At 45.3% G+C, this 576716-nt stretch overlaps 6 protein-coding genes, 1 non-coding gene and 2 pseudogenes across 12 annotated transcripts in view; 7 read left to right on the top strand and 2 right to left on the bottom strand.

Annotated features, from left to right (window-relative positions):
- The first annotated feature begins 15035 nt into the window (after positions 1-15035).
- On the top strand, positions 15036-37554 carry LOC148523524 (aquaporin-4-like). The gene is made up of 5 exons (XM_088473150.1): positions 15036-15050; positions 21671-22024; positions 28086-28250; positions 36969-37049; positions 37336-37554. Exons 1-5 carry the CDS (start codon positions 15036-15038, stop codon positions 37552-37554), a joined length of 834 nt encoding a protein of 277 aa, XP_088329276.1.
- Positions 37555-61361: 23807 nt separating this feature from the next.
- On the top strand, positions 61362-84700 carry LOC148523523 (lens fiber major intrinsic protein). Its single transcript, XM_088473111.1, has 4 exons — positions 61362-62014; positions 72920-73084; positions 78551-78631; positions 80181-84700. The coding sequence occupies exons 1-4, from the start codon at positions 61655-61657 to the stop codon at positions 80364-80366; spliced, it is 792 nt and encodes a 263-aa protein (XP_088329237.1). The 5' UTR covers positions 61362-61654; the 3' UTR covers positions 80367-84700.
- Positions 84701-95457: 10757 nt separating this feature from the next.
- TIMELESS (timeless circadian regulator) lies at positions 95458-342901 on the top strand. Of its 3 annotated transcripts, none has more exons than XM_088473110.1 (33): positions 95458-95823; positions 111926-111979; positions 112107-112244; positions 116642-116795; positions 116958-117072; positions 124523-124585; positions 143906-144007; positions 144832-144987; positions 152853-152986; positions 154019-154106; positions 166438-166614; positions 178264-178481; positions 187746-187849; positions 187970-188139; positions 188670-188792; positions 188873-189024; positions 193958-194055; positions 194817-194946; positions 201921-202122; positions 215206-215357; positions 215464-215549; positions 249032-249155; positions 269476-269558; positions 275799-275941; positions 283067-283262; positions 283508-283576; positions 297039-297157; positions 305000-305201; positions 313247-313310; positions 315545-315609; positions 316257-316317; positions 342299-342369; positions 342491-342901. In XM_088473110.1, the coding sequence occupies exons 3-33, from the start codon at positions 112148-112150 to the stop codon at positions 342601-342603; spliced, it is 3831 nt and encodes a 1276-aa protein (XP_088329236.1). In that variant the 5' UTR covers positions 95458-95823; positions 111926-111979; positions 112107-112147; the 3' UTR covers positions 342604-342901. The 3 variants fall into 3 exon arrangements, with proteins under 3 accessions (XP_088329236.1, XP_088329234.1, XP_088329233.1); XM_088473108.1 differs by having other exon boundaries at positions 315545-315615; positions 342494-342901; XM_088473107.1 differs by having other exon boundaries at positions 95459-95823; positions 315545-315615.
- On the bottom strand, positions 342865-346570 carry LOC148523521 (uncharacterized; annotated as a pseudogene).
- A 26339-nt stretch (positions 346571-372909) lies between these two features.
- On the top strand, positions 372910-373908 carry APOF (apolipoprotein F). Its single transcript, XM_088473149.1, has one exon. It carries the CDS (start codon positions 372910-372912, stop codon positions 373906-373908), a length of 999 nt encoding a protein of 332 aa, XP_088329275.1.
- Positions 373909-405571: 31663 nt separating this feature from the next.
- LOC148523517 (signal transducer and activator of transcription 1-alpha/beta-like) lies at positions 405572-535579 on the top strand. 4 transcript variants are annotated; one of them, XM_088473103.1, is made up of 25 exons: positions 405572-405767; positions 419240-419407; positions 422497-422641; positions 427512-427607; positions 430879-430971; positions 431712-431790; positions 446605-446690; positions 448643-448791; positions 450257-450415; positions 451268-451360; positions 460380-460439; positions 480945-480965; positions 481107-481194; positions 492689-492745; positions 492831-492914; positions 494100-494198; positions 498926-499064; positions 502053-502102; positions 512569-512637; positions 520882-520976; positions 523770-523909; positions 524375-524563; positions 528473-528527; positions 530394-530527; positions 532332-535579. In XM_088473103.1, the coding sequence occupies exons 2-25, from the start codon at positions 419277-419279 to the stop codon at positions 532433-532435; spliced, it is 2415 nt and encodes an 804-aa protein (XP_088329229.1). In that variant the 5' UTR covers positions 405572-405767; positions 419240-419276; the 3' UTR covers positions 532436-535579. The 4 variants fall into 4 exon arrangements, with proteins under 4 accessions (XP_088329229.1, XP_088329230.1, XP_088329231.1 ...); XM_088473104.1 differs by having other exon boundaries at positions 405573-405767; positions 427515-427607; XM_088473105.1 differs by lacking the exon at positions 512569-512637 and having other exon boundaries at positions 405573-405767.
- Positions 434657-434752, bottom strand: LOC148523519 (U6 spliceosomal RNA; annotated as a pseudogene).
- LOC148523518 (U11 spliceosomal RNA) lies at positions 468963-469093 on the top strand. Its single transcript, XR_015878464.1, has one exon. It is a non-coding gene; the product is annotated as a U11 spliceosomal RNA (small nuclear RNA).
- Positions 535580-554743: 19164 nt separating the features above from the next.
- Positions 554744-576716, top strand: part of LOC148523516 (signal transducer and activator of transcription 2-like) — a 123619-nt gene continuing 101646 nt past the window's right edge. Inside the window, exons 1-4 of the mRNA XM_088473147.1 lie at positions 554744-554959; positions 559057-559153; positions 564163-564255; positions 568222-568300. Of these exons, the coding sequence (XP_088329273.1) occupies positions 559148-559153; positions 564163-564255; positions 568222-568300 (178 nt within the window). The 5' untranslated portion in view covers positions 554744-554959; positions 559057-559147. The remainder of the gene's footprint in view (positions 554960-559056; positions 559154-564162; positions 564256-568221; positions 568301-576716) is intronic.

Here is a 576716-nt window from a genome sequence, read left to right as displayed (position 1 = left end):
ATACAGTGCCCCCAGTAGTTCCCCCTATACTGTACCCCAGTAGTGGTCCCCCTATGCAGTGCCCATTATAGAGTGCCCCCAGTAGTGGTCCCCCCTATGCAGTGGTCCTAGTAGTTCCCCTGATACAGTACCCCCAGTAATGGTCCATCTTTATGCATGCCCCCAGTAGTGCCCCTTATACAGGGCCCCAGTAGTGGTCCCCCCTATGCAGTGCCCCCAGTAGTGCCCCTTATGCAGTGCCCACTATGTAGTGCCCCCAGTAGTGGTTGCCCCATGCAGTGCCCCAGTAGTGCCTCTTATACAGTGCCCCCAGTAGTGCCCCATATACAGTGCCCCCCCATGTAGTGCCCCAGTAGTGGTCACCCTATGCAGTGCCCCCAGTAGTGCCTCATATACAGTGCCGCAGTAGTGTCCCATGTACAGTGCCCCCCTATGTAGTGCCCCCAGTAGTTCCCTTATACAGTGCCCCCAGTAGTGCCTCTTATCGTCTTATACAGTGCCCCCCTATGTAGTGCCCCCAGTAGTGGTCACCCTATGCAGTGCCCCCAGTAGTGCCACTTATACAGTGCCCCCCAGTAGTGGCCCCTATGTAGTGCCCCAAGTAGTGCCTCTTATACAGTGCCCCCAGTAGTGCCCCATATACAGTGCCCCCCTATGTAGTGCCTCCAATAGTGCCTCATATACAGTGCTCCTTATGCAGTGCCCCCAGTAGTGTCCCATATATATTGCCCCCCTATGTAGTGCCCCCAGTAGTTCCCCTTATACAGTGCCCCCAGTAGTGGTCCCCCTATGCAGTGCCTCTTATAGAGTGCCCCCAGAAGTGGTCCCCCCTATGCATTGGTCCTAGTAGTTCCCCTGATACAGTACCCCCAGTAGTGGTCCATCTTATGCAGGCCCCCAGTAGTGCCCCTTTTACAGTGCCCCCAGTAATGGTCCCCCCATGCAGTGCTGCTTATACAGTGCCCCCAGTAGTGGTCGCCCCTATGCAGTGACCCCAGTAGTGATACAGTTCCCCCGGCCAGTAGTGCCCCTTACATATATAACACAATAAACACATAACATGTATCTGTGCTCCTGCCGCGCCCGCCGCTGTCCACACCTCCGTCCTCCCGTTCGGCACTATGGGAGAGACGTCATGACTGAAACTGATCGGCGGGCAGGGGAGGTTTCTAGGCACTCAGAACCCCCCCCTGCGTGTGAGTATGTCCTTAATATGTGTATGTGCATTATGATCTTCCCAAACTCCAGAACATCTCCTTTTCCCCTGATATTGCTATCTCCTTGCCTTTATTATTCTTTGTACTGCTAGAATTATGATCTGCTTGTTTAATAATTAGTGATTAGCCACTCCATCCTTTGGTGAGAAATCGATAACCGTAAGTGACGTGTGAGTGGGTAAGTGTCTTCACTACGAGCCCCCAACTAACGATACTGCCTTTGAACCTTATAAATACCCCTGCCTATACCTTCTAATATCCTTCCTATAAACGTCTAAGGATGACGCTATTTTGCGTACGCAGTCATACAGTAATTAAAGACTCCAAACCTAGAACCTGTGGTTCCAAAGCACAAAGTATTATTCAAGTAAAAGTACAGCAGTTACACGCTATGATCCTCATATAATCTTAGCGCAAAGAAATTATACAGACCCAAGTACAGTTATACATACGCAGCGCTCTCTGGTCCAGATGTTAGGCATCAGCAAGAAACCCCTCGTCAATCAGCATTCAGCATGAAGACTAGGAACCCAGGGTCAGAGCACACATATTTATACCCCCCAGGAATAAACAACACAATAGAGAAGTTTGTTGCTAATACCATTGGTCCTAAAGGAGAGGGCATATGTTACAAGGAATTTAACAGGTTGGTTCAAATAGACACAGTCCAGCCTCTAACAACTGGAGGTCTCTGGTTTCCCGCCTCATGCAGTTGTTCATAAAATGTACATTTTGTTGCTTGAAGTCTCTGCGGTCCATAAGTTGAGAATGCATGTTGCGATCTCTCCATCGATATTACCGGAATACTGTTGAGAGAGTACGCATCAGTACAATACCAAACATGGCTTACTTATCACGTATAAAACCTTAGTTACGAAATAATCTTTATTTCATAGCAATTATAGTAAATGTGCATACTTGAATCTTATACCTTAAAGCTTATGGAACCTTGTATGTGAATATGTAATGTGTGAGTATGTGGGGTTTGATGTAAAGACGCTAGTTAACTTGGGGCAGATGCGTGTGCATGAAGCTAATATTCAGCGTTTTCATATAGGATCTTATGCATTCGCTAATATGCGACTAGTTAACAGCGCAATTGTGCTTATTAATGTGTGTATGAGAAATGGTGAAAGATGCAATCGCATGATGCTAATAGTAATATCGCCACATGTACTAAAGTGTGAGTTTATCTAAAATGGCGCTCAGCGGCCATTTGCAAGTGGCGCTCAGCGGCCACTGATCTTGTCTCAGCCAATTATCCAGCTTCGACAGTCCACCCTTTGATAGCGAACAACATGCTATCACAATCTGATTTTAAAATATAATTTAGGCTTACATTTATATACTATTTAGTGTTATTATGGGATGGCACAAGGTGGGTCTTAATCCATCAATAATGTGTCTCTGAGTGGGGACATAAAACTACTATTGTACGCACACCACGGATCTTGGAAGATCATGTGAAAGGTGTGGGGATACACCAGCCCTATAAAGGCAGTCTTGAAGGGGAAATTTGAGACTTTACATTATCTGAGGTGTTTTGAAATAACATTTCAATAATACATTCTATGCATGTCTAAATATAATACATTAAATGATGGTATTTCCTAGTTCAGGGTTGTAATGCAGTTCTGTATTTACCTCGGTATTCATACTGACCACCATCATAATTTCGTTCTTTCATTTTACTCTATTTTTACATTTTCCACACTTCAACACAATAGGAACACACCGGACACATATGCCAATTATCATGATGACAATCAGTATAAGGATCAAGAATTTGCCTATGCTGGCAATTACTTCCTGGACCTATTCCCCTAGACCTGAGAACCATTTCACTGGGTTCAGCCATGAAACCCATCCTTCTATCTTCTCCCATACTTCAGCCACTGAAGCATTATGGTTCTTACGAATTTCCCATTTTAGCTGCAGAATTTCATCCATCTTCCGGTCTATCACTTCCGTAGGGTCGCTGGTATAATTGGTGACATAGGTGCAACATTTTACTCCAAATTGGGTGGCCAACGTTATGCAATACCCTCCAGTAACAGCAGTTAAATAATTTAACACTAGCCTGTGTTGCACCAGTTCTTTCTTGTATGCTTGCAATTCTCTCCCTGTATACCTGAATGTGTCATTGTACATCTCGGTGATATTATCTATCAATTTAGCAAGTTCCTGAATATATCTAAAATTTAATGTACCCCGAGCGATCCTGGTGGGATCCAATGCGACTAAAACTTGAAAGCCAGTTGTCTCACTAATTAACTGAGTGGCTTTGTGCACGTCACCAGGTATCATATTTCGTTTGCCTCTGTGTTCATATTGTGTGTGAAGATATGGTGACGATGTGTTTTTATGTATACCAAGCATTTCAACATGTGTGAGGGTCATAACTTCTGGGACTATTCTTCCCAGGTAACACAAACCTTCGGAACTCGGGGAGAGCCACTTATACGCTTTTCTTCCACATATAAAACATACATTATCAGGGAGAACATAAGGAATGGTATGCATCATTATCATTAAGCACATTTCCCTTGCAAACAATCCTATTTCTGGTACATGCAAGTTTCTGGCTGTATTATTTTAGCACAACAACCATCTGGCACCTTACCAATAATTTCTTTGGTGGAACTCGATGCATACCGGTACCTAAAATGTCTCCCACTAGATTTAATTGAGCATAACAGATCATGGTTTACGGACTCATTATCAGCTCTTTGTGAGAAGGTCATCGTCTGATTATTCCGTCACTTCCCAACTCCCGGGTTTATTGGGGTTGGTTATGTTTAAACACAAAAGTGATCTATCTACTTGGAATTGGTAGAATTTGAAATGAGGTGGTTTGGATGAGAGGAATTTTCCATCCAATGTTTTCCCTTTCTGTAATTCTAAAATTTCCGTGATATTCAGCGGAAATGGCACCAACCCAACATTTTGCTGTCCCTGTGGCACATGTGAACACACCCAGCAATCAGTTTGATTTAACACTTTGCCTACCATGCTATGATAATCCTCTAAAGGATACCCACGCCAGTACGGGTTATATTTAGGCTGGCACCATTGGATACAATTCTCATCAATTAGGGACCCACAAAGCTCACAAATACAGGAATCTTCAGAAGATAACATCCACACCGTCCCCGAGTATCCGGAATAACAGCTCTCTTAACAATAACAGTACTAAGATTGGTCAGACACTCCCCTGATTGGCATTGCACTCCTTATGACTCCACTCCATCAGCACTGCCATCAACTCCCCTCTCCACAATCGGTCCCCCTTCACAGAAACCGGACATTCCCAAACCAACCAGGATGGTGAACACTCTAAAAGAGAACATGAAAATGAACACAGCAGGCCCGTCCATTGCCATAACAAGACCTGCAGATTTCTTTTATTTCAGGTATCTCACTACGACCTTTTCAATCCTCCCGGAACAAGCTCACGAGCGACAGGTTCACGCTATCAACCTTGTCTCCGACTCGTTTCTCCACTGGTTGGTTGACCATTTTGCAGTGAGTGGAATGGACCCAGGTATCTCTCTCAGCCATTTTCAAAGATGTAGTACTTGTCAGCAGCACCTGGTACGGACCTTCCCACCAATCAGTCAAAGAACCTGAACGCAAGAAATTTCTGATCATAACATATTCTCCTGGTTCAACATCATGACAGTTAGTTTCAGGCATATCATTGGACAACAATTTCAGTTTCTGCTGCTGTTGTTTTAACTGCTTACTCATTGATTTAAGATACTTTACAGTTACCTCGTTGTTACCTTTCAAGTCTTCCTGTGGACTTATAATCAAATGAGGTTGTCTACCGAACAGTATTTCAAAGGGATACAGATTTAGAGGGGGTCTGGGAGTGGTTCTTATACTATGCAGGACCAACGGTAATGCTTCTGGCCAACCTAGTCCAGTTTCTGCCATGATTTTACTTAACTTATTTTTAATAGTCCCGTTCATCCTCTCTACCTTGGCACTGGATTGCGGTCATTAGGGGGTGTGAAGTCGGCTATTAATACCCATCAGCTTACACATATTTTGAAAAACATCACCTGTGAAATGAGTACCCCTGTCACTCTCGATGATTTTAGGGATACCGTATCTGCATACAAATTCCTGAACTATTTTCTTGGCAGTAAACGCAGCAGTATTAGTGGCCGCTGGGTAGGCCTCAACCCAATTAGAAAATACATCAGTGCACACTAATACATACTTAAGATTCCTGCATGGTGTTAATTGGAAGAAATCAATTTGTATCACCTGGAAAGGTCCATCAGTCGGTGGAATGTGGGACAGTTCGGTAGGGATCACTTTCCCTATGTTCACCCTCAAGCAGGTCAGACAGGACATTGCTATCTTTTCTGCTTGTGAAGAGAAACCTGGTGCGCACCAGTATGCTCTCATCAACTTGCACATACCTTGCTTTCCCAGATGAGTCAGACCGTGTGCTGCCTCAGCCAGGCTGGGGTAATATGCCTTGGGGGCTACTGGCTTACCTTGTCCGTCCCTCCAGAGCCCGGAGGACTCTTGCCCACATCCCTTGGACTTCCAAATGGACTTTTCCTGAATTGAACACAAATTTTGCATCTCAATTAATTTCAGCATATCAATTGTTTGGAAAGACATAATTTTTTCAGTGGGAGAAAACATTTTTAACCCTGCTGCCCATTTTGCAGCTTCATCGGCCCTGTTGTGGCCCAGTGACACCGGGTCATCCTCACATGTATGGGCTTTACACTTGATTACTGCCACCGCTTTGGGCAGTTGGATTGCTTCTAAAAGATGTTTTATGTGTCGGGAGTGTGCAACTGATGTGCCTGCTGCTGTCATAAAATTTCTCAGACGCCATAGAGCCCCGAAATCGTGCACCACCCCAAACGCGTACCTCGAGTCAGTGTAAATGTTAGCAGATTTGCCTGCTGACAGTTTACACGCTCTAGTTAGTGCTACTAGCTCTGCCACCTGGGCTGAGTGAGGAGGACCAAGAGGTTTGGCTTCTATGATGTCTGTGTCATTTACAACAGCATAACCTGTGCATAATTCACCTGTGTCTGTTTGTCTATGACAACTCCCATCCATGTAAAAAGTCACATCTACATTCTCTAAAGGTGTGTCGTGTATGTCAGGTCTAGCAGTAAAAGTCTGATTCAGATATTCCATACAATCGTGTGTATCATTATGTCCGCTGAACTCACCCGTCAGCAACTCGTCTCCTTCCACCCTTTGTACATCATGTTGTACATATGGTAAATACGTTGCTGGGTTCAGTGTGCTGCAACGTTTAACAGTGATGTTTGCAGGTGCGATTAGAGCTAGTTCCCATTTGGTAAACCTAGCCGAAGAGACGTGTCTGGTTTGAGCAGAGTTCAGCAGAGCCGATACAGCATGGAAAGTGTATACAATCATATCATGACCCAATACTACGTCCTCACTTTTACTCACCAATAAAGCGGTAGCTGCTACACTTCTCAAACAGGTGGGGAGTGATCTCACCACAGTGTCCAATTAGGAATTGTAGTATGCTACGGGCCTACTGGCATCACAATGTTTTTGTGTAAGGACACCTGCAGCACAACCATCGGCTTCCGTACAATACAAATCAAAAGGTTTTTCATAATCAGGTATTCCCAATGCAGGTGCTTTTGTCAGACTATCCTTAAGATTAAGGAAAGCCTGCTCTGATTTCTCTGTGTGTATGACACGATCGGGCTTTGAGGAAGAGATTAAGGACCTCATTCAGAGTCGGTCATTGCGGCCGCACGGTCGTACGCCACCGATGTTCGCTGAACTGCACATGCATAAAGTTCGCAATGCGCGTGCGCAAAGTAGCTGCTACGATCAGAAATTTCTCCTTGAGCACAGCCAGGTCGGTAGTTTGAGTGACAGAATGAGGCGTTTGTGGGTGGTAACAGGGGAAGGTGCTTGAAAACGGGGGAGTGGAGATCCGAACGCAGGCGTGCCTAATTATGCGAACAGCATTTTATGGGAGTGCATAATTAACAAAGTAGTGTCATGGCACACGTGACATGGGTGGTTAGTACACTGACCTGATCGTAGTGCTTAAGAGAGGGTATGGTCAACCCTAAGCTCTATGACCAGTTCCGATGGTTCCCGATGGTCTCGATTAATCCTTATATGGCCGGAGATGACGTGTAATGAGGACGAGAAGGGGGCGTATTTTTTGTCTTCCAGACGCTTCCTCCCCTTGGTCGGCCAGCTAACGATCCGATCTTAGGGACGCAACATGCGAGTGCATCATTTGCATATCCGGCCCCTTTTCCCGTACGACCGTGCGCCCGCAACGACCGACTCTGAATAAGGTCCAAAGTCCTGTAAAGGCAAGGTCAAAATAGAAAAACCTGGGATCCACATTCTACAATATCCACACATTCCCAAGAAGGTACGAATTTGCTGTTGATTCTGCGGCAGTGTCATGTTCTGTATGGCCTGGATTCTATCATTTGTGAGATGTCTTAACCCCTGGGTTAGGCAGTGTCCCAAATATTTTACTCTGGATTGGCACGGCTGTAGTTTATCCTTAGCCACCTTGTGTTGTGTAAGCAATAGATGAAGCAACAAAAGTTTAGTATAATTGAAACATGACATAAACGAATCAGAACACAGCAATAAATCATCCACATATTGAATTAGAACAGATCCATTTGCAGGTTGAAAAGATTGTAAACAGTCGTGCAATGCCTGAGAAAAGATAATGGGGCTGTCTATGAAACCTTGGGGCAACCGTGTCCATGTATATTGCACACCTCTGTATGTAAATGCGAATAGATACTGACAGTCAGGGTGGAGAGGCACAGAGAAGAAAGCAGAACAGAGGTCAATGACAGTGAAATGGGTTGCATTTGGAGGGATCTGCATAAGAATGACAGCTGGATTTGGCACTACGGGGAATTGGCTCTACTACCTTATTAACACCTCTAAGGTCCTGTACCAGCCTATAACCCCTCCCACCACTCTTCTTCACCGGAAAGATGGGACTGTTGGCTACACTAGCTGTACGAATTAAAATTCCCTGTTGCAATAATCGCTCAGTTATTGGAAAAACCCCTAATTCTACCTCCTGTTTTAGTGGGTACTGGGGAATTTTTGGAGCTTGCCTACCGCTTTTTACATTTACCATTACTGGGCTTACGTTTGCCATTAATCCAGTATCCTGTCCATCCTTAGTCCAAAGGGAATCTGGAATTTGGGACAACATTTGATCTACCTGGGATGGATTTTCATTTACACTGGTAGAGTGATACATTATCCTTTGGGGAGTGTTCAACATATCCCACACCTCGTGCGCAACTCTCTCAGGGATATCTAAAAATACACCATCAGGGGTGCAATATATAACACATCCCATCTTACATAACAAGTCTCTACCAAGCAGGTTAGTAGGAGCCGCAGCAGCCAGAAGGAAAGAATGCCTGGTATGCAACGGCCCAATAGTAACCTCTGTGGACTTTGTTAAAGGATAATGTTCCACTTTACCTGTTACACCCATTGTTGGTACTGCCTCGTTGGTCACCTGTAAATTAACGGGAGATTTTATCACTGACCTGGTCGCCCCTGTGTCTACAAGAAAAGGATATTCAGTACCAGCTACATCAACCATCATAACCGGTTCTTCCCTAGTACTTCCCGTTAACCTGACTATCTGTAAACTACAGGTATGACCTGACCCCTAGCGTTGGCTTCCATTCTCCAATAAAGCATTAACGGCCACAATTGGAGCTGGTGCTTGCTGGATATTTGCTGGTCTCTGTGCATATCCCTTATGGGGATATCCAGGTACTCTCTGGTTTGGGGGTCCTACCCTTTTTACTCTGCAGGTTCTACTTAAATGTCCTGGCTGGTTACAATTAAAACATATTCGTGGATCGGATGGAGACACGGGTTGTTGTGAGGTTTGAGCAGGGGGAAAGGTGGTGGATATGGGTAGGGATATGGAGGATTAGGGTATTGCGGGGGATATGAAGTTTGTGAGTAGTGTGGGACCTGTAGTTGTGTAGGGTTAGTAGAATAGAGCTGTGTTTGTTGTTGCGTGGGATTAGTGAGGGCATATAACTGTTCAGGTGTAGGTGTGTGTAGATGCAAGTGTGTCTGTTGGCTGTGGTGTTACCGTCATTCTTTCCAGAGCTTGAATACTGACAGCCATTAGTTTTTCGCTCTGGGTCTCTCTCTTCTTTGAGATGTTCTTATCATGTTCTATGGCAGATTCTATGAGTGTATCTATTGTGACTACCCTCCAGCCAGGTTGTGAGGTCTGAACCCGAGTCTTTAAGTTTTCCTTAAGACCGTCCATGAGTACCGTGACTATCATTCCCCTGTGGTGAGTGCTATCTTTAATATCTTCTATCCCAGTGTACTGGGTGATAGCTTGCAGAGCCCGGTCGCAATACTCTTCTGCAGATTCACTCTCCTTTTGCTTTATCGTGAAAATTTTGTTCCAGTTAACTACTACCGGAAAATATATACACAATTGAGTTACAATGCGGGAAATGTTACCTTGGTTTACTTGGTCCGTTAAGGGAACGTCATCATCCAATGCACAATCCGTGATAAATTTTGTCACGTCGGTATTGCATGGTAGACAGGCCCTTAACACCACACGCCAATCTTTATTAGTTGGCTCATGAGAACTACCCAAATTCCTCAAAAATCTCTGACATTTGGCTAGTTCCTTTTTGGGATCGGGGAAATCATTTATGATGGAAGTTAGTTCTGCTCTTGTCCAAGGACAATGCATTACCACTTCCCTCGTGTGCACTACACCGTTCGCATCTGCATTTCCATTCGGAACAGTTATTGTCCGAATGGGATGCAGACCGGTAGTGCTGCTACCTTTGATCTTGATACCTGGCTGGGGTTTAATCTGTTGCTGCTACGTATGGTAACAACTTCCTCTATGGGTGCAGAGGGTGTTAGCACTTCCCTTGCTGTTACCGATGGAGATGGCGCCACCACTCGTGATTGTCGTGGCGTAACATCTATCATTTGTACAGCATGGGAAATGGCAAACATTACAATAGGCTCATCAGCCACATCATGAACATTTTCTTTATAGTTACTTAAGAGAGGGTACAAATGCTTGTTACATTTTTCTGGGTATTTTTGATAACTGTACTTGCACCTCCATCCACATAAGGTGGGGGTGGTGCGCGTGAACTGCTGGCAATACCTTCCGCAACGCTACTTTGCTGCACGTGCGCGCCATTTTGCGGCTCGCCCGTATTGCAATTCAGCGTCGCGGATGTATTCTCTGGCAATGCGCTCGCAACGCTAGTTTGCGTCGCTTGCACATTTTTAAGCCACGCATCCCCTTCATGCTGCCACAACTTTAAACATTCATAATATTTAACCTTTTTCTCTCGGGAGTGCATCAGACTGATGTGATCCCGGACATTATCTAATACATCTTTATCAAAACTACCAATTCTGGTAAACGGTCTAACACTCTTCATCGTCATTTTAAACCATACATCACAATACCTTATTGCATAAGTACCGTAGTTAGTATGCATAATACGACGGGCCAATCCAAGCGGCGCTTCCATTAGCAGCACATCATTGTCTAACATCTCTATTGTTTGCATGGCTCCCATTCTGAGACAACTCCTACGCTTTTCAATAAAGATTTAAACTGGTGAAAGACAGTCAAGATACTTTCACTTACCTGTGGACGATTTAATGGCAGCACCCACACACCTGTGAAGATTTGAAGAAGGCTACTCCACCCACCCGGATAAGATTTAGGAAGGCAAGTTTAAGTCGGCTACTTCCACAAACCTCTCTACAACAAAGACACCTGCTACTGTGTATAGAACGGTAAGCTGCTTACCGAGCGGCTAGCACTTAGCCCTTAAAGGTCATATGGTACCTCTAACTTTAGGGAACAAGTTATCCCTACCAACAAATACTCGCTGTTACACAATTTTTTCCTGCGCAGAAAAATACACGTTAACCCAGATATTGACAACAATTGAAAAGAATGTAAATCTCAACAGCTTTGTTTAAACACGTGGCAGCACGACCGGAAGTACGTATACACTATTGTGCGACCAGTCGCATACACAATAATGCGACTACCACACAACCGTATGACAACCTTTAGCTGCGTACACAAAAGTGCGTCTTTACTGTGCGCAAAACTGCGATTCAGCTGCGTGTTCAATACTGCGGCACCCCTTTAAATGTTAGGTTCTATCAACAAAGGAAAACAAACTTTTTCCTCTCTTGTCCCTGGATTCTAGTCAGCGTCCCTGGCTCACACGAAAACGGGTAGTGATCTCTCAGCACCGAGTGGTTGCAGGTAAACCCTGCATGTGGCCACTCCACCCTTTGGTGAGAAGTCGATAACCGTAAGTGCCGTGTGAGTGGGTAAGTGACTTCACTACGAGCCCCCAACTAACGATACTGCCTTTGAACCTTATAAATACCCCTGCCTATACCTTCTAATATGCTTCCTATAAACCTCTAAGGATGATGCTATTTTGCGTATGCAGTCATACAGTAAATAAAGACTGCAGACCTAGAACCTGTGGTTCCAAAGCACAAAGTATTATTCAAGTAAAAGTACAGCAGTTACACGCTATGATCCTCATATAATCTTAGTGCAAAGAAATTATACATCTGGTCCAGATGTTAGGCATCAGCAAGAAACCCCTTGTCAATCAGCATTCAGCACGAAGACCAGGAACCCAGGGTCAGATCAAACATATTTATACCCCCCAGGAATAAACAACACAATAGAGAAGTTTGTTGGGCATATGTTACAAGGAATTTAACAGGTTGGTTCAAATAGACACAGTCCAGCCTCTAACAACTGGAGGTCTCTGGTTTCCCGCCTCATGCAAATCCTAACAGTTGTTCATATAATGTACATTTTGTTGCTTGAAGTCTCTGCGGTCCATAAGTTGAGAATGCATGTTGCGATCTCTCCATCGATATTACCGGAATACTGTTGAGAGAGTACGCATCAGTACAAATCCAAACATGGCTTACTTATCACGTATAAAACCTTAGTTACGAAATAATCTTTATTTCATAGCAATTATAGTAAATGTGCATACTTGAATCTTCTATCTTATAGCTTATGGAACCTTGTATGTGAATATGTAATGTGTGAGTATGTGGGGTTTGATGTAAAGACGCTAGTTAACTTGGGGCAGATGCGTGTGCATGAAGCTAATATTCAGCGTTTTCATACAGGATCTTATGCATTCGTTAATATGCGACTAGTTAACAGCGCAATTGTGCTTATTAATGTGTGTATGAGAAATGGTGAAAGATGCAAACGCATGATGCTAATAGTAATATCGCCACATGTACTAAAGTGTGAGTTTATCTAAAATGGCGCTTAGGCGGCCATTCGCAAAATGGCGTCTTGCGATCACATTTTAAACTGATCCTGTCTCAGCCAATTATCCAGCTTCGACATTACATACAGCTTACCTCCATGTGCTACTAATTGCGTTAAACATAACACGTGAGCACAGTGTCTTTTCAGGCAACTTTTTACCTTCAAATGTGTTTCATTCGCATGCAGATACACCCGCAGTTGCACACAGAATATAGGCATGTCACATATCATTTAATCAGCTGACGCTGCTTGTGATTGTGCTTTGCGAATAAGATGCATTTGAAGGTAACAAGTTGCACAAATAGACACTTGGCGCTACTGAGTCTCGCGCGACTAGCAGGGCTGTTTAACACACAAGAAGCAAGATGTATGTGGACACATCTGTAGGTATTCTGTAAGAAATCCCAATTTCACAATTCGCTCAACTAAGGGGCAAGAGTGATTGAATGGGCTGGCCATGCTCAATGTTCACTGTGATGTGGCACGAAAATTGGAGTTTTCCAAAATGATTGTGGTATTTACAGAAAAAAAAGCTAGAAATGCACTTCTAATTTGAAAAATATCCAATAATCCAGTACGTCAGTATATGTATACAGTATTTTATTTGTAAATGTAAATAAAGTTAAGTATTAAAATTAATTTAATTAAAATACATTTTAAATGCATTTTGAAAATTGTTTATTTTTTTTTCACCAAGAGGGTAAATTTAAGTTCCCCGGGCCTTGACGAACCCCTGAAAGGGCCTGCCTCTATTATATAAATGAGTGATTTCAAACTGTTCTAAAACTTAGGCAAGTAGAAAGCATAGCTAATAAAATCCATGACAGGGATTTGATATATACGGTAGTCAAACTGGGACACATATATAAACTCAAGCCCCGTACACACTGGACGATGTGTGTATTGAGCGATATCGGCAGCAGCGGGCCCGGCAGGGGTGCCGGCATCGGTAAGTGCATACACACTAGCCGATGCCAACTACTTTGGGGTGGCGGGCCCATGCTGCATTCGGCAGCATGGCATCGTTAACGATATCCCCAGATTGAGCTGCATGTACAGACGACTAGGGATATAATTAATGACCCACGGGAGCATGCATCGTTCATCGCTTAGTGCATACACACTGGACGATTTGAACGATATATCAATCAAAGATGTCGTTATCGTTCACATCATGCACAAATATCATCCAGTGTGTATGGGGCTTAACCAGGATTTGTTCCTTCCAAATAAAGGTTTGATTAGCTGAATAGATAGGTTGTTGTTTTACTCTAGTCTCGGTGCCCATTATTTCTCTAGTTAATGGCACAATATTTGTTATTCAATTTAAAAATAAACTCGACATATCATGCAATGCTGATGTACTATGTATCTTCGATGACCATTTTGAATATGTAGTATTGCTTCCATAAAGTCTTATAACCCAGTACATTCAAAGATGTGCATTCAAAACCACCCCCAGCTACTAAGTTACCATATCTGTTTGCCCATGTTTTATCTGAAATTTATCAAAATAAATTGTGATAAAGAATTCATTAAAAAAATATATTAAAACAAAGACATGTAACGCTGTAAATCCACATTAGTCTTGAGGTTAAAAAATTTAATTTACATTTGTAAGCAAAATTTTCTTGAATTTTCAAACAGTTGTACAACTGAATAGTTTCCAGGGGACAAGCTATAAGTGTGATGTATATATACTAACTTGATTTTTACACTCACCTAGAGTAGTTCTCTGAACTATGGTTTTCAATTTTCATTTGCCTTTGATGATTTTGTTTTTTCTTATTTTTTGTCCCATTTTTTATTACTGTATATGAAAGTAGCTCATTAAAAATACCACAATAGTTACCAAGGAAACGCGAGGAATGAGGCCTGGTCCAAACAGCTGCACCACTCACCTATCTATTCATATTGTAATCAGAATGTGGTCACGACAACAACTAAGGCTTCCCCCAATGGTTTGCATCCATACACTTTACATGCAGAATTTGTTCAGGTTAGTTAACCAATGAGTTACTGCTATACCAGATTTATACTATAAAATATTTTAATAATTCACATATACAGTTCAATTTCTCTATCCTTGTTCATAGCTGAAATATACCTATAAACATATACTATCATAACAAAGTGGTTTAGGATAGACGGTTACACAATCTAAAACAACAAAATGTCATTACCAGGCAATGTGTATTTATATTTCTTTTACTGTTAAATACAATCATTATTGGGTTTTTTTACATTACACTGATTCAGTTATCGAGCCAACAAGACAGAAGGGAAATGAAAGGGTATAGAGAATGTTATGAATGTGCCTTTAAGAAGAGCTATGTTCACAGAGGTGGGGTGTGACTGTACATCAGAAATGAATAGTATAAAATGACAGCATCAGGTTATGAATATAAAATCCACATCTCCAGAAGCACCGAGAGAGGATGGTTATCAAAGAGGTAGGAGAAGAGGCAGCTTCAATATTCTCTTTTATTAGTTTTGCCACTTCCATCTTTAGTACCCTATGCACCTGGGCATCTTGTGAGTGAATTTCCATCTTTAGTATCCTATGCACCTGGGCATCTTGTGAGTGATTTTCCATCTTTAGTACCCTATGCACCTGGGCATCTTGTGAGTGAATTTCCATCTTTAGTATACTATGCACCTGGGCATCTTGTGAGTGAATTTCCATCTTTAGTATACTATGCACCTGGGCCTCTTGTGAGTGAATTTCCATCTTTAGTATCCTATGCACCTGGGCATCTTGTGAGTGATTTTCCATCTTTAGTATACTATGCACCTGGGCATCTTGTGAGTAATTTTCCATCTTTAGTATCCTATGCACCTGGGCATCTTGTGAGAGTATTTCCATCTTTAGTACCCTATGCACCTGGGCATCTTGTGAGTAATTTTCCATCTTTAGTATCCTATGCACCTGGGCATCTTGTGAGTGAATTTCCATCTTTAGTACCCTATGCACCTGGGCATCTAGTGAGTGAATTTCCATCTTTAGTACCCTATGCACCTGGGCATCTTGTGAGTGAATTTCCATCTTTAGTATCCTATGCACCTGGGCATCTTGTGAGTGATTTCCCATCTTTAGTATCCTATGCACCTGGGCATCTTGTGAGTAATTTTCCATCTTTAGTATCCTATGCACCTGGGCATCTTGTGAGTGCATTTCCATCTTTAGTATCCTATGCACCTGGGCATCTTGTGAGTGCATTTCCATCTTTAGTACCCTATGCACCTGGGCATCTTGTGAGTGAATTTCCATCTTTAGTATCCTATGCACCTGGGCATCTTGTGAGTGAATTTCCATCTTTAGTATCCTATGCACCTGGGCATCTTGTGAGTGAATTTCCATCTTTAGTACCCTATGCACCTGGGCATCTTGTGAATGAATTTCCATCTTTAGTATCCTATGCACCTGGGCATCTTGTGAGTGATTTCCCATCTTTAGTATCCTATGCACCTGGGCATCTTGTGAGTGAATTTCCATCTTTAGTATCCTATGCACCTGGGCATCTTGTGAGTGAATTTCCATCTTTAGTACCCTATGCACCTGGGCATCTTGTGAATGAATTTCCATCTTTAGTATTCTATGCACCTGGGCATCTTGTGAGTGAATTTCCATCTTTAGTATCCTATGCACCTGGGTATCTTGTGAGTGAATTTCCATCTTTAGTACCCTATGCACCTGGGCATCTTGTGAGTGATTTTCCATCTTTAGTATCTTATGCACCTGGGCATCTTGTGAGTGAATTTCCATCTTTAGTACCCTATGCACCTGGGCATCTTGTGAGTGCATTTCCATCTTTAGTACCCTATGCACCTGGGCATCTTGTGAGTGAATTTCCATCTTTAGTATCCTATGCACCTGGGCATCTTGTGAGTGCATTTCCATCTTTAGTATCCTATGCACCTGGGCATCTTGTGAGTGAATTTCCATCTTTAGTAGCCTATGTACCTGGGCATCTTGTGAGTAATTTTCCATCTTTAGTACCCTATGCACCTGGGCATCTTGTGAGTAATTTTCCATCTTTAGTATACTATGCACCTGGGCATCTTGTGAGTAATTTTTCATCTTTAGTACCCTATGCACCTGGGCATCTTGTGAGTAATTTTCCATCTTTAATATACTATGCACCTGGGCATCTTGTGAGTAATTTTTCATCTTTAGTATACTATGCACCTGGGCATCTTGTGAGTAATTTTCCATCTTTAGTACCCTATGCACCTGGGCATCTTGTGAGTAATTTTCCATCTTTAGTATACTATGCACCTGGGCATCTTGTGAGTGCATTTCCATCTTTAGTACCCTATGCACCTGGGCATCTTGTGAGTGAATTTCCATCTGTAGTACCCTATGCACCTGGGCATCTTGTGAGTGAATTTCCATCTTTGGTACCCTATGCACCTGGGCATCTTGTGAGTGAATTTCCATCATTAGTACCCTATGCACCTGGACATCTTGTGAGTGAATTTCCATCTTTAGTACCCTATGCACCTGGGCATCTTGTGAGTGAATTTCCATCTTTAGTACCCTATGCACCTGGGCATCTTGTGAGTGAATTTCCATCTTTAGTACCCTATGCACCTGGGCATCTTGTGAGTGAATTTCCATCTTTAGTATCCTATGCACCTGGGCATCTTGTGAGTGAATTTCCATCTTTAGTATTCTATGCACCTGGGCATCTTGTGGGTGCATTTCCATCTTTAGTATCCTATGCACCTGGGCATCTAGTGAGTGAATTTCCATCTTTAGTATACTATGCACCTGGGCATCTTGTGAGTGCACTTCCATCTTTAGTACCCTATGCACCTGGGCACCTTGTGAGTGAATTTCCATCTTTAGTATCCTATGCACCTGGGCATCTTGTGAGTGAATTTCCATCTTTAGTATCCTATGCACCTGGGCATCTTGTGAGTGCATTTCCATCTTTAGTACCCTATGCACCTGGGCATCTTGTGAATGAATTTCCATCTTTAGTATCCTATGCACCTGGGCATCTTGTGAGTGATTTCCCATCTTTAGTATCCTATGCACCTGGGCATCTTGTGAGTGAATTTCCATCTTTAGTATCCTATGCACCTGGGCATCTTGTGAGTGAATTTCCATCTTTAGTACCCTATGCACCTGGGCATCTTGTGAATGAATTTCCATCTTTAGTATTCTATGCACCTGGGCATCTTGTGAGTGAATTTCCATCTTTAGTATCCTATGCACCTGGGTATCTTGTGAGTGAATTTCCATCTTTAGTACCCTATGCACCTGGGCATCTTGTGAGTGATTTTCCATCTTTAGTATCTTATGCACCTGGGCATCTTGTGAGTGAATTTCCATCTTTAGTACCCTATGCACCTGGGCATCTTGTGAGTGCATTTCCATCTTTAGTACCCTATGCACCTGGGCATCATGTGAGTGAATTTCCATCTTTAGTATCCTATGCACCTGGGCATCTTGTGAGTGCATTTCCATCTTTAGTACCCTATGCACCTGGGCATCTTGTGAGTAATTTTCCATCTTTAGTATACTATGCACCTGGGCATCTTGTGAGTGCATTTCCATCTTTAGTACCCTATGCACCTGGGCATCTTGTGAGTGAATTTCCATCTTTAGTATCCTATGCACCTGGGCATCTTGTGAGTGCATTTCCATCTTTAGTATCCTATGCACCTGGGCATCTTGTGAGTGAATTTCCATCTTTAGTAGCCTATGTACCTGGGCATCTTGTGAGTAATTTTCCATCTTTAGTACCCTATGCACCTGGGCATCTTGTGAGTAATTTTCCATCTTTAGTATACTATGCACCTGGGCATCTTGTGAGTAATTTTCCATCTTTAGTACCCTATGCACCTGGGCATCTTGTGAGTAATTTTCCATCTTTAGTATACTATGCACCTGGGCATCTTGTGAGTGCATTTCCATCTTTAGTACCCTATGCACCTGGGCATCTTGTGAGTGAATTTCCATCTGTAGTACCCTATGCACCTGGGCATCTTGTGAGTGAATTTCCATCTTTAGTACCCTATGCACCTGGGCATCTTGTGAGTGAATTTCCATCATTAGTACCCTATGCACCTGGACATCTTGTGAGTGAATTTCCATCTTTAGTACCCTATGCACCTGGGCATCTTGTGAGTGAATTTCCATCTTTAGTACCCTATGCACCTGGGCATCTTGTGAGTGAATTTCCATCTTTAGTACCCTATGCACCTGGGCATCTTGTGAGTGAATTTCCATCTTTAGTATCCTATGCACCTGGGCATCTTGTGAGTGAATTTCCATCTTTAGTATTCTATGCACCTGGGCATCTTGTGAGTGCATTTCCATCTTTAGTATCCTATGCACCTGGGCATCTAGTGAGTGAATTTCCATCTTTAGTATACTATGCACCTGGACATCTTGTGAGTGATTTTCCATCTTTAGTATTCTATGCACCTGGGCATCTAGTGAGTGAATTTCCATCTTTAGTATACTATGCACCTGGACATCTTGTGAGTGCATTTCCATCTTTAGTATCCTATGCACCTGGGCATCTAGTGAGTGAATTTCCATCTTTAGTATACTATGCACCTGGACATCTTGTGAGTGATTTTTCATCTTTAGTATCCTATGCACCTGGGTATCTAGTGAGTGAATTTCCATCTTTAGTACCCTATGCACCTGGGCATCTTGTGAGTGAATTTCCATCTTTAGTATACTATGCACCTGGGCATCTAGTGAGTGAATTTCCATCTTTAGTACCCTATGCACCTGGGCATCTTGTGAGTGCATTTCCATCTTTAGTACCCTATGCACCTGGGCATCTAGTGAGTGAATTTCCATCTTTAGTATACTATGCACCTGGACATCTTGTGAGTGATTTTCCATCTTTAGTATCCTATGCACCTGGGCATCTAGTGAGTGAATTTCCATCTTTAGTATACTATGCACCTGGGCATCTTGTGAGTGATTTTCCATCTTTAGTATCCTATGCACCTGGGCATCTAGTGAGTGAATTTCCATCTTTAGTACCCTATGCACCTGGACATCTTGTGAGTGATTTTCCATCTTTAGTATCCTATGCACCTGGACATCTAGTGAGTGAATTTCCATCTTTAGTATACTATGCACCTGGGCATCTTGTGAGTGATTTTCCATCTTTAGTATACTATGCACCTGGGCATCTTGTGAGTGATTTTCCATCTTTAGTATCCTATGCACCTGGGCATCTAGTGAGTGATTTTCCATCTTTAGTATACTATGCACCTGGGCATCTTGTGAGTGATTTTCCATCTTTAGTATCCTATGCACCTGGGCATCTAGTGAGTGAATTTCCATCTTTAGTACCCTATGCACCTGGGCATCTTGTGAGTGCATTTCCATCTTTAGTACCCTATGCACCTGGGCATCTAGTGAGTGAATTTCCATCTTTAGTATACTATGCACCTGGACATCTTGTGAGTGATTTTCCATCTTTAGTATCCTATGCACCTGGGCATCTAGTGAGTGAATTTCCATCTTTAGTACCCTATGCACCTGGGCATCTTGTGAGTGAATTTCCATCTTTAGTATACTATGCACCTGGGCATCTTGTGAGTGATTTTCCATCTTTAGTATCCTATGCACCTGGGCATCTAGTGAGTGAATTTCCATCTTTAGTACCCTATGCACCTGGACATCTTGTGAGTGATTTTCCATCTTTAGTATCCTATGCACCTGGGCATCTAGTGAGTGAATTTCCATCTTTAGTATACTATGCACCTGGGCATCTTGTGAGTGATTTTCCATCTTTAGTATACTATGCACCTGGGCATCTTGTGAGTGATTTTCCATCTTTAGTATCCTATGCACCTGGGCATCTAGTGAGTGATTTTCCATCTTTAGTATACTATGCACCTGGGCATCTTGTGAGTGATTTTCCATCTTTAGTATCCTATGCACCTGGGCATCTAGTGAGTGAATTTCCATCTTTAGTACCCTATGCACCTGGACATCTTGTGAGTGATTTTCCATCTTTAGTATACTATGCACCTGGGCATCTAGTGAGTGAATTTCCATCTTTAGTACCCTATGCACCTGGGCATCTTGTGAGTGAATTTCCATCTTTAGTATACTATGCACCTGGGCATCTTGTGAGTGATTTTCCATCTTTAGTATCCTATGCACCTGGGCATCTAGTGAGTGAATTTCCATCTTTAGTACCCTATGCACCTGGGCATCTTGTGAGTGAATTTCCATCTTTAGTATACTATGCACCTGGGCATCTTGTGAGTGATTTTCCATCTTTAGTATCCTATGCACCTGGGCATCTAGTGAGTGAATTTCCATCTTTAGTACCCTATGCACCTGGACATCTTGTGAGTGATTTTCCATCTTTAGTATCCTATGCACCTGGGCATCTAGTGAGTGAATTTCCATCTTTAGTATACTATGCACCTGGGCATCTTGTGAGTGATTTTCCATCTTTAGTATACTATGCACCTGGGCATCTTGTGAGTGATTTTCCATCTTTAGTATCCTATGCACCTGGGCATCTAGTGAGTGATTTTCCATCTTTAGTATCCTATGCACCTGGGCATCTTGTGAGTGAATTTACACATTGTACAATTTGTCACTATTTTCTGCCGTGATTTCTCTGTCAGTTATCTGAATGCTCTTTCCTACATATTACAAAGTTACATTTTTTTCTATGTTTTGTCATTTCCTAAACTTTTACTTTTTTGATGTAGCCATTTGAAATGTATTAGCCAAGTTACTGAAATAAGGTTGAATGAGAAAGCCAACTGCTAGGGGCCTTTTCATTGAACAATTTTGAGTAATTGCAAAAATAATTCATGTTTAATTGGTCTTTACAAAACCGTCTTCAAACTATGCAATCATTAAATGCAATTACACAAAGAGTATTTCAATGTATAAAAGAACAATATCATTTTACATTGGTAATTTCCGGCTATCAAAACAATATATGGCCAAAGCCAGTTTTAAGGACAAGCTGCAAATAAACACAGCACAATCACTGTATTTCTGTCCAAAGGGAAATGAAAATACTTTTATCACTGCTGAACTAATATAGATATTTGTACTTTGCAGGAGTTGAGGCGACACCGTTTCTGGCGCTCAGTGTTGGCAGAAGCCCTGGGTACTTTTATGCTGGTGGCTGTAGTGCTGGGTTCGTCCTGCTTGGGTATGGGAAAATCACAATCACATTCTGCGGCTCCAGCAATAGCTGCAGGTCTGTCAGTTGTCAGCCTTGTGCAGTGTTTCGGGGAAATAAGTGGTGCCCAATTGAATCCAGCCATCACATGTGCTCTGGTATGTGCACGGAAGTTGGATCTTCTTCATGGACTGACCTTTGCTCTAGCTCAGTGTCTTGGTGCCATATGTGCATCTGCCATGTTCTATCTATTCCTACCAGCATCTGTCAGCAATCAACTTGTCACCAAAGTAAGTTTTACATACAATAGCTCATTTTGAATGTTTCCCACAAGAAGTTCTGACACACTGAAACACACAGGAGACAAAACGCTGTACATTTAGGCTAGTATTCAATTTGAGACGAAAAGTCTGGATCCGCGATACTTTTCGCCGATGACGTAATTTTCGCCTGTTTTGCTTTTACCCCGTATTCAATTTGAAAGACTTTCTGCCTAGGCGGAAAGTCAATGCAATGTAATAGGCGAAAAAGTTTCGCCTATGAATAGCAGGCGGAAAAAAGTGCAGAATTGGGGTTTTGGGGTGCAACGTTGCGGGAACCCCCGTGTAGCCTTCAGACAGTCCCCCAAAGGTAAACTGTGTCAAAAATTTTTAAAAAAACCACTTAAGACACCCAAAAAAATGACTTTGAAAAAAGGGGCGAAAAAAAAAATGTGGGGGTACAAAGTTAAAAACTAGCGAACTTGACTCTGGGGGGGGGTCCCCAAGTATGTCCCAAGTGTTTTGATGGAAGGTGCTTGCGGCAGGTGGATTTTTCACCATTTTTTCAACTTAACTTTAGCAATTTTAATATATGCTGACCCCCATTTTGAAGTACCCAAAATTTGCTGGGATAAGTTATTTTCTGAAAAAAAACCTCCTGAATACTATTCTGCACCACGTATAGAAAAATGCTATTTACCTTCAGCAAGCCAAATCGGGGGGTACCATAGTGAACCTTCATGTCAGAGCATCTTTTGGGGGGTGTCAGGCTGATTTCCCCAAATCTGACAGTACTTTCCGCCTGTTCAAGTTTCGCTGGGTCCCATTTTCGCGTACTTTAAAATTGAATACGGGGTAAAGCGGGCATGCGCGCAATACTTTTCCGCCTACAAAACAGGCGAAGTAGGCGAAAAGTCCGGGACGCAAAAAAGTATCGCAGCTCGGCTCAAATTGAATACAGCTCTTAAGCTAAAGAAAGTGGGGATCAATATAGCACAATCTCCTCAGATCAAATGCTTAATCAAAATGTTCTTTCAGTGTCACACAATATGTCTCAAAAATTACCTTACATATCAATACTTTTTGCATTTACAATAGAAAAAAAATCGTATACTTAGTTATCTCTCCCTATGCTATTATGGTGGAAGGTAGATCTAGACACAGTGAGCACGGGGATCAGTGGAGTTTGTAATGTCATCAACTGTGAGAGAGACTAGAGGCGGCATAGTGACCCTAGAAGGGAGGAATAAGCTCTGTTTTGGACATGTTGAGCTTTAGCTGTACTGTAGGATATTCAAGTAAAGATGGCAGAGTCAGTTTGACACATGGAACAAAAGAGAAAGATAGAGGACAGTGAAGGATTGGTATATTTGCATGTCATCTATATAGAGGTAGTAGTAGAAGTCAAAGAAATTGACCATTTCCAGAGAAGAGAAAAACAGGAGATGAGCCAGGAGTGATCAGTGCTGCAAAGACAAAAACAGTGAAGGATGTTGAGAAGAGTGTGGCCGACTGTATCAGAAACAGTCAAGGAGAATGCATAGGGAGACGCATTGCCTTAGGGCCTGATTCACCACCATACACAACTGCGATTATGCACGCAATTGGCCGAATGTTGCGTACTGCGCATGCACAAACTAGCCATTGCGATCGGGACTGCGATTGCAGTGACTATGCAAACCCATCGCAGAATGATTGACAGGAAGTGCAGCCTGATAGCGTGCATGGAAGTTAGCAATTTCTGAGTAAGGTCAGAGCTTGTGCAAGTGTGCGTGAGGCTACGATTATACCTGATTGTACAGATGGTTTTGCAGTTTTGCTAAACATTACGGATGTGGAAGGTAAAGTGGGCGTTCTTATGTAGTGCTGCGTATGGCATTGTGATCGCAATGGATTAGCGTACTATCACAGTTGAACTGCGTGCGTAATCGCTATTGCATTCGCAGTTGCGTTCTGTAGTGAATCAGGCTCTTAGTCATTAGTAGATTATTGGTCATTTAGTGAGGGCATTTTCAGTGGCGTATGGGGGATAGAAAGTCCAATTGAAGAGGTTCAAGAAGGCAGTAAGTACAGAAAAAGTTGGACTAGGGAAAAGAGATATAAGTGGTAGCTGGAGTGAGATGTAGAGACAAGATATGGTTCTTTAAGAAAGTAGAAAGCAATGATTGCTAAAAGACAGAAGTAAAAGTGTTTAGAAGCACAGGTTGAAGAGGAAGCTAAGTTGTTTTAAGAATTGGTGTGGTGGAGTTGGACAGCAATGGGCTCTAGGAGACAGGTTAAGTGGGAAGAGGAAGAGCGAAATGTGAAGACCTTGCCTTCAGCATAGCAAAAACATGTATGGGTAGGTGTAGAGGAGTAGGCGAGGGATCTGGTAAGAGAAGATTTTGTAAATTATGGTTTTGATTTTTCCTTTGAAAAATGACAGGAGCTGATTGGTTGGTACTTTATCTCTCGCCACTTTATCTTTCTCCAAGGCTTTATACATCTCCCCCTTTATCTCTCTCCACTTTATCTCTCTCCAAGCTTTGCTAATTCTCCCCCTAGGTGTTGTTGCAAAAACAGGACAAGTTTTTAATTTATCTGTTGATACTAAAAATATCACTTGCTTTAACAAAACTGTGAACCTCTATGTACACTCTGTTAATTAGAGCTACTTAAATTGGCTCTGTGTATTTTGTTTACCTCACTCTCTTGCTTAGTAAACTGTATTCCTTGTAGCTAACAAGCCATGGCATAGCCCACTACTAGTTCCTCCAAGAATACTCTTATTATATACAAAGCCATTCAAAATACTAATGCCTTGATTCCTTGGGCAATATTTACTAAAGTGAGAGTTTTTAGAAGTGGAGATGTTGCCCATAGCAACCAATCAGATTCTTCTTCACATGTAACTTGCACCTTTTAGAAGATAATAGCTAGAATCCACTTTTAAAAACTCTCACTTTAGTAAATATACCCCCTTGAGTGGCGTCTGTGTAGTCTTTCTAACCTTTGTTTTACTGCAGTCTGTCTCATGAACTGTGGCTTCTGTGCCTTACTAATCCAGCTTCTATCTAGTTGTTGCTTTGTACTTATCCTGTGTGTCTGCCTTCTTTCTTATCCTGTACTCTGGGCCTGATTCAGACCTGCTCGCAAGCGCTCGCAAGCGGGTCGATGTTGCCCAAGTGCGCATGCGCGAGACCCGAATAATGACGGCCAAGCCGTCATTATGGGTCTCGCACCAAAGGGGGCGTGCTGACGATGGTGATTGACAGCATGCCCCCTTTGGTGGGCGTGCCGGGGGCGTGGCTGTCCAGACGTAGGCGTTGCCATGGGAACGCCTACCGTCTGAGGCAGGCCCTACTGACATCACTAGTGATGTCAGTGGGAGTGCTTTTGGCTCTGATACAGCCAAAAGCACTCCAGGGCTTGCGGCAGCGAGACCCTACCTTAGGGTCTCGTCGCAAGCCCGATGGTCGCGACCATCATTTTGGCCGCTCGCTATAGCTGTGGGTGGTCACCCACAGCTATGTGAGCGGCCTGGAGGCCGCTCCAAAAAGGAGGAGGCTCTGAATCAGGGCCTCTGTCCCATTTTAGTTGCTGTTCTTGTATCTATCTGGTTGTTCTTTCTATATTTGCTTATTACCATTCTCCTATTTGGGGTTTATTCACTAAGCATCTCATTGTAAAACCCGGTGCTTCTGATTGTGTTTATGCAAAAGGGCAATGCTTTTACTAACCATGTCTTGTTAGTAAAAGCATTGGCCTTTTAAATATCGGGTGTAACTATGATCAAAAGTGCTGGGTTTTACAATCCTACTCTTAAGCTGGGTACATACTGACAGATATATTGGCCGATCACTTGGTCAACCAATTGTGACAACTTGGGGTAGTTAGCTTGGTAGACTGGTGTCAGTGGTGCAGTGATTAGGTGCAGAATCAGACTCCACACGTGGCATTTCAGTAAAATTAATGATGCTTTATTTCCAGCATAATTAATGATGCTTTATTTCCAGCATAATCAGGAAACAAACAGAAAATAATAAACGCCTAGCTCTTTCTTAGGGCACTAGCTCACTTCTTCGCCCCTAACTAACCTTGGGCAGCTAGTCTGCAAACATAGGGCCTGATTCAAAGCCACTCGTAAGCAGCCGCTCGTTCGTTCCGAGCAATGTTTGCACAACTGCGCATGCGTACGGATCGTAATACGCATGCGCGAACCAGTCAGTGCGGCCGAAAATCGTTTGTTCGCTAATTAGCGAATGCCTGCTATTTTGAGTGACAGCAGGAGGCGTATGTGGGTGGTAACAGGGCGTGCTTAAAGGTCAAAACGGGCATTTTATGGGTGTGCATAATTTATACAGCAGCGTCATTGACAACGTCACTGGGTTATTTTATAGTCAGAACTGCTCGCAAGATTGCGGTAGGAAAAACCAACCACAAGAATAGCGAGCAGTTCATACGCTGGTCGATGTACTCGATTAATCTAATAAATAGCGGACATGACGTAGGATGCGAGCGGCCAGGGGGCGTAGTTTTCCAAAAAACGACCGCATGTTTGGTTCGCTCGTTCAGACCTAGAGGCGCGAACAGACCGCAAAGAGCGAACGGTTCATTTGAATAGCCACCCCTTTTTACTGAACGAGCGAGCGCAAATAGCGTCTGGCTCTGAATGAGGTCCTATATCTTCTGGCATTTCCTTGTTTGTCCCTGCTGTCTCTAGAATTGCAGCAAACTTAAGTTATAGCTCACCATTATTATGAGTGTGACCTCCACACAGCCTTCATGCCACAAATCAACAGCTAAGAGGAGTTTACTAGCGTGCCAAGTGTACTTTTATATATGGTATTGCTTACATTGTTTCATTTATTTGTCACATTACATGAGTTATGTCAACTAGTCATTTTATTGTTACTAATTTATAAAATATATGCACAAATATGTTGTCATAATGAGGCATTGGCCTTGCTTTTATTGGGATGCCACTATTTAGGCATATTATATACTGGAAAGCAAAATTTCCCTGAGCGAAAACCCACTGTACTGAAATTAGTAACATTTACATATGTCGCACATAATATAGATCCAATGTTACCTGTAATCAATAGTGGGTGGTTCAAACAGAATTGTAATCATGACTTCGAAGTGATGATTTAACTTTTGCTGGCAGATAGAGTCCTATCACTAATTGCAATCCTAGAAATGGTCTTGCAAAGTTTAAGGCTGGGTACACATCAGAATGTTATCAGCATGACTTGCCGTATCGGAACGTCAAATCGCGCATATCATCTAATGTGTATGCACAATTGTACGCTCCCATGGACGACTTTTGAGATTGTTTGATTGACCGTGCTGCATGGTCAGTCAAACGATATCATGTGTGTGGCTGTTTGTTTTAATGAAGGATGGAACGAGGTATCGTTCCGTCATTCATTACATTGTCTAGTGTGTACAGCCAGTCTGTGATGGTTACGGGGCAAAAGAGAAATCGCCACGACCACCTGCATAATTGGCCGTCTTTCTAATGTGTACCTGGCCTTATGGGAAGTTCCAAATAAAGAATAGCGGCATTCATTAATGGAAGAGCATTCTGCATAAAGACAGAAAAACAAGATCATCTCTTCTGTAAAGACAACCTAAAATAACTTGCACATTCACAACTGATATTTATACAGATGCTAAAGGCGTTTTATTGATAAAATGCTAAAGGCGTACCTGGTATTGAAATGGCATCCATGTCAGTTGGAATGAGGGTTTATTGTATTTTTAGATTTATGTGTAACTATATGTATTTGACGACTTACTAGGTCCAATAAAAACATCAGTGTGCAGTTCTGAGCATGTTTTTCCACCTAATTATTACCAGAGTTAGAAATGCATCTTACTTCTCATTAGTAAATACCTTGACCTGGGAGCCCAACAGAAGAATGGTTGTAGAAAATTTGTATCTAAATCATGTCTTCAGGGAAACAACAGCAAATAGTAAAATTAGGAGGAATAGTTTGGCAAGAAGATACGAGAGCCAACTGCAAGAACTAAGAGTTGTGAAATATCTTGATATTTAAAGTTTACTATATGCCCAATGTTCTTTTACTTATTCTCTGCATTACAGGTAAACAGTGAAGGAAATGCAGGACAGGCTATGGGGATGGAAATTTTCTCTACGTTTCAACTGGCATTTACAATCTTTGCGGTGGAAGATCGCCGTCGCAGGGACATTACAGAGCCAGGAAGTCTTGCCATTGGCTTTTCTCTTACAGCAGGAGCTTTAGCAGCGGTAAGGGACACAATTATTTTTAGGGACGCCACTGAAACTAGCTCCATGGCAGAGCTAATGGATGGGATGATTATCAAAGTAGATAAACTTGAACGGCCTCCTTTACAAATGCTCAAAATGTGTAAGGGGGTTCTCTATATCTAAATGCATTACCATGCAGTCCAGTGTCCTCAATATGCAAGCACTCTCTGTGCTTAGATTTGAGGGTCACAGCACGGGTCTCCTGTAGGCCTACACGTATTTCAGATATCCTGGGTGGTACTTTGCTACGCTTCTTCTCATAACTCCAGGCCCAATATCATCTCCTCCCTAGTGAACATATTATTGTATTCGCCATTGGGTGTGGTTAAGAAAGGTGGTCCGATGTGTTTGCCTACACCAGATATCCTCTCCAAAGTGTCTTGGGGTAGCTCTAGGGGGCACATTCACTTTTGGTACACCCATTGTCTGGGGGACGTCTAAATCTCAAAACCTTTGGGAAGCTGATCTTCAACTGACTTTTACATCCCAACCATGGGAATCTATCACCAACTTTCTAAATGTGATAACCATTTAGAAGTACTATATAAAATGTTTCACTGGTTATATTTTACCCTGGCTAAATTACACATTATTTGGGCAGTGCAATCCAAATTCTGGTGGTGTAATTGTTTGGAAGTGAGTAATATAACATACATTTTTTGGGGATGCCCTAAGAATCATATGTTAAGGTGTCCAGTGTTTGCATTGATCTTTAAAGTTTGAAATATTTGTTTATGTCCCTCTCCTGCCCTGCCACTCCTCCATGTTTACCCTCCTGATTTGTCTAAGAAGTACTGTTACATTTTATATCACATAATGTTAGCAACCAAGACTGTGGTTGCTCAGTTTTGGAAGAACCCTCTTCCACCTCCCATATATAAGGTTATCCATAAAATACAGTTTGCTTTTCTAATGGAAACATTGTGTCAGAAGTGGGGACTTTGGATTGCTCAGATGTGGACCCAATATCTGCTCTCTGATGGTATGGGAGGTCTGCAATAAGGATGGTCTGATATAAGACCTCCTCATAGGTGGTATACACCAGAATGGCAATGTCACATAATGGCACAGGGACCAAGACAGGTTTATGGTAGACACTGGAGTATGGATCAGACTTGGAGAATATACTGATGAAGGAATGGGTTAGGCTTGGAGCATATACTGATACTGGAAAAGAAGAGTCTTTGGAGCATATACTGATACTGGAAAAGAAGAGTCATTGGAGCATATACTGATGCTGGAATGGATCCGACTTGGAGCATATATTGGTACTGGAATGGAACAGACTTGGAGCATATATTGGTACTGGAATAGAACAGTCTTTGGTGCATATACTGATGCTGGAATGGATCAGAGTTGAGAAATACACTGGAGCTGGATTGGGACTAGATTTGAAGAAATACACTGGAGCCGTAGTGGGACTGGACTTGAAAAAATACACTGGAGCCAGATTCACCAGAGACAATCATAACCAGCATGGGGGCTGAAGTCAGGAGCATGTATCAGCGACGAAGATCAGGCACTGAATGCCGACAGGAGCAATGCTTTATACCTTGTGACTCATATGGATTGGCTGATGCCGTCAGGTGGCAACTGACCTGGTTACCCATTGGAGCCATGGCAGTCAGCTGAACAGGATCAACATGGTGGCGCCCAGTGTCTGTCGGGAACACAGCTGGAACCCTGAGCCCCCTGAGGCCACAAGCACACAAAGCACCCTCCAGTAACACACATAGCCGGACAAGAGCCGCCATGACATCGCTTAGTGCCCGGAGCAGGTGAGAACGCCGCCGGAGCTCCAAATCCCTGAGACCACCATCACGCCAAGTACACGCCGGCAGCACCCTCCATGAGACACTAGTCAGGGACCCCTGCCAGTACAGAGCAGCACAAGGGTGAGCACGGTTCTTGACACTTTGAACATCCTCTATCCTACTGCTGCCTCTCCACCTTTGATGATATGGTTTAAGTGGCGCAAATTTGTTAACGATTGTGAAAGGGCAGATTTACGACCCTAATGTTTTATTTTTGCAAAAACTCTATAAAAACTATTGATGTGAATAAAAAATGTCTAAGGGGTATTCAATTTGTGGTGATAGCGGCTAGGTTCTGGCAGTTTGATAATTTCTTAGACACCACGTGACCATAAACACTGCAGATTTTATCCACTCCATTGAGGTACACAGGAAAAGCTGCGATGTTGGGATAAGGTACTAGTAAGTGGTAATTTTCTTTGGTGGCACTGTAGGTGTGGGTGTAGGTTTATAAAAAACCATATGGATTTGTAGAGCAGCTTTAGTGGAAGCTTGTCCTGACTGATAGGAGTAAAAAATGGAGATTTAATTTTTGCAGATTGCAATTTTTTAAATAAGATACAGGGTTGTAGATGTGGCACCACATGTAGTACATTTTTAAAAGATTCACTTAGTGGAAGGAAATTGTTCTAAAATGATGGGAGATTGTATTTTGCAGTAAAGCAGGAGAAAAGGGAATTTTTGACCTTCACCGAAATTGCTCTTGCATTCTACATTCTCACTATGGGGCCTATTTATCATTGGAGGCCGTATGGCCTCCGATGATTAAGTAATCATCTCGCTGCGAGGAATACTTAAGTATCCAAATCAGCTGTCCCCTTGGCTGTCTTCATCCCGGCTATGCATGTGTGACCTCGGGTGTAAACCCACAGCTCTAACGACCGCTAGGGTGATGGTCAGAGACCATCGGGGCTTACGACGAGACCCTAGGGTAGGGTCTCACTTGTCGTAAGCCCCGGAGAGCTTCTGGCTCTGTCAGAGCCGGAAGCTCTCCACTGACATCACTAGTGATGTCAGTGAGGCCTCCCCCAAACGGTAGGCGTTCCCATGAGAACGCCTCCGTTTGGGTTGCCACCCCCCCGGCCCGCCTTCCAAACAGGGCGAGCTGTCAATCAACATCGACAGCTCGCCCCCTTTGGAAAGAGACCCGCTACGACCGGCGCTGTCAGTTGTAGCGGGTCTCACGCATGCGCACGAAGGAGCCGGCTCCCTCGTGCGCATTTGACAAACATCAAGGCGGCCGTGCGGTCGTAGACCGTACGGCCGCCTCTGAATGAAGGCCTCAGTCCCCGGGACACACTAACAGAGCATGTTTTCCAGGTCTCCTTACAGAATCACAAGGGACATAATTAAAACCACTGTGTATCTTTTAAAATATATCAGTCAGTAATGAATACACTTGTGCTCCAGCAAGGAGATATGCAGGCTTCTATGATGTCTGTGTCATTTACAACAGCATAACCTGTGCATAATTCACCTGTGTCTGTTTGTCTATGACAACTCCCATCCATGTAAAAAGTCACATCTACATTCTCTAAAGGTGTGTCGTGTATGTCAGGTCTAGCAGTAATGGGCTGATTCAGATATTCCATACAATCGTGTGTATCATTATGTCCGCTGAACTAACCCTCCGTCAGCAACTCGTCTCCTTCCACCCTTTGTACATCATGTTGTACATATGGTAAATACGTTGCTGGGTTCAGTGTGCTGCAACGTTTAACAGTGATGTTTGCAGGTGCGATTAGAGCTAGTTCCCATTTGGTAAACCTAGCCGAAGAGACGTGTCTGGTTTGAGCAGAGTTCAGCAGAGCCGATACAGCATGGGGAGTGTATACAATCATATCATGACCCAATACTACGTCCTCACTTTTACTCACCAATAAAGCGGTAGCTGCTACACTTCTCAAACAGGTGGGGAGTGATCTTGCCACAGTGTCCAATTGGGCACTGTAGTATGCTACGGGCCTACTGGCATCACCATGTTTTTGTGTAAGGACACCTGCAGCACAACCATCGGCTTCCGTACAATACAAATCAAAAGGTTTTTCACAATCAGGTATTCCCAATGCAGGTGCTTTTGTCAGACTATCCTTAAGATTAAGGAAAGCCTGCTCTGATTCCTCTGTGTGTATGACACGATCGGGCTTTGAGGAAGAGATTAAGGACCTCATTCAGAGCCGGTCGCACAGAGCGTGCGGTCGGTCTGAATGAGGGGAGGACGTCTTGAATTTTCAAGACGTCCTCCTTTGCGGTGGTAACGCTGTGGGTTAACGCCCACAGCCTTACGACCGCCTAAGGTGATGGTCGCGATGGTCCAGACCATCGCGACCATCGGGGCTTACGAGACCCTAGGGTAGGGTCTCACTTGTCATAAGCCCCGGAGAGCTTCTGGCTCTGTCAGAGCCGGAAGTTCTCCACTGACATCACTAGTGATGTCAGTGGGACCTCCCCCAAACGGTAGGCGTTCCCATGGGAACGCCTCCATTTGGGTTGCCACCCCCCCGGCCCGCCTTCCAAACGGGGCGAGCTGTCAATCAACATCGACAGCTCGCCCCCTTTGGAAAGAGACCTGCTACGACCGGCGCTGTCAGTTGTAGCGGGTCTCACGCATGCGCACGAAGGAGCCGGCTCCCTCGTGCGCATGCGCACTTGACAAACATCGATGCGGCCGTGCGGTCGTAGACCGTACGGCCGCCTCTGAATGAAGGCCTCAGTCCCCGGGACACACTAACAGAGCATGTTTTCCAGGTCTCCTTACAGAATCACAAGGGACATAATTAAAACCACTGTGTATCTTTTAAAATGTATCAGTCAGTAATGAATACACTTGTGCTCCAGCAAGGAGATATGCAGACATACTGTATTGTATACTGTACTGTATGCTGATATATTTTTTCATCTTAACTACAGTACTGTACAGTACAGGATGACCATAAAAATATGATTAATCTATATTTTAATGGTAACCCAACAGTAAGCATCAATACTAATGCAAAGTAATACCATGAGTGTCACTTTGTGGCACTAGTGCCAAGGGTTACCTACCGCTGACTTAGAAGGTTGAGAATTATCCTCAGCTTCAGTAAATCTATGGAATGAAGGTGTAATTTTGTCATAAGTAGTAGATCACTAAGCAATAAGTTGTTAGTATTATGTAAATACACCACCTAATGTCAATGGCATAAGCAGTTGGGGTTCAGATTCCAGTGATACATGAAAAGTAGGTAGTAAACTAAGAGCCAGTGGTCAAAGCCACAGTCAATAGTAATCTGAGAGCGGTCAAAGCCATAGAGGATAGCCATCCAAAAGTCAGGGGTTGGCTCCCCATTCCTTACAAAATACAATTCAAACTTCTCACCCTCACCTATATCTACAATATAATCCCACTTCACACTGCTCTCTTTCCTATGCCAATGACTGGCACCTCATTCCCAATGATATTTCCATCACATTCCCATCTCCAAGACTGTTCCGGAGCTGTTCCACACCTATGGAATATACTTCCACATCCAATCAGACTCTTCAACAGTCTCCAAAGGTTTTAAACTCTCCTTAAAAGCCACCTGTTTATCAAAGCTTACAAGTCTTTCTCCTAAATTTACCATCACTAACCGCACTGCCCATATTGTCACTGTGTCAAACCTCGTGTCTCAGTTTTACTCCATTAGACTATAAACTGCAATGAGTCATGTGTCTTCATGCCTGTCCTCACCTTGCTCACCTGTGTGGCTTTGTTTCTTACCTTCTACATGTACATTACAACCTTGCACGCTACATCTTTTGCACAGTGTCATACTTCTTGCATCTCTTTTTTTTCCTACTGCTCCTCTACATCTTTGTTATATGCTCCACTTTCACAGTGTATGGTGCTACAGATGATTGTGGAGAATTATAAAAGATAATACTAATGTTTACATTTAAACAGTACTCCACTCCTAACTGTAGTAATCATAATTTTCCTATGGCAAGCATGCCTTGGAGCTATACTCTATAAAACTGCTGAATGAAAATAATCCAAAATAAACATGGTAGGCCATATTGTATATGGGGGGAAGGGGGAGAATAATTGCATTTCCATGTCTAAATCAACAATCCTAGGTGCTTTGTTTGTTACTTGGTTTATTGCTTTTGATGAAAAACACACATATACTGTACTAAAAACTAAGGAGCACATGCTGAGTTGGGCATACACTTGTTTGCAGAATATGCTAGTGGTGCAATTTTTTTTTAACCCATATGGCTATCCCCGGCACTCCTGGTCGGTGGGTGCCGGGTTAATTGTGTATAGTGTGGTGTAAAAAATAGATGAACTAATATTGTCTTTTGCTGGAGAACTACAGATTCCAGCAAGCCTCTCCCGCATTCTGGTACTTGAAGAACCACAAGCACCAGGGAATTAAGGGCCCGCTTGTACCTGCAAAATAAATATTAAAATAAACACAAGACACACACACCGTGACATTATAATTTTATTAAAAAAATACATGCACATTCATGTATACTCACCTAGAATCCCTGTAGCCAATCACATCCCCTTGTCCAGTAGAATCCATGACACCTGTGGAAAAAAGTACATACTCATCTATTCCTAGCGTATATATCACCGTCTTCTTAAAACAAAAAGTCCCAACCCACGAACTTCCCGAATAGCAGCTCAGCCACGGCATTTCTCTATAGAAATGCCTGGGCTGAGCATTCATTGGCTGAGAGAGGTGAGCCTCGGCTGAACGGTTCCCACCATTGACTTCAATGGTGAGAACTGCTAGGTTACTAAAGGTTCTCCAAGTACTAGCATGCGGGGGAGGATGGCTGGGACCTGTAGTTCTCCAATAAAAGACAATATTGGTTCATCTATATTTTACACTACACTTTACAGAATCAACCAGGCACCCACTGGCCAGGAGTGCCGGGGATAGGCCCGAGCTATCAGCCCAAGCCTAGGGTGCCCTGGAGAAGGGGGACCCTTTATTGGGGGGGCCCCACCTCCCCAGGGATCCCCTGCCTGGGTTGACTAGCGGTCAGGTGTAATGCTTTGGCCAGGGGACCCGGTAAAAGGGTTACCCTAGCTGTGGCATTACACCCCCGCTAGAAAGAGTCCAGTGCTGTTTATGGAAAATACAGGGGACCCCTATTCATTTTGTCCCCTGAATTTCCAAAACCATGACTGGCTTGCTGAGCCCAGTGCTGGTTGTGCTAAATACAGGGGACCCCTACATCTTTTGTCCCTCATATTTACACAACCAGGACTGGCTCTGAAAAGTCTAGGGCTGGTTTGCTTTTAGGGGTGAACCCCACGTCAATTTTTTTTTACTTGACACTTTACAAGCTTTTTAGACAGATGCATGCATGGATCTCACTGATCTGTGCATGCATCTGTGTCTGAAGAAGGTATGGGACGGTAGTGGGAATACCTGTCAAGTGACGGCCACATCGTGCAGGTTTGTCATATTGTTTGTCGTTCGGTAGTGCATACACACTGTACGATAAAACGGGAATCATTAACATGTTTGACAGGTCTTCCTGCATGTACAAAAGATCTGAAGATGTGACCAGCGGGAACGCGCATCCGGATCGTGATAGAGAGTACACACTGGACAATATGAACGATTTGTTGTTCCGATGCATCGGAATCAGCCAAATCGTTAACTGATCCTCTTCTCAGCCTTTACACCTATACTACTCCTCGCTCCTTTTACTACCCTACCCTGCAATAATTCAGCAGTCTCTTTCTACAACATTTCACTCATCACAGCCCTAGGTGAAGTAGCTCCAGTCATCTCTGGTGATCCAAAATCCAATCTTGCCACTCCAAAACAAAGTGTTTTGTACTACTTTATGCCTATTGCAAACAAATCTCACTCCAGCGCTTATGTCCTCCAATAATTTATCCTGTCTTCCTACTACAGTGCCCTATCCTACTACAGTTAATCTCCTCACCTTATACCCACATTGGGCCTGATTCAGACCCACTCGCGAGCGGCTGTCCGCTCGCAAGTGGGTCGATGTTATGCACTGAGCATGCGCACGACGGAGGGAGCTCCGTCGTGCGCATGCGCCAGACGCGACGAGCGAAGGAAAGTCCTTCGCTCGTTGTGTCCGATCAAAGGGGGCGTGCTGTCAATGTTGATTGACAGCACGCCCCCTTTGGTGGGCGTGCCTCCCTGACGGGGGCGTTCCCACGGGAACGCCTCCCGTCAGAAGCCGGCCCACTGACATCACTAGTGATGTCAGTGGGAGTGATTTTGGCTCTGATAGAGCCAAAATCACTCCGGAGCTTGCGGTTGAAAACCTCAACCGCAGGCTCCGGCTCGCAATTTCGATGGTCGCGATGGTCTCGACCATCGCGGCCATCACAAAGCACGCTCGTATAGCCTGTGGGTGGTGACCCACAGCTATACGAGCGTCCAGGAGGACGCTCCATGAAAATGGAGCCCGGCCCTCATTCAGAGCGTGCGCTCTGCTCAGAGCGTACGGCTCTGAATGAGGGCCATTCTTTTCACTCTGTAAATGTTCTTGCCCAGAATTGAGGACAAGCTCTTTGCATTCCTTTCTCTATCTATCATCTCAATCTGTCTACTTCCCCCCCATTCCCTCCCACACAATGCTTGCCTATAATGTACACTATGTAGCTCACCTCTTCAATCTTTACCACTCCACTGGCGCATTCCCTCATGTTTTCAAACACACTCATCTCTCTTATCTTCAGGAAACCGGCTGTCGATCCTACCTCTCATTCAACTACTGTTGACAGTGAACCACCTTCTTCTACTCAACATCTTTGGTCCTTGCAGCACCTGGTCCACATACTCCCATCCATTCATTCCCACTATCTGTAGATAGTATTTTAAATACATTTTATTCACTTTTTTTTATCCCTACATAGGGACATTTTTCAGGTGGAAGTATGAACCCAGCTAGATCTTTTGGTCCAGCCTTATTCACAGGCATTTGGGAGCATCACTGGGTGAGTTGTACTACATACATATTTCTTTAATGACTACATTTAACTTTGCTTGGATAAATGAACTTGGTTTTATTGTATTAATACTCCAATTGTAAAATAAAAAATAAACCTTACTTTAATAGGGATTACATATAGCATATTTTTCATCAGTTTGGGGTAATCATTTTTAATAAAGGTTATTTTTAGCTGAACCCACTATTTTCGTGTGATGGAACCAGTATATTAACATCAGTAATCCACTAATGTTCTAAAATTGACATCTCTAATTATACCATTCTCTTTCCAGGTATACTGGATTGGTCCTATGTTGGGTGCCTTTCTAGCAGGTGCTTCTTATGAATTCTTCTTTGCATCCAGTGCATCACGAGAGAAGCTGGTCGCCTGTCTCACCTGTAAGGACATTGAGATTGTAGAGACAGCGAGCATCTCCCGATCTTCCCTCTCCATGGCCACACAGACAGCAGCACGCGCACGGCAGACAGAGCCAAAAAATGAGCATAACTAGCAGCGAGCACTGCAGTCCAAATGAAAGATGCAGCTACAGTTTATTTGTCCCACACCTAGGGATTAATAAGGATTGCAGTACAAACCAAGGAAATTACTTTTAATTGTGTCAAAATGTAATCTGATTACTATATAAAAAAAAGTAGATAATTATACTTTGACATAACAAGTACTACTGAATTTTTTTTTTTTTTTTTAATGCAAGTTGGTAAATTGAGCAGAACTAGCTTAAATAACTTTTTTACCCACATTGTGGATTGTTTGGCATGAGACATGTAGGCGTCTACTTACAGGATTATCCCAGCTATTTTAGACGTACTGCATACAATCATTTTGACTTGTAAATTTGTTTTCGTATGCTTATTATTACTATAAATACTTAACAAACATATGCTGTATATAAAACCAAGAGCTCCATTTAAGGGAAAAAATAGCAGGTGTAGCTGGCACATATTTATAATGCTGAAATAGTGGTTCTATGGTGTAGCAGAACACAATACTAGATTAAGGTCCACATGGGCCTGAAGCTAACATTTATGAAGGACCTATTGTGTGCTGCCGCAGGAGGTGTGACCAGCACGGCCGGGGTGTGACTACTGATATGGGAGGTGCCACCAAAGCTGTGGTGGTGTAGTCTGCACAGGGGGTGTGGTCTGTGCTGTGGGATGTGGCTAGCACAATGGAGGGCATAGTTGCCGCCTGCCTGAACATGCTGCACATTCCAATTACTTTTGGGAACCACGCAGACTAAGCCCCAGAGGGTGGACTTTTCCTAGAAGCCTCAGGAGCTGCGAGGAAAAGTCTGTTTTAAAATGCAGAGTCCGGAAACCCATAGATCCCAGCACATTGCGCGAAATCTATGGGTTAGCGCGTTAACCTTTGGTTTACAGCGAGGGGAAAATGCTAATTTATTGAATAGCTTAGAGTGAAACCCGGAGCTTTTTTCAAGAGCGGCAAACTCCACACCTAACTGAATTCCTCCAATCCTCTATATACCTAATTAATTATAGATACTGGATGGATTCAGTTGACTTAATAAGCTTTTTTGTAAAGTACTAAAAACACATATGACATAGTGTTCACTCTAGCTCTGGTGGCAGGCAGGGCGCCGGAGCTAGAGAGGGCAACCTTGTGCCCGTGCCCGAAAAGGGGGCGTGGTCATGAAAAGGGGGCGTGTCTATAAGACATGTCCCCTTTTCGTCATACTTGGGGGCATGCCCGGCGCTTACGGACATGCCGGGTAGCCCCCAAGCGCTGCAGAAAGGGAGAATAGATGCCGGGCGTATGCGCCCGGCGTCTGTTCTCCGGCGGTGACCGGGTCACCGCATGTTTCTCCACCCGCGGGACACTGCGTCCCGCGGGTGAGAACGGCACCCGCAGGCTGTGAGGGCAGGGCGCTTTTTGCCCTCCTCCTGGAGGGCAGGGTGCTTTTTGCCCTCCAGAAGGAGGGCAGGGCGCCGCGCCCCGCTAAAACAGCCTAGCGGGAACGCTATGACACTTTGTTTTCCTTCCCTGTAGAGATTGGATGCAGAGACACACTGTCATTAGACTGGATTTGTTTTTTATTCATAACTAGCTTTTCAGCTTTGCCCACAATCTCTTCTGCCAACATTTGTTATATTTGAGGTGTTCTAGTTGTATTACTTTGTATAGGGGCCCTGTCACAGGGCTATTTTGATGGGTGGCCCATGACAAGAAAATACAACTGGTAATGCAAGGAGAGAAAAGAGGGATATAAAAGGAAAACAAGGGAGAGAAGGGGTGTTGTCCAGAAACAGGACACGAAAAAAAATTGAGAAAATCAAAAGTAGTGAGATGTTCACAATGATGAGACCTTAGTTCAGGGGACAGAATGGCGAAAGAGAATCATGAGCCCCAAGTCTGAATGATCGTATTTTTCTGCACATTTTTCCATGGCGATCAGGTGCCAAACATAATTAATTACCGCTGAAAGAGGGGGCAGGTCTGGGCTCTTCCAGTTGGAGGCAATCAGGCATCTGGCCGCATTGAGAATTTGGATAGTCAATTTGTCTGCATATTTGTCGAAGCAATAAAGGGGAATTCTCAAAGGGAAGGACCACATGTTTTTATCTATTGGAGAAAACAATTCTGTAAACAAAAGGCCCAAAAAACAATCTCCCAAAAGGATGCAACCTTTGGGCAGGTACACATAGCCTCTCCAACAGTATGTGGAGATGGAGCAATATATTCTGAGCAGTCTACTGGGTACCAGATACCAACGATAGTACATTTTTTTATCTATAGTTCAATTTAACTAATGTGAGATTGAGGATTTAGCTGTCCTCTCCCTGTTAGTGGATCATGAATCCTTCTCAGGTGGGTCACCCAGGTGTGCCTCCCGCTGAAGTACGCATTTAGGTATAGGGGGGCGGGGGGGTCAACTGAGAGTTGTGGCCAAAATCTCTAAACCTAAGCAAATATCAGGGGGGACCATGGACACCCCTGCCTAGTGCAGCCTGTCATATTTGTGCTCAGCATAAGATTCCACGCACTCTCCATCGGGTTCCCTGTTGCCACTACCAGTGCCTGATTGCCCTTGGACTCACATTTCCATGGACTTTGTGACTGATCTGCCTTCATGCCAAGAGTTCAACACAATTCTGGTGGTGGTGGATAGGTTCTCCAAGGCTGCTCACGTTATTCCTTTGAAAGGTCTACCCTCAGCACCAAAGTTGGCAGAGATTTTTGTAAGAGAAATCTTAAGGTTACACGGGTTTCCTAAGGACATTTTTTCCGACAGAGGGGTACAGTTTACCTCTAAGTTCTGGAGATCATTATGCAGGTGCTTTGGCATCAATCTGAGCTTTTCTTCGGCCTATCATCCCCAGAGTAATGGCCAGACTGAACGAGTAAACCAAGAATTGGAAAAATTCATTAGGTGTATGTTTCAGCCAATCAAGATGAATGGTTCTCTCTGCTACCTTGGGCTGAATTTGCCCACAATAACCTGTACCATGAGGCATCGGGACATTCTCCATTCTTTGTTCAGTATGGTCTGCATATGTGTTATCCGAGTTACCAGGCCTTCAGCAAGTATCACTCCCAGCCATACGTGGTACAGTGAATCGATTCTTTAGGGTCTGGAAGATGGTAAAGAGGAATTTGTGTAGAACTTCTTCAAGGTACAAGCTGTTTTCAGATAGGAGAAGGAGGAGGGGTCCGGTGCTGGCTCCTGGTGATAAAGGGCCTGATTCAGAGCTGAACGCTCTGACCAGAGCGCTCGCTCTGAATCAGGGCCCTCGTCCATGAAAATGGAGCACCCACAGCATATGCGAGCGGCCAAAAAGATGGTCACGATGGTCTTGACCATCGCGACCATCGGACTTGCGACGGAGACCCTGCGGTAGGGTCTCCCTGCCACAAGCCCTGGAGTGATTTTGGCTCTATCAGAGCCAAAATCACTCCCACTGACATCACTAGTGATGTCAGTGGGGCCGGCTTCAGACGGTAGGCGTTCCCATGGGAATGCCTCCGTCTGGCAGGCACGCCCACCAAAGGGGGCGTGCTGTCAATCAACATCAACAGCACGCCCCCTTTGGTGCGAGACCCGGAGCGATGGAAAGCCCGTCGCTCGCCGGGTCTCGTGCATGCGCACGACGGAGCTCCCTCCGTCGTGCGCATGCGCAGTGGGGAACATCGATCCGCTTGCGAGCGTACTGCCGCTCGTGAGCGGGTCTGAATGACCCCCAAAGTCTGGCTGTCAACCAAACATCTGAGATTAAGGGTTCCAACAATGAAATTCGCTCCCTGATTCATTGTTCCTTTTCAGATCTTACAGGTGATCAACCCAGTGGCATATCGTTTTAAACTTCCAAACACTCTAAGAACACCCAATGTGTTTCACATTTCTCTTCTCAAGCCCTTGGTGCTCAATCGTTTCTCAACTCATTGCAGCCCTCCTCCTGCGACTCTGGTAGACCATCAAGAGGAATATGAAGTGAAACAGATTCTGGACTCTAGGGTTTCTAGAGGAGTTGTTCAGTTTCTAGTAGATTGGAGGGGCTATGGTCCTGAGGAACGTTGCTGGGTCAAGGCTTCTGACATTCATGGCCCCTTAAAAAGTGGGAGGCACATATAGAAACCGTTGTAATTCCTACACCGTTCACCTGATTTGGATGTAATTACCCTCAAATTAAATCTGAAAGTCTGCAGTTAAAGCACATCTTGTTTGTTTCATTTCAAAGCCATTGTGGTGGTGAATAGAGGCCAAAATATGAAAATTCTGTCAATGTCCCAATATTTATGCACCTGACTGTATGTGGACTCATCTCTATTACTGTGCTGCAAAGTCCCTGTCCCTAAAAGTGACCCTACAGTAGAAGTATATTACTGTACCGAGTCCCAATACAGCAGCCGTACAGTAGCTTACATTGATCAGAAGACGCACACTAAGCATTACATAATGAAGTTCAGTTGTTTTAAAGAACTCTACTGAACTGAAAGCATTTCTCTCAACATCCCACCGCAGTACACATTTTATCAGTGGAGCACTCGCCACCTAGAGGTTAAGCAGTGTACTACATGCCATGGCTTATCTTTCGTTGTAGAATACCACGGTACGCCACAGCACAGCCATCAAGTAACGTTCCATGGCGCGACACAGGAGGCCTGAATGGCGCGCTATGAGCAACAAACTAGCTGGGCACATCCCTAGATATTAGAGAGATAGAGAGATAAGAGAGAGAGGGGATCAGTATGGCCGGTGGTTCAAATTCCGACAGCGGCAGCCCGGCAGGGGTGAAAATCCTGATCGTCCAAAGGTAAGTAGTTACTAACCCTATTCTACCCCCTAACCCTGACCTTCCCTTAGGGGTGCCTAACCCTAGCCTCCCCCCCCCGGGTGCCTAACCCTAATCCCCCTTCTAAGTGCCTAAACCTAGTCTCGGGGGGGGGGTGCCTAACCATAACCTCACCCCGGAGGTGCCTAACCCCCCCTTCCCCTAGCCTAACCCTAAGTCCCCCCCGGGAGCCCCTAACCTAAGCCTCCCACCCGTGGCTGTCCGCGCCCGGCTTACCTTCGACGGTAAGCTGGGTGTTGGGATTTTGACGCCTGTCATTAGACCCCAGTCGGGATTACGTCTGTCAGCTTCCTGACTGCTACCCAGAGAGAGAGATTAGATAGATAAGGTAGATAGATGGACATATACATCCAGTTTTGCCTCACAATTGTTCTTTTCACGATGACACAGCATTGTCTAAAGGCTCTCCAGCTTTTTGGAACAAGAAGTTTCAGCTTGCCCTGTGGCAGAACAAGCAAAGTCTAGTCATCCCCCACTGTCGGACAGCCACAAAAGCTGACAGGACTTTATATTACACACACTGACACACATTATTACATACACAGGAACACTGACACACATTATTACACACACAGGAACAGTAACACTGACACACATTATTACACACACTGACATTGACACATTATTATACACACAGGAACACTGACACACATTATTACACACTAAGGAACAGTAACACTGATCTGACCTCTTCCTGAGTTTGTGCTGCCTGCCTGCAGCAGTCTCCACTCTTCAGCAGACTCCTGTCCTGAGTCCTTCATCTTGTTTCAAACTTCCAATCCTTTCCCCTGCAGTGTATGTTGGGGGCGTGTCTGTGCTCTGATTGGCTAAGTGACTGTGTGTGATGTGTCACTCAGCCAATCTGAGCACAGCACATACAGAGATGATGCTCTGATCAGGAGATTCCTCAGCCTTACTACATACAAAACAATTTTGCAGCAGCAAACGAAGACAGGATGGGACAGCTGGTCCTGCCAAAAAGAGTCCGCTATGGACCATCCAGCCCGTATAGGCCTCGACAACCAATGGGAGTGGGCGGAGCTACAAAGCAGGGGATCCCACCGGGGATTTACCCGGGGCCCCGGCAGCCCAGCCCAAGCCTATATATACAGTATATATAATAAATAAACATACCTCCCAACTGTCCCGCATCCAGCGGGACAGTCCCGTTTTTCTGTGAATGTCCCACCCGCGGGCCATGGTGTACCGTGGTGGGGGGGGGGGGTGAGCTGTGGTGGGGAGAGAGTTGGGTGTGCAGGAGAACAGATGCCGTGCGCATGCGAGTTGCTGCTATCTATCGCCCGCGTTGGCCACCGCAACAGTTTCTGGAACATTTTTCAGCCTGGCTCCCTCACTTCCTATCCTCAGACATCTCCACCATCATTATGGGTGATTTCAATATCACCATTGACAGTCCACAATCTCCTCATGCCTCCAAACTACTCTCTCTAACCTCCTCTCTTGGCCTCTCCCAATGGACTGACTCCTCTACTCATGAGGAGGGCCACTGCCTTGATCTTGTATTTACCAGACTATGCTCAGTTTCTGATTTCACTAATGCTCCTTTCCCTCTCTCAGATCACAATCTTATCACCTGCACACTTTCCTCCATTACATCAACCTCAATGTCAGTGAAATCAACCAAACCTCCTAAAACCCGCAGAAATATTAATGTGATTAACTTTCAACAACTACCTACCTCTCTACAACAACGACTCTCACCAATTTCTGCACTCACTTCTCCTGAGACTGCTGCGTCACACCTAAACCAGATTCTATGAAAAGCCCTCGATGAAGTAGCTCCAGCTACCCATCACACTCCGCGTAGACTTAGACGTCAACCGTGGCATTCTAACTTAACAAGGCATCTACAAAAACTCTCACGTAAAGTAGAACGTCAGTGGCGAAAGTCTCGCACTCCACGTGACTTCCTCACATATAAGTCTATCTACAACTCTTATCGTACTGCTCTGGACACTGCCAAGCAAACGTATTTCCAATCTCTAATCTCTGTTCAAGCCTCTAACCCCAAGTGACTTTTTAATACATTTAAACAGCTTCTTACCCCTCCCTCACCCAAGCCACCTGCTACTATCTGTGCACAAGATCTTGCTTCCTATTTCAAGGACAAGATTGATAATATCCGAAATGAAATGTTATTCTCTTCCTCAGCTAGTGACCTACTCAATTCCCTACCTGAACCCTCTGGCACATTCTCTTCATTTGACCCCACAAATGAAGATGAAGTATCTACACTCTTCTCATCCTCCTACTCTATTACCTCTCCTCTAGATCCTATACCCTCACAAATTAGTAAAGCTGTCTCCTGTGCTCATCCCAACCCTAACTAAAATCTGTAATCTCTCTCTCTTTCTACTGGCATCTTTCCATCACTGTTCAAGCATGCAGTGATTACTCCCATTCTGAAAAAAACTAAATTCTGACCCTAACACTCTCTCTAATTACCGTCCTATCTCCCAGCTCCCATGCCCCTCCAAGCTACTGGAGAGACTTGTCTACACCCGCCTCACACACTTTCTTAACACCCACAACTTATTGGACCCACTTCAGTCTGGCTTCCGTTCCCAGCACTCCACAGAGACAGCACTGACTAAGGTAGTAAATGATTTGGTCACTGCCAAGGCTAAAGGCCATTACTCACTCCTAATTCTTCTAGATCTCTCTGCTGCTTTTGACACTGTTGACCACTCTCTTCTCATACAAACATTACAATCCCTAGGTTTTAAGGCCACAGCTCTTTCTTGGTTCTCTTCCTACCTATCTGATCGCTCTTTTTCTGTTTGCTTTTCTGATTCTGCCTCCTCTTCGCTACCTCTATCAGTTGAAGTACCGCAAGGCACTGTCTTAGGTCTTTTGCTATTCTCAATCTATACCACCTCTCTTGGCAAACTAATCCGCTCTTTTGGATTTCAGTACCATCTGTATGCGGATGATACTCAAATCTACCTATCCTCTCCAGATTTATCACCATCTGCATTGGTCCGTGTCACTGAATGTATTTCTGCCATTTCATGTTGGATGTCATCTCGCTACCTGAAACTTAATATTTCTAAAACAGAATTAATTATATTTCCACTGGCCAATAACAGTTACCAATCTGATCTCTATATCACTGTTGATAACTCAACAATCCACCCCATCCCACAAGCTCGCTGCCTTGGTGTCATCCTTGACTCCGAACTGTCCTTTGTTCCCCACATTCAATCTGTCTCAAAATCATGTTACATACATCTAAAAAACATATACAAAATTCTACCATATCTCACACAAGACATTGCAAAAACTCTAATCCATGCACTCATTATTTCCCGCATTGACTATTGCATTAGTCTCCTTACTGGTCTTCCCAAAAACAGGCTATCGCCATTACAATCCATTATGAATGCAGCTGCGAGGCTTATCTTCCTTGCCAAATGTTCATCGTCTGCTACCCCGCTCTGTCAGTCCCTCCATTGGTTGCCGGTTTTCTACCGTATTCAATACAAAATACTGTTACTTACACATACGGCCATTAACCGAATTACACCAACATACATCTCTTCAATCATCTCAAAATATCTCCCAACCAGACCTCTCCGCTCAGATCTGCGTCTCTCATCCCCACGCATTACTTGCTCCCATTTACGGTTACAGGACTTTCTTCAGGCTGCACCCACTCTATGGAATGCCTTACCACACACAATAAGACTTACCTCTAGTCTTCAATCCTTCAAGCGTTCCCTGAAAACTCACCTCTTCAGACAAGCTTATCAGATTCCAGAACTGACCACATAACCTTCATAGCTTCCATGTTTTATTCCATTCCCTATCACAGTCCACACATAACCTCACATATTGTCTTTCTTTCACATACTCCTGACATTTTGCCGACATTCCTGTGTGACTAGATCATGCAGCCCACCAAGAAACTCTGCATTCTGGCCGGACCAAATTGCAATATATAGCACCTATCCTTGTGTATCAATGCCTATTTCCCTTTAGATTGTAAGCTTGCAAGCAGGGCCCTCTTACCTCTATGTCTGTCTGTTATAACCCTGTTTTGTTCTATCAATGTTTCCAATTGTAAAGCGCAATGGAATATGCTGCGCTATATAAGAAACTGTTAATAAATAAAATAATAAAATAAATAAATGTGTACAGACTGCCTGGGGGCTGCCCAGCATCTCGGAGAATGCTGGGCACTCCCCCAAAGTAACGAAAACGGGGGAAGCCGCTAGGCTCCGCCCCAATTTCCATTGGCTCCACCCCTATGCATAAGCCACACCCCCTGTCCCTCCTTGAGATGTTCAAATATTAGGAGGTATATATACATACATACATACATACAGCGGGTAAAATGAGTATTGAACACATCATTTTCTCAGTAAATGTATTGTAATGGGGCTATTGTAATGAAATTTTCACCAAATGTCAGCAACAACCCATGCAATCCACACATGCAAGGAAATCAAACCATAGATGTCCATAAATGAAGTTATGTGTAATAATGTCAAATGACACAGGGAAAAAGTATTGAACACGCTTACTGAAAAGCCTTTGTTGGTAACGACAGCTTCAAGACGCTTCCTGTATGGAGAAACTAGTCACATGCATTGCTCAGTTGTGATTTTGGCCCATTCTTCCACACAAACAGTCTTCAAATCTTGAAGGTTCCGTTGGATTCTTCTATGAACTCTATTTAGTTCTTTCCATACATTTTCAATTGGATTCAAGTCAGGTGATTGGCTGGGCCATTCTAGCAGCTTTATTTTATTTTTCTGAAACCAATTGAGAGTGTCCTTGGCTGTGTGTTTGGGATCATTGTCTTGCTGAAATGTCCACCCTCGTTTCATCTGGTACATGGCAGCAGATTTTTATCAAGAATGTCTCGGTACATTTTTCCATTCATCCGTCCTTCAATCATATGAAGTATGCTAGTACCGTATGCTGAAAAACAGCCCCACACCATGATGTTCCCACCTCCAAACTGTACAGTGCCATTTCTCCTCCAAACATGGTGTGTATTATGGCATCCAAAGAGTTCAATTTTGGTCTCATCTGACCAGACTATATTCTCCCAGTATTTCATAGGCTTGTCCAAATGTTGTGCAGCAAACTTTAAATGAGCCTCAACATACTTTTTCTTCAGCAATGGAGTCTTGCGTGGTGAGCGTGCATACAGGCCATGCCAGTTGAGTGCATTACTTATTGTTTTCTTTGAAACAATTGTACCTGCTAATTCCAGGTCTTTCTGAAGCTCTCCACAAGTGGTCCTTGGCTCTTTGACAACTCTTCTTATAATTCTTCTTCACTTCTCTGTCATAAATCTTGCGAGGAGCACCTGGTTGTGGCCTGTTTATAGTGAAATGAAGGTCTTTCCACTTCTGGATTATGGCCCCAGCAGTGCTCACTGGAAGATTCAGAAGTTTAGAAATCCTTCTGTAACCAATGCCATCAGTATGTTTTGCAACAATAAGGTTGTGAAGGTCTTAAAAGACCCATCATGAGATGCTTCTTGTGTGACACCTTGGTAATGAGACACCTTTTTATAGGCCATCAGTTGTGACTGAAGCAGCTTATATTAATTTGCACTGACAAAGGGCAGGATTGCTTTGTAATTACTGATAGATTTCAGCTGGTGTCTTGACTTACCATGCCTTTTTGCACCTCCCATTCTTCGTGTGTTCAATACTTTTTCCCTGTATCATTTCACATTATTACACAACTTAATTTATGGGCATCTATGGTTTGATTTCTTTGCATGTGTGGATTGCATGGCACTCACAGCGTGAACAGTAGCAATATGCCAGCTCTGGTGCCCTCCTTCTAGGGCATAGCATTCCTATCATACAGCAGAACAAAAAGGCGGCACTCTGAGTCTTATTAAGAAGACTCTGAGTGCCGCCTTTTTGTTCTGATATATATATATCTGCCTCACTTGTTGATCCATGATGACGGGGACACATTTCTCCCATCCACATAGTGGAAAGAGTATAGCCATTCATCATCGGCTTCATTGTACTCTAGATTTTGTTATCTATATTCTGACGTGTCCGTGCGGTCTCTATTATGTCGGGATGACAACAAGATCGTTTAGGGACCGCATGGCTAATCACCGATCATCGATTCGTGCTGCTTTGCTAACTAAGAATTCTGATAAACCTGTTGCTAAGCATTTTGCGATGCTTGGTCATTCTGCATCTACATTGAAGTGCATGTTAATAGATCATGTACCACAACCAAGTCGTGGGGGAGACAGGGAGCTTCTACTAAAGAATACAGAGGCCAGATGGATATTCAAGTTGGACACTGTAGCCCCAAGGGGCTTAAACGAGTACCACCCATATAACATCTTTTTGCGGTGACGTAATCACTTGCACATGTTGACGTTTATTCTCCTTTTTGCTTTATATGTGCATGAAATATTTTTAGCTATGCTGGCACACATGTTTATTTATTTCTTGATTTTTTTATTTTTATTATTTTGTTGTCTTAAGAAACAGCTTTTCTATATTGTAAGAAATAGCTGGTTATTGTGATGTATGTTATATATGTTTAATATGTGTTACTTCATATGTTAAGGTGTGTCCTTGTCCTCCACTACCTGTTTTTGTAGTCTTGTATAGATGCTTTGGCAATTCCGTTTAACTTTGTTATGCATATGACTTGTGTTGTTTAGCGGAGTTTCCATGGTGACTGGAAGATGGCTGAAGGCCGTTTACTGGCTAATACTGGCAGCGTTGTTGTGAGCATTGCCTAGTAACTGTATTTGGATGTTTGCGTCACTTCCGGGTTGGTGTGCGTTCCACTGTGTGGAGCGCACGGCATTTCCGGTTGGCGGCGCCGCGTGTTCCATCTGTACACAGACAGTCTGTTTGGTAGATACTATGTGATGGTGAGTTGCTGCGGATGTCTCCCAATGTGACTATTTAGTTTGATTTGTTAGTATAGGCACCAGCCATGATTGTGCTGTTATTTAATCTGCATTAGCCTCCTACTCCGGTCCTTTGATTGGGGGTGGAGCTTGCTTAATTGGTGTGGCTATTTCAGGTGGTTGGAGGACCACTGGTTTATGTGCTTCTTTGGTGGGTAGCTTTGTGGTGGTTTGTCTGTCCTGACAAAGGTCCATATGGGACCGAAACGTCGACTTAAACTATGTGACCTGTGAACAAATAAACTGGAATTTTTTCTACTACTTGGTGAGTGCCCATTTTTTGCAATTTATATTTTTGGACCTTGTTGTCTTTATTGGAGCACCCCGTATTATCGTACAACTTTTAATGTGAGTGCAGCACTTCTGGACTATGGATATTGGTGCTTTTTTGCATCTTTAAGCTAGCACCTCCAAATTTACTATACATTCTATGTACTTTATTGCTGCTGGATATTTAATTGCTGTACCGTCCACAATGGACCCCAGGAATGCCTTGAACCACTTTTTTGGACTACCCACATATTAGTCTTTTTTGGACTTTTAAAAATTGCTTTTTGGGTTTTTTTCTTTTTTACTTTTTAGTTTTTGTCTTATGTGTGCCAGCTATGCTATTAGGGCTGTTTATTGCATTGAGGATTTGATTAGGTTTATCTAATTTTGCTGTTTGGACATATTCTGTGTATTTGTCTGGTCTTTTCTGCCTGATGACATGTTATGCACAAAGTAACGCATACAGTGTGACCACATTTTATGCTCTGTACATTCCTCATACAATCTTGTCGAGAAGTCTTTTTATTGGTGTTGCTTGACATGGCTAATGAAGGTGGACAAGTATTGGACGATGTAGCTTGGGAATTAGCACAAAATGCATTTGTCTCACTCACGGATGATGATGCCGATAAAGTCCTTTTTAACCATGCTGAATTTGCCAAACTTCCTGAAGAATCTAGTATTGATTTATATCATAGATTATTGAGACTCAAGAAAAGAGAAATAGATTTGACATTGCACGGTCAGTTTCTCTCTGACTACTATCGTAATAAAAAAAAACCCAGAGGATTTCGTGTGAACAATACCCCCACCATTGGGCGCAGTAACCTGGCGTTTTGCACTAAATGGTGTGGTGTATTGAACAAATGTTCACTAGACCTCATTTTGTTAGTTATTGAAGAAGTGGGGAATGAACTGCCTAAAGTCAGAGATGAGATAAGACTGTTTATTAATACCAGTTACCTTGATACCTTGACCATAGATAAAACTGAGAGTTGGTTGGTGAAATTGCAAGAACAGATCAATACCTATCAGAGGGACCTCATTACCTTTAAACGTAAAAAATTGGCCACTGTTAACTCTGATTACACCAACCACCAAATTTATCGTTGGTTAAGGGGAGATAATTTTTCACGACGCTCAGGGGGTACCCCAAAATATAGGGTTCCTGCTAGATTTGATACTTCATCTTCTCAATCTAATTCTGAAAGTGAGTCAAATAACCAACGTCCTCCTAGTGGTTTTTTAGGCAGGGGCAAAGGACCAGTGGCTTCAGACGCACCCCCGATATCCAAGTAGGCGCGGGGGTAAATACACGAAAACAAGGAAAGGGATGACAAAAGATTTAGAGCCCATATATAATCTTTCTAGCAGGCCTTTGACACAGGCTGAAACTGAGGTATTATCATTAGGACTCTCTTTTGTACCAACTGTACATTTTGATAAATTTAATTGGTCCATAGACCATTACAAATTTGGACGCAAATTGCGGCTGCGTGAATATTTCTCGAATTCTAGAGATATGAATACCATCAGTAAATTTAAAAACCCTAGTACATTTGATCCTCAGTCTAGCAACGCCAGTATCAAGACTTTTTTAAGGTTGGTTGAACATGAAATGTCTGTCGCTGATGTTTCCAAGAGATATGATAATTTGACGTTTGTACAGAGACAAGCGCTAAATGGATTAATACATGATGGGTCACTGGTGATAAGACAGGCCGACAAAGGTGGGGCAGTCGTGATACAGGACTGGCACGACTATGATCGTGAGGTACGTCGCCAACTGGGTGACACACACACCTATGTTAAGGTGCCCACTAATCCGATGTTTAAAGTTAAAAGCAGGGTTGACCAGGTGGTTAACCTGGCTGTACAGAATGTGGATTGATGAAAGTGTGGCAGCCTATTTAATGGTTGCACACCCTGTGTGCCCTATTATTTATTTATTACCCAAAGTACACAAGACACTGGTTGATCCACCAGGGCATCCTATTATATCAGCCAGGGGCTCCGTGTTACAACCTTTGTAGATGGGTTCCTGCAATCACGTGTCACCACAATGAGGAGCTATTTACGTGACACTAGCGATTTTTTGGATAAAATTCTGTCATTCAATAACCTTACTGACGAGATGTGGCTAGCCACTATGGATGTATCATCGTTATATATGGTGATACCTCATAAGGATGGTATTGAGGCAGTCAGGACCAGTCTGTGCAGTGGTACACATGTAGGACCCCCGATTGAGTTTCTATGTGAATTAATTGATCTTGTACTTGCCTCCAATCATTTCTGCTATGGTGGCGAGTACTATATCCAACTGTCAGGCACGGCGATGGGGTCGAATTGGCCCCATCGTATGCCAACCTCTATATGCAACAGTATGAAGAAAAGTATATTTTGGCTAATTTTGGTTCAAAGATTGTTTGCTATAAAAGGTATATTGATGACCTATTTCTAATTTGGAAGGGAACTGATGCAGAATTCTTTTAGATGGTCTCTTTCCTCAATGCAATCAATAGCCCTATACGCTTTACTGCGAATATAGATAAGCATTCCATAAATTTCCTTGATGTAACCATCGCACGTAGTGGTACATGTGTGAGTTCGACCTTATATCGCAAAGCAACAGATCGTAACACATTGCTACATGCATCCAGTCAACATGCAAGTAACCTGAAAGAGTCACTCCCTGTATCACAATTTATACGGGTACTCAGAAATAATACATCCCCTGAAGTGGCTGAGACACAATTGTTAGAGATGCGGGACAGATTCCTTGTAAGAGGGTACTCACCTACAGTAGTAGACAGATGCCTGTCAAAGGCACGTCAGCGACACCTACAGATTACCACCAAAAAGAAGATTGATCCAGCAAGGATGATATACCCTGCCACGTATGATTTGGCTGCTATAGCTACTAACAAAGCCATCAGACGGCATTGGCCCATTATCACCACCGATCCAGCACTTAGGAACATCAATAAGCATCCACCTATGTTGTCATATCGACGTGGTCCTAACTTGCATCAATTATTAATGCGCCCTACTAAACAACCGAGGGTTGCGCAGACACATTGGTTATCAACTTGTTGACTTGGGTGCTATAGGTGTTCGGACTGCCTCACTTGTCAATCCATGATGACGGGGACACATTTCTCCCATCCACATAGTGGAAAGAGTATAGCCATTCGTCATCGGCTTCATTGTACTCTAGATTTTGTTATCTATATTCTGACGTGTCCGTGCGGTCTCTATTATGTCGGGATGACAACAAGATCGTTTAGGGACCGCATGGCTAATCACCGATCATCGATTCGTGCTGCTTTGCTAACTAAGAATTCTGATAAACCTGTTGCTAAGCATTTTGCGATGCTTGGTCATTCTGCATCTACATTGAAGTGCATGTTAATAGATCATGTACCACAACCAAGTCGTGGGGGAGACAGGGAGCTTCTACTGAAGAAAACCGAGGCCAGATGTATATTCAAGTTGGACACTGTAGCCCCAAGGGGCTTAAACGAGTACCACCCATATAACATCTTTTTGCGGTGACGTAATCACTTGCACATGTTGACGTTTATTCTCCTTTTTGCTTTATATGTGCATGAAATATTTTTAGCTATGCTGGCACACATGTTTATTTATTTCTTGATTTTTTTATTATTTTTTTATTTTTATTATTTTGTTGTCTTAAGAAACAGCTTTTCTATATTGTTAAGAAATAGCTGGTTATCGTGATGTATGTTATATATGTTTAATATGTGTTACTTCGTATGTTAAGGTGTGTCCTTGTCCTCCACTACCTGTTTTTGTAGTCTTGTATAGATGCTTTGGCAATTCCGTTTAACTTTGTTATGCATATGACTTGTGTTGTTTAGCGGAGTTTCCATGGCGACTGGAAGATGGCTGAAGGCCGTTTACTGGCTAATACTGGCAGCGTTGTTGTGAGCATTGCCTAGTAACTGTATTTGGATGTTTGCGTCACTTCCGGGTTGGTGTGCGTTCCACTGTGTGGAGCGCACGGCATTTCCGGTTGGCGGCGCCGCGTGTTCCATCTGTACACAGACAGTCTGTTTGGTAGACACTATGTGATGGTGAGTTGCTGCGGATGTCTCCCAATGTGACTATTTAGTTTGATTTGTTAGTATAGGCACCAGCCATGATTGTGCTGTTATTTAATCTGCATTAGCCTTCTACTCCGGTCCTTTGATTGGGGGTGGAGCTTGCTTAATTGGTGTGGCTATTTCAGGTGGTTGGAGGATCACTGGTTTATGTGCTTCTTTGGTGGGTAGCTTTGTGGTGGTTTGTCTGTCCTGACAAAGGTCCATATGGGACCGAAACATCGACTTAAACTATGTGACCTGTGAACAAATAAACTGGAGTTTTTTCTACTACTTGGTGAGTGCCCATTTTTTGCAATTTATATATATATATATATATATATATATTATATATATATATATTTTAAAAAAAGAGTGGTGGTGGATTATGGCGCTGCTTCTCGTTTAAGTGTAATATTCAGGTGTATACACCAATAAGTCTGGTTCTATATTAGGTCTATTCTTGGAACCAAATCAGTTCTTTTGGTGACACTATATTCCCCTTCTTATGTGGGTGGCAGCTCAGTCCTCTTGATCGACTGCTTGGCGTAGCAGTTGGTTTCTAAAAATATAAAAAGGGGGGATAACGACAAGCGCCTAATAGTGTATTTTTGAAATATTGATTCAGATATAAGTGCTCAATATATATGCGAACTGTCAAAGCCGGATAATCAGCTGAGACAGAATCTGTTTACGAATGGCGACAAGACTCCATCTTAGAAATAGATCACACAACGCCATTTTGTCAAAACCACAGAGTAACACTCTTCCCCAGACACATACCGACAGTGTTTAACATACATAAAAAATTACTTATTAGCATTAGAACACTTTTTAGTAATCCTTCCAGAAATCATGCCTTGATGTACACATAAGCCCATTCTGGGGACAACCTTGCATAGAGAAATACCAAAACAACTAGAAAAACAGCCTCCTAAGAAAAGTAAATAGAATAGACAATACACCAGAATACTGTGAGTGTTTTACATACAAATTGGGAATCCCTGTATATAGACAAGTATAGTTGTGGCAATTGTAATATAACCCAGACATTGATCTACACAATTGAATTTGTCTGAAACCTAAACAGGTTTTAGTCTCACTCAAGGACAGAATGGCCCCAGCTTCACAGCTGGGGGTCTCCACCTTGCTTGAGAAGTGAAGCTCACTGCCCATAACACATTTGCATTGCAGTTTGAAACTGTTAGTAAGGAATGAGATAGGTGTGTGTATGTATATATATATATATATATATATATATAATGTGTTAAATCCATCATAAATAGAATCTCATGCATAAACACCGCACATTACGCACAGTTGCGCTGCTAACATGACGCACAATAGCGAATGCACAATATCCTGCATGCGAAAGCTGTTTATTAGCTGCATGCGTGCACATCTGCCCCAAATCAGATAAACCTAACTAGCGCCTTTTCCCAAACCCCTAATACTTACATAATGCACACTCACATAAAAGGTCCCATAGCTTTAAAGTATAAGATCCAAGTTTTATACATTTATTACAAATGCTGTGAAATAAAGACTATTTTGGTATCTAAGGTTTAATACGAGATAAGTAAGCCGTGTTTGATATTATACTGATCCGCACTTTCTCAACAGCTTCCCGGTATCATCGGTGTGAAGATCGCAACATGCATTCTCAACTTATGGACCGTAGAGATATAAAGCACCAAATGAATTTCGTGAAACCAACAGCCTAGATTTGCATGCAGGGGAAATAGAGGCAACAAGCTGTTAGAGGCTGTTCTGTGTCCATTTGAACCAACCTGTTAAATGCCCTGTAACAAATGCACCCGCACTGGGAACCAATGGGATCAGCAACAAACTCCTCTATTGTGTTGTCTGTTTCTGTGAGGGTATAAATGTGTGTGTTGTGACCCCAGTCTGGAGTCTTCTTGCTGATTGCTGATTGACGGAGGTTTCTTGCTGATGCCGGTATCAGGTCCAGAGCGCGTGCGTATGTATGACTGTATCTTGGGTCTGTATAATTCTTTGCGCTAAATTGTACTTAGATCACATCGTGTAACTGACTGTACTTTACTTGAATAATACTTTGTGCTTTGGAACACATGTTCAAGGTCTAAAGTCTTTATTTTACTGTATGACTGCGTACGCAAATAGCGTCAATTTTAGAGGTTTATAGGCAGGGTTTAGAAGTATAGGTAGGTGCGTATAGAGGTTGAAATCCAGTATCCTTAGTACCGTTAGTACGCTTGTTAGTTAAGCGTATTAGTTTAATCTTTCTTGGTAACCCGGGAACGCTGGAATTTCAAACCGTACTCTATTTTCTCCCCAATTTTCAGAGTGCCACAGTCCGCTATCTTATCAGAGAAAAAAGTGCCTCTATAGTACCAGGTGTGATTAACAATCAAATTTATTCACACGAAATACACATAGTAGCACATAATAAAAAGGTGCTCATCTTAAGGTGGGTACACACTATACAGATATATTTGCAGATCGAGTGATCTGCAGATATATCTGCAGATGATGGTTGTTCATACACACTGAACAACTATCATCTGTGCCCGCAGGTCCCAGCGACCAGGGGGCGTGTCGGGGGGTGTCCCGGCAGGCGGGGGGCGTCCTCACCCCCCTCGCGGCTGCCGCTGTGTGTGTACGGGCGGTCTGCCGACCGCCCGTACACAACCTGCCGATGGACAGATATGTGTGCAGACATATCTGTCCATCGGCTGTGCACCGACATCGCGGGTACACACTGCCCGACGAGCAGCAGATACATTGGCCGATCAATTGATCGGCCAATGTATCTGTCAGTGTGTACCCAGCTTTAGTCCATAGGTAGTCAATTCCAGGGGGGGTTTGTTTGATTGGTTCGTTTCCAGAACGATCAGTACACCTCGTTGGGGTCCAATAGCAACAGGTGATGGTTAGGGTAAAAGGCCCCTATGCGTTTTGCCTCAAACGGGCTTCATCAGGGGTATATATATATATATATATATATATACACACACACACAGTACAGGTACTGTGGAAAAAATTATGCAAGTAAGAATACTTTTAAAAATAGACGTGTTAATAGTTTGCATTTTGTTAATTGATAAAAATAAAGTGAATGAACAGAAGAGAAATCTACATCAAATCAATATTTGGTGTGATCACCCTTTGCCTTCAAAACAGCATCAATTCTTCTAGGTACACTTGCACACAGTTTTTGAAGGAACTCGGCAGGGAGGTTGTTCCAAACATCTTGGAGAACTTCTCTTCATGTAATCCCAGACAGACGCAATGATGTTGAGATTAGGGCTCTGTGGGGGCCATATCATCACTTCCAGGACTCCTTGTTTTTCTTTATGCTAAAGATAGTTTTTAATGACATTGGTTGTATGATTGGGTTCTTTGTCCTGCTGCAGATTAGATTTGGAGCCAATCAGACGCCTCCCTGATGGTATTGCATGATGGATAAGTACCTGCCTGTATTTCTCAGCATTAAGGACACCATTAATTCTGACCAAATTACCAACTCCATTTGCTGAAATGCAGCCCAAAACTTGCAAGGAACCTCCACCATGCTTCACTGTTGCCTGCAGACACTCATTATTGTACCGCTCTCCAGCCCTTCGGCTGAGAACTGGCACAAAACAGTGGGACCCAGGTACACCCATCTACTGTTCGGAGAAGTCTGACCAGAAGTGGTCTTCATGGAAGAATTGCGCCCAAAAGCCATACCTTCGACTTGAAAACAAGGCCAAGTGACTCAACTATGCACGAAAACATAGGAACTGGAGTGCAGAAAAATGGCAGCAGGTGCTCTGGACTGATGAGTCAAAATTTTAAATATTTGGCTGTAACAGAAGGCAGTTTATTACAGCCAAAACAGAAGGCACTGTTTGTACGCGCTGTACAAACAGAGCCAACATATATATATATATGTATACTTTGTTGCACAGCACAATGTACCAACACCCCTGTGTACCTAATTCCACGCTACTGTACAAACAGTGCTAACACTTCCGTGTACCTTATTGCTGTACAAACAGTGCCAACATCTGTATATCTTGTTGCACGCTATGCATTGCTCAACCATTACCAACAACTCTGTGTACCTGATTGCACGCTAGTGTACAAGCTGTACAAACAGTGCCAACACTTGCATGTACCTTATTACTGTACAAACAGTGCCAACATCTGTATATCTTGTTGCACGCTATGCATTGCTCGACCATTACCAACACCTCTGTGTACCTACTGTAGTTGCACGCTATGTACTGTACAAACAGTGCCAGCACATCCGTGTACCTTATTGCTGTACAAACAGTGCCAACACATCCGTGTAACTTGTGGCACACTACCAAAATCCCACACTTTTTCTACTGTACCTTTGGCATTTGTGCCTACTGTGTTAAACACCTCAGGGTACTGCATGGCTACCACCTTTCAGAGTATCGCAGCTATGCCTCTTTCGATGTCTTACCCCCATAGAAGCAAAATCCCACGGCTACAAGATTCACAGTGATTAACATCGTCCTATATGGTATGCAGTCATTGTATTGATATTCAGAATGCCTATTTTTTACTACACTCGCCCTAAATGCCTATTTCATCTCCATAAAACACACCTGATCTTTTCATTATTTATAATATTTGTTCCTTCATAACCCCATGGTGCTGTGTAAATCCATATAAAGTAGCATAAAACCGTCCGTAAAAGCAGTTAAATGACATAACAGAGAAAATATTAGCATTGTGTTGTTCATCTGTAGCTGATCTTACTTAGGCCCTGATTCAGACCCACTCGCTAGATGCGATCGCTCGCATCCAGCGTATGCAAATTTGTCAAAGTGATGACATGGGAAGCGATCGCACGCCAAGGCATAAGCACACCCACTTTGGCTGTGCGAGCGATCACTCTGTGTATGCAGACACCCATTAGCTTATGTTGAGACGCCCACTAGCGCACGTCATCTCCAGGAAGTGTACTAAAACATTGGTACATCGAACACCATCGGTAGCGATCGCAGCGTGTGTGGTTGCCTTACCCTGCCGCAAGCACTGTGAGGACTTCAGTGTAAAAAACAGGCATGTGACGTGTACTATGACATTACCTGTTAATTATGCACGCCTTAGAAACGGCACTGAAACACTCAGGCACGCCTGCGTTCGCACCTCCACACCCCCGTTATTAATGCCCTGTACCTGTTACTACCCACAAACGGCCTCTCCTGTCACTCATTTCAGTGGGCTGTCTTTGCTGGGCGAGCGAGCGGGCTGCGATCGTACAGAGTAGTTTGCGCACGTGCAGAACGAAGCGTGCGCATGCACGTTCGCAAACCATTGGGCTGCTTGCGAGTGCACAGAGCTAGCGAGCGGGTCTGAATGAGGACCTTAGGACAACTGCGATTATGCATTCAGGCTCACTGCGAAGGTATGCTAATCCACTGCGATCGCTATGCCGTCGCAGCACACCTTACCTTACACACATTCGTAATACTTTGCAAGACTGCAAAAACTTCGGTAACATCGAGTACAATCGGAGCCTCACTCACACTTGAACATGGTCAGACCTTACTCAGAAATTGCTAACCTTCCGGTATGCAGTGAGAGCTCAAGCTGCTCATGCCATTGCAGTAGATAATTTATGCACGTCCCTGCAACGGCGTTCAAACGCACTGGCACGCCTGGGTTTCGCCGACCACTCTCCCGTCACCTCCCACAAACGGTACTACCTGATCACTCTGTGATGGGTCTGCGTAGCCACTGTGATGGCAGTCCTGATTGCAGTGACTGCTTCACGCAATGCGATGCATGTTTAGAACGCAACAATCGACCGATAGCGTGCGTAATCGCAGTTACGATCCAACCTGAATCAGGCCCTTATTGCACTATGGGCCTGATTCAGCTTGGATCACTATTGTGATCGCAGCTGCGATTACGCACCCAGATCAACTGCGATAGTATGCTAATTCATTGCGATCGCTATGCCGCCACAGCATAACATAAGGACGCCAACTTTACCTTACACACATCCGTAATGTTTAGCAAGACTGCAAAAACATCAATACAAATCGAGTGCCATCGCAGCCTCACGCAAGCTCTGACCTTACTCAGAAATTGCTAACTTCGGTGGACGCTATGAGTATGGCATCGCAGTGGATAATTTATGCACACCCATGCAATGGCGTTCAAACACACTGGCACGCCTGCGTTTCCCCGACCACCTTCCCGTCACCAACCACAAACGGTACTTCCTGTCACTCTGATCAATCTGTGTAGTCCCGTTCACAGTGGCCTGTTCGCGCACGTGCACTTCGATGCATACGCATGCGCAGCACGCGAAAAAAACAGCCGATTGCATGTGTATTAGCACCTGTGATCCAAGCTGAATCAGGCCCTATGGCTGAAGCTTATGCTCTTGAGCGCCATCTCCTGGTAATAGTTGTTTATGGAAGTGAACTGTAAACAAAACTTTTTTCATGTAAATTGTATTTGAAAAAAAAACGTAATGTATTTATTTATACACATGAAGATACCTATATACATTGCTATTTATGTTTTTGATCTGGAAAATGCTGTCAGTGCAGAACACAGAAAGGGATCCGAGCTGAATGAAAACTCACACACAGCAAGTGCTTTTGTTCCCGAGGATGCTCGCACAGCGCTTTACAAACAATCCCAATTGCAGATGGGATAATCCCATAGGGGAGCTGTGGATTTAGGATGCCTCTCCCAGACTGACAGGAGCCAGAGAATTGTACACAACGGCAAAACTCAGCTGAGACACAAACTGCCGGTGCAACAAAATCAGAGCGTACCAGATGGGAAGGGTGGGGTCATCCCACCCCAAGTTAAAATACATATAATTTCTACAAACATAAGTTTATTCAAGTGCCTGTAAAACTGCAGAGACCACATTAGCAGACTGCATTTATATAGCCTCTCTACAGTCAGACAACACAACCATGCCTGCTAATTGATTCTTCAATTATAATTGACAAAAAATATGACGGCTGAGAGAAGAGGGCATAATAGTCCTTGCAAGTGTGTTAAATGCATAAATATTGTCTCATGATGTTAAACTAACAGCACATCCCTGGTGCTACTATGTGTATAGGGTATATACTGTATCAGTTATAGCATAATATTTCTAATTAATGAATTATTAATGAAATTATTAATCACACACTCCAGGACAACATGTCATCTGTTATTAGTAACTAACATAACTTTGAACTATACTTTATATCAATAGGAATATTAAATTCTATACTCTTTACAGCACAATATTTTACTTACACATATGTCCATGGCTATAAATAACGAGCTTAATAAAGAGCTTTCCTGCCCCTACTTGATATGACCCGAGGTCAAGGCACAAACTTTGATGTAGTATGGTATAGGCATATTGCTAGGCACCAGCTGTGAACAAACATAACTGTGCAAAACACATTTTTGGAATGATAAAGCAGTGCCTCTATTGTACACTACTGAAGGGCAGCAAGTTTAATCTAATATCTGGCCAATACACTGTTGTGTGTCCTTATATGATGTGCTACCCTGAGGGAGGAGACAGTATACAGGGAAGAGTTAAAGCTCTCTGACACTACCCCTCCTGTTAGGGGGTGGTGTGTATCTGTATAGAGGGATTAAACATGTCATAGCCTCTGCCCCTTATAAATCCCCCCGCCACTCTATAAACAGGTTGGGGGGGAAGTATCCACAGCAGTTGGAAGTTTGGAGCAGTTACTCTGTCCGTGGCTTTTTTCAATTGTTTTTTTTTTTTTTTTTAACGTTTAGTTTTTCTTTGTAAGTTTACATTTTTGTTAACTTTTTTTTTGTTTTGTTTTAAACTTTGAAGTAACACTTTAAAATACAATTGTCTTCAGTTTTGGGCAGTTTTCCATAGAAATTTTGGGACATCTCCCACCCACTGTGAAAATTTTCACCTGCCCCATTCTCAATCCCAGTCTTGACACACGGCCCGCAATCATGTGGGAATTCCGCTCTTTCTCCTTCTGGAGAGCAGTTTTCGCTGAGTTCTTTGCTACTATGTTCTACGTGTTCTTTGGCTTGGGTGCATCTCTGAAGTGGGCAGCTGGTCCAGCAAATGTATTGCAGATAGCATTAGCATTTGGTTTTGCCCTGGCCACTATGGTCCAATCTGTTGGCCATGTCAGCGGTGCTCATATTAACCCAGCTGTCACCTTTGCCTTCCTCATTGGCTCACAGATGTCCCTTTTCCGTGCCATTTTTTACATCGCAGCACAACTGCTGGGAGCCGTGGCTGGAGCAGCCGTTCTCTATGGCGTCACTCCTGCAGCAATCCGTGGCAACTTGGCTCTTAACACGGTAAATACTTAGCATTGGTAATATATACTGAGAAAGGGTGCTGTATTTTTGCATAGTGTTAATTTTTCATAGTTTAACATAATCTGTGCCTTTTTTCTTCTTACATAGTTAAGAGTTACCAATAAAGCAAACAATAGGGTCATTCCAATTAGCTGCGAAAGGTACGAGTCGCTCTTGTCAAGGCCCTAAATTGTCCGGCAACGGCATTGCATCTTGCATACCTTTGCAGCCCGCTCTCAGCCCGAATTCCCAAATTTTTGCAGTTTTGGGTGAATTCAGGCTGCCGCAAAGCGCAGCTGTTGCCGTGCTGACTAGCACACGCAATGCATTTATGGCTAATTGGATTGACCCCAGTGAGTGAAAGCAGTAGGGGGTCAATCCAATTAGCCGCAAATGCTTTGCGGGTGCGAGTCAGCTTCACGGCAGTCTAAATTTGCTCAAAACTGCTCGCTGCCCTATAAAATGTTCAGATTCGGTCTCGAGAGTGGGCCAAGAGGGGTGCGAGATTAGGTGCCGTGGCAACGCCAACTCACATCCTTCACGGCTAATTGGATTGACCCCTAGGTGTTGAAGTGAATAAGCTGAAATTTCCATTTTTGCTGTTACTACATAAAATAATTTCTAGGGGTATATTTACTAAGTGTGGGTTTATAGAAGTGGAAATGTTGCCAATAGCAACTAATCAGATTATACTTATCATCTAGATAGTACCTTTTGGGGAGATAATAGCTAGAACCTGATTGGTTGCTATGGGGAACACCACCACTTCTATAAACCTGCACTTTAGTTAATATATCCCCTAGTCCAGTAATAAATGTCGGTTTACAGATGTCTACTAACAAATGTGCATTAATTTATCCATATATCAAACTTACTTAACTCGGTGTAAGCAGCATTCCACCAACTGGAATAATTTTTATTCTTTACTGCATCCAAAATCATTACAGAAGACTAATTAGGCAACTGTTCTATCTATGGTCACATTCTAGTAGGGCTGGCCCTGGCATATAGACTGTATTCACCTGGCTTGTTTTTCACAGGCGTTCCTTTAAGAAAAAAAAATATACAAAAAGCTACTAACAAAATTTACAAATATATATGTAAATGTTTCCATACCTTGATATAACCTATGTCTGACATTGTATTTATATTATATGTGCGGTTGAATGGCAATTTATGTTTTCTGTCATTAGATATTGTTTGCAAAAAATGCTTTAAGGAGGCTGGCTGCACTACCCATCAATCATTTTACAGAAAAGTATAGGAAATAATGTTCCCCTACTATCCAGAACTACCTCTTAAATATGAATATTCTGACAAGTTTCTGAAACTGTATATTTGTGAATGTTATAAGTATTATAAATATATGACCACTTACATTCAGATCGTTCCAAATTAATGTATTCTTCATGGAAAAAATTATATTATTATATTGTATGAACAGCTTGCTGAGTATCTCCTTTATACTGAGGGGATGCAATCAGGAAGCCGACGGTCGAAATGCTGACCGCCGGCTTCCCGACTGTCTAATCCCAGCAGGGGTCTAATGACAGGCGTCGAAATCCCGATGCCTGTCATTTTACCTACTCCTGGAGCCCGATGCCCGGCATACCGATCAAAGGTAAGCCGGGCGGCGGCCGCGGACAGCCGCAGGGGGAGGGGGGGGAGGGTTAGGTTAGGGGCTCCCAGGGGGGACTTAGGGTTAGGCTAGGGGAAGGGGGGTTAGGGTTAGGCACCCCCGGAGGGAGGTTAGGGTTAGGCACCCCCCAGATTTAGGCTGCGGGGAAGGGGGGATTAGGTTTAGGCACTTACAGGGGGGGTTAGTGTAAGGCAGTGCCAGATTAATGTCCACATGGGCCTGGAGCTGAAATTCATGAAGGGCCTATTGTGTGCCGCTGCAGGGTGTGTGACAAGTGCCGCAGTAGTGTGACTGGTGATGTGGGGTCGTGACCAGTGCGGTGTAGGTGTGGTTTACATAGGGATGTGGCCTGTGCTGTGGATGTGTTTAGTTCCATGGAGGGCATAGCTGGCGCCTACCTTCAACCTTGTGAAAGGATGTAAGCTGTATGGTCTGCCTTACCTTGTGTGCTAGAATAGTGTAGATTTATAAAACAAAAAAAGAAATCCAAAACTATTGGCATATTTTTTCTATAAGTGTTATAAAAATGTCATTATATAGACAGACAGATAGATAGTAAATTGGGAGGGTACACACTTAAGGGAACCCAAGCGGGTATAGGGCCTGATTCAGACCCACTCGCAAGCGGCTGTCCGCTCGCAAGTGGGTCGATGGTGTGCACTGCGCATGCGCACGACAGAGGGAGCTCCGTCGTGCGCATGCGCCAGACGCGACGAGCGAAGGACTTTCCTTCGCTCGTTGTGTCTGATCAAAGGGGGCATGCTGTCGATGTTGATTGACAGCACGCCCCCTTTGGTGGGCGTGCCTCCCAGACGGGGGCGTTCCCAAGGGAACGCCTACCGTCAGAAGCCGGCCCACTGACATCACTAGTGATGTCAGTGGGAGTGATTTTGGCTCTGATAGAGCCAAAATCACTCCGGGCCTTGCGGTTGAGAAACTCAACCGCAGGCTCCGGCTCGCAGTGGCGATGGTCGCGATGGTCAAGACCATCGCAGCCATCAACCTGCACGCTCGTATAGGCTGTGGGTGGTGACCCACAGCTATACGAGCGTCCAGGAGGACGCTCCATAATTATGGAGGACGGCCCTCATTCAGAGCGTGCGCTCTGCTCAGAGCGTCCAGCTCTGAATGAGGGCCATAGTGTGGTATGTTGAAGGGAAGGTTAGGGTTAGGCTGTGAGGGGAGGAGGATAGTGTTAGGCACTAGGGAAGGCTAGGGTTAGGCTGTTGGGGGAGGATAGAGTTAGGCACTGCAGGGAGGGTTAGGAGCTAGGGAGAGGTTACAGTTAGACTGCGGGGGGGAGAAGGTTAGGCACTACAGAGAAGGTTAGGACAGGGGTGCACCTCTCCAGAGTCCCGTGTCCGCTGCAGTAGGGCTGCATAAATCACCTAGAAAATGGGAAAATGGTCACCAGCCATTTTCACGGTGTTTTGCGTATGCGCAGTAGTGAAATCACCAGGAAAATGGCAACTGTGCCATTTCCCCAGTGACATGCACAGTAGTCTACTGCTGCGCTCAGTGCGCTGCCAGCTGCTGGGGAGAGAGGAGGGGACCTGTCGCCCTTTCAACTCTTAATACGCCCCTGGGTTAGGTAAAGTGTGTGTGTGCTGTATGTATGCAAATATAATGTGTGTGTGTGTGTGTGCTGTATGTATGCAAATATAATGCGTGCGTGTATGTGCTGTATGTATGCAAATATAATGCGCGTGTGCTGTATGTATGCAAATATAATGTGCGCGTGTGTGTGCTGTATGTATGCAAATATAATGTGTGTGTGAGTGCTGTATGTATGCAAATATAATGCGTGTGTGTGTGTGCTGTATGTATGCAAATATAATGCGCGCGTGTGTGTGCTGTATGTATGCAAATATAATGCGTATGTGCTGTATGTATGCAAATATAATGCGTGTGTGTGTGTGCTGTATGTATGCAAATATAATGTGTGTGTGCTGTATGTATGCAAATATAATGCGTGTGTGTGCTGTATGTATGCAAATATAATGTGTGTGTGAGTGCTGTATGTATGCAAATATAATGCGTGTGTGTGTGTGCTGTATGTATGCAAATATAATGCGCGCGTGTGTGTGCTGTATGTATGCAAATATAATGCGTATGTGCTGTATGTATGCAAATATAATGCGTGTGTGTGTGTGCTGTATGTATGCAAATATAATGTGTGTGTGCTGTATGTATGCAAATATAATGCGTGTGTGTGCTGTATGTATGCAAATATAATGCGTGTGTGTGTGCTGTATGTATGCAAATATAATGCGTGTGTGTGTGTGCTGTATGTATGCAAATATAATGTGTGTGTGCTGTATGTATGCAAATATAATGCGTGTGTGTGCTGTATGTATGCAAATATGTGTGTGTGAGTGCTGTATGTATGCAAATATAATGCGTGTGTGTGTGTGCTGTATGTATGCAAATATAATGCGCGCGTGTGTGTGCTGTATGTATGCAAATATAATGCGTATGTGCTGTATGTATGCAAATATAATGCGTGTGTGTGTGTGCTGTATGTATGCAAATATAATGTGTGTGTGCTGTATGTATGCAAATATAATGCGTGTGTGTGCTGTATGTATGCAAATATAATGCGTGTGTGTGTGCTGTATGTATGCAAATATAATGCATGTGTGTGCTGTATGTATGCAAATATAATACATGTGTGTGTGCTGTATGTATGCAAATATAATGCGTGTGTGTGTGCTGTATGTATGCAAATATAATGTGTGTGTGTCCTGTATGTATGCAAATATAATGTGTGTGTGTGTGCTGAATGTATGCAAATATAATGCGTTTATGTGTGCTGTATGTATGCAAATATAATGTGTGTGTGTGCTGTATGTATGCAAATATAATGCATGTGTGTGCTGTATGTATGCAAATATAATGCATGTGTGTGTGCTGTATGTATGCAAATATAATGCGTGTGTGTGTGCTGTATGTATGGAAATATAATGCGTCTATGTGTGCTGTATGTATGCAAATATAATGTGTGTGTATGTGTGCTGTATGTATGCAAATATAATGTGTGTGTCCTGTATGTATGCAAATATAATGCACGTGTGTGTGTGTGTGTGTGCTGTATGTATGCAAATATAGTGTGTGTGTGCTGTATGTATGCAAATATAATGCGTGTGTGTGTGCTGTATGTATGCAAATATAATGTGTGTGTGTGTGCTGTATGTATGCAAATATAATGTGTGAGTTTGTGCTGTATGTATGCAACTATAATGCGTGTGTGTGTGCTGTATGTATGCAAATATAATGCATCTGTGTGTGCTGTATGTATGCAAATATAATGCGTGTGTGTGTGCTATATGTATGCAAATATAATGTGTGTGTGTGTGCTGTATGTATGCAAATATAATGTGTGTGTGTGCTGTATGTTTGCAAATATAATGTGTGTGTGTGTGCTGTATGTATGCAAATATAATGCGCATGTGCTATATGTATGCAAATATAATGCGCGTGTGTGTGTGTGTGCTGTATGTATGCAAATATGTATGTGTGCTGTATGTATGCAAATATAATGCGTGTGTGTGTGCTGTATGTATGCAAATATAATGTGTGTGTGTGTGTGTGTGTGCTGTATGTATGCAAATATAATGTGTGTGTGTGTGCTGTATGTATAAAAATATAATGTGTGTGTGTGCTGTATGTATGCAAATATAATGCGTGTGTGTGTGCTGTATGTATGCAAATATAATGCGTGTGTGTGTGCTGTATGTATGCAAATATGTATGTGTGCTGTATGTATGCAAATATAATGCGTGTGTGTGTGCTGTATGTATGCAAATATAATGCGTGTGTGTGTGCTGTATGTATGCAAATATAATGCGTGTGTGTGTGCTGTATGTATGCAAATATGTATGTGTGCTGTATGTATGCAAATATAATGCGTGTGTGTGTGCTGTATGTATGCAAATATAATGCGTGTGTGTGTGTGTGCTGTATGTATGCAAATATAATGCGTGTGTGTGTGCTGTATGTATAAAAATATAATGTGTGTGTGTGCTGTATGTATGCAAATATAATGCGTGTGTGTGTGCTGTATGTATGCAAATATAATGCGTGTGTGTGTGCTGTATGTATGCAAATGCGCAGTGCCAGATTAATGTCCACATGGGCCTGGAGCTGAAATTTATGATGAGCCTATTGTATGTCACTGCAGGGGAGGTGACAAGTGCCGTTGCAGTGTGACTGGTAATGTGGGGTCATGACCAGTGCGGTGTGGTGTTGGTTTACATAGGTGTGTGGCCAGTGCAGCGTTCTCCCAGGACACTCCGGGCAGTGCTGCATTTTCAGGTGCCGGTGGCCTCAACACATCTATGCAATGGCATGACGTTACACACTTAAGGCGACCGAGGTCAGCACAGGGCGCTCTGGAGTTAGCCCTGCTATGCCGCTGACTGTGCATGTGTAGGCCAGCACTCCTGTGCAAAGGATAGTGCTATGGCGTCTGGTGCCCTCCTAATTACCACTGCCTGTGAAGGGAGGGAACTATGTAGCAGTGGAATGGACGGCACTCTGGATAGCTTGTATAAAACACATTAAAATCCATTTAAGTTATCAACATTTCAGAACTTGTATTCGTCCCTTCAGTAATCCTGACAAAAGAATGAATACAAGTTCTGAAGCGTTGATAACTTAAACTGAGTATTAGTGTGTTTTATACAGGCCGTCCAGAGTGCCGCCCATTTGACTGCTATATATATGTGTATGTGGGTGTGTACATACATTACACACCCACATACACACCCACATATACATGTAAATTGTGATGGTACAGGGGCTTGAGGCACACTTAAGGGGACCGAAGCAGGTGTGGTGTGATATGTTGACAGTCATGAAAATGTTGACATTAGGGTTAGGCTATATGGGGGGTTAGGCACTAGGGGAAGGTTACGGTTATGCTAAAGGGGGAGGAGGATAGGGTTGGGCACTAGGGGAAGGATAGGGTTAGGCTACATGGGGGGGTTAGGCACTAGGGGAAGGTTAGGGTTAGGCTACATGGGGGGGTTAGGCACTAGGGGGAGGGTTAGGGTTAAGCTACATGGGGGGGTTAGGCACTAGGGGGAGGGTTAGGCTACATGGGGGGGTTAGGCACTAGGGGAAGGTTAGGGTTAGGCTACGGGGGGAGGAGGATAGGGTTAGGCACTAGGGGAAGGTTAGGGTTAGGCTACGGGGGGAGGAGAATAGGGTTAGGCACTAGGGGAAGGTTACGGTTATGCTAAAGGGGGAGGAGGATAGGGTTGGGCACTAGGGGAAGGTTAGGGTTAGGCTACATGGGGGGGTTAGGCACTAGGGGGAGGGTTAGGCTACATGGGGGGGTTAGGCACTAGGGGGAGGGTTAGGGTTAGGCTACATGGGGGGGGTTAGGCACTAGGGGAAGGTTAGGGTTAGGCTACGGGGGGAAGAGGATAGGTTTAGGCACTAGGGGAAGGTTAGGGTTAGTCTACGGGGGGAGGAGGATAGGGTTAGGCACTAGGGGAAGGTTACGGTTATGCTAAAGGGGGAGGAGGATAGGGTTGGGCACTAGGGGAAGGTTAGGGTTAGGCTACATGGGGGGGTTAGGCACTAGGGGAAGGTTAGGGTTAGGCTACATGGGGGGGTTAGGCACTAGGGGAAGGTTAGGGTTAGGCACTAGGGGGAGGGTTAGGGTTAGGCTACGGGGGGAGGATAGGGTTAGGCACTAGGGAAAGGTTAGGGTTAGGCTACGGGGGGAGGAGGATAGGGTTAGGCACTAGGGGGAGGTTACAGTTAAACTGCGCGGGAGGAGGTTAGGGAAAGGTACTATAAGTTAGGGGTAGGCATTAGGGTTAGGGGGGGATACTCACTGGAAGACTGGAGCCGCAGAGGTCATGACCGCTGGGACCCGGAAGCCGTGCTGGAGTCACTGCAGCCATCAGGAGCAGGTCAGTGAGCGCTGGGCCAACAGGGATGATATGTCGACATTCCATCACTGTCTACATGAATGTCGACACGGACAACTTCAACATTATGACCATGTTGACATTCTCCTATCAACATGATGAATGTTTACATATCATTCCACACCTGCCACAGTCCCCTTAAATGTGCCTGAAGCTCCTGTACATCCCTATTTACCACCGTGTGTGTGTATGTATATATACATATACACACACACACATATATATATATATATACACACACACACACGTACGTGTATATATATATACACACGTGTGAGTACGTACATACATATACACGTGTGTGTATACATACAGTACATATACAAACACACACACACGTGTGTGTGTATATATATACATACATATACACAAATGTACGTGCATATATACACACATTTATAAACAGATTAGGTGGGTATAAGAGCTTATACACATAAGCTGTTATACCCACCTAATTTGATTGATAGATAGGTAGTAGATATATATTTACATGCATATATAGACAGGGGCCAGACATTACACTGACCTGAGTAAAAATCCTGACATGCTGGGCTGAGCTGCCTTTAGAGTAGAACGGTTCAGGGGCGTAGCCTCGGTATAATGGGGCGGAGCTTCAGCGGGTCTGTGGTGGGCGGGACATCAGAGGTGGGCTTGGCTTCAGCGGTCCGAGGGTGAGCGGGGCTTTGGCCTGGCCTATCGATCCACTTCAAGTGGAGTAGAACGGTTCAGGGGCGGAGCCTCGGTATAATGGGGCGGAGCTTCGACGGGTCTGTGGTGGGCGGGGCATCGGAGGTGGGCGGGGCTTCATCGGTCCGAGGGTGAGTGGGCCTTTGGCCTGGCCTATCGATCCGCTTCAAGTGGAGGGGAACAGGTGGGGAGGTCAGAATTCACTAAGCTGATTTTGGCAGCCATTGGGTGAGAGAGCTGACTGACAGGAAAAAAAAAAACAACTTTTTTTTTTCCTGTATGCACTGCTGTCTGTGAGGGCCTATTTTCAATGGGAGGCCTGGAGCTGTAGCTCCACCCACCCCATTGTTAATCCGGCCCTGGTGTAAGGTACTTGGGGGGGAGGTTAGGCACTCCTAAGGGAGGGTTAGGGGGAGGGTAAGGGTAGTTATAGTTAAAATACTTACCTGTCGGGATCTTCAGTTGCCAGTCTTTCGGCGTCGGGATTTGAACCGTGCGTCCGGCGGTATTTTATACCGATCCCATACTGAGTTATGCTTATAAAATGTATGATTCAGTCATGCAAACACAAGTTAACATACATGTTACTAATGCAACACAAGAAACAGGTAGATAAAAGCTTCAATGCAGTGTTTTGGTTTCCTAAGAACACCTCATAGGCAGTGATATGGAATGTTACAATAGGCTGGTCTGCAGTTTCCTAGAAAGAATAGCTAGGATATATTATATAGTTGGGGGAAAAAAAAGATTGGATAACAAAAAATAAGTTGAGCCTTACTATGAGCAGTTTGCAAAGCTTTTGTAATAGATCCATAATTTAAATCTACAGTAGGTTTAAACTGTAGTTGTATATTTGTTAATTTACAGTGTACCTTTGTCATAAGAAGTATGCATAGATAGATGAATCAATGCATTTTAAATGTAAAGGGGAATTATGGAACACATACAACTTATGTCAATTACCTTTTACATACATTTTGCCACGTACCTTTTTTCCTATATCCATTATCATTTACTGGCCCCGAAAATTCAAAAGGACAGAAATATATTATATAATATATATAGAATCTGTAATAAACCATACAGTATGTTACAGAAAAGATAAAGTTCTGTACTGAAGTCCACATTGCAGTTGTTAGACAAATCTACAATTCCATTCATGACAGCGCTGCAATTGTTAAATAAATAGCCTTATCTCTTTTCTATACTTATACTAGGATTTTTCTGTAGTCTCTGTCCATGTGTTATATTTACAGCGATGAGACCAGACTGCTGCATGAGGCTTAGGCAGAGATATAGAGGAGGCATGCAAAAAGCAATTCTAAGCCAGAATATGAATCATTAACCCCGTATTGCATGAATTATGAAAAAAAATTGTACACATTCTCTTAAAACCTAAATTTAGTTTGCTTGGACCGTAAAATTTATACATAACCAAGATTGTTAGAATTCTTTCTTTTTTTTATAGATGTAATGGCTATGTTGCCTGGCCAAACACTTAGGGCCTGATTCAGCAAGGATGGCAAGTGCAAAAATGCATGCACCCGGTCGATTGTTGCCTTCTGCGCATGTATTGCAGTATGCGAACCAGCCACTGCAATCGGGACAGCGATCGGAGTGACTACACAGACCCATTGCAGAGTGATTGACAGGAAGTACCGTTTGGGGGTGGTGACGGGGGGTGGTCGGAGAAACGCAGGCGTGCCAGTGCGTTTTAACGCGGTTGCAAGGGTGTGCATAAATTAGCCAAATCATGAGCTCTAGCTTCGTCTGACCTGCCTTAATTGTGCGTGAGACTCAGATGGTACTCGATGGTACTGATGTTTTCCCAGACTGCAAGGTATTACGGATGAGAGTAAAGGGAAGTGGGCGTCTTTATGTTGTGCTGCGACGGCATTGCGATCCCAGTCATTTGCATACTTTCGCAGCAGAACTCCATAAGCGCTTGCTGCCGCAATCGCATCAGCGATCATTGCTGAATCAGGCCCTTAAATTGGACACCAGGTCACAGGAATGAGACTCTTCTAATGATCTGTATTTAGGCTCCAAAAGCACCACAAAATATCATAGTGTAGTATTTGTGATTTTTAAAAATCTGTGCATTTAAAATTAAATATAGACCCATACAATACAGGGTTAACCCTTAAGCACTGTATTTTTATTTTGAACTTTGCACACAAGACATTGATCGAATTTTAAAAGCATAGAGGCAATTTTCATGCTTGTACGTTGAAGAGTATGATTTTCAGCACTTTCATATAGTTTATGGCATTGAACATGCAACTCATTACTTCTTTACATTGCATCCTTGCAAGGATTACTTGAAAAATTAATGAATAGCTCTTCCTAAAAAGCACACTAAGTCAAAATGCTGCAAATCAATGTATTCTCTGCAGTCTGGTTAATAGATTTATGAAAATTGTTTAGATCGGTGCATTTTGTATTCCCACACCAGGCCTAAGTAAATTTTCATTACCTGTCCCGGTTCATGTGTTGGAGTTACCCTTCATTCATTTTGGGTCTGCACTCCAGCAAAATAGATTATAGAGTAAAATATTCAAAATGCATTTATCAGACAGCCTGATTGTGTGCCCACTTTAAAATATGTATATTATCTTCTTTTTGCCCTCTACATAGATTCATCCTGGTGTGACCCTTGGCCAAGCAACAACTGTGGAGATTTTCCTCACCTTGCAGTTTGTGCTTTGTATCTTTGCCACCTATGATGAGAGGAGGAATGGGCGTCTTGGCTCTGTGTCTTTGGCTATTGGATTCTCCCTCACCTTGGGGCACCTCTTTGGTGTAAGTGATTGCACACAACATTACTCTTAGTACTTGTCCAATGTTATCAGTAGTACACCTTATTTGTGCCACTGACTTACAGGAGAAAATATACACGTAGTAAGGGAAGCACTGTTTATAAAGAAAAAACAAACTAACATTGATTTTTTTTTTTCAATTATTATTATCGTTCATTTATATGGCGCCACAAGTGTTCTGCAGCGCTTACAAAGTACATAAATAAGTGACTCTTGACTTACAGTACAATACAATGCAAGACAAGGGCATGTATAATATACATTGCTACATTAGCGACATTAACACCCAAATAGAAACAGAGCATAAGCAACCAAGTGTTAGGTGCCCTAGTGGGGAGTAAGGATTAGATGAAAGTAAAGTGAAGCAGGAGATTCACTTTAGTGTTCAGGGAAATTAGTTATTTATCTGCATATTATTACTACGAACATTCTGTTTGCGTGTCCAATCTAAATATAATTTCATCAATAATCCACATGGATATTACAATAATTACAGTATTTTTACAGTATTTCATTTTGAAACACCGTAACTAGGGTCTTTGGAGCCTAGGGCAAGATGGAAAACGGAGCCCCTCACCAACTGTTTGAGCACAGCCCAAAAAGTGGGCATAAGGGGTGTGGCCATTGAAAATGGGGGCGTGTCAACATGACACACCAGCGTTTCTCATCACTCTGGGAACATTCCTTTCCATTCCATATACACCTTAATGCCCCCAGTAGTAGTGCCCCTTACGCAATGCCCCCAGTATAAGTGTCCCTTATGCAATACCCCCTGTAACAGTGCCCCTTATGCAGTGCCCTCAGTAGTAGTGCCCGTTATGCAGTGCCTCCAGTAGTGCCCCTTATACAGTGCCATCAGTAGTGCCCCTTATGCAGTGTCTCCATTAGTGCCCCTTATACAGTGCCCCCCGTAATGCCCAGTATACAGTGCCTCCATTAGTGTCCCCAGTAGTGCCCATTATACAGTGCCCCCTGTAGTATTACCCCGTACACATAAAACACACACAGACACAACACATACACACATAATTTATACAGTGCCTCCATTAGTGTCCCCAGTAGTGCCCCTTATACAGTGCCTACAGTAGTGCCCATTATACATTGCCCCCATTATTGCCTATTATACAGTGCTTCCAGTAGTGCCCATTATACAGTGCCCCCAGTAGTGGCCCTTATACAGTGTCCTCAGTAGTGCCCATTATAAAGTGTCTCTATTAGTGCCCACTGCCCATTATACAGTGTCCCCAGTAGTAGTGCCCCGTACACATAAAACACACACAGACACACATAATTTACTTACCAGAATCCTTGCTCCTCTGCCCGCCGCCATCTGCTCCTCTGGTCCCGCTCGGCAGTATGGGAGAGATGTCATGACGTAGGGTTAGGCACTGGGGGGGGGAGGGTTAGGTTTCGGGGTGCAGGGAGGGAGGGTTAGGGTTAGTGGTAGGGTTAGCATACTGACCGACAGGTATCGGTATCCTAACCTTGTCGGGATGCAGGCGCTGGGATTCTGACCACCGCGATTCCGAGCTCTCTCTGGGTGGTAAATTTACTGAAAATCGACCACAATGTTTCTATTCAAAGTAGATGATTTTGAAACAGTTGAGTTTGGATTCCATTCTGATTTGGATGGTGATTTAGTTGCTATTTGAAGTTCTAAATGTGTTCTATTCACCCTCAATAGAACCCAAAATCGACCCAAAATTATACAAAAGCATTCCTATTGGCCAAAACATGTCACATGCACTATTTTACCCACAAAAACCTTATTCCCAGTGCTAATTTGCATGTCTACAATTTTTACAAAGTCAGTTATGCTTTTAAAGTGCTCTACATGCTTTTCTCCTATGTTTTTGTCCCATCATATTGAGTTTTCAGGCATTTCTACATGATTTAAAATCAAATAGAACTGTTTTTGATGGTTCTATTGAAAATTATGATTTTCTGTCGATTTTTGGTCTATTTTCAAATCGACTGTTAGTAAATAAGTTTTTTCTACTGATGGCTATGGGGAAGTACCGATGATCTAATTTTATTTGTGTGTGAAGTCCAATTTCTGGGGATTCTGAGATGATTTTTAATTAGTTTTATCTTTAGTAATACCTAATTGTCAAAAACACCAACAATTCACCTCAAAATAGGATGTAACTGCAAATTGACCCTTAGTAAATTTGGTATGTAGTCAGGAACCCGGCAGTCGAAATGCTGACCGCCGGCTTCCCGACTGTGAAATCCCGGCATAGGACTAATGATAGGCGTCTAAATACCGGCGCTTATCAGCCCCACCCCGAAATCCCGACGCCCGGCATACCGAACGTAGGTAAACTGGGCGTCGGGACCTGTTAGCTGTGAGGAGGGGGGGGTTTAGGTTTAGGGACTCCCGGGGGGATATAGGATTAGGCACCCCCCGGGAGGGTTAGGATTAGGCACCCCCCGGGGAGGTTAGGGTTAGGCACTAGAGGAGGAGGTTAGGGTTAGGCACCCCTAAGGGAGTGTTACGGTAATGGGGAGAGAAGGGAGGGTTAGGATACATACCAGGCACCGTCGGGATCTTCATCTGCCGGACTTCCGGTGTCGGTAATTCATCCGCCGGGCTTAGGTCCGGTAGTATGTCATACTGATTCAGTAAATTTACCCCATGGTCTTAAAAGAACCGGGGCAGCAGTCTAATATAGTCTGTGTCAATATAATGTATATAACTTATTTTTATTTAACTATTATAACATTCAAAAATAAAAACTCACTACATTAGCTTTGGTAAATAAAAAAATAAAAAAACTGTAGCACAAAAATACTTTTACTCCTAGGGCCTGATTCAAATGTGGACACAGATTCGCCTGCGTCTATTGGCAGTTGTACATTCCACAGGCAAGGGAACTCATTGCCAATAATAAACACCAAATTTTTAATTCTGAAAAACATGAATAACAAAGGTGCCTGCTAGTGCTACAATGTGTATATGTATCACTAGTTGTACAAATTTGCTTAACGTAAACCTGTACCATAAATAAATACATTTTGAACTTATCTGATGCCTTGAAGAGACTCCACACAACCAAAATGTCTGTACTTTTAATTATGACTCCATAGGACATAAAACCAGGAAAACAAACAAAAAAACAGGGCCTGATTCAGAGATGTACTCTAATGCAAACACAAGTGATAGATCCATTATTAAAAACATGGTAATGCTCATACAATTTCTAAGAAAATGTATGCTTATCTGAAGATCACCAACAAATGTGTGTGTCTGTACGTATATGTCTGTAATGTATATACATACGAGGATGGTTTAATAGGTTAGGTAAAAAGACCTCTCACGTGTGTATTGTTCTCTATTTCATTCTAATTTCTCATCATGCTAGAGCATGTAGACCACTGTTTCCCTTCACGGCCATTAGACTGCGCCTTATATCAGTCATACTGTCCCAACATCAGTTGTAGGGTGGCGGGGCTGGCGGACTCATGGTCAAACATTGAGGTGTGTAGTGTCATCAGATTTCTGCATCTAAAAGGCACATCAGCAGCATATTTATCACCAACCTGTAAAGGTGTACGGTGGATAATGTCATGTACTGGAAACAGGTTTGGGCTTGGTGCACTGCATTTGATATCAGCAGGACAGATGAGCAGCGATCCGGCCAGCCAAGCGCGTCCACCACAGATGACAATTTGTGCCGCATTGAAGGTCTGATCAGGAGGATATACGCATTAGAGTTAGTGATATTGCTGTCGAACTGAACATCTTAGTGGGTACTGTGCACAATATCGTTGATGAGCCACCCTGGGGTATAGGAAAATGTGTTCAGGCTGGGTACCGAAGCAACTCACAGAAGTTACAAAAAACAATAGGATGGGATTATCTCTCGTGCACATGTGCGGTACCATGAGGAGGGACTGCAGTTCCTGCAGCGTATTGTTACAGGCGATGAAATGTGGGTGTATCATGTAACACCGGAGATGAAGCAAGCATCCATGACATGGAAACATGCATTGTCCCACCTTCAAAGAAATTCAAAACTATTTCATCAGCAAAGAAGAACATGGTGACCGTGTTTTGGGACCACAAGGGTTGCTGTGAATAGGTGTCATATTGCTGCACGATAATGCCAGGTCACACTCAGCCAACTGCACGTGTGACTAGTTGTTATGATGATACCATTGGGAGGTACTGAACCATTATACCTACAGCCCTGACCTGGCACCAAGTGACTGGCATCTCTTTGGACCAGTGGTCGAAGTGGGGCGGTATACGGCGGTATGACATACCGCCACTTCCCGGCCCCACTTCATTTTAGATGTAGAAAAGATTGCACCAGCGCTGGGATCCAGTATGGGATCCCAGCGCTGGAACAGCGGCGGCAATGTGTTAAGATGTGTCCCGCAGGGGACACATCTCAATCAGTGCAGTGGAGGCGCTGACATGTAGCCGGGACAAAGTACCTGGTCCCGGCTGCACTGTAAGCACCACGTACTGGGCGGCTGCCAGCCAATCACGAGGCTCGCAGCCGCCAGCCAATCGCGGGACTCGCGGCCGCCAGCAAATTGCAGGGCTTGCAGCCGCCAGCCGATGAGAAGCTGCCAAATGGCAGCTTCTCATTGGCTCGCAGCGCAGCCAGATAAACTGGAGGGAAGACCCGAGGATCCCAGTGGCTCCACTCCAGCAGCGCAGGTAAGAGAGAATTAGAGAGAGGGGAGGGTGTGAGAGAGGGAATAGAGAGAGGGGCAGACAGAGGCAGGCTAGCTATTGTAGGGGGTGAAAGAGAGAGGGAATCAGTAAGGGCAGGGTGTGAGAGAGGGGAGCAGGCAGGGAGAAGTGTGTGTGGGGGGGTTTAGAAGTACAATGGAGTGATATGGAAGCAGGGGCCCATAGGGGGTGGGGGGAAGATTCAATCTCCATACCCCCACCTCTAAATTACCACTTTGAGCACTGCTTTGGACCATTGAAGAAGCACCTGGGTGGAAGGCGATTTACAACTGACGGTGAAGTTCAGCAAGTGGTCATGCCCTAGCATCAGCTTGACACAGATTTCTTCTATGCCGGGATAGATGCCTTGAGTACTGTTGGAACAAATGCTTAGACAACTATGGGGACTATGGGGAAAAATAATCTGTAGCAAGGTCATACTATTGATTATACGTATACTGTACGTACGAGTTGAGTACATTTACACAATGAGAGGTCTTGTTACCTTATTTATTGAACCACTTTTGTATGTATTTACACTCTTGTATACATATATGTATATGTTTATATACTGTATATATGCTAATAATATGAAATAACTGTGTTCCACTGCTAATATAGCCCTGAAGCATTGATGTTTGTTGCTGCTTTCCCCAAAGAGAAATCTCCACTCTACAGCCAGTCAATGTCTTATTACTAGTAATTTGCCAGAAGCATGGGGAACTTGTTGGGTTTACATCTGAAGTCTTCTTGTGTCTCTAGATATATTATACAGGAGCCAGTATGAACCCTGCAAGGTCATTTGCTCCAGCAGTCCTTACCAGAAACTTCACCAACCACTGGGTAAGAAAATTAATTTCTCTCTGTGTTAAAAAGTATCATCACTCTCACAAAAGAATTAAGCTCACTCTTAATTATTAACAGGTACTAATATAGTGCCAGTATATTCGGTTATGCTTTAAAATTGGGAACAAACAGTATTAAAACAAGACTGGGTAGTAAAAGATAGACATGTAAGTAAGAAGACCCTGCTCGCATGCTTACAATCTATATGGAACTGATACACAAGGATAGTGCTACATATTGCATAATGGTCCAGCCAGATTGGAGAGGTTCTTGGTGGGCTGTACACATAGGAATGTTGTCCAAGGGCCAGGAAAAGTGAAGGAGAAAACATGTAAAGTTTTGTGTGCACTGTATAGAGGGGATGTAATTGGTAGGATAACTTATGGTGGTTATGTGGGAGGTTCTAGGATTAATAAACTTGTCTGAAGAGGGGAGTTTTCAGGGAACGCATTAATACATTAATATGATAGGGTGAGTTTTATTTTATGTATGTGAGTGAGGTGGACATTTCTAAAAATGAGACTGTGCATTGTTGCTTGGGACTTTGCAAATTAAAACTGTACTTATTTTCAGTTGTATTCTGTAAAAGATGTGTGAACCGCATAGGTCTGGAGAGAGAAGCACAGACTTGGATGAATAAAGAGAAAGATGGATAAAAGTGGGAACTGCATTAATTAGTGGATATTTCTAAAACTGGTCCATAAAAATTCCTGTAATTCATAACCAATCAGATTCTGACATTGTTTCTAGTAATTGCTATGTATTACAGTACCTTTTCCCACAGTTAGCTGTGCACAAAATTTCATAAATAAATGTTGGTACTGGAAAAATCAGTTAAGGGAAAGTCCAATCAGACATTAGAGATACTAATTATTTCCATGTAAAAATGGCTAAAATTTGGGAGTGAGTAGAAGTGGGCAACACAGAAATAAAATTACTCCTTATAAGTAACTGTAGAACAAGGGGTCTATATATTAATGGAAGCATATTTTCAGGTACAGTTAAGATTTGTTATATCTGCTATTTGCAGTGATAACAATTTAATTAACGTAGCGGAACAGCGCGTCCAATAAGTGGCTGCTATTGTCATGACATTTCCCCATTAAAAATACCTTCACCGGTTGCTTATTGCAGCAGTGACAGAGGTTAGTACTGAGCAGGTGCGCACAGAACAGCTCTGGAGAAGGAATGGAAGATCTCTCTCCAGCGTAACTGTAAAAATTAACTATAGATTATTTAGAAATGCAGCATTTTTTTTCTGCTAACAAAGCATCTTTATTAATAACTGAAAACTAAGACATCTGCATTATAGAAAGCAAAAATTAATATATATCACTCCATTAATGCAATAGACAATAGACTAATAGCTAATAAAATAAACAAAGTAGTGTTAGATACAGCCTTGTACTGTAGATACAATATGGAGGATACTGAACGATAATACAATGTTGAAATACATGGGTAATTATGCTGGACAAAGGTGCGTATTTCAGTAAATAAGGAGGATTGATTTTACCTTATTCAAATAATTGCCTCTTACCTGCAGGTCTACTGGGTTGGTCCTATCATTGGTGGAGCACTTGGAGGTCTGGTATATGACTTCATCCTCTTTCCAAGGATGAGGGGGCTGTCCGAGAGACTTTCAATCCTAAAAGGAGCACGGCCTGCAGAGCCTGAAGGCCAGCAAGAAGCAACGGGCGAGCCTATAGAGTTAAAAACACAATCTCTATAAATAAAACCTCTGCACAGTCATATAGTGACATAGAAGCACTCACACACGCACACAAGTTGGGCCTAGTTAGCATAATATCCGTCATGGGAAGTGTGTTGGGGGAGGGAGGGAAGGGTTCGGGTTATATTTTGAAAGATGTTTCTTTTCATACCAGGCTGTAGGTATTGTGTTGAAGTAGAAACAGAAGGATCGGTTAATGTGCTTGACTTTCTCATCGAAGTGGAGGCAAAGGAAGTGGGATCGTTTGAAGGGGCTATACAACTCAGGGGCAAAAACATGCAGCACATATATTCCACAAAAGGATCTTTACTGCTTGAACCAAAGGGACTAATCCTCCCTGCCAGAGAAACCAACACAGGTGGACACCAGATGGCAACGCAGTTCCTAAGTGCCTTGTTAATTTGCCAGCAATGGGTAACTAAATGACAGAACAGGAGTCCCCATCAAACTTCCCAGCCTCCCTCCTAACTGCGCCTCTGATGCTGCTGTACATCTCAGACACATTATTTTCTTCATACTGCGTTTTACTTTTTGCTGGTTTTAAGGAAATGTTTTCTTTTTGTGTTTTTTTTTTTAAGAGGGTGGATAAAAAATATGGGCTAAAAACCCTTTTATTTTACAATGAGCTTCTTTAAAATATTATGTAGACATCTTGTAGCAGTGAAGGTGTTTCCCCAATAACTCATATCCCTCTGTGTGGAATTGTTTGCCCAGTAATCTGAGAACTTTAATATTTTCCGGACTCTTAACGCTGCACATGGCTTACCACTGATTTTCCCCTCTTCCTTTATTTCAGGGGCAAATGGGATTAAGAACAAGGGATTTGTCAAAAAGGCAGTTGTATTGCTGGTATGGGCATTTCTTGTGGCATATTTCACCATTGTTAGCAGCAATCTTTGTTTTATAAAATTTCATAATGCAAATAATATGATGGGAAAAGTTTTGTTGATTGTCCCAGTTTCCACAGATCCCTCAAACCTCTCTTAATCAGATAAAGGACTAGATTTACTAATGCGGTTTGTCACTGCCACAGATGTTCAGCGGCTTTGGCTGGTTAATTAAAGCGGTTTAGCATTTATTTCTATTGGTCAAAGCCACCGATCATCGGGACTTTAACAAACTGGGGGTTAGTAAATCTAGCCCAAAGTCTGTTCTAAAGCATCTTTCCTATGCTGGTCACGAATTCAGAAACTAGTTATTTATTTTTCAGCATAGAGAAATCAGCTTTGCAGAGACTTTTGGGAGCGAATGAAATGTATTCTACACTTGATTAATATGCTTAATAATTTTTGGTTTGATTATAAACAAAATTAAATCTTGGGGTAAGTAGTGTGTCTTTTCAAACTGAATTTGAGTTAGGTACATTTATTTATTGTTAAGTTAGATTATGTTTAGGTCTGATCACATTGCTAAATTTACTTTTTATAGCTCAGAAATCTTTTCTGTTATATATTTCTTCAGATTTAGCAGACAAGTCATGTGCCTGCACCCATGTAAATGACAAATACGTTTAGTGCATTTATAAAGACAAAAAGAAAAGAGAGTGGCACTATGTCAGTGAATGGGCATCTTGCAGAAATATTGGCACTCGTAGTCCAAAAGGTGTTTAATCACATGTTAATGCTTCAGTCCCAACATGGCTCTGATGATGATTATAAAAATAATAACAGTAGTAATAAAAACAATTATAAAGGGCAATTTTGGGTCAGTATAGTTGAAACTTTGTGATCAATGACACATGCAATATTGATTGCATCAAGATTATTAAACATGATACCTTTTATTCAGATACACACACACATATATATTTGTTCGCGCATGTTTGTGTGTAGCCCCTTTCATGCTTGACAATCTGCAAATACTTAATTTATGCCCTTAATTTATTCAGCAAACATATCAAGCCTTTGGGTATTTATTTCATATATAAAGTAGGTGAAATACTTTAATGTATAAAGAGCTGCACATGCAGTTGCAGGTTCCTCAAGCAATAAATGGGATTAAATTAATGTGCCAATAATAATGTAGACATTTCTCAAGACTGGAATGACGTAAAGCAAAACATCGGTGAACAAGTCTGATAGCATTTCTGTTTTATACAAATACACATATTACTACACAAACAAAATGCTTGGATTGGAAAAACTACTAATCCTAGGAGGATATGAGACAGAATATTGTTTTAAACAAAAAAAATGCATTAAATTAAGTATGGGCAGAAATGATCATATACTGTACAATGTTCATTGTTGATTTCTTAACCAATGTAAAATGTATTGCTAAATGCTAGGCTGTTGGCACATAAACATCAACCTGTTTATACTCAATTCAGAACTTGATTAACAGTCCACAAAACAGTATGTCATGTTAAGGGGCCTATCCATTAACAGATAAATTTGAACAATGAACGATTTATTGTTCAGTCGTTCAATTTATCTGCTAATGGATAGGCTCTGAACGATAAAAATGCGCATTCCCGCGGGGAATTTTGTCTCTCCAACATGGTCAATTATCGTTTATCGCTGACATATTAGAAATATCTGTCGTGGTGAACGACGAACGATTTTTTTATGAAAATGAGTAGAAACATAAAAAAAAAAAAATCCACTCCCAGAATGATGTCATGCAATATCGTTCGTCGTTTGCAAAAATCTGTCATGTACATGACAGATATCTGTCACAGCAGCCCCAGGAATTTTCAAAAGATAAATCTTTTGTCTTTCAGAAAGATCTGCTAATGGATAGGCCCCTTTACATGATTACATCTATCACATAGAATTGTTTGTAATGTTTTGATAGTCTGAGATTAGTGGATGTGGGCCTATTAAAGTATAACGAAGAAATTTTACAATGAAAAAAACATGTCCAAAATAACAATTATGGGGAAAATAAATAGCGATTTTCCAATTAAGTTTCAACAACACTGATTCAGTTTTTTTTTTTTAATATATACTGTATAACCATATTGGCAGTCTTTGAGGTATCTAAGGAAATTAAAACCTGGGGTGGAAAATAAAATGCCTCGCAATGCAAGGATTATGGACAACTCACCTATAAGGTGTTTTTGGAATGTATGGAATATATTTACTAACGAGTGGTTTGTCAAAGCTGTCAATTATCGGGAGTTTTGAGCAACTTTTAAAACGGCAACTAAGAAATGCTAAACCAGCCTTGTTTAGCATTTAATTCTGTTGCCATTTTAAGACTGTCAAAGCCACCAATGATTGGTAGCTTTGAAAAATCGCTACATAATAAATATATATCCCTATGGGTGAAAGTGAAAATATTACTAGTGAATGGTTTCATCAAGAAAGGATTTTTAGAAACAAGACTGCAAACTTTTATCAAATGATGGATACTGTGGACAAAGAAGTCTACAACTAAATGTACAGTATGTTTTTGTGGCACTGGGACTGATTGCAATCACAATGGAACAGACTTGCCAGGTCTGCAAATTCCAACAAGATTTGCAAAGCATAAAGTGCATTCTCAATCACAATCATTTTTTTTCACTGCTTTGCTGTGGAATAACGTACTACAATGAATCTTAATTTGTTCATGTTAGTTTGCACAATATTTATTACAGATTTTGTCTGGTCACTGCTTTAAGGATGTTCCATATTTCAGTGACAAAGGGATTAAAAGAGAAAAACATGACTAAAAACATATACATGTGTATTTATAATGAAATATTGATACGTTCAACACAGAGAAACATGCATGCAGTAACACTACCATAATTATCTACATAGCTAAATAATTCACCTAAATAGTTATAATTTAATTTCAAGATAAAATGCGATGTTTACAAATTTAAATATGTATATAAGTATAGTTAATTTAAGCAATATTTCACTGTCAGTAGTCTGGTCATTTGTTACAAAAATATGTATTTCAATAACCTGTGGGTTCTCATTAGAATTGGATTTCGACTGCCTTAGTTCAAGTACTTAAAGACATAAAAGAAAATAAATTCTTAATTTATTGAAGATAAAAGGAATCCATACTGGATAATGGTCTCTATTGACCACGACATACATTTACTTGTTATTTAAAGCACAATTTGGAAGCAATAAAAGATATTATATGTTTCAGACGAGATCATATAATTAGAATTATCCTTTGTTCCCTGTGAATACATTATATAAATATGTAAATATAAATACATATGTATATATGAGTGTGTATAACAATATATACATGCACATATGAATATTCATACATATAGACATATATGTATATTTTATCTGCAACTATAGTGATTAGCTCAGCACAGGACAGAGGGATTTGTCATTGTTCACCTAAATGAACTGATAATTTCTTTGGAACCTCCATGAATAAACGTTTGAATAATTAAAAAAATTATCTGTTGCTTATTTAATATATGATGCATGTGTTGTTTGTCATTAGAGACTGATTGGAGGAATAACTTTTTCGCTTTTTAGGTTTCCATATTAAATGCACAACCGCTATTGTATACAAATGTTAAAATTATATATATATATATATGCTAACTTAGTAATACAACGTTAGTGTTTGCCAGTGTCGCACTTGGGCATGAAGGGCCCATTGGGGGAATGCAATAATAGGAGCTCTCTGAAGGTTGGCAGCGCACCTCTGAAGGTACTTGGCGCATCTTTGAAAGTACTTAGTACTTCTAAGAAGGCATCGCCAGCCACCATAGAGGTGGCAGCTAAGAATAACTTGGGTATAATTTTAGCAAGGATGAGACTGATCTCTAAACTCTTCCCACTTTAAATACACGGACAATGCTTCCTGCACTATTGCTAGGTCCATGCAACTTGCCCTACACAACCAAAGTAGTGTGAAGCGGGACATACCTCCTTAATGTCCTTGCAGTGGGGACATAGGGTCTGATTCAGCAAGGAACGCAGTTGCTAATATGCACGCAATCGGTCAATTCATTCTCAGTGCGCATGCATCGCAATGCGCAAACTAAAGCTGGCCACACATCTAAAGATCTGTCCAACCAGCCAACTAGTTGATTGGTTGGAATGAAAATCTGGTAACGTATGGGAGTAAATGATAATCAGCAATTTGCTACTAAATGCCAGAAAACAGATGAAAATGGTTGTCAGGCAAGTTTGTTAAATGTTTGATCTAAACAATTGTTCAAACAACAGTTTTTGTCCATTTTCCGGTGTTTGGGAGCAAATTGCTGATTGTCATTTGCTTTCATACCTTACCAGATTTTCATTGCGACCAATCAACTAGTTGACTGGTTGGACAAATCATCTTTAGATGTGTGGCCAGCTTAACATTTGCGATACGAACTGCAATTGCAGAAGGTACGCAGACCAAGAGCAGAGTGACTGACAGGAAGTGCTGTTTGTGGGTGGTGACTGGAGGTGGTTGGGCAAACGCAGGCGTGCCAGTGCGTTGCAATGCCGTTGCAGTGGTGTGCATAAATTATTCACTTCATGGCCATATGCAGCCTGAGGTCTCATAGTGTACGCTGAAGTTAACAATTCCTGCATAAGGTCTGACCTGCCTTAACTGTTGCCCATTTATACGGATGTAAGGAGAAGTGGACGTCCTTATGTTAGGCTGTGATCACAATGCGATTGCAAACATTTGCATTTCACCGCTATTAGCAAATGCGTAGCATGCGTTTTAGCAAAATAGCGATCATTGCTGAATCAGGCTTAGTTCTGACTGAGCAGGTATCCTTGCAGTGAGGACAAAATTCTGACTGAGCAGGCAGTATCCCACAATCAGAGCTGCACCACTAGAATTAGGACAGCTGGCAGACTGTTCTGATTCTCCTACATCTTCCTGCAGATTTTACTACCTGCTGCTGCTTGTTTGGATCAGGGAAAGTTGGGGCCCTGCTTGGAAAATGGGATATATTGATACATTGATTATGGAAAGGATGGCAATGAATTAAACCTCTAGGTCTCCCAGCCCCAAATTACATCAACAGTACTTATGTTTATTACATATATGTCTGTATCTGAAACCAGCGCCGATATATTCTCTTTGCAGATGCACTGAAAATTTATGTATTCTGCACTCCATTATTTTCATTGAATACCAATGAATGAATTTAAAATTATGACAATTTAAATGTCTTCAACAGGATATTCAGTGCCAATGAGAATTCTAACTGAGCATTACCAGGAATGGACCCTTAGCATAATTTGTAAAATACACAGACAGGCTTTTTTTGTTTTAAATGTTAACTAATATCACATTTTTATGTGTGAGGATAACAATATACAGTAACTAACCGTGGGGAAAAAATTCCATGGCTGATGTTCCCAACACCTATGATTATGGAAAACCCCATGATTGCATTGTTTCAGAAGTGCAAACTGTCTTACCTGTCTGAGTTTTCATTATAGATTTCAATTCTTTGATAGTTCACTATTGAACACCTCTGTAGTTCGTTAAATATAAATCAAGGGGTATATTTATGAAGTGGAAAAAGCCAAATCTCCATAGAAACCTAAGGAGAAAGGCATTGGGCCTGATTCAGAGCCGCTCGTAAGCGGCCGCTCGTTCGTTCCGAGCGATGTTAGCCCAACTGCGCATGCGTACGGATCGTTATACGCATGCGCTAACCAGTCAGTGCGGCCGAAATTCATGTGCTCGCAAAATAGCGAATGCCTGCTATTTTGAGTGACAGAAAGAGGCGTATGTGGGTGGTAACAGGGGAAGGTGCTTGAAAATGGGGAGTGGAAATCAGAACGCAGGCGTGCTTAAAGGTCAAAACGGGCGTTTTATGGGTGTGCATATTTAAACAGCAGCGTCATTGACCACGTCACTGGGTTATTTTATAGTCAGAACTGCTCGCAAAATTGTGGTAGCAAACACCAACCCCAAGAATAGCGAGCAGTTCATACCCTTGTCGATGTACTCGATTAATCTAATAAATAGCGGACATGACGTAGGATGCGAGCGGCCAGGGGGCGTATTTTTCCAAAAAACGAACGCAAGTTTTGCTCACTCGTTCAGACATAGAGGCGTGAACAGACCGCAAACAGCGAACGGTTCATTTGAATAGCCACCCCTTGTTTTAGAACGAACGACCGCAAATAGCGAGTGGCTCTGAATGAGGGCCATTGTCTCCACTTCTTTCAATTTAATAAGAGGTAAACACATATTTGCCTACTTCCCTGGAACAACCGGGTGGCCCCCTGAAACTCAGGTGCTCCAGGCCACACGGAAAAGTGGGCAAGTCTCCCAGCTGGCCGACCACCCACCCCCACCCCTCTGAACCCCTACCACCACACATCTGCAGCAGGAGGGGATGAAGTGCTTCAAGCTAAATCACATCGTGGCCCTGCCTCCTGCCACACAATGCTGGGTCATCTTGGCATTGTGCAGCGGTGGCGGGGCCACGATTAAATGATTGCGCGGTCTCGCCCCCACTCTGCCACTAATGCTGGGTAATGTCCCGTTATGCCGCGTCACACCCACCCGCTGTGCAGAGGGGGCAGCCAGCATGTCAGCAAGTATGGGTAAACACTGCAGAAATCACAATTTTTTCCAGCGTGACCTATTTTGCACCACTTACACCATCCCAATAGTCCTCTAAGGCAGTGCTTCTCAAACTGTGTGTCGCCACACCTTAATGTGTCCGAGTTGTTCCTTGGTGGGTCACGCACAATGACAGTGGAGTCACAAAAAAAAGTCTGGGGCCCACAGTACCAATTCCAGCAAATCAGCAGAGTAAGGGGAGAAGAGAGTGCTTTCTCGATCTCCCAACTGCTCTACTGTATACTGCACAGGCTTGTCAAAATATTGGCCCTGATTCAGAGCCGGACGCTCTGACCAGAGCGCTCGCTCTGAATCAGGGCCCTCCTCCATTAAAATGGAGCGTCCTCCTGGACGCTCGTATAGCTGTGGGTCACCACCCACAGCATATACGAGCGTGCAACAAGATGGTCGCGATGGTCTTGACCATCGGACTTGCAAGGGAAACCCTGCGGTCGGGTTTCCCAGCCGCAAGGCCAGGAGTGATTTTGGCTCTATCAGAGCCAAAATCACTCCCACTGACATCACTAGTGATGTCAGTGGGGCCGGCTTCAGACGGTAGGCGGTCCCATGGGAATCAACATCGACAACACGCCCCCTTTGGTGCAAGACCCCGAGCGATGGAAAGCCCGTCGCTCGCCGGGTCTCGCGCATGCGCACGACGGAGCTCCCTCCGTCGTGCGCATGCGCAGTGGGGAACATCGACCCACTTGCGAGCGTACTGCTGCTTGCGAGTGGGTCTGAATGACCCCCATAGCCCATTCATCCCTTGGCTTCCTGCAGCAACAGAGAGGGGCCTTGAGCAGGCAGCCACAACCACATGCGGGACAGGTATCTCAGCATCCTGATGTCAATAACAGAGAGGAGTCGGGAACAGACAGCTTCTGAGAGGGGAGGGAGCGGGTACTAATTACCCGGGCCCGATGGAGCTCCCCCCTCCCTCTTAGTAGCCTGTGCCTTTACAGCCCAGTACACCATGTGGTGAGCTGGACTGCAGTGAGGTCAGACAGGCACGCTGAGTGGCAGCAGCAGCCTTCTCTGCCCGTGGGGGGGGGGGGGGGACATCACACTCAGCACACCCCCTGGATTTACCCCAGGCTGAGGGGCTCACAGCTGGATAAGTGACAAAACCAGGGGCGTAATGCACAGACACACCATTTCCACGGGGACATGTGCCTTTTCGTGTGCTCTCATTCGACACATGAATACTGTCCTGCTCCTCTCCTCCCCAATGTTGGTAGGTATGTACAGTGCCTTGCCAAAGTTTTCACCCCCCTTGTTTTTTCTTTACCTTTTTTGTTACATTACAACCTGTAATTTATTTATTTTTATCTGAATATTTATGTGATGGATCTGCACAAAAGTCTAATTTGGTGAAGTGAAATGAGAAAAATATATATAAAAAAATCTTTATAAATAAAATTCTGAAAATTGGCATGTGCATATGCAAACACCCCCTTTGCTATGAAGCCCCTCAAAAGTTCTGGTGCAACCAATTACCTTCAGAAGTCACATAATTAGTGAAATGAAGTCCACCTGTGTGAAATCTAAGTGTCACATGATCTGTCAGTATAAACACACCTTTTCTGAAAGGCCCCAGAGGCTGCAACACCACTAAGCAAGAGGCATCACACCATGAGACCAAGGAGCTCTCCAAACAAGTTAGGGACAAAGTTGTTGAGAAGTACAATTCTGGGTTGGGTTATAAAAAATATCCAAATCTTTGATGATTCCCCAGAGCACCATCAAATCCATCATCATCAAATGGAAAGAACATGGTACCACAACAAACCTGCCAAGAGAGGGTCGCCCACCAAAACACAGACCGGGCAAGGAGGGCATTAATCAGAGAGGCAGCACAGAGACCAAAGGTAACCCTGAAGGAGCTGCAGAGTCCCACAGCAGAGACTGGTGTATCCGTGCATATGACCACAATAAGCCGTACACTCCATAGAGCTGGGCTTTATGGAAGAGTGGTCAGAAAAAATCCATTACTTAGTGATAAAAATAAGACACGATTTGACTTTGCCAAAATGCATGTGGGGCGACTCCCCAGATGTATGGAGGAAGGTTCTCTGGTCAGATGAGACTAAAATTAAACTTTTCAGTCACCAAGGAAAATGCTATGTCTGGCGCAAACCCAACACATCCCATCACCCCAAGAACACCATCCCCACAGTGAAACATGGTGGTGGCAGCATCATGCTGTGGGGATGTTTTTCAGCAGCAGGGACTGGGAAACTGATTTGAGTTGAGGGAAAGATGGATGGTGCCAAATACAGGGATATTCTTGACCAAAACCTGTTTCAGTCTGCCTGTGATTTGAGACTGGTTCACCTTCCAGCAGGACAATGACCCGAAGCATATTGCTAAAGCAACACTCGAGTGGTTTAAGGGGAAACATTTAAATGTGTTGGAATGGCCTAGTCAAAGCCCAGATCTCAATCAAAGTGAGAATCTGTGGTAAGACTTGAAGTTTGCTGTTCACAAGCGGAAACCATCCAACATGAAGGAGCTGGAGCAGTTTTGCCTTGAGGAATGGGCAAAAATCCAGGGGCAAGATGTGGCAAACTCATAAAAGACTTATCCAAAGCGACTTGCAGCTGTAATTGCCGCAAAAGGTGGCTCCACAAAGTACTGACTTTAGTGATGTGAATAGTTATGCACGCTGAGGTTTTCTGTGATATTGTCCTAAACGTTGTTTGATTCACAATATAAAAAAAAACACAACTTCACAGTTGTAGGCATGTTCTGTGAATGATGCACACCTTCAAACAATCCATTTTAATTCCAGACTGTGAAGCAACAAAACATGAAAAATGAAAAGGGGGTGAATACTTTTGCAGGGCACTGTATATTCAGTGGTTTATTTATACCGAACACCATCTTGAGTGGATAGGACATGTGCTACCTACCCGTGTAAGATGTTCTACTTAATAAATATCCATACATAATTAAAAATGACATAGCTCATGTTATTATTATTAAACTGCCAAAAGATGGCTTATAATAACCAATGTAAATGTTAAAATAGCGCATTGACATGTGGCCATAACTGTTGTGCCAAGGACAGGGCCGTAACTAGATATGTGCAAGTGGTGCCGTCGCACAGGGCCCTGGGGGCGGCAATGCCACTGTGTCAGGATGCGACCTGGGATCGGCTGCTACTCACCTCCGCTCCCTTGGGCTTAGATATTCGGTAGCTGGTTGTGGAGGCAAGTGGTGACTGAGTATTCTCCCCAGGGTCTGCTAGGTGCGTCTTGGTACCCGTGGTGGCGGGCATGGGCGCAGTCATGTTGGTCCATATCACCTGACTAGTCTCTCCCAATGGTAGTCCTGCGGGCACTCAGCTGATCTCCTGATCAAATGACCAACTGCCTAGGGGTATTTAGGTTTGACTCCAGGAACAGGAAGTTGCCTGATCAACTTCATCTCTTCATTTACTTCAAGTCTTCAGTGTTCCAGAGTCTAAGTACTACTTCCTCACTCCAGGCTCCCCATTGTTTTCAACTTCCAGTGTTTTCCAGCGATTCTCTCTCCAGTGTGCAGTTCAGCTATTCATGTTGATTCCGAGTTATAAGTGTTCTCATGCTGATTTCTCAGAGTTTCATGTCCAGCTCTCTCCCTGTGTTACATGCTTCAGCTGTAAGCGGATTACCAGTATTCAGAATTTCCCTTCTCATGCTGATTTTTCTGAGTTACATGTTCACCTCTCACATAGTTACAGAACAAGCCTGAGATTGGATCTTTATCAAGTCACAGTGCATCCCTGTGTCTGCATTCCCTGTGTTCCTTACAGCAAGTCAGTCTCAGGATCTTCTGTGTCTTTCAGAGGTAGCCTGCGTCTCGTTCATTTCCAGTACCACTCCATTTCTGGTGTTTCCCAGTGTCATCCCATTTCTACTAAGTCCCCAGTTTGTCCCATTGCTAGTAATCTCCAGTGTTACCACAGCTTTCAGTAAACTTCTAGTGTTATTATATTTCTGTCTTCTGCAACTCCCAGGTACCTGTCCAGAGGGCCGCGACCTGCTCACTTGGTGCGGCGAAACCCAAATCCCATTAGGAGGCCCTCAACAGAGGTGTCCCTAGTGCCCGTTTGTGACACACTGCCCCACGGCTCCTGCATATGGCCTGCAGAGTGCAGTTAATAATGCTACTGCAGAGCTTCATAGGGACACCCTGGGCAGTGCTCTGCTTCCCAGTGCCGGCAGCCCTCCTCCCCTAGAGGTGATGCATTGGGTTTAGGGGGTGGGGCCAGCACAGTCGCACTGCTGCCCTGTTACAACACTGGTCTAGGGGCATCCTGGAATGACCCCTAACTCTGTCCCTGCATAGCACAAAAACAGATAAAAGATACCCAGTCGGGTGTAACATCAATTTATTATAAATATTTTTATTGACCTTAGTTGTATATATGTACTTTTTGGTAATTGACGTTCTGTCTGCACACTGCGCATTACTTAAGGTCCCTACTGTTTCAGTACAAATGATGCATTGTAGACAGTTACCATGTGCCCTACGGCAGTTGATGCTTCCAAACATATACATAGTGATTGTATACTATACATGTAGTCAGGGTTGCCATCAGAAATTGTGGGGCCTGGGACTGACACAACAAGCAAGCTCCCCCACAACCCCTCCTTCCCCTGGTTTATTAAATCCAGAGCCTCTGCCCTGCTGCCCAGTTTCATCCCCCCCATGTTTATTAAATCAGCTGCCCAGCTCTTTTCCCCCCCCTTCCTGGTTTATGAAATCCAGTGCTCTGCCGTCTGCCCTGGCCACAGCTTTTTCCCACTTACAGTACTTAACTTATTTCCTTGAAGGCCCAGAGTTCCATCTGGCTTCTTCCCCAACAAACACTGCCACTCACGCGCCACTGCTCCTCCGACCTCTCTCTCCAGAGGTGTGATGTCACGCACGCCGACTCTAAAACAAACTTTATTGAACATAGGGGTCGGCGGGTGTCCTGTAGGTTAATAGATTGGCCTGAGTAGGCCCTAGATCACTCCTCCATTTACTTAAAGAGGACTGGGTCGTTGGTGGTGGTAGCAGCGGCCGGGCCCCCTTTCTTCTGTTCAAGGGGGTAGTGCGGGCTGCAGGTTCCCCGTTCAGCCAGGGTCCAGGCCTCCAGTGCCACGATGGTGGCCCTGCATGTAGTATACCACAGGTTTTCAAACTCGGCCCTCAGGACCACAAACCGTGCATGTTTTCCAGGTCTCCTCATAGAACTACAAGTAAACTAATTAGCTCCACCTATGTAACTTTTAAAATGTGTCAGTGAGTAATGATTACACCTCTGCACCTGATGGGTGACCTGCAAAACATGAACTGTGTGGGGTCCTGAGGACAGAGTTTGAGAACCACTGTAGCATTCCTCCCAGCTCTCCCGAATCCAGTGGGACAGTCCCGTTTTTCTGGGACTGTACCGCTGTCCCACTCGCGGGCTGCAGTGGGGGTGGAAGTTGGAGAGAGCACAAGGGTGTGCAGAAGGAGAACATGCATCTGTTCTCATGTGTAAGGACTGCCTGGGGGCTGCCCAGCATCTTGCAGAGTGCTGGGCATGCCCTCACAGTGCCAAAAATGGGTGGAGCCACGAGGCTCTGACCACTTTCCCCATAAGCCACGCCCCCTTTCAGCCACACGCGCCTACTATAGTGCAGTGGTTCCAAATCTAGGTGCCTCGGGTTGGTGGTCCAGTACCAAATGAAATTATTTTAGTCAGTGATAGGCAAAACCAGTGCTAATGACTGCCAATCAAAAAAAATGTGTGGACAAAAAGAAGCACAGCCCTGTCAACCACCACATAACTGAACTGAACCTGAGGGTGACATATAAGCACAATTTCCCTTTTTGCTGAATTTCTTAATAAGAAACTTTTGGCCCAGGGGTGCCATGGAAAAAATGCTGATACTCTAGGGTGCCGTGATTCAAAAAAGTTTGGGAACCACCACTATGATGTATAGTGTTGCCAACTGAGAAATGGAAAACAAGCTACCTATAAGTAAAAAACCAAGCCCAAACCAATCCTAAAAAGCCCAATTTATGGGGGTCTCTTTGTCCTCACACTCTACCTGCCTAACTTCCTTTAATCCCCCTCTTCTCTATTCTAAATATTTTAGTGTATGCACAGCCTTATCTGCCTATATTGCTTTTCTCCCTCTACACCAGCCTCCATATTTTTACCTCCTCTCTCTTTTCATACCTCATTCCCTTGCCAGTCTTCAGCTAGGCACACACTTGCCGATGTGTGTGTCCAGTGATGTGACACCCGACCACACAATATATATCGGGCGGTCAATACACGATGTGTATTGATGTCGGGCACCGGCTCCATCCACTATGCCGATGTTGGCAGGGGCGTTTCTAGAGAGGAGGGGGTCCGTGTGCAATCTCACATGTGCCCCCTCCTCTCTGTCCGGCAGCGCACTGACCTGTGTGCGGCCAGCACAGGAGTTATAGACTCTGGGTACTAGAGTGCGCCCAGAGTCTATAGAGGATGCGCTGGTCACCGGGAAATGGCTGCGGCGGCCATTTTCCCTGTCCTGCGCAAACTATGGAAAAATGGCCGCAGTGGCCATTTTCCAGTCGATTTTACAGTGCCGGACCCCCGCGCAGACGTGGGACTCCGGAGAGGTATTTCTATAGGTGCAGGGTGTGCGGTGCGGGGTCCCCAGGGGCCTGTGTTCCCCGCACACCCATTACAAATACGCCCCTGGGCGTCGGCATCTGGGTGGTTCCATCAGCCCTACATGCAGGCCGACGGAACGTCCCCAATGGACGACCCACAGGGTTATGCATAGTGGGTACACACTGGCCAATGTGGACGATATGTCGGCCCAATCAGTAGGATCAGGCGACATATCGTCTAGTGTGTACCCAGCTTTCCTTTACCTGACTCTTCTTCTCCGCATTTCTCTCACCTCTCTTCTTCACCTCCTTAATTCCTGTCACCTGTCTAATTCCATTATCCCCTCTTTTTAACCGCCTCAGTAATTTTATTTCACCCCCATGTACCTGCCTCATTTCTATCATCTAATTTACCTCTCCTTCATGCCTGCCCCCTCCAACTTCACCCTGTACACTGGCTACTGCCCTCTATTTCCCAGACACAACCTTCCCCCCTCCCTCACACATTTACCAGACCCTCCAAGCTCCAACATGACCCGTTCCATTAGGTACAAAATGCTCTGCTCCTGGACTTCCCTCTTAATTTATGATTGCAGCCACCTGTGGTGAATCACCTGTCTAATCAATTACCTAGTGCTACACAGGTGACTGCAATCATACGTTAGGTGTTAAGTCCAGGAGTAGAGTATTTTGTACCTAATGGAACGGGTCATGTTGGAGAGTAGGATTTACTTACCTCCAGGGGTGCCTCGGCAATGCACACAACAAAAACAAGCTAAAAAAAAATAACAGGCAACTTGCAAAAATAGGCCCAATTCCGCTTGTTAAACAGGCAACTGTATGTCTGTATGTCTGTATGTATGTATACCTTTACATGGCGAACGCCACAAATCACCCGCCAACAAGCAGCCAGTGATCGCCCAGCAGCACCCGGCGGCCTTATTATCCCCCTTAGGGGTGTGTGAGACACATAACGTCTGCTCGCTGACACTCCTGTACACCAGGCAGCGGGTCACGGCGGCCGCTGTCACCGTAATTATATAAGAATTACGTTGTAATATTTCACCATGAGATCTGACTGGAGGACATGGAGACGGTGTTCCGTGCTCACTCAGCGGGTTCCCCCTCTCCTCCAGGGAGAGTTGGTATCACCCAGCCGGCGCTGCTGCTGACAGTCACACTGCTGCTGGGTGATTCCCGCGCGTCTGGCTGCAGCCGGGGCTGCCGGAAGGAGGTTCTTGTCATTGGGGTGTGAGACACCGGCTGTGACCCCAGACGTCGGTCACGGTAACACGGGTGTCCCACTCTCGGCCTGGGCGCAGACCCAGTACAGGTATGTGACTGCATGTACTGTCCGAGTACTTCTCCTGCCTATCGTCACCCGGGGACCTGCGGGGCACAGATGCCGGGGCATTCTGGTACCTGTAGTTCCACGCCACTTGCTGCCCAACTCCTCGCAGTTTGCAAGTATCTCTTGGCTATGATACAGTATGTGAGTACTCAGAGTAGTGATGTGCACAATACTGTCACTCCGGGGAAGCGCTGCACATCCTGCAGGGAGAACGGGAGACAGCTGACATTTAGGTGCCTCTTCCTTATAGTGATCTCAGAATGTAAGGGTTGTATACGTGTAATATTACTTTCACTACTGAGGTTCCACAGATTGTTGCTCTTTTACTACTCTGTGTGTAACGCTGTATAACCCAATGTTTAAAAAAATAAATCACCGTAAGGTCCCCTTAGCCACTGTTTCAAAATCAAGCTTCAACTCACTTTTATTTAGGTGCCCATTAATCATTGTATATATGCGGCTTAATCCGCAAAACACCAGTTTTCGAGGGTTAACAGCAAATATTAAGTTTCCTCAGATGAATCACACAGGGACCGCAGCAGATAGCTCCGATTCCTGATGCAAATCCAACATTCTCGCCGGCAGCTGCATCCCCCTAGCATTCTATGGTTTATGTGATGCTGCCATATTTACCAATTTCCGGAATGTGAAGCTTTCCAGAGATTGCCCCCCCCGTAGCAATCTGTAGATGGCGGTAGCCTATTGTATCCTGTGGGCTACACACCATGGATTCAGCTGGCAGAGTGTTTCCCCGGAAGTGGGTGCTGAACATGTGCGATCAGCGGGACCGCCCATGTACACTAGCCCCGGCAGTACTCTGAGCACATCGCAGGGATGGGCCCTTTTCGATGCTTTATAATACATCCCAACGATGTAATTGTCTTCTGCAATGAGATCATGGGTGCTAATATCGCCTTGTAAATGTGGTTAATGATAAATGGTCCCCTTAATGGCACGCCATCAGTTTTTCTGTATCAAATATAAGCAATAATAACAAATATAAATATTTAATATATTTTGATATTTATTTCCAAGCTTTTCTGAAAACATATAATTGAAAAATGTTATAAAATGACATTGCCACCCACAGAAAAAATAAAGGGCTCTTCAGCCTAATGGTGCATACACATGGTCAGATTTTTCATCTGATCTGAACAGTCAAAAATCATGCAAATCGTTGAAATGATTTTAGTGCCTTGCCTCCTCATAAATCCCCTTATCGCATATTTCACCTGGATCGTGTGGTCTTCTGCACCAGATTGTGTTTCCTTGCTAAGGTGGTTTCTAAATTCCATATCAACCAGGAAATTTGGGCACCATCCAGAGGAGTTTCAACAGGATTCATGCTAGTCTCTCGCCTCTCTGGATGTTATGCAGACCCTTTTCATTGACAGTACCAAAGGTTCTGATATGCTTTTCGTGCATAAGAGGGGATGGCCTGCTACCATGCAGCCACTGGTGTGTTGGATTAATGAAATCTGTTATCCAGCAAGCATACTCTTTGGCCAACGAGCTGGATCTGGACTTGACAGCAATTTGCTTTGGCGGAGCAAGTTTATAGCGAGGTAAAGTGGTCCTCTGCGCACACTTTCATCAAATTTGACAGGTTTGACACCTTTGCCTACAGAGATGCTAGTTTTGGGGGCGAAGGGTCCTACACACAGAACAGGAGCGTGCTCTCCCATAAGGGACAGCTTTGGGATGTCCCAGCATTTTCCAATGTCACCCATGGATGACTGAGAAAATGGGATTTTGGTTCTTTGATGTTTTCTGATTCCGTGGGGAATACTGGATGCCCATCCTAATGCCCCTGGCGTGCTCTGTATTGTTTTACAGGGTTTTGGCGGTCCAGGTCCACCGGTCTCTCCTTGTGTGTATGTTCTGTGTGCATGGCTTTTTTTTTCTCCTCTCTGCCCATGGGTTTTGTTACTATGACCTGGTGGCTGCAGGCAGGACTTGGGGTAGAGGAGCCTGTGCTGTTTCAAAGATTAATTTGTTTCCCAGACTCCTCCAGCTCCACCTATACCCGACATTCTCCAGTGTCACCCATAGAATCTGAGAAAATTTTCAGGTAAGAACCAAAATCCCATTTTTTGCACCCTGCCTGCTCTATTGCTTAAGTTCCCTACGGTCACAGGCTTTTTTATCTCCTGTGGGTACCCGGGATTTGAGTTATGTACTGTACACACATGAAAAGATACAGATGCTGAGTGGTACAGTAAATGCTCTTCCATAGTAACACCTGTGATAATGTTGCATCCGGATATGCTGAAATGGGAGAAGCTGTATTACTGTGTGTATGCGATACTCTACTACTGTCTGCTCTCGGTAAATATTGCTGTGTTAAGTAAATTTGACACTGCTTTTTATATTTAAACTATTGTTGACTAAGACTTGACCAAAGCTTATTTTTTATTTCACTTTCCATCGCTATTTTGTAACTAGTTACAAACTTTTTAGATTGTAAGCTCTCCTCGGCAGAGACCCTTTTACCCTATGGTTGCTCTTTGGTGAGGATTGATGTTGAGTCCTTTTGAGTTATGTGATTTTAACATTTATAGAACTGTGCATCTCTTCTGTGAGCACTGTCTCCGTGAGAAATGTTATTGTTTTCACATGGAGTGATACAGCTGTGGCTTTGTAATGAGGTTTTGCTAACCAAGGCCATAACTAGGGTGGTGTGCTGTTTGGCAGAGCCTGTTAATTTTATGTTTATAATCATTCTCACTTGTAGCTTCCTCTTCTTCTCTTATTCCGGTATCTCCTGGACGCCGCTATCTCCTCCCTGGCCAACTCCACCTCCATCTGACCACCTCTCCAAGCACCTTCAGTCACATCCTCCTTTATTTAACACACGCATTTCAAAATACTGTCATACCCGGGACTCGAACCGAGCTGCATAATTATTGTGTATCACCAATGAACCCATTAGATTCATACTGTATTTAGCAGTGACACCTGGATAACAGTGGTACAAAGGGAATGGTACCCCTTCATTGAATATGACAAATTATACTTGTCATTCCCTTCCCCATGAGGTCACACCTCTTTTTCAGATGTGCATCTTATGTAATTATTTAAAATGAAAGTACAGTAGTCGACAACGGGTCCTTAATGATCGTGACCAGCGGTGTTGCTAATTGGACCATGGAGGACTGGCAATGTGTGGCGTGGTCCGATGAGTCACTGTTACAATTGTTTCGGTCTGATAGTATGGTTTCGGTATGGCACAGACCCCATGAGGCATTGAACCCCAGTTATCAACAAAGCACTGGTGGTTCCATAATGATGTGGGGTGTGTTAACGTGGCATGGGTTGGGTCCTCTGGTCTGCCTAAACATGTCTTTGGGGGGGCGATTCAGCGTGAATTAAATAGTGCCAGGAGGGAGCTCACGGTGCTGTTCAATTCAGCAAGCCGTTTAGTCGATTAATGATTTCTCCTCGAAACCCTTATGAAGGTGTTAGGAGATATCAAACTAAAGTGCAGGCCGTGAGGTTGATTTCCAGCTCTGTGTTCTCCCCAGGCTGTGTTTTTTGCGGGCGCACTGATCCTGCACCTACAAATATCAGGGAGCTGTGAGAAGCTATCTAGACGGCATGGGTCAGCATCTCTCCAGAGGTCTTCCTTCCTTTTGTGAAATCGATGCCACATCGAGTTGCTGCACTTCGCTGGGCTAGTGGTGGTCCTACACGATACTAGGCATCTATCCTATGACTTTTTGCACTCTATTGTATGTATGTGTATATAGTAATGTCTGTATACCTCTAACAAATTCTACACCGTAATGTAAAATATACTTAAGTTATTTAGCTTAGCAACACAATATGGTGCAGAGGTTCTCAACTGCAGTCGTCAAGTACCACCAATAGGTCATGTTTTGTGGATTTCTTTACTCCTACACGGGGAGTTAATCTATTTTGTTGGGTTTGAGAACCATTGATATAGTGACTTTACTTAAATGGTATAGTTTAAAGTGATTATCCAGGTAAATTACAACTTTTTCTTTCCCGCCCACCCTAATTCCAAATTTTGTAATTTTTTTTTGAAAAATAGATGCTGGATGATATAGCACTGCTGCATTATCTGGCCAATGGTGCTGTTTTATAATATTCCTGCAAGAAATAGGTAGATTGTGTAGCTGCTTACAATTCCGCTATCCTCTAAATTCAATAAAATGCAATGGAACATTGTATGTCACAGTGCAATGTACAGGTTATGTACATGCGAATGGCATCTATTCACAGAGAGAGGAGGCCAATCCAGCATGTCTATAAGTGCACTCCAAAGCACTGTACTACCTTTAACTATATGCTCATTCACATAACAAATTATGCCCCATACGTTTGCTACAAGTTGACAAACGGGTGAATCTTTATTCCATGAGATTCGGGTGCCTGTTGAAAGAGTGTCTGTAAAATTAAAAAGGCGAGGTAAATAGCCATGTGTAAGGAACACGTGTTTTGTGCTCTCAGGAGCTACATGGATTACCCTTCTTGTTCTGTGTCACATGGAGCAGTGTCCTTACACATGGCCTTACAGCTGTATGAAGATAAAGATCACATTGCAAATTGTGTAATGTTCAGATGTGTAGCTACAGGTTTCTAGCACAATGCTTTTATGAGCGAATTGCATTAGAACATAAAATGTACCTTTTTTTTTCTTTTAAGAAATGGCTAACAATGAACCAATTTTTTAAACCCTTACGATTATATGCACTTCGCAATAAGTTGCTTTAACAACTTCCCTACTAAAGATGAGTGAGACTCGACTTGATTAACAGTCAACCATTCCAGAGATCTTTTGGAACTAGGACTGCCTTGACCTGTCATAAAGAATTCCACTTTTCTTCAGGGTCCATTGGACTCCACACAATGGGGTGTAGGTGGTACTTGGAGGACCGGACATGCAACAGCAAAGCTTTTTACTGTCCCAGGATGCTCCGGTCCTCCACCCTATACTCCGCCCGCAGCCTGCAGGCAACTCCGGTTCGTTGGTGTCTGGCAGGAGCTGGATCACTGTTATATAGTGGGGCCTGTTTTTAAGCAGCACAAGCTTTATTTTGATTTATTTTATTTTTTTTACTATTGCAGAGCAAGCAGTGCTAGACAGTCCTCTGGATGTCTGCACTGCTGCTCCATCACCCCTCCGCTGCACCGTGACTCCAGCCATCGGCTAGGTACTCTCGGAGGGGCTCCGAGGGGACCTAGCTAGCAAGGCCCCTCGGATCCCAAACTGCAGTCAGGACTCGAGGGGACAGGTAAGGTGGGTTCCCGCTCGCAGGAACCTGCGTCTATGCGCGGTCTTGCTTCCGGTCTCAGCAGACAGACTGGAGGCGCTGATGTAGAAACCGGTTCGCCTTGGACTCCACTTGACCACCAGGGCATAACTTGTACTGGCACGGGCGACAGCTGAGTGGTTGATGTCAGCATAGGAGAGACTGTTCTCTCCCTGCTACCCCACCCCCAGCTCAGTGCGCCATTCCACTGAGGTCTTGCCGCCCCTGAGCTGCTCCTCCCCCATCCTCCGCCCCCTTATAGCGGCCATTTTCTCCAGCCACAGGACTCGCTGTATACCTCTCCTAGGAGCCAGGTTATACAGCGCTATTTCCTACCAGCCACTGCAGTCTGTGAAGTTGAATTTTGTACCCACTGCAGTTATATTGTATGCTCTGCATTGTATATGACTTGTGCTAGTGATGCTGTCTGTTTTTCTCAAATGTCAGCTTATACCTTTCCCTTTCTTTCTCTATAGCCCTGGAATACTGAGGTATAGAGGGTTCACTGTACCTCACATCTACCTGTATTTGTGAGGGCTGTCGCATACTGTATATCTGTTACTCACTGCACTGTGCCAGATTGTGTAATATACTATCCTTGCAGCTATGTCTAGCAAAGGCAAGGGTAACACGCAGGCTACTGCTCCCACTCTGGTTTCTTGTAAGTCCTGTTTAGCTTCAGAGGATTGCATTCAAGATTGTCTTGTGCATCTTGTTATACCGCACTGGGACCTCATTCAGAGTCTCTCGCTAGGGCACGCTCGCTCGCTGGGAGCGATAGTCACACATCTGCGCATGCGTATAATTCGCAGTGCGTGTGCGCAAGTCATTTGTTGCGATCTGATTTTGCTAGCTCGCAAGCCACTTTCAGGGTGCTGCCTTGAGTGATAGTGCCATTTGTGAGTGGTAACAGGGGAAGCTGCTTGTGAACGGGGTGTGGATGTGCGAACACAGGCGTGTCTGACCGTCAGAACGGTGTTTAATGGGTGTGCATAATTAGCAAAGTAGCGTTATTGCACATGTGACTTGGTTGTTTCTTAGCCTGAACTGCTCGCAGTGCTTGGGGTAGGTTAGGTCTACCCCAAGCACTGCGAGCAGCTCCGATGGCCCTCGATGTTCACGATTAATCAGACTCTTCCTGGAGATGACGTGTGCTGCGAGTGACAGGTGGGAGGTTTTATAGTCCAGTGTACGCTAACTGCCGTCGCTCACTAAGACATAGAGGGCGTCCTTACAGCGCAAAGAGCGATCGCTTGATTTGCATACCCGGCTCCTTATTTGCAAGCAAGCGATCGCATCTTGCGAGAGACTCTGAATGAGGTCCTGGGTCCATTGGCACCTGCAGCCTCTCTTCAGGACCTCCCCTGGGCTTCCTTTTCACATAGCAGTCCCTGTGGTAGTTCCCCCTATGGGATGGCCACAACAGGTACTCCCTGCAAATCCAGTGCCTCCTTTGCCTCCTCCATGGGTAGACGTACTTCTACCTCAGTGTAGAGTCTGGCGACTACCTCTACAGCCTTTCAACAAATTTTGCAACAGGAGAGACCCTTACCTAGTAAAACTACTAAGCGTGCCGTGTTATCTCCCCAGTCCACCCAGCTATCAGATTCTGAGTTACTGTATCTGCGGAGGCAGAAGACGCAGATCTCTTCTCACTTGCACTCCCCCTTAGGGGGGGGGGGGGGGTGGGGGGGAGGAGGAGCCCCACTCTAAATTGAATATACCCGTAAAAGCTGTAAAATCAATTCTTCATATAGAACCAACTCCTAAGGCAAAATAGCCACTCTTTAAATGACAGCTGGTAGTTTTGCCGGAGTTTCCTCACTCTGATCAGCTATCTGATCTAATGAGTGAAGCATGGAATACGCCAAATAAAAAGTTTCAGCTGCCTAAACGCCTGATTTCTTTTTACCCTCTTCCACCTACTGATTGCACTAAATGGGAAGTTTCCCCTGCAGTAGATTCCCATGTGACATGCTTGGTTAAGAACTCTACCTTACCTATTTATACAGCAACCTCATGGAGACTACGGATAGAAGGATTGAAGCTTGCTTGAAGTCTATCTTTTACAGGAGCTATTATTTGCCCTGCCAGGGCTACAGCCTGGGTGGCAAAAGCCATTGAGAGTTGGGCAGAGGCCCTAGAAGGCACTTTTCCCTCTGTTGCTTCTCTGGAACAGTTGTCTTACATATCTCACATTAGGCATGCAGCCTCCTATTTAGGAAAAGCGGCTTTAGATACTGGTCTCCTAGCTTCCAAAGCGTCTGCTACTTCCGTGGTAGCCCGCCGTATCATTTAGCTTCGCTCATGGAAGGCAGACTCTGACTCTAAATAGACTTTGGAGTCTCTATCTTACTCTGGGAGATCCTGTTTGGCCCGGATTTGGACAAAATTGCGACTACCTTGGCCGCTTCTAAGACTTCGTTCTTGCCCTCTGCATTTCCTACGAAGCCTCAGATGTAATTCTTTCGGTCTTATTGTCCCCAGGGAAAAGCTAAGGTCAGTCCTTTCCATGGCAGACGGCATCCACAAAGGCCTCCAAGCCTAGGACCAAATAGGCTTGGGCTACTAGATATCCACCTACCAAATCTGAGGACAAGCCTTCAGCCTCACGGGGTGCCCCACCCCCCCTCCCCCCCAGTGTGGGAGGCCATCTACTTCAGTTTGCCCAGTTCTGGCGTCAGACCACCACAGACGCCTGGGTACAAGAAGTGGTCTCCCACGGGTACACCCTCTCATTCCTGGGGCTTCCCACCCTGCAGTTCTTTTCCACAGGACCTCCATCGGACCCAAGCAAAGCCCTGCTACTCCAGAAGGCCATTCAGTCCTTGCTGCTCTTGGGGGTAATAATTTCGGTCCCATCATCACAGCGAGGGGTGGGTTATTACACTACTTTACCCTTTTCTTGGTTCAGAAGCCCAACTGGTCTCATCGGCCTATCCTCAACCTCAGGTCTCTGAACAAGTTTATGACGGTGCCCAGGTTTCATATGAAAACCCTACGCTCTATTGTTCTGGCTATGGAGTCTGGGGACTTTATGGGGTCTCTGGACATTCAGAACGCTTACCTACATATACCTATAGTTCAGTTCCACTCCAGGCCCATACAACACTTGATCCTTTCCAGGTGGAATGGGCTGCCCCATCTGCTCAGATCCCAGATGATGGGCCTCTCTCCTATCCTGGTGGCTACAGACGTCCCACTTAAACAAGGGTCGCCCCTTTTGGATCCCGGACTGGACACTCCTCATTATGAACGCAAGTCTCCAAGGACACTGGACTCCAGCCGAGGCGATCTTACCGATCAACGTCCTGGAACTCCGAGCAATCTACATGCCCTTACGCTGGCTCAGGATATTCTTCAGGGCAGGCCAGTACAAGTACATTCCGACAGAGGCATGGCAGTGTCCTACCTCAATCACCAGGGAGGCACTCTAAGTCGTTCAGCAGTGGCACAAGTGTTCCACATTCTCACATGGGCCGAACGCCATCTCCCATCCTTCTCCGCTGTGTTCATCCCGAGGAATTTCAATTGGAAAGCGGGTCTCCTCACCCATCATGACGTGCATGCAGGGGAGTGTTTTTACATCCAGAAGTCTTTGTGCTCCAGGTGGACAAATGGGGTCTACTGGATGTGGGCCTCATGGCCTCACGACACAACCACAAGCTTCCAGTATATGGGGCCAGGACAAGGCCTTCATGGACGCATTGTCAGTGAAGTGGGCCTTCCATTTGGTGTACCTCTTCCCTCCAGTTTCCCTTTTTTTCCTCTGGTTCTTCAGCAGTTCAAGCAAGAAGGGGGCACTGTCCTGTTGGTAGTTCCAGGTTGGCCCAGACGCCATTGGTACTCCGATCTTCAAAGTCTCTGCATTGACTCTCCTCTCCAACTTCCTAAACGACCTGACTTGTTGTCTACATCCTGACCTGGCTTTGACGGCCTGGCTCTTGAGACATCCCTCCCTAAGGTCTAAAGGGATTTCTAGCTCTGTGGTCCATACCATGCTTAGAGCTCGTCCAGCCAGAATAATTCCGGGGACCTCACTCCCAAATGCTCACCCCAAAATAATTATTGCTACCTAATAGTAGCACCCACTCTGGGTCAGATAATTACAAATTGGTGTACTGCATAATAACAGCACATGTATAAGCTGAGAGCAGATTCACCTTGGAGGTACCCCAGAAACCTCCACATGGCACTATAAGGAGTTGTTCTGGCTGGACCTTTTTCAGGGCATCACCACTTAATTCACATAGATATTTTTTATCACTTTTCTAATTGTTTAATATTTATATAATTTTAATTCTCACTCATTTCATTAACACTTATTGATTTATCTTTACACATCTATTTTTTACACTTCACTGCCACCTTTTTTCCCCTTTTCGTGTGATGCACTGGGGATGGTCCTTGGCTGGAATTTTTTGGGGTACCTTGCTTCTCGGACGTGAACCCCTTAATGTTAGGGACGCCAGTATAGAGGAGCCTTGATGATGGCCTGGCGCTTATTCATATATTTGCAAATGTATGTAACTAATACCTTATGTAGGATTTAAGTATTTTTTTGTTGATTTCGCTGCAGTGTGCTGGAGGGCAAATCACTTTTTTTTTCTGTGTTCAGTGTAAACCCCGCCCTTTACAAGCACCTGTGCTATGTCATTAAGCTGTTATGAGCGACCACCATACTTTTTGTTTGCAGTATACAGCTATTGTCATATAAACCCATTAATAAGTCATATCCAGTATATAAATAAAACAAATTTGCGATATCTGTGCAATAATTTTCAGCCCTCCAAAACAGCAGAAAAATTACAAGCGAAGACTCAGAATACCACAACATTATTGTGCTGCCCCTCCGGGTGCCAACCCATCAGTGTCTGAAATCTCCCTCCAGCAACATAATGGGAAGAACCAATACATGGGCCCCGAATACGATCATATTTGAGAATACATTTTCGCTTAGTACATAAAAATCGTTCATGCTCCACCACTTCATTCATCAGCCCACACCACTCAGCAAAAGTAGGGCCCCTAGATGCCATCCTAGTGCGGGCAATGCAGACCTTTGCAAGAGTCAATGCATTAATTATTTATTGGCCCGTTAAACGATGAACCCTGTTTAAGAGACCCGATCCAAAAATACACATCTACTCGGTAGCAATGGTGTAAGATGCACCCTGTGTAATAAACAAAACTGAATCTGTTGAAATCGCACTGCAGAGGTGGCAGACAGAGGGCTATTCAACATTAAAGACCACTCTTCGACCTCTAATGGGCCCAAATCCACAACCCATTTAAGTCTAAGCGGTACTAGGGCATCATCTTAACAGTAAGGAGGTACTGTAGGAGTAAATTCTAGAAATCAATCTCCTACCATTAATCGCTTGCAAAAAAGCCTTAACCGGATCAGGACCAAATTGTGAAGGGCCAGAAGAAAACTGGACGGATAGGGCACAACAAAGCTGTAAATAGCAGAAAAACACAGAATTTGGGACCTCAAATTCAGTTTTAAGAGTGTCCAAAGGTTTTACAAACCCCGTCACTATACAAATGTCCAAGGGAGAAGACCCACCTCCTGGACAACAAACCGCTACCATCAAATAGGGCCAGCTCTCCAAGAGCGGAAGAATGCCATAAGGACAAGTCAGGGTCAAAATCTACCCCCCACTAAAGTACAGGCTTGCTTCCACAATGTATGAGCCTGGGTGACCAGCGAAGCTCTCCCCCCTAGGACAACTGTCGTCAAGTAAGAGCTGCAAAGGGGAACATCAGTCCCAAAATGTGCATTCATTTTAATACCCTCTACTGGGCCTGATGTTGGGGGATAAAGTCCTCTGAAATAAAAAATTGTCCTTTAGTAAAGCAGGCTGTTGTTTAGGGACTTCTACAATCAATACTCTGATGTTCACAAGAGAACCATACAGAGACTGAGATCCCCATCAGGAACACACAGCCTCTCTAGAGCTCCTGGTGTTGTATGTGCCGATGCTCTGTCGCAGTAGTATGGGGACCAAAGAGGCTAATCAATTGCCTTGCTGGCAAACTGAGAGCTGCAATCCCCGTCGCGTGTGGGCTGTTTTCAATTGGGCCGTAACTAGGGTAGTGTGCACAGGGCACCGCATTACAATGGGCACTGTTCGGGCCTGTCAATTTTCTGTTCATTCTCATTTGTAGCATCCTCTTACTTTATTCCCAGCATCTCCTGGCCTCCCCTATCTCTTCCCTGGCCCTTCCCCATGAAGCCATGCCCCTTTTTTTTTTTTTTTTTTGTGCATTATGTCCCTAATTAAAAACAAGGGGGGGCGGGGGGCGGCCACTGCTCTTTCTGGCACAGGGCACCAAAATGTCTAGTTACGGCTCTGCACAGTTCTATCCTAGTACAAGCTGCTGGCCTGCAGTGTGGAGACCCAGCAGGACTCTCAGGATAATCACGAAAAATTTAAATTGGTAAAAAGGCAGAGCAAGTGTCTCTGCAAGGCCAGATGCCCAATAAAATGCAGGTGATACCAGTGCCTGGATCAACGCGTTTCGTTCTCCACTGAGATCTTTTTCAAGATGTTTTGTAGCACTCACTAGATTCCTTTAAAACTTTGGCCCATATTCAATTAGATGCAAAAAGTCCGGCGTTTTCGCAGTCATCGCTGGTTTTGCATGCATGAAAGTATAGCTCGCGTCACCGCCTTTCGCCCTATTCAATTCCAAAGGATGCGAAAACGTACCAGCGAAACTCATAGGAGAAATGTGCTGTCAGATTTGGGGAAATCAGCCTGACACCCCCCAAAAGATGCACTGACATTGGGGATCAATATAGATACCCCCGAATAGCCCGGCCGAAGATATTTGGGGTGCTTAAATGCTCTCAATAGCTGCTATTTAGCGTCTTTGCACAAGTGGCGAAGAATAGCATTTAGCAGGTTTGTTTTTTTGTTTTTTTTAAAAAATGTAGTCAGCATATTTGGGGTACACGAAAATGGGTGCAAGCATGGTTTAAAATCTCTAAAGTGAGGTTTTAAAAAACACACATTCTGCAATCACCTGCAATCAAAAAAATACTTGGGGGACCCCCTGGAGTCTATTTCGCTAGTTTTTAAGTTTGTCCCCCAACTTTGGACTTTTTCGCCCCCAAAATGAAAGTAATTTTTGGGGGTGAACGAAAGTATTTTTTAAACTTTTTTTTTGACACCGTTTACCTTAGGGGGCGGTGTCCTAAGGCTGCAGGAGTGTTCCCCCACCTTTGCACTCCAATTCTGCACTTTTTTTCCTACAGCTATTCATAGGCAAAACTTTTCCGCCGGGTACATTGCGTTTTCGCACCGGTGAAAAGTCGCCACAATTGAATACAGGGATAAGTTTCTGCTGGTGAAATGACGTCATCGGCGAAACTTATTAGCTGTAAACGGCTTTTTGCTACATATTGAATACGGCCCTCTGTGTCCTTAGGGTAATTAAACTTGATACATATTTAAATCTACACTATAACTTCTTAGTCCACATTTGTAGCAACTATTAAAAAGTTAACTAAAAAGGTACTCTTAATTTTAGTAGTAGTAGTATCTATTGCTGAATAGTTACAAATATAACTGTTTTATTTAAAAACAGTTCCCATTGTCACATCATACAAATAGGATGCAGATGTAAATTTTTGCACTAGTGGAAACATAGGGGGGCGATTCAATTCGGAGCGAGGTGAATAGTGCTGGGTAGCTATTTAATTCACCTCGCAATTTAGACCGACCACAATCACTTAAGTCGCAGAATGCCGGTTCTCGTGACTTAACCTGGGTGTTTAGTTGCAAGAACCGGTATTCTCCAACTAAAGTGCTGGCTGTTAGTGCCGCGCTAAGCCGGAATACAGCCTTGCGGCAGGCACTTTAGTCTGATTTCTCCTCTCGCCCTCAGGAGGGTGCGAGAATAAATAATTTAGTCGCCCTAACAGCACTCTGAATTGAATAGCTCCAGGAAGCTCCCTCCTGGCGCTATCAACAGCGAGCTGAATTGAATCGCCCCCATAGAGACTAGACTTGTATAATTGTTCTTCACTTTGAACACATTGAGTGCAGCTAAATTATTACCAGGTTAAGATCTAATCTACTGGAAACCTATTTAATTCTACTAATTTATTAATGCTAGTATTTGTATAAATTACTTTGTACATACCAGACTACAGTGTATATGAATAAAAACAGAAATCTTGGAGGGCCCCTAATTAGAAAAACATTGTGGTGTTGGACATCCACTTACAGTACATTTCTAAACGAGAATCCCTCTTGTGATCTGTAACAGTTGGCAGGATATAAATGACAACCAAGGGCCGTTAATTAGTTTCCCACCCGCGATACTTTTTTGTATGACGGACATTTTGCCTACATCGCGTATTTAGCAGCAGAACCTTATTGTGCGTGCCCCCACTGTTCGCCGTATTCAATTCCAAAAGACGCGAAAACGGAGACACGCAAAGTCAGAGCAGGTGAAAAGTGGTGTCAGAATTGGGGAAATCAGCCTGTACCCCCCAAAAAGATGCAGAAACATTGTGAACAATGTAGTAGTGCCCGATTAGCACTAATGAAACTATTTGGGGTGCATAAGTTCGCACAATTGCCACTAATTAGTGTAATTGAACAAGTGGTGAAGAATAGCATAAAGCAGTATTCTTTGGAGAAAATAAGTAGTCCTGTCAAATTTTGGGTACCTGAAAATGGGTGCAAGCATGTTTTAATGTATTCAAAGTGAACTTTTAAATAATGCGAATTTGCACCCCCAAAAATGCACCTGCATTCCTCAAAACACTTGACCCCCTTCTTAGTGCACCACCAGTACCTTATTTTGCTAGTTTGCGATCTTGTCCCCCCACTTTGCACTTTTTAGTCCCCAATTTCAAACTACTATTTTGGGGTGTTAAGTTCTTCTAAGGAATTTTTGACGCAGTTGTCCTTTAGGGGGCTGTCCCAAGGGTTCTGAGTGGTTTCCCTACCTTTGCACCCCCAAACAAAGATTTTGTACTTCAGCTATTCAGAGGTGAATCTTTTTCGCCTACTACATTACATTGCGTTTTCGCGTACGTGAAATTGAATACAGCGATACTTTTTCGACAGGCGAAAAGTCGCAATCGCCATACTTTTTCACGGGTATCTGCTTTTTGCACCTAATTAAATACGTTCCCAAGAATGTTAATCTACAAAAGAAAAATCCAGTGCTTCATATAATCCTTTTGAAAATAGTGTATCTAATTTAAATATCAATAGGGATTCTCCTAAAATTATATATAAATGGGTCGAATGCAATTAGACACGGTAATGAACAGCGGGGGCTAATTGTACTGTTGGGGCTATTTAATTACAGTAGCCTGCTCTTAACACTGTTTTAAGTTAGTCTAAGGGAGGGTTGAACAGAAATCAGTGGTAAGTGCCCTAATCGCGTTAACCCATAGTTCAAGGTACTTACCCCAGATCCTATGGGTTGACGAGATTTAGCTGCAATTTTACCACGCGAGGAAAAGGGCTTGTAATTGAATAGCCTTGGGTGTAAAAGCCAGAGGCTACCACCTTTTTCCTCACCGAGTAAGTTACCGTGGCTAATTGCGTCCCACCCTAAATCTGTTGCCTCCTCTTAAGGTGCGTACACACGGGACGATCGACAACGATATAGATCAACGATTGCGGGTCCCTATAGTGACCTGGTCGATATCGACCAGGTTGACCTGCATGCACGGTCGATGGACGATATCGTCCATACGTGCCCGCGCATCGCAGGTCGTTGGGCACTGAAAAATGGACGATATGACTGATAACGATATTATCGATATCGTCCATTTTAATCGTACCGTGTACACGCACCATTATTGTACCAGAGAATTTATCTACTGATACAATTAAGATGCTGCTTGGATGTCCATTATGGCAACCAGAATAGTGTCTTGATAAAACTTTGTTTTTGAAAATGCCTAATTAATAATATATCTGCTCCCTGAATCTAGTTTTTATTGATCTTGTTGTCCTTGCCTTGCTGTTTGGACACACACACATTTTTTGAAAGCGGCCTAGGATCTGCACACTTACCCAGATACGTCAGAATTGCTGGCTCGAAACAAATATAATTTTAAAGAGTGGCCCAGATACTGCCTCACTTACTGGGTGGACAAAAAATAGCCAGCGCTGCCCAGATACTGCTCCACTTGCTGGATACACAAAAGAACCAGTAACGCTTGGCCACTGAAACGCAGAGAGTGGATGCAGGCGTTCTTTTCACTGTTCACCAGCGGCTGTCGTTCCGCAACCGCACCCTTCCTTTTTATACTGGTGGAGTGATTTGCTCTCTGCCCTCCAGTCTCATGCTGCCCGACGCTGTGATGTGGCCAGTGACGCAACCAATAAGTCGTGCTGCGCTAAAATTTCTATATGAAATGAGCAGCGCGACTTTCCGCCACATCAGTGTTGGGGGGGCGGTGGTATATTTTTGGGCATGTTGCCAGACAAAATCAACGGGGGGAGAACACTCTTGGCATTGCAAAAAATAAAAAGAACCATGTACCAACTACTTAAAGAGTGGATCATTAAATTGTGAAAATCTGTCTGGTATGACAAGTAGTAAGAATCTCTGCAATATTATGTGGATTTCTATAAGCACAACCGTGACTGATTTATATATTGAACTGTGAACAAAATGTTGACACTGATCTATTTTAAAAAAGAAATTGCACATGTTTTGTAGATCTGCTTATGACAGTGTGCCATAGTGAGAGTTACTTGTTAACTTTTTGCTCTCTTTAATAATAATAATTGACTGATATTTCACTCTTTCTTGTTGATTTGCAGGACAGCTTGGTATCCATGGATGTTCCATATGAACCCTGAACTGTAGTACATCAGGTAAGATAGAGGTTGATCTTTCACCTTCGCTTGCAGTAGTTGGTTTGGCAATCACCTACAGTCACTAATTTTACTTATCTACAATTTTGTTCCTAAAGCTTGTGTCCTGCTTCTTTTTACGTGATAGGTGTGAACCCCTCAATTATTTCTCAAAGCGGCCAGACGTTTATGGACTTGTACATGATGAATTGTGAGTTATTAGCAACTTGCAGTGCCCTAGGGTACCTAGAAGGGGATACCTACCACAAAGAACCGGATTGCCTTGGTAAGTACACTCATTCAAACGAAGAACTGTGTTACCTTCCTAACTTCTCTTTTGAATTGTTGATTTTAAAGAAGTAGGCATTTTATACATTAAATTAGAAGATTAAAAGAATAAACCACAGCACCCTAAAATGTGTGACCTAACAATATATAGCTGACATGACATGTATTTATTTAAAATTGGATCTGGTAACAACAGGGGACAAACAGATTTGTCCTCATACACGTAGCCTCAATACAGCGCAAGTGAGCTTCCAGGTCCTGTGCAACTTGGCCTTCGCCAGGCGTTTTTTTTTCGCCCGAAAATACGTCTTAGACACAAATGGATGTGACGGGATGTAGTCAGGAAATCCCGATGCTAGAAGTCAGACATGGGACTAAAGATTGGCGTCGAAATCGCAACGCCTATCGTTGGCCCCACGACGAAATCCCGTCACCTGGCATAACGAACGAAGGTAAGCCGGGTTTCTTAGGTTCTAGCCGCGGGGGGGAGGGGGAAGAAGGGTTAGCTTTAGGAACCCCCGGGGGGACTTAGAGTTAGGCATCCCCCCTGGAGGGTTAGGGTTAGGCTAGGGGAAGAAGGGTTAGGGTTAGGCAACCCCCCCCCCCCCCCCCGAGAGGGTTATGTCTAGGTTGCGACCGCTGGCTGGAGGAGTGATGAGACAGTGGGGCACCGATGCAGTGTGTAAATGAAAATAGTCTCTGTAATCCTTAACGTGTTTCACTGCATGTAGCAGCTTCTTCAAGAAGGCAGAATGATTTATTGTAGCATGGGCGGCTAATATATATCCATTTTCATTAATAGATCACCTGTGAATCAACACCTGTCAGACATCAACTGGCTAACAGGTGTATGTTAGAATTGCATTACCTAGTTAATCACAGTTCAAATATTGAGCAGAGATACTATATGAATAGCAGTATATACTGATATTACAACAACGATGTATGTAATAAATATAAAAAACTAATAAATACAAAGACAAACAATATAAGCTTTTTTAAAAAATAAAATATAAAATGATTAGGCGTGTTACAGTTAATAGCTGTGCTTAAAATTAATTAGAAATAATATATCAAGACACATCAAAATATTGTCATAGGAAATGCATCATAAAGCCTAAAAACAACAACAAACTCACATCACATGAGTAGTGTTGAAATAGCATATGAAAGTATATATCATGTACAAGTATGTATAGAGAGAACAAACTATTCCTACGGGGCACATAGAAATGGACATAATATATTAACCCGTTAATAGCAGATACAATAGTAATAACATGATCAAGTTATTAATCATGCTAATCTAATCAGATATTTGATAACATCAATACCAATAAATGCGAAATTACACCAAAGGTTGAATGTACTAATATTAACACAAGAAGAAAAAAGGAGATAGAGTCGAATGAATGATAGGGCTGGGATCCATATAGATTCTGTGTCCAATGTCTATCAACAGACTACTGAAGGCACTGCACAGAGCAGGGCCATATGACTAAAGAACTATAAGCCCAACACAAAAAACCCCTCCCTATGCCAAAATCAAATAAATTCTAGATCAATATTTTCATTAAGGCCCTTAGGGCTAAGTGTCTGCATTTTCAAGATCCAGGCTGCTTCTTGTTTACACAACATCCTGAATCTATTACCTCCTCTAGTCATGTGTGGTATCTGCTCTACACCGACCACTGACAGACCTTTAGTATCACTATTGTGATGTTCCAAAATGTGCCTGGAGACACTATTCTTAATTGATTTATTCACAATGTTGCGTCTATGTTCAAGAAAACGCTGTTTTAACGGGCGTATCGTGCGGCCGATGTAGAGCAAGTCACATGGACATGATAACATATAAATTACATATTGCGAGGTACAATTAATAAAGGAGTTTATAAGAAAATGTTTTTGAGCTACATGTGAGAACACAGATTTAGTTTTGTTCAAAATATGTATACACGTTATACATTTATTGTGGTTACACTTATAGCAGCCTGTAATCTTGGGGCCACTCAGGGTCCTCTGAGAAAAATTATTAGAATCTTTCATATCAGATTTAAAGAGGCTAGGAGCCAAAATATTACCCACATTTTTGGCTTTCTTAAAAACTAGCCGAGGTCTAGGGCCTAAATGTGTTTTCAAGACAGAATCAGTCAGCAACAATTTATAATTATTTCTCATAATTCCAGAGATTTTATTCGCAGATAGATTATATCTGGCAATAAACATAGGTTCCCCTTTATGTTCTTTTGATTTTTTAGTAGTATATCTGGTTTTATGTGAAGAGTTAATATCAAAAAGTGTAGCCCTATCTAATGTTGTGGATGTATGAAGTGCCTCATCTAAAAGTTTGTGAGGGATAATCTTTCTCAGAGAAGTCTTTGATCAGCACCAAGGCTTGTTCTTTAAACTTGTTAATGGATGTACAGTTTCTACGAATACGAAATAACTGGCTTTTAGGAACATTATTCAGCCATTTTCTTTTATGGTTGCTAGAGTATGGTATAAAGCTACAGACATCGACAGACGTTCTATAATTAGAAACATTGTCATGATTATCTAAAATATCCAAAGAGACAAACTATGCTAACAGCTCGGAAACCATCTTCTGCAAGGATATACCATCGTCTGTGGCATACGTTCTTCCAGTGGTGTCGACAGAGAGGTTAGGCCCCTCGGGAGTTCCGTCTGTCTAGAGTGTTAGCTTTCCTACAGGCGGGGCTAGACCATGGGCTTCGCCTTGCTTCTCTGAAGGTGCAGGTGTCTGCCCTGTCAGTCTGGTTCCATCGTAGGATTGCTGCGATTCCTGATGTGCGCACCTTTATGCAAGGTGTTCTTCGAATTCAGCCATCTTTTGTTCCATCGGTGGCACCTTGGGATTTAGCTGTGGTTCTGAGGGCTCTCCATGGACCGCCGTTGGAACCACTGGGCTCAGTGGACCTTAAATGGCTGACAGCTAAAACAATATTCCTTCTGGCCATTGCTTCGGCCAGACGTGTTTCTGACTTCGGGGCTCTCTCCTGTAGACCCCCTTTCCTGATTTTTCATAGGAACAGGGCGGCGCTGCGCACGCGTCCTGGATTCCTTCCCAAAGTTGTTTCAAGTTTCCATATCAACGAGGAAATCGTTGTGCCGGCTTTTAACTCACCTGATCTTTCAGTGGGTGAGGCCACTTTGGATGTTGTGTGGGCCTTAAGGATTTATGTTGACCGCACTTCTTCGTTTAGGAAGTCGGACGCCTTGTTTGTCCTCCTATGGTTTCCGTAAAAAGGGTTGGCCTGCTTCAAAGCAAACTTTGGCAGGTTGGATTCGTATGGCAATTTCAGAAGCTTATCTTCATGAAGGCCTTCCGGTTCCATCCTCTGTGAGGGCTCATTCCACTAGGTCTGTGGGTCCTTCGTGGGCAGCTCGACGTGGTGCCTCTGCAGTCCAGCTCTGCAAGGCTACCACGTGGTCCTCGGTCCATACCTTTTGTGAGGTCTTGCGCGTTTGACAGCTTTGCCTCTCAGGATGCTTCCTTCGGGTGGCGGATTCTCCTTTCAGCACAGGAGCATCCCCACCCTTAAAGGATACTGCTTTGGATACCCTATGGACCCTGATGTAGAAAATATGAGATATGGTAAGAACTTACATTTGTTATCTCTATTTCTTTGAAGTCCATAGGGTTCCACAGGACTCCCGCCCTGTCGCAACTGTGCTGCAGATGGGCTTTACTCTGGTCACCGTTTTTTTTCCGTCTCCCTCTGGTGTGAATGTGATTCTTGTGTGTGTCCAGATCTTTTTTTCTCTCTTCCTTCTCCTCCTCCGGCCTATGGCTTGGTACGTAACTGAGAGGCCTTGGCTCGGGAGCGGGGTATAGGAGGGGGACCCTAGTGCATCCTGGGAGGCTGAAAACTTAACTCTATGGTGCCCGATGCCTGACGTCATCACCTATACCCCAAGGTATCCTGTGAAACCCTATAGACTTTGTAGAAATAGAGATAACAAAGGTAAGTTCCTACCATATCTCATATTATAACAAACATAACCTGTGAGATATAGCAGATTGTAAAAATTGTCTTGATGTTGTCTAGTACATTTTTTTTGTTTCATATTTCCTTCCTTTTCTTACTTTGTTTCTGTCTTAATTGAAGTTGTTCTCAGAAGTACATCATTTCTTTTTTTTTTGTCCAAGTTAAAAATATATTTATTTGGTTACACAAGTTTTTGAATATGATTTGTGAAGGCATTTTGCATAATACACATTTTTTGAGAATACGTTATACAGAATCAGTTCATCAATTTAAATACATGTTCATTTACAATATTGCTGTATTTATCAATAACAAAATAATAATTTAAGGAGGCTCAGTACCGTCACTTTTTTTTTTTTTTTTCTCTTTCTCTCCTTTCTAGAAAGTGTGAAAGACTTAATCCGTTACCTGCGACATGAAGATGAAACCAGAGATATTCGACAACAACTGGGAGCAGCCCAGATCCTGCAGAACGATCTGGTGTATTTAGTAATTCAGCACAGCAATGACAAGCAGCTCTTTGATGCCGTTATCAGGTAATCTGAACTGTTGCATCCTATTAGTTATTGTTTACTAATAGGAAAACATTTAAGCAAAATTTAAGTCCAAAGTTGTTATATAGAGATGTGGTGTTCTTCACACACATGGTATACAGTTTTTTGTGTTTGTGTAATATCTGCTTCACTTCATCTTTATAGGTTGATGGTGAATTTAACCCAACCAGCACTTCTATGCTTTGGGAAAGTGCCACAAGACCCCACATTTCGCCACCATTTCTTGCAGGTTGTGTCCTACTTACAAGCGTATAAAGAGGTGAGCTCACATGATGTATCTGTCCCCATCTAGGAGTGTTTCAAACAATATGCAGTTTTGAGATTAATACCATGGAAGATGCACACAAATTTCAAAGTTTTCATTTACGCTTAACTAAGTAGCCTAGCATTTGTTCCTGATTAAAATCACTAATTCAGCTTGAAATCATAGTGAATACATAAGTGCCCATCTTAGTATGCTGCTCATTTTACTCATTTTATGCTTTCTTCATGGTGTTAATTAGGTGCTATCGTTAACGTTTTTTTTTTTTTGTTCCCAAAAAGTCAGTTTATCTACCAGTATGGATGCTATCATTAACAATGCAAGACAATAAATGTCCGTGTCAGCTTTATAAAGAAAACGTTTTAATCCTCAGGCTATTATTGAACACACACACTTTTTAATAAACATGTTTTCCTATTTCCACTTCAACCGTCACTTCCTGCTACTAAGGAATTGTCACTACTGGAGCTATTGTATGAAACTATGGTCTCAACTGTATATTAGCAGAGAACCCCCAAGCTGTGAGTTAAAATCCTATTCCAAAATTGTAATTTACATGAAGTCATGCAAACGGGATGGGTACGGGATGCCGGCGCTCTGGATCCCGACAGGGTTAGGATACCGACACATGTTGGTAGGTATTCTAACCCTCCCTTCCCGATGCCTGAACCTAACTAGCCCCCCCCCCCAGTGCCTAAACTTAACCTCCCCCTCCCTGCACCCTAAACCTAACCCTTCCCCCTTAGTGCCTAACCCGCTACTTACTTTCAGGATTTCTACGCTCTCACATGGCCACAGGGGTCATTGTTCCTGTACCCCCATCCCAGAGAGGGTTAGGCTTTTACGCCACCCTCATTCTAGTTCAGAAGCCGGATGGCTACTTCCGGCCCATTTTCAATTTGAAACCTCTAAACAAATTTCTTTGCATTCCCAAATTCTGCATGCTGTCCCTTCGGTCCATCCTCTTAGCTTTTCAATCGGTGGACTTTATGGAATCTTTGGATATAAAGGATGCTTATTTGCATATCCTTATATGAGCCAATTACCAACGTTTCCTCAGGTTTGCGGTACAAACCAACTACCCTTTGGTCTGTCCACGGCCCCTCTTGTGTTCACAAAGGTCATGGCAGCGCATCTAAGACGCAGGGGCGTCAGAATTTTACTATACCTGGACGACTTGCTTCTATTAGTGCAATCTTCAGAGGTGCTTAGGGATCACATCCATCTGATGATACAGCTTCGTCAATCATATGGGTGAATAATCAACTGGAAGAAGTCGACGCTATCTCCATCACAGGAGATGCTCCACCTGGTAGCTTTTTTGGATTCCAGAACCGAGTCTTCCTTCCTCCAGACAAGATCTTGCAAACCAAAATTTGAAATTCTCAGTCTGCGAAGTGTCCATTCACTCATGCATGCAAACTCTGGGGTCGTTAGTTTCGACTTTCGACACTGTTGAGTATGGACAGTTTTACTCCCGGCCTCTCCAGGGGCTCATTTTGAGGCATTGGATCAAGTCTCATTCGGGAAGACTAGTCTTAATTCTCCAGGAAGTTTCTCTCCCTACTGTGGTGGCTTCAGTGTTCTCATCTGGACAAGATATGCTACACAGGGCTGTGCTTCGGTCTCTCCCTGGTTTCCTTCCTAAGGTTGTTTCTAGTTTCCCCACTAATGAGGAAATTTTAGTTCCGACCTTTCAATCTCCAGACCTCTCAGCAGATGAAGCCTCTTTGGATGTGGTCCGTGCCCTCAGGATTTATGTGGACCGTACCAGTTCCCTTTGGAAATCGGACTCCTTATTTGTCCTATATGAATTTTGGCCAGCCGATAAATAAACATTGGCTAGATTGCTTCTTAGGGCTATCTCAGAGGCTTACACTCAGAAGGGGCCATCCTGTTCCTTCTTCTGCTAAGGCACATTCTACTCGGTCTGTGGGTCCCTCATGGGCAGCTCGCCGTGGCGCCTCGGCTGTTCAGCTGTGTAAGACGGCCACATGGTCTTCTGTCCAGACCTTTCTAAGGTTCTATGCATTTGATACCTTTTCCTCTCGGGATGCTTCCTTTGGGCACCGGATTCTCCTCTTAGCGCAGGAGCGTCCCCACCCTTAAAAGGACTGCTTTGGACCCTGAAGAAGAAAATGAGTTATGGTAAGAAGTTACCTTTGTTAATTCTCTTCGAAGTCCACAGGGCACCCACCCTGACACACCTGGCTTCAGATGGGCTTTGTTCTGGTCGCCGGTGTTCCGTCTCCTTCTCTGTGAGAATGTGATCTTGTGTGTTCCAGACTTCCTTCTCTCTTCTCCTCCAGCCTTTGGCTTGTTACGAACTGAGGTGCCTCTGGCTCGGGGGCGGGGTAAAGGGAGAGTGGACCCGGTGCATCCTGGGAGTTAAATTGAACTGAGTAGTGCCTGGATTTCCTATCCATCACCTACACCCCAAGGTCTCCCTGTGGACCCTATGGACTTCGAAGAAAGAGTGTTAACACAGGTAAGTTCTTATCATAACACTCATTATCCCTATTTGTTTGTGTTATTAGTTTCATAAAAATTGCTGTGAATTGTGTATTTTCATTTTAATTGACAATTACAACTTTCTGTGGTACTTTAACTTAGTCATTGTAGACAGTTATCGCCTTGTCTCATTTCTACCACTTGCCTCCAGATTGTTAAAACTGTTGGAAATCTTTGGCATGTTTTGGATGTTTCGAAGTCACATGGCTCCTGGGACCCTTGCAGCTTGACTTTGGTATAGAGACTGCCCTCACCTGTGTAGTAGATCACCTCTGTGCTACTAAACATATATCTGTTTCTACATTTCCTACATGATATGCTGTCTGCACTGTTGACAATTCAAATTCAAGTGTTAAGTCTTTGTTTTGTTTTTTTAACAGTAGTATTTTATTGAAGAATTTTTTAACCTACAACATGGAAGACATTTTTTTTTTAAATTGAGTACTTGAAATTTAAAAAAAACAAACAAAAAAACACCCGAACAAAATAAGAGTACAATTTAATTATGTTGGCAGACATAAAATATAACTGAGAACAAAATAATGGCCATATTGACATTAAAATCATTAATAGTATAGAAAACCTTTATTGCAAGGATATACTACTAGTTCAAGACCAATATAAATATTCTAACGCGCACCCAAAGGCACCATCTGGGTGCACGCAATATAAAACAAACTAAAAGGTCGTAAATGAAACGCATCAAATAATGGCCATCAGACCTCACATATAGCAGAATATAATAAGTAAAATATAGAAATAATAATAGGGAATATCTAATTTAACCGCAGTTAAAATACAACCTACCCATAACCGAAAGCAAACCTCCCCATAACCCCCCACCCTGTATAACCTAACCCCATTTTAGGCATACTTGGATCCCCTAACCCACAGCCCGCCACTAACTATTCTAAGTTACCTAAAATGATAACCCCCCCATACCCAAAAAAAGGATATTAACACAATATAAATGACGAGGGCTAAAAACTAAATGGCCCTGAGCTAGGCAAAACCAACCTCCGCTCTCCCGCAGCATTGGAAAATAGAGTACCATCCGTAAAAGGATTATTAAAGAATTATGGGCTCCCATGAAACACGGAAAATCCAAATTCACAGCAATTAGACACTGTAACTTGCTACAAAACGCTAGTCCAGCCAGGTCTCAAGCCCTAGAAACAATTGACTTGAAGTGATGGTCCCATCCCAGCTCCATCGAAGATAAACAGGAGAACATCTAGTATACTTGAACGGCAAATCCTGAAATCTCGGCGCGCACAGTAAAAATAAAGAAGGAATCTGCAGGAGTACAGCAGCAACATCTGAACCCCCAGGAATGAGCGAGCAAATAAGCTCAGGTTCACACACATCCAATGGGGAGGAAAAATCCAGGAAGCAATCAGTCCCAGAAACTGAGGACTGTTTATTCAGGATTCAGCTGTATAAGTTGCTCAGGTTCAAGCATATCCAAAGGAGAGGAGAAATCCAGGACGCAATCAGTCCCAGAAGATTGAGGAATTTAGATTCAGGATTCAGCTGTATAACATGCTCAACTTCTTCACAGCACATCCCAGGAGCACAACACAAAAAAGAGGTATTTGCCTGCATGATATCAAACAGTTTAAGGAGCCTTTGAGTAGAGGCATTAACAGCCTGGAGAATTTGTTGGAGAGAAGTATCCATATTTAGGAATTCAGGAGAGATGAGTCACCCAGTAACTCGGCTATAGAGCAGTATAGGCAGACAGGAAAACAGGATCACAATTGAAAACTGTTTGGAGGAGAAACTACAAGTCCCAGCCAGCTGTCGCCAAGGAATAACTACAGAGTATAACAAATCACACCAGGGAGCCCAGACAACAGTGAGGCAAGAAATCAGGTGGAAAAATGAGATATAGGACACTGGACCTCATTCAGTCGGTCGTTGCGGTCGTACGGGAAAAGGGGTCGGATATGCAAATGATGCACTCGCATGTTGCGTCCCTAAGATCGGATCGTTAGCTGGCCGACCAAGGGGAGGAAGTGGCCGGAAGACAAAAAATACGCCCCCTTCTCGTACGCATTACACGTCATCTCCGGGCATATAAGGATTAGTCGAGACCATTGGGAACCATCGAAACTGGTCGTAGAGCTTAAGGTTGACCATACCCTCTCTTAAGCTCTACGATCAGGTCAGTGTACAAACCACCCATGTCACGTGTGCCATGACACTACTTTAATTATGCACTCCCATAAAACGCCGTTCGCATAATTAGGCACCCCTGCGTTCGGATCTGCACTCCCCCGTTTGCAAGCACCTTCCCCTGTTACCACCCACAAACGCCTCATTCTGTCACTCAAACTACCGACCTGGCTGTGTTCAAGGAGAGAGAAATTTCTGATCGTAGCAGCTAGTTTGCGCACGCGCATTGCAAACTTTACGCATGCGCAGTTCAGCGAACATCGGTGGCGTACGACCGTGCGGCCGCAATGACCGACTCTGAATGAGGTCCTCTGTCTCTCACCATAGAGCCAGCAGCTTCTAACTTTGCAGAGCCGGAACCAAAATGGCCACCGTTAGCGTGTATCACCGGGGACAAACACCCGAGCCCAGTATGAAGATGGAGCTAGACCCAGGAGCCATTCCTCCTGCACCTGAAAAAAAAAATGGGGAGAAGTGTCCCTTCCAGATAGACTTCCCTGGCCGCGCAGCCCAGTTTACAAGCAACGCCAGAGCAGGACGCCGGAGGATACAGCTACCCATGTGGGAGACGGGGGAAATGCCAGGAGAAACACCAGACGCCTGCTGCTCCTCAGAAAGCAGCAGGAGAGCCCGATACTAGATGCAGGAGGGGCAGAGGACCTTCAACCACCAAGCTGGGAAGAATGAAGCCTGGGTCACCGCTCCTTCAGGATGGACAGCAGGATTATTATCAGGAGAGCTGGTAAGTTAACTCCTACACCCAGCCGCTCCAAGCCACGCCCCCAACATGAAAGACATTTTAAAAGGAAATACATTTTACACAAGTAAAATTCGAAAGGATGTGTGAGAGAAGGCTACAGTAGTCCATATCAGGAAAAAGTATGAAATACTGGTGTTGCGATGATCACAACTTGTTAAACATGGAGGATACAAAGATAACAAAGTAAAATTATAGTCCTTTTTAATTTGTTTTTGTTATTTTTATTTCTGTTCTTCACCAATGAGAATTTGCATTTTACCACGCCAGATATTTTACTTATACTCCTTTCACACTGTGAACTCAGGCCGCACCCAGGATTTTGTACACAGTTCAATCCCGGATGAGACCCAGGTGAGGCCGCTTTCAGACTGGCGGCCTGGGTCTCTGACGTCACAGCCATCATGTGCTGAGCCGGCGCTTGGAGATCATCTCCAAGCGCCGGCTCTTCCTGTGCTGGCAGTGTGAAAGGGTTATTAACCTTTGTGGATGACTCTCCTCCTTGTCAGCTCTCTAGATGAGTAAGAAGCATTGGGGAGTGGGGGGCTATAGCGTTTACTGAAGAATCTCCTCTCTGTCTAGGTTAGTAACTACATATTCGTCATAAAAGGTGAGCTGAGCCACACTAGCCTCCCTCCTGAGCGTCGGTCCTTCCAGCTTTTCTTACACACCTTTTACACTACAGCTAAAACCTGGGTTATTGCAGAGTTAAGACTGGTTGCTGCTAGGTGTAAAAGGGGGTAACGGTTGGATTCCTAGGTCCAGTGACCTGGCAATCCAACCCGGGTAACTTGTAGGGTTTAACATGGGAACGACCCGTGCAACCCTGCAGTGTAAATGGGTAGCCTGGGTTGTCCGACCCAGGTCCCGTTTACAGCATGGGGACTTTGGGTTTTTCGGCGCTTTGAGATGATGATCTCTCCAAACGCCGGGAGAAGTGTTCCACTGCACCTGTGTGCAATGTGAACGGCACAGATCCGTTAATAACCCGGATCGGCGCTGCAGTGGAAAAGGGGTATGTCCTGGGTCTGACCTATTTTGGAACTGTGCGTCAGACCCTGGACTTAGATGGAAAAGCAGTATTTCTTATCAGTGTGGACAAAATGGAGGGCTAGTGGAGAGAATCATGGTGCTACTATGTTTGATTTTTACCACATACAGTAGCTCTTCATATGAAATTTGCATTTAAAATGTAGGGTGATAATGTGTAATTTTATTAATAAAGAAAAAAACAAATCTGCCCAAATGTGATAGCCTGCTATTTTGGTGTTATAGCTGCTAGATTTAGAGCGGCAGTTCATTTTAAGGCAGAACCAACCTGGCATTGCCTTTTAAAACTGATTGATACATTAAATCTAGTGGCTATGGGCCTGATTCAGAGTTGCACGCTAATGCAGTCGTTGCTGCGTCTGTGTACACAGATGCTATGCGAAAATATGCAATTGTTGCAGATGCCAGGAGATGTATTGAGACGGCCACCGGCAGCTTTGCAGAGCCAAGCATCTGCATACAAAGACCCAGAATCATTTTATTATCGCAGTCCTAACTAAGTCTTTGGTCCCAGAGAATGGCCGCGGGGCCTGAGACGCTGGAGCCATATTTCTTGCCTACAGGATCGCAGACCGACTATTTCAGGCCCTAAAAATGCTCGCAACACGCCTGTTTTTTTTCTTCACTACCTCCCCCAATTGCTCCTGGCCTGTCAATCACACTACTAGTAAATAGTCGCTGCGAGCGACTACGGTAATGTACCTTGATGTATGTGCAGTGCAACTTACACTCATGCGCATATTGCCGATAATAACTCAATTGTGAAAATATTGGCATACCGTACAACTCTGAATCAGACCCTACGTCGCTGATGTCACGTTGGTGCCTGCAAATCAGACTATTACATTTGGGCATTGCTGTGAACTGTCATTTTGATTTTAATGGACTGTCACAATATTTTTTTAGGTGATTTTAATTGTATTCATTTTTTACAAATCTTGTTTTCTCTAGGCCTTTGCGAATGAGAGACTATTTGTAGTCTTGAGTGAAAAGCTGTATGATTTACTGCAAATGGTAAGTGGTTATTAAGTTAGTTTTATTTATGATCAAGTTCAAGCTGGGATGTTATAATAGGAGTCCAATATATAGAGATGTGACAATTGGAGCTTATTTCATTTATTATTATTTTTTTCCATCAATAAATTTGTATTGACTATATTGCTAAATATTTATGGGGGTACAGAAAAAAGAGAGGAAAAACATTATGGGGGGTACAAATAAGGGAACAAAGAAAGGGAAAGTAACAGTACATCCCAAGTCCTCAAGCAAATATTAAATTCGTAAATACAGAAATGGTGAATAAGTTAAGGCATCAGAATCCCCGTGTGGGAGCTCATTTAAATTGAGAGGGGAAGCAGGACTCTGTGAGTTTGGGAATGGAAGGGGTACACCCTTTCCTTCTGTATCATATAGATGTCAAGGGTACCATTTAACAATAGTGGAGGAAGCAGCCATAGAGTAAGCAACCTCTTTTGTCTCCATTTCAAAATTAAATTGTGTTTTCGCTAGAACTTTGGCAAATTGAGGGGGGGGGGGGGGGGAGGGGATTTCTAAAGTTGAGCTATAGTAGCCATAGCAGATATCATAATATGACCAAGGACATAAATGTCAGATTTAGGGACAGATTCAGGACACCTGTGTAGAAGGGCTAGGGAGGGGTCTAGAGGAAGAGTGAGACCTAAAACCTCTTGTATGAGAGTAAATACATCTTCCCAGAAAGGATGTAAAATAGGGCAGTCCCAAAATATATGGAGGATAGAGCCTCCAGAGTGACAAAGGCACCAGCAACATTTTGAAACTAGGCAAAATTTTATGTAACCTAGAGCGGGTTAGATATAACCTGTTTAAACGTTTGACATGCGTTTCAGTATGGTTAGGACACATAGAAAAAGAAAAAGTGGAGAGGTGAATAGTCTCCCATTGTGTGAGGGTAAAAGAACATTGAAGGCCTGATTCACACTGAAGTTGAACAGAGGATTTAGTTGCCAAATCTATAGAGGACAAGAGGGAATACCAATAAGATATGGCACCATGGTAGGAAGGGTTAGAAAATGTACTCAAAATTTGACTCGGCGGTACCTGAAAGGCAGTGCGACCTGTATTCATTAAGGCTTACCAGTGTGTAATTTGGAGATAGTAAAACCAGGCTGAGGGACTTAAGGGAAAGTTAACACAGAGGTCTGTATATGATAAAATAGAAGACACTGAAAAATATTCTGTCAGGGACTCAATACCCAAATGTATCCAGTAGAAGAGATTAAGGCTGGGCAGTGCTTTGTCCAATGCTTGAAGGGAAACATTCCTAGTGTGAAGAGTAAAATCAAAATAAGACGGAAGGTTAAGATCCCAAACTTTTAAAGGACCGCTTTAGGAAATAGTGAGAGTTGTGGTATAAGTTGTTGGGGAAACCAAAGGAGGTCTGGGAGAGGAAATCTCCGGAGGAGGGTGCATTCCAAGTCTACCTGAAGTTTAGTACGAGGGAAGGAACCAGCCACTTATTTGGGAGAGCAGGGCTGCCTTATGATATCTAGACAGGTCGGGGAGATTGTGACCTCCCTGCAGTTTAGAACGGACCAATACGACTATTAGCCATTCTAGGGGCTTTACGTTTCCACATATAGGAGAGCATCAATCTCCGCATCTGGTGTAGTAATTTACGGGGAATATGGGATGCCTCGGATAAAATAAATCAATTTAGGTGATAACATAATTTTAAACGCCGTTAAGTGGCCCAACCAGGAGACCTTGTGATTCATCTAAGCAGTAGCTAAAGATGACAATTCAGTTAGAAGAGGAACATAATTTGCAGTAAAAACATTGTGGATAGGGGATAGAAATTCCCAAATAAGATAAAGCGGAGCCCTTCAAAATAAAGGGAAAGCATCCTTTCAGGTAACTAAGAGTCAAAGGGGGGATATTAATGGGTAAAGCTTCAGTGTTTGTAGCATTTTATTTATAATAAGAAGCTGCGCTATAATTGTCAAAAATGGTATGGCAGGGTATCAACGAAGTCTCCGGGTTGGTTACACATAATAAAACCATCTTCAAAGAGGCATAATTTATGAGAGGTATCATAAACTGAGAGTCCAGGAAACTCAGAAGATTGGCAGATTTTTGGGGCCAGGGGTTCTATGGTTAACACAAATATTAACGAGGAAAGGGTGCACCCCTGTCTGGTGCCATTAGAGATATAGAACGGGGGAAGAAAGAAACCCATTGCTAAAAACTCGGGCCGAGTGGTTAGCATAAAGGACGTTAATAGATCTGAGAATGTCACCCTGGAATCGAAATCTAGATCACACCTGGCGCATATAGTCCCAGTGGACTCTATCGAATGCTTTTTCAGCGTCAAGGGACAGAGGGAGAAACTGATTTATGATATGACACCCATTCAGCTAAGTCTAGAACCCTACGGGTATTGTGAGGAACCTGACGTCCAAGAACAAAACCCACCTGGTCAGGGTGTATTAGTTGTGGAAGTAAAGGATTCAAACGATTTTCACATCTGTGTTAAGAAGCGCTATGGGTCTATAATTACACTCAGAGGAGTCCTTGCCAGGTTTTGGATTTGAGCTTCCACCATATCGGTTGGAAAACAACCAATGTTAGAAGCCTCTGTATATAATTGTAGGAGAATTGGGGAGAAGACCTTATCGAATGTAGCATAAAAGGAATTAGTAAAGCTGTCAGGACCAGGGGCTTTACCCTTGGACAGTTGTTGGATTACTACCTGTATTTCTTCCAAAGACCAAGGGGTGTTCGAGGACGCCAGGCTATCAGTATCTAAAGAAGCTATAGATAAGCCGTCTAAAAAAGAGGAACTAATGTCAGCTGAGGGTTGAGGAATAGAATAAATTGTATAATTTTCCATAGTAGTCCGAAAATAGATTCGCAATATCAAAAGGATTAAGGCATTTCGAATAAGGTCTATTCTGAAATAACTATTGTGAACTGAGGAGAAAAAAGTATAATCCTCCCCGATAGATGGGTGCGCCAGGTACCATACAGATCATACTCCGCCAACAATTTCTTAAAAGCCAATGAGGGGGGAAGGAGTGACCACGAGTAGGAGATCTATCCATTTTGGGATCAAGAACTAAATTAGTCACCCATTAATATGAGTGCCCCCTGGTGGACCTGAGAGATTTCCTCAAAAGTTTCTCATAGAAAAGAGACTTGACGAGAATTGGGGGTGTAAAGGGAATCAGAGTGACTAGGGCTTCCTCAACTACCCAAATGAGAATAAGGAACCTGCCGTTCTTATCTTGAATTTTCCAATGTAAAACAAATAGAGTATTCACATGGAACAGAATGGCAACACCGTTACTTTTGGATGGACCATTAGCAGAATAGCATTAGGGGTATCTATGATCCTTAAATATAGGAGGGGCTGGGGGGGCGTGGTCGTGGCTGCAATGGAGTGAGGAGCTTCTTCTCTGAGCTCTCCTGCCACTCATCCTGCACACCATTATCCTGCTCACTGTGACGGTGTTGGGGTGTACCTGCCGGCTTGACTGCCCTCCGTGCCCTTAAGGACTCACCTGAGGAGACCACCGGCGCTGTCATCTGCCCGGGAGCGGTCTTCCTGCCTGGGGCCTTATTCGTGGTCGCCTCTGATAGGCGGCGCGGCCGCGATCTTGTGCTGCGGTGGCTGCCGGTCACGCGTGCTGAGACCCGGAGGAAGACGGTCTCTCCCTTTGCTGTCGCGGCTGCTGGCTTCTCCCCGGGAGTGGTCCTCCTGCCTGTGGCCACCCTCACGGCCGCGTATATTACACAGAGCGGTCCGCGATCTGCAGGGGAAGCCGCCCACGTGTCTCCAGATCCGGAGGGGGAGGCTCTCTCACACCACTACTGCGGCTGCTGTTGTCTGCCTGAGTGGGGATCTCCTGCTGGGGCATTCTGCACGGCCTCTTCCTGTAACAGCTGGCACCTGAGTGCCATCAGTCCAGGCAGGGATTGGTCTTTCCCATTCCTATTGCGGGTGCTGCGTGGGGAAAACTGCCGCTCTCCATATCGCAGAGTACAGCTCTCTACTACACCCTGCCGTGACTGACACTGATTGGCAGCCACATTTGATATTTGATATCGTGTACCTCTCCGTAGCACTAGCTCCAACACTGCCATTGGGATCCGGTTGTTCCCATAACTATGGGCAAATCTGGTCAGGCAGCTGCTGCTGCTAAACTGGAGCGATTTGCACGCTCCACTACGCCGCAACCTCCATCTGCCTCTCAGTCAGAGAGTTTGCAGAAAACGTCTCAAGATGCAACATTAGGGTGCTCTCAAGGTTCTACAGCTGCAGCGCCTCCTGAAGTCACCTTGCAGCAAGTTCTAGATGCCGTTACTGTAAATGGAAAAAATCTATCAGATAAAATTGAAAAGGTGCAATGTGACATCTCTTTGCTCCGTAATGATATGCAGCGGATTCGTGAGCGCATGGAGGAAGCTGCAACTCGTATATCTTCATTGGAAGACTCGCATGGCCCTGTACATGAACGTGTCTCTAATATGTGTCAACAGATGTCCGTTATGCAAAACGAGCTATCTGATATGGAAGGAAGACTTCGCCGCAACAATATTCGATTCGTTGGGCTATCTGAAAAAGAGGAGGGTTCCTCGCCTGAATCCTTCCTTGAGACGTGGCTTTCAACTACTTACAGCAGAGAATCCTTTTCCTCTCAATTTGCAGTTGAGCGGGCGCACCGAATTCCATCTAGGTCTCTGCCTCCTGGTGCTCCGCCTCGCACGTTAATTGCTAAATTCCTGCATTTTAAGGATCGAGACACTGTACTCCGGCTAGCTCGTACTAAAGGTCCGCTTGAACGAAATGGAGTGCGTATTTCAGTGTTTCCGGACTTTGCGGTAGAGGTCCAAAAAGATAGAGCTAAATTTCTCCCCATTAAACGCAGGCTGCGGGACTTGAACCTCTCATATGCCATGCTATTTCCATCAAAGTTGCGTGTGGTGGTTGATGGGGAGACCCGCTTCTTTACTTCTCCGCGTGAGGCGGCTGTCTGGCTGGATCGCTATGCCCCGGGCAATGGACAGTTGGCTCCAGATTGATATACCACTGATATAATATCAAATCCGTGATATTATCTGTAACCTTCTTTTTTTTTTTTTTTTCTCAGGTTGTGGCTGTCTGCCTGTTGCCAGAGGCAGAAGCTCTGCTCTATTTGTGTTTTATCTGTGGTTGTGTGATTGTTTTGGATGTTCTAGAGGCCTCTATGTTAGGAGGGTAGTCTATGTAATTCTCCTGTATATGATATGTTAAATGCTCTCACTGTCACAGTCTCTAATGGAGGGCTCCCATGTATTGGTGGCTACTTTTGTTTATTGCCCCTGCTACCGGTAGGGAACTTAATTTGGTTTAGGTTGTTCTAGGTTGGGTAATTTGTAATTTTGGGATCCAAGTATGCCTAAGTTGGGAGGGGTATACAGGGAGGGGGGTTGGCTGGGTTTGTTTAGAATGTTTACATTTTGTTTTTTAAATTTTTTTTCCTATTATGTATATGCTGGCTGGTTTGTCACATATTTTTTGTTTTTCTGGAAATTTGCTATGTTGCTATTCCCGCTTCTTAGATATATTCTATTTTATTATGGTACGACTACTTACGTGGAATGTGAGGGGCCTTAATGACAGAATAAAAAGATCTCTAGTGTTAAAAATGCTTAAACAATATGACCCTGATATCTCCTGTTTTACTGAGACTCATTTAGTCGGAAGCAAGATTTTATCCCTTAAACGTCCCTGGGTGGGATGGGCGTATCATGCCTCACACACTTCGTCCTCACGGGGGGTCTCTGTACTTATCAAAAAATCAGTGCCGTTTGTATGTAACGCCGTTAAGATTGACCCTTATGGGCGCTATGTCTTTCTTGATTGTAGGGTTCACACTGTCCCTATATTTCTGCTTGCTGTTTATATACCCCCTCCATTCTCATATGAGGTGCTAAAAAAAGCAGCAGAATTTATTGCTCTATCTCCTACTACCCCTGTGATCTGTCTGGGTGACTTTAATAAGTATTTGAATCCCCATTTGGATAAATGGCGAGAGGCCCATATAACAGTCCCAGTGGGGGGTGAGAGTGGATTTGCAAAATTTGTGGCTGGTTTGGGATGGGTAGATGCCTGGAGGATGAAGCATCCGGGAATACAACAATATTCCTGTTTTTCCTCCTCCTTTTTGCTCGTTCTCCAGAATTGATTTAGCTCTAGTCTCCCCTAATTTGATTCCCAAAATATCTGGTGCTGAGTATAGGACGAGGGGTATATCAGACCATTCTCCCCTTATTTTGACTGTGGACCTGAACAGTCCAAGAGGGCAGACATTATGGAAATTACATCCCTCCTGGCTTTTACAGATGGGGGCAGGTTCGGAACTTGAAGCTGCTTGGAGGAGCTTTTTTACTGATAATGCTGGTTCTGCTCCAATTGAAGTAATTTGGGATGCATTTAAAGCCTTTATGCGTGGGACTTTGCTTAAACGGGTTGCCGATCTTAAAAGGTATTATAGAGAGAAGGAGGTTGAACTTGAGAATACTTGCCGTTCACTGGAGTCTGAATATTTACTAAATAGGTTAGAGGAGACTCGGGTCCGGTGGTTGGTGGCTCAGTCTGCTTGGACTACCCATCTTACTGATAGGAATACCCGCCGGCTGTTGTTCCAGTCTCACTCTCACTATATGTCTGCAGATAAAACGGGCAGTTTTTTAGCTCACTTAGTCCATGCTGACCGTCCCTCCACAGCTGTCCATGAAATATTTACTGCAGATGGGTTACTGGTTTCCAACACCTCTGACATTGCTGACACCTTTCTTAACCATTCTAAAAATATTTATAGCTCTAGACTGTCTTGCACTCCGGCTGAATTGATGTCATGTGGCAGCATTTGATCTCCCACATCTGGATCCTGAGGAAAGGTCCTTTTTGGAAGCGCCTTTTACCTTAGAAGAGGTCGAAATTGCTATTAACTCCTTCCCAGGTGGTAAGGCTCCTGGTTCTGATGGTATCCCACTGGAGGTTTACAAGAAACATGCTGATTTATTCATTCCGCGACTGTTAAAACTTTTTAATAATTTACATGATAAAGGTGTATTTCCAGCTTCCATGTCGGAGGCCATCATTATTGTGATACCTAAACCTGGGAAGGACCCTAAATTTCCAGACGCATACCGTCCTATTTCACTAATACCCACAGATGCAAAAATACTCGCTAAAATTCTTTCAATTCGTCTTAACCAAGTTATCACTAAGATTGTACATCCGGATCAAACTGGCTTTATGCCGGGTCAGTCGACGTCGGTTAATATCAGGCGTCTCTATTCTCATCTCCAGGCCTCTCATGGGGAGGAGTCCTCCTCTGTAGTAGTGTCTCTAGATGCGGCAAAAGCATTTGATTCGGTGGAGTGGCCCTTCCTGTGGGAGGTCATGCGATGTATGAGTGTAGGCCCAATATTCTTGAGCTGGGTTCAGTTGTTATATTATAAGCCTACTGCTCGTATCTCTGTGAATGGTTTCATTTCGCCCTCATTTGTATTGTCCAGAGGTACTAGGCAGGGATGTCCTTTATCTCCGAGCCTCTTTGCTTTAGCTATTGAGCCATTGGCGTGTCTTCTGCGTACACATCCTGGTATCGTTGGCCTTACCTTGGGTAGCAGGATGGATACGATAGCTTTATACGGAGACGACATGCTGTTATTCCTCCGGAACTACGAGACTGCTGTGCCGCTGGTTCTACAGGTGATTGACAGGTTTAGTAACTATTCTGGCCTTGCCATTAATTGGGACAAATCCTCCATTCTCCCCCTCAGGGGACGCCCTCCTGTTAACCCATTAATTTCCATACCTCTACGTTGGGTTGACTCCTTTAAATATTTAGGTATTTGGGTGTCTAATAATATGGAGGATTATTCCTCTCTGAATATTTTGCCTTTGTTTTCATATTTGAAAGATAGGATAAAAATTTGGCGCAAACTCCCCCTGACAGTAACAGGACAGGTCAATTTAATAAAAATGATAGTGCAGCCTAAGTTTTTATATATTTTTCAACAAGCCCCAATTTATCTTCCTAGATCATTATTTCGGAAGCTGAACAGTATAATATCTTCCTTGATTTGGTTAGATAAACGGCCACGAATAAGGTTGGATGTACTTACTAGGTCAAAAAATTCTGGTGGTTTAGCACTTCCCCATTTTTTATACTATTATTATGCGGCGCAGTTGGCTCATTTACGGCTGTGGGTGCAGGACAGTTCAATTGACTCCCTTCCAGCTCTGTTAGTTTCCCAGGTGTCAGCGGGACATACACCCCTACAAGCTCTGCTCAATGCTTCGGGTTCTCGTAGTGTTCCCGCCTTAGTTTTACAGGCTCTGAAAATTTGGCGTGCTGCTCATGCACTAATACAATTTAGCGAAATAGACCCAGAAACCTCTCTTTGGGGTTCCCGACAGCTGTCAGAACTCTCTTCTCTTAATGCTAGAGAGATTTGGGGAAGTAAAGGTATTATTAAGATTCATCAGTTATATCAAGATGGGATTCTTAAATCTTTTACTCAGTTGGTGGAAGAATTTAAACTCCCATCTACATATTTTTTTTAGATATTTACAGCTCCGCCATGCACTGAATACCCAATTTGCCAGTAAGCCTCTCTCGTTGCAGCATTCCCCTTTAAAATCTTTTCTTTTACATCTAGGCCCTAAGCGGACACTCTCCTGTCTATATTCATTTCTGCTATCGTATCACCACGCTTCTAATTTGTCTAATTTGAAACAGTGCTGGGAATCGGAGTTAGGTGATCTCACTGATGACGAATGGAGTGGAGCACTTGCTTGCCCCCGTGTATCTACTGCCTCTGTTCGGTTTCAGCAGGTTCAGCTATTTTTACTTCATAGAACTTATTTAACTCCAGTGCAATTGGTGAAGTTTGGAGGGAGGGCTTCGAATATTTGCCCAAAGTGTAATTCAGCCTCTGGAACCTTTTGGCATATGTTATGGGAATGTCCTGGGGTGCAAAACTTTTGGAGCCAAGTCCTCACGGCGATATCTGATATCGATATTCCTCATTCTATTCTTACTCCAAGATTTTGTTGCCTTGGGATTATAGAGGATAATATTTTAGATAAATACAAATTGCAATGTGCGATAAATTTATGTGTATTAGCTAAAGTTTGTATAGCAAGACTTTGGATGGCCCCTAGAAGTCCTGACTTTCAAGCCTGGGTGTCCCTAGTTGCTCTAACGGTGCAGCATGAACGTTATATGTATGTAACACGGAAAGCGGAATCTAAATTTGATAGGATTTGGTCTGGTTGGCTTGAATCAAAGTATGCTTCTTCAGGTCCGTCTGTCTGAGCATTTTTTGGCAGGTTTGAGATGTGATACGGAATCTGATCTTTTATAGCTATGCAAATTTTCACATGCTGTATTTAATTTGATATTTTATGTGATTTCTATATTATATGATTATATAGTAATTTAGTTTTGTTTTTTTTTTGTCTTTTTCATTTTCTCTTCAACAATATTTGTATCTGGTGATGTAATTTTTTGCTATATTTGTCTGCTAGCAGTTATTATCTATGTATACTGTGTTTAACCATTATTATATATATATATTTTTTTATATATATTATTTTTTTTTTGTTTAGTTGTTTGAAAATGTTTTTGTTTTGCATATGCAAAATAATTAATAAAAAATTACTCAATTAAAAAAAAAAAAATATAGGAGGGGCTAAGGATGAAAAATAAGTTTCCTCTAGGGCCACAATATTAGCTTTATGGTGCTGAAAAGTTGATAGGGCCAAGCGTCTCTTATGCGGGCAGTTGAGGCCTTTGACATTTAGGGGAAAATTTGTAACCATTGGGCACATTAAAACAATAAAAAAACAAAAGGTCCTAGATGCACCTGTTACACTAAAAAAAAAGAAAAACATGGGACTAATAAATAAGAAAATAAAAACACAGAAAAAAGACACAAAATCCCAGTATATCGGGCCACATCAGTTGCCCTAAGGAAACAATACGGCAAAATGGTTAACGTGGGTGAGGACTGTACATTCCCCACCCATGAGACCTGTTGTGAAATATAATATAAAACCTAGAACAATAAAGCACATTTACAATATCTCCCAAACCAATACAGAAAAATAATCTCAATATGTACCATATCAAGAATAGAAAAATAAATAAATAAGAGATTAGGAAAGGGAGGGAGAGACCTAGAAATAAAACAGTGAAACCACTTAGTCTGAGGAAAATATCAAACCAGAACTGTAAAAATACAACAAACCAGAAGCTGGGAATATAATAATACTCGCAGCTGAGGAGATCAATGTGCAGCGTCCATAGGTGGAACACTGAACTATCGATGTTGGGGAAAACAAAACTTCTGGACCTGTTCTGTAGCGGATAGTAGTAATAAGACAGGGTAGTATACAACGACCCAGTTCAAAGCAATTCCAAATTCAGCTGGAAGACATTCAAAGAACAAATTAACTGAAGAAATCCAAGAAGATAAATTGGAACATGTTCAGCGGACACTGGTCCAATCCGACTGAAGAAGGGGATCTTGAGAGGATGGAGGAATACAGACTGAATTTCCCACTCAGACAGCAACTTTGCACCAGCCTCCATAGATAATGACAAACGTAGAGCCGTCTTTCCGCACTAAGAGCTTTACTGGGAAGCCCCATCGGTATTGGATTTAGTTATCCCGAAGTGCTTATGTGATAGCTTGGAATGTTCTGCGTTCATTTATGGTGTGGACAGAAAGGTCAGGGAATAGTTGAATATTGTTGAGAACATCCGTATCCTCCGCCTCACGAGCAGCTGTAAGCATATCCTCCTTGATGTGAAAGAGGTGAAGACTCAAAAGGACATCTCCAGGAGAGCCTGCAGGAGCTGAGCGAGGCTTAGGAAGGCGATGAATCCGAACAATCAGCAAATCCCGGGCTTCTTCAGAGAGTAGTAATTTCTGAAAGATGTTCAAAGCAAGGTCCTGGAGGTCTGCATTAGACAGATTCCGGGGCACCTCTGATCTTGATGTTATTTCTCCTGGATCTATCCTCCAAGTCTGCAAATTTATCCTTAACAGCCGCCATTTTTGTTAGAGCTGAATTATGGGAGGTAAGGAGGTTGTTGTGAGAGGACACTAATTCTTGCATTTTGTTCTCCAAATTGTTGGTGCGGTCACCAATACTCGTCACCAGTAAGTTGCTTAATGGAAGCATGAAAGTCAGAGTTGAGGTCCGGCCGAAATGCCTGAAGCATCTGATGGAGCGTGCAGACTGTGAATGGAGCATCAAGGCTAGTGTCTGAGCCAGGTGAGGTAATCATGGATGCCGTCGGGGATTTTCCGGCAGGCGATGGATCGGAGGTTTTCTGTGGAACAAATCTAATAGGAGGTTCGAAGGTAGAGAGCTTGCCCCGTTTGACAAGCATGATGACCCCTTCAGATGAATGGAGTAAACAATAGTCGAAATCCAAGTGGTTTCAAATGTGCTGAATTCTATATCATAGAGGTATGAACTACAGAGGACTCATGGGTGTGGGTTGAGAGGTATCACTGGAGCAGCATGAGGTGCGAGGCACTACAACCCTGCGGGGGGGGGGGGGGTGACAAGAAGACAATTAGCCACCAACCTGGGGACACCAGTAGGCTAAAGGTCTTGGAACCATGTAGTATGTGCCAGGAAATAATGAGGGCTTAAACAGGTAGCACCCAGGCACACAATAAATGAGAAGCAGAATCTCAAAATGGCAGCCCCCAGCGATTCGTAGAAAGGGACACCACAGACCTGGCTAGCAGCACCTCTGAAGGGAGGGGATCCTTGTCCAGCAGGTCAGCGGAGAAGGCTGTGGTGAGCCGCGGGTGCAGCAATGTGTGTTGTGGCAGCTGTGGCGGTGACGTCATGTGGCCGGCCGCCGGAGCTCCAAAATTGAGGCCGCGGCTTCTGGAGGGTGAGTAGGCCGCGGATCGCTGGACCGCTCAAAAGTTCGGCAGGCTGGACAGGGACTTTGTAGGCTCTCCTGGGAGGAAGAACAGTCTGGCCAGATGGGTTAGGGCGATGGTAAATAAATGGAACCAGCGGGAGCCCCTGCACGGCACGTCTTCTCGAAATTGCCAGTCAGGCCACGCCCCCTCGGAGCTTATTTCTTAAGTAATGGGGCCTGATACACAATTGGAAGTAAGTCAGTGTGCATGTTGAAAAGAAGCTTTCGAGGGAAAAATATTTGCCTGTATATGGTGTATCTCGAAATGCGGCTGTTCTGTGCCATAAGCACTTGGTTTTCTACTAGTTTATTGTCAGTTCATTCTATACCTCCAGCTATACATTTTACAATTTAGAACAGTTATAAAACAAGACTGGGTAATAACAGACAGGTATGAGGGGCCTGCTTGCAAGATTACAATCTATAAGGAAATAGGCATTGATACACCAAGCCAGATTGCAGTGGTTCTTGTTGGGCTGAATGATTCAATCACACTGGATCGTTGGTCAGGATGATGTGAAAGTGAAGAAAGAAAAACAATGTGTAGAATTATGTATGGACTGTATAGTGGGAATGTAATTGGGTAGGATAGCTTATGAAGTTTAGGTGGGTGTTTCTGGAATTGAATAAGCTTGTCTGGAGACATGAGTTTGGAGACTGGAGGAGAGTCTTATTGTGAGTGGGAGAGCATTCCACAGAGTGGGTGTAGCCCGAAAAAGTCCTGTAACCATGAACGGGAGCAGGTAATGCATGTGGATGAGAGACGTAGTTCTTGTGCAGAGCGGAGAATTCAAGTTGGAAGATACTTTAAGATAAGCGAAGACATGTATGTTGGAATAGTTTGATGAATAGCCTTATGTGTAAGTAAAAGTATATTATATTGAATTTGGTAGAATACAGGTAACCAGTGGTGGTACTGACAGAGCGGAGCAGCAGACAATGAATGTTTTAGGATTTAAAATGGATTGTAGTGGTGAGAGTCTGTTTTGAGGAAGTCCAATAAGGAGACTATTGCAATGATCAATGCAGGAGGTAATGAGTTCATGAATTAAAGTTTAAGATATGGGCGTATTCTGGATATGTTTGTTCGATGTATATACAGTATAACCCCGTTTTACACTATAGCAAAAAAAGAAACCTGGGTGACTTATTACACTAATATATACCACTGATGCAAATGCATAAATCATTTCATAAAAGACATACCGTATATACTCGAGTATAAGTCGACCCGAATATAAGCCGAGGTACCTAATTTTACCACAAAAAACTGGGAAAACTTATTGACTCGAGTATAAGCCTAGGGTGGGAAATGCAGCAGCTACTGGTAGAAATCCCCCCTCTGGTACTGTCCCCAGTAGTAATCCCCCCCTGGTAGTGCCCCCAGTAGTAATATCCCCCCCTGGTAGTGCCCCCAGTAGTAATATCCCCCCCTGGTAGTGCCCCCAGTAGTAATATCCCCCCCTGGTAGTGCCCCCAGTAGTAATATCCCCCCCTGGTAGTGCCCCCAGTAGTAATATCCCCCCCTGGTAGTGCCCCCAGTAGTAATATCCCCCCCTGGTAGTGCCCCCAGTAGTAATATCCCCCCCTGGTAGTGCCCCCAGTAGTAATATCCCCCCCTGGTAGTGCCCCCAGTAGTAATATCCCCCCCTGGTAGTGCCCCCAGTAGTAATATCCCCCCCTGGTAGTGCCCCCAGTAGTAATATCCCCCCCTGGTAGTGCCCCCAGTAGTAATCCGCCCCCTGGTAGTGCCCCCAGTAGCAACATCCCCCCTGGTAGTGCCCCCAGTAGCAATATCCCCCCCCCCTGGTAGTGCCCCCAGTATTAACCCCCCTGGTAGTGCCCCCAGTAGCAACAACCCCCCCTGGTAGTGCCCCCAGTATTAATCCCCCCCCCCCCGGTAGTGCCCCCAGTAGCAATATCCCCCCCTGGTAGTGCCCCCCCCAGTAGAAAGAAATGTAAAAAAAAAAAAACACTTGCCTGTAACCCCGCTCCTGGTCCCGACGCTGCTACAGGCTCCTCCGCCGCTTTGCATAATGGGAGAGACGTCGTCATGACGACGTCTCTCCCATTGCCACTGCGGGAGCCGGAAGATGGCTCCCGCAGTGGGAGCAGCAGTAGCCGCTGAGAGTCTGACAGACTCTCAGCGGCTGCTGATTACACCAAACACATAGCTGGCGGCTCCGGCGGCTGTGTGTTTAGCAGTGTGTAGTGCTGACCGAACTCCGTCCGGTCAGCGCTACACACGCGGTGCAGGCTGTGTCACAGTGACACAGTCTGCACCGCGGCCCGCATGGTACGCTACTCAGCAGCGTACCATGCGGGCATGACTCGAGTATAAGCCGAGGGGGTGCTTTTTCAGCACAAAAAATGTGCTGAAAAACTCGGCTTATACTCGAGTATATACGGTACATATAATAATAGCTTTTGGGAGTAAGCAAAAATAAAAGATACAATCTGACAATTGTCACACACATTTTTACACTATAAAGGGACACCAGGTTACTAACTCCCTTGATGGCTAGGATGTACCCACCACCTGTTAAGTGATGTACACTGATGTCAGTGCCTCCACCCAGGGTTATGTACCATGCAACCTGTATATTATAGGTGCAACACAGTATATACAAGTTTTTATTATGATCCAAGTACTTCGGATATTTCTCTCTGCTGTTCCCGGTAAACGATACACTGTTATATGGGGTTTTGTCAATTTTCTTTATGTAGAAGTTCAGATAAGTTAACAGACATTACCACATTAGAGTAACATACCTAAACGTACATGTTTTCACTGAACAAGATGGCAATGCAGTACATTATAATATATAGCATAATATTATAATATAGATCAGTGTTGGCTAACCTTGACACTCCAGCTGTTGTGGAACTATATATCCCAGCATGCCCTGCCACAGTTTTAGCATGCCCTAATAGCAAAACTGTAGCAGTGCATGCTGGGTATGTAGTTCCATAACAGCTGGAGTGTCAAGGTTAGCCAACACTGATATAGATTGTCATATACACTTTAAGCTCCTTTAATACCAACATTATCTATCTACCGCAGGCTTTACCACTGACAACCACATATGTGCTGAGTAGATTAACATGAGTCTCCAGCTCAAAATATACGTCTTCCTTTCTTGGTACAGATGAGCCCAGTTACATAGTTGCTGATCGCGCTACAAAAGTGCGCATGCATTGCGCCATGCGATTACTTGCTCCTGCATATGCTACGGTACGCTATGGCACACACTGCGATCGCACAATGCAATCCTATAAAGGAGCAGGTGCAAAGGCAATGCGTGTATTCGCTCTCGGGCGTGTGACTTGCCATGCGTGGCACAAGCGGCAAAGATGTAAGCGAGCTTATCTGTACTTCCCCTGCTCCTTACAGTAGGTATAGTCTATAGGTAAGCGTACGTTACCGGGTTGCTTCCCTTTAGTGACTTTCTATTGTGTCTGTTAGGACTTTCTACCATTTTCAGTAACTTAAAGAAAGTCTGGCAGTATTAAATAAAGAGTCTCCAACTCAATATATCACTCTTCTTACATGTAAATACTCCCCCAGCCCTTCTCAGTAGCTAACTACTAATAGGAGTATATAGGGAGTATGCACTGTATATATTATTTAACTGTTCCCCTCTGCCAGGTGCCTTTGGTAAAGTTAATGTGCCTCACAGTTTCCCTCTTGTTCCTGCTGCTACCGGTTTGCCTCTGCTACATTATTTAAGAAGCTTCCCTGCTTTAATGCTGACAGCCAGTGACCTGACTGCATGGCCTCTCTCCTACTTCTGCTGGCCACCTAGTACCTGCTCCAGCTGCTGCCGCTCCCCCGTATGGATTGTAAGGCGCGCCCTCTCACAGCCTCCTAGCTGTGTTATGCCGCATCTCCACCTCATCTGTGACAATGGGACTCCTCCGATCGCTGTCCCAGCACAGCGGTTAATCACCATCTGCCGGACATCCACCCACAGCTGAGACCTCATCCAGGGACTGCTGGCGCCTCGACTCTGGAGGCCACCACTGCCGGTCACCCTCTACTGCCGGACACAATGGACGCTGACCACCAACTCAGGAGCTGCCTTCCAAACCGCAACGGAGGCAGCCACACGAAGCTGCCTCCATGTAAGCGCCACGCTTCCTCTCTGGCTGCATCCCTCCGAGGCTGGCAGCCTTTCCTTTTAAGATTTTGCTTGTGGCCCACAAAGTTGTAGTTATGCCCTTGCATGCAAACACACTCTGGATTTAATATGAACTTGCATGAGTCATCAAGTTTGCACAGACTGAAGATAAAAGGATACATTTGTAGCTTTCTCACAGGTTTTAGACAAACTGCCAATTTCTACTGGAGCCTGCACTGGAACCTGTGTAATTTTAAGTGTCCTCATTATTAGCGATTGTGTGACAGTGTGTGTCCCTGATGAAGTTCAAACCTAAGCAAAAGCCTAATCCTGGTCAAACTAAACCACCCTGCCAAATTTGGTGGAGCTAGGTCCAAAGCTCTGGATGTGCAAAAAGGGTCCCAGGGGCCCCTCACTTTAAAAAAAATTTGGGTCCTCCACAGTTTCTGGGTCTCATAACAATTTATGCTTTGGAGCTCCCCATATGTCATGAGACCACCCCACATGCCCTGCACATACTGTAAACTATGGAAGGTCCATTCCCAAACACCCCATAATCTTTCCCATCCCATTAGTGTCATCATTGGGATCTCCTCTCCCCTGCCCCCAAATCAATAAAACATGAGCATAGGCTATGGGGCCTATGTATCAAGCTGTTTTTTACATAAAATTATGCAGAAACTGCAGTTTTGGCATAATTTTATGTATTGTTCCTATGTGCTAAAAGAACAATGCAGGAGATCTCACAGAAATCTATGGCAGAGTGCTAATTAGTACTGCAGATCGCAGTCCCCATTATTATCAATGAGGACTACGATCTGACCCCTATGTACTTGACTCCAAACGGCAAAGGTTTTTGGAGTTTACCCCCAGTAGTTTACACCATCTTTAGTTTGTGTAAACTACTGTAAGCCTATGGGGTCTCTCTCTAAACCCCCCCACCCGCCCCCTGTTTCCACCCGGAAAAGTGTCTCTCTATGCCGGGGATACATAGTGGAGATATTTTCAGAAAAAATATATGGATAGACAATAATCACGGCCCTTCCAAGTGAATATTAAAGGGCACTGTTATGTTTAGCCATCTATATACTTTTCTTTACATGTCCACTTTTTTTTTTTTTACTGTGAAAATTGATACTTAACATTGCAAATAATTATATGTAAGGGTGTTTGTAGTGCAACATGTTATTATTGTTATTACTACATCCAGGTGACTGACCAATACAAGATACACACATGAGGGACTGTGTTTGTAGGGAGACCTTCTCTGCTGACTTTGTATACAGCTTTTCAGTATTATGACAGCAATGAGATAGAAACCAGCTGAACAGCAGAAGACACAAGAACATAACACATCTGCATCAGGAATATGACAGCAGCTGTCCCAGAATGCAGATAGCCAGCACCTTCGGCACTGCTAACCTATTTACAGAGACTAGAACAGAAATATTCAGCATCCTTATCATAGCAACTTAGAGCAGGCTTCCATCTGTGTTACCACAACATGTTACAAGCCCCTCTTAATGCCATGTGAGTGCAGGCTGCCATCCACCACATTTACACCCATGTCCCTTCTATAATGCTGATGCCAAGATAAAAGAAGCCTTAACCAGTCTTAATAGGCATAAATCCAATATTAAAACCTTTAGTTTGGATGAGAAAAAACAAAAAACGTGCTTAACATGCATCTTACCAATTAGGTGTCTCTGGGAGAAGGGTACAGGTAGCTACCTAATTCTGGAGTATGTGAGGCCCCTCTGCGGGGTGCCATCATCGGGAAAGCCCATCACTGCTTGCCCTTATGCCTGTTGTCCAGTCAGGAGTGTGGCCGATGGACGTGGGGATGGCAGAGAGCCGTGACCCTTTCCTACCATGTGACATCCACGCAGGGAGAAGGCTTGAGGTCTTAGGCGGGGTGCCGTTATCGGGGAAGCCCATCTCTGCTCACCCTTATGCCTGTCTTCCAGTCTGGAGTGCAGCCGATGGAAGCGTGGAGGTCAGAGAGCCGGGACCCCGCCTGCCATGTGACACCCAACAGGGGAGAAGGTTTGAGATCTCAGGCGGTGACTGGATAGGAGAGCCGCTGCAGGGATTGGTTGCTTAGACACTGACGGCGCGTCCTGCAGGACCCGTTCATATTTAAAATCTGGGTCCCTCCCTGCCTGTAGCGCGTATAAATGCGCTATAGTGTGTATTTTGCTTTTTTTTTTTCTGTTTTGTATTGATGGGTGGTACGCCAGTGGTTTAAAAAAGCATGTTCTGACACAAGTTTACTTTATCATCGCTTCAGACGCTTTAATGTTGCGTTTGAAACGTTGATAAAGCAAACTTGCGAAGTAAATGTTGAAAATGAATACCGTTAATATTTCTGGAGGTTTGAGGAGGCTTGGTAGACCTCAGTGACATTGAGCGTGAAGTAATGGAGGCAAAGCATGCAGGTGAGAAGGTTGTGATATGAGAGAGGGAAAGGAGTGTTAATAAATTTAGAAACTGAGCATAGTCTGGTGAATACCAAATCAAGGCAGTGGCCATCCTGATGAGTAGAGGTCAGTCCACTGGGAGAGGCCACGAGAGAGGTGGTTAGGGAGTAATTTGGAGGCACAAGGAGAATCTGGACTATCAATAGGTATATTGAAATAACCCATGATGATAGTGGAGATGTCAGAGGATAAGAAATGAGTGAGCCAGGCAGAAAAATGTTTAAGAAATTGTTTGTGTGACCCAAGTAGATGATAGATCTCAGCAACACACAGAGAGAATATACTTCAAAAGATGTAAATGTGAGTGATGAAACTTGTCATAGAACTGTGTATGTGAAAAATTGGGACAGTGATATTCCATCCCTACCTCCTTTACAGTTTCCAGGCGTGGAGGTGTGAGAAGTGGAGCATGTACTTGCATGTGCCCTCAAAAAAGGCATACTTTTGCCATACATTTGCGTGAACACGTCTTCATTGACCTTGTCTACGCGAGAGTGCTCTGTTACAACCCAGTTCTGCCACTTTTGTCCCTAAGTGTAGATGCGATTGAAATGTGTATGACCCTGCATTGCCTGTAAGTGCGCGCTCCCGTTTTCGAAGTATGCTCTGTGCATATCTATGCAAATTTTGTCCTGGAAACAGCCATACCTTCAACTCTCGATAAGCCACACTGTGTTCAGTAGTGAGAGTTACTACATTTTTCCATATTTCATTGTTCTTACTGATCTTATTTTCACGTAGGACTGGGAGCAGCGTGAAGAGGAACATAACTTATTAATTGAAAGGATTCTTCTGTTAGTACGCAATATCCTTCATGTGCCTGCTGATCCGGATGAAGAGAAGGTATACAATACACTCAACTACTGCTATTATTTCAGTACACACCATTTTTTTTTCAAACTGCAGATTTGGAGTTTAACATGATCGTTCCAACAATGTGTCAGCAGCTGAGCAGCAAGTAACAGGTGCTTTTGGGTCCCCATGCATATAACAAATGACATATAAATGTAAACCTCATTGATGGTGCTTTTGGACTGTAATTTAGGGATGTTAATTAGCATTTGTTCCTTCACACTGTGTTATAAACCTCTTCACTTCTCTACACTGCAGCTGCCCAATTACTAAATAAACACTGTGCCTGCCCATGAGTTGAGCTTGAAAAACTTTAAATGTCTAAGTAGAAAATCTTTTGATAAAGATGTGTCCTTGCTCATCTAGTCTCGTGCAACTCTGCTACCGTCGGGCATCTTTTTAGTTTTTGGCGAAAATGCTTCTAAGTCGCGATGCGACTAGGATGCACCAGGAGACACTGCTGATTCATTTTTATATGCGACTTGTATATCTGTGTGCGACAGTCTGTAACTGGAACTTGGCGTGGAAAAAAGCTGCGGCCGAAGCATCGTAGCACTTTGCCTGCTGATTGAGAGACTCAGTCGCACACAGATATACAAGTGTCACATATCACGTTAATCAGCACAGTCTCCTGGTGTCCTAATTGCATGATGTTGCGACTTAGACACATTTTCTGCAAAAAAGATGCCCAACGCTAGCAGAGTCTCAAGGGACCTGGCGTGCAGAGAGGGGCTGTTTGGCGCGACTGTAGCAAAGACTATTTTGGACACATCTGTATGTAACTATTCTCTTACTCTGCCTCGTAACTCTTTCAGAGTGTAGATGATGATGCTAGTACTCATGACAGAGTGCTCTGGGCAATACACATGAGTGGAATGGATGACCTTGTGAAGTTCTTGGCCAGCTCTGAAACGGAGCAGCAGTGGAGCATGCACGTTCTGGAGGCTGTGTCTCTCATGTTTCGAGATCAGGTAAGCCGTTTGTAAGATGTTTGCTGCTAAACATTAGAAGGGAACTAGAGGGCATAAATGTATTGTGAAATGATATCTCAGGAACAAAAGTAGAGAATCCTTCCACTTGCTGGTGACAGAATGTCACAAACAAGGCACTTATAAACCTAGTAAACCTTGTTTAAAAGCTTGGCGACAATCTCATTACAGACCTTATCCAGCTAAAAGGAGCAGCTGGCCAATCAGAGTTTTAACTACTTCATTACGTACTTATCGCATTTTAAAATTTTCTAGGATTTTGCAGCTAGTGCAGTTGTGGACATTTTGTAAATTTTTTTTTTTTTTTTTTTTTTTTTTTCTAGGTTTTTACGTACTGCAAAAGAGGTCCGTAATCCCGTCTGGGACAGCACTAGTTCTCATCATGAGAGCAGTGTAGCTGTATGGACATGTATATGCAGCCTTAGCAATTTGTTGTTATGAGGATGGGCTAGTGAAGCATGTTAGAGATTTTCATAAAGCTACTGACTAACCTACACTGTACATACAAACTGAAAGCACTGAACTTACTCTGATACAGAATACACCACTGGTAAAACACCACTAACCTATTGATTACAGCGATCTGAGGTGTGCTGTACTTCTTATAACTGGGTTCTGTTATTTGGAAATGGTCGTCTTTTAAAAAAAAAATTAATAAGCAAACAAAATTGGTCTGTAGTGACTGAATGCATTAGAAAGTTCTTAATATATAAGGGGATTCAGTTGTACATAATGCACTGAGTGCGTATGGAGCTAAAAAGTTGATATATTTTATTAAGACCTTTTGATAACTTCAAAGGTGAGGAGGATGTAAAATTTCCAATATTTAGGACTTGATGCATTGAAAAGCATCAAATTTTTTTCTTAGGAATCCACAGGGATACCATGGGGTAATGTGGTTGGAGAGATCCAGACATCAAACGGTTAAAGCTTTCAGCTCCCAGAATGCCTAGGGTCCTCCATATATACCCCAGCCACATGCCTTCAGTTTTGTATACAAGCCTCAAGGCAGAAGAAAGAAAGAGTAGAAGGAAGAACTATCTCACACAAGATGAGGGGAATCCGCGACTGAAAGAAAAGAAAATGTTCCCAATGAAGCCAGGAGTGTCAGGGTGGGTGCCCTGTTGACCGCTAAGAAAAGGAGTTATCAATGTAAGTCTACCATAACTCTAAGTTTGTTCTTCAGGGTCCATAGGGATCCACAAGGATACCATGGGGATGTCCTAAAACAGATCCCCTAAGGGTGGGGAACGCTCCTGAGCAGAAAGGAGAACTCATAGCCCAAAGGAAGCATTCTGAGAGGCAAATGTTCAGCAGAGTCACCATGACTAAAAGCCCATGATGGCCCTACAGACCGAGTAGAATGCACTGTCAGCGTGTTTGGGACAAAGATCAGTCTGTTTATACACCTGAGAGATAGTCATACGTAACCATCGAGCCAGGGTTTGCCTATTAGCTGGCCATCCTAGTTTGTGAAAATCATACAATACAAAAAGAGCATCTGATTTTCTAACAGAGTTTGTGCGCTCCACATAGATAAGGAGAGCACGAACTACATCCAGGGAGGCTTCACCTACAGAGAGCTCTGGAGCCTGAAAAGCTGGATTTACAATTTCTTAATTTACATGAAAACGGGACACTACCTTAGGTAGGTAGCCCTCCCTTGTACGAAGAACAGCTCTATCCTGGTGAAAAATAATAAATGGGGAGCGACAGGAGCACAGCCAATTCGGAGAGACTGCGTGCAGAAGAGATAGCGAGAAGAAAGTCTTCGCTGTCAACCATTTCAAATCCAGAGTCCAAAGGTTCAAATGGGGCTAACGGTGGGACAAAAGGAGGCTGAACTCCCCGAAAAAAAAATTCTAACATCTGATAATGAAGCAATCTTTCTTTGTAACCAGACTGACAATGCAGAAACCTGCACCCAACAAGGTCTAAACCAGCCTGGAGAAAAGCCAGTACCCGGGAAACACTAAACACCTTGGGGTCAACCTTCCTGTGGGAACACCATTGACCAAAAGAATGCCAAACCCTGTATTAGATGCGGGCAGAGGCAGACTTTCGTGCTCTAAGCATCGTTTGATACAGAGCTGGAGAAACCTTTGGCTCTTAAAATGGAGGATTCAAGAGGCACGCCGTCAAAGCCAGACTAGGTAAATCCGAATGCTGGCAGGGACCTTGTGTTAACAGATCTTGCCATAGAGCTAGAGGATACGGACTGTCTGTGGATAGATTCTGTATGTTGGTGAACCAATGACGTCTGGGCCAAGCCGAAGCCACTAGTATTATTGTTCAGCCTTCCTGCTTGAATTTTATGAGGACTCTTGGGAGGAGGGAAATTGGAGGAAATAGGTACATCAGCTTGAAGACCCATCTTACTGCCAGTGCATCCACGAATGCTGCTGATGGGCCTCTGGACCCGTACCTGGGAACCTTGTGATTGTGACGTGATGCCATGAGATCTATGTCTGTTAGACCCCATTTGTTTACCAAGAGCTGAAACACTCCTGGATGGAGAGACCGCTCTCCGGCGTGTATGTCCTGACGACTTAGGAAATCTGCTTCCCAATTGAGGACTCCCGGTATCAATATTGCCGAGATTTCCGTAAGATGACGTTCTGGCCAAATCAGAACCTTTGTCACTTCCTTCATTGCTGCATGACTTTGTGTGCTTCCCTGATGATTGAGAGAGGCCACTGTAGTCGCGTTGTTGGACTGGATCGTGGCCGGCCTGCCCTGGAGCAGGTCCTGTACTATGCTAAGTGCTTTGTGTACTGCTCGCAGTTCCAGAATATTTATTGGCAGATTACTTTCCTGATTTGTCCATCTTCTCTGAAAGGTCTGATGACCCGCCACTGCCCCCCATCCGCGAAAACTGGCATCCGTGGTGAGAAGCACCCAATTTGGAATCCAGAATGGATGTCCTTTGTCCAGATGATCCTTTCTTAGCCACCACAGGAGGGAGTGCCAAACATCTGGAGAGAATGATCCTCCTGGGACTTTATTAGATGATCCTGTCAGTTCCATCAATTTTTGCAGAGGCCTGGAATGAAACTGAGCATAGCCCACCATGTCGAAGGTGGATACCAATGATCCCAGGACCTGCATCGCTGATAGGACGGATACCCTTCGTTTGCGTAGCAGTTTGCATACTCTCAATTATAGGGCCGCAATCTTGTCCTCTGGTAGAAAGACCCTTTGTGCTGGAGAGTCCAGAAGTGCTCTCAGATGTACCATCTGCTGTGTTGGAGAAATAGAGGATTTCTTCCAATTGATGATCCAGCCGTGCTTCTGTAGGCAGGCTATGTTCAGCTGAAGATGTTGGTGTAAAACAACTGGAGTTTGTTCCAATATCAGAAGGTCATCCAGATATGGTAGTATTCTGACTCTCTGACGCCTGAGATAGGCTGGCATGACTGCCATTATCTTGGTAAATACCTGAGGGGCTGTTGATAGGCCAAAGAGCAGCGCCTGGACTTGGTAATGTTGCTGTAGGACCGCAAACCGCAGAAATTGTTGGTGGGATGGCGTAATAGGAACACATACACATCCTGAATGTCCAGGGAAACCATAAAATCCCCAGGTTCCATTGCCAAAATAATTGACTAGAGAGCTTCCATACGGAACTTGGGTACATGTATAAATCTGTTGAGGGTTTTTAGATTTAGAATAGGGCAATGAGACCTAATCGGTTTCTGAACCAAAAATAGATTGGAATAATAACCTTACTTATTGTAACACAGGAACCGGTATTATTACCTCTGCCTTCAGCAGGGAGTGAATGGCCTCCTGAAGGGTCACCTTTACCGCAACTGATGGAGGATTTGTGCAAAAAAACTCCTGGGGAGAGGATGCCTCTGGAAAGTGAGGGCATACCCCTGATAGACCACTTCTCGGACCCAGACATCTGTTGTTGTTTGATGCCAGTAATCAGCAAACTGAAGAAGTCCGCCTCCCACACTGGGATCCCACAGGAGGAGGCCCGCCCCATCAGGCTGAGGGTTTGTCGTCCAGCTTAGAAGTTGGACGTCTGGCCAGCCCAGACTTCTTAGTTTGTCGCCTGGATATCTGCGTAAACCTGACTATTTGGAGGAACATTGTTCCTTTGTTTGCCCCTGAAGACGAAAGAACGGAAAAGAAAACTGCCTAGATTTTATTGCAACCGTAGATGGCAGACCTGCAGACTTCGAAGCCGCCAGAGTAGCTATAATCTTATCTAACTCTGCTCCAAAAAGTATATTTCCATAGAAAGTTAAGGATTTCAGAGCCCTCTTTGATCCTGTATCAGTTTTCCAGGATCTTAACCAAAAGACCCTGCGTGCCACTGAAGCTGCTGATGCTTTAGAAGCTAATATTCCAGCATCTACTGCAGCTCCTTCCAAATAAGAGGCTGCATCCAGTTTGTGGGAGATATACATCCCCTATTCTCTGGTAGCATTTGGTAGAGTCTTCCAAGGCCCCCATCCATTCTTCCAACAGCTTTGACTACACTGGCTCTAGCCATAGCTGGACAAGTAACAGCTCCAGATGATGAAATTTTTGCCTTAAGACATGCTTTAATTTTTCTAACTGTGGAATCCTTCAGCGAAGATGTTGACGGAATAGGCAACGTAGCATTTCTGATTAAATGCGTCACATGAGCATCCACAGTAGGAGGTACCTCCCATTTAGTACATACAGAAGCTGGGAAAAAGTACAACAATGTTATTCTTTTATTCACATAAAACAGTTTTTCCGAGTTACCCCATACCTCTTCCAAAAGCTCTGTGAGCTGTTCAGATATAGGAAACTCCGTTTTGGCCACCATCCGGTGGTGGTCAAACACTGGAGCCTTCTTACTATGAGCTGGTTCATCATCCTGAATATCTAGGATTGATTTAACCGCCCTCACCAAAGAAGAAACATCCACTGTGGCTGGATGGTCCTCCACCAAGCTAGACCCTGGAGGGAAACCCTGTGCATCATCTGATTCATCTGATGATGCGTCTTAATCTATATGTTGAGAAGACTGATAAAAAGATAACTTGTGCTTTAGTAACTACCGGTCTGCTTTCAATATTAGATGGTGCCATACTCTGACTAGAATAGCCATAAACATCCTTCCAGGACGGATGCATAGGAGGTGCAAACATGGCATGCTGTGGACACCCCATCCAAAGAGGCAGTGTGGGAGCCCATACGATCCACAAATTGCTTCATTACCTGGGACAAAGAGGACACCCAAGATGGCTCTTGTACAGGGACAGGTAAACTGGACTGGTGAGGTGGCTCTTTATAACAACACACAAACCAACCTGGACAAACATGCCATACGTGATTTACATGAAACCAGCATAGGGGGCTCCCCCTCTTGTTTCCCTTTTACCTTTTTGACATGTTAAAAAATAAAGGCAATAAAGATATATATAGATGTAATGTTATGTGACAGCCCTCACACATTCTTAATGAATTTGAAGTACTTAAGGACAAAAAGAAAAAACTCCACCCCAAGGGGATAGAGAGAAAGACACCGTTATAATTGACAGACAGAAATAAAAGACAGTGTCAGTACAGCAGCTAGCAACAGTCACATACAATGCATATGTAATATAATTACAATAGACTCTAAATCAACTACACAAACACCAGGAATGGTAGGATATAGAGCACTATTTACCTTAACCAAGGGAGAGGTATACAAAGAGACTGAAACAAACCCTCCTGAAACCAACAGCTACAGCAGTGCACTGTTGGTGGCCCGTGAGTGTCTCATATACACGTGGAGGGTAGGCGGAGCAACCCAGATGTGTGAAACCCTTTGTAGGGTCATGGGAGGAGATGCCGGGGGAGCGCCTACCTCCCCTAAGCTGCATCAACCAACCAGGTACGCTGGCATCATGGCAGCAGATTTGCATCTGCTGCCGATCCTCGGCGTCAGGCGATAAGGCCCTGGTGGTCTAGTGAGTACACGGACGCTTCCGGGCCCTGACTGCAGCGGCTTCCGGTTCGTGTCTGGCGCCTGAAGCAAGGACTGCCGCACGCGGTTCCCCGTAGTCTCCTTACCTGACATCTCTGTGCGTCCGGTTGCAGTCCTGGTCCCAGCATCGCTGCTAGCAAGCTCAGCCGAGACCTGCCGAAATCACCAGCCCAGTTACTGATGTTGCAGTCTGGCGAAGGTAGATGGAGTCTCAGTACAGTACATGCGTCTTTATTCAGACGCCTAGTACTGCCAACCCAAAAACATAGAAATAAAACATAAAATAAAAGCTTAGGGCTGCCAGAGCAGTCCCCTGTTACAAAGTTGCATCTTAATTCTGCCGCACCAAACGAACAACTGAAGGCCTGTGGCTGGGGACGGGGTATATATGGAGGAGGACCCAAGGCAATCCTGGGAGCTGAAAGCATTAACTTTCAGGTGGCTGGATCTTTCCAACCACATTATCCCCATGGTATCCTTGTGGATCCCTATGGACTGTGAAGAACCCACCCTAGTTTCTGTTCCCACAGCATAATTGGAGCAAAAATGCCGTCTGAGAGTTGTGGAATGATAGCATGGTCCAATGCTGATGTTGAAAAAAACAACAATTCCTTGGTGGCCAACCTCTGAGGTCCAAGATGGAACCAATGCGAATAATGACTGAAGACTCCGCTCAACGGTCTCTGAACTGGACATTGAGTATCACTAGAAAACACTGCCCCAGGAAACTGAACCCCCGCCAGGGAAGCATCTGCTTGTGGCAGACTGACCTTCCAAAGACACCCCACTTCGGAATGAGGAGAGAGAACTTGAAAATGTGGACTCTGCCATTAGCGACAGCCACCAGAAGAAAAATGCTTTCCCCTAACTGGGACCTTTCTAATAAAGAGATTTGGAGATATCTCAAGATTAAACACTTTCTTCAGAGTCCAGGCTCACCGGTCACTGTCATGGAACTACCTCCTGGTAAACAAGTGGGGTCTACCAGAAATAAATCTCATGGCATCACTTCACAACCACAAGGTCCCCTAGTACGGGTCCAAAACAAACTTTGTTCTTTGGACTTGGTAAAAGCGCTTCAGATCTATATCCAACACATATCAGATTTGAGTTTGACAGATCATCCTTGCTCTTTATGATTCTCACAAGAGGGGATAGCCAGCGTTCAAGCAGACCACTGCCCAATGGATTACGGTGTTCATTTGCCAAGCATACATTACAGCAGGCATGCTGGTTCCAGCCAAAGTAATGGTTCATTCTATGTGGTTCGTGGGCGGCAAGATATAGTGCTTCCGCTGAACAACTGTGAAGAGCGTCTACCTGGTTGTCCGTGTACACTTTTAGAAAAATTTAAGTTTGACGCTTTTTTTTGCATCCAGGAACAAGTGCTGAGCACTCTGACAGTGATTCCTCCCTCGAGGATAGATTTGGAATGTCCCTGGCAATCCAGTGGATGAGGAGAAAGCAGGATTTTTAGACTTATTAAATCTTTTTCTCCGAATCCATGGGGGGACGCTTGGCACCCTTCCAGCACTCTGTTATTTTGTCTTTTTCTGTTCGGTTGTTTTGTTTTTGCATCTTTTTTTGTTGTTGTTGTGATGGTCTTTTTCTCATTTCCCATCCTGTGCTTCGCGTCTGTAATTTGGGACTTGTTCGTAAATGACTGCTGTGGAGAGGCTGATGATGTAAGCGAGAAGCGAGATTTCCAATAATTTTAATTTTGAAGTGCCAGGTTCCAAACACAATTGCCTATCCCCGAGTGCTACATTGTTTCCCATGGAATTGGAGAAAGGGATTTAATATAGTACAATTATAATAAGTTGTTACAGTATTGATGGTATAATGTTTTTTTGTTTTTATATAAAATATAACACCACTTTATTTTTTTCAGAATGCAGAACATTTGGCTGCAACTGGTGCTGCACGCTCCTCTGCAGAAAGAGTAACAGACCTGAAAGATTTGGAGATCCTTCGGCAAAGAGAAATGGCAGAGAAAAAGAGCAGAGTGTTTCAGCGTGGTACACGGTGAGTTCTCAAAACCTATAATATAGTTTCCAGGAAGTGTGTGTGTGGGGGGGGGGGATGGGGGGGGGTTTGCTTTAGTTCTCGAACTAGTGCTAGACATCTAAATTTAAGTGATCAGTGAAGGCAAATGATCCTTAAAACTTCCATTGTCCTGACATACAAACATGACAGGGATAAATTCCAGTCTAAGTTATAGCATTTTTTGTGGTTTGAGCCATGTACTGGGAGCTTAGATTATCTGATGCATGGACCGTGTGTGCCAAGTTCTAGTTGTTAACAATTCCAATTATAGAAGTGTGGGCCATGGGTATTAGCTTGTGGATTATGTCTGCCATGTCTGCAGTATGTGCTGCAGTCTGTGTGTGGAACAATAGCCATTGCACACAGTATATCGCATATGAGCTCCTCTCATCAGCAGGACTCCTAGTTGCTGCACCCCCTGCAACCATGGTAGTTCTGACACTGCTTAGAGATAATGGAGAGCACTGTTAGTGTACTGGCCAGCGTTACTGCCTCACAGCACTGAGGTCTTAGGTTCGATTCCTCCCAAGGCCATATATTTGTAGAGTCTGTATTGTCTCACTGTATTTGTGGGTTTCCTTCAGGGTGCTCTGGGTTGCCACTATATATATTTTATACATTTTTTTTTTCTTTTTATCTTGACTTATCCCCATTAAATACAGTGACATTAAGGCCTATTGGGTATGTGGGTAAAATACCAGCTGGCAACTCAAAGTTCAGAAGCATTTTAAATGTTCAGGCAAATGACTGCCACTTAACAGTATTATGCTTTATCTGACCCGGAGGCCGCTGCTGTGGTTTTATCTCTAGCATGTCCTATTCTCAGATCACTGTTTATTTCATTAGATTTGAAGTGCTGCTCCTCTCATTGGATTATATTACCTACTAATCAGAAATGTTTCATGTTTCCATCATAGGAGTACAGTAAGTAATAGACATGCTACTGTACAGGTGCTAATGTTAAATATACATCAATTTATGCAATTGTTCATTCTTTTTTTTTTCCTCCAGGCATTCTAGGTTTGGAGGCTCTTACATCATTCAGGGTTTAAAGTCTATTGGAGATAAAGATATTGTTTACCACAAGGGGCTTCATAATGTAAGTATATTATGTGGTGGTGTTATTGGCGCTGTATATTCTATTATACAGATTTGCTTAATTGTGTAATACACCAGTTATAAGAATTTTGTACTATATAATGACAGGATACAGCTACCAATAAATGATGGGAAGAAAATAGGTCACGTCTTTACAATACACAATGCTGCTTTACGACTAGTCCACAGTTTTTACTATAATGTTTGTTTAGCAACGTAACCAATTTATTTTTAAAAGATATGTCAACACCTTATAACATCTTCATGGCAGAGTCTAAGAGAAATTTAGAAACCTGGCTTAGTATTGATGTATTCGGCTGCATCATTACTCATAACGCGCCATACAGGCTTCTAATTCGCTGTATGAGAATAGCGCAGTACGGGACAGTGAGACTTGACAACATCCATGACATGCAATACACTGCTTCACTACTGAGTGGCCAGTGCTCCTCTGATTAAAACCACACTTGTGAATAATTCAGCAGTGAATGAATACCATATGGCACTACAGAATACAATAGAACAGTAAGCCGTGAGAGACAGACCAATCACATGCTATAGAGTATTGCAGAGAAACTAGTAGTGGGGTCTGGGTAGCTGTGCATAAAAGCATCACTGAACTACAAGTCTCAACCCAGAAAGAGGTGTGTCTGAACTACAAACTGATTATGCATTTTATGCTGTACACTTGTGGCACTGCTGTGCCACAAGGAGCTTGTACAACATGTCGCAACTGCGGCTGCTGGCTCTGGGGGCTGCACGTGGGAACTGGCGATGCTTGCGAGATCCTGCGCGCATGCCCAGTGGAGTCGGCTGGGAGTGAGACACAGTACATCAGCATTAGGCTGATGTGCTACCGTAAGTGCCTATTGCTACGGCACTGCAGAAAGTGGTGTGCAGTGCTCACATACTGTAGTGATTTCAGGTCCTAGAAACTAGTAGTAGGGTCTGAGTAAAAGAGCTGTCTTTAGATTACAAACTCTGCGTTTTATGCTGCACACTTATGGCACTGTCTGCGCTGTCCCTGCTGCGGTGGCTGCCTGCTCCGTGGGGCTGCACGTGGCATGCACTGCTGCTCATGCCCAGTGGAGCCGGCCGAGAGTGAGAGACAGTGCATCAGGTCCCTTTCCCCAAAGCAAGCAAGGTCTGCCTTGCAATTATGGTACTTGTGTCCTGAAAAGGCAGGAATGGTGATCATTGCTAGGACACCATCTGCTAGACTTTGCGGTTTATGCTGCACACTTGCAGCACTGTCAGTGCTGTCAGCGCTGTCCCTGCTGCGGCGGCTGCTGACTCTAAAGGCTGCACTGGGATCTCGCTATGCTTGCAAGATCCCGTGCATGCCCACTGGAGCTGGCCGGGAGTGAGACACAGTACGTCAGCACTAGGCTGATGCGCTGTGTGCTCAGCCAGGGATCTCCGGAGTGGGTAGTTATCACCCCCAACTCCGACCGATGAGATATGCTTCCTGCTTTGCCTAGGCAAGGACCTTGTACAAAATGTCGCTACTCAACACATACTTGTAAGTGCCGGTCGCTGTGGCACTGCAGACAGCGGTGTGTGGCGCTCACATACTGTACTGTAGTGATTTCAGGTCTTAGAAACTAGTAGTGTGGTCTGAGTGAAAGAGGTGTCTCTGGATTACAAACTAACTGTTCGTTTTATGCTGTACACTCCCGGCCGGCTCCACTGGGCATGCGCGGGATCTTGCAAGCATCGCAAGATCCCACTTGCTGCCCCCGGAGCCGGCAACAGCCACAGCCGAGACAGTATTGCAAGTGTGCAGCATAAAAAGCACAGTCAGTTTGTAATCTAGAGTCACCTCTTTCACTCAGACCCCACTACTAATTTCCAAGACATGAAATCACTACAGTACTGTATATGAACACCGCACACCAATTTTTGCAGTGCCGCAGCGACAGGCACTTACAGCTATATGTCGAGTAGCGACATGTACAAACTCTCTAGTGGCACAGTAGTGCCGACATTGCCGCAAGCTTGCAGCATAAAACGCACAGTCAGTTTGTGATTTAAAGATACCTCTGGGCTGAGACTTGTAGTTCAGTGATGGTTTTATACAGTGCTCTTCAAACCCAACTGTTAATTTCTAAGGCATGTTATCACTGTGTGAGTGCCGCACATCCTTGCAAAACAATGTAGCATGTCTCATGGACTGGCACTGACTTTACTAAAATGAGGTGTACGTGTATCTAAAACTTTAATATTGATGTCAAAACACATCTATAAATTGTTTCTACTTCAGGGTCCATAGGGGTCCACAGGATGACCTTGGCTATAGGTGATGATGGGAGTCATCCGGGTACCACACAGTTAATTGTTTTCTTCCCAGGATGCACTGGGTCCCTCTCCTATACCCCACCCCCGGGCCAGAGGCACCTCCGTTTCGTTGGGTGCCTGTCCGGAGTTGGGTCACTGAACGCAATGAGGCTGTTCCAGCCCCTGAAGAACTTCCTTTCTTCATTTCTTCTAAACGGACAGCACGGACAGTCCAATGGATGTCTGTGCTGCCGCGCCATCAACCCGTCGGCGCTGCGACACCGGTATTGATCCGGGGATCTCGTCAGATTTCCGGGGTCTTCGCTAGCAGGGACCCCGGAGGATCCCTGGACTGTGGCCGGATGCGACAGGGATTACAGGTAAGCAGCGGGTCTCCGCTGTGGGGACACGCTGAGGCACAGTCCTTCTTCCCCAGGGCTGGGGACAGCAGCATGTGGAGCCAGGCACTGAGCCCTGCGCTTCCACTAGACCACCAGGGACAACAGGGCTGGAGTTATGCGGAACGCTCCAGCGTCTCGGGGGTTAAACGCTGGCCATGGGAGGCAGTCTTCCCTGTCTAACAGCCGGCTCCTTCCCGCTGCACAGCGAGCCTTTCCACTGCAGTCTAGCTAGGCTGTGGCAGCTCTCCTCCTGATCCGCCCCCTCAGAGATCTCCGGGGGCCATTTTCTTCTGGCTGAAAGTCGCAGATCACAGCAGGCGGTGCGGAGCCCGGGTCCCCTTACATACCTCTCCTCCTGGACGTGGTCAGTGTATGTAGCACTATATCCTACCAGACACTAAATCTGGGTCGTTGATTCAGTAGTGCCATTAAGTGCAGGAGTTATTATTCTGCATTATATGTGACTGTATGCTATCGCTGTCTGAGTTTAACTTTCTGAACTGTCAGCCATGTTACTTACCCTGTGCCTGTTTTTTCTCAGTGAGCCCTAACACAGGTATTCTCAGGGTGCAACCTCACAGTCTGTTAAATTCTGTGTGGGGGGGTTACATACAGTATATTGGTATCCTCTTCACTATGTCTGGCAGTGAGAGTGACATGCCAAATTTGGCTCCCGTCCGGCTGTTAAGTAAAAAAGTGTACAGCGGAGTTGGGGTGGGAGACATGGTCCTTGAGGGATTGTGTTTGAGGTGTTATGCTCCTCCTGGTCCCTCTATGGTTTCTGCCACACCGCAGGAGCCCCCTTGGGCGTGCTTTGTGCAAGCACTTACGGACATTGCTGGACGTTTAGCTGTCCCTCCTGTGTTTTCCCCGCTGGGGTTAACACAGCAACAGTTTATGCCCTCTCAAAGCCTGATTCAACCGGCTGCACCCATGCAGGTGTTCTCTCCTCCGGGGGTTAATAAGATTCCCACGGCGTTGCAGAATGTGGCTGAGGTACGGCAGGGGGAGGCACCCCATAGTAGGCCGGCTAAGAGATTTTTGCCATCGTAACAATCGACTCTATATGACGATGACGATATCACACCTGATGATGGGGTGCTACCGGATGAATCTCACTCCGAATCCTCTACACGTGAGGTGCCAAGTCAAAAATATATATTCCGGATTTGATGCAAGCTGTCCGAGCAGACCCCAAAGTCCAAGCATGCAATTTTGTAAGGACATAAAGGCTACCGCTGCTATATTTCCCTTGTCTGACCAGCTGGTGGACCATTTAGAGGTAGCATGTAAAACACCTGGAACGCGGTACCAGCCACAGAAGCGTCTTGCCTATGCTTATCCTTTTGGCGAGGACTATTTTACTAAATGGGAAACTTCACCGGCAGTGGATTTCCATGTAATGCACTTGGTTAAAAGCGTGACTTTCCCCATGCCTTCCATGTCGTCCCTGAAGGATACTACAGATAGGAATGTGGGGGTTTGCCTGAAGTTTATTTATTCCCTTTCAGGTGCGGGGGGCAGACCAGCCATGGCTATCTGCTGGGTGGCTCGTGCTATGGAATGTTGGGCAACCACCCTAAAGAAGTCCTTGTCTCCGGATGCTACTAAGGAACAATTGAATTTGGTGGGTAACCTCCGAGATTCAGCTACATATATTAACGAGGCTGCCTTAGATGTCAACTTATTGAATGCCAGGATTTCCATGGTGGCCATTGCGGCTCGCCGCTTCCTGTGGCTTCACTCTTGGAGGGTATATGCGGACTCCAAGAAGGGCTTGGAGTGTTTACCCTGTAATGGTAAGGTCCTGTTTGGCCCTGAGTTGGACAAAATAGTGGATACACTGGCAGCCGCTAAGTCAGCTTGTCTGCCTTTGGCTCCTGCTCCTTTGGGGTCTCGGACTTCGTCCTTTCAGACCTGTCGGGCCCCAGGTAAGGTTAGAACCCAGTCCTTTCATAGGCCGTCAACCACCAAGAAAACTACCAAGCCAAAGAAACAGGCTTGGAGTGCAAGATGTCCAGCTGCCAAGCCTGACCAAAAGGCCTGAGCCTGACTGGGTGGGCCTCCGCCTGGGGGATCCCAGGATGGGAGGCCGACTTCAATTTGCCCAGCGCTGTTTTCAGACTACTAAAGACACCTGGGTGAGAGAAGTGGTCTCTTGGGGGTACATCCTCTCCTTCTGCAGACGGCCTCCCCATCAGTTCTTCTGCACAGGCCACCTGTCAAAGACATTGCCTTTGCTATTCAAGAGGCAGTACAATCCATGCTTCAGGCAGGGGTCATTGGATCGGTCCCGTTGTCCCAGAGGGGAACGGGTGGTTGTTCCAGCATTTTTCTGGTTTAAAAACTGAACGGATCACACCGTCCTATCCTCAATCTCAAGTCCCTGAACAAATTCCTCAGGTTACCTCGGTTCAGGATGGAAACTCTACGTTCCATCATACTGACTATGGAACCTGTGAATTTTATGATGTCTCTGAATATGCAGGTATGCATCCTGAATATCCAGATTGCTTCGGCTCACCAGCGTTTTCTCAGGTTTGCTGTGTCACAACAGCATTTCCAGTTTCAGGTTCTGCCGTTTGGCTTCTCTACTGCACCTCAGGTGTTTACAAAAATGATGGAGGTCATGGCGGCCCATCTGCGGCTGTAGGGGGTCTGCCTGTATCTTGCCTGGACGACCTCTTGCTGTTAGCAGGGTCTCCAGAGGTACTTCACCACCACCTACAGCTGAAAATATCTGTACTACAGATGCACGGGTGGTTGATCAATTGGAAGAAATCCTCCCTGATACCATCTCAAAGGATGCTCCATCTGGGAGCTCTGTTGTATTCACAACAGCAGAGGATTATTCTGACAACTGAAAAAATCTCCACTTTGCAGACGCGAGTGCGCAGATGCCTCCACAGTCGCCGTGTGTCCATACACTCGGCCATGCAGTTACTGGGTTCCATGGTGTCGACGTTTGACATGGTGGAATATGCCCAGTTTCATTCCCGGCCTCTGCAGAAATTGATCCTCTCCAGGTGGGACAAATTACCCCATGGTTTAAGGACACAAATGATGGTACTCTCTCCAGAGGTGCGTCTATCTCTGACTTGGTGGCTGCAGTCGGTCCACCTCACCAGGGGGTGCCCCTTTTGGATTCCAGACTGGGTTCTTCTGACTACTGTCGCCAGTCTCCGGGGTTGGGGCGCAGTGACAGGTCCACACTTTTTTCAGCGACGGTGGTCAGCAGAGGACTCTGTTCTACCAATCAACATATTGGAACTTCGGGCAGTCTTCAGGGCACTGCAACAAGTCAGACTCATACTTCACGGAAAACCCGTGCAAGTTCAGTCAGACAACGCCACGACCTTGGCTTACATAAATCATCAAGTAGAGACTCGGAGTCAGGTGGCAATGTCAGAGGTGTCGCGCATCCTGACATGGGCGGAATGCCATCTACCGGCCATACCAGCAGTGTTCATTCCAGGAGTTCTCAATTGGGAAGCGGACTTCCTCAGCCATCACAACGTGCATCCCGGGGAATGGTCTCTTCACCAAGAGGTGTTTCAGCTCCTAGTGGACAGGTTGGGCCTCCTGGACGTAGACCTCATGGTCTCTCGCCAAAATCACAAACTGCCACTGTACGGGTCCAGGACAAGGGACGTCAAGGCTCTCTTGGTGGACGCTCTGTCAGTGAAGCGGACCTTCAAGTTTGTGTACTTACTTCCAATCTCCCTTCTTCCTCGAGTACTTCGGAAGTTCAAACAAGGAGGCACTGTCCTGCTTGTGGCTCTAGCGTGGCCCAGACATTACTGGTACTCAGATCTTCAGAGTCTCTCCATCGACACTCCTTTGCTGTTGCCTCAATGTCCGTACCTGTTGTCTCGAGGTCCTTTCCTTTACCCGGACCTGGGTCGTCTATCTTTGACTGCGTGGCTCTTGAGACATCCCTTCCTAAGGTCCAAGGGTTTTTCTGGCTTTTTGGTTAACACCACGCTCTGAGCACGGAAACCTGCCTCTGCCATGATTTACCACAGAGTGTGGCATACCTACTTTGAATGGTGTTTAGGGTATCCAGAGTTTTGGCTTTCCTGCAGGCGGGTTTGGACCTTGGTCTCCGCCTTGTTTCTCTGAAGGTGCATGTCTCTGCCCTTTCAGTGTGGTTCCAGAGAAGGATTGCTCCTCTTTCTGATATACTCACTTTCCTTCAAGAGGTCCTTCGCATTCAGCTTCCCTTTGTCCCTCCTGTGGTGCCGTGGGATTTGGCTGTTGTCCTCCGTGCCCTCCATTTGAACCCCTGAACTCAGTGGATCTCAAATGGCTTACTGCTAAGACAGCTTTTCTTCTGGCTATTGCTTCTGCCAGAAGAGGGTCTGATTTGGGGGCTCTTTCTTGTTGTTCCCCATTTCTGTTTTTTCACCAGGACAGGGCAGTGCTGCGGACTCGCCCTGGTTTCCTTCCTAAGCTGGTCTCTAGTTTCCACATTAATGAGGAAATTATTATCCCGGCCTTTAATTCCCCAGACCTCTCGGCGTGTGAGGCCTCATTGGATGTGGTACGTGCCCTGAGGATTTATGTGGACCGTACTCGTTCCCTTTGGAAGTCACACTACTTGTTTGTACTTTATGGATTCCACAAGAAGGGATGGCCAGCCAATAAGCTAACGTTGGCTAGGTGGCTTCGTATGGCGATCTCTGGGGCTTACATTCATGAGGGCCTTCCAGCGCCGCCTGTGTTACTGCTCATTCTACTCGGTCTGTGGGTCCTTCGTGGGCAGCCCGCCATGACGCCTCAGCTGTTCAGCTATGTAAGGCGGCCACATGGTCTTCTGTCCAGACCTTTCTAAGGTATTATGCATTTGATACCTTTGCCTCTCAGGATGCATCCTTCGGGTGGCGGATTCTCCTCTCTGCACAGGAGCGTCCCCACCCTTGAGGTTACTGCATTGGGACATCCCCATGGTTACCCTGTGGACCTCTATGGACCTTGTAGTAGAAAATGAGTTATGATAAAAACTTACTTTTAGTTATCTCTTTCTACAAAGTCCATAGGGTCCAAAGGACACCCACCCTGTCGCACTTGTGCTTCAGTTGGGCTTCGCTGTGGTCACCGGTTTTCCATCTCCTTCTGTGTGAGACTGTGATTCTTGTGTGTTCCAGATTTTCTTCTCTCTCAATTATCCTTCTCCGGCCTTTGGCTTGCTACGAAACTGATGTGCCTCTGGCCCGGGGGTGGGGTATAGGAGAGGGATCCAGTGCATCCTGGGAAGAAAAAAATTAACTGCATGGTGCCCGGATGACTCCCATCACCTATACCCAAGGTCACCCTGTGGACCCTATGGACTTTGTAGAAAGAGAGATAACAAAGGTAAGTTCTTACCTTATCTCTCATTTTTTCAAAAGTGTACTCAGGACTCGCACACCAAATGATTTAATACTTTATTACACACTCAATTACAACTATCGATTGATGACCACTATAGCGTGTGACATGTTCAGTCAGCCACTGAGCGGGTGGTAATACAGATATTGCATTGTCTTTTTTTACGCATGCGCTGCATAGGAAAAGCGAAATCTGAAGGAAAGAAATTTGTACTACACATTCAGGCGTTATCAGCGATTCAGTACGCTACGATGCGACTCCATACGCCACAGCATAGCGCGACTAGCAGGGCGCGCTACGTGGCATATGGAGCAAAGATGTAGAGGGACACATCTGTAGGTTTTGATGGTACGTATGTAATTGGACGATGTGCCTCTAGCCCAGGGGTGGGGAACCTTTTACTGCCGAGGACCATTTTGATATATATAACATTAAGGGGTGTGGTCACAATCAATGGTGATTACACCAATGCCGGGAGCATCCTGAGGATGTTCCTGGGAGCTGTAAGGGCAGCGGTGTGACCATTTAAAGCATTCTAAGGACGCTCAAGGCGCACTGCTGCATAGATTCTGGCTGCATGGTGCCATTCTGCGCATCCTGGTAGCCAGATGAGGCTAGCAGAAAAAAAGCTCAGAGGGCCAGACCAAATGATTCCGAGGGCCTGAGGTTCCCCATCGCTGCTCTAGCCAATCATATGGTGGTGTATCCCCCTCTCTTGCATATCTTTTTACTTGTACAAACTACAGTATGTATCATGATTCCTATAGCGTTTCGTTAAAAATATTTTTCCATTCTATCTGGGTGACACTGCTACCTTGGGGTTTAGTTGGCGGTGCAGGAGCTGGGCACTTTGATTTCGTTCTTTGAGGGCTGAAACTCCTCCCCTCATCAACTCCTCCTCAGTTTAAGTGTCTAAATCAATGGGCTGCTTTTCTACAGAGACGCTTTAGAGCTCAGATCAGGCTTTTTTTTTTTTTCCCTTTTAGTTTTATTTCTTTTTCTGAATTGAAAATGGCTGGTATCACAGCCCCCTGTTTATAATGCAGGGGAACCAGAATAGTGGTCTCTGCATCTGGATCTATTCAGCTTTTTAATGGATTGTTGGGGTCAGCTAGATATTGTACTATTACCCTTTTAGAGGGCAGCGGTGACTGCTCCTGCTGGCGATGGCATTGGCCATCTTGCTTGGGTTTCTCGCGCTACCAGGCTACCCAGGAATTGGCTGTACCATACAGTTCTCCTGGAGGGGTAGTTGTAATGGTGGTAGGGAGATAATTGTCAGGGGTGGATCTGGCTGAGTGCCTGCCTCCCACATGCAGTGGAACAATCCAGCTTGCTTAACAACTTTCCAGGAAGGAGGATGCCGTTCCTTTGCATTACAATTGCAACGTGCTCTGGTGACATTGCTCCAGACCCTAGCACCTCTCCTCTGCAGCTGCTGTCTCTTGGCCTGCCTCTCGAAGGCTAAGTACAACAATGGGGGAGATGAATTATAGCAGTACGCATCGTGCCGCTATAACTTTCCTACTTTGCAGTACCGATGAGATGTATTAACATCTCATTTGCAGGAGTGGGGGAGTGAAAACTCCCCCCATGGCGATCCCTGCCTGAGCACACAGCACATCAGCCTAGTGCTGATGCGCTGTCTCCCTTCCCGGCCTGGCTACTCTGGGCATGCACGAGATCTCTCAAGCAGTGCTGTCCCTGCTGTGGTGTTAGGGGAACGACCGCTGCAGCTGTCGGAATGGTCAGTGCCCCTGACCGTTCATACATTGGGTGGCACATCGGCGCGCTATCTTGTAGATAGCAAAGATACCACCCAACCCCACAATAATATGAGGCACATAACGTGCGCTGATGCCACTCCTCCCCCATATCGATCCCTTCATAGGGAGATGTATGAAGGGGTGATATGGGGGAGGAGTGGTATCAGCGCTGCTTTCTACAAGATAGAACGCCGATGTGCCACCCAATGTATGAATGGTCAGTGGCACTGACTTTTCAGACAGCTGCAGCTGTCGTTCCTCTATCACCAATGACCTCAGCAGGTACAGCACTGTCCCGGTTGCAGCGGCAGCCGGCTTTGGGCTGCACGCTAGATCTCACAATGCTTGTGAGATCTTGCGCATGCTCACTGGAGCCGGCCTGGAAGGGGGAAACAGCGCATCGGCACTAGGCTGTAACACCATTGCGGCTTCAGTATTTACTAAGGGAGAAGCTTCACCATGTGCCATATTAGTGCAGCCACTGCATCAAACTTTTGGCTACATTGTATCGGGTTGCTTGTTACATTCCATAAATACAGCTGACTAAGAACGCAATCATTTATCTCCACCTATATTTCTGTGGCCACAGTGTTCAACTGTCAGGATTGTATTACAAGAGTAGAACTCCTTACAGGGATTATTGAGTTTGTTTTTTTTTTAAGAAATTATCACATTGTTACTTTATTATTATTTATGGTTTGATAGGAGACTGTTTCACCTAGTGATTTGTTTTCTTTATATGTTCTATCTTGGGTAACATTTGTTTTTTTATTATGTTTTATTAATAAATTAATTCACTAAAAGGTTTTGCTCAGACTCCTTGATCTATTTTAAGGTACATTTATAACGTGTAGTGTAGCACAAGCACATTTGTTCATTGTTTTCTTTAAAACTCTTCAGGAGTTTTTATGTGACACATGTACACTACAGCCATCCATATACCATTCTGCAGTTGATGCAGAGACTCCATAGATTCAGTTGTCACTCATGCTGGCATCCATCACCATTATAAAAAGAGATGTATGCACTTAGTAGGAGTTTCTACAGCAGATGAGGTTGGTTGCTTAGGTTCACAGATCTTCAATTTTTTTTTTCTGTGAAGGAGGTTTCCTTGCTCATCTTTTCCTAATCACCAGCTTGCTCCCACTTCAGCATGCTCCATGCAGTTCTCTTTCTGTGAAATGCAGATTTGAAGGCTGTTTGTCTGGGCTTCCACTGGATGTGGTGGCATTCAGGGGATGCCCAATAGCCTCCCTCTTCCATTGTGTTTGTGGTGTGCGCCAGCCAGGGGTTTGTGTTTAGGCCCGGTGGTCCTAATAAGGACAGAGTGTATTTGAGTATTAGAAAATAAGCAGGGTGTGACGCCCTGCTGAAACATCCTAGTAGAAACACTATTTTAATCCTATCCTTTTTATATTTTGTAGCTTGAAACTGAGGAAGGGTTGGCGAGGGGAGAAGAAAAGAGTCTAACCTTTTAAGTGCTCTGGTGCTCTTGTTAGCAGTGTCCCGCAGAGGGGCTTGGAGAAATAGATTAAAATTTTTTTTTTCAGGATAGTGAAGTACCTGGTCACTCTCAAAATCCCTTTTACCATCATCTTATGGTGCATACACACGGTCAGATTTTTCCTTCAGATATGAACGATAACGATTTAAAAATCGTTCAGTCGTTCATATCTGAAGGAAAATCTGACATATCTGACATGCCTGAACGATGGACGATCAACGATGCGCGTTCCCGTTTGTCAGATAACGATATCTGACATCTGATGGGTTTGCAGTCAGACTTGGACGATTCCATTCATTTTAATGCAGTCAAAAATCGTTCAATCGTTCAAAACTTTGGTAAAATCGTTCAAATCGTTCAGTCGTTCATCTGACAAATCTGACAAGTCTGACAAATCTGACCGTGTGTACGCTCCATTATATTTAACGACATACAGGTGTGTCCTCACTTGTCTTTGCTGCACTCGCACCAAAGAGCACCTCTCAGCACAACTGGTCCCGTGAGACTGCTAGTGCTGGGCGTCTTTTTGGCTTTTTTTTTTTTTGCCAAAAATGCGTCTAAGTAGCAATGCTGATTAATTTGATATGCAACACTGCAATAAGCATGCGAAGTGCTACGATGCAATGACCACAGCTTTTCTTCACACTAAGTTCCAATTACAGACTCATTCGCACACAGATATGCAAGTGGAGCATGTCAAATTAATCAGCACAGTCTCCTGGTGCGTCCCAGTCACATCGCATTGCGCCTTGGATGCACTTTGCAAAAAAAGATGCCCAGTGCTAGCAGAGTTGCACGTGACCTTGCGGCTTACTCAAGGCCAGGCATATCGCGCTGCGTGAGCCTAGATGAGCAAAGACATCTGTATGTCTGGTCATCTGTTTTACAGGTTGTGGTTTTAATAGACCCATGTTTTTTCTAGATAATTGTTAAGGGTTGATTTTTTTTATCCTTTTGCCTGAACATGTGACAGAAGTAAAATGTTTCCTTTTTAAGACTTTCTTTGATTAACAGTTTAAGAATTATACTCCTGATATTGGAAAAGAAGTGAAGAGAGTCCCAAAAAGGAAGCAACAAGCCAAGGATACAGAGACCCGCCGTCGATCTGCCCTCAACGTCCGCCTGTTCCTGAAGGAGTTTTGCATAGACTTCCTGGAAAGCTGCTACAACCGTCTCATGTACATTGTAAAGGTGAGGTTTGATCACATTGTGAAGTTGCCTTTCTCCAGCTAGTTTGGTATGTATGATTACATTGAAATGAGCAAATATGTTTTTTTTTGTGTGTTGAAAATAACTAATTTAATAAGATTATATATCTTACTGAAGTCCTCTGAGTGCCTCCCATCTTTCTTATCTTTCATATAACGAAATGTCTGTGTGTATGTATATTTGTAATTGTACATACTACACACGTTACTCAAAGAAATTGTATATTATACAAAGTTTTTATTGTACAGCTTTATACTTTGAAATACGTTAATTGTTTAATATCTGTACATATTTCTAATTGTACACTATCGTTGCGTTTGGTTTATCTTATTACATACTTAAGAAAGGGAATAACTTGGCCTAAGTCTGGGGAGGCAAAATGGTTTTCTATTTCACCTGCTCTGATTTTCAAAGTTGTCTAATGGACCCTAATGCCTGATGCGTGCCTTGTGAGGGGGAGGGCCATGTTATGTGTCTGGTAGATTTGAGACTGCTTGATAAAGATCCAGTTCTACAGTATGGTTCAGTTTATGGTGGATCTGACAAAAATAATTGTGGCTCAATGTGTAATCCCTCAGACTTCCCTTTCAGCTTCAACAGCTATTACTCGTTTGGTGGAACAAGCTGGGTTGGCTTCTGAGGGTTTTTGCAAAGAACCCTCCTTGTTCAAGATCACTGGAGTGATCTGCTCTAAGTTTTTTGACACTCAATTTTCTTCTTTAGAAAGATTACACAGGTTTCTAAATTACGCATGTAGCATCCGGCAATTCTGACTGAATTATCCCAAAGAGGAGGGAGAAATACAAGGTGACTGGGATCTGGTACACAGAGGATCTTCTGCAGTTCATAAAATTTTAGCTATAGTTGATGAGAGAGGCTCTCATTCTTCCACTGATAACTTTCAGCATAACAAATTGAGGAGAACTACTAATTTCCTTCTTCAGCTCAGTTATATGAGATAGTAGCAGAACCTTGGCTGCAACCAGATAAGAAGTACCTTATACCACATTCTTTACCACCAGCAGAAAGGTCTAATAGTCTCTTTGAGTTGATATATTGGCGACAGACTACCCAAGGCTACCAACTTCTAATAAAAGGTGGCTTGTTTATAAGATCCATCTGAATCATAAGTGTGACCACATTTTAAAAGCTTTTTACTTGGCAGTAGGCACAGCACTTAGACCTCTGCCGTCATCATGGGTTTTGAAAGCTCTGGAGAAATGGTCTTTTAGAGAGAATACTGTCAGACCGTCCAAAGTGTAGTCTTATTTCCTTTGTTGAGCTAATTAATACAGTTTCTGATTATCTTCGTGAGGCTACCATTTGATCAATTTCATCAACAAGTCGACATTGGTTATCAGAAACCACAAAGCTCAGCCTTCCTCTTGTACAAGAAGAAGCAAACAAACGGCAGGCTACTAAACCTGCAAAGAAGCAAACTGTATGACAATGTGTTTACCTGCCCAGCTCTAACTGTTGTGGCAGCCCAACATTTGTTGTTCCATGACAAATGGAAAGCCTCCTCTACAGACATGTTGGTAATGGAGCTATGGAGAAGGGATACATTTTTAGACTGTCCCCTCCACAATATTTTTTTTCCACACCAGTCTTCCAAACAAAAAGAGAAGTGTCTAGCTCTCAAACAGGCCATAGCAACAAGTCTCTTCACAAATCAATACTCCAGTACCAGCAGAACAAAGGAAGCAGGGTTTCTCTTTCTCATACAGAAGCCAGAAAAAAACATCGGTCAAATTTAAATCTAAAATATTTAGACACCAGATGTCAAGTAGTTGGATTCAAGATAGTTGTTTAAAATTAGTAATAAATGGCACATCATATTAATCGCTGATCAACCTACACGATGCACATCTATACATACCAGGGGCAGAACTATGGGAGACAATGGAGGCGCCTGCCGCCGGGCTCCAGCTCTGAAGGGGCACCTCCTCCATTGTCCACAACATATTCACCCCACTTAGGGCTGTAACTATGTACCCGGAGAGTACCGTCATGGCCGCCCAATACATGGCACCCCTTCCCTGCACCTGAGAAGCCACCATACACTAGTGGAGAGCTCCATGTCAGACCATTAGCTGCTGCCTTCGTCTACCTATAGCCTGTCTGCATGCGAATTGCTACATTACAGTGTCAGCGGCTGTGATGGGGGGGCACCAAATTATAACTTGCGTCTGGGATGAATTTACGCCACTGATACATACCTATTTCGGAAGGTCATCATTCCCTACGAAAGCTTGCAATCCAAGACACCCATTTTCATATCTGGGCTTTGAATTTTGGTCTGGCAACGGTGCCTCAAGTTTTTATGGAATTAAATGTACCCAGGTTCATTTCAAGAGCCAGTGATTTTTAGTGTCCATAGAAGATGCAATGAACGTTGACTGGTGATTGAAGTTGGCCTACTTCTATGCACCACTTTCAAGGCTTCCTCAAGTGTTGAAATAGAGAAAAGATTCCAGTGATCTTAATACTGTCGCTCCAAATTGGCCAAAAAAAGTTGGTTTTCTGACTAGCAGTTGGCATCTCCCTCCTAAGACCAGGCCTACTGTCTCAAGGTCCTTTGTCTTACAGGCCCCTCCTCGGCTGGCTTTAACAACATGGCTATTGAAGCCAGGATCTTTTAAGATTAAATGTTTTTTCAGAAGAACTGGTGCAAACAATGTTAAAAGCCGGAAAACTCGTGTTGCACATAGCTATTATAGAGTTTGAAATACTTATATCTTGTGTTTGAGGTGGATTCTATACTTGAGAGAGCCTTGACTTCTGCCATTCCTGGAATCAGGATTAGATGATATGGCATACAGAGTATCTGCATCCCCTTCCCCTCTATAAATAAATAGGTGGATCGTCTCCAACAAGTCAGTTGATACCAAGTAGCATGCCATAGACTTTAAAAAATGTAGGTCATGGTATGTATCTGATATAAAATTCCCAAGCAAATCTTCTGTATAGGTCTTTTTTTTCTCTGCCCAATCCATTCGGAAAAAGAAATGTAGTTTTCTTCTTCTGGATCCCTAGGGTCCACAGCAACTACCTTGGGGTAATATGTGGTTTGGAGGAAACCAGGCAAACAATCAACGCTTTCCGGTCCCAGGATGCACTGGGTCCTTCTCCATACATACCCCGCCTCTGGCCACAGGTTCTCCCAGTTTTTTTAGTTTGGTGCTGCAGGAGACGCACCATTATAACAGACTGGGCTGTTTAGGCAGTCTCAAGTTTTTTTTTAATTTTTTTATTTTTATTTTGAGTTTAGCAGCCGGGCGTCTTAAGACACGTGCTGCGACTCTATCTACCCCTGCCGTCTTGGCAACACCAGTAACCTGTGTGGTCTGTTGATTTTGTCAGGGGAGCTTGCTAGCTGATAGGCCGCGACCTGGGCTGCAACCAGAGCACGGGGAAGTTAGGTAAGTGATTCCCCGTTTACGCGGAACTGAGCGAGGCAGTCCTTGCTTCTGGCGTGGGAGACGTATTGGAATCCGCTGCAGTGAGGGCCCGGTTCTGTCTGCTGCCTTACTAAACCACAGGGGCCATATTGCCTGATGCAGGGGACAAGCTTAAGACACTTTCTGGAGCTGTGAGGCCAGCGTTCCCATTTGGTTGTGTAGCATAGGGGTGGTAAGCTCTCACCCCGGAAGCCCCTCCCCTGACTCAGACACCGGGCTATGGAAGTTTTGCGCGCCTGGGTCGCTCCGCCCACCTCTGTATATGAGACGCTCACTGACCACTTTTCAGGTGACCAAGCCACAGGCGAAACACGCGTCCTCCCGTTCAGCTGCATGGCCAGCAGCTGACACACACATACCACTCCAGCAAACCTCTCTTAACAGGGATCACTGGCCACAGGTACCCTCCTATACTTTCCCTCATAGCGCTCTCTCATTTGGGTGGATACCAGTGTCTTTTCCTGCAAGTAACAGGAATAAGACAGGGCTGAATTCCCAGAAAGCAGAAGTGCTTCTGTTTCTTCCAGGGTCAGCGATCTCTCCTATCTCTCATCCCTTGTTTGATTATTGACTAGGGACAGCAGAATTGGTCAGTCGCTATTCTTGTCACCCTAGATCTTACTGCTTTCACTCACTGCTACATATACTCAGTATATAACTCCCTATTACATCTCATATGTGACTGTGTCTCAATATAATTTTTGCATCTATTGTTGAATTTACAAGATATGTTATAATGGGGATGGGTGATCATATCATTTATTTCTTCCATTAGGTTATTACTTCATTTCTGTTGCCCTACTATTTGTCTATTAATTTCTCAGTAACCACATGCATTAGATTGACCTTTGCATATGCTCATTAGAAATCCCTTTGAGGACAGATACTATTCAATCAAATTGGCTTATTCCAATATTTGTCCAAAGGAATATCTTTGTTTCTACATATACTGTACTGGCATCCTAAGTGTATCCTCATTTCTAGCCAGGATCCCCTGACAAATGAGGTTATGTGATGCTATTGCAGTTATATATGTGATTTAGATGTTTCATCCGTCTATTTATGTACTTATCTATGCTTCCAGAGAGGCTATTTTGGCTTCAGTATATTGTATTGACACATGTGTATACTTATTCCTATCATTATATTTATTGTGTCATATTTAAGAGGTCTTTATTAGCGTTTGTGGAGTGGTTTAGTCCTGAGGATTTAAACATATTAGATTTCAATATATGTATTTATCTTTTTCCTCAGGCTCTATTGAAGCAAGCATTTTGATTTTAAAAATTTTCGCCTTTTATATATCATCTGTGATGTCTTATTGTTTTATGTATTGTCATTCGTCTTAATATTAGAGTATCAATATCACCATTTTTTTAGAGGAAATATAATAAAGGTTACATTTTCTACTTCAGGGTCCATAGGGTATCCACAGGATACCTTGGGGTATAGGTGTGACGTCAGTCATCGGACACCATAGAGTTAAGCTTTCAGCCTCCCAGGATGCACTAGAGTCCCCCTCCTATACCCCGCCCCCAAGCCAAGGCACCCCAGTTTAGTTTGGTGCCCGGCCGGAGTCGGGTGCACCTGTTGGAGTGAGGGCTAAGAAGAGCCCCTGAAGTTTTCCTGCATGCAGCTGTGGCTGCACATCTGAATGTACAGCATGGACAGTCAGTCCTGACGTCCATGCTGTCTTCCCTACACCCCCGCCGGTACCAGAACGCCGGTACCGATCCGGGGATGCTGGTGAGCATCTGGGGTCACAGCTAGCGGTGACCCCAGATGTTCCGGACCATGGCCGGAATCAAGGGGGACAGCAAGGTAAGCAGCGGGGTCCCGCGGTGGGTCCCCGCTGTTACATGGTCCAGAGTCCCCAGGCAGGGGGCTCCCTGGGGACTGGCTGCAGCGTGGAGCCAGGTATGTAACCTGCGCTTCCACTACCCCCCTGGGACAGCGGACCGCAGCAGAGCGGTAGCGCTGCGGCGTCCCGGGGGTTAAATGCATGCCAGGGGAGCGCGCCTTCCCTGTCTCACAGCCAGCGCCTCCCCCGCTGCACACAGCCCTCTCTGCACACTGCTGACTGGTCCTGTGGCAGCCCTCTCCCCCAGGCCAGCCTCCTCTCTGCTCCTCGGCGGCCATCTTCCTGAACGCATGGTGAACGCTGCTGGAAGCCTGGACGGAGCCACCGTGGTCTGGGTCCCCCCGCATACCTCTCCTCCGCTGTGGTCAGGTCTGTGTATGCAGCGCTGTGTCCTACCAGACTCTGTGTCTGCGTAGTTGAGTGATCAGCGCTGGTTAGTGCAGGAATTGATTTTCTTTGCATTGTATGTGACTGTGCTAGCGCTGCTGCCTGTATCTTCTTTCTGACTGTCAGCTTTATTACTGTCCCTGTTCTTTCTGCTAAGCCCTTGCGGTGCGGTGCTGCAGGGTGGTCTCTCGCATCTTTAAAATACAATTGGTGAGAGGGGTCACATACTTAGTACCATCATTTCTGAAAGTGATTTTCCTCTCCGGCTACAGTGTACTACGTGTAAAGTACCTTTAGCGGAGGGGGAGGGTAGCGCGGAGGGCCTCTGCCGGCAGTGTTTGTCAATGGCGCGACCTATTACGGTTACAGCACCGGTACAGGAGCCGCCCTGGGCTTGTTTCGCTCAGGCGCTTACAACCTTAGTGGGCCAGTTAGCTCCGCAGCCCGCGTTTACGCAGATGGGTTTGTCCCAGCAGTCAGTGGTGTAGTCACCCATGCAGGGTTTCCCAAGACAATTGGTGGTACCCCGCAGTCTCCCTATTTCCCCTCTCCCGGTTTCTCAGGGGCCGGCGTGGGTTAACTCCCTGACGAGTTCTGTACAGCACTTGTCTGATGTGTTGCAGGGGGAGGCTGTGATGCGGCCACATAAACGGCCGGTGGCGTCTGTCGGCTCCTTATGAGGATGACGAGGGGACGTCTGATGATGGGGAGATTCTGGATCCTTACGATCAGGAACCTCTCCATACTAAGGACGCTGACGCTAGGTCCAAGGTGTATATTCCTGGACTTATTCGGGCAGTCCGCACAGCCTTGGTGATTGAGGACAAAGTTCCCCCAGCTGCTAAATCCAAGTATGCCTTTTTTAAGGATGTGAAGGGTGACGCCACAGTCGAACAGACGGAGTTGATTGGTAATCTCCGAGATTCGGCCACTTATATCAACGAGGCGGCCTTATACATTAGTACCCTGGTGTCTCGAATTTCTTCAGCAGCGGTTGCTGCTCGTCGCACCTTGTGGTTGCAATCCTGGAAGGCGGACGCTGATTCCAAAAAGGGTTTGGAGGCGTTGCCCTTTAACGGAGAAGTTCTCTTCGGTCCAGATCTGGACAAGATTGTGGCCACGCTGGCGGCAGCCAAATCGGCATGTCTCCCCTCGGCCGATGTTCCTTCTGGTTCAGGACCATCGTCCTTTCGGTCTTATAGGGCCCAGGGCAGGCCCAAACCATAGTCTTTTCCCCAACAGGCTGGTCCCAAGAAATCGGCCAAGCCCCGGAAGCAGGCATGGAGTACCAGACGTCCGACCCCTAAGCCAGATGACAAGCCTGCGGCCTGACGGTCCGGGCCTCCCTTTGGGGGATCCCAAAGTGGGAGGCCGCCTGCTGCAGTTCGCCCGGTGTTGGTCGGTCACCACGACAGACACTTGGGTTCTCGAGGTGGTCTCCCACGGGTACGCCCTCTCTTTCCGGCACAGACCCCTGGCTCGATTCTTCACCACGGGTCTACCATCAGACCGGAACAAGGCCACGGAGCTGCGGAAGGTCTTTCACACTATGCTCCAGGCTGGAGTTATAGTGCCTGTTCCATTCTCCCAGAGGGGCCAGGGTTTCTATTCCAATCTTTTTTTGGTGCAGAAACCCAATGGGTCGTATCGTCCGATTCTCAACCTCAAAGCACTCAACAGGTCTTTGAGGGTACCGAAGTTTCGGATGGAGACCCTACGGTCTATCATTCTGGCGCTGGAACCTGGGGACTACATGGTGTCATTGGACATACAGGACGCTTACCTGCATGTCCCTATTCTTTTGCGCCATCAACAGTTCCTCTGGTTTGCAATCCGCAGCGACCAGTTTCAGTTTCGGGCGTTACCTTTTGGCCTGGCGACAGCACCGCGTGTGTTCACCAAGGTGATGGCGGTCATGGCGGCTTCTCTGCGGCTGCAGGGAGTCCGCATGTTGCCGTACTTGGACGACCTTTTATTAGTGGCAGGATCTCCGGAGCTCCTTCTACGCCACTTGGACCTGACCATTGCGCTACTGTAACGGCACGGCTGGTCAATAAACTGGCAGAAGTCCACTCTAATCCCGTCTTGGCGGATTCTGCACCTCGGAGCCTTATTGGACTCGGGACAGCAAAGGATCTTTGTGACGGGGGAAAAGATCTCTGCTTTACAGTCGAGGGTGCGCAGTTGTCTGCACAGCCGCCGGGTGTCTCTACACTCGGCGATGAGGTTACTGGGCTCCATGGTGTCGGTGTTCGACATGGTGGAATATGCCCAGTTTCACTCCAGACCTCTGCAGCACCTGATCCTGTCCAAGTGGAACTGGCTGCCTCAGTCTCTAAAGTCCCAGACGATAGTGCTCACCCCGGAGGTTCGCCTGTCCCTTGCCTGGTGGTTGCAGACGACCCATCTCAGCAAGGGACGTCCGTTCTGGGTACCAAATTGGGTCCTGTTGACAATGGACGCCAGTCTTCGGGGCTGGGGAGCAGTTTCGGGTCCACACTTGTTCCAGGGCAGGTGGTCGCCGACAGAAGCGGAGCTTCCAATAAATATCTTGGAACTCCGTGCGGTATGCAATGATCTCCAGCAGGCACATCGGGTTCTCCAGGGTCGCCCGGTGCAGGTCCAGTCGGACAACGCTACCACCGTGGCCTACATAAACAGGCAAGGAGGAACCCGAAGTCGGGCGGCTCTCGTAGAGGTGTCTCGGATCCTGGTATGGGCGGAGCGCAATCTTCCGGCCATATCAGCGGTCTTCATCCCGGGAGTGCTAAATTGGGAGGCGGACTTTCTAAGTCGCCAGGACGTTCATCCGGGGGAATGGTCCCTGCACCCGGACGTTTTTCAACTGCTGGTGGACAGGTGGGGTCTTCCAGAGAGCGACCTCATGGCGTCCCGGCACAACAACAAGTTGCCGGTGTACGGGTCTCGCACAAGAGACGAAGAGGCGTCTCTGGTGGATGCTCTGTCCGTCCGGTGGACGTTCCGGTTCGCATACCTGTTCCCTCCGGTCTCCCTTCTTCCACGGGTAATCCGGAAATTCAAACAGGAAGGAGGGACGCTCCTGTTGATAGCTCCCGCGTGGCCCAGACGGCACTGGTTCTCAGACCTTCAGAGTCTGTCCGTGGACAGTCCTCTGCGGTTGCCGCTACGACCGGACCTTCTGTCGCAGGGTCCTTGCCTTCACCCAGACCTGACTCTGCTGTCTTTGACGGCGTGGCTGTTGAGACAGCCATGTTGAGGTCCAGGGGGTTTTCCAGCTCTGTTGTGCGTACCATGTTACGAGCTCGGAAACAGTCTTCCACGAGAATATACCATCGCGCGTTGCATACGTTCTTCCAGTGGTGTCGACCGAGAGGTTATGCACCGCGGGAGTTTCGTCTGTCTAGGATACTCGCCTTCCTACAAGCGGGACTAGATCATGGGCTTCGCCTTGCTTCTTTGAAGGTACAGGTTTCGGCCCTGTCTGGTTTCACCGTAGGATTGCTACAATCCCGGATGTGCGCACCTTTATGCAAGGTGTTCTCCGCATTCAGCCGCCCTTTGTTCCACCTGTGGCGCCTTGGGATTTGGCTGTGGTCCTGAGGGCTCTCCAGGGACCGCCGTTTGAACCACTGGGCTCAGTGGATCTTAAATGGCTAACAGCTAAGACTGTTTTCCTTCTGGCCATAGCTTCGGCCAGACGTGTTTCTGATTTAGGGGCTCTTTCTTGTAGACCCCCTTTCTTGATTTTTCATGGGAACAGGGCAGTGCTCCGCACTCGGCCGAATTTCTTCCCAAAGTTGTTTCCCAGTTTCATGTTAACGAGGAAATCGTTGTTCCGGCCTTAACTCGCCTGGTCTTTCAGTGGGTGAGGCCACTTTGGATGTTGTGCGGGCCTTAAGGACTTATATTGACCGCACTTCTTCATTTAGGAAGTCGGACGCCTTGTTTGTCCTCTATGGCTTCCGTAAAAAGGGTTGGCCTGCTTCAAAGCAAACTTTGGCAGCCTGGATCCGTATGGCTATTTCTGAAGCTTATCTTCATGAAGGTCTGCCGGTTCTTCCTTCTTTGAAGGCTCATTCCACTAGGTCTGTGGGTCCTTCGTGGGCAGCTCGACGTGGTGCCTCTGCAGTCCACATCTGCAAGGCTGCTACGTGGTCCTCTGTCCATACCTTCGTGAGGTATTACAGGTTTGACACCTTCGCCTCTCAGGATGCTTCCTTCAGCCGGCGGATTCTCCTTTCAGCACAGGAGCGTCCCCACCCTTAAAGGATACTGCTTTGGGACATCCCCAAGGTATCCTGTGGATACCCTATGGACCCTGAAGTAGAAAATATGAGATATGGTAAGAACTTACCTTTGTTATCTCTATTTCTACGCAGTCCATAGGGTTCCACAGGACTCCCGCTCTGTCGCACCTGTGCTGCAGATGGGCTTTGGTCTGGTCACCGGTTTTCCCGTCTCCCCCTGGTGAGAGTGTGATTCTTGTGTGTATCCAGATCTTCTTTCTCTCTCTTCCTTCTCCTCCTCCGGCCTATGGCTTGGTACGTAACTGAGGTGCCTTGGCTCGGGGGCGGGGTATAGGAGGGGGACCCTAGTGCATCCTGGGAGGCTGAAAGCTTAACTCTATGGTGCCCGATGACTGACGTCACACCTATACCCCAAGGTATCCTGTGGAATCCTATGGATTTCGTAGAAATAGAGATAACTAAGGTAAGTTCTTACCATATCTCATATTTTATCTATCATTTACTTTTTGATAATAATTATTATTTTTTCAAGAGTGCCCCAAAAAGCAAGTTTTTGTCTTGTGTTGTCTCTTGCAACAATTTTTCTATGTGTATTACACAAATTCTTTGGGTGCACCACCAATAAGAGGGTCATCAAATAAAGAATATATTGTATGAATGACCATTATTTTTGGTTTTCTATATAGCGATTATATTTGTAATTTCAGTGCGGATTCTTTCACCTATTAGATGTTCTACCATATCTCTTGATTTTTTTTTTTTTTTTCTCAACAAACACTTCTTCCATCCAGAAGATGCTCCTCTGTTAGTTTAAATACCTGACCAGATCACTCATGTGAACCCAATTATATTAAGACACTTTGGGGGAGATTCAGCTAGCTACCTAGGTGCTAGACACTGGTTATGCACTTGTTTCTACGGTAATTGAATAGCTCCGGTCAATTTACCCGGGAATTGTGGCTGAGCAGTACAACCTACGGATAATTGACTCCCCTCTTGACTGCAACTACTATTGAATAACTTTGGACGAAACCTCTCCACGGCAATTGCATCTTAGCAACAATTGCTCCACGATAACCACCTGTGTGGGCGCACGCGCGTTTGATTCATTATTGTTTTTTTCCCATAAATTACAAAATCACTACTGTTAGTTTGCTTAAATATTTTTAGCTATGTTTTATATTTCACTTCTGTATTCATATATTATTAGAAGTTTTATTGTCTAAACCTTTTGAAATATCTACATCCAACTTGAGTGAGCCCCTTACTAGTGCTCCGCTGCAGATAGCATTTCCTCTTTTGTGTTTATAATGAACATCTATTTTGGGTGCACCACACCAGTTATACTGTACAAACATAACTAGGACTTCATAACTATTTCAGTTCATGATAACTTGTATAAACATACTGTATATACAATATATTGTGTTGGGGATTATTTTGGACTATTAGTATGATATATAAACCCAGTGCAGTGATTTGCTGTTTCTATTCTATTTGGCAAGTATGGTTTACAACCTAACTGGAATCTCATATAATTAGTTATGTCATTTTTGATGTTTCTGTATTTAAACAGTGTTGCTGCAAGGTCCTGGTGAACTGTTCCTTGATAACTGTAGCTGACATAAGTATATTTGAAATCCATTGCAGATGCATACATTTTATGAAAGTACCTATTATCCCTCTTTTCTAGGATCATCTGATTCGTGAGAAGGCGCAGCAGCATGATGAGACCTACTACCTGTGGTCTATGGCTTTTTTCATGGCCTTTAATCGTCTCTTTCGTTTTCAACCAGAGCTTGTATCGGAAACTGTTAGCATAAGGACCTTCCACTTCATAGAGAAAAATCTTACCAACTACTATGAGATGATGTTGACCGACAAGAAAGAAGCTTTTTCCTGGGCCCGTAGGTGAGACTAATGAAATAAATTAAATTAGGATAATAAAAAAATACAAGTTTTATATATAATTGCTGTTCTGAATGTTGAAAACATAAATTCACAAATATTTTTTCACTTCCTAAAAACTGTTGAATTGCTAAACTGACATATTTGTAAGATTCTAGATACACTGTCTAGGACGTGGATTCATGTAGTTTGTATATGGTCAGATCTATTCAAAGCATTTGGAGTCCCTGCCGATGCTTGGCATTTTAATTTCATATACTGCATAAGTGTGTGTGTGTGTATAATATATATATAACGACACACATGCACAGACACACACTCTTTCAATTTCAGAGGTCACAGAAAGAAAAGTCCAGCAAACCCCTTTAATGCAAATATTAATCAAAATAGTTGTATTATAAATACAGACATTTAAATATCCATCAAAAAATGCATGTTACAAATATGTTAAGGCAACATGTATAGTTAAGCAGCAGCCAGGTGAGAATATGCAATAAAGGTAGATATGCATGACATTAATAGAGATTGCAACATTCTTACTTAGCAACAGCCTGGTGACAGTATGCAATAAGTCAATGGCCCGACGGACGTTTTGGTGTTCCTATACCTTCATCATGGACACAATCGCAACATAACAATACGCCATATTTAAAGAGGTCTGAGCAGTTATGTTACTCCCGCATCCCACTCAGTGCCCACAGTCTTCCCATTGGATCATCACAACATCTCACCTGGGTTCCAACATCCTTCTCACTCCATACATCCATCTTATTCATCATTTTATTCAAAAATACATCTTCAAAATACACATTCAGCTCCCTAATTTCTAAAACTATCATACTCTGTTTATGCAAGTAGACTTTCTTCCCCGATATACCTCCGTGCATGCTGCTATATCTTCCCCAATCCCTACTACTGTGTGGTCTCCCAACTGTGCTAGTCTTTGTACCCTCATCCGCACCAATCTGTCATTCCCCATCTGCACTGCCCTGCATCCGTGCCCCTCTGTTTCCATCTTCACCACTGCCTCCCCCTCCCCTACCCCCAGCCACGCCGCTCTGTCTTCCTCTCATCTATGGCACTTTTTCTTCCTACATCTGCACCACTCTGTCAATGGTTCAGAGATGCACGCACGGATCAGTGAGATCAGTGTGGCTTGCATCTGCAAAAAAATCATTTAGACACAGATGCATGGATGTTTTAGTGAGATCCATCCATGCATCTGTGTTAAATAAATAAATAAAAGTACACTTAAAAAAAAAAAAAAAAAAACAACAACTGCGTACTCCCCAGGAACAACCAATCTCTCTCTGGAGACCCAGTACTGGTTGTGCTATAAACAGGGGAAAAACTATGTAGGGGTCCCTCGAATGAGGCACAACCAACGCTGGGCTTTTCAGAACCAGTCCTGGTTGCTGAAATACAGGGGACAAACTACATAGGGGTCCCCCACTATTCAGCGCAACCAGCACAGGGCTCTGAGATAGTCTTGGTTCTGGAAATACATGGGGAAAATGTGTAGGGTCCCCCTGTATTAACCAGAACCAGCACCAGACTTTTTATAGCCGGGGGAGTAATTCCACAGCCAGGGGAGCCGATCACCGGGCCCCCCAGCCGAAGCATCACCCCTGACCGCTAGTCACGCCAGGCCGGGAATCGATGGGGACCCCCAGAAAGGAGTCCCCCTCTCCAGGGCACCAAAGGCCTGGACTGATAGTCCGGAGCTATCTCCAGCATCCCTGGTTGATAGTGTATGTGGTGCATATGAAAGTAAAAATATTGTCTTTTGAAGTAGGACTACAGGTCCCAGCAGGCTTCCCCCGCATACTGGTACTTGGAGAACCACAAGTACCAGCAAGCGGGTGATTATGGGCCAGCTGGTACCTATAGTACCCCAGTAAAAGAATTTTAAAATAAAACGAGGACAGTTTTTTTTTGAAAATTTTTTGTTTTCCTGCACCTTCACCAGCCTTTAAGCTCTTTTGCATTTACGCCACCCATCCAGGACTTCCCCTGCGTCTTCTTTCTGTCAGGTTGCGCCTAGGATTGTCCGTTACTCACCACAGCGCCGGCTTCCTCTGATTCCTCGACTGGTCAGAATTCGGGTGTGGCGGCAAGTGACGCGCTGAGCAGTATACCTAGAGCCATGTGGACATCTATGAGCTGTGCCGTGCCTTGGTTACTGCTGTTGCCGTAATGGACCCAGCCATGACAGTCTGCATCACCTTACTACCCTTTTTCTACTTCAGGGTCCATAGGGGGTCCACAGGGTTGACCTTGGGGGTATAGGTTGGGAACCAAATCCGGGCACCACGCAGTTAATTTCTCAGGATCCTCTCCTTTGAGGATCGCCGGACGGGCCCCTTTGTCGTAACTCGCTTGTGGTTACTTCACCATACTGCCCTTTTCAACTCGGGGTATCTCGCAATTACTTGCACTTTACGCCTGTGTCACATACTATCGCTCCCTGCCGGGGTTTTTCACAGTACATGAATTACCTCCGGTACCGCATCGGTCTGTCATTCCCCTTGCAGAGATTACCACAACGGCCACCCTGGTGGATGTCGTTTTTTACGAAATACTAAATGGCGTGATATACGCCCTGTGGTTACTTCCCAGTGGCTCTGCCGTGAACTGGAGGGTGTATTCGGCTCTTTCCCCCTCACATGGGGGGAGCCGATTTCAAGTATTATTATTCCTGCTTTGGGGCTGGTAGCCGGGTTCATTCTGGATATATAGAATGTCGATCCTGCACCTGTATCATGCATTCCTCGTTTCTGCCCAGCGGGTGCATCTCATGGCGGGAGTCTGGCTGTCACCAGATACGAGGGGTCACAAAGGCCTCCTGTTTCCCATTCCCTGAGGGTCCTCACAAGTAATAGAAATCTCCTTCTGGGGTGGATTTGTATGTTAATCGTCGGGTTACAGGCATTAATATGCCTCCCATCCCGGCCTGGACGGATTTTACGGATCCGTAGGTGGTAACTTTACCTGAAATCAATGTACTCGTTTTCAGGGTCTGTTGCCCGTCCTACTATGGCCATCGCATGGTTGGTTAATACTGTTGCATGCTGGGCTGATGCATTTGTAACGTTTTTCCCCTTCAACACGTCTGGGATTCAAATGTCTTTTGCCGCTCACATAAAATATGCAATTGTCATATGTGGGATTACCTACATTGGATGCCGGTCTTCTAACTTTCAGGGTTTCGGCTGCGTCTGTATCCGCCGCAATACCCTATGGCTGCGTTATGGGAAAGCAGAGGTGCAGTCTCCTACCATGGGGAAGATCTTGTTTGGTCCGGCCTTGACAAGATTGTTGCATCATTGGCAGTATCACTAATGGAGAGATGCCGTCTTTAGCTACTCCCACTACATTCGGACTAACTCTGTTAGGTCTTTTTGTCCTCAGGGTCAGCCTAAAGGCCTGTTTTTTCCTAGGCTGTTGGCCTCCACGTCGGCCACCATATCTAGTACCGAGCTGTCCAGGACTTCTGGACGGCCCTGCTTCTACGCCGGAGGATAAGCCTTCAGCCTGACGGGGCAGGTCTACATCTGGGGGATTCCAGGGTGAGATACTGATTCTCAACGGCCTCTCATTGCTCAGGCGGCCTCCTCACAGGCGTTGTTACACGGGCCCTTCTTCCGATCAGGGCCTTACAAACCCAGAAAGCTATACAGCCTTTGCGGTAAGCAGAGCTATTTCGGCCAGCCTCACTATCTCAGCGAGGGACTGGTTGTTCTTTTTTCTTTCTGGGGCAGTGACTGACTGGTCCTTCATTTGCCTATACTCTGTCTCAAATCCCTGAATCAGATTCCAAGGGTGCCTGGACTCAGGTGGAATCCTCCTTGCTCCATCATCCGATGTTTGGAGCCTGGGGACTTTATGGTATGTCTGAGTATTCAGGATACGTACCTACGGGTACATACAGAGCCCTCTCATCAGCAGGGGTTCAGGTTTGCTGTGCCACAGCAAAACTTGCAAGTTTCGGGCTCTGCCTTTTGGGACTGTCCTTAACTCCACCGGGGTTTACCAGCTTTACGGATTTTCTGACGGTTCACCTGTTCAGTGTATCCGAATGCTCCTTTCTCTGGACGTCATCCTGCTTTTAGCAGGATCACCGAGGTCCTTTACCGCCGGGTCAGGATAACCGTGGCTTTTTCTCGGCACAGATAATTAGTCACCGGAGAAAAGTCCTCCCTGCATCCCTCACAGAGTATTCTTCATCTGGGAGCACTGCTGGATTCTCAGGAATCTGGGAATTTTTCTGGCGTAAGACAAGCTCTCCGCTCTTCAACTTGGAGTGTGCGGATGTCTACGCGGTCGACATATGTCATTACTCTTGGTGATGCGCGGTCTCCCAGAGTGTCTACCGTTTGGGAGGGGGGATTGTGATCAGTTCCATTCCAGGCCTTGCCATAATTGACTCTTCTCCAGATGGATCGAGTTTTTTCCATCGGATCGCTGTTCGGACGATGATGCTCTCTCCGGAGGCGAGTCGGTCTCTATCCGGGTGGCTATGGCCATCTCGTCCAGGGTATTCTTTGCTGCAGACAGTGTCTTGTCCGCATTCATTTCGGGGTAGCTGGACGTCTGTCGCTTCCGCCCTGCCACTTGTTGGAACTTTCGGCTGTCTTGGGCCTTCACTCTGGCCTAACCCTTATGTCACGGTAAACCTGCATAGGTTCAGTCCAACAGTGTCACAACAGTGGCTTCCATCTAGGCAACACTGGTAGTTCGGTGGCAATGACAGGAATGTCATACATTCTCGCATAGTCCAAGGGTCTTCTCCTGGCCAACTCTGCAGTGTTCATTTCGGGAGCTCTCCATTGGGAAGCGGGCTTCCTCCGCTGTCACGACGTGCATCCCGGGGACTAGTCTCTTCTCCAAGAGAGGTTTCAACTCCTGGTGAGCAGAGGGGGCCTCCCTGAGGTGATTGGTCCTCATGGCCTTCTGACTCTATCACACACTACCGGTGTTACAGTCCAGCTCTAGGAGTACTGAAGCTACGTTCAGTGACTCTGTCAGTGATGTGGTCCTTCCACTTTGTGTACCTGTGTCCTCCGGTCTCCCTTCTTCCTCGAGGTCTTCGGAAGTTTAATTCGAGACGGAGGGGCTTTCCTTCTGGGGGCTCCAGTTCATCCCAGACATCACTGGTACTAGGATTTTCGGAGTCTTCTCATCGATGCTCCGTTCCTACTGCTTCACTATCTGGACCTGTTGTCTCAGGGTCCTTGTTTTCCCTGGACCTGGATCGTTTGTCTATGACTGCGCCCCTGCTGTGGTCCTAGGGCTTCCCTGGCTCTGTCTTCATTGAGATGTTTAGAGCAGACAGGCCAGACTTTGCTGGGATCTGCCACAGACTGTGGCATACGTAATTCTTACGGTATCGTACCTGTCGATATGATCCTCCGGTGTCCAGGATTTCCAGATATTCTGGCATTCCTGCCGGCTGGCTTGGGTTTCACCCTCGGCCTGGCCTTCCTGACAGTGCGGTTCTCTACACTGTCGGTATGGTTAAGATATGGAATTGCTCCACTCTGGTATCCAGTTCATCCTTTGGTGTGTTTTCTGGCCTCTGCCTCCATTTGTCCTCCCTAGGGACTCCTTGGGAGTTAGTAGTGGTTCTTCGTTCCCTCCGGGGACAGTCGATGGAACCGCTGGTTGTGATAGCCATTACATGGTCTATTGCTTAGGCTCTCTCTTTCTCTCAGGGTGTTTATATTAACCAGGAGAGTGTCTGACTTGGGAGCGTTCTCATGTGGCTCCCTCTTCTGGAGGGCATCATGTCAGGGTGTGAGTTGCTCTCGCCCTGTGTTTCTTCTTAATGTGGTTTTTAGGTTCCATATTATTCTGGAACTTATGGTACAGCCATTCAGGTCCCAGTCCTCTCGGCTGGTGTGGCCTCATTGACTGTGGTCCGGCCTCTTTGGATTTATGTGATCCGTTCAAGCTCCTTACGGAAATCGGACTCCTTATTGGTGGTCTGAGATTTCTAGTTTTCACAGGAAAGGATGGCCGGCCTATAACTAAATGTTGGCTGGATGGCCTCGTATGTCTTCCTCAGGGGCTTACCCAGGGGTAGGCCTTTCTGTTGTTGATGCTTGTTTTTTTCTCGGGCCATGTAACCCTTGTGGGCGGCTCGCTGTGGCGCCTCGGCTGTTTTGCCTTACTAGGTGGCCACGTGGTCTTCTGTCCACACCTTTTTAAGGTTCTAGGCTTTGGTTTCCTTTGCCTCTCAGGATGCTTACTTTTTGGTGACGGATTCTCCTCTCAGCACAGGAGCGTCCCCACCCTTGGTTGAACTGCTTTGGGACATCCCCAAGGTCAACCCTGTGGACCCCCTATGGACCCTGAAGTAGAAAACAAGAGATATGGTAAGAACTTACCTTTTGTTATCTCTGTTTCTACGAAGTCCATAGGGTCCACAGGGCGCCCGCCCTGACGCACCTGGCTTCATATGGGCTGTGTTACTGGTCACCGGTTTCCCGTCTCCTTTTCTGTGAGTATGGTTCTAGAGTGTTCCAGTTTTCTCTCTCTTTTTCTCTCCTCCTGCGGCCTTTGGCTACTTACAAACTGAGGTGCCTCTGGCTGGGGGGCGGGGTTATAGGGAGAGTGGACCCAAGTGCATCATGGGAGCTAAAAGCTTTAACTGCGTGGTGCCCGGATTTGGTTCCCAACCTATACTCCCAAGGTCAACCCTGTGGACCCTATGGACTTCGTAGAAACAGAGATAACAAAGGTATGTTCTTACCATATCTCTTGTTATCCAATGGTAGCATGGCGGTGGTCAGCTGACGCTGTCCACCAATAGTCTGCTGTCGCAGGGTCTAAAGCCAGTCTCCGGACAGCAGGAAGTTGCCTGAGCAACGTTGTCGCTACTTTCTAGCCTGTGTGCCTTACAAATTTCCATCTCCTTGTGCAGCAGTGCGTCAATATCTTGCCTGTGTGCAGTTACAAATACCACCTCTCGACAGAGCAGTGCGTCAAAGACATAGTGTCTTTGTGTATTTACGATTGCCACCTATTGGTGCAGCAGTGCATCAAAAACCCATCACTTGTGCACAACTTCAACTACCAATTCCTGGTACAGCTGTACTTCTTCCTGAAGTGCTCCTCTTGGGCCACTGTTGTATGTTCTCCATTCCCGTGGATCGGATACAGTACCTGACCATGAGACTGCGACCTGCCTGCTGGGTGCAGCTTAAAACCATATCCCACTTGGAGGGGTCACTGGTGAACACATCTCAGCAGGTTAGATTCCGCACCCTTGGTCAGGTCTCGTCAACGTCCGGTATTCGTGGATGAGGAGATCTTTATATACAGGCCCCACGCCTCCGATGCCTTCTTCAAAGTCAAACGTGACACTTTCTTCGGCAGCTCTTCTCTGCAGCCACCCAGCCGACTGATTGCCGTGCCGTGTCCTCGCACTGGCTTGTGTAAGCCAGCAGAGGGGGCGGGGCGTTGACGTTGCGAGCCATGATTTAAAAAATAGCGCTGAAGTCAATGGTGAGAACCGCCCATTGGCTGAGAGGCTGAAGGCTCGCCTCTCTCAGCCAATGAGCACTGCGCACCGGGATTTCAATACTGAAATCCAACGGCGGAGCTGTCATTTGGGTGGTACTGTCCTTAGACGACCGTACTAATGTCCGTGGCTCGCATATTTTTTTTTTTTTTTTTTTGCCAAGACCCTGGATTGCCTACTGTGGAACGAAGAGGACATGATCCACGCATAGGAAGAGGTGAGTGTGGATTTTTTTTATTACAGGTACACCATTCGATTCTCTACATGGACAAATAGACGTGATTGGCTTCAGGGATACATAGGTGAGTATGTGATATAGTGTGTGTACATGTGTGCATGTACGGTATGTGTTAATAAACTTATACTTTGTACGGTGTGTGTGTTATGTTTATTTTAATATTTCTTTTGCTGTGGAACTACAGGTACCAGCGGGCTTGTAATGCCCCACATGCTTGTACTTGTGGTTCTCCAAGTACCAACATGCGGGGAAGGCTTGCTGGGAACTGTAGTTCCACAGCAAAAGACAAAATTTTTAAATCTTTACTTGTACCACAATCTTTACTCTACCATCACAATGAACCCGGCACCCACCGGCCGGGGATAGCCCCAGGCTAACAGCTTGGGGTGCCCTGAAGAGGGGGACCCCTGACTGGTGCTTAAGTATACATGTTGCTTCAACGTATTTGTGACTTGCATTTTTTGATGGATTTTTATATGGCTGTATTTTTAACACTACTATATTGATTACGATTTGGAAGATGCTGTGCTGGTCTTATTTCCATTTCCACTGAAAGTTTATACATTTTAGCATTACGGCTTAACAGCACCTATATTATTTATATATATATATATATATATATATATATATATATTTATATATTATATATATATATTCAGACTTGCAGCACAACTGAAGTAAAAGCGGAGTGCAATGGCACATATAAAATAATGTAAAGCAGAAAGTCCAGAACCAGCACATCCGTATCAAGAAACTTTTAAATATCCAAGTAAGTAATCATAAGAGTATCAGCATATATGCATACATTGCATTTTCAAGATGACAAAGCACAAAAATACAACATCAAGATCCATGTTATACTCATCATAGAAAAAGTGCAGTGCCAGTAGCCATCACCATGTCACTGGCTCATAGCTATACAGGGTAGGTGGCACTCAAGACATCTTTAGTACAAAGGTACAGGCCCCCAATGCCTGGATGGCACTCCCGTCTTACAGCAGTAAAATGGAAACACTCAGTCCAGTGTTTGTCAACGTTTCAGGGAATAAACTCTTTTATCAAGACATGAAATATGGAACAGAACACATACATTTATACACTACTCACCCAGTGTGCACACCTCCGTCAGTGCAGTCCCCAGCAGACACCATGATGACATCGAGACACGGCGTCCCAGCAACCACTGGGGTACCCACTGATCATGTGACCATCACCACAACGACATGTAAACAAAACTATAAAAAGAATATAATCAAACTATGCTGTGTTGGAGTGGTATGTTATAAGCCTCTAACCATTAGGAAGAACAGTAAATAAAGCAGATACTGATATCTGTGTGTGCTATAAACACTAAGAAAAAATATTTTTAAGTATTCTACTGGGTATAAACAACCTGACTGATATATCTTAAGTCCATCAGGACTTGTTTTTACCAACTGCTTCTTTATTTGCAATGTTTCTTATTTTTATATATATCGTATATGCTATACTTTTTTTAATGCAGAATGCACCTTGCCCTAAAAGCGTATCAAGAGCTTCTCACTACTGTAAATGAAATGGATCACTCAAAAAACGAGTCCGTGCGAGAAAGCAGCAAAGTTATTAAAAGTAAGTTGTATTCTTTTCGTTCCTACAGTGCATACGGAAAGTATTCACAACGCTTCACTTTTTCCACATTTTGTTATGTTACAGTGATTATCCTGAAATAAAGGTACATTTTTGTTTTAGATAATATATTTTATTTAATGGAGTATCGGGAGCTATTTCTGGCACTTTTTCGAAAGTTTGATGAGACCAAGCAACCACGCTCATTCTTAAAAGATCTTGTGGAGACTAGCCATTTGTTCCTTAAAATGCTGGAAAGGTTTTGCAAAGGGAAGAGGACTATTGTGGTTCAGGTGAGCTTTCATTTAGACTTCAAAACAGAGGATTATATATTGAAGACATAAAAGACAGGGTATAGTGCAGCTTCATGTATGCTGTCCTGCATTTCCTATGTATCCAGTAACCATCCCTTGTACAGAATTGTTCCCTGTAAAAATGTTTTATGAACCTTTGTCTGCGTTTTTGTTCGGTGTACTTATAGCATAATATATTTATATATTTTTTTAATTGATGACTACAGTATATCAAGTTAGTTAAGTAGATTTAAGATTGTGTATGCTGATGAACTAATGTAACGGTGCATGACTGGAATGCTTTATTACTACTTATTAGGTACCGTGGGGAAACATTTGCTAGAATGTCTGTTGCATGTGATTGAAAAGGTTCTCTTTCACACTGTTACCTGTTAAGTATTTTTCAGAAATTTCACTCCTAATTAACTTCTAACATAAGGTTCCAAATAATGACTTGTGCACAGTCATTATTAACACCCTATGTTATTAATTCTCTTATGTATTCACATGTGGTGTTATCTCATGACCAGAATCACAGGGCGAAAAGAAAGAAAAAGAAGAAACCCCGTCGCTGTGAAAATCAGCCTAAAAGTTCAGAAGAGCTGGAGGAAATCTTTAAGACCATTTCTGAAAAGCTAAGGAGCTGTGCTATGGTAATAAATGTCCATATTCCAGAACTACTGCCGGTGTGACTGTAGCGATCTGTTCTGATTACATTGTCCATCTGTGCCAGGGATCCGAAAGTCTGCCTGATGAAATCGTGCCCTTTGATGCTGCTTCTGAAATACCAGTTGAAGAGCAAAGGACTGAAGCTTTAGTGAAAATACAGAATGGCCTTTTAACTGGTCAGGCTGCAGACTCTGTAGTACTGCTTCGTTCTGCCAGGTAATTTTTTTTTTTTCATTATACATTTATTTCTACTTCAGGGTCCATAGGGGGTCCACAGGGTTGACCTTGGGATATAGCTGGATCTGGATCCACGGGCACCACACAGTTAAAGCTTTTGCTGCTCCCAGGATGCACTTGGGTCCATCCTCCTGTATACCCCACCCCCGAGCCACAGGCACCTCAGTTTTAGTTGGTGCCCAGCCGGAGTCGGGTCACTCTGGTGCAGCGGATTATTTTTATTTTTTAAAAAAGATATTTATTTTTACTCTTCAGAGCGGCAGCATCAGACTGTCCATCTGGACGTCCATGCTGCCGCTCCACCAGCCCCGCTGGCTTCGACGCCAGTACTGATCTGGGGATCGCAGCAGGACCCGGAGTCAGTACTAGCAGGGCTCCGGGAGCTCCCACTGACTGCTGCCGGATTCTACGGGGCCAGGTAAGCCGCGTGCAGTGCATCGGGGAAAAATGCAGTCTCTCACCGCCGGTCTCTGGGGACAGACCGGCGGCGCTAGTAGCGGTGGCGGGTTCCTCCTCTTCAAGAATACTCCGCGTGTCCGCTGGACCACCAGGGTGTAAGTGCTGGAAGGGAATCAGCGTTCCTGGGGTTAATTACTAGCCAGGGGAGGCAGCCTTCCCTGGTTTAGTGGCTCCTCCCCTCAGCGCGCGCCTCTCATGCGTGCTGGCGTCGCTGAGCTGCTCCTCTTATGGCCACTCCTCCTCAGAGCTCTCCGGCGGCCATATTCTCAGTGGCAAACGCAGATCTCACAGGCGGTGCTTGGACCGGTCCCCCTGCGTACCTCTCCCCTGCAAAAGGACGGTGTTCGCAGCGCTATAGCCCTCCCAGACACTGAATCTGGGAGGCTGATTGTAGCGAAAGGCTTCACTGGCTGCGCAGTTAACTGACACGGACGTGTCTTCAGATGACGGAGAAGTACATGAGGACACTGACTCGGATGCCATGGCCCAGGAGGTGGAGACTAAGTCCTCCATTAATGTGCTGGCATTGGTTAGGGCGGTGCGGGCCATCCTTCACATAGAGGAGGATGCGCCGGCTCCTAGGTCGAAGTATCCTAATTTTAAAAAGGCAAAGGTAACTTCGAATGTTTTTCCCCTGTCTGACCAATTGACTGATCATATGGCGGGGGCCTGGCAGTCGTCCAGTAAGAAATTCCAACCACAGAAGCGGTTGGTATCCAACTAATCCTTTTCCTGAGGCTTATTGCAGGAAATGGGAAACTCCACCGGCGGTGGATTCCCATATCACCCGCTTAATTAAAAGCACTACGTTGCCATTGCCATCTATCTCTTCTCTGAAGGATCCCACAGACAGGAAAGTGGAGACTTGCTTAAAGTCTATCTATTCTCTCTCTGGGGCAGTGGCCCGTCCGTCCGTGGCCATCTCTTGGGTGGCTAAAGCCGTTGAGAGCTGGGCCAACGCTTTAGAGGATACCTTTCCAGACGATGCTCCCGATATCCAGAGGGCGTTAATAGGACAGATAAGAGATGCGGCTTCCTATATTAGGGAAGCATCGTTAGATGCCAGTCTGCTGACATCTAGGGTTTCGGCTGCAGCTGTGACTGCGCGTCGGTCCTTGTGGCTGCGGTCCTGGAGAGCTGACGCGGACTCTAAAAAGGGCCTGGAGGCCTAACCTTTTAATGGGTAGTTGCTATTTAGTCCAGACTTGGACAAAATAGTGGATACTCTGGCTAAATCCAAGTCAGCCTTCCTCCCTTCGGCTTCAGCACCTGCTAAGGTGCAGAGCTCTGCTTTTCGGTCATTTCGGGTTCAGGGCAAGGCCAAAGGTCAGTCCTTTCCGAGGCAGTCGGCGACCAAGACAGTCTCTAAGCCCAAGAAGCAGGCCTGGAGTGCCAGGCGCTCTTCTTCCAAGCAGAAAGATAAACCTTCTGACTGATGGGACGGGCCTCCCTCTGGGGGACCCCAGAGTGGGAGGCCGACTTCTTCAATTTGCCCAGTGCTGGCACAATACCACCATGGATGCCTGGGTTCGAGAAGTGGTCTCCCAGGGGTACGCCCTGTCTTTTCGGCACAGACCGCCCCACCAGTTTTTCTGCACGAGTCCTCAGGACAAAACCAAGGCTTGCAGATTCAGGAAGCTATAGAGTCCTTGCTGAAAGCAGGAGTTATTGTTCCCGTTCCTCAATCACAACGAGGGACGGGGTACTACTCTACTCTGTTTCTGGTGCAGAAACCCAATGGTTCTCATCGCCCTACCCTCAATTTGAAGTCTGAACAAATTCCTCAGAGTTCCCAAATTCAGGATGGAAACGTTACGTTCCATCATTCTGGCGATAGAACCTGGGGATTACATGGTCTCCCTAGATATCCAGGACGCCTATCTCCATGTTCCTATAGCAGGTTCGCTGTCCTGCAGCATCACTATCCGTTTTGGGCGCTACCCTTTGGCCTCTCCACGGCACCAAGGGTATTCACCAAAGTGATGGCGATCATGGGCGCACATCTTCGGAGCCGGAATGTACGGCTGCTGCCGTATCTAGACTACCTCCTTTTGCTGGCAAGCTCTCCGGAGGTACTGCTTCAACGATCACTTGTCTGCAAGCGCACGGGTGGTTGAGAAATTGGAGAAAGTCCTCCCTGATTCCATCACAGAGGATGGTCCATTTGGGAGCCCTGCTAGACTCTCGTCAGCAAAGGATCTTCCTGACTCCAGAAAAGGTCTCCTCCCTACAGCTGTGGATACACAGTTGCCAGAGCAGTTGCCGCCTGTCGGTCCATTCGGCAATGAGAGTTCTGGGGTCCATGGTGTCGGCATTCGACATGGTGGAATTTGCCCGGTTCCATTCACGGCCCCTGCAGGGGCTGATTCTATCAGAATGGAACGGGTTACCTCACCGGATCCGCTCTCAGATGCTGGTGTTGTCCCCAGAGGTTCGGCAGTCTTTGGCTTGGTGGCTTCAGACAGCCCATCTGGTCGAGGGGATCCCGAACTGGGTCCTGCTCACAACAGATGCCAGTTTCCGGGGTTGGGGGGCAGTGACAGGCTCGTTGTCACTTCAGGGACGTTGGACTGCGGAAGAAGCACTTCTCCCCATCAACATCCTGGAACTGCGGGCGACGTACAGGGCCCTGCAGTCGTCCGGCACCGCTCTTCAAGGAAGGGCGGTTCAAGTTCAGTCCGACAACGCCATCACGGTGGCGTACATCAACCACCAGGGAGGAACTCTCAGTCGGGCTGCGATGTCGGAGGTGTCTCGCATCCTTGCTTGGGCGGAGTGCCACATTCCAGCAATCTCGGCGGTCTTCATCCCCGGAGTCCTCAATTGGGAGGCGGACTTCCTCAGCCGTCACGACGTGCATCCCGGGGAATGGTCGCTTCACCCAGAGGTGTTTTCAGCTACTCGTAGACAGATGGGGGCTGCCGTAGGGACTTGATGGCCTCACGTCACAATCACAAGTTGCCCGTTTACGGGTCAAGTACAAGAGACTCAGGCGCATGTCTGGTAGACGCACTGTCGGTGAAATGGACGTTTCACCTGGCGTATCTGTTTCCTCCGATATCCCTGCTACCTCGGGTCCTGCGGAAATTCAAGCAGGACGGCGGCACATTCGTGCTGGTGGCTCCAGCGTGGCCCAGACGTCCTTGGTACTCCGATCTGAGGAGCCTCTCCATCGACGCTCCGTACCTTCTTCCTCAGCATCAGGACTTATTGTCTCAAGGGCCCTGCCTTTACCCGGATCTGGGTCGGCTGTCTTTGACGGCGTGGCTCTTGAGACAGCCGTCTTAAGGTCTCGGGGCTTCTCTGGTTCGGTTATTAGTACCATGCTCAGGGCACGCAAGCCTGCTTCCCCACGGATTTACCACAGGGTGTGGCGCACTTTCTTTCAGTGGTGTGAGTCAAGAAACTATGATTCTCAGGTGTTCCGAGTTTCTAGGATCTCGGAATTACTTCAATCAGGTTTGGACCTAGGCTTACGCCTTGCCTCCCTGAAGGTTCATGTGTCCGCGCTGTCCGTGTGGTTCCAGCGAAGGATCGCTATACTGCCAGATGTTCACACTTTTTTCCAAGGTGTTCTCCGAATCCAGCCTCCCTTCGTGCCTCCTGTGGCTCTTTGGGACCTGGCGGTGGTTCTACGGGTCCTGCAGGGTCCTCCTTTTGAGCCTCTTGAGTCGGTGGAACTCAAGTGGTTAACATTCAAGACTGTTTTTTCTCCTGGCAATTACTTCTGCCAGGAGGGTGTCAGAGTTGGGGGAGTTTTCCTGTCATCCCCCTTTTCTGATTTTTCACCAGGACAGAGCGGTGCTTTACACTCGTCCTGAGTTTTTACCTAAAGTAGTTTCAAAGTTCCACATCAATCGGGTACTTGTTGTGCCAGCTTTTCAGTCACCTTATCTCTCAGCTGGTGAGGCTTCCTTGGATGTAGTCCGTGCGCTTAGAATCTATGTGGACCGGACTGCTTCTGTTAGGAAGTCTGATTCATTGTTTGTCCTCTTTGGTTTTCACAGGAGGGGTTGGCCTGCCAATTAACAAACGTTAGCCCGTTGGCTTTGTTCTGTTATTTGTGAGGCTTTTGCACAGGAGGGTTTACCTGTGCCAGCCTCTGTTAAGGCTCATTCCACTCGTTCTGTGGGTCCCTCTTGGGCTGCTAGACATGGCGCCTCTGCTGTTCAGCTATGTAAGGCGGCCATCTGGTCTTCCATTCAGACGTTTTTGAGGTTATATGCGTTTGACACGTTTCGCCTCTCAGGATGCATCCTTCGGGCGCCGGGTTCTCCTTTCTGCCCAGGAGCGTCCCCGCCCTTAGTTGAACTGCTTTGGGACATCCCCCAAGGTCAACCCTGTGTACCCTATGGACTTCGTAGAAACAGAGCTAACAAAGGTAAGTTCTTACCATATCTCTTGTTGTTCCTAATGTTATCAGAAAATCTTACCATTTGCCACTCTCTTGCAGAGAAGTCTGGCCGGAAGGGGAAGTGTTTGGATCTAATGAATCGAGTCCTGATGATGAGGTTGAACTGCTCAAACAAATTCTGTTTGCTGATCTTCCCAGTAAGTACTAGACCAGCTATCGCTTAAATGTACAGTACTTCCACATGAGGCAGATAAAGCATATTTATTTGAGTTACCATGCAAAACTATCAAGCTTTTAATTAATTTAGTCATGCAGACGAGTAGAGAGATTGGCTTTGTGTTTTGTATGATCCATAAGATATTGTGTATGTTTGACCCTAAGGGGTATATTTACTAAACTGAGAGTTTTTAGAAATGGTGATGTTGCTATGTGCAACCTATCAGATTCTACTTAACATTTTAGAAGATAATAGCTAGAATCTGGTTGCTTTGGGCAACATCTCCATTTCTAAATTCTCACTTTAATAAATATACTCTAAGGGCCTGATTCAGGGCGTGTTGTTTTTTTTTTTTTGTTGCGGCCTCTTGGCCTCTCGCATAGCCACCCACAGCTTATGCGAGCGGCCATGATGGGCTTGCGACGAGACCCGTGCGGTAGGGTCTCGTTGCCGCAAGCCCCAGTGGACTTCCTGCACTATTAGAGCAGGAAGTCCTCCTGCTGACATCACTAGTGATGTCAGTAGGGCCACCCACAAACGGTGGCGTTCCTGCAGGAACTACTCCGTTTGCTCAGCCACCGCCCCCCCCTCGCCCCACCAAACGGGGCAGCTGTCAAACAACATCGACAGCTGCCCCTTTTGGATGCGAGTGCCGGAGCGAGTGCTTTTTGCGAGCGGGTCTGAATCAGGCCCTAAGTGAGGAATGTGCACAGATTACCGATGGTTGTGTTTTTCATTCAGGATCCACACAGGTGGAAGATGATGATCTTGTGGGAGAAGAGGACGAGGAGGAAGAAGAACTGGAAGAAGAGGAGATCACTTCAGTGCAAGTGTCTGAAAAAGAATTTAATTTCTTGGATTACATGAAGAGGTATGTTGTGCTGGCATTGGGGAATCCATAATTTCTACTTCAGGGTCCATAGGGGGTCCACAGGGTTGACCTTGGGGTTATAGCTGGAACAGGATCCATGGGCACCACACAGTTAAGCTTTTAGCTCCCAGGATGCACTTGGGTCCTCCTCTATACCCCGCCCCCGAGCCACAGGCACCTCAGTGTAAGCTGGTGCCCGGCCGGAGTCGGTCACCGCGCAGGGGGGCTGCAGGAGCAGCCCCCAGAAGCTTTTTATTTTAAGTTAAATTTTATTTATTTTTGATCTTTTTACTACAGACGGCAGCGAAGGGCTGTCTGTACAGACGCCCACGCTGCCACTCTGATCCCCGACTGGCGCCGCGACGCCAGTACTGATCTGGGGATCGCGGCGGGAGGGCAGAGTCCGTACTAGCCGGACTCTGTCTACCTCCCAGGACTGCTGCCGGAGTCGCCGGGGATTCAGGTAAGCCGCGCGTCGCTGGCTAGCGGCGGCGCGCGGAATGCCTTAAATGCAGTCCTTTAGCCTCCGGTCCTGGGGACAGACCGGAGGCTGCTGGCAGTGGCGGCGGGCCCCCCCATAACCCGTGGGACCACTAGACCACCAGGGATAACCGGCAAGCGGGAAGCCAGCATCCCTGGGGTTATGGCCAGCCAGGGGAGGAAGCCTTCCCTGTCAGCGGCTCCTCCCCTCAGCTCAGCGCGCCTTTCAGCACGCAGTCTGGCGTCGCTGAGCTGCAGATTCCTCGGCCACTCCTCCTCTGAGGTCTCCAGCGGCCATTTTCTCACAGTGGCAGCGCAGATCTCAGGGAGCACGCGGACCGGTCCCCCTGTGTACCTCTCCCCTGATTAAGGACAGCGTACACAGCACTATAGCCCTCCCAGACACTGAATCTGGGCAGGTTGATTGTAGTGTAAAGGTGCAGTGAGTATATCTTCCTGCATGGTATGTGACTTTTTGCTAGTGCTACCTGTCTGTGCTTATTTTCCGCTTACTGTCAGCTTATACCTATCCCTTTACTTCTCCTTCAAGCCCTGCAGGTGTGTGGGGGAGGGGCGTTTCTACTGACCTCACTTGTATAGATCACGTATTTGTGAGGTCCGTCACATACAGTTGTGTGCTACTCAGTGCCATATTGTGGGCTGTTGTTCAGCACACCGGTGAGTGCGTTTTACTTCTACCCTGGTGCCAGATATATAATATATTCTGTCATGTCAGACGAGGAGGTTGAGCGCTCAGTGGCTCCGGTGTTGGCCTCCTGCGGACGCTGTTCAGCAGGAGTAGATAGGGAGGATTTGTCACAGGATGGCCTGTGTAGTCGATGCCAAGTGGCTCCTGGCCCATCCAGACCTTCTCTGGCGCAGGAACCACCGTGGGCGATGTTTTCTCAAGTGCTGGTGTCTATTGCGGACCGTCTGTCGGTCCCGACTGCTCTCCCTACTAGGGCGGTGCCCCAGCCGACCATCCCCCATTCCCCGGGTGTCCCGCAGTTATTGCGGAGTCCTCCTGGGTCTCAATCAGTTGGTCCCTATGCGGGGTTGCCTATGTATATACAGGCTTCCCCTGTGCCGCAGCAGCCTGTGGTACCTTTTCAGGCCCCTATGGCGACGCCTCCACCATGGGTGGATGTGCTCTCCAACTCCGTGCAAAATTTGGCGGCCGCTTCCTCGGCTTTTCAGTCAATGTTGCAGACTGACATGCCTTCTAGGATTTCTAAACGCCCACTCATGACACGGGCTGCTCAGGTATCGGACTCAGAGGGTTCCTCAGATGATGGGGAGGTCCCTGATGACACTGACTCGGACGCCTCGATCCAGGAAATGGATACCAAGTCGTCCATTAATGTGCGAGCACTAGTTAGGGCGGTGCGAGCTATTCTTCTTATAGAGGATGAGGCACCGGTTCCCAGGTCGAAGTTTCCTAGTTTCAAAAAAACTAAGGTGGCTTCTGCGGTGTTTCCCCTGTCGGATCAGTTGACGGATCATATGGCGGTAGCTTGGCAGGCGCCCAGTAAGAGATTCCTTCCTCAGAAGCGGTTGGCTTCTAATTACCCCTTCCCTGAGGCACATTGTAAAAAATGGGAAACTCCACCGGCGGTGGATTCCCATGTCACCCGTTTAACTCGGGGCGCCACCTTACCATTACCGTCGATATCCTCGCTGAAGGATCCCACGGACAGGAAAGTTGAGACTTGCTTAAAGTCTATTTACTCCCTCTCCGGGGCGGTGGCCCGACCGTCCATGGCCATTTCCTGGGTGGCCAAGGCCATTGAGGGGTGGGCCAATGCATTGGAAGATACCTTCCCGGACGACGCTCCGGATGTCCAGCGGGCGTTGTTGGGACAAATGAGGGACGCCGCTTCTTACATTGGAGAAGCTTCTTTAGATGCTAGTCTGCTGACCTCGCGGGTATCGGCTGCAGCGGTGTCTGCCCGCCGATCCTTATGGTTGCGGACTCTGGAGAGCGGACTCTGATTCAAAGAAAGGTCTGGAGGCCTTACCTTTCAATGGGGAATTACTATTTGGTCCGGACTTGGACAAAATAGTGGATACCCTGGCTAAATCCAAGTCGGCCTTCCTCCCTTTGGCGGCACTGCCTGCTAAGGTTCGGAGTTCGGCTTTTCGTTCCTTTCGGGTTCAGGGTAAGGCGAAAGGTCAGTCCTTCCCGAGACAGTCTGCGAGTAAGACGGCCTCTAAACCCAAGAAGCAAGCCTGGAGTGCTCGGCGCCCTTCTTCCAAGCAGGAAGATAAACCTGCGGCCTGATGGGACGGGCCTCCCTCTGGGGGACCTCAGAGTGGGAGGCCGACTTCTTCTATTTGCCCAGTGCTGGCACAATACCACCACGGATGCCTGGGTTCGAGAAGTGGTCTCCCAGGGGTACGCCCTGTCTTTTCGGCACAGACCACCCCACCAGTTTTTCTGCACAAGTCCTTCTCAGAACAAGACCAAGGCGTTACAGGTTCAGGAGGCTATAGAGTCCTTGCTGAAAGCAGGGGTCATTGTTCCCGTTCCTCTATCACAACGAGGGACGGGGTATTATTCGTCTCTGTTTCTGGTGCAGAAACCCAATGGTTCTCATCGCCCTATCCTCAACTTGAAGTCTCTGAACAAATTCCTCAGAGTTCCCAAGTTCAGGATGGAAACGTTACGTTCCATCATTCTGGCGATGGAACCGGGGGATTACATGGTGTCCCTGGACATCCAGGACGCCTACCTCCATGTTCCGATAGCATCTTCACACCAGCGGTATCTGAGGTTCGCTATCCTTCAACACCACTATCCGTTCCGGGCGCTACCCTTTGGTCTCTCCACGGCACCGAGGGTGTTCACGAAGATTATGGCGGTCATGGCCGCACATCTTCGGAACCAGAATGTACGGCTGCTGCCGTACCTGGACGACCTCCTGTTGCTGGCGAGCTCCCCGGAGGTACTGCTTCAACATCTCCACCTGACGATCGCTTGCCTGCAAGCACACGGGTGGTTGATAAATTGGAAAAAGTCCTCTCTGATTCCATCACAGCGGATGGTTCATTTGGGAGCCCTGCTGGATTCGCGTCAGCAAAGGATCTTCCTGACTCCGGAGAAGGTCGCCTCACTACAGCTGCGGATACGCAGTTGCCTGAGCCGTTGCCGCCTGTCGGTCCATTCGGCTATGAGAGTTCTGGGGTCCATGGTGTCGACATTCGACATGGTGGAATTTGCCCAGTTCCATTCCCGGCCCCTGCAGGGGCTGATTCTATCAGAATGGAACGGGTTACCTCACCGGATCCGCTCTCAGGTGCTGGTGTTGTCTCCGGACGTTCGGCTATCTTTGGCTTGGTGGCTTCAGACAGCTCATCTGGTCGAGGGGCGCCCATTTTGGATCCCGGACTGGGTCCTGCTCACGACGGATGCCAGTCTCCGGGGTTGGGGGGCAGTGACCGGCTCTTTGTCGCTTCAGGGTCGTTGGTCAGCGGAAGAAGCACTTCTCCCCATCAACATCCTGGAACTGCGGGCAGTATACAAGGCCCTGCAGTCGTCTGGCCCCGCTCTTCACGGAAGGGCGGTACAGGTGCAGTCCGACAACGCCACCACGGTGGCGTATATCAATCACCAAGGCGGAACTCGCAGTCAGGCACCGATGTCGGAGGTGTCTCGTATCCTGTCTTGGGCGGAGGGTCACATTCCAGCGATCTCGGCGGTCTTCATCCCCGGAGTCCTCAATTGGGAGGCTGACTTCCTCAGCCGTCACGACGTGCATCCCGGGGAATGGTCGCTTCAACCAGAGGTGTTTCAGCTACTCGTGGACAGGTGGGGACTGCCGGAGCTGGACTTGATGGCCTCCCGTCACAATCACAAGTTGCCCGTTTACGGGTCAAGGACAAGAGACGCAGGTGCAAGTCTGGTGGACGCGCTGTCGGTGACATGGACGTTTCACCTGGCGTATCTGTTTCCTCCGATATCCCTGCTTCCTCGGGTTCTGCGGAAATTCAAGCAGGACGGCGGCATGCTCGTGCTGGTAGCTCCGGCGTGGCCCAGACGTCCTTGGTACTCCGATCTGAGGAGCCTCTCCATCGACGCTCCGTACCTTCTTCCTCAACGTCGGGACCTGTTGTCTCAGGGGCCCTGCCTTTACCCGGATCTGGGTCGGCTGTCTTTGACGGCGTGGCTCTTGAGACAGCCGTCTTGAGGTCTCGGGGCTTCTCCAGTTCGGTTATTGGTACGATGCTCAGGGCACGCAAGCCTGCTTCAGCACGGATTTATCACAGAGTGTGGCACACTTACTTTCAGTGGTGTGAGTCCAGACTTTATGATCCTCAGGTGTTCCGAGTTTCTAGGATCTTGGAATTTCTTCAGTCAGGATTGGATCTCGGCTTACGCCTTGCATCTCTGAAGGTTCATGTGTCCGCCTTGTCCGTGTGGTTTCAACGGCGGATTGCAATACTACCAGACGTTCACACCTTTTTCCAAGGTGTTCTCAGGATCCAACCTCCCTTTGTGCCTCCTGTGGCTCCTTGGGACTTGGCGGTGGTGCTACGGGTCCTGCAGGGTCCTCCGTTTGAGCCTCTTGAGGCGGTGGAGCTCAAGTGGCTGACATTTAAGATGGTTTTTCTCCTGGCAATTGCTTCGGCCAGGAGGGTGTCTGAATTGGGGGCGCTTTCCTGTCGCCCTCCTTTCCGGATTTTTCACCAGGACAGAGCGGTGCTCCGCACTCGTCCTGAGTTTTTGCCCAAAGTGGTCTCGAAGTTCCATATTAATCAGGAACTTGTTGTGCCAGCTTTTCAGTCCCCTGATCTTTCAGCTGGTGAGACTTCCTTAGATGTGGTCCGGGCGCTTAGAATTTATGTAGACCGGACGGCTTCGGTTAGGAAATCTGATTCCTTGTTTATCCTCTTTGGTTTTCACAAGAGGGGTTGGCCTGCCAACAAACAAACGTTAGCCCGTTGGCTTCGTTCCGTTATTTGTGAGGCTTATGCACAGGAGGGCTTACCTGTGCCAGCCTCTGTTAAGGCTCATTCCACTCGTTCTGTGGGTCCCTCTTGGGCTGCTAGACGAAGCGCTTCTGCTGTTCAGCTGTGTAGGGCGGCCACTTGGTCTTCAATTCAAACGTTTTTGAGGTTCTATGCGTTTGACACCTTTGCCTCTCAGGATGCATCCTTTGGGCGCCGGGTACTCCTTTCAGCACAGGAGCGTCCCCGCCCTTAGTTGTACTGCTTTGGGACATCCCCAAGGTCAACCCTGTGGACCCCCTATGGACCCTGAAGTAGAAAACAAGAGATATGGTAAGAACTTACCTTTGTTATCTCTGTTTCTACGAAGTCCATAGGGTCCACAGGGCGCCCGCCCTGATGCACCTGGCTTCAAATGGGCTGTGTGGCTGGTCACCGGTTTTCCGTCTCCTATTGCTGTGAGTATGGTTTCTTGTGTGTTCCAGTCTTCCTTCTCTCTGTTCCATATTCTCCTCCGGCCTAGGCTGCTTACCAACTGAGGTGCCTGTGGCTCGGGGGCGGGGTATAGAGGAGGACCCAAGTGCATCCTGGGAGCTAAAAGCTTAACTGTGTGGTGCCCATGGATCCTGTTCCAGCTATAACCCCAAGGTCAACCCTGTGGACCCTATGGACTTCGTAGAAACAGAGATAACAAAGGTAAGTTCTTACCATATCTCTTGTTATATCAACTTTTTAAAGGTATAAAACAGTTATGTTTTCAAATATTAAAGTAATATGTTCAACACCAAACTTACGAAGATATATTTTCAGGTGCCATTGACTTAATAAAACTACATGCATAAGGGAATGTGCGCTTAAGGCTCACACTAGACGATGTACTGTGTGAACAATATTGGTGAGATTTCCCTTGAGCTTTCTGTAGTGCAGGACAAACGGTATTGGGTGTACACATTGAAAGATATCTTCAAAGATGTGGCAGGATGACTTCTTTGAAAGATTTTTTTTGAACAGAAAAAACGATAGTCAGATTGGCCTGTATGTACGGACAACAAAAGACATTAACGACCCACGGGAGCGCGCATCGGTGGTCGTTCACTGCATACACACTGAACGATATGAACAATATATCGTTATCGTCCATATCGTTCATAAAAATCGTCTAGCGTGTATGTGGCTTTAGGCTTTCTTTGGCCTCGGGTAGCAAGGAATTGGCACGCTGATGCTGTCTGTGGCAGACTGCGTGTTTGGCTATTTAAGCATTATGTTGGCTTTTGTCCAAGTGGGTAGTTGTCATTCGCCGCATGCGTTTACAAAATATATTTTACTCTTATAGTATAGTGCCGTGTATTATGAAGGGCTTATTCAAAATGCATCCTAACATTTTATCAATAACTTTGCCCATTTTGTTGTATTAATGTTTAATTGTTAAAATGGTGTGTATCTTTTTTTTTTTTTTTTTTTTTTTTTTTTTTTTAAGTAAAACCCACCTTTTATAGTAGTTTATTTTTATTTTTTTCCTTCCCCTCAATTTTTTATTTTTACTTCAGGTTTGCTAACTTCAATGTGGTGAAGACCTATGTACTGCTGCTGAAGAACTATCAGCAGAACAGTGCTTACACTAATCACTGTGCTGTGAAAATGCTGCACCGTATTGCTCATGATCTGAAAATGGAGGCACTCCTTTTTCAGCTTTCCATTTTCTGCCTCTTCAATCGCATATTTAATGACCCTGCAGCTAGTGCCTACAAGGTAAGTGACAAATTACTGTTCTACTGAATGTGTTATCACCTGGATTCCATACTACACTATTATCATGGCAATAATTAGGTGGATGAAAATAAAATGTTTCTTTACTGTTCCAACTGGGGGAAGCCATTACTTCTGGGTTATGCATAGTGAGGTATGGAGTCGGACACTAGCTCCTATCCCCTATATCACCCCTCCCCTTCCATCCTAAGCTCAGTCTTGTTTTAGTGCCTTGGAGTAAGGCACTGGCTATGTCCTAGCTGTTAGTTAGGTTTTATTTTGATGATTGGTTTGGGTGCCTAGTTCCTGGCAACAGGCGACAAACACTAACAGAGTGGGAGTTATATAGATTAGACCTCTGTGTGAACCCTTTATCCCACTCTAAAGACTGCCCCTGAGAGAGTCACCAACTACATAGTCTCTGGGTCTCTCTCCATGCCAGACACACATCTGAGGGAGCCGCTGGCAAAGAGAAGGTAAGCTTGTTACAGAATGTGTAAAGACCTTATTGCCATTATGTACTGCTTCCCGGGACACGCTGTTTTTGAGCAGATTGGCCGAGTTTGTGATTACTCACCATGCACTGTAGAGCTGGCATGTCTCTCACCTCCCCGGGGCTTTCGCAGCACCATGCCGCTTTCAGTCCCCGAAGGTTTCCTTGATGGACCACCGGAGGGATTACAGAGCAGCAACATGCTGCCGGCTTTTGGGCAGAGAGGAGCTTGATGGTTCCAGGACGCGGCGCCACTGCACGTGTGGTCGCGCAGTGGGTGACGTCATGCTGGCCCGCGGACAGTCTTCGGGAAACACCTGAGGCTATGATTATTTAGGTGTACTGAGTGAACAGGATGCTGTGCCCAGCCACGCCTCACCCAGGTATTTTAATTTTCAGCAGCTCATGCGGCTGCAAAATCATGCAGCAATCTGATAAGAGCGGCTGAAGTTCTGTGTGGAAGAGCTCGCACCAGATACTGGGGGATGGATGCTAACAAGATAAGCATTTAACTAGGATTATTACTTATGTGTATTAACCTGGTGTTTTCTGGGCTTATAGTTATATAAGAACTTTTTTACTGCACTTTTTCAGTGATCTACAGGGGTATATAAGATTTGTTTAACCTTTTTGGACTTTTAAGAGCCATGGCGCTTTTTGCATTTAACAGATGGGTGAATAGAGTCTCTCCTTTGTTTTTGCTATTCAATCAGTGCTACACTTTTTCCATGGGAATTTAGGTAGCTATCTGTATTGGTTAGACTTGTTTTTTTCTTTTTGAGTATGGATAAGCCAGATAAGGGTTCTAAAAAACCAGGATCAGTCACTGCTTATGTTTGTATAAAATGTGAGAAAGAATTGCCAAATAGTACGGACCAAGGTGCTGGTTGTTCACATGGGGTTTCATTACTGGGAGGTTCGGCTGAACAGCCGGTGATGCCTGATTGGGCCAGGTCTATGGTTGAGGCCATAGGTGATTTATGTCACTCTCAGGAAAATAATGATACCCTGTGCTCAAGTTCTTACTTTGTCTGATCCCTCGGTAGAGCCCAGATGGGCCTAGAATATGGGACGGTGTCTCGATCAGATGGCAAAGTCCCTAAATAAAATGGTAACGTCTGCAGGGGCCACAGCCGCTAAGAGACGTTCAGCCCATTCCTCAGTGGATTTTCCTGGAGAAGAGGCTTCAGCTACCTCTTCCCAGGAAGAAGTTGAATTGGATTATGACTGGGAAGACACCTCAAACTGAGAGGGTGACCCCATCCTGATTCAGGAGTTTCTGTGTTGATACACAGTCAGGGAAACTTTGCATCCACAGGAAGCAGCTATTCCAGAGACTAGTTCAGTTTCTTTCTTTAAACCTAAGAAACATGTATCCGTTTTACGAAATTTTTCACATTTTGAGATAGTATTAAAAAAAAGCCTGGTTTAAACCTGATTCCAAATATTATATTCTGTCTTTATCCTTTTTTCGGAAGAGGATACCAAGCTTTGGGAAATTCCAGACACGGTGGATGCTACTATTGCTAGCTTGGTCAGGAATACTGTTATTCCTACAACACAGTATGTAACTCTTATAGATCATATGGATAGAAAGAATGAGGCTGTACTTAAATCTTTAACTTTGTCAAGAGTCTCGTTGCGTCCAGTTCTGGCTAGCGCCTTGGTGATAAAGGCTATCAATCCCTGGATGAACCAGATGATTATTGGTTTTCAATCAGTGGATGTGTCTGAAGCTAACTCTTCAGCTGATCAGGTTTTGGAAGCTCTAACCTATATAGGTGACGCTTTAATAGACACTATTCAGGTACAGTCTCATATTTCAGCTTTGGCCATTTCCGGCAGGCGTTCGCTATGGCTTAAAACATGGATGGCAGACACAGAATCCAAGAATGCTTTAGAGGCATTGACCTTTGAAGGAGGTTCTTTCTTTGGTCCAGAATTAATTAAAACTTTTTTCTCAGGTTACATCAGTAAAAAGTCCTTACCTTCCTGTAGTTACACCTAAAACAAAATCCCCCTAGGTTTCGGACTCAAGGCAGAGGAAGCTTTCAGGCCTAGGGGTCCCCTGAAGAGGGACATTTAGGGGACGTGCTGTCCCCGGCACCAGTCGCCCTGCTGCTAAGACAGCAGGTCTATCCACATGACTGGTAAAGGACTGGGACTCGTCCTTTGGTGGGAGGTCGCTTACTCAAATTCTGGGGAACTTGGATCCAATCCAGATTTTTGGTTAAGTCAGATAGTAACCAGGGGTTACATTTTGTATTTGGGGGGTCCTGTTCCAAAAAAGATTCTTTTCCACTTCTCTCCCTGTGGATAGTTGCAGAAAGGTGGCTCTTATACCGGCAATTTCTGCGCTCTCCGACTCCTGAGTAATTATTCCGGTTCTGGTACTACAGCAAAGGCCTATGGTTCTACTCCAGTCTTTTCTTGGTAGACAAACCAGACTGGTCTTTTCGTCCCATTCTCAACACAGTGGCTGATGACGTCAGGGTCCTCTCCGTGAAGGGGATTTATACATTACCATGATTGATAATAATAGGATGCAGTCAATAAGGTCAGTCTTTTGTTCCATGGAGGAAGAGGAATTTCTGGCTACCATAGATATCAAGGATGCCATCATCATCATCTGCGGTTTGCAGTGGGGCATCGGCATTTTCAGTTTCTAGCTCTGCCATTCGCTTTGGCCACCGCTTTGAGGGTTTTTACAAAGGTTATAATTTATTTATATAGCGCTTTTCTCCTATAGGACTCAAAGTGCTTTACATTTGCCTTTACAGTACAAAAGACAAAATAAGCTTAAACAAGGGACATTAGTGAAATGATTGGGTGAAGAGGTAAGTCTTGAGTCTATTTTTGAAGGATTCTAAAGTGGAGGCCTCTCGAACTGTGCTGGGAAGTGAGTTCCATAAGGTTGGAGCCCCAAAACTGAAAGCTCGACCCCCAGACGAATTCCAGGAGATTCTATGTACTGTTAATAGTCCTTCGTCAACGGATCGCAGTAATCGAGTGGGACGGTAAGGGATCAGAAGCTGCTTTAGGTACCTTGGGCCATGGTCATGTAGGGCTTTGTAAGTTAGTAGGCCAGTCTTGAAAACAATTTGCCATCTGACAGGCAGCAAGTGAAGGGAGTAGAGAATGGGTGTTATGTGGCTGGAACGGGGCTGGTTGCTTAATAGCCTGGCAGCTTCGTTTTGTACCATCTGCAAGCGGTGCAATTTTTTTGCTGGGAGTCCAATGTAGAGGGCGTTGCAGTAGTCTAGACGTGATGATATAAATGCATGTATGACTTTAGGCAGATTTTCTGAGGGAATTAAGAGCTTGATTCTGGAAATGTTCCTCAGATGAAAGAATGAGGATTTGATTGTGGCTGATGTTTAAGTGTCAAGCCACTATCCAGGACAACACCAAGATTCCGCACATGTTCAGTGTTTTGTAATTCTGATCCCCCAAGCGTAAGTCCTGTTGGTTGGCTATGCTGTAGCCCTGACTTGTGACCTATCATAAGGACCTCTGTTTTATCAGGGTTCAGTCGCAGCCAACTGGCACTCATCCACTCCTGAAGCTCAGCTAGGCAGCCGTTTAGGGTTGTTATGGGGCCCTTTGTACCTGGAGCAAAGGACAGGTACAGTTGTGTATCATCTGCATAGCAGTGGTAGACTAGGCCATGACGTCTGATTATTTCACCCAATGGTAGCATGTATACTGCAAAAAGCAGATAGTATAGAACGCTGTGGGACACCGCATGGAAGTGACACTGGTGATGAAGAGTTTACTCCAGAAGAAACTCTATGACCTGCCGGTCAGAAATTATTTAAACCAGCTAAGGACTGTGCCATCCAGTCCACAGAAATGTTTCAGGCGCTCAATTAGATTCCTGTGGTCCACAGTATCAAATGCTGCTTAGAGATCCAGAAGGATTAAGATTGAACAGTCACATCTGGGCCTGACTCAGAGACTGACGCTCTGAAAGAGCGCTCGCTCTGAATCGGGGTCGTTTTTTTTTTTTTTTTTTTTGAGCATGCCTCCTGGCTGCTCGCATAGCTGTGGGTCAAGACCATCGCGACCATCGGGCTTGCAAGGAGACCCTTGTGGTAGGGTCTTGTGGCCGCAAGCCCCAGAGAGCTTCTGGCTCTAACAGAGCCGGAAGCTCTCCCACTGACATCACTGGTGATGTCATTGGGGCCACCCACAAACGGCAGGCATACGTTTGGGAACGCCTCCATTTGTGAAGCCACCCCCCGGCCACGCCTACCAAACGGGGCAATCACCATCGACAGCTCGCCCCCTTTGGTGCGAGACCCAGAGCGACGGAGCAGGGTCTGTCATGCGCATGCCCAGTGGGCAAACAACCCGGTTTGCGAGCGCTCAGTGCTTGTCACCGGGTCTGAATCATGCCCTCTGTCTCTTGCCATCAGAAGATCATTAAGCACACATACTAGAGCTGTTTCAGTGCTATGTCTTCTCCTGAATCCTGACTGGAATGGATCATAAATATCAAGGGTAGACAGGCGGGTTTCCAATTGCATTGCCACCACATTCTCAATGACCTTTCCTAGAAAAGGAAGGTTTGATACTGGTCTATAGTTGGTAATGCAGTCGGGGTCTAATTTAGGTTTTGTAAGAAGTGGTCTAACAATTGCTTTTTTTAGTGGTTCTGGAAAAATGCCTGTTTGCAAAGAGCATTGAACTATTTTTGCAATTACAGGGCCAATCATGTCCATACACTCTATGAGAAACTTGGTTGAGGCAGGGTCCAAATCACAGGTGGTGGGTCGCAATATTCTGATCATTTTGGCAATGGCTTTTACATCCATTATGTCAAAGCTGTTCCAGGGAGAAGGGAGACAGGTGGCTTACCTTGGCAAGCTTGGTAGTTTGGCAATCTTTTGATGGCACTGTGGGGATTCCAGCCCAGATGGAGGATACTTTATCTGCAAAGAAATTAGCAAACTTATTGTATCTTGACTGGGAGAGGGTTTCATCAAGCTGCAGGAATGCTGATTTGCAAAGCATCTCCACTGTACGGAAAAGCTGAGCTGGCCTATTGTTTGCTTCCTTGATCTCATTTGAAAAGAACTGTTTTCTTACGGGTGATTGTTGATATTCTCCAATATGTTTGATTATATGTTATGATTGATTTGCCAGGGTAGTCTTCCTCCATTGTCTTTCAAGTCTACGCCCCCTTTTCTTGAGTTCACTAACACTATTTTCAAACCAAGGGGCTTGATGGTATGGTATGTGGGGTCATATACGCACAGGGGTGATATCCATTGCAGCTGTCATATCGCTGTTATAGTAATGGACAAGAGAACATGGATCTTTACAGGCCCCCATTACCGCAGAAAGATCCAGGTTTGCTGCAAGAGCCTGGGGGGGGTCATGCCCCTCCTTGGACGATACCTTGTCAACTCCATGGGTAAAGTTCTGTTTTGAGGGGTTGCAACTGAGAAGCAAATTGAGTGGTGGTCTGACCACGTGACTGGGTTTATAATTAGGTCAGAGACTTCTAATCCAATCTGGAAGACAAGATCAAGAGTGTGACCACTTATATGAGTAGATGAAGGAATGACTTGTGTGAGGCCCAGAGCATTAATTGTGCACAGGAGATCTTGGCCAAGGTGAGAGCTCATAATCAACCCCTGCATTGAAATCCCCAAGGATCAGCCATCTTTGATGCTCCAGAACTAGTCCAGCAACAATATATACAAATTCTTGTAGAAATATCTTTCCATCTCCAGGGGGGCGGTAAATGAGAAGTAATCTGAATCTTAAGTCTGTAGAACTCCAAGCAGCAATGCACTCAAATGAGTGAATAATTTCCATTGGGTGGACCCTAAGTTTAAGCTCTTTTTTTAAAGCAGATTGCCACTCCCCCTCCCCTGCGGTTAAGTCTTGGGTTGTGAATGACATAGTAATTTGTTGGAACGGCAGCTTCCACAATATAAGCTGCATTTTCGTCTAGCCAAGTCTCTGTAATACAGGCAAGATCTGAAGATTCAATAAAGTTAGCAATTGTAGCAGTCTTGTTTCTTCTAGATCTGGCATTACAAAGGATGGACCTGATTGGGCATACCAGAGGGCCTGTAGTTCTCTTTATATTGAGTGTGGGGGCTCTGGGGATGTCAGTCACAGAGTGAGAGTTTACAGGTCTGTTCTTCCAAGCACAGGGTCGTTTGATAGGTACAACTTCTATTTGTCTCCTATATGAAACTGGTGAACCTGAAGGCAATGAACTTACGTGGTTACAGCGGATAAGAGACTTTCGTCCTCGCTTCCCATGACTGCCCTGTTGAGTTTTTTTGAAAATGCCAAGGTATTAAAGAATGGAAGCCTGTGCTGTATCAATAGGAACTGCTGCTCGTGGTGGGCGGAGTGAAAGCATAAAGCTGGAGGTGTAAAAATACATTGGGCCATCGATGAGAGAGCATGAATTGCATTTGATGATGAGAGAAGATCAATCAGTTTTTTTATTTTTCGGTTTTCTCAACTCTGTGTGATCCAGAAGTTATAATGGGATTCATCAGCAGTCTAATTTAATTTGGCTATTGCTATGTTCAGTTGCTTCTCTCTTGTACAAAAGGTATATTTTGAATAAGGAGTATCTAAATAAGCTAACTTGTCTTTTTAGTTGATTTAGTCACACAAATTATTCCAGGGCAAAGCAGGCTTGTGGAAAGGTGTTAGAAGCCATTCCTATTGTATAGGTGTGAAAATCCCAGTGTGAGACGCCTTTTGAAGTGGATATTCTGTGCAAGGGTAAAGATAACATGTCTCCAGGGGAAAAAAAAAAATAAAAAATGGAATCCTGTGTTCTAAAATGACCAGACTTCCAGATTTCAGAGACTGGGGATACTGTATTTTAGATTATTAATGCAAGAAATCAGAGTTATTTGCTGAGAAGAGAACAGAGGTGAATGATGTCTTAGGGAAGAGCTGGAGCCAAAGATAATTTGTATTCCACTGTACCTTGCTCTGGGGTGTCCACTGCAGAGGTAATGCCAGTCTGAGTTCTAGTGGAGAAAGCAGAGGTTTCAATCCAATGTGAATCTCAGTGCAGGAATGCAATCCGTTGATTTTGGAGAGATGTCCATGTAGTACAGTACAAGTTAAAGGTAAGTCCTTAGATATTTCTTGTGTAATAATATAGATATATAGGCACACATGATATCCCTACTCGGGAGTGGGGGGATAAATGTGTTGGCTTATCTGGATGATTTGTTGCTAAGGGCAACCTCAATAGCCCTGTTAAAACAACATCTTCAGATTGCCTTAGGTATGCTCCAAAGATTTGGTTGGATCATCAATTTCCCCAAATCAAATTTAATTTCATCTCAGAGGATAGTATTTTTGGGTCTTCTCTTCGACATCCAGTGTCAGAGTGTTTCTTCTTCAGGTAAAGATTCAGGATCTGCAATCCAGAATAAGGACCATTTTGCAGATTTCATATCTCAGGGCTATTCAGATACTGCGAAAACTGGTGGCTTCATTTGACGCCAGTTCTTTTGCCAGATTTCATGCCTGTCCACTACAAAACCAACTGCTTCTTCGATGGGTGAAGCCAGACCCTCTATTAAACAGGCAGACGTTCAGATTATCTCTGCAGACCCGACAGTCTCCCTGGTGGTGGTTACAGGATGCAAATCTGAACAGGGGTTGCCAGCTGTCAGTAATAGATTGGACCATTGTCACCACAGATGCCAGCCTAACAGGCAGGGGGCGGTGGTTCTAGACAGACACTTACAGGGTCTTTGGTCTGTCCAGGAAGCCTCCTGTTTCCATCAATATGCTGGAATTAAGGTAAACTAGCTATTCATTGATTCAGGCTCAATACCATCTAAGGAAATTACCAGTGCAAATCCAATCAGATAATGTCACGGCAGTTGCTTACATAAACAAGCAAGGTGGCACACGCAACTGGCAAGCAATGAGGGAGGTTTCTCACATCCCTCATTGGGTAGAAAATTGGGTTCTAGCTTTTTCAGCAATTTACATTCTGGTAGTGGACAACTGGGAGGCGGACTTTTTAAGTATCCACAGTGTGCATCCAGGGGAATTGGAATTACACCAGGAGGTGTTTGCCGAAATAATTGCCAAATGGGGATCTCCAGACATACAGTGCATCCGGAAAGTATTCACAGTGCTTCACTTTTTCCACATTTTGTTATGTTAGTCTTATTCCAAAATGGAATAAATTCATTTTTGGCCTCAAAATTCTACACACAATACCCCATAATGACAACATGTAAGAAGTTTTTTTTGAGATTTTTGCTAATTTAATTAAAAAATAAAACTAAAAAATCACATGTACATAAGTATTCACGGCCTTTGCCATGAAGCTCAAAATTGAGCTCAGGTGTGTCCTGCTTCCACTGATCATCCTTGAGATGTTCCTACAGCTTAATTGGAGTCCACCTGTGGTAAATTCAGTTTAATTGGACATGATTTTGAAAGGCATACACCTGTCTATATAAGGTCCCACACTTGACAGTGCATGTCAGTGCACAAAACAAGTATGAAGTCCAAGGAATTGTCTGTAGACCTCCGAGACAGGATTGTCTCGAGGCACAAATCTGGGGAAGGGTACAGAAAAATATCTGCTGCTTTTGAAGGTCCCAATGAGCACAGTGGCTTCCATTATCCGTAAATGGAAGAAGTTCGGAACCACCAGGACTCTTCCTAAAGTTGGCCGGCCGTCTAAACTGAGCGATCGGGGGAGAAGGGCCAAGAACCCGATGGTCACTGTCAGAGCTACAGCATTCCTCTGTGGAGAGAGGAGAACCTTCCAGAAGGACAACCATCTCTGCAGCAATCCCTCAATCAGACCTGTATGGTAGAGTGGCCAGACAGAAGCCACTCCTTAGTAAAAAGCACATGGCAGCCCGTCTGGAGTTTGCCAAAATGCACCTGAAGGACTCTCAGACCATGAGAAACAAAATTCTCTGGTCTGATGAGACAAAGATTGAACTTTTTGGCGTGAATGCCAGGCGTTCTGTTTTGAGGACCCAGGAAACGCTAATCACCAGGCCAATACCATCCCTACAGTGAAGCATGGTGGTTGCAGCATCATGCTGTGGGGATGTTTTCAGCGACAGGAACTGGGAGACTAGTCAAGATAGAGGGAAATATGAATGCAGCAATGTACAGAGACATCCTGGATGAAAACCTGCTCCCGAGCGCTCTTGAACCTCAGACTGGGTCGACTGTTCATCTTTCAGCAGGTCAATGATCCTAAGCACACAGTCAAGATATCAAAGGAGTGGTTCCAGGACAACTCTATAAATGTCCTTGAGTGGCCCAGCCAGAGCCCAGACTTGATCCGATTGAACATCTCTGGAGAGATCTGAAAATGGCTGTGCACCGGTGCTTCCCATCCAACCTGATGGAGCTTGAGAGGTGCTGCAGAGAGGAATGGGTGAAACTGCCCAAAGATAGGTGTGCCAAGCTTGTGGCATCATATTCAAAAAGACTTGAGGCTGTAATTGCTGCCAAAGGTGCATCAACAAAGTGTTGAGCAAAGGCTGTGAATACTTATGTACATGTGATTTCTTAGTGGTTTTTTTTGTTGTTTTTTTTTAATAAAATTTTCAAAAATCTCAAAAAAAAAACTTTACACGTTGTCATTATGGGGTATTGTGTGTAGAATTTTGAGGGCACAAATGAATTTATTCCATTTTGGGATAAGGCTGTAACATAACAAAATGTCTAAAAAGTGAAGCGCTGTGAATACTTTCCAGATGCACTGTAGATCTAATGGCTTCTTGTCTCAACAAGAAGCCTCCAAAGTACGGATCTCGGCCTCGGGATCCTCAGGCATCTCTGGTGGATGCCATAACTTCACCTTGGGTGTTCCAGCTGGGATACATCTTTCCTCCTCTGGTAATATTACCAAAGGTAATTCTGCGGATTCGATCAGTGGCACGGTCGGTCATTCTGGTGGCCCCAGACTGTGCCATCATTGGTATGCAATTCTTCGGACCATATTGGATGACGTTCCACATTGTCTGCCCCTGAATCCAGATGTGTTGCTTCAGGGTCCATGCCATCACCCCAATTTGCCTCGTTTGGCCCTCCAAATATTTGATTCAAGAACCATGCTGTCAAAGCCAAAGTGTTTTCAGAATCTGTGGTGAAAACCATGATACAGGCTCGCAAACTCGAAGTAACTGCTTCCCAGATTTATCATCGTATATGGAAGATAAATATTTCTTGGTGTGAACAACATAAGTTCAAACCTGAAAGGTTCCGAGTATCTCGTCTCTCTTCTTTTCTGCAAGAGGGATTGGTTAAGGGTCTTAGATTGTCCTTTCTTAAGGGACAAATTTTGGCCCCATCGATCCTGTTTCAGAGAAAATTGGCCTCCATTCCAGAAGTTCAAACCTTCCTGCAGGCTGTTCTTCGCATGCAGCATCCTTATGTCCTGCCGGTTCCTCCTTGGGACTTGAATTTAGTTTTGGAGGCACTTCAAAAGGCACCATTTGAGCATTTGGAAACTGTAGAATTGCTATATCTTACTTTGAAGGTTGTATTGCTTTTGGCCATTGCTTCAGCTAGAAGGGTATCTGAGTTAGCGGCTCCGCTTCTCATTTGGTAGTTTTACGCACTAAACAGTCCTTTCTTCCAAAGGTGGTATCCGCTTTTCACATTAACCAGGATATTGTCTTTCCAGCTTTTCGCCAGTTCAGTAACGAAGATTCTTCCTTAGCACTGTTGGATGTGGTACGTGCGTTACGCATTTACTTGGACCGTACTGCGTCTTTGAGGCGTACGGATTCCCTGTTGGTGTTAATTGATGCACGAAAAAGAGGCTGGCCTGCCTTGAAAGGATCTATCGCTAGATGGGTCACTTCTGCCATTCGGCAGGCATATTTGTCCTCGAATGAGACTTTTCTGACCTCAATTCAGGCTCACTCGACTCGTGCTGTCAGGGCTTCTTGGGCTGTACGGCATGGTGCCTCAGTTGAACAGCTGTGCAAAGCGGCTACCTGGTCATTCGTACACAAAATTTTACCGCTTCCATACATTTGGAGCAAGGGCCGCCAGTGTTGGGTGGAAATTTTTTAGAGTGGTTGGTTCCGACGCTACCCCCCTTAATTGGCTTGCTTTGGTATATCCCAGAAGCAATGGCATCCCCAGATGGATGATGAAGGAAATTCGATTTTTACTCACAGTAAAATCTCTTTCTTGGAGTCTATCTGGGGGATTCCAAGATCCCTTCCTTGTTTGGTTTCATACTAGATGCCTGTTGGTATCTGGTTTCTCAGTACTTCCGTGGGTCTTTCTCCAGCTTTGTTAAACATAAGACTGAGCTTAGGATGGAATGGTTATGTAGGAGGGGAGCCAGTTTTCAATTAGCTAGTGTCCGACTCCAAGGAAGAGATTTAACGGTGAGTATAAAACAAATTTTTCCAATATCTAGTTTACGTACTGTTAAAGGTTGTGCCCCTAATCCGAAAACCTTCAAAATCCAAAACTGTGGCTGAGAGTGGCACCTTTTGCTTTCTTATGATTCAGTGTACACAAACTTTGTTTTATGCACAAAATTGCTAAAAATATTGTATAAGATTACCTTCAGGCTAGATGGTGCATATGACTGAATTTTGTGTTTAATGTCCAAGATATCTAAAAATAAATAATAAAATATAAAATCCATAAAGCTGCAGGAGCAGGTAAAAATATGCCCGATTCCTTTGGGAATTAAAAAATACTGGCTCCTTTGGGCAGGGAGATAGGGGGGGAGGAGCTTTTGCTGTCAAGCTTTAAACTTTAGTGCCCAGACTCCTGCAGCACCTCCTATTCCCCATTATCTCTCCAGTGTCCCCCATGAAATCTGATAATAGGATTTAACAAGTAAAAAACAAAAATACATTTTCTTTCCTGGTAACAGGCGTTAACACACAGGTCCGGGAACTTATCCCGGATTCTATGTGTAAACATAATTGCGGCACCCGTTAACAAGCTATTTATCAGGAATTTCTTTTCGGAGCTCATCAGACCACCCCCCCAAATAAAATCCTTGTTAACTGCGGACAGCCTGTGGAGCTAATTGAATACTTCCAGTGTATCAATTAGCCCACAGTAAATTACCACGGCTAATTGAATTCCCTCCTATATGTTTGTAAAACATATTATTTAACTTGATTATTGGTTCTCAACCCTCAAATATCCACAACAGGTCATGTTTTGGGGATTTCGGTCTGTGGAAGCAGGTGGGATAATTACTGTCGCAGCAATATAGATTCTCACCTGTGCATGATTAAAGAAATCCACAAAACATGTCCTGTTGGTGGTACTGGAGTTGAGAAACTAGATAGTTAATTATATTTTATGTATAAAAGAGTTTCCCAAACTCCGCCATTGCAGTCCAGGTTTTAAGGATATCCATACTTGAGCACAGGTGACTTATTTAGTACCTCGTCAGTTTGAATTAACCATCTGGGCTCAAGCATGGATAGCCTTAAATCCTTGACTGTAATGGTGGAGTTTGGAAACTCATTCTGTAACTACAAGTGATGCTATTTGCACAAATTACATCTATAGGTCAGTTATTGATATAGCGCAGCAGTAATATCATTTGAACTATTGTTTTTCAGGAGCTGGTAGCTTTTGCGAAGTACATACTAAGTAAGTTCTTTGCACTTGCTGCTACAAATAACAAGGCCTATGTTGAGCTTCTTTTCTGGAAAAATACCAGCGTTGTTAGAGAAATGACTGAAGGTTACAGAAAGCCTGGTGAGGAAGAAAGGTGAGACATCACTTAAATAATCGATTAGCGTACAAGTGGGAACACATTACAGAAAAGTATATCATATTGTGCAGCTACTAATGCTGGTCATTTTTTTTTAATACAGTGAAAACAATCGTAAGCGTATAAAATGGACTCCACAGGAAGAAGAGGAGCTACGAGGCCTATACTTGCAGTATAAAGAGGTTGAAGGTAAGTATTTCAGAGTATTTTTGTTTTGTTTTAATTCTGTGTTTGTTATTAAGTTTCTCCTGTTAACAGCAATTTTCACAAAATAACTTCTTATAAATGGTTCATAAATACAATTGACCGTAATTAAAAGCAATATATTACATATTATTTTCTCCTGTTGTGTGTTGGATTGGGTGACAGATGAATGGTGGGGTGTTGTGGGCCTTGTCTCCAAGGGATTGGACAGTAAGTAAGGAAAGGATGACTCCAGCTATACAGTCATTGCTTTTAGGAGGTGGTCCTAGATCAGTTAAAAACATTTCAGTACTAGGTTTATGTGAAGTTAAAAATAAAAAGGTTGCAAATGCACATATACGATGCCTCCTGTGATGCCTTCACATTTTGTATGGGTCTGTTTACAGGCACACAAATTTGGAGGTGCCTCTCCAAGTGGAAGTCACAATATTGCTGCACGTTGAAGGCACTTTTAACTCCTTTGTGTTGACTATTGTTGAATGGGTGAGCATTTTCCCGGGCATGCTGGATCCAGTCACAGGGAGGTAATCCTCTTATTCCTCCTTGTCTATCCATGCGTCTTACTCAGACTTTGAAGACCTTCAGCTGCATCAAGTGTTTCACTCATCATGACCACCACCTGTTACATCTTGGATACTTGCTGGACACTGGTGTTTTGTTTTTTTTTTTTAGTTATATTTTATTGAAGTGTCGTACAAACATCCATCCAATGAACATTGAAAACACGTTGGAAATCATTGTTACATAGAAGAATATGTTAACAATGAATTAAAAGAAAATTGGCTTAATAGTACAAACTCAACATTCAGTGCCTTGGACAATTGTCAAAAGGAATAGCAAACATACATTATAGTTCCTAATTTGAAAAACAACAATTTCTTTAAATTTGTTTATCAACGTTTGTAGTAGCACATAAAAAGAAAATAAAAAAGAGAGAGAGAAAATATAAAATAATTACTCTCCCTCAAGCCCCATCCCCCACCCCCCAGAGGCACTGCAGCCCCGAAAAAATCACTCATCCTACAAGAAGTATTAAATATTAGCAGGAGTAATATCTATTGGAGGATCATTATCCCAAACACGGAGTGAGTACCAACATGTATTTTTAATACAACCATGAATTTGATGCCTCATTTCCAAGGACAGAGTAGATATACTGTATAACTCTCCCACATGGTAAGGAATCCAAAGTTGAATTTTTTTTTATCTATTGCAACCTCAATCAAATCTATACGGAAAAGATTAAACAATTTGGACTTGAATGACGGAGAAGAAGATAATATCCATTCATGTAATATGTACTTTCGGGTCACTGCACTAATTGCTAAGAGTAAGCGTTTACTCCCCTTACTGGCCCTCATATTAGCAGGAATAAGGTCAAATATTGCCCACTGTGCTGAAAAGGGGACATAATCAAGCATAGATGGCTCTGCGTAATTCTTAACTTTGAACCAGAATTTAATGGGCACAACCAAAAACCTAAATCTGCATAACCCTCCCCGCATCTGTAGCAGGAATGAGATGGTAGAGTGCCCCATGAGAAAACTTCTATGCGGAGACAGATACAGTATGCTCTATGGAAGATGTTCAGGAACATTTCCGTATACATGTATGAAGTAAGGGTCACATGAAGAAGTAAAAGCAGTTAAGAGATCCTCGACTGTATATGTGTGAAATTTAGTATCCATTGTGATAACCCCTTAGAGGAGGACTCATGGTCCATATTCACTTTGAAATGTTGGTAATATATTGAAATAGCGTTCCTTTGTATAGGAGGTTGAGACAAAATGGTATCCACTGGATTCTCCAAGTCGCTACCAGAATCACAGAGGTGACATTATGCCAAGCTAATTTGAAAATACGGATTACCCAAAAATGGAAGGAATAATAATAGTTCAAACCCGCTTTTTGTCTTACAATGTGCCATATTTTTTTTGTGTTCCATAATAATGGATTATCTCGTATAGAGGGCAAGACTTCCTGATCGTGGAGGTGGAGAAACAAAAGTAAATTCCCCTGTTCCAGAAACTCCCTCTCCAGAGATGTACTTGCATAATTATCATTTCCATGAACCCAGTCTGATAAATACCTGAACATTGCTGCCCTATTATAGACTTGAATATAGGGAAACCCAATCCCCCTGTTCAATTTAGATTGCTGTAGCTTTAAAAGACTTATTTTCGGCCTTTTCCTGTGTCAAATAAAAGTTCTAAAAATCTTATTGTGATAAACAAAGGAAGGACTTGTATTAAATACATAAGTCTCGGAAAGGAGATCATTTTTATCAGACTTGAACTTCCCAAAAATGACAGTGGCAAGTCCTTCCAACTCTCCAGCTCATCTGAGATTTTCTTAATCATGGGTGTGTAATTAGAGAAAGAGATTTGCTAGACAACGGGGAATTGTAACTCCCAAGTACGTAAGCCGATCCCTGGCCCAACGAAGTGGCACGCCCTCCGGAAGCTGGGGCAACGTATCTCGTGAGCCCTAAATAAAGTGCTACTGAGTTATTAATATTCACCGCAAACCCTGACACCTCTTCAAATCTACTTAAAATGTTAAAGATATGACCCAGAGATTCAATAGGCTTGGCTACGTAGAGCATCACGACGTCTGCGAATACAGTTAACTTTACCGTTTTTGAGCCTACAAAGATGCCTTTAAAAATTGCATCCTTTTCTAAAATGCGAATCAAAGGGTCAATTGCTAGGTCGAACAAAAAGGGCGAAAGGGGGCACCCCCTGCCTAGTTCCTCTAAACATCTCTAAAGTGACACTACTATGTCCATTTATCATTCAAGGACTCTTAGGAGACGTATACCTGTACAGATATTTGATTATATCAATAAAAGAGGAGTCAAAGCCACGCTCCTGCAGGATTTGAAAAAGATGGGGCCATAGGACCGTATCAAATGCCCCAGTAGTGTCTAGGCTCAGTAAAGTGTTAGTTAATGGTGTTCCAGAGGAGACAGCAACTGCAGCTATCGCTGATCTAATCCCCAAGACTGAGTGGTGACCCCCTCACAAATCCCAATTGATCAGGGGTCTGTGAATCTGGTAGTATATTTTGCAAGCGATCTGCCATTATTTTAGCAAGAAGCTTGGCATCTGTATCTAACAGACTTATAGGCCAGTAGGAGTCTAATTGCTGAGGATCCATTTGAGGCTTGTGAAGCAATACTGTTGTGTGTATGAAATAAGGAAAGGGAGAATAGTTATCAACCATATCATTAAATAACTCAGTCAAAGCTGGGGCTACCTGCTGTTGTAAAAATGTATAATGCTCATTGGACAAGCCATCTGGGCTAGAAGATTTCCCTAATTGTAAATGTGATATAGCTGATAATACTTCAGTAACTGTAATTTCTACATCAGGGTCCATAGGGTATCCACAGGATACCTTGGGGTATAGGTGATGATGTCAGGCATCGGGCACCATAGAGTTAAAGTTTTCAGCCTCCCAGGATGCACTAGGGTCCCCCTCCTATACCCCGCCCCCGAGCCAAGGCATCCCAGTTTCGTTGGTGCCTGGGTCGGAGTCGGATGCACCTGTTTAGAGGGGGGCTAAGGTTAGCCCCTGAAGTTTCTTCGCAAGCAGCTGTGGCTGCTCATCTGGAAGTACAGCATGGACAGTCAATGCTGACGTCCATGCTGTCTTCCCTACACCCCCGCCGGTACCAGAACGCCGGTACTGATCCGGGGATGCTGGTAAGCATCTGGGGTCACAGCTAGCGGTGACCCCAGATATTTGGGACCATGGCCGGATTCAAGGGGGCAGCAGGTAAGTAGCGGGGTCCCGCGGTGGGGTCCCTGCTGAGTACATGGTCCAGAGTCCCCAGGCAGGGGGCTCCCTGGGGACTGGCTGCAGCGTGGAGCCAGGTAACTAACCTGCGCTTCCACTACCCCCCTGGGACCGCGGCTGAGCGGTAGCGCTGCGACGTCCCAGGGGTTAATTGCATGCCAGGGGAGCGCGCCTTCCCTGTACACAGCCGGCGCCTCCACCGCTGCACACAGCCCTCTCTGCATCTGCTGACTGGCCCTGTGGCAGCGCTTCTCCCCCAGGCCGGCCTCCTCTCTGCACCTCGGTGGCCATCTTTTGCTGGAAGCATGGTGAGCGCTGTTGGACGCTGATGATCAGTGGCATCGCAGTCTGGGTCCCCCGGCATACCTCTCCTCCGTTGGTTACAGGTCTGTGTATGCAGCGCTGTGTCCTACCAGGCTCTGTGTCTGCGTAGTTGAGGATCAGCGCTGATAGTGCAGGAATTGATTTCTTTGCATTGTATGTGACTTCTGCTAGCGTCTGCTGCCTGTACTTTCACTTTCTACTGTCAGCCATTTCACTGTCCCTGCTCTTCTGCTAAAGCCCTTGCGGTGCGGTGATTGCAGGGTGGTTCTCCCACTATACTAACAAGTATCAGTGAGAGGGGTCACATACTTACCATCATGTCTGAGAGTGACTTTCCTCTCCAGCTTATTTGTACTACATGCAAGGTACCAATAACGGAGGGGGAGGGTAACGCGGAGGGGCTATGTCGACAGTGTTATTTATTGGCGCGTCCAATTACTGTCACGGCTCCGGTACAGGAGCTGCTCTGGGCTTGTTTCGCCAAAGCGCTTACAACCCTCGTTGCCAGTTAGCTCCGCAGCCTGCGTTCCCACAGATGGGATTGTCCCAGCAGTCAGTGGTGTCGTCACCCATGCAGGGTTTCCCGAGACAATTGATGGTACCCCACAGTCTCCCTATTTCCCCTCCTCAGGTCTCTCAGGAGCCTGCGTGGGTTAATTCACTGACAAGTTCTGTACAACATTTGTCGGAGTTACAAGGGGAGTCTGCGTTGAGGCCACATAAGCGGCCGGTGGCGTCTGACGACGTGACGTCCGATGATGGGGAGATTCTGGATCTTTCTGACCAAGAACCTCTCCGTTCTAAAGAGTCGGACACTAAGTCCAAGGTTTATATTCCTGGACTTATTCGGGCAGTCCGCACAGCTTTAGTGATTCAGGATGAAGATCCTCCGGTGTCCAAGTCAAAATATGCCTTTTTTAAGGATATTAAGGGTGACGCCTCAGTGTTTCCTCTTTCTACTTCAGGGTCCATAGGGTATCCACAGGATACCTTGGGGTATAGGTGTGACGTCAGTCGCTGGGCACCATAGAGTTAAGCTTTTCAGCGTCCCAGGATGCACTAGGGTCCCCCTCCTATACCCCGCCCCCGAGCCAAGGCACCTCAGTTTAGTTTGGTGCCCGGCCGGCGTCGGGTGCACCTGTCGGAGTGGGGGCTAGAAGAGCCCCTGAAGCTTTCTTCAGTGCAGCTGTGGCTGCACATCTGGATGTACAGCATGGACAGTCAGTCCTGACGTCCATGCTGTCTTCCCTACACCCCCGCCGGTACCAGAACGCCGGTACCGATCCGGGGATGCTGGTGAGCATCTGGGGTCACAGCTAGCGGTGACCCCAGATGTTCCGGACCATGGCCGGATCCAAGGGGGACAAAGGTAAGCAGCGGGGTCCCGCGGTGGGTCCCCGCTGGTCACATGGTCCTAAGTCCCCAGGCAGGGGCTCCCTGGGGACTGGCTGCAGCATGGAGCCAGGCGACCAACCTGCGCTTTCCACTACCCCCTGGGACAGCGGACCGCAGCAGAGCGGTAGCGCTGCGGCGTCCCAGGGGTTAAATGCATGCCAGGGGAGCGCGCCTTCCCTGTCTCACAGCCGGCGCCTCCCCCGCTGCACACAGCCCTCTCTGCATGCTGCCGACTGGTCCTGTGGCAGCGCTCCTCCCCCAGGCCAGCCTCCTCTCTGCTCCTCGGCGGCCATCTTCTCCAGAACGCATGGTGAACGCTGCTGGAAGCGCTGGACGGAAGCATCGTGGTCTGGGTCCCCCCGCATACCTCTCCTCCGCTGTGGCTCAGGTCTGTGTATGCAGCGCTGTGTCCTACCAGGCCCTGTGTCTGTGTAGTTGAGTGATCAGCGCTGTTAGTGCAGGAATTGTTATTTCTCTGCATTGTATGTGACTGTGCTAGCGCTGCCTGTAACTTTTCTTCTCTAAACTGTCAGCTTTATTACTGTCCCTGTTCTTTCTGCTAAAGCCCTTGCGGTGCGGTGCTGCAGGGTGGTCTCTCGCCTATTTAATACTTAATTGGTGAGAGAGGTCACATACGTGGTGCCATCATGTCTGAAAGTGATTTTCCCCTCCGGCTACAGTGTACCACGTGCAAAGTACCGTTAGCGGAGGGGGAGGGTAGCGCGGAGGGCCTTTGCCGGCAGTGTTTGTCCATGGCGCGGCCTATTACGGTTACAGCACCGGTACAGGAGCCGCCCTGGGCTTGTTTCGCTCAGGCGTTAACAGCTTTAGTGGGCCAGTTAGCTCCGCAGCCCGCGTTTACTCCGATGGGTTTGTCCCAGCAGTCTGTGGTGTCGTCACCCATGCAGGGGTTCCCACGACAATTGGTGGTACCCCACAGTCTCCCTATTTCCCCGCTCCCGGGTTCTCAGGAGCCAGCGTGGGTTAACTCCCTGACGAGTTCTGTACAGCACTTGTCGGATGTGTTGCAAGGGGCGTCTGTGATGCGGCCTCATAAAAGGCCGGTGGCGTCTCTGTCCGCTCCTTATGAGGATGACGAAGGGACGTCTGATGATGGGGAGATTCTGGATCCTTACGATCAGGAACCTCTCCATACTAAGGACGCTGATGCTAAGTCCAAAGTATATATTCCTGGACTTATTCGGGCGGTCCGCACAGCCTTGGTGATTGAGGACGAAGTTCCCCCAGCGGCTAAATCTAAGTATGCCTTTTTCAAAGATGTGAAGGGCGATGCCACAGTCTTTCCTCTTTCGGGTCAGTTGGTGGACCATTTAGAGGAGGCGTGGAAACAGCCTGGCAAGCGATACCAGCCGCAGAGACGCCTGGCGGTGGCTTATCCGTTCGCGGATAATTATTTTGCTAAGTGGGAATCCCCTCCACAGGTGGATTCTCACGTGACCCGTCTTGTCCGTAGTGCCACATTGCCGATGCCATCCATGTCCTCCCTTAAGGATGCTACGGACCGCAAGGTAGAAATCTGCCTGAAGTCCGCTTATTCCCTTGCAGGGGGGGCAGCACGGCCGGCTATGGCCATTTGCTGGGTTGCCAGAGCGATGGAGCGCTGGGCGGATTCATTAGAGGCTTCTTTTGAATCCGACTGTCCGGCCGAACAGGCGGAGTTGATTGGCAATCTCCGTGATTCGGCCACCTACATCAACGAGGCGGCTCTAGACATTAGTACTCTGGTGTCTAGAATTTCTTCAGCAGCGGTAGCTGCTCGTCGCACCTTGTGGCTGCGATCCTGGAAGGCGGACGCAGATTCCAAGAAAGGTCTGGAAGCGTTGCCGTTTACCGGAGAAGTTCTCTTCGGTCCGGATCTGGATAAGATTGTGGCCACGCTGGCGGCAGCCAAATCTGCTTGTCTCCCGTCGGCCGCTGCGCCTTCTGGTTCTGGACCATCGTCCTTTCGGTCATCTAGGGCCCAGGGCAGGCCCAATCCACAGTCGTTTCCTCGACAGGCTGGCCCTAAGAAATCGGTCAAGCCCCGGAAGCAGGCATGGAGTACCAGACGTCCGGCCCCCAAGCCAGATGACAAGCCTGCGGCCTGACGGTCCGGGCCTCCCTTTGGGGGATCCCAGGGTGGGAGGCCGCCTGCTACAGTTCGCCCAGTGTTGGTCGACCACTACGACAGACACTTGGGTTCTGGAGGTGGTTTCCCACGGATACGCCCTCTCCTTCCGGCACAGACCCCCGGCTCGCTTCTTCACCACGGGTCTACCATCAGACCAGAACAAGGCTACGGAGCTGCGGAAGGTATTGCACACTATGCTCCAGGCTGGAGTTATAGTGCCTGTTCCATTTTCCCAGAGGGGCCAGGGTTTCTATTCAAATCTATTTTTGGTACAGAAACCCAATGGGTCATATCGTCCGATTCTCAACCTCAAAGCGCTCAACAAGTCTTTGCGGGTCCCGAAGTTTCGGATGGAGACCCTACGGTCCATCATTCTGGCGCTGGAACCTGGGGACTACATGGTGTCATTGGACATACAGGACGCTTACCTGCATGTCCCTATTCTTTTGCGCCATCAACAGTTCCTCAGGTTTGCAATCAGCAGCGACCACTTCCAGTTTCGGGCGTTACCTTTTGGCCTGGCAACAGCACCACGTGTTTTCACCAAGGTGATGGCGGTCATGGCGGCTTCTCTGCGGCTGCAGGGAGTCCGCATGTTGCCGTATTTGGACGACCTGTTATTGGTGGCAGGATCTCCAGAGCTCCTGTTAAGCCACTTGGACCTGACCATTGCACTGCTGCAACGGCACGGCTGGCTAATCAACTGGCAGAAGTCCACTCTAATCCCGTCTCGGAGGATTCTGCATCTTGGAGCCTTATTGGACTCGGGACAGCAAAGGATCTTCGTGACGGAGGACAAGATCTCTGCTTTACAGTCAAGGGTGCGCAGTTGCCTGCACAGCCGCCGGGTGTCCTTACACTCGGCGATGAGGTTACTGGGCTCCATGGTGTCTGTGTTCGACATGGTGGAATACGCCCAGTTTCACTCCAGACCTCTGCAGCACCTGATCCTGTCCAAGTGGAACGGGCTGCCTCAGTCTCTGAAGTCCCAGACGATTGTGCTCACCCCGGAGGTTCGCCTGTCCCTTGCGTGGTGGTTACAGACGATCCACCTCAACAAGGGACGTCCGTTCTGGGTTCCAAATTGGGTCCTGTTGACAACGGACGCCAGTCTTCGGGGCTGGGGAGCAGTTTCGGGTCCACACTTGTTCCAGGGCAGGTGGACGCCGACAGAAGCGGAGCTTCCAATAAATATCTCGCAACTCCGTGCGGTCTTCAATGCTCTCCAGCAGGCACAGCGGTTTCTCCAGGGTCGCCCGGTGCAGGTCCAGTCGGACAACGCTACCACCGTGGCCTACATAAACAGGCAAGGAGGAACTCGCAGTCGGGCGGCTCTCGTAGAGGTCTCTCGGATCCTGGTTTGGGCGGAGCGCAATCTTCCGGCCATATCAGCGGTCTTCATCCCGGGAGTGCTCAATTGGGAGGCGGACTTTCTAAGTCGCCAAGACGTTCATCCGGGGGAATGGTCCCTGCACCCGGACGTTTTTCAACTACTGGTGGACAGGTGGGGTCTTCCAGAAATCGACCTCATGGCGTCCCGGCACAACAACAAGTTGCCGGTGTACGGGTCTCGCAGAAGAGACGAAGGGGCGTCTCTGGTGGATGCTCTGTCCGTCCGGTGGACGTTCCGTTTCGCATACCTGTTCCCTCCAGTCTCCCTTCTTCCACGGGTAATCCGGAAATTCAAACAGGAAGGAGGGACGCTCCTGTTGATAGCTCCCGCGTGGCCCAGACGGCACTGGTTCTCAGACCTTCAGGGTCTGTCCGTGGACAGTCCTCTGCGGTTGCCGCTACGACCGGACCTTCTGTCTCAGGGTCCTTGCCTTCACCCGGACCTGACTCGGCTGTCTTTGACGGCGTGGCTGTTGAGACGGCCATGCTGAGGTCCCGGGGGTTTTCCAGCTCTGTGGTGCGTACCATGTTACGAGCTCGGAAACCGTCTTCCGCGAGGATATACCATCGCGTGTGGCATACGTTCTTCCAGTGGTGTCGACCGAGAGGTTATGCACCGCGGGAGTTTCGTCTGTCTCGGATTCTCGCCTTCCTGCAAGCGGGACTAGATCATGGGCTTCGCCTTGCTTCTTTGAAGGTACAGGTTTCGGCCCTATCTGTCTGGTTTCACCGTAGGATTGCTACAATCCCGGATGTGCGCACCTTTATGCAGGGTGTTCTCCGCATTCAGCCGCCCTTTGTTCCACCTGTGGCGCCTTGGGATTTGGCTGTGGTCCTGAGGGCTCTCCAAGGACCGCCGTTTGAACCACTGGGCTCAGTGGATCTTAAATGGCTAACAGCTAAGACTGTTTTCCTTCTGGCCATTGCTTCGGCCAGACGTGTTTCTGAGTTAGGGGCTCTTTCTTGTAGACCCCCTTTCTTGGTTTTTCATGGGAACAGGGCAGTGCTCCGCACTCGGCCCGAGTTTCTTCCCAAAGTTGTTTCCCAGTTTCATGTTAACGAGGAAATAGTTGTTCCGGCCTTTAACTCACCGGGTCTTTCCGTGGGTGAGGCCTCTTTGGATGTTGTGCGGGCCTTAAGGACTTATGTTGACCGCACTTCTTCGTTTAGGAAGTCGGACGCTTTGTTTGTCCTCTATGGCTTCCGTAAAAAGGGTTGGCCTGCTTCAAAGCAAACTTTGGCAGCCTGGATCCGTATGGCTATTTCTGAAGCTTATCTTCATGAAGGCCTACCGGTCCCACCTTCTCTGAAGGCTCATTCCACTAGGTCTGTGGGTCCTTCGTGGGCAGCTCGACGTGGTGCCTCGGCAGTTCAGATCTGCACGGCTGCTACGTGGTCCTCTGTCCATACCTTCGTGAGGTATTACAGGTTTGACACCTTCGCCTCTCAGGATGCTTCCTTCGGGCGGCGGATTCTCCTTTCTGCACAGGAGCGTCCCCACCCTTAAAGGATACTGCTTTGGGACATCCCCAAGGTATCCTGTGGATACCCTATGGACCCTGAAGTAGAAAATATGAGATATGGTAAGACCTTACCCTTGTTATCTCTATTTCTACGCAGTCCATAGGGTTCCACAGGACTCCCGCCCTGTCGCACCTGTGCTGCAGATGGGCTTTGCTCTGGTCACCGGTTTTCCGTCTCCCTCTGGTGAGAATGTGATTCTTGTATGTGTCCAGATCTTTTTTCTCTCTCTTCCTTCTCCTCCTCCGGCCTATGGCTTGATAACTAACTGAGGTGCCTTGGCTCGGGGGCGGGGTATAGGAGGGGGACCCTAGTGCATCCTGGGAGGCTGAAAAGCTTAACTCTATGGTGCCCAGCGACTGACGTCACACCTATACCCCAAGGTATCCTGTGGAACCCTATGGACTTCGTAGAAATAGAGATAACAAGGGTAAGGTCTTACCATATCTCATATTTTCGGGTCAGTTAGTAGACCCTTTAGAGGAGGCGTGGAAACACCCTGGCAAACGGTATCAGCCTCAGAGACGCTTGGCGGTGGCTTATCAGTTTGCGGACAATTATTTTTCTAAGTGGGAATCCCCTCCACAGGTGGATTCTCATGTGACACGCCTAGTCCAAAGTGCCACATTGCCCATGCGCTCCTTGAAGGATGCTACGGACCGTAAGGTGGAGATCTGCCTAAAGTCCGTTTATTCCCTTGCGGGGGTGCAGCCAGGCCGGCTATGGCCATTTGTTGGGTAGCCAGAGCTATGGAGCGCTGGGCTGATAGTTTGGAGGCGTCTTTGGATTTCGGCTGAACAGACCGAGTTGATAGGCAATCTCCGAGATTCAATATATAACAGGGTTTATGACAGCACGAAATAAAAGCACACAGTAAATATAAGTATATGTCCGTGGAGTCACTCAGTGTCCAAAGTTTAAAAATAACGTGTTACAAAATCACTGCTCACAATTGGTTAAAAGACCTCTAGTTCATATGCAGTTTATATATACGAGAATCTTGTAAAAAAAACTTGCAAAAAAATATCAGTCACTTTTGACAAGTAATAGATCCACTTGGTTATTCCCTTGGTCAGCAGTCTCAATGCCGTCTGTAATGATTAATATGACCTTGATCAGGTCTGGTCATAAGCTGTAATACAGTTGCCGGACAGTCAGATGGCAACTGGGTTCCTTATTCTGATATCACACTGAAGGTAGTGTATAGGTATGAGAATGCAAGGTAAAGTTGATGTAATTAGGGTGCGCGCACCTCCTACCTTGGGCTTGTCAGCTTTGCTTACAGGTAGTGAGTTCCGGCTTAGCGTGTTCTCTGTCTTGTATTTTTGTTTTACTAAAAAAAAACGTTGTATGTGTCCAGAGGAGTCCTTGTCTTCCGGTTCCCTTCGTATTCGGTCCCAATCAAGCGCCGGCGGTAAGGGCAGCAGGTCTGGATCCCCCCTGGTAGAGCTCTTACCATGGGTCCAGGTAACCTGTTGCTGTTGTGATGTAAGCTGGCGCCGTTGGAGCATGTGGGTCTGTAATCAGTGCAGGTGTCCTACGCATTTCTCCCGGCTGGGCTTCGTCAGGGACAGTGATTGAGTTGTTATGGGCACAGTCCTTCCTTTCATAGGTGCCTTAATTGCACTTCAATTGAAACATCGTTAAATAAATTGTTTCTGACTGTGTCTCTACTTGGCAGGAATGAAAACAGTTCTAAAGTTAATGTTTCTAATATCTTTACTTGATAAAAATTAGAGAATACATCTAATGTTCCTATAAAAAAATTGGAAGTAAAATAAGATAAAGTGAAAATAGTGCTATTGATGTCAAAATGGGTATAATGCCCCTGATTTAAATATGTTTATGAAAAAAAACGCTTATATATTTAAAAATAGAAAATATCTTTTAAACTTGAAAATTAATGTTTAGCATAAGGATAACTTACTAACACAGATTAAAGAGTATTCTCCATGGTGTTTAGTTAACGGTTTTAAAGATGGAGAAGGATATTACTAACTCATTATGTTTAGTGGGCTCCAAGTCTCGTGTATATATGTTATTTTATGTTTCTACTTCAGGGTCCATAGGGGGTCCACAGGGTTGACCTTGGGGTATAGGTTGGGAACCAAATCCGGGCACCACGCAGTTAAAGCTTTTAGCTCCCAGGATGCACTTGGGTCCACTCTCCCTATAACCCCGCCCCCCAGCCAGAGGCACCTCAGTTTAAGTTGGTGCCCGGCCGGAGTCGGGTCACCGTTACTGCAGGGGGGCTGCTTAGCAGCCTCTAAGCTTAAAAGAGTTTTGTTTTATTATTTTTTTACTACTCTTCAGAGCGGCAGCATCAGACTGTCCAATGGACGTCTGAGCTGCCGCTCCTACACCCCGCCGGCGCTGCGACGCCAGTACAGATCTGGGGATCGCAGCGGGACCCCAGAGTCTGTACTAGCCGGGCTCTGGAGGAATCCCTGGGCTGCTGCCGGATCGACGGGGACAGGTAAGTCGCGTGGTCACCGCTTGCGGTGACCCGCGTGTACATGCAGCCTTATGCCTCCGGTCTCTGGGGACAGACCGGAGGCGCTAGCGGTGGCGGCGGGCTCCCCCTCCATGGAGGCATACCCCGCGTGTCCACAGCCCACCAGGGATTATAGCGGCAGCGGGAGCCGGCATCCCGGGGGGTTAATTGCTAGCCAGGGGAGGAAGCCTTCCCTGTCTAGCGGCTCCTCCCCTCAGCTCAGCACGCCTTTCAATAATACAGTCTGGCGTCGCTGAGCTGCTTCCTCCGCGGGCCACGCTTCTTCTGAGGTCTCCAGCGGCCATTTTCTCTCTGTGGTGCTGCAGAACTCTTAGGATGTCAGTGAGCCCAGTCCCCCTGCGTACCTGGCCATTTTGGGTGAGTGTACACAGCGCTATAGCCTTCCCAGACACTGAATCTGGGCAGTTGAATGTAGCGACATTGTGCAGTATATTATATGTCATGCTTATGTATGTATATATATTTTTCTGCATTGTATGTGACTTATGCTAGTGCTGACTGTCTGCTTTTTCTCTCACCTGTCAGTGTATATCTATCCCTTTTCTTTATCTGCCCTAATACAGGTGTACCTGGGGTGGTTCTGAGACCTCACATATATATATTTGTTAATATCTGTGAGGTTTGTCACATACTGTTGCGTGCTGCACGTTGCCATATTTTAGATGGAACTGTGAGTTGCGTACGCTGATAATGGGTTCCTGCAGCTAATCTTAGCATCAGTCAGGACCGGTATGGCGCTGCTTAATATTTCCGTCAAGATAGTCAGATATATCTGACCAGGAGATTGCACACGATACTGCACCCATTATTGCTATCCTGCAAGTCATAGCCTGCAGGAATTAGTGCGGAGGATTTTAACTCAGAAAGGTTTACGTATGCGGCACCATCTGGTGCCGGGCCCCTTGCACGACCCCCTTAAAGGGCGTTGTTTCTCAGGATCCTCTCCTTTGAGGATCGCCGGGCGGGCCCCATTGTCGTCACTCGCTTGGAGTTACTTCACCATACTGCCCTTTTGAACTCGGGGTATCTCGCAATTTCTTGCAATTTACCCCTGTGTCACAGACTATCGCTCCCTGCCGGGGTTTTTCACAGTACATGAATTACCTCCGATACCACATCGGTCTGTCATTCCCCTTGCAGGGATTACCACAACGGCCACCCTGGTGGATGTCGTTTTATACGAAATACTAATTGGCGTGATATACGCCCTGTGGTTACTGACCAGTGGCTCTGCCGTGAACTGGATGGTATATTCGGCTCTTTCCCTCTCACATGGGGGGGAGCCGATCTCAAGTATTATTATCCCTGCTTTGGGGCTGGTAGCCAGGCTCATTCTGGATATAGAGAATGTCGATCCTGCACCTGTATCATACATCTCCCGTTTTCTGCCCAGCGGGTGGATCTCATAGCGGGAGTCTGGCTGTCCCCAGATACGAGGAGTCACAAAGGCCTCCTGTTTCCCATTCCCTGAGGGTCCTCACAAGTAATGGAAATCCCCTTCTGGGATGGATTTGTATGTTAATCATTGGGTTACAGGCATTAATACGCCTCCCATCCCGGCCTGGACGGATTTTACGGATCCGTAGGTGGTAACTTTGCCTGAAATCAATGTACTCGTTTTCAGGGCCTGTTGCCCGTCCTACCATGGCCATCGCATGGTGATGCTTTTGTGACGTTTTTCCCCTCCAACACGTCTGAGGTTCAAATATCTTTTTGCCGCTCACAAAATATGCAGTGGTCATATGTGGGATTACCTCATGGGATGCCGGTCTTCTAACTTTCAGGGTTTCGGCGGCATCTGTATCCGCCGCAGTACCCTATGGCTGCGTTATGGGAAAGCAGAGGTGCACACTCCTTCCAGGGGGAAGTTCTTGTTTGGTCCTGACCTTGACAAGATCGTTGCATCATTGGCAGTATCACTAATGGGGAGATACCGTCTTTAGCTACTCCCACTACATTCGGACTAACTCTGTTAAGTCTTTTTGTCCTCAGGGTCAGCCTAAAGGCCTGTTTTTTCCTAGGCTGTCGGCCTCCACGGGGGCCACCATATCCAGTACCGAGCAGTCCTGGACTTCCGGACGACCCTGTTTCTACACCTGAGGATATACCCTCAGCCTGACGGGACAGGTCTACATCTGGGGAATTTCCAGAGTGAGGTACTGATTCTCAACGGCCTCTCATTGCTCATGCAGCCTCCTCACAGGCATTGGTACACGGGCCCTTCTTCAGAACTGATCAGGGCCTTACAATCCCAGAAAGCTATACAGTCTTTGTGGTAAGCAGAGCTATTTCGGCCAACCTCACTATCTCAGTGAGGGACTGGTTGTTCTACTTTCTTTTTGGGGCGGTGACCGACTGGTCCTCCTTTGCCTATACTCTGTCTCAAATCCCTGAATCAGATTCCAACGGTGCCTTGACTCAGGTGGAATCGTCCATGCTCCATCATCCGATGTTTGGAACCTGGGGATTTTATGGTATATCCGAGTATTCAGGATACGTACCTACGGGTACATACAGAGCCCTCTCATCAGCATGGGTTCAGGTTTGCTGTGCCACAGCAACACTTGTAAGTTTCGGGCTCTGCCTTTTGGGGCTGTCCTCAACTCCACCGGGGTTTACCAGCTTTATGGATTTTCTGACAGTTCACCTGTTCAGTGTATCCGAATGCTCCTTTCTCTGGACGGTCTCCTACTTTTAGCAGGATCACCAAGGTACTTTACCGCCAGGTCAGGATAACCGGGGCTTCTTCTCGTCACAGAAAAGTCCTCCCTGCATCCCTCACAGGGTTTTCTTCATCTGGGAGCACTGCTGGATTCTCAGAATCTGAGAATTTTTCTGGCGTAAGACAAGATCTCCACTCTTCAACTTCGAGGGTGCGGATATCTACGCAGTCGACATATGTCATTACTCTTTGTGATGCGCGGTCTACCAGAGTGTCTACCTTTTGGTAGGGTGGAATGTGCTCAGTTCCATTCCAGGCCTTGCCATAATTGACTCCCCTCCAGATGGATCGAGTTTTTTCCATCGGATCACTGTTCGAACGATGATACTTTCTACGGAGGCGAGTTGGTCTCTGTCCGGGTGGCTATGGCCATCTCGTCCAGGGTGTTCTTTGCTAAAGACAGTGTCTGGTCCGCATTCATTTCGGGGCAGTTGGACGTCTGTCGCTTCTGCCCTGCCACTTACCTTGTTGATACTTTAAGCTGTCTTGGACTTTCACTCTGGCCTAACCCATTTGTCACGGTTAACCTGAATAGGTTCAGTCCGACAGTGTCACAACAGTGGCTTCCATCTAGGCAACACTGGTAGTTGGGTGGCAATGTTAGGAATGTCACCCATTCTGACATAGTCCAAGGGTCTTCTCCTGGCCAACTCTGCGGTGTTTATTCCCGGAGCTCTCCATTGGGAAGCGGGCTTCCTCAGCCGTCACGGCGTGCATCCCGGGGACTAGTCTCTTCTCCAAGAGAGGTTTCAACTCCTGGTGAGCAGAGGGGGCCTCCCTGAGGGGATTGATCCCCATGGCCTTCTGACTCGATCACACATTACCGGTGTTACAGTCCAGCTCTAGGAGTACTGAAGCTACCTTCAGTGACTCTTTGTCAGTGAAGTGGTCCTTCCACTTTGTGTACCTGTGTCCTCCGGTCTCCCTTCTTCCTCGAGGTCTTCGGAAGTTTAATTCGAGACGGAGGGGCTTTCCTTCTGGGGGCTCCAGGTCGTCCCAGACATCACTGGTACTAAGATTTTCGGAGTCTCCTCCTCGATGCTCCGTTCCTACTGCTTCACTATCTGGACCTGTTGTCTCAGGGTCCTTGTTTTTCCCTGGATCTGGATCGCTTGTCTTTAACTGCGCCCCTACTGTGGTCCTCGGGCTTCCCTGGCTCTGTCTTCATTGAGATGTTTAGAGCAGATAGGCCAGTCTTTGCTGGGATCTGCCACGGACTGTGGCATACATAATTCTTATGGTATCGTACCTGTCGATACGATCCTCCGGTGTCCAGGATTTCCAGATATTCTGGCATTCCTTCCAGCTGGCTTGGGTTTCACCCTTGGCCTGGCCTTCCTGACAGTGCGGATCTCTACACTGTCGGTATGGTTAAGATATGGAATTGCTCCGCTCTGGTATCCAGTTCATCCTTTGGAGTGTTTTCTGGATTATGTCGCCACTTATCCTCCCTAGGGACTCCTGGGGAGTTAGTAGTGGTTCTTTGTTCCCTCCGGGGACAGTCCATGGAACCGCTGGTTGTGATAGCCATTACATGGTCTATTGTTTAAGCTCTCTCTCTCTCTCTCTCTCAGGGTGTTTAAATCAACCAGGAGAGTGTCTGAATGGGGAGCGTTCTCATGTGGCTCCCTCTTCTGGAGGGCATCATGTCAGGGTGTGAGTTGCTCTCGCCCTGTGTTTCTTCTTAAAGTGGTTTTTAGGTTCCATATTATTCTGGAACTTATGGTATGGCCATTCAGTTCCCAGTCCTCTCGGCTGTTGTGGCCTCATGGACTGTGGTCCGGCCTCTTTGGCTTTATGTGATCCGTTCAAGTTCCTTATGGTAAGCGGACTCCTTATTGGTGGTCTGCGGTTTCTGGTTTTAACAGGAAACGATGGCCGGCCTATAATGAAATGTTGACTGGATGGCCTCGTATGTCTTCCTCAGGGGCCTACCCATGGGTGGGCATTTCTGTCGTTGAGGCTTGTTTTTTTCTCGGGCCGTGTAACCCTCGTGGGCGGCTCGTCGTGGCGCCTCGGCTGTTTTGCCTTACTAGGTGTCCACGTGGTCTTCTGTCCATACCTTTTTAAGGTTCTAGGCATTGGTTTCCTTTGCCTCTCAGGATGCTTCCTTTTTGGCGACGGATTCTCCTCTCCGCACAGGAGCGTCCCCACCCTTGGTTGAACTGCTTTGGGACATCCCCAAGGTCAACCCTGTGGACCCCCTATGGACCCTGAAGTAGAAAACAAGAGATATGGTAAGAACTTACCTTTGTTATCTCTGTTTCTACGAAGTCCATAGGGTCCACAGGGCGCCCGCCCTGACGCACCTGGCTTCATATGGGCTGTGTTACTGGTCACCGGCTTCCCGTCTCCTTTTCTGTGAGTATGGTTCTAGAGTGTTCCAGTTTTCTCTCTCTTTTTCTCTCCTCCTCCGGCCTTTGGCTACTTACAATCTGAGGTGCCTCTGGCTGGGGGGCGGGGTTATAGGGAGAGTGGACCCAAGTGCATCCTGGGAGCTAAAAGCTTTAACTGCGTGGTGCCCGGATTTGGTTCCCAACCTATACCCCAAGGTCAACCCTGTGGACCCTATGGACTTCGTAGAAACAGAGATAACAAAGGTAAGTTCTTACCATATCTCTTGTTATCTCTCTATTAATAGATGAATAGGTGATAGATATAATTAAAAAGAAGATATGACTGGACTTATAACTTGGTCCAAAAAGTAATAAAAATTGGGTGGAGTTTATAAACTATTTAGAATTTTTTTTTTTTTTTTTTTTTAACCTGAGTAGTATGTATTCCAGATTGGAGCATTCAATTCCATGATCTTCTACTTTCATTGTATAAAAGCATCCATAAATTTTAGGGTTTTCAATTTGTTCTATTGAAGAGAACGCCTTAGGTGGGCAATTTAGCTCAGGTAGACCAACCGGTATCATTGAGAGATGTTTTCTTACAGTACCTGTATTTCATGGGTGGTCTCCCTCCCCATTACTCAACAGGCCCACCCTCCTTAGCTTCCAAGTTCGGATGGTTTGTTGGGCGTTTACCCGGGTGGAATGACTGTAAGTGGTCTCTTTGTCCCAAGTGGTGTCTCATGAGCCAAAAAAGGGTGCCTATTGTCCATAGGCGTTCTGATCAAAAATCCCTATTCAGAAAACTGGAGAGCTCGAAATCAATATTGAGTCCATATGGTGTTAGAGTTTTTAGTTCAAATATCCATTTGCTTTCTTCTTTAGACATTGTTCTAATGTGATTACCACCTCTCCATGAGGGTTTAACTAACTAAATGGCTGAAAATTTCAGTAAAGAAGAGTCTTTGTTATGATATATCCTGAAATGTTCCGAGACACTGTGTCCTTAGGCCTTTCTCAATATTCCTCATGTGCTCCCCCAAACGTGTACATAATTTTCTTATAGTCCGTCCAACATATTGGAACCCGCATGGACATGAGAGTAAATAAATAATGTTTTTGGAATCGCAGCTGAGTTTATTTTTTATTTTGTATTCCTTTTGCGTGGTATGGGAAATGAATGTCTGTAGTGGCCTAGTGGTTCTTGTATTATTCTTGGAGGTCTTACATGCTCTGCAATTATTACAGAAAAGTAAACCTGTTTTTTTGGTGTCGAGCCAGTTGTTACCGTTTTCTTGGGAGGTTTTCCTTGGGGATAGAAAACTTTTCACCAATTTTTGATTAATATTGGGTGCCTTCCTATAGACAAATGTAGGTCTTTCTTTCAATATCTGTTTAAGAGAATCATCTTTTAGAAGGATATGCCAATTTTTACGAATAATCCGTTCAAGATCTTTGTGTTCATTACTATACTGGGTAATGAATAGTGGTTGTTGTGATTCCTGGTTTCTCTTCTCTTCTCTTTGTAGGTCAAAAGTTTTTTATCCTGTCCATCTCCCTGGCTTCTCAAAGAGCTGTGTATCATGGTGGTTTCATATTTTTGTTATAGAAATTTTTCTTTAAGAATTCCTGCTTGATCTTCAAATGTTTTAATTTCTGAGCAATTCCTATGGATCCTTTTGAATTGGCCCTTAGGTATGCTCTTTATCCAGTTCTTATGATGGTTACTCGATGGTGGAATAAATGTATGACAGTCGACATCTTTTGTGAAGGTTTTGGTGTGAATCTTGCCCACTGCTACCGTTATGGTCAAATCCAAAAAATCTATTGTGTTTGTGCTGGAAATGGACGTGAATTCCAGATTTCTGTCATTTTGGTTAATGAATAATGAGAAACTCTCCAATTCTTCTTGTGTGCCTTTCCAAATTAAGATAATGTAGTCTATATACCGTTTCCATACGGCAATTTTTTCTCTATAGGGGTTGTTATTCCAGATGGTGTATGACTCCCAGTGACCCATAAACAGGTTCGCGTAACTAGGGGCAAACTTAGTCCCCATCGCTGTTCCGCGAACCTGTCTATGGTGGGAGCCACCATACCAAAAGTAGATTCCCTTAATGACAAATTGTATCTGTTTTTCTGGGAGCCCATCGTTCATTTCTAGAATCTCTTTTACTGCTTGACATCCTTTTTCATGATCTATGCAGGTATACAGAGCTTTCACATCGAATGTCGCAAGCAGAAAACCTTTTTCCCAATGTGTTTGATTTAGTAGTTCTAGTATTTCTGTGGTGTCTTTTAGATGGCTAGGTTGTAATGATACAAAAGGTTGTAAAATCTGATCGGTGTACTCTGACAATTTTGTGGTAAGTGACGCAATTCCTGACACGATGGGTCGTCCTGGCGGATTATTTCGGTCCTTATGGATTTTCGGGAGAAAATAGAAAACTGGCATTCTTGGATATGGTTGTGTTAAATATTGGAATTCCTGTTTGTTTAAAATATTTTCCCTCTTCCCTTCCAGCAAGAGTGCTTCAAATTCTTTTTTGTATCTTTCTGTGGGATTGGAAAGGAGGGGTTCATATGTTTCCTTATCTGAGAGGAGTCTTCTGGCTTCCTTATCATAATCTTCTATGTCCATAATGACAATTTCTCCCCCCTTATCTGCAGGTTTAACCACTATTTTTTTTTATTTTCTGTTAGTGATTTCAGGGCTGTTTTCTCCTTCCTGGTCAGGTTATTTAACTTCCTTTTTGATTTCTTCTGTTTGAACTTAGCTAGGTCCAATTCCACTGCTTTCTGAAAAGTCTCTATAAACGCACCTCTAATATGGGTTGGACAAAAATGAGACTTCTCTCTAAGATCTGTATGTATAAAACAATCTGTGCTTTCAAGGTCTTGACATATTGGCGAATAGCTTCCCTGCCCTATTTGCCCATCTGTAGAATTTGTTTGGTAAATAATACTCCCTCTTAGCTTGTGATAAAAGAAGTCTCCAGCAACTGTTTTGCCTTATATGCTTCCTGAGACATCACTGTAAGATCAGCTATATAGTTCGGTAGAGCAGAAGTTAGGGACAAAGATAATGATTTATAAGTAGCAGCCTCCTCCCTACGCTGCCGAGACATGTAACCAATGACCTGCACCCTCATTACAGCTTTAGATGCTCCCCGACAAGTTGTTGGACTATCCCATGACTCGATGTTATCGTCCCGATAGTTCATCCGCTGTGTAAGCAGAAAATCCCTGAAATTGTTAGATTTATATAAATAGCTGGGAAGCGCCATTGCGCTGAGCCACCTGTTTGCGATAACAGAGTTAAGGTGCATACACACGTAAAGATTTTCTGTCCAACTATCCAACTAGTTGGTTGGAATGAAAATCTGGTAAGGTATGAAAGCAAATGATAATCAGCAATTTGCTCCCAAATGCTAGAAAATGACAAAAACTGTTGTTTGAACAAACATTTAACAAACTTGTTTGACGACCATTTTCATCTGTTTTCTGGCATTTAACACAAATTGCTGATCATCATTTACTCCTATACGTTACCAGATTTTCATTCCAACCAATCAACTAGTTGGATGGTTGGACAGAAAATCTTTACGTTTGTACCCAGCCTTAGAGATAAAGAAATAGGTGCATGATCGGACACTAGTATAGTGTAATGCAGAAAGAGCATATCAATTCGGAACCATGATCTATGTACTGCAGAATAAAACGTAAATGATTTGTCTGGTTAAGTAACCTCCAAATGTCAGTGAGCTGAAGGGTTGTTTTAAGAGATTGAAATTGGCTCCATTCTGCAGGGGTAGAGGACTGTCAGTATGCTGTCTGTCAATCAAAGGATTTTCAGAATTGAAGCCCCCAGCTAGTATTAAGGAATAATTAGTGCGTTTTGCCAAAATCCCCATTACTTATCCCACAAAATCTTGATGCGCAATGTTAGGAGCATAGAGATTAACTAGAGCAGTGAAACCTCGGTCCTCAAGGCACACTAAAGGGGGGCATCCACTACACGATTTTAGCAGGCGATTGAACGATAACGATGTCTTTATCGTTCAATCGTTTAAAAATCATTTAGAAATCGTGCAGTGTTTGGTCGTTAACGATCAACGATGTGCGCTCTCGCTGGTCGTTTGATCGTCTCGTCAGTCGACTGAACATGCAGGTCAATTTCACTTGATCTATTAAAGATAGTTTGCAAATCGTTTGCAAATCATTCAGACTGAAAGATAAAATATCAAGGGAAAAAATCAAGGGAAAATCGTTTAGATATTGAACAGGGAGTAGATTGTCTAGTGGATGTGCCCCTTTACAGTCCTGGTTTTAGTGATATCCACAGACTATGTAATGGTTAGCATTACTGCCTCACAGCACTGAGGTTGTGAGTTTGATTCCCACCACGGCCCTAACTGTGTGGAGTTTGTATATTCTCCCTGTGCTTGCGTGGGTTTCCTCCGGGTGCTCTGGTTTCCTCCCACACTCCAAAAATATACTGGTAGCTTAATTGGCATATGGAATATGCGTGCGCTATATAAATAAATGGTAATAATAATATCCATGATTTTGCACAGATGGTTAAATCAAATAAACTGAGGTACTAATTAAGTCACTTGTGCTCAAGTATGGCTATCCCTAAAACCTGGACTGTTAGTGTGCCTTGAGGACCGTGGTTGGGAACCCCTGAAGAGTATAACAGGAACCCCATATCTCCACATACAGGACCAGAAACCTGTCATTAGGTTCGGCTGTGGTATTTAATATAGAATAATTTAAGTTTCTGTGAAAGAGAACGGCCACCCCCCTGACTTTCTTGCAGAAATTAGCCTCCACACATTCCACAGGCCAAGGAGCCCTCAAAGAGGAATTATCATCCTCTGTCCAGTGTGTTTCCTGTAGGAAGACTACATCTGGCTTGAATTTATTTAAATGATTAGTTACTCGTTTTCGTTTGACAGGGGAGTTTAATCCCCCTATTTCTTCTTCAGAGTCCATAGGTATCCACAGGGATACCATGGGGGATAATGTGGTTGGAGTGATCCAGGCCAGACGGAAGCCACTCCTTAGTAAAAAGCACATGGCAGCCCACCTGGAGTTTGCCAAAATGCACCTGAAGGATTCTCTGGTCTGATGAGACAAAGGTTGAACTCTTTGGCATGAATGCCAGGCGTTATGTTTGGAGCAAACCAGGCACTGCTAGTCACCAGGCCAATACCATCCCTACAGTGAAGCATGGTGGTTGAAGCATCATGCTGTGGGGATGTTTTTCAGCGGCAGGAAATGGGAGACTAGTCAGGATAGAGGGAAAGATGAATGCAGCAATGTAGAGAGACATCCTGGATGAAAACCTGCTCCAGAGTACTCTTGACCTCAGACTGGGGCGACGGTTCATCTTTCAGGAGGACAACGACCCTAAGCACACAGCCAAGATATCAAAGGAGTGGCTTCAGGGCAACTCTGTGAATGTCCTTGAGTGGCCCAGACTTGAATCCAATTGAACATCTCTGGAGAGATTTGAAAATGGCTGTGCACCGACACTTCCCATCCAACCTGATGGAGCTAGGTACACCAGAAGATGGTAAAACCTGAGTTTCCTAAATCTGAGGGGGGGGGGGGTGGGCGGATTGTACTAAGTGGGAAGTCCCTCCTACCATGGATTCTCTGGTGAAACATCTAGTCAGGAACATTACGTTCGTTATTCAGTCAGCATCTCCTCTTAAAGGTCCTACAGATTAGGAAAATTGAAACGTCTTTAAAGTAGTATTTTCATCATATACTCGACCAGCTATGGCTGGGGCTTGGGTGTTCAAGGCTATTGAAGAATGGACAGGGGCATTGGAGGATGCTCTACCAAATGCTACCAGAGAACAGCTGACATATATCTGCCACATACGGCAATCAGTCCCCTTTGGGCTCCTAGCTTCTAAAGCATCGTTAGCCTCGGTTGTGGCTCATAGAGCCTTTTCGGTTAAGGTCCTGGAAGCAGATATAGGGTCAAAGAGGGCTCTTGATCCTTTCTTTCTTTTTCAAATATACTTTTTGGAGTACTGGCTACTCTGGCAGCTTCAAATTCTGCAGGTCTGCCATCAACAGCTACATTAAAGTCTCTGAAGTTTTCGCAGGACCACCAAGCAAGCTAAGAGGTCCTGGTCGGCAAGACGTCCAGCTTTTAAGCCGGACAACAAACCCTCTTCCTTATTGGACAAGCCTACTCCTGGGGGAGCCCAGGATGGCAGTCCGACTTCTTCAATTTGCGGACTACTGGCATCAAATAACAGCAGACACCTGGGTTCAAGAAGTGGTTTTTCAGGGGTTTTTCTGAGACGTCCTCCCCAGAAGTTTTTTGCACTAACTCCTCCATTGGAGTCTATCAGAAACTTGGCCCTACATGAGGCCATTTACTCCCTGATGCAGGCAGGGGTGATAATCCCTGTTCCTGTGGTTCAACAGGGAAATGATGATTATTCCAATTTATTTTTGGTTCAGAACAATAATGGGTCTCATCACTCTATTCTAAATCTGAAAACCCTCAACAGGGTTATCCATGTAGCCAAGTTCCATATGGAAACTCATCGAACAATAGAACCTGGGGATTTTTTTTTGGCTTCTCTGGACATTCAGGGTGCCTAGTTCCATGTGCTGATTAAGCCATCTTGCCAACAATTTCTACGGGTTGCTGTCCTGAAACAACATTACAAATTTTAGGCATTGCACTTTTGGGTTCGCGAACCGCCCTGCGTTTCTTCACCAAAATAATGGCAGTGAAAACGGCCTGTTTCAGGGATTCAGAATACAACCATACCTAGGTGGGTCTTCTGATAATGACAGTCTCCAGCGATTTTACAACACCATCTCCAACTGACATGGCCTGCCTACAGAAGCACGGCTGGATTATCGATTGGAAGAAATCTTCTCTGTCTCCAATACAGTGGATGGTACATCTGGGGGAGCTTCTGGATTCTCGGGCATAAAGCGTGTTTCTGCCAGAGGACAAGACTGTGGCTCTGTCACTGCGAGTACGCAAATTGCTCCGCAATCAAAGGGTATCCATTCTATCTGCGATGCAGGGCTTGGGGTAGATGGTATCCACCTTCGACATGGTGGAATATGCTCAGTTCCACTCAGGCCTTTGCAGCAATTGATTCTCTCCAGATGGAACGGACAGTATCAGTATGCTTTTCACTAAGGACGCCAGTCTTCGTGGATGGGGAGAGGTGACAGGTTATCACACCTTTCAGGGAAAATGGACAAATCAGGAAAGTCATCTGCCCATAATCATTCTGGAGCTTCAAGCAGTATACAAAGCACTTGCTCCAGGGCAGGCCGGTCTAGATCCAGGACTTGCTCCAGGGCAGGCCGGTCCAGATCCAGTCCGACAATGTGACCACAGTAGGTTATTCCAATCGTTAGGGAGGCACGCAAAGTCATGCAGTCATGAGGGAAGTGACAAACATTCTGTTTTGGACAGAACGTAGTCTTCTGGCTATCTCTGCAATATTCATCCAGGGAGTCCTCAATTGGGAAGCGGACTTCCTAAGTCGTCAGGAGATACACGTCGGAGAGTGAGTTCTCCTGGGGGTTTTTCAACTACCTGGTCGACAAATGGGACTTCATTGAATCACGTCACAACCACAAGTTCTCCAGGTACGGGTCCAGGACCAAAGACCCCTCATCTTCCTTCAGGGATGCACTGGCAGTAAGATGGGACTTCAAGCTGGAGTAACTCTTACCTCCGATTTCCCTCCTCCCAAGGATCCTCTGGACATTCAAGCAGGAAGGCGGAACAGTAATACTAGTGTGTCCTGCTTGGCCTAGATTTCATTGATTCACCAACGTATGGAATCTCCATATGTATAGTCTGTTTCCTCTTCCTCTATGGCCGGATCTGTTAGTGCAGGGTCCCTGTCTGCATCCGTACTTACCTCGTCTGTCCTTGATGGCGTGGCTCTTGAATCTTCCATCTTAAGAGCCAAAGGTTTCTCCAGCTCTGTGATTGAAGCTATGCTTAGGGTACGAAAATCTTCCTCTGCCCGCATATGTTACAGAGTGTAGCATTCTGTTGGGTGTTCCCACAAGAAAGTATGACCCTAAGATTTTAGGTTTTCCTGGGTACTTATTTTTTTTCTAGGCTGGGTTAGACTTTGGTCTCTGCCTAGCCACCCTGGGAGTGCTGGTTTCTGTGCTGTCAGTTTGGTTCCAGAAGAAAATGCTCCTATTAAAAAGCTTTTTTCAGGAGTTTCTCAGCGTTCAACCACCTTTTGTAGCACCGTGGGATTTGTCTTTAGTTCTCAAGGGGCTTCAAGCTCCCCCATTGGAGCCTCTGGACTCTGTAGATTGGAAGAGGTTGACAGCGAAGACATTTTATTTATTTTTTTCTCCTCTCTATCTCTTCTGCACGCAGAGTCTCTGATTTGACAGCACTTTATTGTTGCTTCCCTTTTTTTTTCTTTTTTTTTCACCAGGTTAGAGTTGTCCCTCCGTACAGGGGAGGGTTACATTTCTAAGGTAGTGTTCCGTCTTTATGTGAATTAAGAAATTGTGGTTCCAGCTTTTTCAGTCTTCAGATCTTTCTGTAGGGGAGATCTTCCTGGATGTGGGTCGTACTCTCCATATCTATATGGCGCGTCCAAACTCTGTTAAAAAAAATCAGATGCTCTTTTTCTGTTATATGATTTTCACAAACAAGGTTGGCCAGCCAACAATCAAACTCTGGCTCGATTGTTACGTCTGACTATTTTCCAGGTTTACACTAAGGCTGATCTCCCTGTCCAAAACACGGTGACAGCATATTCTACTCTGTCCGTAGAACCATTGTGGGCATTTCATCGTGGTGCCTATGTTGAACATTTGTACAAGGCAACCACATGGTCTTATATTCACACTTTTCTTAGTTTCTATGCCTTTGATGTTTTTGCCTCAGGATGCTTCTTTTTGGGCGATGAGTTTTCCTTTCTGCTCAGGAGTGTCCCCCACCCTTAGGGGTACTGCTTTAGGACATCACCATGATATTGCTGTGGATCCCTATGGAGCCTGCAGAAGAAAATAAGATTTATGGTAGACTTACCATTGATAACTTTTTTTTTTTTCAGAGAAAAAAAGTTAGCCTGCATTATATCAGCAGCACAACCCACCTAGGGGAGCATTTGGACTCGCCCAATAAATAGGTTTGGTTCACCCATCAACAAACCCACGTACAACCCCACTCACATCCCACGGACATCCTCACACACACACACACACACACCCCTCCATTCAGACATATGCAACGATCACACCTCAACACATCCCTCCTAACCCTCCCCTTTCCCTCCACCCACCACATTCTGCACTTAATACCCGGGAACGCACATGACCCCATATTTTAATAACATTAGAAGAAAAAGAGTTATCCATGGTAAGTCTACCATAGCTCTTATTATTCCAAAATAACAGCTCATTTATTAGGAACCCCTATAGAGTTAGTAGTTGTATTTACGGACATCACTGCCCAATTCCCAATTTTGGAATGCAAGGCAAAAATTTAAGGTCAAATCATTGTGTAGATTTCCGTCCCAGCCAGGGGAGACAACAATTAAAGCAGCAGAACCCAGTACCCCAGCGCTGGGCCTATCCGAAGGACCCTCTCCGCATGTGGTAAAAGGGAGTCCTCTGACAAATTAAATGCTCTGGGGATCCCATTAGAAACAAGCTCAACCAATGTCTGGCCTGTTATATGCTCTGGAATTCCTATAAATCTAAGATTACTCCTCTGTGCCTATTTTCCAAATTATCAGTTTCGGCCAGAAGTGACTGTACACTCTCTATGTGAATTTACTGTTTGCTGCACACCCTGTGATTGGTCCTCTAGATCACTAACTCGTTGTTCTAGGGTTGACAGTCTAGAGGTGTTAGAATCAATTTTGCCAAGGGCAGCATCAAAAGATGACTTTAGAGCATTAGTATATTAGCTATTTCCTGTGCTGTTTCCAGGACAGCTGAGGGGCCCTGAGAACGATACCCTGGAGATTTAGCTCCCTCAGACCCAGTATCTGCTGTATCACTGTGTGATGGAGAGGGAGGAGCAGGCCTACCTGCAGTTTTGTTAGCTTTACCCATCTTCTTATATGATCCTGCTGTAGGTTTTGCGGGAGTAGATTTAAAAACTTAAGACATATATTGAGCATTAACACCATAACCCTATGGTATGTTGAGACAATATTGGAGTGTATTTCTCTGAGCTTATTAGAACTCCATAATAATCTGTTTGTAGACAATAAAACAGTAGTATGAATGTAGTGTGAAAAACCTAGTAGCAACACATTTCTAGTAGTAAAAGTATTAGCCATTGACTTAAGAATTGAATTTGCAGGTTACACCACTAGATGGCAGCAGAGTTACACAAATGACATTTATACAATACTTTCAGTCCGGAATAAATTTCACTAGAAATACTATGAGAAATGTTAAACTGACAGCTGGTCTTCTGAATCAATGGTTAGAGAAAACATTTGTCCTGATAGACAAATAAGAAGCCCCCTCTAATAGACAGTAACAGTCCTTATCCGGGGTACACTTATGAGAGTACCCTCCTCCGTCAATACAGCCCCCCCCCCCCCCCCCCCCCCAACAAATAAGAAAAATGAGAACCAGAAAGGGAGTTAAATGGAAAGGGAAGGTTATGATCAGGAACTGGAGAGAGGGTCTGGGTGGGGTAGGGATAACACACCAGCAGAGTATGAAAGGGTAAACTATTAAAGAAATGTAAGTAAAAGTGAGACGTGACAAACAATGTTAGTATGGTCAGACTCCTGTCAAAAATCAATTTTTCAAAACAAGAAAGGTCTCAATAGACTCCTCATATCGAACGCTATATACTGGTGTAAAAAACGTTACCAGAAGGGATGATGTAGAGCAGTGGTGTCAAACTCTGGCCCTCCATCTGCAGTGGAACTACACATCCCAGCATGCAGTGCCACAGTTTTGCTATTAAGACATGCTAAAAGTGTGGTAGAGCATGCTCGGATATGTAGTTTCACAAAAGCTGAAGGGCCCGAGTTTGACACCACTGATGTAGAGAATGGGTCATCAACCTTTGGCCCTCCAGCTGCTGTGGAACTACACATCCCAGGATCCCCTGCCACAGTTATAGCATGCTGTTATATCAAAACGGTGGCAGTACATGCTGGGATGTGTAGTTCCACAGCAGCTGGAGGGCCAAAGATTGAAGACCCATGATGCAGAGGGATGCTAGGAGTCTCTTGTCAGGAGCACTTCTAAAATGTGGCCATGCTGGATGCCCTGCCCACCAAAAGTCTTTGGACACTGGTGTTTTAGTGATAGAGATGAGCAACCTCGTCCTCTGTTGCTACAAGGTGGCACCCCTACTCTTTTCCCTTCATCATACATCACTAACTCTGCTATGTAAGTATGTTCTCTAAATCAAGATTTTAAACTGAAAAGAGTGCTCCTCTGGACATATCACTATATTTATTCTCCTCCATCAGTGATAACACTGGTATATAGTGGTGTGAGGAGCCTTGGTATTTTCAAATTTACCCCTTTTACATTCAGGATACTCATACAGTGCCTAAAAGTGTCCACATGACAGAGTTTTTGTAAAGACAAAGCTAGGGGCCTTTCCACATCTTAAGGTCAGACTTCCTGCAAGCATAGAATCAGCATGACAGGCTAGTCATCTACCTCGGGGGATCCCTGTGGTTGGTGGGAGCCCTTCTGCTTTATGTTTAGGGATAAGTGGTTTTGATTCTGCTTCAGAGAGGGGCATATTGATGAGAGATATATCCTAGGTCTTATGAGGTCTCCCCTAAACCATTTCTTCTCTACCGGTCTGTTTCTAAACTGAGCTAATTACACACTTTGCTCTTCTCGACTGTCAATTGGAATTGCGAAATAGGATCATCAATTATGCCTAGTTCATCCCAAAGAATGCAGTTGCTGGGACTGCTTCAGCACTAGCAATACATACGCTCCTTCCAGAGGAAAGTTCCTCTACGTAAAAGGCCATGACCGTTCCCTTCTGGTGGGCAAGCTGGTATTGGTGCCATGTATTAGTCAAAATAGTAGACTGATCAGTTTTCCCAGCTTAAAATGAGACATTTTAATTTCAAATTTTCTCAAAATTAAGAACCTCTGCCCAAGGACTAGGGATCCTGGGGCATTGCCAGCCTTTTCCTGTTCCCTCCTTCAACCCCTGTTTTATATACTTTCTCAACTTAGCAGAATCTCTTCTGTGGTGTCTCCAGTTGTAGCCAAATCTAAGCCAGCGCCCCTTATGATACCTAACTTTACCTCATCTGGCTTTAACTCTGAGGCTTTTGAGGCAGTGATCCTAAATGCCAAAGAGTTTTTGGGTAGTGGTTCCCAGGCTGTGCTAGATATAATCGGCATTTTATGGACCATCATGTTGCTAAGGTGTAAAAGCCTGCATCCAGTCCCTTTTGAGAAAAGCAGCCTTACCAACCAAATTATAATGTGGGGAACTTCTTGAGCTCAGTTTATATAGGGCTTCTAGACTAATGATAGTTCTTGGAAGAACACTGCATCCTCATATCCAGACGTTTCTTCAGGAAAGTCTGCATATCCTGGCTCCGAACATACATACTTTTATTGGTCCCTTGGGACCTTTATTAGAACTGGGGGCTTTAACCTGCAGGTCACCCTTTTTTGTATTCCTTGAAGCCATGGCTGTCCTGAGGACCAAACTCTCCTTAGAGATGGGTTTCCAGGTTCCACCTCAGTAAGGTAATTGTTGTTCTGGCTATGCATTATCATGTTTCTTTTGGAAGATGAGGATTCTCTTTACTACTTGAGCATTGTTGAAGTTCTTAAGATTAATGTCCATACGAATAAGGAGGTGTGTATAATGGATAATCTTTGTCGTATGATGCCCACAGATATGAATGGCCGGCCTCTAAGCAGGTCATCATTCAGTAGATTACACTGGTCAAGTGTCAGGCTTACATTTAGTAGAAAAGCTGTTCCTGAAAATGTGACTGCCCTCGGCTAGAATGGTGTGTTTCATGGGTCGTAAAGCATGACGCCTCTTGGTAGTGCAGGACAACCTTCTGACTTCCGTACACCATAGATTCAAGAGCGATCCTGTTTGCACACACAACAGTTAAAGAAGCTGATGATTGAGTGACAGTTGCTGAAGGCTGCACACTGGTAGCAAAAAAAAAAAGTGACAGGGTTTTGGAATTGCACACTAGTAGCAAAGTATCACATAATCTGAAGATTGCACACGAATCGCGTGATCACGCTAGCTGAAGGTTGCAAAAATGCACGAATTTTACAGTAGCTTAAGAGACTGGTAGCAGTGTCACAGTAGCTGAAGACCGCACACTGGTGTTAAAATCACAGTAGCTGGACTTTCCTTTTATCCTCTGAAGAAACGACCGGTCTTCGAGGTCAAGAACCACGTCAGGAGTATAGGAATATTGCTTTTTTTTTTTTTCCCCTGAACTACTGCTGATTGGATATTCTCTTCCCTGGTAATCACGGGACTCTCGGTAGCACTACACTATCGGGACACACAGCCAAATTACACGCACCTTCACTACAGAAATAGTGAACAGAAGCAGTAAATACTTCACAACATAAGGCAGGCGCCGGTTTAAATTTATCATGGTTCACATCTACTCGCCTGACAAACAACTAATAGCAGATACTAGCAACACTCTCTACGAGGAACTGCTCCTGGATAGAACACGCCGTTCAGGTCTGTACAATTTCAATACAAATCTGTTTGATTTTGCTTACAGCAGCAACATAAAAAGGCTTTATTTCACCAGGATTTAATAAAACATGCTGCCTCTGTTGTTCAAATAGAACCCAGTTATTTCCTCTGGCAGTAGGTTGCTTTTATAATATGGTTTTGTCCCCGATGTAAGGATACCGCATTGACTGTGTTAATTTAATATGACGTTCTGTGAAAGGAGAGAGTGGATTCTCTCATACTTAATAACTACTACATTGTAACTCCACGTCCCCAGACTGAGACTGTATCAAAAAGTTATTTTTGGTTTTGAACAGACCACAAACAGTAATACAATGAATAATATACTGTGTTCCATTGAGACTGGACAGGGTGACATTTTTATTTAAAATTTTTCTAATTTTTCTTCTATAAATTTTTTCCCATATGCTCATGTTTATTAACGTATTCTTTCTAACAGTGGTACCAGAGGCATATATTACTTTTTATATTTATTTACTACTTTGTATTATTAATGTTATTATGTACGGTTATGACTCCTATTTAGATGTGCAACATAAATGTATTTATTTTTTATATTTAAACCTTATTTTTACTATTCTTTCTCCGCTCCCTCTATCTGTTCTTTTTCTGGTAAAGCATGTAAAATCTACGGTGTACAGAAATCAGGATGCTGTCCTGCACTACCAAGCAGGGGCTCCTGATTTCTGTACACCGTAGATTTTACATTTTTGCTTCTAGAGTTAGATCCGGTTTGCACACACACAATGGTTGAAAAAGCTGATAAGTGCTGCTAGAAGAGTCATAGTTGCTGTAGACTGCACACTGGTAGCAAAAAGTGACAGGGTTTTGGAATTGCCCACTAGAAGCAAAGTGTCACAGAATCTGAAGGTTGCACACTAATCGCAAAATCACGCTAGCTGAAGGTTGCACAAATGCACAACTTTCACAGTAGCTTAAGAAACTGGTACAGTGTCACAGTAACTGAAGACTGCACATTGGTGTCAAAATAACAGTAGCTGGACATTCTGGGAATGCTTATAAACAATGATTGAAAAAACAGAGGGTAGTGCACCGTTTACAGTTGCAAGAACAAGAATTGCTGCCGACGAACATACATTTTCTCCAATGATCTTAACTGGTCATGATGGCTGAGAATGACCGTTTTAAAGGTCATCCATAGGTGGTGGTAACTGCTGGGGAATGCAGGAGTGGATTAATTGAAGCATAACACTAACTGCCTGTTTCCCAGATACAGCAGCACCTCTGGTTGAGGTATGGTATTGCAAAAACAAAATCATTAGTACAAAGACACCAAGGTGTAGATTTACTAAAGCTTCTAAAACAGACAAATGCTGATCTTTCAATAGCAACCAATCAGATTCTAGCTATCATTTCTCTGTTGTATTCTAGAAAATAATACAGAATATGATTGGTTGCTATGGGCAACACCACTACTTGTCTGTTTTGGAAGCTTTAGTAAATCTGCCCCCAAGTCCTGATAAAATAAATAGAAATAGACTTTTTCATAGAATGTATTTTGCCATTTAATTGCACAAATTAGAATTTTAACCCGGAGGATGCTAATCACATTTTGATTGTATGTTTTTCAGATGCTGATGTGGTGGACAGGATCTTGGCAAACTTGAGGCCTGGATCCCGAACTCGGAAGCAAATTATTAACCATCTTGTGCAGATGGGACTTGCTGAAAGTTTGAAGGATTTCAAAAAAGAGACGTAAGTGTATTTTTCACACTCAGCCTTGCTGGAAATGCAAGTATACCAGCTGTAAGTGTATATCACAGTCCGTTTATCACTCGGCTTAATGATTAATATATAAATATATAAGATTGTAAAAAATAAATTGAATGGATTAAGAAATATCAGAGCGCTTAATGCTCCTTTTTCTCTTGGCCATATGAGGGACATAAAAAATTGTCCCACCTTTTAGAAAGCAATGTCCAGGTTCCCTCCCCCTCTACATAACCACCCCTCCCAACAGCGGAGCCCCAGATCTATACATTTTGCTCTGCCTAGTAAGTAGTTTTTACTTTTAAAATAAATGAAATTGTCCTTTGGTCAGTTTTTTAGCTTCACTACCAGAATCTGGAGATAGAGTTACAGAAGAGTGATACAACAGAGCGGCCCCAAAAGTGGCCTTTCCACATCTAAAATGGAATAAGTTGTTGATTGTATGGAGAGAACAATCATAGCTCCGTCCGTCATTTACATTCAATAGTGCCGGGCGCGCGGCTGTTTGCTGGCTTAGTGCGGCGCTAACAGCCTCGTGGCTAACTCTTTAGTTAGAGAATGCAGGTTCTCACTACTAAACACCCAGGTTAAGTCGCAAAAACTGTCTTTCTCCGACTTAACAGCGCGCTGAATTGAATAGCCCGGGAGCTCCCTCCCAAGGCTTATCAGCATCACGCTGAATTGAATTGCGGCCTCAGAGGTAGTTAATGTCCTATAAAATGGCCCCCATACATCTACCGATGGATCGAGAGTTTCTGCGATGGTATCGGAAACGCCGATCTGCTGGTCGGGAATTCTAAATATTAAATTTCAGTAATGTGCCAATCACGTTCATGTTTTGATCGTGATCGGCAAATCAGTGAAATCCAACATGTTGGATTTCACCGATCCTGCAATGCCAGGTTGCAGGATCTGGTGATCTGTCGGTGGTGTATGGGCCCCTTAAGTCTGATAGAGTAGGTACTCAACAGATTTGGAAAGCACAATTGATTAGTGTAAAGGTGTATACACACTAGGTGATTAGGAAAGATGATTATGACATCGTAATCGTACAGTCGTTCCTGTTCCCCTGTAGTGCCTACACTGAACGATGTACCGTTCAGTGTAGGCATCCTCCATCATTCCTGAATAACAACAGATTGGCCTGCATGTTCAGGCGATGATAGATGACTGGGCAGCACAGACGGTGTAATGGTTAGCATTGCTGCCTCACAGCACTGAGGTCGTTGGTTCGATACCTACTACGGCCCTAACTGTGTGGAGTTTGTATATTCTCCCTGTGATCGCGTGGGTTTCCTCCGGGTGCTCCGGTTTCCTCCCACACTCCAAAAATATACTGGTAGGTTAATTGGCTCCTAACAAAAATTATCCCTAATGTGTATGTGTTTAGGGAATATAGAGTGTAAGCTCCACTGGGGCAGGGACTGATGTGAATGGCCGAATATTCTATGTACAGCGCTGCGGAATATGTGTGCGCTATATAAATAACTGGTAATAAATAATAATAAATGACTGAAACAACCAGCGGGAGTGCGCATCGCTGGTCGTTTCCGTCATTATAGTGCACGATCTGTGCACGATTACTGAGCGAGTGCACGATTACAATGTTTTAATCGTGCAATCGCTCAGTAATATCACCAAGTGTGTACGCACTTTGGCTGAAATAAATGGAAGGGTGAACTTTGGCAACTAATAAAAGGAATAATAAAAGAACCCTTTGGACACCCAAAAATTACTAATTAGGCAAAACAAAATTTGCTTAATTCCCCCTTATAATGACCTGTCATTTTTGAGGTGAAAATGTAAAAAGTGTTGGAAAATGGGTTTAAAGTACTGTGTCAGGCATTTTGGGGGGGCTGTATGAATGGGACAGGTGTTTTTAGCTGCAACAGGTGTATTTTTAAAATTGTACTTTATACACACAAAAATATACTAGCACCCATTTTAATGTACCCCCAATTTAACTACAGCTATTACTTTTGTCCAAGAGAAATTGCTTTATTTCATTTTTGTACACTTATGCAAATATGCGTATAACAGCCATTTGACTCAATTTAAGAACCTAAAATACTTTTATTAGGGCTATTAATACACTTCTATATTGATTGTCAGTTAGGCTTTTTATGGGGTACAGACTGATTTCCCCAAAATGTGCTGTACTTTTTGCTAGTTTCGCCATGCGCAATTATCACTCACACATTTTCGCGTGTTTTGCAATTAAATAGGGCGAAAAACTGGAGCGTGCATTGAGAGTATGCAAAGAGATTGCAGCAAAACTGGCAAATGCAGCGTTAACTTCGCCATGCAAACTCTCTTCACCAAACATGACTTTTTGCACCTAATTGAATACGGTCCGTAGGAGTAAAGTTAATAAGAATCGTGTTGGTCCAAGATAGCATTCATGGGTATGTTTGGCCATTTTTTTAAAACTCAGAAATTTAGTAAAGGCTAAGACTGTTGTAAAATCTTGATTCTCTTCAAAACAAATTTGAAATTACAAATACAAGTAAATAAACCATCGGCAAAACTCGCAAGTACTTTCCATAGACAGGAATGCAACACAGGAATTTACCAAGAATTGTGATTGTAATCACGGGTGTAAATTAAGCTGCTTGGTCCAAAATAAAGCTTAAAATAGACTACCTCCTGAGCAATGTGTTCTGTAGAAACATACACATTTCCATGTATGTTTTTGCCTGTTAGCAAATAATTGGTTTAAAAAAAATAAACAGTGGTTTGACCCCCCCCTCCCCCTTCCTGCAAAGTATATCCAGGACCGGGCTGATTCCAAAAATATGGGGACAACAGATGTAGAAGTCCCCCATATTTAATGAACCAGCTCTGGGCTTTTGGCCCTGGTGCTAGTTGTCAAAATACAGGGGGAAGAAACGGTGTAGGGCCCTACTAGCCTGGCTGTAATGTCACAGCCAAGGCATCCGCTTCACTGGGTCCTCCGGCCAAAGCATCTCACCCTGCACTTGTGTTCCCAGGCTGGGGATCCATAAGGGGGTCCCCCAGCCTTGGGCTGAAGTCCTGGGCTATCCTCCGCACCCCTGGCAGGTGTGTGCGGAATTGATGGGGTTAATAATGTTTATAAAATTAATATTGTCTTTTACAGAGGGGGTAGTGGTCCCAGCAAGCCTCCCCTGCATGCCGGTACTTGTGGAAACTATAAACAGCATGTCAAGGGTATTAAGGGCTCGTTGGTGCCGCCATCCCTCCTGTAGAAGAAATGTATAAAAAACAGGCAGTACACACACCGTAGATTTTAATCTTTTACTACACATACAGATGTGTCCACATACATCTATCCTCCATGCGCTACAAGTTGCATTACACACAACACGTGAGCGCCGTGTGACTCTGTAGCACCGAGCATCTTTTTTATGTTTTTTTTTCTTAACATGCATCTTTTTCGCAAAGCAATGCAAATATGACGCACAAGCATCTTATGCTGATTAAAATATGTGGCATGCCTATATTCTGTGTATGACTGCGGTTATATCTGCAAGCGAAATGCTCTGTTACAGTGTCAGCGGCTGTGACACTGTAACGTAGCATTTCACACACAGAAAACAGGCATACTGTACCTATTGACTAGTCTACCATTTGGGTCTATCTAGACATTTCTCTCTCTTTTTTTTTTTTTTTTTTTTTTATTATTTAAGATCTTTTATACCAAACCGTTTTTTTGTCCCTCGTATTTCTTCTTCAGGGTCCATAGGGCTCCACAGGGAGACAATGGGGTTTAGGTGGGATCTGGAGTACCGGACACAAACAGCAAGTGTTTTCAATCCCATGATGCTCTGGTCCTTCCCACAGCCCGAGGGCAACTTTTGTTGGTGGCCGGCAGGAGCTCGATCACCATTTTTAACAATGGGGCTGCTTCAAGCAGCCCAAGCTTATTTTTATGATTTATTTCTAGTGCTATGACTACTGTCCCTTGGACGTCTGCGCTGCTGCTCAGTCACCTCTTCCGCAGTGCCGTGACACCAAGCCCCGGCTAGGTACTTCCGGCGGGGCTCTGAGGGGGACTAGCTAGCAGGCTCCCCGGACCCCAGACTGCAGCCCGGAATCCAAGGGACAGGTAAGGAGGGCGCTAGCGCTGCTTGTCTGTTTCTATAATCTACTCTCAGCATATATCTTTCCCTTTTTTTCTGACTTTGCCCTAACATACAGGTGTATCCAGTGTTTTTCCTGTGCGTCACATCTATAGAACTAAGTATTTGTGAGGTTAGTCACATACAGTTGTTCGTTGCACTGTGCCATATTTGGGCTGTGTGCTACTGCAGCTTACCCAAGCATAAGATAGGACCAGTATATTGCATTCCTGCTAATATCCTACATACACAGTGATTACATTATACCCAGTGCCTTATTGTGTGCCATATTACTCTGCAGCTATGTCTAGCAAGGGTAACCAGCAGGCATCTGCACCCATACTGCTATCATGCAAATTATGTGCTGCAGGCTTAAGTGAGGAGGATTTGATACAAGATGGGTTATGTATTAAGTGTTCTACTCTGCCAGGCCCATCAGACCACCCAGCGACTGTACAAGAGCCCCCCTGGGCTTCCTTTTCTCAGGTACTGGCCACTATTGCGAATTGCCTAGAGGTTCCGGCTGTTATCCTCCATATGGGGTTATCGCAGCAGGTCGTAATTCCCCCTTTGGGTTTGCCACAACAGGTTCAGGTGTTACAGGTACCTCTAACTCTGTGCAGAGTCTGGTGGCTACATCTAATGCCCTTCAAACCATGTTGAAAGATGAGAAGTTCCTACCCAGTAAGCCCTTTAAGCATCCTGTGTTATCACAGTCCACGCAACTATGAGGAATCATCCGAGGATGCAGAAGATGTTGATCTCTCTAACCCTGACTCCCCTCTGGAGGAGGATGAGTCTGTTGAAGATTAATATTCCTGCCATGGTTCGAGCTGTCACATCCATCTTATTAATAGAAGATGACAAGCCAGCTCCTAAATCCAAGCACCCTCTGTTTAAAAAACAGAAAGTGGCTTCAGCAGAATTCACACTATCGGATTAACTAGCTGAACACGTGGCTGCACCCTGGCAATTGCCTGGTAAGAGGTTTCAACCACAAAAACGTCTGACATCATATTACCCATTTCCTGTGGCTTATTGTGCAAAATGGGAGAAAAAAAACCTGCCGTGGATTCACATGTTACGCGTTTCATGAAAGGCCCTCAAGCTGGCCCAGCACATACTTCGTGGAGAACCTGTACAGGTTCACTCCGATATTGCCACAGCAGTGGCTTACATCAATCATCAAGGAGGCACTTGAAGTCGGGCAGCAATGACAGAAGTGTCACGCATTCTGACATGGGCCGAGGGTCACCTCTCGGCCATCTCTGCAGTGTTCATTCCGGGAGTTCTCAATTGTGTTGGCTGATTTAGTCTGCTTCCCGACGTGCATCTTGGGGAATGGTCACTTCACCAAAAGGTGTTTAAACTCCTAGTGAACAGACAGGGCCTCCCAGAGGTGGACCTCGTGGCCTTCCAACACAACCTTTGTAGATGCACTATCAGTGAAGTGGACTTTCCAGTTTGCATACCTATTCCCTCAGTCTCCTGACGATATTGAAATGAACCTCTATATATATATCCCTGCCTGTACCTTCTAAAATCCTACCTATAACCCTCTAAGGATGACTCTTAATTTGCGTACGCAGTCATACAGTAAATAAGACTCCAGACTTGGAACGTGTGGTTCCGAAACACAAAGTATTATTCAAGTAAAAAGTACAGTCAGTTACACGCTATTGATCCAGACACAATTAGACGCAAAGGAATTATACAGACCCCAAGTACAGTATACATACGCAGCGCTTCCGGACCGGAGGATAGGCTTCAGCAAGAAACCCTGTCGTCATTCAGCAAGAAGACTAAAGACCCAGTGTTTGAGCACACATGTTTATACCCCCCAGAATAGACAGGACAATAGAGAAGTTTCTTGCTTATGCCATTGGTTCCCATGGGGGAAGCATCTGTTACAGAGAGTTTAACAGGCTGGTTCAAATAGACTCAACCCAGCCTCCAACAACTGGGGGTCTCTGCCCTCCCGCCCCCATGCAATCATCCTAACAGTTGTTCATATAATATACATTTTGTTGCTTGAAGTCTCTGCGGTCCATAAGTTGAGAATGCATGATGCGGTCTCCACACCGATAATACCGGAATTCTATTGAAAGAGTACGCATCAGTACAAAAACCAAACACTGCTTTCTTCGCATGTATAAAACCGAAGTTATCAAATATCTTTATTTCACAGCATTTATACTATCTGAATCAACTTAAATCTTATACTTTAAAGCTTATTAAACCTTTTATGTGGATATGTAATGTGTGAGTATGCGGGGTGTGATGTAAAGACGCTAGTTAACTTGGGGCAGATGCGTGCGCATGAAGCTAACAACCAGCGTTTTCATACAGGATCTTATGCATTCGCTAATATGCGATTAGTTACCAGCGTAATTGTGCGTATTAATGTGTGTATGAGGAATGGTGCACTTAAATCTCACTAAGTGAACATCTAGCAGTGTGACATGCTGAGCCTGATAGTTCCACATGCCCCCTCTCTCAGCAGCCCCCCCCACCTTTCCCAGGCTCAAAAGAAAAACTCTTTATTCTCCCAGTCTCTTGTGTGGATGCAAATTAACCCAGCTACAAGACACAAACCTAAGATAACACTCTCTAGTATTTGAAGTCATTTCATTGCAGGAAGCTTGCTAATGTAAGGTGTGTATTCTAGCCGGGCCACCCGGAGTGAGAGCAGACACTATTCAGGAAGCTTATCTACACAAGCTAGTTGTCACGTGGCCATTTGCTCTATTCAGCTAATGCAATCCAATTTTGACATACTGTAAAGCCATTTCTGAAATATATCCTTTAGAATACGTAAAGTCATGAAATATGCTTTTGGTGAATCGCCGTAATTTATGGCGATGGTCACAGATGCATTCGCATGATGCTAATAGTATTATCGCCACTTGTACTAAAGTGTGAGTTTATCTAAAATGGCGCTTAGGCGGCCATTTCGCAAAAAGGCCTCTTGCGGTCAGTCGCAAGATGGTGTCACTGCGATTCAATTTTAAACTGATCTTGTCTCAGCCAATAATCCAGTTTCGACACTCCCTTCTTCCTCAAGTTCTTCGGAAGTTCAAACAAGACTGAGGCACTGTCCTGCTGTTTGCTCCAGTTTGGCCCAGACGTCATTGGTACTCAGATCTTTGGAGTCTCTCCATCGACACTCCATTCCTGCTGCCTCAATGACCGGACCTGTTGCATCAAGGTCCTTGTCTTTACCCGGACCTGGGTCATCTATCTTTGACTGCATGGCTCTTGAGACATCCCTCCTGAGGTCCAAAGGTTTCTCTGGCTCTGTAGTTAAAACTATGCTCAGAGCGTGTAAACCAGCCTCTGCTCTGATCTACCACAGAGTGTGGCATACATATTTCTAATGGTGGTGTACCAGATGCTATGACCCCCAGGTGTTTAGGATTTCCAGAGTGCTGGCTTTCCTTCCAGCTGGATTGGACCTAGGACTCCGCCTGGCCTCACTGAAAGTGCATGTCTCTGCTCTGTCCATTTGGCTCCAGCGTAGGCTTGCTCCACTACCAGATATCCACACCTTCCTCCAAAGTGTCCTCCGGATTCAGTCTCCCTTTGTCCCTCCAGTGGCTCCTTGGGATTTGTCAGTAGTTATTCGTGCCCTCCAGGGTCCTCCATTTGAAGCACTCAAGTGATTAACAGTGAAGAGTTTTTCTTCTGACTATACAGTCAGCCAGAAGAGTGTCAGATTTAAGGGCGCTCTCCTGTCGCTCCCCATTTCTAATTTTCCACCAGGATAGGGCAGTACTTCGGACTCACCCTGTGTTCCTTCCAAAGTTGTTACTAGTTTCTACATTAATGAGGAAATTGTAGTCCCGGTCTTTCAATCACCAGACCTCTCGGCAGATGAGGCCTCCTTGGATGTGGTCCGTGCCCTCAAGATATGTGGACCTGACCTGTTCTTATCGGAAATCAGACTCCTTATTTGTGGTCTATGGCTTTCACAAGAAGGGATGGCCAGCCAACAAGCAAACATTGGCTAGATGGCTTCTCAGACTATCTTACAGGCTTACACGCAGGCAGGCCTTCCTGTTCCGGCTACTGTTACTGCTCATTCTACTTGCTCTGTGGGCAGCTCGCCGTGGCACCTCAGCTAAGCAGCTTTGTATGGCGGCCACGTGGTTCTCTGTCCATACCTTTCTGAGGTTCTATGTCTTTGATACATTTGCCTCTCGGGATGCTTCATTTGTGTGTCGGATTCTCCTCTCAGTGCAGAAGCGTCCCCACCCTTAAGTGACTGCTTTGGGACATACACAAGGTCTCTATGTGGAGCCCTATGGACCCTGAAGAAGAAAGTAATGGTGCATACACACGATCAGATTTTTCCTTCAGATATGAACGATAACGATTTAAAAATCGTTCAGTCGTTCATATCTGAAGGAAAATCGTTCATATCTGACATGCCTGAACGATGGACGATCAACGATGCGCGTTCCCGATGGTCAGATAACGATTTCTGATATCTGATGTGTTTGCAGTCAGACTTGGACGATTCCATTCATTTTAATGCAGTCAAAAATCGTTCAATCGTTCAAATCGTTCAAAACTTTGGTAAAATCGTTCAAATCATTCAAATCGTTTAATCGTTCAATCGTTCATCTGACAAATCTGACAAGTCTGACAAATCTGACCGTGTGTACGCTCCATTAGAGTTATGGTAAAACTTGCCATTTGTTAACTTTCTTCGAAGTCCATAGGGTCCACAGGGCACCCGCCCTGACTCACCTGGCTTCATATGGGCTCTGTTTATGGTCACCGGTTTCCCGTCTCCTTCTCCATGAGAGTGTGATTTCATGTGTACCAGTCTTCCTTCTCTCTTCTCCTCCTCTGGCCTTTGGCTTGTCACGAACTGAGGTGCCTCTGGCTCGGGGCGGGGTATAGGGGGATGGACCGGTGCATCCTGCGAGCTAAAGCTTTAACTGCGTGGTGCCCGGTGTCCTCATCAACCACCTACACTCCAAAGTCTCCCTGTGGACCTTATGAACTTTGAAGAAAGAGTTAACAAATTTAAGTTTTACCATAACTCTTATTTTACAAATAGAAGAGGAAGAACCCACTCCTACGAAAAAGCAACCACTTTTTAATTGACAAAAGGTAGTTTTACCACAGTTCCCTCACTGACAAGCTATCTGATCACTTGAGTGAAGTATTGAACATGCCCGGTAAAAGGTTTCAAATTCCAAAACGTTTAAGTTCCTTTTACCCTCTTCCAGCTACTGATTGCACTAAATGGGAAGTTACGCAAGCAGTGGATTCTTATGTAACACGTCTGGTTAAGAATGCCACCTTACCCATCCATACTGCAACCTCTTTGAAGGAGACTACAGACAGACGTATAAAGGCTCGTCACAAAGTCATATCTCTAACAGGAGCTATTACTCGTCCTGCTAGGGCTACAGCCTGGGTGGCAAAAGCCATTGAGAGTTGGGCAGAGGCCTAAAAAGAGACATTTTCCCCTGACGCTTCAAGGGAACAACTATCCTACATATCTCACATTAGAGATTGCCTCCTAATTGGGAGAAGCAGCTATGGATATAGCTCACCTGGCCTCCAGGATATCTGCCACTTTGGTAGCGGCCCACCGTATTGTTTGGCTCCGTTCCTGGAAAACAGATTCAGATTCAAAAAGGGCTCTGGAGTCTCTTCCTTATTCTGGAGATATCAGATTTGGTCCAGAATTAGATAAAATTGTGACTACTTTGGCAGCTTCAAAGACTGCATTCCTGCCCTCTGCATATAATGCAAAGCCTCGGACGTCATCTTTTCGCCCTCAAGGAAAAGATAAGGGTCAGTCCTTTACAAGGCAGCAGGCATCAGCCAAGGCCTCCAAGCCTAGGACTAATCAAGCCTGGACTACTAGATGTCCACCTGCCAAGTTTGAAGACAAGCCTACAGCCTTCAATTTGCCTAGTTTTGGCATCAGATCACATCAGACGTCTTGGTAAGAGAGGTGATCTCCCATGGATATGCCCTATCCTTCCTAAGGTGACCCCTCCCCCCCCAGCAGTTCTTTTGCACAGGACCTCCATCGGACCCAAGCAAGGCCCTACTGTTCCAAAAAGCCATTCGGTCCTTACTGAATTCAGCAGTAATAATTCTGGTTCCCTTTTCACAACGAGGCAAGGGCTATTATTATACCCTTTTCCTGGTTCAGAAGCCCAACGGGTCTCATTGCCAATCCTCAATCTCGAATCTCTGAACAAGTTTATCAGGGTGCCCAGGTTTCGTATGGAAACCCTCCACTCTATTATCCTAGCTATGGAGCCTGGGCATTTTATTGGGTCTCTGGATGTTCAGGACGCTTACCTACATGTACCTATAGTGCCTTCTCATCAACAATATCTCCTGTTTGCTATTCTGCAGCAGCATACCAATTTCAGGCTCTACCGTTTGGCCTCTCAACAGCCCCTCGGGTCTGTACCAAAATCATGGCAGTTATGGCGACCTACCTGCGTCGTCAAGGGATTAGACTACTCCTGCACTTAGACGAGCTCTTGCTGTTGGCCAGCTCCCCAGAGATTCTTCACTGTCATCTGCAGGTTACCATTGCATTCCTACAAACGCATGGTTGGCTGATCAACTGGAAGAAGTCTTCCCTGACACCTTCTCAAAGAATGGTACATTTAGGAGCCCTCTTCGACTCCCAGGTTCAGAGAAACATACCAGATCTCATTAATACAACACCGAGTGAGCAGACTGCTCCGCAGTTGCAGAGTGTCAATTCACGGTGCAATGTAGAAATTGGGATCAGTGGTGGAGTAAGGTCAGTTTCGCTCCAGGCCCCTAAAACACCTGATCCTCTCCAGGTGGACCTTGCATTTGTCATCTCTCTCTCCCCAATATCCCTGCTTCCTCTAGTACTTCGAAAGTCTTCTGTCCATACCTTTCTTAGATTTTATGCTTTTGATACATATGCCTCTCAGGATGCTTCCTTCGGGCTTAAGGTTCTATCAGCTCAGGAGCGGTCCCGCCCTTGAACAACTGCTTTAGGACATCCCCATTGTCTCCCTGTGGAGCACTATGGACCCTGTAGAAGAAAAGGAGAGTTATGGTAAAACTTACCTTTGTTAACTTTCTTCGAAGTCCATAGGGACCACAGGGCACCCGCCCCGACGAACCTGGCTTCTATGGGTTTCTTCTCTTGGTCACTTGTATCCTTCTCTGTGTGTGAGTCTTCAGTGTACCAGTCTTCCTTCTCTCCTCTCCTGCTACTGCCTTGGGCTTGTAGCCCTCTGGCTGTGGGCGGGGTATAGGGGGAAGGACTGGAGCATCCTGGGATTTAAAAGCTTTGCTGTTGGTGTCTGGTACTCCAGGTCCCACTTACACCCCATTGTCTTCCTGTGGACCCTATAGACTTTGAAGAAAGAGAGTTAACAAAGGTAAGTTTTACCATAAATCCTTTTTTTTAACCAGCGCCGGCTCTAAGAGCCTGGTGCTGGATATGCTCGGGGTAGGGGAGTCGGCGCCATTTAAAAAAATAAAAAATGATTTTTAAACATTAATTTGCTAAACAGTATACAAACATGTAGCCTGCACGTATCTCACTGATACAGTATGTGGTGTTTTGACTGCAGGGAACACTGGTAGGAAACACGATCACAAACACCATCCCAAAACACGAAACACGATTCTTGGTAAATTTGAGTGACAAGTCACTTGTGTTCCTGCAATGCTGTGCGTGTTTAAAATCTGGCAATCTCAGAGCAGACATGATTCTTAGTGAATTTACCCCTTACAGGGGTATTCAATATGGGAGCGATAACATCGTTTTTGCGTTAATATCGCACTTATGATGTCATTATCGCAGGTTTTAGTTTTACACCGTATTCAATTTCAAAGACTTATCGTAGTTTTGAAAAGTCTTTGATAAAAAAAACGTTGATAACTTTTCACCGTTGAATAGGTGTCGAAAAAAAGTGCAGAATTGGGGTTTAGGGGTGCAGATTTAAAAAAAAATAGCATGCACCCTTCAGAGTGATCCCTTGAAACGATCTGTGTCAAAAAAAAAAAAAAAAATCGGGACACCCCTAAAAAAGCACTTTGAATTTGAAGGCCAAAAAAAAAAAATGTTGGGGAACAAAGTTAAAAAATAGCGAACTTGACTGTGGGGGGGTCCCCAAGTATGCCCCAGGTGTTTTTTTCATTGCATCTCCTTGCGGCAGGTGGATTTTTCACGATTTTTTTAAAGTCTCTTTAGCAACTTTAAAATATGCTGACCCCCATTTCAAGTACCCCAAATTTGCTGGGCATAGTTATTTTTCCCCCCCCAAAAAAAATCTAAATGCTCTTCTGCACCACTTTCTTCAAAGTCGCATTTATGCACTTGCCGCGGCTATTAGAAACCCCGACTTCCTTCAGGAGTTAAAACTGGGGGTACCCATAGTAATCCCCCATGTGTAGACATCTTTAGGGGGGTCCCTAGAATATTTCCAGAAAATTCCCGTTTTTGTTATCCTGTTAAAAAAAATTAGTAAATATTTACAAAAAAAATTACATAAGGTCCCCCCCCCCCCCCCCCCCCCCCCAAAAGCCAAACCAGCCCCAGGCTTGCAGCCAGTGGTGGTTTCTAAAAATACGGGGAACAAAAAGTATAGGGTTCCACCGTATTTTAGAAACCAGGGACTAGTGCTGGTTTTAAATATAGGGGGCAAAAACGACGTGGGGTACCCCCTATATTTAAGACCAGCACCAGACCCAACCGACCGGGGTGTAATGCCACAGCCCGGAGACCCAATCACCGGGGCTCCAGGTCCAAAGCATTACACCCCAAGTTGGTCAGTTCAAGCCGGTGATCTCGGGGGAGTTGGGGAACCCCCAAAAAAGGGTCCCCCCTCTCCCGAGCACCACAGGCTTACGCTGAAGCCTGGGGCTCATCCCCATACCCCTGGAGCGGTGGGTATGGGGGTAATAGGGGGGCCAAATAATGTAAGACTATTGTAATTTACAGTGGAACTACAAGTGCCAGCATGCCTGCCATTTTGCACTTGTGGAACTACAAGTGCCAGCAGACATGCGGCACCTGTAATTTCACTGTAAAATAAATAGTTAAAAAAAGACAAAACACATACACCGTGCCCAGTATAAGTTTATTACACACACCTACCCATTCACACATACTTACCTATACCAGATGTTCGGTCCCCTTGTCAAGTAGAAATCCATGGTACCTGGCCCTGCAAGAAAGATTTCATACTCGCCTACATCCAGCGCTGGTCTCCGCAGTAATCCATGGGATTTAAAAATAAAAAAACGCATTTAGCCGATCCACGCTACAAGCTATCTGTATGTGTGTTGTCACACATACAGATAAGCTCCCAAATGGCCGCTGACGGAACCTCACGGGGCATTGCAGGGGTTTCTAATAGCCGTGGCAGGAAAAAACTCCTGGCAAAGCTATTTAAAAACCCGACTTTCTTTTGCAGGCATAGTGATCCCCCATGTCTGGACATCTTTAGCGGGGTCCCAGGCATATTTCCCGAAAATTCCCGTTTTTTTTCCTTAAATGGGGTCAAGGGTCATTTTTAAAAAAACAGGGATCATTTTTCAAATCACTATAGCAAGTGAAAAAATTGCAGAATAGGGGTTTGGGGGTGTAGGTTTATAAAAAATAGCCTGTAGTTTTGGGAATGTCCCCTTAAAAGGAAATGTTTCAAAAAAAAAAAAAAAAAAAAGTCCCCAAAAAAATCGGGACACCATTAAAAAAAAAAAAAAAAATTAGGTAAAAAAAAATTACCAAACTGACGAAATTATTTCTGGTGGGGTCCCCAAGTATGGGGCAGGTGTTTTATTCATTGCGCAAAGTAGCGGCAGGTGCATTTTTGCTGAATTTTTAAAAATTACCTTTAGGGACTTAAAAATATGCTAGTACCCATTTTCATGTACCCCAAATTTGATGGGACCACTTAAAAAAACGAAAAAAAAACCTAAGTGCTCTTCTGCATCACTTCTTCAATGTCGGGAAAAAAAACACCTGCGCGGCTATTTAAAAACCCCGACTTTCTTCTGCAGGCAAAAACGAGGGTATCCACAGTGATCCCTGAGGTCTGGACATCTTTAGGGGGCTCCTACAATTATTTCCAGAAAATTCCAGTTTTCTACTTCAGGGTCCATAGGGTATCCACAGGATACCTTGGGGTATAGGTGTGACGTCAGTCGCAGGGCACCAAAGAGTTAAGCTTTCAGCCTCCCAGGATGCACTAGGTCCCCCTCCTATACCCCGCCCCCGGGCCAAGGCACCTCAGTTTAGTTTGGTGCCCGGCCGGAGTCGGGTGCACCTGTTGGAGTGGGGGCTAGAAGAGCCCCTGAAGCTTTTTCTTCATGCAGCTGTGGCTGCACATCTGGATGAACAGCATGGACAGTCAGTCCTGACGTCCATGCTGTCTTCCCTACACCCCGCCGGTACCAGAACGCCGGTACTGATCCGGGGATGCTGGTGGGCGTCTGGGGTCACAGCTAGCGGTGACCCCAGATGCTCCGGACCATGGCCGGATTCAAGGGGGACAGAGGTAAGCAGCGGGGTCCCGCGGTGGGTCCCCGCTGATCACATGGTCCTAAGTCCCCAGGCAGGGGGCTCCCTGGGGACTGGCTGCAGCGTGGAGCCAGGCGACCAACCTGCGCTTCCACTACCCCCTGGGACAGCGGACCGCAGCAGAGCGGTAGCGCTGCGGCGTCCCAGGGGTTAAATGCATGCCAGGGGAGCGCGCCTTCCCTGTCTCACAGCCGGCGCCTCCCCCGCTGCACACAGCCCTCTCTGCACTGTGCTGACTGGTCCTGTGTCAGCGCTCCTCCCCCAGGCCAGCTTCTCTCTGCTCCTCGGCGGCCATCTTCTCTGCAACGCATGGTGAACGCTGCTGGAAGTCTGGAAGGAAGCATCGTGGTCTGGGTCCCCCCGCATACCTCTCCTCCGCTGTGGCTCAGGTCTGTGTATGCAGCGCTGTGTCCTACCAGGCCCTGTGTCTGTGTAGTTGAGTGATCAGCGCTGTTAGTGCAGGAATTGTTATTTCTCTGCATTGTATGTGACTGTGCTAGCGCTGCCTGTAACTTTTCTTCTCTAAACTGTCAGCTTTATTACTGTCCCTGTTCTTTCTGCTAAAGCCCTTGCGGTGCGGTGCTGCAGGGTGGTCTCTCGCCTATTTAATACTTAATTGGTGAGAGAGGTCACATACGTGGTGCCATCATGTCTGAAAGTGATTTTCCCCTCCGGCTACAGTGTACCACGTGCAAAGTACCGTTAGCGGAGGGGGAGGGTAGCGCGGAGGGCCTTTGCCGGCAGTGTTTGTCCATGGCGCGGCCTATTACGGTTACAGCACCGGTACAGGAGCCGCCCTGGGCTTGTTTCGCTCAGGCGTTAACAGCTTTAGTGGGCCAGTTAGCTCCGCAGCCCGCGTTTACTCCGATGGGTTTGTCCCAGCAGTCTGTGGTGTCGTCACCCATGCAGGGGTTCCCACGACAATTGGTGGTACCCCACAGTCTCCCTATTTCCCCGCTCCCGGGTTCTCAGGAGCCAGCGTGGGTTAACTCCCTGACGAGTTCTGTACAGCACTTGTCGGATGTGTTGCAAGGGGAGTCTGTGATGCGGCCTCATAAAAGGCCGGTGGCGTCTCTGTCCGCTCCTTATGAGGATGACGAAGGGACGTCTGATGATGGGGAGATTCTGGATCCTTACGATCAGGAACCTCTCCATACTAAGGACGCTGATGCTAAGTCCAAAGTATATATTCCTGGACTTATTCGGGCGGTCCGCACAGCCTTGGTGATTGAGGACGAAGTTCCCCCAGCGGCTAAATCTAAGTATGCCTTTTTCAAAGATGTGAAGGGCGATGCCACAGTCTTTCCTCTTTCGGGTCAGTTGGTGGACCATTTAGAGGAGGCGTGGAAACAACCTGGCAAAAGATACCAGCCGCAGAGACGCCTGGCGGTGGCTTATCCGTTCGCGGATAATTATTTTGCTAAGTGTGAATCCCCTCCACAGGTGGATTCTCACGTGACCCGTCTTGTCCGTAGTGCCACATTGCCGATGCCATCCATGTCCTCCCTTAAGGATGCTACGGACCGCAAGGTAGAAATCTGCCTGAAGTCCGCTTATTCCCTTGCAGGGGGGGCAGCACGGCCGGCTATGGCCATTTGCTGGGTTGCCAGAGCGATGGAGCGCTGGGCGGATTCATTAGAGGCTTCTTTTGAATCCGACTGTCCGGCCGAACAGGCGGAGTTGATTGGCAATCTCCGTGATTCGGCCACCTACATCAACGAGGCGGCTCTAGACATTAGTACTCTGGTGTCTAGAATTTCTTCAGCAGCGGTAGCTGCTCGTCGCACCTTGTGGCTGCGATCCTGGAAGGCGGACGCAGATCCAAGAAAGGTCTGGAAGCGTTGCCGTTTACCGGAGAAGTTCTCTTCGGTCCGGATCTGGATAAGATTGTGGCCACGCTGGCGGCAGCCAAATCTGCTTGTCTCCCGTCGGCCGCTGCTCCTTCTGGTTCTGGACCATCGTCCTTTCGGTCATCTAGGGCCCAGGGCAGGCCCAAACCACAGTCGTTTCCTCGACAGGCTGGCCCTAAGAAATCGGTCAAGCCCCGGAAACAGGCATGGAGTACCAGACGTCCGGCCCCCAAGCCAGATGACAAGCCTGCGGCCTGACGGTCCGGGTCTCCCCTTGGGGGATCCCAGGGTGGGAGGCCGCCTGCTGCAGTTCTCCCGGTGTTGGTCGTTCACTACGACAGACACTTGGGTTCTGGAGGTGGTCTCTCACGGGTACGCCCTCTCCTTCCGGCACAGACCCCCGGCTCGATTCTTCACCACGGGTCTACCATCAGACCGGAACAAGGCTACGGAGCTGCGGAAGGTATTGCACACTATGCTCCAGGCTGGAGTTATAGTGCCTGTTCCATTCTCCCAGAGGGGCCAGGGTTTCTATTCAAATCTATTTTTGGTACAGAAACCCAATGGGTCATATCGTCCGATTCTCAACCTCAAAGCACTCAACAAGTCTTTGCGGGTCCCGAAGTTTCGGATGGAGACCCTACGGTCCATCATTCTGGCGCTGGAACCTGGGGACTACATGGTGTCATTGGACATACAGGACGCTATGGCGGTCATGGCGGCTTCTCTGCGGCTGCAAGGAGTCCGCATGTTGCCGTACTTGGACGACCTGTTATTGGTGGCAGGATCTCCAGAGCTCCTGTTACACCACTTGGACCTGACCATTGCACTGCTGCAACGGCACGGCTGGCTAATCAACTGGCAGAAGTCCACTCTAATCCCGTCTCGGAGGATTCTGCATCTTGGAGCCTTATTGGACTCGGGACAGCAAAGGATCTTCGTGACGGAGGACAAGATCTCTGCTTTACAGTCAAGGGTGCGCAGTTGTCTGCACAGCCGCCGGGTGTCCTTACACTCGGCGATGAGGTTACTGGGCTCCATGGTGTCGGTGTTCGACATGGTGGAATACGCCCAGTTTCACTCCAGACCTCTGCAGCACCTGATCCTGTCCAAGTGGAACGGGCTGCCTCAGTCTCTGAAGTTCCAGACGATTGTGCTCACCCCGGAGGTTCGCCTGTCCCTTGCGTGGTGGTTAAAGACGACCCACCTCAACAAGGGACGTCCGTTCTGGGTTCCAAATTGGGTCCTGTTGACAACGGACGCCAGTCTTCGGGGCTGGGGAGCAGTTTCGGGTCCACACTTGTTCCAGGGCAGGTGGACACCGACAGAAGCGGAGCTTCCAATAAATGTCTTGGAACTCCGTGCGGTCTTCAATGCTCTCCTGCAGGCACAGCGGTTTCTCCAGGGTCACCCGGTGCAGGTCCAGTCGGACAATGCTACCACCGTGGCCTACATAAACAGGCAAGGAGGAACTCGCAGTCGGGCGGCTCTCGTAGAGGTCTCTCGGATCCTGGTTTGGGCGGAGCGCAATCTTCCGGCCATATCAGCGGTCTTCATCCCGGGAGTGCTAAATTGGGAGGCGGACTTTCTAAGTCGCCAGGACATTCATCCAGGGGAATGGTCCCTGCACCCGGACGTTTTTCAACTACTGGTGGACAGGTGGGGTCTTCCAGAAATCGACCTCATGGCGTCCCGGCACAACAACAAGTTGCCGGTGTACGGGTCTCGCAGAAGAGACGAAGGGGCGTCTCTGGTGGATGCTCTGTCCGTCCGGTGGACGTTCAGGTTCGCATACCTGTTCCCTCCGGTCTCCCTTCTTCCACGGGTAATCCGGAAATTCAAACAGGAAGGAGGGACGCTCCTGTTGATAGCTCCCGCGTGGCCCAGACGGCACTGGTTCTCAGACCTTCAGGGTCTGTCCGTGGACAGTCCTCTGCGGTTGCCGCTACGACCGGACCTTCTGTCTCAGGGTCCTTGTCTTCACCCGGACCTGACTCGGCTGTCTTTGGCGGCGTGGCTGTTGAGACGGCCATGCTGAGGTCCTGGGGGTTTTCCAGCTCTGTGGTGCGTACCATGTTACGAGCTCGGAAACCGTCTTCCGCGAGGATATACCATCGCGTGTGGCATACGTTCTTCCAGTGGTGTCGACCGAGAGGTTATGCACCGCGGGAGTTTCGTCTGTCTCGGATTCTCGCCTTCCTGCAAGCGGGACTAGATCATGGGCTTCGCCTTGCTTCTTTGAAGGTACAGGTTTCGGCCCTATCTGTCTGGTTTCACCGTAGGATTGCTACAATCCCGGATGTGCGCACCTTTATGCAAGGTGTTCTCCGTATTCAGCCGCCCTTTGTTCCACCTGTGGCGCCTTGGGATTTGGCTGTGGTCCTGAGGGCTCTCCAAGGACCGCCGTTTGAACCACTGGGCTCAGTGGATATTAAATGGCTAACAGCTAAGACTGTTTTCCTTCTGGCCGTTGCTTCAGCCAGACGTGTTTCTGAGTTAGGGGCTCTTTCTTGTAGACCCCCTTTCTTGGTTTTTCATGGGAACAGGGCAGTGCTCCGCACTCGGCCCGAGTTTCTTCCCAAAGTTGTTTCCCAGTTTCATGTTAACGAGGAAATAGTTGTTCCGGCCTTTAACTCACCGGGTCTTTCCGTGGGTGAGGCCTCTTTGGATGTTGTGCGGGCCTTAAGGACTTATGTTGACCGCACTTCTTTGTTTAGGAAGTCGGACGCTTTGTTGTCCTCTATGGCTTCTGTAAAAAGGGTTGGCCTGCTTCAAAGCAAACTTTGGCAGCCTGGATCCGTATGGCTATTTCTGAAGCTTATCTTCATGAAGGCCTACCGGTCCCTCCTTCTCTGAAGGCTCATTCCACTAGGTCTGTGGGTCCTTCGTGGGCAGCTCGACGTGGTGCCTCGGCAGTTCAGATCTGCAAGGCTGCTACGTGGTCTTCTGTCCATACCTTCGTGAGGTATTACAGGTTTGACACCTTCGCCTCTCAGGATGCTTCCTTCGGGCGGCGGATTCTCCTTTCTGCACAGGAGCGTCCCCACCCTTAAAGGATACTGCTTTGGGACATCCCCAAGGTATCCTGTGGATACCCTATGGACCCTGAAGTAGAAAATATGAGATATGGTAAGAACTTACCCTTGTTATCTCTATTTCTACGAAGTCCATAGGGTTCCACAGGACTCCCGCCCTGTCGCACCTGTGCTGCAGATGGGCTTTGCTCTGGTCACCGGTTTTCCGTCTCCCTCTGGTGAGAATGTGATTCTTGTATGTGTCCAGATCTTTGTTCTCTCTCTTCCTTCTCCTCCTCCGGCCTATGGCTTGGTAACTAACTGAGGTGCCTTGGCCCGGGGGCGGGGTATAGGAGGGGGACCTAGTGCATCCTGGGAGGCTGAAAGCTTAACTCTTTGGTGCCCTGCGACTGACGTCACACCTATACCCCAAGGTATCCTGTGGAACCCTATGGACTTCGTAGAAATAGAGATAACAAGGGTAAGTTCTTACCATATCTCATATTTTTTTTTGCCGATCCAAGTATCGCCGGGTCCCATTTTCGACGATTTCAAATTGAATACAGGGATAAGCGGGAGCGCGCCCGATACTTTAACGCAGGTAAAATCTCTGATATGAAACGTAAACTTCGACAGCGAAGTTTACGTTGTTTCATATTGAATACCCCTCTTAGTCTCATTTAAACGTACTGGTTTCCACGTGAACAAGTAGGATTCAAGCATTATGGATAATATGTATGACTTGCACTGGTCACTTATTTGGAAGGTTTTTTTCTTACATTGCAGGAAGGGAACTCGAATTGTGATCTGGACTGAAGAACAAGAAATGGAACTTCAGCGCCTGTATGAGGAGTTTCAAGAAACAGATGGTAAATCCTCAATATTTGCAGCTTTATAATTCCAGTCACTTCTGCCATCTGTATATTAAGTATTTTTAATATCCGTTGTTTTGTTTCCTCCAAAATTATACTTTATTTTGAAAAGTACAGTAGAAAAGTACGTGCAATGCTTTCATAAATACTGTAAGCATCACATTGTGTCTACTGTTATCTAACTCTGTAATTGACTTGCCTTCAGTAATCTCAACCTCCCGACACTTACTTTGTCACTCTCAACATATTTATGGGAGTGAACAAGTTGTTGCCTCCTGTTTAAAAAAAACAAAAAAAAAAAACATTATTTGAAAAATGTTGTTGTGCTGTAGACAATCTTGTCTGATTTGGAAAAGACAATTTTTTTTTTCCCTGTCCGCTTCAAATTTGTGGATCTACAAGGGATGAACAATGATGAGAAAAGCTGCATTTTTAGGGAGATCTCAGATCTGTAAGGAGGCAAGGAATACAATATCACCTTCCGTGCTTGCTTACACACTGTCTCTGTGGCCCCCGTTATCAAGCCCTGCTGGTACTTTCACATCGCTTGTCAACACTGAACCAGCTTAGGCGAAAGACTTAGGGCCTTACTCACTATCGTACGCACCTGCAATTGTGCACACAATCGACCGATTGTTGCGTACTGCGTTTGCATCGCAGTGCACGAACTAGCTAATGCGATTGATACTCAGATCGCAGTGACTACGCAGGCATGCCAGTTTGTTTCAACGCCGTTGCAGGGGCGTCCATAAATTATCCACTGCTTTGGCCTACGCAGCCTGATGGCGTTGCTTGGAAGTTAGCAATTTCTGAGTAAGGTCAGAGTTTATGCAAGTGTGCGTGAGGCTGCGATGGTACTCGATTGTACCAATGGTTTTGCAGTCTTGCTAAACATGGATGTGTAAGGTGGGCGTCCTTATGTAGTGCTGCGTATGGCATTGAGATAGCAATGAATTAGCATACTATCGCAGTTGAACTGCGTGCGTAATTGCTATTGCATTCGCCCTTAGCCCGCTCTGTGGAAGGCTTGGCACAGTGTATGATTACCTCTACTTCCCACTCAACCGGCAAAAAATAAAAGGCTTCTTCCAGCTCTCCGTCAGTCAGACGACTCTGAAGCGGAGCTTCTTTCAAAGGAAGAGGAGGAAGTTGAGTTGGAGGCTTTTTCTGACTGTGACTAGGTTCTCCAGCTGACATCTGATTCTGGCACTCAGGGGTTGGAGGCCCTTATGGCAGTTCGCTAAGTTTTGAAGATCCAGGACTCCAAAGCCACGGTTTCACCAGATGAGTCCATGTTTGGTACTAAACAGAGGCTAACAATCCTTTTTCACAGGAATTAAATGGCCAGTTGTCTGCTGCTTGGCAGCATCCTGACAAAAAAATTACAGCTACCCAAACGGTTTTTAACCATATACCCTTATTCCTCTTCAATTACGGAGAACTGGGAAAATCCTCCACCAGTCGATCTGCCAGTCTCACCGCTTTCTAAGAAAACCACGCTGTCCTCAAGGACACAACCGTCCTTGAGGGCTACTTTGAAGTCCATCTATTCAGCAGCATGGGTATTGCTAAGGCCGGCCTTGGTCTGCTCTTGGGTCAACAAGGCCGTGGAGAGTTGTGCAGAAGAGTAGGTCAGTGGTCTAGAATCTGGAGTGCTTAGGTACAATTTAATCGTCCTAGCGGAACACATTAGTGAGACTGCAGTATACTTAGGAGCTGCTTCCAGGGATATAGGTCACATATGATCCAGGGTTTCCGCTTCGGCAATTGCACCCTGCAGAGCCCTATGGCTACAGTCTTGGCATGCTGATGTCAAATCCAAGAGAGCAGTAGAAGGTCTTCCATTTACAGGGGACATCCTTTTCGGGCCGGAATTGGACAAATGGATTTTCCAGGCCTTCTCAAGTTGTGTAATGCTTGGATTCACACCAGTTCTTCAGTTTGGATCCGCTGTCTGGTGTCTCTGGGCTACATGATAGAATTTGCAGCTTCCCCTCAACATTGCTTTTTCACCACAGGTCTTCCAGTCTCCCAACAGAGATGGCGTTCTTCTGCAGACAATCCGGAAATTAGTGGATTCCGAGGTGTTGATCCCGGTTCCAGGTCATGAGAGAGGTCTGGGATTCTATTCACATCTTTTTGTGGTCCCGAAGCCAGACTGCTCTGTCGGACCTATTTTGAATCTGAAATCACTCTTTACTTTTTACTTTTTCAAGATGGAGTCTTTTCACTTAGTGATTGCGGGACAGGGGGAGTTCCTGGTGTCTTTGTACATCAAGGATGCTTATCTCCACATCCCAATATGGGAACCACATCAGCCTTTTCTTCAATTTGCTATCAAGGATACCCATTTTCAGTTTCGGGCTCTGCCGTTCGGTCTGTCGTTGGCGTCCCAGATCTTTACCAAGGTATTTTCAGTTATGGTCACTCATCTCCGCTCGTTGGGAGTCACCATTGTCCCTTATGTGGACGACCTCCTCATCAAGGCCTCATCTGCTCAGATTCTTTTACAACATGTAATGCTAACACACCACTTTCTCATCCACCATGGCTGGATTGTCAATTTCCAAAAATCCAGTGTGGTTCCATCTCAAGTTAAAAATATATATAAACAGTGGGCGCTAAATGGTTCCATCTCAAGGTAAAAATATATATATAAACAGTGGGCGCTAAAAAATAGGATTAATAAAAATCTATTCTTACAGTGCGTTGTAAATTTACACAATCTGGTCTAGCTGCCCCCACAGTATGGATCTGTATTCTCCACCATAAATATACGACGACATAGAAAATATGTGAGTTCTCCTGACAGTTTGCTACATTAAAATCCAATATTTACTTAGATCAAAGAATATTTTAAAATCACATTGATATCTCTAAAAGGTGGAATACAATCAACAATCATAACATAGTGAAATTGCACATTTTCAATGGAATCAGGCCCTGATTCAGAGCCGGGCGCTCTGACAGAACGCTCGCTCTGAATCAGGGCCGTCCCTCTGAATTTAAGAGCGGCCTCCTGGCCGCTCGCATAGCTGTGGGTGGCCCCCCACAGCTATAGCGAACGGCCAAAATGATGGTCGCGATGGTCAAGTTTGCAGTAGGGTCTCGTTGCCGCAAGCCCTGGAGTGCTTTTGGCTCTATCAGAGCCAAAAGCACTCCCACTGACATCACTTGTGATGTCAGTGGGGCCGGCCCCAGACGGTAGGCGTTCCCATGGGAACGCCTCCGTCTGGGCAGCCACGCCCCCGGCACGCCCACCAAAGGGGGCGTGCTGTCACTCACCATCGACAGCACGCTCCCTTTGGTGCGAGTCCCATAACGACGGCTTGGCCGTCGTTATTCGGATCTCGTTCATGCACACGATGGAGCCGCCTCCATCGTGCGCATGCGCACTTGGCCAACATCGACCCGCTTGCGAGCGGGTCTGAATTAGGCCCTCAGTACACATATATAAAGTTTTTTTTTTAGTCAGCAAGCCGACCGTTAAGTAGCAGCAAAGCACAGGTTAATAGTCAGCAGGGTATTGGTTAGTCTCTCAATATGACCTATAAGCAATCCGACTGTTAGTAGTTGGCAACTGGTATTTCTTATTGATGTTAGTAAGTCCTTTACTCCCGATTGTCTAGTGCAGTCCACAATAAATTGACGGGGTGTATGTAAATTAATCTCTACCTCTACCCTGTCCTCAGGGGAGGTTAATAATGCCTGAATTATCTCTCAGTTCCTGCCACAGCCGTCGCATGCATCAACCGTCAAGGAAGCATTCGCTTGGCCATGCGAGAGGTAAGTTGCATTCTGCAGTGGACAGAGATTCATGTGATGGCGATCTCGGCGGTGTTTATTCCAGGAGTGAAAAACTGGGAGGCCGATTATCTCAGTCGTCAGGACCTTCATCCTGGAGAATGGGCCCTTCACCCGGAAGTTTTTCAACAGCTAGTCAAGAGGTGGGGCTTCTCGGCAATGGATCTCATGGCCTCCATGCACAACCTTCAGGTGCCTCGGTATTGCTCCAGTACTCTAGACCCGAATGTGGAGGCAGTAGATGCTCTGACGGTACCTTGGACGTATGATGTCATGTACCTCTTCCCTCCTTTTCTTCCACGTGATGTGGCAACGGTCGTCCTGGTGGCTCCTAACTGGCCACATAGGGCTTGGTTATCGGATCTCCAGCTGCTCCTCATCAAGAATCCCTGGTCACTATCTTTTCGTCCAGACCTTCTGCTTCAAGGTCCGTACGTATACCTAGACTTGCAGTGGCTGCATTTTACGGCGTGGCTGTTGAGTCCGTTGTATTATGACACATCGGGGTTCCATACTCTGTAGTTACCGCCATGCTTTGGGTTCGCAAACCGGTTACATCAGCTCATTATCATCGCATCTGGCATTCTTATATGTGGCCTGTTGTGAAGACCGGGGGTTTCCAACCACTGCTTTCAGTTTGTCCCGTCTCCTTCTTTTCCTTCAGAGGGACCTGGACGCTGTATTGTGCCCGGGTTCTCTCAAGGTTCAGGTGTCGGCATTGTCGGTAGTTTTTCAGCGCCGTCTTGCATTGTTCTCTCAAGTTCAGACTTCAGAACCTCCGTTTGTTCTGCCTACAGCTCCGTGGGACCTAAACTTGGTACTGCCATTCCTCCAGTCTTTAACATTTGAGCCTTTGGAGGATGTGGAGCTAGATCTCACTTGGAAGACAGTCCTCCAGTTCGCCTTGGCTCCGGCCAGGCAAGTTTAGGAGCGCTCTCTTGTCGGCCTCCCTATCTCATTTTTCATGACGATCATGCGGAACTCCGTACTAAGTCTTTCTGCCTAAGGTGGTGTCCGCTTTTCACATCAATTAACCAATTGTAGTTCCCAGGCTTCACTCAGTTTGCATGTCGTGCGATCTCTTCGAATATATGTGGCCCATAGCGCAACATTGCGTAAGTCGCATGCCTTGTTTGTTTTTTTATGATGCTTCCAAACGAGGTTGGCCTGCTTCTAAGCAGACGTTAGCCAGATGGATACATCTGGCCATCCTACAGGCGTATGTAGCCAATGCCCGGTATCGTCCGGCCTCTATTTCTGCTCATTCCACTCGTTCTGTGGGGGCTTCTTGGGCTGCTCGTCGGGGCGTTTCAGCAACTCAGTTGTGCCATGCGGCCACTTGGTCCACACTTTTTTGTTTTTCTATCGGTTTGATACCTTTGCGGCTTTAGAGTCTAGTTATGGTCGCAGGGCTTTGTAGGTTTCTCAGGGCTCTCCAACCCGGGGGGAACAGTTTGGGACGTCCCTAGTGTCTTGATCTCCAGTGTCCCCTGGTGGATGAAGGAGAAATTAGGATTTTGGTACTTACCGTTAAATCAGTTTCTCCGATTCCACAGGGGACTGTGGGCGCCCTCCCAGCGTTGCTTTACCTGTCATTGTGTTCTGTTTTTGCAATTGTGTGCCATTATGTTGTGTGTTCTTTTGCCCATTTGTTGTTGATTCCTTCTCCACCGTTTGTTTTCTGTTTCCGTCTCCATGGGCCCCATTCCTCTAACTGGGGCTTCTGGGGGATAGAGGGGGAGGAGTGACACACACTTCTAAATTTAAAGTGACAGCTCCACTCATCCACCCGTCTATACCCCAGTGTCTTGATCTCCAGTGTCCCCTGTGGAATCTGAGAAACTGATTTAACGGTAAGTAGCAAAATCCTATTTTTTTATGCTAGCTACCTTCTGTAGAGACACACATCACATTAGACCTAAAATGCAAAAATGTACACATTGTCATATAGCTGAGATTTAGAAAATGTCAATAGCAAGAGTCTCGTAAAACAGATCCTAATGTATTTTTAAATGTAGTGCATAAACATAATCCCCCATAATAATCGGAATCATTAGAGCTTGGGAAAGTAGAGAGTGATCCTCCAGTAAGCTACCGGCTATCCTTTACAGTTGCAGCCCTCAAGTTCCAAAAATTGCACTTAAAAATCACACATTTTCTGTATTTCAGTTCTGGACAAATCAAACTGTCAATGTTTTAGGTATACTTTAAAATCAATATAATAAACATCCTGAGCACATTAACTGGTTATTATAAACAATACTATTAACATTTATAACTAGTTCTGTGCAGGTGTCTTTATGCAAATAATAACTGATGCAGCAAATTTTTATTTACTTTTATAGAACAAGGGAAGTGGTACTGTGTGTGCTTGACAGTTGTGTTATGGGTAAAAGTATGGGCATATTATATTTTTATGAATTTCCTTTGCAGATATTTTGGGAAATATCATGAAGCATATTACAGCAAAGCGCTCCAAAGCAAGGCTTACAGATAAACTAATAAGCATGGGCCTGGTGTCTGAGCGGAAAGAGCTTTATAAGAAGAGGAGGAGAAAAGGAAAATCGTCTGGCATGGTATTATGTGATTCTTTCTTATAGGGGCGTTTTTTTTGTTTTTTTTACACAAGCTCATCAATGTGTTATCCCACTAAGGTACAATAGAGGAAGCGCTGTCAATCAAGCTAACAAAAGTTGTTGCACATGTATTTAATAATAAATAGTCCCCCAGTGTATAAAATAACACAATTGAGAAATGCTACCTATAAGGAAATACAAACAACAAAACCACAGTGTCAAAACCAAAAGATCTTAAACGATTGCCAATCTAATATTTAAATGTCAAACAGAACTTGAGTTATTGGCAAGAGCTGTGAATTGATGTTGGTAAGCATGCAGAGCTCTGTCAGTGGTATGTCACTAATAACAGAGAAATAGTTGCACATCATCCAGCAAAACGCTGACTTGGTAATATGTCCCTTGTACGCAATAGTGTTTAGTGCGGATGTAATTCCAAACGTACAGTAGAATAATCAGGCAAACTGATTGCACTATGCTACAATCAATGTGAAGCTTAAGCTGGGTACACACTGACTGGTATATTGACCGATCAATTGATCGGACATATCTGGTGCCTGTCGGCCAGTGTGTACCAGGGATATGTCTCTGAACAACGTTGTTCACAGTCCTATCGCGTCGTCTGTGCTGCACAGCCGATGGACAGATATATCTGCAGACATATCTGTCCATCGGCAAATGCTACGTTAGTGTTACAGCCGCTTACACTGTAACGTAGCATTTCACATGCAGACACATCCGCAGATGCACACAATATAAGCATGCTGCATATCATTTTCATCAGCAGAAGTTGCTTTTACTAGCTATTCACATCAATGTGTAGATAAGATGCATTTGAAGGTAAAAAGACACTCTCTGCTACCGAGGCACACGGAGCTTCCACGTTGTGTGTCGCGACTTGTAGTGCATGGAGGATAGATTTATGTGGACACATCTGTAAATTATTAGGGGTATTTAAGAGAGCCAAGTTTAATGTTCACATGCTACTGATGAAGAACAACACGTTAAGCGAGGTCAAAAATCCACATGGAACTCATGTCATGATGTTGTCCTTAATCATCTGTTCTCCTAAATCATCTGTACCATTGGAGAGCAGCTCGCTATCCGAACTGTGCTGACCTTTGATATAATGATACCATCTTAGCATCTGGTAGGCGTTTTACACCATAGGATTTTATGCTATAGGAGATTTGTTTTATATTCATGTCTGATATTGTTTTATTCATGTGATTATTTTGATTCCATAAAAACATTTCCTGTTTAGAAGTGTGGCACCATTGCCTCTTTTCTCTCCTTTTCAATACCATTCTGATGAGAGGATGTGGTTTACACCCATGCTTCCATCTGTGAACAATAAGGAAGGAGTGACGTGACTCTGGACAGTATTAATTATGTATAATTATGTGTTATATATCAAGTCCAATTCTAGTAAGGAGGGGATGGACATCTTCCTTCTGAAGGACATTTGATCACTATCCTGTTTACGCATTCACTTTGTGTTTACTGTTATCAGTGTTACACCATGTTCCTCTAGCACTAATGCTGGGGGACACTGCCATGACATTGGGTAGAGGCTGGCTTAGGAGTTAAGACACTAAATCTGTCCTCAGGTGGTGGGGGCCTGCTTCCGGCTTCCATCAACTCCAGACCTCTGGGTGAACTGAATTGTGTCCAAAGGTTACGTCCTGGACTTAGAGGGTCCTGACCCAGCAGATTTTGTGTTTCCCCAGGGACCCAGTCAGAAAGACGACTCTGCTGTTGGCGGTGCGTTCCCTTTTTGGATTCCACTGTCAATGCTCCAGGTTCCGTCTCTCAACAGGGTCAGGGATTTTATTCAAGTATCTCTTTAGTAGACGAGCTGGAAGGTTCATATTGTCCAATCCTCAATTTGAAACTGCTCAATTCTCATCTAATTCAATCCAAATTCAAGAAGGAGTCCCTGCATACAGTTATTGCCACAATGTACGGGGAAGCTGATCTGGTGTCAATAGACATAAAAGACACACATCTACATACCATTCATTTCTCAGGTATGCGGTAGGAGACCACCAGTTCCAAGACCTCCACTGTGGACTATCCACGGCTCCTTGAGTCTTCACAAAAATCATGGCCCATATATGGCCTTGTTGTGTTGCAAGGGTCTCTTCATCGTCTCTTATCTAGATGACCACCTTATCAAGGCTCCATCTGAGTGCTTGCTCCATCAACATCTTCAGCTTTACAGTAAAGTCTCACCGATGGGTCATCAATTATCCCAAGTCGAACCTCACTCCTTCTCAGGATATTCTTAGGCCTTGTATTTGACACTCGCAGACGGAAATTTTTTTCCGTCACAGAAAATTTGCAATATCCAAGCCTTGGTGAAGTCCCTTATACATCTTCCTCTGGTCTCAGTGGTCCAATGCATGCACCTTTTTGGGAAGGTGGTGGCTTTCTTTAAAATAGTATTATGCTCTCAATTTCATGCTCTGCCGCTGCAATGGCAGATCCTAACTTGCTAGTCCAGCGCAGGGTCATGTCTGGACAACCAACTGTTTTGACTGACCCTCAAGACACGCCAGTCATTCCTTCTCTTTAAAGGCTCCCCATTTTCGGTGTGGGACTCTGTGTTGAACATCACAGATGCCAGCCTGATAGGCTGGGGCGCAGCTAAACTATATCTTCGTTTTCAACGACTCTGGTCGGCCATCAAAGCCTCTCTCTCTATCAACACACTGGAGTTGAGAGGGGTCCACTATTCGTTGGTATAAGCCCAATATGGGCTCCAGGGCTTGCTGATTCAAATATACTGTAGTCGGACAACATGATGACAGTGGCCTACATCAACAAACAGTCGGGACTCGCAGTCACCGAGCCCTGATGGAGGTTTCTCTCATCCTTCATTGGGTGGTGAAGTGGGTCCCACCATTTAAGCTATTTACATTCCTGGGGTAGACAACTGGGAGGCAGACTTTCTCAGTCTCCACACAGTCCATCTTGGGGAATGGGAACTTCCCCAAGAGGTTATTCAAGAAATTGTAAACAGGTGGCGGTGGCCAGAGGTAGATCATATGCCATTCCGCTTAAAAAGCTCCCCATTTGCGGAGCTCAAGCAAGGAATCCTCTGGACCGTTTCGTGGACGCCATGACTGCCCCTTGGTCCTTTTGATTGGGGTACCTATTTCCACCGATTCCCATGCTGTTCAAGGTTTTTTAGAGCAATATTAGTATTCTGGTTGCTCCAGATTGGCCTTCTCGCCGTGGTACGCTCTTCTTTGCAGCGTGATGGCTGCACTGTCTTTCCGACTGCCTCTACGTCCGAAATAGTCAGGGACCTTGTCTGCAACTCGATTTGCCTCATCTGGCTTAGATACCCTGGTTCTTGAAACCTAGTTCATGAGGGCTCATGGGTTTTATAAGCCTGTGATCCACACAATGATTGAGGCTCGTAAACCGGTTACATTCCAAATTCAATACCGGATGTGGAGAATATATATTTCCTGGTGCAAACATCGCGGCCTCTCATCTGATGTTATTTGGTTGCCCCGTCTCTTGGCTTTCCTGCAGGTTTGTCTCAAGGCCTTCGCTTGTCATCTCTCGAGGGTCAGGTGTCTGCCATGTCTGTCCATTTTCATTAGAAGTTAGCGCTCATTCCTGAAGTCCAGAGCTTTCTACAGGGCGTCCTTCGCATCTAGCCTCATATATCCCCCCGTGGGATTTGAATTTGGTGTTTGGAGGCTCTTCGTCTGCTTTCTTTTGAGCCACTTGATGGCATAGAGCTCTGGTATTTAACCTTAAAAGTAGTCTTTCTCCTGGCTATAGATTCTGTTTGCAGGGTTTCTGAGCTAGCAACCTTATCCTGTAAGCCTCCTTTGGTCATCTTTCATCCTGACCAGGTGATTTTTCAGTCAAAACCTTTTTTTTTTTTTTTTTCTCCAGAAGGTGGTTTTGAAGTTCCATCTTAACTAGGATATCGTTCTTCTGACGTAAATCTACATTGATCGTATGGCTTCTTTTTGCCACTTGATTGATGCTCCCAAGCGGGGTTGGCCAGTCACTAAGGCTTCAATTGCTCGATGGATTACTGCAGCCATTCGTCAGACTTACCTTTCTGCAGTTAAGCCTGTTCCGCCTTCTTTTTGGGCCCATTCTCAACACGTTGTGCAGCCCTCCTCCTGGTTCACCACGTTTCCTTCGTTGAACAGCTGTGACCTGGGCCTCTGTGGATATGTTCACCAAGTTTTTACTTGTTCCATACTTTTGGGTCTATCAAGGCTAGGTTGGGTGCAGAGTTCTGTGTGTAGCTTTGCTGGATGGCACAAACTCTACTTCCCACCCCCTTTTGTTAGATTTGCTTTGTGAAGTTCCAACATCATTGCAGTGCCCACCAGCATGGATGCCAGAGTAAAATCTGATTTTGTTACTCACCGTACAATCTCTTCCTCTTAATCCAGCTGAGAGACACTGCGCTCCCTCCCTGTTGTTTGTTTTTCTATTTTTGTTGTTATGTAGTTCCTATTTGTTTAGGGTTCTAGTACTCTTATTCCATACGGCTTTGTTAGCAAATTAAAACTGAGCTCCAGTGAAGATGGGAGTGGAGAGAGGGGGGAGCCTTTTTAGTAAAATATAAAACAGGGCACTGTCAAAGGTACCCCAGATGGTATTAAAAATTGAATAATTGAGGTATAATTACCCACTAGATAACAATCATACCAATACTGCTTTGAATTAGTAAAATACAAATCAACAAATAAAAATTATCACCTATGGTAGCTGCCGCTAGCAAACCAGATAGTCTTCTGGCTTAATTACAAATATACCTACTAGCAAAAAGTGGTGCTGTAAGGTGTAATTAATATTTGAACCAGACCTTAACCATATATGTATTAAATATAGCACATTAAAAGACACTCATAGAGCCGTGTGAATGTTTTCTAATAAATGGTATTTTTCTAATCTTTATTCTTCAAATATATAAAAAAAAAATAGAAAATTCCTAAGAATAGGGTAAAATAACCATAGTTCATTAAAAACACTTTTATTATGGAAAATGTTTTTTCACCATATATTTGCTAACATCTCATATTGTTCCTTTTTACTGTTTTTTTGAAAATTATGGTCAAATGGCCACAATGTGGCTATAGGTATAATTACCCATATTCATACAGGATAAGTTCCACAACGATGAGTGTGGCAACTGCAGCTTAGTGCAGGATATGCAGATTGGAACTTATCCACTGAATCAAATGTGGTATGAAGGTTTCCCAGTGGTGAGTGAACTTGACTGCAGCTTAGTGCAAGTATAGCAGAAAAGGGCAATCCCAGGGTGCTAAGTGAGCTGATGGAAGGGTGTTGGTGGTCCCCAAGATACTGGATCTCATTATAAAGCAGCAGGAAATGTAGTCCACAGGATAGCAACCTAGGTGTTCAGGAACAAAGCAATGTGAATAGGACACACAAACCGCTTCTGCTGATTCAAATGATATGGGGCATGCCTATATTCTTTGTGCGACTGTGGTTATATCTGCATGCGAAATCCTATGTTGGTGTGTCAGCGGCTGTGACACTGTAACATAGCTTTTCGCATGCAGATACAACCGCAGTTGTACACAGAATATGGGCATGCCCCATATCAGTTTAATCAGAAGCTGCTTGTGTATCCTATTCACATTGATTTGGAAATAAGACTCATTTGAAGGTAAAACAATGCTCCCTGGTGACTGAGTGACGACAATCCCAAACATTCTTCGCAATTAAAAATTGGACAACAGGATAACAGTAGCCAGCCTCCAGGGCTTGGGAGGATGTTATCCTTTATGGTCTGTTGGGAACAAGCTATACTGATTCAGTCAAACAACCATTTTACCAGATCGGTGTGCGGCATGGGCAGCTGCCGTACACCAATCTGGTAAAATGGTGATACATCCATGTGGTCTTCAGGTTATACTTTTACCAAGATACAAATTCAGTGAGTCATAGTCAAGGCCTCCTGTTTTGGCGGTAAGATGTTACACACCATATCTCTGAGTGTGCCCTACACACTGTCACTAGATGGATTCCTTTGTTAATTTGTCAGCCTTGTATTATGACAGGGAAAGCAGTAGTTCCTGACAATGTAAAGGCCCATTGTACCATATCTATACCCTCTTGGTGCACAAATCTGTCAGCCTTGGTCCTCTATACAGAGGGGTCCTCATACATCTATCCTCCTTGCGTGTTAAACAGCCCTTCTAGCTGTGCCATGCCGTGGCATGACTCTGTGGCACCAAGTGCCTCAGATGTGACTTTTTACCTGCAGATGCAACAACTTCGCACATCCATGTGAATAGGACGCACAAGCAGCTTCTACTGGCTAAAATTAAATGCGGCATGCCTATGTTCCGTGTGCGACTGCGTTTATATCTGCATGCGAAACGCTATGTTAGTGTCAGCAGCTGTGACACCGTACCGTAGCATTTCGCATGCAGATACACCCGCAGTTCTACACAACTCTGTGCGAATAAGACACATCTGAAGGTAAAAAGTTTCCCAAAAAGACGCTCGGTGCTACCGAGTAACACGGCGCTCACGTGCTGTGTAACACGACTTGTAGCACACGGAGGATAGATGTATGTGGACACATCTGTACATACTGTACTTTGTTTTATATATTTTCCCTCACTACTTTTCATTGCCAGTGAGAGGTTGTCACTGGTTATTCCTGAGCCCACTATTTGGGCATATGACTTGCCTGATTCTGTGTCTGTGTCTGAAGGTCCACAAAAGACATAGTTTAATTTGTTGATTAAACCTGTCATGGCGCACAACAGCCTTTCCCACTTTCTCATAGCTATCACTTAGATACCTTTTTCAAAACATTGTCTGTTTTCTGTGGATTTATTTTTCTCATCTTGATGGTAGTTTATAGGTCATTTTGATGATTTCTGTGGGAGGGCTTTTTTTTTTTTTTTTTTTAATTATTATTGTTATTATTATTAAGCTTGTATACCGTTGGTGTCATTGGGATGTATACTAATGTGTACATTTACTTTTCTATTTTTAATTAATTTTATTTATCTATTTAAATCAATGTATATAATATATACATTGCTATGAGCGAATGTTGGCAAACTGCAAAAATGTGCAACAAATGTTTTCTGTTTTCAGTCTGAAGAAGATTTTCTACGTGATCTTGGGATTGATAGAAAGGATGAAGATGAAGTGGAAAGAGACTTGGAAAGTGAAGAGGAAGAGTCAGAAGACACTAATCTAGAACAGATAATAAAAGAGAAATCAGGCAGGAAAAGTGATTTTTTTGTGGACAAGAATATACAAAGTATTGTACAGAGTTTACATCAGGAAGGTGAGTGCTTTTAACATCTGAGCTTTCCCTTAAAAGGGACTATATCCTCAACAATATTATTTTCTTTATTGCGCCTAGTGCAGGGGATTGTATGTGCTAGACAATGTTTTATGTTGCTCATCTCTTGCATAGAAGAATTTCTGTGCTACCACTTTGCCTATTCTATTTAGATCATTTACCTTATTGTCCAACACTCCATTTAGTCCTTACCTCTGTTCTTAGAGATTGTTCTTTCTAATACGCAGGTCTGTATAGTCCTGTGGTGTGGCTTCAGAATTGTTTGAACCGAACCGCAGATGACCGTGAAGAGGACGGTGAGTGGTTGATGTATTAACTTGTCATTATTGAGTTATAGAGTCAGAAATTACGAAGTTACCATTTTCCCAAATATTGTCATTTCTCTGTTGGATATTGAAGTAAAGGGCTGATCAATGCTGACATGTGTTAGTCCTTATTCTGCTTTCATCTTTTTGAGGGAAACTGACTAGACAGTGAGGTATAGAAGCTCCTTTAGGTCTCTGGAACTTTAAAAAGTATATACAGGTTGAGTCTCCCATATCCACAATGCTTGGGACCAGGGGTATTTTGGATATCGGAATATTCCATATTTTGAAATATATGCATACCATAATGAAATGTCTTGGCAATGGGACCCAAATCTAAACACACAATGCATTTATCTTCTATATACACCTTATACACACAGCCTGCAGGTATTTTATACTCTGTTTTCAATAATTTTGTGGCTCAAACGAAGTGTGTGTATATACATGAAATTTATTTGTTTCATATACACCTTATACACACAGCCTGAAGGTAATTTTATACAATATTTTAATAATTGTGTACATTGAACCATCAAAAAGCAAAGGTTTCACTATCTGTCAAGTGCAAATCATTCCGTATTTCGGAATATTTGGATATGGGAGACTCAACCTGTACCCACATCCTGCAGGATCCCACCCTGCCACTGTATGACTGTATGACTGAATGGTAGATGATAGAAGGTAGCTGAGTAAGATGCGGTCAGCATCTGAAGTAAGGTGGCTTAGTTGAAGTATCTGACTTGGAGGATTTCTCATGGGTTGATGCAAAACTCTATTGGATGCAAAACCATAGTGGTTGGGTGGTATAGTGCAGAGAATGCAGCAGGAACTGCACTTGTAGGACAGCAAAGAATCTGCTGAGCTTGACAATGCAGCGTTTTAAGGTCTCGTGGGATTTTGATGTGATTTATCTGTTTCTGCTAGTAAAGATGATCCTATGCATTCTGAAAAAGATAGAAACAGTGTTGTCCAGGTGCTGTTAGTGGCACTAGCGTAGACTGGCCATGGTGCACAAAAATATTCTCAGAATGTAGGCGAGTCCATCTTTGCATCTGCTAACCTGGGGATTAGTAACTACTACTTTCTGCTTTATCCTGTTACTCCAGTGTTTGCAAGATGGTTTGGTTAGAGGGTTAGAATTTAGATCCTTGACTGTTCAGATGTCTGCTCTTTCTGGGTGGGATGTATCGAGTCTTGGAGAGAATTATGGGAGGTATGCATTTAGCCGCGGGACTTACTGCAGGCTTTTAGCTCCCGATTAAAGTGTCTGCCGCTATTCAATTATAAATAGAAAAACTTGACAGTCAGTGCGCAATAAAATCAGAGGTGCTGCAAGTGGTGATAACACAGGAGGGTAAACACCCAATACTCATATACATTAATTAAATTGACTGTGTTCTTTATCACTTCTAGCACTCTCCCAATAACAAGTCCACACAGGTAAGAGATGACTGATAATCAAAAATTATAATCACCATAAAAATATAGACTCCACTGGGTAATGGATCATCCTATTACATCCATGTGTAACACCATATGACCTTTGATGGCATCTATTCTCCGTTGTGTGGGCTCTAAGGACTGCATCTGTTATTAAGTAGTTGAGCACCTACTGAACCCCTTTATCCTTGTGGTTTATCCCAGTTTCCGGAGCTGGTTGATGGCCTTTCCTTATACACCATCCAGGAATACAAGGACCAAGAGCATGGCAGTGTTGCTGTTTGTGCCACTGTGGATGTACTTTAAACGCTTGATTTTTGCTACATTTTGTAAGTGCAATCTATCATTAAAAATACATGTGTCAAGTTTGATCTGCACTATTTTTGCATTTCTCTCTATATTCTCTCATACTTATGTCGCTCTAATCAGCACATAAAGAGGGAAGATATAAACTTTATTATAGATTCCATCAAAGGTCATATGGTGTTACACATGGATGTAATAGGATGATCCATTACCCAGTGGAGTCTATATTTTTATGGTGATTTATAATTTTTGATTATCAGTCATCTCTCACCTGTGTGGACTTGTCATTGGGAGAGCGCTATTCAATGACATCCCGCAGTAAGTTCCGTGGCTAATGCGCACTAAGGCATAGATTCCTGAACTATGCAGTTACTGCACGCCAGAGGCGTGGGTGCACTTAGAGCGGATCTCTCTTCACATCCTCCTGAGATGCGAGCAGAAATTTGCGTTAAGTGCACCCTCGGGCTTACCACAGGCAGTAATTGAAAAGCTCTGGGTTCTTAAGACAGGAGCTAAAAGCCCGCTGACAATTGAGCAGCTATTTGAATCTCTCTTCTGTACAATTCCAGGAGAAAACGCGAAAAAGGTCCTTTTTCAACACACTGGGGGGGGGCCCCAGTGTGTTGAAAAAGGACCTTTTTCGCGTTTTCTTCTGGAATTGTACAAACGAGAATATTCCATCACATTTTCTTTTCATGATAGTTTGGTGACTTGTGTAGGTCACAAATTTTTGAGCTGCACTCCTTACTCATTGGAGCGCTGGTGTTATATCTATTTTTTGTCAATAAGGTAAATCCGAACGTGTGCTAAATGTGGCGAAAAGAATAGAGTAGTACTGAACTGCTCATCTCTAGTAAATATCTAGCGTATATTCTCTAAATGAGCAACAAGCTTTATAATCTATAACATTTGTTAGAAACAAATATGAGTACAAAGTTCACAACAAATTATTATAATTTAAACTAATTTTACAATTAATATTGGTGTTCAGTAGGTATGAAGCTGGTTATATTTCACTTGATTCAAGGTGTTCTCAGACCACCTGTTTACTGCTGCAATCCTTACTGTATAGTGTTTCTATACAGCTAATCCATACTAAGGAGCCAGATGTCCCGCAGTTGCTGATAGTATAGGTATCACCGTTTCCATAACAGAAGCATTAGTTCCTTATCCACAAGAAGGAAAGGTAGAAAATTGATCAAGTAAAAGCCATATAAACCGCATAGTGGTTATGCAGATCTCATTATCTTTCCTGAGGATATGGCTGCTGAAGTTGGCTTCTAAATTTCATTTAAATCAGGACATTGCAATTCCAGCACTGTGTAGGAGGAAGACTGCTCTTTTCACTCATTGGAATTTGTTAGTCAGTAGGATATGTAAGTATAGGAAAATGCACAATCTTTTGTTTCCTCTGATACCTACAAAGTAGTTTGGTCTGCTTTACAACAGACAATAGCTAGATAGATGAGTAATTCAAAAGCTTACATTCGGATGGGGAAGCCTGTTTCTTGCAATGTAAAGGAACAACCAGATTAGTCAGCACTGGAAACAGCACCTCCACCGTACAGTCACATGTTCGTCGGACAAAGGTTAAAAAATTTTACAGTTGTGATTGTACCCACCTGGCGTAGTAAATGTGAGGCATGACCAGTGTCCCCAGACAGGATGCAAAAGATATTATTCTATTTCTTCTTCAGGGTCCATAGGGCTCCACAGGGAGACCTTGGAGTGTAGGTGGTGGATGAGGACACCGGGCACCACGCAGTTAAAGCTTTAGCTCCCAGACGTATCGGTCCATCCCTCTATACCCCGAGCCAGATGCACCTCAGCTTCGTCGGTGCCCGGCCGCAGTCGAGTCACCATTATGCAGTGGGCTGCTTAAGCAGCCCAAATAGCTTTTCTTCTTATGATTTGTTTATTATATATTTTCCTGTGAGTGCGCAGCAGCAGACTGTCCACAGGATACCCCTCTGGGCACCGCAACGCCAGTTTTGGCTGGGGATTTCGGCGGGCACCTCGGGGCCTTTGCTAGCTGGGCCCACAGACAGGCTCAGACTGCAACCTGGACGCAAGGGGATAGGTAAGTCGGGTCATCGCTAGACCGGAGGTAGGACTGCATTGGCAGTCCTACCTCCGGTCTCAGGGGACAGACCGGAGGTGCTGAGTGTGGACACAGGCTCCGTCAATTGTGATCCACTAGACCACCAGAGTACATAGGGAGTCGATATCGAGCATCCCGGTGGGTAAACAAGCAGCTTTCCCCATTAACGTGGCCCCTCCCCTCAGGGCGCCATTCCCTATACTGCCTTTCTCCTCCGACCACGCCCCCTCAGAAGTCTCCAGTCACCATTTTCTCCAGGCACAGCCACACCTCTCTCAGGGATACACAGGGTCCAGTCCCCCTACATACCTCTCCTTGGAGTCAGCATATGTAGCGCTATAGCCTACCAGAGTCTGTGTAGTTGATTGTAGTGCCAGTTTGCTGTTATTTCTGCATTGTATGTGACTTATGCTAGCGATGCCTGTCTGTTTCTATAATCTACACTCAGCATAAATCTTTCTCTTTTTTTTTTTTTTTTCTGACTTTGCTCTAACATACAGGTGTATTCAGGGCTTTTCCTGTGCCTCACATCTATAGAACTAAGTATTTGTGAGGTATGTCACATACAGTTGTTCGTTGCACTGTGCCATATTTGGGCTGAATGCTCCTGCAGCTTACCCAAGCATAAGACAGGATCAGTATCTTGCATTTCTACTTGTATATTACATACACAGTGGTTACATTATACCCAGTGCCATATTACTCTGCAGCTATGTCTAGCAAAGGCAAGTGTAACAAGCAAGCATCTGCACCCATACTGCTATCATGTAAATTATGTGCTGCAGGCTTAAGTGAGGAAGATTTGATACAAGATGGGTTATGTATTAAGTGTTATACTCCACTCGGCCCATCACAGCACCCAGCGCCTGTACAAGAGCCCCCCTGGGCTTCCTTTTCTAAGCTACTGGCCACTAATGCGGACCCCCTAGCAGTTCCGGCTGTTATTTCCCCTATGGGATTGCCACAACAGGTTCAGGCGTTACAGGTACTTCCTGTGCCATCACCATGTGTAGACGTACTCTCTAACTCTGGTGGCTACATCTAATGCCTTTCAAACCATGTTGCAAGGCGAGAAGCCCCCTACCCCAGGGCTTGACAAATTTTTCGAAAACTTAGGAACCAGGATGAAAGTGTAGGAGCCAGACTCCCCCCCGGGAAGCATTACTGAGCACCTACGCCCCTGGCAACCAACCCCCGTGGCCACACCACTAACGGGGTGCCCCAGTAGTAATGGGGGATTACTCTGCAGTGCCCCCAGTAGTAATCCCCCCTCTGCAGTGCCCCCAGTAGTAATCCCCCCTCTGCAGTGCCCCCAGTAGTAATCCTCCCTCTGCAGTGCCCCCAGTAGTAATCCTCCCTCTGCAGTGCCCCCAGTAGTAATCCTCCCTCTGCAGTGCCCCCAGTAGTAATCCTCCCTCTGCAGTGCCCCCAGTAGTAATCCTCCCTCTGCAGTGCCCCCAGTAGTAATCCTCCCTCTGCAGTGCCCCCAGTAGTAATCCTCCCTCTGCAGTGCCCCCAGTAGTAATCCTCCCTCTGCAGTGCCCCCAGTAGTAATCCCCCCCCCTCTGCAGTGCCCCCAGTAGTAATCCCCCCCCCTCTGCAGTGCCCCCAGTAGTAATTCCCCCCTCTGCAGTGCCCCCAGTAGTAATCCCCCCCCCTCTGCAGTGCCCCCAGTAGTAATCCCCCCCCCTCTGCAGTGCCCCCAGTAGTAATCCCCCCCCCCTCTGCAGTGCCCCCAGTAGTAATTCCCCCCTCTGCAGTGCCCCCAGTAGTAATTCCCCCCTCTGCAGTGCCCCCAGTAGTAATCCCCCCTCTGCAGTGCCCCCAGTAGTAATCCCCCCTCTGCAGTGCCCCCAGTAGTAATCCCCCCTCTGCAGTGCCCCCACTAGTGGTTCCCTTATGTAGTGCCCTCAGAAGTGGCCCCCCCTATGCATTGCCCCAGTAGTAGTTCCCCCCCCCCCCCCCCCCTATGCAGTCACCCCAGTAGTTGACCCCACTATGCATTTCCCCTAGTAGTGGCCCCCCCATAGTGTCCCTACAGTAGCGGCCACCCCCACCTATGCAGTGTCCCTACAGTAGCGGCCACCCCCACCTATGCAGTGTCCCTACAGTAGCGGCCACCCCCACCTATGCAGTGCCCCTTAAAAAAAAAACAAAAAAACGCAACTTACCTGATCCCAGCTCCTGCCGACGACTGCTGCTGTCTGCTCCTCCTGTCCGCTCTGCACTATGGGAGAGACGTAATGACGTCTCTCCTAACTTGCTGCGGGGTGAGCCGGAAGGTGGAGCTCATGAGTGAGCTCCAGCCAGCTCACTCCGTGAACGACGCAGCAGCCAATTAGAGTCTGACAGACTCTCATCGGCTGCTATAACAAACATACAGCCGCTGCTGACGGCTGTATGTTTGTTACTCTGTAGTGTGGACCGTGCTCGCGGTCTGCACTACAGGCCCCGGGGGTTGCTGAAAACCTGGTCGCCAGGCAGCCAAATCTGGTCGCCATGGCGACCTGGCCCCCCGTGTTTTGTCGAGCCCTGCCCTACCCAGTAAGCCCTTTAAGCGCTCTGTGTTATCACAGTCCACGCAACTCTCAGATTCTGAGGTATCACCCGAGGAGGCAGAAGATGCTGATCTCTCTAACCCTGACTCCCCTTTGGAGGAGGATGTCAAAGATTAATATTCCTGCCTTGGTGCGAGCTGTCAGATCCATCTTATTAATAGAAGATGATGAGCCAGCTCCTAAATCCAAGCACCCTTTGTTTAAACAACAGAAAGTGGCTTCAGCAGAATTCCCTCTCTCGGATCAACTAGCTGAACACATGGCTGCAGACTGGCAATCGCCTGGTAAGAGGTTTCAACCACAAAAACGTCTGACCTCATGTTAACCTTTTCCTGCGGTGGATTCACATGTTATGCGTTTAATTAAAAGTGCTACGTTGCCTGTTCCTACAGTTACTTCCTTGAAGGATCCTACGGCTAGGAAGGTGCAAGCTTGCCTGAAATCAATATACTCTCTTTCAAGGGCTGTTGCCCGTCTAACCATGGCTATTGCATGGGGTGGCTAAAGCTATAGAGAGCTGGGCTGACGCACTTGAAGACTTTTCCCTCAGGCTTCTAGGGATCAGATGTCTTTTGTTCACATTTGAGATGCAGCTTCCTATTTTGGAGAAGTTTCCAGAGTTTCGACCACGGCTGTGTCTGCCCACCGTACCCTGTGGCTGCGCTCATGGAAAACAGATGTGGATTCCAAGAAAGGCCTTGAAGGATTACCCTATAATGTGGGGATCTTGTTTTGCCCAGACCTTGCCAAAATTGTAACCACCTTGGCAGCATCAAAAACTGCATTTCTGCCTTCAGCAACATCTCATTTCTCACACGGCCTCCCCACCAGTTTTTTTACACAGGCCCTTCTTCAGACCCGAACAAGGCCTTACAAATCCAGAAAGCCATACAGTCCTTGCTGCATGCAAGGGTAATTGTGCCAGTCTCACTAACTCAGCGAGGGACTGGTTATTATTCCACTCTTTCTGGTTCAGAAGCCAAATAGGTCTCATCGGCCTATCTTCAACCTCAAATTCCTGAACAAGTTCCTCAGGGTGCCAATGTTGGAAACCCTACGCTCCATCATCCTAGCTATGGAGCCTGGGGACTTTATAGTGTTTCTGGATATTTAGGACACGTACCTACATGTACCTATAGCACCCTCTCATCAGTGATATCTACGGTTTGCTATACTACAACAACTCTTCCAATTTCAGGCTCTGCCCTTTGGACTATCCACAGCTCCAGTGTCGGACTGGGGCGTGAAGGCCCCACCGGGGGAATGCAGTGGTAGGGGTCCATGCTTTAGTGGTGTGGCCAGCCACCACAGATGCTTAGCTAACCAATAGGAAAATCTTGGTGTAGTTCCTAAAGAAAGGAACCAAGCACCCATGTTGATCAGTGGTTCCACTCCACCAGGTAACTGACCATCTATTAGAGTAACAATGTATGATTGGATGTCTGGAACCTGACACCTAAAGGAGGGAGGTGGGCCCTTAGGCAGTGGGCCCCACCGGGGATCTCCTCTGTTCCCCTGTGGGCCAGTCCAACCATTCACAGCTTCATGGGTGTTTACCAAAATTATGGCTGCGTGGTCAGGGTGTCTGACTGCTACCATATCTGGATGACCTCCTGAACTTTGCAGGTTCCCCAGAGGTGCTTAACCGCCATCTGCAACTAACCATTGCTTTCCTGCACAAACACGAATGGTTTATCAATTGGAAAAAGTCCTCCCTGAACCCCTCAGAAAGTGATTAATCTGGGAGCCCTGCTGGATTCTCAGGATCAGAGAATCTTTGTGATATCAGACAAGATCTCCACACTTCAGCTACGAGTGTGCAGGTGTCTCCACAGTCGCCGAGTGTCGATGCACTTAGCAATGTAGGTTCTGGGATCCATGGTGTCCACCTTCGATATGATGGAGTATGCTCAGTTCCATTCCAGGCCTTTGCAAAGGATGATCCTCTCCAGATGGAACGGGTTTCCCCATCTGATCAAAGCTCAGACGATGATGCTCTCTCCGTAGGTGCGTCTGTCTCTATCTTGGTGGCTACAGACATCTCATCTAACCAAGGGTCACCATTTTGGAACCAGGACTAGTTAATCCTAACAACGGATGCCAGTCTCTGGGGCTCAGGCGCAGTGACCTCTTTGCACTCCTTTCAGGGCAGTTGGACTTCGGTCGATTCAACCCTGCCAATCAACATATTGGAACTTCAAGCTGTCTACAGGGCCCTCAAACTGGCCCAGCACATAATTCACGGAAAACCTGTACAGGTTTAGTCCGACAATGCCACAGCAGTGGCTTATATCAACCATCAAGGAGGCACTCGAAGTCGGGCAGCAATGACAGAAGTGTCACGCATTCTGACATGGGCCGAGTGTCACCTCCCGGCCATCTCTGCAGTGTTCATTCCGGGAGTTCTCAATTGGGAAGCAGACTTCCTCAGCCGTCACGACATTCATCCGTGGAATGGTCGCTTCACCAAGTGGTGTTTCAGCTCCTAGTGAACAGATGGGGCCTCCCAGAGGTGGACCTCATGGCCTCCCGACACAATCAGACTGCCAATGTATGGGTCCAGAACAAGAGATGCAGAGGCAGTGAAGTGGACCTTCCAGTTTGCATACCTATTCCCTCCAGTCGCCCTTCTTTCTCGAGTTCTTCGAAAGTTCAAACAAGACGGAGGCACTGTCCTGCTGGTGGCTCCAGTTTGGGCCAGACATCATTGGTACTCAGATCTTCGGAGTCTCTCCATTGATACGCCATTCCTGCTGTCTCAACGATCTGACCTGTTGTATCAAGGTCCTTGCCTTTACCTGGACCTGGGTCGTCTATCTTTGACGGCGTGGCTCTTGAGACATCCCTCCTGAGGTCCAAAGGTTTCTCTAGCTCTGTAGTTAAAACTATGCTCAGAGCGTGTAAACCAGCCTCTGCTCTGATCTACCACAGAGTGTGGCATACATATTTCCAATGTTGTCCTACCAGAAGCTACGACCCCCAGGTCGATTTCCAGAGTTCTGGCCTTCCTTCAAGATGGATTGGACCTAGGACTCCGCCTGGCCTCACTGAAAGTGCATGCATCTGCTCTGTCCATTTGGTTCCAGCGTAGGCTTGCTCCACTACCGGATATCCACACTTTCCTCCAAGGTCTCCTCCGGAATCAACCTCCCTTTGTCCCTCCAGTGGCTCCTTGGGATTTGTAGGTAGTTTTTCGTACCCTCCAGGGTCCTCCATTTGAATCCCTGGATTTTGTGGAACTCAAGTGGTTAACAGCGAAGACTTTTTCTTCTGGCTGTAGCGTCAGCCAGAAGCGTGTCAGATTTAGGTGCGCTCTCCTGTCACTCCCCATTGCAATCACCAGACCTCTCTGCAGGTGCGGCCTCCTTGGATGTGGTCCGTGCCCTCAAGATATGTGGGCCGTACCTGCTCCTTTTAGAAATCAGACTCCTTATTTGTGCTCTATGGATTTCACAAGAAGGGATGGCCAGCCAACAAGCAAACATTGGCTAGATGGCTTCGCATGACTATCTCACAGGCTTACACGGAAGCAGGCCTTCCTGTTGCGGCTACTGTTACTGCTCATTCTACTCGCTCTGTGGGTCCCTCGTGGGCAGCTCGCCGTGGCCATCTTACAAAGCTGTTTAGCTGAGGCGCTCTGTCCATACCTTTCTGAGGTTCTATGCCTTTGATACATTTGCCTTTCATTTGGGTGCCCGGATTCTCCTTTCAACGCAGGAGCGTCCCCTCCCTTAAATGACTGCTTGGGACATCCCCAAAGTTTCCCTGTGCAGTCCTGTGGACCCTGAAGAAGAAAATGAGTTATTGTAAAACTTAACTTTAACTCTTTCTTCGAAGTCCATGGGGTCCACAGGGCACCCGCCCTGATGCACCTGGCTTAATATGGGCTTGGTTTCTGGTCACTGGTTTCCCGTCTCTTTCTCCCTGAGATTGTGATTCTTGTGTGTACCAGTCTTTCTTCTCTCTTCTCCTCCTTCTCCTTCGGCTTGTCACGAACTGAGGTGCCTCGGGGGTGGGTATAGGGGGATGGACCGGTGCATCCTGGGAGCTAAAGCTTTAACTGCGTGGTGCCCAGTGTCCTCACCCACCACCTACATCCCAAGGTCTCCTATAGGCTTCAGTGTTCTTCCCAGAAATTTTTTCTAGCTGGGTGGCATCCAAAAGTAGCCGGGTGGGGGCCTTCGCAATTATGCACGCGCTGGGAAAAGGGGTATCTCCCAGATCAATCCAGCCCGACATGTCTCGGGCTGCTCCCCCACTGGCTGTCAGTCAAAAGTGCCCATTATGCAGTGCCCCCTGTAGTTTTCCCCTTCATACAGTGCCCCCTGTAGTTTTCCCCTTCATACAGTGCCCCCTGTAGTTTTCCCCTTCATACAGTGCCCCCTGTAGTTTTCCCCTTCATACAGTGCCCCCTGTAGTTTTCCCCTTCATGCATTGCCCCCTGTAGTTTTCCCCTTTATGCATTGCCCCCTGTAGTTTAGCTTTGCCCTTATGCAGTGCCCCCTGGCTAAAGTAGAACCCCTATGTAGTGCCCGCAGACTGGCCCCTTATGCAGTGCCCCCAGGTTTAAAGTGTCCCTTATGCAGTGCCCCCAGGCTGGCCCCTTATGCAGTGCCCCCAGGCTGGCCCCTTATGCAGTGCCCCCAGGCTGGCCCCTTATGCAGTGCCCCCAGGCTGGCCCCTTATGCAGTGCCCCCAGGCTGGCCCCTTATGCAGTGCCCCCAGGCTGGCCCCTTATGCAGTGCCCCCAGGCTGGCCCCTTATGCAGTGCCCCCAGGCTGGCCCCTTATGCAGTGCCCCCAGGCTGGCCCCTTATGCAGTGCCCCCAGGCTGGCCCCTTATGCAGTGCCCCCAGGCTGGCCCCTTATGCAGTGCCCCCAGGCTGGCCCCTTATGCAGTGCCCCCAGGCTGGCCCCTTATGCAGTGCCCCCAGGCTGGCCCCTTATGCAGTGCCCCCAGGCTGGCCCCTTATGCAGTGCCCCCAGGCTGGCCCCTTATGCAGTGCCCCCAGGCTGGCCCCTTATGCAGTGCCCCCAGGCTGGCCCCTTATGCAGTGCCCCCAGGCTGGCCCCTTATGCAGTGCCCCCAGGCTGGCCCCTTATGCAGTGCCCCCAGGCTGGCCCCTTATGCAGTGCCCCCAGGCTGGCCCCTTATGCAGTGCCCCCAGGCTGGCCCCTTATGCAGTGCCCCCAGGCTGGCCCCTTATGCAGTGCCCCCAGGCTGGCCCCTTATGCAGTGCCCCCAGGCTGGCCCCTTATGCAGTGCCCCCAGGCTGGCCCCTTATGCAGTGCCCCCAGGCTGGCCCCTTATGCAGTGCCCCCAGGCTGGCCCCTTATGCAGTGCCCCCAGGCTGGCCCCTTATGCAGTGCCCCCAGGCTGGCCCCTTATGCAGTGCCCCCAGGCTGGCCCCTTATGCAGTGCCCCCAGGCTGGCCCCTTATGCAGTGCCCCCAGGCTGGCCCCTTATGCAGTGCCCCCAGGCTGGCCCCTTATGCAGTGCCCCCAGGCTGGCCCCTTATGCAGTGCCCCCAGGCTGGCCCCTTATGCAGTGCCCCCAGGCTGGCCCCTTATGCAGTGCCCCCAGGCTGGCCCCTTATGCAGTGCCCCCAGGCTGGCCCCTTATGCAGTGCCCCCAGGCTGGCCCCTTATGCAGTGCCCCCAGGCTGGCCCCTTATGCAGTGCCCCCAGGCTGGCCCCTTATGCAGTGCCCCCAGGCTGGCCCCTTATGCAGTGCCCCCAGGCTGGCCCCTTAATGCAGTGCCCCCAGGCTGGCCCCTTAATGCAGTGCCCCCAGGCTGGCCCCTTAATGCAGTGCCCCCAGGCTGGCCCCTTAATGCAGTGCCCCCAGGCTGGCCCCTTAATGCAGTGCCCCCAGGCTGGCCCCTTAATGCAGTGCCCCCAGGCTGGCCCCTTAATGCAGTGCCCCCAGGCTGGCCCCTTAATGCAGTGCCCCCAGGCTGGCCCCTTAATGCAGTGCCCCCAGGCTGGCCCCTTAATGCAGTGCCCCCAGGCTGGCCCCTTAATGCAGTGCCCCCAGGCTGGCCCCTTAATGCAGTGCCCCCAGGCTGGCCCCTTAATGCAGTGCCCCCAGGCTGGCCCCTTAATGCAGTGCCCCCAGGCTGGCCCCTTTATGCAGTGCCGTCAGACTTGCATAGTGTCCCCAGACTGGTCCTGGCCCGTGGGGCAGGCTCCTCACGTCGCGGGTGACGTCATGATGTCACCCGCGCAGTGCATCACTGGCAACGCTGGCCTCTGAAGCGATCGGAGGCTTCTTTAGCCTCCGGTCACTTCAGAGTCCAGCGTTCCACAGCGGGGGTCGGCGGGCAAAAGTGCTGGGCGGCAGGCTGTTTCTGCCGGGCGATGCGCCCGCAGTAAACGGCCTGGGGAGAACACTGGGCTTCAAAGAAAGAGAGTTAACAAAGGTAAGTTTTACCATAACTTTTTTTTTTTAATATAATAAGGTTAAATGCTTTTTGTGAAACCTTTGGGGGAAAAACTACTCACCCCGATCACTCATTATTTTGTTGTTCTTGTTGAAAACTTTATAGTTCTAACTGAGTTCCTATGCAGGAGTGGATTATAGAGGAGGGAGAAGCAACAACATGCTAAATATCTTCGATTTGGAGAATACAAAATATTCAGTAAAGTCACATAATCGTTAATACATCAAGTAAAAAGCGACATCTGTGATGATGTTGGTTTTTAATCATTTTCTAAATGACCGTCAGAATGCTCATGCTAGTCCTGGGTCCTTGCACATGATTGCAAAGGCTTCAAAATCTGTTTTATGCTTTAGACATAATTAAAAAGCAAAAACACCCTTTAGCATTAAATATGGCCTTGTAGTACGATATATACACAATAACTCAGATTATTGCCCCTACTTTTATAGGCAAACAAAAAATTCTGAGAACCTAATTTAATCATCCAAAGCTGAAAATGCATGTATTGAAAACCTTGGTATTTACAGGCAGTGATACACAATATAGAGAATCCATGAAATTTAATTGACTGTAATTTAATATATGTTGTTCTCTGTCTGCCAGGATCCTCTCAGTCAGTTCCTCTGGTGCCTTTAACTGAAGAAAATGAGGATGCCATGGAAAACAAGGTGTTCCAAAAATTGTTAAAAAAGGTGGGCATCCGTCCCCCAGCTAATGAGCAGGTAAGTGGTCCATGCAGTATAACTTGTAATCTTTATATTAATGCGTTGTTTACAGCTGGAAGAGATAGAAAGAACAACCATTGTCTCCCATAGACTTACCTTTAGTAATGTATTGTCTTCTATTTGTGCTTGATATACATATTGTTGCAATTGCTTCTTGCACATGTTTAGCAGTTGGTCAGTTCATTGAATAAAGGCATTTAATTATACTTAAGCAGTCAGGCTTTGTCTTTTCTATGTCATAAGCGGTTAGGACTATATTGGTAATTTCATGTTATAGAATCATGATAACTTGTTATTTAACAGTTCCTACTATTGTGCATAACTAACAGTATGAGCTTACTCTTTAGCACTTTGGTAGTGGCATTACTGTCTTTGGGTTCCTTTTACTGTAAATAACCTGCCGTTACTAAACCCTATTACTGGTGTTACTCAGCGGGAAGACGCGTCTACTGTGTGAACTGAGCACAGTGGTGTGCCCCCAATTGTGGGAAAGTGATTACTGCCTCCACCAGGCACCTTCACTGCACCCTAGAACCTCTTGTTTCTGTTTGGTGTGGGTAGCTGCAGCAGCACCTTTTTGCTGGTAAATGTGTGTGGTACCTCAAGTTCTTTTTCTGAATCAGTACTGCTGTGTAGCAGTCATAGTGTGGACGTTGTGCTCAATGGGATGTCCGAAGCATGGGAAACCGTCTGACAGAATCCCGGCCTAGGCCCATATTCAATTAGCCGCAATAATTTTGCCGCTGACGGCGGAATCTACTTTCTACATCAGGGTCCATAGGGTATCCACAGGATACCTTGGGGAGGGGGGGGGGTATAGGTGATTTCAGGCATCGGGCACCATAGAGCTAAGTTTTCAGCCTCCCAGGATGCACTAGGGTCCCCCTCCTATACCCCGCCCCCGAGCCAAGGCATCTCAGTTTCGTTTGGTGGTTAGAGGGGGTTAATGGATAGCCCCTGAAGTTTTCTTCAAAGCAGTTGTGGCTGCTCATCTGGAAGTACAGCATGGACAGTCAGTACTGACGTCCATGCTGTCTTTCCTACACCCCCGCCGGTACCAGAACGCCGGTACTGATCCGGGGATGCTGGTAAGCATCTGGGGTCACAGCTAGCGGTGACCCCAGATGTTTGGGACCATGGCCGGATCCAAGGGGGCAGCAGGTAAGCAGCTGGGTCCCGCGGTGGGACCCTGCTGAAACATGGTCTAGAGTCCCCAGGCAGGGGGCTCCCTGGGGACTGGCTGCAGCGTGGAGCCAGGTACCTAACCTGCGCTTCCACAACCCCCCTGGGACAGCGGACCGCGGCTGAGCGGTAGCGCTGCGGCATCCCAGGGGTTAATTTCATGCCAGGGGAGCGCGCCTTCCTTGTACACAGCCGGCGCCTCCCCCGGTGCACACAGCCCTCTCTGCTCTAAGCTGACTTGTCTATGTCTTAGAGGCCTCCCCCATGCTCCTCGGTGGCCATCTTTACATAGAAGCATGGTGAACGCTGCTGGAAGCCTTTGATCGGTGGCATCGCGGTCTGGGTCCCCCGGCATACCTCTCCTCCGTTGGTTCAGGTCTGTGTATGCAGCGCTGTGTCCTACCAGGCTCTGTGTCTGCGTAGTTGAGGATCAGCGCTGATAGTGCAGGAATTGATTTCTTTGCATTGTATGTGACTTCTGTTAGCATCTGCTGCCTGTACTTTCATTTTCTACTGTCAGCCATTTCTCTGTCCCTGATCTTTTTCTGCTAAAGCCCTTGCGGTGCGGTGATTGTAGGGTGGTCTCACACTATACTAACAAGTATCAGTGAGAGGGGTCACATACTTACCATCTTGTCTGAGAGTGACTTTCCTCTCCAGCTTATTTGTACTACGTGTAAGGTACCAATAGCGGAGGGGGAGGGTAGCGCGGAGGGGCTATGTCGGCAGTGTTATTTATTGGGCCGGCCAATTACTGTCACGGCCCCGATACAGGAGCTGCCCTGGGCTTGTTTCGCCAAAGCGCTTACAACCCTCGTGGGCCAGTTAGCTCCGCAGCCTGCGTTCACACAGATGGGGTTGTTCCAGCAGTCAGTGGTGTCGTCACCCATGCAGGGTTTCCCGAGACAATTGATGGTACCACACAGTTTCCCTATTTCCCCTCCCCAAGTCTCTCAGGAGCCTGCGTGGGTTAATTCTCTGGCAAGTTGTGTACAGCACTTGTCAGACGTGTTACAAGGGGAGTCTGGGTTGAGGCCACATAAGCGGCCGATTGTGTCTGTCCGCTCCTTTTGAGGATGACGACGTGACGTCTGATGATGGGGAGATTCTGGATCTTTGACCAGGAACCTCCCCGTACTAAAGAGTCGGACGCTAGGTCCAAGGTATATATTCCTGGACTTATTCGGGCAGTCCGCACAGCTTTAGTGATTGAGGAATAAGATCTTCCGGTGTCCAAATCTAAATATGCCTTTATTAAGGGTGACGCCACAGTGTTTCCTCTTTCGGGTCAGTTAGTGGACCATTTAGAGGAGGCGCGGAAACATCCTGGCAAACGGTATCAGCCTCAGAGACGCTTGGCGGTGGCTTATCCGTTTGCGGATAATTATTTTTCTAAGTGGGAATCCCCTCCATAGGTGGATTCTCATGGGACACGCCTAGTCCGTAGTGCCACATTGCGGGGGGGGGGGGGGGGCAGCTAGGGCGGCTATGGCCATTTGTTGGGTAGCCAGAGCTATGGAGCGCTGGGCTGATAGTTTGGAGGCGTCTTTCGATTCCGACTGTTCGGCTGAACAGACCGAGTTGATAGGCAATCTCCGGGATTCGGCCACTTATATCAATGAAGCGGTCTTGGATATCAGTACCCTGGCGTCTCGGATTTCTTCGGCAGCTGTAGCTGCTCGTCGCGCCTTAGGGTTGCGATCTTGGAAGGCGGACGCTGATTCCAAGAAGGGCTTGGAAGCATTGCCTTTTAATGGAGAAATCCTATTTGGTCCAGATCTGGACAAAATCGTAGCCACGCTGGCGGCAGCCAAATCGGCATGTCTTCCGTCTGCTGCGGTTCCTTCCGGTTCAGGTACGTCGTCCTTTCGGCCTTACAGGGCCCAGGGTAGGCCCAAGACAGTCTTTTCCCAGACAGGCTGGCCCCAAAAAATCGTCCAAGCCCCGGAAACAGGCCCGGAGTACCAGACGTCCGGCCCCTAAGCCAGATGACAAGCCTGCGGCCTGACGGTCCGGGCCTCCCTTTGGGGGATCCCAAAGTGGGAGGCCACCTGCTGCAGTTCGCCCAGTGTTGGCCGGTTACCACGACAGACACTTGGGTTCTCGAGGTGGTTTCTCACGGGTACGCCCTCTCCTTTCGGCACAGGCCCCCGTCTCGATTCTTCACCACGGGTCTTCCATCAGACCGGAACAAAGCCATGGAACTGCGGAAGGTTTTGCACACTATGCTCCAGGCTGGAGTTATAGTGCCTGTTCCATTCTCCCAGAGGGGCCAGGGTTTCTATTCCAATCTGTTTTTGGTGTAGAAACCCAATGGGTCGTATCGTCCGATCCTCAACCTCAAAGCACTCAACAAGTCTTTGCGGGTGCCGAGGTTTCGGATGGAGACCCTGCGGTCCATCATTCTGGCGCTGGAACCTGGGGATTACATGGTGTCGTTGGACATACAGGACGCTTACCTGCATGTCCCTATTCTTTTACGCCATCAACAGTTCCTCAGGTTTGCAATCCACAACGACCACTTTCAGTTCCGGGCGTTACCTTTTGGGCTGGCGATAGCTCCATGTGTATTCACCAAGGTGATGGCTGTCATGGCGGCTTCACTGCGGCTGCAGGGAGTCCGCATGTTACCGTACTTGGACGACCTTCTGTTGGTGGCAGGATCTCCAGAGCTCCTTCTACGCCACTTGGACCTGACCATTGCGGTACTGCAACGGCACGGCTGGTTGATAAACTGGCAGAAGTCCACACTGATCCTGTCTCAGAGGATTCTGCACCTAGGAGCCTTATTGGATTCCGGACAGCAAAGGATCTTTGTGACGGGGGAAAAGATTTCTGCCTTGCAGTTGAGGGTGCGCATTTGTCTGCAGAATCGCCGTGTGTCTCTGCACTCGGCGATGAGGTTACTGGGCTCCATGGTGTCAGTATTCGACATGGTGGAATATGCCCAGTTTCACTCCAGACCTCTGCAGCAACTGATCCTGTCCAAATGGAATGGACTGCCTCAGAGTCTAAAGTTCCAGACGATGGTGCTCACTCCGGAGGTTCGCCTGTCCCTAGCCTGGTGGTTGCAGACGACCCATCTCAACAAGGGTCGTCCGTTCTGGGTGGCGAATTGGGTCCTGTTAACAACAGACGCCAGTCTTCGGGGCTGGGGAGCAGTCACTGGTCCACACTTGTTCCAGGGCAGGTGGACTCGGGCAGAAGCGGAGTTTCCAATAAACATCTTGGAGCTCCACGCGGTTTTCAACGCTCTCCAGCAGGCACATTGGGTTCTCGAAGGTCACCCAGTGCAGGTCCAGTCGGACAACGCTACCACCTTGGCCTACATAAATCGGCAAGGAGGAACCCGAAGTCAGGCGGCTCTCGTAGAGGTGTCCCGAATCCTGGTTTGGGCGGAGCGCAATCTCCTGGCCATATCAGCAGTAATCATCCCTGGAGTCCTAAACTGGGAGGCGGACTTTCTCAGTCGCCAGGACGTTCATCCGGGGGTATGGTCTCTGCACCAGGACGTCTTTCAACTTCTGGTGGACAGGTGGGGTCTTCCAGAGATCGACCTCATGGCGTCACGGCACAACAACAAGTTGCCGGTGTGCGGGTCTCGCACGAAAAGGCGTCTCTGGTGGATGCTCTGTCCGTCCGGTGGACGTTCCGGTTTGCTTATCTGTTTCCTCCTGTTGATAGCTCCCGCGTGGCCCCGGAGGTACTGGTTCTCAGACCTCCAGAGACTGTCCGTGGACATTCCTCTGCGGTTGCCGTTACGCTCGGACCTCCTGTCACAGGGTCCTTGTCTTCACCCGGACCTGGCTCGGCTGTCTTTGACGGCGTGGCTGTTGAGAAGGCCATGTTGAGGTCCAGGGGGTTTTCCAGCTCTGTAGTGCAAACAATGCTAAGGGCTCGGAAACCATCCTCTGCAAGGATATACCATCGTGTGTGGCATACGTTCTTCCAGTGGTGTCGGCCGAGAGGTTATGCTCCTCGGGAGTTCCCCGTCTGTCTAGAGTGTTAGCTTTCCTACAGGCGGGACTGGACCATGGGCTTTGCCTTGCGTCTCTGAAGGTGCAGGTGTCTGCCCTGTCCGTCTGGTTCCATCGTAGGATTGCTGCAATCCCTGATGTGCGTACCTTTATGCAAGGTGTTCTCAGAATTCAGCCACCTTTTGTTCCACCGGTGGCGCCTTGGGATTTAGCTGTGGTCCTGAGGGCTCTCCAGGGACCGCCGTTTGAACCACTGGGCTCAGTGGACCTCAAATGGCTGACAGCCAAGACAATTTTCCTTCTGGCCATTGCTTCGGCCAGACGTGTTTTTGACTTAGGGGCTCTCTCTTGTAGACCCCCTTTTCTGATTTTTCATAGGAACAGGGCGGTGCTGCACACTCGTCCTGGTTTCCTTCCTAAAGTTGTTTCCAGTTTTCACATCAACGAGGAAATCGTTGTGCCGGCTTTTACCTCACCTGATCTTTCAGTGGGTGAGGCCACTTTGGACGTTGTGCGGGCCTTAAGGATTTATGTTGACCGCACTTCTTCGTTTAGGAAGTCGGACGCCTTGTTTGTCCTCTATGGCTTCTGTAAAAAGGGTTGGCCTGCTTCAAAGCAAACTTTGGCAGGCTGGATTCGTATGGCCATTTCAGAAGCTTATCTTCATGATGGCCTTCCGGTTCCTTCCTCTGTGAGGGCTCATTCCACTAGGCCTGTGTTGTCTTTCGTGGGCTGCTCTACGTGGTGCCTCTGCAGTTCAGATCTGCAAGGCTGCCACATGGTCCTCGGTCCATACCTTAGTGAGGTATTACGCGTTTGACACCTTTGCCTCTCAGGATGCTTCCTTCGGGCGGCGGATTCTCCATTCAGCACAGGAGCGTCCCCACCCTTAAAGGATACTTAAAAAGATCTGGACACACACAAGAATCACAAGGATACTGCTTTGGGACATCCCCAAGGTATCCTGTGGATACCCTATGGACCCTGTTGTAGAAAATGAGATATGGTAAGAACTTACCTTTTGTTATCTCTATTTCTACGAAGTCCATAGGGTTCCACAGGACTCCCACCCTGTCGCACCTGTGCTGCAGATGGGCTTTGCTCTGGTCACCGGTTTTTCCGTCTCCCTCTGGTGAGAATGTGATTCTTGTGTGTGTCCAGATCTCTTTTCTCTCTCTCTCTTCCTTCTCCTCCTCCGGCCTATGGCTTGGTACATAACTGAGATGCCTTGGCTCGGGGGCGGGGTATAGGAGGGGGACCCTAGTGCATCCTGGGAGGCTAAAAACTTAACTCTATGGTGCCCGATGCCTGACGTCATCACCTATACCCCCCCCCCCAAAGGTATCCTGTGAAACCCTATGGACTTTGTAGAAATAGAGATAACAAAGGTAAGTTCATACCATATCTCATATTTTCCGCCTATATCGTGTGTGTTGGCCGCGGAAACTTATCGGGTGTGTCCCCGCTATTCACCCTATTCAATTCCAAAGGACGCGAAAAGTCGGACCAGCGAAACACATACAGATGGCAAGTGCTGTCAAAAATGGGGAATTCAGCCTGGGGGCCCCCAAAAAATACACTAACATTGGGGATCAATATAGAAGTCCCCGATTAGCCCTACTGAAGCGGTTTGGGATATTTTTTTTTTTTTTTTTTGCTGTCATTTGCTTCAATTTAGCGTTTTTGCTCAAGTGGTGAAGAATAGCATTAAGCAGGTTTTTTTTGAGTAAATAAGTCAAATTTGGGGTATGTGAAAATGGAGTGCTAGCATATTTGAATCTCAAAAGTGAAGTTTTAAAAATCGTGAAAAACGCATCTTCAGCAAGCACCTGCACTCAAAAAAACACGTCCCCCATACTTACAGACCCACAAAAAGTCTTTCGCTAGTTTTTATGTTTGTACCCTAACTTTGAACTTTTTCGCCCCCTTTTTCAAAGTCATTTTTTGGGGCGTTCCACACTTTTTGGGGGGGATTTTTTTGACGCAGTTATCCTTTGGGGGCCTGTGCCAAGGGTGCAGGGTGGTTTCCCCACCTTTGTACCCTAAAATAGCGACTTTGCACTTTTTCTCGCCACCGATTCAGAGGCAAATCTTTTCCGCCTATCACATTGCATTGACTTTCCGCGTACACGAAAAGTCTTTGCATCTGCATACGATGTAAAATTTCCACCTGGCGCAATGACGTCATCCGCGATATTTTCCGCAGATTCTGACTTTTCACCGCTAATTGAATACAGGCCTTCGTACTAAAGATAGGCATCAAAATACCGACTCTTATCTTTAGCCCGATGAAGGCTGCTTCCCGAACGAAGGTAAGCAGGGACAGGGTAGGATTAGGGGAAGTTAAGGTTGGGCACCACCGGGGGGAGGTTAGAGTCAGGCACCCCCCAGGAGGGTTGGGTTTAGGGTGCGGGAATTGGGCGGGGGGGTTGGGTTTAGGCACCATACCAGATGTTTTAGGGTTAGGCACCCCTAAGGGAGGGTTAGGGGGGGAGAAGGGTAGGGTTAGTTTACTCACCTGCCCCGCCGGGATTTCATACCCAACCCTTGCTCAGTACAGGCCAATTCTCAAATGGCCATCTATTGTACAATTGTGCAGCTGAATCATTAAACTATATTATGCATTACAGTAAAATGCCCTTGCTCTTCTTCAAAATACAAAACTGACACTCTCTTGCAGGAATCATTTTGGCGTATCCCAGGAAAACTGAGCCCTGACCAGCTCCGCAAGTTAGCTACATCTCTTGTTGGGTCATCTCCAGATGAGACCAGTGATCAACTCATGGATTCTGATAACCATGGTCCCAATCTAGAGCAGAGATCAGAGGCATTGCGAGCTCTCTTGCTTACTCGTAAAAAGAAAACTGCAACGGTCCATCAGGGTAATCCGATACAAATTTACCTAGCGTAATGTGTGTCAAAGCTGTATTGAATTCAAATTGCTTAAATGTTTTGAACTCTTAAAATGCTGCTTTTGGATTCGATATAGCAAATTTCCTCCAAGTGTCAAATACAGATGTGTCCTCATACATCTAGCCTCAATATGCCAGGCAGCTTGACTTGCCTGGCATGAGTGAGCTGTCAGGTCCCATGCTACTCTGCCAAAGTTGGATGTCTTTTTTTTTTTTTTTTTTCTTTTGCAGAATATGCGTCCAAGTTGACATGCGATGTAACTAGGATGCACCAGTAGACTCTGTTGATTAATTTGATATGCAACACTTGTAAATACAGTATGTGTGCGACTGAGTCTGTATATGAACCACAACGGAACTTTGAATGAAAAAAGCTGCGGGCGCTACATTGTAGCACTTCGTATACGGATGCAGAGACTCAGCCACGCACAGGTATACAAGTGTTGCCTATTGGAGGGTACACACTGTCAGATTTTCTGGAAGATATGAATGATAACGATTGTAAAACAGTTACATCGTTCATATCGTTGACATGCATCGACGAACGATGCGCGTGCCCGCTTGTCAGATAACAATATCGGAAATCGACTGTGTTTGCAGTCAGATTTGGACAATTTCATTAATTTAAATACTGTCAGAAATCGCTCATGAGATCATTGGTAAAATCGTTCATCGTTGATCTAGCAAGTCTGACCATGTGTATGCACCATATTAAATTAATCAGCACAGTATGCTGTTGCATCCAAGTTGCATAGTATTGCAACGTAGACACATTTTCGTCAAAGAAAGACGCCCGGCGCTAATAAGTCTCACGGGACCTAGTGCGCCGAGAAGGGCTTTTTAGCACAAATGCAGCAAAGATGTATAAGGGCACATCTGTAGCAAAGAAATATGCCCTTGTTTGGTTTTACCCATATTGTACATGGTACCAACTGCGTGGCAGTATTAATGCCATTTATGTATACAAAACATGAAGACTTTCTATTTGCGTTAACAATGATATACTGTAAATCTGTGTGTATCTAGCAAATAAAACTGTGGAGATTTTGTTCATATTTTGGTTAAAACCTTTAAGCTTGCAGCCCATCGTCAAGGGATCCCAATTCTCTGCAAGTCCCTACACTAGAATATATGCCCAACCATTAAATAGCACTCACCCCTCAAATACAGAGGGTAACATCTATACAGGAGCTGGCTTGTGAAGCCACACCCCATTGTTTGTTTGTCATTCTGGTATTACTCAGTCACCCTAACAATGGCTGCAGTGTTGGACTTGTACACATCTTTGCTTACGTTGAGCTAAACAGCCCGTCTTGGCACACCAGGTCCCGTGCGACTTTGCTAGCGGCGGGGGACTTGTTTGCGGCTTTTTTTTTTTTGGTGGCAAAAATGCGTCCTAGGCACAATGCGATGCAACTAGAATACACAGGGAGACCGAGCTGATTAATTCCTAATTTCCCTCCACTATGGGGCACAGGGATGACTCTGGGGTATAGCCTGGAGAGAAGAGTCTGGACACCAAATAGTTAAGGAAATTACCCACAAGCCCAGGCTCCCTCACCGCTATACCCAGCCACTGGACCTCAGTTTTAGTTTGGTGCCAGCAGGAGCTGGGCACCAGTTTATAGGGGGCTACTTTTAGGTGGTTGTCCGATTTTTATTTATTTTGTTTTAAACTTTTAATTTTTACTAGTTTATTTCTTTAGAGTGGACAGTGTAAGGCATCCTATAGGACGCTCACACTGCCGCGCCAGTGGCCAAAGCACTGATGTCTGGGTCAGTGTTTACACCCGCGGACTCCCACACAGCAGGAGCCAGAGCGCAACGGGGGATGACCAGTAAGACGGCTCCCTGCATGCTTTCACCGCCGGAGCAGGAGACTGGGCACCCGGTCTGACTGCGCTCACCACTAGACTACCAGGGACTTTAATGTGGAGCAGGGGCTGCTTTATTGCAGCGGTGGACATTTCCCCCGGGGGTTAGACCAGCCAGGGGGAGGTGGACATTTCCTTTTCGCCCCTCCCCTGGGGTGCGTTTTACATTAGAGGCCAGTAAGCCCCAGACACATCTTAACTTCAATCCTCCCCCCTCCAGAATGCTGAGCGACCATTTTAGCAATAGCCTGTCTTCAGTGAAGCAGGGCTCCGGTCTCTTCTGTTAGCCTGTTTCCAGTAGCTGCTCTACTTTCTTGGCATCTTCCTGCTACATTTGGCTGGTTTGTTGAGCTATTGCCCACACTTATTCAGCATCGAGTGGTCTGAGTGTATGGTGTATGTAAGTGTACTTTCCTCATAGCTGTCCTGCTGGCGCCGGTCACTGAGGGTACATCCTTGCATGGGTGAGTACATATTGTTCTTGTATACCTTGCTGGTATTTGCTAGAAGCAGGTATACTTCCAATACATCATTTATCAGCACTACTAAGACCCTGGTGTGCTTTTACCATTACTAATTACTTTGGTGTATAGCATTTTCTGTGACTTACAGTATGTCCAGAACTAAAACTACTAAGGAAACTGGCGCTACTGCAGTGCGTACTTGCAAACAATTAGTCTGATTCAGCAAGGATTGCAGTTGCTTGTACGCACGTAATCGACCGATTGTTGCGTATTGCGTTGCGTATGCATCGCCGTGCACGAACTAGCCATTGTGTACAGGATTGCGATTGCAGAAGCTACGCAGACCCATTGCAGAGTGATTGACAGGAAGTGCCGTTTGTGGGTGGTAACGGTGGGAGGGCGAACGCAGGCGTGCCAGTGCGTTTTAACGCTGTTGCATGGGTGTGCATAAATTAGCCACTGCTAACCCATACGCAGCGTGAGCTGCCATAGCATACTTGGAAGTTAGCAATTTCTGAGTAAGGTCTGGGCTTGTGCAAGTGTGGATATGGGTTCGATGGTACTTTGTGTTTCCGATGGTTTCGCTATTTGGCTGAGTATTACGGATGTGAGACAAAGGGGAAGTGGGCATCCTTATGTGTGCTGCGTTAGCAATGAGAATGCAATTATTTGCATCTCATCGCTGATATTAGCAACTGCTCTGCATGCGTGTAAGCAGAATAGCAATCCATGCTGAATCAGGCCCAATGTCAGGTTTTGGAGCATGACAGTCTGTGTGCCAATTGCTTTGGGGCCTGCAACAGATAATTTTGCCTATGGCTTCTACTCAAGAACCGGCTTGGGCGTCTTGACTGACACAGGTAATGTGTCAAATGTTAGACCGTATGTCACTACCTGTTCCACCTGTTCCTGTCACTGTGCCGCAGCTCCCCATAGCGGAGCCACCCTGGATGTAGACATTCGGTCAGTCTGTCCAGGGGTTAGCTCAGGTGTCCACATCCTTAAAGCAGATGCTGGATAGAAATAGGGCTCCTAGGCATGGACCTGTTCCACATGAAAGCTCCACTCCGTTATCTGCCGGAGGTTTAGATTCTGAGAGATACTCAGATGGGGGGGGGGGCTAGTGCTTCCATGGCCTCAGACGTGGAGACGTCTTCTGTCCCAGAAGAGGCTGTGTCTCCTTTAGACGTTGAGGCTCTTATCAGAGCAGTTAAGACTTCTAGAGGGGTATTCAATATGAAACGTTAACTTCACTGTTGAAGTTAACGTTTCATTTCGGAGTTTTTTCCTGCGTTAAAGTCTGGTGCGCGCTCCCGCTTATCCCCGTATTCAATATAAAATTAACGAAAACGGGAAACTCCGAAGTTGGATTTGCGTAAAGTTACGAATTTTTCCTTAAAATAATTGTAAGACCCCCCTAAAGTTGTAAAAACATGGGGGAACACTATGGGTACCCCCGTTTTAGCCTTTAATTGAAAGTCGGGGATTTAAATAGCCGCAGCAGGTGTTTTTTTCCCGACATTGAAGAAGTGATGCAGAAGAGCACTTAGGTTATTTTTTTCGTTTTTTTAAGTGGTCCCATCAAATTTGGGGTACATGAAAATGGGTACTAGCATATTTTGGTGTCCCTAAAGTAATTTTTTTTAAATTCTGCATTTGTGCACCTGCCGCTATAATTCTATTCTAGAAAACATCTGCCGCATACTTGCAGAATAGCCCTGAACCTATTTCCCTATTGTTTAACAATTTTTTCCCTTTTTTTTTTTTGCACCCCAATTATTAAATTAATTTTTTGTGGTGTCCCTATTTTTTTTTTTTTACTTTTTTTGACACAGTTCTTTTTTAAATGTCATTCTCAGGGGTGCAGGCTATTTTTTTTAAGCCTGCACCCCTAAACCCCTATTCTGCACTTTTTTTTGACACCTATTCAATGGTGAAAAGTTATCACCGTTTTTATCAAAGACTTGTCAAAACTGTGATAAGTCTTTGAAATTGAATACGGTGTAAAACTAAAACCTGCGATAATGACGTCATACCTCCGATATTAACGCAAAAACGATGTTACCGCACCCATATTGAATACTTCTGCTAGTGGTGGATTTGGAGCAACCTCCTAGATCCAGGGCACCGGTCTTTAACAGACAAAAAGACAATGGAGGGATTTATGTCTTCTGCACAGCTAGAAGATCTCCTGGTGGAGGTGTGGACTCGCCCTAGTAGACGCTTTCAAGTTTCTAAGCGTATTCCTACCTTTTACCCTCTCCTTCCTGCAGATAGGGCTAAGTGTGAGTCTCCTCCCCCAGTGGATGCCCATATTACTTGGCTTATTAGATCTTCCCTCCTCCGAGGCGCACTGAGCTAACATGTTATGTGTAGCACGACTTATAGTGCATGGAGGATAGATGTATGTGGACACATCCTGTAGGAAATTGGAATATTTCTTAAAGACCATTTATGTGAATGCAGGGGCTCTGGCTCGCCCAACCCTGGAATTGGCTTGGGTAGCTAAAGCTGTGGGCCGCTGGGTAGACAATTTGGAAAAAGGTCTCTCATCTGGTACACATAGAGCTGATGTAGTTACTATGCTTGCACATAACAAAGAAGCTTCTTATCTATCCAAAGCATCTATAAATTCTGGGATTATAAACTCTAAAGTTTCTGCTCCAGCAATGGAGGCCAGAAGAGCTCTCTGGCTGCGAACCTAGAAAGCAGATACTGAATCTAAGAAGGCTCTGGAAGCCCTACCCTTTTCAGGAGGTGATCTGTACATTCCAGAATTGGACAAGAACGTGACTACGTTGGCAGCTCCGTCTGCATTTTTACCATCTGTCACCACCACGAGACCCAGGACTTCAGCATCTCGTTCCTTTCGACCTCAGGGAAAATTCCAAAGTCAGCCATTTCCCAGATCACAGGGTTCTGCTCTGTGATCCACCAAATCCATAGACTCCTTCCTATGCGGCCGGATCTTCTGTCTCAGGGCTCCTGCTTCCATCCGGATTAGTCTCATCTCGCTTTGATAGGGTGGCTCTTGAGATATTCATCTTAAGAGTGAAAGGATTCTCCTGGAGGGTTGTTCAGACCATGTTGCAGGCACGGAAACAGTCTTCAGCTTGTATCTATCATCGGGTTTGGCTCACCTACTTTTCATGGTGTTTGAGTAGGGGTTTTAACCCCATGTCTTTCCGCCTTTCCCGTATCCTTTTTTACAGACCGGTTTAGATTTATGCCTTCGACTCTTATCTTTGAAGCTCCAGGTTTCAGCCTTTTCTGTTCTTTTTCAAAGACTGGTAGCTCTGCTTCCTGAAGTAAATACTTTTTTTTTTCCAGGGAGTTCTCCTTGTACAGTCACCGTTTGTTTCTCCTGTGGCTCCATGGGAACTTTGGTTCTCCAAGCTCTCCAGTCTGCTCCATTTGAACCATTAAAGACTGTCAACTTGCGTTGGCTAACATGGTAAACAGTGTTTCTCTTAGCCATCACGTCGGCTAGGAGGGTCTCTGATTTGAGTGCTCTCTTGTGTTGCTCTCCATTTCTTGTGTTCCATTCAGATAGGGCTGTGTTAAGGACTCGCCCATACTACCTTTCTAAGGTTGTGTCCCGTTTTCATATTAATCCTGAAATAATAGTTCCTACATTTCGGTCTATGGATCCTTCTCATCCTGAGGCTTCATTGGATGTGGTGAGGGCTCTCCGTCTTTATGTCAAAAGGACTAGGGAGTTTCGTAAGTCAGACGCTTTTTGTCTTGTACGATTTCCACAAGGAGGACTGGCTGGCTACTAAGCAGACCTTAGCCCATTGGCTTTGCCTTAGCATTCGCAAGGCATACTCCTTGGTGAACCTCCCTGCTGTGGTGACTGCTCATTCCACCCGGTCAGTGCTGACTTCGTGGGCAGCTCGCTATGGGACTTCTGTGGAACAGCTCTGTAAGGCTGCCTCATGGTCATCTGCCCATACCTTCATCAGGTATTACACATTTGATACTTTTGCGTCCTCGGATGCCGCCTTTGGGCGTTCTGTGCTAACCGCAGCTCAAGACTGGCCCCACCCATAAGGGACAGCTTTAGGACATCCCAGAGTCATCCCTGTGCCCCCTAGTGGAGGAAAAAGAAAAGTAAACTTATGTATTACCTGATAAGTCTCTTTCTTCGACTCCATAGGGGGGGCACAGGGCACTTGCCGGGCGATGTTTTCTTGGTGATCTGTCCGGCTATACTTTTCATGATTTGTATTTATGCCAATCTTCCTTCTCCTCTGCCTTGCAAACAAAACTGAGGACCAGTCGCTGGGGGCGGGTTATAGAGGTGTGGGAGCCTGGGCTTGTGGGTAATTTCATGAACTATTTGGTGTCCAGACTCCACTTCAGGCTATACCCCCAGAGTCCTCCCTGTGCCCCTATGGAGTCGAAGAAAAAGACTTAACAGGTAAGACATAAGTCTCCTTATCTGTGTGCGATGAAATCTCTCAATCAGCATATTACAATGCAGTTGGCGCAGCTCTTTTACACCAAGTTCTATTGTGTTTCGTGTACAGATTCAGATATACAAGTGTTGCATATAAAATGTAATCAGCTTAGTCTCCCGGTGCATCCTAGTACATTGATTGCGTCTAAGATGCATTTGCGGTAAAAGAAGACTCCCAACGCTAGCCGTGTAGCATGGGACCTAGCGACTCACTTGCACCAGGCATCTTGCGCCACGTGGCGTATTGAGGCTAGGTGAATGAGGATACATCTGTATCTTATAAGCAAAGTGCTGGGACATCTAGACAGTTTCAAAGTTTAATTCATGCACAATTTTCTGAATCCAAGCTTCCCTAAACAAAGAAATTGTTCCTTTCATATGAAATTGTTTTCTATGTACCCATTTGTTGTCTTTGGTGGATATTGATTCTCAATTATTATAATCTTCTAAGAATAGGTAGGTGCCTTATTTTTATTTATTAACAATTTTGCTAATGACAGCCCGGTGCAGTCATCCTTTTGGTGTTAGAACCAGAATGTGTCTGCTCTTATTGTTTGATTTAGGTAATACCTTTTTTCAGGAGTACAACCATTTTCTGCTTAACAGTTGAGATTCCTTTATGAATCTCTATCTCTGTGTTTAGCTAGGTTTGATGGACAGAAGTGTTGCAGTGCCTTTGAGGGCGACTAACAAGTATCCATATTCTGCCCTCTGCAGCACTGAATGCCTTTCTTTCTTTCTTTCATCTCCAGGCCAGTTCCTGTCAAATTGGGTTAAGCTGGGTACACACTACAGCGATGTGTGGCCGATATGCCGTTTTGTAAAGACACATCGCCTACATCGCTCAGTATGTACACATGTTTGCGAGCTCCCGTGGTTGCTAGCGATGGTTGCCAGGTTTCATGTGCTGCACATCAAACCTAGGGATATCGCTAGCGGGCAGTGCATTGTTAATGAATGACGTAACGGTGATCGTTACGTTGTTCATTGAAGTCGTCCAGTGTGGATGCACAATCACAGTTGACGGGCATTCATCCTGATGTCGGAACGAATGCATGTCGCTGTCGTGTGTACCTAGCTTTAATGTTATTTACTAGATATTGTTTACATGTACCTATGTGTAGTGAATACTCTGGTGTCACTTGGCACACCCATGTACATGTATAATAAACAAATGTGTGTAATCTTTGCATTCTTTTTACATCAACATTACAGAGCCAGATGAAGTGGAGCAGCTGCCAGTCGATGTATCCACAGTGGCTGGCAAGCCAAGTAAAAGGTCAGGGAAACACTTCTAAAATGTTTTTATATTTTTTATGGGTCAATTACTAATGGAAATGCATTCTTCATTTGTCTACCTAGTGCATACATAGGCTGAAGCCCACACGGGTTAGGACCTGCCAGACCTCCATTGTAATGTGGATGCGCATTCCGTTCGTGGTGGGCATGAAAATCCTTTGTGTTTAGGGCAATTTCCTTTTTATACATTGCAAGCAATAGCCCATGCAGCATATGCTAATTGTATACAGCTCATCCTGGTGCCTGATGATCTGAGTCACCAGGAGGGCAATAGAATGAGCTGAGGTGCAGGCCTTAAAGAGTTAAGTGAGAGTGATGCAGGCTAAAGCCTATACAACTATGATTTGAGACTGTTGGTGGAGAATAATATGATGTAATCGACTAAAACTATATTATTTACTATCTCAAATGACTGAGCAGGTTGAGAGAGGCGATGTATATAACTGTTGTCTCATACATTGAGCAGGATAGGTGAAGACGTAATAATAGTGCTACAGGCATATTGTTATTGATGCTAATGTATGTGCAGGAGGGAAGAAGGAGCGAAGTGCCTTATTCAAAGATGGACGAATTTGCAAGCGGCTAGGCAATTCCGTCCATCTAAAATGCAGAAGGAGGTGTCAGACACCACCTAGCTGCATCTGCGGGATCACAGTGCTGTGACTGAGGTTGCAGTTGGGATCACCATTGAAACAATCGCGACTACCAGTCGCGCTTGATATCCCTTTGGCCAGGCTACGGTAGCTGAAGCTCACCGCAGCCTGACCAGGTCATGGCGGATTGCAGACCCTGGTCTCGTCCCTCCCGGGAAAACGGGCCACATGCCTGCGTTTCTGGGAATGCTGCCCAGGAATGCACCCACTCTGCCTCCAAAACGCCACAGCCTGTCATGTGCAGTCCTCCCACTATCGGAGCTGTGCGCTAACTATCTGGCTAGCGTACATCTCTGAATCAGACCCTAAATACGCTTTTTCAAAGAAAAAAAAAAAAATTGTAATTAAGTACTGCTGGAGGAGTTCAAAATAAAGTGATATTTATTGAGCCGTGCACTAGTCCATCTCTTCACATAATAGCCTGTCTCCATGGTGACTAAGGTTTTAGACTTGGCAATTAGATTTTGACATGGTTGGAGTAAGCAGAGCAGCACCAGCTGAGCACACCACGGTTGGCGTTAATAGTATATTTGGCCTGCCCTATGCCCTGCTGTCCGCGGCCTGACTCATTACAGAACAGTAGAATGCCTGTCTTTGTACATCCTCTTGCTGCCTCTTCATGTTGTCTCTTGGCCATGCCAGAACTACTCTCTCTGCTTGTAGTGCCTCCCTTGGTGATGCTCCTGGAGACTCCTGCAGCTCAGGGGCAAAGCTATGGGGTGCCTCTGGTGGTAAGGGAGTTGTGGCATGATTACTGGAGCAGACTCGGGGGATCAATCATTATCCTACATATTATGCGGGTTCAGTATGTCATATACAGATGTGCCCACATCTATCCTCCATGCGTTACAAGTCGCGCCACACAACGTGGGAGCTCAGTGTGACTCTGTATCGCCAAGCGTCTTTTTGTGCGTCCTTTTACCTACAAATGCGTCTTCTTCGCACAACGATACGACTGGGTAGCACAAGCAGCTTCTGCTGATTAAAATGATATGCAGCATGCCTATGTTCTATGTGTGACTGTTGGTGTATCTGCATGCTAAACGTTACGTTAGTGCTACAACCAGTGACTCTGTAATGTAGTGTTTAGCATGCAGATACACCCGCACTCGCTCACAGAACATAGGCATGCTGCATATCATTTTAATCCGCATAAGCTGCTTGTGCCAACAAGTTGCATAGTTGTGCAAATAAGACTCATTTGAAGGTAAAAAGATGCTCAAAAACACGCACGACGCTAGCCAGTCACGCCACGGCATGGCGCGACCAGAAGGGCTCTTTAATGCGCAAGGAGGCTAGCTGTATGCGGACCCATCTGTATACACCGTTACAGTCATGCCAGCAAAACGTTTTAAATATGCGTAATGGAAATATTTGTAGCCCAGAAACTGTCTACTGTCCCTTGCAGGTGTCCCCCTGTGCTCTTACCTTAAGAATGGGTCATGATATTGCAAACTGGATGTTTGGTTTTGTTCATTCAGAAATGAATGTAAGGCATGTCTTCTAAAGCAGTTTTACCATTTTAGGGTACTTAGTGGTATTTTGTTTTTCTGTTTTTCAGCAAAGCAAAATTAACTAAGAAGAGCTGGCTATTGGATAGTGATGATGAAGAGCAAGAAGAAGCAGGTGCAGGTTTGTTTGCCCATCACTGACATTAGTGTGTTGCCTGTTTCTGTCACTGTACTCAAAGTGGAATCGGTCAACAGTATCTTCCAGGCATATTTTTTATTCTTTGTTGAACTTAATAACTATGCTGAGGTCAGTGCATTAGATGCAATTGTATCTACACAGATCTGTTCTATCTTAAACTGGGCATACGCTGTATGATTATCTGGGCGATCTGCATAATATTGGTGGATTGCCCAGAATTTTGTACTGTATGTGCCGAGCCTATCCAAAAATATAGATCGGTCGGGCATGCTGGATTGTCCAGCATGGCTTTCCGAGTGATATTTTGAAGTTAGTCAGCCGCATCAGACCGTGTATACACTGCCGTGGCTGGCCAACGTACATTTTCCCTGTTCCTTTGCAGGGGAGGTAAAGGGAAATGTCACCTCCCCAGGGGAGAAAGTTAGATAATGTGTGGCCATACACTGTGACATATCTCAGTGTATGGCCATGATATCTGCTGGGTGTCAGATGTCTGTCGGTCTGACAAACATTGTATCTGTTGGTGTATGCCCAGCATGTTGCATGTGGGTGGGCTTCCACTTTAAATTCATGGCGTTGTTCTGCTGTATGCACATTGCTCACATTTGCATTTCACATTTTAGCTGTTGAGGAAACTGAACAGCTGCAGGGAGACATTTCATCTGAAGCAAACATTGTTAAAAGGTAAGAATTGCTTCCTATTTAAGAAATATACTAACCATGCTGTTGTAATATGTTGAATCAGTCCTTTTATAGGTATTCACCCAACAGACATTTTAGAATTTACCTTTCATCCTATAGGGAACATTGGTTATTGAGACTTTTTAGGACCTGACAAAGAAAAGTAAAACAAACAATATTTAATGTCTTTATTCCTCTGTCTATCATGCAGTAAGCTCAAATCTTGAAGTAAGTGCCCACAGAATAGGGTGATTTTATATGCTGTGTGCTGTGTTTTTATTTATTTATATTTTTTATGTACCTTTCCCGCTTTCTTCATTATTTGAACTTACTGCAGGTTTGTTCATTGGAGCAGACAGCCTCTTCTGGGTAGCAAATTTTTCTTTCTTGTAGTATTCCTCATGGGTTTATGAGGACTCTGCAAAACCACAGTGGGTGAATGCTTTAGTGTGCACAGTGGGGCAGGCATTGCACATCCTGCAAGGTATCTGCTGACGTGACTGGCCTATGCCGACACATCCATTGTCTGAGACACCGAATCGTCAGCCACCAAGGCTGGCATCCAGGCATCAAGTCACACAGTTTGGAGCAAGGCATCCAGGGCAAGTACTCCCTACCTAACGGGGAGTGGGTTTTCTCAGTTTCAGTTCATGCCCTGGACCTTGTCCTGTATGGGAGATGTGATGTCGAGGACAGCATGCTGAGCTGTCCCCTTAGAACTTTCCTTCCAGGTGTGACTAGCCAATGGGCAGACCACAGGAACAGCACAACGGCCATTTAAGGGAGCAGCCATCATGCAGCTACTCAAACTCCTCCCACGTCTGCCCTCTGATTTCCAACAAAGTAGTGCTGAGGAGTTCTATGGTGCCCATTTCAGCTGCTTTTCTTCATACGAGAAAGCCAGGCTCAGTCCTCCAAGGGCCACTTTTCTGTTCCTCATGTAGGGCTACATGGCGATAGGCAGGTTTGGGGAGCCAGACAGCCATCGCTCAAGCCTTTGGATAGTCCGTATGACTGGCAAGCAGCCCACCCTGTATATTTCTATGGTGGGGCCTGGTTGCTATTTTTTCATTACCATTTCTTCAGTTGTACCACAGATGCCTAGGTGAGAAACAGTTTTCTACTTCAGGGTCCATAGGGGGGTCCACAGGGTTGACCTTGGGGTATAGCTGGATCCATGGGCACCACGCAGTTAAAGCTTTAGCTGCTCCCAGGATGCACTTGGGTCCGTCCTCCTCTATACCCCGCCCCCGAGCAACAGCACCTCAGTTTGAGTTGGTGCCCGGCCGGAGTCGGGTCACCTGCGCAGGGGGGCTGTAGGAGCAGCCCCCAAAAGCTTTCTATTTAAAAAAAAAAAAAAAGAGCCTGTTAGGTTTTTTTTTTAAACGGAGACTCTAGTGTGGCAGCGACAGGCTGTCTATGCAGACGCCCACGCTGCCGCTCTCCTTCCCCGCTGGCGCCGCGACGCCAGTACTGCACTGGGGATCGCGGCGGGGGGCCAGAGTCCGTTCTAGCCGGACTCTGGGTCCCTCCCTGGACTGCTGCCGGAGTCGCCGGGGATAAGGTAAGCCGCGAGTCGCCGATTAGCGGCGGCTCGCGGGTATTGCCTGCACATGCAGTCCTTTGCCCCCGGTCCTAGGGGACAGACCGGAGGCCGCTAGCGGTGGCGGCGGGCTCCCCCTCCAAGGAGGAATACCCCGTGGGACCACTAGACCACCAGGGATATATTGGCAAGCGGGAAGCCGGCAAGCCCTGGGGTTAATAGGCTAGCCAGGGGAGGAAGCCTTCCCTGTCTTGCGGCTCCTCCCCTCAGCTCAGCGCGCCTTTCAGCACGCAGTCTGGCGTCGCTGAGCTGCAGACTCTTCGGCCACTCCTCCTCTGAGGTCTCTGGTGGCCATTTTCTCTGTGGCAACGCAGATCTCAGGGAGCACGCGGACCGGTCCCCCTGTGTACCTCTCCCCCGATTTAAGGACAGTGTACACAGCACTATAGCCCTCCCAGACACTGAATCTGGGCAGGTTGATTGTGGTGAAAAGGTGCAGTGAGTATATCTTCTCTGCATGGTATGTGACTTTTGCTAGTGCTGCCTGTCTGTGCTTATTTTCCACTTACTATCAGCTTATACCTGTCCCTTTACTTATCCTACAAGCCCTACAGGTGTGTGGGGGAGGGGCGTTTCTACAGACCTCACCTATATAAATCACGTATTTGTGAGGTTCGTCACATACAGGCGTGAGCTACAGTACCATATTGTGGGTTGTTGTTCAGCACACCGGTGAGTGCGTTTACTTCTGCCCTGTTGCCAGATATATTTTTTTGCCTATATAATATATTCTGTCATGTCAGACGAGGAGGTTGAGCGCTCAGTGGCTCCGGTGTTGGCCTCCTGCGGACGCTGTTCTGCAGGAGTGGATAGGGAGGATTTGTCACAGGATGGCCTGTGTAGTCGGTGCCAGGTGGCTCCTGGCCCATCCAGACTTTCTCTGACGCAGGAACCACCGTGGGCGATGTTTTCTCAAGTGCTGGTGTCTATTGCGGACCATCTGTCGGTCCCGACTGCTCTCCCTACTAGGGCGTTACCTCAGCCGACCATTCCCCGGGTGTCCCGCAGTTGTTGCAGAGTCCTCCTGGGTCTCAGTCTGTGGGTCCATATACGGGGTTGCCTATGTATATACAGGCTTCCCCTGTGCCGCAGCAGCCTGCGGTACCATTTCAGGCCCCTATGGCGACTCCTCCACCCTGGGTGGATGTGCTCTCCAACAAAATTTGGCGGCCGCATCCTCGGCTTTTCAGTCAGTGTTGCAGACTGACATGCCGTCTAGGGTTTCAAAAATCCCACTCATGGCGCGGGCGTCTCAGGTATCGGACTCAGAGGGTTCCTCAGATGATGGGGAGGTCCCTGATGACACTGACTTGGACACCTCGGTCCAGGAAATGGATACCAAGTCGTCCATTAATGTGCGAGCACTGGTTAGGGCGGTGCGTGCCATTCTTCTTATAGAGGATGAGGCACCAGCTCCTAAGTCGAAGTATCCTAGTTTAAAAAAAACTAAGGTGGCTTCTGCGGTGTTTCCCCTGTCGGATCAGTTGACGGATCATATGGCGGTAGCTTGGCAGGCGCCCAGTGAGAGATTTCTTCCTCAGAAGCGGTTGGCTTCTAATTATCCCTTCCCTGAGGCACATTGTAAAAAATGGGAAACTCCACCGGCGGTGGATTCCCATGTCACCCGTTTAACTCGGGGCGCTACCTTACCATTACCGTCTATATCCTCGCTGAAGGATCCCACGGACAGGAAAGTTGAGACTTGCTTAAAGTCTCTTTACTCCCTCTCCGGGGCGGTGGCCCGACCATCCATGGCCATCTCCTGGGTGGCCAAGGCCATTGAGGGGTGGGCCAATGCATTGGAAGATACCTTCCCGGACGACGCTCCGGATGTCCAGAGGGCGTTGTTGGGTCAGATGAGGGACGCTGCTTCTTACATTGGGGAAGCCTCTTTAGATGCTAGTTTGCTGACTTCGCGGGTATCGGCTGCAGCGGTGTCTGCCCACCGATCCTTATGGTTGCGGTCCTGGAGAGCGGACTCTGATTCAAAGAAAGGCCTGGAGGCCTTACCTTTCAATGGGGAATTACTATTTGGTCCGGACTTGGATTTAGCCAGGGTATCCACTATTTTGTCCAAGTCTGCTTTCCTCCCTTCGGCGGCACTGCCTGCTAAGGTTCGGAGTTCGGCTTTTCGTTCCTTTCGGGTTCAGGGTAAGGCAAAAGGTCAGTCCTTCCCGAGACAGTTGGCGAGTAAGACTGCCTCTAAACCCAAGAAGCAAGCCTGGAGTGCTCGGCGCCCTTCTTCCAAGCAGGAAGATAAACCTGCGGCCTGATGGGACGGGCCTCCCTCTGGGGGACCTCAGAGTGGGAGGCCGACTTCTTCGATTTGCCCAGTGCTGGCACAATACCACCACGGATGCCTGGGTTCGAGAAGTGGTCTCCCAGGGGTACGCCCTGTCTTTTCGGCACAGACCACCCCACCAGTTTTTCTGCACAAGTCCTTCTCAGGACAAGACCAAGGCGTTACAGATTCAGGAGGCTATAGAGTCCTTGCTGAAAGCAGGGGTCATTGTTCCCGTTCCTCAATCACAACGAGGGACGGGGTATTATTCGTCTCTGTTTCTGGTGCAGAAACCCAATGGTTCTCATCGCCCTATCCTCAACTTGAAGTCTCTGAACAAATTCCTCAGAGTTCCCAAGTTCAGGATGGAAACGTTACGTTCCATCATTCTGGCGATGGAACCGGGGGATTACATGGTGTCCCTGGATATCCAGGACGCCTACCTCCATGTTCCGATAGCACCTTCGCACCAGCGGTATCTGAGGTTCGCTATCCTTCAACACCACTATCAGTTCCGGGCGCTACCCTTTGGTCTCTCCACGGCACCGAGGGTGTTCACGAAGATTATGGCGGTTATGGCCGCAAATCTTCGGAACCAGAATGTACGGCTGCTGCCGTATCTGGACGACCTCCTGTTGCTGGCGAGCTCCCCGGAGGTACTGCTTCAACATCTCCACCTGACGATTGCTTGCCTGCAAGCACACGGGTGGTTGATAAATTGGAAAAAGTCCTCCCTGATTCCATCACAGCGGATGGTTCATTTGGGAGCCCTGCTGGATTCGCGTCAGCAAAGGATCTTCCTGACTCCGGAGAAGGTCGTCTCCCTACAGTTGCGGATACGCAGTTGTCTGATCAGTTGCCGCCTGTCTGTCCATTCGGCTATGAGAGTTCTGGGTTCCATGGTGTCGACATTCGACATGGTGGAATTTGCCCAGTTCCATTCCCGGCCCCTGCAGGGGCTGATTCTATCGGAATGGAACGGGTTACCTCACCGGATCCGCTCTCAGGTGCTGGTGTTGTCTCCGGACGTTCGGCAATCTTTGGCTTGGTGGCTTCAGACAGCTCATCTGGTCGAGGGGCGCCCCTTTTGGATCCCGGACTGGGTCCTGCTCACGACGGATGCCAGTCTCCGGGGTTGGGGGGCAGTGACCGGCACATTGTCTCTCCAGGGTCGTTGGTCTGCGGAACAAGCACTTCTTCCCATCAACATCCTGGAACTGCGGGCAGTATACAGGGCCCTGCAGTCGTCCGGCCCCGCTCTTCACGGAAGGGCGGTACAGGTGCAGTCCGACAACGCCACCATGGTGGCGTATATCAACCACCAAGGAGGAACTCTCAGTCGGGCAGCGATGTCGGTGGTGTCTCGCATCCTGACTTGGGCGGAGTGTCACATTCCAACGATCTCGGCGGTCTTCATCCCCGGAGTCCTCAATTGGGAAGCAGACTTCCTCAGCCGTCGCGACGTGCATCCCGGGGAATGGTCGCTTCACCCAGAGGTGTTTCAGCTACTCGTGGACAGGTGGGGACTGCCGGAGCTGGACTTGATGGCCTCCCGCCACAATCACAAGTTGCCCGTTTACGGGTCAAGGACAAGAGACGCGGGCGCAAGTCTGGTGGACGCGCTGTCGGTGAAATGGACGTTTCACCTGGCGTATCTGTTTCCTCCGATATCCCTACTTCCTCGGGTTCTGCGGAAATTCAAGCAGGACGGCGGCACGCTCATGCTGGTGGCTCCAGCGTGGCCCAGACGTCCTTGGTACTCCGATCTCAGGAGCCTCTCCATCGACGCTCCGTACCTTCTTCCTCAGCGTCGGGACCTGTTGTCTCAGGGGCCCTGCCTTTACCCGGATCTGGGTCGGCTGTCTTTGACGGCGTGGCTCTTGAGACAGCCGTCTTGAGGTCTCGGGGCTTCTCCAGTTCGGTTATTGGTACCATGCTCAGGGCACGCAAGCCTGCTTCAGCACGGATTTATCAGAGGGTGTGGCACACTTACTTTCAGTGGTGTGAGTCCAGACATTATGATCCTCAGGTGTTCCGAGTTTCTAGGATCTTGGAATTTCTTCAGTCAGGATTGGACCTCGGCTTACGCCTTGCATCTCTGAAGGTTCATGTGTCCGCCTTGTCCGTGTGGTTTCAACGGCGGATTGCAATACTGCCGGATGTTCACACCTTTTTGCAAGGTGTTCTCAGGATCCAGCCTCCCTTTGTGCCTCCTGTGGCTCCTTGGGACTTGGCGGTGGTTCTACGGGTCCTGCAGGGTCCTCCGTTTGAGCCTCTTGAGTCGGTGGAGCTCAAGTGGCTGACATTTAAGACTGTTTTTCTCCTGGCAATTGCTTCGGCCAGGAGGGTGTCTGAATTGGGAGGCGCATTCCTGTCGCCCTCCTTTCCTGATTTTTCACCAGGACAGAGCGGTGCTCCGCACTCGTCCTGAGTTTTTGCCCAAAGTGGTCTCGAAGTTCCACATTAATCAGGAACTTGTTGTGCCAGCTTTTCAGTCCCCTGATCTTTCAGCTGGTGAGACTTCCTTAGATGTGGTCCGGGCGCTTAGAATCTATGTGGACCAGACTGATTCGGTTAGGAAGTCCGATTCCTTGTTTATCCTCTTTGGTTTTCACAAGAGGGGTTGGCCTGCCAACAAACAAACGTTAGCCCGTTGGCTTCGTTCTGTTATTTGAGGCTTATGCACAGGAGGGTTTACCTGTGCCAGCCTCTGTTAAGGCTCATTCCACTCGTTCTGTGGGTCCTTCTTGGGCTGCTAGACGTGGCTCTTCTGCTGTACAGCTGTGTAAGGCGGCCACTTCAATTCAAATGTTTTTGAGGTTCTATGCGTTTGACACCTTCACCTCTCAGGATGCATCCTTTGGGCGCCGGGTGCTTCTTTCAGCACAGGAGCGTCCCCGCCCTTAGTTGAACTGCTTTGGGACATCCCCAAGGTCAACCCTGTGGACCCTGAAGTAGAAAACAAGAGATATGGTAAGAACTTACCTTTGTTATCTCTGTTTCTACGAAGTCCATAGGGTCCACAGGGCGCCCGCCCTGACGCACCTGGCTTCAAATGGGCTGTGTGGCTGGTCACCGGTTTTCCGTCTCCCATTTCTGTGAGTATGGTTTCTTGTGTGTTCCAGTCTTCCTTCTCTCTGTTTAGTCTCCTCCTCCGGCCTTGGCTGCTTACCAACTGAGGTGCTGTGGCTCGGGGGCGGGGTATAGAGGAGGACGGACCCAAGTGCATCCTGGGAGCAGCTAAAGCTTTAACTGCGTGGTGCCCATGGATCCAGATCCAGCTATACCCCAAGCTCAACCCTGTGGACCCAATATAAATATGGTCTCCAAGTATCCGCCCAGGTGGTTTTTATTTTTATTTTTTATTTTTTCTACACGTCTTCCCTTAGAGCAAGCAAGATTTCTGGCCTGGTGGAAGCTTTTTAGTCCTTTTTCTCTACAGGAGTGGTCTCCCCAGTCTTAGAACTAAAGAAAAGTTTAGGGATTTTAGGTTCAGAACAAGCTGAAAAAAACCCAAATGTCCTCTTGGGGGTTTTCAAGTTCAAAATGGAATCTTTCCAGACTATTCCTATTCGCATAGAAAGTGACAAGTTTATGGAGTCCATAGACCTCAAGGACGCGTTTATACACGTTCTGTTCTGGTAAGGGGCTCCTGTACTGCCTCATATTCGCTCTTTAGTCTTGTGACTTTCAGTTTCTTGCCCAACCCTTCGTTCTGACTACAGCACGGAGATAATGTCAGTTATGCACTTCTCAGATATTGGATGGTGACATCCTCACTTATTCAGATGATCTGCTAATCAAGGCTAGTTTTCCTGTCTTGTTACAAACTTGTGTTTGGGAGACTGTGGAGGCCCATGGGTGAATTTCCAATTTCGGGAAATACAATCTCTTTCCCAGTGGAAGATCTACCATGGCCTTCTGTTAGACCATATCAGTTTACTACAGTGACTGGAGAGGTCCCTGTTAGCTTGCATGCAGGTATAATCCACACTCCTTGGAGTTAGCAGCTAGTGGTACCTATAGCAATATCCATTAATCCTATGAGCGCTGACCATCCTTTTTTGTTTGCGATAATCCACCTTTGTATGACTGTCCTGGAAAAGATGGAGCATACTATCAAGGTCATGCAATTTGCACTGTTTTATTCAAGACCTCTCAGGATTATACGGATTTCGAAATAGAACAATTCTCATCAGATCTTGGCCAGTCAGCTCTTCCCAGGGATGCAGTTCCCGCTGCGCTGGTGGATGAGGTTTGATTATCTCGAAACGGCCGAGCATTCTCCATCTTGTATTGGACGATGGCAACAACTGTTGCCAGCCGGTGCGGCTGTTTTGCGGTCCCCGCTTCAGGGAATGTCCCTCTGCAATTTCTATTGCTCTTAGCTTCGGTCTTCAGTCCTTGTGCGGATGGGATATCAAGGTCCAATACATAAACACCACTGTGGTGGCTTACATAGTACTTTCTACTTCAGGGTCCATAGGGTATCCACAGGATACCTTGGGGTATAGGTGTGACGTCAGTCGCAGGGCACCAAAGAGTTAAGCTTTCAGCCTCCCAGGATGCACTAGGTCCCCCTCCTATACCCCGCCCCCGGGCCAAGGCACCTCAGTTTAGTTTGGTGCCCGGCCGGAGTCGGGTGCACCTGTTGGAGTGGGGGCTTGAAGAGCCCCTGAAGCTTTTTCTTCATGCAGCTGTGGCTGCACATCTGGATGAACAGCATGGACAGTCAGTCCTGACGTCCATGCTGTCTTCCCTACACCCCGCCGGTACCAGAACGCCGGTACTGATCCGGGGATGCTGGTGGGCGTCTGGGGTCACAGCTAGCGGTGACCCCAGATGCTCCGGACCATGGCCGGATTCAAGGGGGACAGAGGTAAGCAGCGGGGTCCCGCGGTGGGTCCCCGCTGATCACATGGTCCTAAGTCCCCAGGCAGGGGGCTCCCTGGGGACTGGCTGCAGCGTGGAGCCAGGCGACCAACCTGCGCTTCCACTACCCCCTGGGACAGCGGACCTCAGCAGAGCGGTAGCGCTGCGGCGTCCCAGGGGTTAAATGCATGCCAGGGGAGCGCGCCTTCCCTGTCTCACAGCCGGCGCCTCCCCCGCTGCACACAGCCCTCTCTGCACTGTGCTGACTGGTCCTGTGTCAGCGCTCCTCCCCCAGGCCAGCTTCTCTCTGCTCCTCGGCGGCCATCTTCTCTGCAACGCATGGTGAACGCTGCTGGAAGTCTGGAAGGAAGCATCGTGGTCTGGGTCCCCCCGCATACCTCTCCTCCGCTGTGGCTCAGGTCTGTGTATGCAGCGCTGTGTCCTACCATGCCCTGTGTCTGTGTAGTTGAGTGATCAGCGCTGTTAGTGCAGGAATTGTTATTTCTCTGCATTGTATGTGACTGTGCTAGCGCTGCCTGTAACTTTTCTTCTCTAAACTGTCAGCTTTATTACTGTCCCTGTTCTTTCTGCTAAAGCTCTTGCGGTGCGGTGCTGCAGGGTGGTCTCTCGCCTATTTAATACTTAATTGGTGAGAGAGGTCACATACGTGGTGCCATCATGTCTGAAAGTGATTTTCCCCTCCGGCTACAGTGTACCACGTGCAAAGTACCGTTAGCGGAGGGGGAGGGTAGCGCGGAGGGCCTTTGCCGGCAGTGTTTGTCCATGGCGCGGCCTATTACAGTTACAGCACCGGTACAGGAGCCGCCCTGGGCTTGTTTCGCTCAGGCGTTAACAGCTTTAGTGGGCCAGTTAGCTCCGCAGCCCGCGTTTACTCCGATGGGTTTGTCCCAGCAGTCTGTGGTGTCGTCACCCATGCAGGGGTTCCCACGACAATTGGTGGTACCCCACAGTCTCCCTATTTCCCCGCTCCCGGGTTCTCAGGAGCCAGCGTGGGTTAACTCCCTGACGAGTTCTGTACAGCACTTGTCGGATGTGTTGCAAGGGGAGTCTGTGATGCGGCCTCATAAAAGGCCGGTGGCGTCTCTGTCCGCTCCTTATGAGGATGACGAAGGGACGTCTGATGATGGGGAGATTCTGGATCCTTACGATCAGGAACCTCTCCATACTAAGGACGCTGATGCTAAGTCCAAAGTATATATTCCTGGACTTATTCGGGCGGTCCGCACAGCCTTGGTGATTGAGGACGAAGTTCCCCCAGCGGCTAAATCTAAGTATGCCTTTTTCAAAGATGTGAAGGGCGATGCCACAGTCTTTCCTCTTTCGGGTCAGTTGGTGGACCATTTAGAGGAGGCGTGGAAACAACCTGGCAAAAGATACCAGCCGCAGAGACGCCTGGCGGTGGCTTATCCGTTCGCGGATAATTATTTTGCTAAGTGGGAATCCCCTCCACAGGTGGATTCTCACGTGACCCGTCTTGTCCGTAGTGCCACATTGCCGATGCCATCCATGTCCTCCCTTAAGGATGCTACGGACCGCAAGGTAGAAATCTGCCTGAAGTCCGCTTATTCCCTTGCAGGGGGGGCAGCACGGCCGGCTATGGCCATTTGCTGGGTTGCCAGAGCGATGGAGCGCTGGGCGGATTCATTAGAGGCTTCTTTTGAATCCGACTGTCCGGCCGAACAGGCGGAGTTGATTGGCAATCTCCGTGATTCGGCCACCTACATCAACGAGGCGGCTCTAGACATTAGTACTCTGGTGTCTAGAATTTCTTCAGCAGCGGTAGCTGCTCGTCGCACCTTGTGGCTGCGATCCTGGAAGGCGGACGCAGATTCCAAGAAAGGTCTGGAAGCGTTGCCGTTTACCGTAGAAGTTCTCTTCGGTCCGGATCTGGATAAGATTGTGGCCACGCTGGCGGCAGCCAAATCTGCTTGTCTCCCGTCGGCCGCTGCTCCTTCTGGTTCTGGACCATCGTCCTTTCGGTCATCTAGGGCCCAGGGCAGGCCCAAACCACAGTCGTTTCCTCGACAGGCTGGCCCTAAGAAATCGGTCAAGCCCCGGAAACAGGCATGGAGTACCAGACGTCCGGCCCCCAAGCCAGATGACAAGACTGCGGCCTGACGGTCCGGGTCTCCCCTTGGGGGATCCCAGGGTGGGAGGCCGCCTGCTGCAGTTCTCCCGGTGTTGGTCGTTCACTACGACAGACACTTGGGTTCTGGAGGTGGTCTCCCACGGGTATGCCCTCTCCTTCCGGCACAGACCCCCGGCTCGATTCTTCACCACGGGTCTACCATCAGACCGGAACAAGGCTACGGAGCTGCGGAAGGTATTGCACACTATGCTCCAGGCTGGAGTTGTAGTGCCTGTTCCATTCTCCCAGAGGGGCCAGGGTTTCTATTCAAATCTATTTTTGGTACAGAAACCCAATGGGTCATATCGTCCGATTCTCAACCTCAAAGCACTCAACAAGTCTTTGCGGGTCCCGAAGTTTCGGATGGAGACCCTACGGTCCATCATTCTGGCGCTGGAACCTGGGGACTACATGGTGTCATTGGACATACAGGACGCTTACCTGCATGTCCCTATTCTTTTGCGCCATCAAGAGTTCCTTCGGTTTGCAATCCGCAGCGACCACTTCCAGTTTCGGGCGTTACCTTTTGGCCTGGCGACAGCACCACGTGTTTTCACCAAGGTGATGGCGGTCATGGCGGCTTCTCTGCGGCTGCAAGGAGTCCGCATGTTGCCGTACTTGGACGACCTGTTATTGGTGGCAGGATCTCCAGAGCTCCTGTTACACCACTTGGACCTGACCATTGCACTGCTGCAACGGCACGGCTGGCTAATCAACTGGCAGAAGTCCACTCTAATCCCGTCTCGGAGGATTCTGCATCTTGGAGCCTTATTGGACTCGGGACAGCAAAGGATCTTCGTGACGGAGGACAAGATCTCTGCTTTACAGTCAAGGGTGCGCAGTTGTCTGCACAGCCGCCGGGTGTCCTTACACTCGGCGATGAGGTTACTGGGCTCCATGGTGTCGGTGTTCGACATGGTGGAATACGCCCTGTTTCACTCCAGACCTCTGCAGCACCTGATCCTGTCCAAGTGGAACGGGCTGCCTCAGTCTCTGAAGTTCCAGACGATTGTGCTCACCCCGGAGGTTCACCTGTCCCTTGCGTGGTGGTTAAAGACGACCCACCTCAACAAGGGACATCCGTTCTGGGTTCCAAATTGGGTCCTGTTGACAACGGACGCCAGTCTTCGGGGCTGGGGAGCAGTTTCGGGTCCACACTTGTTCCAGGGCAGGTGGACGCCGACAGAAGCGGAGCTTCCAATAAATATCTTGGAACTCCGTGCGGTCTTCAATGCTCTCCTGCTGGCACAGCGGTTTCTCCAGGGTCACCCGGTGCAGGTCCAGTCGGACAATGCTACCACCGTGGCCTACATAAACAGGCAAGGAGGAACTCTCAGTCGGGCGGCTCTCGTAGAGGTCTCTCGGATCCTGGTTTGGGCGGAGCGCAATCTTCCGGCCATATCAGCGGTCTTCATCCCGGGAGTGCTAAATTGGGAGGCGGACTTTCTAAGTCGCCAGGACGTTCATCCAGGGGAATGCTCCCTGCACCCGGACGTTTTTCAACTACTGGTGGACAGGTGGGGTCTTCCAGAAATCGACCTCATGGCGTCCCGGCACAACAACAAGTTGCCGGTGTACGGGTCTCGCACAAGAGACGAAGGGGCGTCTCTGGTGGATGCTCTGTCCGTCCGGTGGACGTTCAGGTTCGCATACCTGTTCCCTCCGGTCTCCCTTCTTCCACGGGTAATCCGGAAATTCAAACAGGAAGGAGGGACGCTCCTGTTGATAGCTCCCGCGTGGCCCAGACGGCACTGGTTCTCAGACCTTCAGGGTCTGTCCGTGGACAGTCCTCTGCGGTTGCCGCTACGACCGGACCTTCTGTCTCAGGGTGCTTGTCTTCACCCGGACCTGACTCGGCTGTCTTTGGCGGCGTGGCTGTTGAGACGGCCATGCTGAGGTCCCGGGGGTTTTCCAGCTCTGGTGCGTACCATGTTACGAGCTCAGAAACCGTCTTCCGCGAGGATATACCATCGCGTGTGGCATACGTTCTTCCAGTGGTGTCGACCGAGAGGTTATGCACCGCGGGAGTTTCGTCTGTCTCGGATTCTCGCCTTCCTGCAAGCGGGACTAGATTATGGGCTTCGCCTTGCTTCTTTGAAGGTACAGGTTTCGGCCCTATCTGTCTGGTTTCACCGTAGGATTGCTACAATCCCGGATGTGCGCACCTTTATGCAAGGTGTTCTCCGTATTCAGTCGCCCTTTGTTCCACCTGTGGCGCCTTGGGATTTGGCTGTGGTCCTGAGGGCTCTCCAAGGACCGCCGTTTGAACCACTGGGCTCAGTGGATATTAAATGGCTAACAGCTAAGACTGTTTTCCTTCTGGCCGTTGCTTCGGCCAGACGTGTTTCTGAGTTAGGGGCTCTTTCTTGTAGACCCCCTTTCTTGGTTTTTCATGGGAACAGGGCAGTGCTCCGCACTCGGCCCGAGTTTCTTCCCAAAGTTGTTTCCCAGTTTCATGTTAACGAGGAAATAGTTGTTCCGGCCTTTAACTCACCGGGTCTTTCCGTGGGTGAGGCCTCTTTGGATGTTGTGCGGGCCTTAAGGACTTATGTTGACCGCACTTCTTTGTTTAGGAAGTCGGACGCTTTGTTGTCCTCTATGGCTTCTGTAAAAAGGGTTGGCCTGCTTCAAAGCAAACTTTGGCAGCCTGGATCCGTATGGCTATTTCTGAAGCTTATCTTCATGAAGGCCTACCGGTCCCTCCTTCTCTGAAGGCTCATTCCACTAGGTCTGTGGGTCCTTCGTGGGCAGCTCGACGTGGTGCCTCGGCAGTTCAGATCTGCAAGGCTGCTACGTGGTCTTCTGTCCATACCTTCGTGAGGTATTACAGGTTTGACACCTTCGCCTCTCAGGATGCTTCCTTCGGGCGGCGGATTCTCCTTTCTGCACAGGAGCGTCCCCACCCTTAAAGGATACTGCTTTGGGACATCCCCAAGGTATCCTGTGGATACCCTATGGACCCTGAAGTAGAAAATATGAGATATGGTAAGAACTTACCCTTGTTATCTCTATTTCTACGAAGTCCATAGGGTTCCACAGGACTCCCGCCCTGTCGCACCTGTGCTGCAGATGGGCTTTGCTCTGGTCACCGGTTTTCCGTCTCCCTCTTGTGAGAATGTGATTCTTGTATGTGTCCAGATCTTTGTTCTCTCTCTTCCTTCTCCTCCTCCGGCCTATGGCTTGGTAACTAACTGAGGTGCCTTGGCCCGGGGGCGGGGTATAGGAGGGGGACCTAGTGCATCCTGGGAGGCTGAAAGCTTAACTCTTTGGTGCCCTGCGACTGACGTCACACCTATACCCCAAGGTATCCTGTGGAACCCTATGGACTTCGTAGAAATAGAGATAACAAGGGTAAGTTCTTACCATATCTCATATTTTTAAGATCTTAACTTGGTATTGATGGCTCAGCAGCGCCCTTCTTTTGAATAGTTTGCTTTGGTGAAGTTGAAATACCTTACTTGTAGAGCTGCTTTTCTGTTGGCTATCTCAGCTTGGAGGGTTTCAGAGCTAGTGGACTAATTGGTCTCCGTTAAACATCTTTCATGCTGACTGGTCTGTGCTAGATCAAAACATTCTTTTTAGTCAAAAGTGATATCTATCTAGTTTCCATTTCAATCAGGACAATGCGATTCTGTCTTTGGACTCTAATAGGTCTCTGGATGAAGAGGACATTCTCGTTTGGATTTTGCCAGGGCTGTCCTGCCCTATATTCATAGAGCACCAGGCCTTGTGCTGGATGGATAAGCTGTTGGTTCTGTATGATGTCCACAAGAGAGACTAGCCAGCTTTTAGATAGACCAGTGCTCTTATTGTGGTTTCCTCTGCAAAATCAAAGCTTCTAATCAATGTACTTAAAGTAAGGTCTGTCCTGAATGTCTTACTTCAGTGACTGATTCTGGTGAGGGGAGATCCCTTAAGGATTCAGTCAGACACTAGTGTCATACATCAATTTTCAGTGAAGCACAATGATGAACAGTTCTTACCATATCCTTTTCTACACTAGAGGTGGACAGTTGAGAAGCCGCTTATGGCAGCACACATGTCCTGCATTCTGGATAGTGTTCCTTCAATCTGGGGATTTTTCAGCAGAATGTGGATAGATTGGGCAGCCACACATTGACATGGCAGACTGGTTAAATTACAAGTTGAAGGCATTATGCTCAAATTCCAGGCATCTCCCTTAGACTCTGGTACATTTTCATAATTTTATTGGTTCCCTCCAGTGGGGATTCTACTGCGCATTGTAAAAGAATATAGAAGGGGTTTGAGTCCTACTATTGCCACCAAACTGGCTAAGACTGACTTGATACACGTACATTCTCAGGAAATCATTGGGTCTGTTGTATTGCCTTCCTCTGAGATGGGACTTATTAGTTCAGTGAGCTTTTTGCTATTGGGGGATTAGTTCGACTGGCTTTACCAGTATGGTAGTTGAAGCAATGATTCTTAAGATAAATGTATTAATTGATGCAATGATTCAGACCTTTGATCAAGAAAGCAGAACAGCCTGCTGTATGAGCCTCTTGATACAGCAGATGTGAAGTTCTATTTCTCCTGGGTGTTCCATTAGTGTTGGAGCCGGAAACTCTGTCTTGCAGATCACCTTGTATTGTATCTCATGAAGAGACAGCTGTTCTTTGATAGATACAAGTATTCCGTAAGGTGGTTTTGACTTTAATTTAAATCAAGACATTGTGATTCCAACGCTGTGTAGGTATTGTTCTACAGCAAGGTTTCCCAAACTCTGTTCTCAAAGCACTCTAACAGTCCAGGAGCTGTATTCAATTAGCATGATATCGGCCGATTTTTGGCAATATTATCACACCCGCGATAATTTATCGCACTTTTATAGTGAAAAACAAAATAAAAGTTTTCTCCATCTCAGACCTGGAGAAAAAAAAATTTAAAATCCCTATTTTTGCCTAAAAATGTGGGGATTACTTTCAGAACCTTTTGGACACAACGAATGATAAATTAGCATAACATTTTTTTGTAAGTTACGTACTTTGTCGAAAAACGACCACACAAATTTTTGGCGGGAAAAAAACACATTGAAAATGGGTTTAAAGTATTTGGTCTGATATTTCAGTGGGGCCGCATGGATGCGACAAGTGTTTTTAACATCACACGTGGCCGCAGCAGGCGTTGTTTTTTTTTTTTTGTATGTTTGTGTTTTTTTTGTTTGTTTGTTTGGTTTTTTTTAATTGTGTGGTCGTATCAACGAAAATTGGACAATATTATCGCCACTAATTGAATACTGTCCTAGGGTTTAAAGAGATCCATGCTTGTGCACAAATGGTATCAAACTAACTGAGGTACTAATTAAGTCACTTGTGCTCAAGTATGGATATCCTTAAAACATGGACTGTTAGCGTGCCTTGAGGACAGAGATTGGGAACCATTGGCCTACCGGTATCCTTTCACTTTTTGGATGCTAGGGCATTGTGGTTATGTCAGTAGGACACATGAGTTTAGGGAAACAGGTAATCTTTGGTCCTATATTATGTCTATCAAGAGGATATCCTGTCTCAAAAATAATTTTTGGCACTTGTTGTTTAATCAGTTTCTCATAACCCCATTGCTGCAGATGACGCGTTCCAATTAAAGTCCTACTATCTTCTCCACCGTAAAAGATACAAAGGGGAAGAGCGTCTCCTCTTTAAACGATGCCCCCTTAGATCTGATGCCTGGTGATCAGTGTGTTTACCATATATTAACCCCTGTACTACAGAAAGTAGTTGGAGAAAATCAGAGACGCCTACATTTGAAAGACGCATATGGGTGGGAGGACACTACATGCCCTATCATGCCCATAATTACACCTGTAAATGTGGAGTCACCAACATATGAAAAGTGGAGACCCTCACTTCCAAATTATGTGGACCTCTTAGCAGCTGGTGATTACCTGTGATCACAGACAATATCGCCCAGCTCTACGGAAAAAAAATAGTTGGAGAAGAGCACGTTGTGCCCTATCTCCCCTATACTGGTTTGCACACATGATGTAGAGAAAAGGTCTGGGATAATAAATAATATTTTATAGTTCGGGTTTGACTTGTTTAAGAACACGTACGCAATAAAGATAATGTGTCCGTGATCTTTGAGCACTATCGTATAATGCCTCGTGATCTCAGTGACATTAAATGGCTTGGTCAGAGTGACATCCAGTAAATAATATAATGTTGGTTCTTCTCTTTAAAACAAATAATAAGAAAGCTGATGTCTGTCATGTCCCAGGCTGTGCGGCGCCATCAAACACACAGTCCATAAAATTTTTCTTTATACCAATTTCTCCCTTTTCAGCAGATATTTACTGTGGTTAATTAATCATCCATCTGTGTCAATTTAGCTACAGACAATTATTTTGTACAAAGCTTAATTAATTCACTCAGGCAATACAGAAACCATTTTAATTTAACTCTATTAGGTGGCACTATAGGATGGGTATGATACCCCGACACATAGGATGACGGCTGTCAATATACTGACAGCGGCATCCCGATGCTTACAATCCCAACAGGGGAACGGTAAGTAATGTTCCCCTATCCTGTTTACCCCCTAACCCTCTTTTCCTGCGCCCTGATACTGACCCTCTCTACCCAGCACCTTAACCTTCCCGGTAAGTTCCTAAACCTAACCTTCAAACCACCCCCCCCCTCCCCCCAGTGCCTAAACCTAACCCTCTCCCCTTAGGGCCTAACCACCCCCCAGTGGTACCTACCCCTATCCCGCCCTGTCTGGAGCCTAACCCTAGCCTCCTCCCTCCCGCAGCCTAACTCTAACTTCCCCGGGGCGTTTAAACCTAACCCTCCCCTCATATCCCACCCACCTCGTGGCTAACACCTACCCGGCCCCGCTATACTCACGTTCGGGGTTCCAGCTATCGGAATTCCGGTGCTGGTTTTCCCATGCTGATTGGGATCCTGGCATTGGGCATCCTGGGTGTCGGTAAATTAACCGCATCCCGGTACTACATTGTGCTTCAGCTGGCTGAGTAATTGTCAGGCAGCCATATGGTCAGAAGGCGCTGTTTGCCGCGGATCTGTGAGATTAACCATCCGATGGGGCAGTTTGGTGTGTTTCTCTGGTCAAGTGTCCTATACATTTTTATACTAAAGTTAAATCCATTTTTCTGTTTGTCCCCTCTGGACCTGACTCTGTACAAGAGCTGTCTTTGGTATCCTCTTTGTCCCAGGTAATGAAGCAGTTTGTGGATCGTATGGCTGCTCCCACAATGCCTCCTTGGGTGGGGTGTTCACAGCAGGCTATGTTTGCACCTCCTATGCATCCTTCCTGGAAGGTTGTTTATGGCCATTCTAGTCAGAGTATGGCACAGTCTAATGTTGATAGCAGACCGGTAGTTACAAGGCGCCTAAGCGCAAGTTATCTTTTTATCAGTCTGCCCAACATATGGATGCAGATGCATCATCAGAGGAATCAGATTATGCACAGGGTTTCCTCTCCAGGGTCTAGCTCGGGGAAATGGGTACATTCTTTGGTGATGGCGATTAAATCAGTCCTAGATATTCAGGATGATGAACCAGCTCATTGTAAGAAGGCTCCAGTGTTTAATCACCACCGAAAGGTGGTCAAAACTGAGTTTCCTGTATCTGAACAGCTCGCTGAGCTTATGGATGAGGCATGGGGTAACCCGGACAAGCGATTTTATGTGAATAAAGGAATAACATTGTTGTATCCTTTCCCGCCTTCTGTATGTACGCAGTGGGAGGTACATCCTACTGTGGATGCTCATGTGACACATTTAATCAGAAATGCTACATTGCCTATTCCGTCAGCATCTTCTCTGAAGGATTCCACAGATAGAAAAATTGAAGCATGAACAATATTTTCATCGTCTGGAACAGTTACTCTTTCAGCTATATCTGAAGCCTGGGTAGTCAAAGCTGTTGAAGAATGGATGGGGTCATTGGAAGATTCTCTACCAAATGCTACCAGAGAACAGATGATGTATATCTCCCACATACAAGAATTGGCTTCCTATCTGGGAGGAGGTTGAGTAGATGCTGGAATTTTAGCTTCTAAGGCATCAGCAGCTTCAATAGTGGCATGCAGGACCCTTTGGTTAAGGTCCTGGAAAGCTGATACAGAGTGAAAGAGGGCACTGGAAGTCTTACCTTTCTATGGAAAAATACTTTTTGGAGCACAGTTTGATAATATAATAGCTACTCTGGTGGCAGCAGGTCTGCCATCTATGGCAACTATAAAGTCTAGGCAGGTTTCTTTTCGGTCCTTCCGTCCTCAGGGACTAGCAAGGGAACAGTCTTCCTCTAAGCCAACTAGTTTGCGCAAGGCGACAAACTAAGAGGCCTGGCATGACATCCAGCTTCTAAATCAGACAACAAACCCTCTGCCTGATGAGGCGGGCCTCCTCCTGCGGGATCCCAGGGTGGGAGGCCGACTTCTTCAGTTTGCAGATTATTGGCGTCAAACAAAAACAGATGCCCGAGTCCGAGAAATGGTCTCTCAGGGGTATGCCCTCACTTTCAAGAGGCATCCTCCCCAGAAGTTTTTTGGCACAGATCCTCCATCAGATATGGTCAAGGCCTTGGCCCTTCAGGAAGCCGTTCACTCCCTGCTGCAGACGGGGGTAATAATCTCAGTTCCTGTGTCGCAAAAGGGAAGGGGTTATTCCAACCTATTCCTGGTTCAGAAAGCAAAAGGTGCTTATCGCCATATACTAAATCTAAAACCCTCAGCAGGGTTTCGTATGGAAACTCTCCAGTCAGTTATTTTGGCAATGAAGCCGGGGGGTTAAATGCTTTCCCTGGACATTCAGGATGCATATCTGCATGTTCCATCCACCAACAATTTTTACGGTTTGCTGTCCTTCAGCAGCATTACCAATTTCAGGCTCTACCCTTTGGTCTATCTACAGCTCCCCAGGTGTTTACCAAAATAATGGCAATCATGATGGCCTATCTCGGGCATCAGGGAGTCAGAATACTGCCATATCCGGACGATTTTCTGATATTGGCACAGACTCTGGTTGTTTTACAAAGCCATCTTCAACTGACCATAGCCTGCCTACAAAGGTGCACGGCTGGATCATCACTTGGAAGAAATCACCGCTTTCTCCAACACAGTAGATGGTACATCTGGAAGTTCATCTGGATTCTCGGGCACAAACGGTGTTTCTGCCAGAGAACAAGATTGTGGCCCTATCATTGCGAATATGCAAGCTGCTACGCAAGAAACAGGTATCCATTCTGTTAGCAATGCAGGTCCTGGGTTCAATGGTACCCACCTTCGACATGGTGGGGTATGCTCCGTTCCATTCCAGGCCTCTGCAAAAATTGATTCTCTCCAAGTGGAACGGACAGTATCCTCTAAAGTCCCAGAGGATCATTCTCACTCCAGAGGTTTGTCACTCCCTCCTGTGGTGGCTGAGAAAGGATCATCTGAATAGAGGGCGCCCATTCTGGATTCCAAATTAGGTGCTTCTCACCACAGACCCCAGTCTTCGCGGATTGGGAGCACTGACAGGTCATCACACCTTTCCGGGAAAATGGACAAGTCAGGAAAGTCACTTGCCAATAAACATTCTGGAACTGCGAGCAGTATACAAAGCACTTGTCATGGCACAGGACCTGCTCTCATGGCGTAAGTCACAACCACAAGGTCCCCAGGTACCCATCAGCAGCCTTCATGGACGTGTTGGCAGTAAGATGGGACTTCAAGCTGGCATATTTCTTTCCTCCGATTTCCCACCTCCCAACAGTTCAAGCAGGAAGGCGGAACAGTAATACTGGTGGCCCGGCTTGGCCCAGACGTCATTGGTTCGACATACAGAATCTGTCCATAGACGGTGGGTATCCTTTTCCTCTATGGCAGGATCTGCTAACGCAGGGTCCCGCCGGCATCCGGATTTACCTTGTCTGGCTTTGACCGCGTGGCTCTTGAATCTTCCATCCAAAGAGCAATGGGTTTTTCCAGTTCGGTAATTCAAATGATGCTTAGAGCACGGAAGCCTTCCTCTGCCCGCATCTTTTACAAAGTTTGGCATTCTTTTGATCAATGGTGTTCACATAGGAAGTATGATCCTAAGGTGTTCAGAATTTCCAGGGTACTGGCTTTTCTCCAGGCAGGTTTAGACCGCGTTCTCCATCTGACCAGTCGGATTCCAGAGGAAGTATGCCTCATTACCAAAAGTTAGAATTTTTTTCAAAGGTGTTTTGCGAGTTCAGCTTTCTTTTGTTCCACCGGTAGCACTTAGGATTTGTCTTTGGTTCTTAAGGGGCTACAAGCTCCCCCATTTGAACCTATGGACTCTGTAGATTTGAAATTGTTGACCGCGAAGACGCTATTTCTCCTCGCTATCTCTTCTGCACGCAGTCTCTCTGATTTGGCAACGCTTTCTGGCCGCTCCCCATTTTTGATTTCTCACCTGGATAAAGCTGTTCTTCGTACAAGGGAGGGTTACCTTTCTAAACTAGTGTCCCGTTTTCATGTGAATGAAGAAGTTGTAGTTCCAGCTTTTCAGGCTCCAGATCTTTCTGTAGGCGAAGCCTCTCTGGACGTAGTTCGTGCTCTCTATTTATGCAATCAAACTCTGTTTGAAAATAAGATGCTCTTTTTGTATTATATGGTTTTCACAAACGAGGATGGCCAGCTTATTTGCAGACTCTGGCGAGATGGCTACGCATGACTATCTCTCAGGTGTACACACTGGCTGATCTCCCTGTCCCAAACACGGTGACAGCACATTCTACTTTGTCTGTAGGGCCATCGTGGGCATTCAGTTGTGGTGCCTCTGCTGATCAGTTATGTAAGGCAGCCACGTGGTCTTCTGTCCACACTTTTCTTAGGTTTTATGCCTTTGATACTTTTGCCTCCCAGGATGCTGGGCGACGAGTTTTCCTTCCTGCTCAGGAGCGTCCCCCACCCTAGGGGAACTGCTTTAGGGTATCCCTGTGGATCCCTATGGACCCTGAAGAAGACAATTAGAGCTATGGTAGACTTCCCTAGATAACTCCTTTTCTTCGAGGTCCACAGGCCACCCTCCCTGACGCACCTGGCTGCATGGGTAATATTTTCTTTCGGTCACAGATTCCCTCATCTATAAGATTGTTCTGGTGTACGATTGCTCTTCCTTCTCTTTCCTTCTGCCTTGAGGCTTGTTGACTGAAGGGGGAAGGCCAATGGCTAAGGGTGGGTTATATATGGAGGAGGACCTGAGGCATCATTGGAGCTGAAGCTTTAACTGTTTGGTGCCTTGATTTCTCAAACCATAATATCCCCATTGTATCCCTGTGGACCCTATGGACCTCGAAGAAAAGGAGTTATCTAGGTAAGTCTACCATAACGCTAATGTTGCGCCATCCCACTCCCACTCATATTCTATAAAAGGGACAACGTGCCTCAAAGAGGTGTGGCCTCACAAGTAAAGGGCTTAACAACAAATAAGGACCCCCAATTCAAATTATGCCACACAGGAGCTGAATCTTATTCACATTACACCGCACGTAGGACCCGCTTCACATTACACCACATAGTAGTGTCCCCAATTCACGTTATAACACACAGTAGTGCCTCTTATTCACGTTATGCAACAATAATATAGCCCCTTATACACATGCCACAGTAGTAATGCCCCTTATACACTTCACAGTAGTACTGATAGGAAACCAGACCCCCAGCTGCATCCAAATAATTGTAGAGGGCTCAGATGTCAATGGGGCGTCATCCTAGGGCAGAATTTAAGAAAATCATGTGACACATGCTTTGTCATGTGATCCTGTTCTTCCACTGCATCGCAACCTTTCCTTCCATTTACATGTTTGTTTCTGATGGTGTCTAGATTACCAAATAAAAATAGTTAGAATAAATGTATCAGAGCAATACAAAAGGACAATTAGGTAACCTTGGTAATAAATATGTGGGAGCAGGGTGTTTGGTGGTCAGTCTAGTAGAGTTTAACAGGGGCTCATAGACCTCCACTTACACCCCTAGGAAGCTTCTTCCATTATCAGTAAAAATAGGTTACAAATCGGTAATTGGGGCATAGTCTCCTTTTGAATATTTTATAAGAACATAACATCCACCTACTCTGCGCCTGGTGGGATGGCTGCTACCTACAGTAACACAAACTACCAGGAACATTTGTATCAGACTCTTTGAAAAAGCCCCAGCTTTACGGAGCGAAACGCGTCAGAGGACTCATCTTTGGACCCATCCGTAGTGTATATCGGCACCTACATTTGATCCTATCATCCCCTCACTGGCACGTGAGATTTGTGGTCCCGCTAGGACAACAGCTGGCTACCAGGAGTTTGAGGCAGGATTGAGACGCGGCCGGAGTGAAACTGGTACATTGAACATTAAGGAGCCGCTTACATCCCGTCTCTCCGGAGCCTCCTCCGATACTCACAGCTATTTACTTGCGTGCACAGGATCGTGAGTTGTGGATGTGATATGCTCACTTAAAGCGAGGATACAGTTTACCGGAGATTCATATTATACAGTTGATCATACTGGGTGAGACTGAAGATTTTCATACATTACATAGATGCGGACACTATGGATTAACATTTATGCTTCTTAAAAATAAATTTGTTTATATATATATATATATATATATATATATATATATATATATATATATATAAAAATTTACAATTTTTGATCCACCTCCTTCAGCGGATTTTTTCAGATTCTTTTAGATCTATCTTAATTTATTCAGACTGTTGCTAATTATAATCTGAATATGGAATAGCATGAGATCAATTTGGGATTAATTAGTAATCCTATTAACGTTTGATCCTTAAAAGTCTAATATCAATTACTGTAGATGATTAGATATTGTATGTGATTGTATTATGTTTGTTGCTATTTTGACCGGTCAAATTATTAATTCATTATATTAAATTGTTTATAAAATTTTTTTATATATTATCTTGGTGGTGGTCTGTTTATATCAATTCTCCTCATTATTTATTAGCGCAGATAATTCAGTTTATTGTTTACATTTGTATCAGTAACACACATAAAATATAACATAATGACAGTTACATTATTATTCCATCTACCAACATGGCAGAAACCATTTAGCGTTTTGCAGCAAATAAAGTAGTATTTTTTTTTTAAGTGACCGTCAGATATTGCAGGGAACATCCCAGTGATTACCATATAATGCAGGTAACTTCACAGTGACTGCCAAATGGTGCATAGAGCGTAGCAGTGACCGCCAAATAGTTCATAGAGCGTAGCAGTGACCGCTAAATAGTACATAGGGCGTAGCAGTGACTGCCAGATAATGCATAGAGCGTAACAGTGACCGCCAGATAATGCATACAGCGTAACAGTGACCGCCACATAAAGCATAGAGCGTAACAGTGACCGCCACATAAAGCATAGAGCGTAACAGTGACCGCCACATAAAGCATAGAGTGTAACAGTGACCGCCACATAAAGCATAGAGCGTAACAGTGACCGCCAGATAATGCATAGAGCGTAACAGTGACCACCAGATAATGCATAGAGCGTAACAGTGACCGCCAGGTAATGCATAGAGCGTAACAGTGACCGCCAGATAATGCATAGAGCGTAACAGTGACCGCCACATAAAGCATAGAGAGTAACCCCCAGGCAATGCACAGTTTAACCGTGACCGCCACATAAAGCATAGAGCGTAACCATCATTGACCATCCTATAACAGATAATATGAATACACCCCTCACAAACACAGAAACGCAATAATTATACCCACGCTCACAAATTAATACACCAGCCCCATCACAGACAGCAGTAACCCCATTTCCCCCCCCCCCCGAAAAAAAAAAAAAATACACCCCCCTCCCCATTGCATAAATATACCATCCCCCACAATAACATTTAAACATGTTCACACCTCCACTAGAAAATACAGAAAGGTGGAAGTGTCTGGTTCCTGCGGAGCTCCAGGCCAGAGTACAGGAAAATAATTCTGACTGAGACAGGATAGACTAGGAAAGGGGAAGAGACTCGGGGCAAGGGAGTGGGGTCTTGGTAAGGAACAGGAGGGAGTAGATTAGAAAAGTCAAACTGTGTATGAGATGGCCGGGTCTCGGGTGAGGAGCGCTGTCCTAGCCAGGAGGGAGTAGATTAGAATAGTCTGACAGGTTAGATGAGGGGGTGGGGGGTGGGTCTTAGCTAGGGAAAGGAGGTGAATAAACTGTATAGAATAGAGTCAGGGTAGTGACAGACAGGGTAGAGGAAAGGAGGGGTGGAGACTTCAGGTTAAGGGACAGGAGATTCAGTAGAATACAGTCAGAGACCAGGGTAGAGGATAGGAGGGGGTGGAGGCTCTGGGACTCAGGCAGGGAGGGGAGGGATCACTGGGGCATCTGCACTGAGTGAGCAGGCACTGGCAGCTGTACAGAGGACTTAGGAAGTAAAGAAAAAGTACGGTCATCTGGCCATCAGTCACAGCTCAGCTCCTGCGCCCCTCACTTGAAGCGAACGTTGTACTGGCGGCATCTGGCACCCTGCCTCACCGGCCCAGACTGCGTACAGTAAGGGGATGGGACTGTGAGGAGCCGCTCCGGCGCAGCCGCATTTCTCTACAGTTGGCTGCCGCTGGCTGTCGTACAGTGTGACAGGCGCAGCAGCAGCAAAAACTGGCTCGGCAGCAGCTGCAGGGAGCGCTCCTCTACAGCCTGGCGCCTCCCTGCAGTGCAGGATCTGCTGAGCGTGTTGCGTCGGCCCTGCTCACCACCTCCCTGGGTTTTCATGCATGCGAGTCCTCTTGTCTACATTATAGTACTGCTGAGCAGAAAGCATCAATGTTCTCTCATTAAACTGCTAGTGTAATCCACATATTTCTGTCTAGCTCTCAATTGGAAGCCAATTTTCTACCATAATGCAACGTTCTGAGGTATTATGCTCAGTAGAGTGGTCAGGGTCACCATACAGCTTGTCCGGGTTTAAATAAATAAGTTATGCTTTAATGTTATCAGCATACAGAAAGTAAGAAACACCCTAGCCCCCATTAAAGGCCCTTACCTCACTACTTCAGCCCTATTTATGAAGGCAAATAGTCTGCACACAAAATCTCAAACACTTTGTCTTTTTTCCCCGTAGACCAAAGGTAGCCACAAAAAGAAGCCGATTTGTAGACAGCGATGATGAGGAGCCAGTTACCAGAGAGCAAGGTTTGTAAAGTACACTTTCACATCTCTTCACCACTTGAATATTTTTGAGAAGGTTTAATGTTGGAAGTCACGTCCTATTGCTAAATAACATTTTGTTAAAATTTTTGAACACCTCTTCCAGAAGATGAGACCATGGGGTCTGGGCAAACAAGGTCACTCTCTGATTCAGAAAATGAAGACTTTCAACCAGCTAGGAAAAAACGTCTGCGAATTGAGGATGACGACGAAGATTAACTACATCTATTACTAAAGCAGATCGTCCTGTAAGCACTTCTGCATCCCTTGTCATTAGAATAACAATGCCTGTATGGACTCCTTCCTTATTATCCAGGGAACATGAATATTTTCAAACACTGTAGGCACCATTTCCTGTGTTAAAATAAATATTCAAACTGTTTTTTATAAGCACATCCTGGAATTGTTCATTTAAAAGAAAAAAAAATGTTTTTCAAATATTTTCTTAAGAGGGCTATAATATTAACACTTTCATTGAAATTATTGTATCACTCTCTCAATGCAGAAATATTTTGCTTCGTCTTTTGACAGTTTTCTAAACTAAAATAAAATGTTTAGTAAATTATAACAATAAAATTATGTGTATGATTGCATAATATATATTAATCACATCTTTATTTATTAGAGGCATATACTTAGTTGAATATGCACACAATTTGAAAGTTTGTGTGTATATATACAGTACAGTGATTCATAATCACCCTACCAAAATGAGTTTACAATCTAAAGCTGGGTACATTACACACCATATGATCCGTCGTATGATATATTGTTCTTTCTTGGTCCGTATATCGTACAGATTGTGCAGTGTGTGAGCGTTCATAGCATCGTCCCATCTGCTGTTCTGCAGCAGGTAAAGATATTTTGCGTTGTTGTACACCGGATTGTGCAGTGTGTACAACGCATGCAATGTTTTGTTACATTGTGGCGTCCTGTCTCTGGGTACACATATCGTATAGTGTAAACCCAGCTTAAGAACTGCAGAACAGATGATGCAGAAGGTAACAAAATAACAATTGGTGGGGAAAGTAGAGGTGACAGTTATACAAACATGGTAATAACTTTTCTAACTTTAGATTACTTATACCACTTTCAGACAGAAAAATCCCAAAAACCCGTGTTTTTCTTGTATCGTTCAACCCGGGAAGGACCCGGGAATTTGCTCCTAACCCCCTTTCACACAGCACATAATTCCCGGGAAATTCCTGGGTAGACCCCTTTCACACAGAACCCAGATTATCCCTGCAATATACAGTGTGTCATAATAAATGGACTGCTTTTATGGCACACAGAGATGAGGTCATGAAAAGTGGGTGGTGTCTGCTCACTGCATACATACAATGACATAGTATAGACGACACAAGTCTTGTTTTGCAATCAAATTTTTTTTATTTGAAAGCCTCATGTTATGTACATGTTTTATCACATGTAACACCTGCTGTATTCAATTTTTTAAAGTGCTTCTTTTATTTTTCAACAAATATGCATTAGCCATTAACAACATGGCAGCTTAGCTGGGCTAGTTTGGGTTGTCCTGCACTCTGGATTTGAATCATAGTATGTTAGGGACCTACCCTACAGAGGTTACCTGGATATGGTGGGTAGGCCCATAACCTTGGCCAAGATTATGCTAAAAACCTCTATTGATTGCAAAATTGTATTGCATTTATATATTATTAATAATTTGGAGTTGTGCACCTGAGATTTGTCTGTTTTTGTGCCTACAATTAGTCTCATCAGGTAGCCCCTCCCATTATATATATTCAGGGTGTGCAGTCCAGAAACCTTCCCAGAACAGATGATGCAGAAGGTAACAAAATAACAATTGGTGGGGAAAGTAGAGGTGACAGTTATACAAACATGGTAATAACTTTTCTAACTTTAGATTACTTATACCACTTTCAGACAGAAAAATCCCCAAAACCCGTGTTTTTCTTGTATCGTTCAACCCGGGAAGGACCCGGGAATTTGCTCCTAATCCCCTTTCACACAGCACATAATTCCCGGGAAATTCCTGGGTAGACCCCTTTCACACAGAACCCAGATTATCCCTGCAATATACAGTGTGTCATAATAAATGGACTGCTTTTATGGCACACAGAGATGAGGTCATGAAAAGTGGGTGGTGTCTGCTCACTGCAATATACAATGACATAGTATAGACGACACAAGTCTTGTTTTGCAATCAAATTTTTTTTATTTGAAAGCCTCATGTTATGTCACATGTAACACCTGCTGTATTCAATTTTTTAAAGTGCTTCTTTTATTTTTCAACAAATATGCATTAGCCATTAACAACATGGCCTTACTGCATTCAACAATTTAAATATATATAAATATATATATATAAAGACAATAGAAAAATAGGTTGTGCTGTCATGGAACTGAAAAATATAATAGGGGAGGCAGCCCAACTATTAGAACTGTGAGTCAGGGCCAGCCTTAGAAACGACACATATGCAGTATACATTTTGTAATACAGTGGCCACACATGGGAGAAAGCTCACGACTGGCCTGTTAAGTGCACTATACAAATTTTTAAATACAAAAGAAATGGAGGTAATGTGTGTACATTCTAAATTATGTACACCCCCATATATACACGTAGCTGACTTAAAGGGCACCCACACATTGCCCTAAGCTCTTGCCAGGCCTGTTAACGGCAGGATAAACAATATTGTCAAAAACAACAAGCTTCAACAAAAAAGAAATATAAAGTAGACAGCAAACATGGAAAACATCATACAAGTCTACAACTGTCTGTAGGCAGTGCTGACAATAGTGCTAAGTGGAGTGTTATGATGAGTGCCATCTGAATAACTATGCACTCTGCCATCCTGTGTATTAATCCCCGTGTGCATAAGTATGCACAGTGCCATATTGATTAGTATTTCCTGTGCCGTCAGGACTATTATGCACAGTAACATGTGGAGTGCTAGGCACTGTGCCCTCTGGATTGGTATTGGCATGTGGACTGCTCTGTACAGTGACATGTAGATTACTATTCCCTGTGCCATCTGGATAACTATGCACTGTGCCATGTGGAGTAGCATGAGGTGGATTGGAGGGGTTACTTTGCAGAAATGCTAGCCCTCTGCTATGCTGTTGGTAATTTCTAACAGGACCCTCAGAGTACTGAGGAGGATACATTACATAAGGTTGTGGAGTGTGTAACCTAGACACTAGACCGTTAAGGAAGGACATCTGTTCCTCTCTGTTTTCACGTGAAATTCGTTCGTGTAGTCCAACACGCTGACTGACAAATGAATTTTGTAACTCTTTCATTGTCAAAGAAGCGCTGGAGTCGGGCATCCACCTGTGCCTGGAATTCAGCATCAGAATCTCGCAGCTGATTTACCAGGATTCTGGTCATTGTGCGCGTTGCTAGCTCCATCTGGGAAGTTTTTTCTTCCGCTCTGGTACTTCAAAGACTAGGAATAGAAGAAAAGAAAAAATACATTTACAAATGAATTCAAAGCCGTAATGTAAACATATGTGCTTGCGGCCTACTGCACACTAGCTTCACATTGCAACAGATACATTGAGTTTAGATTTCAGCATAGTAAAATCAGCATAGTCATACTATAATGACAAGTCAATACAGGACAATGTTAACATCCCAAAAATAGTGGGTGTATAGTAACTTACTGTTCCTGCGCAGAGTCTCAGTCTGTGCAGGAGTTGGCGTTCCACTCGTACTGCTTCCACTCACCTCAACCACACCCTCAAGTGTATTGGTGTCTGGGACCTCGGTGGCAGCCATCGGATCTGTGACCCTTATCTCTGTGATGTCATCAAAGAGTATTGGTGGTGTCATTGGGCAGGGTTGGCTGTTCTCCGGGGTAACACTTCGTGAAGATGCACAACTAGACGATATGGCAATGGGATTAACCAGTGCAGAATTGCCAAAGACTTCATTACACTGATCGTAGTAAACCCATTCCATTCTGGCAGCACCACTTTTCCGCCTGTTGTGGTCGTGAACTTTGTTGTAGTATTTGCGTAGAGCTTTCAGTTTGTTCACTAACTGCTGCTGGGTCCGCACAATGTCCCTTGAGGTGAGGACCTTAGCTATGTTTGTGTAGACTATCGCGTCCTTCACTATGCCACTATTCTGTTTGCGGATCTCCTCCTCCCCTCTGACTGCCAGCAGCTCACGGATCTCCTCATCCTTCAAGTGCGCCATGCTTCTCTCTCTCCTTTTCTGCAGCACAATTATGACATCAGACGCCAGCGCCACTGCCCTGCCCGCTCAGCCAATCAGCCCGTGCACCGCCATCTCAACCAATAAGCGCTGCTTACTATGCCCGGAATTGAAAAACCTGGGTCGCCGCCTTTCAGACAGCCGCCAACCCGGGAAAAACCCTGGTAAATACCTGGGTCGAAGTACCGGGAATTAGGTCCCGTGTTGACCCTTTCAGACAGAAAAAAAACCCGGGTCGACCCGGCAAGAGCCGGAAAATTACCGGGTTCTTTTCTCTGTCTGAAAGGGGTATTATTCTAACACCTCAGAATCGGAGGTTTTCAGACAAATTGTGCCTGGGCTCCTACTGTTTCATTGATGGGGACAGGATGATAGGGACCCTGAGGCTCAACATTTTAATTATATATCTTAAGCTGGGTACACAGTTAAGCGATCCAGCAGCCCACCGACTTGCTATGCTATACACACTTACCGATCAGCTTCTTGAGATTTATTTGTCCAGACATCACAACTGGGCAGGCATTTAAATAAGCCCACCCAGTTGTGATGTCAGTGTTGGCGGTTTCTGTGGCATTGAGGACAAGCTGACCGAGAGATGCATCTGTCAGCCTGCTACTTGATGGCATCAGGAGGGACCCGCCGCAGCTATTCTAGAGTGGGTTGTCCAGGCACCCTGACAGTAGCTCAGGGTGGGACACTACTATACAAGCTGAGTCCGTGCTACCCCATGCCTAGCCGCACACCTGATCGCCGGCAGCGGTACGTATAATCTCTTCCCGCAACTAGCGGGGATTAAGATAGTTTTGCGGCACCTCCTTTGTCGTCGTCGCTCTCCCCCTCTACATTGATGTGCTCCTTGTATTCCCATAGAGGAGGGGTGACGGTGCCTGCTTTTGTCCTCCGTTTGAGGTTCCCATAGATGGGAGATAGCACGGAGGGGTGACAATAGCGCTGTGGCTTTAAATATACTAGGCTCCAGTGGGAAGAAAAGCAAGCAGAGCTACCACGCGACTTCACGTGGGGTTCCCAGAGCTGCGAAACTCAATATCGCTGTCTTTTATTAAGCATGGCCGAGCGGCTCTACCAGCCACCACAATAGTTATTTACATATACTAGGTGGCTGACTGCACGGCGCTAACAGGGTGGAGCTTACTGCATGATTCTCGCGTATTCCCCAGCGCTGCGCAGACAGTCATTGTGTGTCAGCAGTTGATAGTGCGCCCAGTCAGTGGTTATTTCTAGTACTGTCCCGTACTCGTGCGCTGTCAGCAGTGCTTCTGCATTTATTACCAGGACGGGGCTTAGCAGCAGCGTAGCACTTCCCGCCCCCCAGCTCTAGTAGACCGGAGTAAGCTTCCAGCAGAGCAGTAACGCTCTTATATTCCGCCCATTCCTAAGTCCAGAAAGTGGCTATAACAGCACCTGCGTTACGCTTAGCATGTATACAGATAAAGTATCTGGTACATTCTGAGAATTTGCAGTGGCTCGGCAAGCAGAGCGCCAGCATTCAGACCAGGAGTGAATTGCTCCATGAGTTAGATGCCTGACAGCAATGCGCATGGGCAAGGTGGTGGGCTAAAAATCCCAGTCATTTCTATGTTAAATGAAGTCCTTCTCATAAACGCAATGTCACGCTCATGCTAAGGTGATTCTCCGCCACAAGATTGGAAGACGTGGACCCCGGTTGAGGAGGGAACAGGAGATGAGGTGCCTGGATTAGTGTTTTCCTCATCCACCAGTACCAGATGTTGGCGAGACCTGACCAAAGGCGCGGAGTCTAACCTACTGGGAGGTGTTCACCAGTGACTCCTCCAAGCAAGATTTGGGCTTAAGCTACACCCAGTAGGCAGGTCTCGGCCCTTTGGTCAGGTATCCGGCACAAGTGGGGAAAATGGAAGAACACTACTACAGGGCAAGCACACAGGAGAAAGATATTGGAAAATTGGGTACTTGTGTACTTTACGGACTCATTACCTTATTATATAGAACTTTCGGTGACGTCTGCTGCTACTTCTGATTCTTCGGTTGTTTTTTTCAGCCAAAAACTGGAAATCTCTTCTAAAATCACTTTGCAAGGATCACGGTTATTTAGGCTAGTCCTCCACATAAACTGTCATGTACGACTTGAGGAAATTCCTGTTCGTCCCTCTTCTTTTTTTTGTTTCCTCACTTAGCAGATCCTCACATCCTTTCAATCTTCTATGTATTTGCTAGCATTTCGGGATCCACAAAGTTGAAGGTGTGATTCACTCTTAGATGCTGGAAACTACTGTTACTGATATCCGCATAAGCTCGCCAACAATCCAATATGATTGTAGTGCCAGGCCTGATACATTCTCTAATAATGGGGAGGAGAGTAGATGCTGAACGGTTTGGTGGAATTTGCACAGAAAGCAACGAATGTTTTGTCATCCTCGTCCCAAACACCCATTGCTGAGGTTAAATTCTTGCGGAGTTATTTTTACGGCGGGAAAAGAGACTTTCGTCAATTTCTACAATTAATCCTTCTCCGCTGATTTGATGTTAATTTTGACTTACTCGCCAAACACAAACTTTTCGCAAGTACAGGTTGAGGCTCCCATATCCAAAATGCTTGGGACCAGGGGTATTTTGGATAACGGAATATTTCGTATTTTGGAATATTTGCATATCATAATGAAATATCTTGGCAATGGGGACCCAAATATACTCATAGAAAGCATTAATGTTTTAGATACACCTTATACACACAGTCTGCAGGTCATTTTATACAATATTTTCAATAATTTTGTGGCTCAAGCAAAGTTTGTGTACAGAAATGAAATTAATTTATTTATTTATGTACTCATAGAAAACATTTGTTTTATATACACCTTATACACACAGCCTAAAGGTCATTTTATACACTATTTTTTAATAATTAGTGCCTTAGACAAAGTTTGTGTACATTGAACCATCAAAAATCAAAGATGTCACTATCTCAGTCATGCCAAAATAATTCCGTATTTCAGAATATTTGGATATGGGAGACTCAACCTGTAATTGTTCCAACGACTGTTTTTTGACTCATAGATAATTTGTCACGACAAAATTTAATTGTTATTTCTCGAGACCAACAATATATGAAATGTACGACTGTTTCTAATTTTATTTTTGAACCATCGAGCCAACTATTCTCCCAACTCCTACTTTGATTCTACACATACTTTTATAACAACGCCAAACATGATTATTGCCAACTTTCGATAAAATCATGTTGTGATTATTTACACACTGTTTCACACTTGGCAATGTGTTCCACTATTGTAAAAATCCAATAGCACTATCTTCATTATGCACTGATCTAAAGATATTTTTTAAATTCATGGTGAATTAAGAAAAAAAAACAAGGAGATGAGGGCAATGTTATTTCCGCGGTCTCCTTACCACACGAATCATGGACATGCCCTCTAGACTCAGGTTCCCTCCTATTGGTCTAAACCCTTTGATTAATGGAGTGATGTGGATTGGCGGGGCTACTGAGGACGCCAAAACATTAATTGGGTTCTCTCTGCAATGAGTCCGTAAAGTACACAAGTACCGAAAAGTGTATTGAAGTGGTGTACAGTGAGCACACTAGTGGTTTCAGTCGCAATGCTGGCCCAGGAGATGGTACTTGGACAGTGTACTGAGTACACACTCGATAGCTTCATACGCAGAGCTGTCACTAGATAATATTAGGAGATGGTACTTGAATAATGTACTTAGTACTTGCTGAAGACTCCGCCACAGAGCTAGCACAGAAAATGACTATTAATAGATTGTACTCAGAAGTAAAACATGTTCCAACAAGGAAGGGGTTGTTACTCAAATCTATTTCTGGTCCAGAAGCCAAATGGGGCATATCGCCCTATATTGAATCAAAAAACCCTCAACAGGTATATCCATGTTCCCAAATTCCGCATGGAAACTCTCTGGTCAATTATATTGGCTATGGAGCTGGGAGATTACATGGTTTCCCTGGATATTCAGGATGTGTATCTGCATATTTTAATTATCCCAGCACACCATCAATTTTTACAATTTGCTGTCCTTCAGCAACATTACCAATTTCAGGCTCTACCCTTTGGCCGATCTACAGCTCCCGCCGGGTATTTACCAAAATAATGTAATTCATGATGGCTTATCTCAGGCGTCAGGGAGTCAGAATTCTGCCATATCAGGACAACCTTCTGATATTGGCACAGACTCCCGATGGTTTTGCAAAACCTTCTTCAACTGACCTTAACCTACCTACAAAGGCACTGCTGGATCATCAATTGGAAGAAATCATCACTTTCTCCAACACAGCAGATGGTACATCTGGGAGCATTTCTAAATTCTCAGGCACAAAGGGTGTTTATGCCAGTGGACAATATTGAGGCCTTATCAAAGCGGATATACATGCTGCTATGCAAGCGAAGAGTATCCATTCTGTCAGCAATGCAGGTGCTGGGATTAATGGTATCGACCTTCAACAAGATGGAGTATGCTCAGTTCCATTCCAGGCCTCTGCAAAGGTTGATTCTCTATGTGGAACAGACAGCATAATTTAATATGGTCCCAGATGATCCTCCTTACTCCAGAGGTTCATCACTCCCTACTGTGGTGGCTAAAAAAGGAGCATTTCAACAAAGGGCGACCGTTCTGGGTTCCAAATTGGGTGCTTCTCACCACGGACGCCAGTCTTCCCAGATGGGGGGCAGTGACAGGTCATCACACCTTCCAGGGGAGATGGATAAATCAAGAAAGTCATCTGCCAATAAATGTTTTGGAACTAAGAGCAGTATACAAAGCACTTGTCAGGGCACAGGACCTGCTCCAGGGCAGGCATGTCCAGATCCAGACAACGCAACTACAGTGGCCTATCTCAATCATCAGGGTGGCGCAAGGAGTTATGCGGCCATGAAGGAAGTGGCAAAGTTTCTCATTTGGGCAGAACGTAATCTTCCGGCCATTTCTGCAAAATTCATTCCGGGGGTACTCAATTGGAAAGCGGACTTCCTAAGTCGCCAGGACATACACGCAGGAGAGTGCTCTCTCCATCCGGTAGTGTTTCAGCTCCTGGTAAACAAATAGGGTCTACCAGAGAGAGAACTCATGGTGTCATGCCACAACCACAAGGTCCCCAGGTATGTGGCCAGGTCCAGAGACCTATCAGCAGCTTTCGTGGACGCACTGGCAGTAAGATGGGACTTCAAGCTGGCGTATCTCTTTCCTCCAATTTCCCTGCTCCCAAGAGTTTCAAGCAGGAAGGCGGAACAGTACTACTGGTGGCTCCGGCTTGGCCCAGACATCATTGGTTCACCGACATACAGAATCTGGCGGTAGACAGTCCATATCCTCTTCCTCAGTGGCAGGATCTGCTAACGCAGGGTCCCCGCCGGCATCCGGACTTGCCCCGTCTTTCTTTGAGGGCGTGGCTCTTGAATCTTCCATCCTAAAAGCGAAGGGATTTTCTAGTTCTGTAATTCAAACGATGCTTAGAGCACGGAAGCCTGCTTCTCCTCTCATCTATTACAGAGTTTGGCATTCTTTTGGTCAATGGTGTTCTCTAAGGTGTTTAGGATTTCCAGGATACTAGCTTTTCTGCAGGTAGGGTTGGACAATGGTCTCCGTCTGGTCACTTTGAGAGTGCATGTTTCTGCACTGTCAGTCTGGTTCCAGAAGAAGATTGCTTCATTACCAGGTGTTAAAATTCTTTTCCAAGGAGCCCTGCAAGTTCAGCCTCCTTTTGTTTCAGCGGTAGCGCCATGGGGTTCTTAAGGGGTTACAAGCTTCCCCATTTGACCCTTTAGACTCTGTAGATTTTAAGTGGTTGACAGCAAAAACACTTTTTCTTCTTGCTATTTCCTCTGCTCGCAGAGTCTTGGATTTGGCAGCACTGTCTTGTCGCTCCCCATTTTTAATTTTTCACCAGGCTAGAGCTGTTCTTCGTACAAGGGAGGGTTACCTTCCTAAGTTAGTGTCCCTTTTTCATCTTAATAAAGAAATTGGGGTTCAGCTTTCTGTAGGTGAAGCCTCCCTGGATGTAGTTCGTGCTCTCCGTATTTATGTGGAGCGTACAAACTGTGTTAGAAGATCAAGTGCTCTTTTTGAATTGTATGGTTTTCACAAATGAGGATGGCCAGCTAATAAGCAGACTCTGGTGAGATGGTTACGCATGACTATCTCTCAGGCGTACACACAGGCTGATCTTCCTGTAGCAAGCATGGTGACAGCACATTCTACTCGGTCTGTAGGGCCTTCGTGGGCATTCAGTTGTGGTGTCTCTGCTAAACAATTGTGTAAGGCTGCCACGTGGTCTTCTGTTCACACTTTTCTTAGGTTTTATGCCTTTCATACTTTTGCCTCCCAGGATGCTTCCTTTGGGCGACAAGTTCTCCTTTCTGCTCAGGAGCGTCCCCTCACGCTAGGGGAACTGCTTTAGGACATCCCCATGGTATCACTGTGGATCCCTATGGACCCCGAAGAAGAAATAATTATATGGTAGACTTACCTAGATAACTCCTTTTCTTCAAGGTCCACAGGGTGCCCACCCTGATGCACCTGGCTTCATTGGGTCATTTTCTTTCTTTCACAGATTCCCTCATCTTCTGTAAGAGTGTTTCTGGTGTACTATTGTTCTTCATTCTCCTCCTTTTTCCTTCTCCTGCCTTTAGGCTTGTTAACTAAACTGAAGCCCTATGACTAGGGTCGGGATATATATGGAGGAGGACCCTGGGCATTCTGGGAGCCAAAGCTTTTAACTGTTTGGTACCTGATCTTCCAACCATACTATCCCCATGGTATCCCTGTGGACCCATGGAACTTTCTAGGTAAGTCTACCATAACTCTATATTTTTCTGTGTTGTTAAGTGAACATCCTACCCAATGCATTTTGAAAATATAAAACCATTTCTGCCAAAACATTGCTAAGGATGGGAGCGTAGAGTGTATTTACTGCTGGAGAATACAACACCACAGTCCCACAGACAATGATATAGAGATATTTCGGGCATACGGAATAGTTGGCAAAGTCATTGTTCAAAGGGAGTATTGAAGTGTGCGTAGAATATCGGCCGCTAAGATTTGGAAAGTGTCTGCAATTTAGTTATTCCTGTGTGAAATGTTCAAGTAAAACAGGGTATTCTTAATCTCTCTCTCACTTTATTTTTTTTTAGAGCAAGTTCTGGGGTCTGTGTGTTCATCCGGGCAAATATCTTGAAGCATTAGATGGATTTTGATGGGGTTTCAACTATTCTATACAGCATTGGTCGAAGAAGGTTTAGGTGAGACATAAGGCAGCTAAGTAATGATTATTTTAGTGAAGCAGTCACAGAAAAAAAAAAATGAATCTCACTCAAAGTTGAAGTACAGGAGCTGCCCTTAGTGCTGAAACAGCAGAGCTCGCAATGTGCGCTGTTGTTTAGCAGCAGCCTAGAGAGGGGAGGGAGTAAGGGACTGGAGCAGGATCACATCTGAGCCAGACAGAGGACTTGATTCAGATTAGGGATGGATATCGGAAGCTTCCGACATCAAACTAGCCATCGCTTCACTGCAATTAGATAGTATAACATACGCGATGGTTATACTAGCGTACCAAAAGGGGACAGTGCCTTGCGACACCCACTTCCATGTCACCGTGGGGGCGTGCCTAGTGCTATCTGAGATGCTGGGCTGCCCCCAGGCTTTCCCTACACTTAAAATAGATAGTGTGCATGCACACAGCATCTATTTTTTTTCCTGCTCATCAGAGCAACGGTGCGCGCTCCCCCTCCACAGCCAGCCATCGGATGGGCATTGGAAAGCAGAATCAGTTGGCTGGCAACCATCGAATTCCTGGTGTTCGATGAAAGTTTTTCCGCAAACATCGATGGTTGCTAGCCATCGGCTTCCGATGCCCATCCATAATTCAGTTTTGGATACAGAATAAGAAAAAGCAACTAACTGTACATCTTGGTAAAACCATTCTGCAGTGCAGGTGGGACAGATTTAATATGCAGAGAAATTTAGATTTGGGAGGGGTGTGTCCAAACTGAAATCATAATTCCAGTTTAAAAATGAAGCTGTTTGTAGGCTACATCCAAAAGCAGCCAGTATTTACCCCACATGAAAAAAAAGTATGTATTTGCACACCCTTTCATTGCAACATGGTTTGTTCAGTTAATCGGGGCATACACGGTGCGATGGGACGGGGGATCCGACATCTGTCATAACGGGCTGTCCCTACATACTATGCGATAGGGTAGCCTATTGCCAGATACGCCGGCTCCTTCCCTACCTGCTTGGATCATACATCACATCCCCTGATCAACTGATTCTGCAGTATGATCAGGGGGTGAGATGTACGACCCCATGAGTGCGCGCTCAGTCCAACATCAGGCCCATACACTGTGCGATATAGCAGCCAAATAATACCAATCCGTCAGATCAGCTGCTTTATTGTACCGGGTATGGCCCGCATTAGAGTTACATGCTCTATCTTATTCTTCCCAAATCTGAATCATGCTCAGAGAGTGAAAGGCAGCCTCCAACGAACCTATGAAGATGCCCAGTTGCAGTCACAGTAGCCACTGGAGAGATAGCTATCAGGAATGTAATAAAAACAACCATCGGAACACTACTGAATGATTTCCATTTAATGGTGGCAAACATTGGCCCGCCACCATCAAATGGTAAAAGCACTACCACCAGAATGGTTAGTGACTATACGATTCTGATGTCCATCCCTACACTGAATTTGCAGACGGACTCTGCCCAACACTCCTTCACCATGAAATGCTCCCTCCAGCGTGATGTTCCCGCTCAGCCTAACGCACTCTGAACATGATGCATCTCCCATGGAAGTCAGCGCTGTTCTCGGACATTGGCACCACGGCGAGGAACAGGATGCCCGGGAAATATGGGGTACATTGTGCAAAGAGGACATTGCTCATTACCATATTGGGCAGCTGGGGAGGGGTGCGCATGGAGGCTGCAAAAATATGCTCAGGTGCCTCAGCCCTGGGACATGCTACTGATAATGCTTATGGTAGCTGGCATACAAATCTCTTATCCATGATCCTCCTGCCCTTCCCAGCACATCACAGTGGCAGCAGCAGTGGGTGTTGTGGTGACACTGGGTAGATGCAGGGGTTTATGGTGTTTTGCAGGGAGCTGTGGTACGAAGCAGGAGTGAGATGCAGGGGCTGTCCTGAGATGCTGGGGACTGTGGTGACATGGTGTAGGTTGTTATGAGATGCAGCCTGCTGTGGCAAGATCAATTGCTCCTGTGTGAAGCCGTGGCGGGTCGTTAGTATGTAATAAAAAAAAGACTAAAGTTTCACCAGTATAACCTGTGGACAGAAAGGCATTGTTCAGTTGATTGTCCCAATCCATGTGCGACAGAAAAGTTTAAACTTGTATAACGTGCCTGTAGAAAAGAGAAAATCACACATCTGAATAAAGTCATATTGTGCTTGAGCAAACGTTATGGGGTGTTTAAGTATAGTGTTGGAAAGATATCTGTGCATACACCTTGAGACTCCCAAATTTAAATGGATGTGCAGCCGGCCCATATTGATACTTAGTACCCAGCAGAGGGAGATGTGGAGAATAAGAGGTATGAAGTGTAAGTTTATTGCGGAGAGAATACCTTGTTGACCATGCTGACATCAAGAGGGTTCTCAAGCAGAGGTGGAGGGATGTCACACTTGGGCAAAGGTAAAAAGATAACCAAATTCAATGCAGAAAGGAACTTTTTCCAAGGTGTAGTTAGCGTAAAGGTTTCTGCAAAGAATATAAAAAGCATAAAATCTGGCGCCACACCCCCTGAGTGGAAATATACAGGAATAATCTGACTGCTGCCTTGAATACAATGTGGGAAATATATCGACCCACAGATTTAGCTGAACCTAAAAAAATAAAAGTAGTTCAAGGCGCTGACAGATAAAATAAATTTAATTGCACAATAAAAGATTTTATTACATATATTCCAATGTTAAATGTAATGAAATGCATACAATCAATCACTAAACCAAATCCCCATTAAAAGTTTCTGGATCCAAATTCAAAACACGTGTCTATCATAAACAATGAGAGAGCTTTGCCTTAACTGTGCTAAACTACACAAATAACCAGAGGAGTTAGAGAGTTATAAATCCGTATCCATCGATGAGAAAGTGTATCCGATATAAATGTATAAAATATGAAAATAAAGTTTCTTTATTTTGGGGTATATGCAGCTCCTTGCACTCAGGCACATCACAGACTCAATTTGTCCAGCAGCAAGAACAATATGTCCCCGCTTCATATAAATCACTGGTATATAGGAATAGGTAGGCACTAATTCTTTTGGCTCATATCCAGGTCTCCTCTATCGGACATCAAAACACTTTGGCCCACAAATTTATCTGGAGACTTCAATGTTATTATACGAATGGTCTGTTTTAGGCCAATTCCCTGCTCTTTACGAGCCGTCTCTCACATTAACCTGCACCTTTTCAGTGTTAATGTGCAGCGGCAGAGTAATGAGAAGTTTGAACCTCACCGCCTCCGCTCCAAGTCTGTTGCTTCTGTTAGGTATAACTAGAAGTATATGATGGTAATAACAGGGCAGTAAAGGGGTAGACGTCTCTACGTGTTTCTCCACCTATGGCAAAATCGCTGGCTTCTTCAGGAGACAATCTGCAAAGAATCCAGTATTAATATATCTGCAGATTGCTACATGATTATAAAAAGGGATGTTAGGAAATTTTATATGATTTGTCCTAGAATTTTATCTAGGTTGTGTAGTGTACTAGACCTATAGGAAGCCAATAAAGAGGCATATTTGGCTAGTTAGGATAATAAAATTGTTATTGCCTCATTAAAAGAGGAATATGCAATGTTATGAGAATACAATTACTGTACTAAAGTAAATTGATCCTTGGATGGTACCTCATCCTCTGAGATGGCTGAGCTAGCCCCATAGATGCAGAGCTAACCTTTTACATTTGCTAAATTGTGCCAGAGGTTAGTGACTAGTTGGAAACATACACATTTCAGGAGTTGAGAACTGACTTGCAGACTATACCTATACAGCATTGCTTCAAAGTGCTGCATTGGGCATTGTTTTGTGGTAGCCTGAACTTCAGGGAAATTACAGATTGAGTTTTTTTGACTGTCCTGGAATACCGGTGGCCTTCTTTTTGGCATCACCAGAAACAGCTTCTGAGTTGGTAACCCTTTCATGTAAACTTTGTAAAGTATGCACATATTGGCGTTTTAAATTGTGCTTATCCAGAAGTAACCCATTAGAAAACGTGTCACTTTTTTTTTCTTCAGGATCCACCGGGATACCATGGGGATATTATGGTTGGAGAGATCCAGGCACCAAACTGTTAAAGCTTCAGCTCCCAGGATGCCTCGGGTCCTCCTACATATATACCTTGCCCCTAGCCACAGGCCTTCAGTTATTCATTTGGTGCTGCAGGATCAAGACGCACATTTGTAACGGGGCTGCTCAAGCAGTCCTAAGCTTTTATTTTATGTTTTGTTTTATTTTTATGTTTTTTGGGTTGGCAGTGCTAAGCGTCTGCATTAAGACGCATGTACTGCAACTCCATCCAACTCCATCTACCTCCACCGGGCCGCAACACCAGTAACTGGGCTGGTGATTTCGGCGGGTCATGGCTGAGCTTGCTAGCAGCAATGCTGCGACCCGGACTGCAACAGGATGCACGCTAATGGGGAATCGCACGTGGCAGTCCTTACTACTGGTGTCAGACGCACCAGAAGCTGCTGCAATCAGGGCCCGGGATTGTCTGCATCCTACACCACCGGGGCCTTATTGTCTGAGGCCGGGGGATCAGCCACAAGGCCAGCGTTAACCGGTTAACGCAGCTAAGGATGTAGGTGCTCCCCTGGCAACTCCCACCCAGATGCAGTCCCAACGAAGGTATTTGCGCGTCTGGGTTGCTCCGCCTACCTTCTGCATGTATGTGAGATGCTCACAGTCCACGCTCAGTATGCTCTTTAACTGTTGGTCTCAGGAGGGTTTGGGTCAGTCTCCCTATATACCTCTCCCTTGGTTAAGGTATATAGTGCTATATACTGTATCCTACCATTCCTTTGTATTTGTGTAGTTAATTTAGAGTCGATTGTAATTATATTACATATGCATTGTATGTGACTGTTTGCTAGCTGCCGTATTGACACTGTCTTTTATTTCTGTCTGTCAATTATAACTATCACTTTTTCTCTCCATCCTCTTGGGGTGAAGGTTTTTCTCTGAGTACTTCACATTCATTAAAGATTTGTGAGGGCTGTCGCATAACATTGCAATTATTGCCTATATTGAACTTGTGAAAGATAAAGGGATACAGGAGGGGGAGGCCTCTGTGCTGGTTTCATGTAAATCTAATGTTGATAGCAGACCGGTAGTGACTAAGGTGCCTAAGCACAAGTTATCATTTTTATTAGTCTGCTCAACATATGGATTCAGACGCATCATCAGAGGAATCAGATGATGCGCAAGGTTCCTCTCCAAGGTTTAGCTCGGGGGTGGAGCATCCGTCCACAGTGGATGTTCCTTCTTTGGTGAAGGCGGTTAAATCAATCCTAGATATTCAGGGTGATGAACCCACAGCTCATAGTAAGAAGGCTTCAGTGTTTAATCACCACTGATAGGTGGTCAAAATGGTTTCCTGTATCTGAACAGCTCACTGAGCTTATGGATGAGGCATAGGGTAACCCTGGCAAATGTTTTTATGTGAATAAGAGAATAACATCATGGTATCCTTTCCCGGCTTCTGTATGTACTAAGCGGGAGGTACCTCCTTCTGTGGATGTTCAGGTGACTCATTTAAGCAGAAATGTTACATTACCTATTCCGTCAGCATCTTCCCTGAACGATTCCACAGATTAAGCATGTCTTAAAACAATATTCTCATCATCTGGAGCTGTTACTCATCCAGCTACGGCTGGAGCCTGGATAGCCAAAGCTGTTGAAGAATGGATAGGTGCATTGGAAGATTATTTACCAAATGCTACCAGAGAACAGATGTATATCTCCCACATATGAGAAGCGGCTTCCAATCTGGGAGGAGCTGCTGTAGATGCTGGAATTTTAGCTTCTAAAGCATCAGCAGCTTCAATAATGGCACGCAAGGGCCTTTGGTTAAGATCCTGGAAAGCTGATACAGGATCAAAGTAAGCGCTGGAAGTTTTACCTTTCTATGGAAAAATACTTTTTGGAGCAGAGTTGGATAAAATAATAGCTACTCTGGCGGCTTCAAAGTCAGCAGGTCTGCCATCTACGACAACTATAAAGTCTAGTCAGGTTTCGTTTCGGTCCTTCCATCTTCAGGGACGGGCAAAGGAACAGTCTTCCTCTAAGACGTTTAGTTTTCGCAAAATATCAAGGCGACAAACTAAGCGGTCTGGCCCGGCAAGACGTCCAGCTTCTAAACTGGACGACAAATCCCAGGCCTGATTGGGCGGACCTCCTCCTGGGGGATCCCAGGGTGGGAGGCCAACTTATTCAGTTTGTGGATTGTTTGTGTCAAACAACAGATGCCTTGGTCCGAGAAGTGGTCTGTATGCCTTCACTTTCAGGAGGCATCCTCTCCAGAAGTTTTTTTCTGCACAGATCCTCCATCAGATGCGGTCAAGGCTTGGCCCTTCAGGAAGCCATTCACTCCCTGCTGCAGGTGTCGCAACAGGGAAGGAGTTATTTTATTTTTATTTATTTTTTTAAATATTATTTATTAGAAGGATCACAATAAATAACAAAGACCATAATAGTCAAAATCTCACTTATGGTGCATACACACGGTCAGATTTTTCTTCAGATCTGAACGATAACTATTTAAAAAATCGTTCATAGCTGAAGGAAAATCTGACATGTCTGAACGATGCGCGTTCCCGATGGTCAGATAACGATATCTGATGTGTTTGCAGTCAGATTTGGATGATTCCATTCATTTTAATGCAGTCAAAAATCGTGCATAGTTCAAATCGTTTAAATCATTCATCTGACAAATCTGACCGTTGTCGAAGTTGAATAATTGAGTGAGACAAGTTCAGTTTAAAATTTAATCGCAGCGACGCCATCTTGCGAATGGCCACAAGACTCCATTTTGGAAATGAGATCACAAGACACCATTTTGTGTGGTCAGCATTAATTCAAGTTATAACCCATTAACTAAGAACAGATGGCAATGTTTTTGTTAACACCAAGGGCAACGGGAAAAACCAGCTTTCTAAGTAGAAGTAAATAAGAAGAGACAATGGGTATTTTTACATACAAATTGGGAATCCCGGGATGCAGATAAAGTATAGTTGTGGCAATTGTAATATAATATCTACACAATTGGATTTGCCTGAATTCTAGACAAGATGGCTCTAAATCCCATAGTTTGAGGTGATAATACATTTGCACTTCACACAAGAGTCTGTGAGAACAAAAGAGGTTTTGTTTTCCTTTGAACACAGCAGGTGGGGGCCTGCTGACAGAGGGCATGTGGAATTACAACCCTCAGCCATCCACACTGCTGGATGTTCACTTCGTGTATGAGAGATTATGCACTTAAATCTCACCCATTAATAACTAGCGTCCTTATATTAAACCCCGAATACCCACACACTACATATTCGCACACAAGGTTCCATTAGCATCAAAATGTATGATTCAAGAAGGTTCAGTTAGTTTAAATGCTAAGAAATAAAGATATTTGTTAACTAAGGAATTATACAAGATAAACATGTCATTCTTGGAGTTGTTCTGACGCATACTCTTTCCAAACACTGGTTTGCCAGTTCATGCTGAATTTTGGGTGAACTGAGGATATCTAGTCAGAAGTCTATCTCTGGGTACGGAGGTGCAGCGTATGTATAACCGTACTTGGTCTGTATTATTTCCTTTTACGCCTAAATTATGTATGTATAAATTGCGTGTAACTGACTGTATTTTTACCTGAATAATACTTGTGCGTTGGAACCACAAGATTCCACTCCTGTCTTTATTTGCGGTCATACTGCGTACGCAATTAGCGTTGTCTTAGAGGTTTTTAGGCAGGGTTTTGTCTTAGAGGTTTTTAGGCAGGGTTTTGTCTTAGAGGTTCTAGGCAGGTGAATCTTAGAGGTTTATAGGAAGGAATATATTAAAAGGTTTATTTACAAATTTAACACCGTGTATGCTCCATTATACAAATGATTATCAATCAAAAAAGGTCTGTTCCTCATAAAATGAAAACAGATTGTGATCCATTTTTACAATTTAACAAAAAATAAAACAAACAAATTCAGCATATAGAGTACAACAGTAGACTGAATAAAGAAAAGAGATAACAGAAAAAGGGATAAAGAAAAGGAAAGAAAAGAGAAAAAAAAAAAGGGGGACGAAAGGAAAGATCCCTGGGGTGGGTCCCAAAACTGAAAATAAATCACTACATATATACGTATACATATCCTGTAAGTAGACATACCTATACATATGCCAATATAAATGACTGTCACAGGGCGAAAGGGGAGGGAGCAGATTGAGAAGCTAACCATGGGCTCCAAATTTTATCAAAAGATTTAGAAGAATGGTTAATAATACTAGTCATATATTTCATACGATAAGTATACCAAATGCGAGATAAAATAGACTGCATAGAGGGAGGATCAAGCTTTCTCCAATTCGAAGCTAGCTGACATTTTGTTGCATTAACAATATGGCGCATCAATTTGTTTTGGGGTCTAGTCAGCGTAGGAAGATCCAAAGGGAGAAGAATGTAGTTGGGATCATAAGGGATAGGTATACTGAGCAAACTGTTTACAAGGCCAATGACTTGCTTCCAAAGACCTACAGTACTATCTTAGGACAAGTCCACCAGATATGGAGAAAGGTGCCCTCAGCCGCACAATCTCTCTAGCACCTTTCTGACGTGCCAGGATACATTTTGCTCAATCGAGAGGGAACATAAGGCCTGATTCAGAGCTGAACGCTCTGACCAGAGCGCTCGCTCTGAATCAGGGCCCTCCTCCATGAAAATGGAGCGGCCTCCTGGACGCTCGTATAGCTGTGGGTGACCAGCCACAGCTATAGCGAGCGTCCATGATGATGGTCGCGATGGTCTTGACCATCGCGACCATCGGACTTGCGACGGAGACCCTGTGGTAGGGTCTCCCTGACACAAGCCCTGGAGTGATTTTGGCTCTATCAGAGCCAAAATCACACCCACTGACATCACTAGTGATGTCAGTGGGGCCGGCTTCAGACGGTAGGCATTCCCATGGGAACGCCTCCATCTGGCAGGCACGCCCACCAAAGGGGGCGTGCTGTCAATCAACATCGACAGCACGCCCCCTTTGGTGCGAGACCCGGAGCGATGGGAAGCCCATCGCTCCCCAGGTCTTGCGCATGCGCACGACTGAGCTCCCTCCGTCGTGCGCATGCGCAGTGGGGAACATCGACCCGCTTGCGAGCGTACTGCCGCTCGCGAGCGGGTCTGAATGACCCCCATAGTACCATCTATATAACAGCTTGTATGTATTCTCTTAACACAAATTGAGCTAGAGGTAACATTATCCCAGACCTCAGCCCATTCCTCATCATCTAAGGAGGTACCCAAATCCACCTCCCAAGCCCTTTCATGAGAATCACGTTGTGGAGACAGCTCCTCCACAAGCATTGTATATAGGGAGGAAATTAGACCTCTGGTTGAGAAGCATCTCAAGCATAAAGCCTTCGTAATTGGAATGGGGTCTATTAATTAGGTATGTCACTTTTTGAGTGGAGATGCCTAAATTGCAAATATTGGAAATAAGAGTTAGCGGGAAGAGCTATATCCTCCGGAATTTGAGAGAATTTGGGAAAGCTTGAATCTCTAGTGATATAATTTGAATAAAAAATGTTCCCCTCCCATGGATAAAAATAAGTCTTGTTTTTACCCAGAGGGAAATCGGGATTGTGAAAAATTGGAATAACAGGAGAAGCGCTGGGGTCCAAACCAAATATCCTATTAGCATAATCCCATACAGATACCGAATGGGTTACAATCAGATGAGAGGTGACAATCTTAGGTCTACGTGGCCCCAGAAGCCAGAGGAGAAAGGAAACTGTGGAGAGACGAAATTCAGCAGCCTCAATAGCAACCCAGACCTTCCCAGCACCAGAGTTACACCACTGCACACTGAGCAAGTTGCACGGCTAAATAATATAGCTTAAAATCAGGTATACCCAACCCCCCACTATGCGTAGGACGTTGCAGTAATTTCAGTCGTACCCGAGGATGTTTGTTTGCCCAAATAAATCATGAGGTATGGAACTGTAAATATTTGAAAACAGGGAGGAATAAAAATCGGAAGTCTGAAAAAGGTAGAGTATCCGAGGGAGCACATTCATTTTAACAGAGTTCACTCTACCTATCCATGAAATAAAATTTCCAGACCAAGAATTTCAAGTGTGACTTTATCTGGTCTAAAATACGGGAAATATTCACCTGGAATAACTGGTGGTGGCAATGTGTTAGGAAAATACCTAGATATTTGATATTTTGTTTATGCTGGAAAAGATGTCTCCAGAGAGAGTTTTGTTGACCCAGGAATATAGAAGTCAAGCACTTCTGTTTTACTCATTAATTTTGTATCCTCAATAACCGGAATAAAGGTCAGTTTCAGCGAGAGGCTGCAACGAATGAGCCGGGTTCTCAAGGGATATTATAACGTCATCCGCATATAATGCAATTTTATGCTCTGAGGAACCAGCTTTTATACCGACAGTGTCTGAATTGTTGTGAATCCTCGCTTCCAGAGGTTCCATGACTAGGGCAAAAATCAAAGGGGAAAGCGGTCATCCTTTTCTGGTACCATTGGCAATTCCAAAAGGGGGAAGAAGTGGTGCGATTGACAGAGACTGTAGCAGTGGGGGATCGATACAGGGCTAAAATACTATATAAAATATTTTCCAGAAAACCCTATTTTCTGAAGTACCCCGAAAACAAAGGCCCAGGAAATACGGTTGAATGCCTTCTCAGCATCGAATGTCATAATTAGATAGGGTAACTTCAGAGCATGAATAGAGTGAATCAGGTCGATGGCTCTTCTAGTATTGTCAGATGCCTGACGGCCTGGAATAAAGCCTACATGATCTGGGTGAATTAAATGGGTAAGAAAGGGGGCTAAACGGTTAGCCAGAATTTTTGCATAAATTTTAAGGTCTACATTTAGCAATGAGATTGGCCTTTAATTAGAGCACTGTGTAGGGTCTCTGGCAGGTTTTGGAATTACCACGATAGCTAGCGTGGAAGCTGGTGCAAAGGATGCGCCATCCAAAATATTATTGAAATGGGAGGTAAGATGCGGGGCGAGCTCTTTCACAAATTATTTATAGTACTGAGCTGAAAAGCCGTCTGGACTCGGGGCAGCTGAGGAGCGCATGGACTTAATAGCAGCCGTCATCTCCTCTAGTGAAATCTCATTAAGCACAAAAAACTGGGATTCCAACACACGTTAAAGGAATATTGGACAGATATGACCGTACTTCCTCGGTACCAGTGGTGGAAGAAAGGGGGGGGGGGTTCTGGTAAGTTAGAGAGCTATAAAAGTCTCTCAACTCCTCCACCATCACCGCAGAGTTATATGTAAGGGCTCCCAATTTTTGGGAATACAGTTTGTCTATCATACTCGAACCCTGCTTACGCCTCAACTTATTGGCTAAAAGAGTACCAATTTTATCAGCTTTGTCATGAAATCGCTGGTGTCATTTCTGCAAAATAGCTGCAGCCCAGCGGGACAAAAGGGCATTCAGCTGTCTTTTCAGGCATTCTATTTGAGAAAGAAGAGAAGCCCTGGGGGAGCATTTATATTGGGCCAAAAGAGTGGAGATTTGGGACTCTAAAGATTAGAATTTCTTGGGCTGTCTTTTTGCGAATTGCAGAAGCCTTTAATATTAAATGGCCTCGAATGGTGGGCTTATGGGCCTCCCATAATATTCCAGGTGAGAGATCAGGTGATACATTTTCCTCAAAATAATGCAACAAAGCACTTTTAGTTTCCAAAAAAGTAGAGGGATACAACAAGAGAATCATCTAAACGCCATTTACGAGTCCCCCGTGGAACCCTATATATATATATCTTACAAGATATAAACCTCCGCATGGTCGGTCCAGGTAAACTGAGTAATTCCAGCATCACTAACTAGAGTCGTAATTGATTGAGAAATGTGAATCCTATCAATGCGGGAGTAATGTTGGTGTGGTGCAGAGAAATGGGTATAGTCTCTAGCGGAAGAGTGGCAAAGACGCCAAGAGTCACACAAATGAAGCTGTTTGAGGAAGGATGTAAGGGTGAGAGAGGCGCTAAATGGCGTCGCTTCTTTTTAGGGGAACCAGACTTATCCAAGAGAGGGTCACGGACAGTATTAAAGTCCCCTCTCAAGCAAGATTGTGACCCTGTGCAACTCTACCTAACTGTTGGAACAAAGAATTAAAAAAATAGGGGTTGATCCCGGTTAGGGGCATATACTGAAACAAGGGTAAGAACCTCTGTACGGAGGATGCTAATCACTATTACATAGTCCCTCTGTATCTATCAACTATCGTTTTAGTGTGCACAAATGGTATATTACGGTGAATTAGAATAGCAACCCCTGTTTTCTTACAATCTGCAGATGCAAAGGTGGTCTGGGTAAATTGCTTGCCTTGAAGCTGAGAATGGGAACCAGTGAAATAGGTCTCTTGTAGAAAAACTATATCTACAGACGCCCAGGACCACTGTACGTTTTCTGGGTGAATTAAGCCCGTTAACATTTATAGATAGAAATTTGAGAGCCATGGTATAGTATGAACAAATTTCTCGAGTGCCAATATGTGCAACAGCCAAAAAATTGCAGAAAGGCCATCAGCAGCCCACCCCAGGGAAAGGAAAAATATATAAAATAAGGATAAACAAAAAAAAACATTAGGAGATCAGAAAAGTAAATAGAAAGGAAAAAGATGCCCAAAATGGCAGAAACCCTGCAAATGAGGATCCTTAATAAGGACTGCTACAAATAGAAATAAACAGACAAGAGCATTTACGATAGGGGGCATGGGAGCAGTGGTATGAGAACAAATTACCAGGAAAGCCTGGTCCTCAAATAGTCGCATAATTCCGAAATATCAAAATGTTCCCGTAAAGGTGGGAAACTAAATGGGTCACCTAAAAAAGGTCAATATAGGTAAAACATAAGGTGGAGGGGAAGAAAAGGAAGGGAGAAAAATGATCTAAAATGGAACATAGTAGAAATATAGAACTAAAAATTGTTACTAAAACTACTATACATAGCAAGGGTATATATCTTATGACGTTAGCATATTTGCAACAATTCACATATCAAAGCAATAATAATTGATATTTATAAACAAACCAAACTTTTTTAGCAAGAAAAAATCAATGGAGTAACTGGTAAAGGATACAGCAGAACAAGTCCTGTGAAGGGTAAATAGATCGCTGGATCTATGTCCAGGAGCAATGAAGTGGGACCAGATAGGACAGGAGTATTTCATGGGGGATCAAAGTCCTTATCTTGACGGCGGGTCACCCGTGACCATTCTGGAAGAGGCAGTCTGGACCGCTGGGATTTTGGTGAACCGCTACAAGGAGCAGAAGAGGCAGGTTCCGGGAGGAGGTCCAGTTTGGCTAACAGGTCCTGCCCTTGCATCAAAGTTTTCACCAGATATGTTGAATTGTTGACGAAGACTTGCAATAGGAAGGGGAACCCCCATCTGTAGCGGATATGATGTTATCGAAGAATTTTTATCGGCTGCAGATCCCTGCGCTTCTGGATTGTGGAGGGAGCTAAATCTTAAAAGATTTGCAGTTGCATGTCTTGAAAGGTAGAGACTGGAGTATCACGAGTAGCCATGATGATTTTCTCTTTCAATCTATAATGATGCAGACGGACTATAATGTCCCGGGGAAGTTGAGGGTTTGGCCTTGAGGGCTCTATGCGCAATGTCCAGAAGGCAGTCCTCAGCAGAAAGGTCTGGAGCAATATGTTGAAAAAATCTTTGAGAAAGGAGAGGGTAATGTCGAGCTCAGAACTGATTTGGGCACATTTCGGATCCGAAGATTATTGCGTCGAGCGGTTTTCTTGATGCTCTTGTTTCTCTTGTTTCTCTTTAAGATACTCAATTTCATAGTGTAGGCGAGGTCTTTATCAAGACTACCTTGGGACCGGCAAAGGTCATCTATTTTGGTTTCAAAAGCATCATTTCTAGAACCCAGAGAGGCAGTTTCTGACTTTAATATCCGAAACGGCTTTAGAAAGTTCCTGGTGAAAGGCTGATTGTACGCCCTCTAGCAGTCTGGTCATGACTGCATGGATATTAGGATTGATGCTCAGTAAAAAAAAATTGTCTGAGCAGCCTGATTTTTCTTTATTTTCTATGACATTATTAGAGAATATACGTCAACCAGACCAAAATACGGTAAAAAAAAGAAGGGGAGATCAGGTATAGGTGACACAATAATAAAGGGGTCCGAGGACCAGGATGGTGTCGTCAAACTATTTAATCTTCTTGAATGACAGGTCACCACAGAAAAAGATTATAGATGCAGGTAATTGTGAGAGGAGCCACTAGAGGGAGCTCCGGTTCCACTTTGAAGTTCAATATAATCTAAAACTGCAGCAGACTAAATCACTCAATACAGATATAGAGCTTTAGAAAAAATATCCTCCAAATATTTTACAGACAAATAGGAAAAAAAGAGGTTTTAAGTCAGTCCCATCGGAGGAATATAGTGCAACCAGATATGCACTGACTCTGTAACAGTCAATTTAGCAGATACAGTATGCTGCCTGTGAGGAGCTCACCCCCATCCAGCAGCACATTCAGGGAGGCAGCGGAGTCTGCAGGGTAGGCACACCGTAGGGCAGCTTGAGGGCTGTCACAAGGACTGGAGAGCCGCAATAGCCTCAGGAGACTCTAACCTCCGCACACCGGGTTGTGAGGGAGCTCCTGTATAGGAGCAGTGACCAGGCTAGCAGCACCGGAACAGGTATCTGTGGCCAGCGGCAGCGACGGAATCACTGTCAGTGCGGAGAGGGGCACCAGGAAAAGCTGGATGGTTAGTCAGAGAGCTTGAGGGGATGGACTGGCTGGCTTGGTGGGCCCACAATTGACAGGCAGTCAGGCAGGCGTTAAACCCGGACAAGGAGAGATTCCACGCAACCCAGGGCAGTCAGGGGTGCTATCCCATTGTGGGCAAGCACTCAGCAACAGGGGTGCCAGGGGAAATATTCAGAAAAGGGTATCTGGAAACAGAGCCCTTGTCCCACACGTCCACCTAAAATGGCTGACAAGCCATGCCCCCCAGGGAAGAGGTTATTCCAATCTATTTCTGGTTCAGAAACCAAATGGGGCTTATCGCCCTATACTAAATCTAAAAACCCTCAACAGGTTTATCCATGTACCCAAGTTTTGAATGGAAACTCTTCTATCAATTATTTTGGCAATGGAGCCGCCATGGTTTCCTTGGACATTCAGGATGCATATCTGCATGTTCCTAGTATACCATCCCACCAGCAATTTTTACAGTTTGCTGTCCTTCAGCGACATTACCAAATTCAGGCTCTACCCTTTGGCCTATCTATGGCTCCCCGGGTATTTACCAAAAATAATGTCAGTCATGACGGCCTATCTCAGGCGTTAGGGAGTCAGAATTCTGCCACATCTGGACGACATTCTGATATTGGCACAGACTCAGGTTTTTTTTCAAAACCATCTTCATCTGACCATAGCCTGCTTACAAAAGCACGGCTGGATCATCAATTGGAAGAAATCATCACTTTCTCCAACACAGCAGATGGTACATCTGGGAGCTCTTCTGGATTCTCGGGTGCAGTCGGTGTTTCTGCCAGTGAACAAGATTGTGGCCCTATCATTGCGAATACGCAAGCAAAGGGTATCCATTCTGTTAGCAATGCAGGCCCTGGGATCAATGGTATCTACCTTCGACATGGTGGGGTATGCTTAGTTCCATTCCAGGCTTCTGCAAAAATTGATTCTCTCTAAGTGGAACAGAAAGTATTATCTAATAAGGTACAAGAAGATCCTTCTTACTCCAGAGGTTCATCACTCCCTCCTGTGGTGGCTGAGAAAGGATCATCTGAACAGAGGGCACCCATTCTGGATTCCTAATTGGGTGCTCTTCACCACAGAAACCATTCTTCATGGATGGGGAGCAGTGACCAGTTATCACACCTTGCAGGAAAGATGGACAAATCAAGAAAGTAATCTGCCAATAAACATTCTGGAACTGCGAGCAGTATACAAAGCACTTGTCATGAGACAGGACCTACTCCAGGACAAGCCGGTCCAGATCCAGTCTGATAATGCGACAACAGTGGCCTACCTCAATCATCAGGGAGGCACAAGAAGTTACGCAGCCAAGAAAGAAGTGACGGGTTCTGATTTGGGCAGAACGTCATCTTCCTGTCATCTCGGCAATATTCATACCGGGAGTACTCAATTGGGAAGCAGACTTCCCAAGTCAGCAGGACATACATCCTGGAGAGTGGTCTCTCCATCCGGGAGTGTTTTAGCTCCTGGTAAACAAATAGGGTCTACCAGAAAGAGATCTCATGGTGTCACAACCACAAGACCCCCAGGTACGGGTCCAGAGACCCATCAGCAGCCTTCGTGGACACACTGACAATAAGATGGGACTTCAAGCTGTCATATATGTTTCCTCCGATCTCCCTCCTCCCAAGAGTGCTCAGGAAATTCAAGCAGGAAGGCATAGCAGTAATACTGGTGGCTCCTGGTTCGCCCAGACGTCATTGATTCACCGACATACATAATCTGTCAATAGACAGTCCATATCCTTTACCTCTATGGCAGGATCTGCTAACACAGGCTTCCTGCAGGCATCCGGCCTTACCTCACCTGGCTTTGACTGGCTGTTCTTCGTACAAGGTAGGGATACCTTCCTAAGGTAGTGTCCCGTTTTAATGTGAATGAAGAAATTGTATTTCCAGCTTTTCAGACTCCAGATCTTTTTGTAGGTGAAGCCATCTGGATGCAGTTTGTGTTCTCCGTATTTATGTGGAGCGCACAAACTCTCTATTATAAAATCAGATGCTCTTTTTTGTATTATATGGTTTTCATAAACCTGGATGGCCAGCTAACAAACAGACTGTGGTGAGATAGCTACGCATGACTATCTCTCAGGTTTACATACAGATCTTCCTGTCCCAAGCACAGTGACAGCACATTGTACTTGGTCTGTAGGGCCATCGTGGGCATTCAGTCGTGGTGCCTCCGCTGAACAGTTGTGTAAGGCAGCCATGTGGTTTCTGTCCACACTTTTCTTAGGTTCTATGCCTTAGATACTTTTGTCTCTCAGGATGCTTCCTTTGGGGCGACGAGTTCTCCTTTCTGCTCAGGAGCCTCCTGCACCCTAGGGGAACTGCTTTAGGACATCCCCATGGTATCCCTGTGGACCCTGAAGAAGAAAATTAGAGTTATGGTAGACCTTACCTAGATAACTCCTTTTTTTTCAAGGTCCATAGAGTCCACAAGGCACCCACCCTGACTCACCTGGCTGCATGGGTATTTTTTTTTTTTCCCGGTCACCGATTTCCTCTTAATTCTCTTGCCTTGAGGATTGTTAACTAAAGTGAAGGCCTGTGGCTAGGAGCGGGGTATATATGGAGGAGGACCCGAGTCATCCTGGGAGCTGAAGTTTTAACTGTTTGGTGCCTGGATCTCTCCAACCGTAATATCCCCATGGTATCCCTGTGGACCCTATGGACCTTGAAGAAAAGGAGTTATCTAGGTAAGTCTACAATAACTCTTAATTTTTAATTTTTTTTTACCACCACCCCAAACCCCCCTAACCCCGATCCTTAGAAGAAACTTACCTCCTGTGGACTTACTTGAGGAGTTGTTGCCTTTTTTGGGAAATATACCGCTGGCAATGATCAGGATTGGTAAATTAGATATTTCAAAATCAAGTTTTCCTAAACTATGGATGAAGAACAATGTAAAAGGTATTGTAGCAGATAAGAGAGTGAAATGTAATGCGTTCTGATTTGGCAAAGTGCAGCTTTTTCAGAAATTTTACAGTGGGATTTAAATCTGCATGTTTTTTTAATGTCATTTAATGTCTTCTAGTAATGTTCTAATTGCTAGAAATTACACCAGTGATGTGCAGTCAGATGAGGCAGAGACTTTTCTGTTATACTTATGTATACTCCAGAGTTTTAACTATAAAAATTATAAGAAAAAATTTAAGAAAATAGTATAAATATCTTCTATGTATTATTCTATTCATTTTTATAGTCAAAACTCTGGATTAAAAACTGTATGGCAGATGAGGCACTGCCTCCCCTGTCTTTCTTTTCCGCACATCCCTGATCAAAACAGAAAACACACCAAATTTCCAGCACTATATACTGCTGCACCTTTGTATAATGCCCACATGTACCCTCAGGTCCATATACTGTATGTATCTGTAACTCTGGCTCTGATACTAGCCAGTACGTCTCTGAATTAGACCTCTTGTTGGGTTGTAATATTATTGTGGTTAATGTCACTTAGCTATGAGTTAACTGGCTGTGAATTACTTTAGACCCTGAATTTTTTTTTTTTGTACATGTTTACTAAAGTGATAGTGATAGAACTTTAAACAGTGGGAGGAGATATGGCGATCTGTTAACTGATCACATTTCACCCTTAACATCACTGTTCATGAAGTTGAGGCACAAGGCTTAACGATTTGAAGAGCTCCCACGTTTAAAGTGAGTTTTACCAATATTTTTGATCTTATAACTTAAGAATTTCTAAACTTACTCCGCAATAGTGAAAATCAGAAAATAAACAGAAGTTGTTGCATATGAAGAAACAATTCTCAGGCAGACAATTTTTTTTTTTTTTTTTTTTTAATTTTCTGCTTCGAGATTCTATGTCCGTTTTTGTAGCAGCAATGTGATATATCTGCTAAGTCACTGTCAGGATGCATATGTGCTGTCACTGACCACTTAATTAAACCCAAAGGTAATAATTCTGATATTACTTTCCCAGAATATACTTTAATCTTGCTACATATGAAAAGTTATTATAGGTCAGACATCTTAGTATATGCACTGTGTAATATGTGTATTTACTTTATAACCATGTATATTTGTTTTGCCTATACTGTGCAATGTAGCTTGAGGTATCCTATTTTATTTACATCCATTTATTTTTCCCCCAGTATGTCAATGTTAGACAATGACTTATATATACAGTTATAAACTATATATAATCTTGCATCAGTGTTTTAATGTATTGTCCTCATGTTTAACTTTTGTGCTTCCCATTTTATTCTATTTCTTTTAGGTTTGCTGTTTTAGTAAACTTTTCTCATAAATGGAGAAACTATTTAGTTTTGTGATTCTTATGCTGCTATATCCATGTCTAATCAGCAATACTTATATGGATCGTAACAATGCAGACAGGATATCGGTAGCCAGTGCGACTGTGGATAACCCTGATCATTTATTTTGGGCAAAATTAAACCTTTCCTGCCACCTGCTCTTAAAGGATTGCACAGAATACCTTGACCTCCTCCCTCCTTCCTCCTCACAGTTTACTAAACCAGCAATGGTATTGGGATTGATGCAGGTTGGCTGTTTAGCTGAAACAGACCAGTTGTATTTGGATTTGCTAAAGGACGAAGACACAAGAAAGATGTTTCAGTTGTTAACGGATCTGGTTAAAACCTCTACACACGAACCTTCTGCCCAACGCCATAGTCAAAAGCATGTTCTGGAACTTGACTTGCTGAGATACAACTTAGAATCTCTATATCCGGTTGCTCAGTCTACACACCATCTGCATTGCTCTGGCTTCCAGCAGGAGAGCAAAAATGTTTTCTTGAATGGTTTGGAACTTGGGTTACATTCATCTCTGCTGGAGGCAAAAGAGCACTGTGATAGGCTGGGACCTTCCTGTGCAGGTGTTTCTTTAGATAGGTTGGGGGGATTTCACAGTATGGCGAGATATGGCGGGTATATTATGCCTGAAAATGGAACAGGGTTGTGGCTACATCACTGTACTGCTGAACATCGAAGAAAGCGTTCTTCTGATCCTGAGTGCCATAGTGAGAGAGAACTGCGCATTCATAATGTTATGCAGTGGGTTCCAGTTGTCAGTGGCTGGTACAATGCTGGTAGTGCTATTTACTATGCAACGCAGGGATGTGTAGAGCAAGCTGAGAATCGGGGAATTGAAGCATCGCTTGATCTAGGCACCGATGCTCTTCTTATGGCCACTGGGGGATCATCGGGACCTGTAGCTCTGGCTGTAAAACCTGCATTAAAAGCAGGTGTCAAGGCAGCTATAGATTATTTTAGAAACGATTCATAATATAAGTTTAATAAAGCTGGTTAATATGAAAAACAGGAAACTGTATAGTGTACCAGTGTAGTGCCACAATACTTGTATGTTTAGATTAGTGAAAGAAGTATGGAAATTTCTACACATGATCTTTATTTAGAGAATAGTACAAAAGTATGTCTGTGACTCAAGGTTAATATACTAGGCGAGTGTATTTCCACTATTCCTCCATATGCTAAGATGGAATTCTACCAGGTGCTCTGGTTTCCTCCCACAGTCCAAATGTTGGCGCTACAAAAATAAAAGTTAACAATAAACTACTATTGTGTATATTGCTAAATTCAGAGTATCCTTATTTTCACTATGAGATGGGGAAAAAATATCAAGCTATAGAGTTAATAAATACAATATGAGTTAGGTGTATGTATATACTGTATAAAGCAAAAAATATTTTTGGTGTGGACAAATACATGATTAGGAAAAGAACAATCGAAAAACCAATGAAAACTTTATATCCAAAGTCTAATGTAAATTGTAAGGGGAGAGTTAAGCATGATCATGCAGCAGACCAGAATTATTCGGCTGCATTGTAGTTGGATTTGCTCAATACACTACACCATATATAGAGGCGATCTCTATTCACAGCCTACAACCACGTCTGTTGGTTTAAAAAAAAAAAAAAAAAAAAAATGATCCCAACTGTTTTTCAAAAATTTTCAGGCTGTGAACGATCGTCATTCAAACCAGTCATTTGGTTGTCTGGTTTGCACAATTATGCAATGTATGGCCAGCTTTAGTCATAAGAAAACATGCTGACAATATGAATATTAAATAAGTAAGCTAGGAATCGAAAGCAGAGTTGGACTATTTTTTTGTATCCCTAATTGTGCCATAATCTTTATCCCTGCACATATCAATCACATAAATATGGGAGTAGTCCATGAGAAGGTGAACCTGACCATTGATTTTTTAGAATCATTATCCAGGTTTAGTTATTTTGTTAGAAAATACCTCAAATGTAATATTCCATGAAAGAAAAATAATTTAGCAGCACCATTTATTGTCTTTAATCATGGTGGAAATTCATATGTTGGTAGCTGCCTACTGAAGATGTTTTGTTTCCAAAGTTGCCACCATTACATATGCATCATCTGTATATATTCTGCACGTTCTTAGTGAGTCTGGATGCTATTTTAATTGTTACTTCAAGATTAATCTGAAAATTTTTTGAAAAGGTAAGTTTATATATAGTATGTTACTTATAGAGTGATTTAATTGCCTGCCCATAACAGAAAACATACAAAAGATTTTTGTAGTGAGATAATGGTTTGAGGTTAGGGGTACAATTGGTTAGAAGTAAGCATTTGCTTAAGTTCATTACCTCTAAAAATCATTAATTGAATTATACAGTTGCATTAGCAGGATTTAAACTTTTTTTTAAACTGTCCCACCAGTGACTCATTGAACACCAATACTGAGACCAACAGTTTAGAACCTCCAAAGGCTACATTTATTGTCATGAAAGGAGTTAGCCTTTTTATTTATTAATTCCTGCAAGTTAAAACTAAAAACTATGCCATAGTTAATTAAATATCCGTATCATTGAACTTAAGTTATTTCTCGATTGCTCTTCATACTTAGACGGTCAAGATCGGTGTTTGTTTTTGAACCATAGATGGTGCCGGTGATCAGGCCAGGCTATGATTTCTGTGAATGAAACTTGGTGGAAATACAATGTTCATTCTGTGACAGGAACACATATAGGGGAACTTGATGAGATAGATAGAGCACAGGTTCTCAAACTCGGTCTTCATGACCCAAAACAGTGCATGTTTTCCAGGTCTCCTCACTGATCACAAGTGAAATAATTAGTTCCACCTGTGGATCTTTTAAAATGTGTCAGTGACACACCTGTGCACCTGTTGGGTGACCTGGAACACGTGAACTGTGTGGGGTCCTGAGGACCGAGTTTGAAAACCACTGCGGTAGAGCAACTAGGGCTGACAGGGGGGTGCTACCTGATGGTGGTAACACCTAAGTCAGGTCTAAAACTGGGAACAATATCAGGGAAGATATTAGAAATAGTGTTCAGGTCTGAGGCACATTTTAAGTGTGTGCTTCCACTGTAACGAATAAGAATCAATGGTGGTGTGCAGCGTGCTGAGTACAGAGAGTTAATTATTAATGTTATGTAGATACTGTATATCGATGGTGCTTGTACTGAAGAACACTTGTACTGAAAAATACTGTGTACCGATGGGGAGTACTCTCTGAGGAACACTTTGTACCGATGGGGAGCACTCGCTGAGGAACACTTTGTACCGATGGGGAGCACTCGCTGAGGAACACTGTGTACCGATGGGGAGTGCTAGAGAGTCCTGAGCGGCGTAGGGGAGAACACTGCCTTGAGAGACAAGGATCTTCATAGGACATGCTAGCAGCATGTACATTTTGATCAGATTCTTGCAGTGTTACCTACACCAGTTCTTAAAAAAAGTGAGGCATTATTTTTATGAGTTTCCTGCTACTGTATGGTAAAGATGTGTCCACATACATCTTACCTCCAGGCACTACAAGTCGCGTTAAACATGTGAGTGCCGTGCCACTTTCGTGCAACTTTTTACCTTCACATGCATCTTATTTGCACAGCAATGTGAATAGGACTCATAAGCAGCTTCTGCTGATTAAAATGATATGTGGCATGCCTGTGTGACTGAGGTGTATCTACATGCAAAATACTACGTTACAATGTCCGTGGCTGTGACAGTGGCACACAGATTCCTATTCCTATCGCTGTGCAAATAAGATGCAATTGAAGGTAAAATGTCACACGAAAACACACTTGACACTTCAGAGTCACACCACGCCATGGTGCGGCTAGAATGGCTGTGTAACGCACAAGGAATTAAGATGTATGTGGACACATCTGTAGATGTGTTTGTACAGGGTTAAAAGTGGAATGTAAAAATAAAAAACTACTCAAAACAATTTCTTCTTCAGGGTCCACAGGTTCTACCTTGGGGGTATATAGTTGGAGTGATCCATTCCACCAAACAGCTTACAGCTTTGAAGCTCCCAGCATGCATAGGGCCTCCTTCCTATATACCCAGCCACAGGCATTGTTTTTTTGTTTAGTGCGCGGCAAGTATCCAGACGCCCGGTTTTAACAGCGGGACTGCCTAGTCAGACTCATTCTACCTCTGGATGTTGGCGGGCCTTAGTGTGGCTCAGCTAGCGGCATCGCTGGGGTCCGGACTGCGATCAGATTCACGGAGATGGCAGGTAAGATGATTTCTCATATGGGGAATCGTGCGTGAAGCAGTCCAGGCCTCCGGTGTAGGAGATGCATCGGAGGCAACTGCGGGTGAAGGTCTTGTTTAACGTGACCTCACTAAGGCGGCCGAGGCCATATCGTTTGTTGCCGGGGATGGGTAGTAGATGCACTAAGAGCGTCTACTACTGTGAGGCCAGCGTACCCGTGTCGTCAAAATTTCAGCTTAGGAGAGATAGGCTCTCCCCTGGCCGCTGCTCCAACCCAGACGCAACTTCCGTTTGCAGATTCCCGTATCTGGTTTGCTACTTCTGACCACCTCGTGTGTGAGATGCTCATAGTCCACCTTGGGTGCGCTGCTGAAAGCTGTTGGTCTCAGAAGTTAGGTCTGTCTCCCTGTACACCTCTCCCCTGGGTCAGGTATATAGCACTCTATATCCTACCAATACGCCTGCAGGGCTGGTCAGTTGATTCAGAGTCCATTTGCATTAGCATTTGGTTATATTTATGCATTGTATGTGACTGTAATGCCAGCTGCTGTATTTATACTGCCTTTTTGTTTTCAAAACTGTCAGATATAGCTATCACTGTGTTTGTCCTCATCCCTCTGAAGGGATAGGCGAATAGACCAGTGGCAGTAAAGCAGGGGCATAAGAGAGGTTCTCTTCAGATGGTGCCTCAGGATTCTGACTCAACTTCCTCATCACACTCTGACACGAGTTCGGTGTCTTACTCAGTGGAAGAAGACCATCAGTCCTCTGTGGATGTCCCCTCGTTCGTGAGAGTGGTTAGATCTGTCCTCAGTAAAGAGGAAGACGAGGTTCCGCCGAAATCTAAGACTCTGGTCTTTAGGCATCAGAAGTTGGCTAGAGATTATTTTCCTCAGTCTGAATAACTGACGAAACTCATGTCTGAAGCAAGGTGTACTCCAAATAAGCATTTCCATGCTACAAGGAATTTAACCTCTCGATACTCATTTGCACTTGGTGAATGTAACAAATGGGAAGTTCCTCCATCTGTAGATGCTCATGTAACTAGATCAGTGGTTCTCAAACTCTGTCCTCAGGACCCCACACGGGTCGCATTTTGCAGGTCACCCAGCAGGTGAATAGGTGTCCTCATTATTCACAGTTTAAAAGATCCACAGGTGGAGCTAATTATTTCACTTGTGATTCTATGGGGAGACCTGGAAAACATGCACTATTTGGGGTCCTGAGGACCGAGTTTGAGAACCTGTGAACTAGATTGATCAAGAGCTCTACATTACCCATTCCGGCAGCATCCTCATTAAAAGAGGTTACAGATACTGTAGAAAACTTGATAACTATTTAAAATCAGTGTTTTCATTATCTGGAGCTATCACCAGACACCAGTTACATGGCTGTAACTTGGGTAGCCAAAGCTATGGAAGAATAGACGAAGTCTCTGGAGGATAGCATGCCGAATGCTACCAGAGAACAGCTGTCTTATCTCAGTCAGATGCAAGAAGCAGTTATGTATATGGGTGAAGCGGTCATTGATGCAGGTATCTTGGCTTCTAGGGTATCGGCAACTTCGGTTGCAGCTCGAAGAATCCTTTGGCTAAAAATCTGGAAGGCGGATAAACGGTCCAAGAAGGCCCTGGAGTCTTTGCCTTTTGTTGGGAAGGTACTGGGAAGGTACTGTTTGGCAACATCTAAGTCTGCGGGGTTGCCATCTACAACTGCCCCTAAGTATAGGCAGACATCAGCTCAGTACTTTCGCCCAGAGTAGGGCAAAGGGATAGTCTTCCTCTAGATGGGATAATTCCTACAGGAAACTGCAGACCAGGAAATCCTGGTCAACCAGACATTACTTCCAAGCCAGACAATAAGCCCACTGCCTGACACCTAGGGGGTTTCAGGGTTGGAGACCGAATTCTACAGTTTTCTTATGCCTAGCATTAGATGACTACGGATGCCTGGGCTGAGAGGTGGTCTCTCATGATTACACCATCATGTTCCTCAAGCATCCTCCTAAGAGGTTTGTTGGTGCAACCCTTCCTTTAGACCTGGTCAGGTCTTTAACCTACCGGGAGGCTATTAAGGCCCTCCTGAGGTCAGGAGTCATAATTCCCGTTCCTGTGATGCAACAGGGAAGGGGTTATTCAAATTTCTTTTTGATTCAGAAACCAAATGGGTCACATCGCCCTACCTTGAATTTGAAGTCTCTGAACAGATTCATCCATGTGCCCAAATTCCGTATGGAAACCCTACGGTCAATTATGCTGGCAATGGAGCCTGGAGATTTCATGGTCTCCCTGGACATACAGGATGCATATCTGCATGTTCCTATTGCACGATTCCACCAAGGATTTCTGAGATTGGTGGTAGATCAGCAACATTACCAATTTCAGGCTCTACCCTTCGGGCTGGCCACAGCCACTCGGGTATTCACCAGTATAATGGCAGTCATGACAGCTTATCTCATACAGCAAGGAGTCAGGATACGGTTATATTTGGATGACCTCCTGATATTAGCACAATCTCAGGAGATATTACAATGTCATCTTCAGATGACCATTGTCTGCCTACAAGAGCACGACTGGATAATCAACTGGAAAAAGTCTTCTCTTTCTCCAACTCAGCAAATGGTGCACATGGGGGCTGCTGGACTCTGGGTCAGAGGATTCTTCTATCAGAGGATAAGATTGCAGCGCTACATTCTTGAGACAAGGGTCGCCCGTTATGGGTCCCAGACTGGGTACTCCTCAGCATGGATGCAAGTCTACAAGGTGGGGAGCAGTGACAGGTCATCACACCTTTCATGGGAAGATGGACGGCTCAGGAAAGTCACCTACAGATAAATGTTTTGGAGCTTTCATGCAGTGCACAAAGAGCGCTCATTCTGAGTCCAGCAGCAATGAGGGAAGTGGCGAAAATTCTGCTGTGGGCAGAATGCAATCTTCCAGCAATCTCCGCAAAATTCATCCTAGGAGTCCTCAACTGGGAAGCGGACTTCCTAAGTCATCAGGACATGCACGCCAGAGAATGGGCTCTTCATCCAGACTGCTTTCAAATCCTGGTGGACAGGTGGGGATTACCGTACGTAGACCTCATGGCGTCGCATCACAACCACAAGGTGTTTGGGGTTTTTAAACGGTGTAGGCGTAGGCAGTTGCTTTTATACTTCTTTGAAAATGTGGTGAAGAATAGCATTTAGCAAAAATGTTTTTGGAAAACTAGTCCTATTAAATTTGGGGTACATGAAAATGGGTGCAAGCATATTTTGAAGTCCTTAAAGTGAACTTAAAAAATTCTTCAAAAATCCACCTTCCGCAACCAAAAAAAAACAGCTGCTGCATAGACTCCCCCGAGTCTATTTCGCTAGTTTTTAATTTTTTTTTTTTTACGCCCCCAAAACTACACCACTATTTTTGGGGTGTACTATTCTACTTTTTTTTGATACAGATAACTTTTAGGGGACATTCCAAGGGCTGCAGGGTACTTTTTTAAAGTCTGCACCTTAAAACCCCAATTCTGCACTTTTTTTCGCACCTATTCTATGGTAAAAAGTTACCCACGTTTTTTTGGACAGACTTTTTGCACCTGCGAAAAGTCTTTGAAATTGAATATGGGGAAAAGTGAAAATGGCGAAAAATACATCAGCAGCAATAAATTATTGCCGATAACGGCTTTTTGCAGACTAATTGAATATGGCCCTTAAAGGTAAAGGATTTCTCTACTGTGATCCAGACGATGCTAAGGGCAAGGTACGCAAGTACTGACTATTTAGACTTTCCTACTTCATTCCATTTTAACAGGAACAGGCTATAACACATTTAGTGGTCTTTGCATTATGTTTACTGGACATGATGGTATTTTATGTTGCAATAGATTAATTGGTTTTAGACAGGAGTTTGTGCTATTGAATGTGATTACGTCCATATAGATATTTCATATGTTTTATTACATTTTCTAAATTATTTTTACATTTCTAATCATTGTTTTTTATTTGTTGATTAGCACTGTAATTTTCTTGGTATTGTAATCTAAGGGCAAGTGAGCCTGCTTTAGCTCACATCAATCATAGGATTTGACGTTCCCACAGAAGTTCTGACCCTAAGGTCTTCAAGGTCTCGCGAGTGCTTGCTTTTCTTCAGGCTGGGCTAGACTTAGGTCTTTGCTTAGCTACCTTGAGAGTTCAGATTTCTGCATGGTCAGTTTGGTTCCAGCACAGAATTGCTCCCCTGCCAGATGTTAGAACATTTTTGCAGGGGGTTCTGTGTCTGCAACCTCCGGTGGCACCGTGGGATTTATCTTTGGTTCTCAGAGCATTGCAGGTTGCTCCCTATGAACCAGGGCCGGCCCAATCCAAATTTTTTTGGTAAGCGGATATAGATTTTGGTGCCCCCCTGTTGTAAAAAAGCCTCATATTTCGGTGCGTGAAATATCGGGAGTACATGTAATAATTTAACAATGACAAAAGGTAATCTGTAGATCAAAAGACCAGATTTATATACACATGGTTATAATGTAATACTATACTCAGTGGCGGCACTAGGGTTGGTGTAACCGAGTACAGTAACTAATGGTGTCACCCCATATGGACCTTCTCCTGCACCAATGCAAAATCCTTAGTAATAATATACAATGGACCCAACAGGGGAAAAGAAACATACACATTAACCCCACTGTGTGAGAGGCTGACAGCACTAGGGGACGGAGAGGGTGATGACAGGGAGAGGCTGACAGCACTGGGTGACAGGGAAGGTGACAACAGGGAGAGGCTGATAGCACTAGGTGATGGAGAGGTTGACGACTGAGAGGCTGACAGCACTAGGGGACGGAGAGGGTGACGACAGGGAGAGGCTGACAGCACTAGGTGACGGAGAGGGTGACTACAGGGAGAGGGTGACGACAGGGAGAGGCTGACAGCACTGGGTGACAGGGAAGGTGACAACAGGGAGAGGCTGATAGCACTAGGTGATGGAGAGGTTGACGACTGAGAGGCTGACAGCACTAGGGGACGGAGAGGGTGACGACAGGGAGAGGGTGACGATGGAGAGGCTGACAGCACTGGGTGACGGAGAGGGTGACGATGGAGAGGGTGGACAGCACTGGGTGACAGGGAGGGTAACAACAGGGAGAGGCTGATAGCACTAGGTGACGGAGAGGGTGACTACAGGGAGAGGGTGACGATGGAGAGGCTGACAGCACTGGGTGACGGAGAGGGTGACGACAGGGAGAAGGTGACCGCACTTTGTGACAGGGAGTGGGTGACGATGGAGAGGCTGACAGCAATAGGTGACGGAGAGGGTGACAACAATAAGAGGCTAACAGCACTGGGTGACAGGGTGACGACGAGGAGAGGGTGACAGCCACTGCATGACAAATGCAGGGTTTTTAAAACTTCTTACCTGTGCCCAGAGCTGCAGCACGTGGATGGCTCCTCCTTGGACATACATAACGCTGGGGATGGTCACGAGATCATGACATCAGATCCCCGGCATCCAAGTACAGTCAGAGAAAGGCAGCTGGGGTTGGAAATGGAATGTGGAAAGGGGAGGAGCTGAGGAGAAGGGAGAGCGAGGCCCCTCCTCCCCCACCAGATGGGCAGGCACACTCTTGTAAGCTGTCACACTAGGGAGAGGAGCTGAGTAGATGGGAGTGCCTAACCCCAGACTGTCATGTGAGAGGTGTTCAGGCAGCAACTGCGGCGCTAGCTGCGCAGTGTGCCGTGGCATACGATGAGTCAGTGTGACTGTCACACTGATGGCGGCTGTGAGAGAGAGCACAGCGGCAGGACTCAGGACTCGGAGATGACGCCCTTATATCCTGGCGCCATACGCAGCTGCATACCTGGCATAATGGGCCGGCCGGCCGGCCCTGCTCTGAGCCCTTGGATAAAGTGGACCTTAGATGGTTGACAGCAAAGATACTTTTTCTTCTCGCTATTTCCTCAGCTCACAGAGTTTCTGATTTTGCAGCACTGTCTTGTCGCTGTCCATATTTGATTTTTCATCAAAATAGAGCTGTCCTCCGTACTAGAGCGGGTTACCTTCCAAAGGTGGTATCCCATTTTCATATGAATGAGGAGATTGTATACCTGACTTTTAGTCTTCAGACCTTTCTAGGGGTGAAGCTTCACTGCATGTGGTCCGAGCTCTGCGTGTCTACGTGGATCGTACCAATTCCATCAAGAAATCTGATGTGCTCTTTGTGTTATATGGGTTTCACGAACGAGACTGGCCAGCTAACAAACAGACTTTGGCTCGCTGGTTGCGTATGACTATTTCTCAGGTCTATACTCAAGCTGATCTCCCTGTCCCGAACAAGGTGACCACGCATTCAACTCGTTCTGTGGGACCATTGTGGGCGGTTAGACATGGCGCCTTGGCTGAACAGCTGTGCAAGGCAGCCATTTGTTCTTCCGTCCATACCTTTATCAAATTCTATGCATTTGATACTCCCAGGATGCTTCCTTTGGGCGGCGGATTTTCCTCTGTGCTCAGGAGCGTCCTCACCCTTAAGGGAACTGCTTTAGGACGTCCCCAAGGTAGATCTTATGGACCCTGAAGAAGAAAATAAGAGTTATGGTATAACATACCTTTACTTAACTCTTTTTCTTCAAGGCCCATAGGGTCCACAGGGCACCCACCCTGACGCGCCTGGCCTCAGTTGGGATCTGTTTCTTTCTTTTTGTATCACTGATTCCCTCTACGTGTTTTGAGAGCGTTTCTTGGGTACATTGTACTTCCTTCTCCACTTTTCGTCTCTTGCCGTTAGGCTTGGTTACAGACTGAATGCCTGTGGCTAGGGGCGGGGTATATAGGGAGGAGGCCCTATGCATGCTGGGAGCTTCAGAACTATAAACTGTTTGGTGCAATGGATCACTCCAACTGCATACCCCCAAGGTAGATCCTGCAGACCCTATGGACCTCGAAGAAAAAGAGTTAACTAAGGTATGTTATACCATAACTCCTATTATTTGTAATAAGATCAACATGTTAAATTACAAAAGTGCACTGTTTTGTTGTTTTTTACATACATAAAATGGATGTTACTGAGAATCCCACCCGTGACAAAATAAAAAAAATCAATATTTTGCATAAAACGAATATGTACTATTTTTGTAACACATTCTACACCAAGTTCTTACTTCAAGATGGGTAAATTATAAATTTTATCCCACCTGTACACTCGCAGAGATTGAATAAAATAGCTTGCTATGTGAGAAGGTATGTCTACTTTCTGTCACACCCGTAACCAGGGGAGTAGCGAGGGTGGTCCCAGTGGAGCACGAGCTCCAGGCGCCAAAAAAGTACAGAGGGCGCCATCCAGGGTTCTGGAATTCATGGAGCACTACATAGTATGACGGCCACCTTTTAGTTTTATCTTGGTTTGTTTGCTCTATATGCTAAATGAGTTTTGGATCTGAGATCTGTTTCAGTCAGTCCTTCAATCAGTCCTTCAATCAGATTGATTACATTCACTTCTCACCTCTTTAATTCCAATCCCCTCTCTACCCTGTGATCAGCTCTTTGCCCCTGTCCACTCCTTTCTTATTGGCTTCTGTCACAACCCCTCTCTGATCGACTCTTTGCCCATCCCCTCTCCTTTCTTATTGGCTTCTGTCACTTCCCGTCTCCTCTCCTTTTCCTATTGGCTTCTGTCACCACCCTCTTCTTTTCTCATTGGCCTCTGTCACCTCCTCTCTCTGATCGGCACTTTCCTCTCCCCTCTCCTCTTTCATCCCCTCTTTCCTTCTCTCTTCATTCTGTGTTTCAATGGACTTAAAAGTGACTTATCTGAGGTAAAATCCTAATCTTCAATTATAAGGTATGAGTCTAAAAAAAGTAACTGCTTTGCTATTTAAAGTAATTAGGTGTTCCCAGGTATGACTACAAAGTGTTATTTGAAAGGTCTTTTAAAAAATATTAGGAGACCTGGAATAATAATAATGGTGGTAGACAGAACATGATTAGTAGAACTCACATTAATATAGTAATTTCACTTTTGCACATATATTTTGTCAATTTAAGTTAAATGATCAGAATATATAATAGTCTCCTCTATTGACTAATAACAATGATTTAAAGGAGATAAAAGTCAGATCCTAGGTGCTATACAGATAGTGTATCACCGAAGCATTCCATTCCCCCAATGGGACTTCAATGCCCAGTGTGATGCTGCTACTGTTTGCTGTTTTTCTCTTCACCTCAGTATTCCCCTGCAGGCTGGCCATACCCCACTGGCACAGTTCAGTACAGGGATGGGGCGCTATGTCTCCACGCTACTCCTCTGCCCATGACACTAGTTTGAAAATCAATAACGCTATACCTAATGATGCAAATAAAGAGTTACCATACACATCTTATAATACTATGCACTCTATATATAACCTATCATAATAATGTAAATATACTTCGTAATATGAGAGAGACTCTCTTTTGATAAAACTTCAGTTCAAGTGTCCCACCCATGACAATGGAATGCCCCATAAGTCATTAAAGATTAAATAAGAGGCAAGTGCGTAAATAAGCTGTAAATGTTAAATGATCTGTAAAGCAGCAAATGTACATATTGAGCGGCTATTTCATGAACTAGAAAGGTAATACAGATGTAATGGTAGGCAATTAATAAGAGACACAAGGTTGATAATGATTGGCAAATGGCATGTTAATTGGGAAACAAAATATCCAAGTTATGGCTGAGTTACACAGCAATGGTGTTATAGTAGGCAGACTGTTCATTATCTGGAGGACAAGATATTACAAGGTTATTTCAGATAAGACATTGGGTCTGTATCAGAGTTGTATGTAAACCGGATGTTCTGCGCATATGCCTATTACTAACTGAAGGTAGTCGCAGTACCCCTAAGTCGCAGCATGACTGACATACTGTGGCTATTTGGGGGCAGGGAAGGGACAGTGATCGCCAGCGTTCTTGAAAACGGGGGTGTGCATATCCTGTTTTCAAGGCTCACAGAGACCAGGGTCTGCGTCTTCCAATGCAAATTTCCTGGCCTCGGGAGTATGAAAACACGGCCATCCTGCCCAATGTTTTTGCAGATGTTGCTATGCTGCGTCGTCGGGTGCAGCAGTGAATGACACAAGCCAACAGGAGGCGTCTATTTACACAAGACGCCACCTGTAGCGGTTGTATGCCCTGCGTCCATCTTTGAATCAGGCCCATACGCAGTATATGTAAATTGGAAAACAACATTTTAGAGGTTATTTTATATTTTAAAAAGGCAGTACGGATGCATTGATGGGCCAGATATAAGTATAGTTCCAGGAACTTTTCTCCATCCACTAGGGGACACTGGAGCATAGAAAATGGGGTATAGACTGTGGTAGAGTAGAGCCTGGCACTTTACATAATTTAGAAGTGTGACTGGCCCCTCCCTCTCTATGTCCCATCAGCCCCAGCTTTAGAAATATGCCTGAGAGAGCCGGTTAGCACATTATGCTGTCTCCAGCCTTTTCATATATTTTTCATTCATTTTTTATCATAAAACAAACATTGAGGACAGGCAGACTGCTTACGGTGACACTTTGCCTACTGCAGCCTGTGTCCGGCATCCCACCAGGGGTGGTGGGAGAAGAATCGCTGGGCATTGTGAGTTTCTCACACATAGGGCACTTTTGCTTTCCCTCCTCTATTATCACAGGAGGAGACCCTGCACACCGCTGCTCACTAGACAGTGCAGCACTGACAGAAGACCTGCCATTTTCCCTGGCTCTAACCCAGGTTTACTTATACCAGAGGACATGGGTCAGTAGGTCCCCTATCAGGCTTCCCTTTTCCACAGAAAAGCCTTTCACAACCACCGACTCAGCGGGGCACGCTGCTGCTGAAACCGGCTGTCTAGCAGGAGAGGTGTTATTTGAACTGGGGACCCATTATCAAAATCCAATCCAGGATAGCTTGTGACAGGCGGTGCTGCCGAGCTGTCACTCTGGTGTTCGCTTCCACCCCCTGGGCGGGATGTACTAACCTTGCAGAGTACATCCCGCCATGCTTCGCATTCCTACTGATCGCATATGTACAAACATATGCGATCAGTAGGACAAAGGACAGCTCTCCCATGGCTGTCACTGCGAGCTGCATTTCTCCAGATATTCTGAGGAGACTGCAGCATCATCGATTGTCACATCGCTAAGGTAAGGGCGCTGTTCCGCTCAGTACAGCGGGCTGGTAATGAGTAGTGCAGTGCTATAGAGCACCTTATAGTTAGCAGATTAAACAGCTAGCGCAATAGTCCGGCTGAATAACAGCTGGCGGCGATAAAACGGGTGCACAATTACACCGCATTATGCGGTTTTTATGAGGGGGCAGTTGTTTCAGTTGGTGCTCAATCTCGGCTAGCAGCGCAGTGCTGACTGGACGCGGTCCCGACATTTTGCAGCGCCGTGCATGACCCCCTGTCAGGCTTCCCCTTAGTCCAATAACAATAGGGTGCCAAGCCTTAATACAATTGCCGACACTAAGCGGCTATGTCTGATCATGTCACTGCTACCCTGCCAAAAATGTATGCATACAGTATGATATGTGAGTGTATGCATAGCTAACAGCCGCTGTCTTGGGGCTGCTGACAGAGCTCATGGATACAGCACACCCTTAAGCAGGGTTAGCAGATTGTCCTGACCCCAAGCTGATGCCTCACATTGACTCACCTTAAGGAGGGGCAGTTCTCCCATGCATATATGTGGGTTTATATTGCATACTTCAGCAGCACATATACTAAAAGTTAGAGGCTGGGTTTAAACCGCTATCACCACAGCCAACTGTGCTAACCTTGGGAGGTCTGCATATGTGTTTGTATATGCATTTATATCTTATGTGCTCACTTCGGCAGCACATACACTAAAATTGGAACCTGAGATTGTATAGCCCAGTGTATAATAATTAGTAGGCTATTTGCGCTAGAGCTCATGTTCGACAGCTTTACCTTGTGATCTTCACAGGTTCGATTCCTAGGGCACACATAATTTTACTAAGCAATGTTTCAGTAAGCAACCTTTTTATGAAACTGGCCTACGACTACTCCGCCCTGAACACGCTCGGTCTCAGATGGATGAAAGACCTCCAGGTGCTTTTAAGAAGGGGTGTATGTATGTGTGTATATATATATATTTATATATATCCAGACAAAGAAAAGTGGCACTCATAGGACTTCTCATCAGAAGATAAAGATGGTGTGCTAACACCAAATCATCCGCTACTGATCGTGTAGGTCAACGTTTCATTTTTATTACAAAAATTTCCTCAGGACAAACAAACAGTATACAAAGTAGGGGTGTGCACCGGCCACTTTTCGTGTTTTGGTTTTGGATCTGGATCTTTCTTCGTGTTTTGGATCTGGATTGGTTTTGCCAAAACCACCCTTCCGTGTTTTGGGTTCTGGGTTTTGTGTTTTGGATCTGTATTTTTTATGTGTTGGTTTTTCTGCTCCTATGCTATTATTAACCTCAATAACCTTAATTTCCACTAATTTCCAGTCTATTCTGAACACCTCACAATAGTGTTTTTATGTCCAAAAGGTTGCACCGAGGTAGCTGGATGACTATGCTAAGCGACACGAGTGGGCGACACAAACACGTGACCCATCTAGGAGTGATACTGCAGTGGCAGACAGGATGGCAGTTTGAAAAACTAGGCCCCAAACTGTACATAATGCAAAGAAAAAAAAGAGGTGCAAGATGGAATTGTCCTTGGGCCCTCCCACCCACCCTTATGTTGTATAAACAGGACATGCACACTTTAACAAAGCAATCATTTCAGCGCCAGGGTCTGCCACACAACTGTGGCTGAAATTATTGGTTAATTTGGGCCCCCACAAAACAAGCTGGCAATTAATCTGTCCCTGCACAAACTGGCTCTACGGAGGCAAGATGTCGTCCTCATCCTCCTCATCCACCGATTCCTCACCCTCTTTAGTGTTGTGTACATCCTCATCCTCACAGAGTATTAACTCGTCCCCACTGGAATCCACCACCACAGGTCCCTCTGTACGTTCTGGAGGCTGGTCTCCCTGGAAGAGTTGATAATTCATTTTTATGAACATCATCTTCTCCACATTTTGTGGAAGCAACCTCCTACGCCTTTCGCTGACAAGGTTCCCGGCTGCACTAAACACTCTTTCGGAGTACACACTGGAGGGGGGGCAACTCAGGTAAAATAGAGCCAGTTTGTACAGGGGCCTCCAAATTGCCTCTTTTTCCTGCCAGTACAGGTATGGACTGTCTGACATGCCTACTTGGATGCTGTCACCGATGTAATCCTCCACCATTCTGTCAATGGTGACAGTATCATATGTAGTGACAGTAGACATGTCAGAAATTGTTGCCAGGTCCTTCAGTCCGGACCAGATGTCCAAACTTGGTCCTGCCTGCCCTGCATCACCGCCAGCGGGTTGCTTAGGATACCTACGTTTTTTCCTGGCAGCCCCAGTTGCGGGAGAAAATGAAGAAGGAGCTGTTGACGTGTCACGTTCCGCTTCAGCTGACAGTGTGTTCACCAGCAGGTCTTTGCACCTCTGCAGGCTTGTGTCGGCCGGAAAGAGAGACACCACATAGGCTTTAAACCTAGGATCGAGCACGGTGGCCAAAATGTAGTGGTCTGATTTCAACAGATTGACCACCCTGGAATCCTGGCAAAGCGAATAAAGGGCTTCATCCACAAGTCCCACATGCCGAGCGGAATCGCTCAGTCTTAGCTCCTCCTTCACTTTCTCCAGCTGCTTCTGCAAAAGCCTGATGAGGGGAATGACCTGACTCAAGCTGGCAGTGTCTGAACTGACTTCACGTGTGGCAAGTTCGAAGGGCTGAAGAACCTTGCACAATACGGAAATGATTCTCCACAGTGCTTGAGTCAGGTGCATACCCCCTCCTTTGCCTATGTCATAGGTGGATGTATAGGCTTGAATGGCCTTTTGCTGCTCCTCCATCCTCTGAAGCATATAGAGGGTTGAGTTCCACCGCGTCACAACCTCTTGCTTCAGGTGATGGCGGGGCAGGTTCAAGAGTGTTTGCTGGCGCTCCAGTCTTCGGCACGCAGTCGCTGAATGGCGAAAGTGGCCAGAAATTTTTCGGGCCACCCAAAGCGTATCCTGCATGCCCCTGTCGCTTTTCAGAAAATTCTGCACCACCAAGTTTATTGTGTGAGCAAAACATGGGACGTGCTGGAATTTGCCCAGATGTAATGCCCGCACAATATTGGTGGCATTGTCGGATATCACAAATCCCCAGGAGAGTCTAAGTGGGGTAAGCCACTGGGCGATGATTTCCCTCAGTTTCTCTAAGAGGTTATCGGCGGTGTGCCTCTTACTGAAACCGGTGATACACAGCGTAGCCTGCCTTGGAACGAGCTGGCGTTTCTGAGATGCTGCTACTGGTGACGCTGCTGCTGTTGCTGCGTAAGGTGATACATCTACCCAGTGGGCTGTCAGTCATATAGTTCTTAGTCTGCCCTGTTCCACTTGTCCACATGTCCGTGGTTAAGTGGACATTGGGTACAATGGCATTTTTCAGGACACCGAGGACACTTTTTCTGACGTTTCTGTACAGTCTCGGTATCGCCTGCCTAGTGAAGTGGAATCTAGACGGGATTTGGAACCGGGGACACACTACCTCCATCAATTGTCTAAATCCCACTGCACTAATGGCGGATACCGGATGCACGTCTAACACCAACATAGCAGTCAAGGCCTCAGTTATACGTTTTGCTTCAGGATGACTGCTGTCGTACTTCATCCTCCTCGCTAAGGACTGTTGGAGGGTCAATTGTTTAGTAAAAGTAGTGTTCCTACTTCCTCTCTGGGATGATGAACGACTCCCAGCAGCAGCAACAGCAGCAGTGGCAGCAGGAGGCGTAGCAATGCAGGATCCTCCGGAGGAATCCCGGATAGGAGAGTCAGTCATGCCAGTGACATGGCCTGCAGGACTACTTCCGATCCTGACTAAGGAGGAAATTGACGAGGAGGGAGTTGACGGTGTGGTTTGTAGGCGCTTGGATACAACAGGACAACGGGATTTAGGTGTCCCTGGACTGCTTACGGTCTTAGCCAAAGTTTCTGAACTTGACAGTAACTTTTTATGAACGCGCTGCAGGTGCCGTATAAGGGAGGATGTTCCTAGGTGGTTAACGTCCCTACCCCTACTTATTCCACCTTTACATATGGTACATATGGCAAGACAGTTGTCCGGATTTGGATAGAAATATTGCCAGACCAAAGAGGTGGAATGTTTGGTCTTCTGCCCTGGCATGACCGTGATGGGCTTTTTCATCCCACGGACAACAACTGTCTCCCCCGGAGCCTGATTTAAACAAACCACATCACCATCGGAATCCTCCTCGCCAACTTCCTCCTCAGCGCCAGCTACACCAGTATCCTCATCCTGTTGTACTTCAACAGTGACATCTTCAATTTGCATATCAGCAAGTGGACTGTGGGTGCTCCTTTCATCACTTGCAGGGGGCGTGCAAATGGTGGAAAGAGCCACCTTTTCCCATCCAGTGCTGGGAAGATCAGGCATCGCAATCACCACCACACTTGGACTCTCCTTGGGGATTTGTGATATCTTCTTAGAACGCACAGTTCTTCGCTGTGCTTTTGTCAGCTTAACTAGTTTGATTTTTTTAGTGGGAGGAGGGCTTCCATCGTCATGTGAAGCTGAACCACTAGTCATGAACATAGGGAAAGACCTTAGCCATTCCTTGCTACTCCGTGTCGTAAATGGCATATTGGCAAGTTTACGTTTCTCTTCAGATGATTTAAATGTTTTTTTCAAGGTCATTTTCCTGAACTTTGTCATTTGGGATTGTATGTGCCCTCTACTATGACATTGGGCATCGGCCTTGGCAGACGATGTTGATGGCATGTTATCATCTATGTCATGACTAGTGGCAGCAGCTTCAGCACTAGGAGGAAGTGGTTCTTGATCTTTCCCTATTTTATTTTTATCTGAGAAAATTTGGTCCTCCATTTATGTTATATTGATATATACGTGCGGCTAAGGCGCACACAAACACAGAAAATATTTTTTTATTTTTGTTGGAGACTAGTGCACTTTGTGGGTTACACCACCCTTTAAGAAATGAGCCAGCCGGCCCTTTATTTATGGGACACAGGCGCACGCTTGGCGCTGCTCCTTTGTTGATGCACATGCAGCCACAGTGCACACAATTCACAAACACAGAAAAAATGTTTTATTTTGTTTGGAGTGCCCTTTGGGGGTTACAGCACCCTTTAGCGGTCAATCCAGCCGGCCCTTTATTTATGGGACACAGGCGCACGCTTGGCACTACTTTGTTGATGCACGTGCGGCTACTGCACACACAATTCACAAACACAAAAAAATATATTTTTTTATTTTGTTTGGAGTGCCCTTTGGGGGTTACAGCACCCTTTAATGGTCAAGCCAGCCGGCCTTTTACTTATGGGACACAGGCGCACGCTTGGCGCTGCTCCTTCGTTGATGCACGTGCAGCCACAGTGCACACAATTCACAAACACAGAAATTTTTTTTTTATTTTGTTTGGAGTGTACTTTGGGGGTTACAGCACCCTTTAGCGGTCAATCCAGCCGGCCCTTTATTTATGGGACACAGGCGCACGCTTGGCACTACTTTGTTGATGCACGTGCGGCTACTGCGCACACAATTCACAAACACAAAAGAATATATATTTTTATTTTGTTTGGAGTGCCCTTTGGGGGTTACAGCACCCTTTAACGGACAAGCCAGCTGGCCTTTTACTTATGGGACACAGGCACACGCTTGGCACTACTTTGTTGATGCACGTGCGGCTACTGTGCACACAATTCACAAACACAAAAAAATATATATTTTTATTTTGTTTGGAGTGCCCTTTGGGGGTTACAGCACCCTTTAACGGACAAGCCAGCCGGCCTTTTACTTATGGGACACAGGCGCACGCTTGGCGCTGCTCCTTCGTTGATGCACGTGCAGCCACAGTGCACACAATTCACAAACACAGAAAAAATATTTTTTTTTTTTAGCACTTGGGGGGAGCACCCCTGACGGACAGAGCACCCCCTGGACAACACTACAGCACCCCTTTAGGACTGGGACACTGCACAGGACTTTGGAGTGGACACAGCCCCTATGGACAACTGACTGCACAACACAGTCCAGCCAGCCCCCATGGACTTTGAAGTAGTGGACACAGCCCCTATGAGCAGCACAGCACAGCACAACACTGCACTGCACTACACTACAACACTACACTACACAGCCCAGCCAGCCCTAACTCCCACCCTCCCTCTTCACTGTCCACAGCCGAGTGAGAAAATGGCGCTGATGCGGGTACCTTATATAGGATCCAAAACCCGCGAGACCCGGAAGGCGGGATGATGACGTTTTGCCTCGATTTCAGATCCGAGTCAGGCGGGAAAAGTCGAGCCTGACTCGGATCGGCCTCAGATCAGCGAGGCTCGGGGGGGTTCGGATTTCAGAAATCCGACCCGCTCACCCCTAATACAAAGCTTACCTTTATAGAAGAAAGGTCCCCCGTGATTGCACAGCCATCCAGCCCCGTTTGCCACCAGCCGGGTCCTGGTGACGTCACCATCATCGCGACGCGCACCACCCAGTGCCTCCCAGGAATCCCTGCGGCTGCAAACCTGAACAGAGAGTGAAAATGAAAAGGAGCCATCACCTCATGCAGTTAGCCCAGAATCCACAAGATGGCAATAAAGAGAATAACAAAGGCACTTAAGTGTCCAAGTCTGAAGCAAATTATATGTATATATCCATGATGAAACAAACTGACATGCAGAAAGTATATTACTGCTCTAATGGATGGCTACCAAATTGGAACAGGGCTGTACACGGTAACAGAGATGTAACAAAAAAAAATATTACAATCAGTAAAATCTACTAATAAGCCAGTCAGTATATGCCCTATACCCATATTGGAGCCATATAAATAGTCACATAAATTGGAAACTACAGTACAATCCACCAACAAAATACATGAAAACATTTAAAACAATCTATAGGAGGTTAATACCCCCCTCAGGTAAACAACTATAATCTAAATATATATGAACCAATATAATACTGATTCACTGGATCCCTACCCATATTCTACTGCATCGGGCACATAATACATAAAGCCCTTATCCCTAAAATCATCCAATGGTAATAATACAATACAATTTGCAGCCCTGATCTACCATAAAAATATCAATATTTTTTCACTATCTGATGTTGATAGAACATCGAACCAATATCACCAGAGTCACGCTATCATAATCATAATCTGAAGATCCACAATCAAAAATTGTATATCTGCCAATATACCCCTATGGATATATACATATAATTTGCTTCAGACTTGGAAACTTCTTGTCAAGTGTCTTTGTTATTCTCTTTATTGCCAGCTTGTGGATTCTGGGCTAACTGCATGAGGTGATGGCTCCTTTTCATTTTCACTCTCTGTTCAGGTTTGCCGCCGCAGGGATTCCTGGGAGGCACCGGGTGGTGCGCGTCGCGATGATGGTGACGTCACCAGGATCCGGCTGGCGGCAAACTGGGCCGGATGGCTGTGCAATCACGGGGAGACCTTTCTTCTATAAAGGTAAGCTTTGTATACTGTTTGTTTGTCCTGAGGAAATTTTTGTAATAAAAATGAAACTTTGACCTACACGATCAGTAGCGGATGATTTGGTGTTAGCACACTGTCTTTATCTTCTGATGAGAAGACCTATGAGTGCCACTTTTCTTTGCTGGATATGCTACATGCAAGTGTTTTGGAGGCACCAAGGCAGGATGTTATTTGAAAACTATGGGACATTGACAGAATTTTCAGATTTTGGCCTCTATTCACCACCACCACAATGGTTACACATACACTATACATACACTATACCAGGGGTGGAAAACTCTGTCCTCGAGAGCTACCAACAGTTCATGTTTTCCAGGTCACCCAGCAGGTGCACAAGTGTAGTCATTAGTCACTGACAGATTTTGAAAGATCCACAGGTGGAGCTAAGTATTTCACTTGTGATTCTGTGAGGAGACCTGGAAAACGTGAACTGTTGGTAGCTCTCGAGGACAGAGTTTGGCCACCCCTGCACTATACAATGATCTGTCAGATATCTGCCCAATCTTCCTGGTTGGAATGAAAACCTGGTAATGTATGGGAGCAAATGACAATCGTCCATTTGCTCACAAACACTGGAAAACAGACAAAAATGGTCATTCAGACAAATTGGTTAAATCAAACAAAACCAATTTGAACAATTGTTTTGGTCCATTTTCCAGTGTTGGGGAACATATGGTCGAATGTTATTTGCTCCCATACATTACCAGGTTTTCATTTCAACCAGCCAGATTGGACAGATGTCTAACAGCTAATTGTATATAGTATATGCCCAGCATTACTGTTATATAGATTACTGATATGCAAGATAAACATTCACAGACGTATAAGACACGAAAAAAAGGTTATTCCATAATGGATTCACTCTTGGAAATTTAATTTTTCCTCTGGCATGATTCCGGCAAGATAGTTGTTAGATTTAAAACGGCAAGTAGTTTAAAGACAAAATCAACCTGGCTTTGCCTTTTAAACTAATTGTCGCTTTAAATCTAATTTTGCCGGAATTGCACCAGCTGCCAGAAATCACGAGCTATTACATTTGGCCACTGAAGTCAGAATGCGTCAGAGTAGAGGAGAGGTGATGTGGTCACTCACCAGGATTACACCTTAAGTGGCCAGCATTAGGCATGGATTACCATTCAAAACAACTCTAGAAAATATATATGTTATGCTTAATTGATTTAATACCTGTATGATATTTATTAGAAATTCAATTACTTACAAGTAATATTTTTGGTGTTTGAAAAGGTCTTATTTATAGTGTCTCTAATACTGTGTGTGTCTGTTTTTTTGTTGTAGGAAGTGCTGGACCTAATAAAAATACTTCTGAGCACTCTGAGACTTTTCTCAGCATTTTGGTACAAGAAATAACCAAATGGCAAATGTTATCTTGCATTGGAGCTAACACAAACACTAGTCTCAAGCATATAGAAGTTTGGTAAGTAATAATCATTTAAGCTGTTGCTGGAACAGCTCGGGGCATATTCAATTATGTGTGGGAAAATCCCGCACCTGCAGGAATTTTCTTATTCAGTTAGGTGCAGGATTTTTCATTTTTTGAGCACCAGGAGGTTTTTTTTTCGCAGCCCCAGAACATGACCAATTTTTTCTATAATTCATATTTTTAGGAAAATAATCGGGAATTGCTCTGGGACCCCTGCAGCACCCCCCAATTACTAATTAAGCAAATTGAAAAAAAACGCACTTACATAACAGGTCCTGTCACCTATTAACTATACTAAACACGAAAAAAATATAATAAGTGCGCTGTAGGTTGCTGTAAATATATTAATTTAATAAAAAAATATTAAATTATATTTAGCAGTACAATCTAATACATCCATGCATATTTCATACAATAAACAACCGGTATTATTAATGACGTCACCAAGATACAGTCAGGTGCATAAATATTGGGACATTGACAGAATTTTCATATTTTGGCCTCTATTCACCACCACAATGGCTTTGAAATGAAACAAACAAGATGTGCTTTAACTGCAGACTTTCAGATTTAATTTGAGGGTAATTACATCCAAATCGGGTGAACGGTGTAGGAATTACAACAGTTTCAATATGTGCCTACCACTTTTTAAGGGGCCAAAAGTAATGGGACTATCAACTCAAAAGCTATTTCATGGACAGGTGTGGGCTATTCCCTTGTTATTTCATTATCAATTAAGCAGGTAAAAGGTCTGGAGTTGATTCTAGGTGTGACATTTGCATTTGGAATCAGTTGCTGTCAACTCTCAATGTGAGATCCAAAGAGCTGTCACTATTAGTGAAGCAAGCCATCATTAGGCTGAAAAATCAAACAAACCCATCAGAGAGATAGCAAAAACATTAGGTGTGGCCAAATCAACTGTTTGGAACATTCTTAAAAAGAAAGAACGCACCGGAGAGTTCAGCAACACCAAAAGACCCGGAAGACCACGGAAAACAACTGTTGTGGATGACAAAAGAATTATTTCCCTGGTGAAGAAACAGTTGGCCAAATCAAGAACACTCTCCAGGAGGTAGATGTATATGTGTCAAAGTCAACAATCAAGAGAAGACTTCACAAGAGTGAATATAGAGCGTTCACCACAAGATGCAAACCATTGGTGAGCCACAAAAACAGGAAGACCAGATTAGAGTTTGCCAAACAACATCTAAAAAAGCCATTACAGTTCTGGAACAACATCCTATTGACAGATGAGACAAAGATCAACTTGTACCAGAGTGATGGGAAGAGAAGAGAAGGAAAGGAACTGCTCATGATCCAAAACATACCGCCTCATCAGTGAAGCATGGTGGTGGTAGTGTCATGGCGTGGGCATGTATGGCTGCCAATGGAACTGGTTCCCTTGTATTTATTGATGATGTGACTGCTGACAAAAGCAGCAGAATGAATTCTGAAGTGTTTCGGGCAATATTATATGCTCATATTCAGTCAAATGCTTCAGAACTCATTGGACGGCGCTTCACAGTGCAGATGGACAATGACCCGAAGCATACTGCAAAAGCAACCAAAGAGTTTTTTAAGGCTAAAAAGTGGAATGTTATGCAATGGCCAAGTCAATCCCCTGACCTGAATCCGATTGAGCATGCATTTCACTTGATGAAGACAAAACTGAAGGGAAAATGCCCCAAGAACAAGCAGGAACTGAAGACATTTGCAGTAGAGGCCTGGCAGAGCATCACCAGGGCTGAAACCCAGCGTCTGGTGATGTCTATGCGTTCCAGACTTCAGGCTGTAATTGCCTGCAAAGGATTTGCAACAAAGTATTAAAAAGTGAAAGTTAGATTTAGGATTGTCTAGTTTGTCCCATTACTTTTGGCCCCTTAAAAAGTGGGAGGCACATATAGAAACCGTTGTAAATCCTACACCGTTCACCTGATTTGGATGTAATTACCCTCAAATTAAATCTGAAAGTCTGCAGTTAAATCACATCTTGTTTGTTTCATTTCAAAGCCATTGTGGTGGTGAATAGAGGACAAAATATGAAAATTCTGTCAATGTCCCAATATTTATGGACCTGACTGTATATATATATATATATGTGTATATATATATATATATATATATATATACACACACACACACATACATGTGCGTCTCTGAAATCTAGCATAGTATTTTTCCTACCAGTTAATATCTGATCCGCCCTATCTGGGGATCTATTATTGAAAATTGCAGTAGTTCAGCTCTCACTTGGAGGTATGTTCTCTCTAAGAATGTTTATTCTAAGTACCGTATATATTAAGTAGGCTGCGATTGGGAGTTGGACTCACCAGGTGCGGGAGTCTGACAGTAAACTAACTCTGCTTAGCTTTTCATTACATGCCTTCTGTATCACTAATAGGTATCCTTTTCGGGGTACATTCCGGTACTGTAATTGGTTTATATTACAAAAGACTGCGGTTACAGTTTCTATTCTTCTTCAGCGCTTGCATAATAATAGTGTGCATTAAGCATGAACTTAGTGGGGCAGGTTCCTGCAGTTTATTTATATTGTTTGTTTTCATTTTTAACCACTATTTTAATGTTAGTCACTGTTTAGAGATCCAGTGTCTATATGTTATATTTCTATGTACAACTTGAACTCGACAGGGTCTTAGTCTCTTACGCTAGGCTTCCTGTGTCTCGGCATTTTTAGCTAATAAGCATTTGACAATGCTACGTGTTAGTGTAACAATGCTTACCCTACGTCTCCTGGGTAGGAGATGGTCAGGAGGTACTGTAAAGATTGGCCTCTCTATCTTTCTTATGGACATAGTGTTCAGGTAGACTGTTGTGGGGTATGTGTGTATTCTCTATATCTATACATCTCTAAGGGAACACTCTCAGGTAACGGGCTGTTAGTTGTGCTTCTGTTAGTCCCTCTGTATGACCATATTTATCTCCACTAACCATTCTGCTAGTTTTCTACAGCATCTACGGCATCACCTCCAGGCTGAAGTCCGAGCTGTTGAGCATTGCTCTCAGAACACCTACGGAACTTCTTGCTACACTGCATACCTGACTGTGTTGGTTGCTGGGAGATTGGGAAAGTCAGTGAAACTCTACGAGGTGACCAGGGGCTTCAGGTCACTCCTCCATTGTCCAGGCAGATGTTCCGGATAATGCATACCTGACATGGCACCCTATCTGCTCTACTAACAGTCATCCACCCATATTTGGAACCTTTTCACGAACCTGGACTCTACACTTTAGAGTTTTCCTGGGTCATTAGTTCCAACACAGCCACTGTCCTTGCATTCATTTGAACATGTCCAGTATCTGCTTATGCCAGTTGACCCTACATCTTAGATTTTTCCTAACATGTGGGTCCATAGTTCCACAGCTTTATTCCTCCCCCCTGGAGAGAGAAGTTATCTGCCTCCACTGGGGTTGTTCGTATCACCCTGCCTTCATTACCAGAGATGATGTCACGGATAGGTGTGAGCATTGTTGGCTGAGGCTTTGACACCCAGTTTGGTGTCGCTGCTTCCAGTTCCAGTCTTCTGAAAAGTCGTGTTCCTCTTAAGTAACTCCTGTGCTAGCAATATTTTTCCTCCATCTTGGAGGGGCAGTCAATCTCTGACAGGAATCGTATAATTCTTTTTTTCTCCCAGATGGAAGAACGGTAGTCTACTTCAGCCATCTACTTCACGATGGCTGAAGCATGTTTTGGAGGCCTTTCCTGATTCATCAGTTAGGCTGGACGAGCGGATAGCGACGCTATTATGCTAGAATCTGTTTGGGTTCTGCTACAGTCTGGCCTGCCATGCAGGGAGCCTAGTTATGTTTTGCTGTTAGAGATGTTTTTCATGACACTGATGCCACCCATTGGTCCCCTCTTGAGACAGGTGCCGTTAATCCCCTTCTTATCTTGGGCATTCACGCTAGTGTATTCCTGTCAGTCCACGGCCTTCTAGAAACGGACTTCCATCTTATCTAAGGCACCTTCATGGAAAGCCCTCCTAGTGTTCTAGCTTTACTGAGTAGGGTGCTTCCCTATATTGGGGGTGGCCCATGTCTCTTGCCTGTAGGCTAGCTCATCTTCTGAAGAGATCCTTAGGGTTCTTGAACTCTAGGTGTGGCTGTTGCTTCCGTGATTTTCAAGTGCTAGGTTATCCCGGTCGTTTTTCCTATGTTTCATGCCAGGATGCTGGTACCGACTGTACACTTTCATCACCTTTGGAAGTTGTCTGTCGTTTGGCTGATACATGGGGTTTTGGTTGTCTTCTTCCAGACAAGGTGGATGCCGGTTTCGCCTGGGCTCACTGAAAGGTTCATGTTGCCATCTTATCTATCTGCTATCTGAGCCTCTGCAAGATGTTGTAGTCTCCGATCTCTCTTGGTGCAGCCTCCACTTCTGCCCTGTGGGATCTCAACTCGTTAGGTACTTCCTACGATCAAACCCTTCTGCTGGTTGAAACCCCCCTACTTCTATGGACCGCAAGAATTATCCTGGCCGACTGTTCTATAGTTGGCTCTGGCCTTCATGTATACTCTGTTGCTAGAGTATTCTGGTACCGGAATAGCTCTAAATATATATAGATGGATGTGTGTATGTGTATGCACTCTGCAGGCAGCTGGAGCCTCACTGGATCTTGCTTGGGTGCCTTCCTGGGGATAGCACACCCCTAATGCAGCAAACAAGAAAAAGAAGGTGGCACTCCAAGACTGGTAACTTTGTGAAGCAAATGGCGTAATCTTCGGCAGGGGATTTCGGCGGGCATCCCAGGGTCCTTACTAGCCGGCCCTGTGGACGGACCCAGACTGCAGCCCGGACACAAGGGGACAGGTAAAGTGGGTCATCACTTGCTGTGACCCACAGATGCCAGTCATACCTCTGGTCTCATGGGACAGACCGGAGGTGCTGAGAGTGAACACAGGCTTTTTTCAAAGTGATCCACTAGACCACCAGGGTACAGATGGAGTGGGAATCCAGCATCCCGGTGGTTAAAAATCAGCATGGGGAGGTCAGCTTTCCCCATTAAAGCGGCCCCTCAGCTCAGGGCGCCATTCCTCTGAGGTCTCAATTTCCTGAACTGCTCTCGTCCTCCGACCACTCCCCATCAGAGGTCTCCGGTGGCCATTTTCTCCAGGCTCAGCCACAGCTCTCTCTGAGAAACGCAGGGTCCAGTCCCCCTACATACCTCTCCCTGGAGTCAGGTTATGTAGTGCTATAGACTACCAGAATTTGAGTCACTGACCACAGAATCTGTGTAACTGGTTGTAGTGCCATTCTGCAGTTAGATTGTATTTCTGCATTGTATGTGACTTATGCTAGCGCTGCCTGTCTGTTTATTTCTCTATACTGTCAGTATATACACTACCGTTCAAAAGTTTGGGGTCACCCAGACAATTTCGTGTTTTACATGAAAACTGACTTTTATTTATTAAATGAGTTGCAAAATGAATAGAACATATAATCAAGACATTGGCAAGGTTAGAATTATTATTTTTATTTAAAATAATAATTTTGTCCTTCAAACTTTGCTTTCGTCAAAGAATGCTCCTTTTGCAGCAATTACAGCATTGCAGACCTTTGGCATTCTAGCTGTTCATTTGTTGAGGTAATCTGAAGAAATTTCACCCCACACTTCCTGAAGCAACTCCCACAAGTTGGGTTGGCTTGATGGGCACTTCTTGCGTACCATACGGTCAAGCTGCTCCCACAACAGCTCAGTGGGGTTGAGATCTGGTGATTGCACTGACCACTCCATTGCAGACAGAATACCAGCTGCCTGCTTCATCCCTTAATAGTTCTTGCATAATTTGGAGGTGTGCTTTGGGTCATTGTCCTGTTGGAGGAGGAAATTGGCTCCAATCAAGCAGTCCACAGGGTATGGCATGGCATTGCAAAGTGGAGTGATAGCCTTCCTTATTCAAAATCCCTTTTACCTTGTACAAATCTCCCACTTTACCAGCACCAAAGCAGCCCCAGACCATCACATTACCTCCACCATGCTTGACAGATGGCGTCAGTCACTCTTCCAGCATCTTTTCACTTGTTCTGCATCTCACAAATGTTCTTCTGTGTGATCCAAACACCTCAAACTTCAATTCGTCTGTCCATAACACTTTTTTCAATCTTCCTCTGTCCAATGTCTGTGTTCTTTAGCCCATATTAATCTTTTCCTTTTTATTGGCCAGTGTCAGATATGGCTTTTTCTTTGCCGCTCTGCCTAGAAGGCCAGCATCCAGTAGTCGCCTCTTCACTGTATATGTTGACACTGGTGTTTTGCGGGTACCATTTAATGAAGCTGCCAGTTGAGGACTTGTGAGGTGTCTATTTCTCAAACTAGAGACTCTAATGTACTTGTCATCTTGCACAGTTGTGCACCGGGGCCTCCCACTTCTCTTTCTACTCTGTTTATAGCCTATTTGTGCTATTCTCTGAAGGGAGTAGTACACACCGTTGTAGGAAATGTTCAGTTTCTTGTCAATTTCTCGCATGCAATAGCCTTCATTTCTAAAAACAAGAATATACTGTCGCGTTTCACATGAAAGTTCTCTCTTTCTGGACATTTGGAGAGTATAATCGTACCCATAAAGATGATGCTTCAGATACTCAACTAGCTGGAAGGCCAGTTTTATAGCTTCTCTAATGAGCAAACCCGTTTTCAGCTGTGCTAACATAATTGCACAAGGGTTTTCTAATCATCCATTAGTCTTCTAACACACTTGGCAAACACAATGTACCATTAGAACACTGGAGTGATGGTTGCTGGAAATGGGCCTTTATACACCTACAGCATGTAGATATTCCTTTAAAAACCAGATGTTTGCAGCTAGTATAGTCATTTACCACATTAACAATGTATAGAGAGTATTTCTGATTAATTTAATGTTATTTTCATTGAAAAAAAACCCAGTGCTTTTCTTTCAAAAATAAGGAAATTTCTGAGTGACCCCAAGCTTTTGAACGGTAGTGTATGTTCCCCTCGTTTCCGACTTTGCCCTAACATACACGTGTATTCAGGGTTTTTCCCAGTACTTCACATCTCTACAGTAAAAGTTTTGGTGAGGGTTGTCTCATACAGTTGATTACTGCACAGTGCCATATTTGTGCTGTGCGCTCCTGCAGCTTGCCTAAGACAAGATCAGTAAATTGCATTCCTACTTATATCCTATATACCAGTGGTTGCATTATACCCAGTGCCATATTGTGTGCTATAGCTATACTACTCTACAGCTATGTCTAGCAAAGGCAAGGGTAGCAAGCAAGCATCTGCACCCATACTGCTATCATGCAAATTATGTGCTGCAGGCTTAAGTGAGGATTTGATACCAGATGGTATGCTTCCTTTTCTCAGGTGCTGGCTACTATTGCGGACTGACTAGCGGTACCGACTGTAATTTCCCCTCTGGGGTTGCCACAAAAGGTACCTCCTGTGCTCCCTCCATGGGTGGACCTACTCTCTAGCTCGGTAGAGTCTGGTGACTACCTCTACAGCCTTTCAACTATATTGCAAGGTGAGAAGCCCCTACCCAGTAAGCCTTTTAAGAGTTCTGTGTTATCTTCACAGTCTACGAAGCTCTCAGATTCTGAAGTGTCATCTGAGGAGGCAGAAGATGCATGCCTCTCTAACACTGACTCCCCTGCGAGCTGTTAGATCCATGTAACTAGTAGAAGATGATGAGCCAGCTCCTAAATCAAAGCACCCACTGTTTAAACGACAGAAAATGGCTTCAGCAGAATTCCCTCTATTGGATCAACTAGCTGAACACATGGCGTGACGGCCTGGCAGATGCCTGGTAAGAGGAGGTTTCAGCCCCAAAAACGTCTGACCTGCTGTTATCCATTTCCTGCGGCTCAATGTTCTAAATGGGAGATTTCCCCTGTGGTGAATTTGCATGTTGCACGTTTAATTAAAACCGCTACGTTGCCTATCCCTACAGTATCCTCTTTGAAGGTTGAATCTTGCCTTAAATTGATTTACTCCCTTTTAGGAGCTGTTGCTCGTCCAACTATGGCTATTGCATGGGTGGCTAAAGCTATAGAGAGCTGGTCTTTTCCCTCAGATGCTTCTAGGGATCAGATGTCTTTTGCTGCTCACATACAAGATGCAGCTTCTTATATTGGAGAAGTGACATTGGATGCCAGTCCCCTAACCTCCAGAGTCTCGGCCACGGCAGTGTCTGCCCGCCGAACCCTGTGGCTACGCTCATGGAAGGCAGACACGGACTCCAAGAAAGGCCTAGAAGTGTTACCCTACAATGGGGAGATTTTGTTTGGCCCAGACCTTGACAAGATTGTAACCACATTGGCGGCATCAAAAACTGCATTTCTGCCTTCAGCAACTACTACTGCAAAGCCTCAGACTACATCTTTTAGGTCCTTTCATCCTCAAGAAAACCTAAAGGTCTGTCCTTTCCTAGGCAGTTCGCTATTACTAGTGTCAAAGATTTTTAAGCGGCCCATCCACTAGGCGATTAAACCTAGCGATGGAGCGATAACGACGGTCGTTACCGCTCCATCGCTTGGTAATTGCCCGCAAATCGGGCAGTAAAAGGTTATAAACTACCAGCGATGCGCACGCTCGCTGGTCGTTTTTTAACATCAATCATCGCCCGAACATGACGGTCAACCTGACGACCGCCGTCAGGTTGCCATGTACGGGGATGATTGATCTGCATTCACTGAACGTTCAGCGTATGCAGTTCACCCCACGGGAGACGATGGCATCGTAATCGTGCCGTCGTCCCCCGCATTGCTAAGTGGATGGGCAGCTTTAGACACAAACGATTGCTGCAATTAATTGCTTATGTATGGGGGCCTTTAGGCTTAGTAAATAGACCCCAGTATTTGGTTGGGTGGTTTGCATGATTAATGTGCCAGCTTAACATAATTTAAATAAAAAAAAGCCCAAGAGCAAACAGTTTGCAACATAAACAATACAAAAATAATTAATGTAAACACGAGTTAAAGCTGATGGCAGCCTGCATCAACAGGGAACAGGATAATATGTGGGAGAAAGTCTTGTAATTCATACACAAACAAAAACTGCTATTAGTACTTCTCAGGTAAGACGTCAATAAACTAACAAGCAAGCCCTCCTTACTGCTGAGCAATACTGAGAACTACACTAAAAACTTCTATCACAACAACCGCACTTGCCAGACCGGGTACACACACACATGCTTCCCCGAATGACATACAACACACACACACACACACACACTTCCCCCCCCAAATGACACACATCATACATACAACACGCCCAGCCCGTGATGTAAAACCTGGGAAATAGGCTGCTGCCCCTAATCACAGACCCACCTCTTGCTGGAGAAACCACCCAAATATCCCAGGGAACCAATCACAAGCGGGGGAAGGCGGGCCTAGCCGCCGTGCTTCCTAGCCCGCCCTCTCCCCGCTGTGGCGTGCTTCTCCCTGGCTTGTTGTGTCCGGATGAATGACGTGAGTTTTAACCAATGTGCGCTGGATGCTGACCGTTTTTTGGTGAGGGCTGATACTGCTGCTGGTTATACCAGGTCCGTGTACTGTAAACAGGACGGCTGTCTGTCTGTGCCAGGCTCTGATCTATACACGGTAATGTAACTTACTGTCCTCCTATACTCATTATATTAACCCGACATAGCACTGAGTGTAGGAAAGGTTACATATCATGTGTTACATGTGTGATAAGTTAAATTAGTTCTATATAAATGTATAGATATTAGTCTTATGAAGAGTCTCTCTGGCCATTTATCTCATTAACTATTTGCGGCATATTCCCCGAAAATGCCAGTTTTCGGTGGATAACTGCAAATATTTACTATCCCCTAGATGTTTTATGGAGGGACAGCAGCAGATATCTGAGATATGTGCTGCAGTCACTCCATTTCCGACATCAGCAGCCCTCATAGGTTTCAATGGGGGAGGAAATGCTTTTGGATTTACCAGGGCTGTAACTAGGGTAGTGCGACCAGTGCCATGGCACAGGGCACCGCAAGGCAGAGGATGCTGTTTGGACCTGTCAATTTTTCTGTTTGCTATTATTCTCACGTGTAGCTTTCTCTTCTTTTATCCCCAGCATCTTCTGGCCTCCTATATCTTCCCAGGCCCTTCCCCATGAAGCCATGGCCCTTTTTCAGGTGCACTATCTTATGTCCCTAGTTAGAAATTGGGAGGGAGGAGGTGCCAATGCTCTCTGGCACAGGCAACCAAAAAGTTTAGTTACGGCTCTGGGATTTACCATTCTGGAGCTTTGCCCCCACAGCTAACACCATCTAAAGATGGCGTTGTGCTGCTGTAGTTTGTGGGCTACATATCGCAAAAATTAACTGGATAGGGTTCCTCTGGAAACCCCCCTCCCTGGCAGTGGCCGCCGCTCATGCATGGTTTGTTGACCGCGCATGTGCTGGAGTCTCCTCACAAGAGTAAAGAGACCGCTGACGTGGTCCCTTCACTCCAAGCACATCACAGGGACAGGCTCCTTTTGCGCCCAGATTGCACTGAGTACGTGATCATTGATAAATGATCTTTGATTTTGATTTTTATTACCCGAGACTTATACAGTCACCGCCAACGAGAACCAATTCGCACGTATATCAAACATTAATTCAGATGCCATACATTACACAATGTAAATACAATATTCTGTTGATGGCACATTTATTGCAGCAATTCTCTGGTGACTTCTTTGTGTGACCCTAAACGCAGTGCACCCATAGAACCTCTTTAAAATAAAATTTTTATAGGAAACATTGATTTGTTAATAAACGCATCATAAAAATCTTTCCTGGCTTTTTATTTCTTTCAGTATTTATGTAAGAAAATGAAAGCCTGCTAACATCATTGTTTGTGAATCACTATGCTATATTACAAAATGTATGTATTATTGCTATTTATTTTCAGTTCCATAAACTCTGCATGGATGTTTATATATAAAGTAAGTAGACAGTAGTGACCTTTTCTTTATTTTTTTATTTCTTCTACAATTTTTTACTGTATTAAATCCAAAGACAAAGATGCCGATCCCGTATTGTATCAAACTATTGATACAGGGTCTGTACTTGTTTTTATTTGCTGGCAAGAAAGCAGTGTTCATTCAGCAAGTTGTGTTACAGAATGACGTGCGTTGAGGTCAATGGCTGGGGAGGCACACATGTATAAAAACAGTCTCTTTTTCAGGTTCCATAGGGATCCACAGGGATACCATGAGGATAATGTGTTTGGAGTGATCCAAGCCCCAAACAGTTAAAGCTTTCAGCTCCTAGGATGCCTCTGGTCCTCCACATACACCCCGCCATTAGCCACAGGCACTAAGTTGTTTGTCTGGTGCGGCAGGATTCAGACGCACCTTTGTAACGGGACTGCTCAGGCAGTCCTAAGATTTTAATTTATGTTTTATTTTTTATGTTTTTGAGCGTCTGAATTAAGACGCATGCACTGCGACTCCATCTACCTCCACCGGCAGCAACACCAGTAACATCTCTGGTGATTTAGGCGGGTCACAGCAGAGCTTGCTAGTAGCGATGCTGGGACGTGGGCTCTAACCGGACGCATAGAAATGTCAGGTAAGGCGATGCCTCGCTTACAGGGAATCGCGCGTGGCAGTCCTGGCTTCCGGCGCCGGAGACGCACCGGAAGCCGCTACAGTGAGGACCCAGAGCATCTGCGTCCTCCTTAGACCATCGGGGCCTTATTGCCTGATGCCGGGATCGGCAGCAGACGCTTTTGCTACCATGAGGCCAGCGTACCCGGCCTGTTGATCCAGCTGAGGGGAGGTAGGCTCTCCCCAACAGCTCCTCCCCTGAGCAAGACACAGATCCATCAAAGGTTTTTGCGCGTCTGGGTCGCTCTTCCTACCCTCCTCGTGTATATGAGACGCTTACATTCCACTATCTGTGCGCTGCTGTAGCTGTTGGTCTCAGGAGGTTTTGGGTCAGTCTCCCTGTATACCTCTCCCCTGGGTCAGGTATATAGTGCCCTATATCCTACCAAGCCTCGTGTTTGGGTAGCTGATTCAGAGTCTAGTGCAACTATATTATATATAGTATACAGTATATATAGTATGTGACTATTTGCTAGCTGCTGTTTGATACTGTCTTTTATTTCTGGCTGTCTATTATAACAAACAATGTTTTTTCTCCCCATCCCTCTTATAGGTGGGTGTAGTTTTTTCCTCTGGGTACTTCACATTTACTAGTATTTGTGAAGGCTATCAAATTGCATTTGTTAACTTTAATTTCTACTTCAGGGTCCATAGGGGGTCCACAGGGTTGACCTTGGGGTTATAGCTGGAACAGGATCCATGGGCACCACACAGTTAAGCTTTTAGCTCCCAGGATGCACTTGGGTCCTCCTCTATACCCCGCCCCCGAGCCACAGGCACCTCAGTGTAAGCTGGTGCCCGGCCGGAGTCGGTCACCGCGCAGGGGGGCTGCAGGAGCAGCCCCCAGAAGCTTTTTATTTTAAGTTAAATTTTATTTTTAATTTACTTTTACTACAGACGGCAGCGAAGGGCTGTCTGTACAGACTCCCACGCTGCCGCTCTGATCCCCGACTGGCGCCGCGACGCCAGTACTGATCTGGGGATCGCGGCGGGAGGACAGAGTCCGTACTAGCCGGACTCTGTCTACCTCCCAGGACTGCTGCCGGAGTCGCCGGGGATGCAGGTAAGCCGCGCGTCGCTGGCTAGCGGCGGCGCGCGGAATGCCTTAAATGCAGTCCTTTAGCCTCCGGTCCTGGGGACAGACCGGAGGCTGCTGGCAGTGGCGGCGGGCCCCCCCATAACCCGTGGGACCACTAGACCACCAGGGATAACCGGCAAGCGGGAAGCCAGCATCCCTGGGGTTAATGGCCAGCCAGGGGAGGAAGCCTTCCCTGTCAGCGGCTCCTCCCCTCAGCTCAGCGCGCCTTTCAGCACGCAGTCTGGCGTCGCTGAGCTGCAGATTCCTCGGCCACTCCTCCTCTGAGGTCTCCAGCGGCCATTTTCTCACAGTGGCAGCGCAGATCTCAGGGAGCACGCGGACCGGTCCCCCTGTGTACCTCTCCCCCGATTTAAGGACAGTGTACACAGCACTATAGCCCTCCCAGACACTGAATCTGGGCAGGTTGATTGTGGTGAAAAGGTGCAGTGAGTATATCTTCTCTGCATGGTATGTGACTTTTTGCTAGTGCTACCTGTCTGTGCTTATTTTCCGCTTACTATCAGCTTATACCTGTCCCTTTACTTATCCTACAAGCCCTACAGGTGTGTGGGGGAGGGGCGTTTCTACAGACCTCACCTATATAAATCACGTATTTGTGAGGTTCGTCACATACAGGCGTGAGCTACAGTACCATATTGTGGGTTGTTGTTCAGCACACCGGTGAGTGCGTTTACTTCTGCCCTGTTGCCAGATATATTTTTTTGCCTATATAATATATTCTGTCATGTCAGACGAGGAGGTTGAGCGCTCAGTGGCTCCGGTGTTGGCCTCCTGCGGACGCTGTTCAGCAGGAGTAGATAGGGAGGATTTGTCACAGGATGGCCTGTGTAGTCGATGCCAAGTGGCTCCTGGCCCATCCAGACCTTCTCTGGCGCAGGAACCACCGTGGGCGATGTTTTCTCAAGTGCTGGTGTCTATTGCGGACCGTCTGTCGGTCCCGACTGCTCTCCCTACTAGGGCGGTGCCCCAGCCGACCATCCCCCATTCCCCGGGTGTCCCGCAGTTATTGCGGAGTCCTCCTGGGTCTCAATCAGTTGGTCCCTATGCGGGGTTGCCTATGTATATACAGGCTTCCCCTGTGCCGCAGGAGCCTGTGGTACCTTTTCAGGCCCCTATGGCGACGCCTCCACCATGGGTGGATGTGCTCTCCAACTCCGTGCAAAATTTGGCGGCCGCTTCCTCGGCTTTTCAGTCAATGTTGCAGACTGACATGCCTTCTAGGATTTCTAAACGCCCACTCATGACACGGGCTGCTCAGGTATCGGACTCAGAGGGTTCCTCAGATGATGGGGAGGTCCCTGATGACACTGACTCGGACGCCTCGGTCCAGGAAATGGATACCAAGTCGTCCATTAATGTGCGAGCACTAGTTAGGGCGGTGCGAGCTATTCTTCTTATAGAGGATGAGGCACCGGTTCCTAGGTCAAAGTTTCCTAGTTTCAAAAAAACTAAGGTGGCTTCTGCGGTGTTTCCCCTGTCGGATCAGTTGACGGATCATATGGCGGTAGCTTGGCAGGCGCCCAGTAAGAGATTCCTTCCTCAGAAGCGGTTGGCTTCTAACTACCCCTTCCCTGAGGCACATTGTAAAAAATGGGAAACTCCACCGGCGGTGGATTCCCATGTCACCCGTTTAACTCGGGGCGCCACCTTACCATTACCGTCGATATCCTTACTGAAGGATCCCACGGACAGGAAAGTTGAGACTTGCTTAAAGTCTATTTACTCCCTCTCCGGGGCGGTGGCCCGACCGTCCATGGCCATTTCCTGGGTGGCCAAGGCCATTGAGGGGTGGGCCAATGCATTGGAAGATACCTTCCCGGACGACGCTCCGGATGTCCAGCGGGCGTTGTTGGGACAAATGAGGGACGCCGCTTCTTACATTGGAGAAGCTTCTTTAGATGCTAGTCTGCTGACCTCGCGGGTATCGGCTGCAGCGGTGTCTGCCCGCCGATCCTTATGGTTGCGGTCCTGGAGAGCGGACTCTGATTCAAAGAAAGGTCTGGAGGCCTTACCTTTCAATGGGGAATTACTATTTGGTCCGGACTTGGACAAAATAGTGAACACCCTGGCTAAATCCAAGTCGGCCTTCCTCCCTTCGGCGGCACTGCCTGCTAAGGTTCGGAGTTCGGCTTTTCGTTCCTTTCGGGTTCAGGGTAAGGCGAAAGGTCAGTCCTTCCCGAGACAGTCTGCGAGTAAGACGGCCTCTAAACCCAAGAAGCAAGCCTGGAGTGCTCGGCGCCCTTCTTCCAAGCAGGAAGATAAACCTGCGGCCTGATGGGACGGGCCTCCCTCTGGGGGACCTCAGAGTGGGAGGCCGACTTCTTCTATTTGCCCAGTGCTGGCACAATACCACCACGGATGCCTGGGTTCGAGAAGTGGTCTCCCAGGGGTACGCCCTGTCTTTTCGGCACAGACCACCCCACCAGTTTTTCTGCACAAGTCCTTCTCAGAACAAGACCAAGGCGTTACAGGTTCAGGAGGCTATAGAGTCCTTGCTGAAAGCAGGGGTCATTGTTCCCGTTCCTCTATCACAACGAGGGACGGGGTATTATTCGTCTCTGTTTCTGGTGCAGAAACCCAATGGTTCTCATCGCCCTATCCTCAACTTGAAGTCTCTGAACAAATTCCTCAGAGTTCCCAAGTTCAGGATGGAAACGTTACGTTCCATCATTCTGGCGATGGAAACGGGGGATTACATGGTGTCCCTGGACATCCAGGACGCCTACCTCCATGTTCCGATAGCATCTTCACACCAGCGGTATCTGAGGTTCGCTATCCTTCAACACCACTATCAGTTCCGGGCGCTACCCTTTGGTCTCTCCACGGCACCGAGGGTGTTCACGAAGATTATGGCGGTCATGGCCGCACATCTTCGGAACCAGAATGTACGGCTGCTGCCGTATCTGGACGACCTCCTGTTGCTGGCGAGCTCCCCGGAGGTACTGCTTCAACATCTCCACCTGACGATCGCTTGCCTGCAAGCACACGGGTGGTTGATAAATTGGAAAAAGTCCTCCCTGATTCCATCTCAGCGGATGGTTCATTTGGGAGCCCTGCTGGATTCGCGTCAGCAAAGGATCTTCCTGACTCCGGAGAAGGTCGCCTCCCTACAGCTGCGGATACAAAGTTGCCTGAGCCGTTGCCGCCTGTCGGTCCATTCGGCTATGAGAGTTCTGGGGTCCATGGTGTCGACATTCGACATGGTGGAATTTGCCCAGTTCCATTCCCGGCCCCTGCAGGGGCTGATTCTATCAGAATGGAACGGGTTACCTCACCGGATCCGCTCTCAGGTGCTGGTGTTGTCTCCGGACGTTCGGCAATCTTTGGCTTGGTGGCTTCAGACAGCTCATCTGGTCGAGGGGCGCCCATTTTGGATCCCGGACTGGGTCCTGCTCACGACGGATGCCAGTCTCCGGGGTTGGGGGGCAGTGACCGGCTCTTTGTCGCTTCAGGGTCGTTGGTCAGCGGAAGAAGCACTTCTCCCCATCAACATCCTGGAACTGCGGGCAGTATACAGGGCCCTGCAGTCGTCCGGCCCCGCTCTTCACGGAAGGGCGGTACAGGTGCAGTCCGACAACGCCACCACGGTGGCGTATATCAACCACCAAGGCGGAACTCGCAGTCAGGCAGCGATGTCGGAGGTGTCTCGTATCCTGACTTGGGCGGAGGGTCACATTCCGGCGATCTCGGCGGTCTTCATCCCCGGAGTCCTCAATTGGGAGGCGGACTTCCTCAGCCGTCACGACGTGCATCCCGGGGAATGGTCGCTTCACCCAGAGGTGTTTCAGCTACTCGTGGACAGGTGGGGACTGCCGGAGCTGGACTTGATGGCCTCCCGTCACAATCACAAGTTGCCCGTTTACGGGTCAAGGACAAGAGACGCAGGCGCAAGTCTGGTGGACGCGCTGTCGGTGAAATGGACGTTTCACCTGGCGTATCTGTTTCCTCCGCTATCCCTGCTTCCTCGGGTTCTGCGGAAATTCAAGCAGGACGGCGGCATGCTCGTGCTGGTAGCTCCGGCGTGGCCCAGACGTCCTTGGTACTCCGATCTCAGGAGCCTCTCCATCGACGCTCCGTACCTTCTTCCTCAGCGTCGGGACCTGTTGTCTCAGGGGCCCTGCCTTTACCCGGATCTGGGTCGGCTGTCTTTGACGGCGTGGCTCTTGAGACAGCCGTCTTGAGGTCTCGGGGCTTCTCCAGTTCGGTTATTGGTACCATGCTGCGGGCACGCAAGCCTGCTTCAGCACGGATTTATCACAGAGTGTGGCACACTTACTTTCAGTGGTGTGAGTCCAGACATTATGATCCTCAGGTGTTCCGAGTTTCTAGGATCTTGGAATTTCTTCAGTCAGGATTGGATCTCGGCTTACGCCTTGCATCTCTGAAGGTTCATGTGTCCGCCTTGTCCGTGTGGTTTCAACGGCGGATTGCAATACTACCAGACGTTCACACCTTTTTCCAGGGTGTTCTCAGGATCCAGCCTCCCTTTGTGCCTCCTGTGGCTCCTTGGGACTTGGCGGTGGTGCTACGGGTCCTGCAGGGTCCTCCGTTTGAGCCTCTTGAGGCGGTGGAGCTCAAGTGGCTGACATTTAAGACTGTTTTTCTCCTGGCAATTGCTTCGGCCAGGAGGGTGTCTGAATTGGGGGCGCTTTCCTGTCGCCCTCCTTTCCTGATTTTTCACCAGGACAGAGCGGTGCTCCGCACTCGTCCTGAGTTTTTGCCCAAAGTGGTCTCGAAGTTCCACATTAATCAGGAACTTGTTGTGCCAGCTTTTCAGTCCCCTGATCTTTCAGCTGGTGAGACTTCCTTAGATGTGGTCCGGGCGCTTAGAATTTATGTAGACCGGACGGCTTCGGTTAGGAAGTCTGATTCCTTGTTTATCCTCTTTGGTTTTCACAAGAGGGGTTGGCCTGCCAACAAACAAACGTTAGCCCGTTGGCTTCGTTCCGTTATTTGTGAGGCTTATGCACAAGAGGGTTTACCTGTGCCAGCCTCTGTTAAGGCTCATTCCACTCGTTCTGTGGGTCCCTCTTGGGCTGCTAGACGTGGCGCTTCTGCTGTTCAGCTGTGTAGGGCGGCCACTTGGTCTTCTATTCAAACGTTTTTGAGGTTCTATGCGTTTGACACCTTCGCCTCTCAGGATGCTTCCTTTGGGCGCCGGGTGCTCCTTTCAGCACAGGAGCGTCCCCGCCCTTAGTTGAACTGCTTTGGGACATCCCCAAGGTCAACCCTGTGGACCCCCTATGGACCCTGAAGTAGAAAACAAGAGATATGGTAAGAACTTACCTTTGTTATCTCTGTTTCTACGAAGTCCATAGGGTCCACAGGGCGCCCGCCCTGACGCACCTGGCTTCAAATGGGCTGTGTGGCTGGTCACCGGTTTTCCGTCTCCTATTGCTGTGAGTATGGTTTCTTGTGTGTTCCAGTCTTCCTTCTCTCTGTTCCATATTCTCCTCCGGCCTAGGCTGCTTACCAACTGAGGTGCCTGTGGCTCGGGGGCGGGGTATAGAGGAGGACCCAAGTGCATCCTGGGAGCTAAAAGCTTAACTGTGTGGTGCCCATGGATCCTGTTCCAGCTATAACCCCAAGGTCAACCCTGTGGACCCTATGGACTTCGTAGAAACAGAGATAACAAAGGTAAGTTCTTACCATATCTCTTGTTTTTGAATATGTCAAAAGGTAAAAGGAAGCAAAAGGTGGAGGCCCCTAGCATTCTCCTGTTTTTATTACAGATACATTGTTTAGGCGTTTGAATAGTCTTCTTTCTTCATTGGTCTGGGTGAATCGTCGACCACGTATTCAATTGGCAGCTGTGACCCGATCTAGGTCTGGGGGAGGTTTGGCTCTTCCAAATTTTAAATTTTATTATTATGCGGCGCAGATGGCACATATACGGTTATGGCTTCAAGATGACTCCCCTAATGCCCTGCACGTTTTGTTGGTTTCTCAGATTTTCCCTAACTTTACACCATTGCAGGCCTTGCTTGCGGGTAGAATTATACAGAAAGGCCCTCCCCTGTTGATGCAAGCTATTAAGATATGGAAATTGGTATCTAGTATTCTACAGTTTACGGGATTAGATCCAGACACTTCTCTATGTAGTTATCGTATATTACCTGAACTGGCCTCTTTACAGCTTGAGGTGACATGGGGTTCTAACGGTGTAACTCCATTGGGTCATTTATATGACACTTCAATTCTTAAATCATTTGCACAACTCCAAGAAGCTCATCATCTCCCTCAATCATATTTCTATAGATATTTACAATTACGGCATGCTCTCTCGGCTCAATTTTCAGATGGCCCTCCTCTAATTCAAATATCCCCATTGAAGTCATTCCTTTTATCTTTAGGTCCCCGGAAGACGCTTTCTTACTTATACTCCTATATATTGTCTTCTTATCATAAGGATAGTTTACCACATCTTAGATCAAAGTGGGAGAGAGATATTGGCCTTATAAGTGATGCGGAATGGGATAATGCTCTAGAAGCTCCTCGTATTTCCACAACTTCTATAAGATTTCAACAGATTCAACTGTTTATTTTACACCATACCTATTTAACTCCTGTCCGTTTGCTGAGATTTGGGGGGAGAGCATCTGACATATGCCCTAAGTGTAAAATTAGTAGCGGTACTTTCTGGCACCTTCTATGGGATTGTCCGGTGGTTAGCATTTTTTGGAATAAGTTTCTGAGAGTTTTGTCCAATACAGGTATTGCTCCCACTTTAGCTACGCCATTTACGTGCTGTTTAGGCTCTATGGACGATGAGGTAGTGGACAGATATCTTAAACAATACATTGTCAATATGTGTACACTAGCTAAGGTATGTGTGGCTCGGTAGTGGATGGCTCCTACAGGACCAGATTATAATGCTTGGCTGTCCTTGGTCCGTACCACTGTTGAACATGAAAAACATGTGTTTATTTGTCGCAAAGCTGAGAAGAAGTATGAACGTATCTGGAGCAGTTGGCTTAAATCCTGTTATGCCCGTGCATTGCCTAATGATTGACCGGTATATTATTGTTAGGATAATTAGGTAGATCTAGTTGATTTTGCCAATTTTTTCAGGTGTTATTTTTGACAATATTCCAATATTTGTATAGTGTGGTATTTTTTTTTTCTTTTTTATTATTTTTTTTTTTATTTATATATGTTTTATTTGTATATATATTTTGTTTGGTTATTTGTTAATGTATTTCTATAAACCAATAAAAATTTACTCAATTTAAAAAAAAAAAAAAGGTGGAGGCCCCTGTGCTGGTTTCATGTAAATCCTGTTTGGCGGGCTTATCCCCTCAGGACTTTATAAAGGATGGTTTGTGTGCTGTCTGTTATAAAGAGCCACCTCACCAGTCCCTGTACAGGAGCCATCTTGGGTGTCCTCCTTGTCTCTGGTAATGAAGCAGTTTGGGGATCGTCTGGCTACTCCCATACTGCCTCCTTGTATGGGGTACCAACAGCATGGTATGTTTGCACCTCCTATACATCCTTCCTGGATGGATGCTTATGCCCACTCAAGTCAGAGTATGGGTCAGTTAGCTGTTGTGAGTAGACCGGTACTCACTAAGTCGCCTAAACGGAAGTTATCTTTTTATCAGTCTTCTCAGCATATGGATTCAGACACATCATCGGAGGAATCAGTTGATGCACAGGGTTTTTCTCCGGGGTCTAGCTCAGGAGAGAAGGACCATCCTTCACAGTGGATGTTCCTTCTTTGGTGAGGGCGGTCAAATCAATCCTAGATATACAGGATGATGAACCAACTCCTAGTAAGAAGGTTCCAGTGTTTAAACACCAGAAGATGGTTAAAAGGGAGTTTCCTAAATTTGAGCAGCTTACTGAACTTATGGAAGAGGCATGGGGTAACCCGAATAGATGGTTTTATGTTACTAAAAGATTAGCATCATTGTATCCTTTCCCAGCTTCTGAGTGTACTAAGTGGGAAATCCCTCCTACTGTAGCTGCTCATGTGACACATTTCGGGCCTGATTCAGACCCGGTCGCAAGCACTGAGCGCTCGCAACCGGGTCGATGGTGGCCCAGAGCGCATGCGCACGATGGAGCCGGCTCTGTCGTGTGCATGCGCGAGACCCGGATAGCGACGGGCAATGCGTCGCTCCAGGTCTCACACCAAAGGGGGCGTGCTGTCGATGTTGAGTGACAGCACACCCCCTTTGGTGGGTGGGCCAGGGGGGTGGCTGCCCAAACGGAGGCATTCCCATGTGAACGCCTACCGTTTGGGGCCGGCCCCACTGACATCACAAGTGATGTCAGCGGAGAGATTCCGGCTCTGTTAGAGCCGAAATCTCTCTGGGGCTTGCGGCAACGAGACCCTACCACAAGGGTCTCGTCGCAAGCCTGATGGTCACGATGGTCTTGACCATCGCGACCATCTTCCTGGCCGCTCGCTATAAAAAAAGACCAGCCCTGATTCAGAGCGAGCGCTCTGTCAGAGCGACCGGCTCTGAATCAGGCCCTTAGTCAGGAATGCTACGTTGCCTATTCCGTCAGCATTTTCTCTTAAAGATCCTACAGATAGGAAAATTGAAACATGTCTTAAGGCAATATTTTCATCATCTGGAACTGTTACTTGTCCAGCTATGGCTGGAGCCTGGGTAGCCAAAGCTGTTGAAGATTGGATGAAGGCATTGGAGGATTCTCTACCAGATGCTACCAGAGAACATATGTCCCACATATGGGAAGCAGCCTCCTATTTGGGAAGAGCTGCAATAGATGCTGGACTCTCATGCTCTCATGGTGCGTACACACGTAGCGATACCATATCGCTGGCTGGTCGTTATGCACCCTCCCTGGTGTGCTGGATGATCGATATCGATCATCCAGCACTCCAGTTACTTACTGACGGCTATAGCGACCCGCGATCAACGATCGCTGGTCCCTATAGTAACTTGCTCGATATCGAGCAAGTTGACCGGCATGCATGGCCGATGGATGATATCGCTATCGTCCATACGTGGCCGCGCATCGCTGGTTGATGGTAAGTTGGTAGGGACCATTTAAATGAGCGATTTGAATGAAAATGATATCGATATTGTTTTTTTAAATCGCTACATGTGTATGCACCATTAGCTTCTAAAGCATTGGCAGCCTCAGTGGTGACTCGTAGGGTCCTTTGGTTAAGGTCTTGGAAAGCTGATACAGGGTCAAAGCAGGCTCTGGAATCCTTACCTCTCTATGGAAATATACTTTTTGGAGCAGAGTAGATAAGATAATAGCTACTCTGGCAGCTTCAAAATCTGCAGGTCTGCCATCTACCGCTACATTTAAAGTCTAGGCAGTTGTTTTTTTTTCGGTCTTTTTGTCCTCAGGGACGAGCAAAAGAACAATCTTCCTTCAGGCCGTCTAGTTTTCGCAGGACAGCCAGGTGACAAACTAAGAGGTCTGGGCCGGCCAGACAGCCAGCTTCTAAGCTGGACGACAAACCCTCAGTCTGATGGGGTGGGCCTCCTCCTGGGGGATCCCAGGGTGGGAGGCCGACTTCAGTTTGTGGATTACTGGCATCAAACAACAACAGATGCCTGGGTGTCACGTGTGTACTGAGAATAACTCTTGGAAGGCATTACCACCCACCGTTGACAGAGCAGTGGCTGACCACTGGTGCTTAATGTTTGTGACTAGCAGCGTCTGGCCAGAATTGTCTGTGGTAACAGACAAGCGACACTGGCTCAAATCACATCCACATTCAGTGCAGGAGGTACCAGATGCATATACAGCAGGTTAGTGCAGCATTCTCTAGCTTTCATGGGATATGGGAGCAGAAGACCCACCAAAGTGCCCCTGTTAACACTACGACACCAGACACAGCTCCTCAGTTTGGCTTGTGACATCTCTAATTGGACCCTGGAGGACTGGAAGCATGTGGGGTGGTCCGATGAGTCACACTTCAGTTGTTTTGGGCTAATGGTAGGGTTCAGGTGTGGTGCAGACCCCATGAGGCCATGGACTCTAGTTGTCAACAAGGCACTGTGCAGGCTGGTGCGGTTCCATAATGGTGTGGACTGTGTTCATGTGGCATGGGTTGTGTCTGCTGGTCCGCCTGAACGCGTCATGGACCGGTAACCGCTATGATGCATTGCTTGATGACCATTTGCAGCCCTTCATAAACTTCATGTACCTCCACAATGATCGAATATTCAATTAAGAATTTGTGATGACAATATAACACTATAACATTTCTTCAGGAGGGAATGCTAAATCTTGTACAATTTCTGTTTCATTTCATTTGAAAGTAGATTTACTTTAAATCAGAATAAATGTAACCTAAAGACCCAAATAATTATACTAAGAATTAACATTCATGTTAAAACCTTCAAATACATGATTTATATTGTTGTCTTTCAGTTCTGGCCAGTGGCAGAGTCACATTGCATGTCACAACATGAGCCAATGGGAAGCCCTTTTGAAGCTAACTGGTGAATTCCAGGAAAAGATAATAACCCTCTACAGCAAAGAGATTTTTCCAATGGAAGTACGGCAGTATCTGGCACCGTGGTTTGAGTCACAGAACTGGTAAGACAAAGGACAGGTAGCTCTGTGGCCAGAATTTTTAATTTTTTTTTAAATCTATTTTATTATTTCAAATATAGGACAGAGCTAGGTTACAATTACCATACATGTTACAATATTTGTACAAAAACAGTGCTGTCAAGTTATATAAGCATACATGTTCTTTGAGAATTAAGCTACAAAGTCGAGTTTTCTCAAGACACCCATTAGTGAAGAATCGACATTACTAACTATTGTATCCCAAAATCGAAAGGATAGTTTTAAATAATTACTGAAAATATGAAAAGAAGGGAAAGCGGGAAGGGGGGGACATTGCAGTGATGCCAAAGATAAGCATTATCCAAATACTAATAACACATCATGATCAAAGCCCAAGGCAAACTTGACTGCATACCATATATATCCAGGCTTTTGTGGCATTTGAGATGTAACCAGCACTCATCTACATTATTGCACTCCTTATAATGTATCATGATTGTACCAGGAGATAGATTCAAATACTTTCATGATTTTCAACCTTGTGGAGAAATCAAGTGATTTCACCATTCTCAATGTCTGGAAATATAGCCCGTCTATCATAATAAAGGGTTGTAAGCAGCGAGGAGCGAACTGAAATAAAAAAAAAGGGGGAGTTGGAGAAGTCCGTGACTATAATGGTTAGTAACGGAATAACAGATTTCTTATCTGGCCCTAAATCCCATTCAAGAAAGTTAGTACAAAGAAGTGCCAAATCATTACTTTTTACATGTAAATGAAATACCTCATGAAATGTATCACCTCCCCACCCCAAAACGTGCGTATATTTGGACATAACCAAAAATTATGAAAAAACGTTGTATATAAACACCTACACTTTAAACAATCACCCGATTCCTCCAGTTTCATATGACTCCCTCGTGCCTGGCAGAGAGAGAGACACGATTAATGGTCTTAATGTGAACCTCCTGTAACCAAGAACAACGGAGGAATCTTAAGGAGGATACCGTTTGTTACCAAACCTTGGTGTGTGTGTTACCAAAAAGGTCTATGTATTTAGTTTTATAAGGGTGAATCGTGAATAGTGACAGTAACTTTTGGATCGGGTCTAAAGAAGTACAATTTAGTGCTTGTATTTTAATAGATTTAACAAAATGAACAACTTGAAGATACATGTAAAATTGTTTATATGGAATATGATACGGATTATGTAGTGTGCTAAAAAGGAAAATTATTCCACCTGAGTCAAAAACATCTTTAATTCTGCCAATGCCTTTATATATCAAATTCTGGAACATAGGATTATTCAACCCTGGTACAAACAGTAGATTACCCATGAACGGAATATATGTAGAAAAAATAAAGATCTAGAAGTTTTAACACAAATGGCCTTCCAAGCTTATAAGTATCGTGAATTAAAATATAAAAAAATATACGGCGATGTATAATAGCGTTCCCGCTAGGCTGTTTTAGCGGGGCGCGGCACCCTGCCCTCCTTCTGGAGGGCAAAAAGCACCCTGCCCTCCAGGAGGAGGGCAAAAAGCGCCCTGCCCTCACAGCCTGCGGGTGCCGTTCTCACCCGCTGGACGCAGTGTCCCGCGGGTGGAGAAACATGCGGTGTCCCGGTCACCGCCGGAGAATAGACGCCGGGCGCATGCGCCCGGCATCTATTCTCCCTTTCTGCAGCGCTTGGGGGCTGCCCGGCATGTCCGTAAGCGCCGGGCACGCCCCAAGTATGACAAAAAGGGGACGCGTCTTATAGACACGCCCCCTTTTAATGACCACGCCCCCTTTTCGGGCGCGCGCACAAGGTTGCCCTCTCTAGCTCCGGCGCCCTGCCTGCCGTCGGAGCTAGAGTGAACACTATATAAGAGTGATTAAGTGCTACCGCTGAGAATGGAGCAAACCTAGCCATTTCAGTAAGAGCATGTGTATAAGTTTCCCTGCCTAATAGCTAGTCACTAGTACAACGAAAGTGAACAGCTCTTGTAAATGTTCAAATATTTAGCAGCCCTAGACCACCTTTAGATCGTGGAAGTTGGGATTTGGCTAAAGCAATGCGAGGGTGACCCCCCATTCCATAAGAATGTGCTGAACAATTTATTACAAAGTTTCACATCTGATAAGGTGAGAGAAACAGGTATCTTTTGAATAAGATAATTTAGTGAAAAAAACACTCTTAGTCAGAACTACCCTCCCCAAAAGCGATAAAGGATGTATGTCCACAACATATTCAACCCACTTAGGGCTGTTACTATGTACCCGGAGTGTACCGTCACGGCCGCCCAATACATTGCACCCTGTCCCGGCACCTGAGAAGCTACCCAACACTAGTGGAGAGCTCCATATCAGACCAAACTAAAACTAAATAACACTGGCACTGCTCCATTCTCTGTCACAGCAGAGCAACGATAAAGGTAAGAGAAAAGTAACATTTTCATTCATCCGGATCCTAAATAACTGCTTATCTGTTTGGACCCCCAACACAGTGTCTCCCAACATTTGTTTATCACATTTGGTTGGGGCAATGGGGTGTGAAGTTATGTGCAATATTTAAGGGGCACCAGTTATCGGGAAATATGTGCCAGCTGTCCTGGAATTGGGACTTCTGCTCCACCAAACAGTCCACTCACATCTAAACTGTCCTGATCAATAGTGAAAGTCGGGGGGTCATTGACACCTGCAACCCCCTGATTGTATCCCTAAGTGCATCATATATGACATATTAATAAAAGTAGTCAGGACAGCTGGACCCTGAGTCTGCCTGGGCCAAATATTACTACACCCCCTGTGCTCCTGATTTTTTTTTTTTTTTACTCAATTCTATTGGTATTAATGGATGCAAACCTCCCCGACTACTTCAAATATTCTTCTGGCTCCTAGATGTACTGTATTTATTTTTTTCCTTTTTATAAAGTTGTGTTAAGATATTAAGGCAACATTTTGGAGTGGAATGATAAACAAGGGCTGGGGATTAGGTTAAGGTGTATAGTTTTGTTTTATACACTGGCTATTTGTATTATGTGAATTACAGATTTGGTGACTTATATTATTTGTGTCTGTGGGTGTATACAGTATCTGTTTCTTTGCATAACACTTATCTATTGGACTTCTAGGAAACTAGCAGCAAAAGATCGGTTGTTGGCCACTGTTCAGCTGCAGAATCTGTTGGAACATCTGGACACGCAGTACTGTCGCTTCACACAGGCTGATGAAATACTGCAGAAACACAATTTCCGCAAGTTCAAGTTAAATGTACAGGTAGCAATAAGCAATGATTTCCTAGTTTGTGTACACACTGGGCTGCCATCTAAATAACACTGCAAATAATTTCTCTCACCATGTACTCTGTTCTGTTCCAAAACCACCACCTCATCTTGTCCTATCAAATATTATAAACTGTGATCCACTTATGCCAGATTGGTTAGACACTGCAGTATATAATGGCATATGATATCAAAGCTAGTATCAAGGAACAGTACATTATAATACATGATAGCACAGCACATCCCAGACCAATAACCACCCAGCATTTTCTGAGCACATTTCAGCTTGCTCCCGTCTGCTGTTAGCCATGTTTGGCAGGTGCATAGAGACAGATCATTGAGAGAGATGTTGATTGTATGTAATTGTTAACTTACAGATCTGTATGCTCTAATACTCTTCCTGCACACGCAGTGTTTTGCTTTTTACACTTTAACTTTGGAATTTCCAGAGAGGTGTCATTCACAAAATAGACTGATTTGCAGCCTGTCATTGCCCTACGCAACCTCTGCTGTGTTCAATGATCTGTCAGACGGAATATTGTCGCTCTCTAGTATTACTGCATCAGTTTTTAACTACAGTGATGTGACTCCAGATTTTTAGAACATAAGAAACAAACATGCATCCAGCAAGCAGTGGCATTAGAATTTGAATCATAGCCAGTTATTTTCCAGTGATGTTTTATCACTAGTACTCAATGGGGCTGATGCAGTAGTGCACACAATTGCAGACGCTGGTGTGTACAGATGTGTCCTCACTCGTCTTTGCTGCAGTCGTGCCAAAAGGTCCATCTTGGCGCGCCTGGATCTGTGAAACTCTGCGAGCAAATTTTTTGCATCTTTTTTTAAAATGTCTTTTATCAAATCTATTTGACAAAGTAGTTATTAAGCATATTAGTCTTCTCTCTTGTCTCATGTGCAACCCTAAAGCACAATGGGGCTGTTTCTGAGTTGGGACCAAAGCAAAAGAGCAAGTAAATCTGCACCTTGGTAAGACCATTTTGTGCTGCAGGTAGGGCAGGTGTAACATGCGCAGAGGGATTTAGATCTTTAAGGGTTGTGTCCAAACTCGTATCTTAATTGCAGTGTAATAATAAAACTGTCATTCATATGCGTCTTTATAATGGGTTTAAGGTGTGCGGTGCACACGGGCCCCTGGGTCCAGGGGGCCCACACCGCACACCCTGCAGCAGCCATTTTCCCAGTGATCTGCGCATGTGCAGAAAAGATGTCCCCCAGAAAGTAGGCACTGGCTCAATTTTCCCGGAGACTCGCGCATGCGCTGTAGATTCTGGCATAAAGCCTATATCACCTCCAACTGTGGTCCTCACGCAATCTCCACTGTCTGCTAATGTTCCTTCTTCCATCCTAACATTTTTTTTACCACCACTCTTCCAACTTTATTGACATCTCACAACTTTCCTACATCCCTGTTTCCTATATATTCTGGACTGCCAGATCTGTCTGCAGCAATCTTGCATCCATCCAATACCTGGTCCTCTCTAATTCATTCAGCCTTCTTTTTTTTTTTTTTTTTAAATTCAATAGTTTTTATTTATTTTCGAGGAAGAACAAAAGAAAAACATAAAACGAAAACATGTACAATAATAAAGTACATCACATTAAATTAATCAATCCTTGTGTGGTCTCTTATATAAAGCATGTCCAATAACATATTATAAACATATTATAAACCATGCAGGGCATATTACATCAAGAGTACACATTTATGGCATACATCCTGAGTATACATTACATACCGAGATTGAAACACTTCTACAACCTCCTCATACGAATATGAATCTCAGTTCACATATATAACGCCTTGGCGGCATTACATTAAATACAGAGAGGCTAAGTACTACACATAGCTCTATCCCCATTGGTTATCCGCCCCTGAGCAAATCTGTTCTCTTCCAGTCTCTTCGCATATGGCGAGTCCAGCCATCTGCCCCAAACAAGATGAAATTTCTTCTCAGCCTTCCTGGCTAAATACACAAACTTCTCATGCGCCAAGGTCTCATTCACCAACGCTACCCATTGTCCTATCGTTGGGCCCTCAGGGGCCAGCCATGTTTTAGCTATGCAAACCTTGGCGAGCACACATAAATTAACTACATATTGTGCAAAATGTTTATCCAATGTATCCTCGTCAATAACAGCTAGTATACATACCATTGGGGTTAGCTCATCCCTAGGAACACCAGTGGACATCAATATACAATTAACCTCTTCCCAAAAAGAGCTTATAATAGAGCATGTCCATAGTATGCCAAAAGTTACCAGTAGGGAAATTACATTTTGGCCATTTTGAGTCAGATCTACCACCGAATTTAAATAAACGATCTGGCGTTAGATATATTCTATGTAGCAGGAACAGTTGAATTTGCTGAAACTGAACTGTTGTAGTAGCCACTATGGGACTACCCAAGGCTCCTTTCCACACATAATCTGGCAATAGTCCAAGGTCGGCTTCCCATTTTTGCCTAATGGATGGTAAATCCGTATCCTATTGCTCTCGCATTAAATCTGAATACATAAAAGACACTAAGTGCCTTGGTCCAGCAGCTTGAGATATCTGTAGAAACATTGTTTTGGAACATTAAACTCACTTTGTAGCTGTTCAAACTTCTTAAACACCTCAGCCGCGTATAATTGTCCAAGTTTGTTCACCCCCCCCAGACCCTATCTACCTGCAGCAAGGCAAGCTCCTCAAGCCATGATTATGCTAAAAACCTCAATTGATTGCAAAATTTTATTGCATTTATATATATTATTAATAATTTGGAGTTGTGCACCTGAGATTTGTCTGTTTCTGTGCCTGCAATTAGTCTCATCAGGTAGCACCTCCCATTATATATATATATAGATATATATATATATCTATATATATATATATATATATATATATATATAGATATAGTCAGGTTGTGCAGTCCAGAAATCTTTCCCATATACTCCATTTAATGTGCTTTATTGCACTGCTGAGGGAAAGGAGACGCCCTCATTCTGGACTGGCACCCTTCCTTATTGGTTTAAAAGCATGGAGTATGGTAATGTATATACACACTGTATTAGGCACAATTCTAGGTAAGTCCTACAAGTTATATACTGTAGTGCAACTTTGGTTCATTGTTGGGGCATGGGTCCCCCTGGATTGTGTTGGCTGATATGTCTCAGGGCACTGCATTATAACACATTTTCCTTTATAACACATTTTAACCCTTCACTGTGTGTTTTATATATATGTACTTCACTATTTAATTTTCATTCTTTATATGCAGCTGCTCCTAACTATCTCTTTACACTGCACTTCTCTTACTATGGCGGTGCCCTGGGGCAGCTTGGCTGGGCCGGTTTTTGGAGGTCCTGTGCTCTGGATTTGAACCCTAGTATGTTAGGGACCTACCCGAAAGAGGTTACCTGGATATGGTGGGTAGGCCCATAATCTTGGCCATGATTATGCTAAAAACCTCAATTGTTATTGCATTTATATATATTATTAATAATTTGGAGTTGTGCACCTGAGATTTGTCTGTTTCAAGCTCCTCAAGTCCCCTGGTATTAAGTAAAGGGGTATCAGGATCCCATCCCTGGCCCTGGAAAATCTGCCTAACAAATGGAGCTCTAACATTCCTCAGGTTGCCACTAAGAAGTATTTGAAGTGGAGTATGCCCCCGGGTTTCCTGTCTCACCAGAGGAGTCGGTAGTCCATCCGCCTCTTGACCCTGTAACCATATCCACAATTGCGCCAGTTGAGTCGCATAATAATAAAACTTAAAATGGGGTAGCGCCAGGCTCCCAGCTTCCCGTGACCTAGTAAGTGTATTCAATTGAATACGGGCTCTACGGTTAACCCAAAGCAAGGAGGATAACAATCCATCTATTTGTCTGAACACGCTCTGCGGGAGGTATATTGGGGAGCGTTGCATCGCATAAAGGAGTTTTGGTTGTAAAACCATTTTAACAAGGTTTACTCTGCCAGTGAGTGTTAATGGCAGTTTTCCCCATGTAACCACCCGGGATCTTAAATATTCTTTCATTCAGCCTTCTTGATATAATGAAATGTGTCTATAACCCTCTGGCAATGCTTTCCCTGCTGCTCTTTTCTGTGGGGTGTTACACACTGTTCTTGCTGGTGACTGATGAGGAGGTGGTGGAGTAGACTTCCCAATGTCCGCTAGTAGCTGCCTTGAAGGCTTGTCTCAAGAACTCTCCCTCTTCTTCTCCCCATACAAAGTCCTTACTAAATCTTTGTCACTATCTTTTACTGGTTCCCAGAGCATGTCTCCCAATTCCTTGCCCACATCACCGCTTTGCTTTCTCACTTTCTTTCCATGAACTTACTCTCTTATTCTAGGGAAATTCTGTATCTGTTTAGTCAACATGATTGGCTCTCCTGCCTCTAATCTCCTCTTACTTGTTCCTATGTGCTCTGCCTGTGGGCATCACCTGCTCTCTATTATCCTGACATTTCATGATTCACCTTGGGTAAAGGCAGTGCAGATACTTCCTCCTCCACTCCCATAGCCACTCTGAGATAGTTCTCACAATACTGAGGACTCCTTTCTTCCTTTCCCTCGCCCTCAACAAGTCCCTTTGACCCTGCTCTCTCCCATTCCTCCATTCCCCTTCCCCAATGCTTGTCTGCATTTAACTTATTACTGCAGCTGTCCCTCGCCCCGGGTGCTTTTTCTTCTTCTGTCTATAAGCATGCATTATCTCTCTACACTGCATCACATTATCTGTTTGTTTTCTATTAAATCTATTTTATCCTGGCCAATGGTGGTAAAGTAAATGAACAAATAATTGTACCCACAGATACATGTGTGAGTAATGATAATGGCCCCATATGATCTATTTCTAAGCAGCTATACCAGGAACAACCAGAGAAGCTGGCAGAAGTGATCCAATATTTTCTACATCATGAACAACAGATTCTTTCAGAAGCACAAGAAATAAAGGTTTGATATTTGATTTTCAGTATAAGTAGCTATGGGGGAATGCAGACGTAAGAAGGGCGGGGGTCTTGGTGGGGTCTTGCACATTTCTAATCTGTAGTGTAGCATGTCTTTATGAAATCTGTCAAGGTGTAATATAGTCATAAAATGTGTTTAAAATAATGCAAAAAAAAAAATAACAAAATGCAAAAAAACAAACAAAACAAAAACAGATTACATGGTACAGTAAACTACAATTGTCAGCCCCAGAAGGTACTCCATGAGGGGTATTCAATATGAAAGGTTAACTTCCCTGGCGAAGTTAACGTTTCATATCGGAGTTTTTTTCTGCGTAAAGGTATGGTGCGCGCTCCCGCTTATCCCCGTATTCAAAATAAAATTAACGAAAACGGGAAACTCCGAAGTTGGATTTGCGTAAAGTTACGAATTTTTCCTTAAAATAATTGTAAGACCCCCCTAAAGTTGTAAAAACATGGGGGAACACTATGGGTACCCCCGTTTTAGCCTTTAATTGAAAGTCGGGGATTTAAATAGCCGCAGCAGGTGTTTTTTTTCCGACATTGAAGAAGTGATGGAGAAGAGCACTTAGGTTATTTTTTTTCATTTTTTTAAGTGTTCCATCAAATTTGGGGTACATGAAAATGGGTACTAGCATATTTTTAAGTCCCTAAAGTCAGTTTTGAAAAATTCTGCATTTGTGCACCTGCCGCTATAATTCTATTCTAGAAAACATCTGCCGCATACTTGCAGAATAGCCCTGAACCTATTTCCCTATTGTTTAACAATTTTTTCCCTTTTTTTTTTTTTTGCACCCCAATTTTTTGGGGTGTGCCTATTTTTTTTTAAAACTTTTTTTGACACAGTTCTTTTTTAAATGTCAATCTCCGGATTGCAGGCTATTTTTTTTTTAAGCCTGCACCCCTAAACCCCAATTCTGCACTTTTTTTCGACACCTATTCAATGTGACTATGGAGCTGATGTTTATCTGAATAAAAACCTTTTATTGTAGGCTTGTACTAAAAAAGCAGCTGTGTGTTGCTGCTAGTAAAAAAAAAAGTCCAGATATTTAAAGTCAATGCAACAAATGTCCTGGTGGTCTCAACGCGTATCGTAACCGTTTTGGGACTTTTTCAAGGGCCTTTTATTCCAATAAACATCAGCTCCATAGTCACATCATCTAGCCTCATATGCATGTAGTTACAAGTCAGCAAACAGGGGGACCAGCAGAAGCCACTATTTGGTGAGTACTTTCCAATCTACTAACAATCTGCATATATAGTGTCCAAGTACCCTGATACTGCACTCATTTCACTTTGAGGTATCCATGATGTTATAAAGTAAGGAGGGAAGAAACACTCAGAAACTTCCTGCATACAAGGACAGTTGGATCACAGTTGTCTATGCGTTTATTTCACCACCTATTGAACACACTGCCCAAAGTTATTGTCCACCTGGTGTAAGAACACAGAGTTGTTGCATATTTCACCATCAGAACACACTGCCGAAAGATATTGCTGAGCTGATATAGGACTGAAGTGCAAGGTCTTTTTGCATTATTAAGGAATATCCAGCCTACAGATATTGCCTACCTGACATAAGCCTACTAGGAACTATACACAATCATTAGGACGCTCTATAGGTAGACCACGACATACATTAGGACGTGAATAGAATACTTATTACAGTACCATAGAGCGCTTAGCTTAAAATTTTCTTCACAATATATTTGGAGAGGTTTGGAACACCTCATAAGCTAGCAGCACTTGGTACATTTAGCGGGTTACTTAGTGTGCGCAAACCGTCTATTCTTACTAGATTATAATGAGTGTTGCAGATATTCGACCTTCAAATCCAGTAATGTTGCAGACAGTGAAAGGACAGGGGGGGGGTCATTCAGAGTCTGTCGCAAGCGTTGAGCGCTCGCAACCGACTCAATGTTGCCCCACTGGGCATGCGCACGACGGAGCCGACTCCATCGTGCGCATGCACGAGACCCAGCTAGCGACGGACGCTCCATCGCTAAGGGTCTTGCAGCAGACTGGGTGAGCTGTCGATGGTGAGTGACAGCTTGCCCTGTTTGGGAGACGGGCAGGGGGCGTGCCTGCCCAAACACAGGCGTTCCCGCCGGAACGCTTGCCGTTTGGGGGCAGCCCCACTGACATCATTGCTGATGTCAGTGGGAAGCTTCCTGCTCGATCAGAGCAGGAAGCTCCCTGGGGCTTACGAGTGCCCCGACCCAACCTTAGGGTCTGGTCGTAAGCCGCAATGGTCTTGACCATCACCCATGTCGGTCGCTAGAGCTGTGGGTATTAACCCACAGCTCAGCGATCGACAAGGAGGCGGTCTTTCAGGATGCAAGCGGCCGCCCTGATTCAGGGCGACCGCTTGCAACTAACGACCGCCTCTGAATGAGGTCCTGGATCTCTGAGGAAGCCCCGAAGGGGGTGAAACGCGTTAGTTACGTTCTGGTACAGCCTGCTTAATCATATGCACATATCCGTATATGCTGCACCGCCTATTTATATCAACCTTACCCAAAGTGTTAATTTAATTTGTACTAGATTGGCACATTGCCTCCGTACAAAAACCATTTGTCAATGAAATGTCTGCAGTTTGTACGGGTACAGTAGTGATGAGGGTTGGACAGAAGGTAGAACAGTGAGATAATTGGAGGAATAGGAGGGTAATGTACTTGGGACTGGTAGGTAAAGCAATGGGACAGACAGAGGGTCACTATGCTTATATGTAAGGAAGAGAACAGGAGATCACATAACTATATATCAGTCATTAAGCTTTAGGTAGAACTAGTCTAATTGACAACGTGTTACTGTTTATAAATAGGTTTCCCACCTTGCCGGAAATGTACCGGTTTTAGTTCTATGACAGGAATATGAGTGAGATGGGGAGACTGGCTGACATGATTTCCATAAAAAGTTGCACCATACATGGAAATGATGAGTACATAAGCGGCATCCCTCTCCCTTTCCATTGCACTCCCACATATGTCCATTACTGTAGCATGTCTAAGGGCTTGGACATTTTCATTCATTGAGTAGACACATCGATAAGGAGATTGCAAAAATTATAATTTATTGCCAAATCTCACCCAATTATATGAAGATCACATCTGTAGACCCAGCATATCTGACTTGATGTTGCAATTGTCCATATATTTATTTACGTTTAATCTGACAAAGTTCTGAAATGTTGCACATTAAAGATATTTGCTTCATTTAATAATAACATCTCTTTACTCTCCGCACTGGCCCATCAGTTAGCGAGTGAGCAGCCGGTGCAGGCTCCTATGAAGATTGGAAAGCAAGACAAAATTGAGCAGCGTGTAAATGAGGCCAAAGAGCGTGTTCTGGTAAGTAGTCTTTGCTACTATTATAAGGTATAATTAATAAAATATATTACATGGACAGCACAAGTGTTACCTAGTTTTATCAATGAAGATATTTGTACGGCAAAGTATGTTAGTGCTTTTTAGATGTCAACAATACGACCATTTATTTTCTTTCCTATCTGTGCCCCTCTTTTTCCCGTTATGTGGTCACTTACAGAAGTGTGGTCAATGAAATGCTTCTTATTTCCAATGCATTTTCTTGGTGTTTTTAAAGACAAATACTCATAGGTTCTCATGAGATTATTTTATTTTTTAAAGATTTAAGTTCAAGGGAAATAACTATCAGATGAAGTTTAAAATATGCTCCCAAAATCCATGTCTAGTGTGGTCTACAGTGCCATGGTAGTCCTGGATTAGGCTCCTCCAAACTGGCTTGTGTGTTTGTACTAGTTTGTTTTTTTTCCCTACTTCTGTTTTAAAAGACTTGTGCACCTTGAAATGGTTTCTGCATACATGTCTGTGTGATCTAAGGAAAGGTACATGTCTACATCTAAAAAGCCTGCATTTTGCTATAGAAAATGATCTATGCATCGCTTTTGCACGCTCATTGTTGTCCTAAAAGAATGTTCCAAATCAGATTATTGTATAGCTGAACGCACCTCTTTATAAATTGTTATTAAATAAACTATTATGCCAGTTAATTTGAATGTAATCTATAATGTGTTTTTAAGCTCTTACAACATATTCCCTCTGTGTTGCAGTCTGTAGAGCAAGAAGTAAAATTTTTGGAAGAGCAACAAGAAATGTTTCAATTCAAATTTAAAACTTTTACTACTGAATGTGAGTATTGTGTCACTATTGTTACAACAACTTCATTTTACATGGTTATGAGTATATTAAAATAGTACATTAAAATAGATTTAGTAAAATAAACCATAATGGGCCTGTTTCGGACACAGCAGCGATATTGGACGGAGCAATGTTTTTCGTGTGCGCATGCATGCCCGTTTTATTCATACAAATTTGCAGTTAAATTTGATGCACAGTGGAAGAAATGTAAGGCGTGTTTCTGGATTGTGACTGGGAGGTAATGGGGTGGCTAAAATGACACACAGAGACATTGCATCTTATGGGAGTATTCTGGACGTTTTACTGAAAGCAGTTGCTTACAGTGGCCTGCGCTCAGCCACTCACATATAAGCCGTATTCAGAGGGAGAAACTGCACCTACTAGAGGGCTGGAGCAAGTTTCCATGGTGCATCTAAAGACGCACCAGACGGTAATGCAGCGTCTGTAGACGTCGCGAGTGGGCGTCTCAGTCCTTGCGCCTTTGGACACTTGGATGTACGTCAGGGAAAGGCTTTGTAGCTGCATTAGCATATTGTCGCAGAAGCGACTGTGGCAAAAGACGCAGACACTGATGCAGCTGTTTCTGCTCAGAATCAGGCCTAATCTGTTATATATGGTTACCTTTATTTTACACAACAAGATCAGGTATGTATGGGTTATAGTTGTATAGGCAGTTGTGCGCTGTAACTTCTAGCTGAGACCATTAACATTGTCTTGTCTTACATTAGGCAAGATGAGAGGAGTCTACTGCTAAAGTGCGAGGTGTGGGCTTTGTCGCCCAATTGCAAAATGAGTGTAAAGCATAAACATGCAATTGGGGGTGAAGGACTTTAGTCCCCTCTTTATCGCAAGGCAACTGTAGTCCTTTTACATTGGGGTCCAGAGAATTTTTCCAGGGCCTAAACCTTCAAAAAGGTTCAGGGTGGTGGAACCAGAAGACCAACTCCACTTTCAGATCTTGGGGCAGGACCTATAAGTGTCTACTCCAACCCTTTAATCCAAGGTGAAAGAATAAACACAAACACGACTGAAAGTGATACACATGTGAGGAAAGTAAATAAATAAGAGCAATCCAACTCAAGGAAATCTACCAGAGTTTTACTGTGTGGCCAGATGATAAAGGTGTAGGAAAGTGTTTGTAGCTAAAAATAAAGTTGATATCACTACAATCTGTAGACTTCAGGCTTCCCAATCAACAGGGAAGCTGTGCCTTTTGAAAACAGGATTTTGGTACTTACCGATAAATCGCTTTCTCCGATTCCACAGGGGACACTGGAGTTCAAGACAATGGGGTATAGACGGTGGTAGAGTAGAGCCTGGCACTTTAAATAATTCAGAAGTGTGACTGGCTCCTCCCCCTCTATGCCCCATCAGCCCCAGTTTAAGAACTGAGCCCGAGAGGAGACGGAGGACAATTAGGAAAAAGAGGAGGAGGAGAGGACCACAGAACGGAACAATACCGACTGAAGAAGAACAGAGGAAACCACTGCAGGGAACACATGCAGCCACACAATCAAAGAAGGAACCAACAAAACTGCAGGTACGCAGCGCTGGGCGGGCGTCCAGTGTCCCCTGTGGAATCGGAGAAAGGGATTTATCGGTAAGTACCAAAATCCTGTTTTCTCCTTCATCCACTAGGGGACACTGGAGTTCAAGACAAATGGGACGTCCCAAAGCCAACCTCCCGGGTGGGAAGCGCGAAGAACTTGCAGACCCTTTGGCAAAACCGAAAACCAGGATCGCCAAGAACAGTAGACTCAATGGAAAGGCAAGAGCTGAGGATCAAGTGTCACAGAGCAGAGGAGACAATCAGAACTCCCTGCCAAACAACCACAGAATTCCAGAACGTATAGCATAATTCGAATAGAATAACGACTAGCGAGAGAACACCCGCAGATGAAAACATCAAACAGCGTAAGATTAGCTGAAACAGACCAAGCCCGAACCATAGTCGAACATAGGAAGCAGTATAATACACAGACAGCAGACCCCCAGCAGTGCTGGACAGAATACATATAGATATACGTAGAATAACACCAGTCTACAGAAACAGAGCTGATCCTGTCCACAGACTCCTAACAAGAGTAAACAGGGAGGCAAAAGTCAAGACCGAACAGTCGCCCAGGACCATTCTCGAGGCCCAACAACCACAAGGTTTTAAAAACCAGCGGAAGGAAGTCTCCAACAATTAGAGATCTCACTGGGTATGAGGCAGAGGCGGCTTAGAAAGGAATTGTGGTCTCAATTCTCTGAGGGTCAGACAGCAATACAACCACTCTGAAACAGAGGGATCAAACAGCAACTGAAAACCTGCAGTTATAAATCCCCGTACCAGACCACTGACAGAGTGTTTGGCAGCCCATCAGTTGCCTGCCTATAGAAACATCAAAAACCGCTTGGGGCGGGAACTACACTCGTGTATGAGGTGCCCCAGGTGGGGACTATACGGAACACGCCCTGTGCCGGCCTGAAAGAAATCCACAGCAACGACCCCACACAACAGACAACGTCCATCATGATGGAAGTGTGTAGACAGTACAAGCTGCTGGCCCGAACATAGTATGAAAACAACCCGGATACCCTGGCAGTTAAAGAGAACGGATGCAACAGCAACCCAGGGAGAGCTACCAATATAGGGAAGCAACCCATACAGCAAGGCTAGAGCACTAGGACAACCATAAAGGTACCCATCAGATACCTGTCAGAGCGATGAAAATATCCACAGATACAGAATAGGAATCAGGCTCCCTGCGCAGAACATAATGACTGTCACACTTTAATGTAAAGATGTGCCTTATCCCATAGATGCGCTACAGTCCTTTATAACCCCAACAGATTTTAGTAGAATAAAGTGACAATTAATATGGAACGCTTCACGAATTTGCGTGTCAACCTTGCGCAATCTTCTATGTAACGTTCCAATCTTTAGTATATGTGCTGCCGAAGCAAGCACTCTCAATGTTGGAACTATGCACCCACACGCCAGGAAAGCTCTAAAGTGTAGTAGAGCCAACTGATTACGAGAGCGGATGGCTGCTAGTACTGCAGCTAGGGTGCGGAAGGGAGACTTGTAATGTCGGGTTGCATGAAAAGAGAGCATCTTCCGAGGCATTAGTGAGGTACCGCTTACCTGTGAGCAACCAGAAGCCCTCTGTAGACGCTATTCACTGACCTTTTCCATCTCCCAGCAACCCGACACGTCAGATATAGAGAGTTGTTCGGTGAGCTAAGAACCAATGCTCTACAGCACAGACTTCAGTCTGGCGATGTTGTCTTAGGAAATACTGTAGAAAACTAGCAAAATGTTTGTGGAGACATGAAGGTTGTACAACAGGACTGTATACCTGAGCTTGTTACATTAGGGATGTGTATACATATAGAGATTATACATATACCCCATTACGGTCTGCTAGTGCATCAGTACATGTATACCTATAATGGTGAAGTGTGTATAGTTAAAAGGTGGATTTAAATAAGACCTTGTACCGGTCAAGATACACACAGAAATTTACATATTTGATGATGGATCCCCACCAGTGACCCTTGAAAGTTATAGTGATGACAACAAGAGGGATTCAAAATTGAACCGCAGAGTAAAGGATTTACTTCACACTCACCATCTGATCAAGCCAGACCTGACCCTGCCTAATCGGCGGGTGGCCCTAGGCCTTCAGGCACGGGAGCAGTAACTGTAGTCTGTTGTCATTTAAATAATTAGGTCCTGAGGATGTGTAGAACCTGGATTCTCTATGTACTGATAGGAAGTGAACCTAGGGGCCACTTTATAGCCTCATTTTATCGATATATTGACAAGACAATAATATTGAGTACTGGAATCTATACTGAGAAAGGCACCTGTACATAGACAGACAGAGTGCATAAGGTATCCCAAGTAAAGAAGGGATATATCTGTAGAGATAACCCCAGTTACGGTTAAAAAACAGGTTTTCCCAAATATTAGGAAATATTCATACCAGGAATTTGAATATATATGTATATATACACAAACACACACCTGTCAAACATAGTTGCATGAGAAGGCAATCTCTTTGACAGAAGAGTCAGTACCAATATAGGAAGTTTACTTGTCAGACTCCTGCACCAGGAGATCATCATGCTATAATAGATATATCTCTATCTATCTATCTATCTATCTATCTATCTATCTATCTATCTATCTATCTATCTCCTATAAGTTTGCTCCACTATATCCATGTGTGGACATACAAGAAGGCCCCAGGAACATGCATAGGGTCCATACTAGAAACAATGCCTTAGGGAATTGTGACTATCACAATGTAAGCTGCAGAACATGACTGTAGTCTATAGAGCCACCATTTTATATATACCGTATATGGATACAGTTATTGTACCAAACTACCGCATCAGGAGAGTCCAGCCTCCAATTGCAGGATCCTCCTTTCTGAAATATGCTAGCTATCAGACAAAACTGATAACAGATCCTGCCTTACGGTAAGGATCAGAAGCGATACATACATATATTTCCATAATGTATACGCGTACCTACATCCAGATCAATAGGTGACAATAATATTTAACATGAGCAACAGTTAGAGCCATGGAAGGTTAAGCCTACAGCACCTGTACTCCCAGGCAAAACTCCCATCCATGTACTAACCAGGCCTGACCCTGCTTAGCTTCAGAGATCAGAAGAGATCGGGCTTGTTGAGGGTGTGTGTCGTAGGCACTGAGCCAAGACCTTGGTTGAGCCCCGGGCAAAATTCTCTCCAGACACATATATATGTTCTAAAGTAGGGCTTATGTATAAAATACAAATATATACATACATGTGGCTTACCTCCACGCAGGGAGACTGCTCATGTGCCACGTGTGGCCATCATTCTGCTACGGCGTAGGGGGCAGGATATTTTAACAGCGTGATGTCCCAGACTGGTTTAGATCCTGGGACCCTTCTGTCACTGGTATACTTGCCTTATCAGGTGAGCCATGTGAGCTCCAGTTCAACCCGCTTTTTCAAAGTGGGAATCAAAGAGACGACTTCAGTGCAATGAAATATACTGCAGTACACCTGATGTATAAAGACCTATTTGACATAGACATAGATCAATCGGCAGATCATGTGGAGGGCAAGTGACACGGACACAGCCTCTATATTAGGCTGCGGCATGTTCCTCCCTGAGCTAGTGTCAGGGGCCCGGACACTCACTCTATAATAGTGGCAGCGGGTCCCGTTATATGTAGAGGTGCTGCTCTTCAATATGTTTTCAGTGCTCTCCCGTCTAAATATTCATTGTGGAATCTGACCACCGTATAGTAACTACCGAGATGAGTCAAGTTTTATTTGGAGCTTGCTGCTGCGTAACTTAGTAAGCAGGAAGACTGCTACACTTCGTTCAGTATGTCATCAGCATAATCTATCCCAGCATTATACTATAATAGATTTGCAGCTGCATATATATATATATATTAGGGATGTGCAGGCTCGGTTCTACTCGGTTCCGTTCGGTTCTTTTTACCGGATCTTATTGGGTTTCAGCTGTCACGAGTTTTGGATAGCCAATAAGATTCGGTAAAAAGAACCGAACGGAACCGAGTAGAACCGAGCCTGCACATCCCTAATATATATATATATATATATATATATATATATATATATATATATATATTATATATAATATATATGCACAGGGGAGATATAGATATTCATGAACAGTTTTCAACACAGCACAGCGTATTCCGCTGCGCCATCAACAGGAACATCAATAGACCGACAGACACACATATATACATACAAATACACACACATGCAGGGATGCCCCGCATATATATATATATAATCTCTACACACACACACATATATACACACATGCATACCCCATGTAGGTATGTATGCATAGTGTCATATACATTAGGAAGAGCGATGCTTTAATAAACCTGCGCTGTACAGCGCATCAACTAAGTGATAGGCTTAGCATATGCGGCACCTGCTCCCCTGGAGCAGTAATGGCCGCCAGCCGCACCGCCGGGAATAGCCCGGCGCTAACTCTACCGGTCTGAACCGGCATATTTTTAAAATATATCGCTCCCGCTAATGGCGGCCGTTTAGCGCACCTACCGCGGCACTGCACCTCCCGTTCTTAAGGGAGGACCCGATTGCGACGGGTCCGTTAGCGCTGCACTGCCTTGGGATCAGCGGTGCAGCGTCTCCTTAACAAGAGGGATAGATAGAGAGCATGGCGCTGTTATTAGCGCGCCTAAACAGCCGCTCAGTGGCCGTCAGGAAACAGACAGCCGCGCTGGAGCAGTGTCTAAATGCTCCCCTCAATGCAGTCGCTGGAGCTTCTACAATACAAGCGTCGGCGCGGCTATTAGCACCGCTGATTATTCTGTGGAATATTCCTCCCCTCATTAAATAGGAGGGGGGATCAGAGACTAGGCATAAGACTGAGACCCGGACGCTGACTGCCGAGTGCAGATCCGGGTCTCATCAGCAGCTCTGCAATGCCAGTTTTCTGGCAGGGGGAAGGAGGCTGTTATAGCCGTGCAGCTCGCGCTTCCCTGAGCCCAGCTTTTGGCTCACCACTCCAGCTAGTCAGGAGCGGTGGGATATACTTACGGGCTGCTGCGGCCGGGATGCTGGGCTTGAGGGGGCGGCGAGGAACCCGGACACATGCCGGTTTCAGCAGTGGCGGGTCCTCACAGGGTCCGATGACCCCATCCGCTGGTGCCCCCTCGTCAGGGTCACCGGACACAGGCTGCAGTAGCCGTGGCGGTGCCCTTCCCGGCGGCTCCCACGTAGCAAGCAGACTGCCACAGTAAGCAGCCTGCCTGTCCTCACTGCTTGTTAACCTTCAGGTTCATTAGCCGTGGCGGTTTAAAATTATATGAAAAGGCTGGAGACAGCCTAATGTGCGACCGGCTCTCTCGGGCACATTCTAAAAACTGGGGCTGATGGGGCATAGAGGGGGAGGAGCCAGTCACACTTCTGAATTATTTAAAGTGCCAGGCTCTACTCTACCACCGTCTAGACCCCATTGTCTTGAACTCCAGTGTCCCCTAGTGGATGAAGGAGAAAAATGTATGCCCAAATATTTAACATATCAACTTATTTTACTTTCTGCTCTGCAGTGTTGATACAAAGCAACTTAGAGGCTGTGGTGGAATTTGTAAATAAAAGGGTGTGTGACAGCAATTAAAGACCCCATTCAGGGAGATTGCATGCTTATTCCAGGGACCTTCCTCAATAATTCCATCCCTATTAGGAGGCACTCTACTGTGCGGTCCCAACTGACCCATCCATACAGGGAAAACATATGGATGAAGTAAGGCTCCTGAAACTTACAAAGGCACTAATGGAAATGCTGGACTTGGACAATACAAATATGGAAATTATCTCCACATATGTGGCATGCAAGTCTTGATGGTCTTGCCAGCAAATCAACACACTATCGCGCCAACTCTGTTGGAGCTATTTAAAACAATATATAGACGAGCCCCACCTTTAATGACATACGAACTATACTTTTATCCAAGTCCAAAACAAACCTCTCTTTTGGTACTGGCCGATTACACTTCTTAGTATTGATTTCACTATATTAACTAAAATCAGGACCACCTTTCTTCAATATATCGTCCCTGAACTCCAGACAGACCAATAGTCAGGGCTTTGTAGGGGTCATCATTCAGTGAAAGTTCCGTACAATTGTGACAATAGTTCCCTTTACTCAGCTCTCAAACTGTAGTAACACGCTCCTTTGCGCTGCATGCCATATTGTCATAGAGGCTATCACATGGACGCATCTAAATGATATACCGGTGCACAGGGCATTCGGTCCAGTCTTTATTGGGTTAATCCACTATTTCTACAATAATCCATCCACAACATTCTGATTGAATAGATCATGGGGTGATAGGGCAGAAATACACCAGGGAACACTCCTTGTCTGTTGTTCCTTGACCTCTTACTGTGCATCCTATTACAAAGATAAGATAAGGCATACTCAATTTGAAAGGACTATAAAGAGCATCCCATACCTAGGGGTCCAAATTACCAAACAATCCATCCTCTTTGTATCATACAGTAATACCGCTAAACCTGTTGCATTTCTGTCTCTGACTCTCATACTTGGGATGAGCTAACCTTAAATAGTCTCCTTTTATAAATTGTATCTTCTTCAGTCTATCTTCTTGAGCTTATTCATCTGGAATAGTAAGCGCCTGAAGAATCAGCCAAAACCTAATGGGATTAATATTTTCCTAATATCATGAAACTACAACCACACAGGGACTGGTTTCACAAGTCAGAAATATTCCTTGGACGGGAGTTATGAGCAGAGAAGTGATCTGGTTAAGGTGTCCAGATGTGTCCTTATACATCTAGCCTTAATACGCCACGCAGCATGACTTGCCTGGAGTGAGTGAGCCGCCAGGCCCAGTGCTACTCTGCTAGTGTATGGCATCTTTTTTTCCCGAAAATGCACCCAAGTCACAATGCGATACGTCTAGGACTTTGCTGATTCATTCGATATGCAACACTTGTATATCTGTGTGCAGCTGAGTGCATACAGATATACAAGCTGCGCTCACTACATTGTAGCACATCGTATACAGATTCAGAGACTCAATCGCATACAAATATACAAGTATCGCATTTACAAACTAATTAACAGTCTGCTGGTGTGTCCTAGTCTCATCGCATTGTGACTCGGAGTCTCACAGGAGCTGGTGCACCGAGAGGGGCTTTTTAGTGTGACTTCAGCAAAGATGTGTAAGGACACAGATTGCCAAATGAAGGGATTTGCATTTCTTCATTCCTTAAGTGTGGCTCAAATCCCCCTTTTTATTTTGTTTTAGAGAGCATTTTATTTTGGTAAGCAATTCTCTTTTATAGTACGGAGAGGTGGGTGATATTATTCAACTTTTTAAGAAGGCTTCTCCTAAATTGCACATTTCTACTTCAGGGTCCATAGGGGGTCCACAGGGTTGACCTTGGGGTATAGGTTGGGAACCAAATCCCGGCACCACGCAGTTAAAGCTTTTAGCTCCCAGGATGCACTTGGGTCCACTCTCCCTATAACCCCGCCCCCCAGCCAGAGGCACCTCAGTTTAAGTTGGTGCCCGGCCGGAGTCGGGTCACCGTTACTGCAGGGGGGCTGCTTAGCAGCCTCTAAGCTTAAAAGAGTTTTGTTTTATTATTTTTTTACTACTCTTCAGAGCGGCAGCATCAGACTGTCCAATGGACGTCTGAGCTGCCGCTCCTACACCCCGCCGGCGCTGCGACGCCAGTACAGATCTGGGGATCGCAGCGGGACCCCAGAGTCTGTACTAGCCGGGCTCTGGAGGAATCCCTGGGCTGCTGCCGGATCTACGGGGACAGGTAAGTCGCGTGGTCACCGCTTGCGGTGACCCGCGTGTACATGCAGCCTTATGCCTCCGGTCTCTGGGGACAGACCGGAGGCGCTAGCGGTGGCGGCGGGCTCCCCCTCCATGGAGGCATACCCCGCGTGTCCACAGCCCACCAGGGATTATAGCGGCAGCGGGAGCCGGCATCCCGGGGGGTCAATTGCTAGCCAGGGGAGGAAGCCTTCCCTGTCTAGCGGCTCCTCCCCTCAGCTCAGCGCGCCTTTCAATACTACAGTCTGGCGTCGCTGAGCTGCTTCCTCCGCGGGCCACGCTTCTTCTGAGGTCTCCAGTGGCCATTTTCTCTCTGTGGTGCTGCAGAACTCTTAGGATGTCAGTGAGCCCAGTCCCCCTGCGTACCTGGCCATTTTGGGTGAGTGTACACAGCGCTATAGCCTTCCCAGACACTGAATCTGGGCAGTTGAATGTAGCGACATTGTGCAGTATATTATATGTCATGCTTATGTATGTATATATATTTTTCTGCATTGTATGTGACTTATGCTAGTGCTGACTGTCTGCTTTTTCTCTCACCTGTCAGTGTATATCTATCCCTTTTCTTTATCAGCCCTAATACAGGTGTACCTGGGGTGGTTCTGAGACCTCACATATATATATTTGTTAATATCTGTGAGGTTTGTCACATACTGTTGCGTGCTGCACGTTGCCATATTTTAGATGGAACTGTGAGTTGCGTACGCTGATAATGGGTTCCTGCAGCTAATCTTAGCGTCAGTCAGGACCGGTATGGCGCTGCTTAATATTTCCGTCAAGATAGTCAGATATATCTGACCAGGAGATTGCACACGATACTGCACCCATTATTGCTATCCTGCAAGTCATAGCCTGCAGGAATTAGTGCGGAGGATTTTAACTCAGAAAGGTTTACGTATGCGGCACCATCTGGTGCCGGGCCCCTTGCACGACCCCCTTAAAGGGCGTTGTTTCTCAGGATCCTCTCCTTTGAGGATCGCCGGGCGGGCCCCATTGTCGTCACTCGCTTGGAGTTACTTCACCATACTGCCCTTTTGAACTCGGGGTATCTCGCAATTTCTTGCAATTTACCCCTGTGTCACAGACTATCGCTCCCTGCCGGGGTTTTTCACAGTACATGAATTACCTCCGATACCACATCGGTCTGTCATTCCCCTTGCAGGGATTACCACAACGGCCACCCTGGTGGATGTCGTTTTATACGAAATACTAATTGGCGTGATATACGCCCTGTGGTTACTGACCAGTGGCTCTGCCGTGAACTGGATGGTATATTCGGCTCTTTCCCTCTCACATGGGGGGAGCCGATCTCAAGTATTATTATCCCTGCTTTGGGGCTGGTAGCCAGGCTCATTCTGGATATAGAGAATGTCGATCCTGCACCAGTATCATACATCTCCCGTTTTCTGCCCAGCGGGTGGATCTCATAGCGGGAGTCTGGCTGTCCCCAGATACGAGGAGTCACAAAGGCCTCCTGTTTCCCATTCCCTGAGGGTCCTCACAAGTAATGGAAATCCCCTTCTGGGATGGATTTGTATGTTAATCATCGGGTTACAGGCATTAATACGCCTCCCATCCCGGCCTGGACGAATTTTACGGATCCGTAGGTGGTAACTTTGCCTGAAATCAATGTACTCGTTTTCAGGGCCTGTTGCCCGTCCTACCATGGCCATCGCATGGTGATGCTTTTGTGACGTTTTTCCCCTCCAACACGTCTGAGGTTCAAATATCTTTTTGCCGCTCACAAAATATGCAGTGGTCATATGTGGGATTACCTCATGGGATGCCGGTCTTCTAACTTTCAGGGTTTCGGCGGCGTCTGTATCCGCCGCAGTACCCTATGGCTGCGTTATGGGAAAGCAGAGGTGCACACTCCTTCCAGGGGGAAGTTCTTGTTTGGTCCTGACCTTGACAAGATCGTTGCATCATTGGCAGTATCACTAATGGGGAGATACCGTCTTTAGCTACTCCCACTACATTCGGACTAACTCTGTTAAGTCTTTTTGTCCTCAGGGTCAGCCTAAAGGCCTGTTTTTTCCTAGGCTGTCGGCCTCCACGGGGGCCACCATATCCAGTACCGAGCAGTCCTGGATTTCCGGACAACCCTGTTTCTACACCTGAGGATATACCCTCAGCCTGACGGGACAGGTCTACATCTGGGGAATTTCCAGAGTGAGGTACTGATTCTCAACGGCCTCTCATTGCTCATGCAGCCTCCTCACAGGCATTGTTACACGGGCCCTTCTTCAGAACTGATCAGGGCCTTACAATCCCAGAAGGCTATACAGTCTTTGTGGTAAGCAGAGCTATTTCGGCCAACCTCACTATCTCAGTGAGGGGCTGGTTGTTCTACTTTCTTTTTGGGGCGGTGACCGACTGGTCCTCCTTTGCCTATACTCTGTCTCAAATCCCTGAATCAGATTCCAACGGTGCCTTGACTCAGGTGGAATCGTCCATGCTCCATCATCCGATGTTTGGAACCTGGGGATTTTATGGTATATCCGAGTATTCAGGATACGTACCTACGGGTACATACAGAGCCCTCTCATCAGCATGGGTTCAGGTTTGCTGTGCCACAGCAACACTTGTAAGTTTCGGGCTCTGCCTTTTGGGGCTGTCCTCAACTCCACCGGGGTTTACCAGCTTTATGGATTTTCTGACAGTTCACCTGTTCAGTGTATCCGAATGCTCCTTTCTCTGGACGGTCTCCTGCTTTTAGCAGGATCACCAAGGTACTTTACCGCCAGGTCAGGATAACCGGGGCTTCTTCTCGGCACAGATAATTAGTCAACGGAGGAAAAGTCCTCCCTGCATCCCTCACAGGGTTTTCTTCATCTGGGAGCACTGCTGGATTCTCAGAATCTGAGAATTGTTCTGGCGTAAGACAAGATCTCCACTCTTCAACTTCGAGTGTGCGGATATCTACGCAGTCGACATATGTCATTACTCTTTGTGATGCGCGGTCTACCAGAGTGTCTACCTTTTGGTAGGGTGGAATGTGCTCAGTTCCATTCCAGGCCTTGCCATAATTGACTCCCCTCCAGATGGATCGAGTTTTTTCCATCGGATCGCTGTTCGAACGATGATACTTTCTCCGGAGGCGAGTTGGTCTCTGTCCGGGTGGCTATGGCCATCTCGTCCAGGGTGTTCTTTGCTAAAGACAGTGTCTGGTCCGCATTCGTTTCGGGGCAGTTGGACGTCTGTCGCTTCTGCCCTGCCACTTAACTTGTTGATACTTTAAGCTGTCTTGGACTTTCACTCTGGCCTAACCCATTTGTCACGGTAAACCTGAATAGGTTCAGTCCGACAGTGTCACAACAGTGGCTTCCATCTAGGCAACACTGGTAGTTGGGTGGCAATGTTAGGAATGTCATCCATTCTGACATAGTCCAAGGGTCTTCTCCTGGCCAACTCTGCAGTGTTTATTCCCGGAGCTCTCCATTGGGAAGCGGGCTTCCTCAGCCGTCACGGCGTGCATCCCGGGGACTAGTCTCTTCTCCAAGAGAGGTTTCAACTCCTGGTGAGCAGACGGGGCCTCCCTGAGGGGATTGACCTCCATGGCCTTCTGACTCGATCACACATTACCGGTGTTACAGTCCAGCTCTAGGAGTACTGAAGCTACCTTCAGTGACTCTTTGTCAGTGAAGTGGTCCTTCCACTTTGTCTACCTGTGTCCTCCGGTCTCCCTTCTTCCTCGAGGTCTTCGGAAGTTTAATTCGAGACGGAGGGGCTTTCCTTCTGGGGGCTCCAGGTCGTCCCAGACATCACTGGTACTAAGATTTTCGGAGTCTCCTCCTCGATGCTCCGTTCCTACTGCTTCACTATCTGGACCTGTTGTCTCAGGGTCCTTGTTTTTCCCTGGATCGCTTGTCTTTAACTGCGCCCCTACTGTGGTCATCGGGCTTCCCTGGCTCTGTCTTCATTGAGATGTTTAGAGCAGATAGGCCAGACTTTGCTGGGATCTGCCACGGACTGTGGCATACATAATTCTTATGGTATCGTACCTGTCGATACGATCCTCCGGTGTCCAGGATTTCCAGATATTCTGGCATTCCTTCCAGCTGGCTTGGGTTTCACCCTTGGCCTGGCCTTCCTGACAGTGCGGATCTCTACACTGTCGGTATGGTTAAGATATGGAATTGCTCCGCTCTGGTATCCAGTTCATCCTTTGGAGTGTTTTCTGGATTATGTCTCCACTTGTCCTCCCTAGGGACTCCTGGGGAGTTAGTAGTGGTTCTTTGTTCCCTCCGGGGACAGTCAATGGAACCGCTGGTTGTGATAGCCATTACATGGTCTATTGTTTAAGCTCTCTCTCTCTCTCTCTCTCTCTCAGGGTGTTTAAATCAACCAGGAGAGTGTCTGAATGGGGAGTGTTCTCATGTGGCTCCCTCTTCTGGAGGGCATCATGTCAGGGTGTGAGTTGCTCTCGCCCTGTGTTTCTTCTTAAAGTGGTTTTTAGGTTCCATATTATTCTGGAACTTATGGTATGGCCATTCAGTTCCCAGTCCTCTCGGCTGTTGTGGCCTCATGGACTGGGGTCTGGCCTCTTTGGCTTTATGTGATCCGTTCAAGTTCCTTATGGTAAGCGGACTCCTTATTGGTGGTCTGCGGTTTCTGGTTTTAACAGGAAACGATGGCCGGCCTATAATGAAATGTTGACTGGATGGCCTCGTATGTCTTCCTCAGGGGCCTACCCATGGGTGGGCATTTCTGTCGTTGAGGCTTGTTTTTTTCTCGGGCCGTGTAACCCTCGTGGGCGGCTCGTCGTGGCGCCTCGGCTGTTTTGCCTTACTAGGTGTCCACGTGGTCTTCTGTCCATACCTTTTTGAGGTTCTAGGCATTGGTTTCCTTTGCCTCTCAGGATGCTTCCTTTTTGGCGACGGATTCTCCTCTCAGCACAGGAGCGTCCCCACCCTTGGTTGAACTGCTTTGGGACATCCCCAAGGTCAACCCTGTGGACCCCCTATGGACCCTGAAGTAGAAAACAAGAGATATGGTAAGAACTTACCTTTGTTATCTCTGTTTCTACGAAGTCCATAGGGTCCACAGGGCGCCCGCCCTGACGCACCTGGCTTCATATGGGCTGTGTTACTGGTCACCGGCTTCCCGTCTCCTTTTCTGTGAGTATGGTTCTAGAGTGTTCCAGTTTTCTCTCTCTTTTTCTCTCCTCCTCCGGCCTTTGGCTACTTACAATCTGAGGTGCCTCTGGCTGGGGGGCGGGGTTATAGGGAGAGTGGACCCAAGTGCATCCTGGGAGCTAAAAGCTTTAACTGCGTGGTGCCCGGATTTGGTTCCCAACCTATACCCCAAGGTCAACCCTGTGGACCCTATGGACTTCGTAGAAACAGAGATAACAAAGGTAAGTTCTTACCATATCTCTTGTTTTTTATGCAATTGCAGCATTGACCTCTGTCCTTTATGTTGTTACAGCCTCTGAACATGCTTCTGCACCCTATATCCAGAAAAAGAAAATGGAGCTGCAAATCCAACTCAACGAGCTGGACAAAAAACGCAGGGTTAGAATTTTTTTTATTAATAATTAAACACACATGAATTGATTATAATACAGTTTTAAATAGAACCAACATTTTCAGGAAGATTTTGGAAAAATCTAAAACATGACAATGGATATCTAGGGTTTCTGTTTTTTAACCTCTGCATTATTTGTATAACTGAAAAATGTCATTGTGAATTCTCTGCTCTGTATAATTAATGTGAACCTTTCACCTATAGATAAGGGAGACAACCATATTATGGGCTGAACCATTCTGAACCATTCATAAGAATGCAGCCTGTCAAGTCACTTACAAATATTATCACTGAGAACTTTTATGGATGTGGTGAACAGTGCTGTATTCTGGTGTTTTCTTCTGTGTCAGAACTGGTCTGTGGATTCAGTGATTTGTTTAAAGGGGATGTAGTTATGAGACCGCCGGTCTCAATCCCGACACTGTAATCCCAGCAAGGGAATTAACACAGGCGTCGAAATACCGACGCCTATGTTAATCCCGATGCCGGAACGCCGAGAGGACACCGGACCGATTGTCCTCTTCCAGGTGAGAATACACTTAGCCGAGGATGGAGGGTTAGGTTTAGGGACCCCCGGTGGGATTTAGGGTTAGGCACCCCCCCCCCCGGGAGGGTTAGGTTTAGGGTGCGGGGAGGGGGGGTTAGGTTTAGGCACTAACGGGGGGAGGTTAGGGTTAGGCACCCCTAAGGGAGGGTTAGGGGGGGGGAGAGGGGTAGGGATAGTATACTTACCTGCGCTGTCGGGATTTTCACCCATCGGGGTGCCAGCGTCTGGATTTGAACCGCCGGACTGACGTCCGGCGGTCATTCATACTGATTCCGTTTGAAAGATACTTAGTGCACACTGTCATACTGCTTGCATGCTAACTATCAAGATAAGGAAAAGTCATCTGGGGATAAATTGCTACCAGGTTTACACACTGTTTGGGAGTGAGTTCTGTCCAGTGTTCCTTGCAGATTTGCTCCATTTTGTATCAGTTGCTTGGATAACACATGTAGACTGCAATTTTCAAATAGTGCTACAGATTCTCAATTTGATAGAGATCTGGGCTTTGAATTGGTGATTGCAGAACATTTTGTTGTTCAATCACACCAGTGTTTCTTTGGCCTTGTGCTTGGGTTCACTGTCCTGCTGAAAGGTGAACTTTCTCCCAAACTTTAATCTTCTAGCAGACTGATGTTTTCTGTTAAACTGCAGATGTGCTTTGATGTGGTTAAGGATGCTATCTAGCCATCTTCCCATACAGGCCAGTTGTATGCAGAGCTCTTGATTTTGTTGACTGGTGCACCTTCATTCCATTGAACTGTGTAGCTCCTTCAAAATGATAGTTGGCCTTTCTGAGGCTTCCTTCACAAGTCTTTCTTGCACTGATGCAGAGTTTTCAGGTACATCCTTGTCTAAGCAGTGCCTAGGTACTGTGATGGTGCAGCTTATAGTTCCTCACAATTGATCCAACATTGCTAACTTGGATACCTTGAGCATGTCTATAATTTTATCTTTAATTTTCTTTGAATCTGAAGGAAAGCTGTGAAAGTGAAGATCAAAGATCATTCTTAGTATTACCAATGTTCTTTGAGTTAGAGGGTCCTGAAAGCTGATCTTTTTAATGATGGACAGGTAGAGGCTAATATCAAAAGCAATTGTTAGCACAATATCCTTCATATGTGTAAAGTTCCACAGCACATGGGGTTGAATGCAAGCAGAAGTTTTCATTTTGTGTTTAACAAAAAAACAGACAAACCATAAATTGAGTTGTACATTTTACTCTAAAAGCCTATTGGTTCACAATAAAAATACTGTCTGTGTAAGTGTAGTTTGTAATGCAGGCAAATTTATTGACTTTATAGGAGGTTCGATATTTTTGCAAGGCATTGGGTGTGTATACCGTATATATACGGTATAATATAAAATGTTTTCTTGTATGTGTGTGTGCTATAGGAGGTACTGGACCAGGTAAAAGAACTGCTTGGCCTCTGTGAAACCCTTCTCGGCTTTCTAGATCAAGAAATAACCGACTGGCTTCAAAGGCAAAGGTTATCATGCATTGGAGCTAACACAGACACCAGTCTCAAGCAATTAGAATCTTGGTAAGTTAGTGACATGGCGCGGATCCACTATTTTGTCTTTAATCGTGACTAAAATAAACAGTATCTTTCATTTATTTTTTTATTGGTCTGGCCTCTAATTTTCAAAGGCTTTTTCTTTTCCTCCACTACTCGGTAGTCCATTGCCTGGGATCTTTGCATGACTGAATCTGCAAATATTCATTGCCAGGTTTGATGATCGGTTTAGCTTCTGCAACCTGATTACGATATCCAGCTCTGTGAAGTTCTTGTGAGCAGAGCCGTAGAGCGCCTGGCCGGGCATGGGTACTGGCAAGGTGTGTGTCCTAATGTAAGAAATCGTGGCCATGCCTCTTACAAAATAAATGAAAAAAAATATATATTTGTGGCTCTGTTGTGCCCCTCAGGGGAGTGCCATCAGTGCGTTCACTCTCCCCGGTCCTATCAGGTGCAGGCATAGGAGTCTGCTGTTTTGTGCTGTGCGCTGCTGTCACTGACTGGACTACTAGGGAAGGGGAGCGGCGGACCTGGGCCCCTGCCAGGCCCTTTCAGCAAGCCCAGGCCCAGATAATCAGTACCTACTTCCCCTCCTCTTGACGTACTGGATGCTCAATCCACGGGTTGCAATTTGCAGTCATTTGATCTGCGGCTGCTCCCTTTTTGTCCCTTTCATTTTGCATTACTGCTTGTATATAACTGTCCTGGAGTATGCACGTGTGCCCACTGTTGCCCGTTACTGCTGCTGTTTTTCGTAGTAACATCACCTTAGGCATCATTGCTCCTGAAACTTTAGCAAGCTGAACCAATTTAGTCACTTACACTCCAACAGTCATCCCTCTCTTATAGGTATCCTCTTGAAGCCATAAGTTTAGGTAATCAGGTCAGTCCAGCAATTTTGTACATGACCTGACCAGGTTGGGATGTTGTTTGCTTAATTATTGTCAGGTAATCTTGCTTTGTTTGCTTGGAGTCCCTCATTTACTCAGTGTGCTCATTGTTTATTTTTGTGTCTACTATGCATGTAGTAGTAGTAGTAGTAGTAGTAGTATATCAATCATTAATCAACATATCTAATCTTAGACCATTGTTTACCATACTAATGCTCAACCCCTTAATATTCTGTATGTTCAGTGAAGAAAAATTTTTAATATAATATAATACATGTCTGAAGTTAAATACATCTAGACATCTAAAAATTCTTACAAAAATTAAATAATTCTGAAACACTAATTTTCTAGGAAATAAACAATGTTTCAGCAGAGTATAAATTCTGTTGCCAGGCAGGGGAGTTAAATACACAGTATTAGAGTTACAGTACCTGTAGCCTATGTCTCCCAAGCAGAAAGTGTCCTGGATATCAGTGCTGTTCCGTTGTGCTAGCTGGGGGAGAGGGTGGCTTACAGTTATATTTTCTGTGAAAGCATGTCCATTGCTCATTGTAATACACATTACATGAACACATCTCTAATTCCTACATTTTATAATTCAGGGTGACAAAGACAGTGGAAGTTTTCCTCCAGCTGAAACGTCTCCTGGGCATTCTTAGTGATCTTTCAGTGCAGGTATCATATGAGAGAGATCCCCTGAAAACTGACCCTCAAAACCTGCTGCAGAGACTACGTGAAATGCTGGAGTGCCTTATACAGAAGTAAGTTCACTATTCTGGTTGGGCTAACATTCATGTCATGTCATTTTATGGGACCTGGGTTTAAAAAAAATCCAATATAATATATTGTGAATCGCAGTACGTTAAGCACCCTATCAAAGCCCGATGCTATATGATATTGTTCTCTTAGGCACGTATTGCTGGACATTACATATGTTTAAATCTGCCATTTGTTTGAATAAAAGCTTCTGTAGATATTAGAGTTATGTTCCTTATCTTGAACACTCCTGTAGACTCTCTGTAATTCTGCTGCCCTCATGGACTGTAGTAGAATCATTTATTCAGTATGCAGTCACATTGGTGACACTGTAAAGTAGAATGGTTCTGAATACAGACAACTTCTTTCATAATGGCGATGTGTTCATATTATCAATTTACAACATGTCGACATTGCCAAAATGTTGACCTGTTCATAATGTCGACATGCATAATGTCAACATTTTGAACACATCATTAAGGTTAGGCTACACTTAGGGTTAGAGTTAGGCTGCGGTTAGGTTTAGATTGTATTGTTGACATTGTCAGTGTCAACATGTATAATGTTGACCCAATCAACATAAAAAATTTCAACATTCAGATAATTTAAAAAAATGTGGTGCCGACATAGTGCTAGTCCAACTAGTATACCACACCCGATTTATTGAAGTTCCAGAATTTATTTTACAATTTTAAATTCTTAATATATGAACCACATAAGAGTTCTCCACAGCACTTTTACGGCAGAAAACAACTTTCTGCTGTGAGCAGATTTGTGCAGAGAAATGTGAGTCTTGAGCTTTCCTTCAGTTTTCCTTGTCCTTCCATTGTTTTACCTACTCCTATTCTTCCCATCAGATCTTTTGTGGTGGATAAGCAGCCAATCATGACCTACGTTTTGAATCGACCTTTGGTGCTGAAAACCAGTACACAGTTCTGTGTGAGAGCCAGGTGAGTGGGATATAAAGGGGAAATTTGTGGTTGTAAAAGATAATTAGCAAATTAGTCATCTTGCATCAGTTTGAGAGGATCATCTCCTCCCATTTCCAAGATCTGAGCAAACCTATTCTATGCTATTATTTCCCTACTAATGCTCAACCCCCTTAATATTCCATATGTTCAGTGAAGAAAAAAATATTAATATACGAGAGTGGTTCAATAAGTAAGGTAACAAGACCTCTCATGTATGTAATGTTCTCTATTTCATTCTAATTTCCTGCCAGGCCAGAGCAGGTCCACTGCTTCCCTTCACAGCCATTAGATTGCACCTTATGTCAATCATAATGTCCCAACATCAATTGTAAGATGGCGGGGCTGGCAGACACATGGTCAGACATTGAGGTGCGTAGTGTATTTCTGTGTAAAGGGCACATCAGCAGCTGAAATTCATTGCCAGCTTGTCGAGGTGTACGGTGATAACGTTATGTCACAGAAACAGGTTTAGGTTTGGCACACTGCCTTTGATAACGGCAGGACAGAAGTTCAAGATGAGCAGCGATCCGGCCGACCAAGCACGTCCACCACAGATGACAATTTGTGCTGCATTGAAGGCCTAATTCAGGAGCATAAACACATTCGAGTTAGTGATATTGCTGATGAACTGAACATCTCAATGTGTACTGTCACAACAACGTTCATTAGCAACTGGGGTACAGAAAAAAGTAGTCATGCTAGAAGCAACTCAGAAGTTCATGCACTTGACGCAGTACCATGAGGAGAAAGTGCAGTTCCTGCAGCCTATTGTTACAGGTGATGAAACATTGGTGCATCATGTGACACTGGAAACTAAGCAAGCATCCATGACGTGGAAACATGCATCATCCCCACCTTCAAAGAAACTCAAACAACTCCATCAGCTAAGAGGGTCAGGCCACACTCCGCCAACCTCACGTGTGAGTGGTTATGGCTCTACCATTGGGAGGTACTGGAGTAATCCTCCCTACAGCCCTGACCTGGCACCTAGTAATGTCCATCTCTTTGGTCTATTGAAGAAGCATCTGGGTGGAATGCGATCACCTGCACCACCCTCGTAATATAATTTCTCCTTCATTCACTAGGGGACACTGGAGGACTTCAAGACAGTGGGGTTTAGACTGTGCTGAGCTAGGCACTTTAAATTTAAATGAACTGTGACTAGCTCCTCCCCTCTATACCCCCCTATAGGCCAGTATTAGTTTGTGCCCGAGTGGGAGCAGGTCACAAAAAAGATCTCTCCTGCTTTTAGGGCTAGGATAGGTGTTTTAAAAAAACAAAAAAGAAGAATTCCTAATATGAGGACAGACAGGCAGTAACTGCAACTGCCTGTCTGCTACGTGGGACGCTGCCGGAGGGGACCCACTCGCAAGTGCATGCACTTCGCCTGGGGTCCCCGCCACCTGAGACCTCAGTCTTCAGGGGGGGGCCACATGCCGCTGCGTGCAGCACGCATCGATAACCCCCCAGTCAGAGCCAGCCGCCGGCAGCAGCAGGAAGCCTCCACACGTCTCCCTGTGAGTACAGCTGGCTCTCTGATTAGCAGGGCAGCCAGCTTATTGCTACTGTAGGCGGCCCCTATACCGCGCCGGCGGCTCAGACACCGGTGCGAGGTCTTAGTACAGCTGGCTCCCTGATTAGCAGGGCAGCCAGCTCAGCGCTTCAGTAGGCGGCCCCACAGCGATCCGCGACGGATGTTAGTACAGCTGGCTCCCTGATTAGCAGAGATTTCCAAAGCTCGTCCTGGTTGGCCAGCTTCCAAACAGACACTGGCTTGATGGATTCGTCTGACCATACGACAGGCATATATGGCCTAGTCTAGAGAACCTCCATCTTCCATTACCGCACATTCAACTCGCTCAGTGGGTGCCTCATGGGCGGCTGCTCGAGGCGTTTCTATGGAATCTCTATGCCGGGTAGCTACTTGGTCAGGACGGCATACTTTTGTTCGGTTTTACAGATTTGACACCTTTGCGACTTCTGCAGCGCAATGTGGTCGGTCTGTTTTGCAGGGTTTTCAGTGCTTTCCCACCCGTGATGGGAGCTCTGGGACGTCCCCACTGTCTTGAAGTCCTCCAGTGTCCCCAAGTGGATGAAGGAGAAAACAGGATTTTGGTACTTACCGATAAATCCCTTTCTCCGATTGCACAGGGGACACTGGACGCCCACCCTGCGCTGTTCTTCCTGCCACACCTGTTATGCCTGTTGGCGACATATTTGTTGTCTAGGGTGAAGTTATGAATGTTAGAGACATGTTTGTTGTCTCTTGTTTCATTCTATTTTGCTTTGTTTTCAATTTTCAGTTGTTTTGTGTACTTTCGCCTCCTCCTCTTCTGTCAATCTTTTTTCTTTGCTCCCCTCGGGCTCGGTTCTAATACTGGCCTATAGGGGTGTATAGAGGGGAGGAGCTAGTCACACTTCATTTCAATTTAAAGTGCCTAGCTCCACTCAGCACCATCTATACCCCACTGTCTTGAACTCCAGTGTCCCCTGTGGAATCGGAGAAAGGGATTTATCGTTAAGTACCAAAATCCTGTGTTATGTCCCAAGTCAGATACATCTAAAATTCCTTGAAAACAAAAAAGCTGAATAACTAATTTTCTAGGAAATAAACAATGATTCAGTAGAGTTTAAATTCTTTTTGGAGTAAAATCCACTGCAGTAGAGACAGTGGCATAACTAGGGTATTTGGAGCCCAGGGCAAATGTAAAAATGGAGCCCGAATCTCCCAACCCCTACCCCCCCCCCCCCCCCTCCCCGTGCGCAAGCGGTGAAAAATGGGCATGGTCACAAGGGGCATGGTCATTTAAAAATGGGGTGTTTCACAACACTCTGAACATTCCTTATGCACCTTAATGCAGTGCCCCTTATACAGTCTCCCCTATACAGTGCCCTAGAAGTGCCCCTTATACAGTACCCCCAGTATGCAATGTCCCCAGTAGTGGTCCCCCTTATGCAGCCCCTCATTAGTTCTCCTTACACAGTGCCCCCAGTACTGGTCCCCCTTATGCAGGCCCCCAGTAGTGAACTCCCTTATGCAGTGCCCCATGTAGTGGTCCCCTGATGCAGTGCCCCCAGTACAGGACCCCCCAGCAGTGCCCACAGTAGAGGTCCCCCCTGTAGTGCCCCCAGTAGTAGTCCACCCCCGCCGAGGCAGTGCCCCAGTAGAGGTACCCCCCAGTAGTAGTCCCTGTCCCGTCTCCGACAAACACACAAGTAAATAAAAGAAAAAAATACCCTTACCTAAATCCACGCTCCGGCTCCCGCCACCGTCCGCACGTCAGTCCTCCCAGGCCGGCGCGCTCTGCATTATGGGAGAGATGCCACAACGCGTCTCCCATTACCCACTGCAGGAGCCGGAAGACGGGAGCTCGTGAGTGAGCTCCAGCCCGGCTCTTACAGTGGGCGCTGCAGCAGTCAGTGAGAGTCTGTCTGACTCTCATTGGCTGCTGATTAACACACACATCGCCGCCGCATTGGCGGTGATGTGTGTGTTAACACACAGCCTGAGCCCGCCTCTCACCCTTCGCCTGGCGCTATTGGGTAAGCGCGCAGTGGGAGGGAAGGGGCTCGGCTGTGTCGCAGAGGACCGGCGCAGGGAAGCCTAGCGCCGGTCCTGTGTAAATGTGTAGCGCTAACCGCACTCACTGCAGTCGGCACTACACTAACTAGGACGGGTCCCATGGCGCCCAGTGCACGTGCCCCGGCAGCCATACCCTAGTTACTCCACTGAGTAGAGGTACCTGGAGTGCATGTCTCCCAAGCGGAAAGTGTCCTGGATATTAGTGCTGGTCCATTGTGCTACCTGGGGAGAGGGTAGTTTACATTGGAAGCCACTCCCCTACTATTACAGCAGGTAATCTATCTATGTGTCTATCTCAAACAGTATTTGCACTTTTTATGTTTAATAATACCACCTTGTGGTTCAATTTTTATATCCTTATTCTTCCTCGAAACACAGGCTCTACGATGGGTATAGGTTGGAGTCTGCGCCTCACATACGGTAGTTAAACTTGTTCACCACAGCCCAGGCTCCCCCCTCCCCCTGTACTCCGCCCCCAGCCACAGGCACATCAGTTTTTTGTTGATGCCTGCAGCAGCGGCACACTGAGCAAGCTGTGCAAACTGCTTCTTTTTTCACTTTAAATTTATTTTTATTTTTACTGAGTGGGCAGCGTTTGGCATCCTAAGGGATGGCCCGCACTACCGCTCCATCACCCCAGCGCCAGCAGCCGCAGCACTGGCGAATGGGTCAGTGCCTTCAACCGTAGCTCCGGACACAGCAGGGAGCCGCAAGCCACAGCCGGCACACCAGGGGACAGGTAAGGTGCGGCTCTCACCGCCGGTCATGGAGACACCGGAGGTGCTGGCAGTGGGGACCATGCCACAAGGGGGAGGTAGGCTCTCCAAGATAGGTCCTCCTCCGCCCCTGGGTGCTATCTCTTAATAGGCATTCTATCCCAGGGTCACTTCTCCTCTCTCCCCTCCTTCACAGAAGCTGGGCAGCCATTTTCACAGTGCCTGCTGAGCAGCTTGTTTCCGGAGAGTGCAGGCTCCTGGTCTCCCTGTGTTCCTCGCCCTCAGCGGGCAGGTTAATCCATATGGCTCCTTCCCCTTTTGGAGTTGGTATTAATATGTATATGTGTATCTAATGTATAGTCACCAATGAAGACCCCAAAAGCAGAGGCTGGTGTCCTCGATATCCAGACTAATAATATTCACAGCGCTTGATGTAGAAGTGGAATATCAGGAGGTCTCCTGATTCAATCCGCGATCCCCCGTCTCCCTTCTAGCAATGAGATCCTCATGAGTACCCTAAATGGACGCCGCTCCAGCGGCTCCTCACTTGAGAGGAGAGGGTTCGTGTGTATTGTGGATCCCAATGCAGCGCCGCTCCAGCGTCTGCCGACCCCAGCGTGTGTGGAAAGAACAAAATCCAGCTGCTGGTGCAGCACACCACACTAGCACTGTGGACCCCAAAGCTGCGCCGCTCCAGCGGCTAGTGACTCCGGCAAGTGGAGGTGAGGGAAGGTCCGGCTATTGGTACAGCACACCGCACTGTTGGTTGGAGTGGTAAAGGGTCGGAGGATGGTGCCTGCAATGAGTCGTTCAGTGACCGCTGACCCAGAGGCAACCGCTGGTGGAAGTGTGGATGTATATCGCTGGTGTGCCAAGAGGCTTGGGGGGGTGATAAATGAAAAGCAGTCCACTGTGATCCTTCCTTGACGCATTTCTCTCCTATAACAGGAATTGTTTCAAAAGGTAATGCAGTGACACTTTGTGAAAAAGGCAGTCTATTTATCCTGCATCTAATCAATCAGTTAGTTACAATTAGATACACCCATGTGGCTGCCAATACTTATTATACCATAGTAAAATTACCAATTACAACAGCTTTAATATAAAAAGTAATGAAGACACAAAAGGAGATAAATAAAAATCTAATAGAGGATAGTAAATATATATCCAATTGGATCTGTACACAGAACAGTCACAATAATCCTGAATAACAAACCCACAGTTAATAATAAATAAATATATTAACACTTCCTTATAACCTATTAATCCCACTAGATATTCTACACAGGTTGATAACAAAAGATAGACCAAATGGTCAAAAAGAAACCATAGCAAATAGACATACAATTAAAAAATAAAATAAATGTATAAGAAAATATAAGAATATATGTAAATTCCGCATAAAAAGATTTTGGTACGACGCGCTCTATAAATCAAAATCAATATCTGTTGTCTCATTGAGGCTGGATACACTGTATCTAATGTGTGTACCCAGAAAGCCTCCCGCATACACAGTCTGCGATATCTGTCTCCCCCTCTAGGAGTGGGGGCAATACATTCAATGCCCACAATTTTTAAACCCACAGGATTCTTTCCATGTACCAAACTAAAGTGTCTTGAAACACTATGTTTCTCATAACCATTAATAATGTTCCTCCTATGTTCACAAATCCTAATCTTCAGCGATCTTGTGGTGCGTCCGATATATTTAAGCTTACATGAACATTCAAGTAGGTAAATTACATATGTACTATTACAAATAATGAATGACTTAATTGCAAACATTCTATCTGAATCTTTAGCCGTGAATGTCAGAGTTCTATATCCAATAAAGTTACATGTGATGCAGCGAGTGTGACCACATTTGTAACACCCAGTTGTCTTTACAGTTAGATCCAATAAATTACAACCCTCAGATGACTATGTATTAATTGTTTTTTTATTATTTTTATTCTTAAAGAAACTCGGAGCCAATGTGTTCAAGTTATTAACCCTTTTGAAAATGACCTTGGGACCTGATTTCAGTTCAGATTTTAAAAGAGGATCCATTTGTAGTATCCCAAAATTCCTATTCATAATACTTCTAATTTTATATGCACAGCTATTATATTTAGAGACAAAGATATTGGACCTATCCATTGTCTCTTTGTTCTCTTTCTTTATCCCTGTTATGTCTAATAGGTCCGTTCTATTTAGTTTTGAAGCTGAATTTTGTGCACTTTGTAGTATTTTCTCAGGATATTTTTTGTCCCTAAATGCCTCCACCAGGACATTGGCCCGTTCATTGAAAGTCTTGATAGTTGAACAGTTGCGACGAATACGTTTAAATTGTCCAGAAGGGATATTGTCCAACCACTTTTTATTATGATTACTTTGGTAATCAATATAATTATACATATGTACTTCTTTACGAAAAGTGCACGTTTGTATACAATCTTCCACAGTCTCCAGTTTAATATCCAAAAAGTTAATTGTTTTAAAATGACAAGTGCTCGTGAATGTGAGATTAAATTCAAATAATAATAGAATCCTCATCACCATCCCAAATGAAAAATAAATAGTCTATAAATCGCCGATAGAGGACCAGGTTCGCACCGAATTCCCCCCCCCCCCCCAAATGAGCCACTCCTCAAGGGGGCCCATGTAGAGGTTGGCTAAACTCGGTGCAAACCGGGTCCCCATCGCTATGCCAGTGCGCTGTAAATAAAAATGGTGATTGAACAAAAATAATTGTGTTTAAGTATAAACAAAATAGATGATAATATAAACTCACGCTGTCTCTCCGAGGTTTCGGCCTCTTCAAGTGTCAGCTAGAAAAGCCCACTGGCTTCATTCCTGGCTGCAGATACTGAGTCTAAGAAGGCTGTTGAAGCTCTCCCCTTTTCGGGGGATGTTCTTTTTGGTCCGGAATTGGACATAATAGTGGCTACGGTGGTGGCATCTAAGACCGCCTTTCCGGGGCATCCCCGGATTTACATGTGCTTGCTTTAGCCTCCATACTATTGACGCTTCCCTGGCTAGTAAGTTTAGGGTGTGAGAACTAGTGTCCTTAGAAAATAAATGTCTATCTGTGATTCTGCACAGGTGCTTTTGACTATTGAAATAGATTATCACGATTGCAGCCTGCTTTATGTTAACATAAAAGATGGGCCAGATGTAATTGCCAGTAGAAGTATGGTAACTATGCCATGGGCCAGATTATTAACCCACTCTTGAATTCCCACAGTGCTACATCTGCCCTGGTACCTTCTATCACCTGGTCTGGTTTTATACTAGTTTATGACATTATGGATTCAAATGTGGCCCCCAAAATGTAAATGTTAGAATATCTTGAAGACTACAGCCTGTTACAGCACATCCTTTCTTTATTAAAAAAAAGCTGCTTATCCATATTGGTAAAGCCTTCACCCAACTCAATGAATTGATTTAATTAATGCCACAGTTCCATGCAGAAGGTGCTCTCCACAAAATGGAGCAAGTGCAAGTGATTGTACAGTGCCCAAAACAGCAGATGTCATCATTATGTGCATCTAGCAGGGACAGTCTAAGAACTTGTAAACACTCTCTGTTCTTGCCTTAAGCTGGGTACACACTGACAGATATATCTGTCCAATCTGTCTGGTGGGAAGGAAAATCTGGTCTGTCTTCCAGGGTTTTGGAGCAAATTTGTATTGGTATTTGCTCCCATACATTACCAGATTTTCCTTCCCACCAGACAGATAGGACAGATATATCTGTCAGTGTGTACCCAGCTTAAGAGTGAAAAAACCTAATACGTTTTATAAAGTCTGTCAAACATGAGTAAACTGCACTGGCGTCCTAAAATGGCCGTTATGCCGTCACAAAGTCAGCCCTACAGTATCTTCTTTTTCCAGTTTAAGTCTAATGGTGCATACACACTGTCAGATTTTTCTTCAGATCTGAACGATAACGATTTTAAAAATCGTTCAATCGCTCATATCTGACGTGTGCAACGATGAACGATGCGCGTTCCCGTTTGTCAGATAACGATATCTGACATCTGATGTGTTTGCAGTCAGTTTTGTACGATTTCCATTCATTTTAATACAGGCTGAAATCGTTCAATCGTTTGCAAATCGTCCAGTCGTTCAATTGACATATCTGACCTTGTGTATGCACCTTAAAACAGCACCTTCTTACACTTTCTCTTGCTGCTCCTCTACACCACCCTCTGCCAGTGGGAACGATTATTCAGCAATTGTATTTATTTTTTATATTTTTGATACAGATCATTCTATCTACTTAAATCTACAAATAACCATGCTTAGGATATTCTAGTTGGTTCATTGCTGTTTAAGAACTCCAGAATGAAAATTATATAGTTAATTAAATTGGTAGAGAGGTTGTTACATTGGGTTGGGTACGGGATACCGGCGGTTAAAATCGCGATGCCGGTATCCCTACCTGTCAGTAGGTATACTAACCCTCTCCCTAACCCTCCTTCCCTGGTGCCTAAACCTAACCTCCCTTCTAGTGCCTAAACCTAACTTTCCTCCTAGTGCCTAACCCCTAACACTAACCCTCCGATAACCCCGCTACTTACCTTCGGGATGCCGGTGGTCGTGATGCCAGCACCGGGATTCCGGCACTGGTATTCTAAGCGCCGGCATCCCCTTTGCCGAGATATTGACCGTATCCTGTTCCATTAGTAATATGATTTGCTTGGTTTTCCCATTAGACTCCTTGTGAATCTGCCAAACCTCAGGCACAGCATGAAGGTCTCTTATGCTATGGATAAGTAAGTTATAAAATCCCCTTCTAAATGTACTGTATATGTTCTTATTAGTTTGTATGCTTCCATGTTTATACAGTATGGCTGTCTGTCTGTTTAATTGCAGGGCTGTTCTTTTTTTCTTTGAGTCTGAGATTTCATACATTTTCAACTGAGATCTATATACTTATTTAGGATCAAGGGGAGATATATTAAACCAATTATTAAACCATGGCTGTTTGATCTGTGATTCGTAAACCAATGCCATATACAGGCAAAACCGCACACAAGTTTTTACACATATAAGGAAAAATTTTATTATGCAAAGTCAATGTGTGGCCTTTGTAATTGCTGTCAGATAAACCGAAAAAAATACATGTTTCTGAAAGGTAAGATAGCTAAGAACAGAACAGGAAAAAAAAAAAAAAACAAGATAAGTATTTTTTAGGGAAACACCATTAATAATGCATTCATTAAGGAGATACTAATTATTTTATTACATGAACGGTAATTACGGTAATTTTTTTTTTATAATGGAGACAATATGGTTTTATTTATGATAGGGGTAATAATAATTGATTTATGATTGGGGCAGCACTAAGTTTTCTATAATGGGTCACCATTTATAGTGCATACTTATGGCACTACAAGTGCATGTGATTTAAGGCAATGGACAATTGTATGATTGACTTCTTTGAGTGCTTATAGGCCAATTGACCAAGAGCAGAGTTTGCTCGCTTTGGTGACGCATGCTTGGGAAGTTCTGTAGTACCTGGGTGATGCTGATCATATTGGAACCAGAATTTTGAATCAAATGTTATGTGGATATGGATTCTAAGATGACTCTGGAATCATTTCCATTCTCTGGTGGGATGCCTAAGGTCAGCCTGCCGGATAATGGCACTAAATCTAGGTGTAAAAAAAGTTGCTATTTTCATCCCTTAGGAGGTGCGATGGGTTAGTCATTTTGAGGTCAGCTTTCCATCCCTCGAGGGAGTCACAAGAGAGGTAGACAGACTTGGACAGACTTTTGTTGTGTTTCCAAGTAAGCAGTCTTCTTGATGGACACCAGTCCCACCCAGGATCTCCTGTGATGAGGAGCCCATATGCAACAGGTTTTTCTACTACGGATGCCTGAGTGAGAGGCTCCATGAGCTGAAGATTTGATCTTTTGGGGCTCTTCTCACCACCTGAAGAAGAAGCAGTGTATTTGTCGGAAGTCATCAAATTTTTCCTCTCCTTGCAGTTCTTCATTACAGTTCTGGTCAGATAAGTGAAGTTGGGGTTTTACTACAGTCTCTCTGTGGTGTTGAAACTAGATGGGTCCTTTGTGGTGTTGGTTCAAGATGGATTCTCTGAGGTCTGTTATTCACAACATGCCGGAGAGAGTTCTTGGCACTTACAAATAGGTGTCCTTGATGTCCATTCAGTATGTCCCTATATTGGAGAAATCTCAAAACCAGTGTTAATAGTTGGGTACTTCCATTTAATCTGATGACTGCTCCACAATTGTTCACGAAGATCATGCTTGTGATAGTGACTTTTTCACTGTTCCAAGGGGGTAACTATCATTCCCTACCTGGATGATCTTTAGATCAGGGATAGTTCCTCATACTTGCTTAAGACCCATGTATTCCACGGTTGGATTGTCAATTACAAGAAGTTATAATTGACTCCTATCCTGCATATGGTTTTCCTATGTCTCTTGAACACTTAGATACAGTGGATCTCCTTAGTGCGTTTCTCTGTCAGGGGACAATATTCTTTCATTGCAAGGTTTCTGGATGTTTTTTGCTAATTTACAGTCAGGTGTCTGTTCGTTATCGCATGTGGGTTTTGGGGAAAATGATCTCGACTTTTAAAATTTCACTTGGGGGAGTTCCTGGTCAAAATCATTTTGAAGTGCAACAAGTTATCCTGATATTTCTGGATTAGCCAAACGGACATATTCAAGTTGGCAGAGAGTCTGTCTTTGCGGCTTCAACCACTTAAAATAAATTGTGGTTCTGCACAGAACTTAATCAAAAGTAAGGAAGGTGGTTTTCTTCATGTAATTCCTGAAAAGTCCCTTCTTTCTCTATATTTCTCTTTTGGAGGATTTTTTTTTTCTAATTATTAGTTCAAATTTAACCTTAATGTATATTTGTAATCTCATCTAAAGTACAAGAGAGGTGGTGCTACCAGTCTCACAATATATACATCAAAAATATAACATAAAGACAGGGACAGGTGAGATCTGTAGGTGCACTCTGGGAATTTAACAAAATAAACAATGTTGCTAAATGGAGGAAAAATTATTGAAACATTTCTCTCTGCAAGATGAGATAGTGGAGCAGTCTGAGAGATCAATTACAAATGACAACATTGTTTCTTCTGTGAATACAAGAACTTATATGTATTAATTAAACCAAGCTACTGAATAATAATTGATTCTCCAGTGGGATTATTATCGCAATACTGGTAAGATTGTATGATTAATATTGACAACTGAATAGGTGAAATGAAATATGGATAATTCAAAGTGCACACTAATACGAATTCCCACAGGAGAACAACAAAGGAAAATATTAAGCAAATTACTGAACAAGACAGACACAGCAGTCATTTTATTTTTAATTACTTATTTCTGAACTTCAATCACATTTCTGAATCTATATATTTTAGTTATTAGAAACTTTATTTTTTGCTTGTTTATTAAATAATAAAACATATTATTTTATTTAACAGTTTGGTTGTTATAGGAAGTTGCAGGAATCTCACAATTTCAAGGTAGCCCTCTTTACCCCTGGAAGAGTAAGCCGATGTTTTGCATCCTGCCCACTTCCTTGTGACTGACACTAAAATCTCACAGGTCAATTATGTTCATTTTATGTTGTATTTATAATTTTCACAATATTAATACAACACTTTTTTGGAATAAATGATCACATGATGACACCCACAGAGTTGTTCATGATAGGTAGAGTTTAAAAAAACTATTATCACTTTGGTTTTGGGAATCAACATAAATGAAAAATCAAGGACTATATATCAAAGTAATTTATACATATGGATCCATCCAAGTTATTGGAAAAATAGCTTAGATTATGGGTTAACTGGTATGAGTATATGGAGCCAATATTAACATTGATAGATTTTGTAAATGAATACTGTATTAATCCATATTTGGAATCATAATACAGAAGAAAATGGTACTATCATAAGGATAGAAATTTAAAAAAATCTTTATTCTAATTTTCATATATTTTCTTTATACAGAAAGGCAATTGTTAAATAAGTTTCATGTTCATATGGATACCCTAACCCAGTAACAAAAAACATGTCACGACCTGGCCCTGGGGATCTTCAGTCGGAGGACTGGGAGTTTGGATACTGGGGTGAGGAGAGAGCAGCAGGCATGGAGGAAGGATGTAGGTCTTCCTCATCAGCTAGTTCCGGTGTTGGTGAGTACTGACCAGAGGCACGGGGGCTAACTCGCAGGTGGTTTTCACCAGTGAACCCTCCAATTGGCATATGGGCTTTGCAGCGCCCAACGAGCAGGTTGCGGCGCCCTGGTCAGGTACCCAGGAAATAGCAAGGAGACAAGATGACAGGTATTGTATGTACTGGGAGAAGCACTGTAGAATAGTACAGAAGATTATCACAGAAGAATATCTCTGTTGATTATCACTGGAGGAATAGCACAGAAGAATATCACTGGAGAATAGTACTGAAGAATATCATTGGTGATTATCACTGGAGAATAGTACTGGTGAATAGTTCTGAGAATATCACTGAAGAACAGTACTGCAGAATAACACTGGAGAATCCTGAGAAAAGATACAGGAGGTAACTTCAGTGTGGAGCCTGGAACGGTGCAAACTGCTACTGGAAGTAGTGAAGTTGTTCAGGCAACTTCCTGTTCCCGGAGTCTAGCTTTATAGCTGGGCATTGGAGGAAAGAATCAGCTGAGCGACCGCAGGGCTACCATTGGAGAAAGGTCCGTTTAGGTAATACAGACAACATGGCTGCGCCCATGACGGCATCAGCGGGAACTTCGAACTGGAGAATCGCATGGAAGTTTTAGCAGTCCCTGGGGAGAATACTCGCGTCACCCACCACTGCACCTGGCGTCTGACCGTATGGGAGATCAGGGGAAGCCGGCACTGTGATGAGTAGCGGCCGATCACAGGCCGCATCCTGACAACATGCATCAAATAAATGTTTACATTTTGGAGTGGAAAAAAAGGATATACCTCTCTGATACCTGAGAACGGGTTCCCAGACACACCCCCTAACAACAGTTGCCAGGGATTCGAGGATTTAGAATCGTCTACGTGGGTGGCTCGGTTTGCCCTGAGGAAGCCGGACATCCGGCAAAATGCGCATAGGCATACTTACTGACTGACTGACTGACTGTGTCTCTTGATGTGAAATACAACTAAAGTGAATACACTGTGGTAGCCGATGTGGAAAAAATATTGTGTGTGATATACCAGTACCTGCGTCCTGGCCAAACTCAAGAGGGTACTGACTAATGTGATGCTGGGGTCTAATGCTGGCCACACACATGGCACTATTTTATCCGATCTGGCCGACGCCGACACATTGGAACGACAGATCGTGTAAAATATGGCCAAATCCTGAGTAAATCATGAGTCCCCACTCACGATCATGTTGCGATGCCCGTCCCCGTGGTCGCACATCGCATCGTCAGATCTGCCGTGCAGTAGGGAAGATCTGACAATCTAGGAGGCGATGCACTGTGAAAATATGGATGCAGGAGAGATCGTATGAAGATTGGACACCAAATTGTGTGCAGATCGTGTGCAGAGCTGCCGGGGAGAGTTTCAAGGGAAATCGTACACATCGTCTGATCGTGTGCAGATCGCTATCTGTGTGGGCACCTTAAGCCAGAGTTCCTGTGAGCATAGCATCAACGAGCAGCAGCATCGCGCACAGATCCCGGCCGGGGCTTGTATGCAGCGTCTGGGGCAGCCGCGTGTCTGTAACAGAGGGCGGCTAAGGGGGTAACACCAGTACGGCACATTAGCCAATTGAATATAAACCCCAGCCTGACGACACTCACAGAAATAAATACAATAATAACCCATATGATGTGAGAACCACCTAATAGAGTACATAGGGCTGTGTATTAGTTCTGTCTATTATGGTGCAAATGTCTTTGGCTGTTCAAAAGAAATATATTACAAGAAAAGCCCATGAAACACACATGGAAGAAATATAAATTATATTAACAATGTTGCTGAGCAGTGGATACAAATTATAAACATAATCAGAGAGCTGAACAGGCTGAGAATAATATCACACAGACTATTTTGTCCCTGGGAACAAAATAAACAACTAAAGTGTATAAACTACGCTATACAATAACCAATTCTCACAGTGGAATTAATATCCTTGCCCTGGCTTGTGTCTAAAATATTGACAATTCAGCATAACTCAAATAAATATAAATAAATCGCAATATATATCAATACTAGGTACTCAGGTGCAGATGACAAGGAATATACAAATTTAGTATATAAATGAGACAAGAACACAATGTTTTTAATGTCACTTTATTTCTAAACTTTGGGCCTGATTCAGAGCCGGACGCTATTTGCGGACGGTCGTTCAGGAAAAAGGGGTGGCTATTCAAATGAACCATTCGCTCTTTGCGGTCTGTTCACGCCTCCATGTCTGAACGAGCGAACAAATCTTGTGGTCGTTTTTTGGATAACTACGCCCCCTGGCCGTTCGCATCCTACGTCATGTCCGCTATTTATTAGATTAATCGAGTACATCGACCAGCGTATGAACTGCTCGCTATTCTTGTGGTTGGTTTTTCCTACCACAATCTTGCGAGCAGTTCTGACTATAAAATAACCCAGTGACGTGGTCAATGACGCTGCAGTATTAATTATGCACACCCATAAAACGCCCGTTTTGACCTTTTAAGCACGCCTGCGTTCTGATCTCCACTCCCCGTTTTCAAGCACCTTCCCCTGTTACCACCCACCTACGCCTCCTCCTGTCACTCATATTAGCAGGCATTCGCTATTTAGCGAACAAACGATTTTCGGCTGCACTGACTGGTTCGCGCATGCGTATTATAAACCGTACGCATGCGCAGAAGTGCGAACATCGCTCGGAACGAGCGTACTGCTGCTTACGAGCGGCTCTAAATCAGGCCCTTTGTCACATCTACTCCATAATTTTTTTTAAAACCGATTTCTTTTCGGACTGTAAATAAAAATAACAATAATAAAGAAAATAAAACTTTTATTAACATAGAGAATTAAAGGTTAAGTTTTAATAAAGCATACATATGTACTAACAGAGCCTTATATATCAGTCCCCTGAGTGCACCTACAGTTCTCGCCCTTTTTTCTATGTACCTTTGCCGATGTATACACAGTGAGATTGGTAGCAGTTTCTCGCCTAAGACAGTATATATAGATAGATACTAAGATAAAGCACTGACCAGGATAAAATATATCCCTTAAAAGGGGTGAAAAAGAGAAACAAGGGGATTTCAATTATACGATGTGAGACACATTTCCAATCATTGAAAAAATTCTGTGCGGAACCACTAAGTCTTTTATTTGGAATACGTCTTGTTACTAATTCTAATTCTGTTACATTACTGATACTTAGGGAATACATAGCCTGCATGACGGTGTATATTGTGTCTTGTTACATTACTGATACTTAGGGAATACATAGCCTGCATGCTGGTGTATAGTGTGTCTTGTTACATTACTGATTATTAGGGAATACATAGCCTGCATGACGGTGTATATTGTGTCTTGTTACATTACTGATACTTAGGGAATACATAGCCTGCATGCTGGTGTATAGTGTGTCTTGTTGCATTACTGATTATTAGGGAATACATAGCCTGCATGCTGGTGTATATTTCTCCTTCATCCACTAGGGGACACTGGAGTTCAAGACAGTGGGGTATAGACGGTGGTAGAGTAGAGCCTGGCACTTTAAATAATTTAGAAGTGTGACTGGCTCCTCCCCCTCTATGCCCCATCAGCCCCAGTTTTTAGAATGTGCCCGAGAGAGCCGGTCGCACATTAGGCTGTCTCCAGCCTTTTCATATAATTTTACTTCAGAGTTTTTACAAGCATTGAGGACAGGCAGGCTGCTTACTGTGGCAGTCTGCCTGCTACGTGGGAGCCGCCGGGAGGGCACCACACGGCTACTGCAGCCTGTGTCCGGTGACCCTGAGGAGGGGGCACAGAGAGAGTCATCGGACCCTGCGAGGACCCGCCACTGCTGACACCGGCATGTGTCCGGGTTCCTCGCCGCCCCCTCAGCCCAGCATCCCGGCCGCAGCAGTTGTAAGTATTAACCACTGCTTCTGATTAGCAGGAGCAGTGGACGTTAGAGCTGGGCTCAGTGGCATGCCGCTAGCTGTCACTGTTAGCGGCGCTGCTAAAACCTCCCCCCGCTATCCCCCCCATCTTTCCACGACGGGCCTGGGGACATAATTCCCGGTTAAAACACCGGAGCTAGCGGGGGCGGAGCCACTGGTACGGGCTCTCCCTCTCAGTGCTATGCACTGCAGCAGCATCCCGGAGAAGTGGCTCACTGTGTTAATGGTGGCTCTGTACAACAGCCGCTAAGCGCACTCAGCAGCCCGCCATTTATAGTGGAACACTGCCGGAGCATAGCTGGCAGTCAGCCAACAAGCGCTGACTCATCCCCGCTCGGGAGAGAAATGAACGCCCCTCCCCCCACAGTCAGACGGCTTGTGCTGTCTAAGAGCACCGCGCTGGCTTAGGCTCAGAGCCGCTGGGGAGCGCGGCTGTTCATTACAGCGCTCTCGGCTGTTGGTCCCCCCTCCTGTTTAATGAGGGGATGGAGCGCGGGCCCCTCTACAGCAGAGTAATGCGCAGCGTTACTGATATTCCTGCTCCTCCCTCCTCTATACACAGGGAGGGAGACTGCCGCGTCCCGCTACTCCAGGGGTCTACACTAGCGTTGTCTTGGTAGGTGCAGCGCCAGTAGCACTAAGAGGAGCAAAATACCCGTGTTAGCGGGGGTGGAGTTTACCGACGGCCATAGTGACCTGCCGCTCATTCCAGACTAATGACGCGTCCTCTATATATAGTGGCGCTATTTGAGTCGGGCTCTCCCCTCTTCTGCCGCGCTGTGCCCACAAGATGTCAGACAGTAGAGAGCTCTCATACTACGCCGGTTCGCAGAGGCTAGCGCTTAAAAGCTTTCTGGAGTCTGTAAGGCGGGCAGCCAATAAGACCGGCACAGTGGAGTGTGCCGTAAAATAGCCCGCCTGGGATCCGGGTTCGCGACCCGCACTAAGCACTGTCTCTATAGGCAGGCTGGCAGTCGCTCTGTTGTGGCTGTAACAACTACATGGGCATAGGCTTAGCAGACATATGCCGACCCCCGAGCGTGGTCCTTCTCATCGGTCTCTATTAATGAGGACCGCGGCATCCCACTGCTCCCGTAACTAAGAGGGCCTTAGCGGGGAGTTACAGTGCGGCCCAGCATTTTGTAAAGTCCTGCTCCTAAGAGGTCAGCACAGTAAAAATGTAACAGTTCTTGTGCCGTGCATGGCACATCATGATCTCCTGGTTTGGGACTGTGGGGCGGAATCGATATCGTAAGATTTCGGAAGCATAATTGCAACAAGACTGCTCGCGAGTGTCACTTTGGGCGTCCTAGGAGCAGTCGGCTACCTAAAACAGCATCTGGCCAGCGGCTCTGCTGTCATAAGGCATAGTGCTGATAGGTGGGGGCCACCACATCCCGCTGTCTTGGGGATGGATACCAGCCTTTGCGCGTCCATGCTCTTTATAAGCGCAGGCTACTACAGTTAGCAGCGCTATTGTAAGAGATGACAGCTCCTACTCTCCAATATATAGAAGGCAGCACTAGGCGCATGGCGCCCGATCTCGTCTGATCTTGGAAGCTAAGCTCCCCATGTGGGGTCGCTGCCATTCCTCTATTACATCAGCAGCACTGCGTACACACAGTGCTGGGTGAAGGTTTGTTAGCGCTGCCTCATACACTTCTGAATACTGATCAGCTGGGAGGTTTTCACCAGCGACTGGTTGAGGCCCTGTTTTTTTTTAGACATTGTCTCGCTGGCCTCATAGTGGGTTGGGTTAAAAATTCCTAACTTGTTTGTTATTTGCAAAAAAGGCGAGTACACCAGTGACAGGAGTTTCCCAGGATCGAAACCAGTCTGGGACAGCACGCTGAAAAATAAATAAATAAATAAAATTTCTTGCCCCCCTACGCCGTAGCAGTGTGTATGTAATTTGTATTTTATACTAAACTCTGGTTTAGAACATATACTAGTCCGGAGTGACCTCGTTCCTTGGCTCAAGGACCTTGGGTCAGCTCATATTCTACTTAGAGTATGCTCATCACCTATTAATCTGGCATATAGGTACCGGTGTGTGTGTGTGTGTGTGTGTATATATATATATATATATATATATATATATATATATATATATATATATGTGTGTGTATATACATATATATAGCTTCTTGTTCTTACCCTAAAGGTGAGGGTAGTATCTATTGGTATCGGTTTTATGTCAGATACCGAGCATATTTATAAGGAAAGATGCTGAGATTGAAAGGACTCTCCTGATGCGGTAGTTTGCTACGTATAATAACTCCGCTTTACACTATCCCTAAGGCTATATATATATATATATATATATATATATATATATATATATATTGAATGTATGGTATGTGTGTACGTATATGTATATATGTGTGTGTGTGTATATATGTATATATATATATATATATATATATATATATATATATATATATATATATATACAATAAAAAAAAAAAATTTCTTTGACAACTGGGTTCTAGATCCAGTATACTATTGATTAGGTGGCTTTATAGTCTAGAGTCACTTCTATAAGGGACCCTATTCATGTCCTGTGGCCGCCTTGTTAGTAAATTTATGTACTTACATAGATGCTCCTGGGACTCCTGGTGTCTAGGTTCAGCTCAGGCTGTTCTAGAGGCATTCTGCCTCACAACAATTAGGTCTTGGGCTATCTCATTGTGACCTTGGACAATATCTAATATATAATTGTTCACGTCAGTCAATGTCTACAGCCCCCCTTTTTCTGGGGACCTATTATTAATTTCTTTGGGCGCTCTTGGCAGTGCCCGGTAAGTACTTTCAGGACCAGTGCACAACATTATAAGACACTAAAATGCAGTATCTAAGTACTATATAAGCATGCTAATCTCCTGGTGCAGGAGTCTGCCAAGTCTACTTAGTATTAACTCTTCTTTTCAAAGAGACTGAATTCCCATGCACCTAGGTAGGTGTCTGTGTGTACGTGTGTGCGTATATAGTATGATATATAATCTATATATATATATATATATATATATATATATTATATACTGATATTTTCCCATTCCTTGTATGAATATTTCCTTATAATTGGGAAGTCCGGTTTATAATCCCTAACTGGGGTTATGACTGACGATATATCCCTTTCATGGGAAAACTGATGCACGGTACCCTTTGCGGTACTCCATATTATTGACTTGTCGCATACGGCACAAGCTATCTCAGAAATCAGAATCTCTACAGTGGCCCCTAGATACGTTTCCTATCGGAGAATGGAGAATCCAAGTTCTATTCCATCCTCAAGGCTTAAGTGGTTAAATTACAACAGAGTTGCTGCTCCTATGCCTGAAGGCCTGGGGCCACCTACTGATATAGGCAGGGTCAGGCCTGGGTTATATTAGATGATGGGCATAAAGTAAAATGTTTGTTTTCCATATCACTTGTTGTGACTACTATGATGTCAGGGGTCACTGGTAGGGATCCATCATCTAATAGGTGATATCTCCGTGTATTCCTTGACCGTTACATGGTTTTAGTTAATACCTTAATTCTGCCTCTTGGCTTATAAGTACTTCATCATTATAAGTGTTATTGTAATGATACACTAGTAGACCGGTTTTTGGGGTATATGTATAATCTCTATATGTATACACCTCCCTAATAGAACAAGCTCAGGTATAGAATGTGGTCCTGTTGATGACCTTCATGTCTCCACTAACATTCTGCTAGTCTCTACAATATTTTCTAACATCTCCAGACTGCAGTTAGTGCAGTTGAGCATGGGTTCTTACCCAACAAAGCCACTCTCAAAGTTGAGGCTGGTTGCTGTGGGATGGAAAAGGTCAGTGACATTCTATGTAGCATCCAGAAGGCTTCTGGTCGCTCACAGGTAAGTGGGCTTACCCACTATGGTCTCGGGAGATGCTCCTATTTCATGCAACCTAACATTACATAGTCGTTATTCTCTTCTGCACCCTAGCTGCTGTCCTAGCAGCCAATGTACTCCTTTATGGCACCTGTTCATATCTGTTGGCTCTACACTTTTTCGAGCTTATACGGGCGTGTAGGTTCATAGTTCCTACATAGCAATCAGTGCCACTATTCTATTAGAATCTCTTTGGTCTGGCCTAGGGTGCATCTATGGCCTACTGCACATCTTACGTGGAAGTGTGACATTCACTATGTTCCATGCCTCACGCAAAAACTACAGCCACACCACACATGATATTGGAAGCTATGCTGTGTTGGGCCTGGTTAGTACTTGGATGGGAGACCACCTGGGAATACCAGGTGCTGTAGGTACACTGGTTGGCTTTCCTGTTCAGTATCTGTTGATACTTTCATTACTCTGACAGGTTCCTGTCGGGTACTTTCATGGTCCTAGTGCTCTAACCTTGCTTTATGGGATGCTTCACAATATGGGTAGCTCGCTCTCCCTTGGTGGCTGTTGCATCAGTGTCGATAACTTTATACGTATCTGTATGATTTGTTTATGTCCGGCAGTGCTGGGATTATTCGGTCTGCGACTGTGGCATATTCCTGTTTTTGACTCTACATTGGGATTTTCTCCAGTTCTTCTTGTGTTATTGACCTTCTCCAATGGATGCTGGTTGGAGCTCCCTGCTACCAACAGTCCGGTTTGGTCTGTTTCAGCTGAGATTACAGTGTTCTGTAGCTTCTCATCTGCGGTCGTTGCCTTGCTAGCCGTTCTGTACCTTTCCACCTATGCTGTATGTTGTGGAAATTCTGTGGCTGTTCGGTGATGGAATTCTGATTGAATGTCTTTTGTGCTCTACGACACTTGATCCTCAGCCTTTTCTTTGGGCCTACGGTTCTTGGCAGTTCCTGTTTAGGTTTGGCCAAGGGGTCGGCCAGTTCTCCGCGCTTCCCACCCGGGAGGTTGGCTTTGGGACATCCCCACTGTCTTGAACTCCAGTGTCCCTAGTGGATGAAGGAGAAAACAGGATTTTGGTACTTACCGATAAATCCCTTTCTCCGATTCCACAGGGGACACTGGACGCCCGCCCAGCGCTGCGTACCTGCCGTTTTGGTTGTTTCCTTATAAGGTTGTGTGACTGCATGTGTTCCCTTCAGTGGGTTCCTCTGTTCTCCTTCCATCGGTCTTGTTCCGTTCTGTAGACTTTCTCCTTGTCTTCCTATTGTCCTCCGTCTCCTCTCGGGCTCAGTTCTTAAACTGGGGCTGATGGGGCATAGAGGGGGAGGAGCCAGTCACACTTCTAAATTATTTAAAGTGCCAGGCTCTACTCTACCACCGTCTATACCCCACTGTCTTGAACTCCAGTGTCCCCTGTGGAATCGGAGAAAGGGATTTATCGGTAAGTACCAAAATCCTGTTTGTGTCTTGTTACATTACTGATTATTAGGGAATACATAGCCTGCATGCTGGTGTATATTGTGTCTTGTTACATTACTGATTATTAGGGAATACATAGCCTGCTTGCAGGTGTATACTGTGTCTTGGTACATTACTGATTATTAGGAAACACATGGCCTGCATGCTGGTGTATATTGTGTCTTGTTACATTATTGATTATTAGGGAATACATAGCCTGTATGCCGGTGTATACTGTGTCTTGTTACATTACTGATTATTAGGGAATACATAGCCTGCATGTTGGTGCATATTGTGTCTTGTTACATTACTGATTATTAGGGAATACATAGCCTGCATGTTGGTGCATATTGTGTCTTGTTACATTACTGATTATTAGGGAATACATAGCCTGCATGTTGGTGCATATTGTGTCTTGTTACATTACTGATTCTTAGGGAATACATAGCCTTTATGCTGGTGTATAGTGTGTCTTGTTACATTACTGATTCTTAGGGAATACTAGGTACTCAGGCCTGCATGCTGCTGTATATTGTGTCTTGTTACATTACTGATTATTAGGGAATACATAGCCTGCATGCTGGTGTACAGTGTGTCTTGTTACATTACTGATTCTTAGGGAATACTAGGTACTCGGGCCTGCATGTTGGTGCATATTGTGTCTTGTTACATTACTGATTATTAGGGAATACATAGCCTGCATGTTGGTGCATATTGTGTCTTGTTGCATTACTGATTATTAGGGAATACATAGCCTGCATGCTGGTGTATAGTGTGTCTTGTTACATTACTGATTATTAGGGAATACATAGCCCTGCATGCTGGTGCATATTGTGTCTTGTTACATTACTGATTATTAGGGAATACATAACCTGCATGCTGGTGTATATTGTGTCTTGTTACATTACTGATTATTAGGGAATACATAGCCTGCTTGTTGGTGTATACTGTGTCTTGGTACATTACTGATTATTAGGAAACACATGGCCTGCATGCTGGTGTATATTGTGTCTTGTTACATTACTGATTATTAGGGAATACATGGCCTGCATGTTGGTGCATATTGTGTCTTGTTACATTACTGATTATTAGGGAATACATAGCCTGTATGTTGGTGCATATTGTGTCTTGTTACATTACTGATTATTAGGGAATACATAGCCTTTATGCTGGTGTATAGTGTGTATTGTTACATTACTGATTATTAGGGAATACATAGCCTGCATGCCGGTGTATATTGTGTCTTGTTACATTACTGATTATTAGGGAATACATAGCCTGCATGTTGGTGCATATTGTGTCTTGTTACATTACTGATTATTAGGGAATACATAGCCTGCATGTTGGTGCATATTGTGTCTTGTTACATTACTGATTATTAGGGAATACTAGGTACTCAGGCCTGCATGTTGGTGCATATTGTGTCTTGTTACATTACTGATTATTAGGGAATACATAGCCTGCATGCTGGTGTATATTGTGTCTTGTTACATTACTGATTATTAGGGAATACATAGCCTGCATGCCGGTGTACATTGTGTCTTGTTACATTACTGATTATTAGGGAATACTAGGTACTCAGGCCTGCATGCTGGTGTATATTGTGTCTTGTTACATTACTGTCTTAGAGAATACATAGCCTGTATGCCGGTGTATAGTGCGGCTTGTTACATTACTGAGTCTTAGGGAATACATGGCCTGCATGCCGGTGTATAGTGTGTCTTGTTACATTACTGATTATTAGGGAATACATAGCCCTGCATGCTGGTGCATATTGTGTCTTGTTACATTACTGATTATTAGGGAATACTTAGCCTGCATGTTGGTGTATAGTGTGTCTTGTTACATTACTGATTATTATGGAATACATAGCCTGCATGCTGGTGTATATTGTGTCTTCTTACATTACTGATTATTAGGGAATACATAACCTGCATGTTGGTGCATATTGTGTCTTGTTACATTACTGATTATTAGGGAATACATAGCCTGTATACTGGTGTATAGTGTGTCTTGTTACATTACTGATTCTTAGGGAATACTAGGTACTCAGGCCTGCATGTTGGTGCATATTGTGTCTTGTTACATTACTGATTATTAGGGAATACATAGCCTGCCTGTTGATGCATATTGTGTCTTGTTACATTACTGATTATTAGGGAATACTAGGTACTCAGGCCTGCATGTTGGTGCATATTGTGTCTTGTTACATTACTGATTATTAGGGAATACATAGCCTGCCTGTTGGTGCATATTGTGTCTTGTTCATTACTGATTCTTAGGGAATACTAGGTACTCAGGCCTGCATGTTGGTGCATATTGTGTCTTGTTACATTACTGATTATTAGGGAATACATAGCCTGCCTGTTGGTGCATATTGTGTCTTGTTACATTACTGATTATTAGGGAATACATAGCCTGCCTGTTGGTGCATATTGTGTCTTGTTACATTACTGATTATTAGGGAATACATAGCCTGCATGCCGGTGTAGATTGTGTCTTGTTACATTACTGATTATTAGGGAATACATAACCTGCATGTTGGTGCATATTGTGTCTTGTTACATTACTGATTATTAGGGAATACATAGCCTGTATACTGGTGTATAGTGTGTCTTGTTACATTACTGATTCTTAGGGAATACTAGGTACTCAGGCCTGCATGTTGGTGCATATTGTGTCTTGTTACATTACTGATTATTAGGGAATACATAGCCTGCCTGTTGGTGCATATTGTGTCTTGTTACATTACTGATTATTAGGGAATACATAGCCTGTATGTTGGTGCATATTGTGTCTTGTTACATTACTGATTATTAGGGAATACATAGCCTGCATGCCGGTGTATATTGTGTCTTGTTACATTACTGATTATTAGGGAATACATAGCCTGCCTGTTGGTGCATATTGTGTCTTGTTACATTACTGATTATTAGGGAATACATAGCCTGCATGCCGGTGTATATTGTGTCTTGTTACATTACTGATTATTAGGGAATACATAGCCTGCCTGTTGGTGCATATTGTGTCTTGTTACATTACTGATTATTAGGGAATACATAGCCTGCATGCTGGTCTATAGTGTGTATTGTTACATTACTGATTATTAGGGAATACATAACCTGCATGTTGGTGTATAGTGTGTCTTGTTACATTACTGATTATTAGGGAATACATAGCCTGCATGCTGGTTTACATTGTGTCTTGTTGCATTACTGATTATTAGGGAATACATAGCCTGCATGCCGGTTTACATTGTGTCTTGTTACATTACTGATTATTATGGAATACATAGCCTGCATGCTGGTGTATATTGTGTCTTGTTACATTACTGATTATTAGGGAATACATAACCTGCATGTTGGTGTATAGTGTGTCTTGTTACATTACTGATTATTAGGGAATACATAGCCTGCATGCTGGTTTACATTGTGTCTTGTTGCATTACTGATTATTAGGGAATACATAGCCTGCATGCCGGTTTACATTGTGTCTTGTTACATTACTGATTATTATGGAATACATAGCCTGTATGTTGGTGCATATTGTGTCTTGTTACATTACTGATTATTAGGGAATACATAGCCTTTATGCTGGTGTATAGTGTGTATTGTTACATTACTGATTATTAGGGAATACATAGCCTGCATGCCGGTGTATATTGTGTCTTGTTACATTACTGATTATTAGGGAATACATAGCCTGCATGTTGGTGCATATTGTGTCTTGTTACATTACTGATTAGTAGGGAATACATAGCCTGCATGTTGGTGCATATTGTGTCTTGTTACATTACTGATTATTAGGGAATACATAGCCTGCATGCTGGTGTATATTGTGTCTTGTTACATTACTGATTATTAGGGAATACATAGCCTGCATGCCGGTGTACATTGTGTCTTGTTACATTACTGATTATTAGGGAATACTAGGTACTCAGGCCTGCATGCTGGTGTATATTGTGTCTTGTTACATTACTGTCTTAGAGAATACATAGCCTGTATGCCGGTGTATAGTGTGTCTTGTTACATTACTGATTATTAGGGAATACATAGCCCTGCATGCTGGTGCATATTGTGTCTTGTTACATTACTGATTATTAGGGAATACATAGCCTGCATGTTGGTGTATAGTGTGTCTTGTTATATTACTGATTATTATGGAATACATAGCCTGCATGCTGGTGTATATTGTGTCTTGTTGCATTACTGATTATTAGGGAATACATAGCCTGCATGCCGGTGTACATTGTGTCTTGTTACATTACTGATTATTAGGGAATACTAGGTACTCAGGCCTGCATGCTGGTGTATATTGTGTCTTGTTACATTACTGTCTTAGAGAATACATAGCCTGTATGCCGGTGTATAGTGTGTCTTGTTACATTACTGATTATTAGGGAATACATAGCCCTGCATGCTGGTGCATATTGTGTCTTGTTACATTACTGATTATTAGGGAATACATAGCCTGCATGTTGGTGTATAGTGTGTCTTGTTACATTACTGATTATTATGGAATACATAGCCTGCATGCTGGTGTATATTGTGTCTTGTTGCATTACTGATTATTAGGGAATACATAGCCTGCATGCCGGTGTATATTGTGTCTTGTTACATTACTGATTATTAGGGAATACATAGCCTGCATGTTGGTGTATAGTGTGTCTTGTTACATTACTGATTATTATGGAATACATAGCCTGCATGCTGGTGTATATTGTGTCTTGTTGCATTACTGATTATTAGGGAATACATAGCCTGCATGCCGGTGTATATTGTGTCTTGTTACATTACTGTCTTAGAGAATACATAGCCTGTATGCCGGTGTATAGTGCGGCTTGTTACATTACTGAGTCTTAGGGAATACATGGCCTGCATGCCGGTGTATAGTGCGGCTTGTTACATTACTGATTATTATGGAATACATAGCCTGCATGCTGGTGTATATTGTGTCTTGTTACATTACTGATTATTAGGGAATACATAACCTGCATATTGGTGCATATTGTGTATTGTTACATTACTGATTCTTAGGGAATACTAGGTACTCAGGCCTGCATGTTGGTGCATATTGTGTCTTGTTACATTACTGATTATTAGGGAATACATAGCCTGCCTGTTGGTGCATATTGTGTCTTGTTACATTACTGATTATTAGGGAATACATAGCCTGTATGTTGGTGCATATTGTGTCTTGTTACATTACTGATTATTAGGGAATACATAGCCTTTATGCTGGTGTATAGTGTGTATTGTTACATTACTGATTATTAGGGAATACATAGCCTGCATGCCGGTGTATATTGTGTCTTGTTACATTACTGATTAGTAGGGAATACATAGCCTGCATGTTGGTGCATATTGTGTCTTGTTACATTACTGATTATTAGGGAATACATAGCCTGCATGCTGGTGTATATTGTGTCTTGTTACATTACTGATTATTAGGGAATACATAGCCTGCATGCCGGTGTACATTGTGTCTTGTTACATTACTGATTATTAGGGAATACTAGGTACTCAGGCCTGCATGCTGGTGTATATTGTGTCTTGTTACATTACTGTCTTAGAGAATACATAGCCTGTATGCCGGTGTATAGTGTGTCTTGTTACATTACTGATTATTAGGGAATACATAGCCCTGCATGCTGGTGCATATTGTGTCTTGTTACATTACTGATTATTAGGGAATACATAGCCTGCATGTTGGTGTATAGTGTGTCTTGTTACATTACTGATTATTATGGAATACATAGCCTGCATGCTGGTGTATATTGTGTCTTGTTGCATTACTGATTATTAGGGAATACATAGCCTGCATGCCGGTGTACATTGTGTCTTGTTACATTACTGATTATTAGGGAATACTAGGTACTCAGGCCTGCATGCTGGTGTATATTGTGTCTTGTTGCATTACTGATTATTAGGGAATACATAGCCTGCATGCCGGTGTATATTGTGTCTTGTTACATTACTGATTATTAGGGAATACATAGCCTGCATGTTGGTGTATAGTGTGTCTTGTTACATTACTGATTATTATGGAATACATAGCCTGCATGCTGGTGTATATTGTGTCTTGTTGCATTACTGATTATTAGGGAATACATAGCCTGCATGCCGGTGTATATTGTGTCTTGTTACATTACTGTCTTAGAGAATACATAGCCTGTATGCCGGTGTATAGTGCGGCTTGTTACATTACTGAGTCTTAGGGAATACATGGCCTGCATGCCGGTGTATAGTGCGGCTTGTTACATTACTGATTATTATGGAATACATAGCCTGCATGCTGGTGTATATTGTGTCTTGTTACATTACTGATTATTAGGGAATACATAACCTGCATGTTGGTGCATATTGTGTATTGTTACATTACTGATTCTTAGGGAATACTAGGTACTCAGGCCTGCATGTTGGTGCATATTGTGTCTTGTTACATTACTGATTATTAGGGAATACATAGCCTGCCTGTTGGTGCATATTGTGTCTTGTTACATTACTGATTATTAGGGAATACATAGCCTGTATGTTGGTGCATATTGTGTCTTGTTACATTACTGATTATTAGGGAATACTAGGTACTCAGGCCTGCATGCTGGTGTATAGTGTGTCTTGTTACATTACTGAGTCTTAGGGAATAGATGGCCTGCATGCTGGTTTATATTGTGTCTTGTTACATTACTGATTATTATGGAATACATAGCCTGCCTGTTGGTGCATATTGTGTCTTGTTGCATTACTGATTATTAGGGAATACATAGCCTGCATGCCGGTTTACATTGTGTCTTGTTACATTACTGATTATTAGGGAATACATAGCCTGCATGCTGGTGTATATTGTGTCTTGTTACATTACTGATTATTAGGGAATACATAGCCTGCATGCCGGTGTATATTGTGTCTTGTTACATTACTGATTATTAGGGAATACTAGGTACTCAGGCCTGCATGCTGGTGTATAGTGTGTCTTGTTACATTACTGAGTCTTAGGGAATAGATGGCCTGCATGCTGGTTTATATTGTGTCTTGTTACATTACTGATTATTAGGGAATACATAGCCTGCATGCTGGTTTATATTGTGTCTTGTTACATTACTGATTATTAGGGAATACATAGCCTGCATGCCGGTGTATATTGTGTCCTGTTACATTACTGATTATTAGGGAATACTAGGTACTCAGGCCTGCATGCTGGTGTATAGTGTGTCTTGTTACATTACTGAGTCTTAGGGAATAGATGGCCTGCATGCTGGTTTATATTGTGTCTTGTTACATTACTGATTATTAGGGAATACATAGCCTGCATGCTGGTTTATATTGTGTCTTGTTACATTACTGATTATTAGGGAATACATAGCCTGCATGCCGGTGTATATTGTGTCTTGTTACATTACTGATTATTAGGGAATACTAGGTACTCAGGCCTGCATGCTGGTGTATAGAGTGTCTTGTTACATTACTGAGTCTTAGGGAATAGATGGCCTGCATGCTGGTTTATATTGTGTCTTGTTACATTACTGATTATTAGGGAATACATAGCCTGCATGCTGGTTTATATTGTGTCTTGTTACATTACTGATTCTTAGGGAATACATAGCCTGCATGCCGGTGTATTTTGTTGTCTCTGCCCAAAAATTGTACACTGTGTAAACTCAACACGTTCACTTTAATTACAAAAGGTAGGGTATGTTATATCTTTTTTTTTTTTTTTTTTTGTTAAAACAAGTAATTTTCTATCATTTATATTAAAGCACATATTCTGTTTTTTTTTCATGGATCACAAAGTATATCAACAAACTTTTCTCTTTTCACAGGGTTCCTCCAAACATCAAAGGGTAAGACCATTACACAATATGCTACATGCTATCACACCAGTATATCATGTTCAAGCCCTGTCATGATCCCTGCAGCCCCATAATTCCCTTTATGTACTTTCATTCTTTTAATTTGGTTTAACGTACTCTGTATCTCCAAAGATATCGCCGATTTAATTTGTTGGGGCCAGCTGTCAAGACCATGGAAGATGTACAGGGAGATGGACTGGTGGTAGAGTACAAACATTTGGTATGTTCTGCATAATCTGTTTAATATGTTTTTCAAAATCTTACATTATTATAAAATGATGGAGTGTCAATATGTGCATTTCTGCGTCTAAGATCCCAAATGGAAATTGTGATTATAATTGTTATCGGGAGTTTGAAGTCTCATTAATGTGAGATGACATGGAGGGGGCAGACTTCACAATATGCTCTGCTGCAGAGAGTATATTTCTTCTTCAGGTTCCATAGGGATCCACAGGGATACCATGGGGATAATGCGGTTGGAGTGATCCAGGCAACAAACAGTTAAAGCTTTCAGCTCCCAGGATGCCCCTGGTCCTACTCCACATATACCCCGCCCCTGGCCACAGGCATTCAGTTGTTCGTTTGGTGTGGCCGGATTCCGATGCACTTTTGTAACGGGACAGCTCAGGCAGTTTTTGAGTTAGCAGTGCTGAGCATCTAAATTAAGACGCATGCACTGCGCCTCCATCTAGTTCCGCTGGGCCACAACATCAGTAACATCTTTGATGATTTTGGCGGGTCACGGCAGAGCTTGCTAGCAGTGATGCTGGGGCCCAAACTGCAACCGGAGATGTCAGGTAAGGCGATTCCTCGTTTACGGGGAATCGCGCGTGGCATTCCTTTCTTCCGGCACCAGAGACACACCGGAAACCGCTACAGTGAGGGCCCGAAGCATCCACGTCCTCACTAGATCACCGGGGCCTTATCGTCTGACCCCGGGGATCAGCAGCAGGCGCTTCTGCTGTCATGAGACCAGTGTACCCGGCTGGTTGATACAGCTTAGGGGAGGTAGGCTCTCCCCCGGAAGCTCCTCCCCCGATCCAGACGCTGTCCCTTCAAAGGTTTTCGCGCGTCTGGGTCGATCCTCCTACCCGCCAGTGCTTGCAATTTGCAAATAATATATTATATTAATAAATACATCAAATATTGTTGCACAGCATCATGTATACCAGCCATATTCACAGATGTGGCAGCAGTCAGCCCGATGGTTGTTTCATCGATTGCTGCTATATGTTGATAGTTAGTTCCCTTGCAAGTACTATTTGGCTGATCTCTGTAAGTGCAGAGATCAGCTGCAGCAGGGGCAATGATCATCAGTCCCCTCTGACACATGCTTAGCTGCACTTTGCTTGTGAAGGTGGGGAGTGGGGAACTAGCATCAGTGGGTGTGGGGTAGGGATAGACATCAATGGTCGATGTTTTCAGACCATCAATGATTTCTTCTTCGGGGTCCATAGGGTCCACAGGAATTACCTTGGGGTATGTGGTTGGAGTGATCCAGGCACCAAACAGTTACAAGCTTTAGCTCCCAGGATGCACTGGGTCCTCCTCCATATATGCCCCAAGTAAGTTTTTATTCCTATAAGTAAACGGCACTAGGCATCCGAATGGACGCCTGGGCTGCTGCTCCGTCTACCCCTGCCGGCGCCGCAACACCAGTGAGGTAACTGGTGATTTCAGCGGGCGTCAGTGGAGTGAGTGTCGGGCCCAGGACTGCAGATGGAGACATCGGGGATGCAGGTAAGGTGGCTCCCCGCGGGCCACTGACAGTGGGAAACCACGTGGCAGTCTGTATCTCCGGCAGTGGAGACCTGCCGGAGGCCACTGTTGTAAGGAATCAGGTAAACTGCTTCCCCAACTAGACCACCGGGACATGAGATTCTCCTGACAGCTGGGGATGATAATGGCGGCGGCCATGTATAAACCAGTCAGCCCGGTGGATCCATACAGCCTAGGTGAAGTACGCTCTCCTCGGTGTCCCCTCCCCAACCCAACCCTGGTCCAGAGTCAAGGTTTCCCGGATCTGGGTTGCTCCTCCCTGCCTACCTGTATATGAGACGGCCAGAGACCACTCTCAGGTACTCTCGGTGGCTGCAGATCTCAGGAGGTTCGGTTAGTCTCCCTGTATACCTCTTCTTGGATAGCCAGATTATACAGAGCTCGATATCCTACTCAGCCTTGTGTGCTGTTCGTAGTTGACTAAGATCTTATTGCATATATAAATTATATATTTTTGCATCGCATGTGACTTGTGTAAATCTGCTGTGTGTTATACTGCCTTTTCTATTCATGAATAACTCAGTTATAACTATCACTGCTGTGAATGGGACACGGGGAGGGACAGTGGAGATGTTTAGAGGTACCCGTCAGGGGTGCCCACTGTCCCCTCTTCTGTTCAATTTATCTCTTGATCCATTGATGCGCCTCATTCAACAGTCGTCGAATATTAGGGGTATTTCAGTAGGCACAAAAGAGTTGAAGATTACTGCGTTTGCAGACGATATCCTATTGTATATCTCTAAACCATCTTCCTCCCTACATCACTTATTAAACCTTCTTCGAGACTTTGGAGCTGTCTCGGGTCTGCAGATCAATTCAGAGAGGTCGATTGCCTTATATCTTCGGCCGGGGTATGTTCGTCCCTCTTGGCATGCCACCACTCCTTTTGTATGGGCAAAAAAGAGCTTTGTATACCTGGGGGTCCAGATTACCAAAAACCCTGCATCCCTCTATCGTACGAATATCACTAAGGCCCTGATGGAGCTCCGCAGGGAGTTGGAGGGGTGGGGTCGTCTCCGGCTCTCTTATCTGGGCAGAGCTAGCCTGTTAAAAATGGTATCTTTTCCTAGGGTATCTTACCTCCTGCAATCCCTCCCCATCCTGTTATCTCTAGAGGATACTAAACAGATAAACAAAGAATTTACAAACTTTATCTGGAATCATGGGTGCCGTAGAATAGGTCTTGTTCTCTTACAGCAGTTAAAATCAAATGGAGGAATAAACTTCCCTAATGTCACTCAATATAATCATGCCGCTATTTTGCGTCATCTTAGGGACTGGCTAAATTGCTCAGACACATACTGACTTTGAATTGGAGGGTGGCTTTCTCTCGGATTGTAATCTAGTGTCTTTTCTACACATGCCGGATCACGAGATTCCCCCTAGTTTGAGAGAGAATCCGCTTCTATGGAGCACACGCAAGTTGTGGTGTATTTTGAGAAACAAATCAAATCTAAATGCTAGTAAAACTAAATTCATTTCTTTTGTGCTCAACCCTGAGTTCCAGAGGGGACAAGCCACTTATCATTTACTCTATGGGTGACTAGAGGAATTAAATCAATAGGGTGCTTAATGGATGACGATATGAGGCGACCTCTCACGTTCCAAAGGGCGGTGGAGAAATATGATTTTCTCTCATCCTATCCATTTGCATACTATCAAGCCCAACATTACATTAGTGAAATCATTAAATCTTTCTCAGTACAAGATTGGTCCAATCCTCTGGACCCTTTGCTGGCTGTTCCCCCGCCCACAACTAAAGCCATATCCATACATTACAATTCCCTAAGAACAAAGTTTGACTATGAGGGGATCCAAACGGGGTTGCCTAGATGGTTGGACCATTTCCCAAATCTGACAGTGGATAGACTACTAACTGAGTTAGAAAAATCTTGCCACCTTATACCAGCTAGTTCTTATAAAGAATTATTTATGAATATATTTCATAGAACATATATAAGTCCTCACAGAAGTTTCCTGATGGGAGCTTCTTCCTCGCATAGATGTTACAGATGCCAGGAAGAACATGCAGACATATATCACTGCCTCTGGGCATGCCCTTTAGTGAGAGTTTTCTGGTTGAGAGTTAGGAAGTTTGCTACTGATCATCTGGTGAATTTCTTGCCCTTCACTGCGGAATTTGCCATATTGGGTATGCTTCCAAGGGATCAGAGGGTGTCTAGGGGAGGACGGAAGCTACTCCTAGCTATAAGCGCAGCAGCAAGGAAAACTGTCCTTCAGATGTGGATTCATCCAGAAGTTCCTTCTCTCTCCCTTTTTCGGGAAAAACTGTTTTACATTTTCAGGATGGAATGGTTGGAGGCATCCTTGGAGAGGGAGACTAGAGTTGGCAAATTCTTTGAAATGTGGGAGAGTTATGTAAATACTTTACCAATGAACACTAAAAGGCTACTTCACAAATGTTTCTCTCCTACATCATGGTTTGACTTGCGAATGGTGGATAATGACCCACCGATATTGATGTAGTGGGGGGGCTTCTATCCGCATGGTAGGGGAAAACTTTGGAGATCTTAATTACAACTTTGAAGTCACTTATTTAAACTGTTGTGTCATATAACATACCGTTGATTATGTGACTGACATTAATATAATGTTATTTATTGTATGCTGAATTGTTACGTATCCTTATGTACATTTGCATATTATTTCTTGTTCACATGCTAAAGAGTCATAATAAAAAAAAAAAATAAAAAAAATAAAAAAACTATCACTGCTGTTTCTCCTCATAATCCCTCTGCTACAGGTGTGTGGGTTATTTTGGGTGTGAAACACTGTCACATTGTATTATATTACTTTGCATAACATTAGGGATATTATGTCCAAAGAAAGTGAAAAGCAGGAAGCAAAAGCCCCTGTGCTGGTTTTATGTATGGCCTGTTAGGCAGGCTTATCCCCTCAGTATTTCATACAGAATGGACTATGTGGTCACTGTTTCAAGGAGTCACCACATCAGTCAAATATACCAGCTCCTGGGCAGGAACTCCCTTGGGCTTCCTTTTCCCAGATCATGGCGCAGGTTGTAAACTGGTTATCTGCTCCTGTGCCGACCCCTACTATGGGGTACCCCCAGCAGCTACAACCTACTATGTTTATGCCTCCTATGCATCCATGCTGGATGGATGTGTATTCCCACTCAGGTCAGAGTATGGCTCTGTCCCCTGCTACATTTCAGCAAACGCTGCAAGCAGCTAGGACAGTACAGCCTAAAAGCAGAAGGTGGTCGGCTTCTTCCTATCATTCCGTCCAGCCTGCAGACTCTGTTGCATCTTCAGATGAGTGTGAGGACATACAGGGCTACTCTCAAGAATCTCTGTCAGGAGAGGAGGACCATTTACCAACGGCAGATGTTCCCACCTTGATTAAGGCGGTCAAAGCTGTGTTAAACATAGATAGTGAGGAGCCAGAGCTTAGGAAGTCTCCGGTGTTTAAATACCAGAAGGTTGTGAAGGCTGAGTTTCCCAAATCTGAGCATCTCTCTGAACTTATGGGGGAAGCATGGAGTTCTCCAGATAGACTATTCCATGTTACAAAGAATATTACAGCTTTGTACTCCCCCTCCCCCCACCAGATGAATGTGCTAGATGGGAAGTACCGCCAACGGTAGATGCGCATGTGGCCCATCTGGTCAGGAGCGCCACATTGCCCATACCATCTGCATCCTCCCTTAAGGATTCCACAGACAGAAGACTTGAAGCCTGTCTCAAAGTGGTCTTTTCTCTGTCAGGAGCGGTTACCCACCTGGCCATGGCCGCGGCCTGGGTATCTAGGGCCATTGAAGAATGGTCGGGAGCACTGGAAAATGCTCTTCCAGAGGCTTCCAGAGAACAGTTGACAATTGTCTCCTATATTAAGGAGGCAGCCTCCTATCTGGGAGAGGCGCATTAGATGCAGGTATTCTGTCTTCTAGGGCATCTGCTGCCTCAGTCGTGGCTCGCAGAGTCCTATGATTAAGGGACTGGAAAGCAGATGCAGGGTCCAAGAAGGCTCTGGAATCCCTGCCATTTACGGGAGGCATTCTGTTTGGCACAGAATTGGATAAAATTGTAGCTACGGTGGCAGCCTCTAAAGCGGCTGGTCTGCCTTCAATGTCTACCGCTAGACTTAGGCAGTCATCCTTTCGGCCGCCAGGAAAAGTGAAGGGTCAGTCTTCCTCTAGAACCAGTTCTTGTAGGAGACCGCAATCTAACAAATCTTGGCCAAGCAGACGTCCGGCTTCCAGGTTGGACAGTAAACCCGCGGTTTGATGGGGCGGGCCTCCCTCTGGGGAATCCCAGGGTGGGAGGACGACTTCTTCAGTTTTCGGACACCTGGCATCTCACAACAACAGTCGCCTGGGTTCGGGAGGTGGTCTCTCAAGGGTACGTCCTTACTTTCTGGAGAAGTCCCCCACAAAGGTTTTTCTGCACAACTCCTCTGGTGGAGTCTGCAAAGGCCTTGGCCCTCCAGCAGGCCATTCATTCCCTGCTGGATTCAGGGGTAATAGTCCAGGTTCCAGTAGATCAACTAGGAAGGGCTTAATTCCAACCTATTTTTGATCCAAAAACCCAATGGATCCCACCGGCCTATCCTGAATCTAAAGGGTATCAAAACATTTATCCGGTTGCCCAAGTTCCGTATGGAAACCCTTCAATCAATTGTGTTGGCAATGGAACCAGGGGATTTTATGGTGTCTTTGGACATTCACGATGCTTATCTGCATGTGCCTATTACACCTTCCCACCAACGTTTTCTGCGGTTTGTGGTCCTGCAGAAACATTTCCAATTTCAGGCGCTGCCTTTTTCTTTTGTCAACAGCCCCTTGGGTGTTTACCAAGATAATGGCAGTAATGACTGCCTGCCTCGGGTGTCAGGGAGTCAGGATACTGCCATACCTGGACGATCTCCTGATACTGGCACAATCTCCACGGGTATTGCAGCATCATCTCAGACTGACGATTGCCTGTCTACACAGGCATGGCTGGATCATAAATTGGAAGAAGTCATCGCTTCTTCCAGTGCAACAGATGGTGCATTTAGATGCACACCTGGATTCTATGGCAGAAGACAAGATTGTGGCCCTTCCGGTGCGGATTTGCAGGTTTCTCCACAACCAGTCAGTATCTGTTCACTCAGCAATGCAGGTTCTGGGGTCCATGATGTCCACTTTAGACATGGTGGAATATGCTCAGTTCCACTCCAGACCACTGCAACAGCTGATCCTCTCCGGTGGAACGGGGAGTATCAGTTGATAAAGTCACAGATGATCCGTCTTCTCCCTCTAATGTTGGTTGCAGACGTTTCGTCTGAACTGGGGTCGCCCCGTTCTGGATTCCAGATTGGGTGCTACTTACTACCGATGCCAGCCTCCGTGAATGGGGCGCAGTGACAGGTCAGCACACATTTCAGGGAAGATGGACGACCAGGGAAGGTCTCCTGTCTATAAACATCCTGGAACTGCGTGCAGTGTTCAGAGCACTTGTTCAGGCACAGGATATACTGAAGGGCAGACCTGTCCAGGTACAGTCTGACAACGCCACCGCAGTGGCCTACCTCAGTCATCAGGGAGGCATGCGAAATCAGGCTGCCATGGCAGAAGTGTCAAGCATTCTGGTCTGGACAGAATGGCATATTCCAGCAATCGCGGCAGTGTTCATACCAGGAGTCCTCAATTGGGGACCGGACTTCCTAATTTGCCAGGATATACATGCCGGCGAGTGTGCTCTTCATCCACAGGTATTTGAGAGCCTAGTGGACAAATGGGGACTTCCAGAGGTAGACCTCGTGGCCTCAGGCCACAACCACAGGGTTCCCAGGTACGGGTCCAGAACCAGGGATTCCGCAGCCAAGTTTGTGGGCTCTAGCAGTGAAGCGGGACTTCAAGTTAGCATATCTTTCCTCCGATCTCCCTCCTCCCAGTGCCATACAGGTGTTGTCATCTCATCCTTTCAAACAAGAGCGTTGCAAGAATGTAATATCTATAAATGACAAGGCTCCCCCCGTCCCAGCCTGCAGGGGGAATCCTAAAGAAGCCTAATGCGTGGTGACCCGGGCTCACACTACATAACATCAATGTCTGTTTATGTTTCCCAGAAATTGGTGGAATCATATATTTAAATATCATTAAAAAAAAAAAAAAAAACCAGTAAAAACCTAGAAATAAAGTGACATTTTCTGTCTCCACAATGAAACAATACAAAACAATAAACCAGCGCAAATAGAAAATTAGATATTTGAAATTATTCTAGTCTTAAAGATTTAAGGTCTAGATGAGGGGCTTAAACATGAGTGAGAAGGTGAACCTCTAGGAGAATTTCCTGTAATTAAATGATTACGTGCCCTCTCTGGATCGTCAAAAACAAGCGTTTGTCCATTCTCTGTAACCCTCAATTTGGCTGGGTACAATAGAGCAAATATTTTATTGTTATTTACCAAAAATTTGCAAACTGGAGAGAACTCTTTACGTTTCTGCGCTACTGCTACAGAGAAATCTTGGAAAATGAGAATCCGTTGGTCGTCTATCACCAGATTTCTTTGGCATTTGAAAGTTGTTAAAAAATTTTCTTTAGCACGGTAATCTAAGAATTTGGCTATGACCGGACGCGGTCTACCATTAAATCCCTCCCTTTCCGGACCCAGTCTGTGGGCTCTTTCTATTTGTGGTATCCCTAAATCATTTTGCAAGTCAAGGGCAGAGACCAAAATTTTGTCTAGATAATCAAATAATGCGGATCCTTTGCCCTGTTCTGGGATGCCTATAAAGCGCAAATTATTGCGTCTGTGACAGTTCTCCAAAGTAGCGACCTGTGAGAAACCATGTAGGAGTCGTGTGATGTTTGCAAAGTGAGTAAATTGTCTTCTGCATCACTAGTCCTCTTTCTACGGCATCTAATCTGTTGGTGTGTTCAGTTAATTTAGAAAGAGCCAAATCCAAAGAGGATTGTATTTTATCTAATCTTTTATCAAGCCTAGGGACAAGTTGGTCAAACTTGTCTTCTTTTTTTGTCAAAAATTGGTGAAGTTTGTCGTCAATCATAGGCATAAGTGCTGCAAATTTTTCATCAATTTTAGGCATAATTGTATCTAGGAGCATAGTTGCCACATCTGGGTTAGGAGACACAGGGTCACCTTTCCCCGATTCAGAATGCTCAGAAGAGGGGGCCCCAGTGGGCAAAGGCGGCGATGTACCTGATTTTGCAGGTGTGTTATTTGGTTTGCCCATGGTGCGAGAGGAAGATCTCGGTGGTAATGGGGGTAAAGATTTATATAGAAATCTATCCATACACCGTGTTTATGATCTAAAAGAGAAACAAATCAAGAGGAGCCGGATTGATTCAAATTAGTAACATAGGCCCCTAGTGTTGCAAAGGAAATCTATTCAGTGTCAATGGTGTCCTTCACCACCAGAATTAACCCTTAATACTTTTTTTTTTTTTTTTCATCTGCTTAGGTTTTTAACCGTTTTAGAGGTTTCAGTTAGGAAAATCTGAAGTGGTGTCACTATTCGTTATAATCACTTGTGTGTACATATGTATTTGTAAAATACGGATTACTATATTACTTGGGACACAGGTTGTAATTATTAAGATTCACCAGTAGATGGCGATACAATCCTAAATATCAATCCACCTGTAAACTTTGATAAGAAAAACATATAGAGCAGTGAAATGCAGTATTATATGAGAAATATCATCAAAAGAGACCAGTAAGCGAAAAATTATATTCAATGTGATACTGCAAAACAGGTGTAACCTTAAGATGTGGAGTAGCATTATGAGCATCACTCTAGGAACCTCCAACAGCAAATGACAAGAAAAGTGCTGAATTCCAGCTATCACTTCGCCCCACCATCCACCCAGGGGTCAGATGCTTGTGGACCGTCTGTTGTCAGCCCAGAGTAGCAGTAGTAGCGTGTGTCCCACCAATAACCCCAATACAGTCCCCAGGGCAGTTAAGTGTAGTGGAGAAGACCCCACAAACTCACCACTGCAGCATCCACACCTGTATGGTTAGAAGGGAGGCAGTCCAGCAGACACCGCTGGGTGTAATAGCGAGGTTCTCCCCAATTCCGATAGTCAAGTTTCGGCCAGGGAGCAGGTCACCACAAGCTGAGCAGGCGGGTTCCTCTGTTTACAGCAGCGCCACTCGTCCGACCGTAACAAAGGACTGGGTATGCAGGATCCACAGGCAGCCGGTCAGCACAGCTTCAGCGGAGATCGCAGAGCACAGCAGGCAGTCTTCAATCCCGGTCTATGCAGGACACTCAGATCCGGAACCGGGTAGCCAAAGCAACGCCAGGGGGGGTCACAGGACTGGGCAAACTGGATCCACTGATCCACAGGCAGACGGCCAGCACAACTCCAGCGAATGACCACGGAGCACAACAGGCAGTCCTCAATCCCGGGCCATGTAGTACATCCGTTTCTAGAAGCGGGCAGTCAAGGCAGCACCAAGCGGGGGCCACAGGACCGGACCAGCAGGATGCACAGATCCACAGGCAGCCGGGCAGGACACCTGGATCCAGAGGTGGGCAATCAAGGCAGCGCCAGTGGGGGTCACATTGCACAACGGAAGCTCCGATCCTCCAACTTCAGGGACCACCGAGCACAGTCCAGCGGGCAGACCTCCAGGCACCACAGACACGATCACAGAGCACTCCCTAGGAGAGTCAGTTATCGGAAGGCAGCTCCCTGCCAAGGTGAGTCAGGGATGTGAGCTGTGCAGGGTATAAATGTGTAGGGTTCCTGCTTGCTCCTTTAGTGGAGTGTTCTCCGGGTCTAAGAACTGAGGTAATCTGATATTTCCGAGTACCGCTGGATGACTTTCATATATTGTTGGGTCCAGGAGATGTAGTTTAAGAAGGGCAGGGTAATATGAGGCAGCAAGACGGAGACAGCCCTAAGCAGGAGACTTCACACCCCACGCCAATTTTTCGCGCCAATTGCAGGCGGGCATACAAGCCAATTATATACACGGCCAGACTCAGGTGTTTAAGAAAGTCCACAGAGGCAATATATAGCTCTTTCCACTCCTCTCCACTCGGGGAACAAGATAGGATGGATGATGAGATCCTAGGGACCCCAAATTGAGAGGATTTGAGTTGATTCTATTAGCCTCTCGCAGGAGGGTGTCTAAAAAGCGGCCATGCTAGATGCCCCGCCCACCAGAAGTTCCAGATATATATTTTTTTAACGTCAAATATATTGATATATCATTAAAATACTTTTTAAACTTTATTAAATAACAAAAAAAAAATTACGACAATTGCTGAGCGATATGTCGTCAGTTAAGTGGTTATTGGTGGATTTTTTCTTACAGAAAGTATTATTAAGCAATGATATAACGCATAGCTCTAAAACAAAATAACACCTAATGTACTGGTATAAAGTTAGAAATGGCTCACAATTTCGAAACCAAGAAACAGGACGCACATTTCGTCACCGCCCTAAAACCAGAATCGGCCTGTGGAGACAATTGGGAAACCTAAACATTGATGCTAAATTACAAAAATTAAAGTGATCCAACAAGAGTCTCTAAAGGCATCTGGAAATAGGCCACCTACTTTAATGTTGAGCTATATAAGCACACACTCATTTTAATATGGGTGTTAGTTTTTCAGTTTCATATTAAGTTATTAATTAACCAACTTCTGTTCAAATTATGATCTTCATTTTTCAAGACCACATCATGAAGAGCCACGATTATATAGTTAGCGTGTTCAAATTTCATAGATTTCCACAAACATATCAACTGAATATAGTAATAAATCTTGGCTATGTTTTTATCTGAAATGCATATGTTCTAGAAGTATTTTTTTATTAATGAAATAAAAGCATCAACATATACAAATGATGGATGGTGACCAGTTATTTGTAAGAAAAGACCTATGTAACATATAATAAAGCATTATCAATAAAACAATGTGTATTTTCCATTAGCAACTGAAAGAACAAAAAGCTGGGGTTCGAGGAAAAGGTGGTAAAGGCATCAATGATGTAAGTATTAGTTTTGCACATAGCTCGCCCTGGGCTGGGGTTCTGTCGTGTTTGTTGATTGTGTTTTTTTTGTTTGTTTGTTTAGGGTCCATTTGGTATCATGGAAGAGCTTCATATAATTTCACTGATTACTCACTTTGACTATGAGGAAGTGGAGTTGGATTTAGAGGTACTATATGGGTTTGTTTAGTTATCTGTGCTGTCTGGTTGTCTCTGTCTCATATTGATCTAAGGACTGTCTTATGAACGGTCTTCCATTCCCATGTTCTAATAATCTCGCTTTAGATTATTTGCACGGATACTGATTTGATCAGCCTGTTGTTTATTATGTCCTCATTTTTTAATATTTTTGAGATGTGAGAGAAATGAAGTTTCAGGTGGATATTTACTTCAACACAAAAATAAAGCGGAATATGGGCAGATCAAATCCATTCATATATACATTGTATTGTATTGTATGCCTCACTGAAATTCCAAAAACAGCTCTTTAAGAATACATATGCATATAAGCCTCTCCATTTAAAGAAGCTGCGGAAATGGCAGTTTTATGGCAGCCTTTGAAATCCACTCTGCTTACGTGGGGCCTCATGTACTTTTGGGGGCCCATTTATTAATGATAACACTTGCAATGCGATCTTGGCTTGATATTACCGCCCATGATCGCATTTTAAGATAAAACCTATGGGGACTGCGGTTGCCTGCTGGAATGGCGGTATTGCAGTAGGTATCGGAGATATCTGCTGCGGTCCCTCCTTCATGCATGGGGGGGTACTAAATATTTGCGGCTACCCCTTAGAAACAGGTGTTTTCGGTTAATAGGCGGCAAATATTTAATGATAAATGGGCTCCATGGAGACGTATTTGCAGGAGAAGTCTCATTCTTGAAAAGTGAAAAAGGTGCTTAGATGGATGCGTCTCACAAATAGGTCCAGCTCTTCATTATTAGCACAAGCGCCAGGTTTAACTCCGAAGCAATAGAAGGCACAATGGCATTTGTCAATAATGCACTGTTACCTGTAGTTGGAAAATCAGAGCTGTGAAATGTTGATAGTGTCAACATCTCAAGTGTATCACTGCTGCACATTACCACAGTCCCACAGCATCCCAACTGGTTCATGCTACGATTTCCCGTGTTCTATGTGCTCCTGGCCAAGGTGTTCCGTTAAAATAACTGATTCCTAATTGATCGGCTCCTTCTGATGAAGAGGGTAGAATGCCTGAGAACTGAGCGTCAATTGTTTCTTTGAAGTCACTACTTATATGTGATTATGGCAAAAGTATTTTACTTGTTTTCCTTAAATGAAAAAATTGTTGTGTGTGTTATTGTATGATGTTTATTTCCTGTTTATTTCAGGCTGTCACGCTGCCTTTTGTTGTGATCTCCAACCAGTCTCAGTTTGTAGGCGCATTTGCATCGGTGCTTTGGTTCAACTTGCTGAGCTCAGACCCTAAGGTAAGAATCCCTCTGAATGAAATATGCTGGAAGGAATGTCTCCACAAAGACCGCAAACTATTCTGTAACACCCTGTTTTCAGAGCCACAGGGGTCCATTGTCCATCATTCCTGTATTTTGTGAATACAGTACTCAGGGCCGGCGCAATGCGGTAAGCCTGGTAAGCAGAACAGGGAGGGTGCCGGGCTGAAGAGGTGCTCTCCCCACTTTGCTAATATCCACCATTGCTGCACCACAGCGACAAGCTAAGTCAAAGCAGGAGCGGCAGTCAGGGCACTTCAGCGGCGATCCCCTGGTTTGGGTCTCCCCTCCCCTCAGAGGCAGATTGTTCTACATGAGTGATGTGATCACAAGAGTAATGATGAGATGATTGACATGTTCAGCTCCAGGAGCCAGGGGGACCAAGGTGCATCGCTGAGCACACAACAGCCATGCCCCTCCCCATCCCTACATCAGTCTCTCCACCCTGAACATAATAGCCCTCCATGTGCGGGCTAGTCTAGAGTGCAGCACCTGGCCGTGCAGACCCGTCAAAAAGGCAGGGGTGGAGCAGGAGTCTGTGTGCAGCAACAGTAGGAGCTGCGGAGGTCCACCTGACAGCGGAGGCAGCAGCTGCCGCCCTGCCCTTCACCTACTAGATCCACAGAGAGATCTTAGTATGTGAGATCTTATTTTAGAAAAACAGTGATTGGGGACAATAATAGGGGTATTTGTTGTGGGACGTAGGGAGGTTCAGTGTGGTATTTGTTGTGCGATGTGCTTAGGGTCAGTGTGCTATATGATGTGGTTAGGGTCAGTGTGCTATATGATGCAGTTAGGGTCAGTGTGCTATATGATGTGCTTAGGGTCAGTGTGCTATATGATGCAGTTAGGGTCACTGTGCTATATGATGCGGTTAGGGTCACTGTGCTATATGATGCGGTTAGGGTCACTGTGCTATATGATGCGGTTAGGGTCACTGTGCTATATGATGCGGTTAGGGTCACTGTGCTATATGATGTGGTTAGTGTCAGTGTGCTATATGATGCGGTTAGGGTCAGTGTGCTATATGATGTGCTTAGGGTCAGTGTGCTATATGATGCAGTTAGGGTCAATGTGCTATATGATGCGGTTAGGGTCACTGTGCTATATGATGCGGTTAGGGTCACTGTGCTATATGATGCGGTTAGGGTCACTGTGCTATATGATGCGGTTAGGGTCACTGTGCTATATGATGCGGTTAGGGTCACTGTGCTATATGATGCGGTTAGGGTCACTGTGCTATATGATGCGGTTAGGGTCAGTGTGCTCTATGATGCGGTTAGGGTCACTGTGCTCTATGATGCGGTTAGGGTCACTGTGCTCTATGATGCAGTTAGGGTCACTGTGCTATATGATGCGGTTAGGGTCAGTGTGCTATATGATGCGGTTACGGTCAGTGTGCTATATGATGCGGTTACGGTCAGTGTGCTATATGATGCGGTTACGGTCAGTGTGCTATATGATGCGGTTAGGGTCAGTGTGCTATATGATGCGGTTAGGGTCACTGTGCTATATGATGCGGTTAGGGTCACTGTGCTATATGATGCGGTTAGGGTCAGTGTGCTATATCATGCGGTTAGGGTCAGTGTGCTATATCATGCGGTTAGGGTCACTGTGCTATATCATGCGGTTAGGGTCACTGTGCTATATCATGCGGTTAGGGTCACTGTGCTATATCATGCGGTTAGGGTCACTGTGCTATATCATGCGGTTACGGTCAGTGTGCTATATCATGCGGTTAGGGTCACTGTGCTATATCATGCGGTTAGGGTCACTGTGCTATATCATGCGGTTAGGGTCAGTGCGCTATATCATGCGGTTAGGGTCAGTGCGCTATATGATGCGGTTACGGTCAGTGTGCTATATGATGCGGTTAGGGTCAGTGTGCTATATGATGCGGTTAGGGTCAGTGTGCTATATGATGCGGTTAGGGTACACTGTGCTATATGATGCGGTTAGGGTCAGTGCGCTATATGATGCGGTTAGGGTCAGTGCGCTATATGATGCGGTTAGGGTCAGTGCGCTATATGATGCGGTTAGGGTCAGTGCGCTATATGATGCGGTTAGGGTCAGTGTGCTATATGATGCGGTTAGGGTCAGTGTGCTATATGATGCGGTTAGGGTCACCGTTCTATATGATGCGGTTAGGGTCACCGTTCTATATGATGCGGTTAGGGTCACCGTTCTATATGATGCGGTTAGGGTCACTGTGCTATATGATGCGGTTAGGGTCACTGTGCTATATGATGCGGTTACGGTCACTGTGCTATATGATGCTGTTAGGGTCACTGTGCTATATGATGCGGTTAGGGTCACTGTGCTATATGATGCGGTTACGGTCAGTGTGCTATATGATGCGGTTACGGTCAGTGTGCTATATGATGCGGTTACGGTCAGTGTGCTATATGATGCGGTTAGGGTCACTGTGCTATATGATGCGGTTACGGTCAGTGTGCTATATGATGCGGTTAGGGTCACTGTGCTATATGATGCGGTTAGGGTCACTGTGCTATATGATGTGGTTAGTGTGGTATATGCTGTGGCATGGGGAGGTCAAAGTTGCATGTGGTGTCTGAGTGGTTTGTGGAGGCATGTGCGGTGGCTGCATATGAGGTGGTCCAAGTGGTATGTGGGGACATGTAAGGTGGTCCAAGTGTTATCATTCTCCTCTGTCTGTTCTTGCCTATGTCAGCCTCTCAGACCTTTTCTTGTCTGTGCCAGCCTTTCTGCCCACTCTGCGCCAGCCTCTCTTCCCTTCCTCTGTCTGCACCAGCCTCTCTTCCCTTCCTCTGTCTGCATCAGCCTCTCTTCCCTTACTCTGTGCCAGCCTCTCTACCCATCCTCTGTCTATGCTAGCCTTACTGCCCATCCTCTATCTGTGCCAGCCTTTCTGTCCATCCTTTGTTTGCACCAGCCTCTCTGCCCATCCTCTGTCTATGCCATGCTCTCTGCCCATCATCTGTCTATGCCATGCGCTCTGCCCATCCTCTGTCTATGCCATGCGCTCTGCCCATCCTCTGTCTATGCCATGCTCTCTGCCCATCATCTGTCTATGCCATGCGCTCTGCCCATCCTGTCTATGCCATGCTCTCTGCCCATCCTCTGTCTGCACCAACCTTTCTGCCTATCCATTGTTTCCGCCAACCTCTATTCCCACTTCCTCTCCCCGTCACCCTCTCTTCTGTCACCCACAGCCTATCACTTCCTGCCTCTTACTGTCACCTTCTGCCCATCACCCTCTGTCTCTCCCCTTCACTTCTCATCACCCACTCCATCTCCTTGTCTCCCTCTCTGTCACCCTCTACCTTTTCCCGTATCACTCACAGCCTCTCCCCAGTGTCACCACTGCCTGTCACCTATTTACTGTCACCCATTGCCTCTCCCCAGTGCTACCTCTCCCCAGGGTCACTCATTGCCTCTCCCCAGTGTTACCTCTCCCCAGGGTCACTCATTGCCTCTCCCCAGTGTTACCTCTCCCCAGGGTCACTCATTGCCTCTCCCCAGTGTTACCTCTCCCCAGGGTCACTCATTGCCTCTCCCCAGTGTTACCTCTCCCCAGGGTCACTCATTGCCTCTCCCCAGTGTTACCTCTCCCCAGGGTCACTCATTGCCTCTCCCCAGTGTTACCTCTCCCCAGGGTCACTCATTGCCTCTCCCCAGTGTTACCTCTCCCCAGGGTCACTCATTGCCTCTCCCCAGGGTCACTCATTGCCTCTCCCCAGTGTTACCTCTCCCCAGGGTCACTCATTGCCTCTCCCCAGGGTCACTCATTGCCTGTCCCATTTGTAGGAGGGCGCAGATTTATAGTTTGCAGGGGGGCACTGAACACTATCACTGGCCCTGACAATACTCTCTCTAGCTCTTGATCAACCATCAGTTCTCATAACACTACAGGTGGGGAAAGTGTGCAGTACAAGCACTCCAACATATTGCTTTGCACACTGCTTCCCTGTGTTGAGTGGCAGATACAGCACTTTTTTTTATTGTAGCAGTAGCTCAGAAGTTTGTTATTAAAATGTGATATCATCTGAATTGTACATTGTAGGAATAATATTCATATCCCACCTACATAAGTCTGGGTTACCCCTGTAGAATATGAGAATTGGTATCCAGATCACGTAGGAATTGTTTGTGCATGTCACATATAATCACTGCCTTAATGCTGTGCATTAAAGTGGAAATATCTGCTAAAAAGGATTACCCTATGTGGTTTATTATTATTCTGATTGGTTAGCAGCTGCTACTTTTGCTATTTACCAGGGATTATTAGTAGTCCCGGATCCAGAAGGTATAATATGCTAAATGGTTAAATTCAGAATAGTAACACTGTATCAAAACGTCATTTATTTTGATACAATAACTAGCAATGACATGAATATTGGGTCTCACCACCACCAGATTAACTCCTGTTGTTTGTTGGTCTATTTGGATAAGTATTAGCAAATGGTGCAAATCAATTTCCTTCCATATCTAATTGAGTAAGAAGTAAACAGGTCAAAATAAGGGTGGTTCCAGAAGTAGACAATATGGTGTACAGGAAAAGGTGTATGTTACTCATAGAAATCAATTAGGAAAAAATAATTGCAATGTAATTAAAATCTCATTCTTCTTCTCTAGTCATTTCTACAGGGTACTAAACTTTGTCAAACAGAACATTGTCCCATTATGTTTTATGGACTATTTTATGTGCTTTTTTTTATTTTCAGGATGTCACTTTTTTCTCCAAGCCCCCGGCGGCGGCCCCCTGGAGTTTACTGTCTGAAGCGCTCAGCTGGCAGTTCTCATGCTGTACGAAGAGAGGTCTGAACTCAGACCAGCAGGAGATGCTGGGGAAGAAGTTGTGTGGTACTTTTCATTTATGTCTGTGCTCGCTCACCCCATTATGTGTAAACCAAAAGGTCTTGATTTTGGAAAGCTATGTTTATAATTGGGGAGGTGTATAAGACGGCCTTACTTAATTATAAGTGTCATTTACTCTCATCATATTAAAACAAACCTGATATTATTAACATTTATTATAATGAGTCCAGCCAGATGGGAGAAAGTGCTTAGTATGGCTGTATGAACCATGCACACAGCAGTGTAGGTTTGGGGGTCTGTAGGATGTTTACGTACATAAAGAGAATACATGTACATTTTGTGTGAAATGAGTAGAGGGATGGTAATTAGATAGAATAGCTTAGTAGGGTAGTTCAGGATTTAATAAAAAAAAATGAGTACTGTATAATGGTGAGAAATTTCTGCAAACTAAGCAAAGGCAAATTGGTTAGATACAAATGCCAAAACAACCAGCATAAAACTTTGTGTTTTACTGAATTCTCATCTTAGCACAATATAACGCATCATTCTATATAAGTTAAACATCTCCAAATCATGGGCCCTCCTCTCTCCTACTTGGGGATCCAAATTCTGGCTAATATAGCAGATATTTTGACACAAATGTCCCACCTCTGATTCCCCAGTAATACTCTAACAACGTCATGGATTGGATATGAAGTTACCCGTTTGCCAGCCTTTAAGATGAAATTCCTCCCAAAACTGATGTATGTTTGTTTTACCGTTCCGCTTATCACCCCTAAAAAGTATGTAGACAAAATCCTACTATTGCTGACTGCATTTGTTTGAAAAATTGAGCCCCCATGAATAGCATTTAATCTTGTGGTTCTTGCCAAAAATCAAGGAGGCCTTCCCCTCACCTATCTGATTTGAGTGAATTAAGACCACGACCAATTTTTCTTAAAATCCATATTTTTAGGAAAAATTATCGGGAATTGCTCTAGGTTCCTTGCGGCACCCCCCCCTCAGTGACTAATTAAGCAATTGGAATTTTCCAATTAGCTTAGTCAGTAAAGTTGTCTATCTCTTCCCGTTTTGGGACCTGGTCGTCTACAGTAGCGTGTGTGTGTGTATGTGTGACGCCCGTGTGTTTGTGAACCCCTGCGGAGGCAGCAGCAGGGAGAAATACATCTCCCAGCTGCCCACTGTCCTCCCAGCAGCCCCCTCCCCAGTGCAAAGATGTAGGGGAGATGACCGGGAGCCGCATAGACCACCATACCTGTATTTTTTTTTTCTTGTACCGTGGAGTTTTCAGTGCTGAAAACACTGTGTGGATATTTAAAAATTGGATAGCGCTGGTATTGTGAGCACGCATACCTGTGGTAATCCAAAATTGGGTGTGAGGTCCGCGTGATTTTTTTACAGTGAAAACCTCGCTCCCAATTGAATATGCTACACACCTCCTTGTGATATTAAATCTGGGAACCTGCAGGCTGCAGCAGGAGTTTTGAGGTAGTGTCTGCTGTGCAGGACCCATACCATTGCTGCCGACCCAGACCCTCTTATTCCTTCTTGCACCTCCCACTTAGCTCTTCCCATCCATGTTGACAGTGTGCCTGATTCAGATGTGGACGGTAGTGCTCAGCTGCAGGGACGCAGCTTTTCAATACTGTCCACATAAATGCAAATGTAGCAGGAGGTGTTTGTAGGAAATAGGCACCTCCTGCATGCATCCGTCCATCGCGATGGTTGCTGCCCTCGGTCAGGCTGCAAAAGCCGAAGTTTACTCGGGCTGGCCAGCTCCTTGACGCTTACAAGGCCAGGAAATCTGTCCAGCAGAGCTTGCCCTCGGCACTCCCAGGAAACGGGCAACATGCCCCCCTTTCTAGAAAAGCGGCCACCTCCCCACCCGCAAATTATAGCAGACTGTCAATCACCTGATGTCTGCAGCCGTATTGCGTGGAGGGTTCAGGACCCGACCTGCACGTGCACAGATTTCCAAACATCGGAAAACTGCGTGATTACACGAAATACACTGAATCGGTCCCAATGTCGCCTGTCAACTACATCAATTGTTGCAGCATTCGCCCTCCCCCTCTCACGGGCCAGTCCGATGCTGTTAATGTAGCTATATGTCGGGGCCCCTGGGCAACCAGCACAGCCACCTTGTTGTTAATCCAGCACTGACCATAATCATTACCTGTTAGGACATATGCTGATAGTGACAAGAGTAGGGATTGTGTAGGACTACAAAATGTCACCTATTCTTACCTTACTAACGTTAAAATTAAATATCCAGGAGAAGACTTCTGCTTCCACCGCTTCTCCTTTCACCAGGTGGCTCAAATGACACATGGAACAGATCTGTGGGCTCTGCATCCACTTTGATCACCAATGCCACCCCCTTTAGCTTAGTTGTACAGGACTCTACTTTTAACTTCCAATTTTCTTTTTTCATTGTTATTTTGATTTACTCTGGTCCTTACTTTCTGTATCTCCTAAAGATTTGAGAAATCATTAATGATAACATACAGTTTGTCAAAATTTGAAGTCCTAGCACATCGGGCACAGTGCGTTCTCCATGAAAGTTTCCCTCAGTGAAAATTAGTTATTTAATATTATTTAGCACATCTAAGTTTTATCTGCATTGTGTGAATGTTTTTTTCTGTGATTTCTTATACAATTTATTTACATAGCACTCACCATTGGTAGGTTTAGGTTTAGTATGTCTTACAGTTATGGATACTTTAAACAGTGCTGCAAATTTTACATTTTAACTACTAACGAAGCCGATCATCTAATGGAAAATTTTGGGTGGGCACTGACCACATCAACAATGTTCAGAGCGTTTCAATTTCCAAATTTTATTTAAAAAAAAAAAATAGATTTCAGCTATAAAAACAGATACTGATAATGTTGGACTAATGCTAGAATGTAGTTTCATAAATGTCCCCTTTCAGTTCTTTTAAATAGTTGTTTTTGAACTTCATATGGAACCTGCAATTATTTATGTGGTGAAATTAAAGAAATATTTTTTTATGTTTCTTTTTTTGAAAGGCACGGTACCTAAAGAGGATAGTATTGTAACGTGGAGCAAGTTCTCAAAGGTAACTACCCTGTGCTGTAAAAACTATATTTTGAGTTTTATTTTACATTTAGAAGATTTATGGTGAACATCTACTGTGATAAGAGGATTTTTGGTATTTTTTTTTTTAAATTGAGTAAATTTTTATTGGTTTATAGAAATACATTAACAAATAACCAAACAAAATATATATACACATACACATAAAACATATATATAAAAAAAAATACCACACTATACAAATATTGGAATATTGTCAAAAATAACACCTGAAAAATTGGCAAAATCAACTAGATCCCAACAAATTCTCAACTTATCACACAGCACATTACCTCCAACAAAGTAATAATCTACCTAATTATCCTAACAATAATATACCGGTCAATCATTAGGCAATGCACGGGCATAACAGGATTTAAGCCAACTGCTCCAGATTCGTTCATACTTCTTCTCAGCTTTGCGACAAATAAACACATGTTTTTCATGTTCAACAGTGGTACGGACCAAGGACAGCCAAGCATTATAATCTGGTCCTGTAGGAGCCATCCACGACCGAGCCACACATACCTTAGCTAGTGTACACATATTGACAATGTATTGTTTAAGATATCTGTCCACTACCTCATCGTCCATAGAGCCTAAACAGCACGTCAATGGCATAGCTAAAGTGGGAGCAATACCTGTATTGGACAAAACTCTCAGAACCTTATTCCAAAAAGTGCTAACCACCGGACAATCCCATAGAAGGTGCCAGAAAGTACCGCTACTAATTTTACACTTAGGGCATATGTCAGATGCTCTCCCCCCAAATCTCAGCAAACGAACAGGAGTTAAATAGGTACGGTGTAAAATAAACAGTTGAATCTGTTGAAATCTTATAGAAGTTGTGGAAATGCGAGGAGCTTCTAGAGCATTATCCCATTCCGCATCACTTATAAGGCCAATATCTCTCTCCCACTTTGATCTAAGATGTGGTAAACTATCCTTATGATAAGAAGACAATATATAGGAGTATAAGTAAGAAAGCGTCTTCCGGGGACCTAAAGATAAAAGGAATGACTTCAATGGGGATATTTGAATTAGAGGAGGGCCATCTGAAAATTGAGCCGAGAGAGCATGCCGTAATTGTAAATATCTATAGAAATATGATTGAGGGAGATGATGAGCTTCTTGGAGTTGTGCAAATGATTTAAGAATTGAAGTGTCATATAAATGACCCAATGTAGTTACACCGTTAGAACCCAATGTCACCTCAAGCTGTAAAGAGGCCAGTTCAGGTAATATACGATAACTACATAGAGAAGTGTCTGGATCTAATCCCGTAAACTGTAGAATACTAGATACCAATTTCCATATCTTAATAGCTTGCATCAACAGGGGAGGGCCTTTCTGTATAATTCTACCCGCAAGCAAGACCTGCAATGGTGTAAAGTTAGGGAAAATCTGAGAAACCAACAAAACGTGCAGGGCATTAGGGGAGTCATCTTGAAGCCATAACCGTATATGTGCCATCTGCGCCGCATAATAATAAAATGTAAAATTTGGAAGAGCCAAACCTCCCCCAGACCTAGATCGGGTCAGAGCTGCCAATTGAATACGTGGTCGACGATTCACCCAGACCAATGAAGAAAGAAGACTATTCAAACGCCTAAACAATGTATCTGTAATAAAAACAGGAGAATGCTGCAAAACGTACACAAATTTTGGTTGCACCACCATCTTTATTAAGTTAATTCTACCAGTAACGGTAAGAGGGAGCCGGCGCCAGGACTGAAGTTTTCCCTTTAAGTAGACAAACAGGGGCTCAACATTCAATACTATATAGTCCTTTGGGGAATTAGTTATCCAGATACCTAAATATTTAAATTTATTTACCCAACAGAGAGGGAGAGTGACAATGGGAACAGTCGGATACAACCCCCTCAGAGGAAGGATAGATGATTTGTCCCAGTTTATCTTAAGACCAGAAAAAATACCAAATTGTTCTATGACTTGAAGAACCACAGGCATAGCTGTTACATAGTCAGACAAAAAAAGTAATAAATCATCTGCATATAAGGAAACTTTGTCCATTCTATTACCCAATTGTAGACCTATAATATCATGGTGAGAATGTATAATACAGGCTAACGGCTCAATAGCCAATGCAAACAGGGTTGGGGACAAGGGGCAACCCTGTCTTGTGCCCCGAGACAGGGGGAAGGATGGGGAGATAAACCCATTCACTGACACCCTGGCAGTAAGGTTCGCATACATAAGCTTTACCCATTTCAAGAACACCGGCCCAAACTCAAAACATAACATGACCTCCCACAGAAAGGGCCACTCCACAGAGTCAAATGCTTTTGCAGCATCTAATGACACAATAACAGAGGACGATTCTTCGCCATGGGAGGCCTGTAAGTGAGTGTGCAGCCTTCTAATGTTCTCCGACGTCGACTTGCCTGGCATAAATCCTGATTGGTCTGGGTGAACAATCGAAGTAATAACAGTGTTTAGCCGAATAGAAAGGATCTTAGCCAAAATTTTGGCATCTATGGGAATTAGAGAAATTGGCCTATAGGAATCAGGGTATCTAGGGTCCTTCCCGGGTTTAGGGAGCACAACAATTATGCCTTCAGATATAGATGGAGAGAACAAATTATCTTCATAGAGCCCATTAAACAGATCTAAAAGTCTTGGAACAAAGATACGAGCATGTTTTTTATATATATCTCCATGGGAATCCCATCAGATCCGGGTGCCTTGTTACCGGGAAAGGAACTAATCGCAGCATCTACCTCCTCCAGGGTCAACGGGGCATCTAAATACGCCCGAGCCTCGGATGACAAATTTGGAAGCCTAGCAGAAGCAACATATAATGACAAAGCATTCACGTCCTCAGTCAACTGTGTTTGATATAAGTTTTTATAAAATAAACTAAAAACCTCTGCAATATCTTGTGTAGATGTGACCATAGAACCCTCAGGCCCAATTAGTTCCGAGACAACAGCAGCAGGACGATCAGCTTGAACCAAGTGTGCCAAAAAACTACCAGTTCTGTCAGCCTGCATATAATATAAATGAGAACGGAATAACAGTCTACGGTTCATTCTATCTGTGAAATGATCAGTCCACTCTGTCTGTGCAGTCAACCATTTTAAACGTGAAGATTCCAACCTGTCCCCCAAGTAATCCAACTCAAGATTTCTACAGGCCATCTCCAAAACACGTTCTTTTTCCCAGGATTTTTGGTATTTACCATTAAATCCATTTCTCTGAATCCATCTGGGGGACACTGAGATGCCTTGGGTCGATCCACAGCTGCCCCTAGGGGAGGGTATGATCAGACAAAACTGCACACCAATATGACAGTCATCCAGGAGTCATGCGATACAAAATTATATCAGCAAAGCTTGGAAAACATCGACCAGCAAAACAGGTGGAACATGGTGCCATATAAAGCCAGTAGGAAACTAGGAGAGAGAAAAGAACTCTGTGGGGGCACACTTGAGAGAACTAGATCTAATAAAATATAATTTTTAATGAAATACTTTAGAGCACTACTAAAAACAAAAATCAATGTTGCATCTAACAATATCATCCCATATTACATCATCAGTATTTACCTCTCAGCAGGTAAGTGGTGTATACCTACTGTACTTACTGCCAAGCGTGGCAGGGATGATGGCCACGACACTCCTCAGCTTGATGCCTCCCTCCTATTTCTTCACTGCATTGCAGACTCCCTGCTCTCTCATTTATTATTCACTGTCCCTACAAAATAGTAAACAGCATAAACAGGGAAGCTTATTAATGCACTGGACTATCCAATACTCTGTTCTGCTCACTTATAAGTTGAATTATTCTACCTATAAAGTGTTACGGCATATGGGCAGGGGCGTATCTATAATGGGTGCAGGGTGACGGGCCCCTGGGTCCAGACCCTTCACCCATAATATACTTACCTCTCCAGAGTCCCACGTGGGCGCAGGGGTCCGGCGCTGTAAAATTGTCTGGAAAATGGCCGCAGCTGCTATTTTCCTGGTGACCTGTGCATGCGCTATAGACTCTGGGCACACTCTGCTATAGACTCTGGGCACACTCTAGTGCCCAGAGTCTATAACTTCGGCACTGGCTGCGTACAGCTCAGAGCGCTGCCGGCTGCCAAACGGAGAGGAGGGGACCCGTGATGGAGACTGCACACGGGCCCCCTCCTCACTAGAAACGCCCCTGCATATGGGAGATCATGAACAGTTTGGCTATGTATTAAGCCATGGTTTCTATACAAGAGGGGATTGAGATGATTACAAATTAAACTGTAAAGTAGATTGAATGTGGAATTACATGCACACTGTTGAACAAGTTGGATCAAGTGTATATTCTGCATGTAATGGTTATTGAAAACTAGAAAAACTATTTAAAAGTTTGTCTGTTTGTTTTTCTATCTGCTTATGTGCTATATGCTCTTGTACTTTTTTCAATCAAGGAGTGATCCTAAACACTCATATACACACACACGCACACACGTCTGTCTGTCTGTCTGTCTATCTATCTTTCTACTTCAGGGTCCATAGGGTATCCACAGGATACCTTGGGGTATAGGTGTGACGTCAGTCGCTGGGCACCATAGAGTTAAGCTTTTCAGCCTCCCAGGATGCACTAGGGTCCCCCTCCTATACCCCGCCCCTGAGCCAAGGCACCTCAGTTTAGTTTGGTGCCCGGCCGGAGTCGGGTGCACCTGTCGGAGTGGGGGCTAGAAGAGCCCCTGAAGCTTTCTTCTATGCAGCTGTGGCTGCACATCTGGATGTACAGCATGGACAGTCAGTCCTGACGTCCATGCTGTCTTCCCTACACCCCCGCCGGTACCAGAACGCCGGTACCGATCCGGGGATACTGGTGAGCATCTGGGGTCACAGCTAGCGGTGACCCCAGATGTTCCGGACCATGGCCGGATTCAAGGGGGACAAAGGTAAGCAGCGGGGTCCCGCGGTGGGTCCCCGCTGGTCACATGGTCCTAAGTCCCCAGGCAGGGGGCTCCCTGGGGACTGGCTGCAGCGTGGAGCCAGGCGACCAACCTGCGCTTCCACTACCCCCTGGGACAGCGGACCGCAGCAGAGCGGTAGCGCTGCGGCGTCCCAGGGGTTAAATGCATGCCAGGGGAGCGCGCCTTCCCTGTCTCACAGCCGGCGCCTCCCCCGCTGCACACAGCCCTCTCTGCACGCTGCCGACTGGTCCTGTGGCAGCGCTCCTCCCCCAGGCCAGTCTCCTCTCTGCTCCTCGGCGGCCATCTTCTTCTGAACGCATGGTGAACGCTGCTGGAAGCCTGGAAGGAAGCATCGTGGTCTGGGTCCCCCTGCATACCTCTCCTCCGCTGTGGTCAGGTCTGTGTATGCAGCGCTGTGTCCTACCAGGCCCTGTGTCTGCGTAGTTGAGTCATCAACGCTGTTAGTGCAGGAATTGATTTTCTTTGCATTGTATGTGACTGTGCTAGCGCTGCTGCCTGTAACTTTTCTTCTAAGCTGTCAGCTTTATTCTGTCCCTGTTCTTTCGCTAAGCCCTTGCGGTGCGGTGCTGCAGGGTGGTCTCTCGCCTATTTACTATATAATTGGTGAGAGGGGTCACATACTTGGTGCCATAATGTCTGAAAGTGATTTTCCTCTCCGGCTACAGTGTACTATGTGTAAAGTACCGTTAGCGGAGGGGGAGGGTAGTGCGGAGGGCCTTTGCCGGCAGTGTTTGTCCATGGCACGGCCGCTTACGGTTACAGCACCGGTACAGGAGCCGCCCAGGGCTTGTTTCGCTCAGGCGCTTACAGCCTTAGTGGGCCAGTTAGCTCCGCAGCCCACGTTTACACCGATGGGTTTGTCCCAGCAGTCAGTGGTGTCGTCACCCATGCAGGGTTTCCCACGACAATTGGTGGTACCCCACAGTCTCCCTATTTCCCCGCTCCCGGTTTCTCAGGAGCCAGCGTGGGTTAACTCCCTGACGAGTTCTGTACAGCACTTGTCGGATGTGTTGCAAGGGGAGTCTGTGATGCGGCCGCATAAACGGCCGGTGGCGTCTCTGTCGGCTCCTTATGAGGATGACGAGGGGACGTCTGATGATGGGGAGATTCTAGATCCTTACGATCAGGAACCTCTCCACACTAAGGACGCTGATGCTAAGTCCAAAGTATATATTCCTGGACTTATTCGGGCGGTCCGCACAGCCTTGGTGATTGAGGACGAAGTTCCCCCAGCGGCTAAATCTAAGTATGCCTTTTTCAAAGATGTGAAGGGCGATGCCACAGTCTTTCCTCTTTCGGGTCAGTTAGTGGACCATTTAGAGGAGGCGTGGAAACAGCCTGGCAAAAGATACCAGCCGCAGAGACGCCTGGCGGTGGCTTATCCGTTCGCGGATAATTATTTTGCAAAGTGGGAATCCCCTCCACAGGTGGATTCTCACGTGACCCGTCTTGTCCGTAGTGCCTCATTGACGATGCCATCCATGTCCTCCCTTAAGGATGCTACGGACCGCAAGGTGGAGATCTGCCTGAAGTCTGCTTATTCCCTTGCGGGGGGGGGGGCAGCACGGCCGGCTATGGCCATTTGCTGGGTTGCCAGAGCGATGGAGCGCTGGGCGGATTCATTAGAGGCTTCTTTTGATTCTGACTGTCCGGCCGAACAGGCGGAGTTGATTGGTAATCTCCGTGATTCGGCCACTTATATCAACGAGACGGCCCTAGACATTAGTACTCTGGTGTCTAGAATTTCTTCAGCAGCGGTGGCTGCTCGTCGCACCTTGTGGCTGCGATCCTAGAAGGCGGACGCAGATTCCAAAAAGGGTCTGGAGGCGTTGCCGTTTACCGGAGAAGTTCTCTTCGGTCCGGATCTGGATAAGATTGTGGCCACGCTGGCGGCAGCCAAATCGGCTTGTCTCCCGTCGGCCGCTGCTCCTTCTGGTTCTGGACCATCGTCCTTTCGGTCATCTAGGGCCCAGGGCAGGCCCAAACCACAGTCGTTTCCTCGACAGGCTGGCCCTAAGAAATCGTCCAAGCCCGGAAGCAGGCATGGAGTACCAGACGTCCGGCCCCCAAGCCAGATGACAAGCCTGCGGCCTGACGGTCCGGGCCTCCCTTTGGGGGATCCCAGGGTGGGAGGCCGGCTGCTGCAGTTCGCCAAGTGTTGGTCGGCCATTACGACAGACACTTGGGTTCTCGAAGTGGTCTCCCACGGGTACGCCCTCTCCTTCCGGCACAGACCCCCGGCGCGATTCTTCACCACGGGTCTACCTTCAGACCGGAACAAGGCTACGGAGCTGCGGAAGGTATTGCACACTATGCTCCAGGCTGGAGTTATAGTGCCGTTCCATTCTCCCAGAGGGGCCAGGGTTTCTATTCAAATCTTTTTTTGGTACAGAAACCCAATGGGTCGTATCGTCCGATTCTCAACCTCAAAGCACTCAACAAGTCTTTGCGGGTTTCGGATGGAGACCCTACGGTCCATCATTCTGGCGCTGGAACCTGGGGACTACATGGTGTCATTGGACATACAGGACGCTTACCTGCATGTCCCTATTCTTTTGCGCCATCAACAGTTCCTCAGGTTTGCAATCCGCAGCGACCACTTCCAGTTTCGGGCGTTACCTTTTGGCCTGGCGACAGCACCACGTGTTTTCACCAAGGTGATGGTGGTCATGGCGGCTTCTCTGCGGCTGCAGGGAGTCCGCATGTTGCCGTACTTGGACAACCTGTTATTGGTGGCAGGATCTCCAGAGCTCCTGTTACGCCACTTGGACCTGACCATTGCACTGCTGCAACGGCACGGCTGGCTAATCAACTGGCAGAAGTCCACTCTAATCCCGTCTCGGAGGATTCTGCATCTTGGAGCCTTATTGGACTCGGGACAGCAAAGGATCTTCGTGACAGAGGACAAGATCTCTGCTTTACAGTCAAGGGTGCGCAGTTGTCTGCACAGCCGCCGGGTGTCCCTACACTCGGCGATGAGGTTACTGGGCTCCATGGTGTCGGTGTTCGACATGGTGGAATTCGCCCAGTTTCACTCCAGACCTCTGCAGCACCTGAACCTGTCCAAGTGGAACGGGCTGCCTCAGTCTCTGAAGTCCCAGACGATTGTGATCACCCCGGAGGTTCGCCTGTCCCTTGCTTGGTGGTTACAGACGACCCACCTCAACAAGGGACGTCCGTTCTGGGTTCCAAATTGGGTCCTGTTGACAACGGACGCCAGTCTTCGGGGCTGGGGAGCAGTTTCGGGTCCACACTTGTTCCAGGGCAGGTGGACGCCGACAGAAGCGGAGCTTCCAATAAATATCTTGGAACTCTGTGCGGTCTTCAATGCTCTCCAGCAGGCACATCGGTTTCTCCAGGGTCACCCGGTGCAGGTCCAGTCGGACAACGCTACCACCGTGGCCTACATAAACAGGCAAGGAGGAACTCGCAGTCGGGCGGCTCTCGTAGAGGTCTCTCGGATCCTGGTTTGGGCGGAGCGCAATCTTCCGGCCATATCAGTGGTCTTCATCCTGGGAGTGCTCAATTGGGAGGCGGACTTTCTAAGTCGCCAGGACGTTCATCCGGGGGAATGGTCCCTGCACCCGGACGTTTTTCAACTGCTGGTGGACAGGTGGGGTCTTCCAGAGATCGACCTCATGGCGTCCCGGCACAACAACAAGTTGCCGGTGTACGGGTCTCGCACAAGAGACGAAGGGGCGTCTCTGGTGGATGCTCTGTCCGTCCGGTGGACGTTCCGGTTCGCATACCTGTTCCCTCCGGTCTCCCTTCTTCCACGGGTAATCCGGAAATTCAAACAGGAAGGAGGGACGCTCCTGTTGATAGCTCCCGCGTGGCCCAGACGGCACTGGTTCTCAGACCTTCAGGGTCTGTCCGTGGACAGTCCTCTGCGGTTGCCGCTACGACCGGACCTTCTGTCTCAGGGTCCTTGTCTTCACCCGGACCTGACTCGGCTGTCTTTGACGGCGTGGCTGTTGAGACGGCCATGCTGAGGTCCCGGGGGTTTTCCAGCTCTGGTGCGTACCATGTTGCGAGCTCGGAAACCGTCTTCCGCGAGGATATACCATCGCGTGTGGCATACGTTCTTCCAGTGGTGTCGACCGAGAGGTTATGCACCGCGGGAGTTTCGTCTGTCTCGGATTCTCGCCTTCCTGCAAGCGGGACTAGATCATGGGCTTCGCCTTGCTTCTTTGAAGGTACAGGTTTTCGGCCCTATCTGTCTGGTTTCACCGTAGGATTGCTACAATCCCGGATGTCGCACCTTTATGCAAGGTGTTCTCCGCATTCAGCCGCCCTTTGTTCCACCTGTGGCGCCTTGGGATTTGGCTGTGGTCCTGAGGGCTCTCCAAGGACCGCCGTTTGAACCACTGGGCTCAGTGGATCTTAAATGGCTAACAGCTAAGACTGTTTTCCTTCTGGCTATTGCTTCGGCCAGACGTGTTTCTGATTTAGGGGCTCTTTCTTGTAGACCCCCTTTCTTGGTTTTTCATGGGAACAGGGCAGTGCTCCGCACTCGGTCCGAGTTTCTTCCCAAAGTTGTTTCCCAGTTTCATGTTAACGAGGAAATCGTTGTTCCGGCCTTTAACTCACCGGGTCTTTCCGTGGGTGAGGCCTCTTTGGATGTTGTGCGGGCCTTAAGGACTTATGTTGACCGCACTTCTTCGTTTAGGAAGTCGGACGCTTTGTTTGTCCTCTATGGCTTCCGTAAAAAGGGTTGGCCTGCTTCAAAGCAAACTTTGGCAGCCTGGATCCGTATGGCTATTTCTGAAGCTTATCTTCATGAAGGCCTACCGGTTCCTCCTTCTCTGAAGGCTCATTCCACTAGGTCTGTGGGTCCTTCGTGGGCAGCTCGACGTGGTGCCTCTGCAGTCCAGATCTGCAAGGCTGCTACGTGGTCTTCTGTCCATACCTTCGTGAGGTATTACAGGTTTGACACCTTCGCCTCTCAGGATGCTTCCTTCGGGCGGCGGATTCTCCTTTCTGCACAGGAGCGTCCCCACCCTTAAAGGATACTGCTTTGGGACATCCCCAAGGTATCCTGTGGATACCCTATGGACCCTGAAGTAGAAAATATGAGATATGGTAAGAACTTACCCTTGTTATCTCTATTTCTACGAAGTCCATATGGTTCCACAGGACTCCCGCCCTGTCGCACCTGTGATGCAGATGGGCTTTGCTCTGGTCACCGGTTTTCCGTCTCCCTCTGGTGAGAATGTGATTCTTGTATGTGTCCAGATCTTTTTTCTCTCTCTTCCTTCTCCTCCTCTTGTCTATGGCTTGATAACTAACTGAGGTGCCTTGGCTCGGGGGCGGGGTATTGGAGGGGGACCCTAGTGCATCCTGGGAGGCTGAAAAGCTTAATTCTATGGTGCCCGACGACCGACGTCACACCTATACCCCAAGGTATCCTGTGGAACCCTATGGACTTCGTAGAAATAGAGATAACAAGGGTAAGTTCTTACCATATCTCATATTATCCTCACATACTATATATTGTACAGGAGTACACCGAGGTAGCATTTAAGGATATGGTATCTGCACAGGTAGAGGGATCCCATACCCAACCCCAGGTAAGTGTATTGCCATAGTTTATATTATAGCGATAAGTTATTTTGATTGAATTTTATCCTGTGAATATATTTTCACTCTTGACAATAATACTATTGATGTAATATGGACTGATATTATCAGACGCAACACTGATTTTTGTTTTTAATAATGCTCTAATGTTTTAATGAGTATTTGATTAAAAGTTATATTTTATAAGATCTATTTCTCTTAAGCGTGCCCCCACATAGAGTCCAGTTTCCTATTGATAATACATATGACTCTGGAGAGCACCACTGACTAACCAAGGGCCTGATTCAGACCCACTCGCGAGCGGCTGTCCGCTCGCAAGTGGGTCGATGTTATGGACTGAGCATGCGCACGACGGAGGGAGCTCCGTCGTGCGCATGCGCCAGACGCGACGAGCGAAGGAAAGTCCTTCGCTCGTTGTGTCCGATCAAAGGGGGCGTGCTGTCAATGTTGATTGACAGCACGCCCCCTTTGGTGGGCGTGCCGGGGGCGTGCCTCCCTGACGGGGGCGTTCCCACGGGAACGCCTCCCGTCAGAAGCCGGCCCACTGACATCACTAGTGATGTCAGTGGGAGTGATTTTGGCTCTGATAGAGCCAAAATCACTCCGGAGCTTGCGGTTGAAAACCTCAACCGCAGGCTCCGGCTCGCAAATTCGATGGTCGCGATGGTCTTGACCATTGCGACCATCACAATGCACGCTCGTATAGCCTGTGGGTGGTGACCCACAGCTATACGAGCGTCCAGGAGGACGCTCCATGAAAATGGAGGCCGGCCCTCATTCAGAGCGTGCGCTCTGCTCAGAGCGTACGGCTCTGAATGAGGGCCCAAGTCCACTACCAGGATATTTATAATATATGGTAGGATTGGAACACTTACCAACATTGGGTGACAGATGTATCCTGCTACATCTTTGCCGATCGCACTACAAACATGCGCACACAGCGTGCTGTGCAATTACCTGCAGCAGCATACGCTACGCTATGATGCGCACTGCGATCGCACCATGCATTCCTATGGCGATGCTGGTGCGAACGCAGTTCGCGTATCCGTTCGTGGACACACACCTTGTGCCATGTGTGGCGCGATTTGCTGCGTACACATCAAAGATGTAGCAGGACACATCTGTACTTTTTGTCAATTAGAAGAGAGACCGTTTCCATGTTTGCTATTCCCAGTACATTTCCCTTTTCCTCCTGTACGGTTTTCCCTGTTATTGCCACCTATATGTACTGTTCATTGAACAGGATAGTAAACTGAACATGTATACTAGCCCTACTCCATGTGCAATTACAAAAACTGATGGTGGAGGAGTGTAGAGAGGGAGAAGATGGCAGCAAACAAGTTTAAACGACAAAAATGTACAACAGCGCTTATCTATAAATGAAGAAATGCGTATCCTTGGTAGGGCAGAAATTGTGATCAGGACGCAGTGACAATGAAATCTATTTTTCAAATATTAATATGTAAGATCAATGTCTACAAAGATAATACGTGTAAAAATAACATTATAAAATATCCAAGTTCATGAGTTCAGCTTCCATGTTAGAATTTATATATTTATTACTTCTAAATAAATATTGTACTGAAATCCCTATGCAACAAATGTCTCTAGACACATGTCTAGTCCACTAGACATGTGATTTTTCCTTTTAGCTAAATCTTTTTGTGAAAGTCCAAACATAAGGAACAAAGTGTCCCAAAAGTCAGATATCTGACACGCACGCTGGATATTATTACCAGTATGTCCAGCTATGCACACAGTCCCAGAATAAACAGTGCGATTTGGTGGCCACATAAGTATGGAGAAACGTAGCCACCTGCTGCAGCAGCACCGCTTCGTCTGACTGGCATTGGATAGAAGCACATCCGCTCCCACATGCGGCTCCATGTAAATAGGTTTGTTTAAGGAAATCACAGCAATCCGAGTAAGCTGTTAGAGGGCATCACAAGTGACCGATGCAATAGGGGATCCAATATAGATGCAGGACTGACGCGTTTCGCCTCCCACAGCGGAGGCTCTAGCAAAGAAAGGACCCGCCTCTGCACGAGCACGCCCACTTTAGCTGGGCCACAGTTTATAGGCTGCCCACTGGCTCCGAGTGGTGTTACAGTGACCAGGACTTCAGAGAGGTCACAGCCACAGACAGTGTATCTGGCCAGGAGCACTAGAAGCTGCGCACAGGCATCCAGCGGCTTTGATTAGACCAGAAGCTGGTAAGGTCTATAGCCGCCAACTGGTCTCGTACTCTGCAATATTGAAGGCTTTACTTCAGTTCATACAGGTGATCATCATACTGGAGGTTAGATTAGCCCCAATTACAGACTGTTATCCCTAATCCACAACACTAAGTCACCCGGACATTATTAACGTCAAAACTGTCATTAATTGGCAAGTCCTGAGCCCAGTTCAGATAATCACACTACGGATATAACTTATAAATAGGCATACTAGCATTTTTAACAGTGGGACTGCTTCAAGCAGCCCAAGCTTATTTTTATGATATATTTTTATTTCTAGTGTTTTTACTACTTAGCAGCAGCAACAGACTGAACTGCTGCTCCAGCACCCATCCACGGCGCCGTGACACCAAGCCCCGGCTAGGTACTCTCGGTGGGTTATCTGGGGGGGGACTAGCTAGCAGGCTCCCCAGACTGCAGCCCAGAATCCAGGGGACAGGTAAGGCGGACGGCTCACATCTTTACGCACTCTAACTTCCGGTCTCAAGAGAAGGACTGGAGGCGCTGATGTGGACACTGGCAGCCCACGACTCCACTAGACCACCGAGGCGTTAATATAATGGCGCAGGGCATTTTTAGAGGCCAGGGGACCCGGTGGTTAATGTCAGCACGGGGAGAAGGCGCTCTCTCTGCAGCCCTTCCCCCAGCTCAGGACGGCATTCCACTGCAGTCTAGCTGTTCCCTGAGCTGCTCCTCCCTCACCCTCCGCCCCCTCAGACACGCGTGGCAGTCATTTTCTGCTTCACAGGCCTTCGGGAAGCACTGGGTCCAGTCTCCCTACCTCTCCCACAGGCCAGGTTATACAGCACTATATCCTACCAGCCACTGCGATCTGTGTAGTTGATTGTAGTGCCAATTGCAGATATATAGTGTTTTTTTTTCTGCATTTGTATGTGACTTGTGCTAGTACTGAGCTCGACTTTCCGTACTGTCAGCTTATACCTTCCCCTTTATTCTACTATACCTTGACATAGTAAGGTATAGGGGGTTCATTGTACCTCACATCTCCTATATAATTGTGAGGGCTATCACATACTATATAGCGTGGTTGCACACTACACTGTGCCATATTACACATACTGGAGGCATACTACATACTGTGTATTTTATTATTCTTGTGGCTATGTGTGGCAGAGGAAAGAATAACAAGCAGGCTGATGCTGCTGCTCCTACTTTGGTATCTTGTAAGTCCTGCTCAGGGTAAAGGGAAGTGGTCTCCCACGGATGCGCCGTCTCATTCCTGAAGCGACCCCCCTCCCCCCCCCCAGCAGTTTTTTTGCATATGACCTCCATCGGACCCAACCAAGGCCCTGCTGCTCCAAAAAGCCATTCAGTCCTTACTGAATTCAGGAGTAATAATTTTGGTCCCCTCCTCTCAATGGGGCAAGGGCTATTATTCTACCCTTTTCCTAGTTCAGAAGCCCAATGGGTCTCATCGGCCTATCCTCAACCTCAAATCTCTGAACAAGTTTGTCAGGGTGCCCAGGTTTCGTATGGAAACCCTCCGCTTTATTATCCTAGCCATGGAGCCTGGAGATTTTATGGTATCTATAGACATTCAGGACATTTACCTACATGTAGCTATAGTGCCTTCTCAACAATAATATTTACGGTTTGCTATACTACAGCAACAGGCTTTGCCGTTCAGCCTTTCAACGGCCCCTCGGATCTTTACCAAGATGCAAGACAAGATTTCAGCAATACAGCACAGACTACACAGACTGCTCCACAATCTCAGAGTATCAATTCACTCTGCAATGCAGCCCTTGGGATCAATGGTGTCCACCTTCGACAAGGTGGAGTTCGCCTAGTTTCACTCAAGGCCTCTACAACACCTGATCCTCTCCAGGTGGAACGAGTTACCCCATCTGCTCAGGGCCCAGACGATGAGCCTCCGCCCAGAGGTTCGCCTGTCCCTAGTCTGGTGGCTACAGACATCCCATTTGAACAAGGGTTGTCCCTTTTTGATCCCGGACTAGGCTCTTCTCACCACGGACGCAAGCCTCCGAGGGTAGGGCGCAGTAACCGGCCAGCACTCGTTCCAGGGCCGATGGTCCCCAGTCGAAGCAGTGTTGCCAATCAATGTCTTGGAACTTCGAGCCATCTACAGAGCTCTCACTCTGGCTCAGACCAAAGCAGGCCAGTACAAGTACAGTCCAACAACGCCACGGCTGTGGCCTTCCTCAATCACCAAGGGGTTACTCAAAGTTAGTCAGCAATGACAGAAGTGTCCCACTTTCTCACATTGGCCGAACGCAATTTCCCAGCCATCTCCGCAGTGTTCATTCCTGGGATTCTCAATTGGGAAGCAGACTTCCTCAGCCATCACGATGTGCATGCAAAAGAAGTCTTTCAGCTTCTGGTGGACAAATGAGGTCTTCCGGAAGTGGATCTCATGGCCTCGAGACACAACAACAAACTTCCTGTTTATGGAGCCAGGACAAGTGACCCAGACAAGGCCTTCATAGACGCATTGTCAGTGAAATGGAACTTCCATTTGGCATATCTCTTCCCTCTAATATCCCTGCTTCCTCGAGTTCTTCAAAAGTTCAGACAGGAGGCTGTTAATAGCTCTGGCTTGGCCCAGATACCTCTTCAACTTCCTCTAGAGTAGACCTGTTGTCTCAGGGTCCATCTCTACATCCGGACCTAGTCTGTCTTTAACAGCTTGGCTCTTGAGACATCCCTCCTAACGACTAAGGGATTTTCCAGCTCTGTGGTCCAGACCATGCTCAGAGCACGTAACCCGGCCTCAGAAAGAATTTATCACAGAATATGGCATACATATTTCCAATGATGTGCTCCAAGAAACTATGACCCTAAAGTCTTTAAACTTTCTAGAATTCTTGCCTTTCTTCAGGCTGGACTGGATCTAGGCCTCCACCAAGTATCTTTCAAAGTGCAGGTCTCTGCTTTGTCTATCTGGTTTCAGCGCAGAATTGCTCCTATTCCAGATGTTCACACCTTCATGCAAGGTGGTCTACGTATTCAACCTTCCTTTGTCCCTCCTGTGGCTCCATGGGATTTGTCAGTGGCGCTCCAAGCACTTCAGGAACCTCCATTCGAACCCCTGGAATCAGTGGATGTCAAATTGCTCACTGTGATGACTCTGTTTCTTCTGCCTATAGCATCTGCCCGTAGGGTATCTGATTTAGGGGCGCTTTAATGTCACTCCCCCTTTTTAATATTTCATAAGGATAGGGCTCTTCTTCGAACACGCCTAGGCTTCCTTCCCAAGGTGGTTTCTCGCTTCCACCTGAATGATGAAATTGTGGTTCTGGCCTTTAAATCACCAGACCTCTCGGCAGATGAGGCCTCTTTGGATGTGGTCTATTCTCTGAAGATCTACGTGGACCATACTATTTCCATCAGGAAATTAGACTCCCTCTTTGTCCTATATGGTTTCCACAAGAAGGGATGGCCAGCTAACAAACAGACTCTGGCCAGATGGATTTGCATTACTATCTCACAGGCTTACACGCAGACTGGCCTTTCCTGTACATGGCTACAGTATCTGCTCATTCTACATGCTCCGTGGGTCCCTCGTGGGCAGCACAATGTAGTGCCTCAGCTGAACAGCTATGCAAGGCGGCCACATGGTCTTCTGTCCACATCTTTCTTAGGTTTTATGCCTTTGATACATTTGCCTCTCAGGATGCTTCCTTCGGGCGTAGGGTTCTCTTATCAGCTTAGGAGTGTTCCCACCATTGAACAACTGCTTTGGGACATCCCCCAATGTCTCCTTGTGGAGCCCTATGGATCCTGAAGAAAAGGAGAGTAATGGTAAATTTACCTTTTGTTAGCTTTCTTTCTTCGAAGTCCATAGGGTCCACAGGGCATCCGCCGTGACGCACCTGGCTTCTATGTGTTTCTTCCCTTGGTCACTTGTTTCCTTCTCTGTGTGAGTGTGTGATTCTTCAGTGTACCAGTCTTCCTTCTCCCTGCTCTTGCCTTGGGTTTGTTAACAAAACTAAGTTGCCCTCAGGCTGTGGGCGGGGTATAGGGGGAAAGACCGGAGCATCCTGGGATTGAAGAGCTTTGCTGTTGGTGTCTGGTCCTCCAGGTCCCACCTATAACCCAATGTCTCCCTGTGGACCCTATGGACTTCGAAGAAAGAGTTAACAAAGGTAAATTTTACCATAACTCTCCTTTTTCGTTGCGATGGGGAGGGGGGCTCTCTGAGCTCCTCAGCCCAGTGCGAATACAGGGGGGTGCGATCAGTTGGATCACTCTGCTGCTGCTCGGCAGCAGCGAGCTGTCTCCCTGGTCTCCCACTGAATCCCAGCACATAGCAGCGTGTGCTGGGCTGCTGACAGGTAAGAGGGAGGGGGGGCGGTGTCATATCCGGACCCTCTTCGGGCCCCTCCAACAAGCCCGTGCCTGATTAAATTCCGCCCCCCCCCCCCTTCTCGGCGCCCCTGCCAACTGCTCAATGGTTCGCATTAAGGAACTATTTAAGGAACTACACTTACCACCAGCATCAGAGATTGTGTTATATCACTAAATACATTGTATCAATATTAGCAGTTTCATTCTCATTTGGAAAGTATCAATAATCCTACCTAGATACATTTGGCAATAAACGTATCTCCTATATAGCAGCAGAAGGCAAATAGAGGACTGTTTTTTCCCCAATATATCTCTGTGTACCGCTTAGGATTAATATGGTATTATATTTAAAGGATAAATAAGTATGATATGTTTGTCCTTTTAATTGTATATTTTATTAAATTCCTTTAATTGACACTCCTGACATAACTATTTTTTCTGGAGCTTTCAAGCGCTACTTTATCTTCTTTATTGTTGTCAGTTTTTGTATTTAAACCACACAGGTTTAATTTAAGAAGCTGCTGAGGCGCTGTAATTTTGGCCATTTTTAGCGCCTTTAGTTTATTTGCTGCTGTTCTACATTTGTTGTTTTTCCTTTTATCTTTGAGTACACATGTGGACTTTACTAATCCACTAGAACTAGCAGCTTTATATTCATATTTTTTAAGATTGTTTTGTATATACACTTGCACTATAGTGCCAGGTTTTTTTCTTTTGGAATTATCAGACAAGTTTTAGTTTGCAGCAGTTCCTGCTCCAGGACTGTGCTCTCTACACCACAAGGTTTATTAGTATCTACCAGATAGGATGAATGAGGAATTAATTTACTTTTTAGGCATGCTGCCTATCATTTTAATCAGCAGAACCTGCTTGTGCATCCTATTTGCATCATTGTGTGACTAAGACGCATTTGAAGGTAGTAAGTCACACACAAAAATGCTCTGCACTACAGAGTAGAGCCATGGCATGGCGCGACTAGAAAGGCTGTTTAACGCGCAAATAGGCTAGATGTATGAGGACAGGGTGCCGAACTATAGATAGACACCAGATGTTAGATGGTAAGTAGGTCGACTGGGACAAACGGTCGACATGTAAGAAAGTCGACGGGGTCAAAATGTCGAACAAAAAAAATTGGTCGACACATGATTTTTTTTTTTTTTTTTAGGGTTAGGCACTTACCATGATGGTTAGGGTTAGGCATTTACCGGAGGGTTAGGGTTAAGCACTAGAAAGGACGGTTAGGGTCCTGCACCTACCCCGACAGGCAAAAAAGAGGTAGGGTTAGGGTGAGGCACCAAGGGGAGGGTTAGGGTGAAGATTAGGGCTAAAAAGTAACAAAAAATCATGCGTCGACCATTTTTGTGTCAACCATTTCCATGTCGACCATTTGGTGTGTCAACCTTTTGTCCAAGTCGACCTTTTGACTGTCTAACATCTGGTTTCTATCTAGACATTGTCTACCTTTTTACTGTCTATCTGTTAATCCATACCCATAAGGACACCTCTGTATATGTATATTCATTCTTCCCACAATAACTGTGTGTGTTGCCTGAATATCTGTTATAGGCTGTCTGCTGGTAAAATGTGTTTGTGTATGTGTACATATAAACAAGGTTACACACATTTTACATGTTTTGAAGGTTCAACCTCTTATGTCCATTTTAACAGGAAAACATGTCCAGGGTTCCATTCACCTTTTGGGTATGGTTTGATGCAATTGTGGTCCTTGTAAAAACACACCTGGAAAACATCTGGAACGATGGGTAGGTACACTGGGATTTCTTTCATTCTTTATCATTTTCTTTATTAAACTTGATGGAGGATACAGATGGAAAAAGGAGAGGGGGACATTAAAATAATCAAAATTAAGTTGGCAAATACTGCGTATTATGATAAAATATTTACATAATTATTCTGATTAAAGAAGATCTTAATATCTCATTTTAATAATTATCACCTGTTAAATTTGAAAAAGATTTATAGTGAGAATTCACAATTATGTAAGCAGAAATTACGCAATTGCTGCTTACATAATTGTGGATTCTCACTATAAAAAACTCCATATTTCTTGCTATTGTACTAATATTTTGCCTGCATACATACTTATATGATATACTTTTTTGTCTTAATCTATATGTGTATGTCCGTTTATGCCATTACTTTTTATTTTTAATCCATATTAAAAGCAAAGTTTTATTTTCTATTAAAAAGATGAGAGTTCCTTTTTTTATTCTTCTGTGTATTCATTGAATTTATACTCTCTTGGGTGCACCTCCACCTGAGTTAATACATTTTCTCTGATTAGAGGCTTATAAACTTCAGATACTGGATTTTTTACCTATTATATAGATTAGGATTATTACTAGATATTTGAATATCTCACTAGTACTCTGGTTTTTCCATATCACCCCTTCCCAGGTTTGAACACCTGTTAAATTTGTCAGTTCACTGCTAAGCAATAAATGTTTCAGTTGTATGCGCAATAAAGATGTGCCTGTGTAATGCACAATTAGTACATTTCCAAATTAGAGCTTTATCATTCAGATAAAAAATAAAAGCAAATCCAAGAAATGGTTGTTAAAAAATACTAAGCTGTTAAACTATATGAATAGATGGCGAGACGTTTTAATAATCACCATAGCACTATTATGTTCCCCATAGAGAAATGGAGAGAAAATTCCTCAACTGTGCATTTGCTAGAAGAGTCTGATCACCAAAACTGAGTGTCTGTGTGAGAAGAGGACACAGAGAGGCTTATGCCATATCTGAAAGAGTTAGGGGGGAATTCAATTAGCCCAAATAAAATAAAACGGGACTTACCAAATTTTTTTGCCTTTCGGCAATTCAATTAGATCCTGTTTTGTTTTTGGGCAAATACATATAGGATCCGTGATAAGCTCATGGACCTATGTGTTTTTGCGGCCACAATCGCAGAAACGGGGCTGCTTGTCAGGGATTTTTTTTCATCTGTCTCAGGCAGTTGGAAAGAAAAAGTCCCTGATAACTGCCGGCTTTGGGGCTAATTGAATACCCCCGTAGACTTTCATGATAGAGATGGAGGGAATTGTCCATGGGACAATGATAGCCAGCATCAGGTCCCGTGAGTCTCTGCTAGCGCCGGGTGTCTTTCGCATCCTTTTTGCCCAAAAAGTGTCTTTTATTCGCAATGTGATGTGACTATGAAACACCAGGAGACTGTGCTGATTAATTTGATATGCGACACTTATATCTGTGTGCGACTGAGTCTCTGAATCAGCACAAAGTGCCACGATGCTGCAGCTTTTTTCCACACCAAGTTTTGATTACAGACCCACACGTACACAGATACACGAGTGTCACATATCAAATTAATCAGCACAGTCTCCTGGTGTTTCTCGGTCACATCACATTGTGACTAAGGGCCGAATTCAATTAGGTGCAGAATTATACGATTTTTCGGGAAAAAAATGGATAAAACGTCAGTTTTTTGTCAGAAAATAGGCAAAAATGTCAGGCCAACCAGAAAATTGCGTCTGTACAGAAAAAAAATGGATGACGTACATTGGAAATTGATTTAAAAGTGTATTATTGGCCGTAATAAAAATATTTAGGCTACTTAAATTGTGTCGGTTGGTGGTAATTTGCATGTATGAAAAAATTTTAAAAAAAGTAAAGAAAGCAGTTTTTTAAATACTGTTCCACGTAAATTCGGGGTATGTTAAAACGGCTGCAAGTATATTTTTGTGTCGTAAAAGTGTAGTTTTAAAAATCATTAATAAACCACGTGCAATGTTTGAAACTCTTGACGCATCCATATCGCCTCCCGCAATACCAGACCCAACACGCTAAACCCTTTTTCAATGTTTTTTTTTTTTTCACCAAAAATTTTCCAAATTACACAACTTTAAAAAAAAATGTTAGGGTAATTTATCATTGGGGGATTATCGAAAGGGTTCTGAAATAAAACCAAATTTTTTTGTCAGAAATAGGGATTTTGCTTTTTTTTTTCACCTGGTCTCAGATGGTGCAAACTTTTCGCCTGTTTTTTTTCACCCCTACCATTTGCACCTGTTCTTTGGCAACAGTGAAATCGCCCGATTTCACCGTTAATTGAATACAGCCCTTAGATACATTATCAGCAAAAAAAGATGCCCGACGCTAGCAGCGTTGCACGAGACCTGGCAGCTTACTCATGCCAGGCATGTTGCGCTGCTTGGCGTATTGAGGACAGATGTAGGAGGACACGTCTGTATGTGCTAATACAAAAAAAAAAATTACAAAACCTTTTCTGTTTAAAAACAACGCCTGCACGATGCCCTGCCATGGATACTATCCCCAATACTAAATTAACATAAGTGCCCTTCATGTTCTATCTGCTTTGGGCACACCTTGTTTACATCTGAGCTTAATTTATTTCTATGCGTTACATTATTCAGTTCTCTATACTGTAAGGTGCCCTTGGTCCACGCTACAAATGTAATAGATCTTATTGAGTCAATCTCCAGTAGAAAATATTTCTGTCAGCTTCCAATGCAAATAGTTATTTCTGCTTCCTTTTGTGTTTGTCATTCTCACAGCTATGTGATGGGATTTGTGAGTCGCAGTAGGGAGGACACTCTTATGAAGACCATGCAACAGGGCACTTTCCTGCTCCGTTTCAGTGAAAGTATTCGTGATGGAGGGATCACATGTTCATGGGTGGATCATCAGCCTGACGGTATGCGATACCACATTACCGTAGTCAAGTAATATTTATTTATTTATTAACAGTTTCTTATATAGCGCAGCATATTCCGTTGCGCTTTACAATTGTCAACATTGATAGAACAAAACTGGGTAATAACAGACAGATATATAGGTAGGAAGGCCCTGCTCGCAAGCTTACAATCTATAGGGAAATAGGCAGTAATACACAAGGATAGGTGCTATATATTGCATCTTGGTCCAGCCACAATGCAAGTAATATCAAAAAGTGTCTCATTTTTGGCTCCTCCTTGATCATATTCCAGTTAGTACTAATTGCGAACACATTTGACAGTTTTATATAATCACAAGTCTGAATCAACCTCTTTCAGACCGGTTTTATATTAAATTGGTGGCATTTTAGTAATCAAAAATATTCAATGTACTACCTACTACACATGTAATATAGCAACCCAACATCTGCTTTGTCATCTTATAGGAACCTATACCATCCGCTCTGTGCAGCCATACACAAAGAAGGAGTTATCAAATATCCCCCTTACTGAGATCATCCGGAACTACCAACTTTTGGCTGAGCAAAACATCCCAGAGAACCCGCTTAAATTTCTATACCCCAAAATCCCCAAGGATGAGGCATTTGGGCCATACTATGAGCAGACAAGTGAAAGTGAGTCCATTTACTTGTTTTAGTTGTGGGACTGTAGTTTGTGTTAAAACCTTGTGGCACCAAGGAATCCAGCTTGTGCTGTGTAAAAACCTTTTGACTGTTTAGCACATATTGGGCTAAATGTAATAGGCTGCGAGCCGGCGCCGCTGCTGCAGGAATACATGCGAGAATGCCCATATTTTTAAAGTAGCAAGCATTTTAAAATATAAACTAGCTTGGTTTATCCTTTAACATGCTTTCTGCTTTAAAAATACGGGCATACTTACATGTATTCCTGCAGCGGCAACGGCTAGCAGCCTATTACATTTAGCTCATTGGCTTAATAACTATGGGGCCAATTCATTTCAGCATTATGTGCCGACAAATATCACTGTGGTGTTTGCTGCTCACATGTCCTACATAATACTACTCCAACATCCCTACTGTTTTTTGCACACATCTATGGGATGGGACAAAAAGTAGCAATGCAGCTGGCTGCGATGTACAGTTCCAGAACAGCACATGGCACGGCACATGGCGGCCATTGCTTTGAATTTATTCAGCCCCTAAGTGACAAAGACAAGTGACGTTTATTGGTCTGCATTGCTTCCAAGTTAGAGGTTTATGCAATAAATAGCCGCAGCCTACTCTATTTTGACCCTGGGGTGACAACAAACAACCACAGGCATGCTGGGTGCCAATCATTTATTCTTGCACCAAAGTCCCGCTTTATGAGAGCCGCGGCGATAGTGGTTCTCTCTCCAAAGGTTTGTCTGTCCTTCTCATGGTGGTTACTGATGTCTTGCCTAACCAGGGGACGATGCTGACAACAGATGTCAATCTCTGGGGTTGGGGCGCGGTGACTGGGCCGCACTCCTTCCAGGGCCGCTGGACACTAGTCGAGACCGCTCTACCAATCAACGTGTTAGAACTTCAGGTAGTATACAAAGCCCTCACTCTGGTGCAACATATTCTTAAGGGAAGACCTGTACAGGTACAGTCTGACAACGCCATGGCAGTAGCCTACCTCAATCACCAAGGAGGCACTCGAAGACAGGCAGCCATATAAGAAGTGGCTCACATTCTCACATAGGCAGAAAAACACCTTCTGGCAATCTCAGCAATGTTCATTCCTGGAGTTCTGAATTGGGAAGCGGACTTCCTCAGCCATCCCTATGTATAGGCTGGGGAATGGTCTCTCCACCCAGAAGTGTTTCGACTCCTTGTTGACAAGTGGGGCCTACCAGAGGTGGACCTCATGGCCTCTCGTCACAATCAGAAGCTGACTGTGTACGGGTCAAGAACAAGGGATGCCGCGGCAGCCTTCGTAGACGCATTGTCCATAAAGTGGACCTTTCGGTTGGTGTACCTGTTTCCTCCGGTCTCCCTCCTTTCTCGAGTCTTTCAAAAGTTCAAACAAGACGGAGGCACTGTTCTTCTGGTGGCTCCAGCGTGGCCCAGACGACATAAATACTCAGACCTTCAGAGCCTCTCCATTGATGCTTCTCCTCTTCTGCATCTACGGCCGGATCTGTTATCTCCGGGTCCTTGTCTAACCCGGACTTGGGTCGACTGTCTTTGACGGCGTGGCTCTTGAGACATCCCTCTTAAGATCTAAGGGATTTTCTCCAGTAGTAGTACAGACTATGCTCAAGGCGCGTATACCGGCTTCTGCCCACATCTATCACAGAGTGTGGCATACATACTTCCAGTGGTGTAATGCCAGAAGTTATGACCCACATATTTTTAGGGTCTCTAGAGTCCTTGCCTTCCTTCAAGCTGGACTGGACCTTGGACTTCGCCTGGCCTCACTTAAAGTTCATGTCTCTGCTTTGTCTATCTGGTTCCAACGCGAAATTGCTACGCTACCAGATGTTCACACCTTTTGTACAGGGTGCTCTCTGCATTCAACCTCCCTTAGTCCCTCCTGTGGCTCCTTGGGATTTGTCTGTGGTTTTTCAGGCCTGCAGGGCACTCCGTTTGAACCCTTGGAATCCGTGAATCTCAAATGGTTAACAGCGAAGACTATCTTTATTATGGCTATTGGCTCTGCCCGTAGGGTGTCAGACTTGGGGGCACTGTCATGCCGCTCCCCATTTCTGATTTTTCATCCAAATAGGGTGGTTCTTCGTACTCGCCGTGGTTTTCTTCCCAAGGTGGTCTCTCAATTCCATATCAATGAGGAAATCGTAGTCCTACCCTTCTGTTCACCCAGCCTTTCGGCTGGTAAGGCTTCCTTGGATGTGGTCTGTGCCCTCAGGATCTACGTGGACCGTATCTGTTCTTTTAGGAAAACAGATTCTGTCCTCTATGGATTCCACAAGAAGGGCTGGCCAGATAACAAACAGACCCTGGCCAGTTGGATTCACATGGATATCTCACAAGCTTACTTGCAGACGGGTCTCCCTGTGCCGGCTACCGTTACTGCTAATTCCACTTGCTCTGTGGGACCTTCGTGGGCAGCTCGCCGTGGCGCCTCAGCTGAACAGCTTTGTAAGACGGCCACGTGGTCTTCTGTACACACATTTGAGGTTCTATGCCTTTTTGATACATTCGCCTCTCAGGATGCTTCATTTGGGCACCGGATACTCTTGTCAGCTCAAGAGCGTCCCCGCCGTTGAATACTGCTTTGGGACATTCCCAAGGTATCTCTGTTGATCCCTATGGACCCTGAAGAAGAAAATGAGAGTTACGGTAAAACTTACCTTTGTTAACTCTCTCTCATTGAAGTGCATAGGGTCCACAGAGTGCCCGCCCTGGCGCCCCTGGCTTCTCTGGGTTGGTGTTTCTGGTCACCAGTCTCCATCTCCCTTGTGTGAGAGTGTGTTTCTTCTGTGTACCACTTCTTTCTCTCCAGTCCTCTTCCTGCCACTGGCTTGCTAACTAACTAAAGGGCCTCTGGCTTGGGGGTTGGGTATAGGGGAAAGGACCACTGCATCCTGGGAGTCAAAAGCTTTCACTGTCTGGTGTCTGGTCCTAACCTCCACCTAAACCCCAAGGTATCCCTGTGGACCCTATGGACTTCGAAGAAAGAGTTAACAAAGGTAAGTTTTACCATAACTCTCATTTTTTCCTTTGCCGATTTTAATATGTTGTGAATGTTCAGCTAAAGTGACGGTAACTTCCAGTTTGCGTGGCACGCCACTTGCGTCACACGGAAATATCGTGCCCGTCTATTGCTTCACTACACCGCCGTATGTCATTTGTCTGGATTTTATGCTTGATTTTTGAGCCATGGATCCTCCTTATAATCATGTTATGCCTATTTATTGATACATTATTATTGTGATCTATGTTGACACTTGAAACAGGATGTGATCTCACTTCCTGAATGATACTTGAAATAGGGTGTGACCTCACTTCATGTATGTTACTGGTTTGCAATTTGCAAAACATGTTTTTCATTTGATTGCTATCAGTATTTAGGAAGGTTCAGGTAAGGACTATTACTGTGACACATGTCTATGTGATTCTGAATTGCTGTATACCTTGATAAAGGTCCAACTTAGGACCGAAACGTTGATCACAACTCCTGTCCTTGTGGTGTAATAAAAGCCTGGGGAGAGCACTTTTTTTCTGTTTATCTCATATCTATTTGATATATAATGATTATAGGAGATTTAAGCACTTACTACATATATTATTGAGTACAAACCGTAAAGCTTCAGCTTGGACTTTGTACCTTTTGCATTGAGACTTCCTTACAACAAAGCAAAACATGAAACCTCTGCATTGGCTTCTGGAAGCTCTAGATCTGTTCTGCAAACAACTGAAGTACAGACATTTTTTGTATTTTAATGTCATTTAATATTTTATTTAGCTCTAGTTTCTGTCTGTGCAATTTCTATTAAATGAAAAAATAACTAACTGCATCTAAGACATCTTATAGACTTGGGGAAGATATTAATGATGTCACCTGTTTTTTTTCAGTGACTTTGGAGTATCAAAAGTATATGAAGCGCAGATTGATTATGGTTTCTGAAAGGTAAGATAACCAATAAGAAAAGCATTGTCTGAACATGTAACAAGTTTGCCTTTTACAGTTATTAAATGCCGAAGAAGGCTCTCGACTTACAGATGTGCCCTCTTCCATCTTTGCCACTTTGACTGCAAACATGCACACGCATTGCGCCATGCGACATGCCCTGCGCCATGGTACGCTGGGCTGTGGCAGTATTCGCAACATGCAGTCCCTGGACGCGTAGCCAGTCACGGGCGTGCGATTCACAGTATACTTGGTGCGATTTGCCGCATCAACGACAAAGATCCAATAGGACACTATGCACACATCTTTATTTGGTTTTGGGCCCGAGTCCCATTTCGCACTCAAGTTGGCCGCAAGTGTGGACGCATTACGTGACCAGAAATAAATGTGTATCTTTGCCTCTACGTGTCTGCACTGCCCCATCCATCCCCATGTGATACTAGCATCATCACTATCAGCGTTCATTTGCACCTGCCCTATTACTGGTGCGCACAACATCAGACGATGGATCTCTGTGTATGCTCAAACCCACATCACGTGGTGATGCTCCGGAACGCCCATATTTGCTCATAGTTGAGTATGCTCAGTTTGGACATATGTTCAGTGTGTAAAATCACACAATCCATCTGCAAAACAGACTTGCATGCAACTAAAGTAGAATAATTATTCAGCACTTCCCTTCAGAGTGATGGCTTTGTATCATAATAAAAATATTTATGAAAATATAAAAGTGCCATACATTTATCTTCAATTGTAACTTATGTCTTTGCTATACATAAAATACTGTACAATGGCACATGCCTCCATGGCATTTGTGACATTCACCTGCATGGATGTCCTGCTTGTCAGCAAATATAAAAACATCTCCTCAAAGTAGAGCCTACAGCCATATGTGGATCATTCCCTAAAATAAGTGATGTGTTGATGTGTGAACAAAACATCTTGTCACTCTAATCCACAGATGACCTCACATAAATTGGTTTATGACATCAGAGTAAAATTACTTTTCTGCTGGCCTTCCATGATTTTTTGCAGTTGGCCTCAAGAAGCTGCATCACGTTAATTGGTAGCATGGTGATGCAGTGGTTAGTATTGCCTCACCATGTTGTGGCCCTGTGTTTGATTCTCATTAATCTACTGTATGTGTTGAGTTTGTATGTACTCAACCTGTTTCATCTAGGTACTCCAGTTTCCTCCCACAAAGTCCAAACACAAAGAGCGGAATTCAATTGATTTCGCGGCCCGCATCTCCCGTCTAAAGTGACAGGAGATCGTGGACCACTATTCAATTGTGCCAGAATTTCATGCTGATCGCGCCCATAGGGGTCAGGTTTAGCCGCTTAAAGCAGCTAAACCTGACCAAAGTGCTGGGCGCGATCGCGAAAAGTGATGTTTGGGTGCCCAAACATGTCACTTTTCGCACATTTCAGCTCTCATCCCCCAGGGGCTGCGAGCTGAAATGTAGCGCTTGGCAGCTGATCGCGCCCGACAGGAGCAAGAATAGAATAGCTCCGTCGGGCGCGATAGGGGCTGGAGAGAATTTAATTCCGCCCAGTCTGCTAAGTTAATTGGATCCTAGTGTGTGTTGTCTGTAAGCTCCAGTGGACAGGGACATTGTGAGTGATTACTTCTGACCATGTCAGGCACTACATAATCTGTGGTGCCATAGAAATAATCAATGATGATGATTAAATGAGATGTTTTTATAGTATGTTTATTATATATTCAAAATATTAACAGTAATATATGGTTAACTTTTAGATTAATATTAACACATTTGCCATAAGCCTCTCTATTATATGATACAGGTTATGTAATATTTTTTTCTTTATTTTAATAGTGTATCTCTTTTATTTTTAATTGCAGGAGTGTGGATGACTGCCAGCTTAGTATATCCTCAGGAACACCCCTGTATTACCCAGATCTGTCTGACCAGGATTTATCTGAATATGACCCTGACGTTCTTCAGGATAATCTTGCAGATAGAGAGCTCCTAAATAGTGAGTTGGTCCAAGTTCTGAATGCCAATAAAACAGTAATATAGATCATAAAGCAATAGGTAAAGGATTTCTGCAATTAAAATAATGATAAAGATGGCGATCACCAGGTTCCCTACTGTGCTGTGATCTCTCCTGAGCTTCCTTCCACCTTCAGACAGGAGAACTTTCCAAACCAAATAGTAAGTCCTCTGCGATCCACACTGGAAGGTGCAGCTTGAAAAATGTGATAATCACCAATCACTGAAAGATACAGAAAGAACATGTATCAAGCGCTCCTCTACTAAGGTACAGTCTATAAACTCACTGTTTGTGCAGTACGAACGGATTCTTTTATTTATGGTGCACGAAGTTCCAAGAATAGTCCTTATGGAGGAAAGTAGTCTCCTCCAATGCAAGGTATCCCTCTTATATTTCCAGGGTATACTTCAGCACTTAGAAATAAATTAGTGTCTCAGCACCTGCAAATTAATCAGAAAAGGGAACATACCATACCATACCATAATACCATCACATTTATTTGTGGATCAAACAAGGACATACAAAAGAATAAACATGATTAAAATCATAGGTAAAGTGGCCATGTACCATAAGAGACCTTTTCAGAAAGGCACAACTCTTCAAAGTCTTTGTCAAGCACCTTGAAAAAGACTTTGAAGAGATAAAACGCACTGGTGTATTCCAGAGGAGCTGCTGCCACAAAGAACGCTGGGATATTACCAGAAGGAAGGCGATATTGCTCCAGGGATAGCAGGACAAACCCTTATGCGAGTCATTGTGCCCAAAGGTCTGTAATGGTACCTATGATTTTAATCATGTGTTTATTAATTTATATGTCCTTGTTTGACCCACAAATAAATGTGATGGTATGGTATGTTCTCTTTTCTGATTCATTTGCAGGTGCTGTGACACTAATTTATTTATAAGTGCTGAAGTATACCCTGGAAATATAAGAGGGACACCTTGCATTGGAGGAGACTACTTTCCATCATAAGGACTATTCTTAGACCTTTGTGCAGTACAAACTGATTTGTCTTTTATTTATGGTGCATGAACAGTGAGTTTATAGAGAGGACCTTAGTGAAGGAGAGCTTGATATTTGTTCTTTCTGTATCTTTAGGAGAACATTCCAGCACGGAGGAAGCCAGCCTGGAACTAGGTACAGGGTAGTACAGTCTTCTAACTTAAAAATTATATTGACTAGTATGGAGTGAGGATCATGGGGCTGATCTGAATCAAATGCAGAGGCCTGATTTACTACCTTATGCTAAAGAGAGATTTTATAAGTCTAATGCGAAAATCCGTGCGTCTACAAGCAGTAAGATGCTCCGCCCACTGTTTTTACACCAACCTCTGCAATTATTAGTATAGTCACTTGCAGCAGCCCCATGCCACAGGCCCCTATTCTCCATACACACGATCCAGAGTTGCACGGAACTCAAGCTACACTTCCACGACACTCAAACAAGTCAGAACAGTTCTGTATTATCACATTATCGCCCAGTTCCCGCCCCACAGCGCCTGTTTCATGGAAAGACAGCTCTGGCTATGTTCCGTCTGACTCAGAATAGGATGGAGATTTGCAAATATACAAAAATTAGCATCTGCGAGTGGACTCTATTCTAAAACTCGCCATTTGTGTCTCTACACAGACATCAATCTGTCCAAATCAGAATCAGCCACTACAGTGTGTCTTTTGTGTTTTGTTTAGTGTATGTGGAACTTATGTATGGCCTTATTTACATTTATGTACATTATTACGCTCTGCGTGGAACTTATGGCTTCATTTACATTTGTCTCCATCTAGATATTCATATGGAAAACCTTCTGATAAATCCAAATATTGATCCTTTCATCTCCAGCCCCTCTGGGGAATATCATGGACTGTCCTTGGATTCTTTTGACAGCTGAAACCTTCTACACTAGATCTACTATCTTCTGAATGGAAGTCTAGTTCTCCTGCTCTCATTTCCTATATATATACCGGGCTGTGGAAATGTGTACAAAGTTTTTGCCCTGTCTGATGTCAGAGACAGCCATTGGAGACTGAATGTATCATTTGGGGAAAATGAATTGAGATTTGTTTAGATTGAATACATAAAATGTAAAAATATCATGGGAATGTGAATTGTGCCAAGTAGAAAGTGTCAGCAGAAGAAAGGAGCTTGTTTAGGGAAATAGCAAAGGTGTAATTCATCTTCCTTAGGTAAATGTATGTGAATACAGCGTGATGCTAACACTTCCAAGATGTAGTTCCACGTGTGCAGAGAACACAAATCCTACAGTAGGTAGTCTCTTGGCTGCAGCCTTGTGCAACACAGTGATGGAGATCAGCGTAAGATCACTTCCTGAATCAACTGCAGCATGCACTACTTTCCTGTCCACCATTACGCCCACCCAGGACAATTAAGGCTTCAAAGTAGCTGGGTTCATTGCCCGGTAATAGTGGTAAACCAGACCAACACGTGACAATATAGGGCCTGATTCAGAGTAAACTATAGCAAGTAACTCTGTACCGTGGTAAGACCATGCTGCACTGCAGGTGGGGCAGATGGAAAATGTGCAGAGAGATTAGATGTGGGAGGGAGGTGTCCAAACTGAAGCCTAAATTGCAGTGTACAAATAAAGCTGTGCAGCATTTGTGGGCTACATACAAAGACAGCCAGTATTTACCCCACATGCAAAGTAAAATGTATGTATTTGCTACCCTTGCATTGCTACATGGTTTGTCCAGGTACAGTTACTTGCTATATCCCAACTAAGAATAAGGCCCATAGTCCATTGGTTTCTGTCATTTTGGACATTGGAGCCACAGGTGACTTACTTACACATTCACATTCAGAACATACTGGACCACTTATTTTCTGTTCTGAATACACACCATCCCCTTTTAGGCTGTATTATGGTGTTAGTCAGGAACAAGAATGTTTCTTATCAGTTGCATAGCACTGAATCTTTGTGCATTCGTGGCCAGTTCGTCTCTGGAGAGTTCCATCAACATGGATAAAGTGAAGTACCACTGGAAGCTCTGAGGTTTGTGCTGATGGCTTAGCTTCAGCGTGGGGCAATTTCTTCAAACTGCTAGTCATACAACTGTCAGGAATGCCCCAATATTAATGGGCTGCACTGCCTTATGCTTCTGTATCTGCATTAGCTGTGCTTCCAACACTCAGGTAATCTCATCTTGAGCTATACTTTAACATTTCTTCTATCTTCTCTGTTTGGCTGGTTGGGAAGTGGAATCTGGCTGCCCTAAGCATCCCACAGAGACACCACTTGTGACAATGACACTTCTCTGATGATGCTTACAGCATACTTTAGGTATACAGCCTTCTGCCTATTGTCAGGGTGGCAACAATAATTGAAAGAATAGTTATATTATCCATTGGCAATCTCTAGCACTAATCTAGCATAATTCCCCTCTCTATTAGATTGGCCATCTTGCCCAGTATCAGTCATCCTGCCCATAGGGAACACAAGCCTTTTAAACTTTAAGTTCCTCCCCAGCTTTATTTTGATAGACCGATATCAAACCTATGTCTTCCTTCCCCTGCGTCTGACACATTGACGTTACAACATCCGAAGATGGTGGTCTCCTCCTCTGAGCAGTTCTCCCCCCAAGGCCTGCATATTACCTTATACTAGCAACAGTGTCCCTCCTCCGCAGCACCATATTCCCAATGATATTCAGAGTCTTGCTTTTTACTGTGCGTTGTCATCTTCCCGAAGATGTCACTGGGAAGATAGCACAGCAGTGGATGAGGAACCCGCTTGACGGCATATGGTAAGTATACTATGGGTGCAAGGTGGGAGGTGCGGGGCTTCCCTGGACCCAGGGGCCCATGTGCACCACACACCCTGCACACATTATAAATACGCCTATGGACTGACACCCCCTACCTCCCCTAGTTAAACAGAAGAGAAGACATGCTAAACACTCGGGGTAAGTCACCAGTGTTTACACTTTTAAATTATAGATTTCTTGGTGTCAACCTGTTTTTTTCTTTCCTGGTAAATATGTGTACTTAAATGCTGTGGTACATACATAACATAAAAGATAATAAACCGAAGTTTAGAGAAAAAAAAGCTAAAAAGATCATTTAATCTTGATCAGGATTACATTTCCTACTAATCTGAGGTAAAAAATATTAACAATAATAAAAAATAAATAAATGGAAACATTGCTCCTGATCAGGGTATATTTTCCTTGTAAATGAGGTGAAGTGGAAACAGTGTATGTCACTAACCTTGCCACAGTATTACTGGGATATGTTTACAAACTTATTGTACGTACAGGGAACAAAAATGTCTCAAGTCAGGGATTGTCTAATAGGTGGCTGGATATGATGTTTCAGAACATTTTTGTGGCCTCTACTTCCCTTGCTAAACTTGTATAGAGTCAGTTTTTAAAACACATGCTCATAGCATTCATTCTTGTATCTTCATGTAAACACTTTGCTTTACGTGGTTCTGGGAAAGCTGATATATTTTCACCAGTTGGATAATGTCTTTGGTTATTTTTATTACCTGTTTACAAACCTCTGCAGACATGAGATTTCTTGATGACTTATTCAAAGATTAAAGACAAATAGTTCACTCTTGAGCTGGGTACACCCTAGACGATATGTCGCCCGATCCGGCGGATCAGGCCAACATATCATCAACAACGGCCAAGGTGTACCCACTATGAGCCACTATGGGCGTTCCTGCGGGGTCACATGGACAAGGCTACATGCTGCTCAATCTGTCAGTTTGATGAACGACCCAATGCTTGTGGAGGCGGCTGGTGAAAGACCTATTGTGCAGTCATTTACCACATCGTGCAGTGTAAAACGGCCACACAATAGGTTGTCCATCGCATTGTGCGTCGGCCGGGTACACACATCGTGTAAAGTGTACACGGCATTATATTCTACTACATCTCAGCAAATAATTGATATGCCTTTACCTCCTCTCGGACATTGTGCCATGTGTGTGTGTACAGATTCTATCAGAGTTTGCTGTCCTATCCATGTAGAAATGTCTCCAAAATAAAAGTTGTCTGATACAAAGTTGCATGCCGGTTAGTCGCGGTCGCATTGCGTGCACCAACTTAAAGGCCGATATTTGCCCATATAGAAAAGTTTTACTCACATTTGGCAGCACTGCCCCTATGGTTGTTGTTTTTATCATGAGTGGTGTAAGTAAAATACATTTGTCAGTGGTACTCTGTGCGCGTGCCTTTGGCTCACACACAAAATAAGCGTGGCCGCGCTGCCTGAGGGGCATGGCCATGCATCACGGGGGTGTATCCATGCGATTTCTCGGTATAAAACAATAATAAAATGAGACTGGGTAATAACAGAAAGGCAAAGAAGAGGGCCCTGCTCACAAGCTTATAATCTATGGATCTGCTTGTGGAAATCATCATCACCATCATGCCACACTTGCACCAGCCCTATACATGGTGCAAGACGGAGTTAAAGTGGGCAGGAACGGGGTGGAACTGAGTTCCGTCACCTCTAATGGTAGGTGGAACTAGTTCCACCTCCACCATGTCCCTGCACAGAAGTCCCACAGAGAGCCACTCACTGTCTGCCTAGGGAGGCTCAATTTCTTCAGAGAAACCAGCATATAGGGAAGGAAAGAATCAAGCGAAGGCAATACATAGGGGTTGCAAAAAAACATTGGGCATCCAAGTGACATAGACTAGCTTGCGAGGACCCCATAAAAAAACTGAGGCACGGCAGAAAAATAACACTGATGATATAGATTTTTTTTTTTTTTTTAAGTGATCTAACATTGTAGTCTCAGCTAATGGCAAAAGTGCTAAAAAAGCATCTAAAATGTATTTCACACTGTTATAGCCCCCAAAGCTTCTGGGGGCCTAGGCAGCCCCCAGCCATTCACTTTACCGTATCCTATACACAACAGTATGCGTATGTAAAGAACAGTTTTCACACTTGATTTGTGTAAAGAACAGTTTTCACACGCTAGCCTGTCACACTGGCGGGGGGGGGGGGGTATTGGGGGGGAGACAACCACTTTATGCTCAACCGAAAGTGACTTACCTCTTTGTCTGTTATTACTCAGTCTAGTTTTATTACTGTTTTGTTGGCAATAGTAAAGCACATTGGAATGTGCTGGTGCTATATATAAGTAAATGTTAATGAATAAATGTGACAGAGCTGTGTGTGGCTCTGAATCACCCATGACTGCGATTAGTTGCATAAACTCCTCAGCTCTGGAGCATGCACAACGCTAAAAATCACAGGATCCATTCACAAAACTGACTTACATGCAACTTCATCTGTCCCAATGTGTGTTCACAAAATCTAGCATATTTCACAGGTGGAATTATGCTCTAAGGGGTAAATTTACTAAGATTTGTGTTGGTCCGACATTGCAATCTCAGGTGAAAATATTACTTTTTTGCTTATTGGGAATTTACTGTTATTAAACTTGGGTGATTTTTTGGGGGGGAGTGAAATCGGACGTGTTAATACAGCAAATTCTCCATTTTTTTTAACTAAAAATTAATACACCATCAGCTCAAATCGGAAGTACTTTTCATTCACGTCAGCATAATTCGTGAATTTACTATTATTCGGCCATTTTTGCAACCAAATCGGTGAGTCAATAGAAGTTACAAATTCACCACCTCCTGAGCTGCGAGTTTCCATCAGACATACACAGATCAGTGTGATTTGTGTATGTTTAATAATGGAAACTGTTTTTTAAGGGTTAATTTAAAAAAAAAAATTACGTGGGTTCCCCCCCAAAAGACATAACCAGCCCCAGACTGGTCAGCCAGTCCTGGTTCCTAAAATTATGGGGAACAAAACGTGTAGGGTTTCCCCGTAGTTTAGGAACCAGCACCTGGCAGCAGGATCAGTACTGGTTTTAAATATAGGGGGAAATAATGCGTAGGGGTCCCTCTATATTTAAAACCAGCACCGGACCCAAATCGACCAGGGTGTCTGCCACAGTCAGGAGACCCTATCACAGAGTCTCCAGGGCCAAAGCATAAACACCCCAAGCCGGTCAACCCAAGTCGGGGATCTCAGGGGAGGTGAGGACCCCCCCAAGAAGGGGTCCCCAGGCTTAGGCTGAAGCCTGGGGCTCTTCCCTGCACCCCTGGGCTGTGGGTACGGGAGTAATAATGTGGTCTATAGTCCAAAACTATTGTAATTTACAGTGGAACTACAGGTGCCAGCATGCCTGCCCTTTGGCACTTGTGGAACTACACCCGTACCCCCACTGTAAAATAAATAGTTAAAAAAAGGCCGTACACACACACCATATACAGTACAACTTTATCACCTACCTCACTCACACATACTTACCTCCTGCCAGCTGATCTGTCCCCTTGTCCATGTAGAATCCAATGGGAGTACCTGGAACAAAGATCAGATACTCTTCTCCATCCTCGTACTGCTCTCCATAGCATCCCCGGAATTGGCAATAAAACAAAGTCATACGGACAAGTATTGGTATGTATTGTCACACATACCAATACTTCGTGAATGCCAGCTGACGGGCCTCTTCGGGAAATCCCACGGCCCGCCAGCCAATCAGAGATCGCTTTACATATAGCGGCCGCTCATTGGCTGTAAGCAGGGGTTTTGGGAGAGGGGGGGGGCCCTTCTTGGCGGGATCCCCACCTCCCCTGAGATCTTTGGCTTGGGCTGACCGGCTTGGAGTGATAATGCTTTGGCCATGGAGACCAGGTGATAGGGTCTCCTGGCTGTGGCATTACACCCCGGTCGGTTTGAGTCTATATTTAAAACCAGGACTAGACCTGCAGCCAGGTGCTGGTTCTTAAATTACAGGGGAACCCTACACATTTTTTCCCCTGTAATTTTCGGAACCATGACTGGCTGACCAGTCCGAGGCTGGTTATGCTTTTGGGTGGGAAACCCCACGTCCTTTTTTTTTTAAATTTAAAAAAAAATAAAAAATTAACCCTTAACAGGACAAAAAAAAAAACAAGCTGCCTGCACCTGTATTTCACTGACATGTGCAGGCTTCTTGTTCGGGAGAAAGAGTCGGGCAGGAAACTCATGGCTTCAACACAGACAGGATCGATCAAATACACCACAGGTTCTCAACCTCTGGGCCTGATTCAGACCCGCTCGCGAGCGTTGAGCGCTTGCAAGCGGGTCGATGTTGCCCAAGTGCGCATGCGCACGACGGAGGCGGCTCCATCGTGCGCATGCGCGAGACCCGAATAGCGTCAGCCAAGCCGTCGTTATGGGTCTCGCACCAAAGGGGGCGTGCTGTCGATGGTGATTGACAGCACGCCCCCTTTGGTGGGCGGGGCTGCCCAGACGGAGGCGTTCCCATGGGAACGCCTACCGTCTGGGGCCGGCCCCACTGACCTCTCCAGGGCTTGCGGCAGCGAGACCCTACCGCAGGGTCTCGTCGCAAGCCCGATGGTCGCGATGGTCTTGACCATCGCGACCATCATTTTGGCCGCTCGCCAGGAGACCGCTCCAAAAAGGAGGAGGGACGGCCCTGATTCAGAGCGAGCGCTCTGTCAGAGCGTCCGGCTCTGAATCAGGGCCTCTGTCCTCAGGACCCCAAACAGTGCATGTTGTCCAGGTCTCACAGAATCACAAGTGAAATAATTAGCTCCACCTGTTGCTCTTTTAAAATGTTCCAGTGAGTATTGAATACACCTGTGCGCCTGCTGGGTGACCTGGAAAACGTGAACTATGTGGGGTCCTGACGACCGAGTTTGAGAACCACTGAAATACACCATCAAACAACTTGATCCTGTCAAAACTAGGTGCTTGGTAAATTCCAAAACAATTTTAGTGAAAAAAATGATTCTATTTCGTGTTTAAAAACGGGCCAAAATCGGGACCAAAACGAATCTTAGTAAATTTACCCCTAAGTGTTCTGTGCAGAATTCCTACCATCAACATTGTTCCAAATTCCCAGAGCTACATGATGAAAGACAGGAATCTCCAGGTCTCCACATCACTACCAGCCAATCAAAAGCAGTTTACATTCTCATGTGGACTGTGATTTGGAAAGTAGAAAATATAGAAACATTTTAATGTTTTAGAACTGAGTGGCGTTTGAGGGTTTTAGTGATTCAGATACAAAGGGGTATATTTACTAAAGAGAGAGTGTTTAGAAATGGAGATGTTGCCCATAGCGACCAATCAGGTTCTACTTAACATTTATCTAGCTTCTTCTATAAGATAACAGCTAGAATCTGGTTGGTTGCTATGGGCAACAACTCCACTTCTAAAAACTCACTTTAGTAAATCTACTCCAAAAAGTTGTTTGAAAATTGTATGTTTTTATTTATTTATTTATTTTACTCTTGTTAAATGGGGAGATTTCATAAAGACTACTGTCAATTAAACTGAGACCATTGGGGTGATCACCAATATGTCTTAGTCTAGAAGCCCCAGCCTGGGGCTGGTTTTACAAAAGTGATGTGTTTTAAAGGAGAGTGAAAGGTAAATCTGTGTTCTCACAGGCGCACATACACCTGAGAAAGCTGTATTATTTGCAGTTGGTCAGGGGCTGGTGCAAATACTGGATAATGATTGAATGTTTGCAAATACACCATTGATGCTGATGTGATTTCTTCATTGCTCAGGTATATATTATGCTTTTGTGCATTTCTTTTCACGCATGTCAGTTGAATCTACTGTATTAAAGCGTATTTTTATGTTTTATAAATACCTAATAGCGAATTTTGCAAAAAAAAACCCCCACAAATGGTTAAAAACATGGGCGTATGTGACTAGTGCCTGGTGTAATACGAGCACATGTACTGCTGATGCAAGTCTGCATGCATATAGCATATGTGCGTAAATATGCTCATTTTATGTGCTCATTTTGTAAGCATAGATTGTTCCCAACTCTGCAGCAGGCTGAAGGTGAGCAGCTGTAAGTGAGCTGTCGACATGGTTTGTATAACTTGTAACCCTTTACCAAATAGTTTTGTTTACTAGCTTTGAATAGATTATATAAACTGTGTCGATGTAATATAATATATATTGCTCTATTTTGTAGGATCCACAGAAGCTTGGATACATTGTGGATTAGACTTGCAGATTGTAGCATTGTGGTAATGGGGGCTGGTACTCAGTTGGGAGCAAAGTCATAAAGGGCAAATAACTTTGCATCTTGGGAAAACCATGTTAGACTGCAGGTGGGGCGGATTTAATATGTGCAGAGAGATGTAGGGCCTGATCCAGAGGTGCACACAATCTGCACGGAATCCAGATGTTCACATAGTTGAGCGATTATTTGCAGCTGCGCATGAACAAAAATTTCTGAATTCCCTACAGCATATGTGTTACACAGAGTGTACGCACAAAGGTGCTGCTGCCAATGGTCCAGACTGTATCGGAAAAGTGATGGGCGCTCCTGAGCAGGGATTGGGAGGTGGCTACTAATGCACGTAAAAATGGTCTGTTCAGTGGCGTATTATAGGAGTATCAATGCAAGCGGCTGCGTTGATAGTTTAGATGGTGCAACTGATGGTAGCATATAACGACGCCCAAATCGGTATTGCAACATGCCTAGGCGTCTCAGTCCTTGCACATTCGGCCACACGGATGTATGTACACAAGGGAAGGAGTTTGTTGGTCATTTGCATAGACTCGCAGATGGGCGACCGACAATAAACGCTGCTGTGCTTTTGGGTGCGTCTTAGAATCAGGCAGTTAGATGTGAGGTGTGTGGCCATACTCATCTAAATTGCAGTGTAAAAATATGTCTGTCCAGCATTGGTGGGCTACGTGCAAAAGCAGCCAATATTTATGCTGAATGTAAAGAATTGTGTATGCGCCCCTTGCATTATAACATGGGTTGTTCCAGATACAAAGTTTCTTGCTTTTCTTTGCTTTACTCCCAACACAGCCTCAAAGTGTTTTGTTCTATGGCTTTTTAAAGCACTGCAATCCTTTATTCACTCAATGAATATGTACACTATGAATAGTTTTGTTTTTCTTTGTATGCTAACTTAACTGTTAATAGTGTTTAAGTGAAGTAAAATTCTAGTGTTTTGTTTAGGTGTTTGTTATTTTACTTTGGAGAACAGTACAGTCTGACAAATAAACCCATTACATGGAACACTGAGTAGCAATATGTATTTCTGCTTCTGAGATCTCCCTTTCCTCCTAGCATCTCCAATTTGGGAATCTGTTTATTAAAGGGGCTGGCTACATTTCGTAGACGGTCAAAATTCAGACATTCAAAACATAGACATCATAATGTCCAGAGGTACAATACTTAGACAACCAAAATGTTGGCATGGACTATACAGTATGTAGACAATCAAAAACTAGTCACAATATCTATAGGTACTGTACATCATTTAGACATTCAATATATAGACAGTTCAAATATTGACATATCTAAAAATAAAACTAGTGGTGACCAGCATATAGTGAGCCATGTCAGACTGATTGCAGTTAGCAACTCAGATGATTCTACCCTCCTGTGTTATTGCAATTAAACTATTGGAACAGGGCATGCTGGCATGTAGTTCCGCAGCAGCATACACTAATTGCTGTGGCCGGTAATACCCTTCATAATAGCGCTAAATAAATGGCAAGAACAGTAGCACTAATCCCCTGCTTAGTTGTGCTAAATAAATTACTACATGTACTGTACACCTGCCTATATTTTGACTGCTGGTTACAGTATGTGCAGTCACCTATATTACATATGTCGACATTTTGATTTGGTCAAAATATAGACATGCAAAAAGGAGATGTGTTCTTACCTGATTTAAATTCTTTTCTTCTAGTTCCTTAGGAATGCTGGGTATAGGGCTGTGCAGAAGGACTGGGCACCAAACAATTAACTTTTTTAACATCAGGACAGCCCAGCCTCCTCCCCTGTACCCCTGCCCCAGGCAAGCCAGTTAAATTAGCAAGAAAGGAGAAGGAAAACTGGCACACACAGATCCAAACACACCGAAGACATGGACAGGGGAACCAGAAAAAGCACCCCTGCAAGTCAGGTGCATCAGGGTGGGCGCCCTGTGTCCCCTATGGAACTTGAAGAAAAGGATTTAACCAGGTAAAAACATAAATCATCTTTTCTTCTTCATTGCCATAGGAGGACACAGGGACAACATTTGAAAAAAATAAAAAAAAACAATACATCCCAAAGCATTTCCCATAAGGGAGGGGACGCTCCAGAGCTGCGCCAAGAACTCTCCCCCCAAATGCCCCATCCATGGAGACGAAGGTGACAAAGGAATAGAAACGGATAAACGTCTTCCCAAGAAGTACCTACCAACCTGGTGGAATGAGACATCACCACGGCCGGTGCAGGGAGGTCTTCTGCTGTGTGCACATGGTGGATGGTCAAACAGAGCCAGCAGGCCAAGGTCTGCTTCGTAGCCGGCCAGCCCCATTTGTGAAAGCCATAGAGCACAAAAATGGGAATCGGACTTATGGATATCACTAATTCGGTATACATAGATCCGGTATACATAGACCCTCACCACATCTGTAAAGGCCTCCGGCAAAGAACCAGGGGACTGAAAAGCTGGAGCTGCAATCTCCTGGTTGATGTAGAACTGTGAAACTACCTTTGGATTATTCCGCTGACAGCTGGAATATGAAGCTCTGCCCAGCTGAGAATGCGACTCACCTCTTCCATGGCGCCGCAACTGCCTCCCTGATGGTTGATGAAGGCAAATGTGGTTGCGTTATCTGACTGAACCTTGACCGGACGATGGTGGAGGAGCGGATGCGCTAGACACAGGGTGCAAAAGTTGGCGCTCGAGAATATTGATCGGAAGGCAGCTCCCCTGAACCATCCATGAGCAGAACCCAATTCTGAATGTAAAAGGGGTGTCCCCCAGAAGAGGGAGAGCTGGACTCCTGAGAGAGGATGATGGTATATGTCTCGATCTGGTGATATGATCCATTCCATCGGGTTAGAACTTCCCTCTGAAGCTGCCGGGACTGAAACTGGACATACTCCACCATGTCGAAGGCGGAGACAAGTGAGCCCAGGATCCGCATGCAGGAGTGAATGGACATTTGGTGGTTATCGAGAATCTGTGCATCTTGTTCTGAAAGTCCTGAAGATTGTTCACCGGAAGTACAGTTGATGATCCACCTGTGAGATTGGAGAAGATCTATCTCCCGATAAAGATGTTCCCTGAGGACATCCGGAAACTAGGTCAGGATGTCTTCATCCAGGTAAGGGAGAATCCTGATACCTCTGCGCTGAAAAAAAGAGCTGCCATGACTTTAGTGAAGACACAAGAAGGCATGGAAAGACCAAATTGCAAAGCCCAAAATTGGTAATGGTCCCCTTGGACCGCAAATTGGAGGAAACACTGGTGACTGAGCTTGATAGGAACATGTAAGTAAGCATACTGAATGTCAAGGGAGGCCATGAAATTACCTGGTTCCAGCGTTAGATTGATAGAACTTAGAGATTCCATGGGGAAACTGCATGAAACTGAAAGGACCCGTTTGACTTCTAAACCAAGAAGAGGTTGGCATAGAAGCCCATGACTCTCTGAGCCTGGGGTACTAGAATAATTACCTTGGAGGCCAGAAGGGAGTGAATGGACTCCAGCAGAACTTATGCTTTCCCTGGATCTACTAGAAGGCCTGTGGAAAAAAACTTGGCCAGAGGATGCCTTCGGAAGGTTAGAGCATAGCCCTGAGATACCACCTACTATACCCAGGCATCTGATGTGGTCGCCAGCCAGGTCTCAAAGAAAAGCAGAAGCTGGCCTCCCACACTGGGTTTCCGCAGGTGGTGGCCCAACCTGTCGGGCTGCAGGCTTAGTGGTGGGATGTCTGGCAGCCCAGGGTTGTTTGCTTCAGGGCTTGGAGCCCTTGGAGGAAGAACCCTGGAACATGAAAAAAGACTGCCCTCTGGCCTTTCCTTTTTGGACGAAAGTAGCGAAAACCAGATGCTCATGACCTAGGGGCTGCCACAGAAGGAAGAAATGCCGTCTTGGATGCCACCACCATGGCAATAAGCTTGTCCAATTCTGGACCAAAAAGAATGTCCCCAGAATAAGGAAGAGCCTCCAGAGCTTTCTTAGAATATGAGTTGGCATGCCAGGAACAAAGTCAGATTTAAGCTGACACTTTGGAGGCTAGTATACTAGTGCCCAGATGAGGCAGCCTCCTTAATATGTGCCACTAGAGACAACTGGTTCCTTGGAGTTTGAGAGGAGCCCCTCAACTAGGGTTTCCGTCCAACTGCCGATGGCCTTAGCCACCCTGGTGGAAGCCATAGCCGGACGTGCAATAACACCTGCATGGGAGTAGATAGCCTTAAGGAAGATTTCCAGCTTATGCTCCATCGAATTCTTAAGGGAAGCCATATTAGGGATAGGAAGGTTAGAGTTCTTAAATAGGTGGGCAATATGTGCATCAACTGGGGGAGGAGACTCCCATTTGTGAGGCTGCTCGGAAAGGAGTGGATAAAAGGCCGCAATGCGCTTGGAGACCCGAAAGTGTCTATTACAAATGGTCCAAGCCTCCGCTAAGAGGTCCTCAAGCTGTTTTGACTTAGGGAACTGTACTGCAACATGCTTTTGCTGCATGAAAACCGGAGCCTTGTATCTGGGGGATGGTTCCTCGTCCTGGATTTGCAATACCAGTTTAACCGTCTAAATCAAGGCTGCTACATCTACCTGAGATGAGGATTCCTCCTGGACAGAGGAGGTCTCCACATCTGAAGCAACGGATCCCACCTCCTCAAGGTCTGCGAAGTCCGAAGCGTAATCAAACTGAGGGGTAGTACCTTTTTGTCTGGATGGTCCACTTTTGGAAGCATGGTCCTTATCCAGCATCTGCTGAAATGAGGCAGAAACCTGTACCAAACCCTGAACTGACTGGGAAAAGGAACTCACTCATGGCGGTTCCAAATCGAATGGCTGCACATAAGGCTGCAGAACCGTGGCAGGGTGGGCCCCGTCGGATGGAGGGTTGTCAAACAGTCAGCTAGCTGTGACATTAACCTTCGACAGGGATGCAGCCCAAGCCAGCTAATGATTAAAGGCTGTGGATGGGACCTCTTGCTGCACATCTGTGCAGCACCAGATACAGAGAGTCATGGACTCGATGTAGCTATGTCCATATTTTGATAATCAATATTTTAACTCTACTGTACATTTTTGTTGTCAACCTTATGATTTGTATATATTTAATCTGTTTATATTTTAGGCCATCTTCCACTCATCCCTAGATCTGATTCTTATTAAATTGCAGGCTCAACGTAGATCTAATTTAGTAAAAGCTCTAGTCCCCTTAATTTGATCGAAAAGCTCAGAAATCAGGGGTAGGGAGCATTCATCCTTGTCGTGATGGCATTTAGCCTTCAGTAGTCGATACAGGGTCTAAAACCTCCATCCTCCTCCTTAATAAAAAATAGCCCAGCTCCTGCATGTGACTTTGATTCTCTGATGAACTCTAGTTTGAGGTTCTTTCATATATATCAGTTACCAATTGAGTCTCAGGAAGCAACATGGGGAAGACTCTTCCTCGAGGAGGTATTTTCCCAGGTAACAAATCAATGGGCAATACTTTCTCACTGATAAGGTAGGGTCTCTGCAGGGCTTGGCTGAATACATCACTGAAGGATTGATAAGGGGGCAGCAGGAAGTCGACTTGAGAGATAATAGCACTTTCGATGACTGAAGTGGACAAACTATTGCTGACAAATAATTTTGATGGCTGTGAGGTCCCCAAGACAGGAGTTGGGGTTTATTCCAGTCAAGGATGGGAGCATGTAAACAAAGCCAGAAAAGACCCAAAATAATTAGACAGTCAGCCTTTGGGAGCAAGAAGAAGGATATGTGCTCCCTATGGAGAGCACCAACCTGCATGGTCAAACTCTAGGTCTGATGATGAACGGTAGTAGTAGGAATTTTGTTTCCATCTACTCCGATAATACCAAGGGAAGACTGCAGAGATGCTGTAGGAATTCCAAGCTGTTTAATTTTCCTGGCTGTGATGAAGTTCCCTTTTGCACTGGAATGATTCAGCAATAAGGATACTTCGATTGAAGATTGTGAAGAGGCATCCTCTTTCGGGATGTAGTGAACTGAGCCTAATCTGACCACCCCTTGATCAGTTAGGCTTTTTTGTTTCCGAGTTAATTGGGACAGCCAGCAAGAAAATGTCCTGCCTTTCCGCAAAACAGGCAGAGATTGTTCCTGAACCTCTTTTCTCACTCTTCAGGAGAGAGATGTGATTTTACAGTTTGCATGGGCTCTTCAGGGGGCACAAGAGAAACTGAGAACTGAGCAGCCAGTTTGTAGTTGGAGTGACGAGACTGTTCTCTTTCTTGGGCTCTCTAACTGTGGGAAGATCCACTGTGATGCAAGGAGATAATTGAATCATCTAAAAAAAGATGGCAGCTCCATGAATGCCAATTCATCCTGATCTCGTTCGGATAACCCATGCCAGAAGGTGGACACAAAGGCTTCATTATTCCAGTGTACAGCATATTAGCCCATGTATTTGGTCCCCTGTGTCAGGCGCAAAATGGCAGAGACTGCAGAAATCACGTGTCTGGGTTCTTCAAAAACCTTTTAAAGGCGTTCAGAAAGTTTGCACTATTCCCATAGAGGGGGAGGCCCATGACAAGACCTGCCCTGACAAATAAGGAGATAGTATAAGCCACCTTTGTTATTTCTGTAAGAACGTTGGTGGCATGTATTTCAAATTGTTTGAATACTGGTTGAAAAAACCCTCACAACTTTTGGGGTCTATACTAAACTTCGGGTGGTGGGGGCGGTAGGCATCCGCAGCTGAGATGAGGTTCCTGAGGCCTGAACTGGAGCTACAGGGTATGGTGAAGGCTGCGCTTAAGGAGGCTGAATAGTGTCAACCCACTGCACGAGGGTCTGAAAATATCACAAGCTCTGAGCCTGATTGTGCTCTTGTCTCTCTACTCTTTTAAGCAGGTGCTCCAGGCGTTACTTCGGAGAAGGATTACCAGTGGCATCCACGTCGCTGCAGAGTATACAGTCACAAACTCACAAATAGATGGTCTAGATGCTAACTGTACACTTGGAAACAGAGGTGCAGAGTCTAATGTATTGGTGGCCTTCACCAGGGATCCCCACAAGGGGGTTTGGGCTTTACTGCACCCTATACGCAAATCGCGGCCATCTGACTGGGTTCCAATGCACTGGCTGGTGGGTATGAAGGAACTGTGGGCAGGCAGTGAGACTTCTCTGATGGCCAACTGAAGCGTAGTAGTGAGGAATGGGTTAGTACTAGGGTCAAGCAGAATCAGGTCACAGGAATAGCCAAAGTCAAACCAGGCAATCACTAGGAGCAGTCCCAGAGAAGTAAACAAGGCAAAACATCAGACGAACTGTATCAGATCACTGATAATTTGGAGTGCATGGGGAATAGATGCTGGAGCAAAGGTACGAAATGTAGCCAAATGCTATTCCACTGCATTTCAGCCCTGCCACAAAAGGACCAGCTGATATAATGTCAGTGATTCTCTCGTTAACACAAGTGAGAGTGTTGACGAGGACAAGGCTGGAGATCACTCTGTCATGCTGATTGCATAAGAATAACAGACTGGAAGCTGTAAAAGGAGGGTGGAGCTTGAAATCAATGTTCTTCCTCTGTTAACCATGGTTACCTGCAGGGAAACACGTGCAGTCATCCTTGCTTTGCACAAAAAGGGCTTCACAGACAAGGATATTGCTGCTAGTAAGATTGCACCTACATAAACTATTTATAGGATCATCAAGAACTTCAAGGAGAGAGGTTCAATGTTGTGAAGAAGGCTTCAGGGCGCCCAAGAATATCCAGCAAGCGCCAGGACCATTGCCTAAAGTTGATTCAGCTCTGGGATCGGGGCACCACCAGTGCAGAGCTTTCTCAGAAATGGCAGCAGGCAGGTGTGAGTGCAGCTTCACGCACAGTGAAGCAAAGACTTTTGGAGGATGGCCTGGTGTCAAGACAGGCAGGAAAAACATCAGGGACAGACTGATATTTTGCAAAAGGTACAGGGATTGGACTGCTAAGGACTGGGGTAAAGTTATTTTCTCTGATGAATCCCCTTTCAGATTGTTTGGGGCATCTGGAAAAACACTTGTCCGGAAAAGGAAAGGTGAGTGCTACCATCAGTCCTGTGTCATGCCAACAGTAAAGCATCCTGAGACAATTCATGTATGGGATTGCTTCTCAGCCAAGGGAGTGGGCTCACTCACAATTTTGCCTAAGAACACAGCCATGAATAAAGAATGGTACCAAAACATCCTCCAAGAGCAACTTCTCCCAACCATCCAAGGACAGTCTACCATAAGGCAAAAGTGATAATTAAGTGGCTCAGGGAACAAAATATCAAAATTTTGGGTACATGGCCAGGAAACTCCCCAGACCTTAATCCCTTTGAGAACTTGTGGTCAATCCTCAAGAGGCGGGTAGACAAACAAAAACCCACAAATCATGGCAAACTCCAAGCATTGATTAGGCAAGAATGGGCGGCCATCAATCAGTATGTGGCCCAAAAGTTGTTTGACAGCATGCCAGGGCGAATTGCAGAGGCCTTGAAAAAGAAGGGTCAACACTGTTAAGTTTTACTTTAAGCAAAGACTTTAATAATTGACAGCTGTAAGATAGTCAGCAAATGAGTAGTTTCCCACATTGACTTCAACTGTAGGAATGTACTTTAGTAACCTTACAGTCCCCATCATTTAAGTCAATGAGAGGAACCGCTTATTGGTTGAGAGGCGGAGACTTGCCTCTTTCAGCCAATGAACGTTCAGCCATGCATTTCTACGTGAAGCAAACACAGAAGCTGGAGCATCATTTGCGAAATACCATCCTTAGAAACTGGGAACTCCTAGTTTTCCTGTAAAGGACAATATTATTTTTTACACTATCAACTCGGCACCCTCCACCCAGGGGTCCTGGGGATAGCCCTTGGCTACCAGTCCAAGTCTGGGGTGCCCTGGAAAGAAGGAATCCCTTTATTAGGGGAGTACCCACCTCTCCAGGGATCCCCGACCTGAGTTGACTAGTGTGGGGTGCTGAATGCTTTGGCCGGGGGACCACGTGAAGCGTGTCCCATGGTTGCAGCATTACACCCCCGCTAGAAAGAGCCCAGTGCTGGTTGTGACTAATATGGGGGGACCACTACTCATTTTGTTCCCCGTATTTCCACAACCAGGTATGTTTCACTGAGCCTGGTGCTGGTTGCCTACTGTCCCAGAATCTGCAGGAGGCTCTCAATTTTTCGGGTAGCCCCGTGCACCCGTGGAAGAGTAGACACTTCACCCACATCTCACCCACTTCCTAGTGAAGTGGGCAGAATGAGGAGAATTTTCCCAGAGATCGGCTGTCCACAGGTAGAGAGAGGAGCTTAATGATGCGATTCTATAAGAATTGTCATTTGGCCCCACGCCCTACTGTATTTGCGGTAATTTACCGCGATGGGGCAGGGCTTAATGAGAAAAGTCCAGCCGTGTCCCCCCCATCACCGCCCACCTGTTTCTCCTCTTCGGGCTTCTCCTGGGGAGGAAGAACAAAAAGTAGGCAAGCATGGTTAAATTTAAGAAACAATTGGGTGGGGTCTGCTCTCAAATCCATAACTAGCTCTAAACCTCTCAGCCTGGACTGGTTCTGGAAAATCAGGGGGGAAAACATCATGGGGTTTCCCCTATCTTCCAATAACCAGCACCAGAATGAACCAGGCAGGGAGCGACGCTATAGCAGGGAGACTTAACTGTGTGGGGTCCCCCTGCCATAACATTAACCAACCCCAAAGTGGTCATCCATCGGAAAGTCTGTTCCCTCTCCTCCTGAGGGACAGAGATCTTTCCCGCACCCCTGGGCGGTGGTTGTATGGGTAATACTTAAATAGTGTAAAAAAAAATGCTATCTGGCCAAAATATTAGTGCCCATAATCGCATTGCAGTTTGTGATTATACCACCAGAATGTAAGAAATAGCACATGCAGGAACAGGGCCTCCTGAAGGATACAGCAAAAAGGAAATAAAGCGCTTAGAATATGGTCTATTTAATATAACAATTAAACACAATATAATATACACCTGCCAGTATAGCTAAAGAAACAAGTGAATAAAAGATTATAACAGCACTATTACCAAAATGTATCCCATTATACAAGCATGTATAGAATCAAGTAATTCTGATTCATCGTTTTAGAAGGCAAGAATTTATAGCAATATTGCAATCGCTTCAGAATAACAGTCCATGTACAGTACTTATCGCTGTGCATCGGTACCACACAAGCAGAGGTTAAATATCTGTCATGTGTGTCTAATGCAGCACATCCACTAGGCCATATTAAGGTGCGATTGCACGATTACGACATCGTAATCGTACAATCGCTCATTAATCGTGCACTAACGTCGGAAACGACCAGCGATGCACGCTCCCGCTTGTTGTTTCCAACATCAATCATCACCCGAACATGCCGGTCAATCTGCCGATAACGACAGATTGGCCATGTTCGGGGATGATGGAGGGTGCCTACACTGAACGAATAATCGCTCAATGTAGGCACTGCAGGGGATGGGGAACGACGGTACGATTACAATGTTGTAATTGTACTGTCTTTCCCTAGTCGCCTAGTGGATGTGCGGCTTATCTTCTGATGAAGCCGCTGATACTGATTTAGAGGCAAGGAAACGCGTTAAAATTACCGGACACCAGCTAGAGTCTGAACTTTATTTTACAAGCCTTATAGAATCTCGCTGAATACATTGTACTGAGATCACAGCACATTACGCAGCCTCTTGCTCGGAGAGGAATCCAGCTTACTAATCAAGTGGATGCAATGCCTTCTCCTCAAGAAAGATAAGAGATACACGATTGCTGGCTTTTCATGCATAATTTTATACGTTGCCTGGCCAGGAATGTTTATGTGCAATTAAGGACTGATTTGACAGATTATAAGTCTTTTTTGTGAGATTGCTGGTGAATAATTGCTGCATATGTTTACAACTAATAATGCAACTATTATGTTTACAACTTGTAATGCAACTAATCATATATCTGAGATGAGGCTGATTTGCTACATTTGTGCTCTCAGCAATGGAAACAAAGTTGCATAGTCTGTGATTTTAATAATGGATACAAAGTTTCTCAGTGATTAAAATCCATCAACATTTTGGAACTTGCTGCGTATACCGATGAATGTGATCCAAGCCTTATAAACATCATGGCATTTACGAATAGTGCTTGTGCTAGTGACAACGGCTATATTTCAGGTTAATTAATACAACTGACTGTTATATTAGTGTGTGCTGTTAACACACATGACAGATATTTAACCCCTGCTTGTGTTGTACTGATGCACAGTGATAAGTACATGGACTGTGATTCTGAAGCAATTGCGATATTGCTACAAATTCTTCCCTTCTAAAACGATTAATCAGAATTACTTGGTTCTATACGTGCTTTTCTAATGGGATTTGTTTTGGTAATAGTGCTGTTATAATCTTTTATTTACTTTTTTTTTTTTTTTTTTGCTATACCGGCTGGTGTATATTATATTGTGTTTAATTATTATTATTACATAGACCATTTTCTGTATGTTTTTTTCCCCTTTTTTTGTTTACTTTATGTTTAGGGGTTGAGTATCCCCTGAATAAGAGCTGTTGGAAAATAAGGGCTTGTCTAAATAATAATCTAATTGCTTTTTAAATAGCGCATAGATATTTTAGATTTACCTCTGAAAAGAGCCCATCCCTGTGATTTGCTGAAAGGAAAGCGACTGCATCAGCGGTTTCTTCACTCCCCTATTGGGACCAGGGGCGTAGAGAGCCCAGCTTGGCCAGTGTGAATGGGGGCATGGCCTAATCACGGGAGGTGTGGTCACGCCACCTCGAGCTAACCCCCCCAAAAAAAACACTTTTGCAGCACCACGTAGCAGTGCTGCGCGCTGGGGAGGGGGGCACCGTAAGCCATAGGAGCTCCGGCCGCTGCTCAGCAGCGCAAGCAGTCTCCCACTGCAGCCCAGCACACGCTGTGTGCTGGGCTGCTGTGAGGGGGGGCAGCACCGGACCCGGGCCCCTCTAGCAAGCCCGGGTAAATAGTACCTGCTCCCCCCTCTCTCGGTGCCCCTAATCAGGACTCCTGCGCATGATGGGCGTTCTGGTCTCCTGGTAAATTTTGCGAAGTGTAGGCTACAGCGGCTAACGCCATCTGCCAGAGGAAATATCTGCTGCGATCCCTCTATAGAGCATTTGGGGGATACTTAATACTTTCGGGCATACTTGCCAACTCTCCCTCATTGTCAGGGAGACTCCCTGAAATAGTAGCAATCTCCCTGTCTCCCTGAAGAGACCAGCAATCTCCCTGATTGCACATTACCCCCATTATGTAGCTGTTATAAAAAAAATGAGATATGTACATTCAAGTAGGATCATTAATATAATTTCCCTGCCTTGTTATAAGGCCAATGATACCTATGGCTACATTCATTGTCTGAAAAGTATCAGTGTGTTTTCATCTACAAGTAGATCTTACTGTTTTGGACTCATTTACATTTGGAAATAAATCAATTTTATGGCAATCTCAGCTGTAACAAATCCTAAACTACCGTAATGGATTCCAGAGGGGTTCCCAGGGATGCGGCAGGTGTTTTCTTTATTGCGGGGAGTAGCGGCAGGTGCATTTTTGAAGAATTTTCAAAATTAATTTTAGGGACTTAAAAATATGCTTGCACCCATTTTTATGCACCCCAAATTTGATGGCCATAGTTATTTCCCCCCTAAAAAAAAGCTAAGTGCCATTCTTCACCACTTCTTCATAGCCACATTAATGCACCTGCCGTGGCTATTTAAAAACCCAACTACCTTCTGCAGGCAAAAACAGGGGGACCCATAGTGATCCCCATGTCTGGACATGGGTCCCAGGATGATTTCCCAAAAAGTCACAATTTTTTTCGCCAAACCAAGTTTTGCCGGTTCCTGTTTTTGCCTACTTTGTAACTGAATATGGGAAATAGCAGGCACGCACGGGATACTTTAACGGCTGGAAAACAGGCGAAGGAGGCGAAAAGTCTGGACTTTTCGCCTCAAATTGAATACGGGCCTTAAGCTGAGAGTGGAGAAGAATGAAAGAGTAAAGTCTGGAAGAATGGACAACAAGAGAAATTAAATTGAGAAAGAGAGTAAAGGTGCCCATCCACTAGATGATTAAGTTAAGCGATTGAACGATAACAATCGTTCATAATTCGTTTGCAAAAATGTCTAAAACGACCAGCGACGCTCGTGCCCGCTGGTCGTTTAGACATCTATCATCGGGCAAACATGCTGGACAATCTGACGTTAACGTCAGGTTCAGCATGTTTACAGATGATTGATGAGCCTGCACTGAACGACTGCTCGTTCAGTGCAGGCTCATAGCAGACTGACAAACGACTGCATCATTACAATGTCGTAATCGTGCAGTCGTTTTCATGTCTGCTAGTGGATGGGCAGCTCAAGACACCTTCAATAATGGTGCGTACACACTGGGCGATTAAAGTGGACGACTGAACGATAACGATATCGTTATCGTTCAGTCGTCCACTTTATCGTCCATGTTTAACACAAAAAAGATGAACGATGACGACGACGCGCGTTCCCGCGGGTCGTTCGTCATCCTCGTTCATCGGGCTGACATGCAGGCCAACCTGACGACCTCGTCAGGTTGCTGCATGTCAGGGAATGGGTGAGAGAGCCCGGCGCTGAACGATATCGCTAATGATATTGTTCAGCGGCTGTGCTCAATGTCATGAACGACATTGAGCACAGCCTGCTGGGGACACACTAGACGATATCGCTCAGGGAGCATATCGTCTAGTGTGTATGCACCTTAACAAGTTTGATTTACCACAAAACATTTTACTTTACGTGTAAAACTGCATACAGCCTTATCATTTTTGCACCATTTGTGTGTGAATATATATATATAATTATATATACTGTTTGCCTTCATGAAGATAGACATAGTCTAAGAATTATTTTAAAAGTGTATTAGTCCATTATATCTTAAAGTATAGAGTTTTCTTGAAAAACCAAATACATCGATTCCAGAGAACCAATGTTTGTATCTAAATAATATATTGTATTCAATGTTAAAAACATTGGTACTTCAAATTTTTTCTTTCGATGTCCCATCCCTCTGCCCCTGCCAGCTGGTACGTGCATGAATACTGGGGAATTACCGGGATAGAAACAGACCCACCGCCTGCTGGAAACACCGCCCGCCCGAATATCCCTGTGAGTGTGAAGCCAATCATCCGCCCTCACCAGTGACCTGACCAGGCCGGCGTGATCATTGCCTGTATACTCCCCGTGTTCTCCGCCCCCCGATACAGCCGGTGAGGTGTTCCTCTCCTGTTGTGCTGCAGTGACTGATGCTGATCGCTGCCTGGTGAGGGCGGACCCGGCTGCTGGTTACCCCGGGGTATAAAGAGGAGGACGGGTGTCTGTGCCAGGCTGTCTATACGGTAATATCACTGTCCTCAGTATTACTTAGCCTACATGGCAGCAGTGTGCAGGAAGGGTTACATATCATGTGCTACATGTGTCACGTCCAGGTGGGATGTGAGTGCTGTCTCTGCCAATATCAGTAACACCACCTATATATACACTACATTATACAGTGTGTATGTGTGTATATATATATATATATATATATATATATCATTACTCTGACAGCTTAGTAACACCACCTATATATACACTATATTATACAGTATATATATATATATATATATATATATATATATATATATATATATATATATATGTCATTACTTCATTACTCTGACAGCTCAGTAGTTACTGTCGCTGAGCGGTAAGCAGAAGCCTCAGGTCTCTAGATATTGTTTAATGATTTATCCGTGTAACTCTTGATACCTGGCGCCTATAAATGTATTCCTGGGTAGTAAACACAATACTCATCATAAAACCTTTGCTCACCCCATGTACAGCGCGGTTTGTGCTTCCCCGTTTTACTGCCACAGGGAATGAGCCTTCAAAAAAGGAAGCAAGTGGGCATAGCATACACTATCAGTTTGGGGGCCACTATGCTCCGCTATTACAGTAATACATCTTGTTTAGGAATATTCTGCATGCACTAAATGTGTATGACTATTTGTTTCCAGCTTCTTTATAGTCGATACATGAATATTTACGTGTAAATAAAACTTGGAGAGGTTATGTAGCACTCGTACGATTCGGGGACCTGCACATCTACAGCACTGCTGGGAATTGGGAAACCCTCTCTAGGCTCCAATGTACTTACTATAACTGTACTAGCTGGGGTGGATGTGTAGTGTGGCCATCTGCTGGCTAGGGAGGAATATTACTGGCTCTATACTCTGCCCTCTGTCTCAGTTTCGTTTCTGTTCAGCTTTTGTCAATCTCATTTTTTTTCTTTTCCTGCCAACTCTTAGCTCTATCTTCCCTATTCCATTACCTTGATTATTATTACACTAATAAACTAAAATGAGTACACATAAATCATTTATTATTATGATTATTATCAAAAATATTAATTTCTTATTATTATTAATATTATTAAAAATATTAATAATAATAAGAAAAACCAATAAAAATAGTTGGTATTCCTCATCTTTGCGGCCCCTTGCTGGTTACGCTACTTACGTAACTTCAATAGTCAGTGAAGATACGTAAGTAGGGTAAAGATCAGCCAGTGTCCAACGTCATTCCCTACCATCCAAGTGGGCATGGAGGGGGAACATATCCTTGTGGCGAGCGAAGCGAGCCCGCATGGAGCCAAATGGTATTTCCTCATGTTTACGCTACTTACGTATCGTCACTGACTACTGAAGATACCTAAGTAGCGTAACCAGCGCCTCCAGCAGGGGGCCGCAAAGATGGGGACGTACCAAATACTTATAGGTATATGTAAAAGTTTGAGGAAATAATAAAAATAAAATCTATCTTGAATAGAGTTGTGGTCATAAGGAGAACACCTTCCTTTGAACATCTGATTTCTAACCTTTCAGTTATAAATGGGGGACTTTTAGGGGTTAAGGGCCTTTTTATTGAGATTTGTGCTCTGGCCATGAAATGAGTATTACCTATTGCCACATATCATGGTGATTCCGAGTTTTGTTTGGGCTATTTATGAAGGTGCAGGAACTGGGACATGACTGGGATAAGTGCCCATCCTGGGGACGGGTAATAAGTAAAGTGATAGCTAATGACGGCTTCCTTAATGCGCATGCACAGCCATCATAGTGCGCACTCTCTGGAACCTAGCGTCAGCCGGTGTAAGTACAAGCAGTGCAGAGATGAATGCATTTCAATATCATCTCCACGACTGATGGGACTGTAACGGGATGCTATGAGCTTACAGAGGGAATAGCAGTGTAATTGTGGGCTATGCAGGGTTGGATATTCTGTTTCCAGGTATATCACTGCACCAAGTACAGACTGGTGCAAGTACTGTATGCCAGGATGAAGACAATGATCATACTAAGTGGGTGATCTTGCACCGGGGAAAGGCCTACCTGTGCCTCCCTAACCTCTGCATGGGGCGTAAGGTACATGAGCATGCCCTTACTGTACTATGACTATGACAACCCTCCCATTCACTCCTCCGTTCCACCCCTTTAAGTGCAGAGAGGTGCAGTGGAGAGAGAGGTCTCGGTCTGTATGTATACTGAGCAGTCTCCTTTCTACTGCGCATGCATAGTATGATAACATGATTGTGTGGAAAAACAACGTTTCTAAATGCATTTACAACTCTGCATGAGGCCCTAAATAAGTATTTAGAAAGGTAAACCATGGGATCACTGAGCCCTGAGTGAAGGGCTTGCAGGAGAAGCAGTGTACAGCTGGGTACACACTAGACGATTTCTTTGATCGATTTGCCCTATTCCGACAGTTCGGAGTGACAATTCCTCAAAATCTTCTAGTGTGTACCCACTATGCAATGCGGTGCGCGCTCCTGAGGGGTCATCAGCTGCGTCGTCCGGTTAGCCCTACATGCAGCTCAACCTGCTGATGCGGCTGACAACCCCATGCAGCGGGATGTGGCAGGGGCTGACACATCGTGCGGTCAGGCACCGGATAGTGTGTACCGCCGCCCAATATGTTGTTCCGTCGCCTAAGGGGGGGAGGTGGTCACATCGCTGGGTACACACGTCGTTTAGTGTGTACTCGGCTCTAGAGTGACTATTGAAAGCAGCAGAGGGGTCAAATAGGGAGGATATGAATAATTAACCCTTCAGTGCCTTTAGTTAAAAAGCTTAATTGTTAAATCATGGATAGTAAGGAAGAGAGACTTGGAATGACCATATATACACTCTCCGTTCGCTAGTTCATAGTCTCTTTTCATCACAATGTATCAGTGCTTTAGCTTTTATGCACCTTGTTTAAATGGCTTCATGTGACATCATGCCTAGGTTATGTAAAGCTGTGCAACACTGCTTTTTCAGTGTTAAATCCTAAATGTTTATAGAAATATATAACATTTTATCCTGAGAAAGCAAAGGAGCATTAAGAGTGTGCACTGTGATCAGTGGCGGAATGTACCTCAGTAAAATTTGCCACCTCCAGTGTGCCAGCTGAATTACGAGCACTGGAAGTGACTTCCCATGGGAAGCACTATCTGCTAATCACACACTGGACAGTCAGTCCCAGGGGGAGGTGTTTTTACTTTTAATTGTGGTCTGGACCAGCAATCCCAGGGAGAGAAGAGTACCTCCAGTGGGAAGCCACTCATTTGTCTTTCCTTTGGTCCCATCTAGGGGCTGCAGCCAATGCAGTCCCCTATAAGCTGTTGCTTGTGTGTGCAACAGCCCTGGTAGGTGGCGCAACACTAACAGTCCTGAACGCCGACAATCTGGACTGCAGTGCTGTGGGCAGCCCTCCTCGTCAAGCAGGGTAGGTGACGCCACTCATTGTGATGTAATGATTTTTGCCCATTAATGGTGCGTGTACACGGTACAATTAAAATGGACGATATGAACTATAACGATATTGATCATATCGGTATCGTTCATATCGTGCATTTTTCAGTGGCAAATGACCTGCGATAACGATATCATCCATCGTCCACGCATGCAGGCCAACCTGGTCGATATCGACCAGGTTACTATAGGGACCCGCAATCGTTGATCATGGGTCGTTGCTCTTTGTTGGTGGTGTGCTGGATGATTGATATCGATCATCCAGCACACCTGGGAGATCGTTCAACGATATAGTTATCGTTGACTATCATTGCGTGTGTATGCACCATAAGGTTTTATTGTAACACAACGGTCCAGAGAAGAGAATCATAGCCATGATTTTTCCATGAAATGTCTCATCTTGCATTATATAGCGCCGAAATATTGTAGCCTATGTACTACTACGTGCCAAGCTGTGATATTATATGATGCACTATTTTTCACTACCACCCAGTATATGAACAACCATAATCGAGCTGGGCTATCTCTCATGATCTGTTTTTCTATTTAATTTAGTTATTTTTGTTATCCTTATCATTGTCAAATGTAATTATTGTAAGCATGGGTATTATACAGTATGTACGTTTTGGCTAACAGACCAATGTGATCTTTCATTGCAGCATTTAAACAGGGACAGATCAGAAGAGCTGGCAGGATTTATCCAACATATTCTGTATCAGGAGCACCAGATTGTTTTTTAAAGCACGGGAAATGCAGGTTTGATATATGATTTGCTATGTAACCACCTGTGGATAAAATGCAGAAGAAAGGGGGACGTCTATAAATATTTAAAAACTTAGTATAACTTTTCTTTTACATTTCATATGATGTGTAGAGTCATGAAGGAAAACAGTGTGGTCATCAAATGTTCTTAACGAGACTTGCCTGGATAGAGTGGTAATGATTATGGGGGCTACTCATGAAAGCTGGGAGAGACAGAAACTTGTGAGTGATAAAGTACCAACCAATCTGCTACTAATTGTCACGTTACAGGCTGTGTTTGAAAAATGACAGGAGCTGATTGGTTGGTACTTTATCTCTCACAATTTTCTCTCTCTTCAAGGTTTCATGAATACCCCACTATATCTTCTGGTATGCCCAGGCATCATTAGTCAGTTGCTAAGTAATAAACTGTTGCACAGTGTAAAGGATGTTTGTAAGACTAGAAACTTCTTATATAAGTGTTATAGTCACACTTTGGAAAACATATGTAAATAATTTTTGTATGTGTGAATTTTGGATATTATTGTTAATAATGCAAGTACTGGTGTAAAGGATTACAGTGTGGTGGGTGTGGGTTGGGTTTTTGCACTACAACAAGATGCAAGTTTGTGAGATGGAGGGTGTATATAAACCATACTTGCCAACTCCCCTTGATTCCCTGACTCCCAAAAGAGTCTAGCAATCTCCCTGATTGCTCCTTACTCCCATTATGTCGCTGGTATATACTTGGGGGCAAAAAGTAAATGAAACCGAGATATATACATTCAAATAGTATAATCAGTTCCATTTCCCTGCATTGGTTATAAGGCACAATGATCACTATGACTACATGCATTTTCATATAAGGTTTCTCTAGGCCACTTATATGGAACCCCTTGTAATACACAATATAGGAGTAAGCCCTGAAATGTATCAGTGTGTTTTCTTCAACATGTACAGTACATCTTACTGACTGCTTTGGGGCTCCTTTACATCTGGATGTAAATATGTAAATCCATTTTATGACACGCCTCTCAGATGTAGCAGTACACGCCCACTGTACCGCACGCTCATAGGTGTTGCTTTCACAATCTCCCTGAAATGTTATTGCAAAAGTAGGCAAGTATGATATAAACAGCTCAATATCCACACACATATATAGCCATTCAATCATACACATACTGTAAAGGTAGATTTACTAAAAATGATAAATGGTGTTGCCCATAGCAACTTATCATATTCTATCATTTCTATAATGCATCCCAGAAAATGATAGACCGAATCGGATAGATTGCTATGGGCAGGGCTTAAAGTGGTCCTGGAGGGTGGTGGAATTCATCTCTCCCGCCGCCTACTCCCCCCGCCACGCTAGTCTGACAGGCCATAACAATTGTGAAAACTGAAAAAATGTTCTATATAATCAGTGTTCTTTTTCTGCCGTGCGTCTGAGTTTTTTTTATGGGATCCCCACAAACTAGTCTGTCACTTGGATGCCCAATGTTTTCTTGCAACCCCTATGTACTGCCTTCGCTTGATTCTTTCCTTACCTATATGCTGGTTTCTCCGAAGAAATTGAGCCTCTCTAGGCAGATAGTGAGTGGCTCTCTGTCTGTGGGACTTCGGTGCAGGGACATGGTGGTGGTGGAACTAGTTCCACCTACCATTATAGGTGATGGAACTCAGGGCCTGATTCAGACCCGCTCGCGAGCGCTGAACGCTCGCAAGCGGGTCGATGTTGGCCCAGTGAGCATGTGCGAGACCCGGATAGTGATGGGCAAACCGTCGCTCCGGGTCTCGTACCAAAGAGGGCGTGCTATTGATGTTGACAGCACGCCCCCTTTGTTGGGCATGGCTGCCCAGACAGAGGCGTTCCCATGGGAACGCCTACCGTCTGGGGCCGGCCCTACTGACATCACAAGTGATGTCAGTAGGAGTACTTTTGGCTCTGTTTGACCTGAAAGCACTCTAGGGCTTGCGGCAACGAGACTTTGACCATCGCGACCATCTTCCTGGCCGCTCGCTATACCTGTGGGTGGTCACCCACAGCTATATGAGAGGCCAGGAGGCCGCTCTAAAAATCAAGAAGGCCGGCCCTGATTCAGAGCGAGTGCTCTGTCAGAGCGCCCGGCTCTGAATCAGGGCCTCAGTTCCACCCCGTTCCTGCCCACTTTAACCCATGGCTATGGACAACACCACCACTTTTCATTTTTAAAAGCTTTAGTAAATTTACCCCATAGTCACCAGTTCTTGACCAGAAGCCTTAAGATGCATTTGCAATTCCCATTTTCCCTTTAAATCTAGCATTACTAAGCGATGCGCCCACATTGGTTATGCTGCTTATTTTCCATGCACCCACCGTATGCTTCATGGTATACTATGTACAGTACAATTATCAACTTTGACATTTTAGAATCTTTCTGATTACTTGAAAACAAATTATTATTTTAATTAGAAATAAAACCCATTGTTAACCAGCCAAGTGACAGGCACATTTGGAGTTGCAGTGTGTCCTTTGTTTAACTGTAGTGCATTGAACACTAAATACAGTATGTCAGTACTCAATATACCATTCCCTATAGTGTTTCTATTTTCTATTGAAACAAGTGCTGCCAACTGGCACATTTCTGTAAATGAATACTTTTACTGCATCAGGTTATCGAGACTGCAAGTGTTGTTTTTGTTTTTTTTTATTACATGATCTTGTAATATTTTCTCAAGGATTGATAACGGACACACAAGATAAATTTAATAATAATTTTTCTTACCTTTGATAAATAATGTTAGCATACAACCAATAATGGTCTTTTCAGGAATCCCTGATTCCACTCTGCAAACCTAGGTTCAGTCACACGTAACTTCCAAGACCAGGCTGGGGAATGATGTCTCTTTGTCCCCCAGAGAAGTTACAGAGAATTTCCCCACCCTGTATCATATACACCTTCTCTAGTATAGTTAGAATCCAATCCTGGATAATAAGTACAGTAAAGCAGGCTTGCCTACCCTCCTGAATATTGGGTGCCGCTCCTGACCCCCCGGAAAGGCAGACAAGCCTCCCGGCTTACGCCTGCCCCCCCCTCGACTACCTACTAAAAACCCCTGCAGCGGGGGCCAGATTATGCGAATCACGTAATTGTGTCTCCGCCCCCTGCTTCACAATGCCTTTATTTTCGCCATTGTGAGGAGGGGGCGGGGCCATGATGATGCAATCGTGCGGCTCCGCCCCCAACACTGACCCATTGCCCGGCCACGCCCCCCCCACTGTTTGCAGGCATTCAGCTCCCTCCCGGAAGGAGGTAGCTGAATGTCGGCAAGTATGCATTAAAGTCCTATGTTACAAATATACTTTCACTTTAATTGTGAATTGCTGTCAAATCATTTCTGTCACAGATTCTTACAGCTATCACATTTTATACAGAGAGAACAAAGTGATATGTATACTATTCCTATGTTGATGAGGGTTGGTCAGGACTCTGAGGTACTGTATTGGTGCGTACACATGGTACGATCAGTCAGTGATAACGATATCGCTGACTGATCGTCCTGCACCTTCCTGGTGTGCTGGATGATCGATATCGATCATCCAGCACATCACCAACACACCAACGGCAGGCCAGACAACGATCGCGGGTCCCTATTTAACCTAGTCGATATCGACCAGGTTGGCCTGCATGCACGGGCAATGGTCGATACCGTTATCCAATACGTGCCCGCGCATCGCTGGTCGCTTGAGGGTTGGTAGGCAACAAAAAATTGACAATAACTATATGGTTGATATCGTTATAGTTCATATTGTGTCTTTTTATCGTACTATGTGTACGCGGCATATAACAGGGAGGTAGCAGAAGGGGCCAAGATGAGATTGATGTACATATCACTGGTAGGTAGGGAAAACAATGGGATAGAGAGTTAATATAATGCTTATGCTGGGCTACACTGTCAGACAAAATACCGCAGACATTTTATGCTACTGCCTGTAACCCAGCAGATATCGTGGCCATATTATACACTGTGAGATATGTCACAGTGTAGGGCCACACATTATCTGGCTTCCTCCCCTGAGGAGGAGACATTTTCCCATTCCTCCCCTGTGAAGGAACAGGAGAAATGTCCATCGGAGGCGGCAGTGCATACACTGCCCAATGTGGCCGACTTACGACCCCAAATATGTCTGACCAATCAATATTTTGGGATCAGTCGCACAAATACACTGATGCCAGGCAGATTTCCCAAATATCCGTATAATGTATGCCCATGTGAGCAAGAGAGCAGGGGATCCCAAAGCTGAGTGACTGTTATATTATATCTAGTTATGTGAAGTCCTGATTTAATTGAAATAGGTTTTCCAACTGCTATTATAACAATTGTAATATTGTGACAGGAATATGAGTGAGATAGGAAGCCTGGGATTTTTTCCATAAAAAAGTGGCAACCATGTATGGAATTGGGGAGTACATCGGTACATCGTGGCATATCTGTCCCCTTTTCATTTCTCCCCCCCGCCCCGCCTCCCCAATTTTGCCTGTCTGTGGCATGTCTGATGAAAATGTCCTATCTTGGTCTTTTATTAATCAAGTAGACACATTGAGCGAATTAATGCAAAAGTGATAACTGCAAATCCCGCCAGATACATTTCCTGTATGAAGGGCTCATATAATCTAAAATCTGAGTTTGTTTATGTTGAAAATGTCCATTCATATTTGTGAATGATATTTGTATACACTTTTAAAAGCTATACTTGAGCTGCTCTCAGGGGTGACAAGAGAAGGGGGTGGGTTGGTCATGATGTACTCAGTCATGGGTATCCCTGGGATCCCTGGCATAAAATGCTGTTTTGTGGCGGAGTACAGCTCTTTTTTTTTTACAGAGGGCACCTGATGCAGTATAGCCATGTTCTGCACTGTCGTGCCCCCTACTACTATAGCCGTGACTGCTCTGACACTCAATTGTGTTTTATATGCTTGCTGAGAATGTTGTCATTCCAGACAAAAATACTTTCTATGTATTAAGCTGAATCCTCTTTGCAGGCAATGATAAGGCAGCCAATGCAGGCACCTATGGAGACGGGACAGCAGCGTCAAATTGAGCAGTTCATTAATGAAACAAAAAAGTGGATGCTGGTGAGTGAACTTCCCTTCTGTGTAAGATATTATCAGTATGATCTATTATCTGATAACTTACCTGTTACGTTGTTTCAAAGTCAATCATCAGTACAGTTTAATTTCTAAAAGCTCCTGTGGCATCTGTAAAGTGCTGTGGCATATTCTGGTACTCTATACATAATTGTTAATAATATTGCCACTTCTTTTTATTCATTTCTTTCGTTACGGTTGAAACAGGACTTTTCATATATTGTGAAAAATAAAAGAAAAGGGATTTTCATATTCTCCATTATTTCACCACATTCATAAATGTTTAAACATGAATCAGCCATATGTCAGTTCTTGGTGTTTTTGAATAATTTAGTAGTTTATGTTCTGTTCTCGCTGTTCATGTTCATGTATGTGTACTATGACACACTGCTGGCTTTCCTACTTTCCAGAAGGTTAAATTAGTTGTGAGAATTTAAAGAATTGTGTTTTTAATGTAAAACTAGGATTGAGGACCTGATTCACACCCGGACGCTAAGATGCGTTTGTTCGCAGCTGACCGATGTTTGCATTCTGCGCATGCGTTTGCATCGCAGTGCGTGAACCAGATGCGAACGCTCGGGAAGCATTCGCTCACTGCGCATAGACTGCCCAGCAGAGTGAGTGACAGGAGAAGCCGTTTGTGGGTGGTGACGGGTTGGCTGCTGGAAATGAGGGAGTGGGGGTGCGAACGCAGGCGTGCCTGAGCATCCCAGCGCCGTTTCAGAGGGGTGAGTAATTAAAAGGAAGCGTCATTGTACACGTCACCTAGCTGTTTTTTACACTCAAGTGATCGCAGTGCTTGAGGTAGGGTATAGTCACCCGATGTTCCGATGCTTGCATACACTTCCTGGAGATGACGTGCGCTAGTGGGCGTCTTAAGACAGGCTGGTGGGCTTCTGCATACACAAAGTGATCACACGCCAAGACATAGTGGGCGTGCTAATGCCTTGCCATGCGGTCGCCTGCCTTGCTGGTGTGCGCTGGATTTGCCCTGGGTGCGAAAGAACGCATCTAGCGAGCGGGTCTGAATGAGCTCCTGAGTGTGGTAAAGCTGAGAAAATGCACAGACAGGAAAATGTACAATTACAGTATGAATTCATTATAGGAACATGACCTTACCCAGGCATGGAGTAAGTCACATGGTGCTGCGCTCTTCAGCCTTAACATCCTGTGCAGAGATATTGAGGTTTCTGGCTGCCCCAGACATGCTGCAACACCTCCTGCTGTCTCCTTTCAGACCGGACCTCTCCTGTGCCAGCTCCGCTGCACCCAGGAGTTGCAGCCTGTGCACAGGCTCAAAGCGGCTGCACTTTTTCCTCTCACATGATGGGACTCTCTGTGTTTCCTGCGGCCATTCACTGGGCCCTCCTGCCGTGGACCTCCCTGGTTAGTCTCCCACTCTCCTCCTGCTGCTGGTGTCCTGATGGCCACCATATTGGATGGGCTTCTCTTCTTCCCTGCTGTGCACATGGCCTGTATGACCAACTGGGATCTATCATTCTCTTACCTGGAACTGTAGTTTGTTGTCTGCTTCTTCACAGATCCTCCTCCCAGATTTCCACTTCTCATTAGGGATGCCGTATGCTTGGTGTTTGGTGGACTGCTCCACGTGACCGCTTACTGGCTGCCATTTGCAAGTTTCTCCCTTCTGGCTATTCTACTCTGAACTTAAACACTCTTCTCTGTGGTCATTTATGATGGGCCGACATTCAAATGCTGCGGCAGCTGCTCGTAACCTTCCTTTCCAGGTGCAGGGTTTTTCTTCCTCAGATACCCCCCACAGAGGGATTTGTCCATGGAATCTACCCCTCCTGTGATATGTCTGCTATAACTATGGAACAGGTTCTTCTTGTGCTATTGCTACTGCTGAAAAGAGGGTGACAGACAGTATTGTTGAGGTTATTGTTGACTTCTCACTTATCCATGAATGCAGAAAATCCAGGAGAGACTTCGAGAGAATGCGACTCAAATATCTTTCCTGGAGGATGCTGCAGCCCACATTCTGGAACACCTGACCACCTTGGAAACTCAGATGACTACTTCTCACTGTAAACTCAATGATATGGAGGGCAACTCTGATATAACAATATCAGACTGATGGAATTCCCTGAAAAGGCAGAGAACTTCAGACCTGAAGAGTTCTTGGAGTCTTGGCTGGTGGATATCTTTAGTCATGGAGGGTTTACTCTCGATTGCTGTTGAACGGGCTCAAAATCTCCCTCTGCCCCCCCCCCCATTCTCCCAATTTATAAACAAGATCCGGCATTTTCGTGATCGGGACTCTATTCTTCAGATGGCCAGGACCAAGGGTCCGCTGACTTATAATGGACAGAGGATTACTGTTTTCTCTGACTTCTCTATGGAGGTGCAAAAATCGCACTCCCTCTTTGTTCCCATTGGCTCCTAGACCTTCAGCTCACATGTGCCATGCTGTTCTCTGCCAGGTTTCAGGTTGTAGCAGATAGCAGGTCTCATTCTTCCCTAGTTACGCCACTGCAGGGCCGAAACTAGGATTTTTGTCACCAGGGGCAAGACAGTAATTTGGCGCCCCCCCTGGTAATTCCCTCTGCAGCAGTGCCCCTATAGTAATGCCCCTGTAGTAGTGCCCATATAGTAGTGCCCCCATAGCAATGCCCCTGTAGTAGTGCCCATATTGTAATGCCCCCATAGATAATGCCCAAATGTTAATACCCCCACAGTAATGCCTCTGCAGTGCCCATGCTCCCATATTAATGCCCTTGTGGTAATGCCCCTGTAGTACCCATACTTTCATAGTAATGCCCCTGTAGTGCCCATGCTCTCATAGTAATGCCCCTATAGTGCCCATGCCCCATAGTAATATCCATGTAGTGCCCTTACAGTAATGCCCCTGTAGTGCTCATGCCCCCACAGTAATGCCCCTGTGGTAATGCCTCTGTAGTGCCCATGCCCCAATAGTAATGCCCCTGTAGTGCTCATGCCCCATTAGTAATGCCTATTATTGCCCATGCCCCCATAATAATGCCCCTGTAGTGCAGCTTATTAAAAAAAAAATACTTACCTTGAACCCTGCTCCTGCATCCAGCGTCGCGTCTGGTCGGCCGGCTGCTCCTCTGAACTATGGGGGAGACATCATGCCGTCTCCCCCATAGTGCACGTGGGGAGAGCCGGAAGCTGGAGTTCGGGAGAGAACTCCAGCCTCCGGCTCCGGCTACACCGCATCGCTGCAGAGAAGGAGCCGGGCACCCGCTGGTAATAAATATTACCAGCGGACGTCCGGCTTGGAGTCTCCCTGCGGCGCCGGGCTGGAGGTCACTGGCACCAAGTACAGCGGCGCACCCGGTGCACGTGCACCTCCAGCCCCCCCCCTAGTTGCAGCCTTGGCCACTGGGAGCATAATATGCAGATGTATATAATGCTTCTGTCTCTGGAAGATAGTTTTCGATTTCTAATCCTCATGCAGCTCTTCCCTGGTAATTCTATTACATCTGTCAATCAACACTGCACAAAGAGGGGCTATGGGATAAATTTACTAAAGTGTGAGTTTTAGAAGAGATGTTGCCCATAGCAACCAATCAGATTCTAGCTATTATCTTCTAAGAGGTTCTAGTTATATGTTAAGTAGAATCTGATTGGTTGCTATGGGCAACATCTCTTCTAAATCTCACTTCTAAAAACTCTCACTTTAGTAAATTTACCCCTATGAATCAATTATTTGCCATTTTAGGAGCTGCCTCAGTTTTGAAGTAAAACACAGGACGACTAAAAGTTTGTTCCGTTCATTAAAGACACCTCTTGCCTACTATTTAAGCAACAGATTAAACAATCTTATTGGTTTATATGGCTTAATGTGGTTTTGTGTATATTGCCCCATTTTTCTTTATTCTGTTAAATATGCGTCTATTTCAGTAAATTTGAACATTATGTATATTTGGTTTAATAGATTTTTTACAGCCTATTTCTTCTGTGTTGCAGTCTGTTGAGAACAATGTTGCATATTTGGAGGAGCAACAAGAAACGTTTCTCTTCAAACGTAAAACTTTTACTATAGAATGTAAGTAACCAGTTTTGTTAATTTTACATCCTTATATGTTAAAAAATATGACAAATAAATGTAATAAAATAAAGCAATGGAAAGAAGTCCCATATTACTTGAAAGAGAGTTGCAAAACTCTACCACTTAAATAAGTTTAAAACATGAGGTAGACAGACCTAATACATTTCAGTATTAAACCGAATTTGTAAAGCAAAGGGGCTGAATCTGTTATGTGATATAAGCGATGTAGCATTGGAACATTCGTAATGGCTGCGCATTGTGACCCCATCATTGCTCATGTTGCCTTACACCTTGTAGGAGTAAACAGAAAAAAGAGCGATGCTGCACTACTGTAATTCATATTGATGTGTGCAGCTGCACATTGTGACTGCTCATCATCGAGAATTTATTTAAGTTCTGAGAGATGCAGGGTTACTTTGCTAAAATTTTCCTGTTCACCTGTATTGGGGTGTGAAAATAAAATGAGCAATGTTGTGGGTGCGATGTGCCACCATCACAAAAGTTCTGATTGCACATCGCAGTCATTGCTGAGAATTGAAACGGCCACAAAGTGTCACAAATGTAGACCTGGTACAGTTCATGTAAACTCCATTGTGTCTCATAGATATTGCTTATGTGGCTGGATTTTATCAATTAAAACACTCTCTCCAAAGTCATATATAAAAGTTAAACTTATAAGTGCGAGGATACCATGTTTATATGTGCCTTGTCGACTTGACAAAGGCAACTGTTTAACGCAAGTATGATACCCTGGTACTGTGTGAGTCCCCATATTACACAGGAAGGTGACAATAGCAACAATACCTTAATTTTATATAGCACTCAGTGTAACCATGTAAAAACAGTAACTAACTATATATACTATATACAGAAATGCCAGTAGTATGAACCACACTCCCATCAACTCAACCTGATGCCCAGAGTTGGTATATACTTATCTCTTGCTTACCCGCCATACTCCTGAGCGGGGAACTGCTAAGCGATGTCCTGCTGTCTGAAGTTCCGCTCCAGTGGTGTGTGACTTGCTGATCCCAGATACTCGGCCAAACCTCTACCTAGCGTGATAGGGATCAGGGTCAGTCTGCTCCCATCCATGGGTACACTGAAATCCAAAAGTCCCACGGGGTGCACCAGGACCCATCCCAGACTCTGCCTCACACCACTGACCAACTTGCAGAACGCTGATGCCCACCTACTGTATAGATTCCACCACCCTCTATCTTTATTCTCCAGGTGTAGCTTGCTGTGGCCTTCACTCTACAATCCTTATTCTGCCACAGCCAGACCTTAGCACCAGCTACTCCAGATTGGGCCTCTGTACCACTGAGGCCTCCATTTTTCTTTCAACTCACCCTCCTGCCACCTGGACTACCCAGCACCCCATCACATGCTCTCCTCATACCTTGACTGCCCAGCCTTCTAACTTCAAACCACCTGCCCCCCTAACAACTGGTCTTTTGAACATCTTGTGTACCCAAGATCCACATATATATCCACTTACTGCCTATCCTACCCATTTTAATGCTATGTTGTGCACCCAAGAGGGCTGCCACACCTGGTACTCTCATTGGTGGGATGAAGAATTTAAGGATCAAGCAATGCTATGGGCAATCTGTAGTTTGCATATCTTATTTGTTCAATGCTTCAGATTGCCACGCATTGCTTATGCCAATCATTGTAACCTATATAGTGCACCTAAGACGGCTGCTTCGTTTGGTTCTTTCATGGGTGGGAATAATCCATGGAACCTATAATTCTGTGTGCATCTTGTCATTTTTTATATTGCATTTTATACTCCGTTTCTATCCAAAGTGTAATCACACATCCACATATTGTTCATTCTATCCATTTTAAACTATGTAATGCCTTCAAGAGGACTGCCTCAACTGGTACTTTCATGGGAGATGAGCAATCTGTTTGTGTGTGCCCAAAGTGTAATCACATGTCTGTGTATTGCTCATCCCACCCATTGTAACCTTTGTAGTGCACCCAAGATGGCTGCCTTGTATGGTACTTTTGCGGAAGGAATGAACAACCTGCAGAACAAATGATTCTGCGGGTACCCTGTGCTATGTATTTCACATGTATTCACCAACTGTAACTATTATTAATAATAAAAATCTGGAATCTTTACAAATAATCTGTATGAACAATTTGCTCACAAAAAAACATGGCTAAAATGACAGCCCGCCTTTTTTTTTTTTTTAGTACATTTTTATTGATTTTTGTCATGCAAAAGAAACATACAATAATACTCTCCAGTATATCAAAATAAGTCAGTGTGATACAGATTTGTTGATCATTCAGGGTAATATACAGAACATTCAATCATTGACATAGACAAACCTTCGATAATCAACAGATCTGTCCAATAACAATAAAATCAATATGAATGTTGCGAGCATTAACAAAAAACTAAATAGAAAAAAACTACTAATTAGTAACTAAGGGGGTGATTCGGTCGTGATGGCGGCACGGAGCGGGGCCGCCAGCCAGCTGAGTAAGCCTCTGCTTACTCAGTCTGACCGGCTTGCAAGGCCAGGAAACTGCGTACGTGGATGCAGCCTCTGGCCTTGCCACTCCCGGAAAACTGGGCGGAAATGCCCCTGTTTCCAGGAAAGCCGGCCGTCCCCACCTCGGCACCGCCCCTTAAATGCCTCTGTCTGTCAATCAGGCAGAGGCATAGAAGGGGGCTGCATGCGATCACGCAGGACCCATTCTGCACATGCGCAGATTCACAATAATCTCTTGAATTAGACCCTAAAACCAAAAAGGGCTTTATGTATCATAAATTATATAACATATATCATATACAATATTGAAAACTTGAGAGAGGGCCATTGAAACCACAAGAAATGGTCGGAGACTTATACCTGTAGAATCCATTAAAACAGACATCCAATCAGGAGTTCTCTGAAATATTTTAATACCTGGATTGAAGCCATTTGTCCCAAATGTTTTCAAATTTGTACTCCGCCTTTCAGGTAATATACATATGTTTCTCATGAATCACTGTGGAGCTAACCAGAGATTTACATACTCTAATATCAGGCCCTAAAGGCACCATCCAGGTTCTTGCTATAACCACCTTTGCAAGGGCACATAAATTGACATCATATTGATTAGTGTATTTATCTAATATATCAGAAGGTTGAATTCCAAGAATACACACGCTGGATGTTATTAAATAACTTGTTTGATCTCCTTACTTATTATGGCTCTATGTCTGGATAAAACAGAGGCTCGTCCCTTTTATATTCCTAGCTCCCAATTAAATGATCTTAAATCTAACTATAGCTTTGCCTGGAAGACTGACAAAATAAAATATTTGGGAATTTTTATTACTCGCACTTATGATTTACTTTATAATGCTAACCATTTTATCCTCTATAAAGGCAGACCTATTCAGATGGCAATCTTATTTCATTTCCTGGTTTGATAGAATTATAGCAATCAAAATGAATCTCTTACCACTACCAATTAGTGTACCAAATTATGTTCTTTCCCAACTCCACAAATGGTTCATACAGTTCGTTTGGAAGAAAAAGATCCATAGAACTAGTTTTTTAAATTTAAGGAGAGAGACTTCTAATGGTGGTCGAGGATTTCCAGATATTAACTATACTATTTATCTGTAACACCTCAGTCAGGCTGTAGCATGGTTTGCTCCAACTGCTTCTCTGAGAACTAGAAACTGCTGCTTGTAATCTTGTTTTCCTTCCTTCTATACTTGGGATTTCCTCAAAACAATGTTCATTGTTGGTCTCATATCACCCCATAGGTAAGTTCACTTGTACTATTTGGGATCCAATGTACATGTAAATTTAAACTTCTCTCAATTCACTCCCCATTGACTTCTCTATGGGACAATCCATTGTTTCCCCTTGGAATTTCTAAGATTTTCTCTACACCCTGGATTACTAGAGGTATTCGATTTGTGGTGGATGTTGTGAAATATGGCACCTCTATGAGTCTGGGTGACTTGCAGAACAAATTACATTTTCCAGAAGTAAATGTTTTTGCTTATCTTCAGCTAAAGTACTTTGTTACATCACTAAACTGTTCTGTACAAACGAATCAGTTTGAGCGACTATGTATGAGTAAATCCCTCGTGAAAGGTATGATTTCATCCCTGTATTCTTTACTTATACATAATACAGAACCCCCCATTCCCAAATACGAGTTGCAATGGCAGTGTGATCTTGGGACTCCCCCGGAGGAAAACTCTTGGTCCATAATTAGAAAGAGGATTTCCAAATCATAAATATCTACTATAGTTAAGGAAAATGCTTATAAAATGTATTGGAATATGGTACCTGCTAGATTAAATAGAATATTTAATTCAACATCTGCGCTCTGTTGGAGAGGTTGTGGGGATACAGGGACCTTTATCCATATCTGGTGGACATGTCCAAAGATAGTGGCTTATTGGGATACAGTGGCGACCCTAATAATAGGTAAATTAATTAATTCTACAATTACTAGGGAACCTTGGTTCTTCCTTTTAGGACTACCTATAGCATGTTTGGATAAACTAACAGATAAATTAGTTTCTCAGATTCTTAATGCAGTCCTTTGCCTTATAGCTTCTTATTGGAAACCTCTTGATCCTCCCCCTTTCAGACTGTTACAAGCAAGATTTGGCATATAGCTGTTATGGAAAACATAGCCTACCTTCATAATAAATCGCAAAGATTTATCCAGATATGGAGTCCTTGGTTTGCCCTGAATCAGTCCTACACTACCAGCATTGTGTCGAGGAACATTGTGGATCTTTTATATTAATTCCATATCTTTTTCATAGATAATACTTAATCCATATATAAATGGTTAGAGCTATGTTATTCATTAATATTTATTAGTTATTCATGTTATTTCTTTTCAATTTAACCCAGGGCAAGTTCCCCTCCCCTTCTCCCCCCCCCCATCCTTTTTATTTAGTTATATTACAATTTTGATATCTTTCAATATTTTTTTTATTGAACACTTTTCATATTTTAAAATATTATTTTTGTTTTCGCTATAAATTAGATCTTTTGTAATGTACTCTTTGTTTTTGGTCAAAAGATTACTTTCTCAATGTTATTATTTACTGTATCTGTAATATTACATTGAAAATAAATCCTTTAAAAAAAAAAAGAAAAATAAAGAAGAGGGGACTCCTGTATTAGCTAAAACAAAAACAGTCGTGGAGATGCAGGGGTTATAATTAAGTATTCAAGTCAGTACACCAAATTCAAAACCTAAGTATTTTTTATTTATAAAAAACAAGCATCACGTGTGGAATTTATACCACAATAAAAGCGGGGTATCAACCCAATCCAAGTAATACATACAATCACAATAAAACAATATTGATCTCAAAGAGATTAAATAACAAGATTCCTCCAACAACGCTATAATGTGCATATGTTGCTGTATTAAGGTAATCCCCTGATATTGGAAGGACTGAATTTGCAGGATATCCTAAAGCAATTATGTACGGGCTCCAGCACGTCACTGAAATTGAAAAATGGGGGGATAGTATACCCCAGTACCTCCCCGGTACTGCGCTCAACCTCGCCCAGCGGGGAGCGACTTGGTGGATACAGGAGGATCGTGAGGAAATACTGCATGAATGGAATGTATCTCCTTGTTGTCCTGTCTGCTTCGGCAGAATAAACGGACAGTACTTAATGACTTTCCAGAGCGTACCTCGTACTCCTGCTCTCCACAGGCAGCGCCGTCAGGTGTGGAGTCGATCACCGTCCTTTCAGCTCCCGCAGGCTCGAATGACTGTGCGGGCAGGAGCGTGAAGGTAACCACCTGATAGTTGTACAGCGGCTGTCCTACGGATTGATCAGCAGGTCAGGGAGCCGGATGCCACAATGGGGTAGTGGTATAAGCTGTATCCTGACAGTTCCGGGGGATGAAGCAGCGCCAACGCGTTTTGACGTCACAGGGGCATCTTTGTCAAGGCAGATGCACTGTGATAGATTCCCAATGTTTAAATAGCATTCTTAATTACATCAATCTAATACAGGTTTGTCTAATTGGAACAAATTGACTTGAATAGTTTATTTCCCTTAAAAAAGGTCGATGAGAGACTCTAGCAGAGAGAAGTGTATAGTGAATAGGTAGTTTAATCAATGAATAAAAAACCAACACTACACTAACATACATTTAATCGATATAATCAGAAAGAGATATTTATCAGGGTAAATTACACATAAGAAATCAGTAATTAAATTTAACCAGTACATAAATTATTGGTATATCATTCAAAATGTTGTCTTTAAACACACATACGAACATGTGTGTGTATTCTATATATTATTTTATTATATTATATTATATAATATATATTGTCCGCATACCAATCACCCATCACCACAGAACCAAGGTGTATTTGGGGCATAACCTTGTCCATGGTGAGGAGTAACATGCATGCCGAACAACACATACATATAAGTAAATAGACCTCCTGTCCATATAAACCAAAATAATTAGTACAGATACTATGTTCTGACTTCTCACTCATATATGCAAAAAAAGAGAATTAGCAAAGAGAATTGATTGGTTAGTCAAAAAACATATGTCATATTGGTAGATGCATGTTATAGAATAAAACATTTACTGGCCAAAGATGTATAAATCTCAAAAACACATATATACAGATATACATAAACATATATACACATATAAATGCATGCATATATGTATAGAGGAGCTCAGACAGTGTAAGTCTAACCAGATAGTCGTTAACAAACCACTAGTAGAATAAGGATATAACCGTATGAGTGTAAAAACTTTATCAAGTTATAATGGAAATATTAAATTTGAAGGTATAAAGGATACAGTGACAAAGATCTTAACAAACAGTATTGAGTTCTGTCTGTTCGTTTAAGCCGTCTGGGAACAGACTGTTCATGCTAAATATCCAGAAGATCTCCTGTTTACACAAATGTCTGAAACGATCCCCCTTTCTAAGTGTAGAGGGGATTGCTTCTAGACCTGTCACTCTCAAAGAGGACACTTCACCCCCATGTCGTTTAACAAAATGCCTCGACACACTGTGTAGAACATTCCTATTAAGGATATTCCTTCTATGTTCCAGAAATCTTTCTCGTAGGCACCTAATTGTTCTCCCCACATATTTAATATTCTCGCAGCTACATGTCAATAGGTATATCACATATTTGGTATTACAGTTTATAAACTGTTTAATTTGAAAGCTCTTATCCTGTCACTTAATAAATGTTGTTTTCTTACTCATATATTGACAGGTGATACACTTATGCATCCCACATTTGTGGAAGCCTATTGGTTTTACTTGTAGCCAATCTATCCCAACAGTTGAGGATTTTTTTATTTCAGTTTTAAGGACACTGGGAGCTAGAATATTTTTTAGATACTTATTCCTCCTATTTATTATCTTTGGTTTATCCGGGAAAATCGGTTTCAGTAATGAATAATATTTTAGCATATGGTAATTTTTCCTAATAATTTGGTCAATTTTACTAGAGGATTCATTAATGGTGGAGACAAATGCCAGATTCCTTTCCTTATCCGGCCACATCCTCACATGTTTTCTTTAGTATTTGGGGGGATAACCTCTCTCTTGAAAGCTCTTACAGAGGACTGAAGCCTTTTCTTGATAATCTAGAGGGTTGGAGCAATTACGGCTAACCTGCATAAGTTGTTCTTTGGGAATATTGGTTTTCGGGAGGAAATGACAACTCTGAAAATGTAGATAGTTATTGGAGTTTACCTCTTTACAGTAATTTTTTGTGACAATTCTGTTATCAATAACTTGCAGGGTTAGATCAAGGAAATTAACATGGCTGCTATGTACGTTTAAGTGAAAGAAAGATTAAAGTGATTAGAATTTAGGGAAGAAACAAAGGATTGTGCGCTAGACAGATCCCCATCCCAATTAATAAAAAGATCATCTATGTAACGGCCATAGAAAACCAGGCTCCCCCTGAAAGCGCCCCCCCAAACATGTCTGGATTCAAATTCCCCCATGTAGAGGTTGGTGAAACTCGAGGCGAACCTGGTCCCCATGGCTGTCCCAAGCACCTGTAAGTAAAAAGTGTCAGTAAAAATAAAATAATTGTGAGTTAGAATAAAGTGAATAGCATTGATAATAAACTCCTGATGTTGGACTCCTAAAGTTCCATCTTCTAAAAGGCATTTAGACACTGCATTTATCCCCAACTCATGGGGGATGTGTGTATAGCGCTTTCACATCAAGTGTGAGAAAGGCATACTTTTCGCTCCAATTAATTCCTTAAATACAATTCAGGAAATGTGTTGTGTCTTTGAGATGGGACTTTAGACGTGTAACATGGGGTTGGAGAAACGAATCTACGTAGTAAGATAAATTAGAAGTAAGTGAATTAATACCAGAAATAATAGGACGCCCAGGTGG

The sequence above is a fragment of the Taudactylus pleione genome, unplaced genomic scaffold, assembly GCF_031769625.1.
Source record: "Taudactylus pleione unplaced genomic scaffold, aTauple2 ptg000130l, whole genome shotgun sequence".
NCBI classification, from domain to species: Eukaryota; Metazoa; Chordata; class Amphibia; order Anura; family Myobatrachidae; genus Taudactylus; species Taudactylus pleione.
The sequence above is the reverse complement of the archived record's forward strand: the minus strand, read 5'-3'. Positions and strand labels throughout refer to the sequence as shown.

Bases quoted from the DNA above. Each gene is read 5' to 3' on its own strand.
- APOF (XM_088473149.1), top strand. From the start codon at position 372,910: ATGGAGAAACTATTTAGTTTTGTGATTCTTATGCTGCTATATCCATGT.
- LOC148523517 (XM_088473103.1), top strand. From the start codon at position 419,277: ATGAGCCAATGGGAAGCCCTTTTGAAGCTAACTGGTGAATTCCAGGAA. The intron at 427,608-430,878 runs GTTTGATATTTG...CTGGCCCATCAG, and splicing joins CAGAAGCACAAGAAATAAAG to TTAGCGAGTGAGCAGCCGGT. The intron at 528,528-530,393 runs GTAAGATAACCA...TTTTAATTGCAG, and splicing joins TTGATTATGGTTTCTGAAAG to GAGTGTGGATGACTGCCAGC.
- LOC148523524 (XM_088473150.1), top strand. The intron at 22,025-28,085 runs GTAAGTTTTACA...TCTGCATTACAG, and splicing joins GCAATCAACTTGTCACCAAA to GTAAACAGTGAAGGAAATGC. The intron at 28,251-36,968 runs GTAAGGGACACA...ATCCCTACATAG, and splicing joins CAGCAGGAGCTTTAGCAGCG to GGACATTTTTCAGGTGGAAG.
- TIMELESS (XM_088473107.1), top strand. From the start codon at position 112,148: ATGGACTTGTACATGATGAATTGTGAGTTATTAGCAACTTGCAGTGCC. The intron at 188,793-188,872 runs GTAATAAATGTC...CATCTGTGCCAG, and splicing joins AGCTAAGGAGCTGTGCTATG to GGATCCGAAAGTCTGCCTGA. The intron at 283,577-297,038 runs GTGAGTGGTTGA...TCTGTCTGCCAG, and splicing joins AGATGACCGTGAAGAGGACG to GATCCTCTCAGTCAGTTCCT.
- LOC148523523 (XM_088473111.1), top strand. From the start codon at position 61,655: ATGTGGGAATTCCGCTCTTTCTCCTTCTGGAGAGCAGTTTTCGCTGAG. The intron at 62,015-72,919 runs GTAAATACTTAG...CCCTCTACATAG, and splicing joins GCAACTTGGCTCTTAACACG to ATTCATCCTGGTGTGACCCT. The intron at 73,085-78,550 runs GTAAGTGATTGC...TTGTGTCTCTAG, and splicing joins CCTTGGGGCACCTCTTTGGT to ATATATTATACAGGAGCCAG.